The sequence below is a fragment of the Acomys russatus genome, chromosome 13 (genome assembly GCF_903995435.1).
Source record: "Acomys russatus chromosome 13, mAcoRus1.1, whole genome shotgun sequence".
Classification (NCBI taxonomy): Eukaryota; Metazoa; Chordata; class Mammalia; order Rodentia; family Muridae; genus Acomys; species Acomys russatus.
Window position 1 is genome coordinate 51,492,985 of NC_067149.1, and position 576,716 is coordinate 52,069,700.

Here is a 576,716-nt window from a genome sequence, read left to right on the forward strand (position 1 = left end):
CGGCTGGCAGAAAACTGAGAGAAGCCAGGTGGGGCCAGACTCAGCTGATGTTATTATAATCATCATTTTCTTCTTCTTCTTCTCCTTCTTCTCCTCCTCTTCCTCCTCCTTCTTCTTTTTAAAGATTGTTTATTTATTATTATGTATACAGAGCTCTGCCTGCATGTACATCTTCAGGCCAGAAGAGGGCATCAGATCTCATTCTAGATGGTTGTGAGCCACCATGTGGTTGCTGGGAACTGAACTCAGAACCTTTGGAAGAGCAGTTGGTACTCTTAACCTCTGAGCCATCTCTCCAGCCCTGTAATCTTCTAACAAGATTATAACTATGACTCCATTTAACTAAGGTCCTTCAAGTAATCCATTCAACCTTTTCTTCCTTCCCTCCCTCCCCCCCCCTTCCTCCTTCCCTCCCTCCCTCTCTCAATCCCTTCCTCCTCATCCTTCTTTTTTAGTTTTTCTAGACAGGTTTCCCTACGTAGCCCTGGCTGTCCTGGAACTCACTCTGTACACCAGGCTGGCCTTGAACCGACAGAGATCTGCCTGCCTCTGCTGGTATTAAAGGTGTCCTTTAATGAAGTTCTCCTGGCTTCATTCAACCTTCTCAAGGGCACACTCCCCATGGGCAGGCTTGCCCCGTCTATGAACCCTCTGTCGGTGGAGACCCAACACATGAACCACGAGATCATCCAAACCAAAACAAACACTAATATATTATCGCTTCTCATTCTCTCTTCAGCCATGTCACCCGAGGGACCACGTTTACAGTGGCTTTCACAGGGAATGTGCCGAGCTAGTGGCAGAGCTGTAAGTCAGCCTCAGCCTGTTCCTTCGTCTTTGTGCTTTGTCCATTGCCAGTGTCCTCTGTTGTCTAGTCCCAGGTGCTTTGCATCAGCCCCTGTGGCTAGGAGCGGTTCACAGCTCTGCTTGGCAGTGAGTGAGTCCCATGGTTCCTTACTCCCCACTTTCCCATCCACCTTTGCTTGCAAAACCAGAAATACCAGACCTCCAAGTGCCCTGACATGCCCTCCACCTGAGGTTTGGCTGGGTGTCTCTTCTTCCTCATTCTGTGTTGTCTTCACCCTGGAGTTTCTGCTGCTGGAGGCTGTCCTTTGCCGCCACCCTTAGGGGCCCGTTGAGAGGCTAACTCCATTTGGCTTTAGATTTGTGTCTGCTTCTAACTTTAATTTTTTTGGTTTTTTTTTTGTTTTTTGTTTTTTTTTGAGACAGGGTCTCTCTGTGTAGCGTTGGCTGTCCTGGACTAGCTTTGTAGACCAGGCTGGCCTCGAACTCACAGTGATTCGCCTGCCTCTGGCTCCCTTGTGCTGGTAACTTTAATTTTTTAAAATAAGTTATTTATTCATATAATTAAAAAAAATAAGGATGGCAAGGAGTAAAAAGAGAAATGAGTTTCTTCCGGAAACTTAATAGGTAAGACAGACTTAGGAATCAAGTAGTAATGTGTGGTTCTCTTTCAGGCTCCAAATTCAGATGGAACAACTGTTAACTTTTTCCAGGTATGTAGGGGAAATTAATTAAGTTTTTGTTTTGAGATGCCTCTCTGTGTAGCTTAGGCTGATCTTGAAGGCAGCCCTACGGTCTTAGCCTCTCAAGTACTGTGACTCCAGGCCTGGCTATAGAATCCTAAGTATTGACTAATCATTAGCTGAAATTAGTAAACAGGTTTTTGAAGCAGCATCTCATTGGCCTGGAACTTGCCGTGCAGACCAGGCTGGCCTCGAACTCACATAGATCCACCTGTCTCTGCCTCCTGAGCGGGATTAAAGATGTGGGCTACCACTCCAGCCTTAATGAACCCTTCGATTTTTGCCATCTATGAGCACGACGTTGTCACTTTAAAGAAAGTCTCAAGTCTTAGAGATTCATACTGAGATGTCTGTGGCTTAAGTGATGACTTAAGGTTGGGGGTGGTTTGCTTTTTTCATCTCACTTCCTAAAAAGTGAAAGAGATTGTGTCAAATAAGAAGAGCAAATTGTTAGAGCCGTTCAGTAAGCATGTGGCACTTATTTTATGAGTCCTTCTGCTTTTGTGTGTTTGAACTCTTCCAAAAGAGTTCCTGTCCTTATCAGTTTAGCCTTCTACCAATAACCAACACTGGTTTTGATGTCTTCCTCTTCGTACAAAACAAGCAAATATGGTAACGAGTACGATTACTTCCCCACCTTATTTTAAACATTGGGAGCCCATAGCTATGGTTTGTATCTTGCTTCTATTTTTATTGTATGTAGTAGAATAATGCCTCCAAGCCGGGCATGGTGGTGCACGCCTTTAATCCCAGCACTTGGGAGGCAGAGGCAGGCAGATTGATGTGAGTTCAAGGCCTGCCTGGTCTACAAAGCAAGTCTACACAAAGAGACCCTGTTTCGAAAAACCAAAAACCAACCAACCAACCAACCAACCAACCAACCAACAACAGCAACAACAACAACAAAAAACAGAATAATGCCTCTATCCTAGGGTGGGGTCGGAAGGTGGATTAATCAATAGGTAAGGTACCTGCTGCACAAGCATCAAAACCTGAGTTCGGATCCTCAATACCCATATGAAAGCCAGGCCTGGTTAAGTAGATCTGTAACTCTAACATTGCAAGGGTAGAGCCGAATAGACTCCTGGAGCTCACTGGCCAGACAGCCTAGCCAATTACTGAGCACTAGATTCAGTAAGAGACCAGTGATTTATGGCAGTTTCTTCCAAATAGAAATACTCCATTCGGGAAAGAGGCTTAAGGCATAAGAAGTAAGTAAGATTTAAAAGATCCAGGAAGTAAACAACCCACAAGTCTCAGGAAGTTCCTGAAACAAGATTTATAAAGCCCCTTCGAGAGGCTGTATAAGCACCAAGGTCTAGGAAGAGGATGCTCTTCAATATAGAGCCTCATGGAAGTCATGCAAGCAGCTGCTGGGATGCAGCATTTGTGAGTCATCACTCATGCTCAGGTGGGCTTTTCGGTGATGTAGCTGCCTTTGAGTCTTCTATGGTCCTAAAAGTAACCCCTCACCTAAACAGTAATAATAAATAAACTCCCTCATTCACTAAGCTATACTAGGGTGGAAGTAATTGTTTGTTTGTTTGTTTTTTGTCATTGTCCTATCTGGGCTGACCGGATATTTGTTGACATCTTCCCAGACAAAGTCACACAACAACTTGGTGTTGATTTCTGGCCTCTGCACACACATGTGCATACCCGCACGCACTTTCTCCCTCACTTGTGACATATAAATATGAAAACACATATTCACACACATGCATGCACACACATACGTTTGCACCTGCACACACTAATGGCTCTCAGATTATGTACACACCTTCTGGTACCTGAGAAGTGTATTTTAGAATGACAAAAGGGACTTTGCTGATTCAATTAAGGTTAAACACTTGTGATAGGAGTGGCCACTTCCAATTATTCACATGGTCTCCATCTAACCACGGGTTAAAGTAGATTGTGTTCAGAGAGAACTGTGATAAAGAGTCGGAGAGACATCACTACAAGGGCTTCACAGCTAGAGAGAGGCTGTAAACCAAGGGATCTGGTGGCTTACAGAAGCAGAAAATGCGAAGTAATGAGCTCTTTCCACACACACACACACAAAGGAGGTAACTCTACCCACCCACCTCATTCCAGTGAGACCCACGTGTCCGATCCGACCTCAAGGCACGTGTGCTACGTATACGGGACTCCGTCACAGCAGCGATGAATCCTACAAGTGCTCCATTGCAGATCGAGCTCTATCACTAGGGAGACTGAGAAGCATTAGTTCCTCGTGCTTATGCGTGGGGTCTGGAGTCTGGCGGGTCTGGGCTGGAATCCAGACCTAGCCACATACCACTTGTGCTGTCTTAGACACCTTATGTCACCGATGTGAGCCCGTTCCAGATGAAAATGGGAAATAAAAAGGACACTTGATTCATAAGGTTGCTCTGAAGCATAAATCAGGTAACATAGACCATGTAGTGTATAGGGACATAATAAATGCCCAAGCTAGCATGGTTATTGACACTGTTACATGTACAGCTACAGTGACCATCACGGAGTTTTCTCTGAGTTCTACAGGTCTCACTGCCCTCTCCTCTGGCTCTTTATGGATCCAGGAAGCTACCCATGAAAGGGTCCTTGGGTTTTACACAGTCCTCCTCCTTGTCTGGTTGATTCCCTTTGTGAGGTGTCATTTTCTTTGCCTAGGCACTACCTAGCAAGGTAAGGGTTGGGACTCCGGCCTGTGTCTTGGGGGGTTGTGTTGGCTGTGACTGTTCAGTGTAGTGACTATCCTGTGAGTAGACAGTGGCTGCAGGGGGCGGGGTGTGCACTTTCTTTCTTCCTGGAGTGGGACTCTCTGCTCCTCGCCCTAACGGCATTTCAAGGGCACAGTTGGACGCTGGTGGGTTTGTGTGCTGCTCCCTGCAAGTGTAGACTCCCGAAGCTGTGGAGGCCTTTGGGGTCCCTCTGACATCTGCACGGGGCAGCTTTTGTAAGCTCCCTGTTCCGCCTTAGGCGTTTTTTTTTAAACTGCTAAGCAGAAACTTGCCTCTCAGCCTGGAAGGCCGCCATGTCATGCCCTCGGGGGACACCTCCAAGTAAGCCCACTTCTGGGAGCCAGAGGTGTGGGCCCTGTTCCAGCCCTGCTACTTCCTTGCTGGGTGGCCCCAGGATAGTGAGCTTGTTTTTTCTTTCTTTCTTTCTTTTTTTTTTTTTTACACTGTTTTCATAATCTGTTTGAAAAGAAACAAAACACCAATGTGGAAGCATCTTGGCTTCAGGCACCCTTCCTGGTTCCCTCCAGCCATACCTTCTAGGTTCCTTACCGGTTCCTTGGGGAGGGGGTTGCCCCACCTTCCCTGGGTGCAGGGCACAGACCTGGGCCCAGCCTCTGGGAAGGGCTTGCTTTAATTGCCCAGAATCTTTCCTGCTGTAGGCCAGCCTTCACTTTTAGCTCCTCCCTGGGGCTGACCTCCCTCTCTCCCTCCCTCCCTCCCTCCTTCCTCAACCCCTCCTCTACCCACCACACAAATCCCACAGATGCTACCAGCTCTTGCTGGGGGCACAGAAATATCATTGTATTTTTAGCTCTGGCCCTGCTCCATCCCATGAGTCCCCCTCTTGGCATGAACTTGGCCAGATCTTCAAGTTGTTGTCCCCAGTCGTAGAGCCACAGGAATGCTCTCACCCTACAACGTTTACATGGCTCTGCCCACATCTCTCTTGTCACCCTGTGCCTCTGTGACTTGCACAACGACCTTGCATCCACTCCTTCCTTGCTCCCATCTCACAGACAGACAGACAGACAGACAGACACCCCTTGAAACTCTAAAGTGTTTTCCGTCTTCTGTCCTTAGCCTTGTACTTCTTTACGGCAGAGGAACTGTCCCAGGAAAACCAGCGCAAAGGGTATAAGAATAGACAGGAAGAGGGAGACATGTTTGCTTCTGGGCCTTCAAGGCTAGTTGGTCGAAGGTGTGCCACCCCTCCCCCCGGTATGTGTGTGCAGCCTATGGTAGTCTGTGTGTTCTGAGGCAAATCGGTTTACGCAAAGATAACTGTAGCTTCCTTTTCAACTTAAATTTAAAGAGGAACAGTTGAGCAAGGAGCTCTGCCCTCACTGTGTATAGAAAATGCATTTTTTTTTCTTTTCGAGACAGGGTTTTTCTGTGTAGCCTTGGCTGTCCTGGACTCACTTTGTAGACCAGGCTGGTCTCGGAACTCACAGTGATCCGCCTGCCTCTGCCTCCCGAGTGCTGGGATTAAAGGTGTGCGCCACCACGCCAGACCCTCTCCTGCAAACTTTCAGAGAGTCTCTAGCGTCTCCTGTCACTACCTCCCTCTCACTCTAGGAGCACTGGGATTAGAGGTGTCTGCTACTGTCCTTGGCTTTAAATACCCAGGTTATTTTATTTTGTTTTTTTTCTTCCCGAGACAGGGTATTTCTGTGTAGCTTTGGCTGTCCTGGCCTCCTGAGCGCTGGGATTACAGGCGTGCATCCACTATCCACGTATCTGCAGTGTGGATTTCAGTGTTAGCAGAGTGCGTCCTGGGGACTGGTTCCAGCAGAAGGCATTCGATTCTCCTTCTTCTGAATTCGGGGCCTGAGCACGCTAGGCAGGCTCCTCACTTTTCCATCTCAGGGTGACAACCAGTCTCTTTAGGGTCAATGGTGCTGTCACTTATTTGCATGGTGCCTCCTCCCCCAGCTCCAACACACTCTGACTCTACTTCCTGTTCTGCTGAGCACCGGAGTCAGATCTTTCTGTCTCAGGTTCTGCATGGCTGGCTCTCTCCCTTCTTTGGCCCTCTGCTCAGCCCAGCACTTCCAAGGCATTTTCTTTCTTTTTGACCCCGAAATTGCCCTTGCTGCCTCTTGCCACACAGTACATTTCATTTTTATTTTATTTTATTTTTTTCCTATTCTGTGAATCCTTACTTCCAAAAGCACTTCCCCGGGGAGAGGCCGTTCTTTTTCTCCAGGGCCTCGAACCAGGCCCGTACCGGTGTTAATTCCTGTTTGTGGAACATAGGGAGTGTTCCTCAGTAAATGGATTAAAGGGGCTCCCAGCCGAGGCAGCTTGAGCCCTGGCAGGTGGGTGGATAGGTACTTGGTGGCCCTCAGAGGGCAGAGTGGCTGCCTGTTAGGCCAGGCAGGACACACTGAAGCCTCATGGGTAGTGCTGGGAGCTCACCAAGAGGCTGCGCTGGCACTTCTGCCCTTTGCCTGAGCAGTGAGCTAGCTAGGTTGGAAAACTGCGTCAGGAAAATGACCCCCTCTGGCAGGGCCAGGTTGGAGGCGGTGCTGTTAGTGGCTAATAACCAAAACCTTACTCATATCACCTTCCTTACGTTGTCTACCAGTGTGGCTGTTAGTTAGGGTTCAGCTGTGTGCCCCCCATAATCATAGTTGGGATTCCTAACCCCAACTCAGTTGGAAATCAGGCTGTTGAAGTTGCCATGGGTTGTTAAGGTAAGGGTTGGGCTCCAGTCTCACACAATGACTGCCCTTATACAGAGACGCCGCGTGCACACAAACTTTGAAATTGCCAAGAGAAGATAGCCAGTCACAGAAGAACGAGTACTGGACATTTCCAGTTAAGTGGGACCTAGAAGGGTCACATGATAGAAAATAACAGTTGTTACCAGAGACTGAAGACTGCACGGGGCGAGGTGGGTGGGGTGGTGGTGGTGGCGGTGGCAGGGGGGCGGGATAGGGGAGGGGAGCCAAGGTTCTGTGGCCCGCTGTGGAGTTCCAGGTTGGGATGACTAAAAATAATAGAGGTAGGTGGTGAAACTTAATGCTGCTGTACTGTATAGTTAAAAATGGTTAAAATTCTTGTTTGTTTTTTTCAAGTTACTTTTATTTTTCTTCTCTCTCTTCTTTTTAAGGTTGCAGTCTTTTGAGGCAGGGAAGTACTCGCCGCAGAAGCCGAAGGTGGGCCGTCACATTGTGTTCACACACCGGAAGCAGAGTGGTGAATGTCCATGCACAGACAGCATTCTTCCTCTTATCTTATTTTTATTTTTGAGATGGCACCAAAATGTAGCCCTAGCTGGTCCTGAACACATGACCCTGTTACCTCAGCTTCCACTACACAGTGAGTCGCTACATGTGTTTGACCATGCTCATAAACCTGCTGATGTGGAAATAAAGAGACAACGAAGTGTGGGGCGTGATGCATGAGCATGGAGAATTTTCATCCACAGGACCACTGAGATTTCTGACCCAGAATCAGCAACCAGGAAAGAAGAGCCTGGCCCCACCCCATCCCAGCCCCCAGGAGGGGTCAACTTTGCCCACAGCGCTCTGCCCACACCTACCTGCCCACACTTTGATCTCTGACTTTGGCTCCAGAATCCCGAGACAGCACCCGATCTGTGGTGCTTTGTTGCCCCAGCCCTAGAAGGACACAATGCCTCTCTGTGGCTGGCTGGCATCCCTCTCCAGCCCCCTGATTTCTGGAGCAGCGAGGAGGGCTGGCTTCTAAGGGCTCTCTGTGGCTGGTATTCCTGTCCCTGCGTTTGCTCTTTGCCAGTCCTGCCTCCTTGGCCTCCCAGTTGCCCGCTGTCCTGTCATAGTGGAGGTGACTTGGTCAACAGGAAGCCAGGGATCTACAAAGCTTGTTCAATGCCCTATCCTCAGGCCTGGGGGCTTCCCCCCTCAACCATGATACAAATTTGTAAACGAATGAGTAAGTGCAGGGAGGAGGGAAGGAAGGCATCACTGTCCCCTGATCTCTATCAGGGTTGCTGTGACAGACCGCCTGTGTGTGTAGGCCAAGCAGGAATAGTAGACCCCTCACGTGTCGTGGTGGCAGCTAGTCGGAGTCGAGCCCTGTGGCCTCTGCAGAGTGCTACAGAAAATCTAGCAGGAGCTTCAAGGTGCTGAGGGAGGTTCCTGCCCTTAGGGCCGCTGACCACAAACCTGGCCCTGGTTCTGGGACTAGACGACTAAAGGGAAAAGGCTTCTTTTCCATCTGAGGCAGAACCGGGAAGTGTATAGGGATAGGAAAGGCAGAGTAGACATTGGGGTCCGTGACAGGCTCATTTCCAGACCTCAAGTGCTCACCGTGTGGATAGGGAGGCAGAGGGGAAAACAGCCACAGGCAAGACAAGGCCAGGCTGCTCTCCTGGGGCCTCTAGAGGCAGCTGTGGGAGCAGAGGAGATTCTTGGACAACCTTGGAAAAGGCTGCGTGGAGGAGGTGCCAGCTGAGAAAAGCCTTGACAGAGGGCAGGGAGGGGTGGATAACGGGAGAAGTACTTTAGAGGCAGCTAGAACATCCTGGGGAGTGGCTACGAAAGGGCTATGTGGCTCTGGGTGTAGAGGTAGGGTAGGGAAAGGCAACCAATGAGGGATGGGCAGTGTGGCTGTCTAATGAATTCTTACAGTTCCTTGTCCCAGCTGTTGAGTGGGTGGGGGTTGGGGGTAGAGGAGGTGGGATGGGGGTGGGGGTGAGGTGAGCTTTGAACAAACCTCTGTTCACCTCAGATTGGGCACCAACAATGACCAAAGAAACCAGCCCACTTTCATCTACCTGGGAGAACCAGTGAGCTTTTTCTTTTGAGGCTACTTGTGGGAGCATGAGTTGACTCTTGGGCAGCCGGTTCACTGAAAAGCCCACTCTAGGATGGATGGCAACTCATGCTTGCTGCGTCTCTGGAGCTTGTGAATCACACATTCTGGCGCTTCCTAATTTATGTGTGTGTGTGTGTGTGTGTGTGTGTGTGTGTGTGTGTGTGTGTGTGTGCGTGCGCGCGCGTGCACGCTTGAGCGTTACCTCAAGGTGAGCAGCTCTGACTCCATCATGCCCTCATTTTGCCACAATTCTCTGCTCAGAGTGCAGAGGCCCAGAGACAACAGAATCACTGTCCCACAGACAGACGTCTCTGGCCCACGTCTTTAATCCCAGTAAAGGCAGGTGGATTGCTGTGAGTTCAAGGCCATCCTGGTCTACAAAGGGAGTCCAGGATAACCAAGGCTACACAGAAAACCCTATCTCGAAAAACCAAATAAATAAATAAATTCTTTATTTTCTTCTTGGCACTGGGAATTGAACCTAGTGAGGATTCAAGTCTGTGGTCGCCCAGTCAAGTATCCAGATCTTTGTGTCTGAAGGAGCACCGGGACAGCAAGGGGCACATGGTTAGAAACAGAAATAGTTTATTAAGAAAAGGAAGCTGGGGGCTGGAGAGATGGCTCAGAGGTTAAGAGCACTGTCTGTTCTTCCAAAGGTCCTGAGTTCAATTCCCAGCAACCACATGGTGGCTCACAGCCATCTATAATGGGATCTGGTGCCCTCTTCTGGTGTACATGCAGGCAATACACTGTGTATATATGATAAATAAATAAATCTTTAAAAAAAAAAGAAAAAAAAAAGGAAGAAAGCTGGATGGTGGTAGAGCATGCCTTTAATCCCAGCACTTGGGAGGCAGAAGCAGGCGGATCTCTGTGAGTTCAAGCCCAGCCTGGTCTACAAAGTGAGTCTAGGACAGCCAAGACTACACAGAGAAACCCTGTCTCAAAAAAAGAAAGGATGAGAAAAAAAAAAAAAAAGAATGAGTATTGCTCTTGTAAAGGTCCCAAGTTCAATTCTCCAGCACTCACGTTATACAGCTCACAACTGCCAGTGACTCAAATTCCCAACTTCCTCTTCTGATTTTCACAGGCATTTCATTCTCTCTTGCAGAGGACATCCCCAACACACATATACACATACTTAAAAAATATAAAAATAAATCTTAAAACTCTACCCCCTCCTCCATAATGATGGTTATAGATTAAGACTGTGTCAGCCAGCCGGGCAATGGTGGCACATGACTTTAATCCCAGCACTTGGGAGGCAGAGGCAAGTGGATCAGAGGCAGGTGGATCGCTGTGAGTTCGAGGCCAGTCTGGTCTACAAAGCGAGTCCAGAACAGTCAAGCCTACACAGAGAAACCCATGTAATATTTGCTGTCCATTACAGGCAGGAAAGGGTTTCCAGTGTTTCTCCCACAACTGGTTGCTTTCACGTTAACCTTGATGCAGCTTCTGCCTTCCATCCTCTCCTGCAACATTGGGACTTTGTACCTGCTGGGAAAGAACTCTTGTCTTTGATGTACACATCTCCTTTAAATACGTTTACTCAACTGTTTCGTCACAGCGATGGAAACTAACACACCATCTCTGTAGACTGCTTCAGCCAGGCCCCTTGCCCACTGTGTGGGGCAGCAGGAGGGAAGTCCAGATAAGTTTTTCCTCATTGTTTTGTCAACTCTCTGGCAGCAGCGTGGTCACTCCATGGCCGTGACTCTTGCTAGGTGCCCCTCTGACTCTTGTCCAACTTCCTGGGCCCATGGTAAATCTTCTAGCCAATCCTCATCCTTGTACTTTGCCACCAGCAATCTCCTGAGTCCCCGCCTCTTTGTTTCTCTCTAGAATGCTGCCAAGTCAGAAAATGGAGGAGATGACCCCTGCGTGGGGGAGTGGTGCAGGCAGTGGTGGCCAGGGAAGACCTGCTGGTGACAGAGGGTGGACAGGTAGGGTACAGAGAAGGGGCCAGAGCTGGTAGGCATACCTGACATCGAGTTGTTGGACTTTGGCGGTTTGTGGGGGGAATGGGTAGAAAGAAGATGCTTCTCCCCCCCACCCAGCCTCCTGCTTAGAGGACACGCCCCTCACCCAGCCTCCTGCTTAGAGGACACGCCCCTCACCCAGCCTCCTGCTTAGAGGACACGCCCCCCACCCAGCCTCCTGCTTAGAGGACACGCCCCTCACCCAGCCTCCTGCTTAGAGGACACTGCGCCTCTCTGCAGTTGCTACCAGACTATGATGTCTTATGTTTCTAATTCAAATTTGGGGCCCGAGCATACAGTGAGTTTGAGGCAAGCCTGGGCTGCATAAGGGAGATACTGTCTCAACAAACAAACAAACAAACAAACAAACAAATCACAGCACAATGCAGGATGATAGAATTACATGTGTACAGCCTGTCGTCAATAAGCTTGCACAGCAACCGACTTAATCCACCCAATGATGGGCGGTCAGAGTTTATATTGTACAGGGGTCCAGGGAGAGGAGTGTGAAAACATAAGGACCTCAGCTAAGTTCCCAGCACCCATGTAAAACAGCTGGGTGCTGCAGAACACATGTTCCTTCGCCGAGGAGGTAGGGACTAGGGGATCTCTGAAGCTTACTGACCAGCTGGTCTAGCCAACTCTTCGAGCTTCTGGGTCAGTGAGAGACCTTGCCTCAAAAAAAAAAAAAAAAAAAAAAAAAAGATGAAGGAGATTCCATGATACTGATTCTGGGAGGTTGTTATCTATAGTGGGTGGGACTTAGCGGTGATACAGCTGTTCTGGTGTCACCTGTGCTCCCAAGATTGCTCTGATCAGCCTTGGTTGTGGAGGAGCTCTTCTTACAGTGGGTGGTGATGGTTCATGAAGAGACTCATACTGTCTAAACTACTGAGAACAAGTGACTGTCCAGGTGGCATAGCTCCCCGGTGCTCGGCAAAGGATCATGGGTATACCACGCCTCTGAGGTTTAGGGAACATGGTGGTGGTGGAAAGAATGTAAGAGCCAAAGGATCAGGCATGAATTTGGTAGCTAGAGCAGAGCCAGAGTGGTACCCAGGCCTATGGTCGTAATAGTGGACTGCTGACCCTCCAGAAGGAGGTAGGAGGAGTCACAAAGCTCCACCTGGGGTTCCAGCTGTCTGCACTAGCCCCAGCTGCAAATGATCACAGGCGATGCTAGGCTGTATAGAAAACGGAAGGCTAGTACTCTATAACTCAGCTTCCATGGGTTGTCACGATGATGGGGGGGACCTTGTGGTGTTAGAGATGTTTTGGGACCACCCACATTCTTCTCACCTGTGTTCTGTGAACAAACACAATAAACTCATTGGTCTCAGCAAGTTGGGCTTAAATAAAACATAAAGTGAAGGGTGATTGAGGAGGACATCTGGTGTGAGCCTACACATGCCTATGTATGCCTACACATGCCTACATACACCTACACATGCCTACATGTACCTACACATGCCTACAATGCCTACACATGCCTATAATGCCTACACATGCCTACACATGCACACTTGCACAGACAAACACCCATAGGTATTTTGGAGTTCTTCTCCAGGTAATTGTGCTCCCAATTACATGTATTGTTAGGCTCCTTTCCACTTTTGCAGCTTGTCTTTCTTATTCAAACGTAGCAGGTTACGGGTGTAGCTCAGTGGCAGACAGATGGTCTAACACACACGAGGTCCTAAGTTCCCTCTGCAGCACTGAAAAAAGCTGCAACAAAAGACAGTGAAAGGTTCCGAAGCCAAACCTACAAAATAAAGTATTAATAAGTTTGTCAATAAACAGCTTCTGTCTTAGGAGCCATTAACATATCACAGCAAACCTGGCTGAAAACATAGGTGCTGTCTCAGCAGCCCTGGGGAAGGCCAGTCCATGTAAGCCAGGATGCTGTACCAGTGTCAGGATCCTCCCAGGTTAAAAAAAAAAAAAAAAAAAAGACTGTATGAATCTGAGTGTAAAAGAATGGTAAAGAAAGCATCCTTAAGGTCTAGGACAGTAGCAGGGCAGGTAGAAGAGGGAATCTGAGAGAGCAGAGTATAGGGGTTAGGGACTACCAGTGTATAGGGGTGACAGGTGCATTAATCATCCCGAGACTCTGAAGGGGGTGGTGAGGACCATCAGGCTTTAGTGCAGGCAGGACAGGGCTGTTACAGGCTGAGTGAGGGCACTTGGGAATACCTTCATCAAGAAAGTGCTGTAGGATTGCTTTAAACCCCATCTGTGTTTTAGAGGGACATGGTATAGAGAGGGACAGTCACCCCTACAGGTGGTAGGGTCCTGGAGTTGGATCTTAGGGTGATGATGTGAGGCTACAGAGGGGAAAAAAAAAGCGTTCCATATTTGGGGCCTGACAAGGGAGTCTGGTAGCAGCAGGTAGGATGGAGCATGACTGTTAATAGGAGGCTCTTCAGAGGCTAGGAGAAGAGGGAGAATTCCAGAGGGGGTTGGTTGAGAAGAAGAGGAACAGTGTAACTTTACCATGATATCTCTGCCCAATAATGGAATTGAGTGACTAGGTGTAACAAGGAAGGTGTGAGCTAGCAGGTGGCCCCAGAAAGAGCAGAGGAAGGGGCCTGTGGGCCTTGGCTGGTGGGGCTGACCATCACTACCAACCAAGAGATCCGAGAAGGATGAGTTTCTCTGGAGTAAGCAGAAACTATAGGCCAAGTAGCTCTCCAATCTATTAAAAATGACAGACCTACTGGCCACCCTAGGTTCCTCTCCAGAGGAATCTTGCTTTTGTTGGGGTCAGAGGTCTCAGGATGGCATCAGCCTTTAGCTGCCAGGACCAGAAAATCTGACAGACTTTCTTTCCTTTCCTTCCTTTCTTCTTTCTTTCTTATTTCTGGAAACAGGGTTTCTCTTGTAGTCCTAGACTGATTTGTAGACCAGGCTGGCCCCGAACTCACAGCGATCTACCTGCCTCTGCCTCCTGAGTGCTGGGATTAAAGGTGTGCGCCACTACTCCCAGCTCCTCCTATCTTTTCCTGCTCCTCTCTTTCATAACCACTTTTAAATTTTTTTTTTTTTTTTTTGGTTTTTTTGAGACAGGGTTTCTCTGTGTAGCCTTGGCTGTCCTAGACTCATCTTGTAGACCAGGCTGGCCTCGAACTCACAGCGATCCACCTGCCTCTGCCTCCCGGTCATTAAACACCTTAAATGACACATTCAACAGAGCTCACTGGGGGAGTTTGAGGGTTGTCATCAGCATTTTAAGTTTCTTTCTAGTATCAGGAGCTGACTGGAAGAGGAAACATGCCCTCTTGAGAATAAGAGGTTATCCTAGTGGGTGAAGGAGGGCCTCTGCCTCTGAGAGTCACCTCTGGGTGACCTCCCTCAGTTTATCAAGATCAACTACCGCACAAGAGCCTCTAAAAGTAGAGGCTAGCCAGGAAGCAAGTAGCTATTTTGTCTTGGACTACCCTGCCTGGGACTAGTTCTCAGCACTAACCTGGTAGGCGGGTCTGACCAGGGAACTATGTCTGCCCCAGTGGATTGGAATTGTCCGTGGGTGGTTGGGTGCGTGCGGTAGACCTCATCTGCATGGGCTGGAGCAGCTGAGCAGGTCCTCTTCTGAAGGAGAGATAAACCTGTTTTTGTTATGATCCCATGTGTGGGATGGGGAACGGTCTTGAGAGAACAGGTGAGGTTAATCCACTAGAAGGCAAACCACCTTGTGTGGGAGCTTGATTGTTGCCAGCTGAAAAGACCCATGAACAGACTCTGGGAAGAGATATATAAATGAGCCCCAAACTGGAGGTGGGGCTTTTGGAGACTTGGGATAGTTTTGGCTGTTCGTCGCTCCTCTTTGAGATGCTCCTTAGAGAGAACTGCTCGAGGGAAGGCTTTGGGGCTCCGGGCTCCTGCTGAAGTTCCGGGTTCTGGCTACTCCAGGTTCCAGCAGAAGAAATCCTGCTGATTATGCCAGGAGAATCATTCCTCAGAACTGATATACTTACGGTTTTGTTGTTGTATTCTTTAATCTCCTTTCCCTGTCGTTTGGGTTAGTTGGGTTATAAGTGACGTATGCTCAGTTAATAAGTTCATAATAAAATATATTTGTTAAAAAAATTGAGCCTACGCTCTCCTTTACCTCAGGGATGAGAACAGAGGAAAAAGAGTAGCCCTGAGGTCCTGCCAGGTGCGGCTACAGGTTTGAGCAAGGCACCTGAACTCTTTAGTGAAGTTAGAAGGTTTAGTAGAGAAAGAACCAAGTCATCTGCCTTTCTGCCTGGGAGAAGTCAGCCACAGAAAAGGGGACACGTACATGGGGGAGGCCATTAGGATCTGCCACTTCCCTGAGAGGGTAAAGGCCATCACTGTGGGAGGCAATGAGGTGAGTGCAGCCAGAATGAGTTAGGATTGGGATGCTGGGCTGGCCAAGAGAGACGAGGTTGAGGCTGAGGAGGAGACTGGAGCGGGGGCTACATCCTCTATAAATGGGAGCGGAGGGATCCTGATGTGGTCAGCTTCAGGAAAGGGGTTTGACTTTTGCTGGCAGAACCCGGTGAACACAACCTGAGGTACAGAGGGAAGGCAAGGACCTAGAGAGAAGCCCAAAAGCCCGCACACAGCAGACTCAGACCGTTTGCCCATGCACTGGAAGAATTTGTCAACATCAGTGTGAATTTGGTAGTCAAACGTGACTGACACCCTTTGGCTGTAGAGACTGATAGGTTTGTATTGTGGCCAGGCTGTGTTGCAATAAAAAAAATGAGGGGGCGAGGCTTAATGACATTGCTAAGTCCTAGGGTGTGTCTACATTTGAGTAGGCAAGCAAGTAGAGGTGAGGGGTTAGGTTTTGACTGGGAAGAACCCATGGCCAAAGAGTGAGAGAGGCAGCGCAGGGGTGGGGGTGGGGGAGATGTCCTTAGATCTCTCTGCAAAGGGAAGAGAGGTGCTTAGGGGTGGTGACAAGAATTTCAATCCTGGTGTCACCAAGCAGACTGAGAAATGTCCCAAACCACAGAAGAGAGACATCCCTTTCCATGGGATAGAGGCCCATAGCTCTCCAATCTATTAAAAATGACAGGGACCTACTGGCCATGCTAGGCTCCTTTCCGGAGAAATCTTGATTTTGTTGGGGTCAGAGGTCCCAGGATGGCATCAGCCTTTAGCCTCCAGGACCAGAAAATCTAACACACTTTCTTTCCTTTCCTTCCCTTCCCTTTCCTTTCCTTCTCTTCTCTTCTCTTCTCTTCTCTTCTCTTCTCTTCTCTTCTCTTCTCTTCTCTCTCTCTCTCTCTCTCTCTCTCTCTCTCTTTTCTGGATACAGAGTTTCTCTTGTAGTCCTGGCTGTCCTGGACTCACTTTGTAGACCAGGCTGGCCTCGAACTCACTGAGTTCCACCTCCTTCTGCTTCCTGAGTGCTGGGAGCGCAAGAGGCACATTCCTGGTTACCAGTGTGACTTTCATAGTAAAGCAGACAAAGCAGGGAGCTCCGTGGTGGCGCTTACTCAGTAGAAGAGAGAAGACAAGTGGTTAGAGCAGGCAGAGGAGAAAATAGCTGAAGAGGTGTACAGGGGAACCCTTCTGGAAAATGGATTGGAGCATTTCAACAGAGGGAGAGGAGAGAGTTTACTGTTGATACGTTAAATAAATAGGTGCCTCAGCCATTGGTCCCTGCGTTTGAGACTTAACATATCTTTTTATAGGTAACTGTTTAGTTTGTTTTGTGGTTATTTTGTTGTTGTTGTTGGTTTACTAAATAGAACACACACACACACACACACACACACACACACTCCTAGTTCTACTTCTTGGGAAACTGGGAGCATCCTGTTCATCTTGTTCCTCCCTTAATTAAAAAAACCTTTGTGTGTGTGTGTGTGTGTGTGTGTGTGTGTGTGTGTGTGTAGGTGTGTATATGCGTGCACTTGCACAGGGGTGATGGTGGTAGTGGTGGTGCATGGGAGGGTGAAGGTGTGCCAGGGCACACACATGTGGAGGTCAGAGGGCAATCTGTGGGACTCAGTCCTCCCTTCCCACCAGGTGCAGTCTGGAGGTTGAGCTCAGGCCACCAGGTTTAGCTTCAGGACTCTTTACCTGCTGAGTCATGTTGCTGGCCTCCATCTTATTCTTGCTCTTTGATAATAATTCTTGGGGAACACAGTGGTTTATGAAGACAGCCCTCATTTCTCCATTTCTTTACTCAGTTACATAGTATTTTGTTGTTTATTTGGTTGGTCCTTCATTAATGGGTATTTGGGTTGTGTCCTGTATTTGCTGCTTCAGAGTCCTATCTTATATGTGTTTTTCTGTTTTCCTTCCTTCCTTCCTTCCTTCCTTCCTTCCTTCCTTCCTTTCTTTCTTTCTTTAGATGCACATGTAATTTGCTAAACATTGCCACATTTCTGTAAGACTATACCCATTTTGTATTCCAGCCATGTATGAAGGGGCCCCTTACCCTGTAGTAGGAAGAACATATTGTCAAACTTTTGGGCTTTTGACGATCTAAGAGGTATCTTACTGAATGTAGTTTAAATTTTTATTTCTCCTAATAAGAGCAAGGTTGGGCTGAAGAGATGGCTCAGAAGTTAAGAGTGCTGACTGCTCTTCCAAAGGTCCTGAGTTCAATTCCCAGCAACCACATTAGATTACATGATAGATGGTTGTGAGCCGCCATGTGGTTGCTGGGAATTGAACCCAGGACCAGCTTTATTCCCTCCCCTACCCCTGGTAAAGTTATTCAAGTAGCGGGCTTTGAGGTTGTGGTTTTGACACGAACGGGTTGAAATCAGAAGTCTTTGGTTTGTGCCCATGACATCAGGTTCAGGGAATCAAGGACAAAGTCATTAATTCCAACTGAGGCAGTTTACAGGGGCAGGTTCATTTTATCCCATGACTCTTTTCACCTAGCTTGGTTAACTTTATTCATTTTGTAGGCAAATTAACCAATGAATGAAAACAATCTCAGTATGCAAGATTAAAGTTGTCATCAATATTTGACACTATCTAGCATCCATTTACCCTTTTGGGCAAAGCAGCACCCCAAATTTCCTTTAGGAATGTGTGGGACCACTGCCTGTCACTGTGAAGACGCAGGAAGGAGAGTGGCCGACAGTGAATCAGTCCCCCTCAAGTCTGGTCCTTTTTTTTGTTTTGTTTTGTTTTTCGAGACAGGGTTTCTTTGCGTAGCCTTGGCCATCCTGGACTCACTTTGTAGACCAGGCTGGCCTCGAACTCACAGCGATCCGCCTGCCTCTGCCTCCCGAGTGCTGGGATTAAAGGCGTGTGCCACCACGCCCGGCTCAGGTCCATCGTTCTTATTAAGGTTCCACATCCCTGGAGGCCAGAGACTGTGGGTTTCGGTTTGTAACCACCACAGAGACTGCTGAGTTGCCCCATCTAAGCCAGGTGCTCACTGACACACCCAGGCCAGAGTTTGAACCAGACTGAATGCTCTTTATCTTCCTTCTGTACATACCACAGGTGAGAAAAAATGGAGTCAGGGAGAGAAGCTCCACCCACAGCCAAGAGCAGCCCCGGTGTCCTGCCCATCTCCTGCCTCAGGCTGAATCCAGCAGGTAAGCTCCACCCCTCTGAGGTGGACAGATGTCCAGTCCCAGGACCAGCTTTAGGGCTAATTGGTTAATCTGGGTATCTTTGGGCAAGTCACCCCAGCCCTTTGAGCCCCAGGCTTCATGTCCTTGTCCTTCCCTCAACATCAGTTCCCATGAGTATTAGTTCACAAGTGATCCTTTAGCCTGCCTCCAGGTTGCCTAGCAACCTCTGATCATCACTTGCAGCTGCCAGGTGTATGCCAGACTATGAAAGGACCAACCTGCCACCTTATCTCTCTTGCACTCTCTCTCCCCCTCCCTGTTTCTGGTGAGCCCCCTCCCCATCTCCCTCCCACTGTCTCTCTGTCTCTGTATCTCTCTACCTTCATGGCCCAGTCAGGCCCTAACTCCTGGTCCCCTGTCCTTCCCCCAAATAAATCTCTCCATATCAGGTCTGTTGCATGGCATTGTTGGCTCTGCTCCTTAACAATTAGGTTTTATTATAAATGTATTAAACAAAAGTATCTTCCTTACAACCCGACTACTCTAAGTAAGAGGGAAAGGAGGTTAAAAAGAACAAGAATAAACCTTCTGGGTCTCAGTTTTACGGGATGAGTCCATAGACGTCTCCGGGCCTGTACGCAGATCCTCTCAATCTGCCCCTCGTGGTCCAATCCTGCAGTCCTTTCTCTCTCTCTCTCTCTCTCTCTCTCTCTCTCTCTCTCTCTCTCTCTCTCTCTTTCCCTCCCTCCTTCCCTCCCCTCCCCCCCTTGTCTCTCCATCTCCTTCTTCCGTGGATCTGCCACTCCTGATGGTGGTCCTCTCTCTGGTTCTCTCCTCCCATCGATGGCTGGTTTGCAATACAATAGCCCGGCTGGAGTCTCTGGCCTTTTTTCTTAATTCCAGACTCATGATGGCCCCTCTCAGTCCATCACAATGCTTGTCTCAGTGAAGTATCCCTGGTGTCTCAAAAAAGCCCGCCAAGACTGCTTTCACTAGGGATCAAGTCACATTCCTTGTAGGGGCAAAGCCCGCCAAGATTGCTTTCACCTTGGGCCTGGTCCCATTCCTTCCACATGGCGTCTCATTCTTAATGATAACTTGGGGCGTTGGCCAGGAGTTGAACCCGGCTCAAGTGCTTGTAGACCCTGTATGAAAATGATCTGAAAAGCCTGACAAGAAGGCGTGTTGCCTCATATGGAAAGATTCATAGCTGTAAGGCCATCTCAGAAAGCCTGTCTGGGGGCACTTGGTGATTAAGAGCGCTCGCTGCTCATCTTTATCCACAGGATGTACTTGGGTGTTGTCAGGCTGTGAGCTATTTCATACAGGTGCTACTTCTCTTGGTGACAGAGGTTGAAGGCTTAAGGTCATCCACCCAAATTTGATGACATGTAGTTGAGGCCTGTCGCTGCCTGCAGCCCACCCATCAGGGTCCTTCTGAGATTCAGCACTAAAGATGCCCAGTCAGTGCTGAATGGCTTGAGACAGCCTTGTGATGACCCAGCTGCTGGGGGCGCTGGAGGCCTAGGTTTTCTAGAACTTTCTTTGGAGGCAGTGCATTGCATGTTCCGGGCAGACGTGCAGTGCTTCAGCGAGACTTCTTGACCAATTCTCTTGGGAAGCAAGGGAAGGCAATAGACACTTTGTCTGTTTTGATGGGCCATGCCTTCCGGGCATTGTGCTTCCAGCATGCCCCGTCATGAACACAGAGACCAGAATTCCTTTGAAGTAACACAATAACACCCTGTACTTCCTCCAACATTTCAAGGAAGCGCCTGAGTAACAGTCCAGCCAAGAGTCTCCCAGACACCCACTCTCCGCCTCTTCATGACCATCTGCTGCTGGAAAGAATGGTCCTTCAGCTCTGATGTGGGCCTGGGTGGCCTCAGCCACAGCCCGATCATGAACTACATAAATTTTCTTGAAAGTCCCCTGATGTAGATGCCCCTGTCATTACCCCCTCCTCATTAATATACAGGAAACAGATACCCAGAGGACACCAGTAACTCTCCCTAGGCATTGCAGCAGGCCACAGCAAAACCTCACATGCCCTGGTTAGAGACTGGAGTCTGGGCGCCCTGTCCTCTTATGTAAGCTGGGAGCCTCTGTGCTTTCCAGGTGAGAGAGGATGAGATAGCTACACACTTGATTATTTTTAAAAAATGAACACTTTTGCCAGGCTTGGTGGCACATACTTTTAATTCTAGCACTTGGGAGGCAGAGGCAGGCAGATTGCTGTGAGTTCGAGGCCAGCCTGGTCTACGAAGTGAGTCTAAGACAGCTAGGGCTACACAGAGAAACCCTGTCTTGAAAAACAAAACAAAACAAAACAAAACAAAAAAACAAAAAAAAGGAACACTTTTTCCTATTTTAGAAGAAAAACTCCATCGACAGAGTCTTAATACGAAGATAGTACAAAGATTCGCCATGTTCTGGGCATCTGTTTCCCCACTTGTCCAGAACTTTCCTCCACACACTACATGTCCATGTGAGGGAGCAGGTATTACAGTTGCTTTGCCCCCTCTATCTCCCTGTGTCACTTGATCTCCCCCCCCCCCTTTTAGTCCATCCAGGTGCTATGCCACATTTAGTCACCGTGGCTCCTTAGCCTGCTCTCATTTGGGACAGTCTCCTAGACATTCCTCAGCAGTGTTGAAGAAAGGCGGCAGGAAACTCATGCGTCAGAGTCTTCTGCGCTCAAGAGTGGGGAAAGGCACAGACACGAGAGCACTAAGTTGAGGGCACATAGGGTCAGGACTGCTCATGACTCTTGGCGCTGATCTTGACTGCCTGGTTGAGGTGATGCTTGTCAGGTCTCTTTATTATAAAGTCACTTGTCATCCGGGCATGGTGATGCATACCTTAAGTCCTAGAACTCTGTGGACGCAGAGGCAGGTGGATCTCTGTGAGTTCAAGGCCAGCCTAGTCTACAAAGCAAGTTCTAGGCCAGCCAGGGCTGTTATATGGAGAAACTGTCTCAAAAACAAAACAAAAAAACAAAACAAAGCAAAGCAACAAACAAACAAACAAAACCGAAACCGACAACAATAAACAAAACCCCAAACGGAACAAAACAAAAGAGGCCACTTATCTATGCTGTGCTCAGGAAAGTGTTGAAAGTTATCCCAAAGCAGGGAAAAGGGAGTCAAGAGAATAGGGTGGTGACCAGGAGGGGCTGGGTTTTGGGATACTGCTCAGAGCTCTGGCAGGAATAGCGGAAGGCACGGCTGCAGGCTCCAGAGCAGACCTTGACTCTACTCCAGCAACCCAGGCATGGCGGGTGGCGAGCTTAGCTGTGCTCGTGTGTGCATGAAGGTTTTACCTACACTTTTGTGGGATATGGGCACCACGCTCTCTCCATAGTTTTGTTCCTCAGAGTTTTCTCTCTGTTGGCCAGCCTCCCTCTGTGAGGCTCCTGAGGCCTGAGCTTCTTCAATTCTCCTCTCCTGGTTTTCTTCCTTTCTCCTGTTCTGGGTGGAATGGGCCACGGCCCTAGGGAACCCCTCAGTGAGTCTTGGAGGAAGCTGAGAGGCCACATTGTCAACTGGTTGTGCCTGGCTGCCTGGCTGGCCCTGTGAGGGCTAAGGGATGCTGAGGCAGAGTAGGGGCTGGATCCCTTGGAACTTGAGTTCCAGATGGATGTGAGCTGCCATGGAGGTGGGTATTGGGATTTGAACCTGGGTCCTCTGCAAGAGCAACAAGTGCTCTTAACCCCAGCCCCACTTTCCTTTTCTGTGAATCTGATGTCATTTGCCCAATGCCTCCTATGTGTCAGGTGCTGCTCTAGGGATTTTTCATACACGTTCTGTCCTCATCACCCACAGACCCCATATTTACTGATTTATCCTCTTAACGAAATGTATTTACAAAGCTCAGATCAGCTCACAGTGGCCATTCTTGAATATGCTCAGGGTGGAGAGAGCCAAAGCTTGGGACCTGAGTGGTCCCAGGTGAGTGTGGACGAAGCGACATCCTGCCTTCTTGTTTCCACTTACTTTAAACCAGACTCTTGTAGGAAATATGTTTTGTGTGAGGATTTATTTACTTTTGCATTTTGTGCTTTGCTGTTATTGTTGCTCTCTTGGTGTTTAAAGGGGTTCAAATCCTCTATATCCAGCAGTCTGTGCTGTACATTTTCCATTTTTCTGAGCCCTGGCTCTCTTGTGGATGAAATCTGACCAGACACTTAGGTCATTGTGAAGGCCAAGAACAATTAACTATGCTATAGTCACTGTACATAAAGGGTTAAGCTGGGCCCTGTCTTGAGGCCACAAGGAGGAGAAACATGCCATTTAGAACAGGAGAAGCTACTTTGAGTAATCTCCCCCTGTTTGCACCCCCCCCTACCTCCACCCCCCCACCTCCACTCCCCACCTTTACTCCCCCAACCCCCACCAATTATCTTTCATTGAGTATTGGACAGGGCTTTCTGGAATAAAGTTATTTTTTCCCCCAGACTCCTTTACAGCCAGAGTGGCCTCATAGCCAAGTTGTGGCCAACAGGAAGTGATCAGAAAGGACAGATGCATGTCCTTAAGGCTCCTTCCTGTCCCCTGGTCCATCCAGTCTATGACTCTCTATTTCTCCTTTAGGACGCCAAAATGTAGTGTGATCTGGGACCACTAAGATAAATGGTGTCCCGTGTCTACTGTGTCTGTGGTGTTGCCTTAGCTACTCATGCACAGAGAAACGCACAAAGGAAGAATAGGGTCTATCTCATGGCACTGTGGCTACTGGGCGTGGCTCTTCCGGCACTGAAATCTACAGCCTAATTGCTAAAGTTTCAATGACATTTGTCCCCTGACGACACTATTAGTTTTGTGTGTTGGAAGCTTGCCTATCTCTGCAGTGACCACAAGAAGTGGTGGAACTTTCAGAGGTTGGGGGCCTATAGAAGGTGGTGAGTCCACAGCAGGCAAGCACTCAGGTGGGGCTAGTATAGTTCTTATGGGACCCTAGTTAGTTCCCAAGAGAGGGCTGATACAGGTTTCTCTGTTTACCCCGCCCCTACTTGTTTTTGTTTTGTTTTGTTTTTCTTTCCATTTTTGAGATGGCCTTATATAGGCTAACCTGGAATTACTAATTAGTTTAAACTGGTCTCAAATCCCAACTCAGCCTAAATACTGGGATGACATGCGTGAGCCACCACACCTGGTCTGACTTCTTGTCTTTTCATGGAATACCCTTCTGGCACGTGCTCTCCTATGCCTTGTGGAGGCACAGCTAAGGGGGATATTGCTAGAGGCAGAGACAGTGTGCTCGCCTCATCTTAGCCGTCTAGCTCCCAGACTCGTGAGCTCAGTAATCTCTTTTCCTTCTGGAGGATGCAGCTGCAGGAAGGCACTGGATATATAAGGGAAAAAACAGGTGCCACAAATCATAAGAAGTGAAGCAGCAGTGACTGTGAGTGACCAGCCGTTTCTCAGCTGGCCAATTCTGAGCACACAGCTTTTGTTCAAGGATGGAAGTGCTAAGTGGGAGACAAGGAAGGCAGATCATCAGTGTTGAGACTGTCCTTGAAAATGAAAGGATGAGCCGGGCGCTTTAATCCCAGTACTTGGGAGGCAGAGGCAGGCAGATCGCTGTGAGTTCGAGGCCAGCCTGGTCTACAAAGTGAGTCCAGGACAGCCAGCCAAGGCTACACAGAGAGACCCTGTCTCAAAAAACAAACAACAACAATGAGAGAGAGAGAGAGAGAGAGAGAGAGAGAGAGAGAGAGAGAGTAAAAGGAAAGTCACAAGACCACAAGCTACAGTGGATCTGTCCTCCTTAGGACCTCATGGGAGGAGGCAGGACGTTAGGAATACAGTGTCGTGAAAGGTCTTCCTTTTAGTGCCGATGAGATGGTTCAGGAGATAAAGGCCCCTCCCAACACTATGTGTGACCTGAGCTGGATCCCTTGGAGCTGCAATTACAGGTGGTTGGGAGTCACTTGACTTGTGTGCTGGAGCCAAACTTGGGTCCTCTCAAAGAGCAGCTGGTGCTCTTAATGGCGGAGTCACTTCTCCAGCCGAGAGAAGCTTCCTTTTATAATTAATACAGAGACCTACAACTGGTTAATGTGCAGAGAACAAGAGACTGTGGAGTATTGTGCTCTGAACCAGATGTCTATATCAGATTCCCTCCCCACAAAGCCCAGAGCGGATAGAAACACTGCAAGAAACAGTGGACATGTATAGTGAAACTGTTGGCCAGATATGATAAAGCCATTGCATTTATTTACAAACTCACAGTGCCTGTGACTCCGCACAAGATCAAGCCATCCAAACCCCAGGATAGATGTGGAGAGGCTCATAAAAGTCCCACTCCACTCTGGGGAGCTCTTGGTCCTTATGGCTGTGGAGTAGGGAGAGTCCATCTTCTGCAGTGATGCAGCCCCTAGGAGGCTGGCTACCCACGTTCTAGTGGCTGTGCACACCCAGGCACGCTGAGTGGGTTCAGTGTGTGTAAGAACCGGCTGAGTGGGTTCAGTGGACTTGAAATTGGGAGAAATAGGGAAGGAACTGGGTAAGAGGGAATGTGGTTTATTCATGTTGGAAACACGTATGCATACAATTCTCAAACAATAAAGAGAAAGAAACAAAAACCCCAAATAATTTACCATACATCATTCACTTCTAGGTAAGGGGTTTTATAGTAGAAAAAATGTATACTATGGAGAATGCTAACATAATAGAGATTTGGGTACATGCTACCTCATCTAAGAACCAGTGTGTCAGTGTGGCCGCATCTGCCTGGGGCCTCATCCCCTACCATGTGGCTGCCTCCTCGGATGACACGACCTCTTTCCTGAATTTCACATTTATTATTTCTTGGCTTTAAGAATGTAGCTTCAGCCCAGTGTGGTGGTACACGACTGTAACCCCAGCACTTGGGAGGCAGAGGCAGGGGGGATCTCTATGAGTTTGAGGCCAGCCTTGTCTACAAAGCGAGTCCAGGAAAGCCAGGGTTGTTACACAGAGAAATCCTGTCTTGAAAAAGCAAAAATAAATACATAAATAAAATAAAATAAAATAAAAGAGGAATGTAGCTTCATTACCCATGTTCACACTCTTTGCTTGTTTTTGAGCTTTGTGGAAGCAGTGTCCCACTTTATGCATTTATTTTGGCATAAATAATACTACTGTGTGTATCCTGCATCAGTCTCCAGGTGCCTGTGTTTGTCCCAGAGAGGAGTGACATGAACAACGTTAGGGCATGCAGACAGCCTCACAGGTTCCAACTGGCCTCAAAATTGCTGTGAAATTGTACAGGTTCAGGGCTAGATCATGCGCTCACATCGATGTATCATCTGACAAACACGCAGCGATGGTAGACAAATGGCAGCTGAGCTCCCCAATGTAATGGCTCCACTGTGGCCCTTCCTCATTTTCCTCAGGAACCAAGAGGCTCTGCCTCTTTCCAGGTGTGTTATAGATAAAGGGACATTTATCCCATTTGGTTTTCTTTTCTCTGATTTTTTATTTTTTATTTTTATGTTCTGGGCATTTTTAGTTCTTTGTTTTGTTTTGTTTTGTTTTAGACAGGGTTTCTCTGTGTAGTCTTGGCTGTCCTGGACTCACTTTGTAGACCAGGCTGGCCTCGAACTTACAGAGATCCACTGGCCTCTGCCTCCTGAGTGCTGGGGTTAAAGGCGTGCGCCACCACTGCCTGGCTCATTTTTAGTTCTTAATGTTTTGTGAGAGTTGTTTATATAATCAGTTGTTTACATAGGGCTCTATTGGTTAAATATTTTACAAATATCCTCTCCTTGTTGGTGTAGTTTGTTTGTTTTCTTTATTTTTTGGGTTTTGTTTTTCAACACAGGCTGGCCTTGAACTTGAGAACTTTCTGCTTCAGCCTTCTGCATGTTGGTATGACATGCTGGGCTTGGTGGTGGTGGTAGTGTCTGTGTGTGTGCGCACACACGCATGTGTGCTTTTGCATGCATTCCATAGCATACATGTATAATTTAGGGGGCATCTTTGTGGATTTGATTCTCTCTTTCCAGTGTTTGGAGCTGGTCTTTGTCTCCCTAAGACACCACCGTGTGGCCCTGTCATACCCTGTTGAAGTCCCTGTGTGCCACATACATCAAGCCCCAGCAGTTCCTTATTAACAGTGGAGGAGCCACCTCTGTGTATGAGCCAGGAGAGGCAGTTAGCTCTGGGGCAGAGAACAGTAGCCACAGTGGAATTGGGGCTTCCTAACAAGGGGTGCAGGAGTGACTTTATAGATCCTGTTCTGCCAGGATCTTGGCTCAGGAATCTTGAATTATTAATAAAAATTCTAGGAAGCCCAGTGGGTTTCTCCAGAGCCTTCATCCAATTACGGGGAAATAAACTCCAAGTGTGCTTTTAAGTGCCATTAGGACTTTTTTTTCCCCCCCACTGTGGAAAACCTTCATATTGATGCACAATATTCATACAGAAAGTACTCGGGTCAGAGGCCTGTAGCTCAGTATTTATCCACAAGTGCACTGTCCCCAGCATCCAGATTAAGAGACAACACTATAGCTCCTCGGGGACTCCCTCAAGCTCCCTTCTGGTTCCCAGCGTAGGGTCTGCTCTCCTGACTTCCACCATCAGAGCTAAGTGCTGCCAGCATTGTGCTCGGTGTACGGGGGTGACGGTCTCCCCTCTTCCCTTCAGAGTTACACTTGTGAGCTCTACTCTTACTGTTCTGTGTTTTCAGACCAGTGTCACAGCTGCGTAATATCCAGTGTCTGGTTGGTATAATAGGCAAGCCTTATCCCCGGGAATGTGTTCTGAGACCTCACAGGATGCTTGGAACCTGGCTTTAGAAACCCTGTGTTGTCAGCCTGTATTGTGCATGCAGCAGTAGGAAGGCTGAGGCAGGAGGATTATGTTTTGTTTTGTTTTGTTTTTAAATTTTTATCTTTGGGTTTTTTTTTTTTTTTTTTGAGACAAGGTTTCTCTGTGTAGCCTTGACTGTCCTGGACTCACTTTGTAGACCAGGCTGGCCTTGAACTCACAGTGATCCACCTGCCTCTGCCTCCCAAGTGCTGGGATTAAGGGCATAAACCACCATGCCTGGCTGAGGATTATGTTTTAGAGGCCAGTTTGGTCCTAGAGTGAATACCAGATCAGCTAGGGTTACATATCAAAAGTTCAAAGATACACATGTATCTATGATGAAATTTAAGTTATACACAAAGCACAGAAAGAAACTAATAATAAGTAGTAGCAAAACATAGACATTGCAACAATGTAATGAACTTATTTAAAGCCTATGGATTGGTATTTCTAGAGCTTCCTATTAAAGTCACAACTATAGTTGACTGAGAAAGCAAAACTAGGTAGTGGGTAATGATGGACTGTACACTGGTTTGTTTGTTTGTTCCACCTTTGAAGGACACCCAGGCGGAGCACCCCTGGCTTTGATGCTCTTGTCAAGGACCCAAGTTCAGTTCCCAGCATCCACACTGAGCAGCTCATCACCTCTGCCTACACACACACACACACACACACACACACACACACACACACACACACACACACTAATTCTTGGGGCTGGAGAGAAGGCTCAGCAGTTAAGAGCACTTGCTGTTCATCCCTAGGACCTGAGTTTGATTCCCAGCACCAACACCAGACAGCTCGCAGGCATCTGCAGCTCCAGGTGCAGGAGCTCTGAGGTTTCTGGTCTTTGCACACACCACTCATGCACACAAGTAAAAATATTTTTTAAAAAGCTCTTTATAATGGGCTATTGATGGTTACTTTTCCCTCATGGGAAGCTAGAATCAGTTCATGGCAAGACCGAGCTTATTCTTGACCCTTGCAGTTCATAAGTCAGTGGTTGGAGCTGTAACACACAGGACAGATAGATAAACCTCTTTAAAAAGCAAACATTTTGTGCGTGAGTGTGGTGTACTTGGAGTGCCCTCCTTATTCCTTCGAGACATTGCCTTTTGCTGAGTCTGGAGCGAGGCTGGCAGGCAGCGAGCCTCAGGGATCCTCCTGGCGCTGTCCCACACAGAGCTGGGGGTGGCACACTTGGCCATGCCCAACTTTTTAGGTGTGCTCTGAGATCTGAACTCAGATCCCCATGCATGTTCAGCAAGTGCTGTTATCCCCTGAACCATCCATCCCTCCAGCCCGCCCCCCAAATAAATATTTTAAAGTCATCAAGTCCAACTACAAGCACAGGGTGGCAAGTTTTTTGGAGATTACAAGGAAATGACAGTCATCTACCAAATGCACCGAATGTGTTTCCAGCAGCTTCTTTCTTTCTTCAAAATTCTATTATTTTTATTTTGTGTGTGCATATGTGTGTGAGTGCATGTGTGCACACTGGCATGTGCACATGTTTGTGTGTGTGCCCTTGTGTGTGTGTCCCTATCCGTGTGTGTGTGTGTGTGTGTGTGTGTGTGTGTGTGTGTGTGTGTGAGAAGCCAGAGGACAACTCTGTGAAGCTGGTTTTCTCCTTCTACTGTTATGTGGTTTCAGGGCCCAAACTCAGGTTACTAGGTTTGTGCAGTAAGCACTTTCCCTGACAAGCTACCTCATTCCTCCTCTCTTTTAACTTTTTTTTTTTTTTTTTTTTTTAAATTAAGGGACAGTCCTAGTGTATACTGAAGTGCAGGCATTAGGATAGGAGGCAGTGGCTCTGGCTTCTCAGGAGATGGCCTGGTGCTTTCTTTTGTCCTAGCTGGCCTCACTCTGTTCATGCTGTCCATCTCTCCCACGTCCTGTTCTATCAGAAGTATTTCCCAGCTTTTTAAGAACTGTTCCCTGTCATTGTTTTTCATGACTGTGTGAAAATCTATCCTAACTGGAGCCAGATGACCTTTAACATCCCAAGCCAGGACAATTGCAATGCTTATATTTTCTTTTGACAGCCAGAGACAATGCTGGCTGCCTATCTTGCAGATAGATCGCAGCCCTAATTGTAAAGGATTTCCTCAAGATAGGCTCCTAGAAGTGGAATTGATTAGTGCATTGCATGTTGTAAAATAGCTTTTTATAAAAAAAAAGGGAGCCTTTAAAACTGTCGGCTGGGTGGGTGTTGGGGGCCCATGCCTTTAATCTCAGCACTCAGGAGGCAGAGGCAGGAGGATCTTTGAATTCAATGCCAGCCTGGGCTGCAGAGTAAGTTCCAGAATAGTCAAAGCTACACAGAGAAACCGTGTATCAAAAAACAAACTACCACCACCACCACCACCACCACCAACAACAACAACAAGAAAACCCAATCCAAACCAAACTAAACAAATCCAAATCCAAACCAAACCAAACCAAACCAAACCAAACCAAACCAAAACCAAAACCAACCCCTGAAACCTATGCTAGTAATGGAACCCAGAGGCCTCATTCATGCTAAACACTCTGCCACTGAGCTATACTCCCAGGCCACAGTTCTATTTTTTTTAAAACACACTTTCCTGCTTTAAGAATTGAGCTCACTACCAGAGGAGAAAAGCAATCATGAGTTTCACCCTGCTGTGAGCTCTGAGAATTAGAATCATGACTGTCCTGGCAGGATGTGCCCACTGGCACAATAGTGGCATTGATGTTATGGGCACAACCAAACATGTACTGATTGGATTTTAGGCCATTCTGTGAGATGGAATCCATAATTGGGTTATCAAGGGAAAGAACCTATGGCTAAACAGGTCATAGGCCCTGGGGGGAGAACCTAGTACCATCCCACTAAATGGACATAGTATTGAAACTACTACTAATGACTTATTGCTATGTCTAGAGATTAATGCACCTCTCAACCCTCATCAGAGAAACCTTTTGCAGAAGATGGTGATTAACACAGACACCCACAACTGGTTGACATGCAGAGGCTAAGAGACTGTAGAGTGCTCTGCCATAAATGAGATATCTGTATCACACCCTTGCCCCCAAGACAAGGGATTATCATGGAAGAGGGGGTGAAAAGAGCCAGAGGTGGTAGATAACCACAAAGACATAGTGTTTTTATTTATAGCAGGACAGGCAGTTGCACACACGAATTCACCCTGGCTGTGACAGCATGCACACACACTGTGCGTGCTCAGGCCAGGCAGAGAGACAGACAGACAGACAGAGATGCACAGAGAGAGAGAGAGAGAGAAAGAGAGAGGGAGGGAGAGAGAGAGAGACAGAGAGAGAGAAAGAGAGGGGAGAGAGAGACAGAGAAAAAGAGAGAGAAAGAGCAAGTGAGGGGGAGGGAGAGAGAGAGAGAGAAGAGGGGGAGAGAGAGAGGAGAGGGAGAGAGAAAAGAGAGAGAGAGATGGAGAGGGAGAGCGGGAAAGAGAGAGAGAACAAAAATTATTATTTTTGAAAAGAACAGAGTGTGAGTGGATGCCCTCCAAGACATCTCCACACACTCTGCATAATGTTTAATATGCAGTACCCTCATCCTTGTGTTACTTGTTTTTCAGTATTAGAAAAATTCTCTGATGGATTATCTTTGAACTATAAGCTATTTAGTCATTTTACAATGTGAAACTATATGGAGGCTTTTTATTTATTTGTTTTTAGAGCAGTTCTCTCTATGTAGCCCGGGTGGGCTTAGAACTTAACTCTTGATGCCTCTGCCCCCCAGGTTCTGGCATGGCGGGCATATACACAGTGTCTGGTCACTCATTTTGTCTTCATTGACTATTATTATTATTTTTATCAGCTTACAAAGACTTAGGGTTCCTTAGGGCATTTTCAAACCAACATTTTTGTTCTTTCTCTCCCCAAATCCTTCCGCACCCCCTCCCTCCCCTGTGGTCTCTCACACCAGAACACTCCTGGAGTTCTGCTTTCAGGGCCCAGGCACTCTTTTGTCTTCCCAGCTGCTCACCATCTTTTGTTCCTCTCTCAAAGTCTCCCTTGTGGTGTCATAGTCCACACCCATGCTCAGATCCCTTACATATGAATACATGAACAGTAAAAGCTGGACTCCACATATGGGAGAGAACATGGGATGTTTGTATTTCTGAGACCGAGTCACTTCACGTAATATATTTTCCAAATCCATACATTTCCATTTCATTCTCTCCCTCCCTCCCTCCCTTCTTTTTTTCTTGATAGAAATTTAAAAGAGATTTATGTGTATACCTGCCTGCCTGCATGTTTACATGTGTACAACACGCGTGCCTGGTGCCTCTGGAGGCCAGAGGAGGGCATCAGAGACCCTGCACCTGGAGTTCCAGATGGTCATGAACTGCTACGTGGGTGCTGGGAACCAAACTCTGGTCCTCTGCAAACCTAGTGTGTGTCCTTAACCACTGAGCCATCTCTCTAGCCCCTATTTTCAGTTTTCTTAGCAAATGAGTTAAATTCTATGTGTATTTCGTCACATTTTCATTATCCTTTCATCTGACAATGGCCTTCTAGACTGGCTCCATTTCCTGGCTATTGTGTATAAAGCAGCAATGAGCACGGATGAGTTAGGATCCATGTAGGATATATAATTTTGGGCGTCCATGCCTAGGAGAGGTATAGCTGGGTCATGGGGTAGTTCTAGTTTTAGTTTCTTTCAGCAGCCTCTGTACTAATTTCTTCTTCTTCTTTTTCTTCTTCTTTTTCTTTTTCTTCTTCTTCTTCTCCTCCTCCTCCTCCTCCTCCTCCTTCTTCTTTCTTGGCTTTTCAAGACAGGGTCTTTCTGTGTAGCCTTGGCTGTCCTGGCCTCCCTTTGTAGACCAGGCTGGCCTTGAACTCACAGCGATCCGCCTATGTCTGCCTCCTGAGTGCTGGGACGTACTAATTTTTATAATAACTGTAATAGTCACACTCCCACCTACGGAGAGCAATGGTCCTTCCCTCCACAGCCTCACCAGCATTTGCTTTCTTTCTTTTTTTCAAAAAAGGATGACCTTGAATTTCTTTCTTTCCTTTTTTTTTTTTTTTTAAAGATTCAGTTATTATTTATACAGTATTCTGCCTGTATGTGAGCCAGCAGGCCAGAAGAGGGCACCAGATCTCATTATAGATGGTTATGAGCCACCATGTGGTTGCTGGGAATTGAACTCAGGACCTTTGGGAGAACAGACAGTGTTCTTAACCTCTGATCCGTCTCTCCAGCCCAGCATTTGCTTTTTTGCTGTCAGCCATTCTACGTGGGGCAAGACAGACTCTCAAAGTGTCTTCAGTTGCGTCTCTTTGATGACTGAGGCTGAAGAACATTAAGAGCAAATGTTTCTTGACCTTTGCGTTTCTTCTTTTGAGAACCGTATCTTCATTTTATTAGCCCATTTCGCCATGGGCAGTTTCACGTTCTTGGTGTTGCAATTCCTTTTGTGTTCTAGGTATCAGTGCCCTGTCGGAGGCGTAGCTGGCAAGCATTTTCTTCTATTCTGTGGACTGCTTACTCTGCTGAGAGCCTCCTTTGCCACACAGAGATTTTTACATTTCATGTAGTCTCCTTGGTTGATTCTTGGGACCATTTCCTGTCCTGTTGCCTGTATCTATAACTTCACGTGCATGCCTTACGTTTTTCTCCAGCAGTTTCAGGTTTTAAATTAAGGTCTTTGATGCAGTTGGATTTGATGTTCGTTCAGGGTTGGAGCTGTGGGTGTGAGTCCAGTCTTCTGTGATTGAGTGTCCAGCCTCCCCGAAACCATTTGTAATATTTAGTCCCCGTGGGTTTTTTATGCCTCTGTTAAAAATTAAGTGGCCATAGCTTTGTGGGTTTATTTCTGGACCCACAATCCCAATCTATTGGTCTGCATGTCTGTTTTTGTGTCAGTATCATGCTGTCTTTGACATTATAGCTCTGCAGCTTGGATGTTTTTCTAGTTCTGTGCAGAATGCTGCTGGAATTTTTGTGGGAATAACACTGAATCTGTAGATTACTCTTGATAACATGACCATTTTGTTAGGGGAATCTCTATTTGGCTGGCTTATTGGCTTTTGTTTGTGTATATGTTTGGTTTTGTTGTTTCTCTTGTTAGTTTTGGGGTTTGCTGGTTTTCCAGCTCTTCTGTGTTCATCTATTCCTTTCATGAGGTACATTTCTTTCATGGATGAGGCTGTTTTTTGTTTCTTTGTTTGTTTCTTGTATAATAGTCCTTCGAGAATTTTAAAGTGCTGGTATGACTGTCATGAATTGTTTTAATCTGGGTTTATCTTAGAATGTCCCCATTTCTCCATCAGGTGGGGAAAACATTTTTTTTTTTTTTTTCTGGTTACAGCATTCCTGGTTTAGAGTTATCTGCTCCCAGAACTCAAAATTTATCATTCCATTCTTTTCTGGCTTTTAAGGCTACTGATGAAAAGTCTGAGGCTATTCTGAAATTCCTGTGTCTGTATGTGAGTCAGTGTTTTTCCAGCTCAGTGTTTAATATTATTTCCTTACTTTGTGCTTTTATCATCTTGAGTACCACATGGGGTGGAGCGGTCATTCTCCGGTCACCCCTGTTTGGGGTTCTAAATTCCTCCTGTATTTGTATATCATTTTCTTTCTGGGTTGGGAAATTTCTGTTATAATCTTATTAAATAATTTGTCTTTTGTATTTATCTCAGCATCTATCTATTATCTCTTGAATACATTCTACTTCTTGAAAATATTGGTCAAAATCCTTGATATTTTTTTTTTCTGTTTGCCTGAGTGTAATATGACTGAACTCTGCCTTCCATCCCAGAAAGCTGCCCTCAGTATTGTTAACAGATGGTGACAAGCACTGTCAAGAGGTGCTCCCTTGAGGCTGGAGATGGCTCAGAGGTTAAGAGCACTGACTGCTCTTACAGAGGACTAGGGTTCAATTCCCAGCAACCACATGGTGCTCACAACTGTCTGTAACTCCAAGATCTGACACCCTCATACAGACATACATGCAGGCAAAACACCAATGCATATAAAACAAAATAAATACACTAAAAACAAAACAAACAAACAAAAACAGGTGCTTTCTGGTGATGTTTTCATTTAATCAATTGCTTCTTTTATTTCCAACTCTGTTTGGTTCCTTTTCAGTGTTGTGATTTTCTTCCACGTTTGTCACTGTTGTCCCACATTTACCCCATTGTTCATTCTGGCGACGGTCCTGTTGAGGCTGACTATAGATTTTCTTAGCTCATTCACAGACTTATTTGTAACATTTGTATGATCATTAATAACTTTTTTTGTTGTTTTCTGTTTTTCGAGACAGGGTCTCTCTGTGTAGCCTTGGCTGTCCTGGGCTTTGTAGACCAGGTTGGCCATTAATAACTTTTTTAAAATTAGGGCTCTGAGTTCTTCCTCAGACACGTCAGAAATCTTGGTATTTTTGACTCTCATCATAGGAGAGTGGGGGAGTCAGGCAAGCTTTGTGGGCCTTTGTTGTCTCATATCCTTTGTTTATTTGTCTTGCTTGAGCTCCTGTGGGGCTGGATGTCTCTTTCAGTTTCAGTTCTTTCCTCTTTCCAATTCTATTTGGTTGTTTGTTTGAGCCTTTTTTTTTTTTTTTTTTTAAACCAAGAAGCATGCTTCTTGTGGCTGTTAGTGGACAGATCCAGGGATGTCCCCTCACTATTTCTGGTCTTGTTTAGCCCCGAGAGATCCTTTTGTATCCTCCTTGTATTCCTTTAGAGTACAGTGACTGGCAATGGGGTGCTGGTTGGTGGTAATGGGGGTACTGGTTGAAGGGAGTGAGTTTCTTTGATTCTTTGGAGGAAAGGGGGCTGGTATCTGAATTATAAAATCAAGCAGGGAAGTGGGTGCTTTTTGAGACAAAGGCGTTAGAGGAATGAGAAGTCACAGAGAATCTATTCAGATGCAAAACTGTAAGAGAACAGACTTACTTGTGTAGCAAGGCGAGCGGCAGTCAGGGAAATCTACTTTGGCACGACAGGTTAAAACTCAGTTATATATATCTTCTATCTATCTATCTATCTATCTATCTATGTATCTATCTATCTATGCACCTACTATCTATCTATCAGCTTCCATTTTAGAATTACCTTTGTTATACCCACAAATTCTGATATGTTGCATTTTTGTTTTCATTTGAGTGTTTTAACTCTTCTTTTAATTTCTTCAATGACCACTCCCTGGAAGTGCTATTGTGTTTGTTAAAGATTTTGCAATTTCTCCTGCTGATGGTATCTTGTTTTTTTTTTTTCCAGTATGACTTGACAAGAACGCAAGAAATTACTTCAATATTTTTTTTTTTGCGTATTTGATAAGGCTTGTTTTATAGACTAAAATGTGGCCAAATTTGTGGAAAGTTCCACAAGCTGATGGCAAGACTATGGTTGCACAGTTGTTGGGTGGAGTGCTCTGCAGCTGTCTGTTATGTCTACTTGAGATAGAAAGAAGTTGAACTAAACTTTCTGTCTGCATGACCTGCCTACTGGTAGGCGCACAGTTCTGAAATGGTCTAATATTATTATATGGCATTAAGCCTATCATCTTCTTATGTATGTCCCGTAGTATTTGCTTTTTGAAATGGAGTGGATCAATATGGTTAGTGCGTGCGCATGGGCACGCACGCACACACACACATACATACACACCAAAAATAAAACCAAAACCAAACCAAAACCCAAACCCAAAGCATAAAATCAGCACATAGTGGAAGCTGCAGTGTGTCACAGTGTGCCCCACAGTACCTCTCTCTGTCTACACACCTTTACTTGCAAATGCTCATTGCAATGAGTCACTGGTCTGGTTCAAGATCTCTGGCTTCTGTCACACCATCAAGATTGGGTCCTCACTGGGACTCCTAGTTATTCATTTGTTGTCTTGTGTCATGGAGATCCTGCAGCTTTGAAACAGCAGGACTGGCCCATTCACACATTCCAACCATTCACACATGATATAGATTTTGGGGTGAGCCATCTTAGAGGCCGGAATCCTGGCCTGGGTGGTAGCTGAGCTGGTCAGCCCACTGGCTCTCTGTTCTCTGCACCACTGGGGTGATCTCTCCGGCACTGCCCTGGTTAGGCCACTCAATACCGCCAACAGCAGGAGTCGGGGTCAGCTCTTCTGCTCTCAAGCCCTTGGGGGCTGGGTCACCTGCACCTCCAGAGCCAGCTTTACTGTTCTGCACAAGTGCCGCAGCCTATGAGGGGCTGGGCCAGCTCACCTGCTCTCATGACCCCAGGGCCAGCTCTCCAGACTGCTGCAAGTGATGAGGGGTGAGGAAGGGGAGGGCACCCCCAGACTCCACCTCACAGCTGAGTGGTGGGGCCAGCTTTCTTGTGCTCTCCTATTTGGGGCTGGCTCACCTGCACCCCTACCACATGGGTTGGTTCTACTATACTGTCCAGGAGAGGTGTAGGGCCTGCTTTCCTGGGTGTAGCAGCTGGAGTAGGCAGGGCTGTTCTGAGTTCATGACCCTGTGGGCAGCTTTTCCTACTGCTGGAGGTGGTGCGGTTGGGGGGGGGCGGGGTTTGCATGGGATGTCACCTTTGCACTCCTGCCACCCCACTGCAGATGAGTGATGGGGTCAGCTCCCCCACACTCACACCCTTGGGGCCAGCTTACCCACATCACCACCAGGGCCAGCTTCACTGTGCTTCCTGGGTGAGGTGCAAGGCCCACTCTCCCGAGTGCTGCCAGCAATGAGAGATGAGGTCAGCTCTCTAGACCAACACATCCAGTGAGGGGCAGGGTCAGAACTGCACAGCCTTGGGACAACTAGGTGGTCCCCAATGGCTACCCTTACCAGGGACATTCCCAAGTTCTTTAGTGGTAATACGAATCATAGACATTGACCCTGACCCCTGCCACTGCATAACCACAGACTTAGATATGGTCCTCAGTGGCAGCTCAGGCCAGGACCTCACTATGACTCCAGGTAGCAGGGCTGCCCACTCACAACAGGCTACTCCTCTTCAGTTCCATCTCTTCATAATGCTCAAGCTGCTCCAGTTCTCTTCTCTTTCATCTGACTACCACACACTTGTACACTGTGGTGTCTTCAGATGCAGGCTGGTTAACATGGCTGGCGAGCCCTTTGGTGGCATCCTCCATCCATGCTGTGTGTGACATGTTGGCAAGCAGGTTTTCATGGCCTGCCTGTGCCCTGCACTGGAGGACAGGACTATGGATGGTATGGTAGTCTCTGTCTGTCTTCCACCTCCCTCACTGTGCTGCGTGGTGGTCGGTGGGGCTCTGGGTGTCAATGGCCCACCTGTGCAATGGGGCAGAGGGCAGGTTTGTGGGCATCTTCCTCCGCTTGCACCATGTGGCATGGCTGGACTCAGGTCTCTGTCTTTCTCCTCCCTTGCTGTGTGGCCTGGGTTTGATTTGATTGGATTCTCATGAGTCCTAGGCATAAAACAGCTTTGGCCACTGAACCAGGCATCAAGCTAAGGTGAACAAAGGACTGCCATCTGTTCTGCCCCGACTGACGCAACAACAACACAATCAACAAGGTGTCTCTTTGCCCTGTGCCAGGGGCTCGACTGCAGGTTCTTCAAAGTCCAGTCTCTGCACACACTGGTACATGTCTACTTGGTCTCTCAGTCCTCTTTGGCTGACCGCCAGAGCCACTATTCTTAATAGGAAAGCAAGCTGCACTTTGTTCGACATCCGACTCCAAGTCTATTATATGCATCTGTCAATGAGCTTTCCTCAGAGGCATTCTGCCTAGGCCACACTATGCTACAAATTAGACACTGGCAGGGACAGTGTGACATTACTTACTGAATTCCAAGATAAAGAAAAAATGTAGGGACTTATTCTCCCAAAGGAGCAAACTTGGGCATGATCTTCTCAAGATGGCTTCCCACCACAGTGCCTCAGCTTTGGTTGAGACATGCTGAGCGTTTCCGTACAGCAGCTCCCACACCTCCTATCAGGCTGCCTTTCTGCTGTGTGGGTTTGAGGCAGAGTCTCATTCTGTTGCCCAGGCTAGCCTAGGGCTACTATGTAGCTCAGGCTGGTCTCAAGCTTGCCATCCTTCTAAGCAGCTGGGATTGTGTGTGTGAGCCGCCACGTCCATCTCACACTGCCTCCTGTTCTGTATGTTTCTGTGCCCACGTCTGCCTTCCCGTGCCTCCCTTCTCTCTGTCCCTCCTCCCCCTTGCTTAGCTACCATGCAGCTGTGGACTCTGCATTAGCATTGACGTGGGTCCCAAGAACCAAATCTTCTTCAACTCTGTCCTGTGTCGACTTCAATGTGTCCCTCAGTCGCACACTATGTAGTTGGGAGGCTGTTTGAATTCTAAGCCATTAATGCTGTTTGCTTCTAACTTGCCATCACAGTTTCATGGTTTCTTTCTTTCTTTCTTTTTTTTAGACAGGACTTCTCTGTGTAGTCCTGGCTGTCTTAGACTCACTTTATAGACCAGGCTGGCCTCGAACTCACAGAGATCCGCCTGCCTCTGCCTCCCCCAGTGCTGGGATTACAGGCGTGTGCTCCTGTGCCTGGCTTTATTTTCTAATTTTTTGGTTGGCTATGTTTCTTTTTGTTTGTTTTACAATGATCCACATAAAAATTAATTGAAATCATTATTAAAGTTTCTATTCATTCTTCTCAAGCATTCAAATGTTCCCCTTCCCTAAAAGATCCTTACCCAACATCATGAATTAAGGGGAGATATCGCTTCTCTTCTCTTCTTCCTTGTGTGAGTCTGGGAATGGAACCCAGGTTTTCATTTGTGCAAGGCACATGTTCTACCTCTGTCTCTCCTGACCCTCCAGCACTGTTTGTACAACTCTCTGTGAACCACCACTGATTGTATTTAAGAAAGAGAAGAGGGGAAGAAAAGAAGAAAGATACATGGAAATGGAAGAGTGGGAGCCATTGCTTTGAATAATTTTAGGAAAAAAAAAAAAGAAAAGAAAGAAAAAGACAAAACTAGAAAGAAATCAGAGTGTAGCAGCTTCTAGGTATGAAGCTGCATGTGTAAGGTTGCAGGGGTCCTCCTCCCAGGAGTGGTCAGAGTCGAGGGCCTCCCCACTCTTACTCATGCACCACTTGCACCGTGTGCGTGCGTGCGTGTGTGTGTGTGTGTGTGTGTGTGTGTGTGTGTGTGTGTGTGTATGGGGGGGGCAGGGAGCCACAGTGCAAGGCTGGGAGATTGACTTGCTGTGTGCAGACCTCCTAGCTTCTAGCCTGGAGACAACGCTGGGCCAACTTGGATGACATCTTTTACTGAGAGTCCTGCCCCTGGATCTGGATGCTGGGTGTGGCCTGGGAAGGCAGGAATGTTTGCAAAATTCCATTCATAGTCCTAAGGAACTGGTGGTCCAGTTGGGAGATAAGGTATCAGCACGTAGCATGTTTATAAAAACCACAGACGTTGTTACGAGACACTTGTGAGTCCTTGCCAAATTGTGGGGTGTGGTCAGGAATCATGGGCAAGATGGTACTTGGTGCACTTTGGGCAGTGCTCACACATGGAAAACTATATGACCCCAGGGAAACCAACAGTCTCCATGGAAACACTCTCAAAAGGAGGTTCCCGGATGGTTTTCTTACTTATTAACAGATCAGTTGTGTAGTGTACAAAATACTCGTTTAAATTCCTACACCTAAATTGGCCACTGTTTCGCCTAAGGCTTGGCCTGAGTTTCCCTAAGAAAATGGTCCATGTGATGAAAGCATGGTTCTGTGTGCTAAGTCAAGTGAGGCTCAGAGCCAATTCCCTCAGCAATGTATATTTGCAGTCATCAGGGGTCAGTTCAGCCAGCTCCCAGCAGACCAGGAGTCCTCGAAAGATAGGATCCAGCTGTTCGCATTGCCTTTCCTACACAGAGAGAATATAGTATCTCTCTCTCTCTCCTTCCTTCCTTCCTCCCTCCCTCCCTCTTTTCCTCTTTTTCTTTCCTTCCTTCCTCCTTCCCTCCCTCCCTCTGTCTCTCCCTTCTTCTCTTCCTCTTCTTTCTTTTTGTGTATTGCAGATAGAATGGAGGTCTGTGTATATACTAAGCAATGTGTCCAGACCTCAAAATACCTTAAATATTCCAGCCAACAGTGTTAAGGTCCAACAAAAAAATAAAGTCAAGTATAATTTAGAAAAGGACAGTGTGGCCTGGCATGGTGGTCCACATATTTGGTCCCAACATAAAGGCAGGCAAATCTCAGTGAATTTGAGGTCAGCTTAGTCTAATAGTGCTTTCTAGGCCAGACAGGCCTACACAGAGAGACCCTGTCTGAATAGAAATAAAGAGAAAAGAGACAATGCAAAAATATCATGCATTTATAGTTGTAGATGCTGGATAGAAACAGGACCCTTGTCAGACTTCCTGTCCATAATTTCCCAACTGTAGTGACTGGTGCTCTCTCCTGGAGCATATAGAGGAGGCATAAAGACAGGACAGGGAGGGGTGATGGCGGGGTGAAAACTAAGAGATATTTGTGGACAGAGGAAGGTGAGGTCAGCTATCTTCCCACAGTACGGTAGCTCTATGATGGTGCGCTGCCTGGTTGTGCCTCAGCCTCTTCCTCATCTGTAAATTGATAAAGCCCTGCCCTTGTTTTTGTGTGGCTATAATGGAATATCATTGACTGGGCAATTCATTAAACATCCCCCTCCCTGGAAGAGTCTCACTATATAGCCCTAGCTGGCCTGGAACTCACTGTGTAGAGCAGCCTGGTCTCCAACTCACAGAGCTGCTGCTGTTGAAAGGAGCTGTTGCTCTGTGCCTTCCCCACCACACAGGATAAGATCCCTTAAAACTGTGAGCCAGTGTAACCTCCTCCTTTCTTTATTTGTTTCTTTCATGTGTTTTAGCTTAGTGATGAGAAAATTAACTGCTACCCATGTTGGCTCTTGATGGTGAGTATTTCTTTTTAAAGATTTATTTATTTATATTATGTGTATATGAGTGCTCTTTCTGCATGTACACCTGCAGGCCAGAAGAGGGCATCAGATCACATTATAACTGGGTGTGAGCCACCATGTGGGTGCTGGGAATTAACAGTGCTCTTAAGCCCTGTGCCATCTCTCCAGCCCGATGAGTAATCTTTTAAAATTTTAATTTATTTTTAAATTTATATGTATGTGTTTGTGTGTGTGTGCAACATGCACGTATGTGTCTGAAGATGCCAGAAGAGGATGTTAGAATCCTTGGAACTGAAGTCACACACAGTTATACCTCCTGATATGGGAACCAAAGCCTAGTTCTTTGTAAGAGCAGTAAGTGCTTTGAACTGCGGAGCCATCCCTCCAGTCCCAAGAGTTAACCCTGATTGCCAACTTGGTGAGATCTAGAATTACTGTGGAAATAAACCTCTGGGCACTTCTGTGAGGTTTCTAGATTGGGTTAATAGGGGTGAGGATGTCTACCCTAAACATAGGTGTAAGTACCATCCCTTGGGCTGGGGTCCTGGACTGAATAAAAAGGAGACAGTGAGCTGAGGACCAGTATTTGTCTTTCTGATTCTGACCGAGATGCGATGTGACAGGATGCCTCTAGCTCCCCAGGCTGCCTTCAGCTCTGCTGCTGTGCCTTTATGGCCATGACAGGCTGCACCCTCAAACTGTGGGCTAAAAGGAAGCTTTCCTCTTAAGCACCTTTGGTCAGGTAGTTTGTCACGACATGGTTACTAATGCACTGCTGTTGGTGGCTGAGGAGGGAAAAGGCCAGGGAGAAGAGTGAGAGGTGCGGTGTGGAGGGGGCTCCTGCCTTGTTCTGCTGCCCTCTCAGTGGTTTCTCTGTATGGCAGCTGCTCCTGGTAGCTCCCACCTTCTTGGCGCTCATGATGGTGTTAGATGTAAAAAAAAGACATTTGATATAATTTTTAAATGAAGGTGTCCTACATTTCACGTTCAACGAGTTTGGAGATAGATATCAAAACTGTTTGGACTATCTTTTGAAGGCTGTCTAAGAAACTGTTCAGCTAGAGGTCTGGTGAAGTAACTGTCCTAGTTGCTGTCCCAGCTTTAGTCCAGAAACTCCTTCAGTCTAGAACAAAGCAGGACAATTAACATATTTTTCGGACCATGAGATGCACTCCCTCCGCGCCCCCCCTTCCCACAAAAGTGTGTGCCTTATGGTCCGATTGCTGTTCATCTGCCATCGACAAAGAGGTCACTTACTGATGTCGTCATTGTGCCAGCTGAGGAACATGCGCAGGGTTCAGTGTGTCAGTGGGAACAGGAAGAGGCATGGGTGCCATCGCTGAAGTCCCTTCTCACACAAAGCTTGGTCTCAGCACCCCCACTGCCGCGTTGATCTGAGCTGAATGCCAGTCTTAGCCTGCCGAGTAAGCAGGTGCATGTCAGCTTGCTTGAGGGAGCTGGGCAGGGGGGTGCAGTAAATGTGTAGCAATAAGGAAGCTCTTGCTACCAGTTGTCCCTCCTTGACTCCAGTGGGGCCACATTGCTGTGCAGAAATGGTTACCGGGCAAATGGGAGAAGACAGAATTGTTCATCCTGCATATGTGAGAAGACAGATGTATTGAAAAAGTGTGGTCCAAATGTCCTGGAGGGCTTCTGAAAAAAAAATATGCTTTATTAGTGTTTGACCAGTTCAGAGCACATATTAGTGAAACAACAAAAAACAGATTTAAAGAGGTGAAGACTCATCCAGCTGTAATTCCAGGGAGTCTTACCAGCCAGTTGCAACCTCTTGATGTTTCAATCAACAAACCATTTAAAGTCTTTATGAGAGAAGAGTGGAACGAATGGGTGGCTGCTGGGAATCATGATCTGACTCCAACAGGACGAATGAAGAGGCCACTGTCACTCAAGTCTGTGAATGGGTTATAACATCATGGCAGTCAGTGAAGGAGGAAATCATATGCTCATTCAAAAAATGAGGCATTAGCAATGCCTTGGATGGAACTGAAGGTAATATCATATATGAAGACAGCGAAGAAAGTGATACAAGTGATTGTCAGCAACTGAGCTTCCTAAATTCTGACACCAGTGATGATGAGTGTTTGGGGTTTCCAGAAAACTAAAAAAGTGCTTGAGTCTCTAAGCCTTTCCTCCTGCTGAGTTAACACTGCTTAATATTATCCTATTTTGTTATATTTTAACAAATATTTCATTATACTAGTACTAATTTGGTTCAGAATATTTTTTTCTTGTTTTACTGCTCTAAGAACTAGGTGCGTCTTTAGGTCAGGTGCGTCTTATGGTCCAAAAAATACCATAGATGTCTAACCCTGAGAAAGGGGGCAGGTGAAGCCTCACTGTGTGTCTCTTTGCTTTGCCTCATCTTGCACCTGCTACTCAGCCCTCTAAAACAGCAACATCAAATGGGTCCCCAGACATAGAACAAACAAGCAGCAAGTAAACTCACCACAGAGAAATATTAAAGGTGAATGAAAAACTGAGAAAGCATCCATGCATTAATCTGAGAAAAAGAGGGATGCAATTCCTGACCTCTATGAGTTTTCTCACGTAGATACAATCATTCCGGGTGAAGATGATCCCAATTACCAGGGAGACTGAGGCAGGAGGACTGCAAATTCAAGACCAGCTGGGGCTACAGACTGAACATCCATCCTGGGCAACTTAGTGAGACCCTGTCTCAAAATGAGAAAGGGAGAAAGAGGGTGGAGACAGTTCAGTGACAGCATGCTTGCTTTGTGTGAGGCTCTAGGTTCAATCCCCAGTACTACAATCATCAATCAATCAATCAATGATTTAGAGATACAAACAAGAAATTCAAAGAGAACAGTATTAGAAAATTATTCCTTAAAAGTCTCTTTCTAAAGGCTGGGCATGGTGGCACGTGACTTTAATCCCAACACTCGGGAGGCAGAGGAAGGTGGATTGCTGTGAGTTTGAGGCCAGCCTGGTCTACAAAGTGAGTCTAGGACAGCCAAGGCTACACAGAGAAACTCTGTCTCGAAAAACAAAACAACAACAACAACAAAAACCAAAACAAAAAAAAATCTCTTTCTAAGGGAAATATTGCCCTAAAAACCAAAGGCGTGAATACCAAGACAGTAACTATATTACGGTTTCAGTTATATTATCAAATAATAAGGATGATCCTTGAATGTTGTATTAAAGGTCTTACAGCTTTCCACCCTTTGACACAGCAGCTTCTTTAGATTCCGGGAACAGGCAGGAAACCACCCTTGTAGCAGGGTCTGTGTGCAGGATGTCTCCCTGCTGTTGGAAGAGCAAAGCCAACACTCCTGACTCACTTGGCTTCAGGACTTTTCCAGTTAAATGAAAATTGTAGCCATATAGAAACCCAGAGAGGCTAATACAGAAACACTTACATTCTAGCCAGCCCCGCCCATCTTAATGCCCCATTTACTCTGTAGTGTTGAAATGGTTAAAAGGATGAAGCCTATACAGAGGCAGAGCCTCCATGGGTCACTCTTTAGATCCTGCCTTCACTCTTCCTCCCTGGAACTCACCAGTACCACAGATGTAGTGGTTACTGTACCATGTTACTTCCCACAGTTAGCCATATTTACAAGCAGGAATAAACAGGTTTTTAAATTTTATTTTATTTCTATTACAGTCTTTTTTTTTTTTTTCCCCCTTGAGTTTTTTATTTGTTTGTTTTGTTTTTGGGTTTTTGAGATAGGGTTTCTCTGTGTAGCCTTGACTGTCCTGTCCTGGACTCACTTTGTAGACCAGCCTGGCCTCCAACTCACAGCGATCCACCTGCCTCTGCCTCCCAAGTGCTGAGATTAAAGGTGTGCGCCACCACACCCAGCAGTCCTTTCCTTTATTAGGGTCAATTTTTTTTCTCATTTTATGTATATTTACATACATATTTATTTTTATCTCATTTATGTGTTTTGCCTTCAGGAATGTCTGTACAATATGTTCATGCAGTGTCCTTTAGGACCAGAAGAGAGTATTGAATCCCTTGAGACTGGAGTCTTAGATGGTTGTGAGCTGCCGTGTGGGTGCTGGAGTGGAACCTGGGTCACCTGGAAGAGTAACATGTGCTCGTCACCCGGGTCACCTCTCCAGCCCCTTATTTCACAGTCTTTAATTTTATATAAATGTTACCCTCTGGTAATTTGTTTGAGCCAGAGTCTCATATAGCCCAGACCTACATATAGGTCTCATGTAGCTCGTGTGGCAGGCACTGGATTAGCTGAGCTACACCCTAGGCCTGAGTTCTGATTTTTCGGACTCCTTTCTTGTCATTTTCTATGCACTTTTGCATTAAGTCTGAAGAATGCCAAGAACCTTAAAATATGTTTGTTGTGATTGCCATCTCTTTGTCTTTTGTGCTATTGCTGTCTAGGTTCCATCTTCTTCTCCTTTTACTTTGTTTTTCTTTTTTTTGAAACAGTGTCTTATGTGTAGCCCAGGGTGACCTTAAACTCAACATCCTCCTGCCTCAGCCTCCTATTTATTTATTATTTTAACTCTTTAATTTCTCACTATCATTGTTATTGTCTTATGAAGTCACTGTTCATATTCACCCCACAGCTACCAAATCCTTTGTCTACTTTTATTTCTAGCATTTTCTTTTGGTTTAACTTCCTTCTTCCTGAAGTACCTCCTTCAGAAATGCTGACGATGGAAAACTCATCTTTTTCTGGAAAAACAAAATTCTCTAACTCTGAATGATGCCTTAGTTTGGGGGACCAGTTACTACAGTCCTCTCCCATAAGCCTCTGACCTGACTCATCGGGACCCACGTCTGTGTCCATGAGCAGGGTGTTGAATGGCTAATGAAGCAGTCCAGGCTAACAGCTGACAGGACGAGATGCAGAAGAAACACCACAGCTCCGAGGCTGAGTCTTTCCCACACTACCTCCCTCCCCCAAGAGTTAAATGTCCCCTCCTTCCTTTTCCTCCCTCCCTCCCTTCCTCTCTCCTGATGAATATCTTAATAAACATCTTTTGCTAGTGGCTTTTCTTTCCCCATATCACACTTCCACTGCCCAGCTGCGGTTTCCTGGCCACTCTAGTAATTATCTGTGCTAAAATGCCCACACTTTGTGGTTGTGAACCCAGACAGCATGAAGTCTGTAGAATCCCGGGACTGGCTCTCAGTGCTTCTCCTTGGGTCCTTTCATTTTATACTCTTTCCTAGCACTTCTTACAGTTTTTTTCCTTCTTCTCTGTCTTCTTCTCTCCCTCTTCCTCCTCCTCCTCCTCCTCTTCTTCTTCTTCTTCCTCCTCTTTTCTTCTTCTTCTTGGATTTATTTTCCAACAAAGTTTTTCAGACTTTTGATTAATTTTGTTTTTGCTTTTCATGAGTCTGAGTCTCACTATGCAGCAAAGGCTGGCCCTGAACTCCTGGCCTCCTTCCTCAGCCTCCTGAGGGATGGGATTAAAAACACACCCAACCACACCCCTGCTCATTTGACTCTCAGGATCAGCTGTGTATTAAACAAATGTGTTATGCTGCTCAGCATTTTGAAAGGCCAGAAGAGGGTGTCAGATCCCCTGACACTGGAGTTAACTGATAATTGTGAACCACCATGTGGGTGCTGGGAGTGGAACCAGGTCCTACTGAGCCATTTCTCTAGGCCTCGCTTCCCCCCCCCCCCCAGGAGGAAAGACAACCTAAGGAGACACCTGTGCCCCTCCCTTTTGCTATCAGGCTATTGAGATCACTTCTAAGAAACTAGAGTTTCCCCAGGAATCTCGTGCTGGGGAAGGTAAAGTTGAAAGTTGGAGGAGGGACTTGTGTCCCAGGAAACGATTCCACATAGTTCTGACAACTTGTAAGACTACTTTGCAGGAGAGACTGGAGCCAAGAAAGAGCAGATCACTGATGGGCGGGACCATACCTTGACCAGTAGGCGCGCACGTGCGTGCGTGCGTGCGTGTGTGTGTGTGTGTGTGTGTGTGTGTGTGTGTGTGTGTGTGTGTGCCTAATTTCATGTCAGTACCTCAAAGATGGACTTAGGGTAGGGGTGTTCTTCCCAATGTGGCCACATGAATGAATCTTCCTCTACTTTTCACTACCATGTGCCTTTTAAATGGGTCTCCTGGGGATGGTGACCAAGGCTAGCTTACTAGGCGTCAAGAGTCCAGGCTCTGCCCCTAATGACTCGGGTAACAGAAATAATAAGGGCTCATTCTGCCTCTTTCATTCTTTTTCTTTCCTGGTAATGTTGGCCTTTCTATCTTGAGTGGTTGTGCTGGCTGGTTCTATGTTGCTACAAATGAAAGTCCTCTGAGAGGAGGGGACCTCAATTAAGAAAATGCTTCCACAAGATCGGGCTGTAGGGAAACCGGTAGGGCATTTTCCTAATTAGGGCTTGAGATGGGGAGGGGAGGGCCCTGCCCATCGGGGGTGGTGCCATCTCTGGGCTGGTGGTGCTGGGGGCTATAAGAAAGCAGGCTGAGCAAACCAGTAAGCAGTGCCGCTCCATGGTCTCCACATCAGCTCCTGCCTCCACGTTCCTGCTCTGTTTGAGTGCCTGTCCTGACTTCTTTTGGTAATGGACTGTGATATGGAAGCATAATAAACCCTTTCCTCCCCAGCTTGTTTTTCCGCCATGGTGTTTTATCACAGCAACAGAAGCCCTGACTATGACAGTGGGTGTGGGCAGCGAAGACAGGCGTAGTGGTTCTTCAGAGTCTTAGGGCCGGTGGTAAGCGATGAAGTGGGCTACTCCTAAATGCTCCGTCAATGCTGCTCAGCTTAGTGCTGGGAATCCCACGGACAGGAATTCCTGCCTTGTCTCCATCTCCCGAATTGTACTTGTTGTCTTTTAGATCAGGAATTAGTTTGTCAGATCGCGCTAATTGGGCTTTGGGGGACTAGGACGTTGGGGGGCAGGAGCGGAGTGCATATATGTGTGCAGATTATGTTAGTAGGCATGTGTGTAAAGAATCAGGGTTTGGGACGTGTGTTTCAGGGAATTTGGGGTATAGCTCAGTGAGAGATTGTTCATCATGCACAGATTTGGGTTCTGTGCCTGGCATACAGCAGGTGTATGTGTGTGAGAGTCTTTTGGGGTGGTGGTATTAGAATGAAGCCACCATGTCCACCCCCTTTACGGCTTGGACCAGGCCTTTCATCTTTTGATGTTTTGTAACAGGGTCTCTCTATGTAGTCCTCTCAGCTTGCTACATGGACCAGGCTGGCTTCAAAATCATAGAGATCTTCCTGCCTCTGCCTCCAGAGTGCTGAGATTAAAGGCACATGCCACCATGCCCAGCCCAGGGTCTTCCTTTTTAACCTATCCATAAAACGCTGGCCAGGATCCAAACAGGCTGTTTTTGTGAGGTCTGGCCTGGATTGTTCATTCCCGTGGATGACAGCGGCAGGAAGTGTCAACATCCATCTTCCTCTCACCCTGCTGCTAAATTGGCTCCCTTAGAGGTGTTTTTCAAATCCCCTGGGGTTAAGCCCTGAAAGGTGGATCAGGAAGCCTTGTTGATGTCACCTGGGACTCTCTCCCAGCCTGAACCAGGCTGCCATGGGAAACCTACTGTTCCTAGTCTTAGCTGTCTGCAGGAGCACTCAGGGAGTCTTAGCAAACTGAGCTGTGGTGGTGTTTGGAGGAGCAAGGCAGTTCATTAAGGCAGCTTCCAGGAGCTCTCCCCGCTGGGCTCTTTAAGTCTTATCAGCCTGGACTGCATCCTGCCATTGTTTCCCATTGGTAGTTAAGAGAAGGCAGGAGCCCTGTTGTGGCTGCTTGCGGCTATTTAGCGGGGCAGAGGAGAGTGGCACTTGGTCACAGCTTGGCCTTTCTCTGCCTGCCTGTGAAGACTTTGCAGCCCCTCGACTACTTGACAGCAGCACAGCTCACAGCCAGAGCAGATCCACTGGGCAGGCTCAGGAACATGGCCTAGGAGTGGTGGCACTGCTGAGCAGCAGCTGGGCTTCCCAAGGGACTGTGGAGATACAGTAAGGAGAAGGAAGGTATGATGGTTTTGAAAGGGTTCTGCTTTTCTTTCTGAAGAAGATTGATGACCTGGCAGAACTGTATTCAGATACGATTGCCAGGTGCCTTCCCCTCCTTTCTTGGGTACCTGCTGGGAGCCCCTGATGAACCAGTGTGCTGGGAGGGCATGGCACAGGGACACCTGCTTTGTGACCCAGTCTTGGCCATGTCCGGGAACAAAGTGTTTTCTGTTCACATCCCTGAGGTGCTTGGCTTATCCCTCTTCCCTGGCCCAAAGAGGCATTATGTAGGAAGAGCCATCTCTAGTATGCCTCAGGTGACACCTTCTGTGCTTCCTGTAGCCTTCGCCAGAAGAGAGGGGGCTGTGACAGGGATTCTGAGGGTTGCGTGTCCTCGCTGGTGCGCAGTGGGCTAAGACATGTTGTAGAGAATGTTAAACAGGGCTGTTAGACCCCTGTCCCTTCGCCAAGGCAAACATTCAGCAAACGTTTATTGAGCATGAGCAGGGTGCTGAGTGTCCTTGTAGATCCTGGGGACATTGGTGAGAGAGGCAGTGCCTGCTCTAAAGGCACTCATGATCCAGGGCAGGTGACTAACAAGTTCTAAGTGCTGGCCCCTGGCTAGTTTCTGAGTCTGGGTTCTGATGGCAGCGACAAAAGCCAGTTTCTTCTCTTCCAAGTTGCCATGTATGATGGCCGAGTGGTACCTCTGTTCCCAGGTGCTGCAGGGCTGTGGGGACATTGGATACCAGGCTATCCTGGAGGGCAGGAGAAGAGAGTCAAGCTGGTCCTGGCACTATTGTCTGGAGAAGGTGCCCAGGAGTGTGGCCCATTGGGATTGTTGCTCTTAGGCCTGGCCTGGGATCATTTTGGGGACTAGTTCTCCATTTTCAAAGGAGGCATGGGGCCATTGAATATATATATCATATGAAAATGCCCCTCACTGGATACATTGACAGTAGCATGTCTCAGCAACCATCTCCCTGAGCAGTGAGAACCAGCTCATTTCTTTTCTCTCTCTCTCTTTTTTTTTTTTTTTTTTTTTTTTTTTGCAGATGAATACTGCCAGGTATGAGATCTGCCTGTTTGTTCTGGCCCTCGCCTGGCCAGGTAGGTACCAAATACTTTCCTTCCTTACCCCTGCCAAGACTACTGAGGACACCTCCTTCCAGGCCTCAGTCCATGTGTCTGGACCTCATCTGTGCTCAGTCTCTGTTAGGCTTGTGACTTAAGAGTCAGTGGTTGCCTCCTGTGACAGTTAGGCAGAACATCCTGTTTCCGAAATACGTCCCCTCCAAACGGAATATCTGCAGAGGCTTGGTGGCACAGAATTACTGTACCATGTGATGAGAAAGAGGGAACTTCAAGCCTTGGAGACAGCATTGGTTTTCACGTGGTCATCTAGTTAATCCTCTCATAGCATGGATGATGAGACTGCAGGTCAGAGGTCAGAGAGGGGACGCTACAGCACAGGAGTCACACAGGCCCAAAGTCAGAGGACAGTCCTGAGTGTGCTAGGCTGTCCACCCTCTCCCGACACTGCTTGTTTCATCTTTCTTCCCTCACTGAGATTCCCAGTTTGGCAGTGCCAGCAGCAGCACCATGAAGCAGAGCAATGGGATAACTTCCGGAATGCCAACTTCCGGAATGCCAACTTGTGTTGCTGCCCCATGATGGACCACAGATGATGCTAATTTCTCTTGTGTTTGCTTCTATAGTCTCTAACTTTTCTGTAATGGGCATTGTTGCATAAGTTAGCCAGTCTCACTAAGATGAATATATGTCCTTGAAGATTTTATTATGGTCATGAGTCTGAGGTCATGCTCAGAGGCAAGGGACCTCATTTACAATGGAAAGTATCTCCTTAGTTCTACTTTCTATCACTTGTAGCCCCCTTTCTATGGGGCCAGAGAACTTTGGGCTGATGGTCCTATCATGCTCACCTGTGGCCTCTTCCCTCAGGGACCCTCTGCACAGAAAGGACGACCAACAGGCCGTCGATGGCCCGATGCAGCCTCTTTGGGGATGACTTCATCAACACTTTTGACAAAACCATGTACAGCTTTGCAGGGGGCTGCAGTTACCTCCTGGCTGGGGACTGCCAGAAACACTCCTTTTCCATTCTTGGTGAGTTCTGGGTACCCATGGCAGGGTCTCAGGGCAGGGGTAGCTAAGATGGGGGAGGGGTCCAACTCTCATGACACAACAGAAACTAGAGGCCACTTCTGAGAATATTAAGGTCAGTGGTTTTCTCATGACACCTTTCCTTGAGGACAGTGGCCTTCCCATGACACCATCTCTTAGTCCGGCATGAGAACATTTGTGCTACTCTGGCTGTTGTGTCCATTGCTGTGGGTCCAGTCAACATTCCAGAAGTTCAAAATCACAGAGAAAAAAGATGACGTTGGGGCATGTGGAATGCAGAATTAAGAGGCTGAATACTTCCTAAGTTACCAGAGAAGGGTTGGTGGTTCGCCTCTGTTGTTTCTGCATCCTCACTGCAGCCCTGGGATGTAGGTGCAATCATCTCTGTTTTCCAGGGAGGGACTATATGCAAAGAAGGCTATCTGGTCCTTCCCAGAAGGGGCTGGATCTGAGTCTCAGCCCACTCGATCTGGTGACCCACTCTAAGTACTAACCTGCTGTGACATGTGAGGGAGGGATGCTGCAGAGCCAGCAGAAGTGAGGTGGCAAACAGATCCATACTGTTAAGGCAACATTTTGGAGAAACGTGTTCAAACCGGGAAGGAAGGCCTTGAAAAACAGAGGCTCTGCTGTAGTGGTGGCTTTGTGGCACGAGAGAACAAGAGAGATGATCAGATGCCCACATTCCAAAAGGAAAAGCAGATGTTCAGAGTCAAGGGTGTGGCAGAGGCCCTTAATAGAATGCTGCGGAAAGGAATGTCAGGGTAAGGGGGATTCTGGGTAAACCCACTTGATCATATTCTTAGTGAAGACAAGCCTGAATGACAGACGGGAAGGTTGGGGGAATGAAGAATTTGAGAATATATAGTTTTTCTAAACTTTATTATTATTGCTGTTAATGATAATAGTGTGTTTGTGTGGGAGTGTGCCATAGTTAGTGTGGAGGGGAGAGGGCGACTGTCAGAGTCAGCTCACCTTCTGCCTTGTTGGAGCAAGGTCTCTCTTACTGTTTTTGCTGTGCTGTGCATTCCAAGGCAGCTGGTCCATGAGCTTCTGGGCCAGTCTCCTCTTTCCATTCCCCAAATTACATTAGGAATGCTGGGCTCACAGATGTCTGTTCTGGGAGGGTCAAACTCACATTGCTAGGCTTGTATAGCAGGTCCCCTCCCCCCCTTTTTGAGCCATCTCATCAGGCCTTTTTTGTTGTTGTTTTGTTTTTTGTTTTTGTTTTTGTTTTTGTTTTTTTTTTTTTCCTAAACTAACCCAGTGGAATTCCTGTTAGTATTGGGATAAGTGGGCAATTCCAAGGGCAGATCTCAAGGTCAAGACCTAGTCTAGAGAGCGCTGAGAGGAGCCTGGCACAAGGTTGGCAGCACACAGGGCTTGCTTGACACATAGGTTGGAGGGTTCTCATGGTTGTTTCTCTGTCAGTCCTGCCTTGGATCTGTGTGTAGTTCTCTGGGTCCAGGAGTTATTAAGCTGTTTGTAAATTTGTGAACTGACTGTGAGAGCCCTCTGATTCCCTGTGGACCATGCTGATCTTGAAATGGAGAGTCTCTTGCCTTGGGCTTTTGAGTGTTGGGGCTAGTGTACCAATTCTCCTGGCTTCCTCCTGCTTCTGAGATGCTCTCTGTACTGGCTAGTTTTATGTCATCTTGACACAAGCTAGAGTCATCTGAGAGGAGAGAGTCTCAACTGAGAAAATGCCTTCATAAGATCAGGCTGCAGGAGGCCGGGCGTGGTGGTGCACGTCTTTAATTTCAGCACTTGGAAGGCAGAGGCAAGTGGATCGCTGTGAGTTCGAGGCCAACTTGGTCTACAAAGAGAGTCCAGGAAAGCCAAGGCTACAAAGAAAAACCCTGTCTCAAAAAACCCAAAAAACCAACCAACCAAACAACCAAACCAAACCAAACCAACCAACCAACCAACCAACCAAAAAAGATCAGGCCGCAGGCAATCCTGTAGAATATTTTCTTTCTTTCTTTCTTTCTTTCTTTCTTTCTTTCTTTCTTTCTTTCTTTCTTTCTTTCTTTTATATGAGTGCTTTATCTGCCAAAGAGGGCATCAGATCACATTATAGATGGTTGTGAGCCACTATGTGGTTGCTGGGAATTGAACTCAGGACCTCTAGAAGAGCAGTCAATGCTCTTAACCACTGAGCCATCTCTCCAGCCCAGACATTTTCTTAATTGGTGCTTGGTAGGGGAGAACCCAGCCCATTGTGCTGGTACCATCCCTGGGCTGGTGGTCCTGGGTTCTGTAAGAAAGCAGATGAGCAAGACACAAACACCAAGCCAGTAAGTCGCACCCTACCCTTCCCCAGTCTTTGCATCAGCTCCTGCCTCCATGCTCCTGCCTTGTTTGAGTTCCTGTCCTGACTTCCATTGTTGGTAAACAGTGATCTGAAAGTCTGAGCCAAATAAATCAGTTCATCCCCAACTTGCTTTTTGGTCAGGGTGTTTCATGGAAGCAGTGGAAACCCTAAGGCACTTTCTAAGGCTATCCTACCAGCCCTCCTGCCTCTGTTAGCAAGTCAGTCACAGGAGGACCTCAGCGGCCCGCCATCTTCCCTGTTCTCTGGGAGCCCTATAAGGGTAAGGACAGTCAGTATCTTTTTCCTCTTTGTTTTCTGTTGTTCAGTGGGATCTCTCAACACCAACTGGAGAAAGATCCATGAAAGCGGGTGCAGGGTTGTACTAGAGCAGTGGTTCCCATCCTGTGGATTGTGACCCCTTTGTGGACTGAATGACTCTTTCACCGGGATCACCTAAGATCATCAGAAAACACAGACATTTATATTATGATGTTTATATTATGATTCATAACAGTGGCAAAATGACAGGTATGAAGTAGCAACAAAAATACTTTATGGTTGGGGTCACCACAACGGGAAGACTGTACTAAAGGGTCACAGCACTAGAAAGGTTGACAACCACTGTATTAAATGAAAGTGTTCACATGAGTGACATTTGAGGAGTCTTGGGTGAGGGGCTGGTGTTAGGTGGAGAAGACAGGGAGGTTTTTCCATGCGTGGAGGGTGGGGGAGCATCATCCAGGGGAAGAGGCAGGAGGCGGGGAGGGAGTGCTCAGTGTGAGGAGCCAGGCTGGAGGGACAGAGAAGCTTGAACAATGGGTTCTGATTTCTACAAGCATCAGGATCACCCAGGGGTCATTCTCAGCTATTTGAACCCCACAGTTCTGGCTCCAGAAGCAAAATGGGACCCAGTAATTTCCCAGCTGCTGTTGCTGGTGTTTACTGGGGACTAAATGTTGAGAACCATGAGGGTTTTTTCCCTTAGGGTTATTATTGCTGCGATGAGACACTGTGACCAAAGCAACTTGGGGGGTGGGGTGGGGGGTGGGGGTTGGGAGAGGGTGGGGAGGGTTTATTCAGCTTATACTGCTATGCCATTGTTCATCACCAAAGGAAGTCCGGATAGGAACTCACGCAGGGGAGGAACCTGGACACAGGAGCTGATGCAGAGGTTGTGGAAGGATGCTGCTTACTGGCTTGCTCCTCTTGGCTTACTAAGCAAAAAATTGATGTTTCCTCGTCTCTTGTCTTTGACCTTGACCAGCACAGGGTTATTAAGTATGAGTGAGAGGACGAGGCAAGTACACATCTGATGGGGGGGGTGCCTTGGTTACTTTTCTATTGCTGTGAAGAGACCCCATGACCAAGGCAAAGAATAGAAGAAACAGTTTATTTAGGCTTACAGTTCCAGAGGGTGAATCCATGACCATCATGGCTGGGAACATGGAAGCCGGCAGGCATGGCTCTGGAGCAGTAGCAGAGGGCTTACATCCTGATCTGCAAGTAGGAGGCAGAAGGAGGAAGTGAGAACTAACTGGGAGTGGCAAGGGCTTTAAAAACCTCAAAAACCCATGAGACACCTCCTCTAACAAAGCCACACCTTCTAATCCTTCCAAATAGTTCCAGCAACTAGGGACCAAGTATTCAAATATATGAACCCATGAGGGACATTTTCATTCAAACCACTACAGGGTGTCTGTAGCAAAGGATGGTCAGAAAGAACTAGGGTGCCGGCAAGGGGGTTCTGGGGGACACTGTCTTAGCAATGTTCTACTGCTGTGGAGACACCATAGCCATGGCGATTCTTAGAAAGGAAAGCATTTAGCTGGGGCCTGCTTACAGTTCAGAGGTTTAGTCCACTACCCTCAATGTCAGGGAACATGGCAGCACACAGGCAGAGATATGGTGTTGGAGAAGGAGCTGAGAGTTTTGCACCTGGATCCACAGGTAGCAGGAAGAGAGAGAAACTGGGCCTGGCTTGGACTTTTGAAACCCAGTGACACACTTCCCTCAACAAGGCCACATGCCCTAATCTCTGTCAAGTGTACCAAGTGATGCAGATGGTTTTTCTTCCCATCCCCAAGCTCCTGGAATAATGACTCATGAGACTCAAATATATTTACAAATTCCTAGGCCATATAGCTGGGCTCTTCTCTGCTCATAACTTAAAATAACCCACTTATACTAACCTATATTCTGTTACATGGCTGGTTACCTCTGCGCAGGTAATCATGCATCTCACGTCTTCACATGTTGCCAGTGAGTCCCCCTCCCCTTCCCCTGCCACATGCTCTTTGCTCTCTCGCGGCATTCTTTCTCCTGTGGGATGTCCCACCTTCTATTCTGCCTTTTCTTAGAGGTCATAGGTCTTTTAATTGACAGGCAATGCATCCATACAATATACAAGATATTCTCTTGACAACCAGGCATTCAAATCTATTGAGCCTGTGGGGGCCATTCCTATCCAAACCACCACAGAAGGGTACATGGGAAACAAGAATTGGGTGGCCTGGGTCACAGCAATGAGGCAGGAGCTGCAAAGGGCCAGCCAGAGACACTCTTAGGATGTGAAAAGCTGTGGAAACCACCCTGAACATTGTGTTGTGGCATCCCACCTTGCCCCAGAGGCAACAGCTAGGGTCTAGTTTAGGAGTACAGAACCTCCTCCTGCCCCAAATAGGGAGGCAGGACCTCAGGCCTGCCACTCGGGTAACCCCAGCATGTGTTTTAAGTGGAGATATCCCTACTCAGCTATCACGGTGTTAAGGTACAGTGAGCCTACCTGACGGCAGTGGGCATTGGTGAATAAGAAAGGATGGATAGGAGAGACAAGAGCTTTAGACTGCTTTTTATTTCATTTATTTATTTAGTTTTGGTTTTTCAAGACAAGGGTCTCTCTGTTACACAGAGCCCTGCCTGTCCTGGAACTCTTTGTAGACTAGGCTGGCCTCGAACTCACAGAGATCTGCCTGCCTCTGGCCTCCCGAGCATTGGGATTAAAGGCATGCACTACCATGCTTGGCTGGACTGTTTTGTTTTATTTTTAAATTTTTTTACTTATGTATTTGTGTCTGTGTGAATATATACCATGTGTACGCCAGGGCCTGCAGATCCCTTGGGGTTAACGGGGACTCATGACTCAGCTGATGAGTGTTAGGACTCAAATTCAGATCCCTGGCAAAGCAGTACATGCTCCTTGCTGCTGAGCCATCTCTCCAGCTTTGGCTCAAGATTTAAATAAGGGAAACAGTATCACTTCTCTACCCTGTGGCTTCAGATTTAGGGAGGGAGATGCCGATGTCGTGGTGGGAGTCTGTCTGCCTTACCTTTGTTCTGCTGGGGATCCTGCTTAGAGACAGGTTAGTACGTAATACATAAAGAATCTTAGGACCAGGCACAGAGTTCATAGTTTGGGCTCTGGGAACCCAGCCAGCATATCAAAAAATCCCTTTTCTCCCCACATAAGCCCAACCCAGCCCTCCTGCCTCCATCAAGGAAGCCCTCATAGTCAAAGGCTGTGTTTGTGTCTGGATTGTCATTATGGCCCCACCAGTAGTTTTCTGTTGCTGGGACACAATACCCTGAGAAAAGCAAGTTAAGGTTGGGTTTATTTAGGCTTACAACTGGCTACAACGGAAAGCAGGAGATTGAGGCAGCTGGTCCCTAAGAAACTGAGAGCAAGGACTGCTTGTGACGAAGACCTTTTCCCCTTTTTGTTCAGCCCAGGAGAGGATGCTGATCACTCTTAGGGTGGGTTTTCCCACTTTGGTTTATCTAATCAAGACAGTTCTTCTCAGGCATGCTCACAGGCCAACCTAATCTAGATGCTCTGGCACAAGGCTCCTTTTCCAGGTGGTTCTAGAGCTCATTAAGTTGACAGTTGAGAGTAACCATCACATCCGCTTTGACTACTTAGATCTGGTTAGCCCTGAGCTCATCAAGTTGCGTCAGCCAATTGGCTTATATCCCCAAGGACTTGGTGGCTATGCCCCTATGAGGAGACGGAAGCATAGAAAATGCCATACACTCATGTCCCTTCCCCAGCAGAGTCCCCAGAGCAATGGCAGTCTCTCCAGCCTCCTTGTCTTTACAGTTCAGACACTGTGAGGCATAGGTGAGATTAGCTCTTTGAAAATGTGACCTGTTATCCAAACTAAGTTACAAAAGCATCCGGGGCACTATAATGTCAATTCCCACATCAAAGAGTCACACACGGCTGGGCCTCAGTGTGTTTTTGTCAGGTTCTCTTTCACGGTAACCTCCTGCCACCACACAGGGCTGCAGCAGAGGCCCAGCCTCACGGGCCACTCGCCACTCTTTTCCCGGTGTCAGTACCCAGGGGCAACTTTGGGACCCAAGGAGGGACCATGTATTCCCAGAGATCCCTACCGATTCTCTACTGGTTTAGGATTCTTTTCTCGTGACAAGGGCCAGTTTTCTGGAAGCCGTCGGTCAGAGTCAGTTGTAGAGTAAACAAACTTTACTGAAGATGGATTGCGTCTCTACCCAAACCCTACTGTAACATCGGAAAGACCGGTGGTTACTTTACTTGTTGGTATTAGTGGTGTGTGGAAGGCTGCCTAGGGTGGTGTTGGGGAGGGGACCAGAGTCCTGAGTCAGGGGAAGGAACCTAGGCTTTGGACCTTGGGTTTTGTTTCTAGGCCTAGGATTACCTTGTCCTCAATTGTTCTCCGTGACATCCTGTTTCCTTGATTCTAAATCATTTATATTCCCGTCTGCGTGTTTGTGGGCCTTGTTCATATCCTGAGTAAAGTGTTTATGTCTGTGCATGAAAGCTTACCCGATGCCAAGGGGAGCCCTCTTGAGGTTGGGGGCCCAAGCCAAGCACAAGTCACAGTCAGCACAGGGGCGACAGAGGGGACCTGATTCCTCCTGCTTTGGAGAGCCTTGCCTTCCAAAGTTATGGCTACATGACCCGGCTCCCAAATTACTCCAAGGAGAGCCTTCAGTAACCGGAAGCCTGCTTAGTCATTTCCACAGTGTGAGATGTCTGAGTAGTCCCTGGGACTCGCCCTGGTTCAAGCTTCCTGTATGCTTCTGATGGGGCAGGATGCCTCCTGCTCCCACTAATGGGGTGAGGGTTGATGGCTCACTGTGGACTGAGCATCTTGTACTGTAAGTTCAAGGCTGGCTGGGAGCCTGGGAAGAGCCTGGATGGCTTGTCTTTCTTCCTGGGTGGAAGAAAGCTCCTCTTTTCCCAGCAATGCTACCTTGGGGGTTTGTGGTGTGTAGGGCTCCCTTTTGAGGTCAATGGACACTTTGAATGGCGTGTTCCTTCTAATGGCTGCAGGTATCTGCAGCAAGAAGAGGAGGTAAAGAAAATGGAGGGGGATTTAAAGTTCCCATCAGTGTAGAAGGCTTTGTGTTACAAAAGGGCGCTTAAGCTTGGGATCAGAAGACCTACCTCTGTGCTCCAGGTGGTAGTGTAAACCCAAAGTTCTTAGTGAGAGTGGTTTCCCCACCAAAGGACAACAGGTAGTGTCTGGGTACATTTAGAAGGCTCATACTGGGGTTCATGTTGCAGACATTTGGTGGCTGTGGCTAAGGTGCCTGTTACTTATTCTGCCATTTACAGTGGGCCCCACAGCAAAGTATCAAGCCTCCAGTGTCGCTGGTGGCGAGACGGTGAAATCAGATTGTGTATTAAGCCCCAGTTTCTCCAACTGTAATATGATGTCAGTCTACTTGAGCTGGTACATGCACACAATCTCAATACATGAAAGGCGGAGGTGACCTTATGTTCAAGTCTGTGCTTTGCTGCATAGTGCGATGCTGTCTCTTGGAAGGAAGGAAGGAAGGAAGGAAAGAAGGAAGGAAGGAAGGAAGGGGCCAATTTAGGCTGAATAGTGTCAGTGTAGGCCACATGTAAGTGGGAACAGTACATATTTATTATTTTTTGTATACAATAGAAAAAAAAATACAGTGTTGTTCAAACTAAATTGTAAGCCATGGGCTATAACTAGCATTCGCAAAGAATAGCAAATACCAGAAAACTTCAGAGTGGGTGGCATACAGTAAGAATGAAAACGGAAACTCTGTGTGTGTGTGTGTGTGTGTGTGTGTGTGTGTGTGTGGTGTACTGGGTCATGAAGAAAAGGGTGTTTAACTGTAAAACTAAAGAGCCGGTTGTTCAGATGGTCTCTGAGACCATCCCCACTCTCATAGTGTGCCCTTTTAGACTCTTCCAAATCCACTGGTCACTCCTGCTGTGGGCCAACTTCTCTGAGGCCTCCTTACCTTGCAGGGTTGGGAGCTCTGTGAGCTCTCCACAGTTTTCCTTCACTGAAGGTCACCGTGCTAAACCCACCACGCCCCTACATTTTTAATTTCCACTTGTTTCTGAATAGGAAATGAGGCCTGGTTAGCATAACCTAAACCATCCACTCAGGGCCCCAAAATCTAGCAGTGGGTGAAGATGCTGGGCCACCGGCTCTGACCTGTTCTTGCTCACATCTGGTTTACCCCGGCACTGCTCAGCAGGCTGCCCACTGGCCTTTCCTGGGGCATGAACAAGTCCTTCAAATGTTCTGTGATGAAGGGCAGGTGACTCTCAGTGTCACCTCGTGGGGGATCCACATTCTGCAGGAAGAATTGTTGGTCCAGGGTTATGTGTGGCCATGGCACCTTGCCAGCTGCCCAGGTGCTGCCTCTGCACTTCCTAGCACCACCCTTAGCCACACTTTTGCTGTCTCACTGTTCCCAGCTACCTTTCCTGGGTCCCCATAGGAGGGAGAGCCTACAAGAAGAAGAGGCACAGGGATGGGGGTGGAGGTGGGGGGGGGGGGGGGGGGTGGCATTCTTTCCTGTTCCCAGGAGGAAGGTGCTTTTGGCACCTGGTGGGGGGTTCCCAGGAAACAGAGACAGACAGTCCCTTTCCACTTTCACTGTGAGGGATTCGAGGCAGAACAGACCATTGAGGAGACAAGTTGAAGGTCATAGGTCAAGGACATCTACATGGAAGGAGACAGGAGGTCCTTGCTCTGCCTCACTGCAGGTTCTGTTGGTGTGCAGTGTTTGCAGTGCAGGCCTCAGACGAGCCTGGGATGGGTTTTTGGCTTTGGACCCACAGTAAATGCCTAGGGATGAGAACAGTCCTTGAAGAGGGCCTGCACACTGGAGCTTGAGCTGTTTGCCTTTAAAAATCGTTCTAGCATGGCGGTTCCCAGCATCCTGAATAGCTAGCATAATAGGATAGCCCCAACTTCCCACAGAAAGTACCTCAGCTGTCTTAATCTGCCTGCCACCTACGCTCCTGGACTGCCATCAGCTTAACTTCTGCCGCCAGAGACTGACTCTCTTTAGAACTATTCTCAGTCTGAAAAAAAAATGGCTCAGCAGTTAGGAGCCCATCCCATGCTTGCAGAGGACACATGCCTCCCCGCACCCCCAAACCTCTCACACATACATGTAATTAAAAAAAAATAATCTTCAAAAATATGTTCTCAGTAAAAGCACAGAGCAGCCCAGACCTCCAGCTTAGAAATGATAGACAGCGCCGAATGAGGACAGTTAGGAGATAGGAGCTAGCTTTGTTTACTATTCTAGAATCATTTCTGTAAAATGGAATGCGCTGAGTGGAGGAGGATGAGATGCCAGACCGAGAAAGGGCCAAGGCCCACAGAGTGATGAGTGTGTTCACCCTTCCTTGCCGTTTCTTTGCTGAGGAGTTAGAGGCCACAGCCTCCATCCCTCTTCGAGAAGATGAAGATGTGTTTACTCATTTCCAAGGCTAGTTTTCCACATGATTTCCTTGTGGACATTAAAGTGGTTAATGGTTGTTTAGGGATATTTTCTGTGCCCCCCTCCTTCCTTCCCTCCACCCTTTCCATCTCCCTCCCCCCCCCCTTTTTTCCCTTTCTCGGTCCCATTCTCCTGTTTCATCAATTTACTTGTTTATTTATTTACTTACCTGTGCACGTGTGTGTCACACACGTGTGGAGATAAGAGGATTGCTTGTGGGACTCAGTTCTTTTTTTTCTGCCATGTGGGCCCCTAAGATGGGACTCCATCTTAGATTGTCAGGTTTGGCAACAAGCAAAGCATTAGCCGCTGAGTCACCTCAACAGCTCTCTCCTGTTTTCTCAGAAGGTCGGGTGCACATCCCAGTTTCCTGCCTGGTAACATTTTTTTGGTTTGGTCTGTTGAACCTGGTGCAGAAGTTCCGTCCAAATCAACGGCTTTGTGTTTTGTTTAATGAGCTTGGCAGCTCTGTTCTATCCTGGCAGTGCTGCTGCGAGGTTCTGCAGAGCGTGGCCTCTCACTTCAGTGGTCATGACTGCCGTGGCAAAACCTCAAGTCAACAGGCCTTCCCAAGGCTTCTGTGGGTGTGGCTCCACAGGCTTCCTTGCTGAGGAGCTAGAGGCCACAGCCTCCGTCCTTCTTACTTGCTCCAATGTCTCTGTTCCCAGGTTCTCATTGACCTTTCTGTTTCCTTTATCTCTTACACAGTCCGTTATCTTTGAGCACTAACGGCCCAGACTTTGTGTTTCTTACAGATTAACTCTGGACTGCTAAACTTTGAGAATGCTGCGGGGAAACGCCTGGACACTTTGCTTTCTTTTATCACAGCTTCCATGACCCGCTGTCTCTGTGCTTGCCCCTTACAGCCAGGCCTTTGACAGAGACCAATTTTTACTAGGTGTTTGGCCATACAAAAATCACTAACGGAGAAATCAGTAACTTCCTGAGTTTCTATTAAAGTTCCCTCACACTCCTTAAACGTATCACAGAAAATCACGTGCAGTTAAACAGTCAGACCAGAGTCTCTGTTTTAAACAAACGACACATAGATTTGGGCTTGGATTCTCCTAAGATGACAGCACTCTACCAACAGCTCATACTCTTTTCTATTTGTGATCATACAACGTGAGTCTTATTTTTTTACACCAAGATGAACTTCCAAAGGACGTGGTTGTGCCTTTGGGAGTCCGCTGAGTGCCACGTGTCAGCCCTTAGTACTTTTAGACAAACAGTAAGATGAAGGCATGGGAATTCCAGGGGTTTTTGTTGAGTCTTTCAGGAGTTTTCCATGGAGATTACAGAGGCGAGGCAATAGTAATACATTTATTAATTCTGGGCACACTTTTTCTTTTCCCTTTCAGGGAACTTCCAAGATGGCAAGAGAGTGAGCCTGTCTGTGTATCTTGGGGAGTTTTTTGACATCCACTTGTTTGTCAATGGCACAGCAATGCAGGGGGACCAGAGGTAAGTCAGAAGCTCAGGTGTTCCCCTGGAAAGGATCTTGGAGGGCCCTTCTCACACATTCTTCAATGTGTGAGAAACAGGGGCCCAGATGCAGGGATTATATGTGCCCAATGGGCCAGGTCTCTGCAGTACCGGTCTAGAGCCTCAATCATGGCGCATCGCGTCTGTAACCTGGGGTTGCCTAGGAAGCTTGGAGAGGTCCTAAAAATGCACCAGGAGCCTCATGAGCTTACCCTTTGCCTTCTAGCATCTCCATGCCCTACGCCTCCAAAGGACTCTACCTAGAAAGAGAGGCAGGCTACTACAAGCTTTCCAGTGAGGCCCTTGGCTTTGTAGCCAGAATTGATGGTAACGGCAACTTCCAAGTCCTGCTGTCAGACAGACACTTCAACAAGACCTGCGGGCTGTGTGGCGACTTTAACGTCTTTGCTGAAGATGACTTTAGGACGCAGGAGGGTAAGCTGTTGTTTGAAGAATCTGGAGCTTACAAGCCATTCGTTTGATGTCTGCTGACCTCTGTTCATAGTCCACTGATTCTCTGCTTCCTGATTTTGTGCTGTCGGGTCATTTTTTAGAAGGGGTTTATGTTAAATTTGCAATCTGTGTCCAATTATTGCCCCCCCTTTCTTTTTTTCTTTTTTCAAGATGGTTTCTCTGTGTAGGCCTGGTTGTCCTGGAGCTTGCTCTATAGACCAGGCTGGCCTCAGAGAGATTTGCCTGCCTCTGCCTCCTGAGTGCTGGGATTAAAGGTGTGCACCACTACACCCTACTGAATACTAACTCTTGAAATGTAAAACTGAGTCTCCAGGCTACATGGGTCTTTCTCCTTACTTCAAGCATTCAGGGGAGGCATTTCCCCACCTCCTATCCTGAGCCCAGGTCAAGGAAACAAACTTTTGCTTTTCTATTTTTCCAAGCAGGTTGCTTTATCTTATATTTCTAGTTGTGAGGCTAGCCCTAATGGCCGAGCCATCTCTCAAGCCCATTCCTCAGCCTTCTCAAGAAGCATGTCCTGGAGGATCACGCCTTTACCACGGGATCTAAGTTCCACGCCCACCCCCACCCCACCCCACCCCTCGCTTGGAAAGATGGCTGCCGTCACTCTAATACCTGAAAGCCAGCAGCCTTGTCTGTTCTTCCCGTTTATCTTTGTTATTCTTCCTCTTCTCCGCCCCTCAATTTTCTTTCCCCATCTTGGAATTCCATCTACTCTTTTTGAAGTTATTTGTGGCATCACTAGAATGTTTGTCCACTGTAGTAGTGTAGTCCAGACTTTTCTAATCTACTTTATTGGAAAAGGAAGTTCCAGTCCTCAGATATCTTTCTTTATTTAATACATATGTATATATCCCATATATATGTGCTCACATATATAAATATATATTTATATATGACTTACAGTATGAAAAAGGAAGTGATATTTGTTAGCAAAAGTCCAGTCCCTGGTCATATGTTTGCATCCATCCCCAGAAAGTGATTTATTGAGTTCAGTTCTCAGTTTAGACCCAGCATTATTTGTCCACAAACAATTAACCTTGTTTTCTGACTTCTGAGAGGCTCGGCTTGCTTTGTTACTTGATCTCTGGGATCCCTGTCCCTTACTTAACTGATAATATTTGTAATTCTGTCTATTGGACTCTCTTCTACTTTACTTCATATTTAACTATAAAGTTTCATATTATACAAAATCGGGCCTGAAAAAGAGTTTTGAAAGTCACCTAGAATGAGGGGATCGGCCCCGACCTAACCAGCCAGGAAAAGAAACTTCCCCATGCACATGAGATCTCTTCCCTACCTCTTCCTTAAGGTGCCCAAGCCCATGTGATGTGAGTGGGTACCAAAGAGCATCTATCACAGAATCCAGTACATGGTGGACACCATATAGATTCTAGTTCTCTGCACTGCGCTACCTGGGTCAGTTAGTTTCCTCTGGCTTCCAACAAGATACCACAAGCCAGGTGGCTTCTAGAAGCAGCAGCCCATTGTTTCACGGTTCTGGAGACCAGGGTGCTAAGTCAAGGCCTTCCACAAGCTCTAGGAGAGGGTTTGCTCCTTAGCTCTCCAATTGCTGCTGCATCCCTTGACTGGCAGCCATGCCATTCCTATCTCTCCACGTGTGCCTGCCGGCATCTGATGTCCCTCCACCTCTCTGATAAGGATACATAGCTGCACACAATGACTCGCCCAGGCAATCCCAGAGAAGCACCTCCTCCTAAGACCTTCAGCTGAATCCCTGAATTGGCTGAATAATATGTATAGAATATTGAAAAATGAGCACATTGTTGAAGGAGGAATTTCCTTACTACTCACCTAACCTTAGATGCCAACTAATTAGAAAGGCTTCCCTTTCCTTTCCATAGAGACAGTTCAGTTTATTCCCATGTGCACACCTTGACCTTGACTCACCCTTCCAGGCTATGTAAGAGGTGGCTCACCTCAATAGGAAAAAAAAAGCAGACAGAGACAACTACCATAATAAATATTCAGCAAGGCTATCAGACAGTGCCTTTGTTCCAGGCTATGTAGGTCTTTAAGTACCCCAAGGTGGCCAACAACAGCATGCATGCTACAAGCACAAATGTGCTGGACATGGAGAATGAGAACATGGAAGATGCAGTGACCAGGGGTCTTAGGATTCATGTCACATTATTACCTCCATTCCACACAAGTGTTCTGAGCACCCCGAAGGCACTGTGCCTGAAGGCAGAGCTAAGACGCATACCTGTGCTCTTAACTAAGGAGCTCACAGTGGAATCCTAGCTCATAGGTCATAGAAGGCCAGAGCTGAAAAGTAACCCAAAGAAAGATAAGAGTCTTTTCTGGAGAGTTACCTGGGGGTGCTGGACATGGAGAAGGGCACCCCCCACCAGGCTGGGATGTGGGAAGGAAAGAGGGCTGGCTCAGAAGAGCTGGTTGTTCTTGGGCTTTGTGTCCAGGACCGAGTAGAGGGCAGTTGGCATGGCGACAATCGAGTTGGCTGCTGTGCTGATCTCTATGGCAAAGCATCTGAAACAATAACAAGTTAGAGAAGGAAGAATTTGTTTTGAGCTCACAGCTTCAGAGATTTCAAGTCCACAGTCCTCGGTTCCATTAACTCAGGGCCTTGTGCCAAGGCAGAAAGAACATCATGGCAGATGGAACCGGTGCTGGAGGAGGCTGCTCACTTCATGGCAGACAGGAAGCAGAGAGTCAGGGCAGGGACACACTCCAAGTGACGCACTTCCTCCAACTAGGCTAGGCTTCCATCTCCTAAAGTCTCTAGAACCGCCCCCCAATAGTGCCACTTGTTTAGGACCAAGCCTTGATCACATGACAGTGGGAAGGAAGGCATTTTATATTAAAGCCATGACAAAGGAGGAGAAAAATGGTCCATGTGAAGGGAAGGGTATTCCATGGAGAAATGGGGGCAGATGGCATCATTCACATCATCTTTCTTTTAAAAGATTTTAAATATTAAATTCATCCAACCACTCTTTTTGAGAACTTCCTATGTGAGCACTGTACGTCATCATCTCTACTTCCTCTCTCCTCTCCAACTCCTTTTGTGTGTCGCCCCCAACCCTCCTACGATCTCCTCTTCTCTATTGTTATATGCACACTCCTCCTGCCGAGTCCGTTTAGTGCCACTCACATGTGTTTTTGTTTAGGGCTGACCACTTACCATTGAATAGCCTAGAGGGGGCTTGTTCTTAGAGAAGATTGATTCTCCCTCTCTTATCAGTTATGAATTGCTTTTATTTCTTCATATAAAAGTGGGACCTGGTCAGATTTCCCCATCCATGTTGGCATGCCATTGGTGTTTTCGCCATCTCGGTCTTGTTCAGGCAATCATATTTTTGAAATTTCTTGAGTGCATCTTCTCTGTCATATATAGAAGTCATCATCTCACAACAGACTTCCTGGTCCTCTGTCTCTTACAATAGCAGGACTATCTTGGACCTGCCAGTGGTATAAATAATGGCATAGAGGCTTATTAATATGTATTATATATATATATATTAGTTTTTTTGAGATAAGGTTTCTCTGTATTATTTTGTCTATCCTGGACTCACTTTGTAGACCAGGTTGGCCTTGAACTTACAGAGATCTGCCTGTTTCTGCGTCCCAAGTGCTGGGATTAAAAACGTACACCACCACACCTGGCTTGTTAATATTTTAAAGCTTAGGCATTTTAGCTCATCTAACTTAACCTGGCTTCCTAGCCCATGATGCACCATGTAGCTAGTTCTTTACCTCTCTGCTCCTGTTCATGTCTATTCACCTGTGTCTGCTGGCTGAATTTCCCATCTCTGATCTTCTCCCATCTTCCCTTTCTCTGCCTGAAAGATTCGTCTTCTAATTCCTGCTCAGCCATTGGCCATCAGCTCTTAGTAAAGCCAATCAGATGCAATTCTACATTGCCTTAGGCAGAAGAGGAAGGAACAAATATTTACAAATTATGAGACCACAGATGGGCCATAGCTCTCTGCTGGTGCAGAATTAACAATCGAATCTACGGAGACACACCTTCACACAGTGCACCCCAACATCTTCTCTTTTGTCTGTCTTCTCTTTTGTGAAGTTAGATGTAACAGTTGGGGTCGAACACCTGTCTTATTTAGGGTTTCTATTGCTGTGAAGAGACACCATGGCCACAGCAACTCTTATAAGGAAAACATTTAATTGGGGCTGGCTTACAGGTTCAGAGGTTTAGTCCACTGTCATCATGGTGGGAAGCATGGCAGCATGCAGGCAGACCTGGTGCTGGAGGGGCTGAGAGTTCTACATCTTGATCCATGGGCAATAGAAGGAGACTGTTGTTTTTTTTTAAAAAAATGGAAAGCTCAAATGTTCAATTTTACCAATAAAGACTCAGGAGCCAGATGCTGAGGTGAAAACCAGCTAGCTTAGAGAGGCAGAGAAAGCACCTGACTGACCTTCCTGCTCAGTGTACAGCTCAGAGGAAAAAGCCCCCAAAAGCTCACTAGCTCAGCTGACAGGCCAGGAGGAAAAGCCTAAAAACTAAAAGCCAAAGGAGCTTGCTAGCTCAAAGCTCAAAAGCTCCTCCTCCTCTGCCTCCTCCTCTTCCTTCTTCTTCTTCTTCTTCTTCTTCTTCTTCTTCTTCTTCTTCTTCTTCTTCTTCTTCTTCTTCTTCTTCCTCTTCTTCTTCTTCTTTTCATTTTTTGAGACAAAGTCTCTCTGTGTAGCCTTGGCTGTCCTGGACTCACTCTGTAGACCAGGTTGGCCTTGAACTCACAGCAATCTGTCTGCCTCTGCCTCCTGAGTGCTGGGATTAAAGGCATGTGCCACCACGCCTGGCCTTCTTATTTGTATTAAATACCCTTCAATTCAAAGTCTCTCCTACTCCTTAATCCCTGTCAACTGGTTTCTTTCTCTGCCTCTTGACCTAGGGTTAACTTTATTAAATCCTGTGCACTTTGACCAGTTGTGGATTTCTGTAATGATCTCTGCTGCAAAAAGAAGCTTCTTAGATGACATCCTCATCATCTTTCATGTTACTTTCTTCATTGTATCTATTCCTCCATCCGTGGCTAGTCAACTCACTACTTGCTGAGCTCCACACCCCATGCACTGTCATGCTGAGCACTGTATGAGATGCCTATGGTCCTGAGTTCTAATCTAGTAGGAATTTGATTCAAGTAACAACTGGCCAATAGCTTTCATGCAGAAGTTCTTTGTACAGGTTTAACTGATGCATTGTTTCTTGGAAACTTTTCTCTGCAGGTACCTTGACCTCAGACCCCTATGATTTTGCCAACTCCTGGGCCCTGAGTAGTGGGGAGCAGCGGTGTAAACGGGCATCTCCTCCCAACAGTAACTGCAACAACTCCTCTGGGGACATGCAGAAGGTGGGTACAGTCTGGCCTGGATGTGGTCAGGATGGTGTGTGACTCCTGGAATTAAGGCAAGAGACTTAGAACCATTGTTTCTTTCTCTGTTGGGGGGCAGTGGTTGGGTGAGAAATGGGTCTCTCTGGCTGTTCAGTATGCAGTGCTCATGAGTCTTTTTGTTTTGTTTTTAGTTGGAAACTTATTTTGGCTAGGATTTTGTCTAATTCTAACATATTCCTTTGTACTTTCTTTAAAAATGAGAAGGTACAGTCAATGTCTCCAACCCCTTTATGAGGCGATGACAAAATACATAGTGCCAGAAAATGGAACTTATCACAGCCTGGGAAGCTGAGACTTCCAGGATGAAGGTGCTGGTGTCTGCTACCTGGTATAGGTGCTCCTGTTGTGTCAGCCTTATAGTGCCTAAGAGGAAAGGAAAAAAAAAAAAAAAAAAAAAAAAAAGGGCCGCCCACCTCATTCTACCTACAAAAGCATTGCCCACATCCCTCTGGGTGTAGGCTGTTGTACCTTTCCTTCTTCAGGAGGTAGACACCGTACAGTTCTCAAGGTTACCTTTAGTTCTTAAATCCTTTATTGTATACACGGTTGCTAAGGCTAATAGGTCTCAAAACTATTCAGTGTGTGTAGGACATATATTATAGGAGGTGTTGGCTAGGAAATATAATGACCTTCCCAACAACAATGACCCAGAATTATTCTCAGGCAGAAGCCTGGTTCACCCAAGTCTGCGCATAAGTAGACGAATCCTCTCCTATGTTAGAAACAACAACAGACATCAGCACACCAGCCTAGCACGAGAAAGCTTCGTTAATAGCTGCTTACTCATCTAATGAGTCTTTGCTGTGTTCACAAGGCACCTTGAACCTCTGAAGCCAGGAGATGCCAGACTTAGGAGAATATTCTGATGCTCAACTCTTAAACAGACAACATGCGACTTGTAAACAAGCACATCCCAAAAGCCATGTTTCCTTGTACTTCCAGTGATTCAGTGGTGCTAGGCCCTCTGGGTGGTCACCTGCCATGTGGCCAGGGCTGCTAACAAGGCAGACTGAACTCCAGACTGGGCACCAAGAGCATGCTTTGTGTAGTACGTGTGTGTGTGTGTGTGTGTGTGTGTGTGTGTGTGTGTGTGTGTGTGTGTATGTGTGTGCGTGTGTGCGTGTGTGCGTGTGTGTTTCTCTTTCCCCTGACTTGAAATCTGTGACGTTTGTCCTTGACAGGTTGAATGCTTGAGATCCTCTTACCCATGGTTGGGTGTGCTGGTCAGTTTTTCTCAACCTGACACAAACTAGAGTCACCTAGAAAAGGTGATGATGGTGATGATGATGATGATGATGGGATGATGATGGTGATGGTGATGATGATGGGGTGGTGGTGGTGATGGTGATGGTGATGATGGTGATGGTGATGATGGTGATGATGATGGTGATGATGATGGTGATGGTGATGATGGTGATGATGATGATGATGATGGGGCGATGGTGATGATGACAGTGTTGATGATGATGATGATGGTGATGATGATGGGGTGGTGGTGATGGTGGTGGTGATGATGGTGATGATGGTGGTGATGATGGTGATGATGATGGTGGTGGTGATGATGATGATGATGATGATGGGGTGGTGGTGATGATGATGATGGGGTGGTGGTGATGATGGTGATGATGATGGGGTGGTGGTGATGATAGTGATGATGATGTGCTCGGATGCTGGGTGTGGTGATGATGGGATGATGGGGTGGTGAGGAGGCTGGGGTGGTGATGATGATGGTGATGATGATGGGGTGGTGGTGATGATAGTGATGATGATGGTGATGATGATGATGGGGTGGTGGTGATGATGATGGGGTGGTGGTGATGATAGTGATGATGATGGTGATGATGATGATGGGGTGGTGGTGATGATGATGATGATGGGGTGGTGATGATGATGGTGATGATGATGATGTAACATCTGGTATTCTCCTCTTGTATTGTGTGTCTCACAGGAGTGATATATCTTGAGAGCGAGCGGAGGTGGGGAGCATCCTAGCAAATACAGTACTTTAGGCATGGAACCCCAAACTATTTTTGTTTTCCTCCCCTCCTCCCAGTTATAGCTGCTTTTTTGGGGGCAAGCGGGGTGGGGGTGGGTGGGGAGGGTTAGCTGAGCACAGCTCAGTACAGGTTAGAAGGAAAGTGAGCCTTCCAGCACACCAATACATCCAAATAAGCCAGTGGGGGAGGTAAGCCCTTCCTCTAGTGACGCTTGGCCACCTAGACAAATTTCAGAAAAAATTCATTCAAGGTATTATGCAAGGCAAACTCTTCCCATTTCCCCCTTTGGGTTCTGTTGTTGGTTGGTTGGCTCTGCACCCTCTCCTCCTTCAAGGCAGGGCTGGGAGCAACAGGTCCTGTAGAGCGTATTTCGTCTTGTTTGACTTTGCAAACACAGACTGCCAACAGCAAGGGCTTGACAGATGGTCCCCACCCTCAGAGTATGAAGGAACAATCCCATTTATGCGGGCGTTAGTGGGAGGTGCAGACAGACTTTTCCTGGAGAGAACCTGATACTGAGGTTGAAAGACTGGGTGCTTTGTTTAAGGAAGGCAAAGCTGAGCAGAGTGGTAGCAGCGTTGCTAGTCTCCCGGGACACGTTGTAAGGCTCCAGCTTCTTGTTGCTACTCACTTTGTCTCCTGGGTGTGTTAACGTCCTTGCTAACCAGTGTACTGGGAACAGCTTAAGAAATTGAGTACTCGGTTCCTGGTTCAGGACTGAGGCTCCAAACACATGACCTCCCTGAGGCATGAACTCCTTCAAGGCCAGCAGCACTCATATTTTCAGCTTGTTTACCCAGAGACCTGTACTGTGCCCTTAGCCAATCAGATCATGTTTGTCCACAGCCGGGGCTCCCTCATTGGCTGGCATGCACAGGGACTCATCTCCTGGGAGGTGATTAATGTGGTCCTTTGAACTGAACAATTCTGTCTTCTTACTCCCCCTGGGCCCCAGGTTTAGAAATTGCATTTGGTAATTCTGCGGCATCTTTCACCAGCAGATGCCCTTTGGTTCAAGGGCCATTTGGGACAGTAGAGTGTTCTGGATAGCTGTGAGAATCAGTGATCTCGCCTCTCTCCTGATTTTGGTAGATCTTTTAGAAAGCCTGGTCATATTACTAACACCATGGGGGAGAAATATTTATTTACCTGTTATACCAACAGACCCAGTGCCTCTTTCTGCTGGGACTGATAATGGCTTGTTGGATTGTATGCAGGTTTCCAGGTTTGTTTGTTTGGTTGGTTTTTTTCCAGCTGAGTCTAGATCCCGACCGTAAATGCTCAGCTTAAGTAATGCTCATTTGCTCATAGCTACCATACAATGTATACTTTTAGAAAGAGCCTTGGTCAGCCTTTCTCCTTTTGTAAATTTTGAGTGAGGAATGTGAGGGACAGACTGAACTTCACAAGCAGATGGTAGCTTTGGATCTGTGTCTTTTACAGGGTCTCTCTGTGTTAGCCTTGACTGTCCTGGACTTGCTTTGTAGACCAGGCTGGCTTTGAACTCACAGCGATCCACCTGCTTCTGCCTCCCGAGTGCTGGGATTAAAGGTGTGCTCCACCACACCAGGTGGGTCTATGTCTTTTCTGTAGTTTGAAGTAAACCCAAAGCCCCGTGGGGCTTCAGTTAGCCCACAGAGTGGCCATACTGGTATGAAAAAGACAACTCTTTCCCAAGACAATCTCCTGTCACCTGATGGAAATTTGCCATAGTGAGTATGATCACTGCATGTCATACAATATCCAGACATGTGGGTATTGACAGTGCCCACTATGCGAGTGTTATCCACTTGGCATGTTGCCGCTAGGTACAGTTTAGCCTGCAGTCCTGCACTTGGTGGCTTTGGCCTGGCCTGGGAGATCCAGTCACCAAAGCCAACATCACCACCCTTAGGTCACATTCCCCATTATGACAAGACCGGGTCTTGCCTTTGCCACTACTGGCAAGAGCGTGAGGTCATATCTGTGCTTGACATCAAGAGATCTCTCCATTTAATTCCTAAGAGCTGGTCTTCAAGATAGCCAGGTGTTGTTGGGAAGCCCGAGCACGCTGGCGGCTGGTTTTTACGTGGCCTACTGCAGGGGGATAATCCAGCAGCAGCAGCATCTGCACACATGGGTCAGGAGCAGGAGAAATGTCTTTTCGTCAATGTTAGGGTTCACTAACCCTCAAGAAGTAGAGGAGATTCTTGAAGATGCCCATTCGTCATCCTGCCTGCTGTATGATGGTTCCCTGCAAACCACAGCCAGACGGGCAGGCTATGTTCTGATCTTGGTTTTAAGAGTCAAGGCCTTGGAGTAGCCTCGCTACAGTCTATCTGGCCATCCTGTACAGCTTGGCTCTAGCCAGCTCCCTAGGTCCTGAGAGAGCACTCCTTTCATTTTATGCTCGTTTGAAGTTAGAACTTTGTGTGTCCTTCGATGTCCCTGAACAGCGGAGTTGCTCTGGGCTGATGTGTGAGCCCCTGTCCCATAGCACTTCGGTCTAACTCTCCAACAGCTCTGGACTTTCCACTGTCCTTTCACATCTGAATTTGGTGTTTATTGCGGGAACATGGGGCATTGTGTTCTGGGCTGTTTACGCCTTGCCTTTTCAGCACCTTCCATCCCATAGCCTGTTCTTCCTCCCTGCCGAGACAAAAGGAGTGTCCCCGGAAATCACCTGTCTCATGGGCTAATATTTGTAAAACTGTTGTTGACTTTGAATGACCGTAACACACCCCCTCAGTAGCTCAGAGGAGCACATACAGTATCCATTGTCTTGGGGACAAAGCAGTGTGCTCTTCATGTCCTTGTTATACGTCTGTTTATTTGCAAAGGGTGTATTGTCACTCTATCTGCTCAGCTGGAGCCGGATGGGGAGCTGGCAGGTGTGGAGGGGTAGGGTAATTTCATCAAGGAGTTTGGCTTGGGGAAGGCTCTTGGCAATTGGGGACAGCCTTTCTTTCGCTTGGCTGGGATTCAAAGCTATTGGATTTTTTTATTTATCTTTAACTTTTATTTGACCTGTGCGGGTGTTTTGCCTGCATGTGTTGTTATGCCACTTGCATGTTGGTGCCTGAGGAGGCCAGCAGGGTTGTCATATCCCCTGGACCTGTGGGTACTGAATGGGAAAATTGACTCTGGGTCCCTTGGAAGAGCAGCCAGCACTCTTACCTGTTGTGCCATCTCTCCGGCTCCATTTCAGAGGGAGCTGTAAGAGAGTTTGGCCCACAGGAGCCAGCAAACTCAAGGATCCAAGTGCAGGCTAGTTGCTAACTGGTAGCACCGCGAGGTGGTTTTTATAGACAGGGTGCCCACTCCCTGTGCCTGATTGTTGGGGTTGGAACACAAGCATCCACGTGCATTTCCCCTTGGCAACACAAGATCTTTTTCACAGCTTTCCTGAGGCACCAAAAGGCTAAGTAAGGAACAAGAACTTAGACAAGGGATGTAGAGGACCAGAAAGGAGTCTTGTGCTCACTCCCTTCTTCATGTCCTCATGTGGGCTCCTTCCCTGCTCTGCCTCTCAGTGTCCCCTCTAGTGAACATTCAAATAAGATGACCCTTTTCTTTATATCACATTTGTCCACCTAAGAGCAGCTCAGAAGAACAGCTAAGTGGCTTTAGTGACAGTGACGGTCGTAGTGATGGTGGGTGGTGGTCTAGCCTTATTGCAGAGCTTCAGCAGCTAGTGTGAGTTTTCAAAGATTTCCCTTGGCTTGGCTGGCTCTTTGCCTTTTGGGCAAACCCTTAGGAGGGCTGGATGAAGGTCCTAGCATCAATCTCTCCCTATCTCAGCCACCACCCAAGTCTGTGACAAATTACACTCATCCTGCATCCATGGCTCCATGTCTGTGGACTCAACCAACTGCAAGAAAATTTTGTCTGTTCTGAGCACCTAGGTTTTTTTCTTCTCATTCCTTAATCACTATACTATGAAAACTATTTCCCAGGACTTATATCACGGTTAGTAGTATAAATCATTTAGACGGTATTTGAAACATACTGAAGATGTGGGGGGGTTCCAGTGAGGGACTTGAACATTCATAGATTCTAATATGAAAGGGGGGGTGTCCCAGAAATTCTCTATGGCTACTTTCAGCTGAGTGTATTTCTCAGGTGTTTTCTTTCCTTTGTCCTCTTCCTAGTGAGGACCAGAATAGGTGAGGAATGGGATAGGGCCGTCAGTGCATACTCACTGAGATGGTCTGTATGGCTTGGGCATTGCTGAAACAGTACTAGCTAGTGATCCAAGGCAGACACACAAGAGAAATTAACTCACCATGAAGGAGAGCAGCAGTGCTGGTGTGGGTCAGTAGGTGACAAACCGCTTGATGGGTGCTTAGTGATGGGCAGCTCGGGTGATTTGACTTCCGGCACAGAACTGGTGATTTTTCTTGCTGTGAGCAAGATATGTAGATGGTTCAGATGGGGCTGTTTGTTCAAGAGCTTGGGCAGGTTCTGAACTGCAAACCAGGCAATAATACTGTGAACAAAAGTTCCTGGAGGGAAGCTGCCCCTCCCAGTGCCCCTTCTGCAAGGCTGACTGGCTGATCAGAACTTCCGTGATCATGGAGAGTTGGAATGTTGTAAGTCCACAGTCCTCAGTACTTGGGCTATCTTCAGCTCCCTAAAGAGCCATTTCTTGCCCACCTCTTACATCCTGTGATTGACAGATAAAACCTTGCGGATCACCAGCTTCCAACAAAAAGGCTAAGAACATCTGAGGCCTATAGAAGACATTCTCTCACTTGCTTTAATCCATCTACCTAATGTTTCCATCAATGGATTTGAAAAGTGCTTTAAAGTATGTTTTTTTGTTTTTGTTTTTGTTTTTTGTTTCATTAGTAGAATAACAGTTGCCACATTGGAACATGCAATTTGAAGTCATTTGAATCTGTGTTCCTGGACCATGATCATTCACATTTGGCCTCAGAATAAACTTTATTTTATTTTATCCCCCTCTGAGGTTAGAATTATGTTTCTTCCATTGACAATGCTTGACTCTTCTTCCAGCTCGGCAGAGTCTTGCTCTGACCCTGGAGAGCTACTCATATGTTCCCAAGAGGCCAGGGCAGAGTGAGAGAAAGCCTAGGGAGGCCTCTGTGGACATCCTGCGTGTCGTGAGCATCCCATCCAACTATCTTCAGAATAGGAACCTCCACAAACCCCATCCATCTGATGGACTGGTATGAACCAGGCCCAAGAGCTGAATCTTGACCATGAGTCAGAAGCTTGGAATGGCAATGGAAACCTCAGGGCAGCCAGGAGCTATAAATGGAATCATTTACCTCCATCACCCGATTCATCCGTGCTGCCTGACCAATGGGAAACTAGCCTCTGCCCTGAGTGCATTCTTGAACCCACGGTGTTGGACCAGTTCTGGCTCTAGGCGCCTCCACACCTCCTCCAGGGGGCAGCCTCATGACGCCCACTCTGCAGCTGGAAATATCAGGGCCCAGCAAACAACTTGCGCTTTGTACATTTTTCCCCCTCCTTTCTTTATGCACTTCAGGCCTAGGAATGCTTACGCCCTGAAACTGCCCCCCCCCCCCCCCCCCCCCCCGCCATCCGTTGTTTGAGGAGAAACAATAGCATAGCTGCACGCGCCTCTGGCTCTTGCTTTTTCCTCCTGCCTTGCCTATGCATCCTCTGGGGAGATAGGCTTGCTGTCTCTCCCTTCCCCTGGATGGGGCCTAACGTCCCCAGGGAAGAGGCCTGGTCTCTTCTGATGAACTGAAAATGGGATTAAGATGGGCCACAATTGGGTCTGTACACCCTCATGGGAGGGTGAAGTCATGGATTGATGGAGTTGGGGCTGCAGTTCTTGGCCAGCTTCTGGCACCACGGACAGGAGATGAAGCAAGACAGAAGTAGCTGGTGCCGGGCGCTGGAGCCAGGGGATGCTGGAAGTGCAAATTAGCTGACCTTTGTTTTGTGTCTCTGCCAGAATGGTTTAGCAGAGAGCCAAAGTGAAGACTTTGCAGACAACGGGGCGGGCAGCTGGGCAGGCGGGAGGTAGCAGTTGAGAGCACTTGCTGGCCAGCTCTGCATGAGATTGTGTTCTGCATCCACTTTCTGAGTTTAGTATTGCTGCCGATGGGATCCACCCATGAGTGACAGGGCATTTAAGGCGACAGTGGCTTGTACTTAGTGTATTTCTCTCTCATGTGCAGCTCAGGGCAGGATGCTTAGGGCCAGGCCAGAATCCCGTGCTTGTTGGAATCCAGGGTCCTTCTGTCCCATTTCTCTGTTGCCTTCAAGATGGAACTTGTAGCTCATGGCCTAAGAGGCTCTCTCAAGCTGCAGGCATCACAGCCACATGCCGGCAGCGGCATGAGAAGGGACAAGAAAGGAGGCCCTTTCTGAGGACTTTTCTGGAAGGCACAGGGCACCTCCCTACTTCTGTCCTCCCGGGCACAGCCGAGGGCTGTGTCTGCTCCTGGCAGCAGGCAGACAGAACATGGGATCTTCATCCCCGGGAGCTGTGCCCAGGTGGAAGCTGAAAGCTGAGAGTCATGACAAAGAAGAGGGAAGAGAAGACACTGGGCTACACCCAGGCTTTCCCTATAGCTGAGGAGGTGGACGTGTGGACAAGTGAGATAAATTTCTTGAAGTCACATGCTTTGAAAGTGATGGAGTTGGAGTTCTAGCCCACCCATGCTTCTAGTAATTACTGTACTCTCTTCTAAACCTCAATGCCCAGGTCTCTTAGATAAAATGGCATGCCAGTTAGCTATGGCCGGTCTACTTCATTTTCTATAAGAATTACTGTATATATATATATATATATATATATATATATATATATATATATATATTGTGTGTGTGTGTGTGAGTGTGTGTGTATGACAGAGAGAGGGAAGGGAGAGGGGTGGGAGGGAGAGAGGGAGACAGACACACACATGCATGCACACACACACACACACACATACACACACATACACACATACACACACACACGTGTGATATTTACATGTGGGTCAGGTACCACAGTGCACATGTGGAGGTCAGAGGGCATCTGAGGAATCAGTTTTTTCCTTCTACCTTGATATGGGCCCTGGGACTCAAACTCCAATCATTAGGTTTGTGCAGCAAGTGCCCTTATCCACTGAGCTAGCCCTTCTCATATACTCTAAATTATTGCCGATTATTATACCCAATTCATTGTAAATGATAAGTGTCGCACTATATTGAAAGAATAACAAAAAGCAAAAAAAAAAAAAAAAAAAAAAAAAAAAAAAGTAGGCACATGTTCAGTTTGGATGCCAGGCCTTGCCCCAGATATTTTAAATTGTGGTTGAATCTGTGGCCATGAAATCCTTGACTCATTATAACCTGTGTTTTGATGACAAGTGACTGGGCTATGGAGTAGCACATCCACGCCTCAGACCTGGTTACCCTGGTTACCACTGCATCACTGGCACCATGCTCCTCAGGTTGCTCAGCATCAGGATTCCTCTAAACTCTGAAAAATTAACCGAGGACTCCAATTTGTTTATTTGGGTTATAGTTGTTGTTATTTGCCACATTAGGCGTCAAACACAGAGACATTTAAAGCACTGATCAATGAATTTAATGATAGAACTTGCCAGGGTGGTGGTGGTGGCGCACATCCCAGCAGGCAGGCCGATCTCTGAGTTTGAGGCCAGCCTGGTCTACAAAGTGAGTCCAGGACAACCAGGGCTACACAGAGAAACTTTACCTTGAAAAATCAAAGGAGGAGGAAGAGGAGGGGAGAGGAGGAAGAGGAGGAGGAGAAGGAGGAAGAGGAGGGGGAGGGAGAGAAGGAGGAAGAGGAGAAGGGGGAGGAGAAGGAGGGGGAAGAGGAGGGGAAGGAGGAGAAGGAGGAAGAGGAGGGGGAGGGAGAGAAGGAAGAAGAGGAGAAGGGGGAGGAGGAGGGGGGGAAGGAGGAGAAGGAGGAAGAGGAGGGGGAGGGAGAGAAGGAAGAAGAGGAGAAGGGGGAGGAGGAGGAGGGGAAGGAGGAGAAGGGAGGAAGAGGAGGAGGGGGAGGAGAAGCAGTAGTAGCAGCAGCAGCAGCAGCATTTTATTTCGTATAAACAAAAGTTAGAAGAGAAAAAGCTAGCTCTAAATTGCAGAACAAAAACTGAGGCAGAAGAATGTGTCGTTTCACAGGTTTATAAATCTTTGATGCTTAAGGAGACTTAATTATGAGACTCCAGCTCATTTCTCTTCAGTCAGCTATCAAAGAGGAATTACTAAATAGCAGCAGAAGGAGAGCCGACAGCACAAGAACTACAGCATTACAGGAGAAGTTGGACCTTATTGGTTCCTGGAGAATCTTGGCGTCTACAGGAAGCCCAGGGCCATGATTTGAGAATTTCTGACCTAATTAGTAAAACAAAACAAAACACAACAAAACAAAACAAAACAAAAAAACCACTTAAAGCCCACAGCGTTCATTATGGTATTTCCCACAAAACTTGTTATTTTATTGTTCTTCCTTCCCACGTCTTCTTCAGCACCCTGGCCCTCCTGTGTCCCTTCACCCCACCCAACCGCTGCCTCCTCTCCACACTGGTGTCACACGTCCTGTTGCCCCCCCCCCTTCCTCTTCCTGAGTACTTGTCTCCTTCTCTTGTGGTCGCCTTTCTAGTTTCATACCATGTACGCAATTCACTCATTTTATACACTTATGTGTAAACACTGTAAGCTAGGATCCACATATGAGACAGAACATGCAATTCTGGGCTTTCTGACACTGAGTTCTGAGTTTTGTGTGTGTGTGTGTGTATGTGTGTGTGTGTGTGTGCATTTGAGTGAGTGTAATTCTTTCCAGATCCATCAATTTTCCTGTTTTTGTTCTTTTTTACTGCTGACTATAATTCCATTATGTGTGCACCACATTTTTATTACCCTTTCATCTCTTAATGGATATTTAGGTCAGTTCCATTTCCCTGCCATTGTGAATAGCACAGCCATTCATGTGAATGCGCAGGGACCTCTGTGGTAGGTAGGTTGCAGAGCTCATGTGACTTGAAGTGGCCCAGCTGGGTCATATGGTAGTTTATTTTAATTTTTCGGGAATCTTTCTTCACACATCCATAATCACGGCGTTAGTTTAGGCCCCTGTCGTCTCGGAATAAGGATCCCTCTTTCCCTATATCCTCACCAGCACTTGTTCTTCTTTCTCTTTCTAACCCCCCTCTCTCCCTCCCCCCTTTTCTGAGACAGGTTTTCTCTGTGTAGCCCTGGCCATCCTGGACTCACTTTGTAGACCAGGGTGGCCTTGAACTTATAGAGATCTGCCTGCCTCTGTCTCGCTTTTCTTAATGATAGCCACTGCAACAGGGGTGAGGAAGGATCTCAAATTAGTTTCAATGTGCTTTTCCCCTCATCACTGAGGATGCTGAGCACTTAAAAGACAAAACAAAACAAAAACACTTATTAGGCATTTGTGTTTGCTCTTCTGTCGTTAGTGTCATTAAACATGTATGGATTCTAGGAAAAAAATAATGTTTATTTATGTTTTGACAGTCCTAGGCATTAAACTCAGAGCTTCACGCATCCTCGGCATGTTCTCTCTCACTGGGTGACGCCCCTAGCCTTATTCTTTTTTTGTATGTGTGTAGGTATGTGCACATATGTGCGTGTGTGCGTGTGCACTCACTTGTGGAGGTCAAGGGTAACCTCGGGTGCCAGTCCTTGTCTTGTACTTGTTTGGGACAGGGTGTCTCTGTTGTTGGTTCACGTGTACATCAAGGCAACTGGTGTGCAAGCTTTCAGGGTTTCTCTAGTCTCTATCTCCCATCTGTCTGTAGCAGCCCTGTGCTCACAGACACACGCTACTGTGCCTGGCTTTGTGTGGTTTCTGGGGTTCAAGCTTGGGTCGTCATGCTAGCCGGGCAAGCATGTCACCCACCGAACTGGTGCCTTAGCCCTTTTAATTTTTTTGAGACAAGGCTGTGCTATGTAGCCTATACTGGCCTCCAACTTCCCATCTTTCTGCCTCAGCCCCTCAAGCACTTGGGATACAGGCATGCGCCTCCATATGGGGATGACCTAGTACGTTTTTTACCTTATCTATACTTATCCCAAATCTGAAAGGATACATATATTTCTTTCCTTTGAAGGACATATGTTCTTGAAGGTGTCTGCCAGTCTCTCTGAAGTTCTAATTTGTGAAAAAATGCTGAGGTTTTGAAACAACTTTATTTACACGGGTTAAAAGAGGCTCTCAACTGTAGAAGAGGGACAGGCTTTGTATTCTGTGTCAACCTTCTGTTGAAGCAGGGCTGGTCAGGGAAGCTGTGTAGAGGTTCTCTAGGTTAGCAGCCTCTGCCTGGGAGGGTTGACAGAAGCCAGTGATGACTGGCTCAGGCCTCTAGCTCGGCTCTTCTGGCCCATTCATCCAGATTCACCAGTTTTCTCAACTTCACACATGCCCACAGGAAGGCAGGGCATGCTGAGATATTCCTCAGTGTCTTAGTCAGCTTTCCATTGCTGTAACAAAATGCCTGAGGAAATCAAGTTGATAAGCAAAACATTTATTTTTGTCTCTGGTTTCAGAGGCCTGTGGTCATTTGGTCGCATCAGCGTCACAGTGGGAGTAGGTGGCTAAGGAGGATGTTTGCTTCATGGTGGCCAAGAAGCAAAGAGGGGGGCTGTCTCCCCTTTGTGGGCATACCCTCATCGGCCTGACTTCTTCCCATTTGGCCCTACTACCTAAAGGTTCTCCCGCCTCCCAGGCTGGGGACCAAGTTTTATCTAGCATGTCTCCCCTCTTACCCTTTTTGATCATTTGTTTTATTTTTTTGAGACAGGGTTTCTCTATGTAGCCCTGGTTGTCCTGGACTCACTCTATAGACCAGGTTGGCCTTGAACTCTGAGATCCACCTGCCTCTGCCTCCCGAGGGCTGGGAGTAAACGGAAGAGCCACCACGCCTGGCTTGCCCTTAAATCCTTACTCGGCATCGAATCCAGCTCAGACTTTGCTTGGCTTTGGGATGCGTTCCCTGACATCTCAGTTGCAGGATGCTTCCAGCTACAATGGACAGTACCACTAAAAGGTGACCCCCAAGTAGGGCTCAAGCCTTCAGCCTGTGTGTAAACAGGCCTATGGAGCACATGAGGCACTGGAGGCGACTTACACGTGTGTTCATTACTGCTACAACTGACCCAGCATTTGCAGCCTAAGAGTATAGCTTCTCCCCTTGGAAATCATGTAGGCAAATCTGGGAGAAGGGCACAGAAAGGAGTGATTGCAATTTGAGAGTGGTGTGCCCAGAGGATTATGAGAGAACGAGAAGTGAGGAGAAAGCCTTCCTGGCAAGGGGTCCTCTGGACTGAGGCAGAGAGCTTGTCAGAGAGGAGATGTCGACAGGTGGAAGGGATTGGCTCCCCTCAGGCTTTCTGATGGCCAGAATCTACCCCATGTGTTTCCTTTTGCATTGGTCGTGCTAAACACAGTGCCTGGGCAAAGCAGATGTGCCCAGGTTTGGAAGAAAACATCAGGGCGTTTTCAAGAGGGTGTCAGTAAAGCCTGGGTTGGGGAGTGGCAGGCATAGGATGAGAGGTGAAGTCTGAGGGTAGGTCATCGACGGCCTGGCCTCCCTGCTTTCCTACTGAGCTAAAAGGTTTCTTTTAAACTGGAATGGGGCATAGTTTTCATTTTATAGCCAGCAGACACATTGCTAGGGACCTAGAGGCAATCTGTCACCTAGTGCCCGTGTAGTGAGTCTGCTGTGTATCTGGGGGCGCAGGTGTGGAAACCACCCTGAGCTTCATTCTATGTCATCTCAGGACTTGGCTTGGCTTGACTGGGCTGCCTGAGGTAGAACAGAGAAGTCTGGGTGTGGTCTGCGACAGGTGAATATGCCTGTCACAGAAGATTATGGTGAAGGCGCTGGGCAGATGTTGAAAGTCACCTGGTCAGGGGTGACCAGAGGAAGCTTGGAGAAGATGAGAGCCCAGACTTCTTGGTTCTGTGGAGGGAGAAACTGCAGCTAAATTTCAGGCATAGGCCATAGGGACAAACTGACTGTCCTAAGAAGGGAGGCAGCAGCTTCTCCAAAATCTGCACTCCCACCCCACTGTGAAGTAGCCTGACGCACTCATCTTGCTGTGGCTGTCATCAAACCATTTTATACCTCTAGGGGCCTCCTATATTAAATTAAAACCATTTAATATGAATGTTGTTCCCACTTTTCCTTTGATCTGGGAAGAGATTGACTTGGGCCAGTGGGAGATGAGCCATGCTGGCCTTGCCTTGCCAGGACTCCTGGTGGCGGGGATGCCTGAGCTACAGTCTTCTTTCTTTAGATGCTACTGTGTCCTGCCTGGGGAAAATTCCTAGTTCCTCCTCACTGTACCTGAAAGAGCTGGTCATGTGGTGCATAGCAATTGCTCTTGTCTGGGAGCCCTAGGGGTGGCAGTAGGTTTTGTTATTATTTTTTGTCTGTTTGTTTGTTTGTTTTTTAATGGTATTGTGATTTTCAGTCTTGTTTTCCTTTCTAACTCTGAACTGTGGGTGGGAAAACAGGGGGGCAGGAACCTGAGCAAGTGGACACCCTCAACTGCCCTCAGGGAGAGTCAGGACCCTGTTCCTTGAGTGGTGTTTTTAATGGGCAGACAGCGTTGGAGAATGGAAACAGACTTGGGCCTTCTTCCCTGCTCTTCAACTTGGCTCCTTCCTGCTTTGGCCTTCCCAAATAAGAAATCAGTGAAAGCTGCTTACTGGGGAGCATTCAAGATACCAGAGAAGTGATAATGTTGCCATGGTGACCATTATCCCAACATGGCGAGGGAGATAGAGATGGTATAGGAGCAAGAGTGTCCTGTCCTTCGGGAGGCCTGCTTGCCACTGTGGAGGCAGAGGGACCGTAGAAGGGACCTCTCTGGTGGTCACATGATAGATGATGATACGGGCCACTATTTCTTGGGATGGAGCTTTGACGTGTGTGATTCCATTCCCTACCGTCTACAGACCTACAGTAAGAGCTGTGATCATACAGAGCCATAGCACACTGAGGAAGGGGCTGGGCAGTAAGCTGACACTTACACAACCAGTGTATGTGTGAGGCTGAACCTGAACTCAGGCCTCCTGTGGAAATTAGAGTGAGGCCAGGGCAGGCCAGACAGCCCCTGTCACTCTTTCTGGTCACCCACCACCTTTGGAAGTCTCTTTCTCCTTGGGTTGAATATTCAAGGTAGTTGTTGTGGAAGGATGCATGTTGCTGAGACTCAACTGACCTGAGCATCCCCAAAAGTATCTCCGTTCACGATCTGGTGGCAGGCACTGTGGCATCTCCATAGCAACCCATGAAGTAGCATGCAGTCCGTTATCCCTAGCCACTCAAGGGCACCCCTTTCTACCAGGCAAGCTAATTGTTAGTCTAAGTTTCTACTGTCAGAGAGTGGCCACAGAGGCATTGACTCAACCTCAGGGAAATGAGGAAGGTGGAGAGAGAGAGGGCACGGTATCTGTTGGTGCTATAGCTGGCTGACTTGTCAGTCCACTGGCAGGTTTGCAGTTCAGTAGCCCATGACAGCAGGCAGCTGCTTTTCTAAGGTGCACAGTGGGCCTACAGTGGGCCTACTGTGGTCATGCCATGGATGTGATGCTATATAGTTCTACTTGCCTGATTCTGACTGTGTGGACCCTGGATACACCAGATGGGGTGAGACACACAGTCCCAGGACAGGGCTTCTGATAAGGGGACACTGATTCCTTAGGGCCACAGAGTGTCCCTAGTGTCAGGGAGGATCTTGAGAATGGTGTCATGCAGGTCACACTTCTCTTACCTCTGGAGTTCCCATGGTGCCACAAAGTGGAGGCCTTCACATCTGGCTCCCTGCTTTTCACAAACATGGGCTTTCTCCAATTTTTCCTCAAAACAAACAGTTTATTTCCTCTTTTTCTACTATCCTATTTGCAAACACTGGTTGGCGCCAGCTTACCATGCATGCCTCAGTCCCTCTATAATATATAGCTACTCTTGTGCTCCTTTCTTTCTAGCCGAGGGTTGTTAAGTCCTTTCACTAGCTGCTGATCCCAGTAGGAGACATGCATATGCCTGAAGAAAAAACAAACAAACAAACAAACAAACAAAAAACCATGAAGCAAACTGTGGTTGTATCCATAGCACTGTGTTGTGTCAAGTTCAAAACATCATGGATTCTAACATACATTGATGGTCTTTGTGGTACCAAAAGTGAAAAGCTGTCCGTTACAGCGTGTCATCGCCACTGTAGTCACCCCAGTACAGAGGCACTTACGGTGGACAAACAACAAACAACACAACAACAACAAGCAAAAAACAACCAGCAACAGGTGTTTGGAATCATTAAAACACGGACTGTAGAGTTTTTTTGTTTTGTTTTGTTTTTGGTTTTGTTTTTTGTTTTTTTAAGCAAAACATGCAGGCAGAAGAAAGGACTGCCTTAGGTTATCAGGTTGAGGGTATCAATAGGAGGAGAAACCCCAAAATAGGTCTTGCCTGGCACAGCATGTCTTGTTTAATAGGCAGCTAATACATTAATCCTTATTGCTGATGGGAACTGACCCTATTGGTTCCGGCAGCCTTCTGTGGAATGTGTCAGAAAATGTCTTCCTAGGCCCCACCCCTAGTCTACTGTGTTTAAATCTATGGGGGTGGGGTCTAGGAAACTCTGCCGCATAAAACAAACCTCCTTCTGCTAGATCATTTATTTTTTTAATGGAGAGGATTAAGACCAGGGAAAATAGGTGGCCAGGGCAGGACAGAAGAGTGACTGTCTCCATCGCTGGACCCTGGAGCTGCAGGGTTCCAGCTGGAGCTCAGTGCAGCTGAGCCTTTTCTCTCAGGTAGGACATGGCTTCTCCCAGAGCTCAAGTTGTCCATTTTCAGGCCCCGTCTAACACTTGGTCTTAGTTTTGGTCTACCTCAAAAGCATGTGCCACTCACTGTCTTTCCTCTGTTTGGACTGACAGATGGATGTAAGTAACACTGTAGATATCACCTGATGGATCCTGAAGGGACAACCTCGGTTTCCCCTAGTGCCCTCCTCCTCAGAGGGAGGGTAAGTGAGTGAGTATGGCCAAGGCCGGCACCACCCCTGGGCCATGCTGAGGAGCCCCTTTCCCTGCAGGCCATGTGGGAGCAGTGCCAGCTGCTGAAGAGTGCCTCCGTGTTTGCCCGCTGCCACCCTCTGGTGGCCCCTGAACCTTTTGTCGCGCTCTGCGAGAAGATTTTGTGTACTTGCATGACGGGGCCAGAGTGTGCATGTCCCGCTCTTCTTGAGTACGCCCGGACCTGCGCCCAGGAAGGGATGGTGCTGTATGGCTGGACTGACCACAGTGCCTGCCGTAAGTTCCTGTTTTCCCCTGTCCTCGCATAGGCTCTTTGTCCTGGGGTGGTGGTGTTTGGGTGCTTTGGAGCAGCGTTGCAATGTGTACCTCCCCACCACTGCCATCAACCAACCCTATGTCCTGAGAGGTCCTCTGCCCCCTAGTCCTGTGAGCCACTGGCCTGCAGGGGGGAGTCCCTTCCCTCATGGACTGTGTGGAAGATGAGCATACAAGATGAGCTCTCAAGGCCCTGTCCCTACCTCTGTTGCGAGTCACATCCCTCCCATGACTCCCTCAGGAAATCCACTCCCTGGCTTCCCACAGTTGTGAACAGGCAGTTGGTCCCAGTGTTTGTTTTCATAGTTTTCCTGAGTTAGAAGGAACATCAGGCTATCTAAGCTGTGTGTGTGTATGTGTGTGTGTGTGACAGCCCTGGAGAGACCAGAAAGACTTCATTAAACCCTCCCTTTTATTAGCTCTTCCCTCTGGCCTCCAGGCACAGTATGTGCTCCTCCTTCAATCCTCCCTTGCAACACCCGTTTGGCATCTCTAAATCTCACTGGGTCCATAGCCACTGTCACTATCTCCAAATTACCATCATTAAGTAGAGACTACTGGTCACCTTGCAAAAAAGCCTGTTCTTTCACCACACTGATAAAAAGCCACTCGATGGGCAGCTGGTTGGCTATAATTAGTCAGAGAATGGGACCGAAGGAAGCAGAGGCCTGGCTGATATTGACACTGCACATTTGAGTTTCACTGTGTGGCAAACGGCTTTGCCATCAGAGCCTGCCATCTCTGCTCTGGGGGGTGTGGGAAGGTGGGGGTAAGAGCTGCATAGGGAGTGGCTGTCTTTTCAGACCTTTGAAGACAGGGTGGAGGAGATGCTTGATAGAGGGTCTTAAAGAAGGAGTTGGAGGCCAGGACTTGCCCACGAGGATCTGTGTGCTCCATGTGATGAACAGAGAGAGAATTAGGCCGTAAAGCTCAAAGGCAGCTCAGGAAAACCATGGAAATAAATGAGTGTCACCAAAGCGGGCATGGGTCGAGTGTGACCTGAGCTGGGTGGTGTTTGGTTGGAGCCAATATCACGAGGAAGAGAGACTCACAGAAGAGGAAGTAATAGTTTCTTGCTGGTCCCTGGAAGCCATTCCTTTCAGCCTAGAATTTGGTGTTAACCTGAGAAAGTTTTAGTGACAGAGCACCAAGAGACAAAGGACAGCCAAACTTTCTTGGTGGAGACTAGAGAACAGAAAGCCATGCGTCAGGGGCGTCTGGCCCAGGCACCCCAGTGAGTCTTAGCTAGGACCTTGCAAAACACAAGATGCTCTTTTTGGGAAATGATGTTTCAGAGGGACCATGGGCTGGTGGGTTGGAGATGCCCCTTCCCCTCCCCGAGGCCTTTTAGACAGAGTGGACAGAGAGCAAGCTGACTGCACTCACAGTGTTGTTTGGAAGCTGTTGCGCTGTGTTGGGATTCTCCTTTGATTTGTCTTTCAGACCCAGCATGCCCTGCTGGCATGGAGTATAAGGAGTGTGTGTCTCCTTGCACCCGAACCTGCCAGAGCCTGCCCATCAATGAAGTCTGTCAGCAGCAATGTGTGGATGGCTGTAGTTGCCCTGGTAATAAACTTTTTCCTTCATTTACAAACCTGAGGCCCTGCCAGTGCCCTTGGCTTTGGGAAGAGAGATGAAGGCCTTTGTGTTTTTCCCTCAAGGCTGAAATCAGAGGTCTTTTATTTAGCTTTTAAAAAAGTCTTTGTACAGAGAGACCAGGATTGAACTGGTCTTTATTTTTAATTTATGTTTTTCCATTGTACTGCATTCAGAAAGTGTTGTGTCTAGGGAAATAAAGATGATCTTGACCCTAACAGTGACTTTGTTCAGGGGAACTCCTGGCCCGATCTGAGCTGTGGCTTTGTTTTCTCGGCCAGGGTTCAGAACTCCAGTCTGGGAGAAAGGTCTTATAACATAATGTCCTGAGCTTGCCATGTGTGCTTGGCTGAAAGGGCTTCACGTTAGAAAGCCTATGTCCAGGAGACTGAGCAACAGTCATAAGCTGCACTCAGCTGTGCAGTCCTGAGGCTTGGGACTTCTGGGTGATGTTGAAGGCATCCATTGACTCCTTCATATCCTGTAAGGGGATGAAGATAAACATCCCTGCACACGTGCGCACACACACACAACATCACACAAAATCTTTAAGACTTCTAGAAGAAGCCTCCGCCTAGGCTCATCGGCTTCTCCACTGGACAACCCCGAGTGAGCTCTTTGGCCCAGTCTTTCTCCTGTAGAATGGAGATTGATATCGCCCCTCCCCCCCTTCATGTCAAGGGAAAAAAAGGTCAAAGTGCACTTTCCTAGAGTTTTGCAGAAGAAGCACTGAGCCTATGATTGCCCGCGGGGTTCTGGACGCGGGAGGTGAGTAATGATAACAGTGCTGAGATCTTTGCCTTGATGCCCTTGAACCCAGAGGGAGAACTCCTGGATGAAGGCCGCTGTGTGCAGAGCTCTGAATGTTCCTGTGTGCACGCCGGCGAGCGCTACCCTCCTGGTACCTCCCTCTCTCAAGACTGCAACACTTGGTAACTGGGGTTACGGTAGTGTGGTCTCCCCAGGGGGTTTGAGATGGGAAGATGGGGCAGGATGGGCAACAGCAGGTGGATCAGGGAGCTGGAAAGGGTTGAGAGTAGGCGGTGGGGAGTTGGCGGGGGGGGGGGGGCAGGCATCAGAGCAGGTGTTGAAGGCAAATGGTGACATGTAAAGATCATGTCACAGATATGCCTAGAGGGATTTGAGAGGGACGTATCTTTTCCATGCAGCTGACAACTCCAGCTGCCTTTCCAAAGAACGATTCAGTAACTGAGGCTTGTCCTCCTCAAAGAGGTTATATAACATTAAACACACAGCTTCTCTCCCTAAATCTTTTGTCTGCTGGGTGATAGTAAGCAGATTCCCCTAGTGGGGGCGCCTTGGTCTGTGTTCTATGGTGCTAGGTGGGCCTTCCCTAGGCACCTGTCCCTGATTAGTTCAAGCATCTCTTCAAGAATAGCTCTGCAGAGCCGGGTGTGGTGGCACATGCCTTTAGTCCCAGCACTCGGAAGGCAGAGGCAGGTGGGTTGTTGGGAGTTCGAGGACAGCCAAGGCTAACACAGGGAAACCCTGACTCAAAAAACAAAAACAAACCAAACCAAAGAAGACTAGCTCGGCAAGCCACTCCTAACCAGCTCACCTGTCCTCTGTGCACTGGGGGAAATAGCTCCTTGTCCCACCTCCAGCCCCTTCCCTGCTTGCAACCTCTAGGGCAGCACTTTTCAACCTGTGGGGTAGCTACATTTTTTTTGGGGGGGGGCCACATACAGATATCCTGCACATCAGATAGTTATTTATTATATTTACATTACGAGTCATAACAGTAGCCGGACTTACAGTTACGAAGTAGCAATGAGAATAAGTTTACATTAAAAAAAAAAATAATAAGTTTACAGTCGCAGGTCACCCCAACATGAGGGAGTGAGTGTATTAAAGGGCAGTACTGTATGTGATGAGTGTTAATTTAAGGAGATGCCCTCCTGGCAGAACCAATAACCTGAGCCTCGTCTGTCCTACAGCATCTGCAGAAACAGCCTGTGGATCTGTAGCAACGAAGAGTGCCCAGGTAGGCTTTGTGTACCTTTGTTTCCCCTCCCCCTTTGCTGTGGAGAGGCATGCCCCACTCCGCCCCTCCCCCCACATTCCGCCACCACTGGACAGGGAGCCCACAGCACAACAGACAAAGGGTGGGCCCTTTGCAAGGCCTCCTGACCTCAGCTCTGGCTTTGCTATCTGCTCCCTGTCGGCCAGGCTTGCTCCCCTACGGCAGTTAGCGTGGGAGTAGGTCGTGCCCTGCCTGTTTGCTCTGGGGATTAAGATACTGAGCTGGGAGACCTGTTTGGGCAGGGCTGACTAAAGCAAAGAGAAGAGAAATTCTTTGGAAAAGATCAAGAGGAAGAAGGTTCTGACAACTCTTTTGGGTTGAAGCGAGAGAGTAATCTGAGAGAATAATCTGAGGTTTTAGGGCAAAACTAGGTCTCTGTGGCCCTAGTACACTAGTTAAATGGAGGCAGAGGGTGGAGATTTAGACAGAGGCTGCACTGCGAAAGGGGAACAAACAAAAGCCAAGCCTTCCCAGGAAGTCCTTACCACTGTCAATCCAGTCATGCGTAATTGCCCTCAGCAGCCAGGGGCTCTGTCCAGGGAGGTTTCATTGTTCTGGGAATCAAGGTGCCTCAAGAGGGAAGGTTAGCGATGACTAAACTCTGTACCTTCAGCTGAGGTAAAGGAGACAGTACCCTGGCAGGCCAAGATCGGTGCCCCCTGGCTGTTTATCCTGCTCTTACCTACCTCGTCATTGGCCCGAATGAGAAGTCAACCATTTTAGGCAAAATCAGCCTTTGAGTGTTTCTTCATGAGCTTCATTGGAATTTTCTGGAATGCTTGATGGTGTAAATGCTAAGAGAACTACAGTAACGAAGGGCCCATTCTTTGCCCTCTGATTTTTCCTGCTTAGCCTCAGCTCTGCTTACGGCAAACTTTGACCATTCAAAGCTCCCTCTGCCTTGCCCTTCACGGACTCCAGACCTTTCCCTTCCTGCTCACTCATGTAATGTTTTTGTTATGCGGGGCACCTGCTAAGAGCTTTTCGTGTTACCTCGTTGTTACAACTTGTGAGACCTTGCAAAAGAGCAAACAGACAGAGACCTGTTAAAGAGTTTTCTGAAAGTCACACAGCTGCTAAGAGGTGGGGCCAGGACTCAAACTCACAGCCTGCTGGGATCGGCTACCTGTCCTTCCTTCCCTTGCTGGTCCTAGACTCAGGTAGGCCGGAAGTGGCTTGGACACCTGGACTTGTGTGATAGGTCTGTGGACAGAGGCTTCAGGGTCATGTGGGATCTCATCTCACATATGTCACACCAGGAAACTTCTGGAACCTGATGAAAGTGACACTAAATATGTTAGCCTGGGTATGGCCAACTAGTCTTGGTATCTTTTGGGTAAGTGTAGAAGAAAGCAGAAAGGAATTGCTCTTGAAAATGCAGTCTGCGCTCTGAGCATAACCACATCCCATGTAGGAGTCCGGACCTTCAAGCCACTAAGCAGAAGCACCCACTGCACAAGGCCTGGGAGCCACAGTGGACAGAATTAAGAGTTTAGCTCGCTGTGTTTTCTTCAGACTGACTCCCCACTGAAGGAGTCCTGAAGCCAGCGACCTCAGAGAGGACCTTCTACCCATCATCCTTCAGTCCACCCATTCACCCGGCTACCACTACAGTCTACACTGCATCCATGGAAGTCTTGTCTGGACAATACAGCCCCCATGGTCTTCAGCTCAAAATCTCTAAGAGCTTTGCTGAGGAGTCAAGACAGCCTCTTGATGCCTGAAGGGCAAGTAGCCAGCTCTAACTGTGGTCTGCGGGCTACTCCCAGGCTTTGCTGACAAAGCTACTGAAATCTTGTCTCATTCTCAAAAGCCTGCTCCCTCCCCCCTCCCCCACCCCATTCTGTTCCTGTCCACCCATGGCTGCCACAATCCTCTTGCCAGACAGAGGTCGTATCTCTCAGATAATGAGGAGGAGCTATTGAAGGGAAGAACTGGTGCGAAGATTCTGGAAGGGGAAATGCCTAGTTCTCCAAGTAAAGAAAAGAGCAGAGCGAGGGTCCCATAAAGATCCTGGAGGGGTTGTATTATGCACCTTAGCAGACTGGGCTTTGATTCTGGAACAAAGATCAAAGTGTGTCACTCGTTAATCCCTGCGCCACAAATCCCCAAATGTAACGGGTCACTTTGAAGGCTGCCTAGAGGAAAGTATGCTGAGTGGGGGAACTGAGAAGGACAAGAGTGAGGAAAGAAAGGGCTTAGGACCGCGTCAGTCTGCTGAGGGAGAGGGGCTGGACGCCTTTCTAGAAACTACCTGCTCCCTGTTTATCTTTGGGTATTCTCAGGTGAAACTGGGGCATCGGTCAGCTCTGTGCCACTATAACAAAACGCCTGACACGGTTTGCTTGTGAAGTAGAGGCTTGTTTTGGTTCAAGATTCTGGAGCATGAGGTTTAAGGTTGGGTGGCCCCTGGTGATGAAGACCCATGGTAGGGATATGTATCATATCTGGAGCCAATAATGCCAATAATCAGTAACAGAGAGAGAGAGAGAGAGAGAGAGAGAGAGAGAGAGAGAGAGAGAGAGAGAGAGAGAGAGACCCCTACCGTCCTCTTCAAGAGCACATGTGCAGTCACTTAAGCATCTTCATAAGGCCCACTTCCTGCGGTCCCATAACCTTCTGATGGTGTCGCTCCTGGGACCAAGCCTTTAATACATGGGTCTTGAGTGTTCAACACTCACACAGAGCATATGGTTTCCATGTAGCATCCTGTAGCTCCGCAACCTTGGCATCATACACTTCCAGAAACCCCCTGTTAGTGGGCAGGAAAGCCCTGCTAGGTCGGTATCTAGGTCCAGGAGCTATGAAGGCTTGGTTAAAGTGAACGTGGAGGGAGCACTGTGGCTACTGGAGGCTAGCCGTCAGATGCAGAAAGCCCTGGATCTGCATCTCATGCTCCTGTGGGAGGCTGTGGGAGGTAGGTTCCCAAACGAGGAAGGGCTGAGTAGAGGCCTCTTCATTTGTGTCCAAAGTAAACATGGCCATGGGTGGGGGATGGGAGCTCAGGCTTTGGTGTAGGTGGTTTGCTTTAAATGGCCTCTTACTAGCTTTCCGGCAAGGTTTCCTTATCCGTGAATCATGGTGTCCCAGTTTGCTTTCTGTTGCCATGAAAAACACCCTGACCAAAAACAACTTGGGCAAGAAAGGGTTTATTTAGCTTAGACTTCCACATAACAGACCATCGTCATGGGAAGTCAGGGCAAGAATGGAAGCAGTGAGCATGGTAGAACATTCCTTATTGGCCTGTTTGTCGAGACTTGCTCAGCCTGCTTTCTCATCCAACCCACGACTACCAGCTCTCAGGTGTGGCACCACCCACAGTAAACTGGACCCTCCCACATTAGTCATTAATCAAGAAAATGTCCCACTAGCTGAGCAGTGGGTGGCGCACGCCTTTAATCCCAGCACTCGGGGGCAGAGGCAGGTGGATCTCTGTGAGTTCGAGACCAGCCTGGTTTACAGAATGATTCCAGGACAGCCAGGGCTATACAGAGAAATCCTGTCTTGAAAAACTTAAAAGAAAAAACAAAACAAACAAACACCCCACAAAAAACCAAAACCAAACCAAACCAGCCAACAACCAACCAAACAACCAAACAACAACAACAACAAAACAAACAAAAACCAAGAAAAGGAAAGAAAGAAAGAAAGAAAATGTCCCACAGACTTGTCTACAGGCCAGTCTGATGACAGCACTGTCTCAATGGCGTTTCCTTCTTCCCAGATGACTATATCAAATTCACAAAACCCCTAACTACTACACAGGGTTCATAACCACAGCTTCATCTCCATGGCTGCTGTGAAACATACAAAGCTCATGGCAAGTCTCCATCAGTGTAGGCCAGCACCATCTTTCCAAAACACAGAACAGCCCTGGTGTTTAAGCAAGGTCATGCTTCAGCAAGGTCAGAGAGGGACTGAGACCCTGGGCAGACTGGATGGAGCATGTGTGGGGCAAGATGAGGTGAGAGGAGTCAAGAGGTAGGATGAATCGTCCTGGAGGAGGAAGGGGAGGTTTCTGAGTAACCTACACTCGTTTTGTTCATTCTCATTCTCATCCCATCCATCCATCCATGTATGTATGTATGTATGTATGTATGTATGTATGTATCTATCTATCTATCTATCTATCTATCTATCTATCTATCTATCTATCTAATCTATCTACTTATTTCTGTGGTACTGGAATGGTACCAGAGATGTGTACATATGAGATAAGTGCTCTGCCAATGGAGTGACACCATAGCCCCTGTTCAGGATAATTTGATGGATTATAAATTAGCCCTGTGGTTTTACCCTGAGATGCAAAGCCAGCCTGCTCTGAAGCCTTCAGGAAGAATAGTACACCCCACGTCCCTAGCTAAGAGGCACCTAGAAACTTCTCCTGTGGAAGAGTGTGCTTTGAAGTGCTTGGACTTACTGGGGACTCTGACCCCCTAAGGTCGGGGAGTGTCCGGTGGCCTGTCCGCACCCTTGCTAGGGGCTCTGGATGCATATCGGTGCTCCATCAGGACAGGCATGGGACAGTGCATCATGGTTCATAGCAAGGCTTTTCTTCCACCTAGGCTCTGTGTTGTCCTCAAGCCCCTTGGCAGGTGACCCTCCGACCAGGGTCAGAGAAGCTTGGCTCAGAATCTAGTTAGACTTAAGATAAACAGTGACCCCATCCATGGGGCAGCTATAATGACCTGTTCACAGTGCTCTTTGGCCACTGTGGAAGGCTGGGCTCATTTGACTTCGCTGTGTTCCTCTTTTCCTCATCTGTAAGCTGGGAATGACAAAGCCCATCAGGAGCCAGGAGGTGGCTCCCAGGGGTCATCACGCATATTTGGTCAGGGTTACATTACTGAGTTAAAGGCCAGAATGCAGGAGCCTGGTGTCTATAGGGAGTCTATTTCACCTTGCTAGAGGCCTGTGAGCTGACATCTCTGCAGGAACGGCTGTAGGAGAAGGTGAACGGAAGTAACGAAACAGGACATCCTATCCAGGGTTACTTGCTGAACACCAGAGCATTTGTTTATAGGAAAAAAATGTTAGTTAGATGAGGGAGCTGCTCCTCTTCCTTCTCTCCTCTTCTTCCTCCTCTTTTTCTCCTTTCCTCCTTCCTCCTCTCTCTTTAGTTCTCCTTCTCCCTTCCTCTCCTCACCTTCTTCCTTCTACCCTAGGAGGGGATCTTTCCTCAAAAGTGGCCTTGTTTTAACCTTAGCTGCCTCTACTTTGTTTTTTTTTTTTTTTTTTTTTTTTTTTTTTTTTTTTTTTAAAGATTTATTTATTATTATGTATACATTATAGATGGTTGTGAGCCACCATGTGGTTACTGGGAATTGAACTCAGGACCTCTGGAAGCGCAGTCAGTGCTCTTAACCACTGAGCCATCTCTCCAGCCCAGCTGCCTCTACTTTGCATGCTCTTTTAAGAATCTCTTCCTTTTCGTTCATTCGCTCCTCTTGTGTCTGGTGGCTGCCCTTCGCTGCCTGCCCCTGAACAAATAACCCATCTCTCCTGCTCTGGGCCGGAAGAGCATGAGTCTGGCCAGTGGCCCGTTGTTTGGTTGGATGCTCTATCTAGTTTTCTCTGCCAGCTACTACCCGGCAGCTCACCCGTCTATTTCCCCAGGTTTCCTGTGTTTGAGGTTTGGTCCCTCGGTTGTACCAAGGAGATAAGGCACGTATCATATTTAGACTTCTGATTGCTGAGACAGAAATCAGCAGGGGCAGAGCAGGAAGCCAGATCAGAGGATTAGATTCTAGGCCTGAACATTTTGCTTTCAAATAGTTGCAATGCTTTCTCGTTGACCCTTCTTTCCCTGGGCATTGTCAGGGAGAGTGGAAGTCCAACCTCACACTCAGATAAGAGTGTTCTTGAGACAGTGGAGATGGGTGGGGGAAGAATCCCACCCATTTCACCACAGCCAGGTCAAGGCATTTGACATAAACGACGCCTTTGCTCTGTTTGTTCAACCACGGTCACTTTAGACAAAAATATCCATTTAGAAAGGCCTTCCTGTGACACCGATGGATTCCAGGACATTCACAATGGCTTGGAGTGACCCTTGCCCTATCGTGTGGCTGTTCAGCTTTCCACCAGCACTTATGCCACGCTTGTCTTTTTGCAGGATGCAGTGTGTGTGTGTGTGTGTGTGTGTGTGTGTGTGTGTGAGATGTGATGAGCGTGAGCTGGCTTCTCCCTGTTTCTTTCAAGTTCATCAGGCTGGTTTTATTTATTTATTTATTTATTTATTTATTTATTTATTTATCAATCATTCTGGAAGGGAGCAGTCACCCTGGGGACCAGACAGATACTTGTTAGTCCCCTGGGGCTGCTTGTCCTTACTCAACCTTCAGATGTTCCCAAGGAAGACCCGCATCTAGATTCAAAGCTGTACATTTGGCCCAGCACCACCTGTTATTGAGGATGCCAACGAGGTGGTAGACAGTGGGTCCCTCCCCTGTTTCCTGTCCTTGTCATGTGGGCAGCAGGAATCACCCCGTGTCCTTTCAGGACCTCCAGGCTATGTTAGGACCCAGCATCAGCCCTGGGTATAGGCCCAGGTGGAGCTGTGGCATTTTGCCAGGGACGCTTCCAGGGGTGGGCTGTGCTAAGGAGAGCGTGGCCGTGGCTGTGTGGAGTCAGGGGAAGTGGGTGACAAGAGGCCCTTCTTTTATGGGACACAATTTTTTACCAAGTATTTATGGAGATGAGAGAAGGTGGAACAAATACTCAGGTAGAGACTGGCAAGAGAGCACGTCCTGTTTTAGCCACAGGGTCCTTTGTGGGCTTTAAGGAGGGAATTTTCCCAGGCTGGGTAGAAACATTGGCAGGGCCTCTTCTGTGTGGACATCCTCTAGGACATAAGGGGCCAGAACCGAGCCCTTGGAAAATGGAATGGCAAAGTCATGGTTGTGTGTATAGGATGGGTGGAGGGGGTGGGGTGGGGTGAGCATGTAGAGTCTCCATCTGTAGATGTATCAGCTTGGGTTGGAAGCTGACCTTGTGAAGGTTAGTACTGCTGCCTGGCCATGTCATATATAGATAGCTCACACGTCCTCCCTTACCCCTTCCCCGCCCCCAGCCTTGTACAGGTTTCCCTGTTGACTAGGCTAAGGGCAGGGATAAAGTCTTTGATTGACACTGAGGCAGCCTCTCTTTTTTTTCTCATCTCCTTCACAGCTGTCCTGGGGTGAGGCTGTCCCCAGCCGCCACCACATGCCAATTCAGTGAGATCTGTGCTTCTAGAATGCCCCCCCCCCCCCCCGCCGTCCATCCCTCTGAGCAGAGCTCTACCCAGGCTCCCAGGCAGCCATTTGCATCCGTCCTGGCCCTGAGCAGGAAAATTTGGGGTCCATGGAGCAGACTTTGGGCAAAAAGTGAGGGTCAGGAGCTCAGAACCGGGAGTGCAGATTCGAGCCCTTAATCTGCCTCAGATTAGATTAAATTTTGTAGTCATCTTCCTCAGTTGCCCAGTTTATAAAAGGGGGTATGGGCCTGTGACCAGCGCTGACATCTTGTGGTTTGGGAGTGGAAACTAGCTGACTTGGAGTCCCTTGTCAGCACTCAGTTTTGATTGTCATGGGAAAAAGGGCACCTGGGGGACTTTAGAGGGGGTACCCTGTTTTTATGTGTGCCCCACTTTGCCAACTTAGAGCCTCTCCCCTCACCTCTTCTTCTGGGTCCTTCCAGGGGAGTGTCTTGTCACAGGCCAGTCCCACTTCAAGAGTTTCGACAATAAGTACTTCACCTTCAGTGGGATCTGCCAGTACCTACTGGCCCGGGACTGCCAAGACGACTCTTTTCTCCATTGTCATAGAGACCATGCAGGTAAGCTTGGCCAGACAATCTGTTAGGAGGCTGCAGAGCCTCAAGGTGAGAAGGAGGTATCCTGGAGGCTTGAGCCCCAGTCTGTGCGTGGGAGGGAGCCCTCCCTCTAGTCTTCAGTGGCTTCATGCAAACCCAGCCCAGCTTTGCCATTTTAGCCTCGGGGGAAGATGGCTGCCTTGTTACTCCTCAGGAGGGTTACCGACTCAGACCTAGTCTGTGGCTCCCTAAACCTCTGCTCTTGGAAGCTGAGGTCTGATTGGGATAGGGAGCAGCAGTCAGGTCCCCTCCTTTATGAATGCCCTGGTACAGGTGTGTATTCTCCTGTAGTGAAGCAAGGACAGTGACAATTATAGGCTCCTAACCTGGGGGGAAGGCCCTGACTGTCTTAGGTTAATAGGCTGAAGGAATAAGAAGAGCCGACGGCTTAGGGTTCATTGTAAAATCCCACACAAGGATGTGGGTAAGGCTGGGGTTTAGGACCTTCTTGCATAACACTGGGCACTTTCTACTCATGGTATCTGTGAGAATGGAAGTATGCTGCTGTTCAGTGAGGCCCACGAGCTCTCGAGTTGAGGTCCTGGGCTGGTAGGGGTTGTGGTGAGGTCACTCTGCCGCATTTCCACTTGTCAGTGTGCCGATGACCCTGATGCTGTCTGCACCCGCTCAGTCAGTGTGCGGCTGTCTGCCTTGCACAACAGCCTTGTGAAGCTGAAACACGGAGGAGGAGTGGCCATTGACGGGCAGGACGTTCAGATCCCCTTCCTGCAAGGTGAGCTCAGGCCTACGCCCTTTGTGCTGTATCTTCTTTTCGACACATGTCCCTGCCCACTGAGGGTACCCACTTTTTTTCCTGGGAACCTGATGAAGATTTGGCTGGGGGAGCGTGGGGAGGTATCCTGGGTACTACATCTCTGTAAGCAAAGAAGGCTTCTGGAAGCAGAGATTGACCCAGCTGAGAGGTCAGGGGTGACTGATGAAGGTCAGCTCAAAGGATGCTTTTTTTGGCGCAAGTGCCGTAAGAGAAAAACCTTCTTCTTCTTCTTCTTCTTCTTCTTCTTCTTCTTCTTCTTCTTCTTCTTCTTCTTCCTCCTCCTCCTCCTCCTCCTCCTCCTCCTCCTCCTCCTCCTTCTTTTTGAGACAGGGTTTCTCTGCGTAGCCTTAGCTGTCCTAGACTCACTTTGTAGACCAGGCTGTCCTTGAACTCACAATGATCCTCCTGCCTCTGCCTCCTGAGTGCTTGGATTAAAGGCGTGAGCCACCATGCCCAGCCAAGGAAAACCTTCTTGTCCCAGGTCTATACCCAGGTCACAGAAAGTAACTTTGTATCGAACAGCTCCCAAACTTTAACTTCCAATCAGCTCTCAGCTGTCTTCCTGGTGACTCCTGGCTCTCCTGTAGCTCCATGACCGTAGTCTGGCACACAGTGGACAGACTTGGCGAGTGAGCACACTGTATTCATGTGTGTTTATGCTGAGTGTGGCTCCCAGGGAGCTGGGGTATTCGTCCAGGGCAAGGCATAAGCTTTTCTCACATCTCTGCATGTCCACAGCAGCAGACGTTGCTATACTGAGCTGAGCTTTGCACACAGTATCACTGAGCTTGGTGGATGTAATCCAGTCTAGAAGACAACAAGAGCCCAAGCATGCTCAAGCACCAGGCTCCAGCACCAGGCTCAAGCACTAGGCCCCAGCACCAGGTTCCAGCACCAGGCTCAAGCACCAGGCTCCAGCACCAGGCTTAAGCATTAGGCTCCAGCACCAGGCTCAAGCACTGGGCTCCAGCACCAGGCTCAAGCACCAGGCTTAGTGGTTGTTATAGGCACTCTCAGTTGCTGTGATGAAAAAAAAAAACTAATCAAATCTGACTTGGAAGGATAAGGTTTATTTCATTGGACACTTCTACCCCATAGTTCATCATTGAGGGAAGTTGAGGCAGGAACTGATATGGAAGGAAGGCAGCTTAGTGGCTTGCTTCCCAGGCTCACGTTCAGCTACTTTTCTTATACCTCCCAGGGCCACCTGCCCAGGGGTAGCACTGTCCCTTTCCCATTAATCAACAATCAAGAGACTGTCACAGACATGCCTACCGGTCAATTGAAGCATCTTCTCAATTGAGGGTCCCTTCTTCTAGGTGACTCTAGTTGGTGGAGTATTCCCGCAGCTCCATGCTCTGGTCTGAAGTTAGGGTGCTGGAGCTTCTGCTGCCCTCTTACGTCCACAAGGGGAATTACAGGAGATGGGAATTTATTTGCCTCTATCCACCCAATTCACCATTTCTCCAGAGAGCTCCCCTGCCCCCCACCCTGCCCTAGCCTCATGGACACCTACCTGTCTTTCACTCATTGCTTGTCATTACCATAATACTTTGAGACATCACAAACCCACAACACACCTGTCACCCCCTGTCACCTCCCTATCTGAACCTACACCCTGTCCTTCTGGTTTCTAGGTGACTTCCGCATCCAGCACACGGTGATGGCTTCTGTACACCTCAGCTACGGGGAGGACCTGCAGATGGACTGGGATGGCCGCGGGCGACTACTGGTTAAGGTAGGTCCCTTTCCAAGCTACAGCCTTCTTGGAGCCTGACCCTCACAAAATACCCCTTGTGCTCCGAGCAAAGTGGCTTTGTGTGGAGAGGGAAGAATTTCTTTCTCCTCACACTTTACACCCCCAGAGCAGGGAACAGGCCTCTCTGTGTGTGAGAAGCCGATGTCTGTTTTCTGGTTGCTCCTCCCTGTTGGTCCTGGGGTTCTCCCTCTGGGGCTTGGGTACTGTGTTGATCTCCAGAATGGATGTCAGCCCTCTGTTGGACCAGTATCGAGGCAGAGTTGCTGGACAGTGTCCTGGCTGCAGCAAGTCCTTGGATCAAGGGGTGGTCCGTGACATTCACTGTGGGGAGCAATGGAAGTGCCAGTTTGGGGTACCCATCTCAGATCCAGTATCCTGGCCATATGGCATCTGGAGAAGGCCATGGGAGGATCCTCAAGGTTCCTTACTGAGCCACTGGGCCAATGCATGTATTGGCCATGTCTTCTGGATGGATCCTCTAGTCAGATTGGACACTTCACTGGGCTTGCGGATTTGCTGGTCTTGCAAAGTCTCTGTCAGGTGAGCAGACCAGGAATTGCTGTCAGTAGTGCTCTTTCATAAGGGAGACACCAGGAGACATCGAGAGCCATTAGCAGCCCCCACCCAGTCACAACACAATGAGGGCTGGTTCTCTGGCTGGTCCATCTGGTCCCTCTGTCAGACCACGGTCCTCACTGCCTGGTCTCAGGATGCTGTTAGATTCTTAACAATGACTGAGGATGGTCCCTGAGATCTTTAGTGAGAGTATATCTACTGATCCTTGTCAGGTTAATGGTGACAAATCCGAGGGCCGAGGAGGATGAGATGGGGGCTGGAGGCCAGCCTGGGCTACGAGGAGCTACATAACGAGATCTGGTACACACAGGAAAGCAAAGTCACAAACACAAAAAATGTTAAACCAGAGGCATAAAACATACATTGACTCACTTATGGTACTAAACCTTGTTACCTAGTAGACATTTGTAAGCACTTGCTTTTGGAAAAATAAGTTAGTCCAGGGAACAGGAGACAACAGCAGGCAGTACAGAGGGATGCCATGGCTGCACATGGCTGCAAATCTCTTCAATGATTCATTTAACAGAAGACAGCTGGATTCTCATAATAACTACTTCTGCAATCAATCGGCTACAATATTGCACATCACAGAGCCTCTGGAAAATTCCACTGTGTACTTTTAAGACAATGAGAGGGGAAAGACAAGAACAATATCACGTTAACTATGAAAATATTCAATCTCGAAGACACCTTGAAAGGGCCTTGAAAGACCCTCATGGGCCTTAAGACTACACCCGAGAAATGGCATCCTTGGTCATATCTAGGATGCCTGGGGGAGCCTGTCCTACACTCTGGGGTCCCTGTTCCCCAGAGTCCTTTGGTGTAACTCCATGGTGGGTGCTGCAAGCCGCTATGAGATGCTGTCCCTCCATTTCCATGTTCATCCTCCCATTTAAGGTTTCCAAGAGAGATGCAAGCGAACTCCATTTTTCTTTTGAAAAATATCTGCAAGCATAGAGCAGGGACCAGGAAGAGCCTGGAAAAGCCTCTTATTGGCCCATTTCTAGTTAGAACTAAAAAGACAGGACTCTGCTAGAGCTGAGGCAACTCGAGGGGCAAAGGTTGCGTCAGCGTCCGCCGGTTACAGACTTTGGGCTTCTGGGTCTGGGTCTAACTGGCCTTCTGCTCACCAGGCCTCCAGGGAGCTCTTCCAGGGGGCATTCTACCTTCTCAGCATCCACCATGGTGCAGGGTGGGTGTGTTGACTCTGTGTGACTTGTACCTTAGCACCAACTACCCTGGGCAGCTGCCTGCCTTTACCTCAGGTGGCTCTGTTCTTTGTCTCTCTGAAGGGCTATAGGGTTCTCTCTGGGGTGGGGCTTGTTCAGTTTAGACAGGAAGAAGAGAAGAAAAAATTATTAAGATGCGGGAAAAGGTCAGGTGACCTCATGGCTCATGGGAATACCCTACCGTTGGTTTTGCTATAGAAAGGTGCATTTGTGAGGAGCAGGAAGGCAGGGGGGGCATTTGAAGTGACCCCTAGGGCTTGAGGAGAAACTGGCTGGAGGCAGGCAGACCTGGGTTGCAAGGTGCTTAGGGGTCCTTACCCTCTTTCCATTTGTGCGTGCTGTGCATACCTTGACCCCAGGCAGTGGGCATATGGCTAATCAGCTCAGCTGACTACCATCCAGGCCAAGTTCACCCTCAGCAGAGTCCTGTGGAAGAGGACCTGCCTCAGTCCCCACCATGCCAGAACTGCCTTAGAGCAAAGGCCTGTTTCAAATAGTGTCTCTTTAAAATATCCTGAGCTCAGATACGGCAGGGTTTGTGTCCGTGGTCAATGTCCCTGGGTACACCCTCCCTCTCTTCCAACCCCTGACTCTGCTGTCCCCTGAGACAGGCTAAGGTGACAGAAAGGGGAAAAATGTTCAGAGTGAGGGATGGTAGTGATGGAAAGCAAGTGGGAGTGGCCAAGGGGGATTCTGGGGGAGTCTGAGTGCACCCGATGTGTCTAAGAATGGAAGAAGAGAAATCCTGAGAAATGGGAGAGGCAGGATGAAGGTGTGTCGCTTGTTGCCACTTTGTTCAGGTGGCCTTGGTAGTCTGTACCGCATTTTATCTGGCAGCAGGAGAAAACCTGTTGGTGGAGTAATTCATTAAAAAAAAAAATTCAACCAACCTATTCATTCAATTCAGGAAATATTAGGGAGTACCAGTAAACGGTCTATGTTGCAATCCTAAGCCCTGAGGGGATGGTGTTAGGAGGTTGGGCCTCTAGGCAGGATGAGTTCACTAAGGGTACAGCCCGTAGGAATGTGATTAATGACTTTCTAAAACAGCTCTGGGGGGGGGGGGGGGGGGGGGTGGGGGAGCCAGCCAGCCCCTTCTGCCAGGAACCACGCACTTAAGAAGCCAGCATCTGCAGGGCCCCTGCCAGCTGCTGCATCTGCTGGTGTTCGGCCTTGAGTTCCTGGCTTTCCTGGCCTTCAGATGATACGGCCTCTCTTATTTATAGGGCCTCCCGGTTTATGGTATTTTGTTACAGCAGCCCGAGCAGAAGCCCGGCACCATTCTGTTGTAGATGAGGAGGGTAATAGCCATGAAACTGAGTAGCCAGAGTGCTTGCCTTGTCTAGCTTAAATTCTAATTAGAGAGAGGGCTAATAAAGCAAACAAGGCTATTATTTTATAGGTTAGAATAAGTTCTGGGGAGAGCAGCAGCTCAGGGGAGGGGCAGAAAGGGCTGGGGGTGGGGGTGGGGGTGCTTTAGGGTTAAGCAAGGGAGTCAGGGAAGACCTCAGGGCCTAAGGTATGTGACACTTGGCATTGGTCAGACAATGCCACTCTGCCCACTGTTGAAGTTAATGCAGAAGTGTGGCCTAATAAATATATTTCCTATTAGGCTACAGTGATGACGGCAGTGTTTTCTAATCCGCTAACAATCAACGAAAACACAGACACCTGATGCATTTAATTAAAACAAGCCTTTACCTGGGGCAGTCCTCCAATAACTTCCAGCCTCTGTCCCATTCCATCTGCTTCTAATGATTTCTGTTTGTGCTACCTCCCACCCATAATCCCAGAACACTTGCTAATGTTCCCCGTCTCCTTCCAGGAGAATCTTCAGCATTCCTCCTCTGGGCCGTGTGGCTCTATTTCTGTCCCATGGCGATTCTCTCCTTTCTTCTTTCTCCATCCTTTCTCTCTTCTTTTCCCAAGATTCTCTCTGTCTTCAAAAGCCTGGGATCCTTAGCTACCCCAATCCCATTTGCCTGCCCAGGTGTATCGGCTTTTTATTGGTCAAACAGGAGTAAGTTTTTAGGCAAGATTACACAGCAGTATTTGGGGTACGTTAAAAGACAGCAAGCAGTAAATTAACATCAAAACACATCAGACCAACCTCCAACAGCCCACCTTCCTTACTTGCATACATGTCTGTGGGTCCGGAACCTTCTATGTGCGCCTTGTTAACCCACATCTGGGAGCTGGAAGGGGCTCCCAAGGATGACTCCAGGGGTCCAGGCCTAACCCATGAGGCTTTGGCATGTCAGGGGCAGGGGTCACCTGGTTTCATTGATTACTCACAGCGTTATAGTTGGAGTCTTGGCTCCTACTACCTCTTCAAGTCTGCACCATGGAATCCAGCAGTGCCCCGGCTGTCCTGGGGAAGCTGCCTCCACTTTACTGCGTGGCCCTGTGTGTATACTTTGGGCTCAGGCTTCTGGCTCAGTCCTGAGGTCTGATGAGAGACTGAGTGATGGGGCTGGACTAGGTGTCCTTGTCGCCTTCCCAGTGACCTCAGCAAGAGATCAGAAGAAAGGTTTGCTTCTGGGCCCCTGATATGAGCTCCCAGGGCCTTGGTCTGCACCCGGCTCAGCCTGCCTTGCTCACCTGTGATCAATACCTGTTCAATGAACAGTTCACTTTTCATCTCATAGTTGCTTAGCCAGTGTCCAGTGAGAGGTGTGGATCCGGGGAGCACATGGGTTTGGGGGGATTCAACCTGTATTACCTTCCTAGCCTTGCTGCCCTCTCTGGGACCTTAGGGCAGGTCATTTTTTTTTTCTTTCTTTCTTTGTTTCTTTCTTTCTGGGCTTCCGCTGAGTCTATTAAAGTGACTAAGTTATTCTTAGACTCCCTCTGGCTGATTCTTCTCTGACCAATGACAGAAGAGCAAGGACAGAGTTGGTACCATGCACTATAGTATTTGCTGTTTGCAGCCCAGATCCTAGCTGCCATAGATCTTTATTTTTCATCTGGGAAAATGATTTTGATTAAAACCACCTTACTAGCTAAGTGAAACCGCCGTTGCACTTGGGGGACAGCTGCTCCAAGACCTGGCTTCTTCCTGCAGCTGTCCCCAGTCTATTCTGGGAAGACCTGTGGCTTGTGTGGGAATTACAACGGGAACAAAGGAGATGATTTCCTCACGCCCGCGGGCCTGGTGGAGCCCCTAGTGGTGGACTTCGGAAACGCCTGGAAGCTTCAAGGGGACTGCCCAGACCTGCAAAGCCAGCACAGCGACCCCTGCAGCCTGAACCCACGCTTGAGTAAGTGAGCCGCAGAACCCTGGCGTGTCTCCCACGTTCCAGGCATTCCCTGAGGCGGAATTCTCTGGAGGAGGCAGAGACAGAGCAATTGATCAGGCCTTCATTTGGATCATTGGCGTCTGATATCTATACTTGGCTCATTTCCTTTTCAAAATGTGTTTATGGAACACCCTCCGTGCATGAGATCCTGAGAAAGAAGAGACTATTATTGTGTTGTGTCTGCCCTGGAAAAGCCCCAGTCTAGAGCAGCAGTGGGTGTGGGAGCTCTGAGTTTGATTATTGTGTGATTGATGCACTGCCCTGGTCTTCTGCAGCTACAGTGCTAACAGGAGTCTCTGCTCTCATTAGCTTCTGCCGCTCTGACCATTGTCCCCAGTCAGTGTGGTTTTTGGAAACACATTTTTTACCTGTAACTGGGTCAAACACAGGACAGTAAACTGGCTCCAGAAGCTAAAGTCAATAGACTTGATTTGGCAGCAACCACTGACAGAAACGGGAGTTGGGTTCTGCTCCTGGATAGGGCCTCGGGGTGCGGCTTGGCCCAGCGGCCTTGGCAGGCCCATGTCTTATCCCACACCGACTCTTCTCTCTCCCCAACAGCCAGGTTTGCAGAGGAGGCTTGCGCGCTCCTGACGTCCTCCAAGTTCGAGGCCTGCCACCGGGCAGTCAGCCCTCTGCCCTACCTGCAGAACTGCCGCTATGACGTTTGCTCCTGTTCTGACGGCCGGGATTGCCTGTGTAGGGCAGTGGCCAACTATGCTGCCACGTGTGCCCGAAAAGGCGTGCACATCGGGTGGCGGGAGCCAGACTTCTGTGGTGAGAACACCATCACCACGTAACCTCCTTTAGACAACCCCAACTCTTCCTCTGCACCTTGCGGTTCTGGGTCTATCTGTCCTTTTCGAAGGTGCTTTCTTTGGATTATTTCACTTGGTAACAGTCGCCAGTGACAAACCTGTGCCGACAGTTCATTTGCAGCCATTTCTCTTGCCTTCTGCTCCTGGCTAGTGATGGGGTGGGTATAAAAGTTGGAATCCCTTATAGAACCTTGGAACTTTGGCGTGAGGCTGGGCCTAGCGGCTGTTGCCTGTAACTGCTGCCACCTAGTGTTCATTTCTTGTATGTGCAAGTAGTGGAGCGAGTTTGGAATGCAGGAGTCCTTTTGTAATTTCAGGCAAGACAAGTCAGTGGGACCTGGCCCACGTCTTTGGCATTGCATAAAGTTATGCAGCATTGAATAATATCATTGTTCTAGTTGACTTTGCATCTTTCCTCTACTGTGGTAGATTCCTGCCATCAGAGCTGGTCTCTGCTCCTGCACTGTGGTCCTCTGGGCAGTTAGACTGCTTTGTTGTTTTCCTTCTTGGGACATTTGGCTAGAGGCCAGACTCTAGCAATTGGGAGACAGAATAGTTTCCTCTTGAGGTGCACCTCAGAGGTGCACACCAATCACACCGAATGAAGGGATGAAGGGCAGGGATAGCTGAGGAGGATTCTCTGGGGGAAGTTTTGTAAAGGTGTTTTTGTGAGGCAGGCAGTCTCGAGGAGTAAGGTAGGAGGGACTCGGACTTTTAGAGTGAGGTAGGTGGGTTTGGGGACTGCAACGGCTGAATCAGTAGTTAGGAGAAGTGGTGGGGGAAAATAACGTTATACCTTGGAAGAGATGTATGTGTGTCAGCATTGGTATCTCATGAGCTTGTGTTTGGAGTCTAAGCAGTGTCTTACAAAGCGAGATAGATGATGAGAGATGGGACGAAGGGTACACCCTGTGCCCTTCCCTTTCCTCTAGTCCCTGGATGGAGGGCATGCCAGCAGCCCCAAAGGATAGAGCCCAGGATTTTCTGGAAGTTTACCTGGGGTTTAGCAGCTCTGTTACCCTGAGCCCTTCACTCAACGGCTCTGAACATCTGTTTCCTTCCTAGTGTCTGGAAACCTAACTAGTCAGTGGTGCGCTGGCTCTGGCTATGAATATGCTTTTGTTACCCACCAGTATTAAGAATTCTGCACTAGCTGTGTGCCTTGCGATGGTATCAGAAGGCTGTGCTAACGCTGGACATTCTCCCTGAAGGTCAAGAGCCTTCCAGAACATTCTTTCATCTCTTAGGGAGCAGTTGTTCTTTATCTCCACAGAAGAGAACATGGGCAATGGGCTAGCTGGCCCTGTAGTAACAGGAGTGATTCAGTTAAGAAGCTCCAACTCTCTCTCGCCTTTCTGATACAGCCACAGGAGCTGGTCGGCAGGGAGGAGGGGCTGGAAAACAAGAGGGAGCTGTCTCTGTGACAGATGGCCGTGGTTTCTTTCTCTGAGCCTAAGGAGAGTGGAGGGTTAGATTCTCTAGGTCTGAGCTATTTCTCTGGAACATGTCTCCTGTCAGTGAGCCTGCTGAGTTGGGCTGCCACTCCCCTCCAGGGTCACAATGACAATCGCAGTGAGCATCTGTGACGTGTAGGCTCATCTGGCCTCCACAAGAACCCAGAAGATACTGTTGTCACATTCCACTGAGGATGGTGTTCAGGATTCCACGCTAGCTAGTGGTGGAGCAGGGATTCGAACCCGGGGACATGGGATACAGTGCTCATTCTCTAGCTGCCTTGGCATTTTGTTCTATGTAGCCGTGCAGTATTTCTCATTTCTATGTGGAAGCCCCAGGGTGTGTGTTGAGGTTGTGAGGGTCGTGAGGAGATAGGGGATGCCCATTTTGTTGGGCATAGGTACAAGTGTCCCTGCTTATGACTGGCATGTCCTGAAAGGGACTGTTCCCTCTTGAAGTGGGATGAATAAGAACAGGAGCTTTAGGGAGGTAGAGAGCTGGGCTCAGATCTCACTTCCAATCCCGGAGAAGCCAGATCCTTAAGCCGCTTAGCTCAAGTGTAAGAGCACAGGAAGGGAGGTGACAGGGAGCTAGCTCAGCGAGGAGCAAAGTGAGCACCAGGGGCGCAGAGATTTTCAGCCCTTGTTGTCCTTATCACCATGGAGATGCACCCACCCATCACTCCCAGTTCTTCTAGATACTTAAACTCACCAGGACTTTAGTGTTCTAGACTTGGAGGATTCCCAGGCAAGGAAGGACTGGTCCATTGTGGTAAGGAGAGAAAGTGTGTGCACCCGTGGTTTCCACGTACATTTTTATGCCCAGAGATATACTTTTGCTCAGAGTGGGAAGGGATGCTTGTGACCATACGGATATAGCAGTGCTCATAGCTGCAAAGTGTGATGCCTTCCTCCATCTCCTGTCTCCAGCTCTGGACTGCCCACGGGGCCAGGTGTACCAACAGTGTGGGAACCCCTGCAACCTGACCTGCCGCTCCCTCTCCCACCCGGATGAAGAATGCAACGAAGTCTGTTTTGAGGGTTGCTTCTGCCCCCCAGGGCTGTACCAGGATGAAAGAGGGGACTGTGTGCCCAAGGCCCAGTGCCCCTGTTACTACGACGGTGAGCTTTTCCAGCCCTCAGACATCTTCTCAGACCATCATACCATGTGGTAAGTGCAGACAGGCGGGTGGGCTGCAGATGGTGATGGCTACATTGGTGGCAAAACTAAACAGGCACAACCTTTATTGTTGTGCCTCTGTTTCAAGGATGGGTAAACTGAGGCCTCAAAGGAAATGGCCTGTCAAGACTTGCATGCCAAGGCAGAAGCAGAGCTGAGAGTCCCCTCAGGTCTTCAAGTCAGCAATGCCATCTCCGTGCCAACAGTGGGAAGTATTGAGCTTTACTGCCCACTCCTGTGTGCCAGGTCTCACTTCCCCTTTTCTCAAATGGATAAATGGAGGTGTCCTCTGTCCCCTCCTCTCAGGTTCTTTGCTGCCTACACAGGCACTTGAAGGAGAAAATTATGGCTTTAACCAAATACCAGAGACTGGATCTTTTATAGAGTAAGAAGTTTCTTTTGGGCTCTGGTTCTGGAGGCGGAATGAAAGGTCCAGGCTTGGGCACCTGCATCTGGAGAGGGTCTTAAGAGAATATATGAGACACATACAGTACGTGAAGTGGCTTCACTTTTAGCCACTCTTTCTCCTTGTAACACACCCACTCCCATGCACAGACGATGCACCTGTTAGATTCACCTCACTTCTCCTGCCCTCAGGGTGGGATCAGGGTCACAGACTGGTAAACTACACAAGAGGACTGATTCTTCTGCAGGAGGCATGGGGTCCTTGGAAGGGTTTTGAACAGGAAACAAAGGAGAGACAGTATAGCTTCAGGAAGTGGGTTCTGGAGGATGTGGGAAAATGTTGACAATGCTGACATGAAGACCACTAGGCCCTGGACCAAGCCATCATAGGGGATGGATAGCAGGGGACCAAAGCTAGAGCCTCTGGGGGAGGAGACTGGACCAGCAGATGCTGGAGGCAGGAGGCGGCCCTGCAGGTGCTCAGTACTCTGAACCTGACTGCTGTGAGGATGCTGATGGAAGGTGGCAAGAAGGCTCCCCGGAAGTACAGAGGAGACACTGATCTTCCTGACCCAGTTACCAAGAAGACATCTGGAGGAATAGATGAACCCAAAAGCTTAACGTTGGGGCCTGGAGTTTGAGAACCCCTGTAGCCCTGAGAGTGGTGAGAGTCACTGGGAAGCACAGACCAGAGAGCAGAAGAGGACTGAGCCCAGAGTGTGGGGACCAGTCGGAGGGAGGAGGAAAGGATTCTAGAAAGCAGAGCAAGGATGGGAAGGGCTGGACCAGGAGGTACAGTGTCACAGAAGCGGAAGGAAGAATAGTCGTCCCTTCGTGGCCATAGGGCATTGGCTTAGGCACCCTTGGGTACCGAAACCATGGATGCTAAATTCTTCACCTGCGCTAAGGCCTACAGACCTAAGTACTTAAGCCATCTCTAGATGGCGCTCAGCACCTACAGTGACAAGGTCTGTGAATTCTTGTCCCAGGCTCTGCTTAGACAGGGAACAAGGAATGCCAGGTTTAGCGTGACACAATTAAAAAAAAAAAAAATCTTCCATTCATGATTGCTTGATTCTGTGGATGTAGTCTCCCAGGGGCACAGAAGGCAGATGGTCACAACACCCGCTGTTGGCTGGGTCTTTTGGCCTCAGCCCCGCCAAAGGATTGCTTGGCAATACTTTTCAAGTGCTTCCCTCTGGGACCTTAAAACAACACTGTTGGGAACGTAGGGCTCGTTTCTTTCCTCTGCCAGTGCCCTTTTAAAGAATTTTCTTTTTTGTTCTAAGAAAGATGTAAAATGATGGTCTCGGGTGGGGGGGGGGCGGGGAGGGCATCATTCAGCAATTGAGGTGCAAGTCTAAGGCCTGGGGCTTGAGTCTCCCAGAATCCACGTACATTCTGAGTAGGCATGACCTAGCATTGCAGCTCAGAGGTCGGAATCAGGGCCTCTCCAGATCACGTTAGCGAGACAGACCAGCCGTGTGGAAGAGCTCTGGGCTTAGAAATGCTGCCACAGTGAGTAAGGAGAGCAACCGAGGATGATCCCCGACTTCAGCCTCGGGCTTCCGCACATGCACTCCCATGTTCACACGCAGCCACACAAGTGTGCCCACTTACATGCAAAACATGCCTCCATACAGGCTAATGAAAATGGAAAAAAAAAAAAAAACCATGAAATTTGCCATTTGATTCTCTTAGGTGACGTTCCGCACGTTTACACATTGCGCAACCTACTTTGCCTCATCACCTATCTCTAGAATTTTTATGTTCCCGAAACCGTGCATTAAATATTAACTCCTCATCGCTTTCTCAGCCTGGCAATAGCCACGTGGCTATTTATGGCTGTGACGACTGTAGATATCTCACGCGAGCGGAGGCATCCGATGCCTGTTCTTTTCTTTGCGTCTGGCTTATTTCACTTAGGTTAAGGCTTTCAAGGGTCAAGGAATATATGTTGCTGCATATGTTCAAACCCCACTCCTTTAATGCCTGAATGGTATCGCACTGTGTCTACGTGCTAGCTTTTGCTTATCCGTCCATCTCTTGGTGGACACTTGGCTGCTTGTGCCTCTTTGCTGTTATGAACAATGCTGCTATGAATGTATCTGAGTGTGTGCTTGAGATTTGCGGTGGTAGTGGTATTGTCTCTGACTACAACTGCTGGGTCATGTAGTCGTTCTGTTTAGCTTTTTTGAAGAACTACCAAGCTACTACCACTCCATTGAGACCGTACCGTTGAGACTCCCACCAGCAATGGACCAGTGTAATCAGCTTGCTACAACCGCCTTCGCATCTCTCATTTTCTTTTTCCTTTCATTCTCTTCTTCCTCCACCTCCTCCATCCACCCCGCCCCCGCCCCCACCTCTGCTGTGTGTGAAACTACAAGTACCTCTGTGTTATATGTGTTACACTGCATGTATGAAGGACTGCCTTGTGTGTCAGTCTTCTTCCATCTTTTTTTTTTTTAGGATTTTCAAGATAGGGTTTCTCTGTCCTGGCTATCATGGACTTGCTTTTGTAAACCAGGCTGGCCTTGAACTCACAGAGATCCACCTGCCTCTGCCTCCTGAGTGCTGGGATTAAAGGCGTGCGCCACCACGCCCAAACAAAGTCTCTTGTTTGCATATGCCAAACTAGCTGGGCCATTAGCTTCTGGGGAAGCTCTCGTCTTCACCACCAATCTCTCTCTCTCTCTCTGTGTATTGGGGTTACAGGTATGCTAACTGTGTCTGCATTTACCTGGCTTCTGGGGTTTCAAATTCAGGTCCTTACGCTTATATAGCAGGGCACTTTGCCCATGGCGGCATCTCCCCAGCTCCCCCCTTCTAGTAGTTATCTTGCTAGGTATGATGTGGTACCTCGCTGTGGTTTTGCTTTACATTTCTTTAATGACAAATGATCTTGAATATCTATTTATTCATGTGCCCACTGGCTACTTACAGATTTAAAGAAATATGACTACTTGAACCCTTCTGCTGTTTTTGAATAGGGTAGTTTGTTTATTTTGTTACTGAGTTATTAAAGACCTTTGTAAATTCTGTGACTTTCTTTTCATTCTATTGTTAGTGCCTTTTGATGCAGAAAATGTTTCAATTTTGATTATAATCAATTTATCTCTTCTTTTAACTTATCCCTTATGGTTCTGTATTATAGCCATGAAACAAGTGCCAAGTTCCAAGTCATGAGTATTTACCCCGATGCTTCCTTCTAAGACTTTGCTAATGTTTAGATCTTTGATCCATTTGGCGCTCACGTTACGTGTACGGTGTAAGGTTGGAGTCCAGCTTCATTCCTTCCCAGATGGAAGTCCAGTTTCCCGGCACTGTATAGACTCCTTTCCATGTCTTGGCACAGGTGTAGAGGTTCAATTGAGTGTCTAGGCGGCGGTTGACTTCTCGCCTGTTTATTTAGTTGGTCTGTATACCTGTCTGCCTGCCAGTCCATATTGTTGTAATTACTGTAGCTTTGCAATAGGTTTGGAACCAGAGACTGTGGCTCCTCCAGCTTTTTTCTTTGTCAAGACTGTTTTGCTGCTCTGGGGGCTTTGAAGTGTCGCGTAAACTCTAGTCTTAGTTTTCTGTTTCTGCAGAAACTGCCCTTGGGGTTTTGTTGGGATGCATTCAGTCTGTAGGCCACTTGTAGAGTCTTGTCACCCTACCATTATGCCTTCCGACCCATATGTGGAGGGTATCTGTTTCCTCAGGTCTTCAGCTTCCTAGGCAATGCTTTGTAGTTTCTTGGAGTGCCTTTTTAGTGCGTGTTAATTGTGCCACGTGCTGAGCCCAGATGTGACATTTTTGTATATGCACACAGTGTACTTTGAACGTAAATGTATCTTCTGCTTCCCCCCCCCCCCCCCCCCGCTCCCCACCCTCCCACTCCCCGCCCCTCACCCCCCCCACCCCCTCGCCCAAATCCTGCTCTTCCCTAACAGTTCCCTTTCTGTTTCGATGTCTAACTTTCAGATTCCGCACACGAGAGCAAACAAGCTCCACTTTCTTTCTGAGTAGCTGAGATAGTTTCGCTGCCCTCACTTTCCCCGTGAAGGATATGAATTTATTCTTCTCCTTGGCTGCATATACTTCATCATGTATGCATGCTACATTTTCTTTTCCCGTCCGTCCGTGGACACACCCAGGCTGATGCCGTAACTTGACTGTCATGAGAAGCTCTGTGTAGTATCTCTATTGAGTTCTGACTCTGTATCCTTCAGAGATGGAGGGCAGGCTTGGTACCACTGGACCGTGCTCATTGTATTTTTAGTTTCTTGAGGAGTCTCTACACTTATTTCCTAGTGGCGGTGCTAGTTTCCACCCCCCACCAACAGTGTGTAAGTTTTTCTTTTTCTCACATCTTTACTATGTTTGTTTGTTTGTTTGGCCTTTTTGGGACAGGCTCTTACTTTGTAGTTCAGGCTTGTAGCTCAGTTTGTAGCCCCAACTTGCCACTAGTTCATGGCAATCCTCCTGCCTCAGCTCCTGTGCCAGGAGTACAGGTATGAAGCACCCACCTGGCTTCTTCACCAGCATTGCTGTGCTGACTGGGGTGAGATGGCCTCTCAGTGTAGTTTAGACGTACATTTTCTTTGTGGCTAAAGAGGTTGAGCATTTTTTCCATGTATTTATTGGATGTTTGTGTTTCTTTTGAGATTTGTTTGCATGTTCCTTGCCCATTTGTTACTTGGATTGTTTTTTTCCCATTTATTGTTTATGTTTTGGGGTTCTTTCCATACTGTGTCAGATGTGTATCTGGTAAAGCTTATCTCCCACTCTGTAGGGCTCATTCAGTTAACTCTTTGCTGTGTAGAAACGTAAACATAATTACTTTGTGTGTGTTCACCTCTCTCTCTCTCTCTCTCTCTCTCTCTCTCTCTCTCTCCTCCTCCTCCTCCTCCTTTGTGTGTTTTTGTGTGTGTACTCACCTGTATGTATGTATGTATGTGTTTGTATTTTCTTTTACGTGTGTTGGGTAGGAGTGACCTTGGTTTTGGGGAAATGGTGTGTAAGAGCCTTTGGGTTTAAAGAGAGCAATGGACCTTAAGATTCACAGATGGCCATTAAGCTGGAGAAGAGGGGGCAAGGCGTGGGTCAGATCACGTGGGGTTTGCCCTTTACCGGAGAGTCTGTAGAGGGGGTGCACCTGAGGGATTTCAGGCAAGGGTGGGACACAATCACAAAGTAGAAGCAACAAGCACATAGGAATGGAAGCAAAGTGTCAGAGACAAAGTCCTGGATTGTGGTGGGTCTGATGTAGAGGGTGAGGGAGAGGCAGTGTTGGCATGAACCCTAGATTCTGATACTGAGTCAGACTGAATGAATGGTGATACCAGCCCCTGGGTCAGCCTTGGAAGGGGCCTGTGGGTCTGCTGCAGACACACCATGCTTGCAGTGTCTTTGAGACACTAAAGGCTCAAGGCCGGGGTGGGGGGGGGCTACTGCTGGAAATGAGGTCGGGGTGTGAATGGCAGCGTAGCAGAGGAAGAGAAAGCTTTGGATGTTTGGGAAGGGGGGAGGTGTGAGCTATAATTGAGGCTGAGACAGAAGTGGAGAAATCCCCTGGAGACTGTTTTAATTCTCTGAGAGAATGGAGTAGCCATCAGCGATGGTGATGTTCAAAGGGACATGGGAAAAGAACTTGAAGTGACCCACTAGACTTGGTGGCTTTTTGGTCATCGCTGACTTTAGCACACCAAACTTCAGATCAGAGTTATGGACGTGAAGGCCCGCTGGAAGGAACAGAGTGAGCAGGCTGGGCAGGTGATGGGGAAAGGGGGCAATGAATGTAGAAAACTCTGGAAAAAGCTGGGGTGTTTTCTCTGCAGTTACTGTGAAGACGGTTTCATGCATTGTACGATGAGTGGTGCCCCAGGGAGCCTGTTGCCAGACACTGTCCTCAGCAGCCCCCTGTCTCACCGCAGTGAGTACTGTCACCTCAAAGGCTTTTCTTTTCCCTTCTGTCCAGACTCTTTTCTGTGAGTGGGAGGAGAGAGAGAGAGAGAGAGAGCTCAAACAGGAGTCTGGCACTGCCCAGCATCTCCTTGACTTCCTAGTTTGTGTGAGTGGCTTTCAGGCATATCTTCTCACGTGTAAATTCATGGGAGTGAGGCAAGGAGCATTTTACTATGTGGAGGAACACCGCGGTAGTCTGAGTGCAGCGAGCAGCTGGGGTTAGCTGAAGGGCTTGCTAAGATGGCGCCCACCGTTCTCCGATGGCTCTTGTTTCCTGTGGGTGTTCCTGTGGACACGCTGGTGAGGACACCTTCTTGGAATCTCATTAGATGGATCTGAAAGAATAGGGGTTTGGGCCAGTTGCTTCATATAAAAGGCTTGAGAATTCTGCCTTCTTCACCCAGAGCGAGAAATATGGTATTACCTAGGCAGGGCCAGGATTTTTGAAAAAAAAAAAAAGATGTGTCAACACTCTGCTCTCATCACTATCCAATCAGCTGCTGCTATTCTTTGATTGACAGGAAGTGTGAGCCATCAGTGAACCAAGTAGACAGAACCCCCACCTTCATGGAGCATATGTTTGTTTGTTAAATGGGGAGGGGGAGGCAAGGAGGTCTCAAAGGGGGTTTGAGCCAGTTGCTTTCAGTTTGAGAGTCTGAACAGTTCCTGTACCATTTGAAGACAAGACACTGAAGGGATGGGGGTGACCGGATTCTAATTTCTAGACCAGAGGCAAATCTGTGAAATGTGCAGTGGAAAACCATGGAGAGGGGATGAGACGTGTCAGTGAGCAGACATTCTGATGCCAGCATCTTTACAGAGAGGCTGATCTTGGAGCAAAAGCCTCTTAGAGTCCCTGTGGCTGACCGTCTTTTCCTCCATGAGCTGTAACTATTTCATTAGTGTTCCTCTTGGGTCCCACCAAGCTCCATTTTAGTAGCTTAATCTAGGTCTTCTCAAGACCGAGTCTGGAGTTTCCCACAATGCACCTTGGTTCAGTGCCAACTGGGAGAGCAGAGTCAAGAGGGATGAGGAGTGAGGGTCATCAGGCGACATCTGTTGGGATCAGTAGAGCTTCTACCAGCGTGACTGGAAGCATGGAGATAGACGAAGCTGCCGCCCTGGTCTCACATGGAGACCCCGGCTCAGGGCTAGAGCTCACAGTAGGCTGGGCAGTGTCAGGTCTTAGGGAGTGAGTGACGGCTCCTGGGGGGCTACAGAACAATGCAGAAAGGTGATCTGCCGTGGTTTTGCTCACCACCTCTCTTCTTTCCTCAAGGCAAAAGGAGCCTGACCTGTCGGCCACCCATGGTCAAGTTGGTGTGCCCTGCTGACAACCCGCGGGCTCAAGGGCTGGAGTGTGCTAAGACGTGCCAGAGCTACGACCTGGAGTGCATGAGCCTGGGCTGTGTGTCTGGCTGCCTCTGTCCTCCAGGCATGGTAAGCCAGTGCATGGAGGAAGGAGCCCTCCCATCCATTTTCCTGCAGGCCGTGGTGAATGAGGCGTCTGTGGAGACATAGAGAGGGAACGACAGGAATGGAGATGCTGGACAGGTTCAACCACCACATTCAGGGAGGGACTTGGGAGGAGGCTATCTGGGCTTGATCCTGACCGGGTTGAACACATGCGGAGAAAAATCTCGGCTCCCTGCCCTAGGAAGCAAGGAAACCATTTGCAGAAAATACTTACATGTCTGAAGAGGCATTTATACTAGAATTTTTCTCAAGGGTGTGGGGCTGGAAAGCCGCACACATACAGTTGTGTGTGATTTACACACGTTTGCCTGTAACTTTCTCTTTTAAGAGAGGATGTTGATGTCTGTTCTAGTTTGATTTCTGTTGCTGTGACAAACACCATGACCAAAAGCAACTCTGGGAGGGAAAGATTTATTTTACTTTACACTTCGAGGTCAGAAGGAACTCAGAGCATTAACTCAAGCAGAAACCACAGAGGACCTCTGCTCCCTGCGCCCCCTCTCTTCGGCTCAGCCTGAGCTAAGTTTTGTATGTAACTCATTCCCTCCTGCCTAGGGATGGGGTCACCCAGAGTGGGCTAGACCCTCCTCCCTCAATTGTCAATCAAGATGATGCCTTACAGATATGCCCGCAGGTCAATTGGATTGCTCCCTCTTCCCAGATGACTTGAGATTGTGCCAAGTTGACCATAAAAATGCAGCCAAGAAACTGTCCTGGTCATATCACAAGCAAATTGTGACTTCCCTACACTCAAGCTTTGTTTTCTGGCTCCATTAAATGACTTATAAAGTGTTGGCCCACCCCATGGCCTATGGTTCTGGTTCTGGTTCTGGGGCTGAAATGCTCCTGAAGGGCACCCAAGGTCCAGTGCTTGTTTTTGACCACCTGGCTCCTCTGTTTATCTTCTAGAACAAGTGGCAATGGTGAGAGCATGCCCAAGCCTTCTGACCTCCTTCTCTCCCTCCACTATTAGGCACTAGGCCAGGCTTTGTTTTGAGACAGGGCTTCTCTGCATAGCCTTGGCTGTCCTGGAATTCCCTCTGTAAAGTCAGGCTAGCCTCTTAGATCTACCTGCCTCTGCCTCCCAAGTGTTGGGATCAAAGGCTCGCACTATCACTGCCTGGCTTAGGCTGGGTTTTTATATAAAATCCATTACATGTATATCATTATCATGGCCTGGAAGAATGCAACGTCTGGGTTTTTCTTTTTCAAATGCATCCTGTCTTTATGCTGTCCCTGACTCCACTTCCCCATACACCAAGTATGTAGTGGGGGATTGAGATGCATCTTTAGAGGCCAGCATGGAAGTGGGTAGGATGGTTTAAGTATACATTGATGATGCTCAGGACTCCACCTGAGGGGCGCAGGTATTCTGTCATGGAAACCAGAACATATTGCATGTCCTCAGGAAGGCTGGGTACCCAGGCATGTGCAGGATATAAATTCTGTTCTCTATTCCTTTTACGGCCCCTCCTCTCCCAAGTAGAGAGTTCTATTCATTCTCTTTAGAACATTCCCCACTGTTTTCTTCCCCGAGGCTTCTGGAACCATCTTCTTCTAGCAGGGAGGTAGAGACTGACCCTCACGCTGGGTAGTGTGGCTCACGCAGTAGGGAAGGATGATCCGGGCTCCATAAGAAGAGGAAGCTCAGTTCCAGATCTAAGCAGCAGGCAGGGGAGTAAGAGACCCTGAGATAAGGTCTCTAGAAGCTTCTGTCCATAGAGGTTGGATTATTTTCACAACTGCTTCATTACGAGGCTGACTGATGTGCAGAGAGCTGGGGCCAGATTCGGCAGAGCAGAGAAATCCCTGTAATTTATGAAGTGTGCACAGTGTGCTGGCTGCAGCACCCGACACGTGTTCCTGGCCACAGCACAAAGAAAAGGGGGAGCTGGGAACATCTTGCCTGGGCGCTTCTGATGCTGTAGACCTCAGACCCAGTGCTCTTTCCCTGCTCTGTGTGACGAGGGAAGGCTATGGCAGGATACCAAGGGGTTAGCGAGGCCCCAGGGATCCTGCCTTCCGAAGACATGCAAGAGGGGCACGTCACTTTCTGAGGAGGGCAGAGCTGTTTCTGCATTAGCTCACAGGTCAGCTTGTTATCACAGGGCCTCACTTTGAATGGCCATTGTCCTCATCTAAAAGGAACATCCGTGTCCCCTCTAAGCCTAGAAGTACTTGTTTGAAGATGTTGGAGGCAAGGCGGGAGGCGTTCCATTTCCGGGTGTCCCAGGCCTGGTGTGCTCAGTATTCTGATCCACCCACAGGCAGCAGACACATCTGCCCCTGCAGCAGCCCCCAAGGTCTCATTGTAGAAGTGGGGCATGGGATGATTTTACAAGTGGCCAGAACCACAGTACATGATAGGTCCCCACAAGTAGAAAGTCGCCTCGTCTCTTTGTTTCCTTACCTGTGCAATTGGGTTAGAAGGGTTCGGAGGGGAGGTTAGAGACCACAGACGGCCATAGGCATTTGAGTTGCTTTGCACACCGTGTCATAGCAACCACTGTCATAGTACGTTCATACAGATAAAAACAAAGGTGATGGTAAAGGCCTTCCCAAGTCTTTTCTTGTTTTGAGTTTTGGAGGCAGGCTTCACTTCGTAGCCCAGGCTGGTCTGTTGTTTTTTGTTTTGTTTTTCGAGACAGGGTTTCTCTGTGTAGCCTTGGCTGTCCTGGACTCGCTTTGTAGACCAGGCTGGCCTTGAACTCACAGCGCTCCGCCCAGGCTGGTCTGGAACTTATTAGGTAGCCCAGCCTAAGGCTTTTTCTTGAGCTGAAAAATTCTCATGAACTTGTTGCTGGAGCAGCAGCGCCTTTAAGTTACGGTACTACCTAGTTTCGCCACTAGGCGGCAGCAGAGTGTGCCTCATGTGGCCGGGCTCCCTGCTCTCCAGGCACAGTTAGTTCTTAGAACTGAGGAGGATGTTAACAGAGGGCACAATGCTTGCTGAAGGATCACGAGTTGATAACCCATGGCGGCTATTCCTGCCACATTTTCTGAAGCCTTCTATAAAGGACACACTGGACACATAGCCCAACTATGGGCTGCTTAACTGGCTTGTTCACTTCCTGGCCCATTTCCTCCCTGTCCCCTTCACTGCTCCTTTATCTCTGTGCTTTTCAATTGCTGGGGTTTCTTTAAGGCTTTGGCGTTCTCTGGGTGTTTTTGACCAGGCTCTTCCATAGCATCCCTTTTAAGTCAGGAAGTTTCCACACAGTGCCTGGAAACCTCCTCCTCGCCTTTAAGGGTCGCATTTTGCCTCCTCACCAGCTGTATCCTGCGGAGCTGTCCCCGCGTTGATGTTGTCTTGCTAGCATCCCTCACTTAACACTGAGCCTCTATCTTGATATTGTAGCCTGCTTGTTCCTGATGGTACTAACGCTGGTCAGGGCAGAGAGAAGAGTGTATGTGGCCAGTGAGAACAAGCGGAGGAGGGTCTGTAGCACAGGGGCAGCGCTATCCTATTGCAGAACTGGGGTCTGACATCATGTGCATTGGAGGAAGGCTGGGCGCCTCCATCCAGATGAAGCGGGAACAAAGAGATCCTGGAGCATGGCTGGCCAGGGTTCTTTGACAGTGGGGTGACTCTTGGAAGAGAGGTAAGCACAGACATATATGCACACCAAGAGGCCTGGGAACCCCTCGCCACACCTGCCTGCAGATGAAGGACAGAGCATGTCCCACAGAGGTGAGACACCAGGTGAGCAGGGCTAGGTCGCCCTTTCCCACAAACGCCTGTTAACCATCTCCACCGATGGAGATGTATCTGCCATTCTTATGATAGCCACTAGGTGGCAGACTTCACACTGAAGTCTAAACTGACAAAGCTTGGAGGATGTGGGCAATGTCCTCCCCCAACCCCGACCCCCAACTTTTAAAATTGGTTCTTTGTGAGTTTTCACATCATGTGTCCCAATCCCACACATCTTTTATTGTGAACCTTGGAAGGCTTCAAGAGAGATGTTTGCAGCCCCACCTTGCTCTCACCATCCTGCTTGCCTTCTCTTAGCTCCTTGTCTTCCAAGAACTGCAGTCCTAGGCACAAGCATTGCTAGGGACACAGTGGGGCAGCATCTTCCTAGGTCCATGCACATAAACTGCCCCATCATTTAGAGGACAAGCGACTCAAAGAGGACACCTCCTGAGGCTGACAGATGTGGTGCTCAGAGGAGTCTGTTATTCCTGCCACCTTCCAGTATAAATAGGTACAACTACACAACTTTAACCTATGACTCTGATGTGGAGACCCTCTGCACATTCCTGTTCTCAAGGCTTAGTTTAACTTGAAGGTCTGGGAATTCAAGCTTTCAGGGGAGTTCACCAGATCACTGGAGCGGGAATCCTCCAGACCTGGTGCCTCTCCCTGCCAGCTAGGTAGTTCTGGAACACAGCAGCTGTGGGCCTTCACCTAGCCTGTCCCAAGGACAGGAGAGGGTGACAGAGGAGAATATATGACCAAAGCACATTATAGCACATCCAAGGTGAGGTCTTGCTAGTGTAGGTGTCCAGAGCTGCTCGTTGGTTGCGGTGGCAGTACATCACGGTGATGGGGTCAGGGTGGGCTTGGCAGTGCTTTGTAAGACCACCAAGCCTGGAGGTCTTGTTTCTTTCTCTACCCACTTGTCCCTAGCAAATCCAGGAAGTGTAGCATATTACAGAGATCCTTCTTCAGGGGGTGAGGAGGGAGGAGGAGACAGCCCCTCTGTGGTTAGTATGTCAGAGCATCAGGATTGGAAAAGGTGACCTTGGGAGGAGAGTCACCTGATCTGGACACGTATTTTGGACATCCTTTTAGCCTGGCTTTGCTATGTCTTCTCTGCGCAGCCTTTAGTCTTTCCTCCAGGGCACTAAATGCTCATCAATTTTTGTCAAACATGATATCTGTTGTAGTGGTTTGAGTACGTATGGCCCCCATAGGTTCATGTGCTTGAATGCTTGGCCATAGGGAATGGCACTATTAGGAGGTGTGGCCTTGTTGGAGGAGGTGTGGCCTTGTTGGAGGAGGTGTGGCCTTGTTGGAGGAGGTGTGGCCTTGTTGGAGGAGGTGTGGCCTTGTTGGAGGAGGTGTGGCCTTGTTGGAGGAGGTGTGGTTTTGCTAGAAGAAGTGTGTCACTGTGGAGGCGGGCTCTGAGGTCTTTAAATGCTCAAGCTGCACCCAGTGTGGCACACAGTCTCCTCCTGGCTGCCTGCGGATCGAGATGCAGAACTCTCAGCTCCTTCTCCAGCGCCATGTCTGCCTGCACGCTGCCATGCTTCCTGCCATGACGGTAATGGGCTGAACCTCTGAGACTGTAAGGCAGCCCCAGTTAAATGTTCTCCTTTATAAGAGTTGCTGTGGCCATGGTGTCTCTTTACAGCAATGAAACCCTAACAAAGACATCCATTTTCTTTAAGTATAGACAGAACAATTACTTGTCAAAGAACATTTGGGGAAAAAATTCAAACTAAAAAGGAAAACAAACAAACAAACAAAAAGCAAAAAAACCCCAGCATTCCTTTATCCCAGCTCACTACTTGTAGGCAGTTTCCCTACTTCCTTCTAGCTTTGGTTAACAAAAATATCTGTAGTACATGCATGTGAAATCTGGACCATAGGTGTATACAGTTTTCTTCCCCGTTTTAAAAACTAACAGCTTAGATAGATAGGCATTGCTCACCTCACTTAAAGAGTCTTCTGATGATCCCTTAATACCCCACAGCAAACCAGCTCTGGGGTTCCTTAAGAATGACATATCATTTGCCTGTTCTCTGAACATTTGATTGTTTACTCCTGTGCCCCCAATTCATTGGTAAATAATTCTCCTTTATTTTCATCCATAGCTGCCATGTCCTCTGGAGACAACCTTGTGTAATGTGGCATATGGGCTCCTGCCATGGGCTTCTGAAGTCTTTGCAAATGTGTCCCAGGTTATGTCACCCAGCAGGGCAGGAGCAGCTGTGCCTTCGTTTGTTAGGAAGATACAGTGTAGAAAGTGCCCATGTCTCTGACATGCTAGCCTGGTGTTGACTGCTGCCCTGGCTGGTTTGTTGCTGAGGTTGCCCCTGGCTCAGTCCCTCCCTTCATGCTGGGCTTGTGTCAGGCACAAATACCAGGACTATTTCTCATTAGCCATTGGTCTCAGCCCCTGTGGCCCTTGAGATACTTGAGTTCTTTTCTTTTAATATATTTTATTAATTTATTAATATTACATCTCAATTGTTATCCTTGTATCCTCCCATTCCTCCCTCCCTCCCATTTTCCCCTTACTCCTGAGGGAGACCTCTTCCCCCTGTATATGCTCATAGGGTATCAAGTCTCTTCTTGGTAGCCTGCTATGCTTCCTCTGAGTGCCACCAGGCCTCCCCATCCAGGCGACATGGTCAAATATGGGGCACTTTCCACTCAACTGTGGAGAATGTCCTGTCCATTGGCTAGATCTGGGTAGGGGTTCAAAGTTTACTGCATGTATTGTCCTTGGCTGGTGCCTTAGTTTGAGCAGGACCCCTGGGCCCATATCTGCCCATCATAATGTTCTTCTTATAGGTTTCTGGACCCTCTGGATCCTTCTATTTTCCCATTCTCCCATGCTTCTCTCACCTAGAGTCCCAATAGGATGTCCTCCCCTCTGTCCCACTTTCCTGGTAAGTGAAGACTTTCATGGGACATGCCCCTTGGGCTAGTATGCAGATATAAGTGAGTATATACCATTTGAGTCTTTCTGCTTCTGGGTGAACTCACTCATTATGATCATTTCTAGTTCAATCCATTTGTCCACAAATTTTGGGAATTCCTTCTTTTTAATAGCTGAGTAGTGTTCCATAGTGTACATGTACCACAGTTTCTTTATCCATTCTTCTACTGATGGACACTTAGGCTGTTTCCATGTTCTGGCTATTATGAATAAGGCTGCTATGAACATGGTTGAGCAAATTTTCTTGTTGTGTGCTGGAGCATCTTCTGGGTATATTCCAAGGAGTGGAACAGCTGGGTCACTTGAGTTCTTTTCCTTTAGGTCCGTCATGAAAACAAGTGTGTGGCCTTGGAGCGGTGTCCCTGCTTCCACCAGGGCCAAGAGTACTCCCCAGGAGATACAGTGAAGATCGGCTGCAACACCTGGTGAGGCTCTGGGGACGCCCCGGGGACCAGCTGTCAAGGTAGCATGGGGTCTGTGGGACACAGGACTTTTGACGCTTGCCCTCACACCCTGTGAGAGTCTGAGTGCTCTTTCCCTGACTCTGCCCATTCCCTCAACTGTGCTGTGCTCAGCCACACACCTGTTCCCTATAGTCAGACAATTCTGTTCTGGGGCGATCTTCTTCCATTGAGGCCCTTGAAATGATCAGGCTGGGGTGGCGTGGGGTTGGGAAGGTCCTCACAACCCCCTCTCTTTCTTCCTTCCTTTTTATTTATTTTATTAAAAGTACGAGGCAATCGGTTCATTATGACATTTACATATATGCAAATGATGTACTTTGCTCATATTCTCTGGTCTTACTCTCTTTTGTCCCTCTCCCTGCTCCTGCTGGTCTTTCCCCTCCCCCCCCCCCCCAAAACAATCCCCTTTCTACTTTTGTATCTTTTAAATACATCTAGACCCTGCATAGGAGAGAAAACCTGATTGTTGTCTGTCTGAGTCTGGCTTAATTTTGCCTTGCATGATGATCTCTTTGTCCCATCGATTTCTGTGCAAATGGTGTATTTATTTTGTTCTCCCGTAAGGCTGACTCTCAATGCCCGTCTCTTCCCACAGGCTCTGTACTGCCCAGGAGTGTTCTGGGAGTGGGCTTGAGGAGGCAGTGGTTTGAGGGGCACTGGTTTCCTTCTGCCTTCTTTGGCTAGCCTTCAGAAGCCCCCTTCCCTTCCAATGGCCCCGCCTTTCACTTCTGGGCAGTCTTAGGGGCCCATGTGCATGGAGGTGGGGGAGGGGATGAGCTCCTGAGGTCTGAGTTCACCACCTCTGACGCACACACAAGTGGGCTTTCCTACATCAGCTCTGGTTAAGGGCAGTGAGGGGTGAGGCACATGGCCAGCAAATCGCTATAGATATAAACATGTAACCACACACAGAAAACCGCTCCTGGCAGGCTTGCATGCCCACTCTGTTTTCCAGCCTCAGAGTACCCCAACTGCTTCGTCTTGCAGATCTCTGTTGGTCTACAGGGGTTTTAGCATCAGTATGTCTGTGACACAGTGACCCTGTAGTTAATCTCAGGCACTCCGTAGCTTTTAGGGCGAGGCCACTCTTTCGTGAGCCTATGGCAGATGACTTAGCGAAGACTGTTGCCTGAAGAGCCCCCTGAATCACCCTGGGTACCCACTTCACTCCGTACCTCTATTTCCTCTTTGGAACTACAGAGCAGCCTGGATTTCTTTCCCCCTACAGCTTCTGTGCTAGGTCTGTGAGGTCCATGTTCCTTCCACAGGCTGCAAGTGCTCTGCTTCTTGAGGCCACCTGAATGACTACCTGGTGTCTTCTATGCCCCTACTGCCTCCTTGTTCCCTAAGGCCTGAGTGAGGCCCTGGCACCCGAGGGCAGACTGGTCATGCTTGGTTGCTTTTCCTAGTGTCTGCCGGGACCGGAAGTGGAACTGCACAAACCACATGTGTGACGCCACTTGCTCTGCCATTGGCATGGCCCACTACCTCACCTTTGATGGACTCAAGTACCTGTTCCCTGGGGAGTGCCAGTATGTTCTGGTGCAGGTGAGACTGAGAGTGGGGAGATGGGGTGCTAACTAACTGTACCTAGCAGAGGTAGCTGGGGGGGGGGGGTGCTGGCTGCAATCTGAGAGTTTCTGGGTCAGCTTCTGTCTATAGAAACAACTTTAGGGTTTGTTTTGTCAGATTAATTTTCTAACCCCACCCCCCAAAGGGTGCCTGAAGAACAGAATTTCATTTTCTGAGCTGGATTGGTGTCGGGTAAGGCCACCCTCAGACCATGTTAGCGCTGTTGTAGATTAGAGAAAGACAGCTCTGCATGTCGGTGGACACCTAAACCGGGATATGTGGTAAGCTGCTCCTGGATAGATTTCACCCTCCCTGATAGCTCCTTGTTTTGAAGCATTCCTGGGCAGGGGGATTGCCAACACAATTGATCCCTGGAATATGCTGCCCGGCCTGTGGCCCTATTGGACTTGCCATCAGTTTTTCCTCTAACCTGGTCAGTTTCACACGGCGAGGAGGGGAGACTGGGGCCACAGGCACCATTCAGTCCAGCAGGAAGAACATAGGACATCCTAGCTGCGAGCCCTGCCAGCCCCTGTGCCTCCCCACTTTGCGGCCTCCTGTGATTTCTTTTGCTGGCCTATACCAGAGAGTTCCAAAGAGGGCAGATGCTTTTCTCAGAGTTGAGATACCGTGCACTCTGTGCCACACTGAACTGCTGTGGTTTCTCTGACCCTGTTTTCTGGGGAAGGAGACTGTTTGAGCTAAAGGTAGGACTTCTAAACCAGAGAGGGAGCTGTAGGACCAGTGTGTCAGGCATTGTTGGTAACTGGGGGTTGGGAGTGGGGTCACCATGTGCAGAGCATGCTGGGACGGGGTTGGGATCCCTGGGGCACCAGTCAGGCTGGCCTTGCATACCCCAGCTTTTCCCAGGGAGACTGTGTATTGGGGTATACACACCTTAAAATGACTTTTCTGATGCCTCTGGGCCTGCGAGTACCCCCTAGAGTCCCCCCCAAAAGCTCTTTTCCTTAGCAAAGGTTCAATGTGTCTATCAGCTTCCAGAAAGGATGGATTTAGTCCATAGAAAGGAGCCAGTGGTGTTACCGTTACCCAGCACCCTTCTTGCTGGTAAACCTTCCTCAGTGACTCTGTTTTCAGGAGCCCTCTTCCAGACTGTGTGTGTGTGTGTGTGTGTGTGTGTGTGTGTGTGTGTGTGTGTGTGTGTGTTCCTTTCTGCTTGGACCCTCTTCTGTGCTCTCTCTCCTGGAGCCATCCCTGTTGGAGGCATCATCAGGTTTAGCTTTCTCCTTCTGAAAAGCCAGCTGGTGACAAGGGCAAGCGAGCCCCTGCAGCCTTGTTCTGATTCTAATCTGTGTGGCTCAGGAACCAGCTGAAACCATTTTCACCCAACACTGACAGGAAATGGACCAATGCTTACTTTACAGACAGCTGGCCTGTGTTTTCTCTATATGTGTATGTGAGTATATGTAAGGGTGCATATGCATATATGTGTATATTGATACAGATGGACACATGTGAATTTTATAAGTATGTGTGTGTGTACAGGTATGTGCCTGTGTGTGCATGCTTATGTGTGTGTATTATGTGCTTGTATAGGTACGTGTGTATGCATGTTTGGTGTGTATGTGATTATGGATATGCATGTGGAACTGTACGCGAATGTGTGCATGTGTTTATGTTTGTATATGATTGTGTAAGCATGTGTGTTTTGTATGCATAGGCATATGTTTATATATGTATTTGTATGTGGATATATGTGCTGCCTCCTCTAGCCTCTCGGCTTTACTTGGTGCTCATTGCTATGCCACTGTAGTGACCATGGGTACCAGGCTCATCTGTGAGGGCTGACACTGGATGCCTCAGAGAGTTTCCCTGTGCAAACCTCTCCCTTTTCCCCATACACGGTGCATCTGATGATGTTCTCTGGCGTGAATTCAAAGACCCCAGAGGTCACGATGCCATCTTCTGGTCTGGGAGAAGGGATAATCTTTTCCTCCTGGTGTCTTCTTTCCCCAGGATTACTGTGACGGTAACCCTGGGACCTTTCGGATCTTGGTGGGAAACGAGGGTTGCACTTATCCATCAGTGAAATGCAAGAAGCGGGTCACCATCCTGGCGGAAGGAGGGGAAATTGAACTGTTTGATGGAGAGGTAAGTGCCAGTCGTCTGGCCCCTTTACCCTTATGTCCCCTTTTTGACCCTCTGTTTATTTGGGTGTTTACCAAGTGTTTGTTTAGACCTGCCGCTGGTAGAGTGTGCAGCCACTATAGAGAGAGAGAGGTCCTGCAGTGTCAGCTGGTCCTGTGAGCTGAGCAATTGGCAGACCAATGCAGAGAGTTGGGCCTACTGTGGCTCTAGTGGGGGTATGAGTGTGGGAGAGGGTGCACCACAATCCCTGCTACGTATGGGAGCAGGAAGTGCTGGCGAGTGCAGGTGAGCAGAGCGTGACAGGCAGGAGGAGTTTCCTGTCCAGGTACAATGTTCCTCTCAGCCACAGAGGGACAAACCCCCCAGTTGATGGCTGAAATCACAGACAGCACAGAAGCCCTTCTGCTCTGCTTTACATATTGGTTATGTCCTAGTTAGGGTTTCTATTGCTGTGATGAAACTCCATGACCAAAAAGCAAGTTGGGGAGGAACTTCTGTATCACTGTTCATTATCAAAGAAAGTCAGGACAGGAACCCAAGCAGGGCAGGAACTGGTACAGAGGCCATGGAGGGCTGCTGCTTATTGGCTTGCTTTCCCTGGCTTGCTCAGCCTGCTTCCTTATAGAGCCTAGGACCCCCCAGCCCAGGGATGACACCACCCAGGATGGGCTGGGCCTTCCCCCATAAATCCCTAATTAAGAAAATGCCAAACAGAATGATGACATCTTATTTTCTTTTTTCCAACATAATATTTTTGTTATTTGGGATTTTTCACACAAATTACTGTGATCACAATTGCTTCCCAGTCCTCTCAGGTCCACCTTCCACCCTTGTGCCACAACCCTCCCTGCCTCCCAACACACACACAAAGGAGAAAATACGCCAAGTAAAATTTGTGTTGCCCATATACTTACTGGAGCATGGTCAAACTCCTAGCAGCCAGCCCCTTAAGGATAACCGAGACCCCTCCCCCGTCCCCTGAGGCCATTTTTTAGCTGTGGATGAGCTACACGTCAGCATTCCTATCACAGTTTTTAAGGACTCTTCTTCAGTGGCTTTCTGTCTAGTCTTGGAGCCATCTTCTTAATCGAGGCTCCCTCCTCTCTCAGATGACTTTAGCTTGTGCCAAGTTGACATCACATTAGCCATCACAGATGATAATGTTTGCTTATTCGGTAGACAGAGTAAGGCACCAATACTGACTAACAGTAATGGAGAGCAATGGCTGCAATATATTGTGACGGAAATTACTTGATACTTAATCAAGCCGTTCTGGGATTTTTCCATTCGACGCCTTTGTAGTCAGCTGAAACCACAGTAAGCAAAACTAACAGTGTGCATGTGTGCACACTGAAGGGATGCCATGGGGTGCTTTTTAGTTACTTTATGTATTAAGGATTCTTAAAAAAGATCATGAGGAAGCCGTGCGGTGGTGGCGCACACCTTTAATCCCAGCACTCGGGAGGCAGAGGCAGGTGGATCGCTGTGAGCTCGAGGCCAGCTTGGTCTACAAAATGAGTCCAAGATGAATATTTGTGAGAAGCTGAAAAGAGGAGGAACAGAGGTTGGCAGACGCAGCCTCTGTATTCGGACAGCTGAGGAATTGGTGAAGTGCAGATTCTGGGCTTTGCTTTGAGGTTCTGTGTCAGTAGATTGGGGCGGGACCCTCCAATGTACGTTCAGAGTAGCTGTTGTTCCAGATTTGACTCAGCTGGTTCAGATATGCATTTGTGCTACCAACCCCCAAAGACTGGGTTCATTTGCTCTCGCGGCCTCTGCCCACATCCCAATGTTTTGCTAATACCGACCCTTGACAGCTGGGCACTGGAAGGACATTTTCTATAGCCAGGGAAGAAAAACTGTTTAGCAAATTTGCTGACTGGGAGGCAGCAGGGTCAGCTCTGTTTCAGAGTTCAATTCTACCTCAGACAAATGGTAGCCATGAGGCTGGGTAGGAGGCGGCAGGTCCACTAGGGGGAGTGTTTGTGGATACGACGAGCCCTGTGTAATGGCTGCTGACAGGGTCTTGGTCTCAGCCTCTGCTTTATTGGATCTGAGAGTCAGCCAAGTGCTCTGCAGTGGGCTTTGAGGGTTTGCCAGTGGACATGACTCTGGCAGAGCAAGGGGTTTGGGCCAGACTTCTTCTGAAAGCGCCTGCTGGGAGGGCGGAGCTTCACCATCCCTGTTCTTCAGCCTTGACTGGAACTGGAGGATGGAAGGGTACAGGAGAATGAGTTGAGGGATCACTGTCATAGATGGGGAGATTTTTCCTCCAGTTGAGTACAGGTGGTTAAAGTCATCGCCACATTAAAAAGCAAGCCAGGGACAGGTAGAGTTGGTGAGCCAGGGTCAACTTCTTGTGAGGTGTTGGGAAATGCGTCGGTCTGTTTCACTGTGTTCTCACTGCCTTGTCGTCATCGCAGCAGGGTGGTAGGTCAGACAGATACAGAAATTCCTAAGTGCCAGTGCTGGCCTCAGGGAGGTCTGCTAGAAAGTGGCTGCTGAGCCCTGCAGGTCTCAAGGTTCAGCTGTGGTTGGTATTGGTGAGCAAGGCAGACAGACAAGCTCTGTGAAAAAAGGGAGCCCTGGGCTCGGCCTTCCCTCCTCTCATTCCCTCGTTTCTTCTTTCTTCAGGTGAATGTTAAGAGGCCCCTTAAGGACGAGTCTCACCTTGAGGTTGTGGAGTCGGGCCGGTATGTCATTCTGTTGCTGGGTCAAGCCCTCTCTGTGGTCTGGGACCACCGCCTCAGCATCTCCGTGACCCTGAAGCGCACGTACCAGGTCAGTGGCCCTTCTTGCTGCATCTTGCCTGTGACTCGTGTGGACTGTCACCAGCTCTCTAATGTTGTCCTCTCCCATTGTATTGGGGGACAGTGGTTGTCTATCTGTCTGGTCCAGCCTCCTTGCTTCCCACACAAGGAAAGCTAAGTAGTCATGGAAGGTGGTGGCACACAGGGAGGACAGAGGCAGCTTCGACAGTGTCTTGATTGGCCCAGAAAGGCACATGTTTTGTTTGCACAGGGGAGGAAGAGCAAGGGCAGGCAGGGTAGCTTTTCTTTAAGTTTCTTAACCCAAAGAGGCAAACCAAGTATAATATTAAATCATTGCCATCTGTTCTGGGATGTCACCTTATCAGTGAGCCCAGGCTAGCACACCTGCTTATGCACATGCATGTGTGTGTTTATGTATGTGTGCATGCTCAGGTGTATGTGGGTACGTGTGTGCATGGGGAGGCCAGTCAGTGGGCAATTCAGGCACCATTCCTTAGGAGCCATTTCCTGTGTGTGTGTGTATGTGTGTATGTGTGTGTGTGTGTGTGTGTGTGTGTGTATGTGTGTGTTTCGAGACAGGGTTTCTATGTGTGTAGTCTTGGCTGTCATGAACTCCCTTTGTAGACCAGGCTGGCTTTGAACTTACAGAGATCCACCGGCCTCTGTCTCCTGAGTGCTGGGATTAAAGGTGTGTGCCACCATGCCCGGCCTCTTTGTGTTTTGATACAGTCTTTCACTGGAACCTAGGATTGCTTATCAGTTGGGCTGGGATAGCTGGCCACTGAGCTCTGGGGACTTACTGCTTCTGCCTCCCTGGTGCTGGGGTCACAGGTACATACCACTGTAAATGTCTTTTTTTTTTTTTTTTTTTTTTTTTAGTGTGGGTGCTGGGACTGAACTCAGATCCTCATGCTGGTGCAGCAAGCATTTTGCGATCTGACTTATTTCCCTGGGCCCCAAGTTAGCACCTTTTGAGAGCATGTTGTTGACCTGCTGAGGACCTCCTTCTGGGAAAGACAATGGCATTTATGTGGGTTTCCATGGTGTTGGGGATTCTGATGGTATCATTCAGTGGTGTGCATATGACAAGAGGCACTGTCACTGTGGTGGGTGACTTATTCTTGTTGAGTGTGGCCTCCACACTACCTCACAGTGTCGTCCATGTCTAGACTGCACATGCCAGTGAGCAAGCCCTTGTGGTGGCCCATTCCATTTCTAGAAAGGTCTAACAACCTAACTACATTTTTACCCAGTGTACTGACTGGTCTGATACTGTGGGTACAGCAAGGGGGAAAGAATCAGATGTGTGGGCTGGAGAGATGGCTCAGTGGTTAAGAGCGCACCTGTTTTTCCAAAGGTCCTGAGTTCAATTCCCAGCAACCACATGATGGTTCACAACCATCTATAATGTGATCGATGCCCTCTTCTGGTGTGCAGGTGTACATGCAGACAGAACACTGTATACATAATAAATAAATAAATCTTAAAAAAATTAGATGTGTGTATACACATGTGTGCACATGTGCATACATATATGTACATACTGTGCACACACATATATGTATACATGTGTATATGTATGTGCATGCACATGTGTGCACATGCATGTATGTACTTGTGTGTATAGTATGTACACAGATGCATGTGTGTATACACTATGTGTACACACGTGTGTGTGTGTGTGTGTGTGTCTTCTCATGCTGCTGTGACAAATTACTACAAATGCAGCATCTTCAGACAGCACAAATGCATTACATTTTAGTGTGGGAAGTCAAAAGGTTGGCAGGGCTGCATCCCTGTGGCACTCTTAAGGAGCAAGTGTACTTTCTTGGTTCTAGAGGCTGACTGCACTCGTTGGCTTGTGGTCCCACCTTCCATATTCAGGGAGAGCAGCTGTTCAGTAGTGTCTTCAGGCCTCCCTGCCTCACATATTTGTGTCTGTCACAAAGCCCTTCACACACTGCCTCTTTCTCCTTCATGTCAACCTCTGGTCACTTACAGCTCACTCGATGCTTCAGGACGATTTCCTTCTCTCGAATCTTAACCTAACTGTACCAGATTCCATTGTCTTGGGTATCACTCCATGGTCTGAGTGCCCTAAGATGACTACTTTATGAAGAAAGGAGGTCTGCTCAACTCTCATTATTATTGTTGGAGGCGGAACGTGTAGGATTGCACGGCTCCATCTATCCGGGCTAAGGTGGGATCCTCCTGGATGTGGCGGTGGTGAGTGAAGATAAAGTAGACAGGAAAGGGAAAATAGCCTCATGTAGAGGGTCATAGATGAGAAAGGAAGTCAGAGGAACTCAGGTTCTTAGCCTGCTTCATTTTATTTTAATTAAAATTCTATCTATCTATCTATCTATTTATCTATCTATCATCTAGATGTCTGTATATCTAGTATATGGGTGTGGTCCTGTCTATGTATCTGTCTGTCTGTCTGTCTATCTATCTATCTATCTATCTATCTACCTACCTATCCATCCATCTATCTATCCTTCGCGTGTATGTGCTGTGGTGTGTGGAGGTCAGAGGACAGCTTAGTTGTCTCTGGACCTCCTGACTGAGTCCCAGGGATTGAATTCAGGTTTTTAAGCTTGACAAGTGACACCTCTTTACCTGCTGAGCAATCTCAGCTCCCCTTTTAGAAACAAAAACCTTGTGATGTGGGAACTGACTGGGGTCCTGTGAGAATGACATTATCTCTTCCAAGGGTCACATCACCAGCGACTAGTGAAATCCACCCAGGTCTCACCGGCCCACCCACCTCTCAACTTCACACTTGGGGACCCAAACTTTCAGAGAGTAAATGTTTTGGGGATTCAGCCACACACTCAAACCATGTGAAACCTGTAGCACTGTGTGGGGTGACACAGTCACAGTTCTTGGATTTGGGATGGGCATCTTTGATGGAGCCAGTGCTGCTGTCCATAACCATGGTGGGGGCTGTATTCTTGTAGGGACATTACTTTCAATGGGTTAGTTCAATGAGCTGTGTTTGAACAGGTGATAGAGGAGAAGAAGTCTTGATGGAAGAGATGGGGTGAGGGTTGTAAATATCTGGGGAGAGAAGCCAGGCAGATGGAATAAGACGTGGAAAGAGCCGAGGAGACAGACATTTGGAGAGTTTGATCAAGCAGACCAGTGGACACGGAGGAGGGCTTTGATAATTGAGGACTCGGAGAGGCAGTGACTGTGCCATGCATGCCATGAGTTTTGTCTAACCGTGGGAACATTCTTACACGCTCCTCAGTGACTTACACACGCGGTCGAAGCCAAATGCTGCAAAATGGGGTTTAAGTCATCTTGCCTTTGGCGCAGGACAGGGTTCTGACCGTGTACGGAGGGCGGCATTGGTTTAAGTTCATCCGTCTTCTCTGCTTCTTACTTGGTGGTTTCTGTGCGGTCAGGCTTGTTCAGGACTAGGTGCACATGCCTGCCACGGGAGGTGTACTGACTTAGCCCTTCCCTCACGACATTTCTCCTGCTGTAGACTTGTCGCTTGTTCTGCTGAACAAGCTGCTGCCTTCTGGGTAAGGAGACTGCCCTGCCTGTAGCAAAGCAGGGCCAGCCCGTTCCTGTTCCCTTTCTGGTTCTCCGGTCTTTCAGCCATTAGCAGCGGTGCCTGCTCCTCTTTTTGTCAGGGAGGCTGATGATTTCCAGAGGGAGCCTGGGGGGTCAAGCTGCCTGCTTTTCTCTTCAGCCATTGACCGTGAGACTTGGGAACTTCACCTCTCTCTGCTTCCGTGGCTCAGTGTGGAAGCACAGGGAAAGGCTCTGGTGAAGCCAGCAGGGCTTTGCGGATCACTTTGCTTTTCTCTGGGTCTCTCTGCCCTGTCTTCTTCCTGCTCCTTCCTCTATTTCACTCCCTTTTCTTCTCCCTCTGGCACCTTCTTCCCTCAACCCAGAGAGCATGCCAGGGTTTATGGTGTACGCCCCTCTCCTCCCCTTCCCCTCACAGGAACAGGTGTGTGGCCTGTGTGGGAACTTCGATGGCATCCAGAACAATGACTTGACCAGCAGCAGTCTTCAGGTGGAGGAAGACCCTGTTGACTTTGGGAATTCCTGGAAAGTGAGCTCCCAGTGCGCTGACACAAGAAAGGTATATCAGGAGTCTGTGTGCATGGAGGGTCCCCTTACGCTCATGGGCAGGCACTACAGGCATGGGCAGAGCTGGGGAACTGGCTCTCTTGTGTCCTTCTGGGCTTGAGTTCCTTCATCAAGGCCACCCGATGGTGATGGCCTCTCTGGTACTCTCTCCTGTTCCCAGCTGTCACTAGATGTTGCCCCCGCCACCTGCCACAACAACATCATTAAACAGACGATGGTGGACTCATCTTGCAGAATCCTTACCAGCGACATCTTCCAGGCCTGCAACAGGCTGGTGAGGCTCTGCGAGTGGAGGGAGGCGGAATGGTCCAAAGGCTTGTTGGATGCCTTGAGTGTGACTGCCTAGTGTGACCGCTGGCTAGGCTGGAGCCCTGAGATGATTCGCATCAAGAAACCACAGTAGCCCTTCCTTGGGTTCCAGCTGAAGAAGGGCGTGGGTAGTTTTTGAGGAAAGCAATGGCTCGCCAGGCACTTTCCTAGTATGCAAGAAATCTCTTGGTCTCAAGTCCTCTTTGCATTGTCTTCAATCAAAGCCAGAGAATTCCTTTTCTTGTCACTGTTATATGTGTCAAGACCCAGTCAGAACCTCTCTAACCATCAGCACACAAACAAACCAGTAAATGGCTGCTTTAGTGCCCATTCTTATCTCACACAAACTACTTATTTATTTATTTTTTTGGCCTTAAGCCCAGCAATTTCTGGGCCCTTGATTTTTTTTTTTTTTTTTTTGCCTTCTTTTTTGTTCCTCTGTCTCAAATGATAGTGATGAATTCTCCAAAGTTAAATGGACTTACACACACACACACACACACACACACACACACACACACACACACGAGCATGTGTGATTGTGTCTGTACACACATGTGTATGCATGTGCACACCGGTGCTGTATAGTACCACGAACACATGAATGAAGGGCTGAGTACATGTTTCTCAATTCTTTAGCTGTCCAGAGATTTCCAGCCCACAAGAGCTCCAAAGGACACTTAGGTTCTATGGTTTGATGGCATCTGAGTTGCAAGGATGAAGACAGGGGGAGGACTTGAGGCTCTGAGGGATGCTGAAATGTCTTGGGGATAACAATTTGTTGGCTGATGAATCCATTTCATCTCTGAAATGCCCGGAGAGTGTAATAGCATGTCTTGGAGACATGAAAAGTGAAAAGTGGTTAGTGTAATTGGACATGGTTGTGGGTGGACACTCCGCTGTATGGGGATACTTAGGGTCAGAGGTTAAGGATGCCTATAGCCGGGTCCCACTGCCTGGCAAAGTTGCCCAATAGCTCCCCAGCAGGGCACCTTGCCTGTTCTAGTTCATCTCCACATCCTGTTTGCTGCACTGAGTCAAGGAAAGAGAGTGACCAGTCTGTGTGTTTATATAAGAAACACTCCACACTCCTGGTTGCAGGAGAGGACAGGCAGCTTGGCAGGTAGGTGGGAGACAGCAGAGGGAATGTTCTAGCAAATTCTGAAGGCATCTTGTGACATGAGAGGTTGCCTGTCCTGTTTTATTTAGTATTTCTTAATAGAATCCAGATTAGAAACAAAGACATTTGCCTCCTTACGCATTCACTCTCCAGGACCTGTGATCTGCATTTCTTTGGTTCAGGAACCCCAACCCCTTGCATCTTCACCATAAACCCAAGTTCTCATCCCTGGCTTAAGCTGAGGCCAGGTGATGTTCTTTTTGTAGGTAGACCCTGAGCCATATGTGGACATCTGCATTTACGACACCTGTTCCTGTGAGTCTGTTGGGGACTGTGCTTGTTACTGTGACACCATCGCTGCCTATGCCCATGTGTGTGCCCAGCATGGCCAGGTGGTATCCTGGAGGACGCCCACACTATGCCGTGAGTCTCCAAGTTCTCACAGTCACAGATGCATTGCCCTATAAGTACCTAGGCTAGAAGGCCTTGCGGGGAGGACAGGAGAGAGGGACAGCTCCAGGGCACTGATGGAGGCATGGCTTGTGGGGATGAAGCTGTGATCTGAGGACGTTCATACGAAAGGAATAGTGGGAATGTGGATTTTGATGGGAGTTAAAGCAAGGGTGACATATCTTCTTAAGAGTGAATGGGGAACACGGATTCCTAAGAGTGTTACGATGGTGACAAAGACAGGGAGGTCACAGTAAAACTATGAGTAGGGTCATGGGATCAAGACATGTAGAAACTTCTGGAGAAATTCTGGGAGGAGAGGGACAGTGTCACATGGTGCTGCCATGGTCACCACCTTTTTTTCTGTCTTCATAGCCCAGAGCTGTGAAGAGAAGAACGTTCAGGAAAATGGCTATGAGTGTGAATGGCGCTATAATAGCTGTGCACCTGCCTGCCCAGCCACGTGTCAGCACCCGGAGCCTCTGGCTTGCCCTGTGCAGTGTGTGGAGGGCTGCCATGCACACTGCCCTCCAGGTGAGGCCTCTTTGGCTAGAGCAGACTGGAGGGATGGGTTCTTAGACAAGTGTATTCCGTCCTGTTTCATCCTGGCCTCCACTGCCCAGGGGTGCCTCTTTAACCCCCTTGAGATCCTTCAAACAAGTCTGTTTTTCTGGGTCTCTCCATCAAAGCAAGCTCTGGATTTATGCCACACTGGGGTTGAATCATCTACTCTTGGATTTTGGAGACATGTGCTCTTGTGCTTAGCTAAATCCAATTCCTTCTTGCACTGTCTTTTGTGTGCTTATCATGTAGAGCATTCCTTCCTTCCTTCCTTTCTTCCTTCCTCCCTTCCTTCCTTCCTGACTCCCTCTTTCCTTTCCTTCCTGCCTCCCTTTCTCTCTCCCTCACTCCCTGCCTCCCCTTTTTCCCCCTCCTTCTTTCTCTCTCCCCTTAGAGTCTTTCTGTCTATCCCAGGCTGTCTTCAAACTCGTCATCCTTCTGCCTCAGCCTCCTGAGTTAGAGAGAAGCAGCCCTTTCCAACAGAACTTGCTGCAGTGAACAATGTTCTGTCCAGTGCGATGATGGCTAGTAGGTGTGAGGAGATGGCTTCCTCCTTTCACTGAATTATGCTTAATTTACAGAGAAGTGGCCTCATAGCATGGCATGTTGGACAGCCCAGCTCTAAAGTTATTGACTTCACGCTTGGGAAGAATTTGCAGAGCCAAGCTGTTCCTTGGTTCCTTGGGAATAGATTTCATTTGTCCTGAGCTTTTGAGGGAGGGGAGAGGTGTGATGCAGGAGCCTCATCTGTGCTTCTCAGAGGGGCAGACAAGGCACCAAGATCAAGAAGAATGCTCCCTGTGTGGTGAGGTGACTATGCAGGATCTGGGAGAGTGGGTTTGTAGGACAGGTTTCTTTAGTGGCAGATGGACCTATCTGGTATGAGAGGTGACTGGTGGACTTCTAATGAGGTGTGTCATACAGGAAAAATCCTGGATGAACTTCTTCAGAGCTGTGTGGACCCCCAAGACTGCCCTGTGTGTGAAGTGGCTGGTAGGCGCTTGGCCCCTGGAAAGAAAGTCACCTTGAGCCCTGATGACCCTGAACACTGCCAGAACTGGTAAAGTAGATTTCTTTTTTTTTTTTTTAAAGATTTATTTATTTCATATGAGTGCTTTATCTGCAGGAGGGTATCAGATTACATTAGATGGTTGTGAGCCACCATGTGGTTGCTGGGAATTGAACTCAGGACCTCTGGAAGAGCAGGTGGCGCTCTTAACCACTGAGCCATCTCTCCAGCCCGGTAAAGTAGATTTCTTGATAGACTGTCTCCCATGCAGGCTCTCAGACTCTGGGCTCTGGAAAACACTTCCAGGCAGCATGAACTGACCCACCCATGCACCAGCCCACCCACCCACCCACCCATCCATTGATCCATCCATCCATCTACCCACCCTCCCACCCACCCATCCATCCATCCACCCATCCACCATCCATCCATCCATGCATCTATCCATCCATCCATGCATGCGTTCATCCATCCATCCATCCATCCATCCATCCATCCATCCGTCTACCCACCCACCTGCCCACCCATCCATCCTTTTAATGCACTGTTGGGTTTGTCTCTAGAGTCTGATTTTCTTTAAGAGGTGCTGTTCCCCCTCAATGTTTTAAAAAGTTTGCTGTTGTTATCTGTTTTACCTTTTTTTGGGGGTGGAAAACAGGTACATTTTAGGGAGTGCAATGTAATATCCCAACACATGTAAGCACCATGTATGACCAAACAGGGGTAGTTAACATTTCTGCTTCATGGTAACTGGGATCACACCCAATCTGAGGACCAATATCTATGAATAGCAAACATTTGCAGGGATCTGTGGATGCAGGAAGGAAAGCGAGATGGGGCTCTAGATCCCTAAGGGTAGCATAAGCGTCTTGGGGCTGTGGTCCAGTCCACAGGCTTTCAGAACTGGGAGGGAAGACATCCATTGCTGTCATCCTGGGCTCTTGCTGGAAGGAACCCTGGGAACCTGGCGTTAGGAAGGTGTGGAGTCCTGAGGGTGATTCCTAGGCTTTCTGAAGTCCTGCCCGTAGGCAGGGAGCATTCATTAAACTGCCGACATACTCAGCACCACTCCCTGACACCAAGCAAGCCTAATGGGAACTTCAGCTCACCAGGGAAGGGCTGTGGCCGCAGCTGCCAGAGCCGGATCCTGCCGCCACCATCTGTACAAACAAGAGTGAGCACTGCCCAGGGTGAATTTTCTAGCAAACACAGGAAACTAGAAAGTATGTCACTCATGCATCGTTAACCAAGGATTGAGGCCGTAACTCGTGGGATTATGAGAAAGTAGGAATTAGTTTCCCACTAAGATCTCACTCACCTTCCTCGCTCTGACACAAACATGAGGAATAAGGAGAGGGGGGTTCACTGCAAGCTTACTCAGGGGGTCCATCTCAAAGGGCACGAAAGCTCCAAGCATCTCTTGCCTCCTCAGCTGGCCTGTGCAAGAGTTTTAAGGCAGGTTGGGGACATTGGCTTAGCAGTGTTGAGGGCACTGTCACCTTCTTGTATTTACTGTAATGCTGAAGACTAAGGCTGTAGAATGCAGGAAGTGTATCCTATATGGGTCCCCACCACAGCCCATGTTGATTTCTGCCATGGTTTGGCCTACCCCATCGCTTTCTAGAACATGGTGGGAAGGTGCACTGGTTAGGGAAGGTGGGAAAGCTGTCAGGTACTATAGAAATCTGTGGGCCAGGCAGTGGTTCAGCACAGACTTGTGGGTATCTTGGAGCTGGACTGAGGGCTCGACAGTACCGTGGGTGAATGGATCGTGGAACTACTGTCACTTCCAGACGCAGCACACCCAGTCTTCTCACATTCCCTTGTCTGCTAGATGAAGCAGCCATCTTGAACTTTTACCCATTCTTCTAAAACCTTTGGACTCTAGTTTGTCTTCTTTTCCTTGAGGCCCAACATAACTAAACATGATTCAAAGTCCATACAGCTTAAGTTCCGATAACATCTATAATGGTTTCTAATGTAAGCCATTTATCTCCAGTAGAACGTTTACAGGTCCCAGTGTGTGCCAACATTTTACAATGATATTTGTCCTCCGAGACACTTATGAGAAGGTTTGAGTTATAATTAAATATTAATGTGGCTAGAGACATAGATTGGAAGGAAATCAACACTAAATGGCTACAGAGGGCTTAGAACAACAGAGATTATTTTTCAGGTTCTAAGATGGATTAAAGCTTTAGGAAGTCTCTGCTTCCTTCCCACCCCCTGTCTCTGTCTCTTTCTTACTGCCTCACTATCTGTCTCACTCTGTCTGTCTGTCTGTCTGTCTGTCTGTCTGTCTCCCTGTGTGTATTCAAGACACATCTTGGGACAAGTGTCAAAAAATGGCATCTCACTTGGGCGAGACATATTCAGTGGGAGCAGGGAGGACGTTCTGCGGGGGACCTGTGAGGGGGCCCTACATGTCCATAGAGTCTTCCTAAATCATTTTGGCTTCTTCCTCCCTTTTGTCACAGTCACTGTGATGGTGTCAACCTTACCTGTGAAGCCTGCCAGGAGCCTGGAGGCCTAGTGGTACCTCCAACAGATGCCCCAACCAGCTCCACCACCCCATATGTTGAAAACACCCCTGAGCCACCCCTGCAGAGCTTCTACTGCAGCAAGCTCCTGGATCTAGTCTTCCTTCTTGATGGCTCCTCTGCGCTGTCCGAGGCCGAGTTTGAAAAGCTCAAGGCTTTTGTGATGGGCACGATGGAGAAGCTCTACATCTCTCAGAAGCGCATCCGTGTGTCGGTGGTGGAGTACCATGACGGTTCCCATGCCTACATCGAGCTCAAGGCCCGGAAGCGACCCTCAGAACTTCGGCGCATCACCAGCCAGGTCAAGTATGCAGGCAGCGAGGTGGCCTCCACCAGCGAGGTCTTGAAGTACACGCTGTTTCAGATCTTTGGCAGAATCGATCGCCCGGAGGCCTCACGCATTGCTCTGCTCCTGACCGCTAGCCAGGAGCCCTCACGGACTGCCAGGACTTTGACCCGCTACGTCCAGGGCCTAAAGAAGAAGAAGGTCACTGTGGTCCCTGTGGGCATCGGGCCACATGTCAGCCTCAAGCAGATCCGCCTCATTGAAAAGCAGGCCCCTGAAAACAAGGCTTTCCTGCTCAGTGGGGTAGATGAGTTGGAGCAGAGAAGGAGTGAGATCATCAACTATCTCTGTGACCTTGTCCCTGGTCCCCCAGCCCCTACCCAGCCTCCCCAGGTAGCACAAATCACCGTGGGGCCAGAGATCTCTGGGATTTCATCACCAGGACCAAAGAGGAAGTCCATGGTTCTAGACGTGGTGTTTGTCCTGGAGGGGTCAAACGAAGTTGGTGAAGCCAACTTCAATAAGAGCAAGGAGTTTCTGGAGGAAGTAATACGGCGCATGGATGTGGGCCAGGGCAGCATCCACATAACGGTGCTGCAGTATTCATATACGGTAACCGTGGAGTACACCTTCAACGAGGCCCAGGCCAAGGAGGACGTGCTGCGTCATGTGCGAGAGATCCGCTACCACGGCGGCAACAGGACCAACACTGGGCTGGCCCTTCAGTACATTTCTGAGCACAGCTTCTCTCCCAGACAGGGGGACCGGCAACAGGCACCTAACCTGGTCTACCTGGTCACAGGGAACCCTGCCTCTGATGAGATCAAGAGGCTGCCTGGAGACATCCAGGTAGTACCCATTGGGGTGGGCCCCCATGCCAACCTGCAGGAACTCGAGAGGATAGGCAGGCCCAACGTGCCCATCTTCATCCAAGACTTTGAGACACTTCCTCGAGAGGCTCCTGACCTGGTCTTGCAGAAATGCTGTTCCAAGGAGGGCCTGCAGCTGCCCACCCTCTCCCCTATCCCTGGTATGCTGGTACCCTGTGTGTGATGCCCCTGGCGCTGTGTGTTATCTGATGATGCTGTAACCCTTGGGTTCTATGCTACCTTCCTGGCTCTTGGCATGTCTCAAGGCCCTGCCTCAGCCTACCTGTGTTTCTGCTAACTTCCAGGCAGTGGGATGCACTTTTTTTCTTCTGGTGGATAGGGTCTTTTCTTTCTTTCTTTCTTTCTTTTTTTTTTTTTTGATTTTTTTTTTTATTAATTTATTCTTGTTACATCTCAATGTTTATCCCATCCCTTGTATCCTACCATTCCACCCCCCCCCATTTTCCCATCATTCCCCTCCCCTATGACTGTTCCTGAGGGGGATTACCTCCCCCTGTATATGCTCATAGGGTATCAAGTCTCTTCTTGGCTACCTGCTGTCCTTCCTCTGAGTGCCACCAGGTCTCCCCCTCCAGGGGACATGGTCAAATGTGAGGCACCAGAGTACGTGAGAAAGTCATATCACACTCTCCACTCAACTGTGGAGAATATTCTGACCATTGGCTAGATCTGGGAAGGGGTTTAAAGTTTACCTCCTGTATTGTCCTTGGCTGGTGCCTTAGTTTGAGCGGGACCCCTGGGCCCTAGGGTCTTTTCTTAATGCCTGGGCCTGTAAAGTCAATGGTGGCAGGAACCCATTGCTAAAATTTTAATAATACAGAGTGTATAGAAAAATTGTAAATCTTATTGATGTTCCAGCACTTGGTCCTGACTCACTTTCTGCCTGGCAGGTGACTTCGGTTAGTTTTGATGATTGCTTTTGTTTCTTCCAGACAGGGTCTCTCTGTGTAGACTTGGCTGTCCAGGACTCACTTTGTAGACCAGGCTGGCCTTGAACTCACAGAGATCCGATTACCTCTGCTCGCTGAGTGCTGGGATTAAAGGCGTGCGCTACCATGCCTGGCTAGTTTTGATGATTGTTAACTCTTTTTTTTGGGCCACACTGGTGCATGCAAGTTTTCCAAGTATCTTACATTCTTAGAGGCAAGGCCTGGAGGTCAGGCAACAAACAGGTGCAGGCCAAACACACAGATTCAGAAGCCAGATTCCAGAACCACCAGTCACTGGCTGATAATTTTGGCCTTGCCAGTCTCTTTATCTATAGATGGCAGATATTAGCAACTATTTGTGAAATGATTGAAACAGCATCTGGCATGCAGTGAAGGCTTAAAAAGGCTTGTTAGCCGGGCATGGTGGCACACACCTTTAATCCCAGCACTCGGGAGGCAGAGGCAAGCGGATCGCTGTGAGTTCGAGGCCAGCCTGGTCTACAAAGTGAGTCCAGGATGGCCAAGGCTACACAGAGAAACCCTGTCTCGAAAAACCAAAACAAGCAAACAAAAAAATGTGCTTGTTGCTACTGTTGCTTTTTTCCTCCTTCTTTCTTTTGAGTCAGGGTATCACTAGGTGACCCTGGTTGGCTTTGAACTCTCTGTGTAGACCAAGCATGCCTCAAATTCAAAGAGATCCTCCTGCCTCTGCTTTTTGAGTATTAGGATTAAAATGTTGCCTTTTTAACCTGTACTGGTGTAAAATCAGTAACTAATTTCTTTGTTTGTTTCTATTGTGAGACAGACTAAGGATTGAGCCTATGGCTTCCTCCAAGCTAGGCCAGTGCTCTATCACTGGGCCACCCAGTCCTCTTTTCCTTTGAGACAGGATCTTACTAAGTTGCCCAGACTGACCTTAAACTGACTCTGAAGTCCAAGCAGGCCTTATAACTCACAGCGCTCCTGAGCAGCTATGCCGACAAGCTGGTGTCATCATGGTAGAAGAACCAGGTGCTTTTCCTGCCCCCAATCCCTGCATCCAGCGTTTGCTTTTCTTTGTTGATAGCCCGCATTATAGACTTGCTAGTGTTACTTTGATTTTTCTGCTAATAAGGAAAGTAGCTGGACGGTTTGATTTACCACTAGCAAGTGTTCTGTGATTGCAGTGGTGACCAGCTCAAACCTGAGTACCTGTCCTTTGGGCCTGGCATGACACAGAGGACCTCTCCCCACCCTAGAGACCTAAGAGCACACAAGCCTGCTTTCTTACTTTTAAAATAGATGATTTTTAGGTAGCCCATAAGATGGGTTTCATTATATTTTTGTGCATAGGCATTATAGTACTTTGTTCATATTGGTTACCTTGCTCGGCTATCCTTCTATGTCCTTCCTTCCTTCCTTCCTTCCTCCCTTCCTCCCTCCCTCCCTCCCTCCCTTCCTTCCTTCTTTCCTTCCCTCCTTCCAATAGCTTCCTTTCTGCTTTCATCTCTCTCTCTCTCTCTCTCTCTCTCTCTCTCTCTCTCTCTCTCTCTCTAATTTGAGTATAGACTCTTAGATTCAGCATATGAGAAAAGATGGGACATTTGTGAGTTATTTCACTTAGCACAACAATCTCCAGGCCTGTCTACTTTTCTGTGAATGACACAACTTCTTCTCTCCCATGTACAGATGCCGCATTTGCATAATTGCTTTGGTGGTTGATGGTCATTAGTGTCTTTTCCAGTTATGTGCTGCTCTGTCTCTTTCCCCCTATTTCATTCAGTTTTAGACCCAAGAACATAGAAGTCTATTTTCTTTCTTTCTTTCTCTTATTAATTGTTTAGTTAGTGCTCAAAATCATGGGTCTTATAATGGCATTTTTTTTTCCTGGCCTCCTTACTTCCCCCAAACAGCCTCAGCTACTTTCCCTCTTACTGAGTGACTGCAGCCTCTTGCAGGCATTTGAACTGCCTGTGGGTAGAGCTGGAGTCTTTTCAGTGTCTGTCTGTCCTTCTACCTGTGCCATCCCTGGGATCTGATCTCACTGGTAAATGTCCCTCTACTTGGAGGTGTTGTGTGCTCAGTGGCGCCCTGAAAAGGCACTGGCTTCTCTCTCTCTCTCTCTCTCTCTCTCTCTCTCTCTCTCTCTCTCTCTCTCTCTCTCTTCTTTAGCACTGTGTACTCACCTTCTTGTCCCTCTTTGCAGACTGCAGCCAACCCCTGGATGTGGTCCTCCTCCTGGATGGCTCCTCTACTTTCCCAGAGTCTTCCTTTGAGAAGATGAAGAGTTTTGCCAAGGCTTTCATTTCGAAGGCCAACATTGGTGAGTGATGCAGGTGAAACTGCAGGTGAGGGAGTAGCTCTCCCTGGGGTCCACTTGATTCTAACTGTTTCCCTTTTGCTTTTCCTGTTAGGGCCCCACCTCACTCAGGTGTCTGTGATGCAATACGGAAGCATCAATACCATTGATGTACCTTGGAATGTGGCCCAGGAGAAAACCCATCTACTGAGTTTGGTGGACCTCATGCAGCGAGAGGGCGGCCCCAGCCAGATTGGTAAGGCTGGAGTCACAAACTGGATGTAGGACCCGTGGTCTCATCCTGATTCTTGGCTTAAGTGACTGAGTGATCTTAGCCAGTAACTTTCCTCCTTGTCCTGAGTCTCCTCTTTTGAATATCGAAGATCTAGATGGATCTTTGGGTCTCTTCTCAATCCCACCGAGTGTTGCTCTGAGTCATAGCTGCTCATCTCTTGAAGGCGCCAAGGATCAGTCTTAAACCCAATGCTCGGATGGTTTAGAACACCCTGTCCTGACTCCAACCGTTCTTTCTCCTCAGGGGACGCTTTGGCCTTTGCTGTGCGCTATGTCACTTCACAAGTCCACGGAGCTAGGCCCGGTGCCTCCAAAGCAGTGGTCATCCTTATCACAGACACCTCGTTGGATTCGGTGGATGCAGCAGCGGATGCTGCCAGATCCAACCGTAAGTGTCCAGTGCACAATCCCGTGTTCCTGTTAAGATGCTGCAGGGGTGTGTGGGTGGGGTTTCCTTCCTCTCTTTTTGTCATGCAGTGCTGGGCCACTGAACCCTGGGTCATACCCGCATTAGGCAAGCACTCTACCGCTGAGCTAGGTTCCTAGTCTCTCATCACACTCATCTCCTTGAGTGATCCCATTCAGTTTCATGGGGTCTAAAAATATTTAATGGACCACTGACCTCAAAATTCCTGTCTCCTGCTCCAACTTCCCACCTCAGCTTAGCCCTGATCTAACAGACAGTTTGTCATCCACCCCAACCCCTGTTTCACCTCAACATCCCCTTCTCAGCCCCTCCGAGTCCTCCTTTTCTCTCTCACATGCAACTCAAGCAAATAGCTGCATCTTCAAAACAGTCTTTAGACTCACACTTCCGCATGCAAACCCCTCCATCGCCTACCCGAGACACCTCGATAGCTTTCTGACTTGAACCCCCAGCTCCCTGCACGTGCCCTCAACACAGCAGCTGAGGAGCTCCTGCCGTCCCTCCGCGGCCGTGGCTGATGAGGTTTGCATATTCCAGGATTCACTTCTTCTCATGCATGTACTCTCTTCTCCTGTTTCCGTTCTGGGCTGTGACCTCGCTGCGTTCACTGCGTGGGGACATTTCTTCCCCAGCCGTATTCTGGGCTCCTCCATCCTTATTTTAGTTCTTTCTCTATGAAACGATCTTTCCCACTCTGTACATTTTCCATCTTTCCCATCTCATAGTTTCTTCTAAGCATCTGTCTACATCAGAAAATGCCAGACACTTACTATGCCGTGTGTTTGCTGTCTCTGTCCCACCAGTGTTAGCGACAAGGACAGGAGACAGGGACTCAATGCTTGGTTCGCTGATGCAAACCCCTTGCTTAGAATAGTGCCTGACACACAGCAGTAGCTCATTAGCGCCTGCCGCCCACTTGGTCATCTCCCCCTCACAGGCTTGTGTGGCCAGCCTGGACTGCATGTGGCTTTGTACAGGTGCCAGATGTAGTGTGTGTGTGTGTGTTGTGTTCACATGACCATACACCCTTTCTTGTTGCTTGGCTACTTTAGGAGTGGCAGTGTTCCCCATTGGGGTTGGGGACCAGTATGATGAAGCCCAGCTGAGAGTCTTGGCAGGCCCTGGGGCCAACTCCAATGTCATAAAGCTCCAGCAACTTGAGGACCCACCCCACCTGGACAATTCTTTCTTCCACAAACTGTGCTCTGGTGAGTCTTCCGATACATTCTTTTTCAATTCCAAAACAACCACCACCACCCTGACCACCACCAAACCAGAAACCCAATAAAGGCAAACATGCCAATCCAAAGACTCAAGGGTGCCTATGTATAACATTTAGTCTTGAATGGAGATTGTCACATGGACCAGGACTTTCACATTTCTGTTTCTGGAAGGTGTAGACTGCCACCTCCAGGGGCTCTGGAGAGTGTCCTGTGCACAGTCCTGCTTCTGTCAGAGCTCTCCAAGCTTTTTAAGTAGAGGAAGTCCTGGCTTGTTTGTGCTGAGGGATTTTGGATGGAAGAATTGGGAGACATAAGCAAGGAACCCCAGCGTCCTACAGGTGAAGGTCTTGTATGAAGGGCATTAGAAATACATCATCAAATTCAATATTGAAGGGCCACAGGCTAGGTTGATTTTAGGTTAGAGACATGTTTTGTTCTCTGGCCTGGCTTTACATATTAACATATTAGTTTAAAATTTAACCCTTCTACAGAGTTACGGAGCTTACCCGGTAGATGCAGGTAACTTGGCAGCAAACTTTCAGCAGACCTCTTTCGAGTTTTATGGATCTTGCTTCATACCCCCACACCCACTTCCGGCAGTCAGGAGAGGAGCTAAGTGAAGGCTATTGTCATGTGATACTATTGTCACTGAAAGACCACAGGACGGTCACCTCCTTGTGTCCTCATATCCCCAGTGTGAAACCCACTCACATTACTCTTAGAGTTGTGTTGACTAGCGGGTGTTGAGAATGGTTCAGAATTATTGGTGGGTTGGTGACGAGAGTGTTTTTGTGTCTGTTTCAGGGTTTTCTGGAGTTTGTGTGGACGAAGATGGCAATGAGAAGAGGGTAAGTCCCTTCCTGTGGACTCGGAAGAAAGGGTGGAAATACATGTTGGGGCTCTTGTTCCTTTTAAAAAAATTTTTTATATATTTACTTTACATCCCAATTGTAGCCCCTTTCCTCCTTCTCCTTCCAGTCCCACCCTCCAAACCTCACACCCTCTCCCTCCTCTTCCCCCTCCCATTCTCCTCAGAAAAGGGGAGCCCCTCCAACCCACCCCAGCACATCAAATTGGATCAGGACTGAGCTCATCTTCATCCACTGACAAGGCAGCCCTATTATAGGGAAGTGATTGAAAAGCAGGCAACAGAGTCCATGTCATAGAGAGCCCCTACTCGTGTTTCTAGGGGATCCACATGAAGATCAAGCTGCCCATTGGTTACCTATGTGTAGGGGGCCTAGATCCAGTCCATGCATGCTCTTTGGTTGGTGCTTCTGTCTCTGTAAGCCTCCCCATGGGCTTACATTAGTTGACCCCGTTGGCCTTCTTGTGGCCTTCTTGTCTCCTCTGGGTCCTTCTATCCAACTGTTCCACAGGACTTGCCGAGCTCTGCCTAATCCTTGGCTGTGAGTCTCAGCGTCTGACTCGACCAGCTGCTGCTGGGTGGGGCCTCTCGGAGAACGGTTATGCTAGGCTCCTCTCTGTAAACATAGCAGAGTACTGTTAACAGTGTCAGGGGTTGGCTCTCTCCCATGGGGTGGGCCAGGCCTTGGTTGGACATTCCCTCAGTCTCTGCTCTGTCTTTATCGCTGTACCTCTTGTAGGCAGGATAAATTTTGGGTTGAAGGTTTTATAGGTGGATTAGTGTTCCCCTCTCACCACTAGAAGGTAGCCTCCTCAGTCTCCATGTCCTTCACTGCTAGGAGGTTCAGCTAGTCATCCCCATATCTTCCCTGGAGCCTCCCCCTTCACAGGTCTCAAAGATGCCCTTGCCCTTAGTTTTCCTTTTGTCTCCAAGCCCTCTCCCCTCCTCTCCCCTCCCCACAATCCCCATATCTGATCCCCTTGTTCCCTCCCCACACCCTCTCCTACCCAGTTCCCTCTTTTCATCCACGTCTTCTCTCTATTCTATCTCCCCATCTGAACGAGATACAAGGATGGCCTCCCTTGGGCCCACTTTGTCACTTAGCTTCTTTGGATCTGTGAATCGTAGTTATAGTTATCCTGTAAAATATGTCTAGCATCTGCTTATACGTGACTACATACCACGTGTGTCTTCCTGGGTCTGGGTTACCTTACTCAGGATGATCCTTTCTAGTTCCAACCATTTGCCCACAAATCTCATGATTTCCTTGTTTTTAATAGCTGAATAGTATTCCACAGTATAAATGTACCATACTTTCTTTACCCATTCTTTGGTTGAGGGACATCTAGGCTATTACAAATACAGCTGCTATGAACATAGTTGAGCAAATGTCCTTGTGGTATGGTGGAGCGTCTTTTGGGTATATACACAGAAGTGGTATAGCTGGGTCTTGAGGTAGCACTAATTCCAATTTTCTGAGAAAGCACCAGGTTGATTTCCAAAGTGGTTGTACAAGTTTGCCATCCCACCAGCAATGGAGGAGTGTCCCCCCTTTCCCACATCCTTGTGGCACTCTTGTGCCACTTTTCTTTCTTTCTTTTTAAAGATTTATTTAGTTACTTGTTATGTATACAGTGTTTCACCTGCATGTCAGAAGAGGGCACCAGATCTCATTATAGATGGTTGTGAGCCACCATGTGGTTGCTGGGAACTGAACTCAGGACCTTTGGAAGACCCATCTCTTCAGCCCGCACTCTTGTTCTTATTTACTGATTTACTCTGGCCTTAGACTCATTCTCCTGCAATTATTAGCCTGTTTTGAGGGTCCCTCTGTAAATCTTGTGCTATGTTTCCTGCCTTGTATAGAGCCTCCTTGATGCAAGGCTGCTATCTAGCTCTAACCTGTGCTGAGAGGCAGGTAATGACATGGTGTGTGGACTTGGTGAGCCTTATCCTTGTCCTTAAATCTGTTTTCTCCTTCTGTAGCCTGGGGATGTCTGGACCTTGCCAGATCAGTGCCACACAGTGACCTGCTTGCCAAATGGCCAGACCTTGCTGCAGAGTCACCGAGTTAACTGTGACCATGGACCCCAGCCTTCATGTTCCAACAGCCAGTCCCCTATTCGGGTGGAGGAGACCTGTGGCTGCCGCTGGACCTGCCCTTGTGAGTCCTTCAGTTCCCCAGTCTATTTTGTGTAGGGGATCAAGCTTTCAGTTTGCTCGGTAGACAACCAGTGTAGAAGCAGATAGAAGGAAGTACCTATCCCACCCCATGACATACATGTAGTGTCCTGCCACACACGCCTTCCCTCTTTGGGAGACACTTTCCACAGGAAGCATTGCTTTTCTGAGGTTTGCAATCAGCTTTCAAGTCACTCCTTAAGGATGTACATCACTGGGATGTCAGAAGTGTAGCAGTGTGCTCGAGGCACCCTTGGAGCCCTTCCCTCAAGTCACACCTATAGTTGTATGGGTCTGCATGCAATGGTATACTATCAGGTAGCTTGGTATAAGAGCTGGACACAGGCTCATGCCCTGTAAACCTGTGATCAATGCTCATCTTGGAGGAGCAGTTCTCTGCCTCACTATTGGGAAAAATGGCCTTTGTAGTGATTTGTTCTCAGCAGTAGAAACATAATTGTGGGATAACTGTGTTTCACATCTCATGCTTCCTTGGGAACACATTTAATGGGATACATTTCCCTTATGGCTTAGATGAAAATCAGCCCAGAGTTCATGCTATTTCTTTTTATTCATAAAGGATTCTATGGTCACGTTGGTCATCAGAAAGTCTTAGTTGATAGTAAGATGGCTGTGCAAGAATTGAAACTTTGAACTTGATTTGAGTTTAAGCACCTGCCCAGACACAGCTTCTATTACCAGCCTTTGGGAAAAGGAGTGTGGACCACTTCTCTTATAGCTGGGAGCACCAAGAAGGATGTGGATGGATCTGTGCATAAGCTCTTTGAGTTTTTCCTGAAGTCCTACCTTGGGCTTCTGTCCCCAGCCCTGGCCAGCTGCTACTTCTCCACAGGAAGCCTCTGGTGCCTTTGCACTCAGTTTGCCTTGACTCACTCTCCTTCAGAGACCCACACTCCTCTTTGGCAGAAGTTTCCTTAGGAAGGACCACTTTGACTACAACCCCAGGCTACCCTTTTCAGCTCCTATCCAGTCCCCAAAATAAGTGCACCCTTATCCCAGCACCGGGACAGAGTGAGTGATTCTTTAAACATCAGCGAGTGTCCAGAAGATTCCCCCAGGCGAGAGTCAGACAATGATCCTGAATTCCCTGTGGCTGACTGGGACACAAGCTTACCTCCTGCCTCCTGAGGGTCATGCTTCTGGGCGTGGCCCTCCCATTTGTCCCTCTCAGGAGATGTACAACAAAGATGCTGCCATCTAGGTGCTCTTGGTCCAGCTATAACACCCTTCCTTTCATACTCAGGAGTGAAAGGCAGCAAGTGACAAAGCTAGATTGGGGGTATTAAGTGCTTTTAAATTGAAAGCTCTTTTGGAACTCTCTCTCTCTCTCTCTCTCTCTCTCTCTCTCTCTCTCTCTCTCTCTCTCTCTCTCGGTTTTTCCTGGACTCTTTCTGTAGACCAGGCTGGCCTTGAACTCACAGAGATCCACCTGCCTTATTGGTATATATTCATTGAACATAAAAGACTCCAGAAATGCGCGTCTGTCCTGCAGCTCTATCATCCAGCCACTGGTGACTGTTGACTGATGGTTTTTCTGTGCCGTTTGCCCAGTAAGGAGGGATTTCAGTTCCTATCATCCTTACCATATATGTTAGTTAGAATTCTATCCAAAGAAAGAACTTTCCCACCCCCTCATTAATTAGTCAAATCAACTATTTGTGCTAATACAAGCATGCTGTGGAGTCTTACTTTTCTCTGCTTTGAGTGACCAGTTGACTTGTGTCAGCTCTTCTCCAGCCTCATTGGTCCCAAGTGTGGCCCTTGGGTGTCTGTTCAGTTTGACTTTAGTCCCTTTGGCGTGTTTTCACTCTTCCCTTTCTCAGACAGCAAAAAACTTGGGTCTCATGGTCCGCGTTATGTTTGCCCAATTCTAGAATACACGTGACGTTGCTCCAGAATCCGTATGAAAAGCAAGCCCACCAACTGAAGTATTTACATGCAGCCCTTTCTGTATTTAGTCTCAGAATGAGACTTGGCTTTTCCTAAGTTACACTGGTCGTCTCCGCCTGACCTCCTGTGCTTATGTTGTTTATTCGTTTTGTTTTTATTGCATATGTTTAGTAGGGTGATAGTCCATATCGGTGGATTTTACTGTGGCATTTTTCACACACATGTACGGGCCTTTGATGTTCCACCCCTCCTCCCTCCCCTCCCCCCACTTAATCATTCGTTACTTGAGGAAGTCAGTTTGTAACTCTCCTGCGGCCTGCCCACCATGGATGCTACTCCCCACAGCTTCTGTTCTTGATTCACTTAGGCATTCTTTCTGGAAAATGTTGCTTAGGGGTTGCGTGACTTTGTGTATTGTTTTAAGAAGTCTGTGATGAACTGTTTTTTTTTTAACTTTTTTTTTTTCACTTGATGAACTATTTGATACTTTTACCTGGTGCCTGAGGGCTTTTTCTTGATCTTTGAAGTTGATTTGTTTTGCTCATATCTTTTTTTTTTTTTTTTTTTTTTTAAACTCAGCTTTGCTCAGGGCCAACAGATCTGGACAAAAAGTGCTAGACATTTGTCACATGCTTTCAACACCCCGTGCATTCCAGAATCTTCTCAGGAGTCAGACTCAGTCTTTAAATGTCAGTTCTTTTCCAATACCTTTTAAAGGATTCCGTTTCCATGCTGTCCGCACTTCCTCTTTGGTTTCCTTGCTTCCTCCATACACTCACCCTCACTCTCCCACTGTCTGCTTGTCTTGTTCAGGGTTTCTCACTCCATTTTCATTTTGGTCTAATCTCCCCTGGGACCTTCATTTTCTGACTTGGTTTTAGGTGTTTCTCCCATCTTCCTTTTTCCTGAGCCCAGTGAACCTTTTCAAAACCTATTCTCATTTTGTGCATTTCTTGTATGTTCTGCTTATTTTTTTATTTTATTTTTATTTTGTGTGTGTGAGTGTACACGCCATGGCACACATGTGGAAGCCAGAAGGCAGCTTAGAGAAGCTCTGTTCTCTCCCTGCACTGTGCAGACCCTGGGGGTGGAACTTGGGTCATCTCTGGCCTTGTTTCTTCTCTTGGGTTTTAAAGTTCTCATTCAAGGTAGTTTTGTTTTTTATTTCTGTAAAGTTTTGAACATATTTACATTACTGTATATTGTGTCGTACAGTTTTCCCCCGGGACTGCTTTTTTGAGTAGACTCTCCAGTGATTCTCACTTCCTGATTTTTAAAGATGTTCTTTCAGCCTCACGTCAGTTTCCTCATTGTGTGGTTCAGGGTTTTAGGAGGTTCCGTATTCACTGAGACCAGTGTGGAGAAGCAATTTCCCTTGTATATGTGCAGAGTTTTATGTCTCCTGGTGTTTTAGCTCTCTTTAAAATGTCTTTCCCGGTCCCCAGTTTCCCTCTTTGCTCCTTTTTATGTGTCGCTTCCCATGGCCAAATATCTTCCCATTTCCTTTTCTTGATTTTGGTGCTGGGAACCTGGGGCCTCACACGTGCTAGGCAAGCACAGCACCTCTGAGTTCTTCCTCCAGCTCCCAGAGTCCCCTTCAGTTTTCGCATCTGTCAGTTGACTTCTGTAATGTGTATCCATCATTCTCGGCAAGACTAATACTTCAATGTAGTGCTTGGTTTTAGATGGTTCTCTGCTATGTAGAGTGACAGTGAGATAGAAGGAGAGAGGCGGGACAAAATGGATTCTCGAATACATTTATGAGTGGTGTAATTTTGGAAATATTTTATATAGTCCTGCGACAATGTTTTATTATGGAAGTCTCAAATTCTCACCCTTTCATTGTGTTACTTTAATGTTTCCTGTGACTTGAACATTGGAGTTTGTTAATGTACATGGCTTATTACAACCAGTAGTAGGGGCTGGAGAGATGGCTCACTGGTTAAAAGCACTTAGTGTTCTTCCAGAGGATCCAGGTTTGATTCCCAGCCCACACGTGGCGGCTTACGACTGTCTATAACTCCAGACAATGTAATGCCTCCTGGCCTCCACAGACACACCAGACACACAGTGGTGCACAGGCTTGCATGCAGGTAGAGTACCCACCCATACACACCTGAAGAAGAAAGAAACAAAGAAGGCAAGAAAGCCAAAAAGCAATCAAGAAAAACCTGGCCAGTAAACTGGAGTGCACTGTGATGGTTTGTTGAAAGAGAAACTGGTATTCTGAGAATGGGAGTGCCTATGATTCTCTGTGCCCATCACACCGAGATGTCATGCCTGAAAGGTGCTGACTAAGCATTGGCTTAGTCCTAAGATTTACACATCTGTTTACCAAACTGGAGCATGCCTGTCATGCACTATCAGGCTGGCGTTTAGTCTAGACTGCAACCAATTCCTGTGACAATCCCCAAAGGCAGTGAATGCAATCCCATGTGCAAGAGCAAAGATGGGAGAGGCTCACTGAAGACTAATAGTTTTATCCAGGGTCTTAAGTAAGCAAATGGCAAAACTGAAATCCGATTCTGAGCATGTCCACAGTTGGTGTGATGATGGACAGAGCCACTCTGATGAACAACAGCCTTTGCCTTGTGATTTGATAATATGTTGTCATTGGTTACTGGGGCTGTTTGCTTGGCATGACACAAATAACAGTGAAAATAGCAGGGATTATACTATCTGCTTTCCCATGGCTATAACAAAATGCCTGATACTACAAAGTTAAAAAGAAGAAAGGTTTATTTTCAGTCACAGTTTTGGGGTTTTTATCTATGGTTACCTGGCTCCGTTTATTTAGGAACTATGGTGAGGTGCCATGTTCTGACAGGAACATGTGACAGGAGGGGGCTGCTCACCTTATGGCTCAGACCAAGGAAGAGGCTGCTGTGTTCCCTTCAAGGGCATACCGCCAATATCCTAGCTCCCTTCTACCCAGCAACATCCCTTCAAGTGCTAATGCTTTCCAGCAATGCCACCAGCTGGCAGCCAAGCCTTTGGGGGTACATGCACTCAAACCCCACTAGCTCACCAGCAGGACAGTGGCATTCAGTCTGTTATTTGGGAAGTAACGCGTGTTCAAGGACCCGGGGAGTTTGACTGAAAGCCATAGAGGCTGCCCAGCTCTGAGAAATGGTGGCAGCCATCCCTGCCAGCTGCACGCTGTGTTGATAATCACCCAGGAAAGCAGCAGTGCCCCAGGCCTAGTTATGAGTAAGGGATACAGGTGGGATCGTCTCATTGAGTTTTCTCCTTATTTCCTTTTCCTTTTTATTTTTTCATTCACTTCTACAAATGAGTCATGGTCTGTGTAGGAAATTCATCTCCAACTTTACTCAGGTCCGAGACTCACTTTCCAATCAGGGGCACTGGGACAGTCAAAGTGGGCATTTGTTCCCCAGTCACCTTATGTGGGTGCACAATGATTAGTGCAGCATGCTGTGATCATAGGAGAATTTGCTGATTATATGACTGAATGTGGGTTCCTGGGTGAACTCTGAGACCCGACTGTTTATTTTGGGCCAGGAAATATTTCTCTTGTGTAATCTCTTATGGGGTACGTCATTACTCAGGGCCACTTGGTACTGTTAGCTGAAGGGGACACATGTGCCTTTAAGTGAATTTTCTTTACAGTGAGGTCATGAGTAACTTTCTCAGCAACTCATGCTTTCAACCCTTGAGGCTTCACTGTGTTTCCCCAGGCCGGCCCTCACCCCTCCCAAGAGTGGCTGGCTCACTTTCCTGTGTGATGGGGCTGGATGCGATCCATCTACATTTGCTTTCCCCACTCAGGTGTGTGCACGGGCAGTTCCACTCGGCACATAGTCACCTTTGATGGGCAGCACTTCAAGCTAACGGGCAGCTGCTCTTACGTCCTCTTTCAAATCAAGGAGCAAGACCTGGAGGTGATCCTCCACAACAGGGCCTGCAGCCCTGGGGCAGTGCAAAGCTGCATGAAGTCCATCGAGGTTAAGCATGATGGCCTCTCTGTCGAGCTGCACAGTGACATGGAGGTGAGAAGGTTCTCAGTGGGATCCATGGCAGGGCAGAGGAGAGCTTCAGGAAAGCCATGGAGAGCTTGCTTTAGCTGCCGCCGCCGCCTGGGAGTCAGCCTTTCTCTTGGCTAACAGGGCACGTCCTCCTCCGGTGGGGTTCCTCGCCATCTCCCCAGTCTTTGGCGTGATTTCATGTTGCTCTGGGTCCAGATTTGGGAGAGCAGATCAGTTTTACATAGCAAGTTATGAATTTCGTCTCAGTTTCTGGCATTGATAAGGAACTGGGTTGGCAACAGGGCCATGGACACACACTAGGCATTATGAGCCCAGTGTTCAAGGCCTGGGAGTTTTCCAAACGGAAATATTTAGTGCCTAAATCAGGGCCTTTGAAAATATTTAGGGCCTCGACAAAAAACGTATGGCTTCAAAATTTCGAGAGGAGACTGCCAAGCTCCTATAAATAAATGTTTGATTAAATGCTTACAAAAGGTTATATTATACCAACTTCTTTACTCGTTCATTTAGAAATCATAAATATTTCATCGTGTGAAAACAACTTGTAGACTAGATTTTCTCACTTGGTAAGAATTCCTGCGTATGAGCGCTAATTGCTGAGAAATCAGAGTTAGTCATACATCAAAAGAGGAGCTCATAGCCAAAGAAATCTTAAAATCAGAGTGATAAAAAGCCTTCCAAAATGTGTACAACAAAATCGCGTTTGCTGCCGAATGTGAGTACGTTTTTAATATGTTTGATGTGCTCCATGTTGGGGCCTTAGAAGAAAAACATGCGTGTGCATGCGAAGGGTTTGAAGCCATCCTGGCCAGTGCCTCCTCCTGGAGACTGTGCACCAGTAGCTGATGCAATGGCAGCTTCCCTGGCCTATTGGGAAAGGGTTACCCTCCCTACTGAGGTACACTGCCCGGCTTCCCTGAAGTCATGGGTTTTCTGGTTCAGGTACATGTGGTCTGCATGGTGTCATAGCGGTCACCTGTTTGTTCTGGAAGAGCTGCTGACAAGCATCAGGCTCTGCAGGCAACTCTACAGTACGAGTGTGAGGAAGACACAAGGACCCTTGGTAGTTTAAGTAAGAAGCCAAGAGAAGTTCTAGAATGAGCTAGAACAGGGGTTCTCAACCTGGGGGGTCACAACCCCTTTGTGGGTGAAACCACCCTTTAGCAAAGGTTGCCTGAGACCATTGGAAAACACAGATATTTACATGGCCATTTGCAACAGTAGCAAAATTACAGTTATGAAGTAGCAATGAAGATAATTTTATGGTTGGGTGGGTCACCACAACATGAGGAACTGTATTAAAGGGCTGGAGCATTAGGGAGGCCGGGAACCACTGAGCTAGAGCTGTTGGTGATCTCTTCCTTGTTTGAGCAGATGGCAGTGAATGGGAGACTGGTGCTTGCCCCCTATGTGGGTGGAAACATGGAAGTCAGCGTCTACGGTGCTATCATGTATGAAGTCAGGTTCAACCATCTTGGCCACATCCTCACGTTCACGCCGCAAAACAACGAGTTCCAGCTGCAGCTTAGCCCCAAGACCTTTGCTTCGAAGATGTATGGTCTCTGCGGTAAGGAGGTGTTCTCTCGGCTCCTCTTCTGCCTTATAAACCTTGCTGTGCTTCCTGTGTGTGGGGGTGGGTTGATGCGTAGATTACCAAATCCCCTTTTCAAGCACCCAGCAGTGAGGGTCAGACACATCCTTGCGGGTGCAGAATGTCCAGGTCTTTGGCACTCCGGTCATTTGTTTTTGCTGCTCTAGGAATCTGTGATGAGAACGGGGCCAATGACTTCATGTTGCGGGATGGCACGGTCACCGCAGACTGGAAGAGGCTTATCCAGGAGTGGACCGTGCAGCAGCCAGGGTATACATGCCAGGCTGTTCCCGAGGAGCAGTGTCCTGTGTCTGACAGTTCCCGCTGCCAGGTCCTCCTCTCGGACGTGTTTGCTGAGTGCCACAAGGTCGTTGCTCCAGCCACATTCCACACCATCTGCCAGCAAGACAGTTGCCGCCAGGAACGAGTGTGTGAGGTGATTGCTTCTTATGCCCACCTCTGTCGGAGCAACGGGGTCTGTGTTGATTGGAGGACAACTGACTTCTGTGGTGAGTGCCCCCCACATGTGCCCTCTTCCCAAACCCTGCAGACAAACCAAGTATGGGCTTGCTCACACTCTGGTCTTCAGATTCTTGTCTTCCTAATGAAGACCAAAAATCCCCACATTTCCTATTCCAGGCAGGATCAAACAGGACTATAGATATAGAAACCCTCCAAATGCAGACTTTTTATGTGGATAAAAGTGTATTCTGTAACTCAAACCGTTGTGAATTTGGTGTTTTAGACACAGGTAGTCATCAGCTAAGTATTGCCTAACTGGTAACCGAGCTGGAATGAACACCCACCCACTGGGCAGGATTTTGAAGCAGGAGTGGCTCTCCCCCCCCCCCCCCCCCCCCCGTGACACCTCAGAGCTGCGCATTTACAAACAGGAATGCTAAGGATGACTTAGCGCTGTCAAGGGCAGCCTTCCTAACTGGTCCTGCCCTGTGCCCATCATTTGAAATGCATAGAGCACCAGGGTAAATCAGATATGGATCCTGTCCTCACAGGGTGAAAACAACACCGACACCCCAGCCAAATAGAACTGTTGACTTTTTATATACGTGTGCCTCGGAGTAGTCTGTCATCATAAGAGTTCTCAGCCTCTTTGACCTGGAGCTGAGGACTTGGGCATCTTGTCTAGTGATTGGCTGTTCTCCTAGTCTTCATGAATCTCTATTTTGGCAGAGCAAAGGAAAAGAGCTGGATGGACCCCACCCCTGCCCCACAGCCATTTTTTTTTAAGTTCTTGGGTCTTATGACCATGTGGATGGTTTTGCTTCTACTCCACCTGCCTGCAGACCAAGGGGCAAATGCATTATGGAAAGCACCATCTATGTTTATTTGCTTTATATGTGTGTCCTCACTGTTCACTGTGAACACAGAGGAAAAACCCTGCACTCGGACCTTTGGAAACCACCACTATCTTATATGTATGGGCATGAGAGGGAGTTTATAACCTGCCAGGTTATGATGATGTGAGAAGGGCGTCGCCTTGCAGCTTCTCCCCCAGGCCTTTTTAAAAAAGTCTCAGACACATCTGTATTCCAAAGTGAGAGTGTCAGAGCTTTCACGTAATTGATTGGGACCAGAGTTGGCTGTGAGGAGCAGAGAAGGAGGACTTCCTCCTGTCATTTACACGGTCAGAAGGAGGCTGCATCATTGATGCTGGGCACGCTCATCTTCCTTATGGTTTAAGGTGTAGCTCTAGCTGTGAAATGCAGGCTACAATCTGTAGTACGGAAAGGAGGCAGATGTCTTTTTAAAATAAGATGGAGGGCTGGGCATGGTGGTGCACGCCTTTAATCCTAGCACTCAGGAGGCAGAGGCAGGTGGATCGCTGTGAGTTCGAGGCCAGCCTGGTCTACAAAGTGAGTCCGGGACAGCCAAGGCTAACAGAGAGACTAACCCTGTCTTGAAAAAAGCAAAACAAACAAACAAACAAACAAACAAACCAAAAACCAAACCAAAACAAAAACATGGATTCCTGGAGCCCACCCATAGGTTATTATTGCCTTTCTCTTCTAGTTAATTGGTCAGCACTTAGTCATGTGACTGCAGCTAAGCATAAAGGAGGTATTGCATTCTTTATTCTGAATGAGTGTATGCCAAGGCAAGAATTCTAGTACAGTGGAAGTTGCGGGCAATGAACAAAGGGGGAAAGCTGGTCATGCCTGCTCTAGCACATTACTCAGATGACTGGCTGCCTTAAATTGGCCACACTTCTTTTGCTTCTGGCTGGTGTAGACCATGGCGAATGACTTTCAATCAATCCCCATCTGCAGCTATGTCATGCCCACTGTCCCTGGTATATAGCCACTGTGAACGTGGCTGCCCTCGGCACTGTGATGGGAATAGTAGCTCCTGCGGGGCCCACCCTTCAGAAGGCTGCTTCTGTCCCCAACACCAAGTCTTGCTGGAAGGCAGCTGTGTCCCCGAGGAGGCCTGTACTCAGTGTGTTGGCGAGGATGGAGTGCGACATCAGGTAGGAGCCTGGCTTCTCCCTGCCAGTGGGTTGGCCCCTTCCACTTCCCACAGCAGGGTTGACTCTCATGGGATCACGGAGGGATGGGAAGGCAGCATGTATAGCAGCTTTGAGTTCAGAAAGCTCTGAGTTCAGATCCTGGGTCTCCCATGGGTTTGCTGTGGGATCAAACACCAAAGGGTTAGCACAGCGTTGATAGTATTTTTCATTCATGCTTGTAGAGTTATATACGGATCCAGGAGGGAAGGAGAAAAATAATGTATTATAAGGTGATATCTGCCGTTATTCAGACATACTTCATACTTTCTATAGTATCTCCATGTTTCTTAAAGATGTCTTTTTTTTTTCTTCTTCAGAGCATTTGTAACCACCTGTGGCCAAGTGAATTTAAAGAGAAGAGCTAAAGAGCTCAGTACCCTTATTGTAGGATTCCTTATTGATTTTAATGCACTAATGTACACTGCAAATGTTCCAGAAGGTTATTTGATTATGAAGCGTGCACGCGCGTGTGTGTAAAACATCCTTTGAGCTCAGATTCTACCAGAACACTCTAGTTTAACCCTCACTGTTTCCAAATGCAGAAAACGCCCCCGAGGAACCGAGCTCAGCCAACTTCCCTGTGGGCCCATCCCGCAGAGATGGGTTTATCCACTGGATTCAGAATTCAAAGCTCAGTATAACTCCAAAGATCCTTCCTTTTTTTGTTATTCAAAAGCATCTTTTCCACATTGTTGCTGGGATAATTTTCTTGGAAATCATCGAGTCATGAATTCTTTTAGCTTTTGGAGAGCTCATGAGGCTCCTTAAAAGGATATTTACCAAACGCTCCCATTGGTCTATAATGACAGTCTTCCCTCTTCCAAGCCGATAGCATCCATATTTACAAGACTAGGTACATAGCAGTCCTGCCTTTCACCACTGCCAGTGACATCACCGAGCGTGGTAGACATAGGAGCCTATTTGGCTTCTAGTGAAGGGGATGTGCCCTCAAGACCTGACACATCCATCTTCACCAAAGAGAACCTTTCTCCCTTAAGGCACCAGGTATGTGGCTTACCCTTGTAGTCACAGCCAGCGGAGCCTGCGGTAAAGCTCGCCAATCAAAGAGAGCAAAGAAAACAATAACCACAGTGGCTATGTTGTTTCGTCTATGACACTGTAAGCCAAGAAGTAGCAAATCCCTGTAGGGTCATTATCACATGTCACAGTTAATGAATGAGAAGTCCAAGATTCAAGTGGCATGAATCATATGATGGGATGGCTGTTGACAGCACCAGGCCATCCTGTGCTGTCCCAGCCACGGACCTCAGGAACAGCTGCAAGCTAAACGCTGGCATAGATGCGAGCATGCGCTGGATGTGAGTATGCGCATCTGTCTGGGTAGCGTCTTTTTGCTTTAGGCCGTCAAGCTTCATCCCAGTGAATCCTCCCTTTTTTTTCTCACTGGAAATAGGTGAGTAGGGAGGAAACTCAGACATACTCGTCCACCATATTGCAAATTGTCAAACTAATTAGGTACTTGGACATAAGACTCTCCAAATGAGTTGGCAAAACCTAACATTTTTTTCCTTGGTCCTCATGGCTCCTGGGCTCCTGCAGGCCTCCAATGATGCAGTGTGTTAACACCCAGTGATTGTTCCAAACTGCTGGGAAGGGCAAAGCGCTTCCTCTCTGAAGGCAGAAATGGTCTTGCCCTCTTCCCTGGCCTCCTACAGTGAGAAGTAAGCTCTCTAGCCCAGTGTCCCTGGCTCCATGAGTGTCAGGTATCTGCAGGTCCCAAAAGCAGGAAATGTGTGAATTTTATTGTGATGTCCTAGCATGTTCAACCTTCTCTTCCGCCACTTCTCGCTGACAGTTTCTCCTTCTCTGTTTTCTTCACCTTCAGCGCAACAAATTGGAACAGGCATATGAGTTGCATTAAGGAATCTGTCCAAATCGTGCACTATTTTGGACCTAAGAACAGTTTTTTTTTTTTTTTTTATAAATCAAGTATAGAATTAATCAAAACCTCTGACGAGAACACAGCCGGTTTTAGTTATTCAGAAAATAGAGTTTAAATGGGAGAAAATAAGCGCTTATCCAGCCACCTGCGTTCCCAGCATCCACTTTAAAGCAGAGAAAGAATGAAAATCTAATATGAAGAACATTTCCCTTAAATGAATTTTTAGGCTGAAAAAGAAAGCCCAGAAAATCTTCCTTCAGGGAAATAACCAGGGCTTAAATCTGCTATACCCCAGGAAAAGGGAAAATATTTACCAGTTTCCATAGCTCTTGTTTGCTTTACAAAATGCACTGTGGACACGTGAACTTTTGTAGCAGGATCAGATGGGGACTGGAGTCCCGCACAGGCTGTCTGCCTCTCATGGGAGCCGCTGCTGGCGCAGCACTGTATAAGAGTCCCACTTCAGCTAAGGGGGTCATGTGTCCCGTGTGTCCGGTACCCCGGGAGCCTGTGGCCTGGCACCTCTTCCCTTCTGAATCTCCCCATGCTTGTGTTTTTGTTTTTGTTTTTTGACTGGCCTCGAACACTTCCGTGTTCCTATGCCACACTCTCTGCAGGCAGCTCTTCTGACCCCTTTATTTAATCTCGAGCTCTAGCGGTTCTTATACCCGTTCTCCTGTGCGTCCATCTGGAATCTGGGGATGAGAGTTCAGCCTGCAAGCAGCTTGGGCCTGTGTAGCAGCGCCCCCTGCCGGCATATTTGTTTAGACAGGCCTGTGACTTGCTCTCACTTTTTTCATGGGCAGTAAATTCTGTGTCCTGACTTGGGGTGTATTTCGACTAAAAGGTCCCGGGAAGGTGGAGATTCCTGGAGAAAGAAGCTGAACACCTGTTTTGGGGTGCCTTTCTGATCATGGGTTAAAGCCCATCAGCCCCGCCAGGTCTGCCGTGCCTCAGTGGGAGGCAGGTTACTTGCACTCCCTGCTTTATTAGCACACTTTCTGGTAGCTGGAAGGGTCTTATCCTCTGGATATCCGAGGTCCACATTTAGAGAGAGAGGAAAAGAGAAAGCTGAAACATTACAGCAGGACTCCCTCCTTCCTAACTGTCACTCTCAGCTTCTGGCCCCAAAGGGAGCCCTGTGCACCTTCCCAGGGACTCCAGGCCTTGGCCTGAAACAGCACCTGCAGCAGCCTTCTTCTCTCTCTCTCTCTCTCTCTCTCTCTCTCTCTCTCTCTCTCTCCTCTCTCTCTCTCTCTCTCTCTCTCTCTCTCTCTCTCTCTCTGTTTTTTGAGACAGGGTTTCTCTGTGTAGCCTTGGCTGTCCTGGACTCCCTTTGTAGACCAGGCTGGCCTCAAACTCACAGCAATCATGCCAGCCTCTGCCTCCCGAGTGCTGAGATTAAAGGCCTGTGTCACCACACATGGCGTTTTTTTCCCCCTTGATTTTTCATTTGCATTTCTTTTCCTCTCTGTCCTCCCCACTTTTCTCTTCTTCCTTTTTTCTTCCCTTGCCCTTCTTCTTCTTCTTCTTCTTCTTCTTCTTCTTCTTCTTCTTCTTCTTCTTCTTCTTCTTCTTCTTCTTCTTCTTCTTCTTCGATACATTTAGCCCAGGCTGGTCTCAAACTCCAGATCCTGCTGCGCCTGTCTCCCTAGTGCTGGGCTTATAAGTGTACACACTTCCACCCCCTGTTCTGCCCTTTTGTGAGTTTCTGCCTCCAGTCCTCTCCTCCATTCTGTTTACAGTCAGCAGCTGTCTATTTAACACACTTCTCCCTGAGGGAGACTCGTGTTACAAGCAGGGCAAATTCAAGTGGGCTGGCAAGGCTGCCACAGGCATTTCACTCATCTGCCTCACCCTCTACGTCCAGGCCCTCTGAGGACCAGCCAAGCCATAGGCCGCAGTGCTGACTTGCATCACCTGGTCCTCAGACCAGAGTGTCCCATGTGCCACTGCTCAGACTTGTTTCCTCTCAGTTCCTAGAGACCTGGGTCCCAGACCATCAGCCCTGCCAGATCTGTATGTGCCTAAGTGGGAGGAAGGTTAACTGCACTGCACAGCCATGTCCCACAGCCAGAGGTAAGCGAGTCTTCCCTGCCTGATGCCCCTGGAGGAAGAAGGATCCTATGGACCTCCAGCCATCCTGTCACACACACGATGGACCAGTTCAAATAATGACCCCACAGAGGTGCTTTTCTTCATAAGACCACATTCCTGCTTGCTGAGATCAGGAGTCCCTTTTGGCACCTGGAGTGGATACTCTCTGAGGTACCCCTGTCCGTCCACCCCAATGTTTGCATCAGACTCAGAGTCTCCTGGGGGCTAACCCTGAGGATGCTAGCAAGACCCAATGTGAAGAGCTATTCTACCCAGCGTTCTATCCTGGTCTCACGGTTCAAATCCTGTGGGAGTCCTGTCAGGGTCTGTGCTGGCTCTCACTGAATGCGAACTTTGAAAAACCTTCTCTAGTCTGGACCATAGTTAACTTTTCTCTTTCTGAGTTTTGTGGCTATTCTTCTCCTTCAGCTCCCACGTGTGGCCTGTGCGAAGTGGCTCGCCTCAAGCAGGGTGCAAACCTGTGCTGCCCGGAGTACGAGTGTGGTACGTATCCACCCAGCAAATTCCTCTGGGGTCCAGCCCCGAGTCCAGCCCCAAGTGGTCAGACAATAGTTATGCTTTCTTAGGCATAGGTTCGTGTGTCTGTGTGTGTCTGTCTGTGTGTGTGTGTGTGTGTGTGTGTGTGTGTGTGTGTGTGTGTGTGTGAGAGAGAGAGAGAGAGAGAGAGAGAGAGAGAGAGGTAGAGAGAGAGAGAGAGAGAGAGAGGTGGGGGTGGGGGTGGGGGTGGGGAGATGACGGCATGACTCAGGGAGTTCAGAGAAGGTAGAATGGCTGCATGACAGGGAGCTAATGAAGCTGTCTTCCTTGTCCTGTCAGATGTGTTTATTAATTCATTCTTCAAAGGCAGATCTTCAAGGGCGAGTAGATGGGCCAAGGGGAAGGCTAAGGAGCTAGAAAGGAAGCTAGGATTCTGGGAAGTTGATTAATGCTGATAAACTTTATCAGAGATCAACACAAATCTTATGGGGAGTTCAGTCTGGTTTGAGAACAAATTTGTCAAACAGATCTCCGAATGTTGGCACTAAATGGGGGGTGGGGGGGCATTTAGGTCCAGTCTTCCAGCTTATAGACAAATTTAAATTTCTGTACTTTTGTTAGTTCATTAAATCCTTCAGATAACCTGATAAATTTCTAATGTAAAGAAGGGTAAACTGAGGTCTAGAGGATTCAGACTTAGTGGAAGGCTGCAAGTCTTTGCAAATATTAGTTAGTGTAAAGGTAATATGACATCTGTCATCTATCTATCTATCTATCTATCTATCTATCTATCTATCTATCCATCTATTAATCTTCCTTCTGTGTATCTTAGCATCTACTCACCTAGCCACTTATCCTCTGTCTTCCATCCACCTACCCCCTACCTACATCCATCCACCTATCCATCATCCATCCATCCCTATCCATCTTATCTATCCACTCATCATCCATCTATTGTGTTACCCCCTCTCCTTTCTAATCTCCACCTCCATCTCCCTCTATTGCCTGTCACCATCCCCTAAAACATAGAATTCCACAGGGGAGGGCATGCAGATTGTCAGGGTTGCTCACTGGTGAGCAACAAGAGGGTAACCTCACCAAGGTCTGCATGCACCTCTCTTTCTTGAACCCCAGTGTGTGACCTGGTCAATTGCAACTTGCCTCCGGTGCCTCCATGTGAAGGAGGACTCCAGCCAACCCTGACCAACCCTGGAGAATGCAGACCCACCTTCACCTGTGGTAAGGCCACCGTGGGTGGAGGGACATGGGGTCACTCTCTCCCGGCCTTGGGAAATCATCTTCTGTTTGGGAGATCAAGGCTGTTTCATTTCTTCTTTTGGTTAGCTGAACCTATGTTTAGGGAACGTTGGGAAAGGAGGGTTAAGGTTATACTTAATTAAGACCTCTGACAGCCCTGGCTGTATCAGCTGCAGGTGTATTAGGGTATACACAGCTGCAGCGATGTCATTTTTTGGGGTACATTAAGATACAGATAAGGGCGATCGAGAAGTAGCTCAGTGGTTAAGAGCACTGACTGCTCTTCCAGGGGATTCAGGTTCAATTCCCAGCATCTACATTGGTGTCTCACAACTGCCTATAACTCCAGTGCCAGGGGATCTGACACCTTCTTCTGGCCTCTGCAGGCACCAGGCATGCCTGGTGTTGCACAGATATACACATAGACAAAAATATCCATCCACTTAAATAAATCTCAAACACCCAGACAAACACATAGCAGCTGTTGGGGCTCAGGCAGTTAGATGTCAACCCCTATAGCTACTTGCTCCCATTGTCCCCTCTGCCACCGAGGGGAGGATATGTTGTGTTGCTCACCTTTATCACTGAACCTTATTTTAAAGCTTAATAGGGTGTTTTCCTCTGTAGGTTAATATGTTTAATCATAAAATGTATATTTTCTTAATTTTAATTTATTATAATTTATTCAGAGTACATCCTGAATGTTATCGCCTTACTTGTATCTTTGGAGTTCCTCTCTCTCTCTCTCTCTCTCTCTCTCTCTCTCTCTCTCTCTCTCTTACCCTATTTCTCTCCCCTAGACCTCTGACAGAAGGCGATCTCCTCCCTCTACCATATCAGGTCTCATCCGGATGGCCTGTTTTCTTGTCCTCTGTGTGCCACTGGGCCTCCCCACCAAGGAGAAGTGATCAAATTGGGAGCACCAGAGTTCATGTCAGAGGCAGTCCTCCCTCTCCCCACAACTGTGGAGAATGAGCTATCCTTTGGTTAGAGCCAAACAGGAGGATCAGCATAGTAAAAATGGCCATATTACCAAAAACAATCTACAGATTCAATGCAGTCCCTATCAAAATATTTACACAATTCTTTACAGACCTAGGAAGATTAATTCTCAGCTTCATATGGAAAAAAAAAAACCCAGAATAGCTAAAAAAAAAAAAAATCCTGTACAATAAAAGATCTTCTGGAGGAATTTCCATCCTGGATCTCAAGCTGTACTATAGGGCAACAGTAATAAGAACAGCAAGATTGGCATAGAAATAGGTTGGTTGATCAATGGAATAGAATTGAAGACCCAGAAATAAATCTGCACACCTATGGGCACTTAATGTTTGACAAAGAAGCCATAAAATATATTTTTAGCACAGGGCCTAACTAAAATCAGAGACGGCAAGACACAGAATTCTATATTTAGTTACCAAGGGTCCATTTTAAAGCCGGGGTGTTCTTGGATGCCTACTTTGGAACCTCACTTGAGTTCCCTGATGCAGATTTTGGGGGGTAGAGGCGGCACATTATAAGGCAGTTGGGATTAGGTGCAGGATGCAGGAACGGGCTTTAATATTTATAAAAATAACACTGTTTGTGACAGCATCGCTGGCCACCTTTCATTTTTACATCGTTGGAGATGAAGCCTAGAGAGTGACGAGGTACTGAGGTGGGGATAGGATTGTGTAACCTGCTATGCCAACCACGGTGTGCCTAGGTCCCTCTGGGTTTTAGGGGTTCTGTATCTGGTACCTCTCAGAGTAAGTAGCTGGGAGGATCCTGCCAGCTCCTTGGGGTGATGGTGCGGGGACTGAGTGGCCCTCCTGTTCTCCATAAGAATTCCCAACCCTGCATTTCTCTTCATTAATGCCATCTTTAGAAGAATGACTGTTTTTTGTTTTTGCTTGTGGTATTCTGAGTGTCCTATAACTGCTGAGCTGGGTGCACATGCACATCTGACTTACTATTCTGGGTCTGAGGTTCCCTAGAACCCTACCACAGCCAAGTACAGTGCTTGGTGTGGCAGGGCTGAGGGTGTCACCTCTGTTCACCCTAGCCTGCAGGAAAGAAGAATGCAAAAGAGTGTCACCACCCTCCTGCCCCCCTCACCGGACGCCCACCCTTCGGAAGACCCAGTGCTGCGATGAGTATGAGTGTGTTTGCAGCTGTGTCAACTCCACGGTGAGCTGCCCACTTGGCTACCTGGCCTCAGCCACAACCAACGACTGTGGCTGCACCACAACCACCTGTCTCCCTGACAAGGTAGGCACTACCCAAATCTGGATACAGTGATGGCCCATTCTTTACTCCTCATAGAAGACTTGAACTTCTCAGCTGCCCTTCTCCCTGAACCAAGGGTGAAGTGGACAGGTAGGTGGGTAGGCAGTTAGCATTTTATCTTACCCGCGTGGAAATTTCATTAACACAGGAGGTACTGATGGTGAACCTCCTCTGTATTCATCAGGGCTGGATACTGAGATTACAGCCGGTGTATGGCTTTCACAAAGTTAGCCAAAGAGATACTATGATTGCAACGATTATTTAGAGAGTATTTAATAGTTTACTCATCTTTCCATTGATGTTAGTCTAGCCATGCATCCACTCATTCGCCCCACGCCCCCCTGCTCCGACCCCTCAAACAACTACTATGTTTTAACAGACCGGTGTTATGCTAGGTCTGGGAACAGGGTAGAATGCAGTCCCTACTTCTGGTCTTGTTAGCATGCACTGCATTAGTCTATGGACCCAAAACAATAAGATACAAATAACAGTCTAAAAGAGGAGAGAGTCACCACGACTGGCTCGGTGTGTGGAGATACGATTTGCCACCTCCTAAGCACATTCCATACTAATGGATATCATTAATCACTTGATTAAACGATTCCGACGAGTTCATTCTCAGAAACCTTGTGTCACCAGGTTTGTGTCCACCGAGGCACTATCTACCCTGTGGGCCAGTTCTGGGAGGAGGGCTGTAACACATGTACCTGCACCGACATGGAGGATACTGTCATGGGCCTGCGTGTGGCCCAGTGCTCACAGAAGCCTTGTGAAGACAACTGTCAGACAGTAAGTGAGGCACAAGGCCTGGGTGCTACATGGGGCCATTGGGTGGGGAAGAGCAGAAGGGATGTTGGGGTGTGGGAGAGAGGGAAGGAGGAAGATTATCTATCTATCTATCTATCTATCTATCTATCTATCTATCTACTACCTACCTACTTATATTGAAAGAAAGAGGTACTTGAGGAGGCTAGCCTGGTCTACAAAGCGAGTCCAGGACAGCCAAGGCTACATAGAGAAATACTATCTTGAGAGAGAAAGAGAGAGAGGAGGGGGAAGGAGATAGAGAGGGAAAGGGATGGAGAGAGGGGGGAAGAGAAGAAGGGAGGGAGGGACTGAGGGAAGCAGGGAGGGAGGGAGGGAGGGAGAGAGGGAGAGAGAGAGAGAGAGAGAGAGAGAGAGAGAGAGAGAGAGAGAGAGAGAGAGAAACAGAGAGACAGAGACAGAGGGAGAGAGAGAGAGACAGAGAGAGAGACAGAGACAGAGACAGAGACAGGGGAGAGAGAGACAGAGACAGAGGGGGGGGGGGGGAGAGAGAGAGAGAGAGAGAGAGAGAGAATTAGAATATAGCATAGACCTTTCAAGGCACTTCTAGCTAGATTACGTTTCCTAAAGTTTTCATGCCTCTTAATATCTAGTTAAGCTACACATCCCATCTATTGATACAATTGGAGCCCTCATGATCCAATCACCTCCCGAAGACCCCACTTTTGAACACTGGTGCATGTGGACCAACACATGAATGTCTGGAGCAATACTTGAAATACAAACCATAGCAGGTTGGGTAAAAGGAAAGAAGTGTGAAAAGAATGTTGCTGTGCCACCCTTCTGTGGTCCATCCTTGGCTAATGGCCACACACGGCTGTTGGGTGGGTTTAAGTCTATACTGGTTTGAACAGGGACGTAGAAAAGTATGGTCTCCATTTTCTTTCTCTCGCCCACCCTCAGACACCACTGCAGCTAATCCTAAAACAGACACAGGCTTGCTCTGAATCTTCCGTGATTGTTCCTGTTGCAATTCATGGCAGTGCTTCCTCATAGACTGGCGATTTTCAGACCATGCTTATAATTTGAGGTCTAAAAAAAACATGGCCTGTGCTCCCCAAATTTAGTATGTGCCAGCCTTCCCCTAGGCTACTCCATTCTAGCACTCTGAGGACTTCTCTGATTATAGAGGAAGGGTGTGTTTATCTTTAGGGAGAACAGTGGGTCCGATGAGGCCCACAGGCCTTATCCTGTGTCTTCATCACATTTGAGTGAGCTGGCAGTTGTGTTAAAGCAGAGTTGCCCAGCATGCAGTGTGTGCAACCTGTGGGTGATGATGTCAGTATCAACAGTAGGAAGGGCTTTGCTCTTGAAGCTGTTTAGGGTATATGGATGATGGCAGAAGTGTGGGCCTTGGAACAAGTTCTGGGACAGGTACGCCTACAGTGAGGTGAATGAAACTGTTGATGCCTTTGGGAGAGTATGCCGTGGAAGCCAGAAAGAGACCTCTTTGGGACCACCCAGCTTTGAAAATTCTTTGCTCTCCACTTCATTCTATTAATCATCATCAGAGATAGCAGCCATTTGCTACCAAATAGGGAGAGTGGTGTTGGAGTTCAATTTTTGTAAACTTACCAGATATTTGTGTTAATATTTTCAGGGTTTTATAGTGTATCCTAAATATATTTATACCTCCCCCAACTCCTCCTACCTGGGGTCAGTCACATCATTAAAGAAAACTGGCTGTCCACCAAATGCCACTAGCTCCTTAGCTGCTGGTAGGACTTTGTGTCCACCGTCCCCATCCTATGATGGGATTTTGTCTGTCTGGAGTTTGAGCAGGTCTTGTGTATGCTGCCAGAATTGCCATGAGTTCAGCTGTGCAATTGCCCTGTTATGTGTGAATAACCAGCTCTGGTTCTTACACCCTTTCTGCCTCTTCTTCCACAAAGACCCCCGAGCCTTAGAAGAGAAATGTGTGATACGATGTCTCATTTAGGGCTGGGCACCCCACAGTCTTTTATTCTCTGCACATTGAGCAGTTGCAATTCTCTGTTATATCTGTTATATTTTGTTTCACTGGGGGAATTTTGACTTCAGAAGATAGAATCCATTTATAGTAACTATGATAAAATACCCTGTAGGAGAGATACAGAGGAAGTTTCTAGATGTTAAGGGTGTGGTATATAGGAAGGCGACACAGTAACGTGACAGTGCGTAGTGACAAGGATCCATTCTGAGAACTGTGCTGTTGGGTGGCCCCATAGTTGTGAAGAGCATGACAGGATGTGTTTGTACAAACCTAGATGGTGTTTATGTCAATCATTCGACAGGCCTCTTGATGTGATCTAAAGACAAACACCTGAGGCACAGGCTGTTGTCTGTGTGACAGGATGATTTGCTTTCAGCATAAAGTAAAATTTTATTTTACGTGCAGCAGGAGAACATTCTAAGATAATGGTGATTGTGTCATGCATACACACATGAGTTATATAGGCTTTTATTGTGTTCTACACACTGTGCGCAGTTGTGCATGCTGCCCTTTTATGTGACACAGCAGCTTTATACGTGTAAGAGTAATGCACTATGCTCTTGTGTTTGGATGCCAGTGCACAGGAATTTTTTTTCTCTGTTTTCTAAGACGTGTTTTATCATGTAGCCCAGGCTAGCCTCAAACTTGTGAACTTGTGATCCTCCTGTCTCAGCCTCATGAGTCCTGGGGTTAAATTAAACGTTTCCAACGTAAAGTTTATGAGCCATCGTCATACATGCGGCCCATTGTTGTCAGTACAGTGGAGGATAATGTTTTATTCATTCTCACGATGCTTCTCAGGAGGAAGGAAAGCGAAGAAGGAAGAAGGCTGTTCTTTGTAACGTTCTTGTCAGCAGGAAATAAATAAAGGGCCATCATAGGAAGAGGAATTGGCCACAGCTCTCTAACTCACTCAAACCAGCAAAAACTGGTGTGGGCTGACTTAGAGCCCATGGTCCATTCTGTTAGACCAGTGCAACTGAAACAAACCCTAAATATGAATTGAAGAAGAAATGTCTACATACAATTGTGTGTTGAATGCATGGTTCCCGAGTGGTAGGGCTGTCTGGGTGTTGGTAGAGATTTTAGGGAGTAGGGCCTACCTGGAAGAAAAGGGAGTGTGTCTTTGAGGTTTGAACCTGGCTCCCTTCCCTATTTTGTCCCCTGCTTCCTGTCCTGCCACAGGGGCACTTTGGTCTCAACTACACTTCTGTAGCTTATACCCCAGTGGTGAATGGGCCAGTGTGATTCTGGGAAGAAGGGCACGGTCTTCAGCATGTGGCCTTCATATTGCCTCGGCAGGGCACATGGGACTCGACCCCCATGTCTTCCATCTGCATGTCTGCCATGGTAGTTGTGGCTTGAGGATTGTCCTGCTAAGGGCACTAGGGATTTTCTTTTCAGCGGCGGATGCCTGCAGGTCAGATGGATCTTAAACTCATTTCTCTGAATCTGAAAGTCAGGGAAAACAAGATGGAAAAGAGAGTAATCTAAAGGGTCTGACGAGACACATCACTATACATATAATCTAGAGAGTTTGCGGGGGGGAAAGGTGATGATGAATTTTGTTTTGTTTTCGTTTTGCTTTTTTTTTTCTTTGAGATTATTTGGAGGGAGATTTCAGCAAGGGAAATTCTAGAGCATGGCTGGGTCATCTGGCACGAGAAGCCAGTGGGTCTCTGGGATGGAGGTAGCTAAGAATCATTTGTAATACGGACAGTGTGAGGTGCATCAAAAGATGAAAGGAGTACATCCATCAAAATGGCTGCACGTTCAGAGGCTTCAGAGAGGTATAGCAGATGCCTCAAGGCATTGGTTAATTCTCCTTAGGTTTCCCTGGGGTCTCTTTGTCTTTTGTGGTGTTTGGCATGCCCTGCTCCACAGTGGAGGGTACATAGAGTTTATTACCCTAATTTGTCAGCTTCTCCATGGCAGCCTGCACCTCATCTTTGCACACAGTAAGCGACTTGAGTCTCAGTTGATAAAAGGCTGGGGACAGCTCACTGCGCACTGCTGTGACGTGGGTAGGGATAGCAATAAGTCCCATGGAGATGCTGTGAACTTGAGCTAGGTCTCTGAGGTGGTTGCACTGCCCCAGGGAAGGCAGTGTTGGTGCCTCTCCAGATTTGGCCCAGCTTCTCAGTGTGCCTGGGGAATCATTCATGCTTGGCATCCACACCATCCAGATCAGCCAGCTATTCCTTCTCTCTTAAGGACATAGCCCCAAGGTAAAGCCTTGTCTTAGGTTCTTTGCCCTTAGCAGACTCAGCCGCTCTTCCTTGTTCCCCCCCCCCCCCAAAGGAGAGGTTTAATCTAAGTTTTTAAAAAACTATTTTTATTTATTTTTATTTTATGTGCAGGATTTATGTGAAGGCACCACATGTATGCCTGGTGGCCACAAAGGCCAGAAGAGGGCATTGGGTCCCCTGTAACTGAAGTTACACATGGTTTTGAGCCATCATGTGGGTTTTGAGTATCAAACTTGGTCCTCTTAACTGCTAAGCCATCCCTCCAGACCCTTAGTCTAAGTTCTCAATACTTTGGCCATATTAGAGGATCTTCTAGAGACAAGATGGACTGACAAACTCCCAGGATGCTGGCTTCCCCTGCCAGGTTCTCTTGGGAAGGCCAGCCTCTGTCATTTGCACACCTCCATTTTTTTGGGGGGGGGTGTAATTAGGTACTATACTATTTATACCACTAGGTAAATGTCAAGGCTTCCTGTTGCCATGACAACGTGCTTATAATCAACTTAGAGGAAAGGTTAATTTTGGCCCCTGGTTTCAGTCTGTGGCTAGTCGTCCTTTCGCTTTCCAGGCTGTAGTGACACAGAATATCACAGTGGGAAAGTGTACTGTGGAGCAAAGACACTCATCTCATGGTGGCCAGGAAAGGGGAGGGATTGGGAGGGGGCAATGCAGAGGCAGGCTGGGCTCCACAATTCTCCTTCCAGGGCACAGCCTCAAGGATCCAATCTGCTTGCAGTGGGCTGTACCTCCAAAATTGTCTACTACCTCACAGTACTGCCACAGGCTGGGGAACAGCATACGGTACTGAGGGGGACACTGAGCCAAAGCATTACACGTGGTCAGCAAGTGGCCCTGGGTTTGGCCATAGCAGAGATCAGACCCACTCAGCGCTTCCAACAGAACCCTGGACTATCTTTAATAGTCACGTGGATTAGATTTTGGAATCTTCCGGGAGGGCAGGTTGATCTCTTCAGCTGGCACAGACCTAGTTTAGTGCCTCATGACTAATGTTTCTTGGTCACGTCTTGCTGTGGTCCTGAGGCCTAGTGGATGTCAGAGATGACAGTATCCACCACAGCTGCCCTGGTGAGTCCCAGGGCTCAGGAAACATGAAGCCCAGGTAAGAACACCTGTTTCTCAGGTGCCCATCTATTCTCTGGTGTGTGTGTGTGTGTGTGTGTGTGTGTGTGTGTTTTCTCTCCAGGGTTTCTCTTACGTTTTCCACGAAGGCGAGTGCTGTGGAAGGTGTCTGCCCTCTGCTTGCAAGGTGGCGGCCGGCTCGCTGTGGGGAGACTTCCGTTCTTCCTGGCAGAGTGTAGGTCTGGGCTCCAGGGAGGGGAGGGGGAAGGGAGGGGACAGGGAGGGCGCAGTCCACCATGCACCACACTGCACTGGTGCTGCCCGGGGTTTTCTCTCCCTGTTTTTTGCTCCCCCCCCCCCGCCAGGGAGCTTAACCAGCTGATTGAGTCCCAGCTGGGCTTCCTTTACCCCTCAGGAACTAGTTAAGGCTGTCATAGACTTCCCATTTTGTGGATTTGCAGGAGAAGCCTAGTGGCTTCCCAGAGAGATCTGTAAGTTCCCAGGGACTTATAATCTCCTCTTCCCCGGTGACTCTGAGGTCACACAGTCCCTCAGAGGTTGTTCAAGGGAGCCAGCCTCATCATCCTGAGTAGCTGGTGGTCCCTCGGGCTGTGTGGGTTACAAGCACTGTTCCAAACTGCATTGTCCCATGCCTTGAAGTTTCTCGTGGCCAGTGGTCCGAGAGAGGTGGGATGACTTACAATCCATAGAACCAAGCAGTCTGTTCGTAAAGCTCCTCAGCTGTTTCTGCAGGTCTAGATTTAGCATGCTGCCCCTTTCTCTTCTTCTTTCCTGTCTCCTCACCCTGCAGAATTCTTCCCTGTAATTCAGAGCAGCTTGGTTAGCTATCTTCTGTGATCCCTAGGTATTCACCTTTGATGGCGCATCAAGCCATTTCCCATAAATTAGGTTTTTTGTTTTTTGTTTTGCTATGCTTTGACAGTTCCATACATTTATATAATGAATTTTAGTCATTTTTAAGCCTTGTTCTCATCTCGTCCCTCCACTCCATGACTGGAATCCTTTTGAAATATGCCTCCCTCCTATTTTCCTGCCTTCTTTTTTGTGTGTGGTCCCCATTAGAATTTCTGTCCCTGGTATCGATGGGATGCTTTTTATTGGAACACCAGGGGCCAATCAGTACCTTTGAGTTGGCCCTAGGCTCAGGGATGGTGTGTGTGTGTGTGTGTGTGTGTGTGTGTGTGTGCCTGTGTATGTGTGTGTGCATGTGTGTGTATATGTGTGTGCGTGTGTGTGTATGTGCGTGTATGTGTGTGTGCATGTGTGCATGTGTGTGTATATGTGTGTGCGTGCGTGTGTATGTGTGTATATGTGCGTATGTGTGTGTGTGAGACAAAACCTGCCTTAGTCAAGGATAGATGGGAGGCAGAAGAGCTAGAAGTGTTTGAGGAGGGCCAGCTCAGAGCAGAGGCCGCTCCATCTTAGGGACCAAGTGCTGGTGCCTACGGTGCTTAGTCTTCCTGGCCTTACTCCATCCTCACCATGACTCACGCAGCCCTACCCCACAGCAGTGTTCGCAAGCTATGAGGTCAGAGCAGCTGCTCCCTTCCCACTCAAGTCTTGACCTGACCTATATGACTTGGGTGTCCCTTGGGGCTTTGGCACTGGGATCACATCAGGGACCATTTAGAGGTGGGAGTGGGGGAAAAGTCCCCTGAATAAACCCCATGGCCAAAGCTTAACAAGTGGTCTGCGATGGTGGGCGGCAAAGAGAACAGCTGCTGCAAGGGTCTGGCACATTCTGCTTCACAGAATGAGCTTGGGGACAGCCTGGAAAAAGAATGGCGAGCAAGAGCTGGGTGAAACCGGTCAGAGCCTGAGAAAGCAGAATGTAGCTGCTTAGGCATCTGGGTGCTGCCACCTTCGTAGGACTCACTGTAATATGTTATCCAGGTAGAGCGTCTAGGTGTCTTTCCTTTCCCCTCCCCCTCCTCCCCTCCCTCCATTCCTCTTTCCCGCTCCTTTCCTTTATCTTCTTTCATTTGACACAGTCTGGCTGTGCATCCTAGGTTGGTCTTGATTTCATGATCCCCCTGCCTCAGTCTCTGGAGTGCTAGGATTACAAATGTGTGTCTCCTAGGTACTTCTGTTTGAACTGCAATTTTGGCTCTCTCAGTTCTCTTTGTCCTCACAGATCAGGAACACAGAGCACCATAGGGGCCAGCACTCCGCCCTTTCAGGCTGGGCTATTCTTCTGAAGGCACAGGGACTTCTGGAGCAGTTTGCAGAGCCCCAGGGTTTGGGAATCAGCACTCCCAGCCTTCTGCAATCTTTCTATTTTCCTGTACAAGGGGGAAGAAGCAACAGGTTGAAAAGGGGGAGTTGCCTCTCTGTCTCACTTTGGTGAGAGCCCACACTGCTGTTGGAAGTGCCTGTGATCTCTCAGGTCAGCCTGAGGATGCTGAGGATGGCAGAGAGTGTCCCTTGGTTTCCCCATGGTACTACTGTAGTTAACGATAGTGATGCAGGGGACATGTGACTCTGGGCTAGGGTCCACTCAGGGTAACTTAGATCCAGACTTATTGTGATGACCCCCTGCAATCCCCTCTGTGGACATCACCCCATGGTTTTAATTTTTCTTTGAACGAGGGCTTACTTTCAGAGTCCAAAGACTTCCCCCAAGAAAAGCATACGGTCACAGGATGTTGGGCCCCAGTCTTGCCTGGCATCTCTGATGGCCTCTGGCACTCTGCAGGTTGGCTCTCGATGGCCTGTCCTTGAGAATCCCTGCCTCATCAACGAGTGTGTCCGAGTGGACGAAGCAGTCTTTGTGCAGCAGAGGAACATCTCGTGCCCACAGCTGGATGTCCCTACTTGTCCCACAGGCTTCCAGCTGAGCTGTGAGACCTTAGAGTGCTGCCCTAGCTGTCACTGTGGTGAGTCAGGCTGACCGCCGGTGCCTTGCTGGGCCTGGACTTGTCTTCAGGACTCTTTTCCTCCTCAGACTTTCCAGTTCTTTGCCTGTTTAGCGATCCAAAGAAATGCGTACAATCAAACTCTGTTCCTACTGTGGCTGGGATATAGCAGGCAAGAAGAGGCGATGTTAGCTTTCTGCAGGCCCCTGCGCTTAAGCTCTGAGCCCAGTGATGGCTTTTTAACCCTTGTCTCTGTAATCTTTATGACACTGACTGAGTGGTGGACTCAGCTTGGGCCAGGTTTCTCCTATTCAGGAGACCACAGTTTCAGTAGTGCAGTGTTGCTTCACTTGGGGGAACCATTGCCCCCCCCCCCGAACCCTACTGGCAGAGAGACAGACAAACAGCAACAACAAACCATAAGCTGTATACACACACACACACACACACACACACACACACACACACACACACACTTTTGCCCCAAGCCCAAAGGACAACTCACCCATCCATGCCCCAAACAAGAACTCAGCTAACTAGTGCTCCCAGAGGCTCTTCTTCTGTGAGGATGGGTAGTGAGGAATCGGGCAGTTCTGACATATTAGTTGGAACGGGAAGAGAGGCCCCTGGGGCCCAAGCAGGAAGACTCTCAAACACCCTGTGGTAAGCTGTGTGTGTGGGGGGGAGCTGTCAGGAGACAGGAGGATGAGGCCAGGAGTTGGAGAAGATTGGTGAGAGTCTTGGGGACTCACATGTTGCCTCTCTCCCCAGAGCCTGTGGAGGCCTGCCTATTCAACGGCACCATTATCGAGGTGAGTCGGAGCTAGTGGGATGGGTTGGGAGGGCTGTGGGAGGGATCCGCAGAGCAGTCTAAGAAGGAAAGGGAAGGAAGCTAGAAAGGAAGTTGCAGACCTCTTCTCACCACCCTCAGGGATCTCCAGTCTTCTGCCCGCACTGGGAACAAGCTTCCCAGTCTTCAGCGCATGGGCTGGCTGCCCTGCACTCATCTCCTGCCCATACCCCAAGCGTGTGGGCACATCTTTTGTACATGGGGAATCACTTCACAGTCACCAAGTGCGTTTCCATTGAACTCCTCTTCCCCTGTCTGGGCTCCCTCTCTTTACTCTTACAGTCTCCACATTGAAGGTAGGAGGCAGGGGGGAATGGACAGCGGAAACCGGGGCTACAGCTCAGCAACGGCTGCTGGGAGCCTCGGGCAAGCAGGCAGGCGAGAGGGGATAGGGCTGGAGGAGTAGCTGGCTTGTCGGGAAACTTGACTCTGCCTCTGTCTTCAGCCAGAGAAGACTCTGATGGTTGACATATGCACGACTTGCCGCTGCATCGTGCAGACAGGAGCCTTCTCCAGATTCAAGCTGGAGTGCAGGAAGACCACCTGTGAGGCCTGTCCCCTGGTAAGAGAGGGTCTGAGGGACTGAGAGATGCCTTGGCCACTGTGGGACCCAAAGCAGCAGGACCTTACTGGGTTCCATAAATCTTGCCTTAGTTATGGGTGCTAGCCGGCAGCTCTCTGGACACCTACTTAAATGGTGTCCCTCAGAACTAACTAGAGTTTAGCTTTATGCACTTTAAGCATTTTGTTCTTGTGCTTTAAAAATAAGCCCAATATTCCCAAGGCGTCTAATGCTATACTCACAGCGCTGTGTCTTTAGAACCATATTTTAAGAGACATTACCACCGTACTCTGAAAACATAAAAAAAAAAATTAGTCGAGAAGTACTCGTGAGACCCTCGCAATGTGCAGGACCATTGTTTTTAAATTATCTGTACTACCTGTAGGCCCGGCTAGTAATCAATCAGGATGCAGACACTTGTTATATTTTAAAATAGCCTTAGTTAACCTGGGGCAGGTCAGATATCAAGCCGCTAAACTACTTTCCATACTAGGGCCTCAGGCATGGGATCCCTGTCTCAATCCCATGCCATCTGCTTCTAATAACTTCTATCAAGCTACCTCCCATCCATAATCCCAAATACTTGCTCATGTTCTTCATCTGGGCCAGATTCTCCATCCACACCACGGGCCATGTGCTTCTCCTCCAGCTAACCTATGGCGGCCTTCCTCTCTTCACTTCAGGTCTCTCTCCTTTCTCCTCATGGTCGTCCTTTCTTCTTCCCAGAATTCCTCTCTCTCTTAGCCCCACCTATCTCCTTTGCCCTGCCCAGGTGGGATGGCTTTTTATTAAGCAAAAGGTGGGTCACAGAGACAGCAAGCAGTAATTAGCATCAAAATACATCAGACCATCCCCCAACATATGACTCTACATGGTCTTCATCTAAATGGATGTCCCTACTTCATAAATCTACTTTTCAGCATTAGACACTCTAGGCACTTCACGCACTCATCAGGAGGCTGGGGGATGGCTCAGTTAAGGCATGTTTAAGTACTTTGTGCAAGCACGGGGGTGGGGGGTGGAGGGTGGGGGGGGGAGGGCTCTGAGCTAGAATTCCAGGACTTTACATAAAGCCAAGTACAGCAGTGTGTCTGCAATCTCATTGCTCTTACAGAGAGGTAGGAGGCAGAGACAGGAATGTTCCTGGGAGCTTGTGGGCCCTGGCATCCAGAGTAGTGAGCCACGAAGAGACCCTGTCTCAAAAACTGTGGACAACCTGCAGTTGCCCTCTGACTTCCATAAGTAGCCTGTGGACTGTGAATGCCTGCACTCACACACATGGACACATGGACACACACACACACACACATGTTTATTCTGTTTTGTTTTGTCAAGTTGTAATTCTTACTTGTTCTGGACACATTTTTAAGATACATCTGATGACTGTATAAATTTTAGTTTGGTAGGTAAAAACAAAATCATTGTACCATACTTGAAAGTATATTTTAGTTTAATTTACTCTTAATTTGAACATACTTTTAATTGACACATACGTTCTATATATTGAAGGGCTGCGGTGTTATTGTTTAATTATGATTCATAGCCCTTCCTAACGGGGATATTAAGAGCCTAGCACAGGCTGATGGGACCTGAATGCCTGAAGGGGCCTTAGCTTCTCCCTGCAGCCACGCTTTGCTTGTTTTAGACAGTACATGGGTAGGTGAGCTTCCTGTGAGCTGCAGGCAGGGGTTGCTTTAACTCAGGTGCCACCAGGTGGGGGCTTCTTCTCCTCAGCTTTACAAGCCCACAGGCTGAGTGGTGGGCAGTAAGGGCCCTGTGAGAGCACCTGGGAAGTGACACCGGAAGGATAGGGACAGGCCAAGGAACAGGGTGGGAGCTGGGAAGTCATGTGGGCGCTTCCTGCTTTTACCCGAATAAGGAACTAGTAATCCACACCTGTGGTTTTCATGGAGCGGCCAGCCCTACAGGAGATGCAATTCAGAGAGGATATCTATGCTTTGACCAAGAAGAAACCAACTAAATACAGACGCTCTATCTTTTGCAAAATTGCAGCTGAAGTTTTAGGATTTGGGGTTTAGGAAGTGAATGTAAGACAGCTCCCCTACCACACCTGAGGAGGCCTTCAACATGCAAGGGAATAATGCAGCCCTGAGTTACATGCCACCTCTTTCATCTCCGTTGCCCACTGACCTGCATTCCAGGCAGTGAGGAAATAGATTCAGACTGGGAGATTCGCACCCACGTCATCTGGAAGCTAAGCTGGCCTTGGGGGTGGAGCTGTAGCCTCTCGATGAGGGAGGTCTATTAGCCACCCCCTAGCAGCGCCCTCTGGTGTTCAGAAAGTGTGACACAGCTACTTCCTCTGCCTTCGGAAGGTGCTGTCCATATTTTAAAACACACATTCATTTTGTTGTTCTATATTATTCCTTTTTTTTTATTTTGTTCTCCAACATTCTGATGTCTTTCTAGAGCAGTGTATACCATTAATAATCTCCAGATTAGCCTGGCTTCTATGTGTTTTTCAAACTTTGCTAAGACTTGCCTATCGTAGGTCAGATTTTTAACAGCCTTGGTACTCTTTGGCCCTGAAGAGCTTCAGTAAGGCCTTGGGGGTGGGGCAATTGCAGCGAGTGACATGTAGGTAGACCTGCTTGATGCCACCACCAGATACATAGTGTTAGCATCACCTCCCACGGAGACCACAGCAGTGTGGTTTGTTTAGGCGAGTGGTGGGGATGAAATGAAGCTTGGTGGGCATGGGGCAAGTATGGAGAAGAGAGGCCGCCCTGCTGTGGCCCACTCAGCTCACTCTCTACAATGAGTTGAATGCCCAGGATGGAGGATGGGGGACAGACAGTGGACAGAGCAGATGTCAGCAAAGAGAAGTAGGCGAGACCTGACTGAAGGGCATGAGCAAGGGTGAACCAGCTGAAGGGGCTGCTTACCACAGGCCTGTGGTGAGCGAGGCTGCGTTTTGGGATAGGGCGGAGCAAAAGGGAGCAGAACTAAAATGGGTGTAAACTTGGACTCATTGGCTGTAGCGGGGATATCAGTGGCTGCTTGGGAACTTGACCTGTTGATGGAGGAAGAGTTGACCACTTCCTGCAGTGACTGGACCATCCAGTCGTAGCGAGAGACAAGGGCTCTCTATGTGTGTGTGTGTGTGTGTGTGTGTGTGTGTGTGTGTGTGTGTGTGTGTGGTGACTTTTCACAATGAGTTGAATGTCTCATGGGACCGTCCAGGAGAGTGGCACATACTGGCAGGTCATGACATACATATCTGCTGGCAATGGCCACTTGGGTATCCAGCTGTGCCCGGGCAGGCCCTCTTCCTGTCCCCTCAGTGTCCTGGACCTGACAGTAGCTTCAGTCTGCTTCATAGGGCAGCAGACATGGTGGGGTCAGGGTGTTGGGATGGGAAGGCACTTGTTTCTTTCACCCATTCCTGGGCTGATGCTGTGATGCATTAAACCATCCGGTCTCCAAGCCCCACCGTCCCCGAATAACATGGCTTCCCTATTCTTCACCCTCTCGCCCTTTCCTTTCTGTTGCTTTGCCCCTCAGGGTCCTCTTTGCGTTTTTCTGTTCCTGGCTGGGCTCTGCTTCTTCCTTAGTGTGGATGATGTCACCCATCGCCCTTCCATATTCTCCCTGCCTCTTCCTCCCTCAGCCCCCTCTCCTTGCTTCTTAGGTAGAGAGAAGCTGTCTATGTTTCCTTCTTAGGATACAATTTCCTATGTTCTCCTAACACTCACTAAAAGTGTCCAAATGCAATCGCCCACGAAGTTGGCCTGATTTGAAGCTGCGTTTTATTTCTTCATTTGACCCAGAACCAACCACTCACATTCCCCATCCCACCTCTTCACGCTCTCTCTCTCTCTCTCTCTCTTTCTCTCTCCCACTCCTTCTCCCCTCTCCCTCTCCCTCTCTCACTTTCCTTGCTTGTGTACCTTCCAGGAATTGTGCATTGTAAAAACAGGTTCAACCTCACAATGGAAACATTTCCTCATGGCCCTCAAAATCCAGCAGCAGCATTTCAAAGTGGTACTTTTGGCCCCGGGCCCAGGCTCAATGCCTCCGTGCCGAACTCCATCCTCACGTCCAACCCCCAGAAGGCACATCAAGTTCATAGGTTGATTAACGAGGAGCAAATTGCTTAAATTCACTTCTGGGCAAGCTTACTGGCGCCAGCAGAGACTTCCATCTGGGTGCTAAAACTGATTGATTAGAGGTCACCCCCTGACCCTCTATTACAAGATAGTCTTATATTGTAGCTCAAGCCTAAAACTTATAGATGCTTTTCTGTTTTAACCTCCTGAAGGCTAGAGTCACAGGCATTAGGCACCATGCTTAGAGTGTTATAGATTTTTTTCCTCCACAGGTCCTCTGGTTCCCAGAGAAAGGCTCCAGGACAGATAGATATTCTTATTTTGTTTATTTCTATGTAATCCCCATCTGTCCCTTCTTCCCTCCCTTCTCCCTGCCCTTCCTTCCGTGTGTGTGTGTGTGTGTGTGTGTGTGTGTGTGTGTGTGTGTGTATGTGTGCATGCAAATGCCTGAGGTCAGCTGTCCCTTTTGTTTTTGAGACATGGCTTCTCACTGTGACCTCGCCAATTAGGCTAGGCTGCCTGGCCAGTGCGTCCTGCGGATCACCTGCTACCTTCCCAGTACTGAGATTACAAGCATGCATTGCTGCTCCTGACGGCTTATGTGGATGCTAGGGGTTGGGCTCAGTCCTTCAATGCTTGCTTTCTCATTACTGCCTGACTTATCTTCTCAACCAATATTAAGCACATCTATATTATACGTCTCAAGAGCACCTTCCTTCTTTTTAGGGGAAAGAGGAGAGAGAATAAGAGCTTTTATGTTTATGGAGCAATGAGGCAGTGGATGGCATCATTTTTATCTTCTGTTTTGTTAAACCTGCTTAAAGTATCTTTACTCTGCAAACTAAGACATCTGCATCTGCAAACTAAGACTCTCCTGAATGTAAGCGAGTTTTTGCAAAATAGCGAAGCCCTGCTATCGGCAAGCTGCTGCCTTTCCCAGTGCAGATATGAATGAAGGGCTCTTATCCTAAGCCGCCACCAAGATCTGAGCTGATGCAGGAGCCAGCTGCTGGGCGCACAGGAGTCAGCATACACCCTCAGGGATAACTTGATGGTCAAGGGGAGCTTCCAGTGTGTTAGGGTTCCAGTGAACTTCTCACCAGTGTTTGGCTTCACTAAGTGTGTTTGTTTGTGTATGTGTGTGTGTGTTTTCTGTTGTGGGATGAGATCTTAGAGTATATTAAATGTGTGTTTCTCAGTTGATTAAGGGTCTAAAGAAACATGTGCTATTTCTTTTGTGAGGTGTTGGTTTAAGATTTTTATTTTTACTTATTTTTTTTTAAGATTTAACAATTTTATTTTATGTGTATGGGTGTTTCACCTGCATGTGTGCATGTATACTGTGAGATGCCTGGTGCCTCCCGAGGTTGGAAGAAAATGTCAGATCCCCTGGAACTGGAGCTACAGATAGTTACAATATTGTGGATGCTGGGAGCTGAATAGGGGGGGGGAGCGGGGGGACCCCCTCCCATAAGAACAACTTTAGCAAGTCACAGTGCTGCAGCTTGAGTGGGACACACATGTGTGGAGGGAAGCAGTGTCAGAGGGAGCAGTGAGAGCTGGTGAAACCTGGTTGGAGTGCCATTGCTTTGAGTAAGTCTTATCCAGGCATGGCACATTTTCCTTCCCCACATCTACCACTAGACCCGTGCATGATCAGAGATGAGACTTCAATGTCTACAATGCAAGAGTGATGGTTTCTGATTTTCTTATTTTATACAAGATGCTTTTGGATGGTGTTATTCTTTTGATGTCATCAGTTTGTGTCTTTGGGAATTTTGCTGGAAACACGAGTTGTTTATCTTGCTCTCCTAACTCTGTCTCCTCTGAGACATGGCAGATGGACTTTCTGTTCAGATCTCTGGATTGTCCACCTGTCCTTTGTCTCTGGCTTCTCTCAGGTGTCTCAGTTCACATGTAGGTAAGGGGCCAACCAAATATTTGAGGGGTCTTTACATAGACCATTGTAGGCTTCCTTGTTTTGATTTCTTCCTTTTTGAGACTCTCCCTCCCCCAACCCCTGCCACCTCAGTTTTCAAATCTTCTAGTAGTTCTGAACTCTGTGTCCTCAGGAAGACACATATAATCCCCTGAGCCCTAGCTGTCCAGTGCTGTACACACTGCCTAGTGGGGAAGGATATCAAAATGTGAATTTTGTCCATTGTACTTCCTTTTTTCAAGGGTCTTCCCGAAAAGTATTTCACTGTTGTAGCCTTGGCTGTACTGAGACTCACTAGATAGGTCAGGCTGGCCTCAAACTCACAGAGATTTGTCTGCCTCTGCCTCCCAAGTTCTGGGATGAAATGCATGCACTGCCACCACCTGTCTTCAAGGGTCAAGCAACCAATAATTTTTTTTCTGATCTTGCCTTTAATAGTTGTTTTATTATCTACCAACCATTTTCCATTGTTACCTGAAGCAGGGTGGTGGTGGTGGTGTGTCCATCCAATACGAGCTCCCGTATCACTACTAGAACCAGAACAGTGCCCAAACGATCTTGAGCAACAGTGTTATGGCTGGATATGTCTTTGGAAGGCCGTTCTAATGGACGCATGGTAGCCTGTGGTAGGAGGCAAGGACGGAAGTAAGGAGACAAGATAAGACTTTGCCAGAGTCAATGGAAGGCGATGATGGCTTAGACGAGGCCATGATGGAAGGGACTGAGTATGACTAACAGTGGCTGGGTATGAGATGCATTTTTAGCAAGACTTGGCAATGGTTGTGGTGAAAGCACTGAGAAAAATAGATGGGGGAGTCAAGATAACGTCCAGATTTCCAGTTGGAGCAACTAGGTCATGCCACTGTTTGACAAGAAAAAGACAACTGGGAAAGGGTGATACTTGGAATTAAAAAAATATGAGTTTCATTTTGGACAGAAGTCTTAAGACAAGGAGTAGATAAATAGTTTTTTAGTACACAGTTCAGAGCTCTGGGGAGAGGCCTTCTATAGCAAGTCAGAGAGCTACAACTTGAGTGAGCGGCACAAATATGGAGGCAAGAAATGTCAGAGGGAGTGTGAGACCTGGCAAAATCTTGCTGGAGTAGGATGCCGGCCAACTCTGGGGGTAACTGTGGGGGTAGTGGAGGTGAGAAGTCAGCCAGGTGAACCTAGTTATAACTGAGGTGCTCTAGGAAGTTAACTATGGCTGCTTCCTTTCCTGGATACAGGGCTATAGGGAAGAGAAGAACCCAGGTGACTGCTGTGGGAGATGTTTGCCTACAGCTTGCACTATTCAGCTGAGAGGAGGACAGATCACGACACTGAAGGTGGGAACCAGCTCAACTCAGAAGTCCCCCCCTCCCCAATCTCACACCACTCTTGGGCTTCTCACTTGAGGGAGGGTGTCCTTTCTTTAAGCAGAAGAGACTAATTTGGGTTCACTGTTGGTTTCTTTTCTCCCTTCACTTTCTAAAGAAAGTGTAGGTGACTTGTGGAAGGCACAGGGTTTCCTCTTTGACTTCCTTATAACTTTGCTCGTTCTGACAAGCATGTAGTTGCTGTATGGCCTCAGAATCTGGATGTTTTTCTTGGCCTTGAGGCTCTGTGGGACTAGACAGGTGACCTGGTAAGCAGACCCACCTGTGACTTCTGGCACTATCCGGTGGGTCTGAGAGAGGGTGTCTTGGTTCCTATCTCATCAATTGGTTGACTCTTACTGTGTCTCCATCTTGTAAGTACTTAGGTGGGTGGGATACTCTAAGAACTTCCTAAGTTTCTGCAACTCTCTTCATAGTAAATAAATGATGGAGCCAAGACTCCGCCTTTAGTCTGTACTGAGTATGGGAGGGGGAGGTTTACCTGTTGTCTCACCCTTCTTCCATGATTCTCTGCATTGTGTTAGCAACTCAGAGGTCAAGGTCATGACTGACAGTAGCTTTGCAATCCAAACAGCATCAATGCATTTCCCCTCCATCTACTCTCCTCTTTATTTTCAGCGTGATGAGACACTCCAGGATGGCTGCGATAGTCATTTCTGTAAGGTCAATGAGAGAGGGGAATACATCTGGGAGAAGAGGATTACAGGCTGCCCGCCCTTTGATGAGCACAGGTGTCTGGCTGAAGGAGTGAGTACTACAGTTCAGATCTTGCCTTTGTCTTGAATGTCTCACTGTTTGACTCCAAGGATGGGACTCCATGCTCTTATGTAAGCTCACACTGTCCAAGACAGAGCTCTGTCCTGAGGAGTCAGTGAAATGGTGATAAAGACTTAGCTCTCTGAGGCATAGGAGGCTTAAAAAACGGTTGGTCACCAGGGGGTTGGGCCTGGGAGGCATGGTCTTTGAATAGGGAGGCAGGACATGACCCCATTTCCTTTTTTTTCTGATCACTCTAGTCAGGTGGAGTGTTTGCTTGGCTCACGGTTGTGATGGGAAAGCATATATCTGGGGATTTCAGCTCTGATCTCTGAGTTTAGAGCCAGGAATTCATGTGACCTGAGAATCTGTCCATGTTGAATTATATTGTGCCTGATCTCATACATTTTTTTTTTTTTAGGGCAAAATCATGAAAATTCCAGGCACTTGCTGTGACACATGTGAGTATAGTACTCAGAGTGTGTGCTCCCCTGTGCACTAGACCAAGGCCAGACCCCGGTTTTTAAAGTAAACTTTATTCTAGAAAAGTAGTTGTTAATTATCAGCTGGCCATTATGCTCATCTCTTCGGCCAACTGCCTTCTCTTCCTGACTGGCGTCAGCCTGTTTCCTGCTCAAGTCTCCTATCAACTGCCCCGGAAGCAGTTACTTCCTGTCTTTTCCCAGCTCCATCTCTAGCTTCCTATGCACCTTAGACTATCTGAGTGTTCATACGTCTATCATGAGGGAGCATCATAAGGCTAGTCCGAGTTTATGGCCTTATTTTCATCATCTTTGCTCCCTCTTGACCTGGTAGTTACAACTATACCGATGGCTCTAGCTGGTAGAGTGATGGGTGGTTTTGGAGATGTGTACCAGGCAAATATCCAACCGCCCCCGCCCCCCAATGCATTTTTGGTTCATGAGCACAAGTCATAAACATCGTACTTAGATGAATATTTCTTCTTTTTAGTTTCGCTTGTTTAGCTTCATTTTAGGTCAATGGGCTCATGCTTGGTTGCAGTGAGAGAAGGGTGGAAGATGGATTTCCTCAACCATTTCTCCTTCTCTCGATGGTCTGCTGTGAGAGCCCAGTGATTGCCAGCACCAAACTGCAGGAGGAGGAAAGTGCACTCGGAGAATGTTTCTTTCCAAATTCCCCTCAGAGTGGCTTAAGAGTGTGAATTCAGGAAGCCACCTGAGAAGATGCACACTCTCTAGATACTGTTCTTAGGATTTGGTTAAGGGGCTGTTAGCTACAAAACCAATAGTAAGGAGTCTTCACTGGCCAAAATGTTCAGGAGGCTGTAAGACCTTCTATAAGGAAAATATTGGCTCCAGGTTCACTCTTATTCAGGTGGAAGACTTACTCATTAAAACAAAATTAGTCTGAAATTGGGAGGCAGGCTAATGTGTCTATAGGGGATGGCCTAGATTTGGAACCATGCCCGCATGGAAAACTGTCATGTTTCAGATCAGAGAAGTGAGCTGGCATTAGACCTTAAACTTCAAAGTGAGTCAAGCAGAGCTTCAGGTGCGAAGGCCACTGTATATAAGGAAATTCACGTTGGTGACAAAGAAATATCAACTTTCAAAAAGACGGTTGCACAGAGGTTCTTAGGAGTTTCCTCAGCCTCCACAGAGGGAGTGTATATGTATGTGGCCATGACGATTGTCTTCTCAGCCAAATATAGGGATGGACGGATATTAATTCTACTTAGTGGCTCCTTCATTGTCCATTAGTTTCTGGGTATAGTTACAGCATAAGGTTGCTCTGGCCATGATGCTTTTCAGAATTATATAAAAGCAAGTTTGGCCATCTGTCTATATGACCCAACTGCAGTCAACCTGGGCTCCTTCTGCAATTAAAATTGTACTGTTAAGTGAGTTAAACCCTGCAGTAATGTTATCTCCGAACCCCGGGAGCCGGGAGCAGCTGAGTTGAGCTTGAATAACTCAATTCCTCTCCCTGCAACTGGCTCTGGCTCATTGTTGATGATGAAAAGAGGACCATTTTCAGCTTAGTGAAGGCGCTGGATGTGGAACGTGTTCCACAGAGTCCCAGCAAGCCAGCCCTCCAGTTCCACCTCTCACCTGTTCTGTAGGTGAGGAGCCTGATTGCAAAGACATCACAGCCAAGCTGCAGTATGTCAAGGTGGGAGACTGTAAGTCCCAAGAGGAAGTGGACATTCACTACTGCCAGGTAAGGCTGTGTAGCTTCAAGAAGACCTGAGTGGGGAAAGCTAAGTTGTCATCTAAAAAGGCACAAGGAAGAGAGACACAAGGACTGTTAGGGTTGTTTTCAAAGTAGATGTTTCTCTCAGTGAGTAGCAAGGTTTGACTCCAGAAGAAAGACCAGACCAAATCTGTAAGGAGACTGGGGAGTCATCTGTGGAATACAGGGGACTCAGGAGCAATCAGTACATGTAGAAATCACAGCCAGAGGGACCTGGGTGTGTGTAATAACTGGAGAAAGGCAGTTGATGGTTTCCTGAGCTCTACCTTTAAAAGTCGCGTAGCTCTCGTAGGGGTCTCTGGGTGAGGCAGGGCCTATCTTGCTTGAAAAGGCAGGGCGATGGGATGGTTGCCGGTTGTCCCCAGGGTCCTGCTGCCCCTGTTTCACCATTGTGATGCCCTGTTTCTCTGCTGTATTACAGGGCAAGTGTGCCAGCAAAGCGGTGTACTCCATTGACATTGAGGATGTGCAAGAGCAGTGCTCCTGCTGCTGGCCCTCGAGGACGGAGCCCATGCGGGTGCCCTTGCTCTGCATCAATGGCTCCGTCATGTACCACGAGGTCATCAATGCCATGGAGTGCAGGTGTTCTCCCCGGAAGTGCGGCCAGTGAGTGGACTCCCACTGCTGCCTATGCCGTGGCCCGACCAGACAGAGGATCACTCCATCCCTTGTGCATCCTGCCCTTTGTGCCCTTCTGTGCCCACAATAAAGGCCAAGCTCTCGTCTTAACCAAGGCTGGTGCTGGACTATGTCTGAAGTCTGAGATGACAACTGTGGCCTAGATGTGAGGTCTGAGGCTGGTTTTGGGTGACAAGCCACATGGTACCCCTACAAATACTCCTAGGCCAGTGTTTGGAGCTGAGGCCGTCTAATCTCCAGGAAGCAGTGGAATTATAGCATCCTTTGGGGAGGGACGGGGTGAAGATGCTTAGCCTGGTGGCCTGGACCTATAAACGTATGCTTAAGAACACCCTGTTCTCAAATCTCTCAATCAGGCTGTTTCTGTGCATGGCAGAGAAGTGGGTCCTGGACCTGGACTCTTGCTTTCAGGGTGGATGACAAGTCTCCTATGTACCTAATGGTCACTGTGAGAGGGAGGTACCCAACGATGGGGATGCCCAAAGATACAGGAGCCAGAGGGTCAGACACCTGAGCTCTATATATGGCCCTCACCCAAGTGTATGGTCTCTATCAACCCCTACGTGGCTTTTAGATTCAGTTCTGTTATCTGTAAAACTAGCATGGTCATCTCATTCATAGGATTGTGAGGACCAGTAACTCGTGCTTAAGATAAAGCTTGAGTGTCCTAGGTGACTACAAAGTAGCCGAAGAGACGAGCATAGAAATGAGAAACCTGTGGCCACAGGTGGGAAGAAGTGGCTCTAGCACTATCAGTGGCAGAGTGTTGCCTGCATTTCCTGCACCCCTATGGCTGAAATGCTCTGTTTGGAGCTTTATGCTAGCTTCCTTCCTGCTCCAGACAGCTTTAGTGGAAGGGCTCAGTTACCACAAAACAGCATCCAGCTCCCAGATCCCTAGGTGGTACTGTCACCCTCAAGCACAGGTGGTCTTTCTTTGAAATGTATTGGAAAAGGGGCATGCCCATGCTGGCAGGATGGGAAGGAGTGTCGCTGTGAGGGAGAACAAAGGGGATGTCCTGGTGGTGGCTGGGCGTTTGGTGGGGCCTGATGCTCATTACAAGTCTTTTCACACAGAGGAGATTTACCTCATTGAAAAGGTTTAGACCTCCAGTCTGCTGGCCTTCTCTGAGGCCTGTACAGATAATGAAAACAGCGCAGAGAAGCCAAATGGCTTGCCGAGGTCCCACAGTCTCCGAATGGCAGTTCCAGGTTCAAAACCCGAGTACCTTTACAGATAGACAGGAACCCCCAGGCCACTCAGCCGGAGTCCCCTCTGCTTATATTTCATCTCTCCCATGGGAATCAGTGAGTGCTACATTCCTAGGTTTCTACCACCTGCTAAGGACACACTGCCCAAGAAGCTCTGTCACAGGGCACGGGCCACAATGACGACTAGGTTTGGCGGAGAGCTGAGTGCAGTAGACAGAGGAAAGAATAGATGAATGTTTTATATAACTGCTTAATAATTCAAAGGTTGTCATTTCTCCACATTTCTCCGCTCCCCAACTTTGAGTCGTCTCTGAGGTCAGGCACTGGAGGAAACCAGATCCAGGGATAAGGAATTGACTGTCAGTCTTCTGACTGATCACTTAACACTACCTGTGGACGAGGACAGCTGGTCAGTTTTCCTGTGACCTGCCCTTTGGTGGTTGAACGATGACTTCCTCATGCTATTTCACACAAAATAGCCAAGTCGAGATAGCCACATTTCAATTAAAAACACAGGAAGAGGAACAGGTGTGCCCTCTTACTTTGTTGTCTATTGCTGTGATTAAACCCCTCCCCAAGCAACTTGGGGGAGGAAAGGGTATTTAGTTCCGCTTACAGCTCAAGGTTCATCATGAAGCTAAGTCAGGGCAGGGACTCAAGTTGGGAATCTGGAGGCAGGAGTTGATGCAGAGCACATGGAAGGTGCTGCTTACTGGCTGGCTTCTCATGGCTTACTCAGCCTGCTTTCTTATCGAGGCCCAGGTACAGACATCCCCATATGTTCCCTGGAACCTAACCTGTTGTTCCATTGGCTTTCTCAAAGGCAATCTTATAAGAACCTTCAATTAAGGGCCCCTCTTCCCAGATGACCCTAGCTTGTGTCAAGTTGACAAACATCCACTAGTGTAGGGGTATAACGCACATGCATATCTATGTGCACGTCCATGTTTCTCTACCAATAAGTTCCCTAAGGACAGAATCTGCCCTTGACACTAGGGACCCTTTTTTATGGTCACCCTTAGACCAAATGAGACAGAATTGTCTTAGTTAGAATCACCTGTCAACTTATCATAGCCTTGAGTCATCTGACGGACTCTCAATTGAGGGAGTGCCCAGGTTAGACCCGCTTGTGGTTCTGTGTGGATTGATGACTGCTATCAGAAGGCCCAGCCCACTGTGGGCAACACCCTTCCTAGCAGGTGGGCCTTCGTAGAGCGGGAGCAAGCTAGAGAGAGCCGGTAAGCAGTGTTCCTCTATGATTCCTGTGTCCAAGTTTCTGCCTTCAGTTCCCGTCCTGACTTCCCTCAGTGATGGACTGTGACCTGGAAGTTTATGTATGCCCAATAAGCCCTTTTTCCCATAGCTGCTTTTGAGCGTTTAATCAAACCAATAGAAAAGTCTCTAACAGGGTTTTAGGGGAATGCGGTGGAAGGACACCTTGAGGGAGGATAGAAAAGGGATGGATAGGGTGGGTGGGTGCCTTTTTATTCACGTAGGAATAGAAATGACACGGAGAAGGGTCTGTGGAACAGGAAGAGGGTACCGCAAAGGAAGGAGAATGAAGGGGGGAAAAAAAAGAGGGAGAGAGATGCTGAACTGCAAGGTGTTCTGCCTGGGACACGCAGGCTGTGGGCTCTTCCTGTGTCAACATAGGTTCCCTAAGCCACCTCAGGGAAACCACAGCATTGCCCCACAGCTTAACTTCTAGGCACCCTTTAACTATTTCAGCGTCTCCTGGGGAAGCTCGAATAGACCCGTGCCTTCTCCCCCCCCCCCCCCCCCCCCCCCCCCCCCCCCCCCCCCGCCCTGTGTTCTTGTGTGCACGTGTCCTCTATTCACACAGCTGCAGCCTCTTCTGCTTTCCTCCAGACCGGGCAGCTGGTGATGGAGTATGTGAAGGGGGTCTCGTTGTGTTGTTTTAAGTCCCTACTACCACCCAGGGCTGTAGCCTGTAGAGTGGTGACCCTTGGGGCCACAGGAAGGAGGCTTCCCTGGTAGGACTAGAAACTAATCAGCCAGGCGGTTCATGAGATAATCCGGCTGAATTATCACAGGGCGGGCGAGGTGGGCTGTGTGGCGCTCACCCAGGCTCTGGGTGGAGGAGCGCCAGCAGCATTGATTCCCTGGTCCTCAGCCCTTGATCCCAGCGCTGCACAGGCTGCACCTGAGCATGAGAGCCTTTCTGGAAGTTGGGCTAGTTTCTCAGAGCAGGGGCGGGGTGGGGGGTGGGGGGGGGGAGCTGCGGAGAGGGATGGATTGGAGGAGGTGGCGGCTGCAGGGGCATGAGGGGCGGGCACGTCCAGACGGAGCTGAGCCGGAGCTGAGCCGGAGATGGAATTAACTCTCAGGCAGCCACATAAGCCTGTCCAGAGGCGAGCGGGGCCAGGGGCCACCAGTTGGGGCTTGGCGTCAGGGGACCAGCACTATGGCGGCCCCTGTGCTGCGAGGTAAGTTTCCCCTGCCCAGGACCCTGGTTCTCAGCATCCTACAAGTTGAGGAAGATGTGGAGGAGAGGGCATTCTAACACCTGGCCTTTGGGATGAGTGAACCTGAAGGGGAAAAAAAATGCTGACCTCTTTCCCCTGTGGTAGGGAAGGTGAAGCTGCCTGGAGCAGTTCCCCCGAAATCTTATTTTTCTTTACATATTTTATCAAGGAGGGGACGAGTGGCAGAGGGCTGGTGCCAGCTCTCAGTGCCCGGCCACCAGTTCTGCTTTGCCTCTCCCTGCTATAGTCTTTCAATGTGGCTCAGTCTGAGTGTAAGCAAGCCAGGAGCCAGGCTGATCTGACAGTGCACCGAGGACACAGCACCCTAAAAGTGACCCCCAGGTTCCAGAAAGCTCTTTCTCTCACGCTATCATCAGGAAGGTCTCTGATATGAGTCATGTTACCTGGGTGTGGGAAAGCACAGGTATAACATTCCCACAGGTGTTTCTTAGAAGAAAAGCAGACTGAGGTGGGGTTTGGGTATCAAGGATGTGATTTTACCGCGCCTCCCAAATCAGAGTGAGCAGACAGATGTACTTGGGAGCTTGTCTTTGCCTGGGATGGGAGCGGCTGGGTGTCTTGTTGCTGGAGCGGGAATGGGAGCTGACTATGGCTTTGGGATGAACAAGGAGAAGGGAGCTGAAGGCAAATGTTAGCCATAGTCCTAATATTCTGTGAACAGATGATCCGGGAACTACATGGGCCCTGGCCCAGGGCAGGAGGTCCCACTGAGTGAGGTCAGATCTAGTCCAAAGGCAAGTGGCAGGTGGCAATAGGATCTTAGATAAGGGGTGTGTGTGTGTGTGTGTGTGTGTGTGTGTGTGCATGTGTATCTGAAGGAGTGTGTATGTAGGAGCATGTGTGTATGAGTGTGTGTGTAGTGTGTGTGTCTGTATGAGTGTGTGTATATGAGTGTGTGTATGTGTGTCTGTGTATGTATGAGTGTGTGTGTGTTGAGTATGTGTGTATGTGAGTGTGTGTGCCTGTGTGTGTGTGTGTATATATATGTGTGTGTGTGTTAGAGTGGGGAAAGCTGCTTTTTAAGATGACAGAGACACTCGTTTGTCCCTTCACCTGTCTGAATTTTGCAACCTGATACCAGACCCCACACAAGGAACCTTGCTGTCACTCTGCTCCATCTGTGGAACATCCAGGACCCATGTGCTTCTGTTATTGTTTTGCTTTGTGCACTGCCATGCTGGCATCTGAAGGCCCAGGAAGGTCCAGCGGCTCCTTCTGTCCTCTGACTTGCCTTTGTGTGTCCTAGCGCCATTGTGTTGGTTGATTGAGTGTTCAGCTGCAGCTTCTATGTGTACTTTCTTTGTGTCTTCCATTGTGGGATTAGAGAGGAGGAGGCAATTGGGCTCCAAGTAGAACATATCTATTCTTATTTTCTAGGGATCTAATTATTCTTTCCTAATCCATATATTCGGTGGCTCCTTTCTGCTGGGTGAAAGAAGCCTCGTATCCCAGCCTGCACATGTCATGCCTAGAGTGCACGGAAACCATGCTTTGACTGCCAGAGATGGGGACTTAGTTGAGAAGAGCATCAATCTGTGTCGATCTCTAGTTGTGGCCAGGTGGTTAAGGAAGACCTAAGGAGGAAGCCTGCAGACACCTAGAGGATGGCTTAGTGCAGAAACAGAGGGCCATGGCATGAAAGCGATGGAGCTGTTCAAGGACCATGGGGCAGGCAGTGGCTGGAGCAGTGTGATGGGGAGGAGAGTGAGGAGAGCAAGTCTGATTACATGTCTTCTAGCTGAGGCTGTATCCAAGGGGAAATCAAGGCTATTCTTTTTTTTTTTTTTTTTTTTTTTTTTTTTTTGGTTTTTCGAGACAGGGTTTCTCTGTGTAGCCTTGGCCGTCCTGGACTCACTTTGTAGACCAGGCTGGCCTCGAACTCACAGCGATCCGCCTGCCTCTGCCTCCCGAGTGCTGGGATTAAAGGCGTGCGCCACCACGCCCGGCTATCAAGGCTATTCTTTATCAAGCATTTCAGTGTACCCGACACTATGGCAGATGATTGGCACAGTAATCCTGGGAGCCTCTACTCAGCTCACTTTAGGGAAGGTAGCTCTGATGTTCAGAGACGCTAAGGACCACGCCCATGATCACGTGATCACCAACCTCTAAGAAACCAGAATTTAAACTAGCATCTGACCTTGGACCATATATTTCCCCCACCAACAAACCTTATTGCTTTTGTTCTATTTGAAAGACGACATTAGGAGGAAGCCTTGGAGGCCAGTAATTGAGAATGGGAAATGTGCGTGAAACCAGGGCTGCTATAGGATGCATTAGTTTTGCAAGGGGCCGAGTTAAATGCGGCGATCATGTTGCAGGGAAGTTTGGGCCCCCGATGCTGTTTCTGACCTGGAATCTGCATGGGCAGTTTATTTAAAGGGCTTAAGCCCAGGCAGGCTCGGGGTACACACTTAGCTAGACTAAGAATAGCCACTGTCATTGAGAAAATGTATGAACTTTCTGACAGGTCAGAAAAGGAAGTAAGTCACATGGCTCTCACTGTCTATAAAAGGAGACCAGCATTAAATTTTAAATGAATGTTATAAGCTAGGTGTGATGGCACCCACCTGTAACCCCAGCACCCAGGAGGCTGAGGCAAGAGAACCATAAATTCAAGGCCAGTGTATAGGACCTAGCAAGAACCTGCCTCAGGACAACCCGTATTGACACAACATGTTGGTCAACATAAAATGCTGTAGTTTTAGTCACAGATTTTATTTTATTTTTCAGTGCTGGTGACAAAATCCAGGGCCTTGCACCTGCTAAACTCCACTGCTGAGCCAAATCCCTAACACCCATTAGTAGGTTTTAAAGAGTATTATTTACTCATGGATGGTTACTGGGTAGCTTCCGATAATTTAAGATAGAATATATTTCTGTTTTATTTTTATCTGGACCAGCCTGCTCTATTACATTTAAATTTTTATTTTATTTTATTTTATTTATGTGCTTTGTCCGCATGTATGTCTGTGCACCACATGCATGCTCGCAATTTGTGGAGGCCAGGAGGTCATCAGATCCCTTTGAACTTTGAGTTACAGATGGTTGTGAGCTGCCATATGAGTGCTGGGAATTGAACCTGGGTCCTCTGGAAGAACAGCCAGTGAGTGCTCTTAAGTGCTGAGCTATCTCTCCAGCCCATCTCTGTTACATGTGTAAAATGGCTGATTGCAAGCCTAGGTTTCTATGACTAATGGGCTAATTGATTAAATCTCTAATTGGAAAGGAAGTGCAGTGCATAGGAAACTCCATTTAATATTCCACATAGACCAGTGGCTCTCAATTTTTTATGACACTTCTCCCGGGAACTGTTTTTTTCCCCCTTGCTTGAAATAGTAGAGTCTCACTATCGACACTCGCTGTGTAGCCCTGGCTGGTAGCACGTCAACCCCATCAGTTCTGGGATTACAAGCACTGGCCACCACACCCAGCAGAGACTGCTCTCCTTCAGGCTTCTATCTGTCGACCTCTCCTCTCAGCCTCAAGACCATCCACAGTCCCTCCCGGCTTGTGGCTCTGCCCCAGACAGAGTCTCTCAGTTTGTGTTTTGCTGAAACAGCTCTTCATCTTTTCCTCTGGCTTGAAGGCCCTTTTGTTTGGTTGTGCAATAAGAGTTAGCTTTTTATTACTAATATTCTAGGAGTCTCTTGACTGGTCAGTGGTATTTGGATGAGAAGCTAGCCTTAGTTTCATTCAGGTGGGGAGCCTGTCTTCAGCCTGGCGAATCATCTAAGCTTTGGTTTCCACTTTCCCAGTTGTGGTTTTCCTTGTACTTTTTGTTGAGTTTGCTGAACTTCTGAGATCTTTAAGCTGCTATATTTTGTCAACGCTATGGTGATTCGATCAATAGTTCTGCGACAATTTTTTTTTGTGTCCCCTTTTCCTCCTGTTTTTCCTCTGGAACTCTAACCGTATGTGTCCTGAGCTGGTTGATCCTGTCTAGTAGCCCCTGAGGCTTGGTAACTGCTTTTCAACCCTGAGTCCTCTGCTCACCAGATTAGTGTCACTGCTCTGCTTTTGTTTTTAACTTTACTGGTCTCTTTTCTGTATTCTCCTGTTTTTTTTTTGGTTTTTTGTTTTTTTTTGCTAAGCTCATCTCATACATTTTTCTTGTTAGCTATTGTGATTTTCAGTTCTAGGAATTTTATTAGAGAAAAGTCATATTCATATATAATTCTCATACCATAAAACCTACCTGTCCAATGGGTTTGCTTTAATATATTCACAGAGTTGCATAATCTGTACCAAAATCTAATTTAGCACATTTCATCATGTGAAAAGAAACTTCATACCCCATGACAGTCATGTACCTTTTCCCTTCCCTCTGGTCCCTGGAATGCAGTAATCTAATTTTGTCTTATAGGTTTGCTTATCCTGGATATTAACCATAAGTGGAACTTTCTGCTCTGTGACATTTAGTGTCTGGATCCTTTCACTGAGTACAAACTTTTAAGGCTCATCTGCCTCCTGGCATGAATCAGTCCTCAGCTCCTTTCTATGGCTCAACAGTGTCCCCTTGTAAGCATATAATGCATTTTGTTAATCCATGTGTCAGCTAATGGACATATGGCTTTCTACTGGGAACGCTGCGTCCTTCATCTCTCAGGCACAGAGTTAGTTTTCTTTCTCTGGAGTGAAGAGTCTCGCCACGCATGACAGTTCTCTTGAACTCTTTTCAAGGAATCTCAAAGTATTTTCCAAAGTGGCTGTGCTATTGTATATTCCTGCTAGCAGTCTATGGTGGTTCCAACTTCTGTACAAACTCAGAAACACTAACCATTGTTCATATTTTGTAGTACAGTCATTCTCACAGGTCATGTGCCACACGGTTTCACATGAGTCCCGGAGCAAGAGAAGCCTGTCGCTAGAGACGAAGGAAAAGCCACCACACCTGGCGCCCACGAGCATGTTTTGGTCCAGGACTACAGAAGTGGTGCATGCCTCAACCAGGATTAGCCCCTTCTTCCATCATGGCTTCAGTTTGGCCCCTTAACTTCTAGGACATTCATTAGAGACTTGGTCACAGTGCTATCAAGCAGTGTCCTCTGTATTGGCAGCACAGATGTACAGCATTCCATGTGGGGTCTCAAGAAGCAACAGAATTCCTTGACCAGTTGCTGTCTCACAGCTCACTATTTGTATGAGTCAGTTTCCTGTCACTATAACAAAAGAGCAGAGAGCATCAATTTATAAAGAGGAAAACTTTATATTGGTTCACAGCTTTGGGGGTTCCATTTATGAGTTGCTTTGGGCCTGGGGTGAGGCAACCCATTGCAGATGGTGCTTGTGGGAGAGTGAAGACCCTTCCTCATGGCTGGGAAGCAAAAAGGGAGGAGAAGGGGGTGGGGTCTTAAAATCCCCTTCAAGGGCAGCTAAAACTGTTTTAAAGACCTCTTAGTAGGCCCCACTTTTGAAAGGTTCTATACCTCCAAGTAATGTTATCAGGAGGACAAGTCATCTTTGGTAGAGCATTCTTGATCAAAATAAAAAACAAACAAACAAAAAAACCAAACCAACCCAAAACCCAAAACCAAACCAACCAAACAAAAGCTCCACATCATTCACAGACTATTTAATAAGCATTTTCTATGTACCATGCTTTGTTCTGAGTGCTGAAATCTGAAGAGTGCATAGCTTACCTGGAAAGACAAATGTGTACATCTGTGCCAATGTGTAAATCTGTAAGTGTGACTATGCCACACTACAAGTGCCTTTCTTGCAGGTCCCTATTACAAGAGCACCCGCTGCTCATCTGAGTCTGTGTTCCATGCTCTCTTCTTCCCGACGATGGGTTAGTCTGTATTTCCCAGTCTCCCTTGCAGTGGATGTGGCCATGAGACTGAGCTCTAGGCAGCAGCCCATGTAGGGTGATGCTCACTACTCCTGGGTCTGGTCCATAGACACTTTTCTGGCCACCTCGTCTACACTCTTCCTTTCAGCAACTGTTCATCATCTGGAAGTCAAAGTCGATGCCGATGGAGCTGCTGTCATCCAGAGTCCCTGAAAATGACCTGGAAAATGACCTACCACCTTGTCACCAAACCGGGGCTGTTACGTTTGCAAGAAGTGAACATTGTTGCATTTTCCACCTAGTTTCATTTTTAGTGTATTTGTGACGTGTCAGTTGGCTGTGCAGACTGTCTTATATGGATAGTGTTAATTATTTGCCACCAGTGTGGATATAGTAGTGAAGTAATTGTACTTATTGACATAGTAACTCAGTTCCCAGATGTACTATCCATGTCAAATGCCTATATTTCAGTCTTGTTCAATAATGCTGCCTCCAAATTCTCCCAGTCTGATAAATTTAACAAACAACCCACTATATTTTTATGTACTCTAGACATATAGGGAGAGCCCCTCAAAGATGGGGCTTGGGTAGTGTGCATCTGGCACACGGTCGATGTAGGATGAGGGGGCAGATAAAAAGCTGGGAAAAAATGAGCACAGTGGGGAAAGTGCCTGATGCAAAAGTTCAGATGTCCAGAGTTTACACAAAAACCACTGTACACAGTAGTGCAAGCGTCTGTGACCCCAGTGACATGATGGGGAGATGTAAAGAGAATCCTCGGACACGTGGCTGCCTTGGTGTGTGCAGTCCTGAACAGTAAGGGAGGCCATGTCTCAAACAAGGTGGAAGGTGAGATGGGCACCGAGGGTGACCTCTGACCTCCATGGTGCCCCATGGCAATGCATGTGCCCATCTGTCCCCTCTCTCGCCCCTTCCCCATCTATCACTCTTTCACTCTCCTTTTCACTGTTGCTCTTTCTCTCTCTCACACACATCATACAAAGGCAAATAATGCTTTGAGACACCATCATGAAGTGGAGAGACATAAAATGAAGTAAATATTTGCAAGTCGTAGGCCAGATAGGAAATTTGTTTCTGGAATATGTAAACGAGTCTTAAAATGACATAACAAAAAGACAGTAGTCTCGTTTGTAAGTGGGCAAAGAATCTGAATTTCTACAAAGAAGATACCCAAGTGGCTTGCATTCCTCGAAGAGATGACCAATATCATTAGTCACCAGTTAATACAAATCCATCCTAAATTTCAATGTTTAGGCTTCCGTCTCTAGTTTTGAGATATTTATCTTCACTGTGATAAGGAAAGTTGTGGGTTCATTCAAGAGAAATAGGTGGTCAGAGATAGGATGTTTGTGGGTTGCGTGGGGGCATGAGAAACACTGAGGGGATTCGCCAAGGAGATGAGCCAATCAAAGTGCAGAGAAAGAGAGAGAGAGAGAGAGAGAGAGAGAGAGAGAGAGAGAGAGAGAGAGAGAGAGGGAGAGAGAGATAGACAGACAGACAGACAGGCAGGCACAGAGACAGAGAGACACAGACACACACACACACACACACACAGACAGAGGGAAATTATATTTTGCTCATTGCTCATAATGCGTCATCTTTTATGTCAAACAGAGTGAACTTGTTGCAAAACAGGCTTAATTAATAAGCTAAGAGGACAGTTTTGACCAATTACATTGTAGATAGACTATATCAAAACAGGCTTAATTGATGAGCTAGTAGGATAGTTTTGATCAATTACGTTGTAAACAGGCTGTGTGTTCACAGTAGACAAAGGAGGGCATGTATACCTTCATCTGATCAGTCATGCTCCCAACCACGGTGCAGGATCGGCTACCAGTGATTAAGTTTCATTTGGGCCACCTGTTTGAGTTCTAAATTATGGATTTTTTCATCGAGGACATGGGACGATAACATGTCCTACAGAGGATTATCAGGAAGGTTCAATGAGTTGCTACAAACATGAACTGCTTAGAAGGTGCCTGGCCCTTCCAGTGAGGCCAGGTTTGGGTAATGAGGAGTTGCTACAGTTTGCGTCTTCTATGTCCTTCAAAGGCCCATCTGTTGAAGGTCTGATTGTTGGCTTACTACCCTATCAGGATATGGGGGAACTTCAGAAGTGGCAGACAGTGGCTAATGGGATGGGGGTGGGTATTTGGGACCGTGGGATTGAAAGGGATACCAGAACTCTAGCACCTCAACTTTTATGGCTTCCTGGCTGTCATGAGGTGAGCAGCTTCCTCCACTAAATTCATGCATCATCTTGTGCTGTCTTGCTACAGGCTCCAAAGCAGTAGAGACATCTTACCATGATCCAAAACCTCTCAAACCATGATCCAAAAGGAAAATTTCTTCTTTTTCAGTTGATTTATCTCAGGTATCTGTTCCAGCAGACGCCTGGAAATTTGACTAACACAAGAATGTTTATATCTGATAGAGGCATTAGGAAAGAGAACGTTAGTAAATCCCAAGACAATAGAGATTTTATAGAACACTGCGACCCATGTAATGAAAGGTCCATCCATTCATGACAGTAATTGGTACTGAGTAGTAAGGTGTTAAAGATCCCTCCACTTACCCATCAGTCCCCCATCTCCCACCCATTCTTCCACAAACATGCCATTTATCCTTACTATAGCTCGTATGGTCTTTAGAATGTAATTTAAATCATGTTGCTCCTCTGCTTAAAATCTTATTACATTACTATAAATTATGACCTTGCATAGTAACAATGGGATCTGGCAATGGTTAAAGAGTTGGAGAGAGATGTTCTGAATCAAAGACTATACCAAAGGCCAAAGAAGAGAAAAAGCAGGTCATCCTGTGGGAGCTACAGGAATTTCTTTCTGAATACACACACACACACACACACACACACACAGACACAGACACACACACACACACAGACACACACACACACAGACACACACACACACACAGACACACACATATGAGAGAGAGAGAGAGAGAGAGAGAGAGAGGGAGAGAGGGAGAGAGAGAGAGAATATATAGACATATGCCTGTGCATGGCGGAGCAGGAGAAAATACTGGGAAAGTTGAGAAGAATATAAAAGATAACAAAAGGCCTTCCAGGACATGTTAAAAATGTTAACTTTGATCTCAAAGGGTCTTTTTTGTGCTTCCCACCCCACACAGCTGGTTACTGGTAGGAATGTAGGTGGAATAGAAGCAGAAGGAGGCAGCAGGCCTCAGTCCCAGGAGCCCAGTGATCTGAAATAGCCAAATCAGAGACTGACTTCTCAGGACCAAAGGGCTGCCTTGGAATCTCTTCTCCTACCTTGCCCACTGCAGATGCCTAGTCTTCTCCTCCAGAAGAATTCCTCCACACTTATCACCTCAGGATTTAGGAGGCTGAGACAGGAGATTTGTGAGTTAGAACAGACTGTGCTACATTGTGAGACAGTTCTTAGAAAAAAAAAAGAGTCATCTTCTCTGGGGTCTTTTCTGACACCTCTAGGCTGAGTGGAAAGCTCTGGTCTTCCTTTGTCAGCCATTTTCCTTCCCTGTGAGAACCAAGACTTGTTGGAAAGAACTATGTACTGTTCAGCCTTATAATTGGAACAGTCCTACAATGCATAGCTCTGGAACGAATGAACAGAGATACAGAAGTTTGTATGTAGCAGCCCTACCCTTCCACAGGACAGCCAGGTGAGCTTACAACATGATGGAGCGTGTGTGCAGCATAGGATGGGGAAGACGGAGGCAGAAAGCAGACTAAGCAGTTCAGACAGGTAGATGTAGCGCAGATTGTGAAGAGCACTGTGTGAATGTTTTAGAAAGCAGAAGTAGGAAGCCAGAGGATGGGAAGGACCTGGTTCAATCGCTTCACTGTGGCAGGCTGAGTCTACTATGCCAGTGTGAGCCAAGGAGAACTCATGTGTTAGCTCCCCTTCCTGCTGGCGCGACTCTGTACCCGACAAGAAGCGACTCAGTGGAGGGAAGATTTATTTCGGCTCATGGTTTGAGGGGACAGTCTGATGTGATGGGCAACTCCAGCGATCAGAGACTCTGTGCTGGCTAGAGTATAGAGTTCTTTGCTACATGGCACTGTTAGGAACGAGGAAGAAGAGGAAGAGGAAGAGGAAAAGGAAGGACGAAGGAAGAAGGAGGATGGAAGGGAAGAAGGGAGGGAGAGGAGAGCGGAGAGGAGAGGAGGGAGAGGGAAAGGGAGAGAGAGAGGGAGAAGGAGAGAGGGAGGGAGGGAGGGAGGGAGGGAGGGAGAGAGAGAAAGAGAGAGAAAGAGAGAGAGAGAGAGAGAGAGAGAGAGAGAGAGAGAGAGAGAGAGAGAGAGAGAGAGAGAGAGAGAGAGAGAGCACTTAGGCTAGAAGTGAGGCTGGGTTGTAACCCTTAATGTCCACCCTCAACTGACCCATTTTCTTCAATGAAGGTGAAGCACATACTCTTGAAAGGGTGTCCAAATGCCTGTGGGGGGACATTTTAAATTCAAATCGCAACAGCAAGAAAAGTAAGGTCAGTGGCGGGGAGGTCTGTGTGCAGGCTGGCTCTCCTATGTCAGCACCAGGTAAAGATGCTAACTGTGACAACACTGTCACTGGGAATGAATGGAGTGTTCAGTTGCATCTGAGCCAAGGCTGTATGGTAAATTGGGCTAAGGAGGCAGATTTAGAAAAGGCTTTTCTCGTGTGACAGGACCTTGGGTTTAGTGTGGTTGCATTCGGAGCTGTGGAGTGTTCATTAGGACATGCAGGGCAAGCTGTGGTGGGATCAGGCAGACAACTGGGCCCTGGTTGTAAACTGATGATGCCCCCAGTTCATTCAGGATTGCTCAGCAGACGTGCTGGTTCTGAACCGATGTCTATCATTTGAGGACAGATGTTCCTTTGTCCTATGGTGGGATTACAGCTCAGCAAACCCATCTTGAAAATACCGTATGCTGAAAACGTAATGAGTGTGCCTCACCTAGCCTACTTCATTTTTTTTCTCTTATTGAAAACAGATTTTTTTTTTCACATGATATACCCCATTACATTCCCCGCCCTCGACTCCTCCCAGTTCCCTCTCTCCTCCTCTCCCATCCGGATCCACTCCCTTTCTCTTGTCTCGCGTTTAGAAAGCAAATAGCCTTCTAAGGGATAATAAATATGACAAAATAAAATATAATAAGATAGAACAAAACTATCACATAGGAGTTGGACAAGACAGACAAACAGAAGGAAGAGAGCACAAGAGAAGGCACAAGAATTGGAGGCCTGCTGGTTCACATATTTAGGAGTCTTATAAAAACAAAAACAAAAAACGACACTAAGCTGGAAGCCACAGTATATAGGCAGAGGACCTGGTGCAGATCTGTACAGGCCCTGAACATGCTGCCTCAGTCTCTGTAAGTCTATATGAGCTTTGCTCATGTAGATTTAGACAGCCTTCTTTCCTTGGTGTCCTCCATCCACTCTGGCTCTTACACTCTTTCTGCCTCCTCTTTCACGGAGTTCCCTGAGCCCTGGAGGGATTTGATAGGACGTCTCATTTATGACTGAGTGTTCCAAGATCTCTCGTTCTCTGAATAATGTCTGGCTGTGAGTCTTTCTCTGTATTTGTTCCCATCTGCTATAGGAGAACGATTGTCTGGTGATGGCTGAGCAAGAATGTCATTAGGAGTCATTTTCTTCTTACATTTTCTCATTTTTCTTAAAGAATAGTAGTATTTGATTTGACCCCAGGTCTCTGGTTCTCGGCCACTGAAACAGTGTTAGAGGTATGGGCTCCATCTGGTGGAGTGGGCTCCAAGTCGAATTAGGTATTGCTTGGTTACTCCCACAAGTTTTATGCTCCTAGCATATCTTGCAGGCAGGACTCTGCTGTACATGAAAGAGCTTGTGGCTAGCTTGCTGTTCATATTTCTCTTTTGTAACATGAAGAGTATCTGTATGCACCAAAGATGGCCAATGACTTATATAGGTGCTGACGTCAGTAATGGGGCCTTGCTGTCAGTGTGTGGAAAGCAACCTTTAGTCTTAACAACAGCCTGGGTTGTTTGGGGATTCCCATATGATCCCTTTGACCAACAACTCGATTAGATATAACCCATTGCTGGTATGAGAAGCTTCATTTGGTGACAAGAGATGGCCATTTGGGGCTTTGTCTACCACATTATTTGGTTACTTATGTACTTACTTAATTTATTTTTGGTTTTTCTGAGACAGGGTCTCTCTGTGTAGCCCAGGCTGTCCTGGATTCACTTTGTAGACCAGGCTGGTGGCCTTGAACTCTCAGAGATCTGTCTGCCTCTGCCTCCCAAGTGCTGGGATCAAATGTGTGTACCACCATGCTCAGCTTGGTGATTTTATTTATATTGCCTTTATATATGTATATATTTTGGGAAGCTTTTACTTAGATTTAAAATGGCCCTTAATTTTAACTGTCTCTTTCTCGGTTCCTTCCCTCATTCCCTTCTCCCCTCCCCACTTTATCTTCCCATTTTGGCTCTCCCTATCAACTCATAACTATAATCTATTTGCCTTAAAAACAGGCCCAGAATCCTGGCATTAGACACAGTGGGCAAACCCACTGATCACAGAGCTTTCTTTATAACAAAGTGTTGCTATCTCAGGAACTTTGTTAAATACTGCGGTGAAAGTGAGAACAGTTGCATGGCGACCCTTCTGCACTGCCACAAAGTTGAAAACCCATCCTAAGATGGGTGAGGGCCTTCAAATGTAGAAGGGATCGGCCTCTCTGAGGCTCCTAAGAGGAGCCACCCATGTTTAGGACCATTGCTACCTGAATGCCTGTTCCTAGCCTTGGAAAGTGGGGTGCTCTGTCCCCTCTGATGTCCTGGGCTTGATGTTTTTATATTTTTTGAGATGTGGTGATGGAGGATATCCTTTCCCCTTTTGAGATAAAGTCTCACTGTCTAGCTTAGGGTTGCCGGGAATTCACTGTGATCTCCAGGCTGGCTCTGGACTCCTAGCGATCTTACCGCCCCAGGCTGCTTAGAGCTGGTGTTGCAGCATCTGCCTGAGGCTGCCCTTTAAAGCACGAGGGCCCTCAAGCTTCGCTATCAGTCGTTCGTGATGAAGCAGTGATGGTGCCAAGTGGGAAACTCAGAGGAAAAGCCCTGTTGCCTGGAAGCCCAGCACCCTTGGGAGGGAAGCCTGCTCCTATGACCTCTCGGGGAGGCTCCAGGGCCTTGATGACTCACCTTGCCTTCTACGCTGCACCTGCTGAACCCACATTCTGCTCTCTCTCTGACCAATGAGCACCTTGTCTTGCTCCTGGCAGTGTCTCTGGTCTCTTGCTCCTGTTTATAGCCATGGCTCCTGCCTGAGGTTTTCTTGAGCTCTCTCTCTCTTTTTTTTTTTTTTTTTGTTTGTTTTTGGTTTTGTTTTTGCTTTTTTTTTTTTTTTTTTTTTTTTTGCCGCTGTTTGAATGTTCATTCTACCTGAAGATTCCTGCCATTCTCTCCCTCCCCACCCCCCCGACAAAATTTGAAGGAATCAGATGGAAGCTCTGCTTCTCCTCTCAACTGCCACCCTCCATCGGTGTCCCCATTAGAGACTGAGCCTTCAGACTAAGACTCCACCCACCGAACCTACTAATGTTTTCAAAGTGCTTTTTACTTGTGTGATATGGGAATGTCATCTTGTGCTATCTGTTTAACACAAATGAACTTAGTCATCCAGGCAACCAAGAGATGGGTGTGGGAAATCCATATAGAAATTGAGACTGGTGGGCTCAAGGAAGGAACTCAGGGCAGATGTAAGGAGGCGCTAGAATCTGGCTTTACTGTTTGATCACTTAGACATGGGCTTTTCCTGCCTTGGATTCCCAGTGGTTTTATTTTATTTTTCTATCTTAATCTCCCATTCTATCTAAGGCACTTGTAGCCTTAAAAAGTGTGGAGGTTGTAGTTGTTCTCAACAAGAAGGGAAAGAGCTCTTCTTTGGAGCCACTGAACTGAAATAGCCAGGACTGGACCCAAAGGATAAAATGTGCAGTCGTCTTAGGTGGGTAAGAAGTCAGTTGGACTGCAGAGTGGGATAGAAAGTCGAAAGTCAGTGCCCCTCCTACTGTGTCTGGGAAGCTTTTGCAGCAAGCACATGGGAAGCAGGCATGCGGATGATACAGGTAATGCCAGGGGCATTGACCAGAACAGCTGGATGGGGCTAAGAAAGATGGGAAGAGTTGGCAGTTGGAGATGAACCAGTGGGGAAAGTCTGGGGCCAGGGGTCAGGGTGTGGGTCTTAGCTGATGGTACTGGGTTCTGCCTGGCATGGAGAGTATGGACTGAGCTGCTGAGGCCTAGGAAGCCCTTGCCTGTCAGCACCAGATGCTGGGAAGGTGGGGACAGTGTGTAGAGAGTGCTTGGAGCCTTTTGGTATTTGGTATTTGGAGCTGGATAGGCAGGAAAAGTTGGGGATGCCATTTCAATTTAGATGGAGGATGAATTAGTAGCGTGCTGTTTATAAAGATATAAATTTCACTGAGCAAGGAATCTGGGAGGACTTTGTAGCTTCTAGTGTGTTCTTCAGTTTCTTCCTTCAGTATTTAGTAGGTTTTGTTTTAGAGTACCCCCACTTTCTTGCCTCTATGTTAGGTTTTTATCTAATTAACTTCTGATATATGAAGCTATAGTGAATGAGATCATTTTTCTGGTCTCTCTCTCTCTAGGTTCATTATTGGTCTATAAAAAGCTATTGATCTGATTTGTACACTTGACCTGCCTTGGCCATAGAGTCTGATTATTAAAGAGTGTTGTAGAATCTGCTCATGGGGTTTTACTGAGGATTTTTGCATCTATAGTAATCAAAGGCCTGGGCCTACAGTTTTGTGTTTTAGTTGTTTCCTCGCCTGGTTTAGGTAGGAAGGCAACACAGGCTTCATAGAAGGAGTTTGGAGGCATTTCTTCACTTTCTGTTTTATAGAATAGCTTGAAGTGTATATAACTTGCATACACAGTTTGAAGTATTCACACAACCTAGTGCCAAAGCCCCACCCTCACTCACCTAGACTGCAGTGATATCTTGCTGGTAAGTTCTCCCAACTGTTGACAACATAAAGCATGGATGTGAAGTATGTCAGTTCTTTGCAGGTCTGATGAGATCTAGCAAGGGACAGTCAGGAGATGCTTGTTATCAGAAGACTTTGTTGCTGCATTGGCATCGGTGCTTGTTACAGATCTTATTAGGCTTTAAGAAATATCCTCCTGGGGATAAGTATCTGCTGAGTGCTCAGCTTTAAATGGGACATCTGTAGCATAGTCCCCTGCCAAGGCTCAACAACTACAGTGGAAGAGGGGGTGAAAAGAGTGTAAAAGCCAGAGGTTGGGAGGACTGGGGTGAAGCAGGGTCTTCTGGCTATGATAGGATCACTGCACTCATATACTCCCAATAGCAATGGGAGGAAGAGTGACAGCAGGGACAGCAAGATGTCACTGCAGTCTAGTTGAATGGGGGTGGGGGTTGGAACTAGGTTGTGTAAAGGGTAAAAAAAAAAAAAAAAAAACCACTGGGTTGGCAGATGTTTCAGGAGTAAAATTTATAGGATTGGTGTCAGATAGGATATGGGGTATGAGGACAGATGGATTTCCAGAGATTTCTAGATTTCTGTCTGTGTACTGCGTGTACAGGACATCCTGGGCATGGATGGGGTAGATAACTCTGCAAAAGAATCTTGCTGGGAGATGAACAGTCTGGTTTGAGGCATGTTGACCTTTGAATGGCTCTCAGCCATTCCTGTGTAGGTGCCATGCAGGTAGGGCACTGTGTGCCTGGAGGATAGAACTTTGGAAGTCAGAGATCGATGGTAATGACATTTTCAGGACTGGATGCGAGTATCCAGGGAGAAGTTAAGTGTGATAAGGCACCCGGCCTTACCCTTGGCTACATGTAGCTAGCCGATGCAGAGATGAGTAAGCTGTGCCTCTACCCTCATGGCGCCTATAAGCACCAGTGCCCGGGGATCTGTCTGATGTTTAAGGTAACATGTGCTAAGAGCCAAGAGAGTGAAGAGAAAGATTATTTCCAAATGAATGCACCAGCCCGCTTCACAGGCTTGTGTGATGGTCTTGAACTCTTGTTCACCCATCTTCACCTCCACACTTCTTAGGGGGTCTCCGGAAGTGTGGTGACTTTCTTTCCTGAGGGCCAGGTTTGACTCATGCCTCCACAGCCCTCACATGTGGCACAAACCAGGTCTGTGTCCTCCAGATCTGTGCTATTATGCCCTGGTATGCCCTTCTAGAAATTGAGCCATCTACTTCATCCTAACCAACAGGGCCTGGGAAAGCATAGCAAAAGCAGAGCCTCTAGGTAGCTGTGATGCATTTGGCCAAGAGGATGCAAGGGGTGCAGCCGAGATGGCTGGTGGGTGCTCTGGAGGCCCTGGGGGCTTCTTAGGAGATAATATACAGTAGTTTGGCTGAAAACTTTGGATTTCCCCTCAGCTGTGAATTGTGTGTACTGGAAGAAAGCTTCCAGGGACAGGTGGTCCTCGGTGAAAGTCATCTTTATCATCTCAGAGTTGTGCATCTGGACTGCCATGGGGCTTTCAAACCTGATGCTTTAAGACTTTCTCTGAGATACAATCTTTCTGGTCCAAGTTCTGTCCTGGCCCAGCTAAGGCACAGGTGTGCAGAAAGGCATAAAGGAAGGAAAATGGGTCAGGATGGCGCCTACTCCTTAGTGTTCTGAGCTGGGAGACCACTGTTGAACAACCAGGATGCATGTTCTGTCTCTGAGGAGGATCTTCATGACTTTCCCTGACTTTCAGAAGTTACTCACCCTTTGAGAGCCATTTCCATGTCTGAGTTCTGACTTATTAGGCTTTTGTCTCCCACAGTTGAGACTAGAGCCTACACACACAAGGATGTGTCATGCATGTTTGCCTTGTATTAATTACTTTTCTCGTTGCTATGACAAAGTGCCAGAGGAGAAGCATTTTAAGGAAGGAAAGGTTCATTCTGGCTTATGGTTTGAAGGGCTGCCTTGAGTCAGGCATGGTAGCAGGAATGGCAGACTTGCTGGTCACACTGCATCCATAGGCAGGAAGCCGGGAACAAACAGGAAGTGACGCTGGGCTACCAAACCTCAGGGCTTGCTTCTAGTGACTCCCTCCCTCTAGCAAGGTGCCCCCTCCAAAAGATCCCCCAAGACCTTCCTAAATAGGACCACTAGCTTCAGACCAAGTGTTTAAACATCCAAGCCCGAGGGGGACATTTCACATGCAAACCACCCTGCTGGACACAGTCCAGTTCCCCTGTACACAGCAACATTGCAGAGGCCATGCTTCTGAAACTCAATGACTGCCTGGTCTAGACACCTCAGAACAATCCAGAAGGTAGCTGGAAGCCTGAGGATTGACAACTAATCTGGTGGTGATTAAAGTTTTCTTTGTTACCAACTGGGGGAATATGCTGTTACCCCTAGATTATAACCTCAGTCTTGAATGTGTTTCAAGAAATCTGGCAGACCTGCCATTCATTTATTCATCTACTGGGCAGGACCAGTCTGAATGTACAGGGTGTTGTTTCTGCTCGCGTGGTGCTTAAAATGAAAACAGGAACAATAGTTATAATCATCACCTTTTATTGTGAGCTCAGAGGCTAGTCACTATTTGGGGTGTTTTGCATACAATCTTCCGTTCCCTTTTCCATGTCTGTCCTTCAACTTTGAGACTCTCCTCGTTTCATAGCTGAAGAAAGAAGCCTAGAGTGGCCCCAGTGGTAACAAATGATGGAGCTGAGGTTTGAGCACAGGCACACTGGCTGAAGTTTCCCAGAGCTGAGACTAGAGCACAGAGTATGTCTGACCGGCTGTGAGACTTCAGTGACTCAGGGTCTCTGCCTGGAGAGGGACAGAAAAGAACTTGACCTGAATAGGGGTGTATGAGAACCTATCAAGTGCCCTGGGAGATGTTCCCTGCTCGGATGGTACTGCTGCCCTCAGTTGGTCCACTGTTGATCTGTCCTTGCTTCCTTCTTGCAGGTGTAGGGCTATCCTGGGTGCCTACTGGCCTTGATGTCCTGGGAGAGACCCTAAAATCCTATCTCTCTGGGAAATGCCCCACCCATCCTGGCCATCTGATGCTGCCAGCCCTCTCTTCTTGTCCCAGACTACAGACTCCCTGGCCAGCTCTCATGGCCCTAAGGATAAAGTCAGGACAGAGCAACAGTAGCTTGCTGGTGGAAAGGCTTTGTCAAACAGGCACCATGTCCTGGCTTTGGACCCCTTCATGACATGTTGAGTACATGCATGTGTGCATCACAGTACAGCTGTGTGTGATGTGTGTGTGTGTGTTTGGTAGGGGAGTTACCACTTACTTTCACCGCCCCTGCCCCCCCCCCCCCCATCGGCCAACATGAATGTGGCTGAATAAGGTTGTAATGAAACAAACAAACCTGCAGGTCATTTCCGTGGAGCCACAGGGTCATTTCCTCACTGCCCTAGACTCTGTCTCGAGATTCCTATCACCCGAACTTGCGTTGCCTCTCTTGTCTTCTTTCTCACAGACATCCCTCTGCTCCCTGGATCTCCGCGTCGGCTGAGTTCTCGGACATTGGCCAGAGGAAGCCAGGGCCCCAAGCACGAGCAGCAATACCTCAAAGTGCCAGGTCCCCGGGCCCCAGGTCAGAGGGACAGTTCTAGCCAGGTCTCCAGGAGAGAGTGTTCCCGGGACAGTTCTGTGAGTACAGATGGACATCCCAGGGGAGCCTCCCACCTGGCCATCCTGTAGTTTGCGGCTTGTGTGTGCTTATGTGAAAAGTCCTGAGTTTTTGGTAGGACACTTTTTTTTTATCTTCCCTTTCTTCAAGCCAGGCACATTTTCCAGAGACCCTGCCCAGTCTCTTCAGTGAAGGGTCTAGAAATGTGAGAAGGCGAGAGGCAGGTGGTGCCTACCTGTTGGGCGGCAGACTCCCAGGCTCAGTTCCCACAGGTCTGAGAAACCTGTCTCCTCAGCTGTGGTGGCGGTGAGCCTCTCTCCTGTGCCCGGCATTTCATCTGGTTGCCCCGGTGACCTCTCAGGTGGCTGCTGAGGCAGCTGGGTATCAAACCAGTAATAAACAAGGAAACACCCAGAGGGAGGGAGGCAGGTCCCTGCCCTGCTCCGCCTTGCTCCCTTTCCTCTCTCTTCTTTCTACCTCTCCAGTCCAGAGTGGTTTCTGTCACTGGCGAGGACCTTGCTAGTGGCTGGAGAGGAGGAAGAGGAGGAGGAGGAGGAGGAGGAGGGGGAGGATATGGATTTGTGAGGGGCCGAGTGTCCAGTGACTTCCCGTGGGTGGGAGAGGAGTCTAAAAATTGGCTTTTGTTGTGATGGATCCAGAACACCTGCCAGTAAGTATTCTGTGCGTGATTATGGAGGGTGTTTGCAGGCTCACGTGCAGCTCTGCAAGGAACGGCACATGTGTGGGAGTGCCATGGTGCATGTGGAGGCTTGTGTCTTTGTGTGCCCGTGCACACAGATGCCTTCACATGTGTCCAGAAGCGCTGAATCAGGGGGGCATGAGCGGAGGGGACTGTTTGCAGGTGCAGTGAGAGTATTGATGAGCAGAGTGGGTGTGGGCTTCAGGGTTTGGGGAAGCCCAGCAATGGTGTGTGCTACTGTGCATGCAGAGTCTCAGTCTCTCTCTCTCTCTCTCTCTCTCTCTCTCTCTCTCTCTCTCTCTCTCTCCCTCCCTGTCTCTCTCTGTCTCTCTGTGTATCTCTTTCTCTTTGTCTCTCTCTCTCTCTCTCTCTCTCTCTCTCTCTCTCTCTCTGCATGCACATTGGATAGCAGAGCTCTCTCTCTCTCTCTCTCTCTCTCTCTCTCTCTCTCTCCTCTCCTCTCTCTCTCTCTCTCTCTCTCTCTCTCTCTCTCTCTCTCTCTCTCTCTCTCTGTGTGTGTGTAGATATTGATGGCCAGACAGCACACGTGGGTGAAGGGCAACCCGTGACAGGTGGGCTTAGGCTGCTGATCTTTTCATTGGATAGGTGGGGCCTATCTGAGAAACTTGCTTCCTAGTGTGTTCCAGAACATCAGGACACCCTTTTTCTGTCTCTTACCCACCTTACTCCTCTGTCCTCACCTGTGTTACTTTCTCTGGCCAGGTCATCAATAACTACCTGGATGCCAATGAACCTGCATCCTCAGAAGCTCGTCTGAGCCGCATGCACTTCCATGACAACCAGAGGAAAGTCGATTATGTGCTTGCGTACCACTACCGGAAACGAGGAGCACACCTGGGTCATGGCTCCCCTGGACACTCGCTGGCTGTTGTCTCCAATGGGGAGACGGGCAAGGAGCGCCATGGTGGGGGCCCTGGCGATATTGAACTTGGGCCACTGGACGCTCTGGAAGAGGAAAGGAGGGAGCAGCGAGATGAATTTGAACACAACCTGATGGCAGCTGGGCTGGAGCTGGAGAAAGACTTGGAGGTGAGGTTGGCCAGGTCCCGGGGTGGGAGGGGCCCTGGTGGTCAGTGGTACTTGATAGAAGCTTTGGCTTTGTTCTGGCAGACATCTTAGTTTCCTTTCTTTGGTGTAAAGCAGATGCTTTGGCCCAAGTCTCTGCAGGAGAGACTTGGTAATGTGATAACTTTGGCCAGGTGGTTCCACGTTGCTGTGGGGTGGTGGTGGTTTGCTGAACCCACTCCTGATCATGCACACACACAGAGCACCTAACAGTCTGGTTAGGGACTGAAGGCAAGCCATGGCCCCCTGAAGGTCTGTGGCTTTCTCCAGAGTGGCATCCTTGCACAAAGACGTGGTTTTCCCGTTGAATCTAAATTCTTTTGTGAGGGCATAGGGATCCCCTTCAGGAAGGGCTGCTTATTCAGAGCACCCTGAGGGATCTGTAATGAGACACTTTAGGGAACTGAATGGGGTAGCACTGAATATTATTTTATAAATCTGTATGGTGTGTATGAGTGTGTTTGTGTTATGTATGTGTATACACATCTATATATCACCCTTGGTAAGTAGACTTCGACAATCTATGGAAATCTATCCACCTACCCACCCACCCATCTACCCACCCATGCACCCACCCCACCCCACCCATCCATGTACCCATCCACCACCCACCCATGCACTTGCCTATCCATAGCACTTTGATCTTCTAAAAAAATATCCTGGCTTTACTACTTCTTCCAAATCTGTCTGTCTCTCATCTTTGCTCCTCCTCCAAAATGCTGTTCCAGGCCAGCCAACAGCCTAAGATTAGTTGTGAGTTGGTCAGCCTGGCCTCAGGGTGTTGACTTTGCTAGAGTCCTCTCTTCTAGGAACTCTTGGTCAGACTCCTGCATGCCCTTGCCTTCACTTCAGGGCTCTGCTCTTACCTCCTTCCATGGCTGTCCCCACTAAAATCCCACCAGGCTTTTCACCTCCGTCCCTGGCCCCTGCACCCATGTAGCTTAGCACTGCTGCCTACAGCAATGTGGTAAGTTTGTCTCTTACGTGTGCCCAGCATGACCCATGAAGGTAGAGACTTTGTTTCATTTCCTGCGGCCTTCCCAGAACCTGGGATAGACTCTGTCCCACAATAGATGTCTAAAGGTGTCAGTTGTGTAAACGATTGGCCTCCTAGAGGAAACTCAGGATCCTTATTTGAAAAGCAACAACCTCTTTGCTGGGCTGTGATGTTTCCCCACGGTTACATGGGGGGAAATGAAAGCAGCTAGCGCAATACCTGGTGTACACGAGGTACTCAATAAGTGCTTATTAAGACTTCTTAACTCTTTTATTTTCACACAATAGTTTTGATCATGTTTTTCCCACTCCCCCCATGTTCTTTTTACCGCCTTACTCACCTAACTTTACATGGTACACCCTCAAAACACAACTGTCCACAACAATCAAATAAAAATCAAAACAAATGAAGGCCAGTAAGATTTTTTAAAAATGCCATAACAAACAAAAATGAAACAACCCCCCTTAAAAAAAACCATAGAGTTTTGTGTGTGTGTGTGTGTGTGTGTGTGTGTGTGTGTGTGTGTGTGTGTGTATGTGTGTGTGTGTGTGTGTGTGTGTATGTGCGCATGCGCATGCGTACCCGTGTGTACTGGCCGCCTACTCCTGGGCATGAGGAGTAGGTGGAGTATGGTTGCTATACCTAGTGACACTCCAGTGGAGAAGACTGAGTTCTCTTTTAGCAGCAGGTAGCAGTTGCAAATAGCTTCTTGGTGAGGGACCCTGGGACCACTTTCCCCTCTCAGTGCTGGGACTCCATCGACCCCATCTGGCTTGAACCTGTGTAGGTTCTGTGCGTGCTGCCAGGCTCTGTGAGTTCATATGTGTGTCAGCCCTCTCATGTCTGGAAGTCACGGTTTCCTTGGAGTCATCCATCACATCTTAGAAGCTTTCCTTTGCCTCTTCCAAATACATCCCTGGGCCTTGAGGGGAGGGGTTTGATGACGACATCGCATTTAGGGCTAAGCTATTTTAAAACGTGACATGCCGAAAGTTGAGATGGTATTCTCATGTAAAATCTAATGTGTAAGATTAACATTAATGCTGCCTTCATACTGGGAGCGGTTCTCAGAGGCTATCCATCTCTTCTCTGTCCTCAGGTGGGGTGCATGCACCTTGGGATACTAACTTACAAGGCTCATCCAGACCCTTTTGGCAGGAGTCCTTCTTCTAGGCCACCTCCCCACCATCAGGGGGCACTGTAACCTGCTGACGCCCTTTGGGCCCCTTTACTGTGGGCTACTGAGTTTTGCTCTTTGAAACCAAAGCTCATTTGGTCCTCCCACTAGGAGTCAGCTGAGCAGATGTCTCCCAGATCTTGGCCATCCCAGGAGCTCTGGGCTCTTGCTGTCCACACAGTAGTATCCGGCTGTCAGGGAGTGCAGGGCTTGGTTGGGAAACAGTACAGCCTGTGCTAAGGAGCGAGGGGCACCAAGAAGGCTGAGTGGGTATGTTTGCCTCTCATGAGTTTTGGGCTAACTCAGACCCTTAAAGTCAGAGTGTCCTTGAATGTAAGCATGAACAGTACACCCTTCCCAGGGTTGAGAAAGAGATGGAAGGAGACAAACAAACGAGTAACCCGAGCTGCATGCCGCCACTGCTGTTACTATTTAGAGCTTCTATGTATAACAAAATATAGGTGCTTTATTAAAATAGAATTTCAGATGAACAATGAGCAACTTGGTAGGTTTTTTTTTTTTTTTTTTTTAATATAGCTCAGATGTGGTATATAGGGATAGCACATGGTATCAGGGATAATGTATTTGATATTGATCTGAAGTCCAACTGTGGCTTGCCTGGCCACTTATCATGGCCATCAGTGTATCTGCCCATCCTTGGTGCCCTCGACCCAGTGCTCATCACCTAGGCTGAGAAGTGAGAGGGTCCAGAGACAGCTGAGAGTGACTGATGTGAGATGAGGATGGGGATCTTGCCCTATAAAGTTGTCTTTACTATACAGCCACCACAATCTCTCCCTCACAGCCCCACTCCTGGCTTGTAAGGCCCAATTAATTCTTCTCCTTTCTCGCGGCTCAGCCTCCCTGAACCCTTTCTGCCATCCTACTCATGGCACTATCATGAGTCCTTCTCTCTGACAGGTACTCCTGAGTTGTGTTGGGGTTGCACGTGGGAAAAGCTCACTGCCCTCCGCACCCATGGCACACCATTATCATTACCAACATTGACAAACACTCCCCCAGGCCCTCACCGCCTACTCTCTCCATAGGCAGGCGTTCTGGTACATCACGATTCTGGGAAATGCTGTATGCAATTTTGTATTTTTTTTATGTTTAAAATAGACTATTATTTAGAACCGTTTCATAGTTAGAGGAAAATTGGAAGCAGTTAACAGAGCTCTTACAGTCCTACCCTGTGCCTGGCTTCCCCTGCTATTACCATCTTATTAATGTGGAACTCTTATTACACTTAATGAACCAACATTGACATGTTATTATTCACTAAAATCCATGTTCTATTCAGATTTGTTTCTAACTGCTGTCCTTTATTCTAGACTCCCCTCCTGGGCTATAGCATTGTATTTCATCATGTCACCTCTTTAGGTTCTTTCTGATGGTGGCAATTTTTAGGGACCGTGTGCATTTTTAATTCACACATTTTTCTTTTCAGTGCTGGAGTCTTTGGGCCCTTTGTTCTGCATGTATGTGTGTGTGTGTGTGTGTGTGTGTGTGTGTGTGTGTGTGTGTGTGTGTGTGTATCTCATCCACTATTTATAAAGGGTCCTTGCAGCTACCACAGTGGACATTATCATTCCCCTCACAGCAAAGGACACTTAGGTTGTCTCCCACTGTGGGCTACTCCAACAAGACCAAGGGTGAGTTGTCAACTCCCTCAGGGTCAGCATTTCGTAGTCTTCTTGGCCTTGCTTCCTCCCTCTCTCCACATCTTGGTGCTAAATATTGGTAGGAAAGTTGTCATGGAGCCTGTGGGCTTTGGGACAGCTCCATACCAAGTGCTCAGCCTCAGCCTTTGAGCAGGGGTCTGGAATGGGTGCTTTGCAGGGAGGGGCCTTGCTGGAAAGCAGCCGGTGGCAGTTTACAGGTTCGGCACTCCCACCTGCTCAATTGTTCTTTCTCTCTTATGGGCTGGGTTGTCTTAAAAGAGTTTGCTTGGACTTTAAGGGCAGCGAAAAGAAACGAGTTAATATCAGACCCATTAAATTTATTCACTTGGAAAAGAGCCTTGTGCCACTAGGTTCTGAATATGGCAAAATTCACTTCTGGCCCTTTTCTTGGATGGTTCTCCTCCTCCTCCTCCTCCTCGTCCTCCTCGTCCTCTTCTGTTTTGTTTTGAGTGTGACTTTTATTGTATTGACTATCCATGTGCATCCTTTGAAGGCAATTGAGAATGCTATCATAGGTTCCAGAATTGGCCTATGTGTTCTCTTCTGCTCGGCCAGCTGATGATAATTTAAGTTAGAGCCATCCCCAGGGATGCTTGTGGCTCACAGAGGTCCTTGTATCCTTGTTGCCAATTCATGTAACCGAGGGCCCCTTCTTCAGATATGGACGGGTCTTCAAAGTGGGAGACCAAATTACAGCAGTCTAGAAGTGTGATCAGCCCAAACTAACAATCCTCTACTTCCCGTGGGGCTGTGGAGTAAGTGGAAGTGCCTTTCAAACCTTCCGCATTGGATTCAAGAGCCAGCAGGGAAAAAAAAAAAAAAAAAAAAAAAAAAAGAGACCAAGCTGCATGGTGTCATCAGGGACATTTGGGGAGGGGACTTCCAGAGCCATGTGCGGTGTGCAGTGTAGGCAGAGGCTGGGAGTGTTCCAACGCTTTGAGGCAAGACCTCGTTGCATCATTCAGGGCCTGTGCAGGTATGTCTTTGAAACAGAAGTGGAGGAACTGGGCTCCATACGGAGGCCAGGTACCCCTGGATTAAAGAGGGTTAGCTCTCCTGAGGTTAGGGCACCAGAGAACTGATAGCTGATATTGACACTATTGAGTATGTTCCACCATCATCTGGCACAGGGAAGGTGGCTTAGCTAGGAAGCTTTAAAGCAGGCTTAAGAATTTCCACGTTAAAAAAAAAAAAAAAAAGAATTTCCATGTGGTTGTCCTGAGACTCTCTCCACATTCCTTAAGCTGAGCTATGGTGTGATTCTCTCATTGAGTCTGTCTTACCTTGAAAGCAGGAACTGAATCTCATTAGCCTCTGTGTCACCCAGCCCAGGACCCAGGAACTAGATGGAGGCCTCAGAAATGTCACGAGTTGAGAAGCGACATAGAGTCCAAAGACTGAGTCCACCAAGCTCCTTCTCCAGCTGTTTTTTTTTTTTAAATCTCCACAGCAGGAGGGATGAGCATAAGCAGCCTACAGTGGCCCTTAACTCTCAGTGACAAGTAGAAAGGGACTTCTTTCACAGCATGTCTCCCAAATCTCAAAATACCCAGCAATGCCACAGAAAGAATGACGAGGAGGAAAGAGACCAACAATGTGGCCCAACTCTCTCTTCAGCACAAGAGAGCTTGTGAAATGACCACTGGAGTGATGTATGGCTCTCTGACAGCCAGCATAGCTCATTGTCCAGCAGTTCTGTGGACTGTTTCTGGTAGTGCCAGGCAATGGGGTGGGCAATGTGCTGACTGGGAGGCCCCTAAAAGCCTAGCTTCCTTCAAGGGGCTGAGCTCTTGTCTCAGGTGAGAACAAGGAACCACCTTTCTCTGCAAAAAGGAGTTTAATGAGTGGAAACACACGTTAGGCTGTACCTTTAAATTAACAGCAGCAGAGGAGACTCCTGTTTGAGGCACAGGACAGTTACCTATCTCCTGACTGTGGGCCTGGGCATATGACAGTGGTGCCTGAGTGACTGCAGGCCATCAAAGGGGTAGGAAAGGAACAGATGGGTGTGTGACGTCATGACCTCTCGATAGGGTCCATTTGGAGATAGGAGTGATGGCAATAGAGTTGGGATGCCTGTAGGTTCTTGACTCTCCCTTCCTCCCTGCTCTCCTTTTTAAGGACTAACGGGTTGAAACTCTGTTCCTTTGGAAGGACTTGGGTGACTGGGAGATGCCTGATTGGATATGTGGTCCCACGAAACATACTTCTGCTCTGACTGGACACTCTAGATGAGGGTTCCTGGGTCCTGGGCTGGGTGACACAGAGGCTAATGAGATTCAGTTCCTGCTTCAAGGTAAGACAGACGCAATGAGAGAATTGCACCATAGCTCAGCTTAAGGAACGTGGAGAGAGTCTCAGGAGAGCCACGTGGAAATTCTCTCTCTTGTTTTTTTAACATGGAAATTCTTAAGCCTGCTTTAAAGCTTCCTAGCTAAGCCACCTTCCCTGTGCCAGATGATGGGGTTCAGGCGGTTGGGACTGGGTTGTGTTCCCATGCTTATCAAACCCCTCAGGAAGGGTTCACCTGCAGTATGCCAAGATGCTGGTGTGGGCTGCACGTGCTCAGACTGCAGTTACTTTTATTGCCACTCGGATAGAAGGCCTAATAAACAACTTAAAGGAGGGAAGACTAACTTGGGTCCTGATCTCAGAGGGTTCTCTTCGTGTTTACTTGGCCCCATGAACTTGGGAAGAACGTCTTGGTGGTGCGATCATGCATCGGAGAATGTTCTCGCATGGCAGACAAGAAGCAGAGAAATGGGCATGGCTGGCTTTCTCTTTCTTCTTCCCTTTGTTACATCTGGGCTCCCAGGCTGGAGTGATGGTGCAGCTCACAGTCAGGGTGTGTCTCAGCACTCAGTTAACCTCCCCTGGGAATCCCATCATAGACACCCACAGATGCACCTCACCGATCTCCTAGGTGACTCTAAATGCAGTTAACAACAGCTAAGATTAACCAGCAAAGAGAACTTAGCTGAAGTGGGTGTTGTTCACAGCAAGATGAGCCAATCTCCACTGACAGAGGGTGAATAGTTTTGGGGGTGTCCGTCTCAGTCTTACTGCCCTTTCTGTATAGAGAGGGCCTTCCTGCCACCCCTGGTCTGCTATACCTGATGATTTCTGGGGCCACCAGGCAGCAGTAGGAGTTTTCCTGTTTTGTGGATTTTGTGAATGGAATTTGGGGTTAGAATCCAGAATCTCAGGCAGCAGGAAACCAACCACACCACTGACCTGAGAGTTAGCATTTTCCGGGTGGTGGTGGTGCACGCCTTTAATCCCAGCACTCGGGAGGCTGAGGCAGGAGGATCGCTGTTGAGTTCAAGGCCAGCCTGGTCTACAAAGCAGGTCCAGGACAGCCAAGGCTACACAGAGAAACCCTGTCTCCAAAACCCAAAGTGTGTGTGTGTGTGTGTGTGTGTGTGTGTGTGTGTGTGTGTGTGTGTGAGAGAGAGAGAGAGAGAGAGAGAGAGAGAGAGAGAGAGAGAGAGAGAGAGAGAGAGAGAGCACTCACTACAACTAAAGTTACAGGCAAACCCCTATGTTATTTATGTGTCCCTCTGATCTTGTCACTAGTAGGAATGACCATACTTTGTGTCACATTTCAGTCATAGTAGAAATCTTCAGAAACATTTGCATTCATCTCTATGTAAACTTTTTGGATTGTGACATAATTTTGAGGTGTTGGCAGGTGTGTGAATGTAGAAGTAAGTATGTTATTACTTTCACAAATTTACTCAAAAAATGTGTGTGTGGGCGCACATGTTCCTGTGTGTGCAGGTTTGCAAGCCCATGTGTGTGTGTGCATACGTGTGCCTGTGGAAGCCTGCTTTGGGTGTCAGTCCTTTGTCTTTTGGGTCAGTGCCTCTCACTAGAACCTGGGGCTCATCAAGTTGGGTAGGCTGGTTAGCCAGTGAGCTCCAAGGATCCTCCTGCCTCTGCCTCTGTGTAGGAACTGCCACAGCCTGCTTTTTCATGGGTGCTGAGGATCTGAACTCAGGCCGTCTTGCTCATTTGGCAAATATTTTCCTGACCATATCCCCAGTCCCCATTTGTACTTGAAACCTTTGGTGCTACTGTCCTTTGGCTATTCAAAACATTACAAGGAGGGGATCCATGCATTTTGCTGGTATGTCTTGGGTTCCCATGTCTCAAAAAGGTTGACAAACTCTTAAATATCACCCCCCAAACCTATATACCTATCAAAAGTCTTGCCCCATGTGAAGGGAGGCCAGGTGGGGACACTTGCTGCTTCTGTCAGAGGACTGGGAGGGTTAGAAATGTCCTGGCGGGGGTGTGGGGTGGGGTGGGGTGGAGTGGTAGAGAGATGACTCAGCCATTAAAGACTAGGCTCACAACCAAAAATATAAGAAATGTCCCAGGTACTCCTGTCTTGGGGGCACGGTTTGGGGACTTGTGAATCAGTCTTTAGTGTAGCCACTGTGCTTTGGGGGCAGATGGGCAGTGATGTCATCTGATTGAGGCCAGGAAGGGAGAGAACAAAAGCCTGGCACAATGGCTCCTGGGTCCTTCTCTCTCCTACCTGCTGCTTCCTGGAGATGACACTTCATGTGGGGCAGGAGAAGGTTAGGCATAAAGCGTGGCTTCCCAAATCACAACTCTGAAAGTGTTGGTTTTTCATAGCTTGGGTTGCGTGTTGCAATAGTCCGTACTGAAATAACAATTGGCGGGCTGGGGATGTAGGGTAGTGGAGAGGGCTTGCCTAGCTTGGCCCAACCTACCATCTGGGGCCTAATACCACAGAAAAGGTTCTAGACTGAATGCTTTCCCAGGTCACTGAGCAATTGCATGAACACAGTGACTTTCTCAGTTTCAATTTGTTCTTGTGTATCTTCTGTCAAACCTTTGGGGGGCTGTCACTCTTCCTCCAGAAGAGGCAGGCAGAAAACTGAAAGAATGTGCACAGAAAATCAGAGTTGGCCATCCGTATTTCATTTCACAACTTGATCTGGGCTGGGCTTTTGTTTTTGTTGTTGCACACAATATGGATTATCTACAAAGCTACTGCTAGTTTGAATGTTGGATTTAAACATCCAGGAGTTTAAAGAGTTTTGCAAAGGGGTTTCCAAAAAAGTACTGGAGAAAGTGGTTTATCCAATGCCTCCTTCCTGTTCTACCATTTCTATATCTAAAACATCCAGCCACACACTGTGTTTGGAAGGCTGGTTCTTGTTTGGGTGTGTGGATTGGTGGCCTCTCTCCAAAGGAAACAATACGTCTGTTTGTGGGCTTGTCACCAATGAAAGCCATGGCGTACCCCATGTATTCCCAGGCTTCTTTGGTCTGTAAATGATGAGTAAAAGAGGGCACAATGGTTATGGTGAGAATAAAAGCAGGGGCAGCTGGCAGGACCTGTAATGGTTAGTGTTTTGTCAGCTCCGCACAAGCCAGGGTTATGTAGTAAGATGGACCCTCAATTGAGTAGTTGCTTCTAGAAGATCGGTCAGGAGGTTAAGTCTGTGGGGGCATTTTCTTAGATCTTTGGTTGTGAGCCTAGCCTTTACTGGTGGGCAGTGCCATCTCTGGACTGGTGATCCTGGGTTGTATGAGAAAGGCAGGTGAGCAAGCCAAGGGGATGAAGCCAGCGAGCAGTGTCCCTCTATGGCCTTGGCCTCCAGGCGCCTGTCTTGAGCTCCTGCCCCGACTTTCCTTAATGACAGACTGTGATGGGGGAAATGCAGGTCAAACGAAGCCTTTCCTGCCCAAGTTGCCTTTGGCCAACTTGGTGTCTAATCACAGACTAGAAATCAGACTCCACCTTCGGACCTCTGTCTTAACCTGTCCAGAAGCTCAGCTGAAACTAGAGTTTGTTGAATCTCCTAACAAGAGTCAGGGGACTTACCGTGTAGCTTTGGGCTCGGAGGGAGCCCTGGGTTCATTCCGATATCTACAGAATGTGAATCCAGCCTGGGGGCATTGTCGGCTTGGCTGGGGTCTCATCTGCTGCATTCTGTTGTGTATGTGGTTGTTGAACCCTGTTGGGATGGAGTTGGGGCCTTGACCAGGTGTCAATGGTGTTCTAGCTGCCATAGTGAGTGTCTGCTTAGAAACCAGTGATTTGCAGGCATTGGGCCTGAGGTCATGTTTCTGGATCTCAGAGCTCCTCCGGCCCGGGATCTTGTACCTAGCTCACCCACACCTATAGGAGGCCTGGTGTTTCTCTAGCCTCAGGCTTTTTGCATCATTTTGGGGGCAGACAACCAGGAGGGAAGGTGTGTGATGGACGTGCTGCTGTGTTCTCTTATCTGTCAGGTACAAAAACAGGAACCCCCTAAAGGTTTTGGGGTGGTAGCCCTCGACCCCTTAGAGTTTATGTGGTCCTGCTGCTGGTTCTCTGTGCACACTGCTCATGTGTGGTTACAGTGCTGTGTGCGTTGCTATATGTACCATTCCCAGGATGCATTGTGCTGGTGGGAAGATGAGTCTAGAATGACCTGGGTCTTAGCCTGTGAGCACGAGCTGCTTGTTAAGTGATTATAAAATCAGGAGCTGACTTCTGTCCCCTTCCCCAGCAGTGTGCCACCCGGGATGTAGAGAGTGAAGGGCCCGTTTGCCCGACGTGCATGTTCGTGCAAGTTCTTAGCCACACTCACTCTCTTATTTGCGATCTGTAACTGACAACTCCCCAGGGGGAAACATTTCATGAACTGTAAAGTAGAATAAGACAGACCCAAGTTGGCTCTCCCAGTGTCTTAGTTAGGCTTCCAATTGGTGTGACGGCACACACCATGCACTTGGGGAGAAAAGAATTTATTTTGCTTTTGATATCACTTCAGTTCATGGTTGAAGGAAGTAAGGACAGGAACTCAAGTAGGGTAGAAACGTGGAGGCAGAAACTGATGCAGAGGCCACGGAGGCGTGCTCCTTATGGCTTAGCCTGCTTCCTTATAGAACAGAGGACCACCAACCCAGGGTTGGCACCACCTACTGTGAGCTGGACCCTCCCCCATCAATCCTCAATCAAGAAAATGCACCATAAACCTGTGCTCAGACCAATCCAGTGGAGGTATTTTGTTAGTTGAGGCGTTTCTTTCAAAATAGCTCTAGCTGATGTCAAGTTGACCTAAAATTAGCCAGTATACCCACTTTATTCACATTTGCACTTTTAACTCTTACTTTGTTTCTGACCCTGTGAGTCAGAGCTTCTTTTCAATCTTCATTTTTTAGAAATAATTTTTAATTTTTATTTTTATTTTGTGTGAATGGGGTGTTGTACCTGCACGTGTGTCTGTGTAGTGTGCACATGCAGTGCCCTCAGAGACCAGAAGAGGGCACCAGCTGCCTTGGGATTAGAGTTATAGGTGTTTTTGAGCACCATGTTTGCACTGGGAACCAAACCTGGGAGAAGGACCAGAGTTCTTAATCGGTGAGCCTTCTCTCCAGTCCCTCTCCCCATCTTCTGAAGGAATGCAGCTGCCTGATGGGAGGTGGGCAGGAGACCGTGGGGAGCCTGAGCTCGGTGGCTGTAGTACCCTTGTGCTCCATCCTTTTGTAGAATGGAAAGGGTGGTCCTGGTCCCAGGTTGTTTAGAAGGGCCCAGGAGTGGAGAACAGAGGTTCCATCCCTGGCTTCCTTGCTCTGCAGACAGTCTCCCTTCCTACCCATTGTAGTTGGGAGGTGGTAGGCTAGGGACAGCTGGGTTCCTATATGTACTTTAAGCTACCTAGGGGCTATGCTTATGGACAGACTCTGCATCAGACTACTTCTGGGAGTAGTGGATAGGTCTTGAGTCAGAAGGCAGAGTGACAAGCATTCAGGGCTTCTGGAAGGGGAGCTAGAATGACCCTAAGATGGGAACAGTGCCTGGACTATGGAGGATTTGAGCCTCGTGGCATCTGGAGAGCCTGTGAGGGCACAGCCACACAGAGGAGCCAGTGTGCTATGCCAGAACATGGGTGCAGGACTGAGATGAGATTGTTCCTAACCAACCCTGGGTACCAGGAGGGATGAGGTGGAGCCAGGAGGTGTTTCCTCTAGGCTCGCTCTGCTTTCCTCTTCAGTGGCTCTCCTTTTCCTTCAAGCATAATTTAGTCGTTTGCTCTGACTGGCCAGGATTGTCCTGGTATACTGCAGCCACCCTTCTGAAACATAAGGACCAAAGCAGCACCAGCAAGTGAGGCAGGGCACAGGAACCACATCACACTGACTCTTCGGCAGTGTGCCATGGGACAGCCCCCTCCTTCTTTTTCCTTGGCATTCTTAAGCTGCTTACTTCTGAGCCCAGTGTGTGTCAGCTTTGTCATGTCTGGGATGGAGCACCTCTTGAATGCAGAGCCCCCCCCTCCCCCCCCCCCCCGCCAGGCCCTGTGAGGAAGCGCACGTTACATAGGGAGCAACTTTTGGGATGTCAGGGTTGAGTGAAAGAAAGTAGGCTGGAGACTGCTTTGCACCATGAAGGGTGACTGTGTACACTGGCCTGTCCCCTCCACCACATGGGTGCTAATTACATAGAGCAGATGCCTAATCTGCTCCCTGCCTCTTGCATTCTGGGTAATTCCAGCCCGCTGTCTGTGAGGATGCTCAGGAAAGGGAAGCTAATTCGGTCATTAATCCAAGCCTAAGCCAGGCAGAATTACATGGATAGGCTAGGATCTCCTGGCCCCAAATGCACAACATAATTCCACCCCCTCTCCTCCCTGCCAGGCCGTGGCTTATCTGCAAGACACTTTTACCCAGACGGGTAATTGCAAGGTGTCTGCCCTGACCTCATTCTCTCTCTGTCCCTGTCCCTGTCCCTGTTTCTGTCTCTGTTCTCCCTTTCTCTCTACACACATCCTGTCTCATTGTAATGAGAGGAACCAGGCATGGCAGGGTGGGTGGAAATTCCTAGCAGGAGAAGGTTCCGGTGGAGGACTCAGCGCAGTCAGTGAGCAGTATTTGTTTGGACATGTCGTATGGTGTCCCACACGCCATCGGTTTTCTGCAGTAATCTATCTAGTTGAACGATTTTGAAGAAGCTGCCACATCACAGAGTGGGGAGCTTTATCTTGGACGAGGAGACGTGTGGTGAGATGAAGTTCATTAATGGGCCTCACGTGGGGTCCTGGAAACCCCTGGCTGCTCTTCCTGCTCCTGAATATTAGATCTGAAGTTTCCCCAAGTTCTTGTATTGTTTTTAACAGCTGTGATGACTCCTATAAGTCTAGTCTTAACCAGAGCCTGGCTGCGTTTCTTCTCCTTTGGTGTTGTGAGTCAGGCAGTGGCTCCGACGCTTTCTACATTCTTTAGAGGACACGCGTGACAGCTGCCTCCTCCCTCCCGTTCCTAAAACTGTCCCAGGTTTAGGACCCCAGGTCTGTTTCTTTATCATGAAAGGTCCCAAAAGATGATCCCCAGGAAGATGTCTCTATTGTCTATGCATCCCTGGGCTTCTAGAGAAATCCTCCATCTTGGTGCTCTAGTTTGATCTAGAAGCCTGGCTTGCCACATGGAATACCTGTTTTTAAGATTTAACTGAATTAATGTTACACTGACCGCTTTCTTTTCTTTTAGTGAGCACTCAAGCAAATTTATTTGCCATTTAAACCTTGCCTTTGAAGTTTCATTTTTTTTTGTTTGAAGCAGGACACTCCTCTAACTTTCTCTGTTGAGAGAATGTCTCCTTTTTATGCTACGTACAGTTTAGCTAACAAACCTTTTGAAGAAGAAGCATCTATCCACATTGTCTCTTTTGCTTAGTCATGCAATATCTCAAAACTCAAGAGGGAAGTTCTTCTTAAGGTCTGACCTAAATCCCTCTAGAGCAACCATATGATGGCAGAGGCGTCCGTCAGATGGCATGCAGTTGATTGGCCCCACTGGGTTTAATGTACGTGAAGATTTGTCTCCAGAGATTTATTTTGAGGCTCCCAAGTTTCAGGCAGTGGAGCAATGGGGGATTATGGACCTGGGGAGGACGGAGACTCTTTGTCTGTAGATCAGAGCCCTTGTCCCAGCTCTGCTTCTGACTTGGGACAGGTCACGTGACTGACCCCGTACTTGAACTTGAGCATCTTCTGTTCTTTCTTTGGATTCTTCCATCTACCAGCACCGACAGACAGGTCAGCTGCTGGAGTTTCAAAGTCACAGCTGAAGTTCACGACAAGTCTCAGGGTCGTTTTGGCCACACCTTACCTCCTGACCTCGTGCCAGGCTTCCAGACAGCTGCCTGTGGCCTCTGCTCTCTGCAGTCTGACTCGGCCTCTCTTCTGCCATCTTGGCTTGGTCTCCATCCTGGCCTCCCAGGAGCCCAGGAACAGCTGCTGGGCCCTACCCCTGTTCCTTCCTGGTTCTTGTTGGGGTATCACCTCTTTGCATGCAGTTTACAAATCCCTGTTACTGGATCGCATTGCAAGCTCCTGTCCAAATGCCGGCTGGTTGCACCCCGCTCCGGGCGTCCCCCTCCCATCTGAGTATTTGTGTTTCTGATTATTTATCCCCTGACGCAATGGCCACATCTTTCCAGGCTGAATCCGCTCAACATTACTTCCTGCCTGGGTTTGCTGACATCTCTAGGTCCCTTCTACAGGCCCAGATGCAGCGGTGGAAATGTGGCTTCCCGGGACACCTTGTGGGGCCAGGATGGGGACAGCCAGTGACCCTGCTGAGAGGCCCAACCCCTCCAAAGTCAGGGTCCTCCCAGGAACATGTCTGAACTGATGAGCACAGAAAGCCATCCAATGCTCCCAGCAGGGGAGTGACCTAGCCAGAGACCTGTCCCAGCTGTTTGCCGTTTCCTGGCTCTCCTGAGCGAGAACAAGGAGACTCTTTCCTGCACCCTTGGCCTTGGCTTCTCCTCAGCGCCATCACCAGTTCTAATGAAATACTCAGCAGATGAAGTGAACCTATGCCAGAGAGGGGGCGGGGCCACGCTGTGTTGGCTACTTCCTTTCCAGATCCATGGCTGGGAAGGGAATGTGCTGGCCTCTTCTAGGATGGCAGGGACCACAAGTCACATGCAGAGTGGAATGACAACCTCCCTTATTTTCGTTAAAAGTGAGAGTGTATTTTAGACTCCCCTCTCCCTCCCCATTTTATTTCACTGTAAATCCCAGTGACTCAGAAAGTAAGAGTTGGAAGGGAACTTTGAGAGTCTTTAAACCACATCTCACTTCACAGATGGAGGCCGTGGAGGTTCAGCAATGTACTCAGGTTCACGAATGCACTTCTGTCTCCTGAGGTGCTAAGTAAGGTTTGTCAAATGATGGCGAAGGGGCTTGGTAACACATGCCCAGCCAAACAGCCCTGATGCAGGGTTCTGGTTCTCCTTGCTTCTATTTTTTTTTTTTTTTTTTTTCTTTTTTTTCATGTTTACTCTGAGCCAGAGTTAGGAAGCAACGTTGGGTTTAGTGGTCCAGCCTGCTAAGCGAACATCAGGTCTGTGAGCTCAGAGGACCAGATGCCAGAACTCAGGTGGAGGCGGCGGCGGTGGCGGCAGTGGCAGGCCTGGCTTTGTGGTAGAACATTTGCAGCCTCTGTCCTTTCCACTTCCTCCTTCTTACCTACGGAGACTCCTCAGCAGGATGCACATTGCTGGTATGGAGGGCTTTTCAGAAGAGGTTCATGAATTTGGACTGGTTTTAAAATTCACCTGGGGAAACACACAGCTGCAGCCCAAAACAGACAGACACACACACACACACACACACACACACACACACACACACACACACACACACACACACACACTTGCATTGTTCTGCCTCCATGGTCTGGGAAAGTGTACACACCCCATCCGTAGATCCACACCAGACCTGACCGTGTGAAAGCGCAGACTGAGCTCTGTAAAAAGGAAGAGAGATTAGCTGTCCCGTGGATGGCAAGTTCCTCGCCAAGCCAAGAGGCTGCATGGTTTCAAGCACACTTGTCTGGGATTCCAGGGAGGTCTGCATCCTGGCCTGCAAAGCTCCTCCCGGAAACAAAGCTACTTCTCTCTAAGGGCTGTCCACATCCCCAGGGAAGAGGCAGAAAAAGGGACAAACATCTGTGGCTCACCCGAGTCCAGGCCAGACGTGCTTGAACAGAACTGCTGTGAAGTAACAACGTCTGTTAAATTATGAGTCCAGTTTCTGGAAACCAAGCCTCCATCTCTAGCCTGGGTCTGCCTTCTTCATCTCCCTGGTTGTTGGGGGGCCGGGGCAGATCCATGGCTTCAGGGACTCTGATGCCGGAAGCAGCTCACTCTTTATTACCACCTCTATTTTTCTTTATTTTTAAAAGAATGACCAAAATCAAACAGTGATTTTTTTATTTGTGTATTTTTTATTATTATTTAGACAATTGTTCTTTGGAGACAGGGTCTCAATGTATCCTGAGCTGAACTGGAACCCAGAGATCCGACCGCTTCTCCTTCTCAAGTGCTTGGATTAATGGTGTGTGCCAAATCTTAATTCTTAGGTTTGGGTACATCTGACCCAACTGTATATATCACTAGTTTTCCTAAAAGAAACTTACAACATATAATAGAATTCCCCAAAATGTCTTGTTGGCTTAGTGTCAGGGCTGTCATTCAAGTCACAGCAATAAGCTTGTCATTTGTCCCCTTTAAGGACCCTCATGAGACCCCTTAGCAATGCGAATGACCTCAGGGTGCAATTGTCTACTCTGTAGTTAGTCTTGATTACCAGCCCAGAGGAAGGGATGGGGTACCAAGAGCTGCCTGTCAACTTGAATTTGAGGGGCAGGCCCGTCTCCCCAATCATTGCTCAGACCCCATAACCTGCCATTCTGTGTCAGAATCACTTCCCACCCTGTCTGGGCCCAAATTACCCACAGTGTCTCTTAAAGATGGATACAGTGTCACAGGTGAATTGGAGCCAGGACTCTATTCCACACTCTGTGGCCCATCGACTCCTAACCCGGAGTTCAGGATCGCAATGGGGACTTAATTAGGAATGCCCTCTGTCCCCCGCCTGCCAACACACATCCCAGAGTGTGGTGTTATGAGTGGGCGCCGTAGGCATCCCAAAAGACATGCTTTCCATAGTCTCCTTAGAATAGACACGCAACCACTGTGAACGGTGTAGACACTGGCCCTCTCACCAGCTCCTCTGCCATGACTCCTCTTGTAGGTGTCTCACGCACTGGACTGACATAAGCTGAAAACAAAGACTCATGTAGTGTTTGCTGTCAACTGTCATCACATATACTTCAAAGGAACGAAGAAAGGAGCCACGGTGGCTTCCATTTTCCCTGATCTTCCCATCTCTGTGGTCATCCTTTACCCCCATGCTCTGTCCTGTTGCTGCAGCTCCCTTCGGTGGAGAATGCTGCCTAGCAATCTTTCAGAACAGCGGTCCTTCTACCACCTGTAAATGGTCTTCTACTTAGCCCGAGGAGTCTTTCTTTTCTTCACTATGCCCCTTTTTAGTGTTTTGGCAGTACTGTACATGTGCTGAACGTTTTGTGATCATGTTCACCCCCACTTCCCTCTATCCTCCTCCATCTACTCCTTCTGCCCAGCATCTTCCCAGCTAGCCCCGTTCCTACTTTTATTTCTATTCCCTTGTAGACCTTGAGTCTAACTGGGGTGGCTGCCTGAGCACGGATGGGAGACTATCTACCAGAGTACGGGTCTCTTGCTGGAGGAAGTGACACCCCTCCCTGGCTACCATTAACTGCCACTGCTGCCTCTAGAGAATCAGGAGGCCTCATGTGTCCCTCCTGTATCCATGATGGAAGGTCAAAGGGCCCGATCTGATACAGGAAAGCACAGCTTTGGTGAGTTCAGGAGAGTGTGGCTGTGTCATGTCTGGGGCGTGGCATTTCGCAGTACCCCTCCTCATTCTCCATCTCTTGCATTCTTTCTGTCCCCTCCTCTGTGATGTTTTCTGGGTCTTGGAGGGGGTGATGGAGATGTCCTGCTTAGGGCTGAGTACTCATCTCGGCACTCTGACAAGTTCGTTTTCTCAATTTCACATGCTCCGCACCGCCTGGCCTCCATGGCCTCCAATGAGAAGCCCGGAGCCATTCAAATGGCCATTTCCTTGCAGAAACCATTCCTCACCTCAAGCTAGTCTCAAGCTTTTTTTCTGTGGCTTTAGTTTTCAATCATTTCATTGTAACGCATCTGGGTGTGGACTATTTTTTCAGGCTTAACCTATTTGAAGTTTATTGAAATCCTAGAGCAGTGGCTCTCAACCTGTGGGCCTCAACCCCTTTGGTGGTCACATATCAGATATTACATTACAGTTATGAAGTAGCAACAAAATAATTTTATGGTCGGGGGCCACTACCACACGAAGAACTGTATTAAAGGGCCACAGCTTTAGGAAGGCCGAGAAGCACTGCACGAGAGTAGGTAGGATTATGTAGTTCATAAAATTTGAAAAATTGTAGTTATTTAATTTTCAAACCTTTTTTTTCCTGGCTGTTCTCCTTCTTCTGCAGCTTTGGAGTCACTCATGCTAGAGGTTCTGGGGATGCTTGCAGCCCTGCAGTTCTGTTTGCTGCTCTTTGTCTGTTTTTCTCTTTGCTGTTCATGTTAGATCATAAATTATTCTTTAAAAAGCTGTTTTAAAATTACACTTAAGTGTGTGTGTGTGTGGGTGTGGGTGTGGGTGGGTGTGCATGCATGCACACTTGTGAGTGTGCCAAGGCAGGAGTACAGAAGTCAGAGGGCAGCTTTCAGGAGTTGGTTCTCTCCTCCTGGTATTGAGCTCAGGCTATCAGGTTTGCTAGCAAACGTGTTTTCCTGCTGAGCCACCTCACAGCCAGCTTGAGACATTTTAGTTTTAAGTTAGGAAATTTCCACTTGGTCCGTTTTTTTTTTCTTCCTTGCCTTCTTATCTCTGTTGACAGTTTGGACTGTGTACTTCAAGAGCATTTGTCTTTGAAAGTGTCATCTTTGTCACTTTAACACTGGTGTCTAGTGGTCCTCTTCCCTTTAAGATACTTTGTGGGGTGGGGGGGGGGAGGAATGGGAGGATACAAGGGATGGGATAAACATTGAGATGTAACAAGAATAAATTAATAAAAAAAAAAAAAGATACTTTGTGGTTCTCTGTATGCTTGGTAATTTTAAATTATATCCTGAACATTTTTAGTATTATTTTATGAGTTTGAGGTCTTATTTACATCCTATGTATGTGTGTTATTGGGAAAAGGATCCGGTTTTTGTTTGATCTGCCAGTTTATTTCCCCCTCTGAGGGAAGGTCTCATGAGGCCCTCACTGGTCTTGAACTCATATATAGATGAAGATGACCTTGAACTATTGATATTCCTGCCTATGCCTCCCAAGTGCTGGGATGCAAGGCACAGCACGCACCACTACACAGGATTTCCAGCTTCACACTTTGACTACAGTTATGGGATATATTTGAATATTAGCTTCATTTTGGAAGCTGTCTGCCATTTGGACCTGTCCTGCAGGTGCTATCAAGTGGGACCTAGGCAGTGAAACAGTCCATAGTTCAATCCATAAGGAACGTGTGTGTGTATGCATGTGTGTGTAAGAGAGAGAGAGAGAGAGAGAGAGAGAGAGAGAGAGAGAGAGAGAGAGAGAGAGAGAGAGAGAGAGAGAGAGAGAGAGAGAGAGGAGACCTGCACACAGGCAGAACAGGAGCATACTTAAGTGCTTGCAAAGTGACTCTAAGTCTTTCTTGTCCATGATCTTCCCAGAGCCTTTAAGTTTCCTGAGAGTTGATGCTCATTGTCTCAGAAACATATCTTTTAAAAAATATTTTATTAATTTATTCATATTACATCTCAATTGTTAGCCCATCCCTTGCATTCTCCCATTCCTCCCTCCATCCTGCTTTCCCCCTACTCCCCTCCCCTATGTCTGTGACTGAGGGGGACCTCCTCCCCCTGTATATGCTCATAGGGTATCAAGTCTCTTCTTGGTAGTCTGCTATCCTTCCTCTGAGTGCCACCAGGCCTCCCCATCAAGGGGACATGGTAAAAAATGGGGCACCAGAGTTTGTGTGAAAGTCAGACCCCACTCTCCACTCAGCTGTGGAGAATGTCCTGTCTATCGGCTAGATCTGGGTAGGGGTTCAAAGTTTACTGCATGTATTGTCCTTGGCTGGTGTCATAGTTTGAGCAGCACCCCTGGGCCCAGATCTGCCCATCATAATGTTCTTCTTGTTAGTTTCTAGGACCCTCTGGATCCTTCTATTTCCCCATTCTTCCATGTTTCTCTCACCTAAAGTCCCAATAGGATGTCCTCCCCTCTGACCCACTTTCCTGATAAGTGAAGACTTTCATGGGACATACCCCTTGGGCTAGTGTCTAGATATAAGTGAGTATATACCATTTGACTCTTTCTGCTTCTGGGTGAACTCACTCATTATGATCATTTTTAGTTCAATCCATTTGTCCACAAAATTCGGGAATTCCTTGTTTATTTTAATGAGCCAAAAATTTATTTATTCATTTCTTGCATTTGAAGTATTCCTCGATGCCATCCTTGGCCTGAGATTCTGTGCCATAATCCTTAACCAGTACACAACTGCAGCCAACCACTTTCCATGGCTTCCCTCTGGATCGATTTTACAGAGGCCTACCCATCCCCGCCCCAGTTTCTTGTTGTCATCAACCTTAATCAGGTTGGTCTGGTGCTCAGCACGCGGTGCCTCCACCAGCTTGACATACATGGCTCATCGCAGTTGGATGCCAGGGCACAAAGGTGGGCCTGGCGCTTGTCTAAGGCTTTGGCAGCTTCGTGTAGGCCATATGCTTGGCCATCATGGATGAGGTTGGTCTTCAGCACCTCTTGTAGAGCAGTGTTGACACCCATTACACCTCCAGCAGCAATGCCTTCCTCAGCCATGGCGGCGGATTATGGATGAGGCCAAATCTTGAACACACCTGAGCCTCCGCCTCCACCTCTGCGTAGCTCGGTGGCAGCAGGGGCCCTGAAACGTATCTTGAGCGCTGTTATCTACTTGTACTTCTTGGGAACGGGGACCGCTCTTCATTCCAGGTGGAATGTAAGTCAGCTTCCTTCCTTTTGAGAACATTAAGTGCTCATTGGCCTGTTCTTTAATAAGCTGTCCATGAGAGACCCTGGACAGAAATGCATAGGCCCAGCAGTTGAGAGATTGAATGAAACATACTGTGGAGTGTGCCCTAGATGACGTGGCCAATGAGAACTATGGCTGAGGTTTTAATCATAGAGAAATCTACTTTAAAAATTATCTATCTATCTATCTATCTATCTATCTATCTATCTATCTATCTATCTATCTCTATATGTCTGTCTCTGTCTCCCTGAGTGCTGGGAACACAGGTGTGTGCCACTGCGCCCAGCTTAAAAATAATATTTAAAAAGAGAGCAGAATGGGATATCTGATAACTCTTGAGTAGGTAGTCCCATAATAATAAGAGCAACCTCATTTTAACCTTAATTTTAATTCTTATTTTAAAGTTAGCTGGCAAAATAATAGGTTTCATTAAGACATTTTGCATACATGTTGATTGAATGAAAAATGAGGGCCACGGTATGGTCGAGGAGAAGGTTTATTGTAGCTATGAGAGAGAAGATAGCCAGAGGCATCTGGAAGGGTCCAGACTGACCTGGGCCAGCAGACTGAACCACATTATGAGAGGAAAGAAAAACAGGGAGAGCAGGAGAAAAGAGAGAGGAGCCAGACATGAGAGGCCAGAGAGCGAGATGAGAGACGAGGAGAGAGGGAGAGAGAGAGGGCAGAGGAGAGAGAGAGAGAGAGAGAGAGAGAGAGAGAGAGAGAGAGAGAGAGAGAGAGAGAGAGAGAGAGAGTGAAATGGCTGCCTTATATAGGGATCAGAGGCTTGGGGAGCAGAAGCCCAGACCCTAGGAGGAGAGGCTTATGTGGGGGGCAGGGGCGGGGCGGGGGAAGTGCTTGGGGAGCCACAAGAACTAAGAGAGACTTGTTCTGGGTTTTGAATTTGACATCCATCATTGTATTTTTCTCACATTTACTCCCATTTTGTACTCCCCTACTCCTGCTGATGGCTTCCTTCACTGCACTTAATACCCCTAATGCTTTTATGACAATAAACACTTAAATCTAGAGCATGGAAATGAGAGAAAGCATGGAGTGCTGTCTCCTAGCACTATTCCCTCTTGTTTCCCCTCCCTTTTCCTGTAGACACCTTCCTCTCCACCTCTTAGGTCCTTCTCTACTTTCTTGTCCTATGTTTTTATGTTTTTCTTTCTAGATTCTACTTATGAGAGAAAACACAGGGCATCTGCCCCGATTCTCTTTAAGTCCACCAATTTCTTTGTAGATGACATAATTGCATTCCTCTTTATGACTGAATTAAAGAAGAAAAAAAAAACTGTTGCTGTGTCCCTAGACCATAGCTTTTTCCTCCAAGCGTCTGTTGCTGGTCCTCTAGGCTGGTTCCCTATGTTGGCTATTTGTGATCACAGCAACAAACATGAAGTAGAAGCATCTCTGTGGTGTGCCGGCTGACATGTACTTGGCTACATATTCAGAAGTGGCATAGGTCATATGGTGGTCTGGCTGTTGGCTTTTGGGAGGACCTTCCATAGTGAATTCTGACGTGGCTGTACACGTTTGCGTTCCTTCCATCAGTTAGTGCGGACTCCCTCTGCCTCACCTCTGCACCAGCACTTGCTGCCCTCTGCCTTCTGGTGGGATCCATTCTGCCAGAGGTGAGTCCTCGAATCTTCGAATAGTTTATTTAAATTGCCTTTCCCTGGCTGATGAAGATGTTGAACTTGTGTGTGTGTGTGTGTGTGTGTGAGTGTGTGTGTGTGTGTATGTGTGTGTTTATTCATGACTTGTACATTTCTTCTCTTGAGAACTGTCTGTCCAATTCATTTGCTTATTTATTGGCAGAGTAATTTCCCTTTGGTGTTTTAACTGTTTGAGTTCTTATAGATTCTAGATATTAACCGCCCTGTCAGACATACCATTGGCAAAGGGTTTTCTCCCGTTCTGTAGGCTGCCTATTCACGCCGCCAAATGTTTCCTTTGATGTGCAAAAGCTTTGAAATCCCATACAATCCTGTTTGTCACTTCTAGCTATTATGTTCTGAGCTACTGGAGTCCTTTCTGAAAAATCCTTCCCTTTGTGTGGAAGTGTTTCCCCTGGCAGGCTCAATTTCTTAGGCTAGAAGTGTTTGATAAACTCAAATTGATTCTTACACAGAGCAAGAGGGATGGATTCCACATCCATCCAGTTTCCTCTAGCATCGGTTGCTGAAGAGGTTCTTTTTTTTTTTTTTTTTTTTTTTTTTTTTTTCCTACGCTGTGTTTTGTCTTCTTTGTAAACTCCAGATGGCTGTCGTTGTATGGTTTTATTTCTGGGTCTTCCACACCATTCTGTTGGTCGGCTTGTTGGCTTTGTGCCAATGCCATGCTGTTTTTGTTATTATGACCCTGTGGTATAATTTGAAATCAGATAGCGTGATTCATCCAGCATTGCTCTGTTGGCTTATGATTCCTTTGGTTATTCAGAGTCTTTTGTGCTTGCATATGAATTTCAAAATTGTATGTTTTCATCTCTGTGAAGTATTTCACCATAGGCTTTTTGATTGAGATTGCACTGAATCTGAGCATTGCTTTCAGTGATGTGCCATTTTCACAGTGTTGATTCTGCTAGCCTATGGGTGTGAAGGTGCTGCTGTCTTCTGGTGTCTCTGGTGTCTTCAGTATGGTCCTTCATTGTTTTGAAGATTCATAGGAAAAGCCCACCCCTCCATCTGTTCCTTGGTTAGGCTTATTTCTAGGCTGTGTGTGTGTGTGTGTGTGTGCGCGCGCGCGCAATTGCGCGCGCGCGTGTGTAAAGGTATTGTGAATGGATTTTCCTCTGATTTCCTTCTTAGAAAGTTAGTTATTGGTATATAGAAATAGTATGGATTTTTCCAACATTTATATTGTATTTTGCTACATTGTTGAACTGCTAATAAGATCTAAGAATTTTCTGATATAATCTTTAGAATTTCTTAAGTATAAGACCATGTCATCTGCAAAGAGGGATACTGTGACAAGAGTGGATGCCTTCAGTGTAGTATGGCCATAGATGAAATAGGGGTAATGTGACTTCTCCTTCATTATTTATATCTTTTATTTCTCTTCCCTTATTGCTGTGGCTAAGTCTTCAAGCACTGTGTGAATAAAAATGGGTAAAATGAATACTTTTACCTAGTTACTAATTTTAGAGGAAACACTTTCTGCTTTCTCTCAGTACAATATTAGATATACATTTGTTGTATATAAGATTTACTACACTGAGGTTATATTTATTTTATTCCTAGCTTCTCCAGGGCTTTTACAATGAAGGGATATTGAGCCTTGCCAAAGGCCCTTTCTGCATTTATTGAAAATGATGGTGTGATCCTTATTGATTTGAATGTGTTGTACCATTCCTTCATCCTCGGAAAGGAAGTAGTAATTAAATTGTGCATACACCACAGTGTATGATCTCTTAAATGATTTATTGAATTAAGTTATTGAATTTGTTTTGAATTTTTTGTGCCTGTTTGTTAAAGATATCTGTCAGGAGACCTTGTTTTTGGTTGTATCTTTATCTGGCTTCAATAACAAAGACATAATGGCTTTGTATAGTGTGAACTTCCAGCCATTCCTTCACGTCCATTTTATAAAATAGTTTCAGGAACATTGACATTAGCTTTTGACACATCTGGTCACACTAAGTGGTCTTAGATGTCACCCATTACTCCGTTAGTCTCCTTCCTTACTGATATGCTTGATATACTGTATTTTGGCATTCTTTAGGTTCAATTTTGTTGAGTCACACACATCTAGATATTTAGATTTTTTTCTCTAGACTTTGCAATTCTTTGAAGTATGGGTTTTCAAAGTATTCTTGTGTGTTTCTGTAGTTTTTATTAGTATCTCTTATAATGCCCCTCTTTTTATAGATCACTTTATTAATTTGAATTTTGTCCATCAATCTTGCTTACTTAAAAAAAACCAACTCTTTGTTTCATAGTCTTTGTTGTTTATTTTAGTGTTTGTTTCATCATTTTTTGCTTTGATCATTATTTCTTTGCGTGTACTGATTTTGGACATGGCCTTCCCAATGTGGTTGACCTATCTGGAGTCATAACCCTTAAAGAAAACTGACTGTTCCTACCTCAGAAGTAATCCATGTTGAAAGCTCCTCAGATAGGCATAGACTTTTGAGCCCCTGTGCCCTCAGTGTTGGAATGCTGACTGGCTTGCTCTTTGCAGGCAATCGTAGCCACTGTGCGTTTTATGAGAATCATGTCCTGTCATGTCCTTAGACTCTGTTTTGTTCTGGTCCTCCCTGGCCTCTGCATCTTTACTTTTGGCATTTGAGTGTGATGTTTTATATAGAGGCTCTTCTCTAGCCACGTCTATTTGGGCGTCTTATATGCCTCTTGTGTTTGGCTGCCATTCCAGCCTCCAAGACTTGGGCTTTCTTTCTTTACTTCCTTCCTTCCTTCCTTCCTTCCTTTCTTTTTTGGCTATCATTTTGTTGAATCAATTTTCTGTGGTTTAGTTTTTATTCTATTACTTTTTAAAATCCTGGTTCTTAGACCATGTGGTTTTCAATTCAAAATGTTTTTGAGGCAGAGTCTTATATGTCTGAGCTGATCTTCAGTTCATAGCTGAGAATGGCCAACAGGTCCTGATCTGCCTACTTTGTCTTCCTAAGCGTTGTGGTTGCAGATAGGGTCACTGTACCCAGTCTTCTGCATAGGCTTAAAGCCAAGCTTTCACATGTGCTAGATAAACACTTCACTAACTGAGCCATAGCCTAAGTGTGACTTGTCTTTATTTATATTATTTATTTTTTATTTTCACTATTATATTTGAGTGTGCTATTTCCTCCACCATGTCTTTCATCTCTGAGTCTTTCTTTCACTTGATCAAATAGCGATGCTTTCTACTGTTTTAAAATTAGGTTTATTCGCTTATAAAATTTATGCTTTGATTTTTTTTCCTCCAAAAATATAAATTTCCTTTCCACGTTTCTCATCTGAGCTATTACCTTTAAAAAAAAAATGGCTGTAGTTCTCATCCGTACTCTGGATTGATATCTTTACTTCATTTATCTTCTTGTTTGTCTCCTCTTGAAATCATTTATCATTTTTTATGGACTTTGAATTCTCTGCGTAGCATTTCAACCACCTCAACATCTAGAGTTAGTAGTTGAGGAGCTGTGGTCTCTCGAGGCCCTGTGCTGTCTTGACTTGGCACATTTCCCTCTTCCATGTTGTGATCTGGGTACCTGCTAGTTTTACTGAGAAAAATATTGTCTTTTCCCCTCCTGGGACATGGTTTCTCTGTGTAGGCCTGGCTGTCCTGGAACTCGCTTTGTAGAACAGGTAGGCCTCAAACTCATGAAGATCTGCCTGCCTCTGCCTCCTGAGTGCTGAGCTAAAGGTGTGCACAACCATGCCTGGCTACTAAGCAAGATATATTTTTTTAAAGATCTATTTATTTATTATTATGTATACAGTGCTCTGCCTGCATGTACACCTACAGGCCAGAGGAGGGCATTAGATCCCATTATAGATGATTGTGAGGCACCTTGTGGTTGCTGGGAATTGAACTCAGGACCTCTAGAAGAGCAGTCAGCGCTCTTAACCTCTGAGCCGTCTCTCCAGGCATCCCCTAAACAAGATATTCTTGAGGAGTCAATCCTCACTGTTCTCAAGGACAGAAGAACTATATTGCTGCAAGAGCAATGACCCCAACCTGAAGAAGATGTGGAAAAGTATGGGCAATCAATTTGAGTTAACTGCACCAACAAAGACCAGGAAACAGAAAACAACAAAACCGCTTAGACTATGCTATGGAGGTAAAATATATTTAGAGTAAAACTTAAAATATTGCCGGGCATCATTGGCACACGCCTTTAATCCCAGCAGAGGCAGGTTGATCTCTGAGTTTGAGGCCAGCCTGGTCTACAGAGTGAATTTCAGGACAGTCAGGGCTACACAGAGAAACCCTGTCTTAACCTCCTCACCCCCACCACAAAAAAAATCAAAGAATGAACTAAACTAAAGAAGAGGGCAAGGGCAAGAAAATGCAAAGCAAGGTCAAATAAGAAAAAGAAAAAGTGGAATAATGTTACAAAAGGAGAGAAAAATGAAATAAATGTAAAACTGTGATGGTTCAAAATGCCTAAATTAAAAAGAGGTATAAAATACTAAAGTTTGGATAAAAAAGTCAAACTACTACTAAAAGTCCACTAAAAAGAAGAAGGCAGGGAGCATGAAACAGATGGCGGATTAGCTTGCCTTCCAGCTGGTTCTTGTGAGAATGGAGTCTGTTGGGTCAAGGTACATCTCTCTGATAGTGCAGACTCTTGTCTTGCTTACCGGCTAGGCTGCTGCTCAACCTGGATGGGTCACGAGTGAAACATCCTTCAGAGATGTTGTTTTCCCAGAAACTTCCCCTTCTTATGTACCGGAAGATTCTGCTGGTGGCATCTGACTTTGTATCCTGTGGGCTGGGCAGGTTCTTCACATCTCTGGGACTTAACAGTTTGTACAGCCTGGGATGCCCAGTGTTCTAGCCAAGCAGTCTTTCCCAGGTGTTTTGTAGATGGGAAGAGCAAACACAGCCCTTTGGTCTGCACAGGTGGACGAGTGTCTGCTTTCATATCCATGTAGCACTAAACACTCTGCTGGAGGATGTAGCTGCAGACGTTGAAGGCTCTGCTCGAACTCCAGGGTTCCTAGTCTCACTGGCTGGAAACCTCATGGCAGATAAGTTTCTCCTGAGGGTTTGCCATCCCCGCCCTCAGACTCGGGTCTATTGGATCCCAGTGTTATCCTCAGAGATGGTTGGACTGCACCCTTCACTAGCTCAACCAAACTTTCTTCTACCTCAGCCTCTTAGTGCATCCACCTTTGGCCCCTCCCTCTCCACACTGCACCCCACCGCTGTTTCCTTCCATTGCATTGGAAGTTGACCTGGATACCATGACTTGTGATTTTTTTTTCCCCTCGCAGGCTTCTGGGTTAGCTTAGCCTTGAACAGTGCCTTCTCTCTCAGGATAGTGTCTGGTCTCAGTCTTCTGAGTCTTAGAATGAAGCGGTGTTGACCTTCTCTCTCTGTTGCCAACTGTTCCAAAATGACGTCACTGTCACATCAAAACCTCTAGCTGGATTTGAGCCTGTGACAACTGTGGGCTTTCCCTCTGGGTGAGAGTTCCAGTCTTTTCTCACCAGGCCCCGCTAATTTGCCTTTTAGATGAGTTTGTTTCCCCTCCCCAACCAGGGAGCGATGGTAGAGCCTTGTGCTGCTTTGTGGGAAAGACTGAAAGCTTTGTCACAGGTGAACGCAGTCTTGGCGGGCTTTACCCTTGGACATACCATGGATACCTTGAAATAGACTGGATGGAGCCATCCTGGGCCTGGAATTCAGGAAGCAGACCTGGGGACTCCACCTGGACTATTGTTTTTCTAATCGACCCTCAATGGGAGAAGAAGACCGCCCTTCGTACAGGCAAGCAGAGAGGAGAGAGCAGCAGCAGGTTCAGACCGGGCTTGAGTGCACGCGGATCAGCGAAGAGGCCGGACCCGTTCCATGGAAAGGATACCGGAAGGTTCACTCTTTTTTCCCTTTAACCTTTTTTCCCTCTTGTGTAAGCTAGTTGGGTTGTATAATACAGTTTAATTGTTAAAAAACAGAGCCTACACTGCTTGCTTCTTTCTGGGTCACCATTGTATTTCTCTATACTTTTCAGCTGTGCTGCTGTTCACCCTGTGGTTTCTGATGTGCTTCTAATCTTTCATTCTTTACAATAGTCTTTTTTTTTTTTCTGAAAAATTGACTCATCTTGTTCACTGCAGCGCACGGAGGCAGTTGTCATCTGCCAAGTACTTTGAAAATCTCCTTAGGATTCAACTTGAATAATAAGCAAAAGCAAAAGAGGAGCCCTGTTACTTTGCTTGCCTTGACAAGGATGAAAATGCAGAAGGCGGACACAGTGGGATGAGCTGCCTGGACTGTTGGCATCTCACAGCCGCAGCCACAGTAGTGGAACGATCTGTGGCCACAAGAGGCCTTGCCATCGCCTCCCTAGGCCCCTAGGGGAAATTTTCCATGCTGCCAAGGACTTAAAGCTGATGGGAATTATCACTTCTGGGTATGACTGCTACTCCCAGGATATGAGTATGGGTAGAAAAGAAAAAAAGAATGTGGAATTTTAAACCTCAGGGGCCACACGCTCTGGTGAGTCCTTTTTTTTCCCCACTTATGCATCTGCCTTTGCTTGTCCATAGACACAAAGCCTGATTTATTGTCTTTGCTTTCTGAATTTTTAGCCTTAAGAGCCCGCGACTATTTGTATAACTGTCATGAGTCCTCCCAACCACCAGGAGGAGGTAAAGAGCCTCAACTGGGCACTTCACCAAACCAAACTACAAAGAAATTGTTATCAGAGGAGCCTTATCCAGCAACTGATGGGAGCAGATACAGAGACCCACAACCAAACACTAGGCAGAGCCAGGGGAACCCCACAGAAGAGGGAGAGGAAAGATTATAGGAGCCAAAGGGTTTGAGGACCCCATGAGGACATGGCCCATAGAATCAACTAACAGGACTCATAGATGCTCACAGAGATAAAGCGACAAACAGGGACCCTGTGTAGGCCTGATCTAGGTTTTCTGCATATACTTATAGTTGTGTAGCTTGGTGCTCTTATGGGACTTCTGACAGTGGTGGCACATGCTGTGTGTGCGTGTTGTCTCTGACACTTTTGCCTGCTCTTGAGACTCTTTTCCTCCTACAGGGTTGCCTTGTCCAGTCTTGATATGAGGGTTTGTGCCTAATCTTATTGTAACTTGTTATGCCATGTTGAATTCCCTGGGATGCCTGCTCTTTTTAAAATTTGATTTATTTATTCACTTTGCATCCCAACCGTAGCCCTATCCCTCCTCTCTTCCCAGTCCCTTCCTCCCTCCTTTTCCCTATCCTCCTCCCCTACTCCTCCAAAAAGAGCCCCCACCCCCCCAGCACATCAAGTCTCCTTGGGACTGAGTACATCCTCTTCCACTGTTGCCGGGCAAGGCAGTCTTGCCAGGGAAAGTGATCAAGGAGCAGGCAACATAGTCCATGTCATAGACAGCCCCTGCTCCCTTTACTAGGGGACCCACATGAAGACCAAGCTGCCTATTGGCTACATATGTGTAGGGGACCTAGGTCTAATCTATGCAGTCCTTGCTTGGTGCTTCAGTCCCCTCAAGCAACCCTGGGTCCAGTTTAGTTGACTCTTCTCATCCTTACCCCTACTCTTGCACAAGGCTCCCTGCACTCTGCCCAATGTTTGTCTGTGCATCTCAGCCTCTGGGTAGTTGCTGAGTAGAGCCTCTCAGAGGACAGCTATGCTATGCTAGGCTTCTGTCTCCAAGCATAGAAAAATATTGTTAATAGTGCCAGGGATTGACTCTCTCTCATGGTGTGGGTCTCAGGTTGGGCCCTGTCATTGATTGGAAATTCCCTCAAGCTCTGCTTTATCTTTATCCTTGCGCACCTTATAGGCAGGGTGATTTTTGGGTCAAAGTTTATGTGGGTGGGTTGGTAGTCCACCTCCCTCCACTGGGTGTCCTGTCTGGTTAGAGGGTGTCCTCTTCAGTCTTCATGACCCCTGTTACTAGGGGTCTCAGCTACAGTCACCCCCATATCCTCCTATGAGCCTACCCTGTCATAGGTCTTAGCTTGTCTCAGAGATGCCTCTGCTCATGGCTCTTCTCCTCTCAGCAAACCCTCTGTCTCCCACCCCCTTATTTGTATCCGATCCCCACCCTCATTTCCCTCCACACCCCCTCTCCTACCCTGTTCCCTCTCTTCATCCACTTCATCTGTCTATTCCATTTCTTTTTCTGAGTGAGATTCAAGCGTCCTCCCTTGGGCCCTACTTGTTGCTTAGCTTCTTTGGGTCTGTGGATTGTCGCATGGTTATCTTGTACTTTATGGCTACTATCCACTTATAGGTGAGTACATACCACATGTGTCTTTCTGGGTCTAGGTTACCTCACTCAGGATAATCTTTTTCAGTTCTATCCATTTGCTTGCAAATTTCATAATTTACTTGTTTTTAATAGATGAGTATTATTCCATTGTGTAAACATACCACATTTTCTTTATCCATTCTTCTGTTGAGGGGCATCTGAGTTGTTTCCAGTTTTTGTCTCTTATGAATAAAGATTCTATGAACGTATTTGAGCAAATGTCCTTGCATGGTGGGGTGTCTTTTGGGTATATGTCCAGGAGGTGGAGCTATTCCCAATCTTCTGAGCAAGCACTAGATTAATTTCCAAAGTGGTTGTACACATTTGTATTCTCACCAGCAATAAAAGAGTGTTCCCCTTTTCCCATATCCTGGCCAGCATGAGTGGTCAGTTGAGTTTTTGATCTTAGCCATTCTGATGGGTGTAAGATGAACTCTTAGATTCTTTTTGATTTGCATTTTCCTGATGACTGAGGACACTGAACATTTTTTTTTTTTTTCTGCTGCTGCTGCTGTTGTTTTTCGAGACAGGGTTTCTCTGTGTAGCCTTGATGGTCCTGGACTTACTTTGTAGACCAGGCTGGCCTCAAACTCACAAACTCACAGCAATCCTGCCTCTGCTTCCTGAGTGCTGGAGCATTTCTTTGTTTCTTGGCCATTTGAGCTTCCTTGGTTGAGAATTCTCTGTTTAGCTCTGTGTCCCATTTTTAAATTGGATTATTTGGATTATTGGTGTTTATTTTTGAGTCCTTTATATATTTTGAGTATTAACCCCTTGTTGGATGTAGGGTTGGTGAAGCTCTTTTCCCAATTTGCGGTCACTGAGCTCCTGCTACCCAGACACCATGCACTCTGGGCGCTACCATCTTGGTGTGAGACCCTGTATGTTCTTCTCTTCCGTCTCTTCTCAGGAAGATGGGTAGAACTGGGGCTAGTACTGTGCCTTGACTGGAGGCCATCCTTGGGGAGGCTGGTACCATGCATCCTTAGCACCCAGGGTCCCTCCTGGGGTCAGTAAGACAGACACTGGCATTTGGGAGTCAGCGTTATAGCCACTCTTCTTTGCAGTCTCTGAGCGCCTGTTACTCAGACACAATGTGCACTGGGAACCATCACTTTGGAGTCCTTTTTTAAAAAAAGGAAACAGGGAAAAAGCAGATCTGGGGGAGAGGGGAGGTGGGGGAAGGGACTGGAAGAAGTGGACTGAGGGGAAACAGTGGGATGTAATGAGAGAGGGGGGGCAGGGGGCAAACAAAAGAAAAATTAACAACTTGCTCTGAGACAGTGTTTACTTCTCTGTCAAACACTGTGACTTTTAAGGGTTAGCACACCCTCTACCTGGGAACCCAGCTATCATTTCTGGGTTAATTGTTGACTTGCAGTTTGAGTTCCAGTCTTGTCTGCCATCTTGACTTCTCTCCTGGGTACTCCATCCCATGACCATGTTTGAGAACGTCTCTTTCTGTAAAGTTATTGCTTATATCACAGAACTACTGGACCTTCTGAACACGTACAAAACAGCTTCCTGTATCAGATACTATGGCTTTGCCTATGACACATGTTCAGAGGATGGTGATGTTAACATGATTTTGGGGCAGCGTTCTGGCCCTCCAAAAAAGCCCTTTTTCAGGTGATGTCAAAAGTTATTCACTGGACTTTTTGTAGGTTCAGGGATCTGCTTTCTAGTTGTACGAATTTGACTTCTCATGATTTCTGTGGTTGTCTAGGTGCACCTTGGGGTCAGGGAAGGGGACAGTGCTGGGGACTGGCTCTCTATAGAAGAAGCTATGGCTCCTCAGGTGAGTCTCAGGCTTCTTTGTGATTGATCTCTAATCATACATTTTTACTGAAGGTGCAACCAGGTCAGGCAGGTTTACATGTTTAAATAATTCAACCCTGGAAGATTTACTTTTCACTCATCTGTGTTAACAGCAAATCTGTCATCCCATTTTATTGGTGTTTCAGGCCCATCTAAGAATTGTGTATACGTGTGTATGTATGTGTGTGTGTGTGTGTGTTTAATTTCTGACTTTCTGCTTATTTGTTAAAAGATGAAAACATAGGTTTTACCTGTTGTTATATCTGAGACACACAGTGTTTATTAAAAACATCTCTTGCAACCATGGCTAAGCCAGGTTGGTGGCACAGGCCTGTATCCTTAGCACCAATGTGCAACATAGCAAGGCCCTGTCTCAATAAATATAAATATTATGACATAAAAGCTAAATGTGTGGTCAAATATGCACAACATTCAGTTATGTCCAGGTGAGTGGCAATGCATATGTCCCCACTGCTGCGGGACACTACTTTTTCTTCTGGAACTCTGTCTCCTTTCAGTACTAACCTCTTCCTTCCCTGGGAACCATTGGTTTTCTGTCATCATAAATTTCCCTTGTCTAGAGACCTCACAGAATACCCCCTTCCCCCCCTTTTTTTTTTTAACACTTCATGGCTTTATTGAGTCTTTCTTTCTCAGGTGTAGCAGGCAATACTCAGCAGGAGAGCTGAAAGGGAAGCTGAGAAACTATGGCCTCAATCTGGGTCCTTAAAGGGACACAGAGGGTATCTAGCATTGCTGGGGACCCTCTTCCCATCCACCATAACCATGGCCATGATATACCACCAATTTTTGTTCAGAGCATCTAATTACTTCGTCTCCTCAGGGCTAAAGGTGAAATCGAAAACCTGAATGTTCTGAAGGATGAGTAAAGGAGTGATGCTTTTGGGGATGCAGATTCCTTCCCGCTGAACCTGCCATCTGAGCAAGATTTCAGCTGGAGTTTGGCCATGTTTTTCAGCTAGTGCCAAGATCACTGGCTCATCAGGATGGTGCCAAGCATGATCAGAGAAATTCAAGAGACTGCAAGCAGTCACCTCCAAGCCTCGTGCTTGACAGTGGGCTAAGAGCTCATTCTGAGCCAGTTATGGATGGCATACAGAGGCCACACTGAGGCCATCATCAACCTGCTGACTGCTGAAGTTGGACAAGCCCAGGGCTCTTACCAGCCCTTTTGCCACCAGAGCTCCAGAGCCTTCCAGGTCTCCTTATAGTGGGTGGAGTCACATCGAACAGTTCCATTGGCATTTGTGGGAAAGAGATTGTCTCTCTGCTTAAAAGTTTAAGGCCAGTGCATCATATACAGGTCCAGATACTCCAACTGGAGATTAGTCAGTATAGCTTCCAGAGGGCAGCCTCTGCATCTTCAGGGTGGTGCTTAGAATTCCACAGCTGGCATGTCACAAACAGCTCCTCCTGAGGCATTACCTTGCCTGGTCCCACATTCTCCTTCAGGGCCTCTCCAATCTCAGTCTTGTTGCCATAAACAGAGCATCACAATCACTGTGGTGGTCGCCTACACTAAGGGCATGTTTGATGGCCACTTTTACCCGGCTAGGCTCACTCTTCCATGTCCCCAGACCAATCAGAGTCGTCATCTTCTGTCTAGTGTGCAGGAGGACACAGGAAGCTGTCATCGTACCATCCCTTTGGCAGGGAGCGACGGCTGTGGAGAAGACAAAGTGGGCAGAGCTCAGTTCTGGATTTTTATTTCACTTAGCACAATGTCATCAAAGATCATCTATATTGCACCATGTGTCCACATTTTATTTTCAATTTATTTTTAATATGCACACAAAGTGATGGGTTTCATTATGGCATTTCATACATATATATGGCATTGTACTCTTCTCTTCTCCATCCCCTGGCCTACTGTCTCCCCTGCCGCCACCCCCCCCCCCCTCCCCGGCCCTGAGCTGGCCCTGTTTCTTTCCTTAATCAGCTCTCTCTCCTGCTGGACTTTCCTTTGTTGAGAAACAACTTTATTTGGACTATAACTGGTTTACAGAGAAAAGGAACCCTTTAATGTGTATGACTGGGTGACTGGAAACACACAGGAAATCAGTGGTGTAGACATATGGGACACCCCCTCTAATGGTTTGCCTTTGTGTGGGGTCACTTAACATGAGACCCACTGTTTTTACATGCTGGCGTGTGATGCTGTGTTCACTATGGCCATATGACATACAGTGGACCACTAAATCTTTCTCATGCAACAGAACTGAAGCCTTACATGTAGACCCACTTCCTGTGTCCCCACCCCCCAACTGCTGGTAGCCACGCCCATATCCTTTGCTTCTGTGAGTTTGACTGTCATGGGGGCAGATCACCCAGTGTTTATCTTTCTGTGACTGGTCGCTTCACTTAGCATAGTGCCCTCCAGGTGGACTCATGTTGCCACACGTGGCAGGATTCCCTTCATTTCTGAGGCTGCATCAACCCATAGCACGTCTGTACCACATTTAGTTTATCTACTCATCCATTGCGGACACTTGCATTGCCTCCACATTTTGCCTGTTGTGATAATGCTGCGCTTCTAAACTTGGTTGGGAGGGCCAGGGTAGCTTAGATCTGCATGCTGGGCAGGGTCCAAGAGAGACTGTCCAGGGCCTCTCTTCCAACAAGGCAGGCACTGAAGACTGTCAGCCCCTGCTTGACTCACTTCCAACTCCTCTGAAGCAGTTTTCTCATCACCCACTCTCCAAGAGCAAGGGTGGCCTTTGGCTTTGGATGAGGGTAGCCTGGATAGGCTAATGTTCTACTTCTTGAGCAAGTAGGGATGTGGTCAGGTGATGCGGTTCAGTTGGAAGCATGACTATGCTACCTTTGTGGTCCTAATGGTAGCCATGTTCAGTCCGCAAAATTGTCCCCATCATGGGTCACAATGATGGCATGATGTTAAGGAGCCTTCTGTATAACTCAGGGCATGGTGGCATGTGCTGCTCAGTGTTTAAAGGCTTAGACTCTGAGTTAGAGTGACACTCTGGGCAAGTCACCAAACCTTTGTTATGTTCACTTGTTTTCATCTGTGTTGTATTCACTGAGAATTAAACACATTAAAAAGTTCTAGTACAATGTCTAACATACAGTAGGTTGCTCACTAAATATTAGCTACTATCATCATCCGTTTGAATTCTTACAGACACTGCCCTTTGCCCAGCCTTGGCCATCAGTTAGGAAGCTGGGAACATCATACATAGCCCCGGCCATGTCATTACTATGGCGGAAAGTCCGTTGCTCTCCTACTGCAAATTTTGGACACCGGCTCTGGTCCTGTGAGCTAGTGAAATCTCTGACACCTTGTAAAGCTTCACTCCTTCCTAATAACTTTCTGTATGAGTCAGGCCACCCTGAGTGTTTACGCTTCCGGACCCCAGGGTGGGAAAGGGGTGGTGGCTGCCACTGGCTTTGTAAGCTTCCAGGCAGCTGGGGGCAACAGGAGAGATCAATAGCGCTGAAGGAAAATTTGTCTGGCGTCCATGGAATAGGAATATTAATCTGACACAAGGCCAGAACAGGCTGGACCAGAGGGAGATGAAATAGTAACGCAAGAATGTGGTCCTTCCTGGTAGGATCAGACTGCAGCAAATCGGGAGCAGATTGCTGAACACATCTGATGGCTAGCAAATAGGAAGTCACGTTGTGCCTTAGGGTCCCCTGGGCACTCTTAGTAGCAAGCCTTCCCCAGGGGACCGTGTTGATTCCTCCTCACTGTGCTGTGGGAAGAATGGGCTTGTAGATCTGTCTGTTGGCTTTCTTTCACGTTTGTGTGGTTTGTTTTCTGTTGACATGATCTGGAACCGTCTTAAGGCCCAGCATGCCACCCTGGGGCATGTGTTGGAGAAAAAGACCTCACGGCCATGGTTTCCTTCCACTGTATTCTGTACTGACCGCTGCACAGTATGGGCTTGGCACCTTTGCCTGGGCACTCCATTCCTTGGTTTCCTCATGTCCAAGTTGCCATGGTGGGTTTACCGCCTCTGAAAGATGTTGGAAGTGTAGCCTTCCAACACCCCCACCCCCACCCCCAATCCCTAACCTAGAAGTCATCTTTGACTGATAACATCTCACAAAGGAAAAATTAGTTTTCTCTGAAGGAGCCTCACTGGATAGCCAGACTACACTCAAGAGAGGCTCCATGCCCAGCAGTAGATGGTCAAGACAAAGCCAACTGATCGGTATTTTGGGGGGATGTTTTGTTTCACAATGCTTTGTTTGGGCATTTGTTGCTTTGTCTTTGCTTATCTATTCTGCTTTCTGATTTTCTGTTTTTTTATGGTTTTTATATATATACATGTGGGTGTGTATCTCTGAGTGTACACATGCTTCTTTTGGTTTTCCTTGTGTGTGTTTCTTCTTTGTCTCTTAGCATTGTTCTATTCTTTTTTTTTTTTTTTTTTTGGCCTGTTTTCTAGGGAGGGGGGCATAGAAGGCTTGGAGTTGGATGGGTGGGGAGGTGGGTAAAATCTGGAAGGAGGTGAGGGAGGGGAAACAATGATCAGAATATATTGTATGAAAAAGATTATTTAAAAAAGAGGAGAGGAAGGCTGGAGAGATGGCTCAGCAGTTAAGAGCACTGGCTGCTCTTCCAAAGGTCCTGAGTTCAATTCCCAGCAACCACATGGTGGCTCTTAGCCATCTATAACAAGATCTGGTGCCCTCTTCTGGCGTGCAGGTGTACATGTAGGCAGAACACTACATGTACATAATAAATAAATAAATAAAAATCTTTAATAATAAAAAAAAAAAAGAGGAGAGGAAGTATGGCTTTCTGGACGTTAGTGGTTTGATATTGCCTTAAGACTTCCTTGTGGCCAGGCCATCACTCTTCATCAGGGGCTGTTTGCAATGGGAGTGGCAGGAAACAGTGGTAGGGAAAGGGGGCAAAGGGCAGGCTCAGGCCTGTGCTTGGCCTTCACAGCAGCCTGCATGTCAGGTCCCTGGGTGAGGATAACACCTTTGAAACTGAGCTGCCCCTGCGCTCTGTGTAATTTCACCCTCTCCTCTCATGAATTTTGCAGGGTCCTCATGGCAGTGCTGAGCACCCGCCCCCCCCCCCCCTACCCCCGTGTTGATTGTTAGTGGTATCGTGTTGTGCCTCGACTGCTGAGAGACAAGACTCGAAGTGCCTTTCCCTTTATTTACTGTTAGGTGCCGTGCAACACGGTGTGAAGTTGAGTTTACAGCTGGATGGTCCGTTGATTCCTGTACATGTCCTTCACCACCCATGTCACCCTAGGACACAGTTTAAACTTTGCTATGCTTCAGGTTCTTTCTTTTCTCTGACCCTTCTGTTTGTTTCCCCTCTCTCACCCTCTTTCCCTCCTTCATTTATTTCTTGTTTTCTCATGGTACCAGAGATGGAGCCCCAACTTAACACACGCCACAGCATCACATCTTTTTTCCTGTGTGTTGGCTTATTTGCAAAACGAGGATTTTTACTATCTGGCAGTAAGGCAGGTGCTAGAATTCTGTGTGGTATGGGACAGGCCTAGAGAAACATTTGCCACATGGTGCCCAGTCAGTCATTGTCAGGCATCATAAGACTCAATCAGAAATAAAACACTTTTTACACATGTCAGAGTTGAAGCAATGCATGAGACTGTATCTCATCCAAGCTCCTTATCTTTATTTTATTTTGTGTTTGACTTTTTTTTTTTTTTCAAATCCTGGCTTGCCTGGAATTTACTGTATAACCCTGGCTGGACTCCAGCTTGCAGCAATCCTCCTGCCTCAGCTTCCCAAGTGCTGAGATTATAAGCAGCAGCCACCATACTTGGTCCAAGACTCTAATTTATAAGCAAAGAATCCAAGAACTAGGAGAGCAATGTATTTGACCACGTCAGGTTTTCAGTACTACAATTAAATACCCAAGGTGCTTAACTTATAATGAGAATAGATTTATTTTGATTCAGAGTTTGGTGGTTTCAGCCTGGATTCTATTGACCGCCTCCCCCCTTAGCTTTTGGCTCCTGGCAAACAGCACAGTGGGGCAGACATTTGTGGCAGTGCAAACTACTATGTCACTCACCAGAGAACAAAGAGAAAAAGAGACTAAAGCCACAGGTGCCCATGAAGGTGTTCCTTCAGGGACCCCAAAGCCGCTCACTAAGCCCTGTGCTCTCAGGGTCCACGGCCCCTTTCAGCAGTGCCTTTCTGGGGGCCAAACTTAACAGAGAATTTTCAACAGAGGAATATCAAATGGCCGAGAAACACTTAAAGAAATGCTCGTCCTCGTTAGTCATCAGAGAAATGCAAATCAAAACGACACTGAGATTCCATTTTACACCCATCAGAATGGCTAAGATCAAAAACTCAAGTGACACCACATGTTGCCGAGGATGTGGAGAGAGAGGAACACTCCTTCATTGCTGGTGGGAATGCAAACTAGTACAACCACTTTGGAAAGCTATCTGGCGCTATCTCAGAACAAGACCCAGCCATCCCACTCCTTGGAATATACCCAGAAAATGCCTTACCACATAACAGGGACATATGCTCAACCATGTTCATAGCTGCTCTATACATAATAGCCAGAACATGGAAACAGCCTAAGTGTCCCTCAGTAGAAGAATGGACTAAGAAACTGTGGTATATTTACACGATGGAATACTACTCAGCTATTAAAAACGAGGAATTCCCGAAATTTGTGGACAAATGGATTGATCTAGAAATTATCATAATGAGTGAGTTCACCCAGAAGCAAAAAGAGACAAACGGTATATACTCACTTATATCAAAACACTAGTCCAAGGGATACGTACCATGAAAATCTTTACTTACCAAGAAAGTGGATCAGAGGAGAGGATATCCGATTGAGACTTTAGGCAAGAGTAGCATGGAAGAAAGAGGAAATAGTAGGACCCACAGGGTCCTGGAAACCTACAAGAAGAACTTTATGACAGGCAGGTCTAGATCCTGGGGTCCTCCTCAAACTAAGGCACCAGCCAAGGAGAATATAGGCAGTAAGCTTCGAACCCCTACCAAGACCTAGCCGACGAACATGATACTCTCCACCGTTGAATGGAGAGTGAGATCTGACTCTCACACGAACTCTGGTGCCCCTTTTCTGACCATGTCCCCCGGATGGGGAGACCTGGTGGCACTCAGAGGAAGGATAGCTAGTTACCAAGAAGAGACTTGATATTCTGAGAGCATATATAGGGGGAGGAGGTCTCCCTCAGTCACAGACATAGGGGAGGGGAGAAGGGGAGAAGTGGGAGGGAGGGAAGAATAGGAGGAAACAGGGGAAGGGCTAACAATCGAGATGTAATATGAATAAATTAATAAAAAATATTAAAAAAAAAGACAGATGCCTTGAAGGGATACTAATCTAAATTGTGCTAAGCCCTGGTCCCCACCAGGGGGAGAAACAGGGCCCTGAATACCTGGATTCTCTGCCTCATGTTCCTTTCACACTCTCAGCATGGGACCTGCTCTCTAAGCTTGAAGAACATCTAACAGCCTGGACAGCTGAGCGGGCGTCACACTCCCATGCAAATGTCTCCTCCATAAGTGAGGCCGTAAATGCCCGAGTACGAGAATATTCAGGATTTGAACTAAACAGCGAGTGAATCCCCACAATTTGTACAGAGTGATGGGTAATGCATGAGTAAATGCAGAGGTCACAGCATCTCCAGGTGTGCTTCTGGAGCAGAGCAGGTGTTCCTGCCCCGCCCCCGCCTCTCCCCCTGCCCTGTAGGCAGCAAGGGTCTTCTGCTTCCGTGAGTCTTAGTTTCAATGCAGTGGGATGTGAGCTCTGCCCCCCCCCCCCCCCCCCCCAAACCCCAGATGTTTAATTGATCTGCCTTCAGTATCCTAGCAGGGACTAACTGGCAAAGAGAAACTGGATCCACTAATGAAATTCTAGATGACAAAATGTGTATGTAGTGGCATTAGAGACTTCCAGCAGGGTACGTGGTAGGGAGAAAATACTCCACAGTGACAAGGGGCTCATGTGGAGTCCAACATGCAGTCACCTGTGTCCACAGGGCAACTTTAGTCTCTTGTCTCTCTTTGTACCCTCATCACCATCTGTCTCCTCCTGCCCAGTGTTTCTCTCCTGATTGGGTGGCTCTGTGAACTCAAGAGGTCTAGCCTCTGCCTTTTGGCTGCATTTTGATCAAGGTTTCTCTGCTTTCACTGGCGTGGACCTTGAGTCAGGAAAACAAAGCCAGCCTTGTTTGGGGATGTGGGTGATCCACTGTGTCCTTTTTTGCATCCTTTTTCAACCCCCCCCTCCCGCTGTCTCGGACCACCCAGTTAACGCTCACCCGCCTTTGATCTTCTTTTCCAAGCTTTGAGAAAGAAGACACATCACATGATTTGAGCTCCGCAGCCACTACTAGTCTGTCTGATGTCTGACCAAGCTGTGAATGTCTTCTGTCCAGCCAGTGGGTTAGGACCTGTAGCTGGCACTGTTGCTCCTCTGTGCCTCCGAGAAGTGCAGATCCAGCCTTCATAGGGTAATCATCAAGGTTCAAGGCTCGGAAGAGAGAGGGAAGAGCAGAGTAGAAGCGCCCTGTCCCTAGTGTGAGGAAGTGGGTCTGTCGGCAGGAAAACCTCTCCCCACTTAGGCTTCCCATTTGCAGCATGGAGCTGAAGCCTGGCCTCTGCCTCCTGGTGTTCCTGGTACCCAGATGGGGCTGGTGTGGGAAGAGAAGCGTTCATGTTTCTTCTTCAGGTCACAGAGGAGGTCTTGGACTGCAGGAACTAACTTTGATAGAGGTTAGAAAGACCCAAAACCTAAGTCTAATTGTTTTGGCTGGGTTTTTTTTCCCCCTACCTTTTTTTTTTTTTTTTTGGTTTTTTGAGACAGGGTCTCTCTGTGTTAGCCTTGGCTGTCCTGGACCCACTTTGTAGACCAGGCTGGCCTCGAACTCACAGTGATCCGCCCATCTCTGCCTCCCGAGTGCTGGGATTAAAGGCGTATGCCACCACGCCCGGCTCCCTACCTTATTCTTAAAGATCCTTGAAGAAAAGGCTCTTCCTTGTTCTCCAAGCCACGAGCCTTCCATTTCTCCTTCAGTACTTGTTTACATGTTGCATTCTCTCCTTCTGCCTTCTCCTGCCCTCCACACTTCGCCAGGAAGGGTTAAGTCAGCTCTAGTTCCAGGCAGGATGTGTCCATCTGCCCAAGATGAGCATTATTGAACTTGTGAGCGTATTTCTATAACTTCAGTCTCCAGCCCCAGACAATGAGATGGAAAGTGTTCCAGGCTCAGTGTTTACCAAGGGAACCTTCTTCCAAATGTTACGTTTTCCTGTTTGATTGGTTCACCCTCACGAGGGGTTTCGATTCTTTTCCCCCATTAGAGACAGAAGGAGGAAGGATTTTAGGGGCCCATGAAACCTCTGTGGCTGTTATCATTACTCCTCTGACCCTGACCTATCCTTGGTTAAAAAAAAAAAAAACAAAGTTTGACTTCTGTGATACCGTGGTGTAGCTAGGGAAGCAGTGGAACCTAGTAACGTCAGGGAATGTCGTGTAGCCCGGGAGGGATGACTGGAGTGGCCCTTCTTGGCTTTGAGACTGCTGTTGATTTTATTATTGATCACTGAGTTTGATCTGATGCATTTCCCAGAGACTTGGCCTGGGGCTGTGCTGTTGGCTCCAGGGGCAGCAGCTATGTCGATGACGACGGCTTTTTCCACTTCTCTTGCCAGAAAGCAAGAAGTGGTAGGATAGACACATGCACTCTTCCCTTCCTTTAAGAAGTCTCACTGGGGTGCACACATACGTGGGTTTCTCTAGATTAGATGGTGTGTGCTGAAAATTGCTAATGACACTCTGCCAGAAGTTGGGGTAGATGGGCTGACCTTTGGAAGACTCTTTTGGGTGGGGAAGTTACTAAGGTTTTTTTTCTTTCCTTTTTTTTTTTTCTAATTTTTTGATGGGCTGTGCATTTCATGTGAGGAATAGTATACAGGGGAGTCTGGACAGGGCACTCTGTGCTGCCTTGGTCTGTCTCTCTGTCTCTGGATAGATCCACCAAAAATTCAATCCAGAGTATAGACAATGGGTTCGATTGGAGGTAGTCAGTGTGGAAGTATTTTTATCCATCTGTTTGTCCGTCCATCCATCCATCCATCCATCCATCCATCCATCCACCATTACCAAGTGCCAATTAAAGTCTAGGAGCTATGGTAATCTTCCCGGCACTATTTAATTATTTAATTTCTTCTAGTAGGTCTACTTCTGAAATACACAAGTATTTCAGTCATTGGTTTATCTGACATGGTGAGCATTTGCTCAGTCTTCCTTGTTATTTTCTCGTCCTCTGGACTTTAGGGGCTATCCAGATTTTCCCCAAATTTCCTCTCTCTCTCTGTCTCTGTCTGTCTCTGTTTGTCTGTGTGTGTCTCTGTCTCTCTCTCTCCATCCTTCATGTGTTTCTTCTCACTTATCTTCCTCTAAAATAGCAAGAGTTTAGTTCTGTCTTTAGTCATTCATCTCTTTTTGTTTGGTTCCATTGTGGCTTCTGTTCCCCATCAAGCCAACAATAAGTACTACCCTCCAGAAGATGACAGGAGCAAGACAGCACTAGAGCAACGTGGCTAACGTTCAGACAGAAGCTAGAGGCGTGTTTCTAGAGGAGGGCACAGTGCTCAGTGATGAAGGAGTTGAACAAATGACTTTGCAAGGTCTTTACTTTCACTGTTTTGTAGAAAGGGCAACTGAAGCACAGACAAGCTAAATAACTTACCTGGGGTTACACAGGGTGAGTGTTTAGCTGGGTATTCGAACCCAGGAAGTCATATGGTACCTTCTGGAAGCTTGGAGGAAGAAGTATCTACGACTCTCTCCTGGATTTTGAGGACAATCTGTCATTTTTTTGGCTTGTGGCCCCTTTACTCCAATCTTTGCAATTTTACACTTCTCTCTCTCTCTCTCTCTCTCTCTCTCTCTCTCTCTCTCTCTCTCTCTCTCTCTCTCTGCTGAGGGGCTAGGACTACCCTAAAATGTTATAATTACACAACAGCCACACTTATTTGTATCTGCAAAGATTCTTCCAAGTGAATATATATTCTGAGGTTCTGAGTGACATGGATTTTTGGAGGGACACAGTCAATTACCTATAATAACCATTTGGATTTATTTTAAATGAGAATTGATGAAGGCAGGTGTAGAAATTAAAATGAAACTTTAATATTTTGGATATATGTTTGATGGACTTAGGAATATTTTTTTATAGCACAAAGTTGGATAGATAGGGAAAAGGAAGTAGATCTGCAAAGAATTGAGGGAAGGGAGTGAATATGATCAAAACACTTTGTATGAAATTCTCAAAGAACTAAAACAATTAAAAAATACTTTAAGACTCTAATCATATTTTAGAATATTATTATGATTGGTGTTTGGGCCATGGGACTTCTTTCTTGGCTGTCCCTGTACCTGCCCTGAGGTGCCATGTGGACTAAGTCTGAGCCTTGCTCCCAGATGCTATTTGAACTCAGATAATGTGATAATGTCATTCTTCACTCACCTTCCTTCCTGGGCTTCTCTCTAGTCAAATGCCTAAAGTAACGCTCCCATTTTTTTCTATTGAATATGGCCTTGAGCTTCATTTCTTCCTCATCTTTCTTCTCTGAATAGACCTTGATTTTTTCCCCTCTTGGAGTGAACCTACATATCTTGGATTTAATGGTGTGTGTGTGTGTGTGTGTGTGTGTGTGTGTGTGTATGTGTGTGTTGAGGCAGGGAGTAGGGTTCTTCTCCGTTGTTCTAGATACAGAGTAGGTCACGTCAGCTTTGGATGGTCGTCTTGTGATGCTGCTGCCTGCAAGGCTTTTGTGTTAACCCCAGCTTCTCATTGCACCTAATCTCAGGCACATCAGGAGAAGGGAGGGGCTTGATGCTTGCATGTGCTTTTGGACTGCACAGCAGAATGGACGCCTCAGTGGTAGATATTAGGTAGCAACTGTGGGTTCGGATTAAAGCTCCCACAGATGTCTGCCCCTCAGGCTGATCCCGGTCCCAGGGGCGCTATCAGTCTGAGTTGTTTGAGTGGGAGGGAATGGAGGCATGGATCCAGGAGGTGGAATGTCTGGTCCAAACTTTTGATCAGGCCATGCGCCCTTTGATGTAGCAGACAGAGTTCCCTCCAAGAGCCATGTTGAGGCCAACGGGGCAGTTGCTCTTCCAGCATGCTCTGGCAGGTATAAACACATGGGTATGGGCTGGGTTTCATCCCTGATCCACCCTGCATGTGTCAGTGCTGGTTGGTTTCTTGATACTTCTTCATCTGTTCTGACAGTCATCTCCTTACATGATGGTATGGAAAACATGTACTATCACGTCAGGTATTAACAGAACAAACGTTTGTTGGATACATATTGTGTGGGAGTCAGCAATAGACAAGGGGACTTAGGTGTTAGAATACACAGAGCCAGAGCCAGTGCTCAAGAACCTCATATTCCAGTGTAGCAGACAGGCATGTTCATAGTCATAGTGACATGAGAAAGGTCAATGGGACATGCCCATCAGTAAGACTGACTCTCAGGTAAGGTGTGGAAAATGATGCCCTGCAGAATGAATCTAGCCAACCAGCTGTGTGTGAAAGAGAGGGATGTGGGGGTGGGGGAGAGAGTACCATAGTATTGTTTTCAGGTATTATGCATGCATTCATGAGGGCACACTCTGAGGTCAGAGGAAGATGCCCTGCGTCTTTCTTTATTACTGTTTGCCTCACTTCCTCAGACAGGGCCAGTCACTTAACCTGGAGCTCATCACGTTTGCACAGCCTGCACAGCCAGCAAGCCCCCTGGCATCTATGTGCCTGTGCGGGTTCCCCATCCTCAGCACTGCAGTTACACATGCTCATGGCCATGGCCGTGCCTATAGGTTTACACAGGTGCTTGGTGTCTGACCTCAGGTTTTTGTGCTTGCTCAGCAAGTGCTCCTATCCACAGAGCCACCTCCGAGCTCTGCACCACCTGCCTTCAAAAATGAGAATTGCGTCGGGATTCAGCCACACTCACACGTCTACTGTTTGGGGACACTTCTGTGATTCAGTGCCAGCACAGAGTAGTCCTTAAGGAAACGCTGGCCTGCAAAGAGGGAAATAGTCACTCTCTGTGCTTTCTAGAAAGGTTGGCTAAAGACTGCCACCCTCGGTGATGGTTCAGTGGGTGGAAGTTCCAAAGGAAAAGAGGAAATCCATATGGACTTTCTGACACTCAGAACACAGGGGAGAATGGTCTCAAGGAGAGCTATCTGGGGAAATGGGACTCCTTAGATGAATGTGATGTTTAGATTGGGGTAGAGGGCTTCAAAAAGCATGGTCTACGAATGATGACAAAATACCTAACAATACAATGCAAAGGAGGAAGGGATGATGATTTCAGCTGACTGTTTGAAGGTACAGCCTGCCATGGCAGGGAAGGCGTAGTAGAGGGAGGACGCTGCAGCTGGTCACACTGCAGAAGCAGTCAGGAGGCCAAGAGAGATGAATGCTGGTGCTGGGGCCCTTGTGCTTTTCACCGAGTCTAGCACCCTGGCCTGTTGGGTAATGCCACCCACATTCAGGATGGGCTTTCCCTGCTCTGTTAAATCTTTCTGGAAACATCCTCATTGGTACACCCAGAGGTGTGTCTATGGTGATTCTAAATCCAGTCCAGTTGATAATTAGGGTTGACAGTCACATGTGGCAAATGGGAATGGGACTTGGAGAAAGCTGGGGGACCATCCACAGCTTCCTGGATGCCCGGAATGCTGGGTAGGATAAGATCAAGGCCAGGGCCAAGCAGAGGACGGGATCAATGATAAGAGAGGTTGTATAGATTTAAAGCCAAATCAGAAAAGAGATGGCTGAGTACAATGTATGAAAGAAGTGCAGAACCTTGGAGTTCTGCTAACCAGACCCTTCATGCATAAGTGGAAGGAGTGAAGGGAAGGCAAGAGAACTGATCTAAGCTCAGCCAGCGAGTGAATAGGACAGGTCAAGCCCAAGTACTGTTGTCATTTAGCCAGAGGAAGAAAGATGAAAATACATTCACCAGGTACTTGCGTGCAAAAGTCACCTAGGGTGAAACCTTGCACATTGACCTATGGCCTGCTTCTGTATAGAAAGAGCACCGATGGCAGCGTCCCTTAAAATTTTCAGCAGCCTTCTGGCTCCTAGTCTTTCTTCCCCCTAGATTCTTGGGTGGTTCTTCAATCTGTAAGCAGCTTCAGCTTTCTCCTTCTCCTTCTTCTCCTCCTCCTCCTTCGTCTCCTTTTCTCCTCCTCCTCCTCTTTCTCTTCCACCTTTGCTTCTGAGTGCTGGGATTAAAGGTGTGCACTACCACACCTGGCTATTCAATCTGTAAGCTTCTTGAAGGGTTCTCTCTCTCTCTCTCTCTCTCTCTCTCTCTCTCTCTCTCTCTCTCTCTCTCTCTGTTTTCCCTTGAGGCTTCCTTCTTGTTTATACTAGGAACTCCATACAGGTATGAAAGCACTGAGTCCTGGAGCCTCTATCCATATTTTTGCAAGTATATAGGTGAGAAATTAGTCTTCCACCATTCTTCATTGCATGGGGTTCAGTGACTTTACTAGTCTCTAGTTCTGGCTGACTCCCTTAGGTCTAGGAGGCCTCACTAGAGTGCTATAAGGCTGTCATGGAACCCTGGATCATCTCTGCAGTTCCTCACACCAGGCTTATGACCACCTGCAGACCCTTTCCTTCAAACCATCTCACTGCCCCTGGACAAAGAGCTTCTTTCTGTGTTGAATGTCTCCCAAGAAGCCCCATTAGCTCAGGAGGATACAGCTGGAATGCCGTGCCTCTTCAGTGATTGACAGAAACACCTCATTTGTCCTGAGGTGTTGATGGAAAGGCTGGAAGAGCAGCCAGAGAAGACTCTCCCACGAAGGCCAGCCCTGATCAGCAGGACACACTCCTCCTGTGCTCCCAAAGCTTTGAGCAGCCTCTCCCCTTGGCGTCTCCAGTATGCTGGATGGGTTCAGCCCAAATCCCTCGGCAAGGGAAAGACACAGATTGCAGGGACATATGATGCAAAGAAGACAGTATTTTCTCAGAGGATCTCACATTCCTTTGTCATTTACAAAGCAGCCTCAAAGTTGCCCCAAGCCAGTGGCTTAGTTGGCTCAATATTAGACCATAACATGAAGCCAAACTTTGGGAATCTGGGAACACAAGGTGTGTTGGGGGGGCGGCGGTGAAGAGGGAGAGAGAGATCCTTAGGCATTTTCTTGATTAATAATTAATTAATTAATTTATCCACTTTACATTCTGGTTGTAGCCCCCTCCCTCCTTTCCTCCCAGTCCCACCCTCTCTCTCCCTCTCCTATTCTTCAGAAAAGGGGAGCCCCCTTTTACCCACCCACCACAGCTCATCAAGTTGAATTAGGACTGAGAACATCCTCTACACCTGTGGCCTGGCAAGGCTGTCCCATCAGAGAGAAGCGATCAAAAAAGCAGGCAACAGAGTCCATGTCAGAGACAGCTCCTGCTCCCCTTACTAGTGGACACACATGAAGCTGAGCTGCCCATCAGCTACACCTATGTAGAGGACCTAGATCCAGTCCATGCATGGTCCTTGGTTGGTGCTTCAGACTCCACAGGCTCCTCTGGGCCCTGATCAGTTGGTTCTTTGAAACTCTTGTCACCTCCAGGCCCTTTTACCTTTCTTCTCACTTTTCCATTAGACTCCCTATGCTTTGTCCATGAATCTCAGCACTTGTTTCAAACCACTGCTGGGTGGAGCCTCTCAGAAGAAAACTCTGCTAGGCTCCTGTCTGTAAGCATAGCAGAGTATGGTCAATAGTGTCAAGGGCCAAAATATATAAAAAACTCAAAATGTTAAACACCAACAAACAAAATAACCCAATTAAAAGCAGGGTACAGAGCTAAACAGAAAATTCTCAACAGACGAATCTCGAATGGCTGAGAAGCACTTAAGGAAATGCTCAACATCCTTAGTTATCAGGGAAATGCAAATCAAAACAACTCTGAGATTCCATTTTACACCCATCAGAATGGCTAAAAGAAAAAAAAAAAAACCTCAAGTGGCAGCACATGCTGGCAAGGATGTAGAGAAAGGGGAACACTCCTCCATTGCTAGTGGCAGTGCAAACTTGTACAACAAATTGATTTTGGTAATCAATCTGGCACTTTCTCGGAAAATTGGGAATAGCTCTACCTCAAGACTCAGCTATACCACTCCTAGGCATATGCCTGAAAGACACTCCACCATACAGCTCAACTATGTTCATAGCCGTTTTATTTATAATAGTCAGAATCTGGAAGCAACCTAGATGTCCCTCAACCCAAGAATGGATAAAGAAACATTTACACAATGGAGTACTACTCAGCCATTAAAAACTAGGAAGTCATGAAATTTGAAGGCAAATGGGTAGAATTAAAAAAGACCATCTTGAGTGTAGTAACCAAGACTCAGAAAGACACACACTCTAGCCCCTCATTTATAAGCAGATATTAGCCGTTTCATATAGGATGAACATACTACAGTGCTGACCCTTAGGCACTTTCAAGTGAAAGTAATCGGTCTACCCCTGCTGGTGCCTATGAACTCTTTCCTCCTTCTCTTTCACCTCCCCTTATCTGGCTTCTTGAGCCTGGGTGTGGGAGACATTTGAAGGATTCTGGGTAGGACAAGCTGGAGTTCCTCAGGGCCACCGTGAGCCTCCCCTGGCCACACATGTCAGAGGCCTGGGGCTGTTTCTGAAACTCTCCATTGGCTCCGCTTATCTCAGTGATCCGTTCAGCATGTCTGCCCTGCTCTAGGCCCTGAGAAGTTCTTGGGTGCTGGGGACTTAGCGATGAGCATGGAATGGACCCGGCTCTTTAAGGAGTCATTATTTTGTTTGATCCTTTAGGAAAGCCACAGAAATGAAACTAGAATAGACTTAATGTATTTATTCTGTAAGATCAACAGGTTTACCGTTACCTACCAGCCTATTGTCATAGTAAATAAACTATCAAAAAAAAAAAAAAAAAAAAGCATCTCTGTAGTCGGGGCTCCTTTGTGCTCTGTCTGACCTGTGGTACTGTGGCACAGCACGTTGCCACCTTCCTTTGAGTAACCAATACATAGTGGTATGGGGTATGGGGTAACTGAAGGCTGCCATACTTCTCCCTAAGCTGGGAAGGTGCCTGATCTCAGGTACCATCTTTGATCTTGTTAACTTTCAGAAGATGAGAATAGCAAAATGACTCCCGGGTAAAGAAGACTTGGCCTGGGCCCCCTCTGGAGGTCAGAGCTCATGTTTTATGTGTTTAGTGTAATGGCTGCGAGCCTTCTTCCTCAGGCTGAGCCTGAGGGTCGTTGGGTGGGAGGGACTTCCACCTACTTCCCTGGGACTTTGGGTGACAGAGTTCTTCATCCTTGAACTTGAACTCTGTCAAGGAGATTGGTCAGTCTCCTGTCCACAGTACCAAAATAGTCTCAGGTTTTTTTTTTTCTCCTTAATTTAACTCTTAAGCTACATTGCTGGCAACTATGGTATTCTAGTGTCTGCAAAGGGAGTCCAACTTTTTCACAGGAGCTGGATCAACAGTGGCCCAAGACAGCTGTTACATTCTCCACCCCCAAGGCCAGTGAGCCTTGTGTAAGTCCTCTGAACATCAGGCAACCCTATATTTCTGACTATTCCCTATTTTGATGATTTGATTATGATGGTAGTGTTTTCTGCTGAATAAGGTCAGGTGCCTTGGGGAAACAACTGCAGTCTCTGAGAGGCCACTTGGTGCTCAGCGGTTCACTGCCACAAAGCATATCACACACCCTACCAGTTTCACACACCCCCCCTGCTATTTGTCCTTGGGCCCTAAGTGGCCTCTCGGTTGTGTAAATAGACAACATGTGCTGATTTAGGGATATGCTAATTCAGGAATACCGTGTGTGTGTGTGTGTGTGTGTGTGTGTGTGTGTGTGTGTGTGTGTGTGTGTGTAACATTATTCCAGAATAATGAGCCTGGAGATAAGACAGAGTGGCCTCAGATAGCCTTTTGGTCCATGAGAAGGTGGAGAAAACTCCCTATTACGTTAGTTCAGATTATGGCAACCTCTATTTTTTTTAATTATAAAAATATTTGATTTATTTTTTATTTGTGTATGTATTGTGCATGCATTTATTTGCACCACTGTGTGCAGATGCCTGTGGAGGTCAGAAGAGGGCATCAGATCCCTTGGAACTGGACTTACAGCCACTTGTGAGCCACCTGATGTCGGTGCTGGGCACTGAACCTGGGTCCCCTGTGAGAGCAGCAGGCACTCCTAACTGCTAGGCTGTCTCTCCAGCCCTCAACCTTTATTTTTATTTAAAGCTTACCTTGGATTTAGTGCCAGATTGGATGCAAGGAGGGATGCTGTGAGGGGCAGAGCTAAGTCTTTATTCTTGGAGCTGGAGAGAAGAAAGTGAGACCTGGGCAGAGAGACGCTCCCATCGGCAGTGACCCTGGTCACGGATGAGTGTTACCACAGTGAATAGGCAGCAGAATCCACTCCAAGCGTTCAGAAAGGCTTCTTGCCTGGAGCTGGAAACGGAAAGGAACCTTTGGGACCAAGCCTTGGAGAGCTCTGAATGGTCCTCTTGGATGGGTCCCGGCAGAGCTCAGCCACAGACGGAACATCCTGTGTATGTTCCTACCTCCCTGCTCCTCAGCCTCCACGTCTTGCTCACCCCTGGCTCCTGGTCTCTCATTTGCCACCTGTTTCCTACCAGACACCAGACCCTCATCGTCTCAGCCTTTCCCCAGCTTTCTTCCCCTTCCACTGTCTGTGTTTCTGCATATTCCCTGCAGTTGGAGTCACTTGCACTCTTACGCATGGAATCTCATTTTGTTATTTCCTGTCCCATATTTTCTAAACTCCCCAGGTCCCTTCTCATTTATTTGCCCCCATCCTCTCCGGTCCTGTTTGCAGCGCCGCCCTGTTTGTTATCATCTGCAGATTTAATTAGTGTGCTCGATGACCCCTCTCTTCCAGACCGGAGGCTAAGGGGAGGAAGGGATGGGTGGGGCCAGGCAGGGCAGGCTCCACAGCAGTATGTGTGCACAGGGTCACGGCTGTGGAAGAGCCTGTTTTGGCTGTGTGGAGGGGACATGTTCCAAACGAGGCTCTCACCTCATATAAGGGAAAAATGCCCTGGGAGCCAGGATTTTCTGGGAAAGGTGGGGGGGGGGATGTTGAAAACTGGATTGCACAAACCTCCTGAATTCAGAGTCCTCTGACCGAAGACATCACTTAACTTATTGTTAATGTTGAGCAATGCTAAGTGCCAGGCAGCTTGCTAAGCACCCTCCTTGTATCACCAAGGATCTCCACAAACACCCTGTGAGGCCACCTTGATGCCTCATTAGTACTTTACTATCTTACCAAAAGGGAAGCTGAGATACGGAAGAATTACATTACCCTCCCATGGCCATGGGGGCATTGGAGGGGAACGGTGTTTTCAGTGGGACCTGTTTGACTCTTCCTTTACTATGCCCCGGTTTTCCCTGGACATCTAGAATGTTCTATGCTGATGATTTATTTTCACAGCACTCCAGGTCTGTAGGCCCTCAAAATGATTCTGTGTCCTCCTGAGTGCCCCTGCGCAGTTCAGGAATATCAGATTCACAATGGACAGGTTAGCTGTCTTAATGGCTTTTCTTTACAAACCAATTTAAGTTTCACATTGGCCACTCAAATCTGAGTCTGATGAGACAGGGCAGGGCACTGATGAGACATTTGTGGACTCCAGTTTTTATACTACACCTGTAGGGCAGGATAGCACAGTGGTTTTCAATTTGGACTCTAAGCTTTGGGGTACTGGTTCTCAATGGAGCATCACATATTTCAGGAAGGGTGCTTTCTCCTTGTGTCACTTCCCAGGACACCAAAGCATGTGTGGCAGGTGTCCTTGTCATTATCCTGTAAGTGTGAGTAATTCTTCTCAGTCATTGTGACAACTGACAATCTGTATATGTATAAGGGTGATGGCACAGTGCTTGTGGCATGCATGAAAAACATGGAGTCGCACAGGGGGTGAGCAGGCAGGGCTGTGTCCCTCTAAGACTCAGATGGAGCATTGAAACGATTGGTTTAAAGAAACAGTTCTTCCGCTAAATATATCTTACTCCAGATGTATAGAAGGTTTGTAAGCTTCTCTATCCACGTCCAGTGTCTGCTCCACTTCTATCCATAAAGTCTCTTATGAAGGATTAGTGACTCTAGAAGGAAAACTGTGCCCTGTGTTCAAATACCTGCCCTGCCTGCCCCTGAGGCCACATGAATGGTACAGCTTGACACACAGGAAACTTGTTCCGTAATTCAATTAAATCACAGTCTAGACAAACCTCAGGCAGATGGACAGGTGCCACCATCGTTGCAGTTTTGGTTACATTGGAGAATGGGGAGCCATTCCTAACTTGATCTCCATGGAGGAGGAGTGAAGACATTCCCTCAAGGATCCTTTCCCAGGGGATTCCCTCATCTTTCTCTCTCTGTCTTATTGATGATATAATGGATCTGTGTGGAAGTATAAAATTGACCCATCGAGACACCATTGTTAGGTTATTGGGGCGCAAACCCAGTGGACGGTATGATCACCACAGGCCACATCTCAGTATTCTGGATCCCCACACATTCCTGTTTCAGATAGGCTGGGCTCCACCTCCTGCCCGTAGCACCTTTGCACCATCTGCTCTGTTTCTTCTATTTGATCCACAACCTCTTTGCATATGCAAATCATAAAGTAGTCAAAGTCTAACTAAACTGTCTGCAACGCTGTCTCTGGACCCTCTGTTCCAAAAGCCTTGGTTGCGCTGCAGTTAAACAGCTTTCAGTGGCTTGAGAGCAAAGGGAATCCGCTCGCATGCTCAGGGAGCCTGCAAGCCGAGTGAGTGGTCTCGTGAGGCTTGATGTGACAGCTCAGATGGTGTCTGTCCCTCAAAGACATTCTCTGCCTTTCTGATCATCTCGCTGTTACACTTTCTGTGAGGTCTACGTCATCTCCACTTAATGCCCCCTTGGCTGACTCAGGCCTTCTATGTGTGAAGTGGATGGTTTGCTACCGTGTCCCCTAGATTCTGACAGAAAGAGAAACTGCTTTCCTCAGAAACCTTGGCCAGTGTGGCTTTGGTTATGCTGCAAAGTATACTTTGTATATTTTGTAACTGTGGCTAAGGGGATGGACATGTCCATTTCCACTAATTGAACCTATATCACAAGCTGTAGTTCTATTGAACATGTATGGCCTGTCAAAGAAAACCAGTGAGCCAGCCAGCCGCCCAGCCAGCCGCCCAGCCAGCCAGCCGCCCAGCCAGCCAGCCAGCCAGCCAGCCAGCCAGCCAGCCAGCCAGCCAAAAACCACCAATGGGCAAAATAGCACCCTCAAAACTTAAAAACCCAAAGACACAAAATAAAATATAATACATTGGAAATACAAGAAGATAATTAGAGAAAAATCTGGAAGCTCTTGATGGGTGAAAAGTGAGACAACAAATAATTGAGCAGCCATTAGTTACCCTGTTCCCCTTTTCATCAGCCACTCCAGTTTTGGTGTCCTTCACCTGCCTCATGGATTCACCATCACTTATCTGGTCCCTAAGGAGATGAAGCTGTGTGATGAGATGATGGCTTAGATATCTCTTTTGTATGCGCTGGATGCTTACGGCATTTCTGAGCATTCAATTACTGCCTAGTAAATTCTTGTTGAATTAAAGTAGTTGAGGATGATTGAATCTAAGAAAATAGTGAAGATATTCCTTAGGGGACAAGAGAGTCATGACTAAGAGAAGGCTGGGGCATGTCTTTGGAGGAGCTGGTGACAATATGAAGATCTTATAGACGTCTGTGCGGAGAGAGGAGGAGCACCATGGTCCAAGAATCATGCAGGTGTTGAATTGGCATGAAATTAAGGATAGGAAAGCTTGTGGGGTTAGATGACCAGCTTTCTAGTGCCTGAAAATGTTTCTCTTTCTGAATGGAATAATTTCCATATTGGTGAAAGAAATGGGGGGTAAGAAAAATCATGTGTTCTCTCTCACACATGGATTCTGACTTTTAACGTTTGAATGTTCGCAAATAAGAGAACATGAAAATAGGTACACACAATGAAAATCGATGTGAGACCACAGAGAGAGGATGAGGGATGCTAAGAAAGAGCAGAGGAGGTCACCAGGACAAGGTATTTGAAGGTTATACCTTCCCCACCCTCTTCGTTTTCCTCTCTGCTCCCTGGCCCACTAGGATGGAGCAGACTATGTTATGTGCTCCTGCCTCTGTGAGCCTAACTGCTCTATCTTATCTTCGCTGCATGATAGGCACAGTGACCCAGATGTAACTAGGACCCCAATGTCTCAAGATTGGATAATGCTTACTTAGTGGCACTTACTTCTTATCCCCAGGATGGCTTTATTTTGTCATCTGGGACAGCTTTGAAAATGTTTTAATGTTAAACTAGATGGGATGAGGCAAAAGAAACCACTGGGATTTCCACGGACCAATTGGAACTTACTGTTCACTAGTAGTTTGCATGTCTCACATTCTGTCCCCTACTCTCTGTGTGCCTTCCATCACGTGGGATGGTAATATGCTCCCAGTGGCCTGGTGGGAGTGACAGGAAGATGAGCACTTCCCTGAGAGTTTGGAGTCTATAACATTTGATTCCACTGTCAGTTGTCCAAAAATACTTCTGTTGTGACAGATTAGAATGGACATCATGAAGCTCTGTTTCCCCTCACAACTTATCAATGACCTTTACTCTTCCACTTTGCAACAGTCATGTGTGCCTGAAGCCCAGTCTTTGGTCCATGGGATTTCCTTATATTTGGAGAGGCCCTGTATTTTCTTCTAGCACCTCTAGCCACCAGATTCTTATGGAATACTGTACAAATTGTCCACATGAGCATCTCCTCTTGTCTTCACCCTTACTTGGGTGGGACTATATGGAACGGTGATTGCCTCAGTGGGTTTAGGTGTGGCGGCATCCCTCATGATGAGATTCCCACACTGGTCAAAAGCAAATACCTTTAGTTCAAGGGACAAGGATACACCCTAAGTTCTGGCTCCTAGGAATGCTCTCAAGTTTACTCATAAAAGTCTCATTCTATGCACACTTTTATATGATACACTTTATAGTTTATAGAATACCTAGATGTTGATAATCTCATTTGAGCCTGAGCTAGTGTGGAATCATTATTGACTTTTGAATATTTATTAATTATAATGAATATCTAATCATAATATATTACACAAAACAATTAATTTCAATGAAAATTTAAAAATCTAATTAAATGTTTATTTAATATACATAACATTTCCTGGATGACTAGGGATGTTGAAGATTTTTAAAGTAGTTATAGACCACTTGTGCTTTTGAGAATTGTCTTATTTTATTAGCTTAGTTGTTGATGGGCATTGCCTTTTTCATTGCCAGTTCATTGCAAATTCTGGATATTAGCTTCCTGCCTGAAGTACAGCTGATAAAGACTTCCTCCCACTCTGTGGCTTGTCTGTTTCCTCTTCTGACAGTTTCTTGTGCTCTATAACTGTTCATTTCATGTAACCTCTGGCACTGTGTATGTGTTGATTCTCTGGGATAATTCCTATGCTACTGAAGTTAGGAAGTTTTTGCCCACTCATGACTTATGTTTTCCTCTATCAGTTTCAGTTTTTGGGCTTTAGCTTAGGTCCTTGGACCCACTTGGAATTGATTTTTTTTTTTTTTTTTTTTGTACAAGGTGAAAGATATGGATCTAATTTCATTATTCTGCAGGTGATATCCAATTTTGCCAGCACTGTTTGTTGAATAGGCTTTCTTTCTTCCACCATATATTTTTGCTACCTTTGTCAAAATTGGATGGCTATAGCTTTGTTTGTTTAAAAAAATTAACAGGAAAACCATAACACTTTAATAAAATACTTTTTAAGCAAAGAAAGAGCTTATGGCATTATATTACATTTTTAATATGATTTCCTCCTAGTTCTATTGAATTATAACCGGTATATAGCTAATAGCTCAAATATAATTGGTTGTGTTTTGATACACTTACACACCTGGGAATCAAGCACAAAATAACGCACATATCTATTACTAACATTTCTACATCTTTTAAAAATGATTTTATTTATTTTTATTTTTTTGGTCTATATATTTATATTATTACACATAAATAAAAAATTACATACAACAAGAAAAACCACAAAACAATCAGGGATTATATGAATGTTACATTCATGGTATTTTGGCTAATTGTATTTGGCAGCCTTGTAGAAAACATCTTTCCTATGGTGATAAAATTCTGAATGAGAATCAATATTTATCATATCTTATCTCTGTCAACTTAAAATATCTACCTAGACCTAAAAACATCTTAACCCCTAAACATCTAAACTATCTGGTCTTCAACCCCATCAGAGACTATGGAGTCATGGACCTTCGGTCCCCGATAATCCCAGATCACCTGGGTTGGTGATCTCTTAGAGGGGTCTAAGAGAGCCTGTCTCTCCTCTGCCCCCCTCCATTGCCTCCATGTTCTTCTTCCCACCCGTCGTCCTCTGGCTGCCCCACTCTTGGGTCACGATGTGCTGCAGCTGATGTTCTCGGCTCACAGAAGGGCCTGGGACCAGAGTAAGCTGAGGCCCCTGGGGTCAGCAGTGAGGTGGTTTGGCAGGACTGTGGGGAAGGAGTCTCATGGAGTATCAGTTTCCAGTGTTTGGCTGGGGCTGCATCCCATTCGCTCTTGTCCCTCTGGAGGGAGGACGTGGTCTTGTGAAGCCACATGTAATTGCTGGATAACAACAAGAAGACATAAACAATCAGAGTACTCCCACCAGGGGTCTGGAAAAGCAGCCAGGAAGTGGAGAGAGGTGGCTGGGGCGGGGGCATGTCTACTTTAGTTCTACGCCTTATTTTTCTATCACCAGTGACTGATACCTTGTGAGTGGAAGGGTTCAGGGTGGCCTGAGCTCATGGGTTATGTGAAAAGACTCCAGTGCTAGGAAACATGCATTTCTACCCTGCTTCTGTTACTACTTAGCCATGTCCAAGCTTGACTGATCAGCCTATGTTGCTCAAAGGCTTGTCGGAGATCTTTGGATGTCCCTCTGACTCCAGAGCCCTGTGGCTGCATGGATTCTCTCTGCTGAAATGTCTCTGGGTTTGCGCTTTAGTAGCTGACTAAACGGGTCCATGAGTCCATGAGCCACCAGCATGGATATATTGAATATATCATGACCCTCTAATGTTTGACAAGTAAACATACCCCAAATGTGTACATTGTAAGGCTCTTTTATTTTCCAGCGTACCCCTGCTTCTCTCCTTAATGCTACAGTGTGTTTATTAATGAGGCAGTGTGTTTTCAGGTCTACACAATTTAAGCTCAGTTTAGATTGCGGTTCATGAGTACTGGGGTATGTGCCAATGCTTCTAGGAGAGGGAATGGAGATCTGCATACACAATGGGAACCAGAGGTTCCCAGAAGGAATGGAAAAGCCCCTCGGGGTTCTTACAAGGCTTAAGAGCAGGTGGACACTTGAATGACTTTAGTTGTTGGCATAAGAGAAATATTCAGAAAATACACATAAGGGCAATTGAATTATATCACCCAAACAATTGGATTTGTACTGTGGTGGCCAAAGGTCACCCATTACTTTCTAGACTGTGGCTGCCAGTCTTCAGAGAGTAGTCACGGGACTAAAATACAACAGTCTGTATTTATGTATATTGAAGTCAAAGGAAGCATTTGCTGAGCATTTGCTATATGCCAGGCACTGTGGCGCCTTCAAGGAAGAGCAATCCATAAGTCATAATCTGTCTCCATGAAGTTGTAGTTCTAGCCTGGAAGGCAGCACCTAATAGTTTGATGACTTCAGTGGTAGGTGTGGAACTACGAAGGAAAAGGGACAGACAGGTCAAAGCAAGAGACGAAATATAATCCGTGGCCACAGGAACAGCTCCTGTGGAAGAGGGGCTCAAGCTGAACCCCACATAGGAGTTGGCTGGGTCCGAGGGTGAGACTAACTTAGACATGGAGGAGACTAAGCACAAGGGACCTCTGAGGTGGGAAGATGTCCGGATGACAAAGCTCTGAGGCTTGAAGTTGGGTGGAGCTTGTTGGATAGCAATGAATAGTGCTGTGTAGCTAGAGTACGGAGAGGAGGAGGAAGTGGGGTGCCTTCAATTAGGGCTCCTTAAACTTTCTTCACCAGTGATTCCTTTTTACTCAAGAAAACTTATGTGACCTCAGACACACACACAGTCTCAAACACACATAGTTTCTTACACATTCAGACACACACACACACACACACACACACACACACACACACACACAGTTTTATCATTCATTGAAGACAAAAGCAAGTTTGCATACTAATAAAATGGATATGATTATTCATTTTTACATAAAAATTAAGTCTTAGCTGGCTATTTGATACTGTAGGGTGTAGATAAACACTGTCAAAGTTTTTTTCTTTTTTCTTTTTGGTTTTTTTGAGACAGAGTTTCTCTGTGTAGTCTTAACTGTCCTGGATTCACTTTGTAGACCAGGCTGGCCTCGAACTCACAGAGATCCACCTGCCTCTGACTCCTTAGGGCTGGGTCAAAGTTTTTCAGAGTTGATATTATGTTTTTATAATCATCAAGTTGAGAACATTACTTTATATAAACACGTGGTACAAAATAGCAGAAGTATATTTAAGACCATTTTAGAAATTATTGGCATTCTGTCCTTTATTCCAAGTCAAAATTTGTTTAGTGTTTCATGAATGAAATTCAAATTGGCAACTCAGCCATTTTTAAAATTACATATACTAACATAATACACTCCAAAGATATATTGTTTTATTCCTTATAGGCTGAGGACAATATTAAAATTCCTTGTTTTTCCATGATGAAGCCATTTTGTTTTATGTGAGAACAAAAAATTGTATAGATATAGGAAAAACACTGACCCCTTAAATCAAACCAAGCCAACCAACCAACCAACCAATCAACCAACCAACCAGGATTGGGTAGCACCTGTTGGCATTGTATCTTGTGCTGAAACATGGTGCAAAGTGCACTTGTTGTATGCTTAGAACCAAGGCTTTGGTGAATTTGCTTGATGCATCTCAGGTGACTACTGCCAGAAATACCTCAGACTTATTACGAGCTTAATTTTGAATTAATTTTTGGCCACTGTGTATTCAGAAACCTTTCACCACTGCACACATTTTTTTATAACTCCCATATTCAATCAAGCCACCCCCACATTCACTCATGCCACACTATATGGGGTCCACAGCCCACAGCTTAAGAAGCTATGTTTTACTTGCTTGCTTTATGGACCCAGATCTTCGTTTTGTGTTTAGTTGTGGGCACACTTGGGGAACTAACTGCTAACAAGTTCAAAGAGACTGACAACCTTCGGTGAGAAGATTCACACACTAGGGCCTTCCTTTTTTTTTTTTTTTTTTTTTTCCCCCATTAGGGCCTTCTTACACTGTCTTTTTCCTCTGTTGTCAACTACATTCAATGTTATAGTGAATTATACATGAACTTTAATGTTAGTTGTTTGGTTGGGTTTCAGAGCATTTTCAGGCTAAAGTTTAATCTCCTTTAGGGATGGGTAAAACGGTGAATGTCTTATGCTTTCTCTCAAATTTCATGTGGGTTTCTGAGAGTCAAGTGTTCTCACCCCGCTCTCAAATTCTGCAGATACTTTCTGTCTTGGGTCTGTGAGTTCCTTTACACCACAAGGGATGATTTAAAAGTCCTGTAGATAATTTTTGAAGTGCAAGGCCTAACAGACGCAGGATTACTGATTCATGATTTTAATCTGACGGAAACCAGTTCTCCCCAGTGGGGACTCACTGTTGGGTGTAATGCTGTGCTGAGCGCTTGAGAAATATAAAAGAATAGCTGCATACTGTGCCTGCAGCTAAGAAGCAGGCCTGATGTCTGCGAGGAGCTTAGTAAAGGCTGATGATGTTCATGGAACTTTCTCCAACAAGACACATGAGAAGAGACTTGCCTGCTTTATCTCAACTCCTCAAAGTTCTGGAATGTTTTAACTCTCCTTATTCTTTTGGAGAAACCGAGGCTCCCTTGGTTAAGTGACTTACTGACTCAGGTCCCCACAGCTGTAGCATCTGGGTTCAAATCTTCATCTGTTGGAACCGGAAGCTCCAAGTTCCTCATATTCCTTACTCTCTGCCCGGAAAGATCCCGAGTCCCCCAGACAGGGTGGAACAGGCTGCACCTGGCAAAGGAGAATAAGAAACATTGTTGCTATTGTTGGTGGTGGTTTCTAGCTTAATGCACATTAACCTCCCAGTTTAGATTTGCAGGTTAGTGAGGCAAAGCTTGGCTCAAGGTTTTCTTCTTCAGAAGAGCAATGAGGCACACCAGCTAACATGTCCGTCCCATCAGCCCAGATGTTCCTCTTTTTACGGGAAGGTAGCAATATTTTGTCACTTGAAAGGAACACAAGGACTGGCTGCTCACACTGCAAAACCACATCTCAGCTTTGACTTTCATTTCAAGCAAGTTCTCATTCACACACATACACACACACACACACACACACACACACACACACACACACACACACAAAACAGAAAAGCGGAAAGCTTTGTTGGAGGCAATTAACGTTCTCATTGAGAAATGATAGTCTCCCTTCAGTTGATGTAAGGCCAGGCTGCAAAGGGCGGAGCCTCTAAACTCCTAACACTCGAACAAGGCAGACATTTGTCTTTCCCGTAAAGATGCTTGGGGGCAGACCCAGACCCAGATTCTCTGTCAGTTATTTATTTATTTATTTATTTACTTATATGTTACTGGTCTGGACTTTGACCTCAAGTTCTGGGATACGAGCCTGTATCCAGGCAATGGATATATGCAAAAGGAAGATGAAGAGTCAAAGGTACCTATTGTTGTTGTCTTTGAAGAAGGCTGCTGGAAGCTGCTTTGTAGCACATTCATCATGCTGGCCGGCAATTACCAAAATTCTGGGAACGCCTCACTGCAAAGGACATATAGTCTTGATCCTAGAGGACCATCTGTTCGGTGAAAAATGAAGAAAACAAGAATGACTGTCTGGGGACAGAGAGCAGTCTGCCACCATGGCCGTGGAATCTGGCCTTTGCTCCCCGCAACCCTTTCTCAAACTTTGAACATCTGTACCCACTTAGTGGACATTTGGCACGAGCCCAAGACACAGTGTCTCAATAAAGTTAAAAAGACATTTGTCTCAATTCAGACATAAAGACAAAGCATAAGATATTAGAATTAACGATGTCTTGATTTCATCTAAGTGTGAGGGATGGTGCCGCTTGCCACCTTCCATCAACAACGTCTTTTTCTGGGACCACGATAGAGAGCTGGGGCTACAGAGGGCAGCCCTGCAGATGGTCCACTTTCTTACTTTGAGTTTCACTGAGCAAAAGCTCAAGTTACGGTTAGAAAGAGCAGTCAGTGATCGATGACACTGTCTAGTCCTCCTGGATATTCCAACCAAAGACGGAAGTGAAAACCTGGGAGATTTCTTACCGAAGGACACTTTCCTAATGGTGTCAGAACTATACTGCATGAGGGATCTGCAAGGTTGAGTGTCCATGGAAGGGCTGGCATGAGATTCCTTATGTGCCTCTGATTTGATTGTGTATTAATTTATAGGTAATTTCAGCCAATAACAATGCACGTCTCTCTCTGCGGAGTAGAGTAAAAACCATCATTAAGAATAAACACTTATTGGTTTTGAAAATTATTTTATCACATTTAATTTTTTTGTAATGCTGGGTAAAATATTTGCATCTTCCTTGGTTGTTTTCCACAGGTGTAAAATAGAGACAACCATAGCACCCGCCTTTCTGGCTTATTCCTCATTCTTCTTCTGTCTTTCAAATGATGATCTTTCATTCCTGAAGCATTAAATTCTGGAAACCTGAATTACTAAAGGTGTGTGTGTGTGTGTGTGTGTGTGTGTGTGTGTGTGTGTGTATGCACATGTGTCCATGAGTGTGTTAGAGTCACTATTTAAGAATAACGAATATCCTTTCTTTGCATCCTGAGTGTTGTAACATATCTGTCTTTATTTCAGAAACATGTGAGCTCTTTCATAGTCAGTGGGGAAAGCTGTCTCTTCCATGTGCCTCCTTGTCTGCCTGGCACACTGGAAGGGCACAGTCGGAGCTATGAGTTAATGGCTTCTGCTGTTATCTTAATCCTAAACCAAGACCCGAGAACATTCCACCGAACCACAGTGGTTCTCTGTACATGAACCTGGGGAATGTTTTTCAAAATGAACACCGGCACACATCAAGTGCACACAGAGTCCCTGTCTTCTCAGTATGACCCCACGTACCTTGCCCCACACAGTATATTTTTATGGAATATGTTTGTTTAATAAACGACCCTCTCTACAGTGCATGGGTGTCCGAGTGTGAATGGAATCTGTCTCCACTCAACACTTCCAGAGGGAAGTGCTAAAACATGAATCCTACTCTGTATCTCAGTGGCTTTGTCCAAACACAAATGGTACATTTCCTACCTCATTTGCCCCTTCCCACTGCGGTGCAAAGTTTCTGTGTAATTTCTTGTAGTCACTTGTTGAAGAAATTCACACCAACACAGTCCACCTTCTCTTTGCACACAGTATCTTGACTTTTTTTGTGTGTGGGAGAGTATTTTAAGAGCATCACGGATAATGGGACCTTTGTCAGATTCTATTACTCAGCTTTAGTCCTCTGTTGTTCTTTGGTGACAACATAAATTAATATCTCAAGGAATTGATTATTATTTGCGTTTTGTTTGAAGACGAGCGTGAATCTCTGCAGCAATCTGGCAAGTATTTACTTCAGACATGGTGACCAAGGCCAAGCAGACTGCTGACTTATCGTAATTTTCCAATCACTTCATCTCCTTTCCTTTTGAGTGACATCGATGTTGTCCTGGGATGCAGATTCATGTTGGGTCCACACCGGACCTTGCTTATAGATGATGTTTTGATATTATTTTGAGTGGGACATTTGCATCTCTGTCGATGCCACTTTCTCTAGGGCTTGAGCAGTCACCTTTGTGGTTTTGGGCAACCACCCAGCACAACAGTAGAACAGGAGCATGAATTTTATCAGTGAATAATAAAAACCTGTGACAGGAGACAAACCGAAGTCTGTCCACTCAATGGCAGCAATGGTTAACTGACCAACTGTTCCCACATTAGTGGAATTTCTATGGAAATCATAGTAGTGTAATGTTCAGATATATGAACAAAATTGTTCTATTTACCCCACAAAACTCCCAGTCTCCAATGCACTCCTCTTTGGGAACACAGACACATCTGGAACAGAATGGATAAGTTGGGTAAGGGCATGTAAAAGTGGCTAAGGACATTTAAAGGGAACAAAAGTCCCAAACCGAAGGAACAAGAAGTCTGGGGTTTCTAAAGCTGGGAATAGAGAATTTTAGCTGTGTTCTTACAAGTGTTTCTATTTCTTTTCCCTTTGTACCTTACAGAGCAAAAGCCAGGGATCTGTCTTTGTCCGGATCCACGCCCCATGGCAGGTGCTGGCCAGGGAAGCAGAATTCTTGAAGATCAAAGTCCCCACCAAGAAAGTATGCACTTGTTTCTCCTGAGTTCTGGGCCTCCTGAGGGCTGGATGCATGTGGATAATTTGGGATTGGGGCCAGGTGGATGTGGCTTTTTTTTTTTTTTTTTTTTTTGAGTTGAAGTCAAAGTTGTCTCCCCAGGGATCTTAAGTATGTGGCCATGAGGTGGGTGGGACAGAGAAGAACTGGTGTCCTTCTGTCTGTCTTTCAGACTGCCACCTGGGCTGTGCTGTCTGGGAAGCCAAGCATCTCATCTTCATTTTTTTTGTTGCACTCCCTTTCCTGTTATTCTTGAAGGTCTAGAACCATCAGACATTTCTCTGTGGTGAACCTGGCATTGGGATCAGACAGCAAGCTGTGCTAAATCAGGGGTGTGAGGCAAAACACCACCAAACATGCTCTGGGCATGCTACTGTGGTCACATGGTGGCTTTTGGTCCTCTGTACATTAAGAGGTCCGTCAGCATGTGAGTAGATTGAAACCGCGTGGGAAATGTTTTCACAAGCCCTGTGCCAATGCCTCACCTGGAGATTTCAGTTCACTCCGCTGGTATGGAATGAGGTTCTGGAACTAGTGCTGTGGAAAAAAAAAAAAAAAAAACCATCCCCAGGAGGTTGAGCTGGGCGCCTCATGGTTTAGACGGCATGGGAGGCAGTTTTCAATTAGAACAGTGTATGCACAACTTAAAACTCTCCCCAGTGACTTTTCAACTGTGTGTCCTTACACAATAAAACCCAGAAAACTGCTCCCAAGGGAAGAGCATTATTTATTCCCATATTTCCCATTCCTTCTCCTTAGACATTTTGGGGGAAAGGAGAGGATCAGGATTTTTGACTATCCGCAGCGTCTCTTTTGGGAGGGTCCTGGCATAGGTGATAGTTGTGGTAACCATTGGTGGTGGTCTGTTGATAAGCTCTCTCTTTGTCTCTGTCTCTGCCCCATACAGACTTGTTTCACACATGGTGACTTACCTTTGCAAAGACCACAGTTCTCACTCTAACAACCATTTCCACCTCCCTGTCAGGAGCAGAACTCTCACATCTGCTGCCTCCCCATACCACTGTGCCCGCCTCTCCAAGTCGGCCCCGCTATTGACAAGATCCTTAGAGCTGGAAACACCAACTTATATCACTAGCTGTGTTGCCACCTTCATCACTGCCAACAGTCTACTGCCTGTAAAACTCACTCATCACATGCCAGCTTGTGTCTGAGCCATCAGGAATACCCCTCCACAAGAAGAATGGAATCTGTAGATTATGTTCTTACAGTTTAGTAAGATGGACTAACAAATGTCCATTAGATAATAAGGAAACATGGAAATTAGGATCATTTATAAGTTTTTGGATAAAACACAAATTTGCAGGAGCCATATGCTTGAAATAGTTACACTGCTTCATTGTTCATTTATTTTTGTTTATTCCTTTATTTGGAACACTGAGAGTCTCTCTCTATAGCCCAAACTGGCCTCAAACTTGCACACTTCCTGTCTTAATTTGCCTGAGTGCTAAAACTACAGGTGTGCTGCACCATGCCTAGCTTCTTACACAGATATTCTCCCCATGTTACCATGTTCTTTATCCTCTGTTTTAGTTTTCTTATTTCTAAGACCACTGATACAAATCCATGTGCCATCTTTGTTCTGGAATGCCATTCTTCTCAGCTGATGCATGCCTGGTCTCTTAGCTACACAATCCATGTCTCAGTCTTGGGTAGAAGTTTCTAGTTCTTTATGGAAGGATCCTAACTTGCCCAATCCCCTTCACTTCTCTTTCGCTTTCTCCAATACATTCTTTCCCTTTTTCCTTTGGTTTATTTGAATAGCTGATGTTGTCTTCTTCCCATTCTGCTATGTCTTACTTTGTATTCTTATCTCTGCTGTGGTCTTTGGGAAGAAGGTGAGCAAATCTCTGCTATCCATAGCCATGACAGAGAGGTAGCAGAATCTGTCATGGCGATCCTCCTGGTAGAGAACTTAGAGTCGTTCAAGAAGCGCATGCCATTCTTTGCATCTCCAGTGTGCTGCCTGGCTTTCTTCTTGGCTCTCTTTCCAACCTTCCTTCTCTTGCATGCTTTCTGTTCACTACCCACCTTGCTCTCTCCTTCTCTGTTTTTTGCACAGTCAACCATTCCTTCACACCTCTTGTTTGGCTGCCACCTTGACTCCTCATGCCCAGACAACCTCCGAGTCACCCTGCTTCCTGTCCCTCTTGTTTCTGTTTGTCTTTTCCCAGCTTTGCAATGTAGCTTTGCATAAATGACCTACCTGTCTCCTCCTGAGCTTCAGCTCCCACACATTTGGAACCTAACATGTGTCGTACAGGCTGGACTTAAGGTTTACAATGACCTGACCTGGCCAAGCCATGCTACAAAGCATCCATCTTTGGCATCTCTTTCCTTTTCATTTTGTCAGCTCAAGGCATTAGACATTATTCTAGACAAGTCCCAAGAACAGACATGGAGCCTGGATCTTTCACTCATTTACTGTGTGATTTGAGAATGCTGCTTCCTCTTTCAGAGCCTCAGTTTCCCCATCTCTGATGCAGGTATAACGTCACCCAACTTAATTTCTTAGCAGGTGATTTTAAGACCCTGGTTCTTACTGGGTGGTGTGGAAATGCAAGAGTTTGGTCATTGAGTCCATTTTTTGAACTACATTTTCTGTGTGTTCTCAAGTCCCAGTACCACAGTCGGCTTCCTTCCTGACCCAGGCAGCCAGCACTGGTGCAGCTCCTGCTATATGGAGCCTTTGGAAGCCTTGAGGCCACAGAGCTGCCCAGGCCCAGGGGTGTTCAGAGCAGGGCTCCAGGCAACAGGAAGTATGCACAGACCCTGACAGAAGGCCACTATTGGAGCCCCATCTGCAGAGTATAGTACTGCCTAGAAAATTGAGGGTTGGGATCTGGGTGAGGTTGTGACTGCTCCTCCCGGCTGTACAGAGAACTGAAAACACTTTTTCCTAGCATTTCTGCATCCCAGACTCCACACAGGTGGAAGATTCTGGCATCCGCCTGTGGGTTCAGCCACATGGCCCCTGCTGTTCTCCATATTCACAACATTTGGGGCCTTTTAGTTGGCCTCACGGGGTGGGGGGATTGAATAAAGCAGCAGAGGGGGATATAAGTAGTGCTGGGTAGGATACATGTGTTTGTAAAAATTAATCAGAGACTCTGATCCCAAAGCTGGGGGTAGGATAAGCTCAGTTCCTGTGGTGAGGGAGAGCTGTGGATCTGGGAAGATGAGACATGACAGTCTGTGGAGGGCCAGCATTATTCCTTTTAAAAATGGGTTTGAAAAGTGACTAAAATGAGAACAAGCCACATTTGCAGAGAGCCACATCCTGTAGGTGGTGGGAATGTGGAGGAAGAGTGAGGCATGGTATAGGATCAGTTAAGCATCTTCCAGGTCGGTGATGGCTTGGATCATAACCCAGTTGGGTCCAGAGAGACCAGAAAGATGTGGAGGAAGTCATGAAGTCGAGATCTCAAACCTGCACAAATCCACTGTAATGTGTCCAGGGATTCAGAGTCCTCAGCACAGATATTAACTGGGAGGGGGCCTCTTGGAAGGAAACATTTGTTTTCCAAAAACAACAACAGAAGGGCCTGCATTTTGTGAGGGACACTCAACAGGCACACACAGGAGGAGGTTGGAAGGCTAGCCTTTGGTCCTGGACAAACTGGGAAGATTTGAGATGGGTCACGTTGGGGGCAGGTACCATATCCCTTCTGCTTATTATAAGCATAGTTCTTCTAGACTGTGGTTGGCATCTACGCTTATTTCCCCTCCACTTGCTTCTGTACATGAGTAAATACTCTCCCCCCTTTTATCCCTGACGTTCACATTCCCCATGTCTGCAGTAGAGACAAGGCTGTGTGTGTGTGTGTGTGTGTGTGTGTGTGTGTATGTATGTATGTATGTATGTATGTATGTATGTATGTATGTATGTATGTGACAGACTGAGAGGTAGGGTTTTTAGAAAGAATGTTCTTGTCCATGAAATCAGATTAACACAGCCCAAGAGGAGACAGAACCTAGGATGTGTGGACACCATATTTGTCCTATCCATCAGCGCTTTAGTGGCTGTTGCAGGCAGATTGACTTGTGTTAAAGGGGTCTCATTTGCTACCTCCAGGAGCCCATAAAGACATCAGGTTGAGCGCCCTTTACACCTAAGCTGATAGTGTTTGAGCAGGTGAGACTTTTTCAGCAAAGCAGGATTAGAGACCTACACACTTCCCAAACACAAGTCCTCCTGTAGTGGAGGACTGCTGTAGGGAGCAGAAGTATGTGGAAATGTCTGGCACAATGCTACACGTTTTTTTTTACGATAACTGCCGTCACTGTGGTTGCAGCTGCTGGATGCTTCACAGACCGAACAAGGTGTGGCACTTGGTGCGCTTGTTCCTCACTGTTCTTTCCCTTCCTCTTCCTTCACAGCCAGCATCGGCAGCATTGGGGGGGGGGGGGGGGGTGGGGGGACTGGGCCCAGTCCATTCAATCACCAAGGCAGCCAACATCTCAGATCAGAGTCTGTGGAAGGCAAGAACAGATGGCCATTAAGCTATGGACTGGGGTGGGGGAGTCTGTCTCCTAGGGAGCAGGGTGTTAGTAACATGACGGGTCTATGTGTGGGGCCTGCTGTGCCTTGATTGGGAAAGCCTGTGGGAAGATGGTTAGACTTAGCACTCAGCAGGGAGAGCTGGGAGAGCCAGTTCAAGGGGAAGCAGCCATGTGAGATCGGTGTGACAAGGAAGGCCTGAGTTCTACTCTGGGCTCTGCCCTCAGGTGCGTGTCTTTTAGACCTCTCCTCAAAATGAGGTCTGAGTTGGAGGCTGAGAAAGAAAAGCATGCAAATGGATCATTGTACAAAAAGACAGATTAAAAAGCCCTGTGTATTCTGAGGCTAGAAGGGAAATGCAGGAGAAATAAAGATGCTAGAAGTTGAAAATAAAGATAAGAGATGCAAGTGAGACAGAATTTCATGCTGAGCTTCCTGGTAGCCAGAGCAACAGGAACCATGGCTCATGACATCTGAATGAGTAACTGTTCTGTTATGGGCATGGGAAGGACACAGTTTTGTTTTATTTATTACCAAAGTATAGCCTTCTTTAAAGACTCTGAACAACATATAAGAGACTAGGATTTTAGTCACAAGTTCACATATGAGGCCCGAATGATTTTTTTTAAGAGACATTTTTTTATATATTTAAAAAGTTTTAAATTGTGTGTGTGTGTGTGTGTGTGTGTGTGTGTGTGTGTGTGTGTACGTGTGCCATGTAATGTGAATGTAATATCTGTGGAGGCCAGAGGAGGATGCCAGATACCCTGGTGCTGAAGTTACAGGCTATTGTGTTATGCAACATGCTCTGGGAACTGACCTTGGGTCCCCTAGAAGAGCAGCAAGCACTCTTAACTACTCAACCATGTCCCCAACCCCTGGGATAATCTTTTCTTTCTTTAAAAAATATAATATTTTTATTAATTCTTTGAGAATTTCATACAATATATGTCTTTGTTACAACTCTTATAAAGAAAGCATTTTATTGGGGGCTTACAGTTTCAGAGGCTTAGTCTATTATCATCATGAGCTGAGAACTTTACAAACTGATCCATACATAGGCATTAGACACACACACACACACATACACACACACACACACACACACACACACACACACACACACTGGGCCTGACATAGGCTTTTGAAACCTCAAAGCCCACCAACAAAAATAACACATTTCCTCTAACAAGGCCACCCCCTTTAATCCTTCTAATCCTTTCAAACAGTTCTACTCTCTAGTGACTAAGCTTTCAAATATAAGAGCCTATAGGGCCATTATTATTCAAATCACTACAATGTATTTTGATTATATTCACCCTTCTCATTCCTACCCTTAAATTCTCCCTGATCCACTCCCATCTCTCTACCACCTCAACTTTGTGTCCCCTTTCCTTCTTTTAATAACCCATTTAGTACAATTTGTGGTGTGTGTGTGTGTGTGTGTGTGTGTGTGTGTGTGTATGCTTTGACATATGATTAGTTTCCTGGGGACCACATCCTTAAAGAAAACTGACTTTTCCTCTCCCAGAAGCCATCAGGCATCCATAGCTCCTTAATCAGTCTTGTCAACACCTCCACCTCCATACTAGACTGTTGACTGACTTGATCTTATGCAAGCAACCACAGCTGCTGTGAATTCATGAGTGCAGTGACCCTGTCATGTGCAGAAGACATTGTTTTACCCCATTCCTTTCTGACCTTTGGCTCCTATGTTCATTTCCCCCTCTTCTGCCATCTTCCCCGACTCTTGTGCACATGGGAGTGTTTGTCAAGTATTACAGATATCTCTAGGATGATCTGTATACGACCATTTCTTATTATTGATTTTGGATGTTAATATGTAGCTCAGGGAGGGCTTTGCTGCTCAATAATTTACGCAAATTTCTGATGACCTAATGACTCAAAGATAAAGGTTAGATGCAGTCAACCTCATAGAGCCCATGTTTTGAAGTCCTTGGCTATAAAATAGCATTTATTCAAGAATGACCCTTCTTCCCTCGTCTCTCACAGAAATCACACAAATGCTATCAACATTTTATGAGAAGTGTGAGAAATTCAAACCAAACTGATCTAGTTCCAATTAAATAACAAAGAAGCCTGACATTTTAATTATCTTGAGTAGCCCCTTAGGAGGAAAGCACTGACTCTGCGAAACTTTGTAAATTTTTAGAAAGTGTTCTTAGATACTTGTCACTGCCTCTCTAGGGACTCTGGTTTGGCTAGCTGACTTCTCAAAGTCTTATCCCCAATCCCCTCAACTCATGGTCTCTGTCCTGCTTTATGGATTGTACTTTTTTGGGAACACAGAACCTCTGGCTTCTCAACAGAGACAGACGGACAGAGACAGAGAGACACAGAGAGACAGAGAGACAGAGAGAGGAGGCACACTGTAAGTTAGTTATGGAGCCTGTGGAATCCATAGATCTCCAGGCAGTGAGTTGGGCACCCTGGATGAAACTGAGTAGTTCAAGCCCGAGAATCTGGTGAGCTTGTACAAACACCAACCTGAAGGTCGGTAGTGTCTAGACCACAAAATTGATGTTCAGCTTACTTCTAAAGCCAGATGAAAACGATTGATACCCTAGCTAGAGGAACTCAGGCAGGAGGAATCACCCTTATTTGTGGGTGAGGCTCCTGTGGTGGCAATTTTGGGATTTTGGTTTCTTTTAAAAAGGCATAGAACTATTAGAAGAGTATGCTTTTGCTTTAATCCCTGAGTGATGCACTCAAGTCAGGGAATGCTTGCTGACATCAGAAGCTCGAAGGGGGCACAGAAAACCTTTCCCTTAGCACCTTTATAATTGGCACAGCCCCTGACACTTTCATTTCAGAGTTATGGCCTTTATAACTATAGGAGAACAGTATCGGTTATTTCAAGTCACGTGGCTCATGGCAATTTGTGATGGTCGTCCTTTGAAGTATCCTTCTGTCAGGAAACAGTAAGCAAACAGCGCAGTGGAGGGGCCTTTGGTAGACCTTTTGGCTTGCTCTGCACACTGAGACTCTATTTGGCAATGTCTAAGATGGCCTGGAAGAGCTTTCACTGCCTGACTTTGAGTCTTCTGCAGGATGGGAGGCTCTTTGTTTATGGATCTTTCTGTCTGAATTTGGCATGTCTGTGACCACTTTGTTGTATCCTGTTGCTGTTAGATGAGTCAGGAGGTTCTAACAGGGATAGTGGGAAGGACCCAGTGTGGGTAACATCTACAAGGGATGGTTACTTAATTTAATATTTATTTTCCATTCTTAGTCATATATCCAAAGACAACCACCAGATCTATCAGTAAAAGCCTTTGCCTTGGTAGGAGCCATTTCCAGATAAAGAAATTTGTATATTTTAAAGCTCGCCCAACTTTTCTAATTGCCGCCCTTGTCTTTGACAAAAAATGTCCCTGAAGCCACTTTGAAGAATGCTGATCAAGATGAAGTATCTTAAAATCAAGACTTGTGATCACAGTTATAATTTTATGAACAAACCATTAAATCAGCTGGAGTTTAAATATGAAATTTCCCCATACATTGGGCCAGCTGATTAAAGCTTGTGTGTATTATTTTGTATGACCTCACAAGTGAGTTAAGTAAGTTAAGGACTCACTTTAGCCCCATTTTATAGATGAGAGAACTTTGCCTTAGTCTTAGTGAGGTTAATGATCTCATCCCAGGTCTCATAACTTGGAGAAGAGACCTAGGAATCCAAAACCATGTTTGCCCAATTCCAAAGCCATTCTCCCACTCTCTTAATGTACAGGAAAACAACCCCAAACTGCCTTCTATTGGGCCAGACTGTGCAGTATAGTCTGGAAGGGCACTTTCCAAGGTTCATTATGTAGACCAATACTCTTGGGTTATACAACGAAATGTTTCTATGCTCTAACATACTCAAGAGGCATTCATCATTGCATTTTATATGGCTAATTGAAGCTTGTAGAAGCCTTATGGAGAGAGAAGTGGTTCCATTGCCTTCCACATTCTTTCTTGTGGAAGGCCTGCTAATGCCCTGGGGCAATGTTGTATAGGGCTGTGGAGGAGAGATTCATCCAAAATGCTGAGGTCCTAGGTAAGAGAGATACAGGTTACAACATTCCACTGCTGAGGATTAGTTTTGTAAGTGACTTACTGTTCCCTTTTCTTTCCTTTTTTTTCTTTTCTTTTCTGTTTTTAGTTTTCATTCATTGTAATTTATTCAGATTACATCCTGAATGTTATCCCCTTGTTTGTATCTTCCCTTTCTTACCCTCCCTCCTCATTCCACCCTCTTCCCCTCCCATAGACCTCTGACAGAAGGGGACCTGTTCCCTTTTCAGCTGCAAAGTAAGGAAGACAGACTCTAAATTCTTTGTTTTACTTTAAAATGCTGTGTCCCATGTGTAAAGAGGATGACAATGTGTGAGTCTGACTATTATGTATTATCTGTCTATCTATTCATCCCCCCTCTGTGTGTGTATATATAAACATATATGTATACATATACATATATGCATATACATACATGTATACACACACACACACACACACTCTTGTTGCTTAGTGGAAAGGCCTAGGCCTGGACAGATTATCTTTGGGTTGCCCACATTCTTCTGGGTCCCATTGTCCTGTGTGTCCCTCTATGCTATCTCTCTGAGGGGAGCCCAAGTATTTTGTCACACTTAGTCTAGCTCCATGGCCTGTACCTGCAGCTGTTAGATCCCCAGCTTTGATGGCATCACTGGTTCTCCTTCGAGTTCTCCTGCCCACTTGCACTACTCTCTTCCGAGCAGGCCTCTCTGGGGGGCTTACATAATCTCTTTGATATAGACCTTTCTAGAACACAAAGTGGCTTCCTCTTTCTTCTATGACACAGACCTTCCCAAAAGCACTTGTCCTAGGTCTTAGAATGGCATCCTACTCCTCCCTGAATAAACCATCTCAGTTCATCCTTTGTGCACCAATCTCCATCCTCCCCTCCTCACTGATGGTCCTGTGTTTCTTCAGCCTGAACCCCCCCCTCTCCTTTCTTGGATTCTTAGTCATTGCACACTCAATGTTTGCCTTATCTATTGGTGTTTTTCCTCCAGGTGCATTTGGGAGTTATGCTTGGGTGTCACCTGTACCCTAAATCTCTGGGACCAGGAACTCAGGCATCTTACCCACTTCCTGAAAATCACTGTGCACCACTGAAGAGTTGCTCAACAAGCTCTAGATGGATCAGACTATTGGTGCTGCATGGTTCTCATTCCCTCAGCCCCTTTTAGTCATGATCTTAGAAGAGGCTCTCTACAGAAAAATAGGTGTCTGGATTCATTCACACCTGTCTCCCGTCAAGTGGAATTCAGCCGCCGAAGCCACTCCTTTCTTTGACAATGAGTTCCTTTATCAAATGGTGCACTGTTTACTCACTGGAACTATTTTAACACTTCAGTAAATCCATAAAGTTAAAGTCAGGGGGTCTGGGTGCAGCGGTCCACATCTGTGATCCCAGCACCTGAGAAGGTGCCGTAGGGTGTCATTGCTGTGATGAAGCACCACGACCAAGCAAGCTGAGGAAGAGTTTATTCGTGTTACACTTCTGCATCTTAGTCTTTCACTGAAGGAAGTCCGGACAAGAACCCAAACAGGGCAGGAACCTGGAAGCGGGGTCGGATGCAGAAGGCATGGAGGGGTGCTGCTTATTGACTTGATCCTCATGGCTTGCTCAGCCCTGCTTCCTTATAGAACCCAGGACCACCAGCCAAGGGATGACACCACTTGTAGTGGGCTGGGCCCTCCCCGATCAATCACTAATTAAGAGGAATGCCCTACAGGCTTGCCCTATAGCTTAATCTTATGGAGACAGTTTCTCCTTTGAGCCTTCTTTTCTGACGACTCTAGCTTGTGTCAAATTGGCATAAAAGTGGTCAGCACAGAAGGGCAGGCAAGGAAATCACGGGTTTCAGCCTAGTCTGGGCTACATAGTGGGATCTCAAAAAAAAAAAAAAAAAAAAAAAAAAAAAAAAAAAAAGCCCAAAATAAAATAAGATACAACGTCAAGAGAAACTCCATGACTTTTATTGCAGTTAGGAACATGTTAGTCCTTAGCTGTGGGGAGAAGAGTCACTGTCCACCTCAACTTTGGAATGCATCTGCTATCATCATAAATGATTTTTTTAAAAGTGAGGTAGAACTGTAGCTGTTTATAGAAGGACGGCTAGAGGTGGGGCTGTCCTTTTGCTGTCATAGCCCAGTCCCAATCCCTTGGTTTTTTTTTTTTTTTTTTTTTTTTTTTAATCATAGGCATACTGCAGAGGGAGTGTTTGGACTTCATATCTCTATGGGTGTTTTGGTGCATGATCTTTGATTACTATTTAAGTAGCTGGACAGAGGGCAGAATGCATTGCATTTCCTTTTGTCTCCTGCCATGCTGCTCTGCTTCAGCATCAGAAAGGGGTGGGCTGGGAAACCCTGTACCTCCATACTGTGGCTCTAGGGAAGAAGCTGAGCTGGGACATAGACACGCAATGGCCATGGGGACGGGGACAACACACGTCTGTGAGCAGAGGAGCCTGACCTAAGATCCGAAGACAGTGACGTTAAGAACGCGAAGATAAGCCAGTGTAGTGGTTGGTGCCCATGATTCTAGCACCCAGGATGCTAGCAGGATTGCTGTGAGCTGGCTTAAGCTATGTAGTGAGCTCCATGCCAAACTGGGGACCTGGGAGAGGTTGGGACCTTGGACAGGAGGCTGGCAGCAGTGGAGAGTGTGGGCAGGCTGATCATCAGGTCAGGAAGAGGTCAGTTTTAAGAGAGATGGTGCTGTTAGCAACAGTGTCAGCACAAAGTGTAAATCAGGCCATGTGGTCCAGTAGAAGACTTACTGGACAGGAGGGTCAGCGTGGCCATGCAGCCTTTTAAAGTCACTTTTCTTGTCACCATGGCAAAAGCTTGACAAAAAAGCAGCTTACAGAGGGAAGACTTATTTGGCTCATAGTTTGAGAGGAGGACTGCCCCTCATGATGGCGAAGGTATAGCAGGGTCCCTGTGAGCAGGAGTCCTCACGTCTAGGCAGATCAGGAAATGGGGGGGGAGGCAGAGGAAGCTGGCGCTTGGTTGTATTTCTCCGTTTTTATCTACTCAGGGGTCCGTGGCCTTGGTAAGCCTCTGTCCACACTCAGGGTGGATCTTCCTTCCTCGGTGAAGTCTCTTCCTAAAAACCATCTCAGGCACATCCAGTGGTGTGTTTCCTGGGTGAGTTCAGGCACTCCCAACAGTGTGTTTCCTGGGTGAATCCAAGTGCAGTCAGGTTGACAAGGAAGATCAACAGCATGTCTGTGAACATAAAGGAGGAGAAGGAGAGGGGAAGGGGCGGGCCATTGGCTTCCTGTACTTCCTGCACCGGGGCTCATGGATGGAACTCCTGTGCCAAGTGAGCGTTTCCAGTGACAAACTGGCTCCTGAAGGCTCTTGAAACTGGTAGTTACGTTTTTGAGAGTTTTACAAGCTATTGTTGTTCAATTGGCGGCTTGGAATAGGCTCTGGTGGGTGCTCAGCAGCTTACCCTGCATCCTTTTCTCGGGAGATCTTTATCCATTATTTCAGGCCTCTGCTGATGCAAACCTGAGTGCCTCACAGTGGAACCTTTAGTTCCATTTATCTCCTGACTGGAGAACGAGGAGAAATCTGAACGATGTGTTTCTTACTCCAGGCATGAGGTGGCTTCTGCTCAAGAGAAGGGTCAAGGACATCAATGTCTATACCATAACCAGGGATTTCTGAGCCGATTCTTCCATGTTTGATATATACATTAATTTCCCACCACAACTTTACTTGTTCTCTCTGCTCTGGTCCATCCTCTATTCATCTTTTCATCCCTCACCTTTATCGTCCACCCATCTGATGACACTTTCTGAAAACTGGTATGCCCCAGATGCTCTGCCAATGCAGAGGACCACAGCTGTCCTCTGGCTAGGATGATTTTTATGTGGTGAGAACCCAGCATTTTATGACTAGTTGTAAATTGCAGGAAAACAAGAAGGGTGTATAATAAGAGCCATGGGAAGAAACTCATTTGGATGAGGGTGGGTGAGCATTTGAGCTCAGCTCTGAAATCTGGGGAAGGGTTGGTAAGTTGGGAGGGCAAATGAGTTCATTTCCAGACAGGCAAAGATATATCCTCAGGACCCAAGGTCAAAAAAGCCTGCCTGTGAGAGGAACTGAGAGGCGTCAGTGTGGGTACAGCCTAGGCTGTGTGTGGAGGAGAAAGAGACTGAGAAGGGAGCTGGGAGGCACAGCTCGTAAGGGGCCTTGTCAGCCATGTAATTTAAAAAGCTTGGATTTTATCCCAAAATTTAAAAGTCAGCAAACATTCATTCATGTGTAGAGGACATGCTGACAACAGAAATAAAAACCATAAACGAATACAGAATCAGACAACACACACACACACACACACACACACACACACACACACACACACACACACAGAGAGAGAGAGAGAGAGAGAGAGAGAGAGAGAGAGAGAGAGAGAGAGAGAGAGAGAGAGAGTTTTTTTTTTTTTTGGTCAGGATATCATGGGCTACATGATTGCTACCGACAGGAAGCTCAACCTGTAGGCACAGATAGAGCCATGGGCGATGCTCAGTCTCGTTGTGGCCATGGAGACCTCCTTTCTGGCTCCAGGTTTACAGCTGAATTTCTCAGCTCCTGGTGTTGCTTCCATTTTGGTGGGGGTGGCTTAGCACTTGCGTGCGTGGGCAAATGTGCTTATGGGCAGTGAATGAGGACAGATGCTTAGCAGCCCAGAACTTTTCAGCCCTGGCTCAGCACATGCTGAGTGTGTCTCTCCAGCACCGGTAGGAGATGAAAACAGAGGGGCGAGTTCTGAGCATCTTTGCTTGGCTTCCTCTTCTCTGGCTGCATAGCCTTCCGTCCTCATCCACCTCATGCCCGTGTCCTCACGCCATCTTGTTTGTCTCACTTCTCTGCCTGCCGAGGCTTTTGGAGGGCATGAGGTAGTCTTCAGATAGTCTGACTGCTGAGATGAGAGAGATGCTAGAAAGAATGACGGTTGAGCACTGGTGATCTGACAACTGATGGGTAACTGAGGACAAACAAAGTGAGAGGCAGAAGAACAGGTAAACTGACTTTGCTTCAATCAACATGGTGTGCCCTGGTGGGGCAGTGACCATCTTTATGCCTGGCCTGTATTCTTGCTGGCTAACCTGTCCTGCCATTTGCTGAGAGATAGAGAAAAGTGACCTATAGGGATCACTGGGTTATTGTATTTATATCTTATCTTGTTATACATTTTCCTTGCTTTTTTCTTTTTGTTCTGGTGTGTGTGTGTGTGTCTATGTCTGTGTGTGTGTGTCTGTGTGTGTGTCCTTGATGTCTGTTCATCAAACTTGTAATCCCGCCTCAGTTTTCTTATCTGTAAAGTGGGGACAGTGACTTGAATGTTGTCCAAGATAGACATGACTAGGACCTCAGTGCCCTGTGTCTTAGGAAAGCATGTGATTTTAATGCAGAGAGGAAACAAATCAGCCTTGGGACCACACTGATGTGCCCCTGTAGGGGGTGGGGAGATGGAGAGAGACTAGGAGGAAGAAAGAAGTAAGACAAAAGAAATCTCAGTGAACCCCTTAGACTGTGACAGTGGGGCCAAAGCAAGCTTTTATGAGAACCACATTTGAGCCCAGGAATAAAAAATAAGAGCAACAGACTTTAACGATTATTTATGATTTTAAACACATGAAAGGCGCAACGTGTACCCAGGGAGGCGCGTCGTGTACCCAGGGAGGCATAATGGGGAGCAGCTGGCTCACATGTGTCTTGCCATTTCTGAGGATGCTCATAATTCTCTGATGTCCAAGAATAACAGGACTAATGATGCCACTGCTGATGATTATTGATAATAAAGAGCACTGAGTGTCTTTCCAGGAAGGTGAGATGAGAGCCTAGGCTGCTGGGCTATAAGGGGACATTCTTGCTTGCTTCCTCCTCTTGCTGAGGATGGAAGGCCATCCAGGTCCAGGGAAGAGCCCTACATAGGGCATCCAGGAGACCTGGGCTTTAGGCCCAATTTTCTGTTGGACTTTGGCAATTCCCTGCCCCTCTGAGCCTTGACTTTCTCATGTATGAGGATGAGGTCCTACTCCTCCATGGTAGGACCTGCAGGGTCTTCACAGATTCTGATGAGAAGCTGCTTGTGGTGTAGGTGCTGAACGTGTTGCTAAGCATGCTGAGAGGGGTGGGGCCATTGTTAGAGTTCTTGTCATCCCTGAACTTTCCTAGCGCTCGACACTACCAGTTATCATGCTCAGCATCTCTGGGCGATGGCTGGAAGTGCTTGTGCCATGAAAGCATGCTTGTTTTCCTTAAATATTTCAAGTCACGGATATGCTAGACTTGGAAAACATTTTTCAAGCTATTTATCCTAGTTCCTTCTTTTATGACTTGTTAAGTGGGCCTGCAGGAACTCCCAATCTAAGCCTAATTATCCACCACTACTGAGACAACCAGTGTTCACCCAGTGCCCCAAGAAATTTAGGGTTTTTCCCTGTCTGTCCTGTGGAAATAGGTGCCATTCTCAGTCCTTCCAGATAGTTCTTTTTCTATTACGGAGTCATTTTTTTTCACACCTATGCAGTTAAATGCTCAAGGGATGTCTTCAGTAGACCTCTGTAGTTCTGTGGGCTGGGTCCCCTCTTAGTGTCTGAATTCTTGTCTGGTGTTCCTAGGCTTATATTCCTGCCCCTGTAACTAGGCGACCTGGGAGGATCTACTTGTTTCCCCTGACTTCTCAAGGAAGGGACCTGGAGCAAGCCTAGGACCCACCGTGACTGTTTCCTCCCTCTGTTGCCTGATGTCCGCTGTCTGGAAAGCCAGTATATCTTGGGTATTTAGGTTTTCTCAGGACTGGTCTCTGTTACTCTTTCATGGTGGGAAATGGGAGAGTCTCTGAGAGTATGAGCGTGGGTTGCATGTGTGCATGTGTGTGTGTGTTTATGCATGTTATGTATATATACATACGTATACATACATTTGCACATACACATATACACACATGTATGCATATATTTGAAGATTGGATGATATATACTGTAAACTATTCCTAGAGAGTTCCTCAGGAGAAAAAGGTAAGACTGGGCCAAAAGTAAAAAGAAACCTTTACTACTTAGCTAATATTTTCTTGTGATTTTGTTTTCTTTTTTTAAATAGCGGAACTGTGTTAAAATTTTAACTGAAAATAAATATAAACTGCTCAGAAGAAACAAAATGGTTCTAGGTCACTTATTACCTCCTCCAGCCTATCATTCTTATGGCAAAATGAGCAAGGAGGCCACTGTTCTGCTGAAGCAAGCTGAAGCGCACCTCACACACGCCAGCTGAAAAGTGTTGCCATCTTTCTTGGAGCCTTAGAGCCCATCTGCACAGCTCTGGCTGCCTTTATCTTAGACCAACTCATGAGGATTCTCAGCAACCTAAGACAATCCTGGCAGAGAAGATGACAGACTTTTAAGTCAGAACATCTGGGTACTGGCTCTTGTTCTGCACATCCGTGGCAGCATGGAACATTGACCCAATTTTAATAGTTTAGCAGTAGTCAAACTTTAGCAGGCAAGAGTGGCTTTGTGGTCAGTCACTTGAGCAGAGATGGGGTCAGGATCATTTGAGTCCTCTTGGTAGCAGCTGGGGTCTCCTGGTAGCTTGAGGTTCAAGGGTCTTTGAGTCCATATCTTCTGTTTGCTTGGAAATTTGAAGGGAGTCTGGCTAAGTGCTTTTCCTTCTCTGGGGACTATCAGTACATTTTAGGACTTGAAAAGATTAGGCTGGAAGCTGCTGACCTTGTAGGATGGGCTGACCAGTGTCCCTTCTGTCACATTTTTATTCTGATAAGTGGCTACAAAGCCCAGCCAGGCTTGAGGAAGGAATAAGAATGAATGTTGTACCTTGGCAGGAGAATTACCTGGGTAGAACTTGTATCCTTGATTAATACAGCTTTTCTGAATCATGGCATCTGTTTTCAATTACAGCATTTACAAACACAGAGGTCTAATGGATGGAATGGGCACTGGGGAGATGGCTTAGAGGTTAAGAGCACTAGTTGCTCTTTTAGAGGACCTGGGTTCAAACCCTAGTACCACACTCATGGCTTTCAGTTGCAGGAGATCTGATGCCCTCTTCTGGCCTCAGTGGGTACTAGGTACCCACACGGTGCACAGATGCACATGCAGGCAAAACACCCATAAAATAAAAACAAATAAAAATAAAAATAAAAGCTGTAATGTAGGCACACATGGCACCTGTAGCATAAAAAAAAAGCAACAACCATATGACTATAAAGTAGAACTGTTAATAATCAACATGATAATATGTGTATACCTGACTCAGGACAGGTATCATTGAATGTTTAATATTTGGGGGTGGGGCTGGGAAGATAGCTCAGTTAGTAAAGTAATGACCCGAGTTCGAGCCCCAGCATCCATATAAAGAGCTTGATGTGGTGACATGGACTTGAGATCTCAGCACAGAAGAGGCAGAGCAGGAGCATCTTAGGTCCCCAGGCTCCTTGGCCACCATCCTGGAATAACAGCAATCACCTTTTGGATCAGTAACTTAACATCTAGTTGGGTTGTGTAGGAATCAGAGCCAACTGGTGTCAAGCACCTGGTGTTTTCTATCCTACAATTCTATATGCATCTATCCAGTGGCAGTATGGCGATTATCTCATGGTAGGTCTGTGCTTTCTGTGAAATGATGGGATGGTCAGGAAGTTAGAATCTGCATGGTTCTTTGCACTGGCCACCTTCACTGTACATGTGCTGAGAGAGGCATTTGAAAAGCAATGGTGGAGAAAAAAAAAAGCCCTGCTTCTTATTCCTCCCATCCTTGCCTTTGCTCAGAGTATGTATCCCCAGGGGACCTATGCCCCTTGCTCTTCCTCAAGGGTCTCAGGTGGCATGCTGTGCTTTATCTTTTATAGATGTACGAGATCAAAGCCGGAGGCAGCATCGCAAAGAAGTTCAGTGCCATTCTGCAGACGCTCAGCTCACCCCTGCAGCCCAGAGTTCCTGAACACAGCAACAACAGGATGAAAAACCTCTCCTATCCATTCTCCAGGGAAAAAATGTACCTGTGAGTACGGGAGCCACTAGGGCAGGCACATGAGAAGGGGGTAGGGAGGGCCTTCTAGTGTCATTCTGTGTCTGACTGAGCCTTGAGGCTTGGGGAATGAGGACCCTGGAGCCTGGGATCCAAGCGGAGGAGGTATCTCTCCATGGGAAAGAGTTCCTGTGCCTCTGACTGCCCCTCCCACATGAAGTGATTCCAAAAAGCCCTGGACATCCATGCAGAAACACCTTTCTCTTTTTTTGTAGAGGCTGTGTAGGGAGCCAGGGGAGGAGGAAACTGCTTGCTTCCTCTGGGGGAAGTTCCTCTGCGAAGTTTATCTGATTAGTTTTTGGTAATACGTAATAAAGCAGAGAGAAGATGTCGGAAGGTTCTGGTGTTGTATATACCCATTGCCTATTTAGGGTCTTCTTGAGTCTATGGAAATGCTGTCCCAACCCAGGAAGAGTAAATAAAAATCTCTTTATGACTATGGCCCTTTGGGAAATGTACAGAAACTTATGGAAGGATTGGCCATGGTAGGGAAGTGGGAAATGAGAGATGCAGCATGAGCCGTGCAGTAGGAGCTCAGGTGAGAACCTGTAGCTATGGCGGGTGATGAGGATTGCGTGAGTAAGGCAAAGAAGGGTCATAGAGGCCCAAGAAGACAGAAAGCTCCTCTGGTTTTAGAAGCAGTGTTTCTGTGTTCCTTAGAGAATGCTTCCCACTATCTCGCCATGATTGATAGCAATTCTAGAAATATGCATTTGCTGTTTCCCAGCAAGTCCTCATCCCCCTTTGTGACCTTATAACTATCCTTCTGCTCCGGAGACCAAATTTCTCACACAGATGTAAGTGACACAGAAAGAACCAGCATGATGCCCTTTCTTCATGCATGGGTACAATATAGTTTGGTCATATATACTTCTCTTTAACCTATTTTTATCTTATTCCCATTCCTACTGAACCCTTTCTTCTTCCCAGAAAGTTTATTTCATGCTTCTGTATCTTTTCTTTTCTTTTGTAACCCATTGAGTTTAATGCAATTATGGGCCAGGGGTTATACAACAGCATGGGCAAATAACCAGCAGTTGCACCACTGAAGAAACCGACCCTCCACTTTCTAGTAGCTATTAACTGCTAATGGCTGCTCAGGAAGGGCAAGGCTTCCAAAGCTCCTCCCCTATCTATTATGGAATGCCAAGGGGCCCAATGGCGTGCAGGTAACTACAGTGGCTGGAATATCATAAGATTATTTCTCCTACCCCTCTTCTAGTTCTTAAATTGTTTCCTCTTCTTCCTCCTCCTCCTATTCATCTTCATCTTTGTCTTCCTCATCTTAGGTCTTTGAACCTCAGAGTGGGTGATATAGATGTTATGTGTGGGGGCGCATTCAAGAGCCTCCTATTCTCAACATCTTTTTATCACTTATGAGTTTCCATGACTTCCACTTACCACTTACTGCAAAAAGAAGCTTCTCTGACCAAAACTGAATACCCTTAATCTTGTACATAAGCAAAGATTCAGAAGGCAGTTTGTCAATATGTCCACCTAGCAAAGAAAGACTAATAGGTTACCACTGGCCACTATGACCTTTCCAACGGTGAGGTTTTTGTCTAGATTTACAATACCAGGCAAATCTAATGAGAAAGTGATTGGTTATCTCCATGACAGTCATGCCACTGTCTCACGTCTTGCTTGGCAGATCAGTGTATCACTCAGGGTGCACAGCTGGTGAACCTGTTGCTCTTTTTGTCTCTGGTTTTCTTCATGTTTTTTTTTTTTTCCAACCTAGGCTTTCAACCATGTGAATGCTGGCCTTTGGTCATCTATCTCCCACATATTTCCCTTTGTTTCACATCTGCTATCCTTTAGGGTCAGTTAATAGCCAGTTTCTTTTCTAGAAAATTCTTTCTTCCCAATTGGAAGTCTGAGCTCTGTCTTTGACCTTGCATAACCACAGTCTACCCAGGGTCATGCTTTACTTGGCATCAGTCACTGTGACATGCGTGACTGGTGACTCCCAGAAGAGTAAGGACAAGCAATCTGTGTCCTCGGCGAGGACCCTGGCATAGGGAGCACTCTATAGGTGCTATGGAACTTTATGCTGTTGTTTTGAGACCTGCTCTTGCTGTGCAACCCAGGGCTGCCCTAGAACTCTAGATATCACTATCTTTCAAGTGCTTTTTTTGTTTGTCTGTGTATGAACACTCACAGATCTTTTATAGTTGAGTTTGATATCTGCCAGTGGAATGACAGTGAGAACACAAAATAAAAATCTGAGAGACAAATAGTTATAATCCCAACACCCCCAAACCAAGCATTCTCCCACACCCCCATTCTCATTGTCTTTGCCCAGGCATGGGTATGTTTTCCATCTGCTTTAATTTTGAATGCATCATGGCATAATACTTTCTATCACAAATCTCTGTTTACAAACTTCTTATGATTACAATTCTTCAACGCCTTCATAACAATCGTTCATGTCAATTTTGAAGTTGAATTCCTTTGCACCGGATCTTTTTATTGAACATTTTTCTTCTGGTCATTTATTTTCATCATGAACAATCTCTGCAGTTAGTTTTCAGAATTCCTGGGTCAAAACAAGCATCCATGCTGGGTGTCTTGAGTGTGTGAAAACTTTCATGTTTTGCCTTGTTGCTTCCTAAAAGTTTGCCCTGGGCTGTGGGGACGGTGGTGTCAGGGTTAGGGTGGTGAATTGAGCTCAACATTTGCTTCCTTCGATCCTCTAGATACAACATCCAGGAAAAAGACACCTTCTTTGACAATGCTACCCGGAGCCGCATCGTAAGTAAAGGGCGTACTGCGTTAGTAAAGGTTTTGGGGAATGGTCGGGTTTGTGGTTGGCAGGGCATTTCCTTTCCCTCCTTGCTGTCCCTCATCATTATTTGCTTAGAGTTGCTTAGCAACTGTAAGGCATCCAAGGGGCTTCCCCATACCAGTAGTACAAGAAAGAGCAAATAGGTTCCTTTCCTAAGGATCAAGAGGGTGTTGCTGCTTATGAACTCTCTACCCAGACCTTTATTAGAATCGCAGAATCAGGGGGTGTTAGAGACGATAGACCTTGAATCCAATTAGGGTAGCCCCTTGGTTCACATCGAAAGAAACTGAGTCTCTAAGAAGCAATACACTAGAAAAAAGTCATGTAGATTGTTAGTGTCTGAATGTAGTCCTGGCTGCTGGCATAGTGTGCCTTTTAATGAACTTTTTCTCCATCAACCCCCATGGCAAGGACTCATGTGAATTTATTTCACAGGAAATGCTAATTAGCCAATGTACACAGTAATTAACAGAACATTCCTGACTGTACCCTGCCTGTCCTTCAGTCTATCCTTTTCCTTCTTTCTTTTTCTCCTCCCTCTTCACTCCTCTTCCCTTTCTTTTCTCTTATACCAAAGGGTTTTTTTTTTTTTTTTAAATTGTGTTGGATGTTTGAGTCTAGTAAAGCTCTGTGTCTGGCCTCTGTTCTTGTGGCCCCATTTCCAGACACATCACATCTTCATCTGCTAGAACTCTACCCCACACAGGAAGTGCGGCCGTGACAGTCCTTCGGAAAGAGCTTACATTTCTGGTGCTGAGCAAATAAGGGATGGAAACTTAAAAGGACCCCCCCCCCACCAAGGCACGGGTGATAGGAGCAAAAGGAACAGGGAGCATTTCCAAGACACACCAACGACTTTTACTCTTAGTGTCAATCAATCAATCAACCAATATCTCTGGCCCCTTCATGTCATGTTTTAGGAAGGATTAAAAAAGCGGGCATATGATTTCTTTTCCCTTCCTATGGAAAAGGGTATAAACTTCCTGTTTTCTTTGATGCTATTATAAGTCAATTAATTCTCAACATGTTGGCTCCCACCCTGGAGTGTAGGGCGCCGAGGGAGGGGGGAGAGGAAGTACAGAGTGTGGAGATTAACTGGTCATTGCAAAGTGCTTGTAAAATAATACAATGCCGTATAAATGCTGTTCCTAATTATTATCGCTATTGAATTACTGCTATATTAGAAGCAGAATTAAATACTCTTGAACCCCATTCTCCTGGAAACTATTTATTTTCTACTCCCTCTAGGTCTGTGGCCAGAATATAGGAGTGTGAATAATGGTGATGAAACACATCCCTCTCTCATCCCTCCTTCTAGAAGCTTCCTTTTCTATTCTCTGTCTTTTTCTTGGTCTACCCCAAAGTATGAGAAGGGCAAAAAAAAAAAAAAAAAAAAAAAAAAAAGCCTTGAGTTTCATCCTGACCACCCTGGCCTTTTGACTGATGTCTAATTTGCATGCATCTGTGACTGTTTTTTGTGACCTCCATCTTTTTTGGCCTAGTTATTTGTTCCTTTCTTTCAGATAGGATACCCTTGCTTGGCCTGGCTGAGGCTTGGGGCTCCTCAGGAAGTCATTAGATGGCCATCATTGAGCCATCTGTATGTCAGGTTCTCTGAAAGGAGCGCCCCTCCACATGAGACTATCTCCACTGCAAGCTGGGTGGTGAAAGAGTTCTCTAGATCTTTTAGGCTTGTGAGACTTGAGCTGCAACAGAACAGGTGATTCCCAGACTGCCCAACTCTGCCGTGGGAGAAGGCAGTTGTGATTTCGCAGGATGGGAACTCAGGAACAGTTTGGGCAAATGAAAATGCTAGGATAGGCTCTGCTCTTCCGCACCGAGCACTGCCCTGTCCATTGTCTTCCAGAAGCTCCCTAAGGTCTCTGACAGGGGCTACTAGCAGAGGAATGGACCTGAGCAGACTCAGGGCCCTCTTCATCTGGCTGCATGCCCTGTGCCTTCTCAGCATTCCCTTAGACTCTCCTAGATAGTTTGTGCCTCTGGTGGAGGAGGCACCTTGTAAGGGCGCCCCACCTTTCTGGACAAACAGGCAGGCACCACAAGCAAGCATGTGCACTAGCACACACACCACACCACAGACAGACACAGCGGAGGGAGGCAAATCAGACACTTCCTCCGGCCCTCAAGAAGACTGTATGTTGGAAGCTACCTCTATTTTCCTTCCCTTCTGTTGTTACAGCCAATTTATAGCCTTTTATTGATTTATATTTTCAGAGTGAGATGGAATTAGGGGTGTATGTGAGGGGTTAAATTCTTTGCTTCCTCAAAATACTCAAGCTTAAATGGGGTTGACAAGCAGGCCATGAGCTCCACACATGCTCAACGTCCCCTCTCTCCAAATGAGGCCTGTGTCTCTGTCCCAGACAGCCTGCCTCACAGGGTGGTGACGCACATGGCCCAGGCGTTCATAACCCTCCTGTCCTTCCCTTTTAGGTGCATGAGATTCTGAAGCGCACAGCCTGCTCCCGAGCCAACAACACGATGGGTAAGGACCCATCTCACGCGGTGGTCTATGAGGTGGTGAGGGGCTGAGGGCGGCCCTGTCAACACCTTCTTTGGTGGGCACCAGGGAGACTAGCAGACCCACTCCTCACAAGCAAGGCCTGCTTCAGCTTAGGCTGAGCAGCTAGCGTGGGCCCTAGAGTAGAGGGGCCCCCTCTGCCTCGCCTCCTAAGATGTTCCCAGGCTGTTGAACCCTCTCCCAGACCTCTAGCTCATGGTGGTTGAAGGTTTTCCTCCTCTGTTCAGGTCCACCTGTGTCTTTCAGCTCTCTTGTGCTAGTTTCCTTTGGTTGCTGTGATAAACACCATGACCAAAGCAACATGGGCAGGAAGAGGGAAAGGGGGGCAGGAGGTCAAGGCAGGAACCAGGAACTGAAGCAGAGTGGGTGAAAGAACACGGCTCACTGGTTTGTTTCACATGGCTATTCCCCTACTTTCCTCAGACAGCCTAGGTTTGCCTGCCCAGGGATAACAGTGGTCAGAGTCGGCCCTCCTACATCAATTAGAAGTTAACAAAATGGCCCCATGGATGTGCCCACAGGCCAGTCTGATGGAAGAAGTTCATAAGCTGAAAGTCCCTATTCCCAAGTGACTCTAGCTTGTGGCAAGTTGACAAAACTAGCCAGCACACAATAGCTTTAAGTAACCACTGTCAATTTTTACCTTACTGTTTTTAGGAAGAAAGAGTGTGTTGGAGGTCTTGTGGGTCTAACCCATTCATTCCATGCCCAAAGAAATTTCTTCCTCCCCAAGAAAGGGTAAATGACTAATATAAGACCGTACAGTGAGGGGGTGTGAGGTTCAAGTGCACTTCTCTTTAAATCCAGCATTATCTTCACTGTAATTGGCGGAATCTGTTCACCTTGTGGAATATTTTCCAAACATGAGTATTTCTGCACCATTGGAGCAAAAGCCTCAGCATTTCAGGTATACACACTCAAGGCAGGCAGTCTGATGGGAATGCATTGTTCAGAGAGGCACGTGGTGGCAGAGGTGAAAACATGAGCTATCATTGCTTGTTCCCAGATCAAGTCACCAGTCCACTGATTCTTCTTCCATCATTCTCTTTGGAGCTTCTAGTAACCTCAATCTCTTTCTCGCTTAGCCTCTATACTCATGGCTTTGACTAACACAGAGAGCCCTGGAGATGTGTAGAAACCACCATGCCCTATGCACCTAGCTTTCTGCTTTGCACATCCTACTCAGTTGACTTTATCTAATGAACTAATTTTTAAAAAAAATGCCAAGCCTATTAGTTCCATAGCAATCGCTGGCGAGTTTCTGACTGTGTTGACAGACAGTGACTTAACCTTTCTACAGCCCCGTTTCTTTTGTGTGGGATGGAGATCATAAACTTATCTTTCAGAGTTTTTGTAAAGATCAAACAGGCAACTGTGAGTTTGCTTTATAAACTAGAAAGTCCTTCAAAGCTAGGGCTTTGGAAAAGGATGATCTCCAGGATTATTGGAAGGTCACAGGAAGCTGGCTGCTTGAACTGATTGTTTTCTTTCTCCTTTTAGGATCTCTCTCTCCCTCCCTCCCTCTCTCTCTCTCTCTCTCTCTCTCTCTCTCTCTCTCTCTGTATGTGTGTATGTCTGTGTGTCTGTGTCTGTCTGTCTGTGTGTCTCTCTCCCCCCCCCCCTGTGTCTGTCTGTCTGTCTGTCTGTCTCTCTTGTCTTAAAGTCAAACACCCTTAGGATTTGTTGTTGTCCAGTAATGCTCAGAATTTGCAAAGCATCTATTTTGAGTGCCTGCTATGCGTCAGATGATGCTACAGAAGCTGAAAAATGCCAAGATGAATTTGACCTATTGTCTACTGTTGAGGGGCTCCCAGTGTAGTCACTCAGTCAGATGTGTAAATAGGCAATTATGAGACAATGCGGCAGGTGCTGGAATAGTCACACACACAATGAAACAGAAGCACCAAGCAGGAAGCAATTATCCTCCAGATCTGCTTTTCAGTATCAACAGAAATTATCCAGCATTGGGTTCACGGCTGCTGGAGACAGTGGCATGCCGGGAATTATCACTGGTTACCTACGGCACAGGGAGCGTAGGAGACTCTTCCACGGCTATGTGTTGGGTTGAAGTTGTTGTGAGTGGACCTACAATTTGGCTTCCCTTGCTCTGACCCTGTTCCAACTACTTTTGAAATGCTATGAGCCAGGGGTGGTGTCAGGGTGGGACTGAAGGGCCAGTCAATTGCACAGGAGATGCTGATGATGCCCTCCCTTTGCAAAAAGGGATGGTTGAGCTCTGCTTCTCAGTAGAGGGGTGCTCGGAAGGCTATCCTCAAGTGATTTGACTTCTGTCTGGCAAACAAAGCAAAGCAAAGCAAAACAAAAACCCAATCATGCCTTTGGAGCTCTTTGACCAGCTTATAAATTCCCTTTGGCAGATCGCAAACAACCCAACCATGTTAGGGTCAGAAACAAGGAAGCGTGTAGTAACATTGACACTTTGAGATAATATGGCCCTGTGAGCCAGGGAATGTATTTTGACTTTCTTGCCTCTCTCTCTCCAGTTTTACAAGAGGAGAAGAAAAATCCCAAATGGGGTATAAGTGACATACATTTTTTTTTCAGTGCACTGCTGTCTCATAAATGGAAGAGAAATAGGGAAAATAGGATTGGTTTTGGCATTGTAGGCAACCCCGTCCCCCAACCCAGACCCTTGGCTTTCAGTCTGGCCTTCCATATGGCCATTATACTTGTGACCCATGTATAATGCTTAGTCTTTTTCTAATTGTACTTAACTTAAACATTAGAAAGTTAGAGTGGCAATGACAATAACTGCAATCCAGCAGCCTCTCCCCCCCCCCTCCCCGGCTCAGTCATCACTTTTTTTTTTTTGTAGACAATACATTTTTATTGATGCTGGCTTTTGTAAAGCACCAGCCAATGTGTATAAGCCGCATGCACTGATTTATTTATATTTCTGCCTTGTTCCACAGCATTTCTGAAGTGGCTTACAAGGAAAACAATAGAACAAGCCTAATATAAATAATAAATTAAAAAAATAAGAACCACGAAAAAAAAAACACAAATTAAAATTGAATGTGAAAACTAGGAGGAAAAAAACGAAATATAAATATCCAAACCATAAGGCTCTTGGGTTTCTGCAGTTGTATCCAGAACTTAATTCTGAGCAAAGGAAAAGGGGCCTATGCTTGGTCTTGTGGCTGTCCCTGCCTGCAGCCACATCCTTTGGGTAGAAATTTTTCCCAAACCAATCACACAAGTTCTTGCTTTCTTACTTTAAAATGTCTGTGCCATTTATTCTCCCATTTAAATACTAAGCATGGTTGGCGCTACTAGCTTTCCACAATCAGGGGGATGGGGTGTGTTCAGGTGTTGTGGCCATAGACTCCAACAGGTATTTTTTAGATGGATGCATATACAAGCTTTTCTGGATGACCGTTGATAAAGGAAGTGTGTGTGTGTGTGTGTGTGTGTGTGTGTGAGAGAGAGAGAGAGCAAGAATGTGTATGTGAGAGAAAAAGAATGTGTGTGTGTATGTGTGTGTATGTGTGTGTGTGAGTGAGAGAGAGAGAGAGCAAGAATGTGTGTGTGAGAGAAAAAGAATGTGTGTGTGTATATGTGTATGTGTGTGTGTATGTGTGTGTATGTGTGTGTGTATATGTGTGTGTGTGTGTGTGTGTGTGTGTGTGTGTGTGTGTGTGTGTCCATGTGGAATTTCAAAGGATCCTTGGGCTCATTCACCTTCATTTCTTGAATTCAATTCTCAGTCTGGTGATCTCTTTCCCCGAGCTGTGCTGTTTCAGTTTCCCTGTGCCTTTTGGGAGACAGGCAAACAAGCTCCTTAAAATACTGGTAAAGAGAAATTGAAGGAAGGGTTGCTGCCAGGATCCTACTGTGGCTAAGTTGCGTATCATCAGGGGGCGTAGGTTTTATGAGCTCTGCATTAGCTGTTTATAGATACTTTTCCTTGCTTCTGGGTGTTCTGTGGTGGGAGCTGAGCAGGTAAAAGATCTCTGAACAAATAAGGCATTTATTGCCGCCAAGATTCCTGTGTCTAGTTGGACGTTTTTCAAAGCACTTTTATGTCTTTAGCCCATTCGGTCCATTAGAAGCACCACCGCAAAAAGCAAGTCCAACCAATGTTACCTAGTTTCATAAGATAGTTGCTGACTGTCACACAGTGGGGGATTCAGGGCCAGAGTTGGAGGTAGCTTTCTTTCCTCCTCTCTAGTTTTCTGTAAGTCAATCAACCGGGCAGCGGAAGTTATCAGGAAAGGATTCCCAGAGGACCTGGAAAACGACCCTTTCGTTCACTCAAAAGCTATCTGAGCACCTACTACGTGGCATTGAAATTCTAGATACTATGGCAGTGAATCAAATAGAAACAAACTCCTCTTTGTGGGGAGTTGACATTCTAGTCAAGGGGGAGGGAAAGTAAGCCAATAAACAAAATGGACAATATGTCATGTGGGGACATGCATTTAAAAAGGAAAAGCAATCCAAGAAAGGCACTGGGGATGGGTTTTTTAAATATCATTTTAAAATTAATTCATTCATATTATATCTAAATTGTTATCCCATCCCTTGTATCCTCCCATTCCTCCCTCCCTCTCTCTTACCCCCTACTCCCCTCCCCTATGACTGTGACTAGGCGGGGAATCTCCTCCCCCTGTATATGCTCTTAGGGTATCAAATCCCTTCTTGGTAGCCTGCTATCCTTCCTCTGAGTGCCACCAGGTCTCCACATCAAGGGAATGTGGTCAAATATGGGGCACCCGAATTCTTATAAAAGTCAGTTCCCACTCTCCACTCAGCTGTGGAGAATGTCCTGTTCATTGGTTAGATCTGCTTCAGGGTTCAAAGTTTACTGCATGTATTGTCCTTGGCTAGTGCCATAGTTTGAGCAGAACCCCTGGGCCCAAATCTGCCTGTTATAATGTTCTTCTTGTAGGTTTCTAGGACTCTTTGGATCCTTCTATTTCCGGGGATGGGGGTGTTTTACATAAGGTGCACAGAGAGGGACTTTGGGGGGGGGGAGGATGACAACTGGGAGGAGGCAAATTAGTGCCAGTGTAGTTGGAGGACGTTTGTCCTTCTCGATTAGCTCTTTGCAAACTTGCCTCACGATATGTTGGCTAGGAACAGCTGCGTTTACCTGGCATCTGAGCCACCTGCTTTCCTGGTTACAACCCCAGTTGCCAAATCTGACGTACCAAAATCTACAGGGCCAAGGTCTTAGGATGTGCGTTGTCAATGATCTATCCAGGTGATTCCTAGGAACCCTAAAGTCAGCTAATGAAAAGGAGAAGGATAAAGGCACAGCGGAACATGCTGTGACAGAATCCTTGACTCAATGACATTTAGGACTGTGGAGAGCATTGCAAAAGGTTCCCAGAAGTACCCAAGGATAACCAAGCCTGTCTACAAAGAGCCCACTTCTTGTTATTTTCTAAACTTTATCATAGACACATACAGAAATGAAACCTACCGTGTTCTAGCTACTGCAGCCAGTCCCCCTTTCAACTTTGATTCTCTCCTCTTTGGAAGGAGAGGGTTGACATTAGTATAAAACGGCAAAACAAGAGTCTTTGACCTTGAGAACGTGAGGGCTTTGTGTCCACAGAGGCCAGAAGAGAGCATCAGATCTCAGGCTGGAGTTACAGGCCCTTATAAGTCACCCGATGTGGATGCTAAAACTGAACTTGGGTCCTTTGTAAGAGCAGTGAGAGCTCATAGCCATCAAGCCTTCTCTCCAGGCCCTGCCCATTAACTTCCTAGGTTTCTCCCATAAGCCCCTGGGGAGGGAGCATCTCAGCTTCTTCTTAGCCTCCACCCCTGCAAGCTTGAGATCATGGCTAATGCACACACTCTTCAGAGATGAACACTGTTTACAGGTTAGATTCTGCCTGGTGGGAGAAGCATCTGAACGATTGCACACTTGTTCAAGCCCCGCCATGCCTCCTTAATCACTGTCACATTTCCCAAGGTCAACTGCCAGGGTCCTGGATGTATACTCCATCAAGCGATAACTTTAAAGTGTGCTTATTCGCGGAGAGAAACCCTAGCCTTTTCGACCATACTGCAGGACAAACACCTTTCTTGCTCTTTCATATGGAAGTTATTACTGCCTTTCCATGGACAGAAAATTATAGATTAATAGAGGTACATTTTCATGGACATTTTGGTGTCAGAACATCGAAACAAATGTATGCTTTGGGCATCTCCCCTCCCGCTCAAGAGACGATGTCTTAATTATTTTGACCGGAGCCAGACCATGGTGTGTGTTGTAAACATCTGGTTTATCATTCATCCAGCTGAACTGGTTTCTATTTTGTTAGAAGAAAAGGCTTGGGATTAAAGACATTTAAGTAATTAAGCACACGTCAAGACAATTTGGTGATGGGTAAATATAGTCTCTGTTAAATGTGCCGTCTGGGGGCTCTGGTTTAGATTTATGTCCGGCTGGAGCACAGGGATGAAAGCAGAATGCTGGGCCGAGCAGGCCCTGTTGTGGAGGGAATCAAAACCAAATGGGCTTTCAGGAGGACGGCACCATCTCTCTAAGTACCTGTCCCAAAGGATGAAAGTTTCCTTTGAGTTTGGCCTGCAGGGAGCAGAGCTGTGCTCCCTGCCACCCAGCAGCACTCATAGCTTTAATGAGCCTCTCTCTGGGAGGCGGACAAGAAAGTCCTGCACTTTGTTCTTGCCTCATGTCTACAGAGCCAAAGGCAAGGCGCAGGGTTTGGGTGCGCATGCCCTGTTACTCGCAAAAGACCGCTCTGATTGTGGTCTTTAGCTCCGACGCTTTTGGACGCAAAGGGCGAGTGATGCTGGGTCAGTCTCCCAGGACCAGTGTGGTCCATGCTGGGCGAGGAGAAATAGGAACCTTTTCCTATGGGAGTTAGAGTTCTAAGCAACAGGTGTGCAGTCTCTAGTTGTGTGAGGGACAGATAGGGTGGATGGCGTTAGGGATCAGCTTCTGTGAGACCCCAGAGTCTATGCTTTGTTTGGGTTGAGGATTTGTTTTTTTAGTGGGTTTGGAAAGAAATGAAGGAAAATATCCTTGGAGCTTTCTGCTTCTCCATGGCCTTCATGTTGGGAGTAAGAAATCAAAAGATTAGCATTATGTGCTCAATCTCTCTCTCTCTCTCTCTTTCTCTCTCTCTCTCTCCCACCCCTCCTCTGTCACCACTGTGCCTAATACGGTGAGGGAAGAGTATATATGTGATCCTGAAGAAGAAAGCGTTGCCACTGTGGCCACATGAATAGCACATGATGGAACCAATTAGCCCCATTTTTTTTTTTTTTTTGAAAAAGGAGGGGAAAAAATCAAAAATTTCAAAGCAGGGATTCTTTTTCTTTTTGAAAAACGTTTGATTATTTTCTTTTCCTTTCAAACTGATTTCCATGCTTGTTTTGGGTGGAGTCTGGATTTCTGAAGTCTGGGGGCGGGGGTGAAAGAAGAGGCTGATGCAGCCCCATTTTGGTAGGGTTGCTGTGGTTGGATGGTAACTTTTCCACTCTCCTCCCTCCTTCCTTCTTTTATGAGCCCCCATTGCCGGCCCCCCCCCCCCCCCCCGCCCCACTGATTGGGATCACCCATGTGCTACCGCGTAGGTGTCCTGTGGGAGGTGCACAGCTACGGATGACAGAGAAACATTCAATTACATTACTTGAGAGCCTTGGGTATCTGAGTCAGGAGAACTCAGATTTCATAACCCTGAGTCTTTGCTCCAAGGCAAAAGACCATTTTGTCTGGACTTCCTGTCTTAGGGAGGCAGACTAATCAACTGGAGTCTAGAGTTTCCTCATCAGGATAGCTTGCTAGCTAGCCAAACAAGCAGTGAGGAGTGTGTGTGTGTGTGTGTGTGTGTGTGTGTGTGTGTGTGTGTGTGTGTTGGTGGGGGATGGGGCTCTTGATCAGCTAGAAGAGATACTTAGGAAGTGCAGCCAAGGGCTGATGGTTTTCAATTGTTACCCCTTTGAATGCTGGGACAATGAACTAAGTGCTTTGAGAGATGCAGCAGAAATAGTCCTCTCTGGTCCATGTACACTGCAGGCTTTGCAGGACATGGAATAATAGGCAGCCTATTTCCTGGAAGGGAAATGAGCTGCCTGTTGTAGGTGGAGCTGTGTGGAGGTTTATCTGAGATGGGCATGGGTGGACAGCTTAGAGCCCAATGAACTGAGGTCTTTTGCAGACATTGCAGTCAGGCTCAGACTGTCAGCTAGTCTGAGGCCTCCAAACACTTGGCTATCCTGCTAAAAGACACTGAGACAGAGCAGGGGAGCCAAGGAAGGTGAAACACCTGTTTGTTTCTATGAATGTTGGGACTGTCTGTGGGGGTCTAGAGAGCTGCCATGGCAACTGTGGGGTTTAAGTGAGGTAATTCTTGGGGTGTGGTCATGCTGGGGGCCCTACCAGCCTGTGGTGCTTCAGCCTCTAACCATGTTGACAGCACTTGCGTAGCTTTGAAATACCCCCTCACCCCGCTGCCCCCCAACTCAGCTCTCTTCCCTTTGATTGCTGTGGTTAGGGCTCTTGAACTGATTAATGACACTCTGACTGAAACTGTAGTCTTCTGAGTAAAATAAATCTGTAGCTTGTCCACCCTTGGCTCCCCTCCCCCACCCACACTCCTCCTCTCAGCCCCTCTCGACCCCCAAAGTTATTTCTCATGTATTATGCTAATCCCAAAGAGGAAACTTAAAATTGGAGGAGGACCACTAGCTCTTGAAGGCACGTCCAAGCAGTCTCGGGTTTCAGATCTCTGGAGGTGGTCATGCCCCCTGAGCATCGATAGGGCCTGGGGAAATGGTGTTTTGGTAGAACTATGGTGAATCTTGGCAAGGTTTGAGAATTGGGGACTGATAGAGAAGAGAGGACTGTTGGAATGTGCGAGTGTGGCTGGGCACATGAAAAGTAGAACATGACAAATTTTAATGTGTTGATGTCTAGATCTGTGTCCCAGCCTCATTCTGGATCCAGAGCCGATGGCAAAACAGACCGTTTAGCATCAGGATGTCTTATTAGTGTCCACAGTCTCTCTGCAAAGGACGCCTCAGAGATTAAAGTGTATGCAAGGCCATGGGAAATTACTGGGTACTGGAAACTTCCTCCCGTTTCTTCCTCTCTGTGATTAAATGTAGATCCTGGAATGCACAGTCCTAGCACTCTGAGTTGGGGAGACACAATTTCTCTTACCTGGAAGTTGGTGGCTCACGATAGCCCATCCTGACACTGAGCATACAGAATGCTGGTGATCCAGGATAGCCCATCCTGACACAGAGCATAGAGAATGCTGGTGACTCAGGATAGCCCATACTGACACAGAACATACAATATGCTGGTGGCTCACAGTAGCCCATTCTGGTGCAGAGCAAACAGACTGCTGGTGACCCAGGACAGCCCATCCTGACACTGAGCATACAGACTGCTGGTGACCCAGGACAGTCCATCCTGACACAGAGCATACAGAATGCTTGTGACCCAGGATAGCTCACCCTGTGGCAGAACATACAGAGTGTTATATAGCTTCCTAATAAAACTGGAAACGAAAGAAGAAATAACTGTGTCCTTATGTGAGCAGAAGCTCCCTGTTGTCAGTACTGGAACTAGAGACAACAGCGTCCGTCCTCTCAGCATTGACTCAGTTGACTTTGTTATGGGCCGGTGGCATAAAGTACTGTTAGGATTAAACAACGAATCCCTGTGCTGCTTTCATTTTTTTCAAATCTCAGGGCATCTTTGTCCTTTAAAAATTGTTGGCATTTACTATGATACTATGTCTCTTAGTAATGTCAGGACAAGTACCCGTAAAGCCTCACCAGCATGGCTGCCTAAAGATAAACAGAGCAAGGACAACAGCAATGGATATGGGGAAGCGAATGGGGCAAAGTCCATGGGGCCCAACCCGGCACACAGAACGACAGGCAACTAAGGACTGCCGGGGCATGAGACATAGTCTTCACCAGGGTAGAGCACACCAGTTGGTTATCCAATACCAAATGCTCAGCCCTGAAAATGGGTGCATATGAGTAACATTATACAGATTGAGCAGGTTGTATTTAGGAATATGTATGTATTTCCATGCACATATATGCATGTAACAACAATTAATGAGGAGGCCATAAATTTGAAAGAGCAAGAAGGGGCACATTGAAAGGTTTGTAGATAAGAAAGAGGGAATGGTATAATTATAATCTGGAAGATAAAAATAATATAAAAAACTTATTGGGAGCAGTCAAGCTGGTTTTTATTGACCAGGTTTTGTTGTACTAGTGTTGAAACTCAGGAAAATATAGAGCACAAGAAGATATAAGCATATATTCTATCAGCCAAGGGAATGACATTATATGCCACAAAAATCCCTTCATGCACCTGTGAGAGAATAGAGGTAATGGACAAAAATGCCAGTAGCATTGCAATATGCTCTCAACCTCAGCACCCATGAGCATCCCACAGCATGGGGGCTATGGAAGAGTCAGAGGTTTCCCAAGGTTTCCCACACCTTATTTTGAGAACTGCTGTGCTGGTGTCTCAGACCTCAGGGCCACCACGACAAAGTACTCCTGGGAAGAGATGGGAAGGTAAGACAGGACACACTGACATCGACTTTAGTTTATCACGGTCAAAGTCATCCATCAGCACATATCTCTGCTGATGTGGGATGCAGAGGGTCCCAAATGATGCCTGTGGCCATGCAGTGTGGGAGGTTTGCTGGGCTAGAGTCATCAGATTGTGAGGACAGGAGGAACGTGAAGGTTCACACAGCATATTATTTAATGTGAAAACGTCATTGGTATTTGGGAGGTGGACAAGATTTCCTTGGAATATACCCAGAAAATGCCCTACCACACAACAGGGACATATGCTCAATCATGTTCATAGCTGCTTTATACATAATAGCCAGAACATAGAAACAGCCTAAGTGTCCCTCAGTAGAAGAATGGACTAAGAAACTGTGGTACATTTACACTATAGAATACTACTCAGCTATTAAAAATAAGGAATTCCCGAAAGTTTTGGACAAATGGATTGATCTAGAAATTATCATAATGAGTGAGTTCACCCAGAAGCAAAAAGAGACAAACGGTATATACTCACTTATATCAAAACACTAGTCCAAGGGATACGTACCATGAAAAACTTTACTTTCCAAGAAAGTGGGTCAGAGGAGAGGACATCCTATTGAGACTTTAGGCAAGAGTAGCATGGAAGAAAGAGGAAATAGTAGGACCCACAGGGTCCTGGAAACCTACAAGAAGAACTTTATGACAGGCAGATCTGGGTCCTGGGGTCCTCCTCAAACTAAGGCACCAGCCAAGGAGAATATAGGCATTAAACTTTGAACCCCTACCAAGATTTCCCTTAGAGTAGATGAGAATGCGATGATTCACAGCCCAGAGGCACATGAGGGGTTAATATGTGTCAAAATCCAGGTTGAGAGGGTTCTCTGTCAGTGACTGTTGTCTTCTTTGCAGGCATTAACTCTCTGATAGCAAACAATATCTACGAGGCTGCCTACCCTCTGCATGACGTAAGTGCCTTGCTTTTCCTTTTCTCCCTCCACTCCCTCCCTCACTCCTTTCTTCCCTCCCTCCCCACTTTCCCTTTCTGATGCAGGGTCTCACTCTTTGACCCAGGCTTGCCTCAAATTCTGTAGCCTCTTCTCAGCCTCTGGGAGCTGGGATTCTAGGCCTGTGCCACGGTTGCTCATAAGATCTATTTGATCAGTGTGTTCGCTCTAATTGTCTGAAAGCTGGAGCCATAGGCCTTGGGGTGGGCGAACATTTGGCAAAATGAGGCAGGGATGAACCCTGAGATTAAAACACCTTTGCCAACCCTGGAACTTCTCATTGCTGAAGGTAATGCTTGGTTCGTTTTTATTTTTTATTTTATTTTTTTTTCCCCAAAGGTTTCAAATTGTCTTTTCCAGTCTTTTTCACAGATGGCAAGGGGCATGCATTGGTTTTCATCTGAGCTTTCCTTGACATCTCATCTTTTTTTTTTTTTGGCAAAAGGGTGAAAATACAGATGTAGTATATGGTCATTAAAAATATGCATGACTGGGTTGTTAATGGAGGCAGGTGGATAGGCATGAAAGAAACCTCAAGGTTTACCAGAGGGTAATGCTCAACCCGGAAGCACTCCTTGGCCGGGAGCAATATTCTTCCTAATATGCAGTGCAACAGTTTTTCAGGGCAACTTGTGAAGGACTTAAGCAGCCCTTTAACTAAACACTTCTTGGCGTTACCATCATCCAACATCTGTCACTCCATGCAGCCACAGGAGTCTGACCAACAGGAATCCCTCAGATGGGAGCCTTCCAAGTTCTGACATCTTTGCTGTAGAGCAGATAAAGACAAGTCCTGCTGGTTGTGGACACAGGGTGTTATGACATGGTGCGAATTTCACTTCATGTGTTAGACCATTTACAGGCACGGACCCTGCCATTATATAGGCTGAGTGTAGTAACATGGGCTCCCCTGTGAAGCTCAGGAGGGGGGCATTTTGTGAGAAAAGCTGTCCTAATTACACAGGACAAGGTGATGACTAAGAAGTCAAATATTGGCTCCTGACCATGTCATGTTTCTGACTTTCTTTAAATAGAAATGAAAGAAAGGGATGACATTAGAAAATTAAAGAAAGAAAAAAAAAAAAAAGAAAAAGAAAAGAAAAAGGAAATCCTTTCTCTTCTGGCATCTGTTTTTGATGATTCTGTTGGCTTTATCTGGTATCCCTTTTTTTCCTGCAGGGTGAATATGACAGTCCAGGAGATGACATGAATGACAGAAAGGTAAGCCTCTTTTGTGCTGCACTGAGAACCTTGGGTGTGTAAAAACGTGTCTGGGTGTGGAACTGGCTACAAGGGTCATAGATGCTCCATTTAAGTATCTAATTTTAATAGTTTTCCAGTCACAAAAACTTCATCCTGCCCTTCAAAGAAGAGAACACCAACTGAGTGGCACTAGCAGTCCACCTTCCTTAGTGTGTGGGTATAAACAGCGAGACAGAGACTGAACACACTACCCAAGGTTACACTGCCCCACAGAAAGGCACCTAGAATCCCTTTGCCACAGCAGTACTGGGATGGCTGAGTGGTTAAGGTGTTGGACTGAAGATCCAATGGGTGGATGCTCATGTGGGTTTAAACCTCACTCCCAGTATGGGCATTTGTGCTTCCTCTAGAATCCCTTCCCCTATGAAGTGTCCTTGACAAAAAAATGTATGATTATCTATGGGTGTCCATTATGGATTCTTTTAGATCATCTTTGTGACATATTTTTCCTGTCCTATAGGTAGGCAAGTGGAATAAAGTCACTCCCAAACATCAAAGGAGAATGGTGAGGGAGAAGGAAACTTTGCCTGGGTGCTAGGAACTAGAGGGTACAGTTGGGGGAAGGGCCATGCTTCCTTTAGAGGGACTCCTCCAGTGGTGGCCACAGCTCCTGACCATGTAATGCCTCTGTGAAGGTATTATTATACCAAGCCTTCTGTGAAGATCTCCCTGTTTTATTGGCTGGCACTCTGGGACCATGGGGTCATCCAAGTATACAAACTAAAGGGTGGCTTTAGCCTCTTTGGTAAGGGTCTGTTTATGAGCCGCTCATGCCATTGTCTTGCCCAGCCTCTGTACAACTCTAGTGTACAAAGTTAGGTGGGAGGAAGAAGGAGGGATGAGGAATAGAAGCTCAAGAGATCCCCCCTCCAATCCTGTTGTCTGGAAAACCACTCATGCCCCAAGTTGCCTTTTGAGAGGCTTCTTTTTATCCTGCCTATTAGTCCCTGTTATGAAGTGTTAAGTATTAAAAACATAAAAGGTCTTTTCCAGAAATACTGCGGTGATTGCTTACACATGTCTCCGCTCTGCCTGCCTGGGGAATCTGCTATAGTATTGCAGTGTCTCAAACTCATCTGTTTCCTATCTGATGCTAATAGCCTCGGTGTTTAATTTCCTGAAAAGTCCAGCATCACATTTAAAGGAAAAGGAGGAAGTGTTTCTCCCTAGATCTTCACTTCTCTCAGTCAACCATTTTTTTTTCTGTCCTCCTACATTCTTATTTCATGTCTCTCCCCTTTAAATGGCCATTACTACCCATTGCCTGCTGGGTGGCGAGAACCTCAGCCCATCTAGGGGTATCCCAGAGCCCAGGGATACGTGGCTAAGTCACGGGAACACTATGCTGTTGAAACTGGTAGAGAGAAGCAAATTACAGTCTGTGCAAAAATATCTGTGTAGTTGTTTCTGGAGTAATATAGTTTTGCTACCACAATAAAATTATAATAAATATATTAGCCTGTACTCAGGTTAATATAAGGATGGTAGCATATCCTCCAGACCTGCCAGGGCAGAGCTGTATCTTGTTAGATAATCTCCAGAGCTGATGGCATGATGCTACACACAGGTGAGCAAGTGCCTCTGAAGACAAGAGGTCCCCTTTATATATATGGCTTTCACTTAGGTTTGCTGGACAGTCCTTATACCCTTATCTTTCTCTGCCTGTGCCATGGGTTGAAGAGAATTTTGCCATGCTGTGGGATAGTAGAAATCCGAGGGAGAAAAAAGCTTTTTTTTTTTTTTTTTTTTTTTTTTTTCCTGTCCACCCAACATGGGAAACTGACAGTCACTTAGGACAGGAGACTGTTTAAATGTCTGTAGATGATTGTGGTGTCATGACTAAGATTGTGGGGACCAGACCACTACATCAGCACAGGTTCTATCAAGAGGGCTTTTTAGTGCGTGGATGTGACTGATGTGCAGGGCACCTACAGTATAGCCTAGAGCAAGGCCCAAGCCTTACCCTCAACCCCCTTTGCTTTAGAAGTTTTTACATTAACTGAGGTATGTAAGTACATAAAATAGGTATATGAACCAACATTAATTCATAGTAAATCATAAATTTATTTTTAACCAATTCTTTGGCATACATATAGTTTTATATTACTATGATTCAGAGGAAACCGAGAGGCTCATATTTTGATTGCCTCACTAACGTAATTGAAAACATTTCTAATGAGATTACTTTTGTCATCTTCAGAAGTAATGTGAGAAAACAATTATACTTTCAAGTACCTTAATTCTTGGTGTTTGCAATTTAGAAAACTATTTGTCTATGTAGAGTAAGTGAAGTGTCAGGAGCTGAGCCTTTCCTCAGACAAAGGTGGCTGGAGACTGAGGCACATGGAGCTTAGCTCATGAGGAAAAATGACTGCTTACTAAAGAGAAAAGCACATTTGTATGCTAACAACAGGAATGCTTTCGTTAATTTTTGCACAAAAAGTTAAGTGATGGATATTGATACAGATGACATAGACCATCCTCACCATTTTTCAGGGTTGATTGATAATTTGATTTTATAATTGCCAGAGCTGAGAATACCATTTGGCATAAATATATAGTACAGATTGGCAGAAATCTCTTTAGGACTGTCTCCAACATGGTTGGAAATGTCCTAATCCCAAACAAAATTTCCATTTTAATAATTCAGCAACTCCAACAGCAATTAAAAAAAAAAACAAACAAACATTCTGGCAAAACACATCCCAAAGGTGAACTAATTTAATACCTAGGCCTCGAGGAATGATGGGAGGAGACTACTAAGTGTTTGTTTTCCATAATGAAGTTGTTCTATTTCTAAGGGGGCAGAAAAATTTGTGTGCAGCAAAATACTGGAGTTATAACATACAGTATTCTCAAGTCCGCGCTGAGGGCTTTCAGGCAGTGTTCGTTGGTGGTGCATGGTACAATGGCACACATGGTGCACAGCCTGTGTTCTGTTCAGAATCAAGGCTGCAGTGAAGCAGTGATGCACAGCATGGATGTGCACCCCCGGAAACACCTCAGATCCATCACACGTTGCGTTCTGTTGCGTGTTCACTTTCACCTTTGCCATGCTTTTCACGACCCCCACGTTCAGTTAAACCGTTCCATATGGGGTCGCAACCCACTGTTTAAGACGCTGTGTCTTTGGGAAGACTGAAGGAGGCTCTAGTACACTCAAGGTTTCCCTTGATTTTGTGACATCCAGGTAATCGTTCTCTGAGATGGCTGTCCGGAGGATCTTGGCCAGGTTAAGAAAAAGAGGCATCAGGCTTGGATGCTTGGGGGTGGGGTGGCTCTTCTGGGGGCCTTTAAGGATGTTTTGAAACTGTAATCCAACATGGCCACCCTGCCCTAAATGTTTTCCTTTACCCACATCTTCCTTGGAATCTGTGTCTTTCCCATGATCTCCCCAAGGCCCGGATCCTGTCAGGCCAGCTTCAGGGAGCCCATAGAGGCCCTGGAGAGTGACTTCTTCCTCTCCCTCCAGCCTGCCTGCTGCAGTTCTGTAGGTGTGATGGCCCAGCCCCAGGTAGGGGCTCGGGGGTCTCCCTCCCCTCCTGGAGGGTAATTAGGAGGAGCTTTCTTGCTTCTAGAGTACAGTGGTTTCCAGCCTTCCTAGAAGCCGGGGCAGCGGGAACCTGGAGCACACAGATCCTGCTGGCTTCCAGCCACTTGCTTCTTTTCACATTGTCAGAGCTCCCTCCTTTCCCAGAGGGCCCCAGAGAAGTGACCGTCACCATCTTTTGAGGGCTGCCTGGCTTCCCTGTGGCCCCTCACCTTTGTAAAGGAAAGGACCCTAGGTGCCATTCTGGAATGTGATTTTCTTCAGCATTTTGGAAACTCTTGGTTCTGAGTTTTCTGCCTTTTCCAATAGCCCTCTTCTCTAGTGGACAGGGAGTAAACGGACTGTTCAAGAGTACAAAGAGAGCCAGTTCTGCATTTTGAGAGTGTCTTTACGCCAGGGTGGCACTTTTGCTTGGGACATCCACCAGGAGATTAACTGCCAGGCTATACAGCTTGCATGTTACTGCAGGAAAAGTTGAGGCCAGATAGTTGCTGGATGTTCCAACAGGTCACCAAGAACCTGTGGGTGGAACCTAGTCTCTTCTTCTGCTGGTTTTTTTTTTTTTTTTGCTTTGGTTTTTTGCAACAGGGTTTCTCTGTCCTGGACTTGATTTGTAGACCAGGCTGGCCTCGAACTCACAGTGATCCACCTGCCTCTGCCTCCCGAGTGCTGGGATTAAAGGCCACTGTGCCTGGCATCTCTTCTGCTCTGGCTGGATCTTAACCTATGACTGCATCTGAGGCATCTGCAGCTGGTGACTTTCTGCCCATCTTAGATGGCTCTAGCTGCCCACTGAGAAACCTGCAGGAAATAAACTTTTTAAGAGCTACATTAGATGGTTCTAGGCTTGCATGTTTAAAGAAACTGATACAGGTTACCATGGTTGTCTGACTGCCCTTACCGACGGCATGCTCACCCTCATGGGGCTGAGACTATACAGCGTGTCTCCCTTGGGGACCATGGAACCTGCAGTTTGCTAAGGTTCACTTCTCTGAGTATGAATGAACATTCTTGGGGGAGGGGATCTGTAGCACCCTTCTCTTCCTTTCCCATCTCCCATGCAGGTGATTGAAGTGTAAGTGAGTAGCTGGGGTCCATGCTACAGATTTGATGCTCTAATGAAGCTTGGCTCAATGTCCATCTTACTGTCTGTAACAAGGTCAGACAGCTGTCCTGCCTCTAGCTATAGATATATTCACCTATGCATGGAGGACGCTACCTTGAGTTGGGGACTTTGGACCAGAACCACAGGGCCAGAATCTCAGCCAAAATGAAGCTTCTGATGTGGCCTGCCTGTGTGGTCTCAAGCCAAATGGGGCTACATTGGCTTCTTGGAGCGTTTTTAGATTTTTTTTCCTGTGGGACAAGTCACAAAAATGTATTCTCAGGCTCAGGTTTGAGCTGGACACATGACTTAGGTAGGTATTTTCTCTGAAGGTCAGAGCCTATGAAAGGGGCAGTGGCATCTCAATTATCCTTAAGGGAGCTCAGTCCATCCTGCCTTCTGATGCAAGCTAGCCTCCTTTGGGGACATAAGTGGTGTTTCTGTAACAACAAGGTGCTGGCAGAGCAGGCTTTGCTCTTGGGAGCCCAGGGCAGTAGAAGCACCAAAGATATAGAGAGAAAGAAATGCATTATCAACAGCAGGAGTAAATACAGAGGCCACTACCCTGGAATGAGTTCAGACCCCTTCCTCCACTCTCATATATAACTGAAGGCCGCTCTCTTTCTGAGGTTGCCCCCCCCCCCCCCGGCTCCTTGCAAACAGTAACTGCTGGTGTACCTTGTCTCATCCACCTACATGGCTTCTGGCAGTTTCTGGGAGATGTTATGACAATAAAAATCTATAGCCTTTAAGAAGGGATGCTGGTTCTGATTTTCAGCTTTAGTATCAGGTCTTTAAAGGATTGTATGTAAAGGGAACGGCTTGCTGTCAAGCTGGTGTTCCACAGGCTACAACTCGTTACAGTATAGGTCTTCCTTGGAAAAATTCCTTGAGGATTCTGTGTGACATGTAAAGAGTGTAAAAAATCACAACAAATCAGTAATGGTTTTGTCAGGTAATTCTAGACTTATGCCTGAGCAGGCACCAGTATCTGGCCAGCCTGGCTCTCTATGTGAAGTCTAATGTTAGTCCATTACCAAATTACCAGATTTATTGATAGGTAACTGATGGATGGATAGCCAAGAATTTGAAACTGAACTGTTGGGATGTGTAGCTTGCTTTTGCCAGAGTTGCTAGACACCACCTGATGGCGAGGTGGCTTAAGGTGTTAGGTGTAGCATTTCCTCCATAAGCTTTACATAGGCGCTCACTCAGATTTAGAGCCTCCTTCTAGCCTGAAATCTTTCTTGTGAAGGTAATTAGCAACCTCTAAGTTGTAGATTTCAGTGGCCACTTTTCCATTCTCATCTGACCCATTATAGACATTTCACCTGGCTTTCCAGTTTCTTCTGGAAACTTTCTTCTCTTAGCCACACAGTGTGCCCTTTTCCCTCACCACTGCCTGATCCTCCAGACTCGTTGGTGTCTCTTCACCATCCCCTGGGCCTTTAGCCCTGAGAGTGTCCAGGTCTGAACTTATTTTTATTCTTTGGGGTCGTAATGACTTTGCATTGTCTCTCTTCTCTAATAACCAGCAAAATTGCTTTTCCAGCCTGGACTGTCCTTTGCACTCAGATTTTTATACCCAGCTGTTTATTCAACATCCATGCGGATACCCAAAAAGCGTTTTAAGCGAACACATCCTAAAGTAAACTCTTGAGTCTGCTTCTTTAACCTTGTTCTTTCTGTTGTCAATGCCCAGTTATTCAAGTGCCCAGATCAAGTTCTTATCTAATTTAGTCACAAGTCAATAGGCAAAATCAAATGTCTCTCATCAGCCCTATGAGTAAGTATAGGCATCATCTCGCCACTGGACCATTCTAACAATAGCCTCCCTGTTTTCCTTCTCACTCCATCTTTTCGCCACAAAGCAACCAGAATGAGCTGTGTGAAACCTAAGTTGGTTTGTTTGTCCCCTCAGTGGCAAGTCTCCTCAGGGATTTCCTTCAAAATCCAGAGTTTTCATCACAGCTTTTAGCACCACATCTGCTACCTGCTGCAGGAATCACCTCCCATGTTTGCTCTGCCCTGGGCACACATCTGCCTCTACTATCCTTGGTAATTCTGTATATGCCTCTCTAACTCGCTAACCATCAGAGCCTCTGCATAGGGACAGTGCGTGTTCTCCCCATTTCTTTCTGGTCTAAACTTAGGCATTACCTCCTTAGAGAGCACTCTCTGTCTATCCCACTTAAAACATCATCCTACACCACACCACCTTATATCATACTTATCTTGGTTTGTTTTAGTGGCATTTGTGAATCTTATATATTTGTAGCTATCTGCACACATCAGGTACAAGCACCATGGCAATAGTGATTTTAATGCACTATACTGCAGCATCCAGGGTCTGGATAGTGTCTGGAATATAGGAAACACTCAGCGAATGCTTGTTAAGTGGGTGAATGATGAATGTCTGGGATCACGCTGCACCAGGCAAGACAAGGGATAAAGGTGATGCTTATGAGGTACCTGAGTGTTTGTTGATGTACACTGGTGATCTCTATAATTTTGGGAAGGAGAAGGAAGTTCCCATGGCCTTCTGCCTTTGGATATACCTATGCAAACATTATGAGACTTCTATGAGCCAGGCTTTAGGGATAGCATTTTGACTTTACATTGGACAAAACAAGAAGAGTTGCCTGTGTCACTGATAATCTCTCATCCTATTTTTCTTGCTTAGCTGCTGTATCAGGAATGGGCACGCTATGGAGTGTTTTACAAATTTCAACCCATTGACCTCATCCGGTGAGTGTATGTGGTGGTGGTGGGAACTTATGTTTTGGAGTTGTTTAAGATGAAAATCCTGACCAATACACAGTCAATCCTCTTGGTCCTTGGCAGTGTGCTGGTTAAGTAGAGGAGCCTGTTCTTCCTGGGTTGTGTGCCCTTGATGTGTGTCTTATGGCTGGGGAAGTAATGCAGGGATGTATGGGGAATGGAAGAAGACGATGATGCAGGTTGATCTACTAAGACTTTCATCATTGGATGGGCTTCATGGTCTCAAGTTCCCCGCCAGCTCTTTGGAAATAAAATAGAATATTTTCCTTGTTATTTTTCAAGGGAAGGACCTGGAATAGAGCCTTGGCTGGTGCCCAGGTGGCCACAGTGCTCTGTGGGAGGAAGTAAAGATCTGACAAATCACATAAAGGATACGTTGGTGGCCTTGGTAGAGACATGAGGACTATCCATAGCTTTTCTAATGTACAGGAAGCCTGACTACTGAAATCCCTCCCTCCCTCCCCCATCTTTCCCCTCCCCCTCTCCAGTCCCCCTCTCAATTTGGCACCCTGGACATTCTCTGAGCTTCTATAAAACATCAATGACAGGGTCCGACTCAACTGCAGTAGGTCTGACTAGCTTAAAATGGTTAAAAGACTCTAGATTCTGGATTTTTAAAGTCTAGAACCTTGGTGTATATTATCAGCCTTCTTCTTGGATAGAAGAGCAAGCATCATCATTGGGAAGTTGGAAGGTTCTGGGCCAGATATAGGCAACAAATGCTACTAGACATTTTTTTCCCTCACTTGGCTTTCAAGATTCGGAGAGGATGAACTGAAAGACCTATGAGCTAACTTGGGAGAAGACCGACATGACGGCCTCCCTGCCACATGAGCCCTTGTGGCAGTTTTAATGATCTAATTAGCAAGGTTGCAAACATAGAGAGTGCTCCTGGTTTACTGCCCAGGTTTGGGAAAGGAGCAGTCACCAAAGGATTGAGTCTGTGGGAAAAATTCTAGCCTGAGGAAAAAGAAAGCAGTGTGGGGGCCAGAGTCTGGGTAGGTTCACCTCCTTGTGTCAGTGATGTGTGAACCCTCCCAAGGAACTGCAAGAAGCAGGTGTTCCTTCCAGCTGAAATCCTTTACTGAAGCGCTTGGCCTGGGAGCGAGGGTGGGGTGATGGACTATGACTGCGGCTCATCACCCAGCAGCTCTGTTTCTCTGCTGCCTCTTCATAGCAGGGGCCACCTAGACTGTTCCTGAGGCCACATGGTGTCTGCTCCCCTCATTCCGAGTGGGCTTTGATGTCTTTCTCTTGGCATCTCAAGTGGCCACCCACCTCTGTCGCCTGTTTTGTCTAACTACCCATTTGGTTTTTAAAACTATGAGTGAAAAAAAAAAACTATGAGTGAAAAAAACAAAGTCGCCCTTCCAGAAAGCCCTGTCTGTTTCCCCAGAGACCTCAGGTGATTTGCCTGCCAGTTAAGTGGGAAATGACTCCAATGTGCACTGAGGTTTGGCTACCAAACAACCTCATGTGCAGGGGAAGAATTACCTTTAGGGCAGAGGCCTGTTTCTGGCCTGGCAGATTTGGAGAGCTCAGCTCTGTCTAGCCTGGGCAGTGAAAGCTGGAACAGAGCTGGAGGCTGTCCCTTAGCACAGGCAGCCTTGCCAGAAAGGGATGGAAGGCTGAGCCTGGAGACTCTCAGAATGTCAGGTAAGCCTTTGCCTATGTGTGTGGGTAGTGGGCAGGCAGTTGTCCCCAGCGGCCTGAGGATGTCACATCTCAGAGATATGCTGGAAAGAGGAAAGGGAAGGTGTCATGGAGAGGAAAGATACAGGCTCTCCAGGGGCCACAGACAGTTACCCAGAGAGCTTGGAAAGAGAAAACTAAGGTTGAACATGTGGGAAACAGCTCTTTTCCCTCAGTGAGTTCCACAGTGAACCCTTCACTCTATACTCTCTGCTCAAATGTTCCTGTCTTAATTTGATTGTCAGATTTATCTGCTAATTTGTCTGCTACCTCTTTATAACTACAAAACCCCAGGATTCTGTTTTCCCTGCCCTTTCTCTCTTCCTTCAATTTGCTAACCACCATTATCTCCTCCTCCTCCTCATCTTCCTCCTCCATTTCTTTTGGTTTTTATATGCAGGGTTTCTCTGTGTTAGCCTTGGCTGTCCTGGAACTCTCTTTGTAGACCAGGCTGGCCTCGAACTCAGAGATCTACTTGCCTCTGCCTCCTGAGTGCTGGGATTAAAGGCGTGTGCCACCACGCTGGGCTTTCCCATCTTAAAGGTACCTCTCTCCTGCGTTGCATCTCTCATTTCTCCTGCCACCACCCAAAAAAGACCCACTTGGCACACAGAGATTAAGCTGTTGGCTCCCTGCTCTGAGCCATCATGGGCCCCACATTTGAGTTTTGTGTGATGCTGCCTCTTTGTGCCTCGTAAAGAAGTTGTACTCTTGTGGCCTGTCTTGAAAGATGGATGGAAACTTATGTACTGGGTCAGCACATTCTGGAACACTTGTGCTGTGTATTGAAAGAATAGACACTAGTTAACTTTTACTGTGCCAGGCCTTGAAGTCTAATCTTGAGGCTTGGGCAGGGGAGGATCCCTTAAAGGGAACTGGGTATCATAGAGGGGAGATAACATGCCCATGCTGATGCTGATACCCTTCACCACTGTCTCTATGAACTGCACATTGCTGATGCCCAGCAGGCTGCACTGTGACACCATGGATGGTCTCTTCAGCTCAGTAGGGCTCTCCACCCTGGATCCTACATTTGTCCTGGAGTTCTTGTGGTCTGAAGGCCTCAAATGAGTGTACACACTTGCAGGAATTTTCTGGAATGTTTTCTAGGCAGTGATCTGGCAAAGACTTAGGTGCATGGGTACAACCCAACCCAGAAGATCTCTGTGAGACTGTCTAACCAGCAGCTATTGTGCCTTAGCAGAAAGAGTTCAAGACTAAGAATAAAGAGGAGTGAGGTCTGGGATGGAACAAATGGCCCTTGGTCCTCCTTAGGTGGCAGAAGAGGATCTTCACAGATACAAGAGCAGGCTTCTGCACTCGTCATTTACTTGGGTGTTTGGGAGACCTGGGAGCCTTTACTTTTGAGTAGATCTGAGCCAATAACCAATCAGAGGCAAGATTTATCTTTTCACAAAAACTGATGTGTGCTTATAGCTGATTTTCTTCATCTTGGGATTTTGATAAGACTCAGGCAAGATATTAGCCCTAATCATCTTCTGGATTAGATTCTGCTCTTTACTTTGCTGAAACTGATGGCATATACATAATATGCACATACATACAGAGAATGGTGTATGTGTGTGTGTGTGTGTGTGTGTGTGTGTTTGTTTGTTTGTTTGTTTGTGTGTGTGTGTGTGTGTGTGTGTATCTGCCTTTGGCAACATGAGAAACAGAAGGCTCAGAGATTGTAATCTGTTGACTTGGAGGGGGTGCTTTTTGAGGAGCTGACAAAGGGAGAGGATTCAGTATGCCCAACAGCTGTGTCCCCTAATGAAGTCTGAAGAGGAGATAGCCCTTCCTCTTTCATATCTTCAGGGACAAGCTCCTCAAGTGTGAAGCTTCCTGCAGCTAAAATCAGGGTCCGGATTGAAGCATTCAGACATGCAATGGTTTCCACAGTGATCTCAACATAATGTCTATGGGGAAACCATATCTAGAGTGGCCAGAATTCCTGTCTTGCTAGCTGCTGCCACAGTTTTTAAACCCTAGCTCTGGCCAGCTGCACGGTGACCTGGCAGGATCCTGGGCTCCCAGGAATCAGCTTCCCTACTTCCTACTTCGAGGTTCAGTCATTGTCCTTGTCTTGTATTCTAAGAGACTTTCCACAGGAGACCATGTAGTCCCATCTGCCCTTCTTCATGGTTGTGCTTCACTCAGTTTTCCTCTCTGGAATGTCACCCATTCAGATACCTCCTGGAGAGGCAGGCAGGATGGATCAATAGATAAAGAAGCCTGCTGTGCAGGTCTGGTGACCAAATCCAGTCTCTGGAACTCACATAAAGGTGGAAGGAGAGAATCAACTTTACAAGAGGTGTCCTCGGACCTCCACCTGTGCGCCGTGGAGGTCATCATCACCATCACCACCACCATCATTATAATCATCAGCAAATTTCTTGCAGGAGGGTGACAGTAGTGGCCACATTCCTTCTCAGGAATCCTCCTAGCAGGCCAGGCTAGGTTTGGGAAGGCCACAGCTATTTTGGAGGAGAAAATACAGAGAAAAATGTTGATCAACTCATGATTAATTATTTCCCGAGTCCCACTGCCTTCTTGAGTCTTACCTGGGTCTAGAAAGGTCATCCATCTTAATGCAATACACATTTACTGATGCTTAGAATGAACAAGTGTCTTTGCTCAGCTTTACGGGAAGGTATAACAATTAAAGTAAAGCCTGTGGCTTTCAGGATCTGGCCATTATATAGGGAGATGGATATCCAAGGTGGGATGAAGTGAGGCATATTAAGGCCATAATAGCAAACATACTTAATAGTATTGGGCAGCCTTGGGAGGGTAAGTGCTCCTAGCAGAGTGAGGGAAGACATCCTGGAAGAGGTGGGCACTGGATTGGAATTGGCTTCTGCAGGACTGGTGTTGAAGGATGTATCTTCACTGCCCACCTGCACTGCCCTATACATGGATGCATTGTTCAGCCTGAAATAACGGCTGAAAATCACATGGATACAAAGCCAGATCCATTAATCCTCTTGATTGGGGATGGGTAGCTTACATGATTAACTTACAGACCTCATCTGTATCTACCTGCCCCTTATCCTTTGCTCAGCAATGTGAGTTAACAGGAAACCCAGGGATGGAAGAAAGGGAAGGCTGGCTCCAGAAGAGGAGGCTAAAGAGAGATAGTGGTGACAAGCTCCATGGCCTTTGCATGGGTCTTAGCCCTAGAAGGTTGTAGTTAACTGGGAAACATCTTGCACCTAGGAAGACACTGTACTTCATGATTCTGGAGAAAATCATATAGATGTTCTATCGTTAAGGATGCGAGAGAGGAGGCAGCAGCAGAGGAAAGCAGGCAACTGCTAGGTGCGGTAACATAGCCAAAAAGGATGAGAAATGTCCATGCCATATATCCTGGGTTGTCTAGTGGATCAGGGTGCTGGCTAAATTCAGTCATAAAAGGGCTCGATTGCAGTCTGCTTTCTCTCCCTCTCTGCATGGAGTATTAGTTGGTTCCAGTTTTTACCCTTTCAGAGGGAAGGCTGCTGCTGGTCTGGTGGCTTTGGGTTTGGTGGCTAACCAACAGATACAGGAGTTGAGGTCTGATGTTCTCAGCTTTGATGTGAGGCTTCAGCCCAAGTCTTCTGAAGACAGAGTCTATGGCTTTACAGTAGCCTTCCATACATGGGGGCCCCTGTTGTGGATGTAACTTTGGCCCTTCTGGTAGCATCAGCCATATGGTACAGACATCAAGTTTTAAGGTACCTACGGGCTACTTACATTTCCCATTTTGACCCAGAATTCCACAGGGAAAGATTGAAAAGCTATCTGGATCAGCAAGACCACCCTTGTCTTTGGAACACATGTCTTGTTGTATTTCTTGGGAGAACTAGATATTATCTGGAAAATATATGGCAAGCTATTTTTTGTGCCTCCTTGGTCTTTGTGTGCAATAGAATCCCTGGAGAAATCATGACATCATACAGGTGGACAAAGCTTAGAGGTCAGACACGTTTGTGGCCATAGAAGGAAGGAATGAAGAATCCTGTTTGCAATGACATCTAGCAACTGCATGGTGAAGACAGCAAAGGTGGCTTCTTTTTCTTCTTTTTCTAATAGGGGTACCTCACCTCAGGGCAGCTTGCTTCTCTGCTGGAGGTTTCAAGGCACTAGAAAGCCATGAAAAGAAAACCAGACTTCTGCCAAGTCCCCTCTTTTGGTTCTGGTTCTGCTTCCTGTACAGAGTAAGAACACCCTTTTGTTATTTAGCTTTCCATCACTGTGACAAAATACCCGAGAGAGTCAACTTAAAAGTAAGAAAAGTTTATTTTGGCTCATGGCTTCACAGCTTTCTCTTGGTACCGTTGGCCTTACTTTAGGCTTATGTACACACATCATAGGGGATAGCATGTGGCAGAGGAGACCTATTCACTGTGGCAGCTGAGAGACTCAGGAGGGTTGGAGTCTCAATCTTACTTCAAATTTTATTTCCCCTGTGACCTAACTTCCTCCCTGTAGGAAGGAACACATCTCCTCACAGGTCTCACTGGTTCCCAACAGCAACATAGGCCTTGGCTGTGTAGTTCCGTGCCATAACATCCTATTCCTGTCTCCTAAAGGCTCATGTCCATCTCCTAAGTCAAAACGCAGTGGGTTTATCCCAAACCGTGGTGCTAGCGGAAGGAGGTGGAACATTTTAAGAGTTAGCTTAGTGCCTAGTTTGGGGCCATCATGTCATTGTCCCAAGAGAGAATGGGTTGCACCCCCAAAAGACATGAGCTTGAAGAGGATATTGGGATTCTAGTCCATTCACCAATAAGTGAACAAGTTTCCTTTGCCATGCACTCCTATAATGATTATGTGCAGTGTGCTACCACAGAATCTAGAATGGCAGAAGCAACCAGCCACAGACTGAAACCTTGGGAATCATGGACCAAAATAAATGTTTCTTCCTTTTAAGTTGATTCTGTCACACATTTCGCCCACAGTGACAGAAATCTAACACATCCTTACTATGCGAGTCAATCCCTTGTGTATTTGAAAATAGCCACTGTCTCTTTAGCAGTTTTCATGAACCTAAGCTTTCTTTCCTCCATTAAAAAACAAACAAAACAAAACATAACAAACAAACAAAAAGCCTTAAACACCTGGAGGCCTTTCCACATTTCTACATAGGCCACTGGCTCTTTTAAGAGCCCCAGCACGATGCCTGCCCTCAGGATTCAGGGACCTGGGAACCTCAGGGACAGAGCCTTACACACTGTTCCCCTCTGGTGGCAGAGGCAACACACATCTGTCAGATGTTGTGAGTGGCCATGGGTACTAATTAGTCATGGCCCTGCTCCCAAGGAACCTGAGTTCAAAAGGAACTCTCCAGACTTATAGATAGCTTCTGGGCTTTTTTGGGAAATATAAGGGACAGAGGACTGGAAGAAAAACTTATAAAAAGTAGCTTGGAGGCTGTATAAGCACAGCATATGGAAAATATCATGGCAGAAGAACTGACGCCCAGAATAGTCAAATAGTCTTCTGTGGTGATGGACTCAGGGGTGTGAATAAAGACTGTTGGAGGTGACCTGAACTCTTTGTTTTGAAGTACCAAAGATTCTTGACATTCTCATAAAACAATTTAGAAACTAAGTTATTGTCACTTTATTGGGTGACTAATGATATCACATGTTCAATTTAGGCCAGTGTGCCCAAGGAAAACTACAGGCTGCAAGTGTTTTACAGAAGAGAAAGTACCAAGGCTGGAGACTTGGAAAAGCATCTATAGGATACAGACTTAACAATGCCCTACTCTAGGAAGAAAAAGGAAGAAGGAGTGAGGCTGGTATTTGTAAAATTGAGGATGGATAGAGTGACCCACAGGTCTTCATCAGACCCTGAAGGTCTTGCTTTTGTTCAGTCTGGAAACTCTGGGTAAAGAATGAAACACTGTTTTGACTCAAGCCTTCCTCCAGCTGGTATAGTACTTGGGCAAGGCATTCTCTCTCCAGCTGCAGCTTCCTCAGCTGTGATAGACTCGCAGCACATGTCCCGCCTCCCACAATGTGCCCATGAGGAATTTAGATGACACATTGCATGAATACAGCGGCGATGGCTCCAGATAGGTTTAAACAGAGCACTCACGTCTCTGTTCCCCGAGGAGAGTTTACAATACTCCCTGAAGTAGCAGAATTCTTCATGGCTCTTTATATACTCTTAACATGTGTGACCTCTGTGCCCCAGAGAAGCCTTGCCCAGTGGGCGTTACTGCCTCCATTTTGTGAGGGCGTAAGGAACTTGGTGAGATAAGGGCTTCCCTAAGGTACAGAGAACGCAGGGCCAGATCCAGATCTGTGCCACTCTGGATGCTGGTTCCTTCCATTGCACTGTGTGGTGGGAAGTATCACAGAGCTTTGCCCAGCTGATGTTAGGCTAAGTGACTCCCCGGATACTTTGTGCCAATCCCTTCACCTGTCCATCTCCTCAAGAAAGCCATGGCGCGATCTACTTACAAACACAGCACGTTGACTGCAGTCCTGCTCTGCTTCAAGAGGGGTTGTCTTTGCACACACTCCCCTTTGAGCTCAGCAGGGATAATGTACCACCTCCAGGATCATGCTTCTGATTGTTCATTCTTGGTGTCTGGGCTTTACCATCTGTTATTCTGACTGTCTTGGTCTGGTCAGGTTGTCAGCCATCGATTCCCTCTTTGGCCAACCAAGTGGTTTCTCTTCCAGACTCCCATCTACTGCATAGTCCGGGTTGCAGCTACAGCAGTCAGACCCCTCTCCCCGAAGCCAGTTAGCACTGTGTACACACTTAAGATGCTTCCATGATCCCATATGGATGCTGGCTTCTGCAAGGTGTGGGAACAGGAGAGGGTCTCTACTTGAAGAAATGATTGAATTTTTCAGTCAGGGGTCTTGGAGTGTGACTTAATAGGGCACCTTGACTGTGAAGAACTGTGCCTTTCCCCTCTTGATTGCTTTGTGGGGAGGGTGACAAGAAACATACCCTATCAGATGCTTCTTAAAACAGCCCAAAGCTTGTTAACAAGATGAGAGTCCATGTCTGTGTCAAGGATCTTCCAGATGTGGAACTCCAGACTGAACATTGAAGCCTCCAAGAAGAGAGGAGATGGGGAATTTGCAATATGATAACAAGACACAAGTTCTTAAGAGAGAGATTCTGATACAGGTCTCAGAACTATAGACCACACCAAACAAGTATCAAGACAGACAAAGGATAAGAAGGCCTGCGGAGGGTTCCTTCCTCATTTCTGCTTTCTCCTAGGGAATCTTGGGCTGGTCTTCCTAGGCATGCAGGTATCGCTCTCTAAGAGTTGCATCATCATCCCCAAAGACCCCTGGGCCATGTGAAGGCAACGGGAATTCTCTTTGTGGGAGTCAGGGACCTCAGGTAGATCCGAGGGACTGATCTTGCCCTGGGAGAAATGAGGGGACTGGCATCAAGATGCGTTACCATGGACACGGCCCAACTGTTTGATCCCGGGAGCCACTGTTTTGCCAAGTGTCTCTGGAACCTCTGAGCTCCCCACTTCTGCTAATGATGTTCCCTGGAGTGAAGTTCTCCACCCACACCACATGGGTATGTAACCAACATCAACAGAAACCCTCTTAACACATTGAATAACATAGGCAGAACACACGTTACAACAACAACCACAAGATAGCTAAATTTAATTAGCCTGGCACGCCCAGGCTTTCTGCACAGACACTTGCCTCGGTTTTAGAAATGGAAAACCACAGCATCTTGTTGTGAGCCTGGAAGTCACAGACCCCCCAAAAAACAAATAGTATATAAGAAAAGAACATTCATGTTTCTTGCCTAGAAGACTCTTGTCCCCTAATAACTTCTTAAGATTAACTAAAGGTATTCAAAGATGTTGACAGTTTAGTGGCTGCCAAGGATTGCCGTAGGCTGCTAGCACATCATTGGCATAGATTAGAAAAGGCTGTGGGACTCCGTCTCAGTCACCCAGCCTGGAGAAGGGCCTTGAGCATCCTGTAGACTCTGAGCTGTTGTTTCTACTTTCATTCATAGGATCTGTATTCAGCTGTATGTAGTCAAGAGGAGTGGAAGGGGATGGAGAGGAATGGGGTTTTGCACTGTTCACTTGGCATTTAAATTTGGAGAATGGTAGGCAGAGCAGAACAGTTCCTAGATGCTGGTACTTCTAACAAAATGGTGGCAATCTCTTGGGTTGGTCCAGCCTTCAACTCTAGGCCAGGAAGGCAAGCTACCCACAGAGAGACACAAATCAGCTGTAGATAAAGGATGTTCTTTGCCTTGAGACACTGAACTTCTGAATGTTCCCTGGGCTGCCTCATACAGCATCCTTGTGCTGCAGATCTGACCATTGGTGTTTGCTGCACCCTCAGTGGGGTGTATGGTCCACCACTTCTACTTCCTGCTTTTGTCCAGTCTTGGGAGACCATGTCTCATTTGGATGAAGTACCCTGTCTCTGAGGGTTTGGCTTATTATTAAGTCAAGTCTTCTGGTGATCCAGCAACCAGATAGAAATACCAGGAGCACCTCTATGGGACCAAGGTGAAAGAATGGAAAGCCAGACCCCACCCTCAGACTTCTTACGGCCCAGCTGGCATGGGGACCCAGTGTTATAGGAAAGGGCTCTAAGAGATCATATTATTCAGTTCAGTTCAATCCAGCATCTTTATTGACAGCTGTCTCTGCAAAAGGCAGTGTGTTGCGGCTGAGGTTAAGTGACAGACAAGATAAGTATGTACCTGCATCCAGTGATGAGTGCAATAAGAAATCTTTCACTGGTGCCACTAGAATCTATTTGGAGTTAATGTAGAGAGGCCTAATGGGGAGTGATTTTTTCAGGCAAGCTATGTTAGATTTTCTTCCCATCACTTCAAAAACGAGGCCAGAAAATGTGATTTATAGTAATCTTTCTAGAGCTAGTTTCTGATGGTCCTGCAAAGATTGTCTCAGTCCTGGAGCTGAATAAGTGCCAAAACCCCTGTCTCACATGGAGGTGAATAAAATCTAGGGATCAGGATACAGGGGATTGGATCTCAGTTCTGGAATTTACCCATTAGGCTCACCCACAGGTCCCCTGAATCTCTCTTCCTCAATCTCCTACCATTCCTGGACACCCCCATTTCTGTTTTCTTTAGTGTCTGCAGCTTTGATCACAGCTGGAGTGTTATGTAGAGTTGATGAGTGTGTATTTTCTTGTGGGGACACATGGTGTATGTCAGAGGCACTTAAGAAGCTCTGGACAAATGGAAAAGTCTGCATGGCATCTCTGGGCTGATGGCCTTGAGAGTGGGTGGCAGCTGTATGGCAGGGACCTAGCATGAACACCAGCTGACTCTCTGGGAAGGCTCAGAGGCACAGCCTGGGGACTGCTGCTCCAAGAGATTTTGAGTATCCAGGTGAGAGTGGTGTGTGTGTGTGTGTGTGTGTGTGTGTGTGTGTGTATGTAAAATGTTATTAGTGTAGAAGGACCTATTGGAAGGGTCTCTCAGCCTTGTTCCTTTGGGATACAACTCTTTACAGTATTCAGGGCTCTTATTATCTCTATATCCAATGATGCCCACAGGTGGTCTATAGATGGATAGTGGGTGATAAATGTGATCTGAGGTAAGCTGTGAAAGTGATCCCCAGGGTGCTTCAGAAGTACCAATGAGCAATGAGGATGGGTGATGTGCAAGGTGGGCTTCTCATGGGGTGTGAGGTAATCTGATGTCCCCTGGCCAGAGCTCTGCCTGTTGTTCCTCATTGTTCCCTTCACTCAGTGTGGGCTGTATATCCTCAGAGTCCTCAGTCATGAACAGGATGGAGTCTAGGTAGGCAAAGATGCTTTGGGTAAGAAGGATGGTAGTGACAGAAACAGATTCTAAGACCAATTCTTAGCTCACAACTGCCCAACTATTTAGTTTTCCCTCCAGCTTTTGGTGAGTGATGGTTGAGACCCAGTTGGCCATTCAGTTGGAACATAACTCCTGACAAAATGTCTGTCACATTCCTCCCTCACCGGCCAGAGCAGTGTCAGCCCTTCCCACATCCTCCAGGACCTGATGAATTTATCTCTTCTCCCCCTATGCCTCTTCAGAGCCTCCTTGACCTTTCTCACTCTCCCTCCCTTTTAATGACTCTTTCCTCCCACTGTATCCTTACCAAGCCACCCCAGACACTTTTGCCATCCATTCTGAATGATAGTTCCCCACCTTAGGGACAATTCGCCACCATCTGGACCCACTAGAGGTAGTCTTGCAGGTATTTATAGGACCAGAGTGAGATTGGGCAGGAAATGCCACGCAGAGTTCAGCCTAGAAGTTTGTTTATGCTCTTCCAACTCCAGCAGACACAACCATCCTCTACTGATGGCTCAAATTAAATTGCAGATGCCCTTGAACTTGGGGTTAGGAATGTAAACAAGTGGTGAGTTGTAGACTTCAAGCAATGAACAATCTCAGCAGGGGAGAGGACTGGCGAAGGGCTGGCCAGGGATGGATTTTTCCAGTTGATGTCTTTCCAGGAGGCTTCTCTGACTTCTTGGGTTCCAGGGACCAAGGACAGCACATCTGTGGGTGTGGCTTCTCCTTGGTTGTGAGTTGATGAGTGTTAAGCAGAGATGACTTCCTAGTTTTTCTTCCATTTGAGTTGAGCTTCTTTGGGAAGGGTTTTTTAGAAAGAGGGTGGGGAGTCTAGCTCATGGCCTGGGGAGTCCCACGAGAGGAGTGTCTGACATTTAGATAATTGCTTTGAGGCAATATCTAAGAGTCTGAGTCCACTTAGGATATTATGCTGAGGACTCCAGCTTGCCTGGCTGGGGAAGTGGGAAGTGGGAAGCTGCCTGTGGCATGACTGGCTCATTCATTCACTTGGTATTTGGCTTAGTCAATGATTCAACAAACACGTATTCTCCAGGAGGCATCCCAGACAGTGGTGGCAACCCCCAGCCCAGCTTTCCAGGAGCTTACAGACAAGGTAGAGGAAAAGATAAGTCACCTGTAAACATTCGATGAATGCTGAGCTAGAGCATGCACTGTGAGCCTCAGAAGGGACCAGATAAGGGTTCCTGGATCCCATGATGGTTGAGATCAGATTTGAATAACTAATTGGTTGAAGTTGAGTATAGGAGAAGGGCCGAGATAGTCCAGAGAGGGAGAATAGCATGAATGAAGGCATGAGAGGGGAAAACACAATAATTCAAGGGATTGTAAGCAGCTGAGTGTGGCTGGAAGGAAGACTGTGCACACGTGGGATGGGCTGTGAGGGGGAATCAGATCATATAACTAGGACTGACTACTTAGCTATGGTGATGTGGATGAGTTTAAGTAAGAATCTGCTAAGGTAGACTTTAGGATAGTTAGTTGAGAGAGAGGAAAAGTTTCCTCTAGCTATTTTTTTTGTGGAAGTATGTCATTGCCAATGCAAAATGAGACCTTGTTGAGGAAGGCAAAGGCTGGAGCCCTGTGAGAGGCTGAAGAAGAGAGCAGGGGACGATGGTGACTATTTTAGGGGAAAGTCTAAATGAGAAAATTGAGGTTCAGAAGAGAAAACTCAATAGTGTAAGGCCATATAGCTAATTAATGCCAGAGATGGGTCTTCTGGTTAAAAGCCAGACAGAATGGTGGCCTCATAACCTTGTTCAACGGTGGCTTTGTCTTCTCCACTTCCAACATTATCAGCTTACCAGTGGAGTAAGAAGCAAGGGTGTTTACACAAGATCTACATGACGACTGAAGTTCATTGTCACTCTGGGGTTTTGTAATGATGGTTTCTAAGTACTAAGCTTGTTAGTTTGTGCTTATATATTCTCGGGGAGAGGGGATTACAAAGAACACAGGCAGTGCTGATTGGCCAGCTCTTGACTGGCTAGCACAGCCCTTAACAGGGTTATGTTATGGGGACTACATAATACCTTTGGGTAACTGAGAATGGGAATTGACATTTACTAGATTTTCAACTGATGCAACTGTGAGTAAAGGACACACCTTGAAAAATGATACATCGACAGTCAAGATAGTCCCAATAGGTCAAAACTATGAGCCAAGTCCAACAAAGTAAAATTCAGTAGTGGAAGACACAATTCATTAATACTACACAACACAAAGAGAGTTAAGTGTTTGTGTAAGAGGGATGAAGGTGGGGCAGTAGCAAAGACAGCATTGATAAACATGAGCTCTCTATTGCTAGAACATGTGTATTTGCCTTATGCGTGCATAAGGAATTCATGGGGTACACATTGTAGGTAACAGTGGCGTTGCTATCCTGAGCTGTCAGTCTTCCATAGTGGGTGGTACCCAATTTTATGCGTCCTTTTTAAAATTGAAGACTGACTAAATGATCTCAGGGATGAGTATATCTGGTAGATATTTTTCAAGTATTCAAAACATATTTAAAACAATCATTAAATATTAACATTTTTACTCGGAGCAGGCTCTGTATTTCCCTAAAACTCCTAATACCTTCTTTAGCTTTATAGTTGATCTAAAAGCTTACATGACCATATCACCTTAAAGTTGTTATCTTTGGGTTAAAGCATTGGGTTCAAACTCTAGCAGGAGATCAGAATCACCCAGGATACCCATTAAAATATGGATTTCCTACTTCTATATCAGGCCAAGATAGAATTAATTATAGAAAACTAGCTTTCCTCTACAACTACAGAGAGAGGGAGAGAGAGAGAGAGGGAGAGAGAGAGAGAGAGAGAGAGAGAGAGAGAGAGAGAGAGAGAGAGAGAGAGATTATTTGCTGACATTAAACAAAAGGCAGGCAGACTTTGATAGAGCAAAACAGTTAAGCCCTATACTGGCTATAAACAAGTACAAAATGCGAGGCAGTAAACTTAAACTCAACCATAATGATGATTACACTAAGTATAAATGTATTAAACATAAAAAGCAAGAGGTAGAAATTGTCGAACTTAGTAGCAATGGCACCTAATTGTATGTTACGTGTTACAGAACACCTTAGATATAAAAGCACAAGCATATAAAAAAAGAAACATGTCAACACTTAACAAAAACAAAGTTGATTTGTAGTTATTTTCGCACCTCGCTAGGTCATTATAAGAATATGATCAGTGATAACAGCAATGTTTACAGTGATAAAATAAGAAGTAACAATGAGAAGACATAACAGCCCTAAATATGTGCATCTGTGGGCGGGTGGGTGTCGTATGAGGATGTGTAGGCTGAACATTGACTTCATCTCTCTTCCTCTATCACTTGACACCATAGTGTTTTGTGTCAGGGTCTCTCACTGAATCTGGTGCTCATTGATTTGGCTAGACTAGCAGGACACCAAGCCCCTAGGATCCACCTGTCTCCACCCCCTCAGTGCTAGGGCTACAAACATAGGCCACCACACATGGCTTTTATGTGGTTGCTCATAATCCAAACTGAGGTCATCACGCTTGAAGAACAAGCGCTTTGCAGCACTGGGCCATCTCCCCAACCCTGATGATGGTGATGATGACTATCTATCTATCTATCTGTCTATCTATCTATCTATCTATCTATCTATCTATATCTATCTATCTATATCTATAGATATATCTATATATAGATATATATAGATAGTATATATGTCTATATATCTATAGATATACACTATATAGATATAGATATATATATATTGTGTGTACGTGTGTATTTAATAACAGGTCTTCAAAATAGATGAAGCAAAACTTGGTTAAACAGGACAGAGAAATAGATAATTCATTTATATTTGATGATTTTAGTTTTCTCGGTAACTGATGTAACACAAAACCAATAGGGATATGTTAGATTTGAACAAAAATATGAATGAATTTTTTGCCATATATAAAAAAAACCATATCAAAACTGTAGTATCATTCTCATGCATACATGGAACTTTTGCCAAGATATTCTGTATATAGTCCATGAAACAAGTCTGATGGGCTTTGAAGAACCAAGACTATACTGCTTTAGACCACAGCCGAATTAGAACTTGTTCACAGAAGGCTTTCCCTTAGGTCATCTTAACATGATTTTGGTTATTTCTTTAGTCTTTATTCCTTATCATTGGGATGTGGGGATACAGTACAGGGCCTTAGGCAAGCACCCTACTGCTGAGCTTCATACCCAGCCCTGCTTTGATTGGTAGCTTAGGGCAGGAAGGCTCTTAATGACAGCCTCCTAGTGCAGACTTTTCAGCCACACCTTTGTCCTGCGCCTTCTTGACCACTCCCAGCCCATGGCTCGATTGGAGTAAGACCGTACTCTCACAGTTTGCGTGGTAAAATTCTCGAAAGGAAATTGTGTGTGCTGTAACATGATGGTAGGTGGTATTCTCTTTTAGAGACATCCTGGGAAGGATGCTGGCTGCCCTCCCTGTGCAAACCATTCCAGCACCAGAGTCACCAGGGCTCCTTTTCTTCCATCCAGAATTGTTTCCAGAAACAACTCTACCCTTGTTTTCAGCCTCCTTTTCAACTTTGCTCAGCCTACTGCATGCCCTGCTTTGTAATTTTAAGACTTGCAGTTCCTGAGGGCAGAGAGTGAGTTTGGCAGAGTTTCGTGGCTGGTGTGTTTATGAGTGGAAGATGGTCCTGCAGCTATGGCCATGGCTGTCACTTTCTCCCTGTGGTTATTGTGCTAATTGTTCTGTGCTCAGATCATTATTTCCAGCCATCACTGTGTCCACTTGCAGTCTCGGCTGAGATCATAGGAAGGCCTGAGTGTGCTCAGAGCTCGGGTGTGACTAACGGAAGCTGGTCTGTTTCAGCCTAGGAAATAAAATGTCACTGCTGCATAATGTTAACATGTGCCTACGGGGCTTCTGTAAGAGGAGCTAATTCATTTTTTTGTTTATCGTATTTTGTTTTACTTTGTTTTGAAGATATTTTAAACTTACAGAAATATGAATTCCCCCAGCATCCACAGTAAGACTCATGAGTTGCTCAATTTGATTCCTCTTATGAATATTATTGCTATGGTATATGTCAACTCATAAGAACACATGGATATTAATACTGTATTAATTATACGGAGTGTTATTACTGAATACTTATGAGAATGGGGCAGGAAGCAGCCTTTCTCTCCTAAGAACCTCAGTGTGCCATTTCTAAAGCTCAGGAGTTTTGTTATAGTTTGATTTTAAAACAAGAAATTTGACCGTGGTGAAATATTAATGATTCTATAATCCACATTGAAATTTCAGTTGCTCAAATAATGTCTTGAATTAGAATTGATTTTTTTTCCAATCCAAGATTCAGTTTTGATCATACATAGCATTGAGCTAGCATGATCTATGGTGTTCTTTAGTCTGGAACCTTTTCTTTGCCTTGCGTGACAATGACATTTATGAAGAGTAAAGGATCTCTTTATAGGCAGTCTCTTGGTTTGGGTTTATTTGATGTTCCTTCATATATGGATTCAGATCACACCCCACCCCATTGTTCAGCAGGGATCCCAGCATGGGTCTAGCGTTGTTCTATCTCCTCTATGGTGGCTTCGTTCTGATCCTGGGTTGTGGTGTATCTGCAAGATTCCTCCACAGCGAGGGCACTGATTCCCCTTCAAATTTACAAAGTCATTTACATGGAGAGTCTCTGAGTTTGTGTGAACACCCTGTTCCATGTCAGAGTTCGCTCATTGCTTTAAGCATGGCCTAGTTGTTTTCAGATTTTTCTGCTTCTTGAGTAGCATTTAGAAGAAGAAAAGACAGGAGGGAAACTTCATATTAAAGGTCCTGTCTTGATTTCTCAAACCACGAAATATTCCCAAAGAATATATATATATATATGAATTTATATACTTTATGAGTCTTTGCATGCACATATGTATGTGACCCACATGTGTGTCTGGTGCCTGTGGAGTCCAAAAGAAGGCATTGAGTCCCAAGGCATTAGAGTTACAGATGGTTGTGAGCCACTATGTGGGTGCTGGGAACCAAACCTAGGTCCTCTGCAAGAGCAGCCAGTGCTCGTAACCCCTGAGCCATGATGCTTGTGTTATGCAAGGAACAGGGATGAATATGACTATGATGTGGAAGCAGGGGCTGGAGCTTTTCTAGAAAGACAGGAGCAAGAAAACATATTGTTGATTGAGCCCTTGACTTCCTATGCCTGACTGATTTGTAATCATTCTTCACACTGAGGCAAAGTTCTACATCTTGAGGATTTTCCTAAGGCTGTGGGATTAAACTCTGCCCCTGGGCAGAATGCAGTGGGGAGGGGGAAGGGGAGAAGGGGCAGAGGGGATGAGGGGCAGGGCTGGGCAGAATCCCAGGGGATGAGGGGCGGGGCAGGGCTTTCCTTTCCTGTTTAATATTTTCACATGGGAGGAGGTTGCCACCATTCTTTCTCAAATAATTTGAAGCTGGGCATTTGGGAACTCAAACCAAACCAAACAAAGAAGATTAGGTCCCCACCTTTAAGAAATTCATACTTCTCTGAGAAAGATGCTTAAAATAGCCACTTTCCACTCCTACCCTCCTTTAAATACAAAACTGATCTCGCTGTTTTTAGATTTCTCTGGCCTTTGAGTGGTTTCTCTTCCACTTGATCGGCTATGACATGTACCATGACATGTACTGCATTTGGTATTGTGTAACGTTTTATAAAGAGAATGATGCCATTTGTATCATGCCAGGCTATCTACTCTAACTGCCTTCTGATTTTGGAGATGTTAAGATGTGGTGATGTGGGGTAAGAAGATTGGAGGCAGAACCAGTCATTTGTTCTTCATTTATTTGTGTTCATTTATTTGTTCATTCGACTGTGATTAAATGTAAATTGATGTGTTAGTTGCTGTGGGCAGGATCCAAGTATCTTCTTTAGCACTTGGCTGAAATCAAGGAGAATTTTTAAAAATGGAAACTGTACACCCTTGAGTTTAAGCGAGACTTCCACCATTTCCTAAGTTCAAGACTATCTCATTTAATGGCTCTTTGTCTTGGTCCTAACCTTCTATACAATGGAGTTAACAGTAGCCATCTTGTTCTCCTGTTGTTGAGATTGGAAGTAGTATTTGAAGGTGACCTAGTTTAGCACCTACAGTCCAATTCCAGCCTCATTTGCATAGGCGGCTAATACATATTGGTGACTGGACTGATTTATGGGCACACGATTAGGTTGCTTTGCTTAAAGAGTGCGGTGCAACTGGGCATTCCTTTTGATGTCTGAGTTGCCTTCCCTCCAGTCTAGTGGAAACTGTTCTGTTCCATTTGGAGTGGGGATGGGGAACAGCTGGACACCATCCCTCTGATAACTTGAGGGCAGAGATGGAGTCACTCTTGCACAATCGTGCTGAAACTGTGGGGAGTGACGCATCACCTCACCCATCAGAGTGCTTGACATTGGGAGCCATTTCTTTTCAGTCCCCTCTGGCAAACCAAACGTCTGCTCCCACCTAATTTGTTGTTAACTTTCTTGGCTGTGAACGATAATGACAGGGCTGGGTGCCACTGCCATTTGGACTGGTGGGCCAACTACAGAGATTTCCTTATCATGTTCCAAGATTGCTTAAAACTGTACTATGCAGTCTGGTCCCTGGCTGTTCTTTTTTCTTTTTCCTTTTCCTTTTCCTTTCAAAAGCTGTATGTTTCTCTAACATAAGGAAAGGGAGATGGGGGTGGGGAGGTAGAATCTAATCCATATGTCAGTAATGCATCTGTCCCGAAATAATAAGATCGTTGTTTGTGGGGAAAGAGTGCAGGTGTCTTAGGATCCATGCTAACAAACCTGACTGTGGCTCCGTCATTCCTTCAGCCTATGCTGCTTGCAGGGGATCTGGTCACTCTCATCGTTTACCCATTTCTTGACACTGTTGACCCCAACCTTGTCTTTTCTGCATCATCACGTGAGGCAGAAGACAAGTGGTTGGATCTGCACTTCTCACTGGAGCATCCTTGGATCCCTGTAGCTCCACTGCTCTTTATGAAGTGAGCGCTGAAGACTCCCAGCTAACACTAGTGTCTCCGTACAGTCAATGAGCCCTGCAAGTTCATTGACTACAACAAATGCAACAAACACCCTTTAAAGAACTTTAAAAATTCCTTGAGTTTCATACATGTGTGTTGTGAACTTTGGTCATTTTCACCATTCCTAACAAGAAGCCCCCTGCCTCTCGTTTATGCCCCTTTTTCCCCCTGGATGTAACCCACTGAATTTTTCACAGCATATATGGAATGTGGGACTATTTGCTAAAGCATGGGCTATTTTCAGTGGCTACATCACTGAAGAAAATGACACCCCCCCTCCACATTCAAGCAACCATTTACTACCATTATCTCCAGGGGAGATGTGGGGCCTTATGCATTCCTCCGTTATCTGTGATGAAGTGGGTGCACTCTTGTGTTGGCCATGTGCAAGTGACCACAGCTGCAGCGAGTTTGTGAATACAATGACTGTGTCATGTTCAGAAGATGTCCGTTTGTGGCACACATTCTCGCCATCAGGCTTTTACATTCATTCTGCCCCTTCTTAGGTGATGGGGCAGATACAGATGTCCCATTTGGTGCCATATCCACTCTACTTGTGCACTTTGATGAGTTATTAGTGTCTATGTTGACTTCTGACTGCAACTATAAGGTGAAGACAGAGAACATCACTAATCTATGGGTATAAATATGAATATTTAGGAGATCATTTAATAGCATGTCCATTTAATCAATGAGTAACACAATAGGTTTCCTCTGAGATTTAGGACCTCCCAAGCCATGAACTCTTGACAAGGTTCACAGTATCAAGCATGGATTCCCATGCAGCTGAACTCAAATCTAATCAGAAAGTGGTTGGTTTCCTCCCTCATAGTCATGGCACCGTTGCACCAGTGGGCACATTTTGCTTGGCAGGACAAACATTGTTATTTTATTTTATTTTTTTATTCCACTTCAATCTCCTGCCAATTTCTGTGTTTGGCTATTGTTGTGCCTATTCCTTTTCTTTCCCCAATCAGTTCCTATAAAGAGATGTTTATACTTCATATGTATTACATTCAAGCTGTCATGTGCCCTGGGCTTGTGAAAGAACAGCGGGGAGGGATTAATAAGGGACTTATCACTTCTACAGTCTTGGACTTGAGCTCTTTGTGGCTGGCAAATCCAGGGCTTCCTCACTCACCTTGTGAAGTGTCTGCCAGGTGTGGCCTTGCTCTGTGCTTCAGGGGTCGGGCTATGCATCTGAAAGCAGGTAGCTTTTGACTTAAAGCCTCAAGTGTGTAAAGTTCTATTGCCAAGAAGAAGGTACTGGGGACCCAGAGAAACCCTGTCTCAAACACACACACACACACACACACACACACACACACACACACACACACACACACGGCAGATGAGGTTTGAAAACATATATGTTTACAATGTGTGTAATCAAAGGAAGGACTGACTGAGTTGGAAGTGTGTGCTGAGATGTGACGGAGTTTTTGGTGGACCCCTATAAGCATCTTGCATTGTAACCAGGGGGTTCAAGATGGGCTTAGTTTTGACATTGTTTAACGCTGCTTTTAACTGTTCAGCCCAGGATCCTCCATCTGTTCTTATTATTTACTGGTTGTGCCATCGAAGCCTGCAGTGGTGTAGGACTTCTGAGAAAGGAACTGCATGGTCTTGGTAGCATACAGGGGTCACCGTGCACATTATAGGGAGAACACTATTCTGAAAAACTCTTGAAGAAAGGATGTGTGATACACAGGAAAATGTATCTTACTATTTAGAAAAACAACTTGGACAATTTGGAAGTGCTTCATCTTTGGTCTTCTATGCTTTTTTTTTTTTTTAAACATGACTCATGTGAGCATGCATGACCTTTTGGGCTAAGATGAGATTTGGAAAATGTCCCTGTCATATGGGATCCATTCCACCGCCCTTCCAATCATTCAGATTCTCTTCTTTATTAGTGATGGTTAGTGGTAGGGTGAGTGGGTGGGGTGGGCAAAATAAACACTGAGTTTGGAATTGGCAAAGCAATAGGACAAGATTGGGGGAGCAAAGGATCTTAAAATAGATAGTCTTGGGCTGGAAACCAGGATGTGCACATAGCTGGAAGTAGGGCCTTCAGCAAAAGATTTAGCTTCTTTAAGATTTGGTTTAGATTTTTGGAAAAGTATTTATTTTTGAGACAGGCTCTCACTATGTAGCCCTGGTTGGCCTGAAACTCACTTTGTAGACCAGTTTGGCCTTGAACTCACAGAGATCCTCTTGCCTCTGCTCCCCAAGTGCTGGGATTAAAGACATGTGCCACCATGCCTGGCTGGAGTCTTTAATATTTTTTTTTCTAGCTGGATTGTTTCAAATTGAAATTTAGTAGAGCATGTTCTTTCTTTTTAAAAAATTTGCAGCTGGACTCTGGGTGAAGAGCTGCAATTAGTTTGGACGAGTTGGGGGATGGAAGGCCAGGGGCGAGGGGGCCAGGGGAAGGGAGGTGGAGGGTTGTCAGGAGCTCCATAAGGAAACTGTCAAGGCTGGTGGATCTGGACCCAGGGGGCCTGCACAAACTGGTGCACCAACCAAGGGCATTGCAAGCAGAGGACCCAGACCCTCTGTTAGGATGCAGCCCATAGACAGCTCATTCTCCACATGGCAAAGGGGAAGTGGGGGAGAGCGGGGGACTGACTCTGACATGAACTCTGGTACCTGAGATTTGATTGCTGCCCCTTGATAGAGAGGCCCTGTGGGAACACAGAGGAAGGGGATGCAGGCTATCCAAATGAGAGCTGATAGGCTGTGCTCAGATGGTGGGGGAGGAGGACTATGGGAGGGGAATAGGGCAGAAGAGGGAGGAAGGGTGGAAACAGGAAGATAAGAATGAGGGGAGCTGGGCAGTGGTGGCACACACCTTTAATCCCAGCATTCCAGAGGCAGAGGCAGGTGGATTGCTGTGAGTTTGAGGCCAGCCTGGTCTACAAAGCAAGTCCAGTACAGCCAAGGCTACACAGAGAAACCCTGTCTCAAAAAACCAAAAACCAAAACCAAAACAAAACATAGTGAGGGGATTACAATTGGGATGTAATGTGAATAAACTATAATAATAAATTTGAGCGAAATAAATAATAAATACTGAAAAATTTTATTTTACAAAATGTTATATTTCCTAATGACATTACTATATCATGTACTTTGTATTTAAACCCAGCACCCCATTCCCACCCTGGTCCCCTTGGTAGACTACTCTCTAGTGGTCAGGTGGGGATTTAGTTGTCCTTGTGTGTAAGAAGAACTGTGGGTGCTCAGTTAAAAGTTCTCTTTTCTTGTTTAGTGGAGGAGAAGGGAATGCATTTGGGACAAGGAAAATCACAGACTGTCAGGGTGGTTTTTCATGTGAGAAATATACATGACTTGGCTTAGTTGAAATTCCAGGAGATTGGGATAGATGTGAGGACATCCTACTGAGACTCTAGGTAAGAGAAATATAGGAGATGAGGAAATAGAAAGACCCAGAGGGTCCTAGAAACCTACAAGAAGAACATCGTGATGGGTGGTGGATCGGGGCCTGGGGGGGGGTCTGCTCAAACTATTGCACTAAGCAAGGACAATACAAGTAGTAAACATCGAACCCCTACTCTGATCTACCCAACGGACAGGACATTCTCCTCAGTTATGTGGAGAGTGGGGCTGACTTTGACATGAACTCTGGTGCTCCATATTTGACCACCTCTCCTTGGTGGGGAGGCCTGATGGCACTCAAAGAAAGAATAAGCAGGCTACCAAGATGAGACTTGATAGCTTATGATCATATAGTGTGGGAGGAGGTCCCCCTCAGTCTTAGACCTAGGGGAGGGGAATAGGGTGGAAGTGGGAGGGAGGGAGAAATGGGAGGATACAAGTGATGAGATAACAATTGAGCTGTAATCTGATTAAATTAATAAAATAAAAATAAAATAAAATAAAATAAAGAAATTCCAGAAGAGGAATGGGGCAGGGCTAAGGTGAGGGAGGAACTGAGCTGCTGAGGTCACAGAGGACAGATCCTGCTTCTTCTTGTTGAAGAGCGCCACGGCCCTGGTAGGGCTGTCTTAGACTCAGCCTTCTCACAGGAGCCAGCAAGGAGTCAGTGTTGTTGGACAACAGTGTGAGCAGCCCCACTTGGAGCTTTTGGTAGAGGTCATACCCATCAGTCCTTAACCTTCAGAGGTAACTTCCTCTTTGGTGATGCTACTTCTCATTGGATGAGTCTGTCTTCCCCCTTGAGCACACCGAGAGAGAGCTTTCTCTTATTGTAAGGGAAAGGGTTCGTGTTTCAACTTTCACCCCTTGCATCAAGTAAAGGCAAAGTCAGGCAGGTCTTCATCCTCTTCTGATCATAGCACCTGGATGACTTTCCTGTTAGAAAAAAATGTAGAGTGAGGCACATGAAGGCACGCTGGAACCCTCTGCCTGAGAGTTTAAAAGCAGTTTTCATATGATGTTTTGTTGTGTTTATAACAATTCAAGAAGATAGGGTCATAATAGAGACACTAATTTGTTGGGGAATTTGAAACTGCTGTGAAGGTTCTTCACTGAGTGGAACACCCAGCCAGGGCTGTGGAGGCGGCTGGAATCCATCCTGTGCTCACTAAGGCATAAGCCATGGCGTTTTTCCCCTTATTTCTACTCTAAGGGTCAGTTGCCCTGTCTTGGATAGAAACTCACTCAGCTTTGATATCCCCATCTGCCAAGTAGGGGTTGAGTTGTGGATCCTGATGCTAGAGAACTTTGAATTTAAATTTTTTTCTTAATTACAGCTGCTGCTGCTGCTAATATAATGGTAGTGTTAGTGGCTAACGTTTCTGAGTATTTACCATGTGCCATGTGCTGTATATCCTAAGATTAGGCTTCTATTTGTGGCTCTGCTTTGTTGATTTGTGATCTGCCTTGTTGGTGGTGATTTTTGACAACTCTTGTAGCATCTCTTAGCTCCAGTCCTTTATGCTATAAAGGATGAGAGGTATAGGAGATCTAACTTCCAACACCATTCATAAAACTTTTTGTTTGATATTTGAACCGTGTGTTACTGGAGTCCTGACAGGTGACATAGCTATAAGGATAGCCGAGGACAGTGGAAAGTGACAAAGGCTCAAAAGTGTGCTCCAGAGAGCAGCAAGATGACGGCGTGCTCAGCACCCTTGGTTCTCAAGGAGCAGGAGGATGGAGTCATACAGACTCCAGAGGAAGCTGTGCTGAGGTCATTAAAATGACCCCCAGCAGGAGCTGTTATGATGGCTGCTTTGCTAGATAGCTGGGGAAGGTCAGCGCTTCGCTGTCTACTTCCTGCTGAAGACTCTTGGCCAAGCTAGAGGTCAAAGAGCCAGGAGGGCCATTTGGTGCATCCCGTGGATACAAGGCTCTGTGATGCAGAGAGCGTGGAGCAGGGCCCCTCGGAGCCCCATGGACCTCATTTTTAAAGTGAGACAGTGTCCTCTGACACTGCGTGAATATTGGGAAGATACGACTTTAAGTAGAAATGTTATATATTTGGATATTACATGATAAAATTCACTTACAATCTTATATAAACCTCACTCCCTAAAGACAAATGTATCCCATTTTAAGCAAATGTGGCACATGATGTTTATGTTCTCACATTAAATTATATAAGAAAAAAACCATGATATTCTAACAAATATATTTTTAAGTACCAGAGTATGTCATCTTTGGTTTGGAAAACGATGTCTATAAAACAAAGATTCAAATTTACTATCACATTATACCAGGAAAGTAGACAAAGTGCCCCACTTTTAAAAATATAAAGTAGTTCACTTGTTTTATTTTATTTTTAATTTATTTTTGAGAATTTCATGTGTATCTAATACAATTTAATATCTGTCCCCCATTTCCCCTTCCTAACTTCCCCAGATACCAATGACACATTCTCATTCCAATGAAAGATCCTCCTCTTCTTTAAAACACACACACACACACACACACACACACACACACACACACACACACACACACATCCCAAGTAGTACTGACCATATGTGGGTGGGTGTGGTGCCATCCATCCACGGGAGTATGGCCAACCTACCAGTAGCCACACCCCAGCAAAGAACGATTCTTCTTCTCCCAGAAGCTTTTAACTTCAAATAACTCCTCAGTTATGAGAAGGGCCTCATGGCTCCTCTCTCATCCACACTAGGTTTTTGAATGGCTTGATCTTGTGTAGGTCTTGTGTAGGTAGCCCCCTCATGAGTGCAAGGGACATGGCATGTCCCAAAGACAGCATTTTCTAGAACTCCTCCCCATCCTCTGACTCATTCTTTCTGCTGCTTCTTCAATGATTTTCCATGAACTTTGGTGGAGTCGAGGGATTGATCACAATGTCCCATTAGGGCTGTGCACTCAAGAGTAATTTATCATTAGTACTTTTATCAGTAATGAGTCTTGGAGTTGACTGCTACCCTCTGCAAGAAGAAGCTTCTCTGACCAAGGTTGAGAGTAGCCTAGATCTGTGAGTATAAACAAAAATATCTAGTAGGCTATTTGAAAAGATCATTTAGCAAAATAGCAACAGTAGGCTACCTACTATAATTACATAATAAAAACTATTGCTGAAGGCACCATAAATAATGTTGCCTTCAGAGCAGAAAAATCAATCTCAAACTTACAAGGAAACATCTCCCTGTTGGCTGGTTAGCTTTTATACTGCCAGAAAGTGCTACATAGACTGACGAGGAGCAGACAGCATCAGTGGTCTTACTTGGTGCTAGAGCCTGAATGCCGTAACACTGACCTGCTTGGCACTGATGCAATCATGGTGTGAATATTATGAAGGAAACCAACTGTTTTATGATAGTTTATGAGGTCTGTTTCCTGGGACAAAGTTCATGCTTACTACTGTAAATCTGGTCAAATGCCCGACCTTTAAAAGCTGAAATTTAAAATGTTTGCCTTTTGAGTTAAGCACCTAGATGATTTATCCAAGTAGTTGTCTTTCATTCTCCAGATCATGAGCAAAAGAGAAAGGTTTAGGTTACTATTGCAAGGACTTCTTAGTACGCTCTCTCGTGAATGGAACAAATGTTTAGCTCCCAGTAACCAGCTGGCCAGCTATGTCCAAGTGTCATAATATCTCACTTTATTTTAAGCACTGTTTTAGGAATGGGGATGCCTTTCTACGTAGTATGATCATTTTGTTGGGTTGCATACAGGTATTAGTCAACTTTCTATTACAATCACCAAACCCTAAAACTTATAAAGGAAAAAGAAAGAGACAGAGGGCCCATGGTCTCATTTGAGGGCATACCACCACCAATGTCCCTCACCTCTTAAAGCTACCCATCCCATCAGTAGTACCATAAGCTGGAGATGGAGATTCCAGTGCCTGGACCATGAGGGAACACTTCAGATCTAAACTGTGACAGCACACGTGGATCCGTGTGAGTACCTCATACAGGCCAATTTGTGGATTTTGTTCTTACTGTTGCCATGCTCTGGAATGACATGGTATATCTCGCCATCAGTGCTCCTTATGTTTCCATGCTTATTTAAAGATTTTTTTCCTGCGTACAATGTAAGAAATATTTAAGAGTGAGAATTAGAAAAAATGTGTAAAATGGCCAAACCCACCATGCAATAAGTGATCACGGGCTGGCCACGAGCATGTGTCTCTAATCACACTTGACATGCACTTGGAAGCTCATGCTGTTCATTCATAGTAGAAAATGCTGAAAACCCTTCACTATTTATTGACTTTTTACAAATAGAAATTGGAACCGATACTGTTAACTGCATTTGTGATACAAACCCTCTTTGGGAAATCAAAGGATTTTATAAACTAGTAGATGGAGAACTTCATTTTAGACAGCCATTAGTGCTCATTTCAGTTTTTTTAAAAAAATAAAATAGATGATAATGGTGTCTAATCTTGGAGACCCAAGGCTACTTTGTCATCTATACTGTCAATTAGAAGACTCGTGTCATGAGTTGAGGATAGGTTGAAGTCAGGTGGCCTTGAGTTGGGCTCCGGGTTTTTCTTCCTTCTCTTCCTCTTCTTTGTTATTGTTCTGTTTTGCTTTATTTTGGTTTGGTTTTTTGAGACAGGGTTTCTCTGTGTAGCCTTGGATGTCCTGGACTCAGTTTGTAGACCAGGTGGGCCTCGAACTCACAGAGATCTGCCTGCCTATGCCTCCTGAGTGCTGCAGTTAAAGGAGTGGACCACCATGACCAGCTGGGTTCTTTTGTTAGCTGCATTGCCTTATGCAGGCTGCTCAGGTTCTCTGAGATGCCCTCACTTCTACAGAGCAGAGGTCAGCCTGGTAACTCCTTTGTACCCCTCCTCCTGGCTCCCCCTCCCATGGTGTGACAAGTTGAGCATCCATCAAAGAAATGGGAGGACTCCACTTTCCTGTGGCGTCCATCTTGCCACTGGAGATGGATTGAGGGCAGCAATGGAGAAATGAGGGTAGGGTGTTAAGTCACATTAGGGGTGACCTTGTTGACATAGGGGTGGGATGAGTGTACAGGTCTGTCTGAGATGGTTTACATTAGTCAGAGGAAATGAGGAAATAAGCAAGGTTTGGCAAGCATTGGCCAAACCACAGCCAGGACTCCAAGGTATGGACAGGTGTAGTGTGTTTGAGGAATAGCACAGGCCCTCGTTTGTCAGGAGCAGATCCAAAGAGGGGTTCCAGATCAAATGGGGCCTTATAGATCAGGAAAACAATTTTGAGTAGTTTTATTTTTCATATGTGAAAAAGTCTTAGGAAGAGGAATGTCATAGCTGACAGGAGTGTAATAATTTTCCCAGCTCTGTGCAAAAAGGACGTTATAGGGAAAGGGGAGAAATAGGGAGGCCATTTACCCTGGCTATGATCCAGTATATACAAATCAATGTAGAGGCTCCCCAAGAGACTAAAAATAGAGCTATATGGCCCAGCTATACCACTCTTGGTATACTTAAAGGAATCTAAGCCAGAATATAACAAATACCTGTGTATGCATGTATTTATATATGCACTATTCCTAATAGCCAAGATATGGAAACATCGCCTATAAGTAGTAGAGATGAGACAGGCTCTGGTCCCCAAGGTCCAGACACAGAGTCTCACACCACAGCCTCTGAGAGGGAGGCTTCCTCCTCCTTTCCCTCCACAGCACTATTCACTTCTCCCTCCACCTAGAAACAGTGTGTGAACCAGTAAGGGGGCATCCTTGAGAGAAAAGATAGCATTCTGACCTTGCCTTTTGAATTGGCAAATTAAGGAAAATAAGGTATATGTTATTTACAGGAAAATGGTTGTTATATTAAACAAAATAAACCAGACTCAGAGAGACAAATACCACTTTTTGTCTCACACACAAAGGGCCCAGGTTTTACCTCCACTCCCTCTTTGTGTATTTCTGTGACATATGTATGACACGAAATTAGAAGAATTAGGACGAATGGGGGGAATATAGTGAGAGGGAGAATAGTAAGCAAGAGAGTGTAATGAGGTTTGGGTATGTGGAAAGCACTATACTATGTATAAATGAAGATGTCATAATGAAACCAATTATATTATTTATTTATTTTTTAAGTAAAAGAAAGAACACACCAGGTTCCTTAAAGAAGCCCAGAGTGTGCCACAACACCCAAGTGCCACCCAGTGCAGGTAACTGAGTAGGAGTGGTGGAGGGAGATGTGCGCCCTCAGAGGCCTGCAGCTCTGTCCTCTCCACAGTGCGCACACAGGGTCATGTGTACCCAGTTTCTCAAGAACCATTAGACCTGAACCATTTGGCGTGGGCTCTCCAGAGGCAGTCCCTTATCACCTATGGGAGGTAGAGATGGGACAGGCCCGGGACTTCAAGGTCCAGAGACAGAGAGCTTCTCACACCACAGCCTCTGAGAGGGAGGCTTTCTCCCCTCACCCCCTCCACAGTAGAGTTCTCTTCTTCCTTCACCTAGAAGCTGTATGTGAACCAGGTAACAGGCGCATCCTTGAGAGAAAAGAAAGCATTCTGACCTTGCCTTTTGAGTTGACTGAGAGTTAGACCAAAGAAACAATTAGTGGAAAAAAAAAACCCCAAAACCAACCAAACAAAAACCACCTGACAGAAGCAACTTCAGAGAGGGAGAGTTTATTTCAACGCACAGTTTCAGAGGGTTCTATCCATCCTTGCTTGGCTCTGGATGCTTGGGCAGACTATCATAGTGGCAGGAACACATGGAGGAGAACTGTGCTCTTTATGGCTGGCCAGTGAGCAAAGAGAAAGGCAGGGTGTGGCCAGGAATAATGTACCCCCATCCCTACTGATTTGCTTCTTTCAACTAGGCATTGCCCCTAAGTTGCACCACCAGTTGAGGAGCCATACATTCAAACCACAGCCCTTCAGGGGATAGAGCTCATATTCAAAGTCCAGCAGAAGCTATGGAACCAACCTGAGCTGTTTTGTACTTGTGAGTCTAACTTTTGCCCTACGCTAACTTTAACTTGCCTTTCTAAGGTCCAGGAAGCACACTGTCCATGAAGCTCTTCCTCGGCAGAAGGTAGGGGCAGGCAGTGCTTCCTGCCTGGATGTTACACTTCCTTCATTTCTCTCTAATGCTGGCTCCTTATGGACCACAGTGCACATATATATTCTCAAAGAGCTGAGGGTGGGTAAAGAGGACATGCTCACTTGGGTCTCACCAGGGAGAGTTCTGTTGCTTTGCCTGGCTTCTGTGGCTGAAGATCTCCAGCTCCTTCCTGAGGCCCAATTGTAGACCTGAATGAAAGGCTCAGAACTGTCTCTCTGCCACCTGCATACAATGTGGCTAAGCGCACCAAATATCTGCTTTTAGTTTGCCTCTTGAGGGGCTGGGAAACCCTGACAGCTTGTGTGTGTGTGTGTGTGTGTGTGTGTGTGTGTGTGTGTGTGTGTGTGTATAAGATCTGTGTGCACACCTAAACCCATGGATGCAGAGGCCAGAGGGCAACCTCTGGCATCATTCCTCCTGGGCCCTTCGTCTTGTATTTTGAGACAGGCTCTTTCACTGGGCCTCAAATTGTCAAGAAAGCCAGTCCTGAGACCTACCTGTCCCCACAACCCCAGAATTGGCATCATAAGTGTGCCCTGATTCTTTTTTTTTTTCATTAAGCTATAGCATTTAATGTGATATACATAGGTCTTATGTGTGTTTGTACATTTTTAAGTTTATTTTTTATATATACATTTATATTATTACACACACATATAATAAACTACATATAGCAAGAAGAACCATGAAACAATCAGGAATTATATGTAACATTCATAGTGTTTTGGCTATTTGCATTTGGCAACCTAGATGCTTCTTATTGGTTACAGAATCTCTGTGACTTATTATTAGATGCCATTCTTCATATGGCATGAATGAAGATTTACAGATGTCCTTTTTCTGCTCATACAAAGAACAGAGAACTAGCCTTAATTGTTCTGTGCATCCTGCACACCTCATACATTTATAATTTTAGGACCGCACTGTGATTTTTGAATTTTTTTTTTTTTAAATGTTGGAGTTGAGGCTTTAGGTCAGGACTCCATGCCTGCGTGGCAAACGCTTTACAAATCAGATTGTCACCTCAGTGCCCTAAACAGCATTTTCTAAGGTCAGAACTGAAAGGCAGAGGTTATTCCTGTCATCGTTCAGGCTGCAGGGCAGGGGCAGGGGCAGGGCAGGGGCAGGGCTGGAAACAGGTTGCATCATAGCCTTCACGCTGCTGGCATTTTTTCATGGAGTGAAGTCAGCTCAGTATCTTTCTTATTTGTTGGTCAACTGGTTATTCTAGCCAATGTTACACTCAAGTCTTTTGCCCATTTTTCAGTTGGGTTACATATCAATATCTTACTGACAGGTAAATCCTGTGTGTAGTCTAGATAGACACCCCATGTTGACTGTCTTCATGTGAACATCTTTTCCCAGTATGTAGCTTTTCGTGTTGATCCAGTGATGTAATCAGTAACAGTTAAGATCTTTTTCTTTTTAACCGTTAACATTTATTTATTTAGTATGTTCTCATAAACCTAGCTCATCGAATTTTCATCCTAACACAAATTGAAATGAGGGAAAACAAAGGGAAGAGAAGCGGAGACTTTTGCATCTCAGGGAACGGCAGAAGAAGCACTGTTCCTCTGCATCCCTCGCCGCCCCAGAGCCTGTGTTCTGTGGCTCTGCCACGTCGCTGAAGGTGCTGGCAGCCATCCCATAGACAGGATGCAGTTCTTGCACATGTGTTTGACTTCCATGAAAATAAATTGAATTGGTTGGTATTAACTTAAATTATCAACTTGCGCATTCATCTCCGTTTCCTTTTGTTTGCTTTGACTTAAATTTGTCTTGTTTTTCTGGTTGAAGAAGAGCCTCAGATTACTAACTAAATACTCTGTGTTTTAAATGCAAGTATCTAGGGCTTTAGAGTCCCTCTAAGCATGTCTTCAATGGCACCACGCAAGGTTTGATGTGTTGTGTTTTTCTTTTCACTCAGCTGAAATATTTTCCAAATCTTTTTGTGATTTCTCCTTTGATCCATGAGTTGTTTAGAAGGGTATTGTTTAATTTCCAAATATTTGGGGATTTTCCCCAGATATCACTCTGCTTTCAGTTTTTAGTTTATTTTAGCTGTGGTCGTGGAACAAACTATTTATTATTTTAAGCATTCACATTTGTTAAGTTCATTTTATGGCTCAGAACATGGGCTATCCTTGTGACTGAGTATTGAAAAGGATAAGTATCTATTGTTTTCAGGTAGAAAATCCTATAACTGTACATTGGACTGGCTCGGTTTAGGCTGGCTTTAATGTCTTCCTGACTTTATGGCTACTTGTCTTCTTAGTGTCTAAAACAGGGATACAGGTGTCATTCCATGTGGCCCCCCCGACTTGTCATAGTTTGACTTAATGATATTTGAGTCCATGATGCTGTGAAATTGTCATGAGTTCAGTGTCAATCATACTGTGGTCTTTTCCTAAGTAATGAGATTCAGAGCTATAGTACCCCATTTTGCAATGTAGAAGGTGATGGTAGCAAGCAGCTTCTATCAGCCAGGCAGCCATGAGGATGACTGCTGACATCTTACGACGAAAGGTAGGGATAAACGGCCGCTACTCGGCTGGTTCTGTCGTTGAATGTATTTTAAGCTTAGAATGTTTTGCAATATGCATATTTGGGTCCTTCATTGTAGATTGAGGGTTACCTGTAATTTCTATTTGTAAACTTGCCTATTATTCTTAATTTTCTTAATCAACTTTTACTGTATGGATTTTGGAAATGCATGTAGACATTTAGGCTTATTTGATTTTGGTGGAGTAATCATTATGTAGGCTTCTACTGTATTCTGGTAATAGCCTTCATTTTGACATCTGCTTTGTCTTAGCATTTCTACATCATATATCCATACTTAGGATCTTTTTTATATTCTAATACGTCTTTCTATTTAAATTGTGTTTCTTATAAAAATACATGTGGCTGAGTTTTACTTTCTTTCCTAATTTCACAGTCTCAGCCTTTGAGATATCTAGACCATTCACACTTGATCTAATCCTTAATATACTTATAATTTAAATTTATCATTTTATTATTTTTCTCTGTTTCTGGCTCTTTTCAGTTTTGAGTTTATTTTATTTTATTATTCCACTTTTATCTCCAACAATGGTTCATCAGTTAGATCTAATATTAGCATATTTTAGTGACTTCTCGGGAGTTTACAAAAACATCTCTAGTGTATTTCACTCTTTCAAATATGCAGCTCCACCTCACACGCAGCTCCTTACAAGAGGATTCTTCTTCCCTTCCTTTAGTGGTCCACTTTTGCTGTCATAGAGTTTACTTATGCACATGCTGTAAATCCCACAAAGCATTGTCACTAGTTTTGCATTAACGTGTGTTCTAAACCTTGCTTCTCTATACTTTTACCCTCTAGTACCATTTTTAGACTCCAGTCTTCACTTATCCCATGAAATCTTAATACTACTGACAAACTCTATGTCTGTTTATGTACTTCTCTTGCCTTTGGGAGGATTAAATGATAACAGCAATAATTAATATTCTAAGATGGACTCTAAAAATCCAACAGTAGGTCCCTTTGGGGACAGTGCTATCCACATTGAGAAAGCATGCTTCAGAGAGTGAATTATAGTTCATGTAGATTAAAAATAAATTTGCTTTTTATTTGTCACTCTTTTTTTTTTTTTTTTTTACCATTTCCAGTACTTTCTATCTTGTGCACAGCCATATTTCTACTTGGATCATACTCATTTTGCCCAAAGAGATCCTTCAACATTTTTTTTTTCTTTGTAGGGCAGCTTTGTTGGCAGTGAATTAAGCTTTTGATGGCTGCCATATTTGGGTCTCTGCCTTCATTTTTGAAAGACATTTTCTTTATGTGTAGTATTCTAGGCTAACAGATTTTTTTTCTTTACATACTCTGAAGTTGTCACTCTCTTTAGCTTTCACAGTTTCTGCTGAGAAACTGGCTGAAGCCCCATCTAAGACTCCCCCCACCCTGTATGTAGTGTGCTTGTTCACCCAGTGTGTTTAGAGCTGGTTTTCCTTCTATCTTTGATTTTCATCAGTTTCACTGTGGAGTATCTAGGTAGTGGCTACTTAGTGCTCTCATACTCTTCAGCTTAGAGTTCTGTGACTTTGATTTGTGTTTCATGACTTTTGAAAAGTCTTAGCTGTGGTAATTTATCCATCCAAATATTTAATCTATTCTCATTCCCACTGCGACTCTAAATCCATGTATGTTGGGCCCTTTTATATTGTCCTACAATTTAAAAATTATTGCTCCATTTACTTATCTATTTGTAATTTTTTTTGGTGGTTTGAGGTAGGTGGATGCATGGGTACACCCATGGGAAGTAAAAAAAAAACAGCTTTCAGGAATTTGTTTTCTCTTACCATGTGGTCTCTAGGTAACCAACTCAAGTTGTCAAGCACACTTACCCACTGAACCATCTAACTGGCTTTTGCTATAGCTTTTGATTGTTAGGTAGCATTTTTGCTTTTATTTTTCTTGCTATTTGGTCCATATTTTCTGGTAATCTTTTTTAGTGTATTATTTATACTAATGATTATCTCATTAAAACATCCATGTCAACTTTGGTGTCATTAATCGGCTTATTTCTTGACAATGACATTTTAGGTTTTGTATATCTCATAAATTTTTTTCAGAATGCCAGACATTTTGTAGGAAAGGAATGAAAGCCGAGAGAAGCAGCATTTCTACCCAGAAACAGAGGCGCTCTACTGTCAGGCCATGAGTGAAAGGGACTGCGCCATCTCGCGAGAGTTTGAAGGGGACTATGTCCATCTCTTGAGAGTTTGAAGTGGTTTGCTTTTTCCCCTTTGAGAAACCATAAGCTTTAGGTACTTCAGCGGCAGCCTGCTATGATGGCATGCTTTGTGTTCTTGATCTCTGACATTGTGATAAAACATGGATTTAAAGCAATTTAGAGAACAGAAACATCCATCTGGCTTACTTTCAGGGTCACAGTATGATGCCAAGTGAGGACATTTAGGGTACAAAGGTCACACGGGAACTTAAAGCAGCAACAAGGGAAGAAGAACATTGTTTTTTAAATTGTTCATGGGCTCAGGCTCAGCTATAATGTCCTAGACCAGCTGCCCAGGGATGGTACCACCTACAGGGTCAATTAATAACTAAGACCTCCCCCGACCCACACACTGACATGCCTACAGGCCAATCTGATCTAGGCAACCCTTCAATCAAGGCTTTCCTCTCAGATGACTCCAGGTCATGCCAAGTTGACACTTGACTGTAACTAGGACTCTCTTCCATGTAGACCGTGCGTTCTGAGGGTTTGTCCTCAGTCTCTAGGTGTCCTTTCAGGCGATGCCAGTGGTACTTCTCTCCGTGCTTTGGCTTCTCCCCAGCAGCAGTGAAACTTGGGTTCATTCTACTCCATGATAATGCAAATGGGGCTGAGGAGTGAGGACAGGGGAAGAGTGCTTTTCACCTTGGCCGGTTTTCAGCGCGGTCTGTTTCAGTGCTGGTCAGTGTGTCAATGCTGGTCAGTGTGTGTCAGTGCTGGTCAGTGTGTGTCAGTGCTGGTCAGTGTGTGTCAGCGCTGGTCAGTGTGTGTCAATGCTGGTCAGTGTGTGTCAGCGCTGGTCAGTGTGTGTCAGCGCTGGGCCGTGTGTGTCAGCGCTGGGCAGTGTGTGTCAGTGCTGGTCAGTGTGTGTCAGTGCTGGGCAGTGTGTGTCAGTGCTGGGCAGTGTGTGTCAGTGCTGGTCAGTGTGTGTCAGCGCTGGTCAGTGTGTGTCAGCGCTGGTCAGTGTGTGTCAGCGCTGGTCAGTGTGTGTCAGTGCTGGTCAGTGTGTGTCAATGCTGGTCAGTGTGTGTCAGTGCTGGTCAGTGTGTGTCAGTGCTGGGCAGTGTGTGTCAGTGCTGGGCAGTGTGTGTCAGTGCTGGGCAGTGCTGGGCAGTGTGTGTCTGTCAGTGCTGGGCAGTGTGTGTACCTGTGGCACCCATCCTCAGCATTCTGTAACCTTGTTGCAGTCAAACTCTGCCTTTTCTTGGGATTATTGAGTGAAAGGGAATTCCTGCCTACCTCCGTAGTAACAGATTCATAATTTATAATTTTGTGGTCCTAGAATAAGGACAATTCCCAGTGATGCTGCCACCAACAAGTTTTATGTGCAGTATCTCCCATGCCTTCAGATCTCTGCCTGGGTGCTAGGGTCAAGTTCCTACCCTAGTTGTTGACGGCCTTTGATTTGAAGGAGAGAGAGACGATCCTGTGAATAGATGGAATTTCATACCTGGGTGTGACTAAAGATCTTCTATCTAATCTACCTTGCCACTCTTCTTGTTAATGGCTACCTGCATGGGGTCTATGAAAAAGGTCTCATAGGTATGTATGAGCTGCTCTGTGTCTGGGGTTGCCAGAACATTCTGTGTGGTCATTTCACATGTTCTCAGTGTTCTAGAATTAAACAGCAGCAGCAGCAACAAACTATTCCCTTTTCACGGTCTGAGGACTGTTTATCCTGCTCATGCTGGGCTAAAGTCTAAAACTACACACATGTTCCATTTTTCTTTGGATGTGTTGTCACTTTTAAAAATTAAATTTTCTTGGTTCCTTTGAAACTTCAAATTCTGATGAGTGCAACAAAAGTTACTATTTCACAGATTATCTTCTTTTCTCCTGTGACGGTGGAAACTCTGTTCTCCTGGATTTGTCTAAATATTAAGTGCAAACCAACTTTTGAATGTGGGTTTGTAATTCTAGGTACCACACTCCTTGCCTTTTAGGCTTTCCATCAAAGTGAAGACTGAAGGTTTCTCGCTTGTGCTGTATGCCATAAGCTCATGAGAAATGAATTTTGTTTATTCTTTGTGGATGTTTTCTCTTCAAGAGTCATGATTAATACTTATGCTAATGAACCTTCCTTAGTGTGACAGTTGGCTAAGTTTAGAGTGATGACAAAAAGACAGAGGTTAATAATCAAAATAATTATTAACAAAGCCAAAAAATTAAAATACAGACATAAATAAAGTGACATCAGCGTGATTGGCAGAGTAAGGTCTCCCACAGAAGCACAGATTTAATAATTATCTACAGGTAAAATATGCCTTTATCAGAGCTCTGAGGGTTCCCCAAGAGTTTACAACACTCGGTTTCATTGAGAAGGCAGACTTATGCGCTCTGGTAGCAGAACCACCTGCCCATGTCCCTGCTAGAAATATGTCCAGCTGCGGACCTAGAAGCAGCCTTGTGTGCTTATGGACAGAGACATCGCTCAACCTTTATATGCACAGGTACAAAAGAAGCTCAGCTTGTGCTCATACCCACAAGGACCCCTATTTATGCCTCTTCTGTCATGAGCTTTTATAAACACTGGGAGAACTTCACAGAAATTCTCCTCGCTTCTTTTTTTTCTTTTTTTCTTTTTTCTTTTTTTTTTTACTAATTTATTCTTGTTACATCTCAATGGTTATCCCATCCCTTGTATCCTCCCATTCTTCCCTCCCTCCCATTTCCCCTTACTCTCCTCCCCTATGACTGTTCTTGAGGGGGATTACCTCCCCCTGTATATGTTCATAGGGTATCAAGTCTCTTCTTGGTAACCTGCTGTCCTTCCTCTGAGTGCCACCAGGTCTCCCCGTCCAGGGGACATGGTCAAATGTGAGGCACCAGAGCACGTGAGAAAGTCATATCCCACTCTCCACTCAACTGTGGAGAATGTTCTGACCATTAGCTAGATCTGGGTAGGTGTTTGAAGTTTACCACCTGTATTGTCCTTGGCTGGTGCCTTAGTTTGAGCAGAACCCCTGGGCCCAAATCTGCCTTTCCTCACTTACTAACAAACTTACAAGTAGCCCTACTTGTCCATGGGACCCAAAAACAGTTCCATCATGAACTAACAGTCCAGTCTACTCCTGACCCCTGGAAGCATGTCCTTCTGACCAGTCTCATGCAGTGGTTGTTTCCACAGACCATGGTGGCAGGTCCACTTTAACACCTTGGCTTAAGCATGTCAACATATTCCTAGCTGTCTTACCTACAGACTCTGCCAGCTGACCCATCATAATCTACTAGCCTGAGCGATGGAGATCTTCATCAGATGACACTAACCAGCAAGAACTAGGAGTGGCTGTTTTCCAAATGCAGAGAAAAACCAAGTCAAGGCTACATGGAACATGTAAATGTGACATGCACTAAAGGGACCAAATAAAGCTCTAGAAATTGAGCCTAAAGAAATTGAGACCCACAATCTGCTCAACAGATAATTATTAATAATAATATTAAAGAATCTTACCAAGCAAGGTGAGAGCAGCGAACAAAAGAGCCAATGTGTGGGCAATGAAAAACTAAACAAAGAAATAAAAATCATGAAAAGAATAAAGTGGAAATGCTGGAACTGAAGAATATAATGATAGAACTGAAAATTTCAATAGAGAGCCAACACAATTAGGCAGAGAAAGAATGAGCGAATTTAGATAATGAGCCATTTAAAAATGTCCAATTGCAGAAAACAGAATAAAAATAATTATAGTTTTGCATGTGTGTATAAAGTTCCCGCTCTATCATTTATTAGACAGTAGGTAGTATGGACATTTTAACTGTATTAACCCCGACCAGACGTGAGCACAAGGTATCTACTTCCATTTATTTGTGTTTTGTTTGGTTTCTGTAGTCAAAGTTTTATAGTTTTCTCTGTGCCTTTTACTCCTTGGTTAATTTTATTCTTAGGCATTCCATTTTTACATTGTATAAAATCAACTCAAATGTGTTAAAGATCTGTGTGTAAAGCCTGACACAGTGGAACTTTTAGAAGAAAATGGGGGGGGGGGGAATCTCACGGATACTGCACCTAGGCAATAAAGCCAAAAGCAGACGAATAGAATTATATCAGTTTAAAGAGTGTTCTTAATCATTTCAGGACCCCAGTCATGGGCACGGGGGTTTTCTGGATCTTTTCCTCTCTCTTCCCAATGTGGCCACATTGAATAAATCTCTGTGTTCTGCTTTGTATTATTTTTTTAAAGAATGGTAGATAATGTTTATAAGCAAAGATCTGGTAAAGGATTCATAATCAAGAAAATCTTATCATTCAATAAGGCATGAAGGGAAGGAGGGAGAGAGAAAGAACTTAGAAAATTAAAGACCCACTTAAACATGGAAGGAATCTAAATAGCCACTTCACACACATGCAAAAATCATGCAAATAGTCAATAAAAATAAAATTCCTATCATTTGTCATCAGAAACATATAAAACAAAGGCAAAATATGATATTTCTTCATATTTGTTAGGATGGTTATTATTAAATGATAGCGTACAGGTAGAGATACCTGGTAATGGAAAGCTCACGGCTGAAGCCATTGTTGAAGCAATATGGATATCATTCTAAAAACTGAGTTACCACTTGATGCAACAATCCCGTCTCTGGACATATATTCCAAGAGACTGAGGTCAGGATCTTGAAGAGAGATGCTCACTCCCCTCCTTGCAGCTCAGTGACCCACTGTTGCCCCCCCCCAAAGTAGAAACAATCCAAGTGTCCATCCACACATGCACAGATAGATAAATGCGGTGCATGATACAATGGGGGTGTTAAGCGGCTTTACAAGACGAGGAAGTTCTGCCATTTGAGACAGTACGGATGGGCCTGGACAGCACTATGCTAAATGGAATAAGCCAGGAAGAGTTGTGGAAACGCTGTGTGATGCGACTTTAATGAGGGATTTACACATAGGATACACAGAACCTGAGTGTGAAACTGTAGTTACCAGGACTACATCGAAAGGAAGATAGAAGATGTCAATAAAATGTGTTTTACATAGGATGTGTGAGCTCTGGAACAGGGCTTCTCAAGCTGTGTGGGTTGGCACCCCTCTGTGGTAGGGGGAGAGTCAAATGACCATTTCACATGGGTTGCCTAAGACCGTATGTGTGTCAGATATTTATAGTACATTTCATGAAAGTAGCAAAATTACAGTTTTAAAGTAGCAACAAAAGTGATGTTGTGGTCATGGGGGGGGGTCATCACAACACGAGGAACTGTATTCGAGGGTCACAACATTAGGAAGGTTGAGAACCACTGCTCTAGAGTCCCATTATATAACTACACCGTGGAGTGTAAATGGTTTTGCTAAGGTGGTTTATCTCTTGTGTGAAATGTCCTCAACACAAGAGAAAAATATATTTTAAGAGGGAGCAAAGGGAAGGTATTTAGAGGCAAGGAATGCATCATGACTTGACTTGTCAGATAAGTTAGATATTTCTACCTTTTTGTACATCAATCTGCCTTGGTCAAGTGGTTAAAAAAAAAAAAAAAAAAAAAAAAAAAAAAAAGCAACAAACCATCCAAAGGAACATTTACAAACATTTTATTGAATTTCTTGTAGTCATTGTTTAAGTATGTGTCTCTTGGTTTGCATGTACTGGCACACACATCTGCAAATATGGTATGTATGAGTTTGTTTTCTTTCAAAGTATGCTTTTCTGTGGGTTGAGCAGTATAGGTCTACAATGATCATGTGCTCTTCGTGTTGGTGAGGATGCAGAACCTGGCGGAGTGCTTTTGGTTTGCTGTTAGGACTGTGTTCTTGTAGCTACCCACTCCCCACAAGCGGCCAGTGCTGCTAATCGTGTGTCAATCAAGTGGCATGCAGGTCATCGCAGCAAAGGTCAGGTGTTGAGCTTTTGTGCAGAGGCTCCTTTCCCCTGCAGCCTTCATCCTTTTGGATTCATTGTAGAAAGAGAATATTTTTGCCAACCTATTTTGAATCATAGAAGAAAAAGAACTAAGGGGAGTATATGATGTTCCTAATAGGTGTTTCATTTTCTTTTCCTCCTTGCTTTTCCAGGAAGTATTTTGGAGAGAAAATTGGGCTGTATTTTGCATGGCTGGGGTTGTACACAGCATTCCTCATCCCATCATCTGTCATTGGGGTGATCGTGTTTCTGTATGGATGTGCGACAATTGAGGAAGACATCCCCAGGTAAGGCGCTTTCAGAGGCGAGGCTCCGTTCCCACGGGCTCATAGTGTAGAGCTTTGCCCCATTGTGAGTACAGTTCACACACCTCCTTCCAAAGTCCGCCCTCTTTGTCTCCCACCCTTTCCCACGCATGTAGCTTCCTTCCAGAGTTGGATCTGGGAACTGCAGGGTCTGAATGGTTGCAGAGCCATGCTGGTTGCCATAGCCCTCTTTCATTCCTCATCAGTCTGTTCCCTGGGGCCACTGCCTGATGTGACAGGCAGACAACACCCAAGGAAAGGAATCGTGCCTGATAAATGGTTTGGCTTCTTAACTTCAAAATATTTGCCTTCTGCCTTCCCATGAAATCCAGAGTGTGTGCCATGTCACTGGATAGAAGTCACATATCCTTGTGATCAAATGCTACAGCGAAATCATGCTGTACGAAGTGGCTGCAAGGAAGGCCATACTATGGCTCAGAAGGTCAGGAACTGCCAGACATCACAGACTGCATCATAGGGCTCATGCAGAGCTAAGACTGAACAAAGGCTAATACTCATAGGAAAGAGAAGGTCTATGAAGGACAAAAGTACTTGTAAACTACAGGTGACATTACACATTAGTTGTGTGACCACATCTAATCCCACTATCACTTGGGAGGCTGAGGCAGGAGGATTGCTAGGACTTTGAAACCAAGCTTGGAGGGAGCTATCTATAAAGTTGAAGTCAGCCTAGGGTACAGAGTGAGGAACTACCAGAAATGACAATAAAGTTTAGAGAAACAACATACCACCATCACCAAACACAAAAATGTAAACAAAACAAAACAAAACAAAACACCTAAAACAACTGAACCTACATGTCCAGATAGTTCACTTTCTGAGCCCTCTCCTTAGTGTTATGTGTTAAAGTTAAAAGTTCTCTTGGCTCATTTTGTCCTATTTGGAGATGGGACCAGTTGTGGCTGTGCTACTTGTTAGTTCTGTAGCGATATGATGCCTTGTCAGTGACAAGATGATTTAAAGACAACGGGAGGAGACAATGAATGTCCACTGTAGTTGGATGTGGTAGTGTGGGATGTGATGGGCATCTGAGAACTGGACTTGTGCAGGAAATGGTGTTCCCTATTGAGAGGAACCAGGAGACTGGTCTTGCCATGCTCACTCTGCAGAGAGGGACTTATGAAGCAAACTGGGGCTAGCACTGCCAACACACAGAACACAGCTAAGTAAGTCAGTATAAGAGACAAAAGTTTGGGTTTCTGGCTGGAAATGTCCATGGCCTTCATATGCTGTGAAGCTATGTCTACACAGAAGCATGTGCACCACACGTGCACGCATGCACGCATGCACACACACACACACGCACACGCACAGGGATATTCACACATGTAAGGTGCATTGACATCATTGTGATATACCATACCACCTGTCAGTGTGCGCTGTGTTCTGTCACCTACGAAGAGAGCCATTGGTGGCTCTTGGATGAAACAGAGTGAGGTAGTGTTTTGGTTATTTTTCTCATGGTTGTGACAAAATATCTGGAAAATCCAACTTAAGGAAAGTTTGTTATAGCTCATGGTTTGAGGGGGCTCAGTCCATTGTGGTGGCCAAAACACAAGATGGCTGATCACATTGTGTCCACCATCTGGAAGCAGAGAGCGATGGTTGCTGGGGCTCTCACCATCTTCTTGTGTTCTTTCTATTAAGTCTAGGGCCCAACCCCATTGAACGTTGCCTACATTCAGGGTAGATCTTCCCTTCTCTATTAAATCTCTCTGAAAAAGTCCACACAGACATGGCCACAGATGTGTCTTCCACACCATTCTGAATCCTGCCAGGTTGACAAGAAACATTAACCAGAGCAATAAGCTAGGAGATAATGAAATATTGGTGTTCTTTACAAGCAGGAAGGACAAATGCCTACAGTGCTGGATTTAATTTTGTATGTAGTTATGTGTTTATATTTTCATCCTGAAGTAGCGTATAATTTTAAGTTGTAAATCACAGCGGAAAAGCTTGCAATCTATTCGACATACGATTGAAATCCTGGTGGTTGATTTTCAGAGTCAAGAGAAAGTGATGGAAATCTAGAAATGCTTTCTGTGGCTTTTGAAGGGTCTGCTCTTGTTTTGTTGTTTGTTTTTAGTGATGGGTGTCAGGCCCAGACAACATACAAGGCAGATGCACCTGCCACTGAGCTCTCCCTAACCCCAAAGACCTGCTCTTAAAGTATAGCTGCCTATGCAGCAGAAACCCAGGTCCTGTGGTCCCGATGAAGCCACACTTAAGCACTCCTAGTCAATAGACATATTGTCTTTAAAGGCTCATAGTGAATCTAAGCAAAATCATACTCCTTAAACCTTTTCCAGACATGTCTAAGCATGGTTAAACCCTTCCTCTGTTTTTGCTGTATTCTGGAGTCACAATAATTGCACAAATTAATGCATTTTATTGCAGCAGTTTTACACATGCGTGCTGTGCTTTGACTTCATTCACTCCTCTTATCGCCCTCCTCTGTCCACCTTTCCTTCCCCTTGATCTTTCTTTCCTTTACTTTCAGGACCCCTTCTCTTCTTGTTTCTAGATATGAGTGATTCATGCTATATGTGCTTATAGATGCCTGACTTTATCCTGAGGGGTTGACATTTTCATTTGCATTGGTGATTTTGTATTGCTGTTATTACTGGTTTTTATTTGACTCATGGTTGGCATTCTGTCTGTAATGTATCCTGGAAATTCTCATCTGATCCTGTTTATGTGGGATTCTAGATATAGCTTGTGACTATGTGTCTATTGCTTTCTCTGGATTTGGGAAATTTGATGTATTTTCATTGAATTGGTTTTCTGTGTCTTTAGTTTTTAATCTTAGCTCCTTGTTCTGCCATAAGACTTCTTAGTTGTGATCTCTTGATTGAACACACACACACACACACACACACACACACATATACAAGTGCACACATGCACACATACACACATGCACACATGGACTTACACAGGGTATAGCTGAACTGTATGATAGTTTTAATTCTACTTCATTTTTTAATTTGTGTGTTATACAGATTTGTTACTTTGGGTATGTGTGTGTGCACATGCAGGTGCATGTGTATGTGTGTGTATGTGGCCATATACCTGCAGAGTCCAGAAGGGGCCACAGGATTCCCTGGAGCTGGATTTACTAGTTTTCAACCAACCTAAACTGGGTGCTGGGAACTGAGCTGGGTCTTCTGGGAGATCAGGAAATGCTCAGACAGCCGAGCCATCTCTCCAGCCTCCTGAGCTAATAATATCTTTGTTTCCCATATATTTCCATTTAGTTTTTAAAAATTCATCGTTGAATTTTGGGTTTTTGGAAACAGGCCTCAGCCTAGGCTATCTTAAACTCCCTGGGTAGCGGAAGATGATTTTGAACTCAATGGCATTGGAACTGGACTTGAGTTTGAGGAAGCGTGAGCATTGGGGGACATTGCATGACTAATACACTAAGTTCCATGATTCTTTGCAAGATGGACAGGGACCTAATATCCTCCTTTCTCCTGCCATTTCATCGTCTCAACTACACTTTCTTCCTTCTGTTTATTTTGGCTTAGGCCTCTTGACTTCAGTTTTTTTTTTTTTTAAAGAACCACCTCTTTGTTTTACTGAGCTCCTCATGTGTGCTGTCCTTTAGTCTGTATTTCATTTATTTCAGCTCCTGTCTGCATCAGTTTTTTCCTATCAATAACTTGGAGTCTGATTCATTCCGATTTTGTAAGGCCTCAAGATGCATTATTATTACATTATTTACTTAAGATCCATCTGTTTTTATAGCATAGGCACGTATAGCTATGAGCTTCCTTCTTAATGTTGCTTTTTAAGTCTCTCACAATCTCAGTTTTCTGAGCTGGTTTTTTTTTTTTTTTTTCATTTTCATTGCTGACAGGAATTTTTTACGTGTCCCCTTATCGTCACTTCAGTGACCTAATGATTTCTCAGAGCACAGTCCAGTGTGCTGCTCTGGTCTCTGAAGTTTCTCGTGCTCTTTATTAGAGTGTTACTCTACTGTCATCTGCTGAGAAGACACACTATTTGGGGGAAATTGCCTTACAGTTTGTCACCTTTGCTATCAAGCCTGGGATTCAACTATGTTCTGATTTAAAGCATTTCTAAATTAAAATACTTTTGTTTGTAAAAATCAAAGTGTCCTAGGAAGTTGCAAAGGACAGGGAAGTTCAGCCAGTTTCTCCACCTCTCATTTGCCGCAACGTCACTACAGCTTCAAAGCCAGAATCTAAGCCACACCAATCATGCGAAGCTGCAATTACTTTTATTCCTCGGTGTTTTCTGTAAAAGACTCGAGTGGTAATACTTCCACACGTTCCGGGTGCACCTACAGGCTGTCACTCTCGAGAAATCAGTTTCTTCTGATAAGTATATATGTGGTGGGAAAGACAGGGACAGTTGAAAAGCAGCTGATTAATTTAAACCATCTTGGAAAAGGAAGTCGGTTCCTTTGGCTCTGAGGCCTTAAGAGCAGCTGTTTTGTGTGGATTTCCTGGAAAATGGCCTCTCTGTGCCTACGAGCTTTGTGCCAGCCGGAGTTGTGTCCCTGACTGTTCATCCACTCTTAAGAACCTCATTTCCTTTAGGATCTCGATTTGGTTGACTGGCAGGCCGTTCATCCACTTCCTATCCTTTGTAGAATGAAATGAGAGGTTGGAGAAATAACCGCTCAATTTATAGCCATAATTACTTCTCACTAGAAATCTGGTGTTTTGTTTTGTTTTTGTTCTCTTTTATGCGTCTAGTGCATGAATCAAAAATGATTTTCATACTGATTAGACTTCCTCATCTTTCAGCTTGTCTACCAGCAGCGTGTCTTAAGACATACAGCCCTTTCAATGCCATGCTAGTATTGAATTTTCCCAAAATTCTCTTAAAATTGCTTGCATCAAGACCTCCAATACAAATCCCCCACTCAAGCATTCTGACTTCAAATTCAATTTGAGAAGAATCCATGCTACCATTTTGTACAAATAATTGGCAGATGCCTGCATGTGAGTTTTTAAAGGGAGTGATTGCTACAGCGCATGCATATAAAGTGGTTTGTACCACATTGGGCGATAATGCTAATAATTTTTTTATTCCTGACCTTCTGGCATTGACAAGATTTTGACAAGATTAGATTGAGTACGACTGTACCTCCCTGGCATGTAAGTGTGTAAAACAAGTCAAACAAAAGCCTTGAGTGCACGTTCATGAAGGGGCAGTGTGAGGGACACAAGCTTTTAGACATGGCTGCAAATCAGCGCTCTTTACTTGGATTGACACAGAGGAATTCTTTTCAGGTTAAATCTGTTTTCCTCTCTGAAAGTAGCAACACTTTCTTACTACATAGTGATGGTGTGTGTGTCTCAGAAGGTTAGAACTAACTTTATTTTCTAGTTTCATCGCAATATGAAGATATGGGACCAGCACTGGATATGTTGCTTAGATATCACCAATAATTTTGATGTTGGCAAATCACATTTATTGGCACTTGCCAGTGGAGAGCTCAGCAATGAGTGAATGGGGGAAGAATATTTCTCCTTGGAGATCCAGAATTTTCACGCTCTGACACAGAAGGCCTTTCCCTGCTAGAGACTTAGCCCATTAAAGACAGAAGCCTGGAAGAAAGTGACAGTCCCCAGTACATCTCTGCTCTCAAACTGCATTGGCAAGGGGAAATAGGCATGGGCATCCTTGGCTTCCTGGGTTCCATGGAGGCTCCTGCTTTACTCAGTAGGGCTAATGGAGCTCTCAGGAGATAGTGGCTCCCTCTAGTAAGCTGTGCTTTTCAGCACGCCTGCTGCATCTTTCTGAAGTGACCACAGATTTCTTTAGCACTGGTGCTCCTACTGGGGTTGAGAAATGACACTTATTTACACCAAATTCTGAGCTCTCCACTCTTTCTCCTAGAAGCCTAACTATTCACCTATGTCTTGTGAAGGAAGTATTTCACACAAGGACAACTGAGTTCATTTTTCCTACAAGTATTTAGCAATAGAGGGATATTAAGGAAGTTATTCAGGGCTGGTAACTCCTTGGTTCTTATTTGCATATGAGCCTTAACTCACTGGATCCAGCATTATTTAATGGATTGTGAATATATTCATCAGTATATTAAATAGAAATGTGTTTATAATGGATTAGTACACAGACCAGTACAGTCGCTTGGCTCAGGCTTTCTTCTCCAAGTGTGAAAGAATCTTGTCCTTGGAACGATTTACCTTCCTTTTTATTCTTCCTAATCCTGCTTCACAGTTGTCATAATTCTTAGTAGGTTGAGGTTATTCATCTCCACAGACGGCTTACAGACACGGAGGGTGGAAAAATACCTTCTTACAGAGTTCTGAGCATTTCTCTTCACATGCTTCTTCTAGAAAATACCACTGTACTTGTCCTATGACCTGCTCATGTTCGCTTCTGCTTGGGACTGGGATGCAATCACACATTTGTAAGGTAGCCCAGTAGGATAGATATTCTGTACTTGAAGAATGAAGGAAATCCAACCTCAGCATGGTGCTTTATTCACAGTTATGTATGGCTCTTACCTCCCACCAACCACATAGATGCAGCACATCCTGAGGAGGCTTTCTCAGGCAGCATTTGGGGACACACCTCTGAGATGATCATTCACCTTCCAGGAAGTTTATAGTGATAGCGAGTTACCTACACGCCCCCCCCACCTCCAAAGGGGGTGCATTCATTCTTTGTTACCCTTTGGTAAGAGTAAACCCATCAACCTCTGTCACTGCAGCAAAGAGATGTGTGACCACCAGAATGCCTTCACCATGTGTCCCCTGTGTGACAAGTCCTGTGACTATTGGAACCTCAGCTCAGCCTGTGGGACTGCACGAGCCAGCCATCTGTTTGACAATCCAGCCACTGTCTTCTTCTCCATCTTCATGGCTCTGTGGGGTAAGTGATCATCACAGTGTCTGCTCAATGGGGACTACCCTTTAACAGACTTGGTGGCCAGGATTGGAAAGCCACAGCCTTGAATTTATTTAACTCAGTATATTTTCTTTATATATTCTTTGATGATATGTGTGAAAAGAAATTGGAATATTCTTCATGGCTCTCTGTTTTCTCTTAGAGGAGTAATGTTCACTCCACACAGGCCTCGTGTATGACTTACAAGGAATTTGAACCTGTGCATGTTATAAAACCTGCTGCAACCCATCAGGCACTCGGTTCATTTCCTTAGCCACATGAAGCCACAGAGAGGGAGCAGAACAGTCAGAATGCTGGGGTGCTGCCATGGTAGGAAATGGCTGGTGTTAAGATGGGCTAAAATTTGGTCTCCTGACTTCTGAGTTCCATGATATTTTCTGCACTCCATGAGTTTAGATTGTAAAAATTTTATTTAATGTAAAATGGTATTTTCAATATTCCCACCAAAAGTATTTGTGAAAGAAAGAACAAACAGTTCCTTCATTTGTCCTTCCTGTATTCTCCCTGGACTATCAGCACAGCTAACTCTTTCTGCACTGTTCTTATCCGAACAGCCCCGCCCCACAAACACTCCACACACATACACACCACACCACACATATACACACTCATACCCACACATACTCACACATGCCACAAACAAAACGTCCCCCCACATGCACACCGCACACCTCCTACATACACACACCATACACACACACACCACACCGCACTCACATACACACATACCACATACAGCGTACACACAACAAATCATATGCACATGCACACAGCACACCATATCACATACACACCATACAATCCTACACACATACCACACCACAGACAGACACATACATACACAGCACACATATACCACACACAAAACACATCACACTGCATGCATACACCACACACCACAGACCACATTATACACACAGCGCGCGCACACACACACACACACACACACACACACACACACACACACACGCATACACACACCCTCCTTCCCCATGTTAACTGGAAAGTTCTGAATGACACAGCCCTGTGCATTAAAAAAGAGACCAAGTTAACATATTTCCGTCCATTTTAGCCACCACTGGTTTGTACTCACTGGTGAAAGTGCAGGACTACGGGCATCCACTGGATCAAAGTTTAGCACAGCCACCGTCCTGCTGCAAACTCCATCTGATGTGTGCCCACCTCTGCAGGGGCAGGAGGACCTGCCATGGTGGGGCCTGAGTCATGAATTCATGAAAGATAAGCAAAGGAGGAGAGAAGAGAGAAAGAGGAGAGAGAGAAGGAGGAGAGTTGGGGGAAAGAGGAGAGAGAGGAGGAGGACAAAGACAAGGAGGAGAGAGGGGAAGAAGAAAAGAGAGGAGGAAGAAAGAGGAGTGGAAGAGGAGAGAGAGGAGGAGAGAGGGGAAGAAGAGAAGAGAAGAAGAGGAGGAGAGAAGAGGAAGAGAGAGAGGAGGAGAAAAGAGGAGGAGGAGAGAGGGGAGGAGAAAAGAGGAGGAGGAGAGAGGGGAGGAGAAGTCTGTTCTCAGTGGCATCCAGGGGATGGGAACACAGATTTCCTCCATTCCCTCTGGGAATCTCTTCTTGGGAGGAGACAAAGCTTGTCTGGAAAGATGGTGTATTGTCAAGTCTCCACATAATGCCTCCAGGGGGCACTGTAGCTTTTAGTCTTAGGGAACTCCCAGAAGTACCTGGGCAGCCTTTCAAAATAGTAGCACATAGGAAGAGGTGGAACTTGTGACCTGTAGCTCTGGAGTTGTCATTCAGCAGAAAATGGTGAAGATGAGCTTTCTGCCTGGTAAACACAGGCATCTCCCATGTCTCCTGCCCAGCATAGCGTGTCAGAACTACCCTGAGATCCTATAGAACCAATGTGGAACCCAGACTACATACTCTATTTTGGATTTAGTCCAAACCACGTCTTGTTGAACCTACCTCTGTGGAGTAGCTATCACTTTAAAACCCGGGCCTGTGGTCTTCCACGAACTTTCCTGAGCCACACTACTCCCTGCAGCAAAGTGAGGTTTTCGGCTACATTTCACAGACTCAAGCCTCAACAGCTGCCCATGGTCTGCATTCAATAGCTTTAGTAAAGAGTGCCTCAGTAATTCACTGCCCCCCACCCCTGGAAAGTAGTACATAGAGGTAGGGTTGTATCAGGGCTTCCTGGTGTAGGGCAGGGCTTTTTTTTTTTAAGGTAGCCTTGCTGTGTTTTATGTGATTGTGTATTTAGGTACAGCAGCCAAGAGCCCTAGGCATGATTGCCTACGAATTACAATTAAAAATTACAGTAATGCCTCTCATTACCAAGATTATTATGATTAGTGGTACAGTGTCGGGTGGCCCAGGCTTGCCAGGAATGGGCTGGAAAGAAGCAGCTGTGAGCAGGGGGGCTGGGGAGAGAGAGAGAGAGAGAGAGAGAGAGAGAGAGAGAGAGAGAGAGAGAGAGAGAGAGAGAGAGAGAGAGACGCAGAGACACAGAGACTGAGGTCAGGTGACAGTGAGAAAAGGGTTTGAAGATGCCTGCATCATGAAGACACTAGTCTGCAAAAGTCCCAGCCTGTCAGAACATTGAGCCCAGACTACTGCAGACCTGGCCTTAAGCGCTAGAGGGATAATGAAGTCCTATCCGCTTTGGCAAAGATCAAGGGCTCATTGCTCTGAACAAAGGCAGAGAATGCTATGCTAAGGGCTACACAGTCTTCAAACCATTTCCATTCTGTTCCTCGTCAGCTGTGGGTCCCAAAGCCAGTGAATACAGACCTGGCTCTGTCCATATATACTAAGTGTTCCCTGAAGTCAGTGCTCTCAGTCACAGTGGGGGCTTTGTTACTTTAGGCATCCTGCTTAAGCTGTGTCCTCACCTGGGTGAAATGATACCCCCTGAGGTATTCCTGCCACGATGGGTGAGACTTGTGTGTAAAGCAGATAACCCTGGGCTAACCCTCCCTCTACCTACAAGACACTGCTGCTCATCACTCTCTGGCTTTTTTTCTGCTTGCTCACGGTCTGCCTCTCTTCTTCCATGGAGAGGCTACTTTATCAGCACTCAGAGTCTTGCCATGTGTGTATCCTCTGCATACATGTGAAGAGAAACAGGACAACATCCCCGGGCCAGTGTCAGTCTCAGGAGTAAGATGCACTTGCAGGAACAAAGCTTCAACAGAGAGAACTACACGTCCTGGCAGCATGATGTAGCTGCAAGTGAAAAAAATGTAGCTTTGAGAAGCTGCATGTTCAGCCTGCGTAGGATCATGCGCAGATCTGTAATGTGCCTGAGGTTAACACAGTTGTCAGGATCTCAGGGAGAGCTTTCAAGTCCAGTTACAGTACCATAGACCTGGAACGGCAGTCAGAAATCCAGCATGGTGTGCAGTGAGGGCCACCAGCCTGGTGAATGGACAATGGAGAGCCAGACGGATGTCTCTGGGGAATGTCACATCCCATCCCTTCCCAGATGTCCAGCCACATGGAGATAGGATTATGGAGGGAAGAGTGACTTGGGCTGGGTCAGAATGGGATGAAAGTGGAACCTGTAGGGAGGGGTGAGAGATGAGAACGGAGATGTTGAGCATGGAGGGGGCTGTAAGATGGGTGGATCAGCAATGCAGGTATGAGGCATGATGGCAAATGATGGAAGAGGTCCATGCAAAAGGTCTGGGCCAGACACACATGTTTCAATATCCATAGAAGGCAGAGAGTCTAAGGATCCATGATTTAGTTAGGGGGATTCATTTGTCCCCTGCCTGCCCCGTTTTCATTTAGAATCCAAAGCAAATGTCCTCTCCAGCAACTAGCTCTCTTTCCTGGATGCCCACAGCTCTTGCTTGTGCTGTTCCTAGGGCCGTGATCACCTTGGGCCTTGAATGACAAACAGCTTAACAGTGTTGAAAGGTTTTGTTCACTGTATGTTTCAGTGTGGATCGGTGGTTTCTGAAAAATTACAAGTTGACTGGTGCGTGCTCAAAGCAGGAGCGGCTTGTAAGAAAGTGAGAGCAAGGCTTATGTAAGTTGGGTGGGGGAGAAGTGAGGGTGATGACTAAGCTTCAGGAAGGGATAATCCGCTCAGGCAGGATGAGGCTTATTAAAGAAGCACACACCTCTGTGTGAGTCAGCTTTCCATTCAACCTCAAGGAGAGGGCATTTGTCTGGGCTCCTGGTTTCGGAGGTGAGGGCCCACGGTTGGCTGACTCCATTGCTTTGGACCTGAAGGAAAGGAGAATGTCATGGCATATGAGTGTGTGGTGGGGGCTTTCGTCTCAGGGGGACCAGCAAACAAGGAGAAACGGGAGGAGGGAAGCTGGGGACAAAGTGTTGGGACCCATTTCCTCCAACTAGATGCCATCTCCTAAGTTTCTACCACCATTCAATAGGCTGTATCACCATGAACCCATCAATGGAGTAATTGATGGGACCTGAGCCGCCATGATCCATTCACCTCCCCAAAGCTCATCAACTGGCAACTGAGTCTTTACCATGTAGCTGTTGGGGGGGGGTCCTTTTAATCCAAACTATAACTTCCCTCCAGTTTGATTTTCTTTATCCTTCCAAATTTCTTTCATTTCTTGTCATCAGTGTGTCTGTAAGTATGTGTCCCACCTGTCCTGGTAAGTCAGAAGGCTAGCCAGAATCTGCTCCTCAAAACATAATGGAATGTTTTTCCTTCTTTTTAAGCTACCATGTTTCTGGAAAATTGGAAGAGGCTCCAGATGCGGCTGGGCTACTTCTGGGACCTGACTGGGATAGAAGAGGAAGAAGTGAGTCCTCTGCGCACTTCCCTGGGCCCCCAGTGTCCTCTCATCCTAGAACTAGATGATCTGAAGTGAGCCGGTTGCATAAAGTTGGCTCATCAGCATCAGCTGTCACTGGCTCATCAGCTGTCACTGGCCCATCAGCTGTCACTGGCTGGGTCTCTCATGCCTGGTTGGCTGTGTCGTGGTGTATAAGCCCCAAGGGGGAGTTCAAATGCTTCCTCTTCCTTTGAGTTGTTAAGGTGTAGGGGTTGGAGGAGATAAGGGAGCCCAGAAGCCTACTCTGGAAGAAGTAGGATGGACCAAGATTCACAAACAAGTGGCAGCAAGTAACCTTGAGACCAAGAAGACAGAAGAATGAGTCATTGGTTTAGAAGTGGGGCGTGTAAGATTGGAAGAATGCCTATGAGCTCAGAGAAGGCCAAGGTGGGGAGGTATGGGAAGTAGAGATGAAGGCTGCTGGGGCGGCCAGCAAAGGAAGACCCAGTACGTCCCTTTGTCAGGATTCAGTAGACTGCACAAATTGAGGAAATGAGCTGAGGGCGGAGGGGAGATTCCTTCCGAGTCTAATTTTTGTGGGTTGATGATGTTTAAGGTATGTTAAAGTGAGCCTTCCTTTATGGCTCTTTTGAGAGTTAGCGCATTAGCCATGGTTCTGATGATTCTGATGAGTTGACTTTATAAGGGTTGCTAATACTGATGGGCTAAAGGACAAAGGTGACTATAAGCGACTCCTAGCACTGTGAGTGCTTTGGGTGACAGTGGGTGACTATATCTAGAAGGTCCAGGGACCATTCCATGGTGTGAGAACTCACATGCAGGCCAAGCCACGGGTGTTATGGTGGCTGCTGTAGAGCAATTCTTCTCCCCACAGTCCTATGGTCATCAGCATGCTTTGCCTTGGACTCTTACTCCGTGGCCCTGATATTTTAAGCAGAAAAATCAGTGAAATTCCCAATTTAATCTTGTTTGCAAGCCCATGTTGCCCCCAAATCTGCAGTATGTTATCATTTCATATCTTTAATGCTATAATTAGTCAACTTGCCTTTGAGCAGATGGTCTGAGAAGTGGCAGGGGCTGCATGCTTCTGGAATGGAAACTCCCAATTCAGGGCAAGCTGATTAAGTGCTCTGAAGGGAGAAGTATGCTAATGTAGCTTTTCCCTGTCTGAAATGGGCTTTCAAGGTCCAGGGAAATGCCTCAGTGTTTAAGAGCACCAGCTACTCTTCCTGAGGACCTGAGTTAGATTGTCATCACCCACAGGGCAGCTGACAACCAGCAATAACACTAGTTCTTGGGAAGCTAATGTTTTCTTCTGGCCTCCAAGGGCACCATTCATGGAAGCGATACACAGGTGCATGTGTAGGCAAAAGACCTATACATATACAATTAAAAGAAATTTTAAAATAAAAAAGGGGTTTTGAATAGTATGTGCCCTGTCCTACTGCACTTCATGAATGGATATGAACAAATGAACCCAGCTCGGTCCAATCCTTCCAGCTAAGCACCAGATCTGGGACCAGTCCCACCAACAGCTCTGCAGTGATGGAAGACTATGCATATGGATTGTGCCATTTTTTTCTTAGAGATCAACAACTGACGTGTTCCTAAGGGAGAGAACTGTAGAAGTTAGGTTACCAGTGGGAGATCCAGTTAGGACATACTTAGCCTATTAGAATCACTTGCTGCCCAAGCATAGATAAGGAATAGGAGAGGGAGAGGGAGGGATGGAAGGAGGGAGAAGGAGGATGTGGTTGAGTACAGGGAAGTGGGTATAAGAACACTCCTAATGCCAGGAGCTGAGATGGCTCTGAAGGAGAGGAGAAGAAACACTCAGCCACACAAAGCCTACGTGAGCCATGGGCAAGCTGGCTCTCCACCAGAGACAACATGCAGTCCTGTTCACACACAGAAAAGCATCAGCCATGACTCAGTATCTTGGAGATCCTTGCTCTAGGCTCCTGGTAGGAGTGGGCTTCGACTGCAGTTTCCTTGTCTATAGCTGTGTTTTCTGTTCTCCTGATTAACCCAATGAGCCATGGCAACTTTCTGGGTGATACATGAGTGAGGAGCTTCTGTGCGGGCTGAGTGGGACCTGGCCAAGGTTGGGTTTGCCTATGGCATAGAAAATGTTACCAGTGGGGTTTCCATGTGGGGTGGATCCTGTGCCTCACACGTGTGCTGCCTGGGGCCAGTGTGAATGAAGCGAAGGGAAATCAGACTCAGCTTTGTCTCCAACACATTATTTTGGAGTGCACTGAAAATTTCCATTCAGGACCTTAATCATGGACTATTTTCTAACTTAAGTATAGAATACGGAACTTAATCCCTGAGCCCTAAAGGGTTGCATTCAACAGGGCATTGCCTGGTCTGTAAATATTTAGAGTAGAAGGGAGAGTATTACAAAGAACTTTCATCTGGGTAAGCTAGGAAGAGAAAATCCTATTTTAAAATATGATTTTAAAAAGTGCTTGTATATAGCTCAGTAGTAAGGCGCTTGCTTGGTATGCCCAGGCCCTGGGTGGGTTGCATTTACTTTCACCAGACACAAACCTTGTAAGGAAAAATCTGGGGTTGGAAGACTTGCTGGATTTTAATGGGCAACGAGGGAATAAGGCATCCCAAGGAAGGAGCCAGCAATCATGATCTTGATCTGGGAAGCTATGGATGTAGATCAGAAATGGCAAGATGCTTAGAAAGGCCTGATGACTGGAGGAGACAGGGATGTGGAGCCAATGAGAGACAAAGGAACCGGTACCATTTGGTAGCCAGATCAGGGTTGGCATTGATTGTTTACTTGTGTCTCCTGGGAAGGAGTGGAGGACAGCTAGGTAACGTATGTGTGACTGGCATAGAAATCCTCGGCTTTATACAAGTTACTGCATATTGGAGCATGTTTAACTTACATTCCAATGAGTGGCAGGAGGCATGTGGGTATTAGTAGAGTGTTGGGGAGAGGAAAGGAGGTGTCCTAGAAGTCCAGCAATGTTCTGTGCTTTAACCAGATGCCTTCTTCTAGGTAGGGATCCTCTCAAGATGCTCTTCCCCCTGTGGTCTTCTCCAGGAAGCACTCACCTGCTCAGGGGTGAGGATGGAGCTGATGCGCACACAGGCCACAGCCCATTTGTCTTCTTTCCCTGCTACATGTAGGAGTGGAATAAACAGGCTGGTGCAGGCCCAGCATGTGAATTGGGATACAAATAGACAAACAGTGGAGTTTGTTTTCTTATGAGGTTCAGGGGGTGGGTGAGCAGTCAATCCCTAGGGCCAACCTAGATGGTCAGTATAGGGTGAGTGTCCCTGTGGACAGCACCAATGGATTAACTGAAGGATGCCTTTGGGTCCATCCAGGGTATCTTTGTTGTAGAGAGGCACCGCTAGACCTCTAGTGCCTTGATGTGGGGTCATTATCACAACATTCTCTCTCTCTCTGTTTTTAATCATGCAAAGCCCCTGGTATTCCGGGAGTATGAAAGTGTTGCCTATCCATCTTTCTTTTCCTGCTCATCTATCACATCGAGCCTTAAATAGCCTCAGTGGTTTTCATTGTATAGAAATGGGGCCTTCTGTCAGCTTTTCAGACCTCAGCTTGTATCATTGTCCTTGTAGAGACCTTTCTGGCACTCAGAGCTGCCAATCACTGTGAGAGACAAGAGAATCTAAAACAGGCAGCCAGTCCTTCAGAAGAGAGCGAGATGCTTGCAAGGGTCCAGACACAGGAAAAGGGCAAAATGTGTTATGCAAGGTACAGAGCTCGGGTGATTTGGTGAAGAGCTTGGCTGGTGGTGGGGTACACTGCGGCAGTTAGAGAAGGGCTCCTGGAAGGGGTGGGTCTCGTGTGATGGCGGGGAGCCTGAAAAAGCACTTAAGTGCCATCACCCACCACGATATTTTATACTCTTTAATCACCGGAGTAGTTTCTCCAATGCTACCATTTTCCAGAAAAGCCAGAGACTAGTAAGGTGTCTAGCAAGTTGGTCTCTAGTGTCTCTGACATATAGGTGGTAGCAAGGAATTATGTGCTATCTGAATTGCAGGACCCCCCCCCCCCCCGCACCCTAATCTGTGCTTAGGGGTCATCAGAAAACAAAGAACACAGCATCCTCACACCTTAGGAATTCATCTTGAAGCTAGCCAGCGCGGGAAGGCCTTCCGAGAGGTCTACTGCCTACTGCTAAGTCCCCTTCGAAGTAAGCTGTGCATCTTCCTAGTCCAATGTATGTAGTGATTTCATTTGGCAGTGCTCCATTTGTTGGGAGCCTGGTGATTGCTAATCCAGGGTGGATTGGCAGAGTAGCTTAATGACGTCTCTTGTGTGTTTGCATGCCGCGTTCACCCATGGGTGACTTGCTCACCTATGCTGCACAGACAGGTCCAGGCCATGAATTTTAAGATTCCCCCCCATGACCACCTTGAGACTTCAGTGTTTACTGGCTACCATTTTAGCCTGCAGAAGTACGGAACAGAAGGCATTGTGGCTTCCTCAAAAACCCAGCTGTGGGCACAACTCTTTCTAGCAGAGACTGGGCTCCTTGAAGGTGAGCTTGAGGTACAGCGACATGGTTAGGAGGGGGCAGCACAGATCTCCTGCCTTTGTCTTACTGTTTTGCAAAATATGTAGCTTCTCGGCGGTATCAGCTTTCCAGTTAACATCTTCTCTCTCCTTTCTCAACACCGGCACCAACCCCAGGAACGTTCCCAGGTTTGGTTCTCAGTGTGACAGTAAGTGTCCCGTGTCTCATCTCTCCTTGCAATGTTGTCTTGGTATAGACTCCCTGTAACTGTCTCATGTGGCAATTCCTGTATCTGATAGCGTCCATTCCTCAACCCAGTTTGATGTACTTGTGGTGTCTGGTTCTGACCCACATACCCAGGTCACCCTCCGTCCTGTTTACTAACTCTGTTTCCTGACTCTCTGGTGTAGGAACACTCCCGGCCAGAGTATGAAACGAAAGTACGAGAGAAACTGTTAAAGGAGAGCGGCAAGTCAGTGGTTCAGAAACTGGATTCCAACTCACCGGAGGATGATGAGGTGAGAGGCTGTGCTCATAGCTCTTTCTGATGTTTGTTAGTGCCTGGTGTTGTGCTGTTTGGGAACCCTAGTGATGGGAAGCTGGCTGTGAAAAGGAGTGACTGCGGACAGGATGGACTGAGAGCTTGATGTCTCCCATGATCCTGTAGCCAGAGTCCCTGGGGGAACAGCCTTCACGGTAACTAGATCCACTGAGGTCCTTGTGGTACTATGTGGGCAGAATGGGAGGGCATGTTGGAGAAGAGAGAACCCATTGCAAAACTGGGCCCTGTGGACCCTAAGTACCATCTACCACTACATGGTGCCTGACCCTTCCTGGATCCTTGTTCCCCAACATTGTTGTAAGTGCACTGTATTCACAGTTATTCTCATGATAAATCTTTGAGGCTGGTAAAAAATGATATGGACAGGAGAGCTCATAAAGAAAATCTACATCTAAAGATTATGTCCGTGGCCAGACGTCGCACAGCCAATAAATGCGCCTATGCCAGGAGTTCTCACCTTTGCCTCTGCACTTAACCATTCATTATGCCACAGTCCTCAGAATGCACTTGGGAAATCAAAGGATAAAGCAGAAAGTGGTCCTTCAGGTCCACAGAGGCAAATGCGTGCCTGTATTTGCTTGAGCTACTTACATGATGTTTCGTGCATTTCCTTCTTCTGGGTGGGCGGCAGGAGGAAGGCGATGTTAAGCATGCTCCCTGAGCTTAAGGAATTGTTGTGATTTGTAAATGTGCATGGTGTGTGTGTGTGTGTGTGTGTGTGTGTGTGTGTGTAGGGAGGTGGAGGGGGGCCCTCCTTGGCAGTACCTGTCTTTGAGTGCCGCCCTGCTTTTAAATCAAGATTGTGTGTTTATGTCTTTCCTAAATCTGATTTCTGGGGGAAAAAAATCAACAAGAGTGAAAATCTGTTGTTTTTCAATGTGTCTTTTCTTCATCCTGGATATAAATTCATATTTCATTATATTTTACATTCTTTAAGTTGCAACCATTCATGTTAACATGCAAATTTATGCAAACACCAAAACAGAAGAATGTGGTGTTTTTGAGCCCAGAATACTAGCATTAAGAGGGAGAGAGAGGGAGGGGTTAGGGCGGGGGGAGAGAAAGACTTAAATAGAAGAGGTGCAGGTCTGTTTTTCTTTTTCCTCCTCTACACTAAGAGAAAGTCCAAGAACACCAATTATTTGGGAAAATGATAAATTTGGTCTTAAAAGACTAATTGTCACTGACACCTCCATCACAGAGCTCGTTTTCTGTGTTCTGTCAGCTTCGGCAAACCAAATGCAACTTCCCCCCTTACTCTAGAACAATATACAGTGGATAACTTTATAGAAATCACATATAACTTTTATTGACCAATGGCTCATTTGATTTTTTAAAACAATTTTTATAATTTTAATGACAGATATGTGTGTATGCGCATGTGAGTGTAGGTGCCAGAGTCCTCTGAGCCTCCTGGAGGGGCAGGAGTCACAGGTGGCTGTGAACTGCCTGATGTGGGTGGTGGGAATCAAAGTAGCTTCCTCTGGAAGAACAGGAAGTGCTCTTAACCACGGAGCCATCTCTGCAGCCCCAACTCATTTCATTTTAATTGCATAGACGGGAACACCAATGAGCTGGAATTGTGTACACTGGGGCTGTGGTTCTCATATAAATATTGCTTGAATATATATGCATGATAGGTCAGATGACTTTCAGGAACTATGAATAATTAAAAAACACCTGAATGCATTATGAATGAATGCATATGTTTATGTTGTAGTGTTCAGCATCTCTTTTCACTACGCTGTTGAGAATGCAGAGCTCAAGGGTCTAATGCCTTATGGGCAGTGGGAGGAAATGAGTTTCCCAGTGCACAACGTGAGATAAGCATGGCCCATGTCTGGTTGTCAGGAGCCTTCTCAGGTTCTTTCAGTTCTGGTAATAGTGTGAATGCTTCTTCCTGTGCTATAAATCTAACCATTGATGAGCGATGCTGATGGTGGACACGTTGCTGCATTGATATCTGGTGGACCGCATGCTCCTCTTGCTTGGAGGAAAGAGTTGTGGTCAGTACTCACTACAGAACATGCTTTGGGGCATCAGGGAGCAGGAGAAGGCTATGAAAGGCACCTTCTCTGAGGCACAGACTGGAACAAAGAACCAACGTCTAAGCTGGGCCTGGATGCCCTTCTGTCACCCCAGTGGCTCAGCTGTACACTCACTTCACTGTTCCCCTGAGGCTCCATCTTCTCTCCATTCCTCCCTCCCTACTGAATTATAGAAACACCACTTTTTACCGAGGCTCATATTGGCACAGGGCACACAGTCATTTTCATGGGGCAGCCATTCATTGGTTCTGTTTAATTCCAGAGACACAGTGTTTTTTGTTTTTGTTTTTGTTTTCCCTTCAAACATACCATGTACATTTAAAATTGAGATTTAATTCTCATACTTTAAAGCTCACCCTGGCTCAATCTAGGCATGGTGGTCCACACAGCATTTGGGAGGCAGCGGCAGGAGGATTGGGGGTTGGAGGTCATCTTCCTCCAGTATTTAATGAGTTCCAGGTCAGCCTGAGCTGCATGGGATCTAGTCCATGCAAAATACCAAAATACCAAAATACCAAAATACCAAAATCCAGAACATAGCCATTCAGTTCAGTAGCTTTGGGTGCCACCATAGATTTTTTTTTTTTTTTTTGCAGCTGTTCCCTGCAATATATCTTCAAAACAGTTTTATTGTTCCAACTAGAAATCCTGGACCCAGCTGGGCATAGAGCTCAGTGGTGGAATGCCTCTCTAAAACATACAAGTCCCAAGGTTCGCTCCCAAGCACTGCAAAGTGAGGCAACACAAAAAAAAGCAAAGACTTGAATAAACTCTGAAAATTGTTGCTATGCCCAGTTACCAAGCTATGCAAAACAACTAATGTTCTGTTGGTGTCTTGAGATCTGCTGTGATATGAAGTGGTATTCCATTATTGTTTTAATTTGCATTTCCTCAATGAATAATGATGCAGAACACATGCTTCTGTGTGATTGATCATTTCTCTGACTTCTTCAGAACGTTGTCTAGTTAAATCCTTCATTTATTTAAAGATTATGTTAATTGGTTTTTCATTATAAAATTATTAGTGTTTTTGTATATTCGGGATGCTAGACCTATATCAGATTATATAGTTTATAAACATTTAAGTTTTATTTTATTGATGATGCCATTTAAATCACAAGATACCTATTTTTCCTTTTGTCATTTGTGCTTTTGTGTCACGTGCATTGCCTAGTGCTTGCTTCAGCAACACATACTAAAACTGGACCGATACGGAGAAGATTATCATGGGCCCTGTGCAAGGATGACACACAGATTTGTGAAATGTTCCATATTAAAAAGAAAAAAAATTGCTACTTTGCTCAGTGTTGCTCAACGCTCATGAGAAATGTATATAGTTCTTGTCCTTACATTTGGGTTTATGAACACTTGGATACTCTATTGTCTATTAAAGTAGTTTTTTACCTATTGAATTATTTTGACATTCTCACAAAAATTAACCTACTATAAATGAACAAATTTATATTTAAACAGTCAGTTTTATTCTTTTGATATGCATGGTGTTGGATAGAAATAGTGAGGATGAAACTGTTTTATGCATGATCTTAGAAGAAAAAAAATCATCTTTCAACTTTAAGTTGTTAGATATGTCCGTTGATTAAAAAAATACAAAATTTCCCCAACAACAACAATTAACATTTTATCATGTTAACACTCATTAGAAATAGCATGTCTGCCTTGTGATAAGGTGTTACCTATGCATCCTTGTTGAGGAGGGTCAATGTGGTTAGACCAAGATGTTAGCACACTCTAAGTCAGAACCCTAACTGTCCACAACACTTTCACCATACAGTACAGGTCTCTTCTGTCCCTTTTGTCCCATGGAGAAATTGGGCATTAGAGCCTCTGCCCTTCTGAGGATTGGTGATGGGGCCTTGATGATGTTGGTCAGCAGCCTATCACCCTAGCAACTGGACCGCCTATTGTGTAACTTTCATAGCATTAACTTGGCTATTCTTATAGGTGCTTTTATAGTGACTTTCAGGGATCTTGACATCAAAGAAATGGTAATAATTATGATGTAAGTAGCGTTTATAGAGTGGTGATGTTCTTAACACTTTACAGTAATATTTCATTTCAGTCTCAAACCTTATTGGTTCCCCATTCTGAGATGAGAAAGTAGAAATTCAGTAAGGACAGCCATTTGCTCAATCTAATCTACATGTGGTAGATCCATACTGTTCTTTTACCTTGGAGCTCCTGGGTCTTCCCTTAAAAGATCCTTACACACCCCTAAAAAGTCATGTTTGTTGCTTCCCTAAGTGAAAGGCATGGAGGACTATAGTGCTTTTTGGAAACCTGGTAAGAGACAGAGTGATGACTAGTTAGTGGTTCTGGGTAAATCTTAGCAGAATCACACTTTAGTTCCTCAAGGCAGCAGTGGGTAGAACTTGCTCAGCATTCAGCAAGCAGACAGTAAGAGGAATTCAGGAAGATAAGCACAGATAGGTAAGAATGTGATGGAGTCTGGAACTGTTAATAAAAGAGTTGGTTGGGTTTGTTTCCTGAGCAGATAGAATCTTTATCTAGATAGTTTGGCAATTTCCTAAAATCCCTTACTGCCGGTATATTCTCCTTGATTGTTCACGGAAGATGGCAGAGCTCTAAGTTGAAGCAAGATGCCAGACATGCATGGCAAGACTGAGCAGCTGAGCTGGGCTTTGCTTGTCAACCCTCTTGAGAGTTCATCCTATGCATCCTTTACTTCCATAAACGTTGTAATATCATGCAGCCCCCAAAGCAAAGCTCATTCTACACAGGGCCACGGAGAGGATCATAACACAAGGAATTAATTATAAAGGTGTTAGAAGAAGGGATGCTGAGGCAAACATGGGGACACTGAGGCAGAGAGAGATTAGCAACAATGGAGAGCTGCTACTCACTCCTAATGGACAGAAAAGGGTAGTGATGCCATCAGAACTGGGAGTCATGACCACCCTACAGGAACTGGAACCCTCCAGGAAGAGCAAACCCTCTGGAGGCATGGTCTAAAGCACAAAGAACATTAGGGGAGAACCACCTCAAATTCCCCCAAGACTCTACCCTCCAGGTATCTGCCAGAACCTCCTAATAGCACAATATAACAAAAGGTCATTCAAAAGATCATTCTGGGGATGATGGGTCTTAGAAATCAGTATCCTGAGTCAGGAAGCAGACATGCATGCAGTGGGGATGGGGTTGGTGATGGGGGCACTAGATGTCACAGAAAGAGTGGGTCTGAGAGCATCTCTCAGAGTACTGGCATGAAAGTCCAGTCAGTACATTGGCCTGATTCTAAAGTCTGTTAGCTGCAGACCATGCACACCATGGGCCCTGGCTTGGGTGAAGAGGTGAAAGGTTATCGGAGACTAGGGAGTTAAACATTTGGGAAAACCACAAGAATGCTCACCAGTGACTTTGTGAATGGGTAGAGACTCACCTATTCAGACCATTCCTAAGCCATTGAGCTGTTAAGAATATTTGTGTGGGCTGGGTGGTGGTGACATATGCCTTTAATCCCAGAACTTGGGAGGCAGAGGCAGGCAGATCTCTATGAGTTCGAGGCCAGCCTGGTCTACAGAGTGAGTTCCAGGACAACCAAGGCTACACAGAGAAACCCTGTGTGGAAAACAAAAACCAAACGAAACCAATATTTGTGTGACGAGAGAGAGAGAGAAAGAGAGAGAGAGAGAGAGAGAGAGAGAGAGAGAGAGAGAGAGAGAAGAAGAAGAAGAAGGAGGAGGAGGAGGAGGAGGAGGAGGAGGAAGAAAGTGAGTGAGTGTGGGGAGGGGGGACTTCCAAACAAAATCCTATTTAACTAATTCTGGGAGTTACCTCATTGAACTTGTTTCACCAAATATTTACTCAATGTGGATACAGGACCCAACTCCTAGACCTTCCCCGCACTGCTTGTGATGTTCTAGGGCATGGATGCAGGACCCAACCCCCAGCCCTGCCTGGTACTACCTGTGATGTTCTAGGCCATGAATGTTTTATGGGGAACACTGAAATTAAGGGACCTGGGCCAGGAGGAGGAGCATGGATAGAGGGGTGTTAATTTACTGTTCTGTGTACCACCCTGGGGACAGTTATTTCTAAAGAAAGCTCATCAAAAGTTAAGGCATTGAAACATTTACGACATATGCCTCTGGCAGGTCCAACAAACAAACATGTGGAATAAATTATGCAAAAGTGTACAGCCTTCAACAAGGCTGGGACAACAGTATGGGGAAGCTGACTGACTGAGCATGCAGTAGCAGGAGGCCCCAGGAACAGAGTCGAGGGCCTTGTCTGAGTCTCTCCCTGTGGGCCAAGGGGTTATGCATCCAGATTTTCCTGTAGGCTCTTGGTAGCTTGTTAGAATGTTCTATAGCTCAAAGTTACCCTGAACTCTCTTCTGAAAATAGTTAATAATGATATGATGTTTAAAAATGAGTGTGTTTCTTAGTCTTTTCTTGGGGATTAAGAAGGTTTCTCACTGGCAGAGACTTTAGTGTACAGAAAGAGACTCTGTTTGCCAAAGGCTGGTGTAGAGATGAGGCGCGAGGCAGGATCTGTCTCTGAGATCTTTTCTTTTCTGCCTGCTCATCATCTTTCATATCTGTGAACTCTCGGTATTGACGGAGTTCTGAACCATAGTTTTCATCTACATGGCTTTCTCCACTGAAAGATGGTGGTTGTCCACCCTGAAGGATGTTTGAGATAGGATCAGTACATGAAGGAGGGTGGCTGCCCACCATGAAGGAAGTTTGAGATAGGATTAGTACCTGTATTTCTCAGGCTGTTCTAGAGCTCAGTAGATAAGCTCTGAAGTGTTGTGTTCCTAGGGCAATTATCAGTTTTCCCTTGAGATTCTTCATAGTTGGCGAGAAGGACAAGGCAACAGCATCACTACCAGGCTGACATGGAGCTTATACAATAGAACTGTTGCTAAAGACTGCCTTCTGGCAACTTTATATACTACTGCTTCTTGCTTCTACTCATTTTTAAATGATAGATTTTTGGCACTGGCTCTTCTTTCTCCTATTTTTTCATCCTGTGACTATCCTCTGTCGTCTCTCATGGAGTGTGGCTTTCATTTCCCACCCCCACAGGGAACGTCTAACCAAAATAAATGGCTTCACAAAGAAGCCAGAAGATAGATGGAAGAAGGGAACTAAATGAAATGAGGGTGGTCAGTCATGTTTGGTTATGGGCTGTGTGTGTCTTCCTAGTGGTAATAAAGGGTCTGAACTTGGAATTGAATTCTTCACCCCTTTCACTAGTTGGTGGGCTTCAGCCACATGCTTCCACCTAGGTAAGAAGAGAGCTGGTGACTGTAGTCATTGGTGGGGATCCTGCAAGCCATAGAGACCAGCCACTTGAATAGTCCTCAATAATTATGGAGACATAGGTTACCAGTGGGCATACCTTTCCTGGAAAGTTGGCATTGTAGTTCAAAGAGTTCACAGTTGCATAAGAAATCTTATCTCTTACTCCACCAGTAATCTGAATAGTGACATATGGCACTTTGCAAGCTAGGCAGCAAGGGAAGTTTCCAATTTAGTTTCATACTGATTTCTCTATAACTTGAATCCATGGTTTGAGGTGTTTTCAGCACTAAGGTCTCAGCAATGGGTGCTGATGGTGGAGGGGCAAGAGTCTGTATTGTTTTGCAGTGACTGTATAGGGGTTAGCCTTTACCCATATCCATGTCAGCATGCATTACCATCTGCATTCTGGATGATGGCCATTCTGACTTGGATGAGATAGAATCTTAAAAGCAACTTTAAAGCCAGATGTGATGGTACAGCCTTTACTACCAGTACTTGGGGAAGTAAAGGCAGGAAGGTCTGTGAATTTTATCCTTGTCAACAAAGTGAGTCTGGGATAGCCAAGGCTACACAGGGAAACCCTGGCTTGAAAAACCAAGATTTTAAAAAAGTAATTTCAATTTACATTTCTATGATGGCTTCAGATATTGGAGGTTTCTTAACAGCATTTCCTAACCATTTGTATTTCTGCTTTGGAGAACTCTCTGTTCAGTTCCACAACCCGTTTTTTAATTGGGCTGTTTGTTTTCTTGGAGTTTAGTTTTTGTGTGTGTGTGTGTGTGTGTCCCTTGTATATTCTAGTTACTGTCTATCAGATGTATAGCTGGCAAATATTTTCTCCCATCCTTTTGGCAGCCTCTTCACTCAATTAACAGCTTTTTCTGCTATAGAGAAGCATCTTAGTTGCACAAGACCCCATATGTTGATTGCTGGTCCCATTTCTTGTGCTATTGGAGTCTTATGCAGAATGCATGCCTATGCCTGCATGTGAATGCACAATCTCTAGTTTCTCCTCTGGCAGCATCAGGGTTCTTGGCCCCAGAGTTTGGTTTTTACTCCACTTGGAGTTGAGCTTCATTAGGGTAAGAGGTGGAGATCTATTGTCATTCTTCTCCACGTTGATACCCAGGTTTCTCAGCTCCATTTGTTGATGATGTTTGTTTTTCAAGAGAAGCTGGAGTTGTGTGGATTTATATCTAGGACCTCTTTTCCTTTCCAGTGATCTGTGTGTTTGCTTTGTGGCGTAACTGTGTAACTTGAAATCAGGTACGGTTATACCTCCTAGACTGCTTTGTCTAACTTTGTTTGTTGTGTTTCCATATAAATATTAAGGCATTTTTCTATATCTATAAAGAATGCCCCTGGAATATTGCTTGGGAAGGCATTGGATATGTGAATTAGTTTTGGTAGCACGGATATTTTCACAATATTGATTTTCTTATCGATGGTGATCCTTCCATCTTCTGCTGCCTTTCTTGATTTCTTTCTTTGGGGTCTTGATCTTTGCTGTAGACGTCTTTCATTTTCTTGGTTAAATTTATTCCTGGGTTTTTATTTTGAATGAGATTATATCACTGATTTCTTTTTCAGCATGCTTGTCATTAGTATATAGAAATTTGGTAAATTTTTTTTTTGTTGAGTCTTTGGGATCTGTGTTGTCTAGGGTTATATCATCTGCAAAAAGGCATACTTGAAAATATTTTTCCTGTTTTGTAGATTTTTTCTCTTGTTTACTGCTTTAGGTAAAGCTTTCAGTACAGTGTTGAATAGAAGTTGAGTAGACAATCATGTCTTTTCTTTACCTTAGTGGGCATGCTTTGAACTTTTCTCTATTTAGTTTGATGCTGGCTATAGGTTTGTGACAAATAGCCTTTATTGTGTTGATGTGTGCTTCCTCCATTCCTAGCCCTATCATAGAGAAATATTATTTTGTCAAAGGTATTTTCTGTATCTACTGAGGTGATTATGTGATTTCTATTTTTGATTGCATTTATATGATTAATTATGTTAATTGATATATGCATCTCAAACTATCCCTGTACCCCTAAAATGTGGCCAACTTGATAGAGGTAAATGATAGTTTTGATGTGATCCTGAATTCTGTTTGCAAGTATTTTATTGAGAATTTTGGTATTTATGGTCATCAGGGAGATTGGTCTGTAATTTTCCTTTTGTTGTTGTTGTATTTTGTTTGGTTTTGGTATCAGGGTAATAGTGGCTTAAATTTATTCTTTGTTTGTTTGTTTAATGCGTGTGAGCTTTTCTATGTACCACGTGGATACCTATGCCTATGGATGCCAGAAGAGAGTGTCAGATGCCCTGCAAATACAGTTCCAGCTGGTCATAAGCCACCATGTGGGTGCTGGAAGTCAAATCGTCAGTGCTCTAAACCACTTAGCCGTCTGTGAGCCATCTCTCCAGCCCAATAGTGACTTTCCTCCCTTTCTATTGTATAGATTAATTTGAATAGTGTTGGTGTTAGTCCTTTGGAGGCCTTGTAGAATTCTGTAATACGTCCATCTTGTTCTGGGCCTTTTTAGTTAGAAGAATTTTTATTCCTCCTTCAATCTCATTATTGGTTATAGTTTATATTTAAATTATTCATTGCATCTTGGTTTAATCTTGGTGGGTTAGTGGAATATATCTATTTAAAGTTCATGGTCATGTGTTTTAGAATTTCACTGGTGTCTATGGTTGAGTCTCCTTTTTTGTCTCTCATTTTGTCATCTCCATGCTTGGAGTACATCTTCCCAGGCCCTTCAGGCTTTAAAACTTCCTGTCACCTGCTCAGCTGTTATTCTCTGGGCCTGCCTTTTCCTTGAGACTTGGTTCTTCTCTCTTGCGGCTTTTATTCTACCTGCTTTATTCTGTGATTTTAGTGTTTTAATTGTAATGTACTACAGGGAATTTCTTTTGGGGTCTTTTTCATACATATATGTGCATCTCTTTCTCAAGATTTATGGACTAATTTTTATGATTTTTATTGAAAACATTTCCTATTTCTTTGATCAGGAATTTTCCTCCTATGTCCATACTTGTTTTATTTTCTCATGATGCTCAAAGATCCTTCATCTTCTGCTTATGTATTCTTTTTAAAATTTATCATTTTCTTTGTGTGAATGATCCCGTTCCTCTATCTTATTTTTAAGCCCTCATATCCTGTCTATCCATGATCCATTTTCTTGATAAGGTTTCCATTGAATTTTTTTCTTTGGTTAATTGAAATTGTAATGTTTGTCTTCATTTCACTATAGGCTTCAATATTTCTATCTCTTTATTATTCTTTTATTTTTGCATCTTGAATTGTCTTCTTTAATTCATTCGATTGTTCGTGGTTTGGGGGTATTAGTTTAGTCGTGTGTATTCTTGATTCATTCATTCATTTATTTCTTCTTTCAGCTCTTCGTGCTATTTGAACATGTCTGTAATTGTAATTCTTTTGAATTCTGTGTCTTGAATTTTGTCTAAGTTGCCCTTGTTGGAGATCATCACTATAAGATTGTATTTTTCTAGGGAGGGAGACATATTGTCTTGATTTTTCATATTTACATGGGACTTTTGTTGTTGTGTTGGTTTGTAAGGTCTGGAAATCTTGAGTTAGTTTAGGCTGTGTTTTTTAATATGTGTTTCCAGCCTCCCTGGAAGAAAGTTGGAAGTGGACAGCAGACTAAGAAGACTGAGGAACTTGAGCCAGCTGAAGTGGGTCAAGGTTGGGGGCTACCAGGCAGGGTCTCTGATGCTAGGTTGGTTGCAGAGGGTACCGAGGGCACAGGCAGGTGTGTGTGTGTGTGTGTGTGTGTGTGTGTGTGTGTGTGTGCGTGTATGTGTGTGTATGTGCACATATACATACATGAGCAAGTCTTGGATAAATGATCCCACAAACCACAGTTTTCAAACTGCACTTCACTGCTCCCCATGGTCTCCAGTGATTTCATGGAAATGGCACTGATTTTTAAACACATTTGAAGGAAGCACAGTGCCTTGAGAGATGTCACACAACTGCACTCCACCATGCCAGTTTTGGATAGTACAACATGGGTCAGTGTGATTGTGTCTTAGTAAAGCCACATGTTTGGTCGTCATGATGTGAGATATACACCAAGTCGCACAGGCTGTATCCCGTTTAATTCCAAGGTTGGAGAACTTAGGGAATATCCAGCAGGTACTTACATGCTATAAATCAATAGTCAAACATGGATTAAATATGCTTATTTCTATATGTGTGCATTTTCTCCAATGACTATTAAGTTGTCAGAACATAAATACTTAAGAAGTTGTTTGCACTTAACTACCTAATCAATCCAACTGCTAGACATTTTATTAGCCCAGAGGTCATGCAGAAAAGTCACTGAGGCATCATGGGCATGGTGAGGTGAGATGGTTTTGGAATAGCTGCACAAAGGGCTTTCTATGTTTAACAGAGATGGAAGAGCAAAGCACACAGGCAAGAGCAGAAACGTGTACAAATATAAACACCGAGTGTCAAAGCCACAGGAATTTATTTGGAAGTGGCACTGGTCTGCAACAAGCTGTGAGGTGGCGGAGTGCCAGATGGCTGGCTTCTTTTCCACCTGCTCTTGGGGTCTCTCGCTGACTTGTCTTTTAGATCTTCAAGTAGATCTACCCTGGTACTGTCTTGCTGTCTTTAATGTTCCCTGCATTGTGCATGTGCATGTGTGCATTCATGTATACGCAAACACACACATGTGCATGCGTGTGTGTGTGTGTGTGTGTGTGTGTGTGTGTATGTGTGTGTGTATGTGTGTAGAAGGCACTAAAGGTTTCTGGTTATGGGCATCTTTATAAATCCTTAGGACATTGCTCAATTTACAATCTCCAGGGCGGCTTGAGTTTCATGGAGAATGGTGCCAAGGAAGCATAGATTGTGTCCATAAACATCTCCCTGCATGGAGCATGTAAATTACTCATTCCAAGCAGAGACTCCTCTGGTGGCCCAGACCATCAGAATTGAGACTCTGGCCCTTTTCAACTGACAGCCCATTTCAGCCTCAGAAGTTCTGGCTAAAATAAGACCTTCTCCTCTGTTCATTGTATACATTTCTACTGGGTTGTGTCTAAATTAAGAAGTTACAAATAAGGACAGCTCCAAGGCCTGGGCTATGAGGAGAAGTTGGAGAGAGATGGGAAGTTCAGGAAATGAGAGGATGGCTGGAGAGAAGCTGTGGATAATTATATCCTCTGAGCTGAGACAAGGCACACTCAGGATGGTACTTGAGACTCGACTCTCACAGCTCCTCAGAAAACACAAGGCCAAATATGCTCACTTACAGGGAATGCTGGCACACTCAGGATGGTACTTGAGACTTGACCCTCACAGCTCCCTGGAAAACACAAGGCCAAACACTCTCACTTACGGGGAATGCTGGAGCAGTGTAGCTCCAGCGCATACCACTGGGATGTGTGATGTTAGCCACTATTGACTTGCAGCTTGGACTTTTTTTGTTTCAGTTTAAATGATTTTTCCATATTCGGCCTGGAGCATGTAAATTAAATTTGTCCTTTGTCGTCAGGGCCAACATCATTATTTCATTCCCCCAGAATTCACTGGAAACACAAGCCCATCATGTTCTCTTGTTCTCTCTTTCCCAAAGTGCCAGAAGCTCAAAAGTGCTGGGTGAAAAGTTTCCTCTGGAGTCAAAAGGTGTTTTAACTCTGGTTCTTTGGACCTGATGGTCAAAAGAAGCATTCAGAGAAAACAGATGAGACTGCCCTTTCATGAGTGGGAAGGCAGAGACTTCAAACCCGAGCCCCTGGCTCCCATTGCGCGTGCTAGAAAATGTTGGAGGAACCTTCCCTGCACCCAACACAAAGGCTTGCTCAGGTTTGCACTGATGTTGAGAAGAGGCCTCAGCTCTTAGCCTCTGTGGCTCCATCTCTGTGTGGACCTTGTGTCCTTTCTGGGCATTCCTTTCACGGAGAGTAAAGAGCTAGGAAGAAAACATGAAAGGTCCCCACTTCGGTTTTGAATCTTCCTGATGACTCAAGTACATGATTTACCTGAAGAGAAAAACCCCCAGTAGGTTGGCGAGGCAATGAGAGGATGATGGGAGGGTAGCCAGCAACAGGAGCATCATAAGCCAGGCCACCACTGTGGGCAACTGGAGCTTGGCTCCGCTGGCAATTCATGCCCTTTAGAACTGTACAAGTGTCCTTGTCTGTTTCTGTTGTGATGATAACTGAGACTGGGTAAGCTGTTGATTACCAGCCATGTCAAACGGCCAACAGAGAGACATGGTGTCCGAAGGCCTACTTTCTGCTTCTAGTGTAGTGCCCTCTTACTGTTTCCTCACACGATGGAAGGCAGAGGGCAAAGGGGCACCAACTCCTTCACTCTCATTTCTGGAAGTCCTAAATTTACCCAAAGCCTGCATTCTTAAAAGTCAATTACTTCTTGAAGGACTTACTTTTTTCTACTGCCATCTTGGGGCTAAGGTTCCAATGTGTGTTTTGGAGGGAGGGAGGAAGGGAGGGAGAATATTGTGCATTTCCAGTTCCTTGAACATACACATAGGTAGAGAAGTTTCAAGGCATCAAGGACATCCAGACAGAGAAGTGTTTATCTAGTTGCCGAGAAACTGGATTCTAATAGAGGAATTTGAACTGATGATGACAGTATCAGTGTCCTCAAGTCCTAAGGGACATGAGCCAAGATTTAGTGAGAAGATCAGAAACTTGAAAATTAATTAAAAATATTTTCATTAATTCTTTGAGAATTCTATATAACATATTTGATCATTTTTATCTCCTCTTCTAATCCCTCTCAGATCCACCCCCTTCCCTGGCCACTCAACTTCATATACTCTTTAAGAAATAAAACAAAACTTGAAGTCCAATTTGTGATGTCATCGTCCCTTGGATGTGATGCCATCCAATGCAGCTGGAGCATGGTCAACTTACCAGGAACCACACCATTAAATAAAACCAACTCTTCCTCTTTCATCAGTTATCAATTGCAGATAGCTCCTCGGAATGGTAGTGGGTTCTCCCATATGGCCTATGACCTATGTAGCCCCGATAATGGCACCAGATATTGTTTAGAGCAAGTTTTAAACCCAATTAGACAGTGGTTGCTTACTCCCATACTATTCATGTCACAATTCCACCAGGACATATCTTGCCAGGACACTTACTATTGTAGTTCACAGAGTTGACAGCTAGGTAATATTGACAATTACTTTTCTCCTCTGGTAGACTGTGTAGCACCTTCCAGCCCTATAAACACTAACCAGTAAGGATGCAGTTTCTAGGTCAGTACCAGCTCGGGTTCTCCATGTTCTATGGCTCAAGTATGTGGTATCTTCAGCAGCAGGGTCTTACTGCCAAGTTTTAGAGAGTAACCAAGAGCAATGGAAATAACCTATAATGTTTGGGGGTCTATGAAGCCTTACAGGCTCCAACATTTAGTCTCTCAACTCACTACTCAATCCATGACCCACTGTATCTGTGACTATCAGATTTTATAATCAGACTGATGCGTAGACTAGACTTTCATTCCATCATTCAGTGATATATATATATATACACATATATATGTATATATATATATACATATACATATATATGATATCTTATACAATTTAGGCCCATCTGCCTAAGGATAGTGCTTCCCACAGTAGGCTTGGTCACCTCATACCACTATTCAATTAAGACAATCCCTCATAGACATTGCCACAGGCCAGTCTGATCTAGTCATTTGTCAAGTTACTCTAGGCTGTGTCAAATTGACAGCTTATGCTATCTAGGAAATCCTGCCACTTATCAGCTTGACACACAAGCACATCCCTTTAAGTATTTCTTGTCCCCAAGCTCACATATTGGTATCATAATACATACAAAATAAAATACAATTTCAAAGTCTCATAGTCTTCAAAATATCTCAACACTTTAATAGCTCAATGCCTATTTTAAAATTCAAAGTCTCTTAACTGTGGACTCTTGCAAAATAAAAATATCAAGTTATTTACTTTCTTTTTCTTTTTTCTTTCCTTCTTCTTCTTCTTCTTCTTCTTCTTCTTCTTCTTCTTCTTCTTCTTCTTCTTCTTCTTCTTCTTCCTCTTCTTCTTCTTCTTCTTCTTCTTCTTCTTCTTCTTCTTCTTCTTCTTCTCTTCTTCTTTTTCTTCTTCTCTCTTCTTCTCTTCTTCTTCTCTTCTCTTCTTCTCTTCTCTTTCTTCTTCTTTTCTTTTTCAAGACATGGTTTCTCTGTGTAGCCTTGGCTGTCCTGGACTGGCTTTGTAGACCAGGCTGGCCTCGAACTCACAGCCATCCACCTTCCTCTACCTCCCGAGTGCTGGGATTAAAGAGAGACAAGAATCTTGGAATAGTTATAATCGAGTGAAAATTCAGGGTGCAAATGCATGTTCTATAGCTCAGTCTCTGGCACCTAGGACTCACTCATCACCTTCTTGAATCCAAAAGACTTGGGCAGTCCCACTTTTTCACTCTGCCATTTTGGAGCACACACAACTTGTCTTAGGCTTGTGATGGTTCCACACCTGCTACTGTCCTTAGCATATATTCTATGGTTTAGCACCCACCTCCAGGATTCTTGGGTTTTCATTGCAGCTGAAGTTGTGCCTTTTCCAATGGCCTCTTCTGTTCTTGACCCTGGCACATGGTGCCAAGTCTCAGCCACTCTCCATACCCTTAATCTTCTATCTTTATTACCTTCAAAACTTGTACCACATAGAAGACTCTTACACATTGCTAAGTTTAGCTTCCAACTTGAGATGCAGCCTGATTCTCCTGGACCACAGCTTCTGTGTGATGACCCAGGCACACTTCCTATTAAAATTTGCCTCAGTGATGTCACTATCTCAATATCTTATTAGTCTCAGTTGATTTTTCAGTCCCAGTTGATTAGCACCCATTGTTTCAGTAAAGCAAAGAAACGTTCACTTTTGTAGTGCTGGACTCTTGTTGATCACAGCTGATTGATTATTGAGCCCCAGCTGACCAGAAAACACATATTCTCAGTCCAAAATATCACACAAATGGCCTGGATAGAGTCTTTGCTTTTCTCTGAAACTTCACACCCCAGCGCCTCCATTGTCTGCATTTCTCCCAGCTCTCCTATCTCCCAAGATTCTATAACAATAGCTCATTAATCTCAGCACTAAAAGCAGTTTTCCAGCCCAAGGTTCCAAGCTCCCACAAAACCTGTCAACAAAACACGATCAGGTCCATTACAGCAAATGCCCCACAATACAATCTCTGTTAGGGTTTACTTTTCTGTTGCTATGATAATTCTCACTAAAAATCACTTACATGTGGAAAGGTTCCATTTGTCTTATACTTCTAAGTCACAGTCAATGGAAGAAAGTAAGGAAAGTCAAGACAGAAGCTAAAGCAGGAACTGAAGCATAAACTATTGAAGGATGATGCTTGCCCAGTCATAGATTCATGTTTAGCTTGCTTTCTTATACAGCTCAGGCCCATCTGCTTACGGATGGTGCCACCCACAGTGGGCTGAGCCATCTACCATCAGTCTTCACTTAAGACAATTCCTCATAAACATGGCCACAGGCCAATCTCATCTGGGCAGTCCCTCAATTGAGACTTTGTCAGATGACTCTAGACTGTGTCAAGTTAACAGCTGAAGCTAACTAGGAAAGATGGCAAAGCCATCTGAGACAAGTTAGAACAAAAATTGGGGAACTGAGAAAGAAGATGATATTATTGAGGGCAGACCTGGATTACCTGGAACTATGGGAGAAATAGCCATTGGAGGCTAGAACCACAGAGAAGCTTCATATATTGAGTGGGTCCTGGGACTATGGAAGAGCTATAGCTTTTGTGTGAAGCAGATGGAGAGACTAATGATCCTTTGGTGTATCTGCCTCAGGTACCTGTTAGCTTTTGCCCAGTACTTCCTATTGACTGAATATAACTAGAAGCCAGGCAGAAAGGGAATAGAGGAGCTATTCCCTCAGAGAACAATTTCTGAATTTACGTATTGGAGGGAAGAAGTGGTGAATTGAAGAGTTGTTACTGGCTGTAAACCTTCAGATGATGTAAAGCTGGGTCTCCACTCTCAAGGCTTGTGCTCCTTATATGCATGATGAGTTGGACTCATAATCTCCAAAGTGAATTCTGGGAATTTCTATGGAATTTGGGCAAGATGTATTTTGAGAAGTGATGAATGAATGATAGAATAGGGGGCCATATTCTTCATCTCACTATCGTCTTGACTGTCTTCCTGTTCCCTCTGCCCTTTGCTTAAACAGAAGAATCTTAGATTCTACGATTTGATCATGTTCCTTGACTGTCTTCCCCTTATACAGCTTTCCAAGATCAGAAGTTTTGGTTTTTGCAGTTTCAGTGAAATGAGAGTCCATTTGTTTATGAAGAATAGGCCATGGTATCTGGAACACAGTTGTGTGTTTTCCTTCCCTAACTTTATTGCCATTTAGACATATTGTATTTTCCCATGAGCCAGAAGGGCAGTAGCAATTTGAATGCCAACCTTGGGTTCTCCTTAACCAATTCCTGGGATTTCCATACATTAAGTGGGTTCTACACTTATTCTCTCAATCTTTTTTGGTTCCTAGTTGAAGCAGACAAGAGAGGAAATTGCTACAAGGCCAACAAAACATTCTGATGGCAGTCTCTAGTTCTCGGAATTACTTCTTGGGTATTAGAATCAAGTAATGTGCTTATCCCAGCTATGCCCCCAAACACACGACTATACTTTATTTGAACATTCAGTGCCCGATAAGTAGGTATTGGGCTAGAGAGATGGCTCCATGGTCAAGCTACATAGGTATTTTTCATAGTTCTAGGCTGCTATCTGCTATGAGATATTTCAATTCAAATCAAGTTATATCTATAGTTCAAAGTGAAAGGGGATCAGTAGAGGTGCCAATCCTAGAGGCTAAAGTAAGTCTCTTCTTAGGAAAAGTTAGTAGAATATTTTTTTTTAGTGTTCTACAGACTTCAAGTTTGAGAGACTAGAGCAGGGTGATTCGATGAAGGAGGCCAGCTGATGTTTAATTTTGTTTCTGTACCTATAATAACTTTAGATGAAACCCTCTTGACAGATGATGTCACAAACCAGCTCCCTTGGGGTCTTCTTTATATCTATTCTCTTGGCCTTCAGCTAAAATTGCTGGGTTATGGTTAAGAAATAACCTCTGAAAACCAATTTTATATCCTTTGGGTGAATCTGTGTGTTTCATTTTCTGTAACACGTGGATAGTGGCTTGCCTTAGATGATGGAAAGAACAATAGCCTAGCCTCTGAGAAGTGGTGGGCTCTGGAAAAATCCCTCTGTGTTCTTCATGCCTGCTGTTTCCCTTTGACAGAAACACTCTGAAGCCCAGTTTGAACAAAGTGCTGGCTTTGGCAAAGGGGCCTTTGCTTCATTGTTTAAGGTCAAGTCCTCATCTAGGGCGTTGGAGCTGTTATCGTATCTGTCATTTTTCTGAAACATGATTTTATGATGCCTTTGTGGCAAAGGAATAATCTCTGGACTTGTATTGATTTCCATGGCATTTTTGGAGCATTTATGTGACTGTGATAGAACATAATATGACTATTCACCTAGGGCCAAGAAATCCTGTTCATCAGTGGCCTGGAGTTTGGCCACTTCTGGTCTGTTGGACCCCACTCCATGATCCATAGGACATCCAGACATAGTGATGCTAAGTTGGCTGTAGTGATTTGACATCCAATTCATTTTTATTATAATGTTGTATGGTCTACCAGCCAACTTACATAAATTTTATCCAGAATTTGGGCATCTGTATTGAATTTAGAGAGTCTGTGGCAGGAAGTTTGCCCTGGAAATGTACTCAGATGAATATTTGCACTCCTTAGCATGAAATGACTCCCATCCAAGAATCTCAGTGAGCCTGTATATAAACATGAATGAATTAAAACCCTAACGCCACTTTCTGATTTTTGCCAGCTGGATCATTCTAAGGGAAGTGACCAGCCCAGGGGCCTATAGTGAGTCATCAAGAATATGCTTAGAAGTAGAGTGCCTGAACCTGGTCCAGCCTGGATGGACTGAAGCCACTCTGGACCCATCCATCTCAAGTGCTTGAGGATGAAGAGATGGGGTTAGCATAAACTCAGTAACTCTGGGAAAGTAGTCACCTTAACCATGGCCACATTTAACTCCATAGGCTTCAAGAACTGATTGTTTCTAAATATAAAAAGAAATTATATTAATTGTAGAAAAAAATTTAAAAGAGAACGTAAAGTATAAAAAATAGTACTCCATTATTTCATGCCATAGAAAAACTACTATAAACCCTGGTTTAATTCATGTCGACACATTGTTAAAAGAAGTCATACCATATGCTTAATTGTTGATAATATTACTTATTTTGTCTTAGAACACAAGGACATTTCAATCTTACTAAATACTACTTATGAGCCTCTTAAATTTAATAATTATATAACATTCCATTAAATGGCTCTATTCCAGCTCTTGACACTTTCCCAATGATTGAACACTTGATGAACACACTAACAGTTTTCTGAATCCTGGGCTACTTCAGGAGGGCTGTACTGGTATGATACATTACTGAAATGTCAAATTCTTTTTATCAGTTATGTGGTTTTGATTGCATGTTTTTTGTGATTGGGGTGAATGAACTACAAAGACATATGGCTAGTATGTGGAGGCAGCTTTGATGTAATTGCTGGTTTTTTTTTTTAACTGTTTAGTTATGAACAGTGATTAAGGTATGAGGGTCACTTCATCCATGTCTTAGAATTGTCCTGTGGACTCGGGTTCCCTTTTTGGAAAGTAAGAGGACTTTGCTGTCCTTGCCTGTGTAGTGGAACGAGCATATGTTCTGGCCAAAGGTGAATCATTCTTACAAGACTGGGGTCTAGTACTGGCCAAAGAACCTTTTATCTCACCCTGGGAATGGGTGGTTCACTGTATCAATTCCTAAGACTTTCCACATCTTCTAGCCCCACCACTAATGTGGAAACATGATTCTGGGGCAATGGATGGATCACGAGCGCTTCTCTATTGATATTGTTTCATTGATTGGATGAGTGCCAGCGTTTGGCAAGGGGATCCATGGGACAAATTGTCAACTGTGCTTTCAGCTTCAAGGAAATGTGTCCCAGTTGTTGAATGGTCATCCAAGAGTATGAAATGCCTTTTGATAACTTCAACTTCTGGAAACAATTTAGAGGCCAAGTAGGGTCAGTCAGTTTGACTTCCTGGAAAGGGAAAACTTTTCTGGTTTGGGGGTTGATTCTTTTTTGAACCTTAAAACTTGTACTCAAAAACAATGTTGACCAGTGGAAGAATTATTAATCCACAGAAGAACATTTGATAAATGTTTTGTTGCCACATTCTTTGCCTTGGTGCCGTTTTTCATTTGCTAGTGAACACTTTATCCACAATCATTTACTTTCCCACAGTCCCTAGGGTATGCCTTTATATCATTTTGATGAGTTCTGAAAATTCAGTATTAACCTAAATCTTATTGGATTGGCTTTGTGAACTAGGGAATTTCTTTTGCAGCCATATACAGTGTTTAGCGTAGCGGTCCTTACTAACGTCAAACTATGATTCTTAACTGGATACCTTTGAGATTCTAAATATGTGAATTCTTAACTGGAGTTAAAAATAAGTAGACTTTATTATAAAGGAAGAAAAAAAATGAGGAAGAAGGAAGACGGACAGAAGCCATGATGGTAATTATTGCTGCTGTGAGGTTACAACCAGTTCCCTCCACTGAAGTCCAAATCTAAATGCTTTATAGCTTTTATCTCAGAAATGGGGTATTCTGGCTGCCTGTGGCTCTCTGGAGACCCAGTCAGGAAACAAAGCTGGTGATAGCAGCATCATGTTTGTTAGCCCTGAAGCTTGCCATTTCTTGATCTTGGTATGTAGTTTCCATGCTTTTTGCTCCCATTAGAGGCCATGGGGCCAGGTTCCCCACTCATCCTTGTTTAGTACAGCTTTGGAGCACAAGGATGGAAAGTCTATCTGAGACTCCCTTCCCATTTTTGATTAAACTCTGACTTAGACACATAAGCAGAAACTAGGAGCCAAGGTGAATTTGGCTAAAATAACTCTGTCCTTTGAGCCTTTGTTAAGTGAGAGTTACCTGGAGTGATGTGATAGAGTGGCAGGTAATCATCTTATAGGACAATGAAAGGGTGGCCCAGAAGTTTAACCAATTGGCAGTGTTGGGAGAAAGAGGCGGGCTTTGGAGACCCTGGGCGGTTTCTCTAAATCCTAGGCCAGAGCTTGCTATGCGATCCAGTTTCTTCTGATTTTAATATCTTTCTTCCTCCTCTGCCTGCCTCTCTGGAAGAACTGGAGAGCTGGCAGACAGATGGAGGGCCAAAAGTGGGTCAACAAGAACGGGATTCATATCTGAGGTCCAGCTGGGCCTACAGGGGAAGGGTGGAGATGGGAACACCCATCCCGCCTCATCATTGGTGGAGGAAGGAGTCAGGGTCCAGCCTGAGATGCCGTAGTTGCGGATTCTCTAGCACAGGAACTGGTGATTGGAAATCTATGGGGTGGCCGAGCTGCCAGTTTGAGTCATGTGATGGGGTGGGGGGACTTGGCAACCACAGTTGCACGAGTATGTGAAGAGTCCCCAGGTCCCCAGACCCACCCTGCATCATCTTCTCTCCGTAAGCTTCTCCGTGCCAGCTCCTCTCGCCAGTTTGTTTGAGTGTTGTCACAACGCTGATGGTTCAAAAGCAACACACAGTCAAGTTAGAAACATCCTCAAGAAGAAATGAAAGTGTAAGGAAGAAAAGTAAGTCATCTACTGGTTCGTCTCCTATAAAAGCTATTCAAACCCCCTTTTAATGAGGCACTCTCTTCAGATCCCTTCAAAGCCTCACTAAACAGGAAAGCTGCCTTAACCTCCTGCTTTCTGGAAAGAAATGTTAAAAATATACTAAGACTCAGACAGAACTTAAGACATCAAATTTCACCTGATGTCTCTGTCCTCAGGTTAAAAATATGTTAAACAAACAAGCAAACAACAACAAAAATCAACAGAAACCCAAGAGGGCGTGTGTGTGTGCCGCATCCTTCAAGACACAGGCCTGTCAGGGTCTCTCTTCTGCAGCTGACTGTGTTCCTTCTGTCCTCTTCTTTCACAGGGGCCAAGCCCTCCTCACTTCCAGCCTGCACTGGTCAATGGTCCTTATCTGGCCATTGCATCCCATGTCATGCTTGTGATAGCCAGTCTCCGCTCTGTGTGAGAGAGCTCCACCTGGGAGACAAATCTAGTTACTGTCAGAGTCACGGGAGTTAGTTTCTAGTTTCTTGTCCTTGTCCACCATAGGCGCCATAACCTCCACAGGCTCACCACTCATTGTGGAACATTTCCAAACTTCCGACAACTCCGAGGACATCTTGCCATGCCAGGGTCTGCAGCTTTGCACAGACCATCCTGTACTCAGGGCAGACCTAAGCATGGGCCTCTGCATTCAGTTTCTAATGGTCTTGCACCAAATTAACAGATATCTGTAGCTAAAGGTGACAAAAGGAAATCCACTCATTCTAGAGGCTAGAAGTCTAAAATAAGGTTTTGTTGGAGCTATGCTGCCTCTGAAGTCTCTGAAGAGGATTTCTTTTTGTTTTCCATAGAGTAGCTCCTAAGGGCTCGGGGCTTTTTGGTTTGTGGCAGCTTAACTCCAGTCCTTGCCTCTGCCTTCTGATTTAGTTCTACACCCGCCTCTTCCTGCCTCTAGCTCTTACATGGTTCCAAGCCACTCTCTAAGACCACGGCACTCTGATCTTGAGATCTTGAACTTAGTTACATCTGAAGAGACCTTTTCTTTTAGGTCACTTCACGTCAGATTTTCCAGGCTTTAAGATTTGAACACATAACATGTGAAATTACACATCAACTGATCTCAGCCCAGTGGCTAGTGTATATTCTTTTTTAGGAAATATTCCATATACATTTTAAGGCACTAATTAAGTTTCCTTTTTCTCACTCAAATTGAAATCTCTTCGAAGACAGATCTTTTGTTTGACCTTTGGCTTCTATGGCTTTGCTTAATCTCTATAGGTTGGTTCATTATATATAAGAAATAGCTATTCAAGGGCTAGTCATTAGCAGGCCCTTATTCTTAGTGTGGCTCAGTGCAGGCACCATGACCTCCACCTCTTCTGCAATTTTATTTGGTTCCAAAGTAGGAACCTTCCAAGGCCAACTGCTTTTAAGGGCTACCAAAAAAGGTGTTGAAATATTACCAATCATAATCATAACATGGGGCCCAAATAGCTAATTGGCATTTTAATGTACATATATATATATATACATATCCCCATCTTATTGTGTATATATGTATACACATATAGTTTTAAAGATTTATTTTTATTCTATGTATATGAGTGTTTACCTGTGTTTGTATGTGCGTCATGCACATGCCATGTATCCCTGGAGGCTACAAGAAGGAATTAGAGTTACAGATATGAGCCACTATGTGGGTGCCAGGAACTGAATCCATGTCTTCTGTAAGAGCAGCCATCGCTCTTAACCACTGAGCCATCTCTTCAGCCCCTTACCATATAGGTCTGATATACAGGATCTAATGTGTGATGATCATGCACATTTCAAAAAGCTGCCACACAGCTGAAAGGAAGGAGTTTATCATTTTGAGCGTGTTTAGGTATTGCCTTGGTTTCTCATATTTTAAGTATGAACTTGGCTTGTAAAAGAACCGTGAGTCTTGGAAAACTGGCTGGCAAATTAAAATGCACTACATTTATGAGATCAGCAAGTTCTATTCTATGGGTGTTAGTTAATGTTTTCTTTAAACAAAATAATAAAAAAAAAAACATGATCCCAGCTTCCCTGCTTTTAAATCTACCGTGTTTAGTTTTTATCCTTGGAGTCAAAACTCCCACGCACCAGTCAGTCCGCAGATGACACATGTGACCTAACTGTTTGTCATATACTTTCCCGTAGGCCTGGATAAACAAGACTATCTTTTGAAGATGGCATTGAACATTAGAGCACAGTGCTTACATAGCTAGGAAGGTGTTCATCTTTGTTCACAGGAGGCAGATGTGGAAAGCATTTGTCAAGAAACTCCCAGCTCCTGTTTAACCAAGGCTTCCATTCCCCAAGCCTTTCTCCCCCTACCCACACTAACAGCTCTGTCAGCATGAGATGACCTGTAACATCAAACTGCTCTCTGGGAAGAAGGAAGATGTGTAAAGTTTTTAATGCTAGGCATGCTATCTCCAAAAGGCATGAGTATCGAATGATGCCTGCCATACCTCACCCAGCACAGACAGCCCTGGATACCTTTCTCTTTTGAGAGATGACTACACACACCTTTGGAGTCTCTGATGCAGCACCTAGGACATGTCCTATTTCTCTGTGGCAATCTCCTGTTACCAATTGGCCTTGTATTATTGAACCAAACAATCTGTATTCTTTGGTTTGGTGGACATCTGCCTTTTACACAGATAAATCCTCTCACTAATTTCACTCCCATTCTCATCCTTTCTGAATGTCCTTCTCCACTCACCAGGTCTCCTGTCCTTTATTTGATTTTTCTCAGGGATCTTGAACTATAAATGCCCAGCTCACCTCACTCAGCATGAAGGATGCTCAGATCTCAGGCTCCTGGCTTCACCCTCACTCTCATTTTGTAATGTTTTGGCTTCCTACTGCTGTCTTGAATCCTTGACTCCCATCTTATCCCTGCCATTTTCTTTTGCAGTTTCATTCCCAAGGGCTTCAAGCCTAAGATACTATTGTTATAGAGGATTCTACAAGAAGATTCTTGCAGAGGATTCAGGCTGGATCACGAGTTCTGATCACGTGTTCTTTACTAGGCAAAAGGCAGCATGACCTGTCCATAGAGGCTTGGGCACATCTCACAGTAAGATACCCCTCTCCCGAGGAGAGCACAAAGAAGAGGGCGCAAGATGATAATAGTGGGCCCACTTACTTGTCCTCGAAGTGATGCTGGCAGAAGATACATTATGAATGGATCATAATGAGACACTATGGCAAACAGAAAAATCTGGAGTCTGCCCAGTGAGGAAAACCTCACACATGCTCATGGATTATCTGAACGACTTCCGTTTGCTTGTCTAATCCTGAAACAAATAGAATCTCCGTCTTGCCCAAGATTTGTTTCCCTTGGCCATTGTAGTGAGGTTTAAGTATGTCAAAGAAGCTGAAACTAAAAATATTTAGGAAAAAAAATTCTCTAAGGGGGGAGATGAAGAAAAGACCTTTTTCCCTCCTTTCAGAAGCATGGTCTGCAGTTTCCAACTCCTATTTGTATCTCAGAAGCCAGAATTTAGGCGATATCAGGGACAGGGGTGGGCCTTGACAAGGAGGTTGGAGAGTGCAGCTTTTGTTCTGGAAACCTGTAGATCCTGCTGAAACCAGGGGTGCCAGTACTGTCAGAGAGAAAGTGGTACCGGAGAAATGTCAGCAACCTTTGAGGGCTGGACAATTAATTTTGTTGACTCAATTGGTCACATTCAAGGGAAGTGGAAACTCCCTTGAAAAGCCAAAAGAAAGGGTTGAAAATTATTTCAAGTGATACTTTGTCGCATAACTAAAATGTGCCAAGTTCCATATGAGAAATTGTGAACGCAAAATTAATAAGGTAGAATTGTTTTTCTGCCTTTGTGAACTTACAGTCAATGGGGGGAAAACCCAGGTTAAATGAGTTGATTATTTGTTATCATTTTATTCAGTGACACATTTGATAAGAGGAGAAATGAGGCAGAAGGCTTTTTTTTTTAAAATAATGGATAGATGCTCCAAGAAAACTTGAAGGCTTAGTGGAAATTGTAGAAATAAAGAAAGAGAAGGCCTGAGACCTGTGAACATGTGCCTGGGTGCAGGACCTTTTGAGAGTGCTTTTTAATCTTTACAGCACCAGACTTAAATGGCATAGCCTCCTTCTTATAGGTGAGAAAGTCAATTAATGCCTGCATACTTAACAGGTCACAGGACATTGACGGTCAGGGCTAACTTGACCTTCAGGCCACTCAACTACTGGCACTCTGTGCCACTCTGCTGGTTCATTTTGAATGAGCAACATGTTTATCCAGGAAGTGATAGGATGCCATCATGGTGGGTACAGAACTAAGAAAATGGCTCCAGACCTACTCAAAGGTCAAAGGTCAAGGAGGGCCTGTCACCCAGAGTATATAGTCTGGCTTTTTTTAAAATTTTTTTTTCCTCCTTAAGATCACTGCAAAGGTGCAGAAGGATTTGAAAAGCAAGCATACTGCATGCCATGTTTCTGCTTGAAAATGGTCTGGGTGGGTCCAAGGCAATGTTTAGTAACGTCATGGGGAGTTCCTCAGCAGTATCTTCCAGGACAAGGAAGTAGGATGACACTCAGGGTAAGCCCACTATTTTTTAAAATTTATTTTTAATTTACATATTCACTTTCCATACCAATCATAGCTCCCTCTCTCATCTCCTCCCTGTCCCTCCCTCCCAGCCTCTTCCCTCTATTCTTCCTCCCCTTGTTCTCAGAAAAGGAAGGCCTCCCACAACCCACCCTAACACATCAAATTGCATCAAGACTGAGCTCATCCTCATCCACTGAGGCCAGGCAAGGCAGCACCAGTAGGAAATCCCACTATATTTGACTAAGGATAGAGAAAAGAACCTCATGTAGGGTGGCTGCTTTGAACAGCTGGTAGATGGTCATTTTATTTACTTAGATAGGACACTGCAAAGGCAACAGTTTGGGGGAAGATCATGAATTCCTCTTTGGACATGTTAACTCTAATCTTACAAAATATCTGTGTGAAATGTGGTTTAGGCAGTTAGGTCCAAAGCCCAGAAGTGTGGGCTGGAGAAACAGAGTTGGCACTCAGAATACTACTGAAACATGGGAACAGACAAAATTAGGATGTTATATTATCAAACATAATTGAGAATAAAATGAATACATGGCAGGTGACTAGCGTCAAATGGGAAAATGCAAACTCCATGGCAACCGAGTGTTCAGGGGTGAAAAGACCAGGAAAACTTGGGAAAGGCTGAAGAGGCTGGAACTGTTTCTGCAATAAGCCCTGAGGATATGTGGCATGTGGGCATGTGATATTTTAGAGAATTGTGATGGGGAAGGATTGCCCAGGATTTCTTAGACTTGTGCATGAATTTAGTGTCAAAGGCACTTCCCCTCCCCAGCTATGGCTTTGTGAACTTCAGTGGCCTGACAGTCTTGGTCTCCTGAAAGCTTGTAACAGTAAATGGCTGAATTGAGAACACTGAAACATTCTGAGGCCATCTGATCCTGAGCAGTAGACACAGTCATAAATTAAATCCAGACTGTTTTCTCAGAGCTGAACTGCAAAAGCTAAGCCACCAAAAATTAAGAGGCATAAGTCAACAGTTGCAATAGGGTTTTTGGAGGCGTCCATTAATGTCTATTTGGGAAGATAGAGTATGGCCAAAAGCAATAGAATCCAGAGTTGTTTACATAGGATCAGATGTGGATGAAGAACACATGACTGTGCGTGAACTGGGACATCGAGGTGACGTTGTATTGAGTATTTGCTGGTGGATGAGCTCCCATATATAGGAGCTTCTGGCCCTGGCCCTCCTCATGAGACCTGGGTAAGTGAGGAGTCAGGACCAGCATGGTTCTTGGTGGGGAGCCCAGACATGGAGTCTGGCCCCTGTGCTGTGGTTATCTGTTCTCTTCCTCCATTTTCTCTGTCCCCCTCTTTTTCTTTCTGTTTCTTTTCTCTCTCTCCTTTTCTTTTTGCAACGAGCAGAAGACATTAACTTTCTTTTGTTCCCAATTAGATTTATAATTGTAACTAAGATCACTATTCACTTTATAGCCCTTGAAAGAAAATATCCTCATGGAATCTCCATTTAGAAAACATGCCCTCTGTGGCTACCAAATCATAAACCATCATCTCTTAGGGAAACTATGTCAATTTTTTGGAGTTAAACTTTTTTGAGACTCTAACTGTAGAAAAAAAGCCATAGCGATGTGCAATCTGTTTGTGGAATTGTCTTACTGTAAGGTACACAGTTTCTCAGAAATGACAGATGACTGCAACCCGGCCTCAGTTGCCTGAAATAGATTGATTTTAAGAACATCTTTAAGTCTATGTATTTATAAACTAATTTGTGCTATAAAGTTTATCTTCACTTTTTCTGTATTGGGATCTTGGCTAACTTAGAAATTAGAATAAGTTTTTAAAGTAAATGCAGAAGAGTAGACAAAGAAGAAAGATAATTCGGATATATGCCTTGTGAACACAACACACACACACACACACACACACACACATACACACACACACACACACACACACACACCACTTTCTCTTGCTAGAGAAGCTCATCCTGGTGTTTCCAAGGGGGCAGAATCACATCCAAGTGACAGAAATTCCAGGGACAACAGATTTCAGAGTCTTTTTTCGCTGTCAAATATGCCCACCGACAGAATTGGCTGCATCATAAAGTTCAGCAAAAGGTTGGTTTTTTTTCAGGTCTCTGTAAATACCAGAAGCTTCCAGTGACAGAATTGCTCTAAAAACAGCATCCTTTCATGTGCACCCATTTAAAAGCTGTGCTATCATAACACGGAGAGAACAAGTTGCTCTCATGGCACATGACCTGCTGAGCTGTGAATGACTAGCTGGGAATGTCACACAAGCTGCACAGTTGGGAGAGGGTGCAGATTGTGATGGGTGGTGACTGTGGCAGTCTTGGAATGCAGGGGTTGTGAGGCTCTGGAGCCATCCTGGATTGGGCCAGGCGGCTTCTTCTTTAAGACATTTAATTGCAATGCCACAATGCACTCTATGCTGGAGGGGTCCTCTTCCCTGCCGTCTCTCCAATCAGTTTGCTTTTTGGTAGTGGTCAAAGACTGGAAAAAAATAATCCTAAAATAGCCTTCATCTGTTTCAGGTCAGACCTTGGGCATTCTGAACAAGTGATCCTTTATTGCAGTGAGCCCCAGTGATGCGGGAAGAGATCAAATAGCTCACTAGTTGTCACATAGATGAACGCATTTTGCCAGAGACATTAAATGAATGATGTCTGTGTGAGGTGGAAGGGCAAATTGATACAGTGCTTGGATGTTGTGACATATTTCGTGCACACAGGAAAAGCAAACGAACAAGCCCAAGAACATCCTTGTAACCAGGATAGCATTTTGTCACAAAGAACATCTCGTGGGCTAAGGAGAGGGCTCGATGGACAAGGTGTTGGCAACGCAAGCCTGACCCACCTGAGTCTGGATTCACAGACGCCACATAAAATCTGGATGTAGTATTGCAGGTGTTCTGTGAGGCCAGTGCGCCTATTGGCTGCATTTCTGGAAGCTTGCAGGCCAGATAATCAGGCATACACAGCTGGGATCAAGCAGCGAGTCCCTGTGGTTAGCAAGGTAAAAGGTGATGATTGACACAAGGTTTTCTTCTGACATCCACATGCACCCCATGACATGTGGCACTCGCACACACACACACACACACACACAGAGAGAGAGAGAGAGAGAGAGAGAGAGAGAGAGAGAGAGAGAGAGAGAGAGAGAGAGGAGAGAATTTTAAAATGTCATTCCAAATATATTTAAGGCATATGTGTAGCCTTTATTTTCTTACCTTCTTCTTTGTTTCCTGAAGGCCAACACCTCTCTGAATCTGCGCTCCCATATCTATGGCTTTGGTTTTGTGTTTTATTGTCCATTCACACACATAAATACCATGGGGTTTGTAGACTTTCTCTAAATGCTGTCATAGGGCACACATTGTTTAGTATCTTGCTTTTTTTGTTTGCCTTGCCTTTTTTTTTTCATTTTTTGTCTTACATATAAATTTTTAAAATTTATTACAATTTATTCAGATTACATCCCAATTGTTACCTCTCGCTTGTGTTTTCCTGTTCCCACCTTCCCTCTCTATTCCACCCTCTTTCCCTCCCCTAGACCTTTCCTAGAAGGGGACCTTGTCCCCCACCATATGACCACAGTCTATCAGGCCCTGGCTTTTAGTTACATCATTTATATATATGTTGCCTGAGTGTCTTCATCTCAGCTGCATTGCCAGGTTCACACGCCAACATGCTTACCCTTTTTCTCTTGGGGGCACTGGAGCTGATTTCTTGTTTTCTACTTCCAGCAATGCAGACTCTTTGACATGCTTTGGAAGCATTTAAGACATTGCCCAGGAACTGGAGTACTTCCTTAGAGCACACACACCTCCTTATAGGAGGCCATCGAAACGCTCTGGAAACACTGAACTGATGTGTGTACCCCCACCTGCAGTGTTTGAAATCCTGTTTTTCCACATCTGTATCAGATCACAAATTTTTGCTCACTGAAAATTTTGAAATTGTATTTTATCATAACTCTTTTATTTAAACACAGTCAATAGTGGGTCTTCTATATGCATGTGTGTGTGCGTGCACTCGTAGGTCACAGTTGTATGTGTATGTGCACATGTGTTTTAAGGAAATGTTTGGTGTAGTCCATCTATAGTTGGATGTTTGCTGTTGTTTCTTTGTTGCTACTATTTATCACATTAAAGGTAGTGCCCATCTGTTCTTATTTTGTTAGGACAATTTAAATGAAAAAAAAAAAAGTCAAATGGTTCTTTTTTATTTTTAGCAGAAGTCAAGCAATTGTGCAACTTTAACCTTTAGTCTCTGAATGTACTGAACAAACTTTATTAATAAACCTTGCTTAAGTTACATAAGCATTCCCACCTCCCCCCCCAAAAAAAAACCAAAAAACAAAATTCAGCATGGTCATCACATCCTCCATTTAGTATATTGCTCCATTTGCTCTGCTTATAATTTATTTGGGAATTTTGTGTCTACATCGTTTAGGGGAGTTGGCCAACAGTTTTCCTTTCTTGTGCTGCATGTCTGGTTTTGGTGCCAAGGTGTACAAGCTGCCCAGCATGGAGATGGAGCACGCCTTCTGCTGCTGTGTTCTGGAACACATTACAGTGGGACAGGGTTATTATTTCTCTAGAGTTTGATAAAACTCCATCTTTAAATGTCTAGGCCAACCACTGGGGTTTGTGGGTGGCTTTTTAACTTCAGATTTGTGTGTGTGTGTGTGTGTGTGTGTGTGTGTGTGTGTGTGTGTGTGTGTGGTTTTGGGTTCTTTGAGCTTAAAACTTTCAACTTGTTTCCATATTGATAACTTATGTTTTCCTAGGAAATTCTCCCTTTGTATATATTTCTTGCGTTGTGATATGAAATTCCTCATAGGATTGTCTGTTCATAGTGTATATTCATAGAATTATTAATCTTTCCTGTAGCTGCGGTGCTCTTATGTAAAATCTGATCAAGATGGTCAGATATTTATCAGTTTTGCTTTGCTTACAAAACAGATTGAAAGAACATATTTTGCTTTTATTAGTCTTATTTTATTCATTTCTTCTCTTTATATTTTTATGCTCTCCCCTCCCCCTTTCTGTTCTTTGTTTTGGGATGTTTCTGTCCTAATAAAGGTATGTAAATGTCCCAAAATTTATTTGTTCATTCATTCTTTCTCCAACTTAGTTCAACAAACATTTAAAGACCAGTCATTCTTTCTTTTAGGTACTAACTGTGCACTCATCACTTAGCAAAACAATTGAAATGTGCAGTCGTATTTTATTTTGATTTTACATTTGTTTATCTCACGTGGGACTCACTGGCCTTGAACTCACTGCATAGTGACAACTGGCTTTATTCTCCCTCTCCACCTTCTAGGTTTGCACCCACACACCCACTACAGTCATGTTTAGAAATTATATTTTGTAGAAGGCCCCTGCGTACTTGAAAAGAATGCCTCGAAAGCTAATGATCTTGATACTTTTAACTTGGTGAGTTGGGGCTTCCATTGTCAGATTCAAACAGCCCTGCCTGAGCTGGCATGCTAGCAAAGCTGTAGGCAAAGGGGTCAAATGTATGTGGAGCCTGAGTCTAGTGTCAGCCAGGAGAGGTATTTGGAGTGCTGGCCGCTGTCAAGCGGCACTTAATGAGGACGGTACCTTGTTCTCCAGAGGAACAGCAGGGAGACATGGTTTATCAGAAAAGTCTTTTCCCGTCACCCGCAGCCAGCAGCAGCCTGGCTGTTGGAGCAATGCTTTGTAAGATGCTGACAGGGCCCTGATGTGTACAGCAGGCGCTGGTCTGCATGCTCTCCTGGAAGTCACCATCAGATCAGTCCTGGATACAGTTAGTCTGATTATCCTTGCTTCTTCTGTGAGGAAGTTACACCACAGACATAAGAAATATGAAAGGCTCACACACTGGCCCAGTCAGGGTGGGCCTCTAGCATCTCTGGCTCCAGTAAATGTGCTATCAACTGGTCCATGGTGCTCTCTCACATTTGACACTCATTTGTCATTAAAACGATGGGATCAGCTGAACCTGGTGATGCAGACCTATAATCCCAGGCCTTGGAGGCAGGAGCAGGAAGATTGCTGCTGGCCAGGGTGATGCAGACCTGTAACCCCAGGGCCCAGAGGCAGGAGCAGGAGGATTGCTGCTGGCCAGGGTAATGCAGACCTGTAATCCCAGGTCCAGCCCTGCAGAGGCAGAAGCAGGAAGGTTGCTGCATGTTCAAGGAAGCACTGGTTTACATGAGAAGTTCCAGGTTATCCAGACAAGAGTCTTCACACTTTCCAGGAATACTGTGCTGCACTGCATTGCATTTATAGCTGCACCTGAACATGCCCACACCCATGTCATGGCGTTTTGCAGCCCATATCCTAGTAGAGGTGGGGCCTAAGTGAACCCAGAAATGTGTGGCGACCTGTAGTCGGGTGTGTTACATGTGTTTAAGGTTGGCATTCACCACCAACCTGACCTTGACCAGCTGACCAGTTAGTGTCTCAGAGACTATAAACCCCTGAGACTATCAATTTCTGCCTTAAACACATACCACCCTTGGAATACAGTGTGTGAAAAGAAAGAAAGAAAGAAAGAAAGAAAGAAAGAAAATCTAAGGAGGCCACAAGCCTAGGGATGGCTCCCAGTAGTTTTTGTTCCTCAAACTCCACCATTAACCTACCAGTAGAAGCATCTGGCCCTGCTACTAAAATATTAATCTAATCTGAACACTCCTGGCTTAATCTAATAACAGAGACTAGTCCAAACATCCATCACTTCTTACCTGAGTGGTTTGTGAGAACCGAGCGCCTGCTGTGTCTGGTGGCCTTGTTCCTTAGAGTATAGTTTTCACACAATTGGTTGAGTGAGCTTTCTGATACACACACACACACACACACACACACACACACACACACACACACACACATCCCACATCATGCCATTCTTCCCCTCCCCTTCAAAGTCACCATGGGCTTTCCCATCGTGTCCAGGAGGAGTCCCTGGCCCACTTCTTCTTGTTCATCGCTGTGGAGACACACTCACTCTTTGTTCTGTCTTTCGAACACACCGATTGACATCAGTCCAGAGATCCTGTCCTTGCTGTCCTTTCATCTGGGAAGTGCTTCCTTAGTGCTTGTTGTACTGTGTTGTGTTTTCTCTTCCAAGACAGGCTTTCTCTGTGTAGCCTTGCCTGTCCTGGACTCCCTTTATAGACCAGGTTGGCCTTGAACTCACAGAGATCTGCCTGTCTCTGCCTCCCAGAGTGCTGGGATTAAGGGTGTGTGCTCCCACACCTGGCATTTCCTTAGTGCTGTGCTGGCTACTTTTATGTCAGCTTGACACAAGCTAGCGTCATTCAGGAAGAAAGAACCTTAGTTGAGAAAATGTCCCACTAGGTTGGCTGATGGGCAAGCCCATAGGATATTTTCTTGATTGGTTAATGCAAGAGGACTCAGCTCACTATGGGCAGTGTCATCTCCTGGGCTGGTGGTCCTGTGTGCTGTAAGAAAAGGGCTGAGTATATGTTTTGGAGCAAAGCAGTAAACAGCATTTCTCCATTCCTTCTGCTTGAGTTCCTGCCTCCTGGTTCCCACCCTGCTTGAGTTCCTGACATGACTTCCCTCAGTGATGGACTATAAACTGTGAGGTGAAATAAACCCTTCCCTCCACAAGTTGCTTTTGGTCATGGTGTTTTATCACAGCAGTAATAAGACAGTGCTGCACTGGGTTGCCTGTACCTCAGTCTGCTCTTGCCCAGTCATGTTCGCAGACGGGTCTTTCTCAGCTATGATACTTCTCCTGCCGTGACCTGTCCACTCTGTCCCGTTGCACGTGTTAGACCCTGAAATGGCATGATTTTGTTGTTTTATTTTTGTCGTTGTGCTTTGCTCACTTCTTTGCGGACCGCCCGACCTCTGATGTCAACTTCTGTAAGACAGACACTCTGCCGAACTTGCTGTTGCTGTACGCTCCTTATCCAGGACACTGTGTAGAATTTAGCAGCTGTCTAATAAATGCTTGCTGACTGGCAAATGGGGTGTGAAAGGTTACCTCAGGTCTACATTCTGATTGTCTTTAAGTTCTTAATTGCCACTAGAGTTTGCTCTGATGTCCAGGATGGGGTATAAATGTAATATAAGCAAGTGTTCCTCTGTCCCCAGCTTGTGAGTAAGTAGCAACTCAAGGTAGGAGCCTCGAGGTCCACTTGACGTACAGCCCTAGCCTTTTCATTCTTACCAGAAAATGACACAAGGAGTTATAACTTGAAGTTTCTATGCGAGAAGACCTTGGACAACCTCACTCTGGGGGCTCTTGCACCAGAGTAAACAGACTGATGCCCCATCAGAACCAGACAAGACGTAAAACAAGGAGAGCCTGACCAAGAAGCCGGCCACGAGGAAACCACAGAGCTGGCAACTTGTTCTAACACAAAGCAGCCAGGGGGTTCTGCTGCCTCATTTCCCTCCTAGGCGTCCAAGGTCATTAGTGAGCAAGGATTGCCTAGGCTTGGAGCATCTGGTTTTTGTTTGTTTGTTTCTTGTTTTTTTCTGGAGCACATTGCTCGGGGGCACCTCAGATGAGACAGCCTTTGAGACTGATGTGGCCTATTCCCAAGTCCTCGGTTTGTATACTGACTTTGGCTCTAGATTCAGAGTAGTTTTAGAGACACTTGTCCCCTTCCCCCTCAGTCTGACGGAACCTCTACCAATCCCATAAGTTATTCTGAGAAAGTCTGTGTTAGGCCGTGGCTCTGCCAGGCATTAATTCCAATGAATCCATTGATCCCCAGAATAGGAATATTGAGTTACTTTAGAACTGCCTGTCTGGTGACGTGTCTGGGAGCATGTTTCTGCTAATGTTCTGACTTCCACAAGTTAAAGCTAGACTTATGCTGCCCATCATGGGCAACTACAGTACAAGTTTGTCTTATCCTAATACCTTATACAAGAAACATTGTAGCTGCTCTGCCTTGTGAAAATGTATTAACTCATGAGAAGACACTGAGAGGAGGAGAATAAGGTTAGTTTCAACAGTGGTTATGGGGGTGGGAGGGTATTCACTGTGTACACTGTTTGGGCCTGTCAAGTCACATAAAAACAGAGCCACCAGGAAGACAGAAGACTGTAGTAGGGTAGGTGTCATTCCTTCCACTTACTTCCTCTTGTGGGTACCACTGTGAGAATCTCAATTTACCTGTTATGTGCTATGTGGGCATCAAAAGGTTTTCAGAGTAACTAAGTGGCTTTTGAGGGAGAAGTCATGGGCAAGAGGCAGCAGCAACGAGAGCCCAAGGACAGTGCACTGGCCCCACTGGTGAGAGCGCAGCTCCAATTAAGCAGGAGCCAAGAGGCCAGGCTCAGGTCGAAGAACAGCTAGTGCCAGACTCGTCAAGATGGCAGTGAAATGAAGGGAGCTCCTGCTTCGCAGGAAGAGCTGGTCTCTGTGTGCTACTTCTCCGCTGTTCTTGGCTCCTGCTCTTTTGAGGTTTTGATCCTGACTCTTCAATGCCTCCTGCTGCTCATCCCCACCCCTCAACTCAGATCAGAGATTCTGCTTTTTTGTTTTGTTTTCTTGAGACACGGTTTCTCTGTGTAGCCCTGGCTGTCCTGGACTCACTTTGTAGACCAGGCTAGCCTTGAACTCACAGAGATCTGCCTGCCTCTGCCTCCTGAGTGCTGGGGTTAGAGGTGTGCCACCAACTGCACCCCCTCAAGCCCCGCCCCCTGCCTTTAACTCCATTGGCTCCCTTTCCTTCTCTGCCATTCTTCAAAGTCACACCTGACTGTCTTCCTGCCCATTTGTCCCTTTAATGACCTTACAGTTGGTTTTCTTCTTCGTGCCTTTTCAAAGTGAGTTCTGTAGACATCATTAGTCACTGGCCTGACTAATTCACTGTGGCTTTCATTTCCCCTTCCTTCCTTCCTTCTTTCCTTCCTTCCTTCCTCTTTTCATCTCTTTTTGCCACTAATGAGGCCAGATCACCTGCTTTAGGCTTTTGCTAGAGATAGCTTGTACTTGTCATTTGGAGGAAAGGGTAAAGATCCTGGTGGCTTGTGTCTTGAGCACCCACCCTGGGAGGTGTTGGGGGGGGAGAAACACTGTACCTGGGGTTGAGGCAATGTCAGAGAGCTCCAGCTTTTACTCATAGGCAAATTTGAATGAATCACACCACTGTTCTTCTGCTTGATAAAGTCACATGCCTTAAGAGATTTCTACATTTTAGGCCCAAGCCCTTTCTATCTTGGTATGAATAATTTGAGTTAGAAAAGATAAGATTAGCCAGTTTTTATTTTTTATTTTTTCAAACAAGGTCTCACCGTAGCCCTGGCTGGTTGGCCTAGAACTTTCTATGTAGATCAGGGTAGCCATGAACTCACAGAGATCCTCCTGCATCTGCTTCCCAAATACCTGGCCTAAATGCCTGTGCCACCATAACCAAAAATCCATGGGTATTTTAAGCTTCTTTCAAAAGAGCATCCAGATGTGCAGACTTTGTCTATGGGCAGCTGGATTGCAAGGCGAGTGGAGGACATAATGGTTGGCAGTTACAGCCATAGCCTTGTGCTCATCACCACAGGTGCCTCCTTCCTACTTTTTGAGATTATAGTAGAATTACAACATTTCTCCCCTCCCTTTCCTCCTCCAAACCTTCCTAGATAACCCTCTTTGTTCTTTTTCAAATTCATGGCCTTACTCTTTTCATTAATTGATTAAAACAAGGGAGAGTGACTCTTCCTTGTTGCGTGGTTGTCCTTGCTCTAAGCCTCCTACAGCACTTCCCTGTCCTTTGACCTTTGGGCTCCCATTCAAGTGAGTCATCTTCCTCAAAGCATCACACATCACAAGGCATTTCCAACTCCCAAGGAAACCAATGGGCCGTATCGTCTGGTTGGGTTCTAGTTTTGGCATTTTATCGTCGATAGTTGTTGTAGTTTCCCTTTCTTTCCCCCCAAGCAGGTCTTTTCTTTTTTTCTCATAAGAGAAGAGAATTTAGGGGCTGGAGAGATGACTGAGCAGCAAAGAGCACTTGTTGTCCTTCCAGAAGACCTGGGGTTCAATTCTCGGGATTCACAGGGCCACTCAGAACCATCTGTAACTCCAGTTCCAGGGGATGCAACACCCCCAGTGACCTCTTCAGGTTCCTACATTCCTGCAGTGCACATACATACACCCAGGCGTGCACACACACACAAAATAAAGCAAAACAAAGTCAAAGCTTCTTTTTTATAAAAGAAGAGAGCTTAGAGTGACTACTAATGCTGTTCTTATGGGTCTTAGACCTACCAGATACTCTTGATGACAGTACAATGGGTCTTGTGGTAGTACATAGGCCTTCCTGGGTGCTTTTAATTCTCCATTGTTGGGCAAAGTCAGGAGAGGGAGCCTGTATGGGGCATTGGGTCTGACCTCCTGCTTTCCATTTCAGGAGTCTGATATGTGCTGTGTAGCCCCAGATATGTTTCCTCCCTCTCTTTGCCTCATTCATCCATATGTTTAATGGAGGTCATCATGCTGGTCCACTCCCTGCCTCTGAGGGAGTGAGTGGATGGATGAGATCATGCCTATAAGTGTGTTCAATTCCTTAGAGAAAGTTCCTGTGGAAAGCCACAGATGGTGGGTAGATTGTGAAGTACTCCAAGTCCCTGTAAAACAGGACCCTGTGCATAGAACACCTTGCACACTGCTTGCCTTTGGCATAGCTCCACAGCATCCATAGCCTGCAAGTGGGACTGCATGTCCCTGGCTTCCGTGCAGGGCCTCACCTGCCTAGCCCAGCCCGATGGATGTCAACCCAACCCCTAGAGAGTATTAGGGAGGAAAATGACACGTGTTCTCTTCTAAGTTTATCTTAAGATGTCAAAAATTGTCCCTTTAGGGTGGTCTTTCCCGTGTGAAGCCAGGTTCTCACTTCCTGGTGTTCCCTACTTGATGGAGTGAAAAGACTTGAGGACATTCCTTTGTTTATTGGCAGCTGTTCCAAGCCAGTCACAGGATGCAGCGGTAACCAAGGAAGAGCCTGAGAGCTGTGGATTCATGGAAAAGGAAAGTTAGCATAGTGTAACAGAAAATGTATGTGTAATTGGAGAAGGCAGGCTGGCCGGTCCTTTATTAGCTACACTCAGTTGGTAAAAATAGTGTTTCTCAGAGCTGAGGTGCTCAAGCCAAGCCAAGCGCTTAGCCAAGTTGGTTAAATCAGTTCTCAGCTCCGCCTTATGCTTCAGGGTCTCCTCCAAGCACAGGTGCACCCATCACCCTTTCCCTGTATCCATACTGGGCATGTGCATGCCGTCTCCCTTAAGCCTTCTCTATCCCCATGCGTATCTTTTCCCTTTTTTGCCAAGAGTATCCTAGTTTTTCTCGGACACCTGAGGTGGGACCCAGTGGACACAAATAGCATCAAGGCAACAAAGGGGAATGTATTTCCATTGTTTGCCAAAGGAAGGAGCCAAAGGGTTTCATATATATATATATATATATATATATATATATATATATATATATATATATATATATATTTGGTGTTCTAACTTCTCAGGAAACTGTCTTCCCATTTCCGATGTCTATCCAGTCTTCCAGAGAGCTAGGCAGCCAGCCTCATGCAGTTGAAGTACTACCTGCTGCCCAGTATTGGTGCCACGGGCCAGCTTCCTAGAGGGCTCAAGTGAGGGAAAGATGGGCTTTCATGTAAGGCCATTGACAAATAAATGCCTGACAAGAAGGGAGAAAGGGTTGCTTCTGGCTCACAGTTCGAGGCAACCCAGTCTCTCGTGTTGGGGAGACATTGCAGTGAGAATGTTTCTAAGCTAAGGCAGCAGGAGTGATGCTGCTCCCTCACACATTCACAGAGCAGGAATCAGAAGGAGAGATGAGAGCTGGCAATCTGCTCTCTTTCTTCTCTTTGCCTTTTCATTTCATCCAAGCCATGGAAGGGGGCTACCCACATTCTGAATGACTGTATTCCTCTCAGTTGTCTCTTAAAAAACCACAAACAAACAGACCCTGACAGATCCACTCAATCACGTGCCTCAGTCTCCTAGGTGAGTCTATGTTCAGCCAAGTTGACCATGATTAATAATCATAGACACACAGCTTTCCTTTAAAGGTGTCCCTGGGACTTCACTGTACTCAATAGCTCCTCTTCTGTGCTTTCACAATTCTTGAACATACTTCCATTTTATTACTGTGAATAGTTGAGTATAGTTTGTGGTGCTGCTTAAAGGGATGGGTTTGTTTCTCTTTCTTAAAAGAAGGTACCATGTCCATGTTTATCTAGGACATGGTGTGTGTTTGTAAATATTTGAAAAAGAGGAAACCATCATTCTCTATTTAGTAGCCCAAATAAAATCCATAAGCTCTGGAAATTTCCATTCGGAGTACCTGGGTAGCATCCCAAAGAGAGAGGACTTAAAGAAGAGATGTTAGTAGTGGGCCCTGTAAGGAACAGAGCATCTGGCTGATGACCAATGAGATCAGAAGCATCTTCTTGAAGATTCCCAGGGGATGACATTGGAGAGCTCTAAATGAGAGAATAGATGGGGACCCACCCTTGGGAGAATTAACCTATCTATTTGTCATCAAGAGACTGCTGTATTTGTCTGGAGGACCAGCTCATCTCTACTGTTGATAACATAGCTGCCACTTTTAAGAATGAGAGAACACCAGGCTCAATAGAGTGAGTTATTCTGCCACTTGAGGGGAGTGCTTCTCTAGCCAGAGGACTGGAGACATGGCCAACATCTCTATGGGTAAAGAAACTATTTCCAGAAGCTAGGGGAGGGCTAGGGGGTGGAGATGGATCTAAGGAAGGGGTTCTCTGTAGTCTGATCTTGCCTTTCCCATCCTTTTCAGTGTCTGTGGGGACTTTTAACATTTGGTCTAAAGCTATGGTGCTATGTGTTGTCCCATCACATTTTCCAAGTCCTCTGCTTAGTTCCAAGTTCAGAGGATAAGGTCAGCTGCCTGAATCTGACTACACTGAGGTCTGGGCTCTTCTCTCGGGCAACTGAGAAGATACTAAGCATTTCCTTTGCTTCTCCTCCCACTGGCCTGCTCAGGTATAGACAGGTGTTTCTTGACACTACAGAATGTGGGCATATGAGGTAGCCAGGTGCACAAATCACTAAACGAAGCCCTAGAACAAAAGAATGCTTTTGAAAATATATTAATACTATGTACTTGGTATAGAACTAGACCTTTTATTTTATAATGTATTATTTAACTCCCTGAATTATCATTGAGCAATGTTCCTAGCCTTTTTCCTAGCACATAATAAGCCAGCATTTGTACCCAGAGGCCCTGGCTCTGAACCTATATTTGAAGATATTGTTTCAGTAGCACCCTCCCTGTAATCTGCAAGGGAAGGTGCCCATTTGTAAATGGCACACACTTACTGTCTAGCAAATCATGGTCAGAATGGGGGTTAGTATGGCACATACAGAGGAAGTACCAAAAAGTGCCTGCAGATGGAGATACCATGCCATGGCTCAGGCTCAGAGTGCCATATACCTGGCCAGGGTAGCTCTCTTAGAAGTAATGTTTTTGAGTAAGAGTTGTAAGGCTGACTCAAGACAGAGTTGTTCTTCTCTGTGGTAGAGTTTCGTTTCATCCCAGATGGGGAGTAGCTTGCTTTCAGCCAGAACCACAGACATCATATGGACCCAAGAGACAGAATTCACACAGCATTCAGGCTCAGCACACCGACTTCTGGTTACTAACTGTTCATCTCACCACCCCCACTAGTACATTTTCAGTGGCAAAGATGTTCCCTGGTCTACCACTATCTTGGCTCTGCTACCGAAATGACACCAACTCAAGTAATATTTGTTAGGTTGGTACCTGATCCCTCTGAGGAAAAAAAAAATGGTCCTGCCTTTGGCAGTAGCCCAAGCTACTGAAGACTGGAAAGCAGCTGGCATTTCTGGCAGGACTGCTTGCTGCCAGAGCTTTGTGCCACATTGTAAGCCAAAGAGCCCTGGGGCTTGGTAGAGGTGTGGGAGGGACACCTGGCATAGAGTGCCTAGGGCACATTCTGGGTCTCCCTGTGTTTTGAGTGTAACGGGGGTATTGGTGAATAGCAGGTTGTTTACTATCTCCTAGCCACTCCTTACTGTTCTTGCACACATCTGCTATAGTGAATTATGGATGCTAAGACACTTCCATGTATAGTAAAGGGAGGGAGGATCCATTTGAAGTGGACTAGAGAGAGATGGTTTTAAGACTAGAGAAAGGTTCCCCAGAGACTGAGCTTTGAGATATCCAGGCTGGAGCATTTGTCCACCTTCACCCTCCACTCTCATCATGGCCCCATCCTCTCCATCCTCCTCTGCCCTTCCAAAACCCAACCAGCATCCTCTCAAGTACTTATACAAATATTACTTCCTTGCCCCTTACATACAAGTATGGTGACTTCAGAATTTAGGACATGTGATGTAACAATGTTAGAACTGAAGTCATTCCAAAACCCTAGCATATGCTGTTAGGCCAGGAGGTGACTTCACAGCCCTGTCCCATGCCCGATCTGCCTGTGTCTGTTAGCATTGTACTTCTAACTTCTTCTTCTGTCTAAGCCTGGTCTCTTTAGCTGAGCTGATACCTCTTGAGGGAAGGGGTGTCCATTGAATCTCCTTAATATTTTTCAGTCTATGAAAGATCTGTTCCACTCCATCCATGTTTTAATGGTGAGGGATGCTCGCTACCACATACTCTCTATTTACTTCCTAAGACCTGACATCATTATTGACGTCCTTATATGGTCCTGAATTTAGGCAGCAACTCCAGGCATCCAGTCACATTTTGCTGTATCTCTGACGGAGGCACTTGTGGCTTCTTGAATGATTTTTGAACCAGCAAATTCTTTGCTCTATATGTTCTCCCTTGTGGTCAAGAATCTCTCCATATCCATTTACTGGCAGTGATAATCTACGTGGAGGTGGCAGAACTGTCTCCAGGAGGCAGTCCTTCTGATACCTGAAAGCTTTTTACCTTCCTCATCGGGGTGTTTTTCATGTCTATGGAAGCATTTCCTCCTTCATCAGGTTCTTTCCCAACGTTCCTAGCCACCTTCCCCATGGGTCATTATCAATATCCCTCTTAGTAAGAGGGTCCCAGACAAAGTGGCCAAAAGGTTCATCACTGGACTCTTACTTCATTGGATCCCAGTATTCCACATTTGCTAATCATGTTTAGTTTCATTAATTACATTTTTTTAGAAATAAAAATCACTATATTGCCACAAACTCACAAATTGAAACACCGTACAACTAAATTAAAGTAGTCTTGCACATACTCGCCTTGTCCCAAATGCAAGCTTTCAGGAAAAACAAACAAACAAACAAACCACAAATGGCCAATGACTACTTTTCAACACCCTTAGTCCTCAGGGAAGTGAAAAATTGGAACTACTCTGAGATATCCCTTCACTCTACTCTGAATGGTAATGGCCAAGAAATCTAATGGAAAATGTTAGAGAAGATATGGAAAAAGAGGGCCCTTTATTCACCCTTGAGTTTGTGGTACAGTGCATTAACGCAGCTGCCTTAACTTAAGAGGCCCCATTCTATATTTGGATTCTACTAGACTCCAGGCCTACAGTGCCCTAGTCTTGTTCCTGTGAGCTGCCATTGCCATGGGCTGTCCTCAAATGATCACATGGTTTCTGAAGCTGCAGTCCTCACCAGTGTTCATTTCAACCCCCCATGTTAACCTCAGCCGTTCTTGCCACTACAGATGTCTACAAGGTGTGCTCTGATCGCCAACCACTGTTGCACCTGCTTGTTCTAAGTAGTGATGATTGGCAGCCTTTCAGCTTGTCTTCTCTTGATCCAAGCTATTGAAAAAAAAATATTGATCAGAAAAGGCAAAGTGGTGAGCTACCAAAGACATTCTTTTCTCATGTAGGTAACCAGCACTCCATAGGGTGTCAACTAAACCAATTACAAATCCATCTCATTCTGCATATTGTGGAAGATCCTTGCCTAGAGGAAGGTGTACAGTCCTCCTTGGCATCATGTTCCAGAAAACCTCTTGGAAAAAACTCATCCCCAGTTTGTAGCATCTGCTTTCACATGTCTTTTTACATAGAAACCATGGTCTCTCAGGTGCCAGTTTTTCCATTTGGGTTCCTAACATTGAGCCCAGTTGGTACTACCCAGTTGGTACCACCAGCTCCAGCATGGTCAGGCTTGGAGCCAGCTTCTGGGCATCATTCCAGCATCATGGTTAGACAGCCCTTCAGGATTCCTAACATAAATGATCCTGTCACAGCTGGTGGAGGGTGGATTTGTAGTGATCAAGCTATGCAGCTAGTGTTCCAAATGGAGTCCTTATAAATTAGCATCAGGACATCTTGAAGGCCACCACAGGAAATGACATGTCAAATCCGCCAGCTTCAATTATCCAGGGGCTGCTGCCTCTGAAGCGGTACTGAGAAAGTGGATCTGTTCAAAAAGGAATTGGCCCTGTCAGGTGGAGAGTGGTGGCCTGGGAGAGAAGCAAGCTGTCTGCATTCTCCTTCATTTTCTGGTAGGGTTCCACCCCCTCCATCCCATTTTCTCTCTTGCTTCTCTTCAAAGCCTTCAATTCTTTCAGAAATGTGACTTTTTCTTTCCTCTCTCAGCCCTCCTCTCTCTGTTTCTGCTAGAGATAAAACTCGGGGCTTCTCACAAGCTAAGGATAGCAGGACCTATCAAGACCCTCCCTATTTAGATGTGAGAGATGGGGGCCACGTAGGAGATGGCCACTCTGGTACCAGATGGAGCACTACTTGCTCTGAAGAGAAGCTGGGGAGGGCAGTGTTTTATTTTTTTTTTATTTTATCAGGAGTGGGGCACCTTTCAAAGGCATGAACCCTGCTAGTGGCTACCACATTGGGGTTGGGAATCTGAGTGCGTGTTCCTGTGCTGCAAGGACACTTTGGTAGGATCACTAGTTTGGTGATAGATGAAAGTAGGTGGGGCTCTCATGCCCTTGCCCTTCAGAGGAAGAAATGACATGGGAAGGTGCCCCAAGTTACCCACTGGCACTTTAGTCAAGGGGTTCAGTGGAGTCGGAATGTCTACTGCTGAGTTCTGCCATGTTGCCCCATCTAAGGGGGGAGGAGGGGAAGGCCGGAAAAGAGTCATAGATCCTGCAGATGTTCTTCCTCCAAGCACCACGTGGATTGTGCTATCTGTTCACCTTTTTGCAGCTCCAGGCTCCATGGAAAGGATGCTGTTCCCATTGCCTTCGGAAGCCGCAAAGGCTTGACTTTGGTGTCTCTGATTGCATATCAGTTTGCTCCATCCATCCGTCTCAGTTCCTTTCTTGTTACCAGCAGGTGCCAAAGGGCCTTCCCGGCACAGTGGAGGGCTTCTAATGCTCCAGAGAGCCCCTTTTTATGCACCGCACCTCAGTCCTGAGCGCAGCTCCTCCACCTCTTCTGTTGTGCCTGTAGCTCATGGTTCTTCTTTGAGCTGATGTCTATTTTGGTTTGGATGCCAATGAGCCCACAGGTCCATGTGTTTGAGCACTGGGTCCCCAGCTGGTCACACTGTGTTGGAAGGTTGTGGCATCTTTGGCCAGTGCACTCTAACTAGCACAAATGAATCACTGAGGGCAGGCCTTTGAGGCTATAACTGGTCTTTGCTGCTTATGGGATCTTTGCCTCCAGGTCTGACGGGCATGTGAGAAACTCCGCAATAGACTCCTTTGACTCTGAGCCACTTAGCCACGCTCCCTCCCCATCCCTGCTGCCCTGTGACAGGCAGTATCTCTGAAACTGTGCTCTGAGATAACCCTCCATCTTAAACAGTTCTGTCAGGGGTTTTGCTACAGCATTAAAAAATGTAGCCAACACAGCACTATCTTGGCAGAACATCTTAAAAGGGAACCCCTTTTTACTTTGAGAATTTCCATGTGCAGAATTGCATGAGGGGTGTTTACTAATGATAGTTTTTCTCCTTAGAAAAACAACCATTCCCTGGGGGGAAAGCATGAGGCTACAGATAAGTTTTTTAGGGGGAAAAAAAAGCAAAGCCAACAACCATTCCTAATTTGATCACTGTTAACAATATGGTAGAATTCCCTCTTCTCTCAATGTGCGTCTGTGTGTCTGTGTGTGCAGCTCAAGTGGGATGTACTGTACATTTTGTGGCCTGAGTTTTTCACCCAATAATTACTGTGAACAGTGAGACATACTTAGCCTCACTGTTGGCATGATGGTTCTAAAAGAAAGTGTTGCCCTTATGTGTTTATTCTACCAGTATACAGGAACTGCCCAGCATGTTTACCTCTTAGCAGAGCCATGCCGGAAGGGCTTTCCTCATCTCTCCATATTTCTATGTGATCATCTTTCTTGCCTTTCTAAAGCATGTTGCCTGCAAAGGCACCTAGATGCTCAAAGGTCACCTTGCCTTACAGAGGTCATTAGTGAGTCTTGCTATCAGTCCCTTCTCTCTTGTCTTACCGGATGCTGCAACTGGCAGGATCATCCTTTTTCTTTCTTGGTGAAAAAGAGATGCAAATTGGAAGGGAGCCAAGCATTGCATCGAGTGCCATGCTAAAAGAATGTGGCCCTTGGCTCAAGAGCCTGTGTCCAGGAAAATATGTAATGAAATGAGCATGATAAACAGGGGAAAGGAAAGTTAAAGTCTACAAACCTCCCAGACTTCACAACGTCATTCATTGCACGTAAAAATATTTTCTAATGAGAGACAGGATGGGTATGGGTCTGGATGGGAGGGGAGGTGGAAAGGAAGTGGGAGAAGGTAGGGACAGAAGAAACTGTAATCAGAATATATTGTGTAAAAAAAATTCTGTATTCAATAAATGAAAAAAAAAACCTTATCCCATTCTCCATGCCCATGCACTAGGGCCTGCGAATGAGATGTGTAAGAGTTCCAGTGGATGCAGAGGTCATCATTGAGGGAAAACTGAATCCCAGAACTGGGTTGTTCTTAAAGCAAGTAATGTAACGACAGGTGTCATCTTAGGGCCTCATCTCTTGATTTCGAGAACAGAATTATTGCCGTAGCACAACCTTAGGGTAGCTATGAGAAGTGGCAATAAAAACAGGGTGAGGCTCAAGGAGATAGCTCGGCTCATAAAAATGCCTGCTGTACAAGTTCAAGGGGGATCCTCAGGCCTGTGTAAAAATGCAAGACATGGAAGTATACTTGTTGCTCCAGTGCTGGGGAGGCAGATCCCTTAGGTTGACTGTCTGGCCCTGCCTTCTTGGTGAACTTCAGGCCAATGAGAGACCGTGTCTTAAAAAAAAAAAAAAAAAAAAAAAAAAAAGACAAAGCCAACAAAAACCCAAGGTGGATATCATTTGAAGAATAATACCTGACTTTGACTTCTGGCCTCCATGAGTACATGTGTGTCTGCACGTGCACACACAAACAAAAACGTGATATTTCCTTAACACTCTTTTCCATATCACAAACTTGAAGGTTTGGAAAACTGAAGGCTTGGAGGAAGAAGTGGCTTGAATTCCTCTGACCCTAGGAAAGTCAGTCAGCCAGAAGCCTCTGGAAAGTGTCTGGCTTGAGACTGAGTCTAAGAATTCCAGTGGTTTAAGATCTAATGAGTCGCTCTCTAGAGTGTCAGGCACTTTGCAAGCCACGGAATCACAATGGAAAGAGATGGGTCTGATGAGCTGTGGCTGGAACCGGGATTCCTAAAGATGTCAAAATCCACAAGCATCCTTCGTATACATTGGCATGGTATTTCTTCTTGTTTTTATTTTTAATTTTTAAAATAACTTATATATATATATATATACATACATTTATATTATTACACATATATAAAATATACTACATACAGCAAGAAGAACCACAAAAAAATCAGGAATTATATTAATGTTACATTCTTAGTATTTTGGCTATTTGTATTTGGCAACCTTGGAGAAAACATCTTTCCTATTTTGGTGAGTCTAAAATTCTGAATGTAAATCAATATCTATCATATCTCATCTCTATCAACTTAAAACATCTATCTAGACCTAAAAACATCTTAAACCCTAAACAACTAAGCTTAATTGTAAAACTAAACTATCTGGTCTCATAAAACCCACCCACATTTCCTTGTATACTATAAATTGCATATAATTCCTGTAACAATGCGAGTGCCAAGCAAATAGCTGTTGTACTAAATTATCTAGGGGAGGATGACAAGAAAAATCTGAAACTGTCTAGTACGGATACATTTTAAAGAGTATATTTTGGCCAGTTGGCCAGTTCAACAGGTAAAGGTACTTGCCACGAAGCCTAATGACCTGAGTTCTGTCCTCGAGAGCCATATAGTAAAAGGGGAGAAGTGACACCTGCAAGCTGTCCTCTGAGTTCCACGTGTGCATTGTAGAACACATGTCAACACATGTACATGTGCCCATATGTGCCCATATATCCTTGGTTGGTTGCGTCTGTGAATGCAGAACCCACAGACAGAGAGGGCGAACTCTGTATGTTTCGAGTATGACCTTTATGTAGGCAAAAGCCGCTTTGTATTGGTGAGGAGACTCCCAAAACAAGACAGGCCATTGCTGTTGTCCTCGGTTGCTTTCCCAGAATTGAAGATGAGGCTGCAGGAGACACCATACACTTCAGACACAGAACTTAGAAGACTTGAGCCTTGTCTAACCTGGAGACCATCCCACTGAGGATTAGCTCTCACAGCACCAAATGGAACCAAGCAAGCGGTCAAAGGAGAAAGTCCTACCCAGCTATGTTGCATGTGAACCACAACACTGAGCAGAACGTCAGGATATCCTAAATGGAGCAACTGTGGCACTTATATACTAGTAGTAACCAATAGTCCTCTAGTTGAACTTACAGTCTGCTTAATAGGATGGAATCCATGCCTGGTACTGTAATCCTGACCTACTGCCTATGCCTGGTGAGACTACCAACTCCAGAGAAGAACCTGCTACTCCCACTTCCCTAAAGCGGTATGATTTCTAACTGAATTCTATTTATCCTTATACATACAGATAAGCGTAGCTCCAATCCCTCATTAGAGAACTGTCTGTGTGCAGTAGACAGAGAACATCACAGAAATCTACAGCTGGTCAAAACGCAGAGAACATTTGGCTGTAGGATGCCCATCCCTAATGGATATGTCTACCACATAGTCCCTATGGCTAAAACTCAAGGAACGTTGCACAAGAGTGGAAGGGAAGAGCATAAGACCCAGAGGACCAGGAAGTTGGCTAAGAGATAGTGTCTTCTATATATGACAAGAAAGCTGAACCCATGGACTTACAACAGCCCAGCGGCCTAAACAAGACCTGGGGAATGGCAACACCAATTGGCATGTTAATGTGGAAAAGGGAAATCTCACAGGGCCCCGTCCTTAGATGAAGAACTACAGGGAATTAATAGCTGCCAAGAGGGGCAGAATCGGTATTTATCGAGGGCCAGGAAGCATCCTAGGTTTGAAATACAGCAGAAACACCAGGCAACCTGAGGTTACATTCTGGTAAGTCTACAAAGTCGACTTTGGAAAGTCAATTATCCATCCCACCACTTCCAAGTCCTGTCCCCACACCACAGGCTGTGAGTTCCCAAGAGCAATCATAACAATGCCAAGCTATGAAATATTTATCCAACACCAACAACCTATCAGCCTGCGAAACCTTCTGCAAGGCTAATTGACTTCACTGGTTCCTTTTTCTAAGGGACAGGGGTTTACCAACAACGAAACAGGTTCCGTGACTCACCAGAGCCCTGCACTGTTCTCAGGGACTGTGTCTTCTCAGGAGATATGGCCCCTGTTGCCAACAGAAGGCTGTGTGACCTGGGAGGGAATCTTATGCCAGCCATTCTGCATTTGAGACTGAGCCGCCTGCCAAAAGCAGTTAAGTTGCTTCAGTGCTGGCCAGCTGGGAGAGATTTCCCAGGATCCATGTGGGTAGGCCTGACATGTTTATGTGGAGGTAATGGTTGTGTTGGCTCCCTACAGAAAGATTAGGATGGAAGCACAGCTCACTGTTTGGGGACTTGAACTGAGATCCTCAGGGAGGCCCGGAAGGGATGTGTACCTTACCAGTCTGTTTAGAAAGTTACTGTTTGATCGGGATTTGCTTAATTCTTCCTTCCTTTGCCTATTTGTTGCCACAAACGGAATATAAGCTATGAGAGTGGGGTTGGCAGTAAAAATAGTCCCTATCTCAAATGACAGGAGTGTGATTTGGATCACACATATGGGCAGCCCTGGAGGCTGAGGACCATGGGTTGCAGGTCAGCCTGGATACGTAGTGAGTTCCAGGCTAACCCACGCTCCATAGTCAAACTCTGCTTCAAAAATATGTAAATAATTATAATTAAACAAATGCCTAGCAAGTTCTTTCAATTGGGGGGGGTCTTGCTTTTGTTTTCTTTCTTTGTTTTGGTTTCTCCTATGGAATCTCCTGATTGCATGTGACCCAGACATGCGTTGAAGAAGTATGCCACACTAGGCTTACTCTCATCGCAGTTCAGAGGAGCTCTCAGTGGTAGCGACTCCTCAGGGGTGACAAGAGTGAGAGATTGTTCGAGCACAATCAGAAGTGAACTAGAAAAGGCAGCTTTTCCTCTCCCAAACTTTGCTTGACCCCCTGGTGACCCCAGTCTTCCTACTTAGCCCACTTAATGGACTTTGCCAGGCACTGTCAATAGACTCCACAGATCTCCAGTCACACCAGGGTGTTGTGGCTGCCAGTTCTCTGGAGGGAGAGTTAAGAGGTGGTCACTGGCTTAAGAAATGCTTGTGCTACCAAAAGTAAGCTGCCACTGGGCTACCTTTGAAATGTGCCAGTTTTCTGTCACTTTGTAAGGAATTGCTTTAATCCAGGTGCTATTAAACTGAAATTTAGTGATCATTCAGGCTCAACTGACATTTATCTTATGAAGTGGCTACTTCGAGCCAAGCCCTGGGCAAAGGCTTCTGCAGAGGGTGGTGCATTAGTCATCTGAAGAGGAGAGGGCTCGGGTTTATCTTTGCATGATCTACGAGGGAGCAGGTTTACTAAGCAAATATGTGTTGCATGCAAGATTGCCAGGGGAGATTTGGAACCACTTAAGATGACAGACCATTCCCCCAGAAACCTGCCCGTGCTTCCTGCTGCCTCTTTACGTGGCCAGGAGACAAGGCCGTGCAGCAGGAAGCACTCTGAACGAGGTGCTGATCTTACTCCACCCCATATCTGGTTTGACATGACCTTGCTGTGTCTCTGTCATTGCCGTGGTGGCCAATCCCCATTTCTTTCTTTTTTTTATAATTTTTAAAATTAATTTATTCTTGTTGCATCTCAATGGTTATCCCATCCCTTGTATCCTCCCATTCTTCCCTCCCTTCCATTATTCCCCTCCCCTATGACTGTTCCTGAGGGGGATTACCTCCCCCTGTATATGCTCATAGGGTATCAAGTCTCTTCTTGGTAACCTGCTGTCCTTCCTCTGAGTGCCACCAGATCTCCCCCTCCAGGGGACAATTTCTTTACCTTGTGGATAAGCACAAGCCTTACTGAAGCTGAGTCTGGAGCTGCAGCCATTTATCCCAGCTACTCATGAGGCAGAGGCAGAATGCTTGCAAGGGTGAGATCTGCCTAGAGTGAGCTCAAGGACAGCTGAGGTGACCTGGACAAGGCCATGAATTAAAATAAGAAGTATAAGAAAGGGCTAGGCGCATTGCGCTATAATAGAACCCCTGCCTGGCAAGTGCGAGGCTCTGGGTTTAATGGCCAGCATCAAAAGCAAGAGGAGGAGAAGGAAAAAGAGAAGGGGGTGAAGGAAGTGGAAGAGGAGAAGCAGCAACTGTGCTTGGCAAGGTGTGTAGTGTGCTCCTTTCTGTGTATAGGGGGCCGACAAAACAGATACATTACCCTATTTTCATATTCCTAAGAGATTCTGTAAGCCTATCCAAGAAATCAATAATAGTCTCTCTAGGGTAAGGAAGAGGCGAGACAGGGAATTGAGAAGGTGGAGCACAAATTGTACAAAGTGTTTTTCCACAATGAGTACATTATATTTTTGAACCACAGTAATATGTTACCTATCTAAAAATTGAGTTTATAGAAAAAGACTTTTTGAAATGCAGACATAGCTGTACTACATGGACATTCCAAAGGAAAGGAAAGTCATTGAGCGGTCGGTCGGCTAACCTGTTCTAGCACAGCAGTGATGGCTCTTTCTGGCTGTGCTTCTGTTTTCAGTGTCTCTAAGCTTTCCTAAACTGCCTGTTTCTAGGCTCTTGCCTTAGTGAGTGGTGTGTTTGAGAAAGAGGCTTTAAACATATCCAGTCACTTTTTTCTCTACTTCCTTATTTCTAAAGATATTTGCATGTATATATGGGCATGTGCACGCCCCTCCCACATACGTGAGCCGACTCTCTTGAAGCGTATAACAACACCCTGGTGTCCTCTTAGCACAGACAAACTTGACCAGAAAGAAAATGAGCCCCAGAAAGCATTTATGAACTTAGTTTTTCAACTCAAGGCTTCTGTTTTATCAATCAAGAGCATTCGGAAGGTCATAGACTGCCGGACATTACAAGGCTGGTATTGTCATCAGCACAGGAGATACAGGAGAATCCAACAACCCCACTGAGAATGTACTGGCATCCCCAACATACACTGGGGATGGATGACAATTATAGCAGCCTGTCAGGCTTAACTCTTTCCAGTGCCTTTGGGTAGATTTGGGTATTTATTTCATATATCCTTGGATTTGTGGCAGGGGACATAGTTTGGGGTGTACCTTTTGCCCTGGTGGCTATCTTTTATGCTCAATTGCAGACTTGGAGACACTGTGGAGGGTAACTGGAAAAATTAAATTACTTAGAGACCAACAGATAACTTAAAGGAAACTTGGATGAAACTTAGGAGCTGTCCCTTCCAGATTTAGCCAGGGTGAAATTCTTGGAGCACCTCAAATGGAGATGTGTGTGAATGTGGCATGCCACGATACAGATACCAGTGAGTTTCTTGGGTTGGTGAGGGGCCTGGTCAGTGCTTTCCAAGTGGCCTGGCATATTCTTAACAGACAAATTGACAAGCTTCTTTAAGCTCTTAAGAAAAAGCCAACACAGAGAAGGAGAAATCAGTCCATTTGTAACTTTCTATCAATATATGGGGAAGATTCTAAGATACCTGCTTTGGCAAATGTGATCATAAAAGAAAATGACTGAAGATGTCTTCATGTACTGTTAGATTGGCTTGTTACTCTTCATTTTTCCCTCTAAGGGGTCGTGTGAGTGAAATGCACATCTTGGAGATGAACTTGCATGTGATCCTTAGACACCCTCTGAACCCTGGATGGGCTCCTCTTTAAGGTGCCACAGAGAAATGTAGGTTTATCCTTTACCAGCTCCATCTGCTGCCTCTGCCAAGGTGTGCACAGTACACACATGTGTGTAAGTGTGTAAACACACAGAGTTCTTTCCCCTTGCAAAGGAGAAAGACAAATCTCTCTCTAACTGTCCCTCTCCTCCCTTTCCCCACTGTTGAGCAAAGACTTGTTGCGATGATCTTGTGCCCTTTTTTTGTACCATTTGTTAATGAAGTTACAAATCATTCTGGGGACTGAGTAGTTCTGTGTTTTGAAGATGCTTCTGTACCTCTGGCAATGGCCATCCAGTGCCCTGGGGATTTTAGATGATAATGGTGAATCACGGAGCTGCCCTAGCCCTTAAAGATTAAGAATGGTGGGGAGAATGGTACCCATGGCACAGAGAAGAGGTGGAGATCTGTTTTCCCTCATTGCTTCACTTTCTTTCAGTGACTGACGAGACATGGGAAGAGCCCTTTTCAGATAGTATGTGTGATTCTGAGTGGTCAGGTACAAGCCATACATGGCAGTCATGTTTCCAGGCCTAGGTTGAAAAAAACTATGGAAATAGGAAGCTGCCTCCTAGACCAACTGACTCTCACCTCCAGTGGAAACTGTAGGTTCCTGTAACACTGAGCCTCGATTCCTTCTGGGCAGAATGTCAAGACTTTTAAAGTTCACCTCTCATAATTTCTGAGTTCTGAGAGGACTGTTTTAAGTGTTTTCCCTCTGTGTGTCAAACACACAGAGACAAGGAAGAGTCTCGTTGAAATGTAAGTTCTATAACTACCAACCCACAGCCAGTGCTTGCTTGTCTGCATCCCCCATCTCCCCTTGCTCATCGCTGATCTTCACAGCAAAATATGAAGACTTCATAGAATGAAGCCATTTTGAGGAAGTGATCCCCAGAGCCTCTGACATGTAGGAGATGCACAGACAATGTTGGTGCGATCTAAATGCATGACAGCGTGAATGCTATGATGATAACTGTCTGGCATGTGTGTGGTGGTGGCACAGTCTTTCTCCTTTTCTTAAAAGTTGAGGAGACCTATCTCAGGCCCAGTATCTAAGGTCATACTGCCACTAAGCAATGTGGGGTAATCCCTTAAGCCCTGTCTCTCAGTTCCCACATACTTGTTTTCTCTTCTATTATCTGTTGCCCCTGTATAGAAGTTTACTTTTGAGTCTTTTTGGAGGGAGGCACAAGAGACCTGTAAAGTTTTATGTGGGCCCATTGACTCTTTACAGGGCTGTAATAACTACATATTCAGGGGACACAACTTCTATGAGGGGCCAGAAAATTCTCTCAGTTTCTCAAACACCTAATATGCTTCTTTCTGTGCTGATTACTAGAAAGTAGGAGATGATCAAGATACTTGGGGTCTTAGAGAGCTCAGACTCTCCTCTTCATTGAGACCCTGGAGTCACAGAATGGAAAGGATAGGTGCATGGGGACAGCCTGATCCAAATGCTGAGGGTATGTGTACCTCCTAGCTTCTGGATCCAACAAGAATTATTAATTCAGATACAGCAATTTGTACTTTTATTTACACAATTCTAGAAGCTGACTGCTAGGTATAAGAATATGCTAAGAGTACTTATTGGGTAAATTTAACAAATTTATGAATGGCCATGCCAAAGCTGCAGAGATGACTCAGTGGTCACAAGCACTTTACTTCTGCAGAAGGCCCTGGTTTAGTTTGCAGGACTGGCGTGATGGTTCAAAACTACCCATAACCCTAATTCCAAGGGGTTAGACACTTATGATCTCTGTGAGAACCAGTCATGGATGCACACATCTGTACATGCTGGCAAAATATTCATACACATAAAATAAGTGAATGCTTCAAAAAGTAGAATGGCCATACCAGTGAGGTAGATACTAACCATGGATCCATTAGTCAGAATTAAACACTGTTGAAGTTTAGGCCAACCATGAACACTGAAGAATTAGGAGACTTCAAAGTTAGGGGGCCAAGCCCATGCAGAAAGACTCTCACTTCTAATGCCAATGATAAGCCCGAGAGTCATCTCCAAAGACGGGACTTTAATTGAGAAGTTATCTACATCAGACTGGTCTGTAGACAAGTCTTTGGAGTGTTTTCTTGATTAATGATTGCTGTGGGAGAGTCCACCAAACTGGCCGGGTGGTCCTGGGTTGTAGAAGAAAGCAGGCAGAATGAACCACGAGAAGCAAGCCAGGAAGGATCATTGGCCCTTGGCCTTTGCTTCGGTTCCTGCTTCCAGGTTCCTGCTTTGTGTTCCTGCACTGATGGACTTCCTTTATGGATGGATGTTGTACCATAAGGTACAACAAACTCTTTTCCCCCCAAGTTGTTTTTGGTCAGCATTTCATCACAGCAACAAGACCCAACTAATACCATTACCTTCCAACGTCCCTTTTTCTAAACACCAAAGTTAGATTGAGTTTGCATCTTCTAAATATTTTATTGGCAAATACTAAATTCCAACACAGGGGCCCCTCAGTGACACACTCAAACCAAGTCTATGAAGGTTTGGTGCATCCAAGCAGCATCCTTGATGCAGACTATGAGAGGTGGGATTTGCCTCTCAGGTGGTTCCAAGGAAACTGCTGCATCTTTTTCATTTCTAGACTCAAGGAAGTGTAAAATGGGAGAGCATCAGGGTGGGTTCCATTGGGAGACAGCAGAATGTGGGTCTTCTTTTGCCTCCCCTTTGCCTCCCTCCTTCCCAGCTGCCCCAATTGATTGGCTGTGTGGTGAATAAGGATGGGAGGAAGAGAGGGAGGAAAGACTGTCCTTTCTTGCAGTATTTGTTATCCAGGTGTTGTTTTCCTATGTTGTCTACTCCTTTTGGTGAGGCTACTTTTCCTTTCCCCTTCCCAGCTTCAGGCTTTACTGTTCTCATTCTTTATTAGAAGACAATTGAAATATAATCATTATCACCCATAAGTTCTGACCAAGTCTGTGGTATCCCAGAGACCTCAGGCTGGCTTCTCTGCTCAGTCCCTAAAGATGGAAGATGAGGAAGCCAAGGAGAAGATAAACTCAGGTTAAGCTGCATCATTTTTCCTTAAATAAAAAGCTGTTCTGTGCATGTTTGGGAGCCCAACAATAACTATTCTTGGATATTAAACATTTGAGATGATTTGAGATCACTGGGAAAAAATCCCCTAGCTGGCAACACGGGGAGATGTCTCTGTAGCCTGCGGTGTAGAGCAGGAGCCTGGCTAGAGTAGCTGAGGTGGCAGATTCCCTGGTTGTCACTCTCCAACAATGTGGTGAGTCAGGGCTGCAGAGTGAAGAGATGGTGTGTACTGGCTCCCTGGGTTAGCAGGGTTCGGATGTAGAGCAGCCTGTAGGCAGAAGGTCCCCCCAGATGAACCTTGGTTCCAGGTTAGGGTAGACAGAAACCAGGTTTGTTTTCTAGGTGCAACAAGCAAAGTCCACCAGAGCACAGGGGTACCCATCTATGTCTGTGTTCTACCGCTCTGCCTCTTTCTATGGAGAGCTCTATGAGAGAGAAAGAGAGAACAGAAGATTAGGGGCAGGGGCATGTCCTTTCAGAGCTGGCAGTTTAAAGATGGTTTAGAAGCAAGACCACTGATCTGATGATGTATGGACCAGCGGTGGTGGTAATGGGTGGCATGGAACCATAGCAATTATAAAGATGTACTTTGCCCCTCAACTAGGAGCAATATAAGACCCCGAGGCAAGAAACAGCATGAGAAGAAGCCACCATGTGGGCCCAGTAGAAGGGATGACCTGTCTTAGAGAACACTTGCACATCAAATCATCACTTCTTGAAGGTCTAGTACCCCAGGCCTGGTGTGCATTGTAGAGACATGTGGTTCAGAGAAGGAAGAGAGGCAAAGGAGGGGTGCACCACTGGTTGGCTTATGAAATGAAAAACACGTTTAAAGAAATCCCTCTCTGAGGGACAGAAGCCTGGGGTTCTCCTGTGTCATGAAAGGAGACAGCAACTTTCCTCAAACTACCAGAAAATGGATCATTTGCTAGGAAAAAAAAATCACAATTTTGAAAGTCTGTGAATGCTGGGTTACAGTGAGAACAGCATAGAATCTCTGAAGGGTTTTAATCTGAATTAGCATTCTAACACCCAAGGGAGAGACTATGTGTGTGGAATGTCTGTTGGTTTATAGACTCCAATTTATTGAAGAACACAGTGTGCAGAATGAGAAGATTTTTTTTTAAATTGGGATTATTTAGACTGCGATTAAGTCTGAGGCCAGCTATTTACAATGTATTACTGGCCAAGTAAATGATCTTTGTGGGGTTTAATTTCCTTCCATATAAAGTGTAACTAATAATTCCTACCTGAGAAAGCTACCATTGGGAATCAGTGTACAGAAGCCTGAAGTTCCCTACGCTAAGTTAGGAAGCACACAGTGAATGGTGCATAGATGCATGGATGGATGGGTGGGTGGGTGAATGGGTGGATACACAGATGGATGGATGGATGGATGGATGGATGGATGGATGGATGTGTGTGTGTGTGTGTGTGTTTAGATGGTAGTGCCATCAACCACAGTCTCCTACCTTTTTGGACAGAGTCATTGTTATGGGTACTCTTGGCTCTCCCAGCATGGTTTTGTGTGCCACACATGCTTGAGAGCACTCATGTATGATCCTAATGTTTTTTTTCTGAAGACATGTAAGTGAGGCGTTCTAAAATGCTGCAGCAAGTTCCCCACTGTAGAGAGAGTATCTTATGTATTGTATGGATGCATTGCCTCTCAATTTAAAAATCACCTATGGCCTATAGGAAAGGGAGAATAAAAGATGGGACATCTGGCAGGGAGAAATGATTCTAGAATAGATCCAGGTGTAGGACAGTCATGAGTGAAGATATAAGGAGGACAGGTACATGGTACCTGAGCAGAGGTAACCAGCCACATAGTAGAATGTAGATTAGTATAAATGGGTTATTTTAAGTTATGAGCTACTCAGAGAAAAACCTAGCTGTATGGCCTAAGTTTTGGTAATTATATTTTGATTCTGGTGAGTCTTTATTCTGGGAGCTTAGTGACGGGAAGAAAAACCACCCCAACATATATATTGAGTCTCACAAGTATTTATTCTGGGAGCTTAGGGACTGAAGGAAAATCTATCCCAACAACCCCACTGCAATAAAACTCTCTTGTGAGATGTATGTCTTTTTCATGACTCAGAGTCCTGGGCACAAAGGCCACCACACAGTCCCTGAAACACAGCAAGTGCTTAGAAAAATCCTTGTCAGACCACTTACCTTTGCCTGGACATTTCTTACAGCAGACTTCTCCTCCTCCTCCATTTCTTTCCCCATCCGGACTTTTATGTTGTTTGGCTATGCTTTCCAGGCTGGAACTGGACACAGACTTCTTCTACTGCCCCATGGGCATCTATCAGGATGCTTTCAGCTTAGCAACTTAAGAGATGTCTAAGTCATAAATAATTTGGACCTAGAGGCAAGGCATGGGGGTCTGGGCTGCCCACACTTTGCCTGCAGTCCATGTTAAAGGAAAGGAGACACTTACTGAGTTTTACCATTGTTATGTCAAAACTGGTTACTGATCAGATTATATTACAATAGCTTTGTATGTGTTTCTGGGCAGCTCCCGATCTAGCTTGGGGCTTATTTTGTTCTTAATACACTGTGGGGGTAGTTCCTCCCTTGGCTGGTGCTCCTAGGTTTGGTGAAGGTCTAGGGTATGCTTCCTCCAATTATACTTAGTCTCCATGTTGGAGTCTTGTTCCGATTGTTTAGATGTCTAGCTTTTAATCTAGGAGAACAACTGACTGCTGTTAGTAGAATCTGAAAGCAGCCTCTCAGAGTAGTTTGTGCTATCAGATCCCATGATGAAGTCTAATTGCAGGGCCTCTTGTGCTGGTTAACTGTTGCTGCGTGTTGCTGAAAATAGTTCCTTCTGCTGTCCTAGTTAAAAACAAGCCCGATTTGAGATGACTGTGAATTGCATCCTGGAATAACAGTGATGGCTCTATTTGTGGGTTGAGGCTGGAACTGACTGACACTGTGAACACAACAGTGAACAACGCTCAGTTAGGCTTCTGACCAGAACACATGGGTGATGGCAAGACTCATGATTTATTCATTTACACTTGAAACTGATTCCAAAGGGCACAACCTTTACATAAAAATTCACAACAGTTGAAGTGTCATGTTTTTTTTTTCCCAATCCTGCCAAACCTGACACCTTGACTGTTGAATAAAAAGACCCATACTATTGCTTATGGTTAAAAGGTCTAAAGGTACGTGTTAAGGTGCTTTGTGTGTGGTGGGGCGGAGTTAAAACTCCCCGTACTTATGGGTGCAAGGCAACTGAATATGTTAAGTATTATAATTAGGTGCTAAGTTTTCTTCAAGTGTTTTAAGTGGAACCGTGCTTCCTCCAGGGTCTCTCGGTGTTGCTGATGGCCACGTGGCAGTTTTCTCTTCACTTCACATCTTACTCTATGGACCACCATGACAGTACGATGAGTGTGAACTGTCCTGCTGGACTTCAGAATCACCAGCATTTGCTCCAATCCTGAAAATCAGTTTGAGGGCAGAGGGAGAGGAGTGGAAGCCAGCTGGCATGCTGGCTAGGCCAACATTGCTGCTGACATGATAGACTCTGTGTTGACATCTTGTACATGAGGGGATTGCCTCTAAGTGCTTTGTGCCGAGAGCTTCTCTTGGAGGATTTGTTCACATAGGGACAAGCCACAGGAATATGGCCCTGGAGCAAAAGCATCAAGTGGGGAATGAGTCTTGAAGAGCAACATTTTCCAAAGTGGGCTGAGCATAACTGTTATTTGCAAATCATTTTAAAAAATATATTCACCCCCAAGATTTTAAATTAGTAGATCTGGAGAAGAGACCAGAAAAGTTTTTTTTTTTTTTAATTTTTACCACCATCAAGTGATTGTGATGGTTAATGTATGTTGGATTCAATGGCATCATCTTTGGCGTCCATTCTAGCCTCAGCCTTATACAAAGGTCACCTAGCTTCTCTGAGGTCTGACAGTCTGAGGCATGTTACTCCTGTCTCTCTGTTATTCTCATTTACCATGGGCTATAACCTCCTTTTTTAAGATCCCAAGCATAGTTACATGTAGACAACCCTTTAAGGGACTCATCACGCGACACAAAAGGACTAGAGGGGATAGAGGGGACAGATTCAGACGGAAATTCAGAGCCAATGGTTTCTCTACTTATTTACTGAACAGGAAGAGCACAAGAGTGAGGAAGTGTGTTGGTTACCTCCCTCACTGCTGGATACAAAACCTGAAAACAGCTACTTAAGGGAGGAGGCATTTATTTGTGGCTCACAATTTGAGGGGATACAGTCCATTATGACAAGAACTTCATGGCGGCAGGAATGGCTCACAACTGTGTGGGGTAGGAGCTTGCACTCATCTGAGCTGCAGGAAACAGAGGAGGCAGGAAGCAGAGCCTTAAAACTTCCCCACAATGTCCTGATTCCTCCAGGACGACCTACTGAGGCTTCAAAGGCATGGACCTGGGGGGGGGGTTATATTTTCACCATCACACTGTGCTTTTGACTCCATCCGTTCATGGCCATCTTATCACTCAAAACACATCTACTCTAACTTGAGAAGCCCTCATAGTCTTACAGTTCCAGCTGTTTTGAGAAGTTTGAAGCTTTCTAGGAGACTCAAGCGAATTCTTAGATGTAAGCCCCTGTTGAGTAAAACAATAAAAGTTACAGACTTCCAACATATAAGATGCAGAGTAAACATTCCCATTCCAAAGAAAGGAGCAGGAAGACAAGAAGGAATGACTGCACCAAATCAGAACTAAACAAAACAAAACAAAAACAACAACAACAACAACAAAAAAAACCAACCAAACTAACAGAAAACAGCCGGACAAATGCCAAATTTCTGTAGCTCGCTGTCTAGTATCTGGGACTTATGATGGCATCGTCTGGACTCTAGCAGGCTTAGGTGGCTCTGCCCTTCCAGGTCTGTTGCCTGTGCCAACTGTGGCTTCTTTCCACTCAATACCAGCAGCTTACCTCAGTAAATGACCCACACTTCTGGCATCTCCAGTATCCTGGAGTCTTTTGTTACTCAGGCTTTACTTTCATAGCTTCCTTCATAGCCTGTTCAGGAGCCACGTATGGGTAACTGAGCCTGCTGCACATTGCCTGACTTCTGGAGCCTTTCTGGAAGCCGCTTTACTTCAGTACTCTGCGTGCCTGTGAAGCGGGCCACCTGAATGTTATAAAGTTTGCTTTCAGCTCAAGATACAGCCTGGTTCTCTGGACAGTGGCAGCAGGAGCCTCTCTATTCTTCGTGAATCAACCTGGGAAAGGGGCTTTGCTAAGTGGACCCACCACAGCAGGTGCCCTGGAGGCTCTGTGTCCTCAGACACTCTGCAGGTATTCCCTTTTGGCCAAATATTCATTTACACAACTTGGAGTCTTTGATGTGGAGGGAGTCTTACCCTTGAGGCGCCAAGCCCTCTGTCCCAGTGACAAGTGTGGAAAGCCTCTTTAACAGCACCAATCTCTTTAGAGATCATATTTACTTTACTTGAACCGATTTTGTCTGTTCTATCTGAAACTTTAACTGTATTCATAATCCTTTGCTTTCCAAACTCTGCATTCCCACAGCTTTCTGCTCTTTCCCCCCCCCCCCCCCAGATTTGAATTCTCACTATATAAACCACACTAAACACAGCGGCAGGAGCCACCTCAGAGTCTGTCTGCTGCACTGCCCTGATGTTTTGAATTCACTGTCCCTCAAATTTTCTGGAAATCAACAGAATGCAGGCAGTGTTTGTTTGTTTGTTTGTTTGGTTTTGGTTTTGCCAGAATATGACATAAATAGTTACCAATAGTTTTTATTCTTCTCTGGAACCTTACCAGTCTGCCTTTCCTATAAGCATTCTGATCTCCAGCTCTCACTAGAATCACCCTTTAACCTCTGCTTACATGACTCTCTCTCCCTCTCCCTCTCTCTCTCTCTCTCTCTCTCTCTCTCTCTCTCTCTCTCCTCTCTCCTCTCTCTCTCTCTCTCTCTCTCTCTCTCTCTCTCTCTCTCTCTCTCTCTCTCTCCATGTGTGTGTAGGCGGTTGTCTCTAACCCACGGCCACAAACTCTTCCACATTCCTTTAGCAAATCAATTCCGAAGCTGAGTGAATTGATCACACCAATGGCCCCATTTCTTGGAACTAATTTCCCATATTAGTCACTTTCCTATTGCTGGGAGAAAATGTCTTTAAAAAGGTCATTTGAAGGAGGAAGCACTTTTTGGCTCAGGGTTTGAATGTACACAGTCCATCATGGCAGACAAGTCCTAGCAACAAGAGAAGTTTATGGCTGTGAGGGATGGAACTTGCTCAGATCTGAGAAGATAAGAAAACAGAGCAAGGGTAGGAAGGCTGAGCTATAAGATTCAAGGCCTACTCTTTTTTCCTTGCAGTGCCCCACTTCCTCTAGCTAGGCCCCACTTCCACAATGTCCCAAAACAATGCTGCCAGCTGGGACCAAATGTCCAGTCCATTATGGCAAGACCTGCATGGCAGCAGGAATGGCTCACAACTGTGTCGGGTAGGAGCTTGCACTCATCTGAGCTCAGAGCACACTGACCCTTGCTGTTCTCAGCATAGACTTCAGACGTATCCCACGTTCCTGGTGCTTGTGTGCGGTCATAGATAAAGTTGTATATCAAAGTCTTGTAGATACTGTATTAAGAAAGAAAGTTGTTACTAATAGCTTTGGCCCACTTCTTCCTTTTATGGACAAAGCTTGGAGAAGGACAAATACTTTCCTGTCTGCTGCCCTCACATTACTTGGGCCCCTTTGAGACTCGTGTGGCCACTCTTGTAAAATCTCCCCCCTTGAGAGAGTGAGAGGGGAGAGGCTGTTTCCAATTGGAATCTAGGCAGGGTACCCAGCGGGCATGAAGGGAATGGAGAGAGAGGAGCTCATCGTAATGCTGGACCCCAGAGGGAACAGGCAGCCAGCTTGAGAGACAGATAGTGAAACAGCAAGCTTTCTGGGGAGCCAGTAGAAATGAGCAGGACCTCAGAGAGCGGTTTTCTGTGTCCTCTGGGAAAACTGAGCCGTGAGAGGAACAGATAATGTTTTCCACTTTAGCCACAAATTACACTGTGTTTTGTCCTGGGCTTTAGGCATGCCTGTGGACTTAGGTGCTGTGCCACGTGACTACCTCCAGTCCCTTTGCCAAAGACTCCCCTAAGAAACCGAGACCCAGTCCAGAAAAGCTTCTGCCTCTGGAAGCCTATTGGGTTCAGTTTGGGAGGGACCTATAAAGGTTAAGGGCAAGACTGGCATTGACCCCTAAGGAGGAATTCTGGCCTTTGACTGAAGGGATCAAGTTCAGGTGATGAAATGATGTCACACAGGATGATTGTATGGCTTTGGAACTAGAGGGACAAGCCCTTAATCTGTGCTGTAAGAAGTAAGGCCACAGTGTTCTTGGGTTTCCTTGTTACAATGGCAAGGACTCGTTGCCTAGTAAGATCTGCATCCCAAGTGGGTGAAGGGGGAAGGCAAGGGAGAGCAAGAGGGGGGAAAGGGTAGAAATAGAAAAACAGGGAGATGAGAAGAGAAGACATGGGGGAAGGGTGGTTGGAAAATAAAGTTCTAAAATGACAGGTTTGAATTCTATGTGCCAGACACAGATAGCTCTAATTCCATGCATTAGCTCATTTTGAATTCACAGTATCTTGTATTATTGACAACTATTTTCAACAGGTTTTTCATATGCGTAAAGTCTCTCAGTCAATAAGTATATGAGCCAGGAATTGAATCCAGATAGAAGACTGTGGACTAGATTTCATCATAGTGTACCTGGGCTGCCATGGTCTCACCAACCAGGCTGATAGGAGTCCCAGCTTTACCAAAGGAAAAGAAGAGAGAGTGAGAAAAAGGGGATAAAGAGAACAAATACTTTTTCCTCAAATAAACATTATGGCCCCATTTGACATTACTGGCCCCCATGCTGAGTATCACCACCACTTTCTTCTTTGCTTCTCTCTTTGTAGAGAGAGGAAGTGGACTGAATCCACAGGTCAAGAGTTCCCAGATTTAACTCTCAACATTTGTGACTTTCCTTGTCTCAGGGAAAGCAACCTAAATCCTTCTCTGTCCTCTGAAATGGACATCCTGTGAGTGGTGGAACTGACAGTGGTGGCTGGCTGAATTAGTAATTCCAACAAGGTGTCCCACACATGCAGAGTCACTCATTCACACCATATAAAACTCCTTAACCCTGAGACCTTGGTCTGCATAGTCTTAGGCTGTCCCCCTTCACCGCTTCCCAAAGCCTAGGAGCTGATGTACCTTTCTGGATTCTTCTCTGTGACAGTGCCTCAAGGACTCTCAACAGGAAAAGCATTCTGTGTTTCTGTACACTGTCCTTTCTCTTCCCAGCGTTTCATCTTGTTTCAGTGAACTTTCCAATGGACTTAGTCCTTCAACCAGCCAGGTGAAAAAATGCAGTGTTATGCATACAAGCATCTGGCACAAGGACCTAAGGAGAGGGACCCAATCAGTTTCGAAATCCTTAATGAGAACATTGGAACAAACTCTTTCTTGGACGCAGATATTTATGTTTAGTCATAGTACCTGACTATGCCCCTGACCCCCTCTTGAAGTCCCTCTCCTCATCTTACTCTCCCACTGGGGCCTCTTGCCTGGGACCAGCTTCTGCTGGTCATACAGTTTAACTAACATGGTTTACCAAAGTCACTGCCATGTCACTTCATTCAGAAAATCCACACAAGTCCCAACCCTCCCCATCCCTGCTTCCACATGGTGTTGTCTATGACTAGAGAAATTGAGTGAGTCACTTCCAGACTTACAGAAGGCTCCACCTACTACAATGACAAGAATCCCTAAGTCAGGCAACCAGGGAAAACAAGATACCCTTGAAACATAACAAGGAACTATTGATCTTATTCCTATCCAGCACGGACACCAGAAAATTCTGATAGTGCCTCAGCCATATCCTGTTGCACAGAAAGGGACTGTGAGGATGATATTCCCAGGTCAATGTCTGTTAATGTGATTGGAGACATATTAGTTGGACTTTTTGGTGTGTGCTTATACTGTGTGGCTCAAACCATCTTCAGAGAGCCTTGGTTCAGTTCACCGAGGTAGGACAGGAAAGAAGATTCATAGGACAAGATGATTCATTAACTCAGAAACATTTTATCTTAGAAAATTCTATTAAGGATGTCCATCAGGCAATTGGGCGAATTATTTGGTAGGTTAGCAGAGAGATGGGCTGAGTATAAGGATCTGAGCTTTCTCAACTGGTCAGTATCCATAAAGCCATGCTGTCTGGGAGTACGTAGTACGAGGGGAGCATGGACGCTAAACTTGGTTTCAACCCTGAGTTCCCCATAGCTTCCTAAGGAAACGAACTATAGGGGCTTCCTCCCCGCATCTCCCACCTGCTTCCTTCCTCATACATCTACCACCTACTTGCACAGACTTGTTTTTAGTTCTGTGATGCACTGGAAGCTTCTTCACATAGGCTGCAGAAGACCTTCATGGCAGCTTGAAACTAGTTTTGCTTGACACATCACTTGGACACACTTAACATTTGCATCCGCTGCATACTATCACTTCAGGGTCGTCAGCATGTCTGTAATTTAAACATCTGTTATTGGTTTGTTGTAAGAACATTAAAAAACCTTTTTTTTCCAGCTTTTGAAAATTGAAATTTGAACATTATTGCCAGGTGTTGTCACCTCTATGTGCAATAGGACTCCACATTTATTCCCCCCATTTGTAAAATGGTACCCAGTGACCAACTCATTCCCGTCCTTTCTTTCTCCACACTTGTGCCTTTTATTTCTTTTTTTCAGAGCTTATTTTCAGTGTGTGTGTGTGTGTGTGTGTGTGTGTGTGTGTGTGTGTGTGTCTGTCTGTCTGTCTGTCTGCAGAAGCTGGAGGAAGGCTTGGGTCCTCTGGAGCTGCAGTTGCAGGTGGCTGGGAGTCGCCTGACGTGAGTGTGGAGAATCAAACCCAGATCCTCTGGGAGAGCAGCAAGTGCTTTTAATCACTGAGCCACCTCCCCTGTTCCTGTATGCTGTAAGAAAATAAACTCTTTTTAAGGTTTCATATAAAAATGAGATCATGTAACATTTATCTTCCTGTACCAGGCATATTTGACTTAACGCAAAGTCCTCCCCACTTGCCCGCTTCACAAACAACAGAATTTAACTCTTTCTAAAGGCTGAAATTTTTTCATTTTGTATGTACACATTTCCCTCTTTATTCCACTGACAGAATTTCCGGGAAGATTTACAATTCTTAACTTATTTAATCTCTGTCGAGACCACCTGAATCTCCTTGAACTTCCTTCTTTGGGGGTTTAGTAGCATCTTCTAATTTTCTATGGTGATGTACTTTTGAGATGACAGGGGCAGGACGAGGTACGAGGACACGGGACTTGAGCACACTGCATTCCAGCGCTGTAACTTTGCTTGCACACTAGTTTCCCTAATGCTCTAGACCCCCTAGTTCTGTCTAGAGCATGGGAATCATAGTGGTAACTTTAAGGTCAATGGCAAGATTGAGTGGGGTGTGTCTAAGGCACGTGGATGGTGGTCAGCCACATCATACGTGATTTCAGTGGGGACTCTTATGTCTAGTGTGCTTGTAGATTGAACAACAGTACCTGTCAGAAAGGAACTGGCTTAAAAGAGTGGTTATCACTGTGTGGCCCCTGACCAGCAACACCAGCACCAGGCTTATGTGAAAACCTTCTGGAAATGGGAATTCTCACACTCTATTCTCGTGCAATTGAGTTAGACTGTGTTGGGGAATGCCACAGACCTGTTACAACAAGTCCTACCGACGATTCAGGGAGTGTGTGCTGATGTCAGAGAACAGAAGTTCAACATAAAAGGAACAAAACCCTGAGAGAGAGAGAGAGAGAGAGAGAGACAGACAGACAGACAGACAGACAGACAGACAGAGGTAGACAGACAGAGGGACAGAGAGAGGAGAGTGAGCTTCAGGCCTGGGGAGGTGGAAGTAAAGTGATTGCTGTGCAGACCACGGGGACCTGAATTCGTACCCCAGAAGCCATGTAACAGCTGGGCACAGCGGTGCTTGTAATCCCACTGATGTGGGAGAAGAGGCAGGTACATCCCAGCAGCCTACTGGCAGCCAGAAAACAGTGACCTCAAGGTTCTGTGAGAGAGGAGAGTCTGTCTCAAAGATGAGCTGGAAAGCAATAAAGAAAAGAATAAATACCTGATACTGACATGGTCCTATATAGGCAAATGCCACATGTACTCATCATGATGCATACCCTGCCACATGCTCCCTCCCTCTCTCTCTCTCTCTCTCTCTCTCTCTCTCTCTCTCTCTCTCTCTCTCTCTCTCTCTATCTATCTATATATATATATATTAGGAAGAACAGCAGTCAAGGGGAAGGTCAATTGGAATTTTAGATTATAAAGGGAGAAGGCGAGGTTCTTAAATGACAGTCTTGATTTTAATGTGTGCTAGTGAAAGGCGAGTGGTGACGCGGGCTTAGACACAGGGAGAAGCTTAGAGATGACCAATACGGTATGAAAGGAAACTGAGATGTGTGGCCAGGATGTAATGTGGACACGGTCAGTGCTGGCAGCCCACTTCCATGATGCTCGGCTCCTTTTATCTACTTCCACCATGTGAACCAATTTCATACCCCTACAACACAGAGCCGTTGGCAGGGGAGGCCCAGAAGCACATGTGTGGCTCTGTATAGTTGAAACAAGAGGCCAAATATCTATGCTCCACAGATCAGGAAATAATCAGAAAACATGTGATTATTTGGAGAAAACAGAGTGGTTGAGACTTGCCAATGAAAGCATAGAGTGGAGGACTCATGAGTTGGAACTAGAGGATTTTTGTTGCTGTTGCTGTTTGTCTTTGTTCGTTTGTTGAGTTTTTGGAGACAGAGTCCCTCTAGTTCATGCTGACCTTCAACTCACTATGTAGCCAGAGATGACCTTGACCTCTTGATCTTCCCCCCCTCCCCTTCCCAATGCTGAGGTTACAGGTGTGTAACCTGTACTACTGGAACTGGGGCATTCTGGGCAGCAGCATCCGTTATGCAGACTAGACAATGGTCCAGTACACTAGCCAGTGGGAAATAGGAATATTAAAGATGGCAGAGCTTTGCACAGGCAGTCACACACACACACACACACACACACACACACACACAAAATATTTCTTAGTCTGAGTTGCTTGTGAGTGGCAGGGTTGAGGCAGGAAAGGATGATGACAGTCCAGTTGATAACCATAGTCAGGCTTGTATGATTGAATGGTGGATGCTTAGAATTAGAGAATTTTAGGGACAGGAGAGAGATGTCTTAAAGAGAAAAGACAGAGAGGACACCTTGGCTCCTTTCTTTTAACAACACATGGAAGTGAATGCTTTTAATTCTAACCACAATCGGAATAAATTCTGTGTGGTATTAAAAACAGAATAACAGTGTAAAGGCCTCTAAGCATCATTTAGAGTTTAAAATCTAGAAGGAATCCTTCATTACAAAAGGACCATCCAGCAGCAGCCTTCTAAAGGGCTGAGCAGAAAGACTGGGACCCTGTTATAGGCCCAAGGCCTAGAGAGCTGTCTATCCAGGACAGCATTACTTCTTTCTTTGTACCACAGGCTTCTCAGAGAAAATGAAAAACTGACTACTCCATAAATCTTGCCAGCCCAGCCTTAAATCACAGACAACTGACCTGCTGCTACAAGTAGCTGTTGTGACCTCTGCTTCTCTGCATGGTACCCAAAGCTGCACTATGTATGCCCCATACTTGAGTTGCCTATCTCCTCTTCCTAAGATACTGATTCTGTCTATACACCCTACCTCTTATTATTTTGACTCACCTGATGGTCATGAAAGCTATGACAGTTCAATGTTTCTGACTATGGGGTACTGGCTATTTTTTTTCTCAACTTAGCACAAGCCAAGGTCATCCCAGAGGACAGCACTTCAATTGAGAAAATGCCTACCTCAGATTAGCCTATAGGCAAATATGTGAGGATTTTTTTGATTAATGATTAATATGAGAGAGCCCAGCCCACTGCGAGTGGTGCTACTGCTGGACAGGTGGTCCTGGGGTGTACAAGAAAGCAGGCTAGCAAGCCATGGAGACCAAGTCAGTAAGCAGTATTCCTCTGTGGCCTCTGCCTCAGTTCCTGCCCTGACTTCCTTTTATGATGGTCCATAGGCCGTACTCCGGAATAGACCCTTTACTTCCCAAGCTGCTTTTGGTCATGGGGTTTTGTCACAGCAATAGAAGGCAAACAAGAACACCTGATCTAATGCTATCTCTGGAATATCTCCATCATTTTTGTCTGTGAAAATATCAGCGTTTAATAACAAATAAGAAATCACCCACTCTTCTATTTCCATGGTATTCTGCCTATAGTATGCCATGCTAGAATTTGTGTCCATCTTTCTCATTTGTTTCCCCTACAGTCAAGGTTTCTTATAGATTAAAACAAAAAAAAGGTGGTTTTTTGTTGTGTCCTCAGTCCCTCACACTAGTGCGGTCTGATGTGCAGCCATCATCCTGAGTAAAAGAGAGACAACTCCTGCACGAGTTGACACAGAACTTGACAGTCTTCCAAGGAGTGCCACATCCACCATATACTCCTTGGTGCCCAGTAGGACAATTCTTCCACTTACTTCATTGTAGAGGAAATGGTGATATTGTCCAGAGAAACTGAGCAATAACATTACCCAGAGTTGCTTAGCTAATCAGGCATGAAAGCCAAGTGTTGAATTCCTTAATCTAGTGGATTCTTTCCCCTCATTTTGATAGTGTCCCCTAATAAATACTTTCAGGAATACAGGCCGAATATACGGTTATTTTAACAAAGCCAGTCCATTCCCCTTCCAGACTCTCTTGTTCATAGTCTGCAGGTGAGAAGGCAGATGAGCCCAGATGTTGCTGCTCCCGGCCTCTCTCCTTTGTAGGCATCCTAGAAGGAAGAGAAGGGAAGAGGCTGACATCCTGTTTTCTTTGAAGACCAAAGCCAATTCTAAGTTAAGCATGATGGTTTCCGATAGCTTGTCATTATCATCTTCATTCCTTTGTGTTTTATTATATTTTAAGAGTTGGAGAGGGGTTGGGTATATCTTCCTATAGCTCTTCTCTAAGGACGTCCAATACATTAAAAGTGTATACTAAAACCATCCCAGTGCCTGTAGATATCGCTTCCTCAAAGATGGAAATATAATTCTAACCTTTAAAGATGGAGATGGGCACCACTACCTAAAAAGCAGAAATGTAGGAGGATGCCTTCTAATAGAGGACTCCAACACACCCCAGGAAATCCCTAAGAAATTGGGGCTATCAGCATGAGTGACAGGGCACATGACTGTCTGTACCCTTGGGAACACATGTTACAAATGGTCCCCAGTCTCTTGTTTTCTTCCCTTAAACATAACCTCAGACAAAGTTTAAAACAAGATCATGTGTGATTCCTTCTACAAAGCATTTGACCAACATGCTGCAAAGCTGACAAAGCCATCAACAGCAAGCAGGGTCGGAGAGTCCTTTACAGTCTAAAGCACCTCAGGGGACAGAATGGCCAGATAGAATGTGGCACCTTAGCTGCAACCCTGGGCCAAGAGGCAGGCATTGAACTAAGGCAATACAAATGGAGCATGAATTTTTAGTTCATAATATTGTGTGATATCGGTTTATGAGTAGTGAAAAACATGCTGAACATACATGGGAAATTGAAGCAGCATATATAGAATTCTCTGTGTTGTCTTTAAGGCTTTTTTTAAATTAAAAAAGAAGGAAGGAAGGAGGAAAAGAAGTAAGGAAACAAGAAAGAAAGAAAGAGAGGAAGGGAGGGAGGGAGGAAGGAAGGAAGAAAGAAAACACCTATTCTAAAGGAAATGTATTTAAAGAAAGAACAGAGTTGTCACATGCTATTGATGGAGGTGCACTGGGCACTTTAGAATGCAGTCTGATGGCCTCTTATAAAGTCACACATAGACTTACAGTGTGACCAAGCAGGTCCATGACTTTGATACTTGCCCAAGCAACATGAAAATTTCTATTTGTATCCAAATGGGTATACAAATTCCAGTAGGGCTTCTAACTGTTACAAGCTGGAAGCAATCTGAACAACCCCAGGGCAATGAATGGGTGAATGGGCTGATGCCCATCCAGATGATAAAGCATGGACCATCCCTCAGTGAAAGGCGCACACCACTGAGCTATGCCACAGCATGGATGAAGCCTCGAGGAGCTGTGCTAAGCCAAAGATACTAGACTCAAGAACAGCAGCACACTGCAGTATACTCTGTGACATCCTGAAGGACCACAAACTAGAGGGACCTTAAACAGATTTTGCTAGTTCTGAGGATTGGGCACAGAGATCAAAGACGATGGAGGGAAATGTTGAAAAAGTGATAAAATCATTTTCTATTTTGACCTGCGTTCTGGTTGTAGATACGTGAGTGCATAGAGTCATCAAGATATGCAAAAGCATACTCTAATAAAGATGAAATTTGCTATAAATTTTATTTTATATGAATTTTATTTTATTGTTTTTGTCTTACTATTAAATTTTAATATTTTAATTTCATGTGAATTTTAATATTAAAAGCAAAGACAGTTGCCACTTTGCCAAAGACCCTTTCCTCCAAGGGGTCTACTATCCTCACCTATTACTTTCTAAGTGGTTTCATTTCTAAATACCCAGTTTGTAAGAAGGGGACCTGTGAGGTCCTATGTGGATGTTGTCTGTCCTACTTGTTGGACAGAGGTCTGTAGGTGGGAGGAGTAGTTCAGGGACACAAACACAGACAGCAGAGACAAAGAAGTGGGAACAGACAACAGCAGGCGTCTGAACAATGGAGACGTTAGCTAAGTGCCCCATCATCACCTGCTTTTGATGTAATCAGAGCTAATTAGAGCTCACCGTTGTATGCGCCATACTGCCCTTAAAGCTCTGTCCCATGCATTCATCCACATGATACCCCTGCCACTTCAGTGAGACTGGCTTTGGTATCTCGACAGACAGACAGAGGAGCCTAAGAGATCTCCCGGAATGCCTGCAGTTCTCTTAGGTGGGCTTTCCTTAAAAGGTGTGCTAATTTGGTATGATATCTATAATTATTTTACAAATAAGGGGTATGAATATTTCACAGTAGAGAAACTCCTGTAAGGTGTGGAGATGACTCAGCTTGTGAAGTGCTTGCTCTAGAACTATGGGGCCCTGAGTTCCATACTAGAACCCATAGTTTTATTTAGAAAAAAAAAACAAACAATAACAACAAAACAAGAGTAAAACAGGTGTGGCGGTGCACTTATATAGCAATGCTGGGGGTATAGGGAGATATGCAGGTCTTTGGGGGCTTACTGGCCAGTCTGCTTAAGCAACATGGTGACTTCTAGACCTGTGAGAGACCCTATTTCAATGAAAAGACAGACAGAACCAGAACTTGTCCTCTGGACCTCACAAACACACACACTCTCTCTCTCTCTCTCTCACACACACACACACACACACACACACACACACACACACAGAGAGAGAGAGAGAGAGAGAGAGAGAGAGAGAGAGAGAGAGAGAGAGAGAGAGAGAGAGAAAGAATTGTGGGGGATTTACTAAGGTCACTGACATAGTGAGTATTTAAAAACCCAGTTCTATTCCTCTTTCTGCTGTTGCGTACACTGGTGATGTAGCTTTTAGACAGAGGTACTCAAGTCGATGGCCTTTTACCTTGAATGTCACATCTGGCATGGACCAGCAAATGGAAGGCTTTAGTTGGCTTTAGTGCCAAACTCCTATGGTTAAAAACTGTTTCTTACCAGGTAAGTGATACATGTCTGTGATCCTTGCAGTCAGGAGGCTGAGGCAGGAGGATTATGGATTCAAGGCCAACCTGGGCTATGCAGCAAGATCCCATGTCTAAAACCAAAACACAAAACAAAAAAACTACTTTTTACTAGTGACCTAGTTTGGAGGACAGTGTGCAATCTTGAGTTTTCTCTCAGCTTCCTGTGTTTGGATAATGTCTGAAGGCGTGAGAACTGTGTGTATGCTCAGATGTGTGCCTCCCAAACAAAACGCCATCACTATAAACCATCACCCTGATCTTCCAACAAACCCAAGGGCATCTATGTTGAAAAGGAATGCTTTTCTCCTGAGAGGACATCTAACTCAATTCTCCTCAGCTGTCTCCTTTTGTACAAGATAGTGGAAACCGTCTTCCTGGTCTGACTTACCTCTGCTTCCTTGTCTCTAGGTCCTAGAGGTCTTTATACTGGTTCTGGGCCCCATGAGCTTTCTCCTCTCTGTGTCCTCAGCATCCACCCAGATCCTGCTCCATCAAAGGTGCTCAGGCTGGGTCTGAGGAGTGGGCTGGACCCAGGTGTGTCCATCAAGCTCTTAGGTGTAGCCAGGAGGGCTGGAGGCAGAGGCCCTCTGTGAATCCATTCTTCTGCTTGGAGCTGTGTCATCAGCAGCCCGTCTTTGGGCTTCCTTATCGATATCTTAGAGAACAAGGTTTTTGGGGTACTGTAGGGAAGCAGTAGTGTGCTGGTGAAGCCGGAGTGTGGCGGAATCAAACACCCGACTCCCTCTTTCTGTTCAACTCCAGCTGGGTGGATTTGAGTGAATCTTAGTGTTTCTTTGTCTTCAGAATGGTCACCATCTAGAATTTAGTTTGCTCTTATGGTGTGGCAAAAGGCTCATTAGACTAGGAGTTTGAGACTGGATTCTCTGGCTATTATGAGCACCTGAGTATATGTACATCATCTGTAAGTGAAAGCACTAAGAATTGAATGACCTCAATCATGGCGTGATTCCAGCATCATCAGATGTCAGCTCAACCCTACACTGGATCCAGATACACAAAGCAAATTTCTCCTTCCTCATCAGTCCCCAGAGCTAGTTAGCCCCCTAGTTAGCCCCCATTCCCAAGCTGATGGGCGATTCTTCACCCTTTGAGAGTGAGTGGGTGTCATCTGTTTCTCTGGGTTGTGACACCCCTCCCCTTGCCCCCAACAGTGATCCTAGGGACTTTTTTCGGTCTTTGTATTGTGCCTGGCCCTGACAGGGGCACACAAAAGATGCTGGGAAGAAGCTTTAGGCCTGGGAGGTGCTCAGCATACAGTACAAGCTTTCAGAGGCTAGATGGCACTGTTGCTGGAGCCAAATCAGATCCGTTCGGAGAGGCCAAGGGAGCTGACTTGGATTCTGACTTGTTGCACATGGTGATGAATGGCTCCCTGCTGCCTAACACGTTGTTCTTTGCTGTTTTCTCTGCACTCCACAAACATGGCTTCAGACATCTTCAAGGTTTTGTTGTTGTTGTTGTTGTTGTGCTTGTCAGATTTGCTGCTTCAAGTCTAAACAGCTTCGGGGCTACGGGACAGGGCCTCTCCATGTACCCAAGCTGGCCTTCCTGTCACTCTCCTTTAGCACCCTGAGTCCTGGGATTTCAGGTGTGTGCTGTCAATCAAAATTAAGGGGGGGGGGGCTATTGCTGATACTGAGAGGAAGAAGACACCAGTTACTACAGAAATATCCACAAAGCACCAGAGGTTGACATGCAAATTTACGTAAAAATAGGAGTGAATAAATATCCGTTTTTTGTGTCTTCTGATTGTCTCTACTCTCCTGTTTCACCTCAGGATGACGAAGATAAACTGAATTGGAAAGACCGCTTCCCAGGATACTTGATGAACTTCGCTTCCATCTTGTTCATGGTAATTTCTTTGAGGGACCACCTGCCTGGGACTGTATGCACGCGGATCCAGTTGTGAGTGTGTGTGTTATGGAGTTTGTTGCTGTGGTGGTGGTGGTGGTTGTTTTGTTTGTTTGGTTTTTTTTTTCTTCAGCTTTTATGCTGTGGAAAAATAAGGGGCTGACAGGTGAGGCCACAGTACTGGATGGTGGAACATGAACTTTCCAATACGGAGGCCACTGACTGTATATGGCTAAAGTTGAGTGTCCTGGGTGTGGGACGTGCTCTTGGCCAGGACACAAACTTGAAGGAGTAATACAGAGGAAGTGGCTGCATAATTGGTGGCCGTTTGGGGTTGAGAGTGCCTTTCTCAGGTGCTAAAACTGTCTGGAAGCCACAGAAGAGAGCCAACTGGGCTCACAGCCTTCAGTGTGTCTGTGGACACCGCATTTGCTTTCCATTTACTTCCCTGTGATTGTGAGAGCTTTTTTATTGTATTTATTTGTTTATTTATTTTGAGAATGATGTTGGTGGTATTGGGAAAACCTGAGGAAGGGCCTGCGATTGATTTGGATTAGCAGCTTAAGCTGGAAAACCTCAGAAAATGTCATCAAAGGACCACATTAGATCGCTGCCATCAGGCCCTCTTCACTGGGATGCCCTATCTAGCTAAGAGGACTGTGGGCTTAACAGCTCAGTGTTTCTGAGCAGGACAACATATGCATTGCAGAAACAAAGGAGATTACTTGGTTTTTCAAACTGCAGGAATCATCATTTTCTGAGCCCACTGGCAAGAATTAATCCTGGCCTGGCTTATGCTTAGTCTTTATTAATATTGGCGTGAAAGCTAATGGGGACAGGAAATATGTAGTCTCAGAAGTTTCAAATGTGCCAGGCCTGGGGCCATGTTCCTGTAATGCCAGCATCCTGGAGACAGAGACAGGGGGATTTCAAATTTGAGGCCAGCCTGGGCTATGCAGTGAGACCCTGGCCAAAACATAAATGTACTTAGCTTAGACACCATCAAGTCAAGACCTCCCCCTGTAGACAAGTGAAGAGTTGTTAAAGCTAAGTGGTCTAAATTCATTTTCCTCTTGATGCCAAACAAGCCTAAAGCATAGAGGGTTATCCAAGAGTGTAGGGAGCTGTGGTGTGTTCACATGCGATGATAGAGAGTTTAATTGATTTGATGCTTCAGAGCCTCCCATGAGGTGCATACCGTCATTGGAAAGTTTATTCTTCACTCAAGAAGTATTTAATGAGTGCAACTGTGGGCTTACTACTGTTCTTAGGGACCAGAAAAAGCATAGGATGAAGGAAAATAATAATAATAAAGGAATTTATAGACAAGGGGAGAGTGGTGGTGCACACCTCTATTTGTGGTACTTGGGAGGCTGAGCCAGTAGGATTTTGAGTTCAAGACCACTCTGGACTGAAAATAAAGATGTTTTAAAACACTGTGCATGTGATAAGTGAATAAATAATAAAATTCACTTTCATCTTTAATAGTGGCAGGTTAGGATTGTAACACTCATTTGCTGAATTTAATCAAAAATACTTGGTCAGTATATTCTCTGGTCTCACAAAAGCCTTCAGAGGCTGCCAGGATAGTAATAATGCTGAGACAAAATCTAGAGGAGTCACGGGAACAATGGAGCTGATACCTCTGCATTAATGCCACTTCCACTTGAAAGGACATTTTCCCCATTTAGGGGGAGGTTTTATGGGAAGCAGGAAGGGAATATAAGGACTGTGGCAAGCTCAAAGTTGGAGAGTTTATTCATAAAAACTACAGCTCATCAAAAGTCGGTCTCAAAATGCATAAAGAATTACAAACTGAAGAAAAAAGATAATAAAAGTCTAATGCACTACCTCCACAGGCATTTCACAAGGAGGAAGTCCAATGGCCAATAAGTCTACCAAAGAGGACCCATCTCTCTCATTAGCATTCACGGAGATTCTAATTTAAACTATGGCGAAACAGCATGTGCACTCAGCAGATAACTTGCCATTAAGAAGTCTGTCAATGACAAGTGTTGAGAAAGACCTAGATCAAAAGAAACTTGTACGATGCTGGTGGGAGTTCATTTAAGAAATTATTTAAAGATGCCTCTAGAAACGTTCTGGGACTACTTAGTAAAACAGAGGCTTAAAGCCCAGGGCTCTGAAATTCCATGCCTAGCTGCATGCCCTGGAAAACCTTACATGTTCACACACAGCACATGGACACAGAAAGCCCGTGAAGCGCTGTTTATACAATAGTCCCAAACTGCTAACAGTCCACATGCCGATCCCCATGAGAATGGATAAATAAACTGAGGTCTATTTACACAGCTAAGGACCGCATAGCCATGACAGTGAACAAGCTGAACATGATACAGAGCAACATGGGTGACAGAGAAGAGGCAAGCCTAGACAGTATGTCTCTAGAATAGCCAAGGTAAAGAAGGAAATGACTGGATGATTGGCATCCAGCTGAGCAACCTGTCAGGACTACTGAAGGAAGAGCCTGGGTGAGAGTTTGATATGAGGCAGGCAGGATTCACTGTAGCTGTTTCTCTCTCTCTCTCTCTCTCTCTCTCTCTCTCTCTCTCTCTCTCTCTCTCTCTCTCTCTCTCTCTCTCTGTGTGTGTGTGTGTGTGTGTGTGTGTGTAGTGGAATGTTCTTACTTGACAGATAAATCAAGTAAGGAAGTCTCATTAAAATTTTAGCAAGCTGCCGGGCATGGTGGCACATGCCTTTAATCCCAGCATTTGGGAGGCAGAGGCAGGCGAATCGCTGTGAGTTCAAGGCCAGCCTGGTCTACAAAGTGAGTCCAGGACAGTCAAGGCTACACAGAGAAGCCCTGTCTTGAAAAAAACCAAAAAATAAAAATAAAAAATAAAAAATTTTAGCAAGCTGGGCATGGGTGCATGCCTGTAATCCCAGCACAGAGGCAGGCCAGCCTGGTCTACAAAGAGAGTCCAGGACAGTCAGGGCTTGTTACACAGAGAGACCGTGTCTCAAAAAACAAACAAAACAAAATAAAAATTTAGCAAGAGAATCGGGCATGGTGGCACATGCATTTAATCCCAGAACTCGGGAGGCAGAGGCAGGCAGATTACTGTGAGTTCAGGGCCAGCCTAGTCTACAAAGCAAGTGTAGGACAACAGGCAAAGCTACCAAGAGAAGCTTTGTCTTGATAAACCAAAAAAAAAAAAAAAAAAAAAAAAGATTTCAGCAGGAACCAGAAGAACCAGCCACACTGATATTTTGGAGTCAGAGGGAAGAGTCGAGAAAAGGTCTTGAGGATATGGGGGTGCCAGCAGCTAGGATGCCCGGTGAGAAGAAAGGCAGCAAACAAGAACTGATGGCTTGTGGCAGGGAGATACAGCCTGGAGGACCATGGAGAGTCAGGGATAGAGCAAGGAGTGGGTGCACCCTGTTTGAGATGGACACTCCCTCGAGGAGGGTTCGTGGAGGAGTCTCATGGTCTGACATGCAGTCCAGAGGGTCGCTTAGGCTGCTGTGAGAAATGCTGGTAAAGAAGGTGAGTGTGAGAGGCAGAGTCAGGCCAGGAGCTGCTGCAGTCATTCAAAAAGTGTAGATGATGGGGGCAGTGCTCAGTGCTGCTTTCATGCCAAGAGTGGACCAGAGACAATTTGGTCATGTCACGTGGAATGGAGGAAAGTTGTCAAGCATGGTGCTGCAAGCTCACAAATCCCACTACTCCAGGGGCTGAGGCTGGAGGATTAGCAGCTTGAGACACAATGTATTTTTTTTTTTTTTTTACCTTTTTATTGCTTAATTACAAGATCAACTCCCCAGGGGAGTAGTTCTTGGTTGGTTGGTTGGTTGGTTAGTTTTTATTTTGCTCACTGCTGTCTTGCTCACCTAGCCTTTAGACACTTCTTAGGGCTGAACAGTAAACAAATTGGCCAGGAGGCTATCAGAGGAAGCTACAACACAGTGACAAAGCTGTTTTGGAGGTTATAGAGCTGTAACTTTCTGTGCCACAGGATGAGCATGGTCCTACAGATGCACAGCAGTTGCTTCTGCCTTGGGCAGTTCTCCTTACTTCTTACTTTCTAGAAAACTCTTCCTCCTCCATATTCTTTGCCCCAAGCTTTTCCCTTAGCAAACATCTCCAACATCCTCAGACTTTTCTTGTCCTCTCCAGTGCTCTTCATGAGAGCATCCCAGAGTCCATGACCCGAAGCCCGGGGCTCAGACCAGCAGTGTCTCAATTCACCCTTGTTACATGTGCACAGCAATTTTTGAAACTTCAGTTCTGACTGCAAGATCCAGAGTGTGGGAGCCAAGAAGTCTCTTCTTTTTATCTCTTTCACAATTTCAAACTCTATGTTGAGGCTTACACTGTATATTAGATATTTTCCTCATGCCTCTGACCAAGTATCTGACAAGAGAGCAACTTAAAGGGGGAAGAGTGCTCCAGTTTCCTTTCTGTTTGCTGAGATAAATCACTGACAAGAAGAAACTCAGCAGAGGAAAATATTTATTTAGCTTACATTTCCAGCTCACAGGCCATCTCGATGACAGTTGGGGTGGAAACTCATCAGGAACTTGAAGGAAAAAACCATAGAAAAATGGTGCTGCTTTGCTCACTCCAACATATACCATCACAGAACCACCTGCTTAGGGATGGTGCCCCCCACAGTGGACTTTGTCACCCTATGTTAATTAATAATAAAAAACAATTTGTCAAAGGCATATCTATCTGTCAAAGGCAGGTCAATCTGATCTAGGCAAATCCTTACTCAAGGTTTTCCTCTAGTGTCTATTAAATAGATAATTAAACTTAACTAGGACAAAGGTAATAAGTTTTGTTTGTTTTTATCTGGTTTTGTTTTGTTTTATTTATAGTTTAAGAAGGGATATAGTCTTTGACGGCAGGGCAGGCATGATGGCAGGAGTCTGTGGTTGCTGGCCACACTGTATCTATAGCCAGGAACAGAGAGAGAGCACACAGGAAGTAGAGCTAGTCTAGTGTTCCTCAAAGCCCAATGATTTACTTCCTCCTGCAAGGTCCCATCTTCCTAAATGTTTCACCATCTTCCAAGTGTTCAAACACATGGATATTTCACACTCACAGCATAGCACATTAAAATCTCCAAACCCACGAGGGCTCAGAGAATATGTCCTTGTGCACCATATATGTCATTTGTAGCTAAAAATCCACAAGTTGTTAGCAAGCTGGTTCCATTTATGGAACACTGCTATGGAATAGCCTTAGCCACAGACTGTGGCACCTTTCCCCAAGCTGTGGGAGATCGACCCAAATCGTGATATGTCCCAGTATAGCCTTACAGCATGACGTATCAGAAATATCATGGAATGCCTTTAAAACCAACAATTCAAACACAATGGTGGAAATGGCATTAGAGTTCATGGCAAGAGACCTAAAATCTCATGTCAGCATCAGTATGTGAGCATGGTTCCATATGGGAGGGTATAGGCATGGATCACCACGAAATCTCATTTACAGAGGGATGGTATTGTAAGGGTTAGTTCAAGTGAAGGTGTGCTTCGGACAGTGACATGGAGAAGATACAGTTGGGAAGGGATGTTGATGATGTCATCATTATTCATTGTTACTTCCGCACGGCCTTGTATCTTCCAAACCTTGGACCAATCAGATCGCTGCTGCTTTGGCCTCTGTTTCCTTATGCATAAAACTAAAGGTTGTGGGTAGATGATCCCTAAATGCTACCATTCCTTCATAACCACTGTGATGCAGGAGTCATGGGGGATGGCACAGACCTTGTGCCCAGGAGCAAATGACTTTTCCCCTATACCTGCTGCTTTGTCTACAAAACAGTCAGTCAGGCTGATGTTCTGTTGCAGTTACTCTTATAAAACTGTGTTTCTCTTTACCTGGCTACCACAAAGATCACTGAGACTTTTATATTTGCTTTAAAATGAGCTTCACAACAGTCTTTGGCAGTTTAAGTCTGTTCTTAATCCTCTGACTTCATCTTTGCCAAAATCCCCAAGTTACTTGATTTTTTTGTTCTTTCTTTGCTCCAGCTGAATCTTCATCTCTCCGGCACCTCTGCCTGTGGCTGAATCCTCTACTTCCTCTTCTAACTCCTCCTCCCCTGGCTTGCAGGAAGTCCAGCCCTATTCTTTCCCCTGCTCAGTGATTGGCTGTAAGCTGCTTTATTGGCATACAAGCGGACAACTGGGGAACAGAGTTTATCCAACATTGAGACAGGAGATTCTCAGAGCAAGGCTTGCAGCCAGATAAGGGGGCTACAGAAATCAGCATTTGACTCACACAGTAATGTCACACCTACAGTGTTCTCTAAGCCTGTGCATACTGGAAGCTCTGTGTATCTAGAGATGTTTTTGGAAAGCCCAGCGGAGAGGTTCAGAACCTGGTTTCTACCATGGGGTAGAAAATCAAGACCAGAGAAAAGTAAGGTTGCCAGGAATAAGCATGATGGTGTCAGTGGTGTTGCTGGAAGAAGACCAAGCAAAAAGAACGGTGCCTCTGTCTTTGACTAGGAATCCCTTCATTGTATGGATTGTAAGTCATGGTCTGGAGCTCTTCTGAGAGCCTGCATCTCAATCAAGCTCCCAGCTGTTGCAGCCTACATATGTATCAGGGGAGAGCCAGGGACCACACCATACTCACTCCTTTCACACTTAGCAGCCTGGCCTCAGAGAATCCCAGGAGAGGATCTCTTTCCCCCCACTCCCCTATGACCGCATGATCCTGACACACACACACACACACACACACACACACACACACACACACACACACACACACTGGCTTGCTCCTCCACCCAGCCTTTGCCACCTCATCAACACTCCCATCACCAGTCATCACTGGAGAAGTGATTTGAGGTGGAGGATAGGAGAGAATCTCACACCACATTTTCTAGGCTCTAACTGACAGGCAGGGACAGTCCCAGAGGACAAGGAAGTGAAGCATCTACCTGGTTGGAACCATGTGATGTCACAGTCAGGTTTCCCACAAGTGTCCCTCACTTGTCCTGTAGGCTGTGTTATTGCTGCATCCCCATCCAAAGAGGAGTCTCCCATGCAATGTTTCCCTTCTGATATCCTTGCAAACACACACACACACACACACACACACACACACACACACACACACACACTTGCACACATTGAAACACTCTCCCTTGACCATAAAAGACCTCCACCCTCTGCCTTTCTTACACCATGGTCCACAGGACAAATGCTAACATTTATAAAGCATACCAGGCTAGGCAGCCTGGCCTCTCACTAGCACCCCAGGCTTCAGCACACTGGCACCCCAGAGGTCTGCATGGGTCCATATGCTGACACATCTGTAACTCATTCCCAGCCCACCAGAGTATCATTCATACTGCCTGCAAAGTACTGTTCAGACCTCTTTTCCCAGCCAGCCCTCCACTCTCCTCTGCACCGCTCCTCATAGCTCCCCCTCCCTTCCTGAATGTCTTCTCCAGCATTCTTTTGTATTCCAGGGAAAACTTGCACCTGCCCTTTTCTCGCCCCACATTTCAAACAGCCAGTGCCCTAGGCCTTCTACCCTAGACACCAACAAGTACCTGAACAGTCTCATTGGCAGCAAGGGTGAAAAATGACTTCCCCTGACTAAAGCCAATTCAGAGTTGCTCCAGTGGTGCAAGGCAGGATGGAGCCTGCTCCTGACAGGAGCCTCCCTCCTTCTACCCCTTGCTGAGCCCGGATTAGGCTCATGGCATCCTGGTGCTTCCTGGGAACAGCTCTTCTTGGCTGGCGTGGGGAGGAGAACAATAGAGGGGCATGGGAAAGGGCTGGCACTGGGGGTGGGTCTGGGAGAATCCCTTGTTCTTAGGTCCTAGAAGAGGTAATGTGGACCTTGGAGACTTAGGGGCTAGAACATCGGTTTGGGACAAATCTCAGCAAGAGATTTGCACACCAAATTAGAAGCTGCGCCTTCCATCCCAAGGTCCCTGGAAGAGAACTCAGTGCCGTCGCTCACCGCCTCATCCTGTGCAAGCACCACTCAGATTAATCTCTTCTCTCCTCAACCTTCTCCTCCCATCTGTCAAGTGGTACCTCATCCATCTTCTCAGCTCAAACATCTCTCGCTCCCTGTTTCCTTCCATGGATGCTCCAACCTGATGTTCACCTCCTCCACACTGGTCCCTGACCAAGCAGATCTGCATGCGGCATTCCCCTCAGCAGCTGTCTTCATTTAGCACATAATAGTCTCACACCTGCTACTATGGTGTAAAAGGAGTTCCATCTTCTCCCCATAGTAGGTAGAACGGAGGAAAGCACAGGACGTGTTTTGCACTCCATAGTGTTCAGAATTCTCATCTTTGTTTGTGTTGTGTGTTTTAGACTGTGGGGGTCTGATAAAAAAAAAAAAGGTGAAGATGTTCTGCCTTGAAAATGCATTAATACTCTGAATGCTAAATCTGTGTAGAACTCGGTGCCCTTACAGGTCATTTGTAGCTCACTCGGTTAACAGTGCTTAGTAAGAGCTGATGTAAGCACATAGTAGGTGCTCAGTAGTTGACTGCTGATGTGTTTTTCCTGCTCAGTAATCAACTCCCTCTCCTGTCTCCTCTGAACAGATCGCCCTGACATTCTCCATTGTCTTTGGGGTCATTGTATATCGGATCACAACTGCGGCTGCTCTGTCTCTCAACAAGGCCACCCGCTCTAATGTCCGAGTAACTGTGACCGCAACAGCAGTCATCATCAACCTTGTGGTCATCCTCATCCTGGATGAGATCTACGGCGCTGTGGCCAAGTGGCTCACCAAAATCGGTACTGTGTCGCAAATCCTCTTTTCCCCGGGTCATCTTGAATGTGGTCAGTTCATTGTGTGTAAGGGGTTTGACAGGAATACACCCGAAATGACAGATGGGATGGAGCAGGAGCCTGTGCGCTTGAGTTGTAAGAATGATGAAGTATGACGTCTTCCGGGGGCCTGCCGAAGGGCTTCCCTTAAGCCTGCAGCAACTCTTTCTGTACTGAGCATGCGCAGAAAACCAAGGACCTGCATTGGTTACCTTGTGTGGCAGGGTTCTCACTCCCCCCCCTCTAGTTAATCTATGAGGTCTATTGTTTTGTTTTGTTTTGTTTTTTCTTTTTTGCCCCAACATAGAAGCGAGGCAGAATCAACATTTCCTGTCAGAAATTACAAGACTTGAGCCCTCCTCATTTTCCCAGCAGCATGTCTAAAAGGAAGAAAAGCTTCTTGATACTTGAGCCCAAGAAGGTCTTATCTATCCTCTCAAACCCACACATTCCCCAGGCTCTAAGCAGACTTCAAAGAGGCATATCAGACTTCCCAAGCTTCAAGCCAGTGAGGAAAATGTCATGGCCTCCACATTCAGACGTGTCATTTGAGCCGGGACCTGCTGTTGCCTGAGACACATTCAGGCATTCCTGCTCATTAGATGGGAGAGTGCCAACACAGAGACCCTTCCGTGTTTTGCTTAATCTGGGTGGCCTGGATGCACCCCTTCCTCTTTGAATTGGGGGGTTGCCGTCTCTAGTCTAGGGACTGGGCATCCCAGCCTCTCATTAACTTCCTAGGGAAGTGGAGTGAGGCATGATGTCCAGTTCCCTGCCTGGGTAGGGTGACAGCCAACATAGCATTCTTTTGAGGTTGTGAGCGTTCGAGAGGTGCCTCTGTAGGTGCCTCCCTGCAGCAGGGCCTCTACCGTGAGGTTCACATGGTGGCCCCCGCCTTTGTTGTCTCTGCTGGTGTAGAAGCTCACTCTCTGCTCCCTTGGAGCATCTACCCATGTGGTATTACTTGTATTCCTTCATAGACTTTTTGAGAAAAATCAGAGGGTGCTTTTAACTCAGTGTCTCTGGTAATATCCTGTACCATGTTCTGTGGATCAAATTAAGTGGAGTAGCCCAGTGTCCGGAGTGCCCAGGGAGGCTTGGAGGTAGTCCCATCACAGAAGTGGAACTAGTACCCAGCAGGCATGAGTAAAAGGAAGAATGACAAGCCGAGGGGAAGTTCCTGGCAACAAAACAAGATGAGGAAATGCCAAGGGAGAGACCAGAAAGGCACAGTGAGATGTAGCTCGTGGGCCACTTGGACTGCTTGCAAGAATTCTGGTGGATGTAAATGCCAGAAGAGGGGAGGAGCCAAGCTGGGTATCCAGGACAAAGAAGGCATGTCACATTTACAGGAGGCCAGAGAACCCTAACGTGGTGTCTCTACTAGGGCCCATGGCAGACCTAGGGCACGGTGGAGCAGGAAACTGGAGGCTGGAGAATTGGCTGGCATCTGTCTTTGTCGTTTGGCAGAGGACCTTCTGTGTCAGGCTGGGCACTCACTTCTTTTCATAGATAGTGGAATCCGTTGCTTTCTTATGGGCCTCAGAGAATGGTACAGGCCCATCAGTCCTGAGTCCTGAGCCAGATGAGAAGGAAGATCAAGACAGAGGTGGGCAGCAGCTGCCTGTGCCTTAAAACTGAGCTTTGAAACTGAAAACTGCTCCCCTGCTGGAGGCAACTCAATCAGCGAGCCAGAAAGCTCCCAGACTAGTGAGTTGTTCCCAGATTGGCACCCTTAATGGTAGGTCACAGTACACAGGGGAAGTCTGTAAGGGTTGGGACCTGGGGGGACATAGAATACCTTGCTGTAGGCACTTTGCTCCCACCAGAAGGGCGAAGGTAGCAGGCAGACAAAGAAGGTCAGGATCGACTTCCAGACTGCCCCACAAATCGAGTGACTCCCCTTATCTTAACGGAGAAGGGAACTATGTGTGATGTCAGGGCCAAGGTAGGGCCTTACAGTTGACCACACACCTCCACATGGAAGAAATAGCACAAGTGGAAAGGAAGGCCTCACCCTCTACTAAACCCAACCCCAGGACCAGAGTCCAGTTTTGAAGAGGGACATGATAGAGGTTTACATGTGAGAACTGCCCCAGGAAGGATCCTGGCATGCTAGGGTGTCAAAGAATAGAGGCAGGAGGCAGTTGCTCCTGTAAAGGTTATTGAGTGTGTGGGCAGGAAGGGGAGCTGAGGGAATTAGGAAGCCAATGACAGTTTAGAAACTGCTTCCTGGTCCTACAGGTATCTTATTTTTCTTGTATAAAAAAGAAGAGAAAGTGGACAGTAACCATAATTTTAAAAGACTTGTTAATAAATATTTAGTGAATACTTCCAGTGCACTTCCAGTGCAAGGCTGGACATAAATTGTTGTTTGAGGTTATGAACAAAATGAACCAGAGAGCTGTGGGTGTGGCTCGGTTGAAGATCACACACACACACACACACACACACACACACGCACCCACACACACACGCGCGCGCACACACACACACACACAAGATTGTACATACCCACATTTCCATGAGCCTTACCTGTTGTTTCTAACTTTCTTCCTTACCCAGAAATCTCAGCCTCCTCCTGCTTGCTAAGACACTGTCCAGTGTCCCATAAAGAGAGCAATATGCTTAATCTGTTGACACACACATGCACACACACACACACATGGACACACACATAGACAAACACACACACGCATGCACACACATGCACAGAGAGAGAGAGAGAGACAGACAGACAGACAGACAGACACACACACACACACTACTTTTTAGCCCATCCCATCTTCATAAGCACTGTATGGCCAACAGGGAAGTGTATTTTTATTCAACTAAGGTTCAAACTCAGGTTCTACCCTGAAGATGTAAACGCCTTTGCTGTTTTGGTCTAAGCTTTTGACTGTCTGCCATGCCATGGCGTGCTGGGTCTCCACCCAGCAATGAGTTCATGCGGATAGTGGCCTGGTTGTTTTCCTTCACTATCTTAGGCTGGATGTTCTCAGAAGGCTCAGAGAGGGAGGTGGTGCTGCGCAGTGGAGATCACTGAACCAAGACTCCAGCAGACAAAGCCTCTGCAGTTCAGACTTGGCTCCTTCTCCCTCCTGTCACAGACCATGCAGTACCAATCTATTGTTCCACTTCTATCCCTAGATCATCACCCCGCTGTACTGTTCTCACCATCTCATGATTCTACCTTGCCTTTCACCTCTATCGATCTGCAGCTTATCAGTGCCTTCCTGGTCACTTTTGTCTCAGACCCTGAATTTGAAGCATCATTTCTGGTCCTTCTTCTTGAGAGCTGCCCTTGGCCCCTAGGTAACACATGGACCGATGTTTGAGGTTCTCAGCCACCTTCTTCTCTTTGTATTCCTCTACTTCAGCTTATCTGTCAACTCATGGTCACCTCAGGCTACCCTGTGTGTTCCCTCCCTTGTGCCCGGCCTGAAAACACCACCTCCTTCCAAACCCTTGCCTGGAAACTCAGCACTCTGTGATTTTTCTTCTCTTCTGAATCTTTCTCTCCTCCATTCATCCATCAGCTATCTGTGCAGCCTCGGCTGTGTGCCAGGCACAGTACTTACAGCATGACAGCTGACAAGTCCCCTGTACATTCCTGATGTCTTTATGCCTATCAAGAACAAGGGAACAATAAACAATAAGTCAAAACAGTGCATGGAGCCACAAATGATGGTGCACGCCTTTAATCCCAGCACTTGGGGAGGCAGAGGCAGGCGGATCTCTGTGAGTTCGAGGCCAGCCTGGTCTACAAAGCAAGTCCAGGACAGCCAGGGCTATACAGCGAAACCCTGTCTTAAAAAAACCAAACACACACACACACACACACACACACACATCATCATCATCGTCGTCGTCATCGTCATCATCATCACCACCACCACCACCACAGCACAAATCAACCTCTGGATGGAGTGTAAGAAAGATGTGTCACAGCATAAAATGTTCTGGGGCCATATACTTTGGACCTAAAGTGTTCAGGAACATTCCTATCTGGGTGACTGTGCTGTAGCTGACGATGAATGAGAAGGGGGCAATTACCAACACAGACCTAGGGAAGAACGGTGGGAAGACGGAGCAGAATATCGACATGGATATAGTTCAGAAAAAGCATGAAAGGAAAGTACCTGGGATATTGATTATATACTGCCTTACCTTCTCTGAATGGAGTTAAATTAGACTCAGCTATGTGGCGGCAACACGTTCATCTTTACATCCTAGTTGTTTAAGATAGTCTATGTATTTTTGCTCACATTGCGTGTTTAATGTGGGTGAAGATGTCTCTTTGCTTCATGCAGTTACTGAAGGACCCAGACTAATGGGGGCCCTAGAGGACATTATGTCGGGAAGAAATGAGGCTTTGAGGGGGGTCCCCTAGAAGAAATGTCACTGTCACTTCTGCACACATCTCACTAGTGGAAGAAGTCCAACCATGAGACAACTGAAATACATGTACAGTTGAGTAGCTATCCATCTTGATAGTCACCTGATCAGGTTAAGAAGTGCCTGGCAGAATAGTAAAACACACTGCTAGGTGTGTCTCTGAGTGTTTCCAGAGGGGACCAAGTAAAGGAAAGATCCACCCTCAGCATAAGCAGCAGCATCGCAGGTCCAGGGGCCATCGGGAGAATGAAGAGGGGAAAACATAAAGGCAGCTGACATAGGCATTCTTGTGGCTACCTGGCCACCATGGTGTGAGACACTGCTCTTTGATCCAACCAAAAGCTCTGAAACTAAAATCAAAACCTTCCCTTGTTGTAAGTGGTCTCTGCCAGGTGTTATGTCACAGTGACAGCCACACACCTCCATGCTGCCTGCCACACCCTACCATTGGTTGGCATGAAATGCCCTAACTTTAGAACAGGTTTGTGCTACTTTGCTCCGCTCAGGCTGCAGGGCCCTTGAGGACTGTAGCTGTTAGCTCTCCTACCCAGTGCCTGCTCCTGGTGATCTTATCACACATCTGCAGATGTCACTGTTGGTGAAATGCATTTCCTCTTGTATCCATCATTTGCAAAAAACATTTTCACAGATCACCTACAGGTTAAGCATAGTGCCAGGCACAATAGAGGCTACTGTGTGCTTGTATGTATCCCTGGTTTCAACGTGGCTTACCTAAAAGGGCTTCCAGTAAGTACTGAGGTGGATAAGGAAAACATAAAGTTATTCCAAAAGGATATAGATGGATGATAGATGCAACAAGGACATCAGGGCTTCAGGTTTCCTAATGGCAAAGAATGCACACTAACAGAGATGCCCATACAGTGTAGGTACCTGGTATACCCACAGGCAGAGGTGTGGCTTCAGGAATTTCCATAGACCCTGTGGGGACAGAGAGCCATCAATAATGCCACTTAATGGAATGACAAGTATGTCAAGATTAGGGGGCTTGCCCAGCCAGTCTCACACTGAATTTAGTGCCCATCTGTCTTCCTGCCCCAGATCTCCTGATAGCCGGGGAAGCTGTGACTGTGTGCTTTGCTCACCAGGTGCAAACAGCTGGTTACAAACAACCCTAGCAAGTGACCAAGAATTCCCTATAGGCTGCGCGATGGAGGACCAATCAGGCTATCTGAAGGCCATGCTTGCCATAATATTCATGACAAAAGACAATTTTTGTTAAATGGCTTGAAGGTGGTCAACTCAGAAGTAGTAGATAAAAGCTGTAATTGCCTCTCCAGCTGCCTTGGGGACAATGGTAGGCTGTAAAAATTGCATATTCTGAGATACCACGTCATTGATGAAGCAAGGGCTTAGCTGCAACTAGCAGTCTGGAGAGGAATGGCTGGAGCCTGGGAGTCTTGTCTGAGAGTGCACTTGGCCAGTCAAGGCTCATTGGACCACATGTGTGTCCAGGTCCAGCATATATCAGCAGTGGGGTTCCAGTGTGAAGGGGCATGAGATCTGTCTTAATCTTCAGTGATGTATCCTTCCTTAGAGGAAATGATCCATAACAGCTATGAGAAAGGGGTCTGGATCCTAGGGGAAGAAGCAAACAAGAGCTGCCCAGAACATTAAATGGTAGTCATGCAGATAAACAGCACATGGCTCAGGTATGGTAAAAAGGCTCAGGAGACAAGGGGAATCCAGCTGGCCAGCCCCCAGGCTTGCTTCTTCCTGGGGTAAGGACCCAGGGTCCCTGAATCAAGGCACTTCTGAGCCCATACATTTCATAATAAAGATGTCTAGTGTCCTTGGCCACTGCAACTCTTGTCATCAGCGTAGGCACGGGTCTGGCCTGGCCTAAAAGGGGGCCTGTCCTTAGGCCGGTTTGGGAAAATCTGCTAGTCAGAAACAAGGGGGAGAGGCTGGCTGGTTGCAGGTGCTAGGCTGATCATGACACCCCTTGCTGGCTTTATAAAGCGTCTCTACCTTCAGCTCTGCTCCTCCTCTGTTTCCTTCTCTTCTATTCAAAACCCTGTGTGAAACACTAGTCTACAGAGCTTTGTAAATCCTCCACCTGTTGCCTGTCTCCTGCAAGGCTGGCCTTACTATGGGCACCAGAAACAGCATAACCCAGTTGAGTCAGTATCTTCTAGTCTTTTTTTCCCAAGACAGGGTTTCTCTGTGTAGCCTTGACTGTCCTGGACTAGCTTTGTAGACCAGATTGGCCTCGAACTCAGATCCACCTGCCTTTGCCTCCTGAGTGCTGGGATCACATGTGTGTCTTCAATTCTTAAGAAAGTGACTATGATTACAAGCCATTTGGACAGATGTTGCCGGGACTCACACCTGAGTGCCACTGCCCCATGGATCCTAGATATGGCAACAGCAAAGGGGGGGAAAGACTAAAGTCTCATTGAGTGATACTTTCCATGCCCCATGCCAGGCACTGTGCACACCTGGCCCCTCATAGCCTTGTGTTGGTGGTGCTGGTGGCTGTGCTTTGGTTTTTTGTTTTGGTCAAAGACAGGGTCTCACCATGTAGCCTGAGCTGGACGTGAACTCACTGTATACCTCAGGTTTACTTCCAACTCACAATCCTCCTGTTTTAGCCTCCCAACTGTATAGGCATGTGTCACCAGGCTTGTTTTCTGCTGTGTACTTATTGAGGAGACTTGAACAAATGTTCATTTATACCATATATGGCACAGACCCAGACCAAAGGAGCTGTTCCACCAAAGTCTAGTTTCATGAACCAGTAAGATTATTCTAGATACTTATAAGATATGCATGACCAGGAGCAAGCCAGTGGCAACTACATGACCACGAAGACCATCCTAGCATGGGTGATGACTCATGAAAACTATATCCTTGGAACTTCCTGCACAATGTGCCAGCAGCAGTCTCTTCTACTCTGTTTCCAAAATTGTTAATGCATATATAGATAAATTATATATGCTATCTATGTGTTATATATGATATGTATTATATATTGTGTGTACGTTTGAGCACACATGTATGTATGTAACTTTGAGGAAGGGCTTTGTGAATCTTGTAAGTTTCAGGAGCTTCCTGGCAAGGAATGTTTAAATTCAAAGATGCTATTACCCAACTGTTTTCACCATTTCCAATTGGTCGTTTCTTTGACTTTGCTTATGGAGCTGCTGAAGAAGTTTAGGAATTTGAGTGAGCAAAGCAGTTAATGTGTACGCATGTCTATATGAGCATATGCACGCCCACCCAACACAGAGCTTATCCTCTACTGTAGTTGTAAGCTTTTTCATTATAGCAAAACAGATGTTCTCAATTTATGGTAGGCCTATAGTTCAATAAACTCATTATATATTGAAAATACCATGAGCTGCAAAGGAATTTAGTGTCCCCAACCTAAGGCACATCAAACGTAGCATGCCATACAGTGTCAGTTGGCTCCCCTCACAATCACGTGGCTGACTGGAAACTGTGAGGTTCACGGGTCACTGCCTACTGTCCTCTGATAATAGATGGCTGATGGTTCTTTTCTCCCCCCTCCCCCAATTATAGAGTTAAATAGCTAAGGAAATAGCTAAGAGCAAGTAAAAGAGGTGTTTATTGGCAAACGTTAGATTCCTTGCAGAGATGGAACCCTGGAGCTGGAGTTGGCTGACTCGAAGGGAATCTGGGTTTTCCTAGGTTCCTCCCAGTGACATCCTTCCTCTTCTCAGTTAGTCCCTCTCCAGTGCAGTTTCTGGCCCCGGGATTGGGTCTTCAAGTAAGAAAACAACTGCTGATAGGACCCCCACCCCTGTCTTGGGGTTGTGGTACAGAGATGGCCGCAAGAAGGTTCCCTGTCCAGACTCAAAAGCATCTGCTGAGCTGGTTGGGGTAGGGTTGATCCCCAGCACCACTTTCTTAGAGAGGGAGTGAGGGAAGAGGCGCCCCCTGTAGGTGAAGACAAGCAGCCTACTTTGGGGGAAATGGAAACTTACTGTAAGGAAGAGGAAGGTGGCCCTTCTCCCCTTTCTCCTTCCTTGGGACCCATGGCCTCATTTACTGTAAATCCCTCGCCCAGGAAAAGGTCAAATCCAAAGTATAATTTCTTCTGAGTATGGCTTTTACAATTGTAAAGATCAAATATCACCAGATGGACCAGCACAAATGGAGAACATATGGATATTTAACCTCAGAACAGTCCTAATGGTGTAGGGAATCCTAATTTCCCACTTTATTTATTTTGCTTTTACTAAACAAAGAACTTTGTTGACCTTTGTTTTTGTTTCAGACTTTATTCTTAAGCTCAATTAGGTTCAAAGAATAGATTGTGTGTAAGCCAAAAAAAAAAAAAAAAAAAAGAAGAGAAAGTAAGAAAAAAAAAAAAAAAGAACGAAAAAGAAAAAAAAAAAAAAAAAAAAAAAAAAGAAAGAAAAAAAAAAGGAGGAAAAACTCAAGTGTCTAAGGAGCTCAGGCTCAATCATATTAGAGATCCAAATTTTATTAGATTTGCATGACATCGTGCAGTAGAAAAACTATCTGACGGTCAGCTTAGGGAAAAAGCTTATCCTGGCTTCCGTTTTCGGTCCGTCCTGGTGAGGAAGACAAGGTGGATGGCGTGGATAGGTGTGTGTGGTGCCGTTTCTCATATCTTGATATGGACTGAACCAGAAGTGGGGTGGGGCTATGACCCCACAGGCCAGCCCCCAGCTGCTTGCTTGGGCCATAGCCACACGCATATAGTTTGCCCCTCAACTCTTTAGAAGCTTCTTTCTTCCACTCCAGTTGCTCTGTGAACCACCTTCTTTGTATGAGTAGTTCGGTTCCCCGGGAATGCACTCTCCATGCGTACTGGGGAGCCTTTCTGGGTCACTGCTGTTGCCTTCATCTTGTCAGAGCAGGAGGTGGGGCATGTGCTTGGGGGGGGGGGCATCAGCTGAGGTTAGGTGTGTGCACGCAGAAACACAGGATGGCAGCCAGAGCAACAGTCTCGTTTGTGCCTTTGGGTTTTTTTTTTTAATTACTAATTAAATTTGTTATTTGATGATTTTATATATGTGCCTATATGAAACGCTTTCTTGTTCTCTCACCTCCCTCCCCTGTCACCTCTTCCCTACAAACCTCTTGCCTACATCCATGTCTCTTTGTTTTCTTCTGTGACCCCTGACATACAACTCTGCTGCTTTCTCCGTGCGAGCGGCGGGATGCCCTTCCTAACCTGCGCTGACCAGCACACCTCCCTCATTTCCGGAAGCTGATGCATCTCCTATTAGCAAGTTATTCCCCAGCTTGCCCTCTCCTCCCCACACACACCCTGGGGCAGGGGGCAAACGCCTGTAATGCTTGGAAAGCTATGGCAGGAAAATCATGAGTTCAAGGACAACTTAATGACACCTTATCTCAAAATGAAAAGTAAAAAAAAAAAAAAAAAAAAAAAAAATGTGTTGAAGTTGTGTCTCAGGGGTTGAGCACTCATCTGGCACACAAGCAACCCTAGATTTAGTCCCTAGGACCAGAGTGGCAGGGAGTCCTGAAGTGGGTGTGGCTCTCTGCCTTCCCCTACTTCTCCCATGTGTCTAGAGAATTGCGCCCCTTCCTAATTACAGCCCACTCAGGATGGGTCCAGTGATAGAATGCTCCCTCCATGTCTCTTCGTTGCCAGGAACATCTTCATTAGAATCATGCCCTTTGACCCATCTGAGTTACATCCTGGTTCTGCCTGGGTGGCGGAGAGTCACCACAACATTCACTTAAGCAAGGGACTCCTGGGGTGTGACAGTCTTTGCTCTGAGTCTCCCTGCCACGCCACATACTATGGTGAGGCAGCGGCCTGTCCTCACCACAGTACAAACCTGTAGCATAAGGGAGATGTCCCTCCACGGGCTGAACATTTGGAGGATGACTTTCTCCTTCATGGACCCTCTGGTGAGAGGCTGCCACTGTCAGGGTTCCCTGAGCTACTTGCAGAAGGGAATAGCAGTTGAGGCATTCCCAGCTCCCTTGGCCAATCTGCTGCTGCCCAATTACCCAGCTGGAGGCTTCCCTGGAGGCAAGGCAACAAGATCACACCCAAGGCTCAGCTGATCCTTCCATCTACCCACCATTGCACACCCAAATAGGGTAAGACTGGCTGGTTAGGCTGTCAGGAAAACAGCGCTACTTGTGGAAACTCAACCACCCTGAAGGAGAGGCCAAAGACCGGCGCTTCTGGACTTAGCCACACGTGTTTAGACCTTCCATGCCTCTGGGCCCTCAGTGCCACGGCTGTCCCAGACAAAACATATGGACTGCTTTTGTTTTGTGGCCATCTTGATGCCTCTGCTGGCTGGGCTGCTGAGGAGACCAGTCATAAGAAGCAGCTTTCCGAAGATTGGGTGCCAGGCATCTTCTTGCTAATTGTGATGTTTCCATGTGATTAGGAGGGAACTCTGGGGACCTCGAGTCCTAAGCTGGACCCCTGGGACTAACTTGGGCTTTCACGCTAATTATCTTCCAAGGCAGCTTACAGCAGGGCATTAGCACTCGTGTTTTAGTGACACAATGCAGCAGAGGTTTGACATTTAAAGAAAGGGGGTGGCTGGGCAAGGACATTGTGTGGGAATGCTGTCAGAATGTCCCCTACTGGTTCTAGATAAAGTCCTATAGAAACTCCTCTCATGGGCTGAGAACAGGTGAAACCTTCAGACGGCCTCTAATCCACTTTTACAGGCCCTCTCAAGGAGGTGAGATTATGGCCAGCCTTCCTCATCCTGTCAACATTCGATGCTCCCTTAAATCCCCATAGCGATGGCTGTAATGGCACTTTATTTGGACTGTTTCCCATGAGGCCCAACTCAGACCCCACCAGAGGTTTGAGTCTTGCTAGTGGATCCTACCAAGTGGCCTACAACAGAGATAGCTGTGGGTGACCCTTACATTTTCCTACCCATGTGAGTTCTGAGAAGACGCATTTCCTATTTTCCAGCGCATGGTCATCTCTGTAGCAGGCAGGTGAAACTCCACGGGCCGGCTTCTGAAAGATCCAAAAGCCCACCCACACCCCCAGCATTTTCCCCTCATCTTGCCCAGGCCCTCTGTCCAACTCCTTTACTCTAAGGTTTTCTTCTCTGAGGCACCCCCTCCCTAGAAGGCTCGCTCAAATGTTCACTGTGGCCACAGAGCTTCCCAAGGCAGGGGGGAGAGGGAAGTGGGGGACAAGGGAGGGGACCCCCAAGTGATTTAGTAGCCTATCAACTAGATTTGGACTGTTTATTGAAAATACCCATTATTTATGGTAGTGCACAGTCCTAAAAGCCTAGCACAGGCTGCTTTTAAAAATAAACCTAATAAATAATCACCAAGCTCATGATTTGTCAGTGTGGAGAAAGAAAGCCACTCATTCCTAGCTGGAATGAGGAGCTCTGGAAACACCAGGTTCCTTTTTTAATTTTTTTTTTCTCCCAAAGAACATAGAGGAAATTCCTGTAGGGACCGAGAGATCTGAGCACAGTCGGTTCAAAGGGGATTATAAAAGGAAATTAAAGACACGTGTCGCTCCTTACCTCATCCTAACTCTTCTACACATAGTCACAAGACAAGCATTCCAAATTTTCAGACCCTCAGGTCTCATTACTTATTTTTAGGTGACATTTGTTTTAATTTTCTTACCCCAAAACTATTTCAAAGCAAAAAGTTGAGGGTAGGTTACTTTTGAATTGAATGTTGCAAGCACACCGGGCAGAAGCTCGAGTTCTTTTTCTCTTCTTTCTTTTTCTTTTCCTTCTTTCTTTCTTTCGAGAAAAATCCGTTGTGATTTTTTCTTCCTTTTCTCTCCCTCCTTGCCTTTCCCCTCCTTTCCTCCTTTGCCCAATCTTTCTCCTTCTCTTCCCCCTCTCACTCTCTCTCCTCCCTTTTCCCCTCTGGTATCTGTGTCTCACCTCTGTCTCTGCATTTGAATGCTGGATACTACCAGACACTTAGACAGTCTCTTTGTATGTCTCTATGGCCAACTGAAAGCAGAACTCAGTTATCTAGCACGCTAGTCTTGAGGAAAAGTCAATGGTTCTCCCTTTCCCTGCCTCTATCTCTGCCTCTCTGTCTCTCTGTCTCTGTCTCTGTGTCTCTGTGTCTATGTCTCTGTCTCTCTGTGACTCTCTGTCTCTCTCTCTCTTTGTGTGTGTGTGTGTGTAAATGTGTGTATGTGTGTAGGTATGTATAATGTGAGTGTGGGTATGGGGGATAGAAGTGGTGGATGCCAGATATATTTCTGATTATTCACCACTTTATATTTTGAGATAAGGTCTCACACTGACCCTGCAGCTCACTGATCTGCTAGACTGGCTGGCCAGCAACCTCCTCCAATTCACTTGTCTCTACCAGGGTTATCAAATCATGGCAAAAACAAAACAAAAACAAAAACAAAAAACCAAAAATCTCATCTTTTTGGCATAGGTGTTGAGGATCTGAACTAGCCAGGGCAGAGACAGACAAACAGACAGACACAAAAGGGCATGAGTGGGATGCACCCTTCAAAAACATGCCTCCAGTGACTTCCTCTAACTAGGCCCACCTGATAATAGCCTATTCAGTATGAACTGACTGGTATATTGCCCATGGATGAAGTTTTTGCCCTCAATATCCAGTCACCTCTTAATGATTGGACCCACCAGCCAGAGGATGCAACTTCAACCCATGAGCCTTTGGGTGACCACCATGCATAGTCTCAGGACTTCTTTCTCTCACAGTGAACTCTCACCTGTATTAGTCAGGTCAAAATGTGTCTGCAGCAAATTCCCTTGAGATGTTCTAAGCTTCCATGACTTGGTCCATGATCCCATTACTATTTTACCAGATGTTTGATGGCAGCCTTCTGGCTGGGGATTCAGAGTTCTGAGATTCCTTCTCTAGGTGCTGCTGTGTACTCTGTATACCTCAGTTCTTCCTGGGAGTCAAAGGATGTGAGACAAAGAAAACTTTAGGAGCAAATGATGTCAAAGGAAAGGCTTGGGAGTTCTGTGCCTTACCTCTACTTCCTTTCCATGTGACCCAGGGGACAGTTAGTGTTAACTGTCGACCTGACAGAATCTGGGGTCACAAAATCAGGAGACAGCCTTCTGATGAAGCCGGTGAGCAGTAATTTTGATTGTGTTCATTAAAATGTGAAGTGCCACCCACAGTGGGTATTCCCTGGATAGGATATTAGAGTGTAAGAAGGGGAGATGAGCAGCAGCAGACATTTATTACTCTGCTTTCTGATTGTAAATGTGATATGCTGTCTTACTTTCCAGCCATGATGGACTGTGTAACTTTGAACTGTGAGGCAAAACATACGTTTTTCTCCCTTTGTCAGAATATTTTATCACAGTTAGTAGGAAGAGAAACAAAGACGGGTCACAATTTATTTATAGCTAATGTCTACCCAGAAAGAGGAAAATAATTTGATAAGGATGCAGCCAATTTCTGTCTCATCTCACTCAGGAGGCATGGTCTCCTTATGCAAATAGGATTCCTGGAGGTACACCCTTGTAGTCCATGGTTCTTCTACCTACTGTGCTCTATTTTTGTTCTTTCTTTTATTTTATTTTATTTATTAAGTATAATTTATTCACATTACATTCTGATTGTTATCCCCTCGCTTGTGTTTTCCTGTTCCCACTCTCCCTCCCTCTTCTGCCCTATTCCCTTCCCCTAGACATCTTATGGGGGGAGGAGCCTCCCTCACCATCTGGTCACAGTCTATCAGCTCTCAGCAGGGTAGCCTGCATCCCCTTCTTCCATGTGCCTGCAAGGTCACCCTTCTAAGGGGCACTGATCAAATCACAGACACCAGAGTTCATGACAGAGGCAGTCCCCTCTCTCCTCCCTCCCCATACACATGGAGCATGAGCTGTCCATCAGCTACATCTGAACAGGAGTCTATGTTCTCTGCATGCATTGTCCTCGGTTGTGCATCAGTTTGTGCAGGCCCACCCTGGGTCCAGATCCACTGGCCTTGGTGGTCTCCCTGTGGAGCTCCTGACCTTTCCAGATCCTTCCACCACCACCACCCCCACCCCGCCCCGCCACTCTTCTATACAACTCTCAGCATTCTGCCCAAGGTTTGGCTGCAAGTCCTAGTATCTGTCCTGAACCCCTGCTGGGTGGAGTTTCTCAGGGGACTTCTATGTTGGGTTAATATCCACTTATAAGGGAATATATACCATGTGTGTCTTTTTGGGTCTGGGTTACCTCACTCAGGATGATCTTTTCTGGTTCCATCCATTTACCTGCAAATGTCAAGATCTCCTTGTTTTTGATAGTTGAATAGCATTCCATTGTGTAAATGTACCACAGTTTATCCATTCTTTAGTCAATGGGCATCTAGGTTATTTCCAGATTCTGTCAATTATGAATAAATCTGCTATGAACATAGTTGAGCATATGTCCTTGTTGTATGTGGAGCATCTTTCAGGTATATGACCAGGAGTGGTATAGCTGGGTCTTGAGAAAGCACTATCTCCAATTTTTTGAGAAAGTACCAGATTGATTTCCAAAATGGTTAAACAAGTTTGCACTCCCACCAGCAATGGAGGAGTTTCCCCCCTTTCTCCACATCCTCATCAGCATGTACTGTCACTTGAGTTTTTGATCTTAGTCATTCTGATGGGTGTAAGATGAAATCTCAGGGTCATTTTGATTTGCATTTTCCTGATGACTAAGGACATTGAGCATTTCCTTAAGTGTTTCTCTGCCATTTGATATTCCTTTGTTGAGAATTATTTGTTTAGCTCTGAACTCCACTTTTTAAATTGGATTATTTGGTTTGGTGGTATTTACTTTCTTGCATTCTTTATGTATATTTTATATTAGCCTTTTGTCTGATGTAGAGTTGGTAAAGATCCTTTTCCAGTCTGTAGGCTGTCATTTTGTTCTGTTGACAGTGTTCTTTGCCTTACAGAAGCTTTTTGGTTTTGTGAGGTCCCATTTATTAATTGTTGACCTTAGAGCCTGAGCTATTGGTGGTATCAGGCTAAGAAAAAAACTACAGAAACTACACCCTTCACAATAGCCACAAAAAACATAAAGTATCTTGGTATAACTCTAAGCAAGTGAAAGACTTGTATGAAAAAAACTTCAAGTCTCTGAAGAAAGAAATTGAAGAAGATATCAGACGATGTAAAGATCTCCCATGCAATACCTATCAGAATAGCTACACAGTTCTTTACAGACTTTGAAAAAAACCAATTCTCAACTTCATATGGAAAAGCAAAAAATCCAGAAGAGGTAAAACAATCCTTTACAATCAAAGATCTTCCAGAAGAATCCCCATCCCTGATCTCAAACTGTACTATAGAGCAACAGTAATAAAAATGGCATGATACTGGCATAGAAATAGGCTAGTTGACCAATGGAATCAAACCAAAGACCCCAAAATAAACCCACATACCTTTGGACACTTGGTTTTTGACAAAGAAGCAAAAAACCATACAATGGATAAAAGATAGCATCTTCAACAAATGGTGTTGGACTAATTGGATGTCTACATGTAGAGAATGCAAATAGATCCATATTTATTGCACTGCACAAAACTAAAGTCCAAGTGGATTAAAGACCTCAACATAAAACCAGACACACTAAATCTTTTAGAAGAAAAAGTGGGGAAGAACCACTTTGAGCTTATTGGCAAAGGAGGCAACTCCCTGAACAGAACACCAATAGCATAGCTCTAAGCTCAACAATTAAAAAATGCTTTGGTTTTGAGTCAGTGTCTCACTATGTAGCCCTAGATAGCCTGGAATTCACTATGTAGACCAGGCTTATCTCAAACTCATAGAGATTCTCTTGTCTCTGCCTCTTGAGTGCTAGGGTTAAATATGTGTGTTACCATGTGCATCTATAATGTGTATGTCATTAATTCACTCATGTGACCCACAGAATACCCATCTCTGTCTCTTAGGTGAGATAAGTATTGCCATCATCATATCTGAAGGAGAAGGAAATAAGTGGACATAGTGGTACAGGCCCAAAAGTTCAGTATGAAAGAGGCAAAGGTGGGAAATTAGAGGTTTGAGGCCATCCTAGACTATACCTTGAATTGCAGACCACCCTGAGCTAAAAAGTGAGGCCATGTCTCAAAAAGCAAATAACAAAATGCCAAATGTAATTATGTCCTAAACAAAGCTTTAAGCAACCAAACATGTACAAAAATAAAGCAATAAGAAAAGAGTAATGCTATCCTCTATCTCATCAAGTTTTCCTCTCAGCCTAATTTTCCCTACAGAGGCTGTGTCTTAGGGAAGTGGAACAGATGTTCTTGTGTGCCCTGTGTATCCATATGAGTCACCTTCCTGCTGACTTTTACATAGTTCCTATTCAAATTGAAAGCTTGTGATAACTCTGTCTGGACACACTCTGGTTGCATATAGTTCCACAGAAGGTGTCAGTGCCTCTGTGACCTATGACATTGTCTTAGTCACTGTCCTATTGCTGTGGGGATAAAGCATGACCAAAGCATCTTATAAAAGAAAGCATTTAATTGAGGGCTTGCTTACAATTTTAGAGGGTTATCAACGATTATCAGACATGGTGCTGGGGTTTACCATCATGAGCCACAGGGAGCTGTGAGGGGAGTCAGGGCTGGACCAGATGTGGCCTTTAGAAACCTCAAATCCCATTCCCAATGGTGCATCTCTTCCCACAAGGCCATACTTTGTAATCCTTTTGAAACAATTTCATTGACTAGGGACCAAGCATCCAAAATACAAGCCTATGAGGGAATTCTCCTTCAAACCACTGGAAACATAAACCTGTTATGGACACATTTATTTGTGTATCTTGTCTCCTCTTGCTTTCCCACTATTCCATCTTATCATGTGTCCTCACAAAATACCTGTTCCCATTTTTTGATGTTTGGAAATCTGTTAAGGATGCATGAACAATCAGCTACAGCCACATTAGTGTTAATTTTTGAAGGGCATTGATATAGGTAGTTAATATAGGAAGATATTAAGTTCATATAAGAAAACAGAAAAAAAAATGACGCCAACTGAAGACATCTGGAAAAATATCTGGGAGGGGATTTAGCCTGAGAATTGAAGAATGCAAGGACTTGTTCATGGAGAGAGGGGTCAGGGAAGGGCACGCCAGAGGAGAGAGCAGGGTCTCAGTTCAAATATTCCTATGCAGGCTGTGTATATGCAAATCTGATGCATCCTGTGTGTGGTCCTGGCACTGCACCCTGGGATCAGCACAATTTTATACTTGCCATTCTATGTGATGCAAGCTTAGTCCTGACCCTTAAGAACATGGCCATGTGCTGTGATTCTAATGTTTATGCCCCCCTACTCCTCCAAATTCATCTGCTGAAACCATGTCTTAATTAGAGCTTCTGTTGCTATGATGAAACACTATGGCCAAAAACAACTTGTGGATGAACAGGCTTATTTGCCTTACATCATCATTAATCACCAAAGGAAGTCAGGACAGGAACTCAGGCCTGGCAGGAACATGGTGGCAGGAGCTGATTCAGATGGTGGGATGCTACTTACTGAGTCTTGCTCAGCCTGCTTTCTCAGAGAATCCAGGAGCACCAGCCCAGGGATGGCACCACCCACAATGGTCTGGTCCCTCTCCCTTCAATCACTAGTTAAGAAAATACCATACAGGCTGGCCTACAACCCGATCTTATGGAAGCATTTCCTTAACCGAAATTCCCTCCTCTCAGATTAATTTAGCTTGTGTTAAGTTGACATAAAACTATCCAGCACAAATCCTAATCACTGAGGTGACAGTGTTAGGTGGGACATTTGAGAAGAGATGGTTTAGGTCATGAAGCAGGGGCTTTATTAGTGAACTTAGGAAGAGACCCCAGGAGATAATGACCTCTCCCACCATAGTGGGGCACAGCAATGAGGTACCTTCTGTGGAGGAGAAACCAGGCCCTTCTGGGAGGAGATTGAGCCTGAGTGTTGAAGAATGCAAGGGTTTTCAGATAAGGAGAGGGTCAGGGAAGGGCATGGACTCTCCCTTGATCTCGTCTTTCAAGCTTCCAGAATTTTAAGAAATAGGTTTCTGGTTGTTTTGTAATCTGACTAGCTCATGACACTTCATCTGACAGCATAAATGGATTAACAATACCCTGTTCCCTCTTTCACCCAAGTCATTTGTTTGCCAGTCTGTGGGGTCTCCACCGAAGCGTGCCACACACTTCTCACAGGAGTCTCTCAGCATCTTCAGTCTTCTGAGGATGCCAGAGAGGCAATGGCCAGTCTTCTCTAGTCCTACTAAAGATGCTGACCAGGTTCCCTGCCGGGACATGACAGAATACACTGGGGCTGTGACATGTGGGTTTGAGGCACAGGCTCAGCCACGCCTTTTCCTCTTCGCCTTTTTTGGTGACCTCTCATCATTTGAGCGAATGATTGGGGGCATCTCAGTCCCTTCCGGAGCTTACAAACAAATGCCTTCCTGGTAAAAACGGAGGAGGGGATAAAGAAGCTAGTTCAGATGCTCTATCAACTCTTAAGCCCCTTTGGCCAGAAACTTCTGCTTGAGTGCAGTTTTATGGAAGTTGTATTACATAAAGACTGGCTGACTTCCCCTGGACCAGGGAATAGTGGGGACCACAAGCTCTCCTTGCTCAAGCTCTTCTTTGTGGAGTTCAGAATAATTCCACTCCCTGAGAGGGCAGCAGAAAGAGCAAGGTGGAGGGAGGTCTTATGCACCCTTGACCCTGTGTAACCCCAGATTAACTCATAGAGTGTTTGGTGTCTCCCCGATGAGCCCACTCAGTTCTCATGTGCCAGAGAGGCAGGTCACCGGTTTACTGCTCCAAAGTTGGAACTTAGAGACAATGACTCATTGTCAAAGTCAAAGCTCTTACCTCTGGGCTGGAGAGACTGTTCACCAGGTAAGAGCACACGCTACTCTCGCAGAGAACTGGAGTTTGGTTTTTAAGCATTTACAGCAAGCACATGATTTACAAACTCTTGCAACTCCAGCTCCAAGGGATCGAGTGGCCTCTTCTGCCTTCTGACAGTACCTGCACTCACAGATGCACCCCCAGACACACACACTCTCAAAAGCAAAAGAAAAGAAGGAAACCCTCCCGTCTCATTCTCGCTGCTTTTTTTCTTCCCTTGCAGAGGTCCCGAAGACGGAACAGACCTTTGAAGAACGCTTGATCCTCAAAGCTTTCTTGCTAAAGTTTGTCAATGCCTACTCCCCCATCTTCTATGTGGCCTTTTTCAAGGGGAGGTGAGTGTAGCAGTAGCATCCTTGGTAAAGCAATTCACCCAGTTCCCTTCTGACTGGCTCTTCCACTATCAGGATAATCAAGGTTCTTCTGCCCATTGTCACATCCCACCTTCACCCCTCTTTTCCCTTGGCTGGGATGAACTATCAACCCATCTGGTTGTCTGTGAAGAAATGAATTGGCATCCTCAGAATCAAACCTGCAGCAACTACTCAAGAGTCTGAGCCACGATCCTGAAGTGAGAATCTTAAAAGAGTTAGTGCCTTTGAGAATGAGATACAAGAGGACTGAGGGTGAAGCCAGAGGCTCCGCGGTTTGCGCAGTGCCAGCTGGTGCTGACGATATGGATTTGATAGAGGCTTCTGTCCTTCAGATGAAAGGCACTGTCCTTCACAAGACTGCTCTTACTTCATACACCAGCCACAGCTCTGGGCCACTCAGGACAATTGCATTTCCAACCCTATGGCTGTGAATTCCAGGGTTCTCGCTGCCTCCTCTAATTCTATAATTTGCTGGAACAACTCAGAATTTGAGAATGTGCAATATTCACATTCACGGTCTTATTATAGTTAAAGGGGGGAGAAATCCAAAAACAGCAAAGAGGAGCGACTCACACAGTCTCAGAGCATCCTGATACTGACGTGGCCAAGGCCTGGGGACGCATGGCCCTCCTGGAACATCCATGTGCTTCAGCCAAGCCCCTCTGAGATCTCTATGCTTAGGCATGCTTTATTGAATCATTTGATTGTATGGTGAGATTAAGCTCAGACTCTTGTTTCCTTCCCCCACTGAGGACAGACTGCTCTTCACTGGCTCAAATCCCAACCTGTATGGTTTATCCCTGGCATCACCTGTCCTCATCCTGAACAATCTCACTAGCATAGATGTAGGAAATAGTCCCAGGAGCCCACAATCAATAACAAAGATGCTCGTTTAAGAGTGGAAATTCTAAGCATTTGGCGTTTCTTCCCAAGAACTATTGACTAGGGTGCAGGGATGCTTTCTGTTTGATGTTGGTTTTCTTTTTTTCTTTTGAGACAGAACCTCACTATGAAGCCTAGGCTATCCTCAAACCCTTTATATAGCTCAGACTTGATGTCAATTTATGGTCTGCTGGCCTCAGCATCCCAAGCGCTAGGATCACAAATGTTCCACTCACACACCCAGTTAAAATGTCTTTATTTTACAATAGATTTGGATGTAAAACTGGTTCTAATAGACACGTGTGTGTGTGTGTGTGTGTGTGTGTGTGTGTGTGTGTGTGTGTGTGTGGCAGGTCAGGCCACATGGCTACTAACAAGGAAATTTCCTGCCAGATTTGAAGCAATTGTATCAGGTCCAGTTCCTTGGAGCCAAAAGCATATGCAGTACCACAAAGAATGTTCATTATCCATGTATGATTTTTTGGTAGATGTGTTTGTAACCCCCAAACCCAAACCCCTTCAAAAACCTCTGATTTTAGCTCTTCTGAAATTATACTATCAAAGATACTGCACAAATTAATGAATATAAACCTTACTGGTATTCTTATCTAGAGTTCATAGCCAAGGCAAATTACATACACATGGTATTGCAAACAGAATGGTCCCAACTCAGTGGTACACTGGAAGGGATAGTCTTGGCAGTGGCAGTGATCAGTGATAAATGACACAATAAGAAATATAGGAAAAGTATTGGGTGGGGGATGGGCATGAGGTCCAGCAGTACAATATCTGTCTAGCACATGCAGAGCCCTAGGGTCAATACCCAGCATGGAAAACAAAGAAAGGAAGGGAAGAGAAGGGAAGGGGGTGGGGGGAGGAAGAGGAAAGGCTGCAATATTATCAGACACAACAAGATTTCACAGAAAAAAAATCTCAGCCGCACTGAACGGATGGGTAAGTAGAGTTTCAAGTGGTGCACATTTCAAGAAAGTGGGGCCCCTGTTATTGCCTGCCTGGCTCTGCGGTTGGTTTTCACCTCATTTATTCTGCCACTGCCCCAGTCTTCTCATCCCTCCATAAAATACATCCTCTTCAGAAGAGAAATCGAGTGGGCTGCTTCCCTTCTTTTGAATATTTTCAGTAGAAAGGAAAAGATGCCTTCTTTTCTGAAGGAAGGGTGCCTGTACCTTCAGTAGGACTCACTCTCAATTTCCTGACAAATCATAAGCCTTTACCAAAGAGCTGCACATTCAGTCTTTGACACCAGTAGAGGGGGGAAAGTACTCAGAAGTCACACACACACATATACATGTGCGTATGTGCACAAGCACGCACATGCATGTGTACACACACATGCACGCACACATGCACACACACATGCATACACACATGCACACATGTGCGAGCGTGCGTACACACACACACACACACACACACACACACACACACACACACACACACACCCTAGCCCCTTACCACATTCAGCCTTATCCTTTGGCCAGCTATCCCTCTATCCCCAGAAACATGGTTTCATTAAGAACTGAACCTTAAGTATTATAGCTACCTGCTAGCGGATAATGGGTGTAAACTGTCCTTGTGTGATTTGGGACCTCCCTAGCCAGTTCATTCAAAGAGGGCCCTGAGTAACAGCCATTTTATGCGGAAGGTGGCCTTGGCACCATCTTCCTCTGACTCTGGGCACACATTTTTCTTTCAGGTTTGTGGGCAGACCTGGAAGCTACGTCTATGTGTTCGATGGCTACCGCATGGAAGAGGCAAGTACAGCATCCGGCAGTCATGCCTGGCTAGCAGTTTGTAGGATGCCAGTGGTGTAGCCCCGTTCTTACCCCATCACAGTTGTATTCATTTCTCTGACTGCTCCTGTCTCTCTCTGCCCGCTCCTGCAGTGTGCTCCAGGAGGCTGCCTCATGGAGCTGTGCATCCAGCTCAGCATCATCATGTTGGGGAAGCAGCTGATCCAGAACAACATCTTTGAGATTGGCGTCCCGTACGTAATGATCAGTTTTCACAGCCTGCCCCCTTTGCACAGAACTTCAGCATCCACTCCCCTCTCTGTGTACCTGGAACTGCCTTCTCCTCACTTTGTTTCCCAATTTGGGCTAAGATGCTCATGTCTCAGAAAGATTTACCACTTGCTGAACTATACATAGAAATAAAGGGCAGAGATAAGAGATAACTCAGACCCCAAAACATATAATACTTTTGATATACTTCTCCCCCATATTGGGTAAGTAGGAGGGTACAGGCAGGGTGCGAAGATGACGAGGAAAGTCTGATGGAGTCATTTAAGAAATTCTGGCAACAAAATGCAGAATGCAGGATCTTAGAAGGGGAATCATGAATACCTGGGAAAGTCCCCAGCTTTATGCATATTTTATAGATTGAAATGGTTATGAAACTGAACACTTTATTGATAGCTACTAAAGTGGGAACAAAACAAAACATGCAAACAAATAAAAAATCTAACTAGAAGTCCAGAAATATGAAATACCCTATCTTTCCCTTCTAGTCCTTTGGATTTTTTCCTTTGTTTTTATTGTATGTATGTATGTATATATGTGTGTATGTATGTGTGTATGTATGTGTGTGTATGTATGTATGTATGTATGTGTGTATGTGTGTATGCATGTATGTTGTATATGTTGGTATGTACAGATTTACATGTGTGTGAGTGCATGTAGAGATGTACATGTGTGCCAGTGTATGTGGAGATCAGGGGAAACCTGTTTCTCAGAAGCTCTCCATCTTGTTTCTGAGACAGGGTCTCTTGCTGGCCTGGAATTCCCCAGGTAGGCGAGGATGGCTTGTCAGAAAGTGTGAGGAATCTGCCAGTCTCTTCTTCCCCAGTGCTGCTATTAGAAGCTGCTGTACTTGTCTTTTAATGTCAGATCTGGGGATTGAACTTGGTCCTCTTGCTTTATCAGCAGAGCGTCTACCAAGCCCTCCCTCCTAGTTCTTTGTAGTTCAAAGAGGAATCTGTTCCAGGGCTATTTTTAGCCAGCTTAGTGTCACAGAGCTAGGTGTCAGAGGTGAGCAGGGATAATTATTTTTTAAAAAGATTTATTTATTTATTATGTATATAGTGCTCTGCCTGCATGTACATCTCCAGGCCAGAAGGGGGCATTAAATCACATTATAGATGGTTGTGGAGCCACCATTGTGGTTGCTGGGAATTGAATTCAGGACCTCTGGAAGAACAGTCAGTGCTTTTAACCTCTGAGCCATCTCTCCAGCCCCAAGGGATAATTCTGATAGGCTGGGCCAGTTCTCTTGAACACTTACAAACTGACTATGCTCTTGCTGGACACCATGCCCTTGCAGTGGTCAGACAGTCCTCAGAGGATAGGTCAAGATCTTGGGAGTCTGTCTCCGTGCTGGAGTTGTATCATGCACATTATGCTGCTAAGAAATCTTCCAGGAAAGAAAAGCTGGTTGATCTCCATCTTCCCAGCTGAATTTGCACATTTGCTACCCAAGATTCCTAATGGCAACCCTTGGAACTCCCTCTGGCTAGTTTAAGCAGCAAAGGAATCCATTTAAGTATAAAGTGGCCACTGGAATGTTCTTCAGGAGCAGAGATTCAGACTCTGAACAACAAGACCAGGAATGACTTAATACACACACTTCACAAGACTTAAGGGAATGCCTCTGGTGCCACTCCAGGGTTCCTGTGCCTTAGATATGGAGGGGGAAGTATATATGTGAAATGGCTCTCAGAGATTAGATTTAGGTAAAAAAAAATATTCTCCATATGACTGAGTGCTCACTATGTAATACAAATGCCATCAGAACTTTGAAAGTCAGTAGTCCAAATGTCAAGCTTCAAAGGCAGCAGGGTTTCCTCTAGTGTGTGCCTGTGCCACCACTGCCTCTCGGAGGGTGGTCTGTCATTATTTTCTTTGAAGAACCTGTTTCCTTTCTGAACAAACAGCACATTCACTCTGGTCTTACCTCAAGCACCTCATGACCTAGAGGTGCTACAATGGAGGAGCTAAATCTCCAAGGTGGCATTACTCCTGCCAAGGCCTTTGGGACATGAAAGGAGATGCCAATGGCAAGGGCTAGATCATTTGTTCAAAAGTGTGAATGGCACCCAGTCATGGGTTCGATGGATTGAATAGGCATAGTAGAAAAAAAATAAGCCAGCCTTTCCCCCCATATAAATATCACATCAAAGCCATCTGTTTCTATGTATTTAGGAGATCTGTCACTCTTAAAAAGGTCCCGAGGTTTCTCATTGTCCTTTGAGACACCTTTATAGAGATAAAGTTCTAAGGGGGAACACTTAGCTTCTTGGGAAGAAAACCTTTTTCAGGAGGAACCCCAATAAGAGCACACAGGGATGTGAATCATCAGTATTATTGCAGAATGTTGACATGCCGGTCTTCTACATGGATTTCACCATTGTGCTGCCTAGATTTACATCAACTCAACACAAACTACAGTCATCTGAAGGTAGGAAACCTCAACTGAGAAGATGCTTCCCTAAGACCCAATGCTGAATGGTTATTACTATTTAATATTGATTTATTCTTTTAATAAATCAACAGTTACTTCTTTAACCAGCTTTATAAAATAACCACACAGAGAGACTAGGATCCATTTAATTAGCCTCAAGTACAATGCTGTACAATAATTACTCCATCCTAAACCTCCAAACTAGTATAGTTTCCTCTAATTCAGATTTCCCACATTATGCTTGCTTTTTACTCATACCTTAGGTCTGGTTCATTTCTCCTGATTTTCTCAGTCCTTTCCACATGCATTCTTCCTCTACTTCCTGCTCTTTCTCCTCCACTCACTGGACCAGGATGCCCCATCCTATTCTTTGTTATTGCTCAGCATTGACTAGTTGGTGTTTATTGGCAATACAGAGAACAAATGGTGACATTTTTACACAAACTCAAGATAGGAGGTATTTAGAGTAAACATCACAATACAATGTCTGGATTGAAACCAGATAGTGGAGTAGAGAAATCAGCATTTAAAAGAACCAGCGTAAATTGTACACAGTCCACACGAACATTATGCCAACAATCAGGTTATGAGCCAGCCTGTAGAACATTTTCATAATTAATGATTGGTATGAGAGGGCCCACACCCTTGGGGGTAGGGCCACCACTGGGCTAGTGTCCTGGGTGCAATAGGAAGGCAGACTGAAAGCCATGATGAGCAAGCCAGTAGGTAGCACCCCTCCATGGTCTCTGCATCAGCTCCTGCCTCCAGGTTCCTGCCCTGTTTAAGTTCCTGTCCTGACTTCCTTTAATGATGACCAATGCTGTGGAAGTGTAAGTTGAATAAATCTTTCCTCCCAATTTGCTTTTTGGTCATGTTAGTGTTGCAAAAATAGAAATAGAAACTTTAACTAAGATAACCATTCACACTCTATTCATTAGGTAGAACACTCAAACATTTTTCTGTTCACATACTGAGACAAACTTATGTGGCACTTCTAGGTGCTTTTTCCTAGAGGAGGAATAATAAGAACATCAGTGTCTGAGTGGTCCATCCCATCTCTCTGCTTAAATAAGCTTCTAGTTATCAATAAGACTGCATCCTTGAGAAATTCGGGCCTTGAAGTTTCATTTTATACCTATTTTCTGACTAACAGTCATTCAGTGATAGTCAATTAAAGCTAGAGAAACAGATGTGTTTTGTTCTGTAGGCACACAGCATCTTAGAAACAGCATTTGTTGTGGACCAACATACGTACAGATGATGCTGAAGCCGCATCTGGTCCCTTTGAAGAGATGCATCCAAGCTCTCCAGCACAGCCATCTAGGAAAGTCTTCGTGTCCATCAAACATCTGGAGAAGACACCTGCCTTTCTAGGGTGTTGACGTTCTCTTTTGGATGGAACTGTAGACATCTTACAGACATGGTTGCCCACGGTTCCATTCCTGGACATCTCATCTACCACTTAGCACATTATTTCTGGATTCAGAGGCCTTTAAGAATTTAAGTGAGTCAACATCCCAGGCATATGCCTAACAGTGTGTTGGCATGCTCTGTGTCCATCAGTTCCATCAGCTTACCGACAGATGAAAACACACATGCTGGCCTTCCCTGAGAAATTAATGTTCTTGTTTATGCTTATTGCATATGTGTTTGAAAGTATGCCTCACTTTAATCAATGGCAACTGTGTAATAATTCACAATGGTGTGTGCCAAGTCCCTTCGCTAAGTCTCACTGTGTCTCTTGATGAACGTGGTGTCATTATAGTCATCCGTGAGGTAGGTACCTTGCAAGCCTAGGGCTCTATGGAGCTCTCTCCTGCTGAGTGGACTGGTCTCTACATATTCCACATGGAAATCGCTGTGCTTCAAAGCATGCTTCCCCATTCCAGCTCGAGGTGCTGGGGACTGAACTCAGGTTTTCATGCATGCTGGGCCCGTGCCTGACGAGCTAGATCCCAGCCCTCTGACTTTAGCGTCCAGTCTGCTAGAGGATACTCATGGTCTCCTGGCATGATGGCATAGGCAACTTCAAGCGTGTCAATCAGAGATTCTGCCGCAGTGCCCAAAGTTCTCCATCATCATAAAGGTTGTGTTTTGAGCTTGGTAAGATGAAATCACTATGTTTATGATTAATGGATCTTTCACTTACCACTCAAGATTATACTTGGTAAGACAGAACTCAGATCCCAAATACCTGGCAGTGTCCTGGCAGTGGGGTGTAGCTGGGAAACATAAAATAAGCCATTTTAAAAAAGGAATCTTTCCTACTTAAAAGAACAATGGTAATGGAGTCTGACAGTGAGAGGGGAGTCATGTGTGTTAAAAATTATACCTGATCGTATTCAGTCGCTTTTGTGGAGTTAAATATAAGAGCCAGCAGATCTGTTGTGTTATATTCACCATGTGACCTTCAGAAAGTTATTGTACAAGGATTTGCCTCCATTATGTTGTGTAATGAAAACTGGCTTGGAAGGAATGCTTAGCTGTCTAGAAAATGTGGACACCAGAAAAAGGAAGAATCATTTTAGGGGGTTCCAGGTAGCCAAGTTATTGCTGTGTGTCATGGGCTTCCATGGTTTTTGAGCAAGTTCACAAATGTGACTGACAGGACCCGGCTCAGAAGTGCTGCTTTTTTCTTCTGTCTTGTGCCTGAGGGCTTTTGGTTCACAGCTTGTCTGTTCCTTACTCCAGCACCAATGCCCAACTTTTCCCCATAGGAATTAAATAAGAACCTAGCAGGCTAGACATAGTGTCAAAAAAAACAGAGGCAGGTTGGGAAATCAGGTGGTTGATTATACTAAATAAAAATAAATGACAATATAATAATGAGTAGTTGTCTCTTTAGCCCAGCAGCTGCTTCTAATAGCAATTTTCTAACATTCTTACATAAAAACATACTGCTTTTTCAGTGGGTAAGATAGGTGACGCTAATAACCTTTCTACAAAACTTCGACATTCTCATTAGACCGTGTGTGTCTGCCCTGAAGGAAGCAATGCAACACTCCTTGGATGGTAGCATTGCCATCCAATCTTTGCTTACTTGTGATGAACTTTGAAATTTCTTCCCGTGTTTACTCATGCAGTTTTTTCCATATTAATCATTTTTAAGTCTACACACTTAACTTTAATCTTTATTATTCCTAGAGATGAAAGATGAACACCCAGAAGTGAGTTACTATGGATAGCTAATAATGGTATGAAACAATCCAGCCAAAAAGTGACATAATTAGGCAATCAATGCATTATTTCTTACCCAAGCCTTTCTGTCCAAGATCTGAGTTCTCTCTGTGAAGAAGGAATGTACTGTAATCCCTGGAGAGTCATCTTCAGTGCCCCAGTAGTAGTGCGGGCTTTTCTCCTTAACAGTAAATAATCAGAGACTGAATGACAGTGGAAAAGGAGGTAAGTTTCTTCAGTGTTGGGCTCTACCCAAGGCCAAGCTTAGAGACTTTCTGATGGCATCCCATGAAGTCTGCCTGTGCACGGAGCAGGTGCCCCGGAAGCCATAAAGGAAGTCTTACACTTTCTCCAGTTGTCTGGAGGCCCCATCCCCACCTCTCTTGCTAGGCCTGGTTCAGAAACCACCTCAGAGATGAGCAAGCTCTATGAGAACAGCCATGGTGATAGGCAAATTCCTGCTTGTGAGGTCTGGCTTCAGACCTGACACAGTTGTGACAGATGCTTTCGAGTGAGAAGCCAGGTGGTTTTATGCATCACTGCCCGGAGTGATGCTTACAAACAGTTGTTTCAAAAAATAAAAAGCTTCAGACATGGTGCTCATCATGGAGTGACATAGCCTTGGCCATTTATCTTCTGTGTCCATTAGCAGGGTTTCCCTCACCTGCGATTGTCTCACCTTTTCAAAGATGCAAAACAGATTTTGGTCATATCTGTATTGTGTCTCTGAAATAACACACCCATCATAACTCTGACACAATTGCATATTGAAGTTAGCTTCTGTGTACACTGAAGCAAAACTATAAATGGACCTTTAATCATCCAGGTGGTTGGAGTGTATGTGTGTGTGTGTGTATGTGGGAATGTGTGTGTGTATATGTGTGTGTGTATGTGGGAATGTGTGTGTGTGTGTTTTGTGTGAATAGAGAAATGCCCATTTCTCCCCCTGCCTTATTTTTGCTATTTTGAGGATGGAACCCCAGACCTGGCACGTGTCACATAAGCACTCTATTAACCTTTCCTGCTCATTTACCCTTCTCCCTCTCCCTCCTCTCCTTTATTCCCTCCAATTTTCCTGTCTTCTCTTCTTAAGTCTCTCCTTTTTTTAAATACAAAATCTCATTGTACAGCCCAGGCTGGCCTGGAACTCATTCTAATCTTGCCTCAGTCTCCAGGTATTGGGGTCACAGGTGTGTCCCTGGAACAGCTCTTCCACACATGAAAGCCTCGCCTGGACATACTTGGAGATGAAGAGAACAGCAAACAAATCCTTCCACATAAAACCTCTCCCCGTCATTGTTCTTACTAATATCCAGACCATATCCCCCAAGTAAATGTCACTTACTCTTGGATACAACATATAAAAATTTTATAAGTGCTCCACTTTTCTGTATAGGTTGATACACATAACATAGCACCATTTCTATCTGGAGACATCACAGGAGGGCTACCCCCTCAGATACAGGGATGTCTTACTAGGAACCTAAGTCTGAGGAAAAACCTCAAACTTCCTCAGGAATCAGCAGAGGCATCAGTGGCTATGTCGTCATCTTTGGCCCATGTAGGGCAAGGCTCTGCCTGTTTCCTCAGCGAGGCCAACACACAAGAGCCATCTGTGGAACTGTCTGCAGCCCAGGTCCCTAAGCAGGAGGCCCCACAGATCACACAGTTTGGGTGCAAGGCCATGGAGTCATGTTGCATTGGCAGTGGAAAAATTCAGAGGTTTCCAGAGAGTTCCCGAGACTTGTCATTAAAGGAGGACATGAAACAAAAAATAGCAGATGCAAAGGATAGGGCGGGGGTAACATCAAAGGAATTATTTTAATGAGAGAATACATTGTAAGGTCAGAATCATAGTTTGATGTTTTCCAAAGCGCCATCTGTATGCTATACAACTTGCAGGATCCCTTTTAAACCCTGGTCTGGCGATAGACTTCCTTTATTCATTTGGTTACTGGTCACTGATATCCAGCAGAAACTTCTGGAAGCAGCCAGCTCTTGAGAGCTATGTGTAGATTTACACAGCACCCCACTCCCCCACCCTTTTCTGAGCCAATCCGTGCTTATAAGACCTTTGAGGCCCCTCCCTCTTCTTGCTTTGCCTCCTCTGCTGCACAGTGTCATAGTTTCCCTTCTGCATCCTGTGTCTGCTCTCTCCTTGTGCACTTAAGGTCCCTGTCCCCACCCCAGCCCTAGCCCTTAAGTTCTGAAACTCTAGGGCCTGCTTGCTAACCTTATGCCTGTCCGTAGTCACAGCCATTACCAGGCCATCTGCTGTTCTTTCCATGACACCCTCCAGTCTCTCTGCCTAGAGCACAGACTAGCTTTTGACCCATGGCACAATACAGCTGTCTGCACAGTGGACACTGGCCCCCTACACCCAACAGCACTGGAATTCTCTTAGAGCTGAAGTCAGGTTCAGAAGGAAGCCATGTTTGTTCTGGTGGTAGGAGGTGGTTAATGGACTACCTGGGTCATTTGGGTGCGGTCATTAGGGGTCACTCACTGTTCCTTAAACACAGCTGCGACCCATTACTGGTCCCAGCCTAGGAATTCCTGTTCCTGCTAACGCCTAAGATTTTGACTTCTGGGTCATGGCTGTTCATGCTGGAGTCAGAGTGGCTTTGATTACCTCTATAAGATTGGCACAAGATTTAAAGTGGCAGGACCCACTGTGGCAGCAGTATGTCTTGCAGGCGGGTGGCTGTTGTAGGCTGTGGGGGTGATAAACTCTCTCCTCTGGCAGCATGTGGAGGGTAGTTCCTTTATTATGTTAGTAAAAGACCCCCTTGGTTGCCGCCTCAGGATGACTTCCTTGCCTGGACTTAGTCTCTTCCTCCACTTCTGCTGAAATAACCCTGCCCCCCCCCCCAAAGATGGTTAGTGACTACTCCATTTGTCTTGCAGGAAGCTAAAGAAACTCTTTCGGAAGCTGAAAGATGAGACTGAACCTGGAGAAAGTGACCCTGAGCACTCAAAACGTCCAGAGCAGTGGGACCTGGACTACAGCCTAGAGCCATACACTGGGCTGACTCCGGAGTACATGGAAATGAGTGAGAGCCTTTCTCCCCTTTCCCTGGGGCCAGGTTCAAAGGGGGCTGTGGGAGGAGCCAGGCAATGACCAGGCAGCCTCATGTACTCACCCCCCTCCCCTCCCCGCCCTCCAGGGTTTCACAAGCCCAGGATGGTGGCCTTGTCTCCGCATCATTTCTGTTCATAAAATGCTCATTCTCTGGAGCTCCTTCCTGCAGTTTCCATCCTCTACCAAGCTAACAGAGCAACAGGGAACTCTGTGATTTAAGATCATCATTTCCACACAGGAAAATTAAGGCAGTCCTGGGACACTCAGGCTAGGGATCTATAGTCTTTAAAAGGGGGAGCACAGGAAAAACCCACACTTACCTTGAGGGGCTGGGTTTAATGGCAGCTTTCCCACAAAGGTCTAGGGTGTTTAACAGAGGGGGGGAGGGGTGTGACATCCTAGCAGCGAAGCCTCTGGTTGTTTTCCTTAATTGAGGAGGGCAGGAGCATGGGTCAGTGCAGGCTGATCATTTCACACATGCAATGTGTTCCCCAGCGTGTGTTTTCCAGCTTAGATCAGCTGTCTTCAACTCTTGGCCATGCCAGAGTAACCCCCATTTTCTCTCACTTGGGACTAACAAATTAATAGCACTGGATCCCACAGACCAAGAGCCACAGGCCACAGAGGCTCCTCTTCCGGTCCTATTCCAATGCTCTAATACAGCTTACACGTTCCTGTCTCCTCACGAAGCGTGGTTTCATCAAGATACACTTGCTCAAGTATGAATAGTTAATCAAAAATATATTCACTATCTGATTATTGGTTTATTTTAACACAACCTACCAAGCTACAGGTGATGTGTGGAATTACCCTTTCGCTGAGTGCAAGCCCCTCAGGATACAGAACTGTCAATGAGCAGCAGGCTTTAGATTCCTGGCCCTCTTGTGCACTTGTGGTTCCAACCTGTGGAGCTGAGTGTTCCAGGCTCGTTTCTAGCCTTGCTGTACACAGTGCTTCTTCAGCGATGTCTCCCAGGCCAATTCTTCTTCCTTCTGGGTGGGATCATAACCTGTGTGCATTATGTTAGGGGCCCACACTAATGGCATCTGACTGCGTTATTGCTCACAGACCTGCTCTTCAGCATACTCAGCCTATTAGGGTCTATAGCGTAGTGGGGAGGGACTGTGGCTCACTCATCTTCAGATGCCGCAGGGTCCAGCAGATTTCCTGGCATGACAGGGACTCAGTGTGTATAATAATGTATGAGTGCCGGGATGAATGACTTAATGAGCATCCTTGCTAATTACTGACTTCTTTGTTAATATTTGTTGTAATAACTTTAAAGAGGCAAATGAACGTTCATTTTTAGACATGGGTTTGGTTGGAGGTGGGTGAGTATTCTTTGCTATAGTTTCCTTTTCTAGATATAAGGTTGAATTATAGACCTGTAAGGTTTCCTTTGGCTTTATCAGCGATAAGAGCAAAGAGCACACTGCAAGGGAGAGTATTGACAAGTGCGAACAGCCTCCTGGTCGTGAGCAACTGTCGTTGACAAGGGAAAGCAATCTGTATGAATAGTTTTGGGGTGGTGAGATTTCTGTTGGAGACCTGGGATTAGCAGAAAATCCTGAGGCTGGACAAGTTCCCATCTCACAAGAGGCTGGAGAGAAATAATTATAAAATATTGGTCATTTAAGTGACTGACTGCTTTTTTTAAAGTATATTTTATTAATTTATTCATATTACATCTCAGTTGTTATCCCATCCCCTGTATCTTCCCATTCCTCCCTCCCTCCCATTCTCCCCTTACTACCCTCCTGTATGACTGTGATTGAGGGGGACCTCCTCCCCCTGTATATGCTCATAGGGTATCAAGTCTCTTCTTGGTAGCCTGCTATCCTTCCTCTGAGTGCCACCAGGCCTCCCCATCGAGGGGACGTGGTCAAATATGGGGCACCAGAGTACATGTGAAGGTCAGACCCCACTCTCCACTCAACTGTGGAGAATGCCCTGTCCATTGGCTAGATCTGGGTAGGTGTTTGAAGTTTACTGCATGTATTGTCCTTGGCTGGTGCCATAGTTTGAGCAGGAAGTGACTGACTCTTTATTTCCCTTGAAGGCCACAGGTACACAAAGGTCCTAAGGTCAGGGAGGAAGTGAAGAAGCACAAGCGGACACATTTAAACATTCACTTATTTTTGGAGCACCCAACTATTCCCTTCCAACCTCAGATTCAGTTATCTGCCCCCAGACCTTTCCCCAGCATCTCCAACCTCAATTCAAATGTTGAGATTCTGAGGCCATTGCTATGAGCCTAACATGAGTTTTCTTCAGCATTTGCAAGGCCATTAGAGAAAAGCTCACTTTTCCTAATCCCAAGCTTAAATCCTGTTAAACTCTAAAAATGAGGGAAAGCATTGGGAGTTTGTAAGGTTGTTGTCATTATTTTTTAACTTAGAGTGAAATTCAGAAGGTATTTTGAAAGGCCACTGGCTGCCAGTCTCTCTTGATCTCTGGAAATGCCCACCAAAGCCTGCAGCTTAGGGGAAGTGCAAGAGTTCTCTGACCTCAGACACCAGGGCTTCAGAGGGCTGCAGCCACATCTGAGTTGTCTCATCACATTGCTACCTTTGGACCCCTGGGCTTTATGGAGGAATAGCATCTTATGCCACAACCATTAGTGGTGTGGCCAAAGGCACAGAAGGCAAAGCCCAGGCTTAGGATGTCCCCGCAGGATAGGTTTGCCTTCCGATCCCTAAATGCCAACTAAAAACATAGTAACAGTGAAAAACAGAAAGGAGGCTTATTCTTTCTGTGGCCACACTGAGAAGAGAAACAGATACAAGGTCCAGTTAGCAGATTTGTTAGGAGCCGAGCCCAGACCTTGGCAACCCTGTTGGGAGTTTACTATGCCAGAAGCATAGACAAACACATTTGTATCTTATCATAATGTCAGATTTTATTTAACGGAATAACAATACACTCACACAGTATAGTGGTTTCTGTAGCAGCAGCTTTCAGACGGTCCCATTTCCTTAGGTAACCCTGACTAGGGGTAACACAGATTTTTTTTATTCTAATATTTTTAAAGTGTTCATTTTAGTGTATGTATGTGTATGTGCTTGTGTGTGAAGGGTATACCTGTGCCATGGCATATATGTGAGATCAAAAGGCAAGCTCAGTTGTGGGTCCTTGACTTCCTCCTTGCTTTTGAGGCAGGATCTCTCTTGTTCTTTGCTGCGATGCTGAATATTCCAGGAAGACTTGTGATGAGCTTTTGGGCATCCACCTGCCTACACATACTGGGGGCTGATGATGCCACAGTGCTAGATGCATACCTTTTTTGGGGGGTCCAGGTGAGAGAATTACAGACCTTTCCTTAGTCTGTTGTGTCTTTGGAAGATGCTCCTGTTATGATCTATGTGGCCTGTTATGATGATGTGGCAGCAAGCGGGGGGTGGGGGGTGGGGTGGGGAGTGGGGGCAGGTGTGGGTAACATGGCGGGCCCATGCCAAAGTGTACCTCCTTGAAGAATTATGCACACAAAATATCTGGTATCAAGAGGGCTTCTTGTGGGAAGGGAGGAGCCAGGGCAGAGAGGGAGAGAAAGGGAAAAAGAAGCAGCAGGAAGGGCGGGGAGAGGAGGAGGGGAGAGAGGAGCAAGGGATCTGGGGGTAAAGGGCAATCCTTAACCATCTCCCCCACCCTCCACACACACACCCCAACACACACCAAATGACTTAAGCAATTGTGAGGACCCTGAAGTCAGGCCAGTTGAATGGCCCACAACTACTGCACATCTTGGCCTCCTATGGCTAGGGCTTTCTATCCTACAGGATTGGCTTGCCACAGCTGTTGGTCTTTTTGTTCTTTGATCTTGTCATTGCATTGTTCAAGAGCACACCTAGCTTCTCACTCTTCCGTGGCCAACTTTGTTCCTCTTGCTCCCTGAATCCCCCAAGACTTTTTTTCAGCCATACCTGCAAAGCTGGTTTTATGTGTCTGGCTCTGTGAAGTGTCCTGTCTCTTCATATTAGAGGCTCCTTAACCCATAGGATTTCTGAGGCACTGGTTCTAAACTATAGGTTCCCAATGGTTTAAAAAAAAAAAAATTCACAGGCCTTCCCAAGAACAAGACTTCCTCGATGTACAGAGCGTTGCCTATAGCCTCTCACAGCATGGATATGGAGAACATTGCAAGTAATCCTGTGAAGGAGACTCTGACAAAGAGGGTATCTGTCTATGTCCTTCATGCCACAGGCACCTCACATGGCAGGACCGCTGCTGGCCAACCCTCCAGTATTTATGGGCTGATAATCCAGTGGGTGGATTATCAAGAGAGTGTTATCTTTGACTCTCCCCCACCCACCCTTTCTTTTCTTTTTTCTTTCTTTTTCTTTTCTTTTTTTTTTTTTTTTTTTTTTTGCCTCCTTCTCCTCCTCTCCTTTCAGATCCTCCCCTTCACTCTGCCTGCTCCCCTCCCCCACCCCAGGCTATTATTCCCTCCTTCCCAGAGTAAGCCAGGGGAAACAAGAGAAGGTGTAATGTGAGCCCATCCATGTGCATGTGCGCCTATGTGGCAGCTCTGGGAAACAGCTAGAATGCCCAAGCCAGCAGAAGTCTCAACTTCCTAGGAAGTAATAGTTTCTGCCATTCCTCTGCCTGGCTGAGAAACCTGGTGACAATCTCGCCATTCTTTGACCTCTGATTCCTCCTCACCCTTGTCCTTGAAGCAAGGTCCATCACCTCTTGCATCTTTCTCTGATCGCTGATGGCCCAGTGAGCAACCTCCCTCCTTGGTGCTTTCCCAGAGTGTTATGTGTGGGTGTGCGGGTGGGAGTAAGGGTCTAGCTCTGCCTCTCCCTAGGAGTGTAGCCTTGGGCCTCCATCTCTCTGGGCCTTTCTTCCTCCCTAACACAGGAAGTTAAACCAGAGGATGCATTTTTTCCAGGTGGGACACAACCCAGCTGCCATTGATGATCAAAGCTGATGGTGCAATGTGTCAGAAGCGGTGCGTGCCTAACGTTTGGGGAATACGATATAGCCGGGTTTGTGTGCTCTTGCTTTCTGAGGAGGCTGCTTCCTGCCCTTTTTGGGAAGAAATATCCTAGTGCCATGAAGAGTTTCAAACTACTGGGCGGTGTCTCCACGTTCCTTTATGATTCTGGGGTCACCCTTTACGCATAATGCTAAACGGGGCACCTCAAACCCAAGGAGCAGAAGACTATGTGCGCTTCTTAATGTCACCCCCATGGTTCCGTGGTGGAATTGAGCCTAGAGTGGCACCCTCTCCAACTGTTCCACAAGAGGTTTTGATAGGGCCTGGTGGGGAAGTTGGGCTCAGTGGAGGGACAGAAGGGAGTGGGGTTTCTTCCTTCCTTCTCAACTGGCTAGACCTCCCCAATTCCAGAAGGCCACTTGTCTTGGGCTTTGAACAAAAATGAGAGCAATGAAACCAAAGCTGCCCACTCCCACTGGTGTGCCTGACATGGTGATCCTGGGCCTTGCTCTCAGCTGTCAGTTTCCTTCCCAAGATCCCCAGGACCACCCATGCAGACAGGAAGTATGCTGAGCCCACTACAGCCTGTCTGTTGTAATGGCAGGGCAGGTCATCAGTGGGGGGGGGGGGCAGCAGCAAGGAGAGATGTATTATATTTACATTTTTCTAAATTGAGCTGGAAGCCTGGGGCCAGGGCCCAGCAGATCTGGGGGAGGGGCCTGAGGTGAAGGGGAAGCTGGAGTAGAGGCTGGAAGTCCTTCTGAGGAGGAGGGAGCTTCCTTTGGGCAGCACTGGAAGTGGGGATGGGCTGGCTCCAGACAAAGGGAAATCTGAGAGTGAGGGATTACTGGGAAAACCTGTGAGGGGAGCAGTGTGCTTTCAAGGGAATCTCCAATATCAAACCCTCTTCCTGAAGAGCTTACTAAGAAAGACTTCAAGGGTAGCTTCCCCTCCCCCATCTCTGAGGGGAGAAAGCAAGCTGGCCCAGGAGCAGGCCACAGCATTAATCATCACTGTCCCCAACCCCAAAAGGAGGCTTCAAAGCTCTTTTGCCACAGGCCTCTCACAGCCTAGTTATGGACTTACCCTGAGGGCCCTATGAGGAGAAATTCCTCCTCTTGCTGTAGAAGCAGCAAGTTAAATTCTCCAAATGCTTGGAGCCATTAGACCTTTCTTATAGAGCAGAACTTGGCAAGGAAAAAAAATGTACCCCCCCCCAAATTTAATCGTGTAAGTGATGTTTTGTGACAAGGTCTAGATGCAATTCTTGATAAAAATTGGTTGTCATTTTATCCTGATAAACAGGTGACAGCACTGTGAGTCTTTTCCATGAACACAAGGCCTATATTCATGGGGGAAGCTGGAGAGTGTTTGTTGGTGAAGGAAAAAGATATTGAATAAAAGTTGAATGGTTCTCAGATCCCACAGACATCACCTTCCATGCAGGCTCTCAGGTCCCTTGGCTGTACAGACTCAGTTGGAGTGACTCATCTTGCCCAGAGATGCAGAACTCCTTCTCCATAATGTGTTGGTATAAGGGATGCTGCCATCTTGAGAACAGATGGCCTATGTGTTATCAAATACAATGAGATGAGGAAGTATCCTTGGTGGCCTGAGCCAAGGTGCACCGCTGAGAAATTAGAACATGCAACAGATCTGGTATAAAGGAGGTTTATTGGGGGAGGGGAGAGGACTGATGACCTGGGGAAGGGGTAGAGGCAGAGGAGTGGATATGTAGAAAGACAGACAGATGGGAGCAGAGTCCTGAGGGTAGTGAGGGAAGCAGAGGAGAGAGTGCAGTGCAGAGAACAGAGTGGCCACACTGAGGGCAGAGATTCATATACAGATTCATATACAGGTTCGTGTTTTGAATGTTGGGTCACCATCTAGTGCTGCTATATTGGGAAGCTGTGGGACCTTTTGGTGCAAGGTCTTAGCTTTTAGAAGGAAGGTGCTAGGGGGATGTTGTTTGAAGGTTGCATCCTGGCTACTGGTTCCAATCTCATTTCCTGCTTCTGGGTCTGGCGTGACATGAGTAGCCTTTGCCATATACTCCTGAAACCATGAACAACACAAAGGCAACAAATGCAGAAAATCGGTGCTAGGAGTGGGGACAAAGCCACACAGACCTACATCTGTTGCAAGGTGCAACCCCCATACTGAGTGGGTCTCCCTGCTACCCCATGCCCTGCTTTTCCGTTCCTGTCCCTGAGCAAAGAACAAAGTTAGTGGAGTAAAACTCAAGAGTGTGTGCTCCAAGCACCAGGAAATTCCTTTCCCTGGGCCATCCTGTTTATAGGAACTGAGTCATGCAACTGGATAAGTGGGTACCTGCTCCTGTCTCTAAATGGCACTTAACCACAGTTCAGGCAGCGCAGAGCGCCCCCCTCCCCATCCAGGGTTTTTGGGAAATAGGGTGCATCCCAGCCCATTTGTCTCCTCTTACTTCTGATGCAGAAACTGTTTGACACTGTCTGTGAATCGCTCCACCCATATATACTTAGAAACATCGATGCCATACCTGAGTTACTATGCTAACTACCACCCCTGGCATGCAGAAGGTGCCTGGCCAGTGCCAGGAGACAGGGAGAAAGGAGTAAGAGAGCAAATAGAGGAATGAGAGATGAGGGAGGGAAAAGGTGGGAAGTACTCTTAGTGTAAAACTTATTGGAAACTATTCTACTTTTCCACTCCTCTTTGTTCAACCTGGGAGCTCAGAAGGAAACTCTGTCATCATGTCACAGGCACATTATGGGTCCCTAGAGTGTGCATATCTATTTCTTCTCTGTTTTCTGAGTTCTTTGTTTCCTTTTCAATAGTATTTCCATATATTTTATTGTATTTTCAAAATCTAATTTTATTTTCATTTTGTTGGCTTTTTCGCAGCTTTCTGGAGAAAAAGGAATAAAAACACACAAGGGTACTTGTAGCAATAATGAGACCGGAAGCACCTTCCCGGTCTCACCTGGCTTCCTGGCCTTTGTCTCTCAGTTGCTTTGTCATAATGATGTGATGTGGGTAGATGGAAGGAAGGGTGAGCTCAGATGTCCTTTCCACTCTGTGTTCATGTGTGTGTGTGTGTGTGTGTGTGTGTGTGTGTGTATGTGTGTGAGAGAGAGAGAGAGACAGACAGACAGACAGAAAGAGAGAGACAGAGATAGAGAGAGAAAGACACAGAGAGAGACAAAGAGATAGAGACAGAGACAGAGGGGGGGAATGGAGACATGGGATGGGGGGGCGGTAACCAAGAACGAGCAAGTAACTCCATGTATACCGCATGTGTTCCTACCTTAGAGGTACTTGGTCTTCAAGTCAAAGCCAGGGGTTAGTCATAGTGTGCTGCTTTCCGGGGACTTGATGTTGTTCTTGCCTTGTGCTCACGGCGTCCAGTGACTGTGCCACTGTCAGAACTCTGGGATACCATCAAAATGCTTATGTGCTCCTCCTCCTCAGTGCTTTCCCGGAGTGCTTACAAGGACCATAGCAACCTGTTTATCTAAGCCAGCTTCATGTTGCTATAGGAGAATACCAAAGACTGGGTCATTTATAAACAGTCAGAATGTATTTGGCTCATGTTTCTGGAGTTCCAGAAGTCCGGCCAGCTGGTGAGGAGGCCCTTCTTGCTGTGTCATCTCGCCGCGGAAGGCAGAAGGGCGAGAAAGCACTAGAGAACAGAGAGCAAGATGGGACAAAGTTGCTGTTATTATAAAATCACTTTCCCAACAATTAGCAATGTTGCTCTATAACAACATTAACCCATTGTCGTCGTCGAATCGCCGCTCGAAGATCCTATTTTAACACACAGATTGGGTGGGAAGGGGAGAAAATTCCAACCATAGCACTGCTGATCAAGGTTTCTAGGCTTGAGGTCCCTTAGGCGAACTGCTCCATAGATGGCTTGGTGACTGAAGGACAGACCAAGTGAGGGAGTGAGAAGCGGTGGATATTGAGAGGTCACACTTTGGTCGCACATGCTACTGCTTTCCCCAGTGTCAGAGATCCAGGCTGAGGACATGGCCTGCCTTCCCATTGCTCCCTTCCGTTTTCAGTCCACCAACCCTCCCAAGTCTTATTTGTTTGTCACCAGTCGCTCTTAGGAGAAGGGCTTGGTGGGGGCATAGCTTTAAGATGTGGACTTGTGAACAGGACTGAATTAATGCCGTGTGCTTTCCCAAAATTGTCCAGCAGAAGAAACTGCCTCCTTCCCGGGAAGACAAACACACCATGAGTGCCCTTCCTCCCCTGACTCGCTTACCACTGGTTCACAAAAAGGATGATGAGCCTTAAGGTCCTAGTTTTCTTCCTATTTTCTTAAGATGAAAATATAAGGAAAAATCCAACATTGGAGACAAATTTCAAAGACTAGCCAGACAGATGTAGCAAGAAACAACGCAACCCAAGCCTTTATGTGCAGGACTTGAAATAGTTTTATGGTTCTCCGGTGACACTTGAAAGCATAGTATGTAACAGGCACAGTGTTAGGAGTTTATTTTAGTCTAACTGAACCACTTCTTTTCCAGCCAAGCCACCTGGAAGAGCATTCTGTACCTCAGGGGCACATTGGTAGCACAAAAATGCCAGAATCTCAGGCACATTCACACCAGAAAATGCAGTTCCCAGCTGTTTCTGCATTGGGCCTATACTAGGAGCCTTTGCTTGGTGCTACCCAGTTCTCACTACTCGCCATTACATTTTTCCTTTAGCAGATCTTAATTGTATCTATTAGCAGTAAAGTTGGACATTTCTTGATAAACTTACCAGCCACAATAGGTCATTTGCCTGTTTCCTTTTATAATCTTATTTTTAGTATCAATGTTAATGTGTTTTTATTTATTAGTTAAACTGGTTCACTGATAATTTCATATATGTAGAAAAGGCATTCTGATGCTCTCACTCACATCTTCACTTGTTCCCTTCCTTTCACACACACATTTCCCCACATTCGTGTCCTTTTGTTTTGTGACCTGCTGGTCACAGGGGCTCCCTGTATAACTATAGGTGTAGAACTATATACTGGGGCTGCAATATTCCCCTTCTCTCAGAATCCATCTTCAACCAGTCAGTCACTCTGCAGTAAGGGGAAAGGTCCCCTGAGCCCATCCCCAATGCATGGCTGACTGTTGGCAGGGCCAGTTCTGTTCAGACCCAGTGCCCACAGCTGCTATGACTCCATGATTACATGTCATGTCTTGAGGGTGGCATTTCACAGCCCTTCTCCTTTCTGGCTCATATTCTCTCTATCATCTCTCCTGTAATGTTCCCTGAGCCATAAAAGGGTGACATAAACATCTTGTTGAGGCCTGAACCCTCATATATGCCTTATTCTCAGCGTTTTAAGCCACCACGCACCTCTGTATTCACTGCTGTTCACTACAGAGCTGTTCACTGATTAGAGCCTAGAGTAGCATGTGTCTGTGGGCACAAGCACAGATACTTAGAAGGCAATTTACCACCATTTAGCAAAACATCAGGAAGAAGTTATCTGTTGGGGCCTATGACTTCCCCGTGGGCGTTTGGCCAGGTTTACAGCACCAGACATAGGTTTCTGCTGTGGAACCAGCCTCCAAGCCAATCAGAGAGCAGTTGCTCGCTGTTGGGTAGGTAGGTTCATCGTGCCTGGCAGGTTGGTATCAGTGTTTTAAGTGCAGAGCTGAGTAAGATCACTGATGCTTCTTGTTAGCCCAAAGCATCATCCGCCAAAGTGAAAGCCCGGCAGGGAGTTGGTTTCCGGCTCCGGTTCGGCTTGATTGCCCTGTCTATTGCAGCTTATGGTGTCTTTAGCAATAGGGTCTTATCATCCAGTTCGGTGAAGGCCCCAGTTTTCAGTCCTCCTAAATGGGAGGTTTTGCTTTTACTAAATAGAGCCGGAAGGAGGTAAAAAAAAAAAGTTGTCCTCATTTTCACTAGAGTTGGGACATTCTTTCTCTGATCTTCCCCAAAGTGTCCTTTGCCTGTCATAGCAGCAAGCAGTGAGAACTACTATGTGGACAAGGAGGTTCTTCACTTTACTATGAAGGGTAATGGTTGCAGTTCACACATTTTCGCTTTCTGCTGTGTGTGTGTGTGTGTGTGAGAGAGAGAGAGAGAGAGAGAGAGATAGAGGAGAGAGAGAGAGAGAGAGAGAGAGAGAGAGAGAGAGAGCACACAGGTTCTACTTATATGACAGGTAGCATTTTAGTATCTGTTTATATGACAAGCACTGCAGAGGGCACTGTAGATGCATTAAAGAGTCAAATACAGAACCTGCTCTCAGGGTTGGCTGCCCTCCTTCCCGGGGGAGCAGGGCAAACAAACAGAGTTATGTACAAAGCACTGTAGGACGGTAGAGGAGAGGAGAGATGCCTGTCACACTTGCACTTCAGTCTAGCTCGAAAAGTTGGAAAGGAAGGAAAGAGAGACTAAAGGGATGGGGGGGGGGGCGAAACAGGGGGGCCAGGGCAGCATCTGCATTGAGCCTGAGTGATGACTAGCCATCCACTCAGCAGAGCATAGAGGACTAAGAACAGTGGTTTACGAGGGGCTCGGACACGTGCAGACGGGCTGAAGTGGTTGAAAAGCAGGTAGAATTGGCCTCCAACATTCCAACTAGATACTAGCCCCAAGGACAAAATATGGGCTAGACAGCAAGAAATGAGGAAGTTTGCGTCAGATCCCAGTGGGCTTTGAATGCCAAGCCAAGGGTCTGGACGTTTATCGCGTGTGTATATGTGCTCGCGTATGCGTGCACACAATGGAAGAGCAGATATTTTCACTGGTGACTTTTAAATAAATGAGTGAAAATGAGAACTTGTTCCATTTTACTTTTTGTGTCCACTTTGGCTAGTGTGTCCTATTTTAAGTACTACACACCATTTGTTTTTTCTCTCTAAGGAGATTGTCCTGAAATGTCCTTGGCTGGCTGCTGTCTCATTTAGCATCGTCCACTCATCCTTGTTATTTTAGCCCAAGCGCAGGTGATCGCTCATGGTTTTAATTGTCTACAGCATCAGGCAGTGTAAGGCTGGTGCTTCTTTAGTAAGGTTCTTGGCTGCTCGAGTGTGAGCCGAGGAAACCCACAGAGTGTTTCCAGGCTTCGTGTGCTTCCAACCAGCATTTCTGGAGCCCTTTACGGCAGGCTTTGTAAGGAGTTAGTTGAAAATCAACTTATGAATTCCTCCCTAATTGGCTTGGCCAGGGTTAATCTGTCACTGGCCCAGCCAAGCTGGCTTCTATTATGCAGCCACACAGAGGATTTCCTGTGTTTCTCTTGTCCTAAGGGAGGCTGGCTGTTTTTAGAAACAAATCTTGGTGTTGGTGAAGGCCGGCATCCCTGTGTCCTCTGAAGTGAACCCATCAGGGCTCCCATCTGACTCACCCCTCCAGACTTTTCCTTGAAAAGAACAAGTCTTGGATTTGGCACCTGCATGCTGGAGGGTTATGGATGGAGATACACACACACACACACACACACACACACACACACACACACACACACACACAATACCCCCCCAAGATTAAATCAAGACTTGCTGGTTATTTTCAGCTCTTTGGATTGCCCCTTGGAAATGCTCAAGGGTACCCCGTCCAAGATAGAAGTACCTGCAACATCAGGACATATATACAGAGAGGTTTTCTGTGGCTCTGGATACTCTAGAATAACTACAGAGGAGGGACAGGGGCATGCTCTGCCACTCTTCTGAGGTCGTGCATGCTGACCACACTGACTTACACGTGGGAGTGGGAGATCAGAGCTTTGATGTCAAGAAAAGAATGTGTGTAGGGACAGTCTGTGAAGGCAAGAAAGGAAAGGTCTACCATTGAGGACAGCAGTTCACTAAAGAGATAAGCTAAGTGGAAAGTCCCATTTTCTCCATGATCCTTCAAGGATGCTCATTTCCTAGGTCCGTTGGCAGGCATGTGGTGACGTCATACTATGTGCAATAGAAACCACTCATAAGTAAACTACCCCTTTCCACTCCATGATGCCCTTTGAGGCTCTGAGGTGTTCACACAGTTCTTCTAGAGGAAGTTCCTCATGATCAGGTTTCCCTTGAACTCACTGAACCAAGAGCACTAACTTCTAAAGAGAGAAGCAGCCAAAGAGCATCTTGCTGACTGGGGGTCTGGGGTGTGGCGGGAGGGAAGCAATGAATGCAACAAAATCACACTATGCAACAGACCTCATGCAAGAGATTTATTAGGGAAGGGGCACACAAAATGGCTGCCTCTGAGCAGGATAGAAACAGTGGCAGACGAGTCTTGATGGTGGGCTTTATGGGGGGATGGGTAATGGAGCATGATCATAGGGAAAATACAGTGATGGTGGAGATGGTGGCTCTTAGCGATGGCAGGGGCCATTGTCCCTGAGTCATTGAAGGTGGGGTGAGATGTGGGGGAGCTCCTGGTCCAGGAATGTGGGTGGTTCTCAGCTGACTAACAGCATCTATATATGTTTTTAAATGTGGACATGTGTGTTACAGGTTTTAGATAAGTGGGCCAATCTCTGTTTAGCTTTTCTTGGTCATTTCCATTTCCCTTTCTTCCTTCTGTTCTAAGCCCTACCCCTGACTCCTAAATTAAATTTTCAGTAAAGCATCCTCTTTTAAAAGAAATTCCAGGCACTGATGTTTTTAAACTTTTATTATTTACGTGTGTGTGTGTGTGTGTGTGTGTGTGTGTGTGTGTGTGTGCTTGTGCATGTGCTTGTGCATGTGGGGGCCAGAAAACAGATTTGGGGAGTCAGTTCTCTCCTTCCACCTTGTTTCTGAGACAGAATCCCTCTTGTTTCTGTGCTGAGCGGTCCAGACTTTCTGGTCCATGAGCAGCAGCAGGAGATGCTTCTTGTTCTTGTTCTTGTTCTTGTTCTTGTTCTTGTTCTTGTTCTTGTTCTTGTTCTTGTTCTTGTTCTTGTTCTTGTTCTTGTTCTTGTTCTTGTTCTTGTTCTTGTTCTTGTTCTTGTTCTTGTTCTTGTTCTTCATCTTCTCCTCCTCCTCCTTCTTCTTGTTCATCTTGTTCTTGTTCTTTTTGTTGTTGTTGTTGTTCTTCTTCCTCCTCCTCCTCCTTCTTTTTCTTCTTCTATTTTTGGTTTTTAGAGGCAAAGTTTCTCTGTGTAGCCTTGGATGTCTTGGACTTGCTTTGTAGACTAGGCTGTCCTCAAACTCATGGAGATCCACCTGCCTCTGCCTTCCTGAGTGCTGGGATTACAGGCGTGTGCCACTGCACCTGACTGGTCCATGAGCTTCTATATAGTTCTTTTGTCTCAGCTTCCCAACTTGTTATTGCAATGCCAGGATTATGGGTACATTCCTCTGCATCCACCTTTTTATGTGGGTTCTGAAGGTCAAGCTTGGGCCATCAGGCTTGACTGGCAAGTGCTTTTCTATGCAGCGCCATATTTGTAGCCCCAGGATACTGCATTTGTGATTGGGTTTTTACCCCCTTTCCACCCCGCCTTTCCAGGAGTCCAATCTTGATGCATGAGAGACATCTTGGCATTGATGACACCTGCTGGACTCCTAGAACCTACTGCTGCTCCACTGGGGTTCTAGAACAATGCAGAGGTCAGGGTTGTATGAGCAAGAGCAGTGGCCACACCTGTGAGCTGAAAAGCCTGCCAAATCAGAAGCACCCTTGATGGGACGAGTTCTGTGCGCATTTTCTCTGGAAACTTTTAGTGAAGTTGGCTTGTGTTCTTTGTGTATGGACACATACACATCCCTGTGTTTTGGGTCCTGTCTTCTCATTTTCGTTATGGCTATCCTGGAATTGTGAAAAAGCTTGTCTAAGGGCACAACAGTCACAGCATTACAGCCCCCTACCTTAGGGAATTTAAAGCAGGATGTTTAGCTGTCCATTGGAACAGAAGTGTAGACAAAGGCCTGAGTCAGGTTAGGAACATGTCTGAACATGGGATCTGGATCTTTTCAGATTCACTGTATCTCTAAACCTTAAGTTTGTGTCTGTTTAGCATGAAGGCATACAGTATACATTGCAATCATCTCTGTGTTCTGATATGTCTTTCACTAAGAATAACAGTATATATAATGCATAACTAGCTTACTACTTACATAAATAACTTACAATTTGTGTCTCGGTATATGCATTTATGTGTGTATTTCCATCTATTGTGCTATGTTTTTTTTTCTCTCTTTTTTTTTTTTTAAGGTAGAGTTTGCCCCTGAACCTGGAGCTTGACATTTAGGCTAGAATGGGTAGCCAGCAAATCTAGGGGTTCACCTCTCTCCCTTGGCAAGTACTGGGATTAGAGATGTGTGCTACTATACTGGACATTTTACATATGTGCTGGGGAGGAAAGCTGGGGAAGCAAGCACTTCACCCACTGAGCCATCTCCCCAGTTTCCATACGTAACATTTACTGAACATTTATTAGTTACCAGACACTACATGTGTCTGAAGCCCTTCTGCGTACATTCTGAGATGCCAATCAGGTGAGCATTATTTTGTGATTCTTAATTACTTGCTATAGCTGAGGGACAGAATGGTTGGTACTTGCTGTTAGTGTGTGGGGAATCCAACTAGACTGGCTTCCCGGGGCTGGTTCCACAAGCAAATTTGCAGTCAGCCTCCAGAGTATATGGAGCCTTTTGCTTTATAGTGGAGAGAGACACATGAGTCCCAGCCCAGTGCTAGCTGTGGCACAGGCCTGAACCCAGGAAGGGGGAGCTCAGAGCAGGAGGCAATGGAGTTCTCTGGTCTTGGGGGACCCACAGAAACTCACCAGCTGGAGAGCAGTTGCTGTGCTCAGATGGAGGAAAGGATTTGTTATGGAAAGTGTCAGGGCGATATGTTTGTCCTAGAAGGCAGGAGCAGGGTGGTTGTGTGGGGGCATTTTGGAGATGGTCTTAGAGAGGCATCTTAGAATAGACTGACTCACCTGTGTGCCAAAATAAGGGACTTCATATCCCATTCAGTAATTAAATGGGATTACATGGAAACTTTTATGAGTAGGAAGGTGACAGGGTCATATTACAGGGTACGTGTGCTGCAAGCCTGGGAAGACTGGTGACAAGGAAGGTGGTTGGGAAGTCGTGGCAAGGGTCCAGGTAGAGCAAGACACCTTGCAGCTGCTGGATGGCTGCTGAGTGCCTTTGCTCACTGTTCCTACAGCTCAGGTTGCTCTCTGCCTCTTCCTAGTTGCACATATCATACCCCTCCTCCTGGGCAATGCTGAGGTTATCCACATGGAGCCTTTCTTTAGCCTCCACCCTGAGTGGACTCTAGCGCTGTCTCCTTTGGTTCTCTGAGTCTAGCACAGTTTTCTTTTTCTCTTGCAACACACTTGCAAAAGTCCTGTTGAACATCTTTATACACTGTTATCTCTCCCCCTCGAACCCCAGCCACTCCACAACAGGACAGGGCCCTTGCCTCCCTAAATACTTGGCGCAAAGCCTGACATTTTCCCAGCTCTCAATAAATGCGTGATGAATGAGGTTCTTTCCGAATAGAAGCAATGGCTCTATCTGTGGAAAAGGAAACCCCAGAGCTGGGCCTGGTGGTTCATGTCAATAATCCTAGTATTTGAGACGGGGTAGGTATGTTGACATAGGAGGATCAAGGACAGCGTAGGCTATATAGCAAGACTTGTCTGAAGAAACAAAAAAGGTCCAACTTTGGGGGGCAGTTTTTGAAGCTGTGTTAAGGGCTGGGAACCCATGGGCTGTGGGCCAACATCAGCCTACTTTGTAGACTGCTTTTATAAATAAAGCTTTATTGGAAGCAAGCCATGCCTGGGAACAATGGCAGAAATGATAAAACAGGCCACAGATCCCAATATATTTCTTCTTTGGCCACTTACAGAGTTTACCAATCCCCACGTTAGCCACATATAATTAGTTTCTGGAGGTGAAGGAAAGTGTCCTTGTCACATATCTCTTTATTTGGCTTGCTGTGCCTAGTCCAGAGCTTTGATTCAGAGCAACAGCACCAGGCCTGGCTGCAGAAATGAGAAGGAAGCCTAGAAGTATGGGAAGGAAGGAAGGGGGACCTGAGAGAGAGGACAGGCACCACAGTATAAAGATGGCGTTCACTCCCACAGCTTCCTGTTGATGCCTCTCCTTTGTGCTCTCTCCTAGTCATCCAGTTTGGTTTTGTCACCCTGTTTGTGGCCTCTTTTCCACTGGCACCAGTGTTTGCCCTCCTCAACAATGTCATAGAAGTGCGGCTGGATGCAAAAAAGTTTGTTACAGAGCTGAGACGCCCGGATGCTGTGAGGACCAAAGACATTGGTATGCTCCATTTTAGAGGCCTGGCACCCTGCTATCCCACCACCTGCTCCACATAGCTCAGGAGGCCAGTACATCCCTCCTCTATTTGCCCCTTAGATTTTTTACTGTTCCCATCCTTAGGTGTGAAAGGGCCTGGGGAAGTCATATCAACCACCCTCAGCTTTCCCCTATGCTTTTAGAAAGGAGCACCCTAAGCTTTTCTTTCAAGCCCAGTTCTGGGATGGGACAGAAAGCCTTCCCAGGTAACCTGCCTAGACAATGTCATTCTATTTTGTGGCCTTGCTGTCTCTGAGCCCAGAGTGGGACTAACCAGAGATGCTGGCACTTCTGTCTTACAGGAATTTGGTTTGACATTCTCTCTGGAATTGGCAAGTTCTCCGTCATCATCAATGTAAGTGCTTGCATTCAGAATGCCCTGGCTGCATGGGAGGAGCTTCCAGAGAGGCAGGGACCAATTCCCTCACCTCCCAAATGTCCTCATCTGGAACTTTCTTTCAGACAGCCTCCTGCTTTGTGGCACACACAGGCCTTGTGACTCACTTTGCTACCCAGCATTGCAATTTAGCAATGCCTTGACTGGATGCCTTGGCCTTAAGAGTCAGAAACAAATCTTTCATTGGAAGCCAAGAATAACGAAGAAAGGATTTGACCCATCTGCCCATCTCTTCCCATCCTGTTTCTACCCTTTAGTTAAACAATACCTGTAATGTTGCCTGGGTTATCATTTCTAATTATGGATCCATGGCATTCTCAGTTCAAAGACTTAGTCACACTTGTGGACTGGGGTACCCTGTAAGTTAAGCTAGGATGAGAAAGAAATGAGATCCTACCTGCTGCGAACCTCTTAGCTGCCTTGCCAGACTTATATACATGGCAGAGGAATTCCTTTGCTTTTGTACCCTGATGGGCAGTAGCCAGACAGGGTCTCCCTCCAGCTCGTCCTCCCAAGAAGGCACTAGCCATCTAGGTGTACATCTGGAAAGCCCCAGCTCATATGCTCCTGGGAGCAGAACAGTGATTCTGAGTCTAACTTGCTGCCTTGACCTGCCCATAAGTGATGAAGAAGCAGAGTGGAGGGAGGCAGGATCAGTCTGCTGCAGGTTACATGTCTGGGTATAGGAAGTGCCCTTTTGGAAAGGGGGCCAGCTGTTACTTTGAGCCACATCTACTGGAAAAGGGACCGGTGGTGTCAGTACTTTCTGTTTGTATTACAGAGTGACAGGGCGTGCTGCTTTTCTGGTCTCTCTAAGTCTTGCTTACACATCAAAACAACAAGCTATAAGGCTCACATCCACCATATTGGATCATTGTGGAAATGATGTGGACTAGTGGAAAGACAGAGAAGTGCTGAGCAAATCACAGTTATGATGATTATAAGTGTGTTATTAATTTTCAGATATGGGTATGGCCCACTTATGTATGTACATTTAGAATAAATACCTAAACCAGACTTTAAGGGGCCTTAATTGTTGTACAGAATGTCATATAAACAGCTGCCAAAAAGATTTAAAGTTCTCTTTGCAGAAAGTAAGTCCAAATCCAAACATGCAATCACTCACCTGCGCTCAGCTTACTCGTGGCTGTTTGCAGAGCTCTTAGACACCCCATATTCTGTGTGGGCTGTGTATGGCCCATCCAGCAGGCCCTTTGACCTTCCCCTCTGCCTCTCCCCTTTCATAAGATGAACACAGGAACAGCTTCTATTGCACAGGTGCTGCAAAGTGTTCACGGGTGACAATCTGATTGAGGAAACTGGAACTGTGTTTCTGGCTCTTTAGTGACCCTCGGGGTGGATGTCCACAACCTCCAACTCCCTTGCCTAGTCGACTAGCACCACTTGTGTGACTACAAGTGATTTGCCTTAGAGTATCCTGAACTCTGTTTTGGAGCAGCCAACAGCAGTGTCAAACCAAGTATTTTAGAAGTGGGCCAAAACTTCCAACATTCACTGTTGTCATTTCCCCTGTCTAAAACTGTAAGCCATATGAACTTGGGCAGGCACTTGAGCATATTGTAGATGTTTCCTTGTCAAGGCTCCTCTTGACGGTGTGCCCAAGAGTGGACAGTCCCTCAGTCACATGCCTCCTGCGCCTACCACCCATTCATACCCATCCTCAGTGCTTACGATTCTGTCTCCTAGGCTTTTGTCATCGCTGTCACCTCCGACTTTATCCCCCGCCTTGTGTACCAGTATTCCTATAGCCGCAATGGGACTCTGCACGGCTTTGTGAACCACACTCTCTCCTTTTTCAATGTCAGCCAGCTGAAGGAAGGAACGCAGCCAGAAAACTCACAATTCGACCAGGAGGTTCAGTTTTGCAGGTAAAATGATGTAGGGGAAGGAGGGACCGGAGCAATAGATCTGAAGAGTTATTCACAGAGCCAGGATGGAGCTCGGTCTTCTTTTTCTCCATCTCCTGTTCCTCCTGGGTTGCTATGAACTCATTTAATTGAATCATTAAATATTATTGAGTACCTTTGGCTCGATGTGATAGAGAAGATCAAATGCTATGTAGCTTTGACCATGTTGTCAAGGAAAGGAAGTAACAGAGGGGGTCAGTCGTCATAAGGGATCACTTGTAGGCCCATGTGCACAGTGGGTGTTCAGAGACTGAGGAGATCACAAGGGACTGGAGTGGAGCTTCCTGGATAGGCTGTGGGGAATTAGATGTCAGCAAGGGAAAATACTCCAGCATGGAGCTAGACAATGGAGTTTCAACAAAGGAGGGCATTTGAGAAGCTACCTCTGGCAAGTCATATAAGGCGTGTCAGAACTCCTGGCATCATGTAAGCCAAGATGCTGAATTAGAGCAGAGTGAAGAACATACCGGAAGCTGGAAAACCACACAACATCTTCAATATGATATGATACGAAGGCGTGGCCTTTTAGTTGCCAGAGGATGGCACACACAGCCTATATGTGTATGTAACTGATGTGGTTTCAGAGAGGAAGATGGACTGAGGGTTTGGAGAGCACAGAGAGGCAGCTGGGCTGCAGCACCACTGAGACATGAAGCATGGAAGGCATGGGCTAGAGTCACAGAGGAACTAAGGGAAGAAGAAAAGACTTTTCACCCAGTGCTGCAGAGGTAGTGGTGGCAGGCATCGGAGGGAGGCTGAGTCTAGACATGGCTGAAGACTGTGGTTCTGTTGACATGTAGAGGAAGGAAGATGCTAGAACCTGATCTTATAACATATGATGGGATTCTGACTACAGTGAGATTGGAATGGCAGTGTAGTCAAAACAGTAAAAAGATCAATCTTAGGAAGGTTATAGCATTGAAAGTGCTGCCAGATTTTACAGCTTCCTATATGTGGTGGTTTGAAAATGTTTGGCCCCCATAGATTCATATATTTGAATGCTTGACCCATAAGGAGTGGCACTGTTAGGAGGTGTGGCCTTGTTGGAGGAAGTATGGCCTCTTTGGGGGAAGTGTGTCACTGTAGGGGCTGGCTTTGGGGTCTCCTATGTCCAAGCTATGCCCAGTGTGGAATTCCAGTCTCCTCCTGGCTGCCTTTGGATCAAGATGTAGGATTCTAGGCTCTTCCAGCACCATGTCTACCTGCACACTGCCATGCTTCCCACCATGGTTATAATGGACCAAACCTCTGAAACTGTAAGCAGCCCCAATGAAAGGTTTTCCTCTATAAGAGTTACCTTGGTCATGGTGTCTCTTCACAGCAATGGAAACCCATTGTGTTCTTCGTGCTATCCAAATCCAGCATTTTGACCTACACAATCCCAGAGGTTCTTCTATTAGTTGTCATTACTATCTTCTTGGATGTCCTCCTTAGTTAAAGCTCCATTGTCTAGCTGCTCACTAGAGTATTTTCCCTTTCTGCCATTCAATGTCCATATGTGCTGAGGTTGATGTCAGTCATGTAGCCATGCCAAGGATGGTCGGAAACCCAAGCAGTGGTTTTTACCTACCCCCTGGATATGTCCTAAGCTGGTATTCAGAAGAGGTGGCTGAGAGACAGCACTCTAGGAAACTCTCAAGCCAAGACACAGAAAGCTCTTTGTGACTTCTCAAGAAGACTAAGGAATGGCAGAGCAGGGGGACTGATTTGTATGACCCTTCTGTACCCTGCTTATGTGACAGTCTCAGTCCAACCTTCATCAAAGACCACACCCCACACACTGCAAACTCAGAATAAGAAGGCGAGGGGAACTGCTGTGGGGCTGGCAGACGGTTGCTCAAGCTGCTTTCCGGTTGTGTCTTATGAAGAGCTGCCAGTGCCCCATCAAAGCAGTGGTCTCCTTTTCTTTTTCTTTCTTTTTTTTCTCCTCAAACATATTCCATCAATTTATTCATATTACATCTCAATTGCCATCCCACCCCCTGCATCCTCTCATTCCTCCCTCCTCTCATCTTCCCCCCACTCCCCTCCCCCACGGCCGTGCATGAAGGGGACCTCCTCCCTCTGAACACGCTCCCAGGGCATCAAGTCTTCTCCCGGCAGCCTGCCATCCCTCCCCTGAATGCCACCAGGCCTCCCCATCCAGGGGGTGCGGTCAAACATGGGGGACCAGAGTTCATGTGAAAGTCTTTTTCTTAATAGCATACATGATTAGATAAAATAATGTTTCATTGTGTCATTTTCATACTGGTATAAAATGTACTTTGACCATTCATTCTTTTTATTTCCTTATCTTTCCCCCCACCCCGCCACCCCAGCACTGATTCTCTCCTCTTTCAAATAGTCCCTTTTCCAGTTTCATGTCCTTTGAAAAAAATTCTAGAATCTGTATGTGAGAAGAAACGTAGCTTACTGAGACTGATTTGTTTCCTTTGGTCTGATGTTGCCATTTCTAAGTATTTTTCTATAAATGACATAGCTTAATTCTTCTTTATGGCAGAATGTATCTCTCTCTGTCTCTGTCTCTGTCTCTGTCTCTCTGTCTCTCTCTCTCTCTCTCTCTCTCTCTCTCTCTCTCTCTCTCTCTCTCTCTGCGTATGAGTTCATATTTCCTCATCTATTCATCTTTTGATGGCCATCTAAGCCGATTCCATTTCTTAGCTATTGTGACTAGAGCAGTGGCATGGATATATGAATAGGCAGAGGCAGGCATGGTGGCACACCTCCTTAATCCCAACAGAGGCAAGTGGATCTGTGTGAGCTCAAAGCCAGCCATGTCTATGGAGTGAGATCCTATTTCAAAAAAATATGGACAGGCATCTGTCTCCATGGTGTGCTCACGTAGATTGATTTGGAAATGTACACATAAATGACAAAACTGGACTGTTAGGTAGTTTTTTGGTGTTTTGTTGTGTTTTGTTTTGTTTGAGGGACACCATACTGATTTCCGTACAGGCTACACTAACTAACATTCTTCCCACCAGCACTGTTTGTTTGTTTTAAGGATAGACATTCTGATTATAGTGTGATTGGAATCTTAATGTAGGCCAGACAGTGGACATGTACTCATGATTTCCCCTTGGCACTCAAAGAGAGATGATTAAGCTCAAATCCACAGCCTGAGACAAAGACATAAGATGATTTGGTCATCCCAATCCAGACAGTTTAGCTTCCCAACCTGTGATCTAAATGGATGGCCATCCTCAACTCAGGAGTGCTTCTTCAAATCTTACGTGTAGGCAGCCAAAAAGAGATGAGACAGCAGGTACCAGGCCCCCAACAGACAGTTGGGTTTGTCCATTAATGTATATGAACAGAGATATTTCAAGGGTTTTTATGGCTGGGGCTACAAAGTGCCCAACATGTGGATTTACTCCTATACTAGGCACTGCCCAGGCCACTGGATCTGCCTGGTCGGCCACACTGTCTGTCCATGGTGCTGGATTTTAGTTTGTAGCTCCAACAGCCACGTTCTCTAGTGCAGAGGGCCTATGCCAGAGGACTCTAGGACTTTTCTGGTAGTATATGGGTCAGCTGTAGTGTTGCCCACAAAGTCAGTCAATAGATTTGCACTAAATAAATAGGCCTTGAAAGGCAAGAATCACAAAATAAATTTTAATAACCAGAAGTTATCATGGAAACAATCTTGTAATCCTTCAGTCTGAAAAAAAAAAAAAAAAAGAGGAAGAATAAATTAAAAAGGGGAAAGGAACCAAAAGAAACTAGCAAGACTTGGGAAAAGTTGGAGTTCTCTAAAATTTTAGACGTTTCTGGTGACAGATTCTGAACTAAAGCTCAGAGCAAGTTTCTCCAAGTATTTAGACTCCCTTGGTTATGAAGTAAGAACCAAGGCTAATGCTAACCATCTCTTGAGCTGGTCTAGAAGCACATGTCTGTATAGAGCACCATGGGTCTGTCTCACTTGAGATCTCCCAGTAGCAGTTCTGTTTTCTAAAGTCGTTGACTTTAATGGCTCCATGTTGGAAGCTGAGGGCAGGACTAGTTTTGAATGGTGTTTAATTGAATCAAACGATTCTAAATCCAACCTTGGTCTCCCAAGTCTACTCTAGTCAACTCTGACTGAATTGTCAAGCTCCACATGATTGGTATCAGCATCATGCCAAACTGAGCAGAGTTTATTGGTTGTACAGGGTGCCAAACAAAAGACCCTATCTCAAAGAAGATGGAAGACAAGGACTGACCCCACTGGTTGTTTTCACAGACATACAACACACACACACACACACACACACACACACACAACACACCACACAGAGAGCGTAGCAGGAGAGGAGAGAGAGACGGAGCTGGTGAGAGAGATGAGAGGAGGAGGCCGGAGGCGGAGGAAGAGGGGGAGGAGAAATGATGAGAGAGAGAGAGAGAGGCAGAGGTGAAGAGGGAAATGGAGAGAGAGAGATTTAATAAAAGAAACCTGCTGCCAATGAGCGACAGGATTATCAGGAGGAACTTGCACTGGAGGTACACTGTAACTCTAATCTGCAAAGAAAATGCATCTGCAGAAACAAATCATCCTAAGATCAAACTGGAGTGATCTTTGGAGCAGCCAGGTTTGGTACCAGTGAGATTTATGGGGTCAGGAGCACCCAGGTTCAGTGCCAGTGAGATCTGTGGGGTCACTGTGCAAATGTCTGAAACCCTGGTACAGGCTCTGCAATACAGAGCACCACACAGTGCCTCTGCCAGGAAGTCCAGCTGAAGCAAGCAAGTAGGTGAACAGGTGATTAAAGTACCACTCCAATAACTTCCTGTGGAGTCACTGCAAGGGCAACACCTCACTCAGAGTTAAATATTTGGGGTGTTCAGGGGAAGTGCAATATGAAGAATGGGGAACTCAGTGGCCATAGGAGTCATCTGTTTTATGTTTTTGTTTTGTGGATGGAGTCTTCCCTTGCAGCTCCAGCTGGCCAAATTATGTAGCTTAGGCTGGCTTTGAACTCACCACCCCTTTGCCTCCTCCTCCTCCCTCAAAATAGCATGGGGGGCATTTGAATCACGAAAGAGGACATAAAGATAATTATTTTCTTAGTTTTAACTTAGCCATGAATCTTTAATTTTTGGTAGTGGATAAATGCATACAAATATATTTAAAAAGTGAAAGTGTAAAATCTAATGTGATGCTTCATGGCTTCAAAATGACTATTCTGTGGAGAAGTTCATTGGGATGCGTAGACTTTGGGTCTGTTTTTGCTGTCTGAAGTTATTTACTTGCAAGTCCTTTATAATATGTTAATACATTTTAAAGAACAAAATGTTTAAAGGCGCTTGGATTACAGGTGTGGGCTACTATGCCTGGCCTACAAATGGTTTTGCTGGAGTTCCACACTCATATAGCCATGCCAGGCTGGCTGGTGAACAGGATGAGGGTGACAGTAGTTAACAATGGGGTTCGGAAAAAAAGGATGGTAAGTGGTGGTGGAGGTGCACAAAGAACACTGTATCCAAGAGAGCTGCTAGCATGAGGAGGATAAGGAGATGTCAGATCCAGACCTATTGGCCACAGTGATTTGTGTGATGTGGCCTCTCTGAGTACAGTCAAGGTGACTGGGTTATGTTGAAAATAAGACACCTTACTCAAATGTAAGTCGATGTCTGGTCCAGATATGATCTACATGTAATATGCCAAACAGGGTAGAATTGCTGCTGATGGAAATATCTACCTTATGTGTGTGTATGAGGGGGAGAGAGAGAGACAGACAGAGAGAGAGACAGAGAGAGAGAGAGAGAGAGAGAGAGAGAGAGAGAGAGAGAGAGAGAGAGAGAGAGAAGGAGGAGGAGGAGGAGGAGGAGGAGGGGAATATGAATATGGTAGAGGGAATGAGATGAACACTAAGCATCAAACGCAAGTCTCTAGCTTGGAGCCCAGCTTTCTAATTGCTCTGCAGCAGGAATGACATTTACATTGGTTTTTCTGGCAAATAGCCTTGGGAACTTGATGGCCCTTCTTATTCTCAGCCATTAACAACCACTGGAGATAAATATAGTCACATAAACCTGAGCCCTTGGTCTCCAACCAAACCATATCAGGGATAGAGAGAGGGCTTCAAAGTAGCCGTCGACTTTAAGACATACCTCTGGCTTCCTATTTGCAATTTAGAGAGGCAAAGCCAACATTTCTGGAGATGCTTTCGCCTCAGCTATTGAACTACTCCAACAGGGCTGCTCCTTAAACCATCATCCCGAGATGTTGGGCATCAGGCATGATTGGTGGCTGTTTTGACAAGGTCAAGCTGCAGCCATGCCCTGGAGGCTGAATAGTGTCTTCATTCTGTCTCAGCAGGAAGGAAGCAGAGAGTTCACAGGGCAGGAACACACATGGGCGCCATCACTCCAACTGGACTGTTTGGAGGTGTTGAACACACAGAAGCAGGCACCCTCAGTTGGCTCCTGCTAGGCTTCTCTGCAGGCCCTAAGCGCTTCCATGTCGCAAGGTCTTGTGCAAAGCCTTTGAAGAAGTGTGTTCTCTTCTGGCATGCGGTTGTTTTGCATCTGTTCCATGTGACACCAGAGGTAGCCCATTCTCCCAGGTGTCGCCTTGCTGATCTTTACCAACTGTTGGGGTGGCGTGGTTCTCATTAGCTCCTAATTGCCTCTACCGTTTTCTTCTGCTTAAAAGCCAGTTTCGGAAGGCATTTTAAAGCAGCTCAGCTGGTCTGAAAGTATTGGACATAATTGTTTCAGCATTAATATGACAGTCAATTCCAGTGGGGCTATTTAAAAAAAATTTTTTTTTCACACCACTGTTTGGAGTCAAGAAAGGCATTCACTAACTGATTCATTATAGAGCCAACACTTCATCTAAGAAAACGTCTCTCTTGATGACCAGTGATTACCCTCTCAGTGTTGCTCTGGCTCCCTCCTTCCCTTCAGCAAGTTTGTGTTTTTCTGGGTTGTGACAGACTTCCCAGTCCGTGGCTGGGTGGCATGGGTGAGGATGGAGAGAGGATGGTGACAGCGAATCTGGGAGTCTCTCTTCTCTTTCTATCTCTGCATTTGATTCGGTCCAGATGTGAGATGTGCCCCTAGGATGTGCTTGAATGCTCAGTACCCAGCCAGGGGTGCTGTTCTGGAAGGTTGTGAAACTCCTGAGAGGTGGGGCAGGCATCTCTGGAGGAAGAGGTCACTACCTTCAGGTTTATAGCCCTGCCCTACTTCCTGTCTAGACTCTACTTCCTGATGGGATTAGATGTGAACAAGGTCCTACAGCCATCCTTCCCACCATGGCGGACTGTCTCCCCTCACACCATGAGCCACCGTGAATTCCCCTTCCTTTCTTAAGTGGCTTCTGTCAGGTATTCAATCACAGTGGTGAGAAAACAAAGTAACAGAGTCTTGGTTTCTATGTCTGTAAACAGGAGGGCTTTTCAAAAAAAAAAAATCTAATGGCTCATGCAATATATGAATATAGTGCTATAAAAATCTGAAACATCACAGGCCAATGCTCCAGCTTTGTTCTGCTTCCAGTTGAACCTCTGTGCAAACCCAGACATCTTCCAACAAGAAGCAGGTGGCATGTGTGTGAGCCTTTCCCCATTTTTCTGTTTCTCTAACATAATTGGAACCGCAGAACCTTGAAGTTATGGTGCCATGGGTTTGTTTTATAACAATGAAACATAATTTGAGTTAATGGAAACCTTATTTCTTTAGGTAATGTCCAATTTTAACTCCATCCATGTAATTTTTTTCACAAAGTAGAATTAGTGTAATTTTAAAACTAAAATAAAATGTTGACTTAAAAAAAATCAGTATGACTTCTTACATGGATGTCTGCCCCAATTAACACTATAATTTTGCTCTTGAATTCTTAGTATAAAACACATCGGAGTCAACTGATTACTGCTAGCAATTACAGCTTCTTAAAATTATGCACCCCCATGGTTAGGGATGTAATTTAGTGGTAGAGCACTAACCCGGCATTCACAGAGGCCTTGGGAACCATTCCTAGCCCTGTAGAAAATTGTATGAACTTCTTTCTTATGAAAATAATTCTGTGTACATAAATCCATGTTTAAAAGGAAAAGTCCTTCTTAACAGCCCCATCCCAGACTTTATCTCCCAGGAGACACCACTCTGTTCACTGGTGTGTGTGTATGTGTGTGTGTGTGTGTGTGTATTTGTGTCTGTGTTTGCATGTGTGTGTCTAGAAATCATATTAACCTATGTTGTCTTATTAAGTTCTCACTGTGTCTTCCTTTAACATTGGGTGTACATGCACACTTGTACACACATTTTTTTAATGCTTGGGCTGGAGAGCAGATGTGCCCCTTCTGTGTCCTCAGTCCCGTGGCACACATTTTATTGGTTCCTTTTTCTGAATTAGAATGCCGAGATGCAGAGATGTGATGTACCTCACTCACGTGAAAGGCAGAGGCACTCCAATTCCACATGTCCTGTTTACACAACCCAGTTGCCTCATGAGTGAAAGTCTATCTTACTTGGAAGACTCAGAAGAAACTCCTCAAAAATAACATCAAAGCTTAAGGATAATAAAGGAAAAACGGAGGAGGAGGAGTTAGTGTCTCCAACTAATATGCCTGAAGTCTCTTTGATGGGGGTGGGGTGGATGCGGGTTATGGCCAGCAAATATAAGAAGCTAAGAAGATATGTGGGTTCACTGGGTGTTATGGCCACTCATAGGAATGTTGGGAGACTGAGGTTACGGGGTGGGGGGGAAGATTGTCGGGTGTTGGAGGTCATGTGAGATGATGGGGAGGGACTAGGAAAAAGCTGTACTTCCCTGGTCCCAGGGCCTCTGCCACTAACTAGAATCTCTCTGTCTTGTGCCATTCACCTGATTGTGATCCTAGACAAGTCCCCTGTGGCTGTCAGGATCGGGCTCCTCTGGGGGCTATCAGCATCAGGGGCCTGAAACGTGAGTGTTCAGAAACCTTCCCTGGCAGTCACAAGGATTGAGAAAGGCTGGTCAGCACCCTTCATCCGCAAATCCAAAATATGAAACTCACCAAAGTCTGACAAAAAGTGATTTGCCAGTATTACATCCCAAGTGGAAAATGAAACACTGAAAAACATTACACGAACACCACAGTTTAAATGTAGTATATAAAACTATCTTCAGTTTATGAGTGAGAAGAGTGTTCGAACCCTCAATGAATTTCATGAGTTTGCTTCAGTCCCATCCCCAAGATGCCTTAAATGTAAGCAAGTATTCCAAAATAGGAAGCAATTCTAAGATCTGTGGTCCTCCTAGTACCCAGCGTTTCAGATAAGGGGCACTCAACCCTCAAAGGATGCTTCCTTGGAGGGACTGGGGCTGCTGCTGAATTCTTTGAGTTGATGCAGAGCAGCATTGGGAAGGAAGGCTTAGGCTAATGGGGATGACAATGAGTAGCCTGCAAGATGGCTGCATTAGCCACCTCTCTGTCGGTGCACCAAATACTCGAGATGAGCAAGTTATAATCTATAGAGAAAGGGTTTATTTTGGCACTTGATGCTTTCGAGAAGTTTTGCTTTGGGCCTGTGGCAAGGAAACATACCATGGAAGGAGCCAAGTGGTAGAGGAAGTGAGAGAGAAGGGGTGAGGGGGCAAGGGTCTCACAACCTTTCACACCCCAGCTGTCCAAAGGACTTCCGTCCAGTCCCCGCCACTTTAAGGTCCCACCACTTTCCAACAGAGCAACCAGAGGCCAAGCCTTTAAGACTTGGGTCCCTGGAGGGCACTCAGGATGTGGGACCAAAGGGCTGGAAGTGGCCTTCAAACTGTCACTTGCTGTCTCAAGAACACACACTGCCCTCAGCACTGGACTTAAAACAAGCACTACAGATCATTACCCCAGCGGTGGGGACAATGAAGCCTTTTAGCCACCTGTCTTTTGAAGATAGTTGTACCCTTAAAGCTAATTGTCTCTTTGTTTGGCAAATATCTTCTAGCCACTTAGAGAAAACATTTGATAAGCTTGACTTTGGATCAAATTTCAAAAAAAAAAAAAAAAAAAAAAAAAGAAAGAAAGAAAGAAAAGAAAAGAAAATATTATGTAACCTGAACTTCCATTGGCATGTAAACAACCAATTATGTACCCAGTGGCACAAGCTTACTGGAGTCCTTGCTCTTCAGATGATGAGTCACGGTTCGTTAGCGGATTGTGACATCACTTCAGTGGGTCACAAACAGCCTTTACAGAACAGAATGGAAAGGGTGGATGAACAGACTAAGAAAGGCTAGAGCCAAATCTCAACTCATCACGTAAAGTTTACATTTTGTGTCATATTCATTTCAATAATAGATATGTCTACTCATTCATGTAAAATAAGTTTTTTTTTAAACTGTAGGTCAGAAAGCTACTTTAGGAAGAGAAATGTGGACAGATGCAAAGTGTGAGTGTGAGGAGTTGCTCATCCCTGTTTTCTGTGGGGTGGCTTTCCCTTCAGTATCAGACTGAGCCACCATCCTTCCTCCTCAGTTCATCTGCACAGAGCTGTTTTCAGGTCAATCTCTCTGGGCAGATCTCTGTGTAAACGCCCCCCCCCCAACTGCCCCCACCACCGCAGCTCTACATCATGAATGTGCCTGCTACGTTCAAAACATGTTTTGGACACCAGGGGAGGGCAAAGCCACAGCCCTGGAAGCTGTGGGAGTTAGTAGCAGAGTTGGAAGCAGAATTCGATTATTTATGGATTCTTTTCAGACTAGAAGGGGAGGAGGTGTGCTGCGACTCCCAAGCTCAGAGAGCAGCTGTTCCTTCACAGCTGGAGCTAGGAAAAGGGAGAGATGGACTTTCATTGCAGCCAGTGGGACTGGGAAACGCCTGAGGAGGGATGTCCCCTTGGTAAGCAGTGCCAGGGGTGGTACCCTCCTCTGGGATTGGAAAGGAGCAGACCCTGTTCTGGAATAGCAGAATAAACAAGTCTAGAAAGGTTTCCCCCCCTCCATTCCTAAGACACCCTATTCACTTGACTCACATGCTCTCACCCCCAGCATCCCACCCCGCCGCCCGCTTCCACCACCACCCCCTGTCTCCATGTCTCTGTCTCATTCCTCCCCTTTCCCCTCCTCCATGGTCTCGCTCCCTTTCCCTCCTGGCAAGCAGTCTGGGTAGCTTTCCTTGTTCCTGTCCTCAGCCATGGATGATCTGAATACCCTGGTGCTCCGTAGTGCTCTGCTGGGCTGCAGTTAGCTCTGCTTTTCAGCCAGATGTCAACTCAAGCTTGCGACAGCTGCGATCAGCTGTTGGAAGTGGGGGAGCCAGTCAGTGAGGTGGAAGCTCCTGGCTTCTGGCCAAGCCCTAGTGGAAAGATCAGTGTCTGTTGTACAGCTTGTCTCGCTCTTTCCGTTACTGACTCCATTGCTCTGGCCTTTTCTTTGTGTATGCATTGCGTTTCTTCTACCATAAATATTCTAGCCTCCCCTCCCCTCTCCTTGAAAACTTGAAGCCATCATACTTAACGCAGAGCTTTTATGGCATCGGTGTCTTCCTGACAAGGGAAGGGACCAGAGACCCTCCGTTTATGAAGCCACCTCCAGTGTGAGTTGTTGATGAAGTGCTCCATGAAAATTGTGAGGAGCCTGGATCTCGCCAGACTTACATCTTCACCTTGCCTCTACTTCTTACCGGCCTCGAATCTCTCCTTGGCCACACACTTGAATTCTGAGCTCAGCAGGTTTCTCCCATTCTATGTGGGATACCTGCACAAGTATGTTGAGAGCATTAAAAAAACAACTACGCAGGGAAGTCTTTGCTTTTGCTCAAGGCAGGATACATGCTACATGTCTTTAGTGTGATGTCTCTCACTGAGCAGAACTCTCCGACTCTGCCTTCCTCAGCAACCACACACACTACCGGGTGGCCTGATGCCATCCCAACACTATCTCCATCCTAAGAGTTGTCCTTGAAAACTTTGTTGAATTCCATGGATCTGTGAATGGCCATAGGGCTGGCACCGGCCCTTGTCATTTTTCCAGGATTAGAGAGTGTGCTATCTGCAGCATGAGTCATTGCAGAGAAGGGGTGAAAAGGCAGAGACGGGAAACAAAACAGGAGGCTTCTCTGTGGGCCTGAGAAGGAGGCAGAAGCTCACATGATGCGTTGGTGTTTGATCAAGCACATGGCTGGATCCTGAGGACAGTTAATGGGAAAGACTGTTGATCAGGTGTGGTTCCTTACACGCCTCCCCCAATTCCCTCAGCCTCCCGCATGGCTAGATTGGCTTTCCTCAGCTTTCCTCTGCCTTCAGTGATGCCATTGGGAACCCAGGCTACCTTTGAAGCTGAAGCTGAGGAGCACCCTGAGGTGACCTGCTGATGCCCATGCCTACATGGGATCCAGAGACTGTACATAGCACCATAGGATGCATCTGGCCCCCCCATCAGATAATGGGGAGCCATGATGGCCGGAGGGACCTAGGTAACTCACGTTATCTGTGGGCTCCTCTGAGAACTATGTCCTGACACCACAGGAAGCTTTAGGAGGTGCTGAGGAGAGAGAACAGGAAAAACACAACTCCAGGCTGGCTTTTGTGGACTTTGAGTCTTTTATCCCACAGACAAGTGTTGGTTGGGCTGTAGATTTTACCTGCCTCCTATTTTCCAAGTTTAACAGCTAAGAGCTCACTTGTTGTGCATATCTTGAGACTCTAATCCATTTATCCAAGAAGCATCTATTATCCTTCAGTCCATACACAATCTCTCTATCTATATAATATTATATATCCAAGACAGTGTTTCTCTGTGTAACAGCCATATCTCTCCCGGAACTGTCTTTATAGGCCAGGCTGGCCTTGAACTCAAAGAGATCTGCCTGCTTCTTCCTCCCAAGCACTGTGATTAAAGGCATATGCCACCATACCCAGCATACTTATTTATATTTTTATTTTACCTATTTATTTATTTAGCTTATGTTTGTGCATTGTGCAAATGTATGTGTGTGTACATCTGAGTGTGTGTATGTAGATGTACATGTGTGCACATGAATATGGATGTCAGAGGTCAACCTCAGGTTGTTCCTTGGGTGCTTGCTGTCCGTCTTAATTTTCAGAGATAGTGTCTTTCATTGGGACCTGGACTTACCAATTAGGCTAGGCTGGTTGACATACAAGTTCCAGGAATCTGCCTTGTCTTTGCTGGGATGACAGTCACAGAGACCACCCCCACACCTTTAGAGGACCAAATTCAGGCCCTTATGCTTGTGCGACAAGCACTTATCAACCGAGCTAGCTCCCTAACCTCTGTCTCCACCTAATCTGAATACCCTATCTTTCTTTGGGCAGGTTCAAGGATTATCGAGAGCCACCATGGGCACCAAACCCATATGAGTTTTCCAAGCAGTACTGGTCTGTTCTGTCTGCCCGTCTGGCCTTTGTTATCATCTTCCAGGTGAGTCATTTAGGTGAAGACCAATCAGTTAAGATGCAGACTGTGCAGGTGAAAACATAGTGCCTTGCCTGCCCCTCATAGCCAGATGCTTAATGTCTAGTCATCTCTTGGTATCCAGGCTATGTGTATGTGGCTTTAATACCTCCCTGGGACATCAAAATCTAAGGGTGCGAAAGTCATTTGTAACAGATGTCATCACATTTGCATACAGCCCACCAATATCCTCTCATATACTTGAAATACGTCGTTAGATCTAATGCAATGCAAACTCAACGTGGACAGGTGTTGAACTGTGTTGTCTAAGAAATACCGACAAGTCCAAACCTGCATGTGTCCCTGTCGGTGTGATTTTGTTGTCTGTTATTTTTGGTCCACGGGTGGTTAAATCTGAGCATAGAGGGCAATGGATACAGAGGCCCATTTGTGCTCTGTGACATAGGGAAGCTCACATGTGGCAGGCAGTGACAAATGTAGAGCAGGGGGTCCCCAGAGGGAGCTTCTTTGAATGGGTGGACTTGGATGAAAGATAACAAAACCCTGAGTAAAGTTATCAGACAGATGTAGAGTAAGTTGCAAAGTGGAGATACTTGCCCATTTAAACTGGAGAAGAAGAAAGGAAAACGGAGAAGCACTGAAACCAGAGTCTCAGCCCCGGGGACAGACAAATAGCACATCCCTTCTGTTAGCCTGAGAAAGGGCTCAAGTTCGAAAACTTTCTTCCTGAGCTCCTGGGTCCCTCCTTTGTTAGCATTGTTTGCCACGGAGACATTGGGTTGGAGGGGTCTGTAGAGCCAACTAGCCACCCCCAGGATGAATAGCAAACTCGAGCTCATTGATTCCTATCTTTGACAATAGCCACAGCTCCAATTGCGTCGCTGAGATTCTCGGAGCTCCGGGGGCCCCCCGATTCCCACTCAGGGTCCTGTTGATCTTTGAGCAGGGGCCAGAGCACAGAGCCAGATCCTTTTCTCTTCAGCTCCCTTGGCTTTTGTAATCCCCGAAGGCAGGTCTCTGGGGGGCTCTAAGGTATCCTGCCCTTCAGACTCTGGCCCAGGATGCGGAGAAGCCCACCAGCTTATCTTTCGCCTACAGAAGACGCTATTCTTCCTCTGTAGAGATGGGGTGATATGTTTGAAAGATTGCCTAGACATCCCCCTGCTGCCCCTGCCTGCCCACATCTCCTCACTTGTCCATATGTCACATATCACAGGTCATCACATTGGTGGGACGCAGAAGAAAAGCCTAAATACCTGGGAGCCTCTGAAAGCAGTTGCTCCCAAAGTCTTCCCTTGATTTCCCAGGAGCTTGATGTTCAAGGGCTGTTACTGCCTTAGTTTCCCAGAGGGGAAAGAGAAGACATGCAAGCATGTAGTTCGCAGACAGAACATGGGCATAAGTGAAGAATGTGTTGGGTAAATGCATGGGAAGGATAGAATTGGTAGATGAGCAAGGATCAGAATATGCTGGCTTGTATTGGTCCATGCCAGGCACCATAGCCTGACACTCATTCACTCAGAGAGAAAAATGGTCCCAGGAAAGGCTTTCCTTGCCTACCTGTGTATGCCAGAGACATGGCTCAGCAGGGAGCCTCATGCAAGCGTACTTAAAAGCATGGGATCAACCAAAGAGAAGTGGATACAGAGTCCCTGGTGCTGGCAGAGTGAGCTGTAGGTAGTTTGGGCTAAAGCCAGACCAGTGACAACACCTAAGGTCCCTGGTATTGAGGACAGAGAGACAGCTGGGGAGATGAATGGAGCAGTTGTCATAGAGGCAGTCCTATAGAGGTCACTGTGGTCTATGGTTACTTTCTTGGAAGTCCCAGTTTAGAGCAAGCCTAGAAGTATTAGGACCAAGGACATGTTAGGTCACTGTGGATGGTACAACAGTGCAGCACAGGTCCTCCTGAAAGGAAGGCCCACCAGCTAGCTGCCACTTACTATGCCTTGCCATAGACAGTGTTTGAGGTCTATGAATCCACCAGCACCCACAGTGCTCCAAGGGTAGATTGAAGTAGTAATTTTACTAGTGGGACACCATTAGCAATGACGACATGAAGGGCCCCTTTGGCTCAGCCAGTGAGTCGCCTTACATTCTGTTCCATTTCTTTCTTTCTCACCAAGTCTTCAGTAGCAGTGTGGCCATTCTGAAGGGGCTAGTGTCCACCTGTGACCTCATGTGTCACACCACCAAGCCAAGCCCCACTATTCATGTATCTTCTTTGTCTTGGTAGAACCTAGTGATGTTCCTGAGTGTCCTTGTAGACTGGATGATCCCAGATATCCCCACGGACATTAGCGACCAGATCAAGAAAGAGAAGAGCCTGTTGGTGGATTTCTTCCTGAAGGAGGAACACGAGAAGGTTAAGTTGGCTGATGATCCCACCCAGAGGAGCCAGGGAGGTAGGGATCAAAGCAGGAGGAGCCGTGCAGCCAGCTCTGCACCCTCAGGCCAGAGCCAGCCAGGCAGCATAGCATCCTCGGGGTCCCAGCACACCAACGTGTGAGCCTGCAGTTGGCAGCAGAGGAGGGCACATCATGGTGAAACGCATGCGCACATCGTATGTTCCTATAACACAGGGGCTCTTCTGCTGGCAACTGGCTTGTGGGTGTCTCCAAGAGGAAGTTACGGAAATGAAACAAGAGTGAGAGAGTTCCGGAGGGAAGGGAGCCATACCGCTTCTCAGAAACTGGAATCTTACATTTCTTGTAGGTTCTCTTTTGAGCTGTGTGTGTGTCCTTTCAGGGAGTTGGTACCCCACTCCATGGGGATCTCTGCACCCTAGAATTCCCTGGGGTCCTTCCTTGTACTTCACCATCATTTTGGTGAAAGAAGTGCAATCGGGGCCCCATCCATCCTGGCACCCCCTGAAACTGATCACCACCCCCTTCCTACTGTCACCCTGAAGTAACCTCCTGGACTGGGGCCACCACGAGGCTGAGCAGACGCAAATAAAGTTACAGGACTAGTTTCTGTGGCCATTGGACCTGATGGTACAGAACAAAGGTTCTATCCGGGCTCATCTGCAGTTCACATGACAAGGAAGCTCGGATCCAATGCAACTAACCACCATTTTATGCAAGTGCGGATTTAAAATAAACTAAGTGGAAAGAGTCTTTTTAAAAATGCATCTCTTGTCTTCGATGCCTTCTTTCTTTACCTCTCCCTTCCTCGTCTCTCTCTCTCTCTCTCTCTCTCTCTCTCTCTCTCTCTCTCTCTCTCTCTCTCTCTCTCTCTCTCTCTCTCTCTCTCTCTCTCTCTCTCTCCTTCTCTCTCTCTCTCTCTCCTATCTTTTCCTTTTTTCTTCAGCTCCTCTCCCTCTCTTCCTTTCTCCTCCTCTCTGCAAGCTTTGTTCTCATAAAGCAGGCAATAAATGAGAGCCAGTTCCTGTCTGATGGATCTTAATGTTCTGGGAACAGATGATGACCCAACAGTGGTGGAGTATTTTAGACAACGGCAAATGCAATGGAGGAATGCCAGGTAGAACAAAGTAAACAGGTAGCATTGGGGGCACAGGAACTGTAGAGGCAAAGGAAGTGTGGGTGCAGCCAGAGTTTATCCATGGGGTTGGTCAGAAAGACTATACACAATGGAAACAAACAGGTGGTGATAACTTCACTTTTCCTTTAAGACAAAAAGAAGCAGCCTGGCCAGGTAAGGGACAGTAAGGTGAGGAGGAGGGGCAATTTTATATTCATTTTCAAGTACCAAGAGGTACATGCCGACATGCCAACCCAGTCATCTGGTAGCCGCTGTCCAGGACTCTGTGGGGAGATTGTCATGAAGAGTTGCATGGAAAGGCCAAGCATCGTTCATGGCTGCCGATCACGTTTCTGATCCCTTCTGCAGCCCAGAGACTAGCTGTAGTATCATACCATTTCCAACTCCATGCAAGTCAGTCTGACCAGTCAATGTCTGGTTAGCAAACACAAGAAAGGCCCAGCTCCAGAGAGAGCAGACAGGGGTTCTGATGTTTCACAAGACCCTGAAGATAGAGGGATGGTGTCCAGAACTGGGCTTCCTGAGTGTCTAGAGTCCTGCCCTGAGCACGGGCAGGACTCTACTGACCACCACCACTTGCCCCAGACTATTGCCCCTTCTTTTGTAGTAATGACAAGGCAACCATGTTCCAGACCACTCCTGTACAGATAATCCCGTAGGCAACCGCAGCTACATGCATGTCACATCTTAGTGCTCACAACTATTCTTGGAGCCTGGGTTCTAAGCAGAGTAACAGACATCGGACAACAGACATAGCTCTTTCACAGAGAGTGTGGTGGGCAGTGGGAGGAAAGTATCACTTTAAGGAGAAGTAATGGCTGGAGATTCCAGGCTTGAAACAAGAGGAGGTCCCCAGGGATTCATACTGGTGTTGGTGCTATTCCTGCCTTCTGGACCCAGGAGAATCAAGGATCAAAGACTCTCTCCATCACCAGGGTGCCCGTTTTGACACTGACTGAACCCTACCTCCATTCACAAGCTGCCCACACTGTTCAGGGCCACTTCCTTTTGCCTTAAATTACAGGAAACATTTTTATATGAGCACAGAGGTAAAATGTGTGCATCAAGAAAGAGTCAGTCCAAAATAACCATAAGAAGACAAGAAACTCATTGGCAGTTTCCAGACATATAATCAGCGTTTATGAGTACTGTGGCTTCCAGACTCTTCTTCCACACATGTATCTTTTTTATTGACAGTTTTGCTCAGTGTACCATCGTGTTATGTACTTTCATTACACGTAGTTCAACAAATTTTTATTTTTTAATCCAAAATATGCTTATTGGGATGGTTTCCCACTTAACTTGGTTTAGGTTGCTTTTACTTCTGCATCCTCCTGAAGGAGCATCCACCTGTAAGCTGGCAGAGGATGGTGGTGCAGATGATACACAAGACCACCATTTATACCTAGCTGAAGACCATGGTGATTTTATAGCATCCCGGGTATTAGACATTCATGAAGTAAGAATTGGGACTTGGTACCAGGCAACTTGGTTGCATTACCTCTTCTCTTCTGGAGAGGATGAAAGATCTTTTGTGAGAGGCATGTCCTGCTAAGGAGGTCTTCGTCACTGCAGCAAAAGCAGTTTTCTCCCAATAACTAATGATTCACTCATTCTAGAGTATGCTCTCAACACCTGTTCAGTGTGTAAAGGCACTTGTGAAATGTATCCAGTCAAAGAAACAGCATCCCTCCGCCCAACCATTGAGCTTATGATCAACATAGAGCAAAGAGATTGTAAATAATAAGCAGACAAATATAACCTTTCTTTTGTTTGGCAAAAAGGGAAAGTAGTGGAAGGTAACAGTTAGATATGGGGGAGGGGCTTCACACTTTCCTGTGTGTGGTGCTTGCTTTTATCTTCAGCTTGATAGTATCCTGCTACCCAATGGGGTGTTGAAGCTTGTGGTGGTCTAGGCTCACATCCTCAGGACCAGGTCTGAAAGAGCCACTTGGAGAGGTCTACATAGCACACAAAAAGGCGAGCTAATCTGCCCCTGTTCAGTTCCCACTGTGGAAAGGCTGCACATTGCCTTCTGTTGCACCATCAGGGCACGAGAGATTTAGCTCTTCACATTCATCCTGGGCTCAAATGATCTCAAGGGCATGCTTGTTGCCAGGTAGGCCACTGGATTGATGCCTGTGCTTCATCCCAGTAGCAGTGGGGCATGCTGGTACCCAAGAAGGAGAATTTTCTGGAAACACTTGTTATGTTGGGTGGAAACAGGTTCCTAAAAACAGAACAAAAATTAAAATTTCTTCTCTGAGATTTTAAGAAACAGTTGTTTGTTTGCTTGTTTTTGTTTTGTTCTATGGTTGTATGAGGAAAACATTGTGGATAAGGCTAGGAAATAATGAAGGAAGAAGAAGAAGAAGAAGAAGGAGAAGAAGAGAAGAAGAAGAAGAAGAAGAAGAAGAAGAAGAAGAAGAAGAAGAAGAAGAAGAAGAAGAAATGTTACTTATTATCTCATTCCCCTTTCCAGATATGTTATATTGACATCTTAATGTTAATTTGTGTTCATACAATATAGGCAGTTGCATGCAATGATTTGAAATAATGTTTAATTTTTTTAATTGCATGTGTTCATTGAGGAAGACTTAAAAGATTCATTTCTATTTATGTGTGCGCTTATACTGTGTGAATGCCAGTGAAGTCCAGAAGAGGGTGTTGGAGCCCCTGTAGGTGGAGTGACAGACAGTTGTGAGACATCCCATGCAGGTGCTAGGAACCCAACTTATGTTCTCTGCCAGAGAAGTATATGTTCTTAACTCCCGAGCCACCTCTCCAGTCCTGGAAGATTTATAAAATGCAGAAGAAGTAATACAGTTTAAGTGACCTCAGCATCTCCCTACAAGAGACCACTTGCAATCAGAGTCTTTCTTTTCTCACTCAGTTATGACTTGTCACACACTGACTAAAGAAGGAGTTACCCACCTAGGTGGGTACCACAATGAAGAAAGGCTTGATGATGAACAGTACCACTGCATCCCCATCACCAGTCTTCCCTTATGGAGAACATAAATAAATGCAGTCTGATGGTTGATTAGTACGAATCTTTTCAATGGGCATTTTCTTTTTCCTTTTCTTTTGTGAGTAAGTTTAGACAAGGTTTTACTTTGAAGTCCCTGCTGGCCTAGAACTCTCTATGTAGACCAGGCTGGCTTAGAACTCCCAAAGATACACCAATCTCTACCTCCTGAGAGTACTGGGATTAAAGGTGTGCATCATCACATCCGGCAGCATTTTCTTTATGTAAAGTAAGAACAGTATAGTAAACAGAAGCAAAGCCTTAATGCTGCCCCTCCTCACAGCCATTCCAGACTCAGCCTGCCTTGGACTATGGCATTTGTGGAAATGTAATTATGCTCAATTCAGCAAGGCTCCGAAGGATCCAGAAATTCTTTGCTAAGTTCTTGCCTCAAAACAACGGTCATGAGTTTGTCTTATTTAAGTTTGCTTTTCTGTGAGGTAAATGGCTGTCTCTCTGCTGCACATTGTGTCAACATGACCTACTAACCTTATAAATGCCATTGGGTTTTGGGGGGGAGGAGACTGACTCAGCAATTTAATGTCTGGTCTTAAATGGCAGTGGGATATGCCACTGGCCTGTGGAAGGAAGGCGTTTCTGGAAGTGAGAGTTATGTGGAGAACCCAAAAGATCAACGTTTCCTTTACAATATCTTTGGAAGTTACAACCAAGCAAAGTTTGGGGGCTAAGAAAGATGGGACTGGAGAGATGGCTCATCAGCTAAGAGCACTTGTTACTCTTGCGAAAGATGCTGGTTTGGTTCCCAGCACAACCATTTGTAACTTCAGTTCCAGGGGATATGAGTCTTCTTCTGGCATCTGTGGGCATGACATGCATGTAGTACACATACATATGTGCAGGCAAAACACTCCTGCACATAAAATAATAAATCAATCTTTTTAAAAGGAAGAATAAGAAAACCATGGCATTTGTATATTGGCATATTTATCCACTAGTTGGTCAAGAGTACACTCTTAGGTAAAAATAACATAAAGAGTTAAAGATACCATCGCATCCTTTTTGGATCTGGTGCTTATGGTCCCATCTAGTGATGGTCACAGTTCAGACCCTCTTGGAATTGTGGGAAATATGAGGGAGTTTCCTGGACCAAGATCATGCCTTTGCTTTAGGCTAACCTACAGCCAGGACTTAGAACAGCTTAAGTGTTATCTTGGCCTCAGAGCTCCCTGTCCACCATGGTGGATGGTTGAGATTTCCCGCAGCCCAGCCTCATGCTCAGTGTAGCTCAATGCGTCCTTCCACCCAATTCTGTTGTCCTCTCTCCACCTCCCCCATTGTCCAGAAGCTTCAGGAGCCTGTTCATTCTCTGTTAAGCACCTGCAAGGAAGGTATGCAGCCCCAGAGAACCTGACCTAAGGCGTGGGGGTATGTGAGCAGTGTATTCCCTCAGTGGATGTGTTTCTGAGCTGTTCTCATGTTGAGAATGATGACTTGGCTGGGTTTGCCATTCTCAGGCCATCATCTTCCCTTTCAAAACATCATGGCTATGGCAATTAATCCATGGTCTTCCTTCCAGGGTTTTGGAGGAAAAGCCTCTGGAGCCAGCTTTATGGATATTCCTTCTCAGGTTCTTTATTTCTACTGCTTTGGTACATGTGAGATGTTAAAATTAATTCTTGCCGTTAAAAAAAAAAAATCTCACCAGGATGTGTCTCTATTGAGTTTCTTTCACTTAACATGCCTGGAAAACAAAGACCTGCTGGTTCACTTTTTCATCTCTGGAGAGTCTTTGTCCAGGTTGACGGCAAACTCTAATAGGAAGCATCTCAACTGGTTTGGCAGCTTCAGGAAAACACTGACATTTTCTAGGTTGATTCTCTAGGCTATACTCTTCATGCCCACCATCTGCTTTTTCAATATCTTAGAGCTTTGTCCCACTCTACACTCTGGTACTATGTCCTTCCTGGAGCCAGGATGCCCCTTTGCTCTGTCCTCTTCCATACTCAGTCCATTCTTAGCCTCCAATACATTCTTTAAGTCCTACTTGCTTATATGAAGCAAGGGGGTATGATTCCCAACTGCCACCGCGGCCCTGCTGTCCTGCACTGCCTGTGCAAGTGGTTCCTCAGCTTTACCAGCAGCATGTTTTCCAAGACATGGTGCTCACCTAGCAAGCCAAGGGGTGGGACTGGGTAAGCCCTGACATCCACTTCTGTTCTGACATGCAAAATTCTAGGTTCCCTATAGCATGGCACATATGAAAGGTGTGGCTCAATCCTGATGACTCAGTTTTACCTTCCACCTTCTCACTTGACTCACTTTTTCAACACTCACCCTGGCCATCTGCGACTCATATGGCCATTGCCTGCAATTTCCACCCTTGCACCCACCCACTCCAATAGCTAAACCACTCAGCTACAGCAGAGGGCTCCAGAGAGCAGACCCCACCCATCATGAGGAACCCACATTCTGAAGACTGCAGATGTGGCCCCAGCAGGCAGCCCTACTTGCACATCTGGCTAGCTGCCTGTTCCCCCTCCTCCTCTCTCCTTTTCTTGTCCACCACAACAATGAATGGCAGTACCGCCAGGGATGAATCCTTGCCACAGTTGAACTGACTTATTCAGGATTTCTGCAGCTGCTATCTCCAGAAAGGAAGAACAAGGCAACAGCCAGGTGGAAATTTCAAGAGACAGGTCTGCTTGCCAGTTCAGGAACCTTCTGCTTCATAGCCTTGACTTTCTCTTACTTCCTGCTACTCTGATGGAGAGGCACAGATGACAGAGGCTTCTGAGCCAGGTTGTCTCGTTCAATTAGCGGGATGAAGGCCTGAGTCCTAAGGGAGGGAGGTGCTCTTTTGACATGGATCCCACACCAGAACCTGCTTCTGCTTTCCTCCCAGCATGATGGACTCTGCTTGGCCTGCATCGGAGTCTGCAGAGAGCATGTGTGTCTGTCAACTTCTATCTGGAAGCACATCTGCTTGGTCCTAGGGAAGCTGCTGATGGGAAAACAGATGAAGCCCCTCACATAGGCCTCTCCAGTCTTCTTCCCCGGGCCTCCTTCTTACTTTCTTCACTTCCTGTCACATCATCTTCAAGCTTGGTTTTCTTAACTGCCAACACCTGGCTTCACTATACCCACCTGTCTCCTCAGATTCTTCCGTTCTTCTGTCGATTCATTGCCTGCTGTCTTTAACAAGGCAGGTCTTCTCTTTTCATTTGTCTCTCTGTGGCTCCTGTTTCCTCCTTGAATCTCCTGCCGAATGCCTTTCCATGTCCACGGGCTGTGCTGGACTTCCAGCCCGAAGTATCCTCTAAAGAGACTTGCACGTCTTGGTGTTTGATTCCCTAGTTTCTGGCCCTGTTCTAGAAGGTTCTGGAAACTTCAAGACGTGGGACCTGCCTATTTTGAGAAGTAGGCCACTTGAGCCTATCATCCTTGCCTCCTCCTGTTGTCTTCACTGCTTCCTGTCTACCCTGATGTGAGCAGCTATCTTTCACCACATACTCCCACTGCCCAAACTGATGGGTCAACGCTAATAGACTAGCCCTCTGAAGCTGTGAACTGAGAGATAAATGCATCTGCCCTTGAGGTGTAGCACAAAGGGAACGGAACACAGGCAGCATACAGAAAGCTCCTTCCCACATCCATTGTACCAAAGGAAGTCACTGATGCACAGGTCTTGGTACCATGGGAACAGGAATTTTTACAGTCTTAGGCACCTAAGAAAAATGTAGCCAAAATTACAAAATACAACTAGGTACAAAGGGGGAGCATGGCAATAGAAACAAGAGAATACAAAATTAGGGTAATGTTACGAGCTGCCTCATACATCTTTATGATACTTGGAAATCCTGGCCTTCACATCTCTGGCTGTATGCCCTTTGCCTTTTCAGAGCCATGCTGTTATAAAGAGGACAGCGGTAAGACAAGTCTCATCAACATTTGTTTTGTGTTTTTGATTAGAAATACAGTGGTACAAAAAGTTTCTTTCAGCTCAGTCATTTCATTTTCATAGGACTCTTAAGAGTGGGGACACCTCTATGGTTCTGCCATGTTGCTAAGGCTTGAAAGACTTTTCCCTCTTCTCAAAGTGCTTCTCCTCGCCCCTTTCTTATTGTGCGTCTAGTACTGGGAGCCCTTCGGGAGGCCCTGAGGCTAACCTGCACCAGCTTCAGAGGAATGTTACTTGTTGGCACGTACCTTCCTTCCGGATTACTTACTAGTCTGAAGCCTGTGGTGGCTCAGCAAATTGCTGTACTTTCACAGCTACAAGGTCTCTCGTGGGCTCAGATTCTAGCCTCGGCTATAGGGCTGAAGCTGCCTCCAGTGGACTTGATGCTTAGGCCTTGCGTGCTCTGCAGGAGGCCAAGGGGAACTCCAGTGACAGGGAATAATGCTCAGGATCATCACCACCCATAGAGCACATGCCACAGACGTCACCTGCTGGGATAAGAACTAAACATCTGTCACCTTGTTTGATCTTCACAGATTCCTATGAAGGGTTTTACCCCATCTCATTTTTTCCAGGATGGTACTCGTCACACATTTGGATGCAGAGCTATTTTTCCTATTAATCTCCTGCTCACTCATGTAGCTCAAGAGAGATCGATCAAGAGGCCATCCATAGCTCCCTAGGAGGCCTGATGTCTTACTATGTGTAAAAGGAGGTTTCTGAAGACATTCTCCAAGTCACTGACACACGCAAAGGGACGAGGTCCCTTTTGTGAATGCACTGTGGGAGGCATTTGCCCATTCTACAGCCGTGACCAACAAATGATTGATCATGTGGCCTTGACCCACACTCAGGCTCTGTATGCAAGGGCTTTCCCCAACAGTGCCCAGCACTGTAATCGTTAATAAGGAGAGTAGAAGATAAACGACTTGCAAAGAGGAAAGAAAATTCTTTTAACTTTTGTGCCAGATGAGTGAGATCTCAAAGGGTTCTTGAGCCAACCCAACTCTTTTTCTAGAAACTTCTAGAACATTGTATTACATCATGCTTCCAAGCCTAGACTCCCCTTCCAAGAAAAGATGTCCTTTTCTATGAGAAACATTAGTTTTGAATTGGGGTATATTTCTTTCTTCCTAGCAAGCAGCCCCAAATGGATATGACCCTGAGGGGTGCTGCCACCTCAGTCTGCCTGTACAGAAAGGAAAAGCTCCTTTGCCACCCCCATGGAGCTCTACCTTCTCACTGGATGGCAGAAATTGTGGCAGCAGAGAATTCCAGTACTGGCATGGGCAGGTAAAGGAACCCGCTCACTCTGCTGCAGGGCCCAAAGTGAATAAACAATAGAATGAAACATCAGACTTTGGTTCACCCTAACCTGAAGTCTGTACATTTCACTATTCATTGAAGTGAGGAGGGAGGAGAGAGGGAGGGAGGGAGGGAGGGAAGAAGGAAGGGGGGGAGAGAGGGGGGGGGAAGAAGCACATCTCCAAAGTTTTCATGGGGAGAGCTGTGGATCTGGTGATGAATATTGTAGACAATATTGCAAGTTTACAGCAAGGACCTTGAGACAAAACCGTCCTTCTGGTGAGCTTTGTTAGGAGAGGTGGAAAGCTCCCAGCCACAGGCAGCCACCACATGGAGGCCCTGAAGCAGGAGGGCACTGACAGAGGGAAGGACTGGTACAGTGTATAGCAGGATGAGAGTACTGAGGGGAGGGACCTATCAGTTGTGGAATATCAAAGGAGTCTTAACCATAGATAGAGCAAAACGATCCCGAAGGGAGACAAATTCTTCAGTACCATCAGACAAAGGTGGTAGGGTTTCTGGCTCTTCAGGAGAAAGGTTCCATGTGAGGACTTAGCCTATATGCTCGCTTGAAGTTAGTAAGCACTGACGAAATGGAGTTATAATTCGAGGTTGTCTCACAGCTGCAAGGAGGAGGGAGAGAATGAAGCTCTTTGTAAGAGTTTTGAGTCCATCGCAGCAGCTCTCTAGGCAGCTCTGAGAGGGGAGAGACCACAGGGGTTGTGACTTGATTTGGGGGAGACAGAGGCTCATTGGGTTAGGATCTAACAATGAAAAGGCATCTCATTCTGGACACTCATCCCTCTGTCCCATTGAAGCAAGTCCACCTTTTCAGAGAGCTGCTCACTCTGTCTGGAGAGTGGCTCCCTCCCTTGCCTCCTCCACCGGGCTGCTCTGGCACACACCCAGGGAGCACAGAGAAGGAACAATCTCATCAATGATTAGAAACTGACATCTCAGGTAAGCACTCTGAGTAGAGATGACTACGGTTACCCATAAGCCTCAAGTGTAAGTAGCATCCTCCCAAGGGCATGGCTATTCGGCTAGCAAAGCAAGCCTCTGCATGTTGGAGTGACCTCTGCAGAGGGCAGGCGCTGTCTGGTTCGTACTTTCAGCATGGCTGCATTTGCTCATTTTGGAAATAGATTTCCAGATGAGTAAGTCATGGAGGACTATCTCAAAATGCAGTGTTGTGCCCAGGAATTACTGATCATCTTGCCCACCCCCCGCCCCACGTCTGTTAACATGCTTTGCTTTTAAAACAGATGTCTTGACATCCAGGAAGTACATCGTGGTTTCTTGAGTACACTGCCCTGACTCTATTAAATACCTGTCAAGTAATGACCATGTATATGTTGTAGACACCAGACCTTGAGTCTCAGAGCATTAAACTAATTTTTCTTTTTGTGTGTGTGTGTGATTTCCTTGAGTGGCTCCTTATAAATAGCCACCAAAGAAAAGAGTTTATTTGTGAGAGAGGATGGACTCATGATCTGAAATGCCTCATCAAGATGAAAATCTCTGCCGAGGAGAGCTGGCTTCTCTCTTGATCTCTGAGTGATTTTTGCACAGCCGTCTGGCATATCTAGAACCCACAGCGATGGCTCCAGAGTACTGCTTGCTAGAGATGTCACGTGGATGCAATTACCATGCAAGTTACCAAGTCAGAAATGCCACTGGAAATTTAGACAGCTGTCAACGCAGATAAAGTGCCTTGGCTTTTTGACAAAGGGACTTCTATATTTAAGTGAAGGTCTGCAGGCTCAGTTCTATTACCAAGAAGAACAAAAACAAAGGGTCAGATCATAATGAAGAACACCCGTTCCAAAGACAACTTGTTTTTAGAAATAAATGATGTAGACATTTCTTTGCCTTCTATTGGTGGAAGGTGTATGTGTAGTTTGGAAAGCAAAGTCAGATGAAAACATATAATTTGAAAGCAGAAATGTAAGCTCAATTTTCTTAACAACTATATTTTATTATGAACTTATTAAAGTAGCCTACCTCCCTTACAACCTGAGTAACCCAAACTATATGAAATGGAGATTAAAAAAATACAATAATAGAACCTTAAGGATATTAGTTCCGAGGAATGATTCTCCTGGCATAGTCAGCAGGACCTCAGCAAATCAGCAATCCCACCAAAGTTGCTGCTGGAACCTGGAGCAGCAGCTGGAACCTGAAGCCTCAGCTGGAGTCCAAAGCCTTGAAGCTTTCCCTGGAACAGTTCTCTCTAAGAGCCTCTTGAAGTGCAGGGATGAAATCCAAAACAATCCAAAGTCCTCTCTCTCAAGTCTCTTGTTTTAGGCTCGTGTGTGTGTGTGTGTGTGTGTGTGTGTGTGTGTGTGTGTGTGTGTGTGTATCCTCTCAGAGTCTCTACTAGGATGTTTTCAGCAGGCAATATCCAAGCTCCCACATGAAGTGGTTTGACTTCCAAGGGGATAAACATCCTGCTCTCTCACTAGTCTGTTCCCCATCCCACATTGGGATCAACACCAAAACATGTTTATCTCTCCTACACAGACATTTCTCCTATATGTGGATATTAGAGGTTAGATATAGAATAAAGTACTAGGGCTAGCTCTCCAGAAAGGGGAAATGGTTATAGAGAAACTGGAGTGGAGGACTGGAATGGAAAGATTAAATGGGGAGAGAGAGATGGAAGAGAAGGGTAAGGGAGAGATGTGTGTGGGGCAACTAACACTAAGGATCATTTCAGGGGGCATATATGGAAGCCTCCTAGGTAGAAACTTATATATGAATGAAAGAAATCTAAATGGAGCCACCAAATAATTGAGAAAACAATACTAGGTATCTTTTGCCACCAAGTGAAACTTCTGGTGCCAGTGCCAGGAAGTGTTATATCTAATTGAGTGGTTGGTGAAAAGGTCTCTATGGAAACCCCCAAACGACTCATCCTATTGCTAAGGCCATTGGCTACTCTCTACAAACTGATGATGATAAGGCCTTTATGTAATTCACTGGAGACAGAGAAGTCAAGCTGGTACCTAACTAGAGCCTTTACCCCTACTGACTAGTGTTCATGGTATGGAAAAGTACTCTGCACACTATCAGAGGAGAAAGATAAACACCAACCCAGCTACAAATCCTGTTATCTGCAGTGATTCCATACCTGCATGATATGCTGGTGCAATAGTGGCACAAATGTCGTGGGAGTCACCAATCCAATCTGATTGGATTTAAATAGTCCACTCCATAAGATAGAACTTTCGTCTGACACTGTTCATGTGGCCAAGAATGTGAGATTAGATAGGGTAAGAGCCTAGGGAATAAACAAATAGCATTGTTCTGTTGAAGGAGCACAGCAATAAAATGACTCCCAATGATATACCTATAAGTAAGTGTCTCACTCAGCCATCATCAGAGAAGCTTCCTCTTGCAGTATACAGGAACTTATACAGAGTCACAACTGGACTGGACAATGTGTGGACAGTGAGAGACTATGGAACACTCAGTGCTAAAAGGGATGTCTTCAGTGAAGCGCCCCTCTCAGGGATCAAGGAATAATGTGAAACAGGAGGCTGAAAGATTGTTAAGAACTAGAGAGGGTGGATAACACCAAGGAAACAGTATCTTCTAGATACAAAGGGACTGATGCACAAATGATATCATGGACACTGTGGCAGCATGCATAGGGCCTACATAGGTCAAGCTAGATGGGGTCTAAGACCGATAGGTGACTTGGACACAAGCCCCCATCCCCTAGCCAAGACACTCTCTCCAATTGACAAACTCTTGCAAGAGAAAAATTAGTTTTCTCCAATTGAGTATCACTGGGTATGGTATATAAAGTACATTTAAGAATCAGCCCCCTGCCAGCAATAGATGGCCCAAACAAAACAGACTCAATGGTATTTTTGTGGATTTTTTTTTTTTTAATCTCAATGTAGACTTGTTTGGGCATTTTTTTTCCCAGTCTGGTCTTTTGTTTGTATATTTTGGTTTCTGATTTTGTGTTTTTATTTCTGCTATTTTTCTTCTTCTTTTTTCCTGCTTCTTTCTTTTCTAAAGAGAAAGAAGGCACAAGGTTAGGGTTGGGAGGCCTCAGAACACTGTAATTAATAGGTAGGCATCAGGTGGAACTAGGAATAGAATTTTTAAATATCTTTGCATTAAAAAACAAAACAAAAAACAAAAAAAAAAAAAACAAAATACAAATTCTTGGCTGCCTAATCTGAACCCTGGCCATGCCATTCCCACCTTCCTGCCCTGCCCAGAAAGTCAGCTGTTCTTTGCCTTCAGTAGCTTAGAATAATTGGACAGTTGGCCCTCTCCTCCAGGCCCCTACATCCCTGTAGGCAGCCAACATAAACAAACCCTGAGGAATCTGTCTGAGTGCTGTCCAAGGAAAACATGCGGAGTGGTTGTCTACTTTGCTCTGGATGTAAAACCTAGGTAATAGCCAAGATGGAGCCCTCTTGGGTGACTATCAAGTTGGCCACTCTGGGGAAAATCTTATCAGAGAATTTCTGTCCCCCCAGGTTTCATGATAAGATAAAAGACAAAGGCTTATCCAGGTGCGCTTTCTTCCCTCCTCTGCCTTCCCTAGTTTTATCTCTTTCTAAAGGAAGGACTGAGTATTGCTTCTGATAGGATCCCTGGAATGCACTGATCACAGCTGGCCCTTCGTCTCCTCTTCTAAGCTCCAGAGATAGAGCCTCTGCTTTTAATTAGGTTCCAGTGAATTTGAACTGAGCCAATTAGAGTGTTTTCCATGTGTGACTAAGGCTTAGTTGCTTTTGTACTCAAGGCAACTAGTGGCAAGTCAATACTACCTAACAGTTTAATATGCCAATAAATCCATTTTCATTAGCACTTGCTACTCTTACAAAATGAGTCAGCTCCTGGAGCAGGAGGGTGGAGCTTGTTTTATTTCTCTATACCTACTCAGTGTGAAGGAGGCAAGCGTAGGGTATAGTTTAGAAACTAGGGACTCCACTTGGTTTAGGCTATATTCACATCCCTTTTCTAATAATGCACTTGGAAGCCTGGGCTTCTTAGTTGGAAGTACTATGCACAAACACTTCACTACAAAGTACCTAGCAACCTGGTAACAACATAGGACTGACACCTGTGTGAGCTGAATGAACTTCCCTCTTAACACTAGCATAGTCTGTATCTCTCCAGCTTCAATATGTTGTGTGCATGTGCATATGCAAACACACACACACACACACACACACACAGACACACACACACACACACACACACACAGAGAGAGAGAGAGAGAGAGAGAGAGAGAGAGAGAGAGAGAGAGAGAGAGAGAGAGAGAGAGAGAAACAAATGGAGAACCCAGGGCTCTACCAGCTGAAGCTAAGTTGGCTTAAACATTTTATGAGTCAGCTTTCCATTGGAGATAAACAACTTAAAGGGACAAAATATCAATTCTAGCTTAGGGGCCTTGGTCCATGTTCCAATTCATTTTAGAGTTGTGGTGAAGCTGAGCATCAAGATGGGGACAGTGCAGTAGAGCAAAGGCACTTAGTTCATGACACCAGGAAGGGAAGGTGCCACGAAGCTGTGACATACCCCCAAGAGGACAGCTCCACAGACATTCCCTTCAACTAGGCACTGCCTAAGTTCCCATCACTTTCTAATGGCCCCCAAATTATGAAGGGGTGATTAATCCACTGATCTCATGATCTGACCATGGTCCCAAAGTCTCTCCTCTACACAGTGTTGCAATGGGGACCCAGTCTACAGCACATGGGTCTGTGGGGGACATTTCTGACCTAAGCCATGATATGCATGCTTGAGAAGTTCCTAATGGCTGTCTCTATCTGACAACAAGCACAGAACAGTAGCTTCCTTTGCTGGCCTCATTGCTTCAATACCCACACTCTTTCCTCTTTTTTAAAAAATTAATTTAATTTTTATTATTTTTCTTTTTTACATATACATTTATATGATTACACATATATACAATAAACTTCCTACAGTAAGAAGAACCATGAAATAATCTGAAATTATATAAATGTTACATTCATGTTTGTATTTGGCAACCTTGAAGAAAACAGCTTTCCTATCTTGATGCATCTAAAATTCTGAATTAAATCAATATCTATGATATTTCATCTTTATCAACTTAAAACATCTATCTAGACATAAAAACATCTTAACCTCGAAACAACTGAGCTTAATTGTAGAACTAAACTATCTGGTCTTCAATTCCATCAGAGACTTAAGAGGGAATAAAATTAATTACCTGAGTAGACAAGAAGTACAGGGTAGCAGCTCCCAAAATGAGAAAATGACAGAGACAGTTTGCCCAAAACTCTCTGTTACATTGGAGCATCATCTTCAGCCTTCTGGCCCAATATATCTGACAGACATATTTGTGAGGCAGGAACTATTGAGGAACCCACCCTCTTTCCAAGCCACAGTTCTGTTCACACCCTACTGTACACACAAATCTTAAGGATCCCAGGGCCCTTAATCAGGGGGAAAGGTGCCACCTGGAAATGCTGAAGGTGAGAGGAGGTTTCTAGGAGGTATATGATCAGGAGAGCCCAGACCACACCTAGCCTTCCAAGCTTCACACACAGCCTTGTCTCCTGAGACCGTAGTTGGTTTCCTCCACCACGTGCTCCTATGTTAAGGGATTTTATGTTCACGATTCCGTGTGTTGTAAAGACAATGCTACAAGGTAAATTTTCTGCTCTCCATTTTGTTGATGAAGACGTCAAGGTTGCCTAGTGTCATGCCGGTGGCTACGCACAGATGACACTGCCATCCATGAAGAGCCAGCCTCTCTTCACCTGTATGATGTACAAGGCTGGTTCCTAGACCCCTTTCTACCCTTCCCTTCCTTTTTTCTCCTCACTGCTTTCTCCCTGTCTCATGTTCCTTAGAGCAGGCTTTCTGTTAAAGCTGTCCACAGAGCTAAGAAGTGTGGGATGGAACAGTCTTTCCTTTCACCCAGTCAAATCCCAAAGGTCCCCAGGAGCAGCACTGGGGACTCCTGAGGGAGCTGCTGAACCGGAAGACCCAGTTCCTCCCCTGAGTGAAGTCCAAGCCAAAGGGTCGTGTGAGTTCTGTGTGAGTTCTGGTTCTCCAGGGAACTGAGGGACCATAAGATACTTAAGACACATAGCGTGGTTTATAGAAGCAATTGCCTCACACAAGCATGGACACTGAGATGCTCTACAACTTTCTGCCTCAGAGCTGGAGGCCCAAGGAGTCACCAAACATGAAGGGCCAAGAGGAGCCAATGGTGTATGTTCCAGAAAGAACAGAATTAGACACCAGAAGTACCTCAAGCAGGGATTGGTACCATCGTCCCTGCTAGCAGCTCTTAGGCCTGTGGAGGCAGAGGGCACTGAGAGGGCCTCATCTGTTCCACTAGGATATCTGCGATGCTCTGGAGGAAGTGAGGAGTAGCAACCCAGGTCATGCATATCCAAAGTCTGGTCTGGTTCCTTGTATAACAGGCCAGAGCAATAAAGTGGGTAGCAGCTTAACTTTCATACCAAACTCTGAGTAACTTGACCTTCTGGTCTGAACTGATATGGCATGACAGAGCTCTGAAGATGCTGCATCTCTTTCTTTCTTTCTTTTTTCTTTTTCTTTTCTTTTTTTTTTTTTAGTTCAGTTGGATTATTCCTAAGTCTGGAATTTTCACATATGTATGTATGTGTTCACATGTACATGCATGTTTGTGTGGCTCAGGTTTTGAGACAGTGCCTCACAAATGAGTGTGGAATTCCCTAATTGGTTCCTGGTCAGCAAGCTCCATCTGTCTTCATGCTGGACTTACAGATGTGTTCAGTCAAACCTGACTGTTTACAATGGTGTGGGGATCTGAATTTGGGTCCTCACATTTGCTCAGCAAGTGTTTACCCGCTGAACCATCTCCCCAGACATCCAACCTCCAGCTGTAATCCAGAATGTGTGCTTTACTACCGATCTCAAGTAGAATTTCAGGTAAGCTAATAAATCCAGCAGAGGTCTCTAGAGGGGTAAAGCCAGGAGACAGGATTTTTATTTACAAGAGAGAGGTTGAGAATAAGGTAGTCAGTTAACACACAAAGTTGGATGTCTCAGCAGTCCCAATCTGGTGCTCAGGACCTAGAAGACCCCTGGAGAGTCACTGGTATACATGTTGGAAGGCCAAAGGCCAGATGGCAGTGGAGGACTGTGGCAGCGGTGGTGGCAGCAGCAGTGGCAGCAGCGGCAGCAGCGGCAGCAGCAGCAGCAGCAGCAGCAGCAATAGATACAGCCACTCAGCAAGAAGCAAAGGCAGACAGGTGAGCCTCTACCTCCTTGGACATCTCTCTATCTGGGCCACCACTGGAAGCTGAGGCCCACTCTGCACAAAGGTCTCTCCTCTCAGTTAACCTCTTCTTTTACTTTTACAGACATGCCCAGGGTGTGTCTCCTGGTGATGCCAGAACTGTCACATTGATAATCAAGATTAACTGTTACACCTAAGAACGCAGTCAAGACTAAGGGGCCTCTTCACTGACTTCCAACTGGAATATTCCTGTGTTTTCATTTCCTTATCTCTCCTTATCTCCTATCCATAAGAAAACAACCATTTTATTTCCAAAAGCTTCACTATATTTGGTAAAACAAAATATGGCACCCACAGCTCAAAATCAGTAATTCGTTAGGCCTTTATGTAGAGAGATGGACCCTTCAGAAGAATAAAAAACCAAACCAAACAACCATGCCTGATGCCTGCCCCAGGCTGTCTCTTTTCTGTATGACTTCTCTGGCTACACTGCCTGATTCCTTGGCCTGAAACCACCTTTGCTAGTTCTTCATCTTAAACATAAAGATAAGGTCAGTGGGGGTAAGAGACAATGATGGTGGCATGCAACTGCAACATTCAAAGAGTAACTCTATTACGGAGCCTCTAACAGATAGAGAGATCCATCATATTGAATGGCTTAACCAAAGAGGCAAGGACCAAGCAATAAAATCCAGACTGATCACAAGCACATTCCTTTTGCACCTGGGGGATGCCATGATAAATAAAGTGATGCCTCTTGCAGAGGTTTGAATAGGTTTGGCTCTCATGGGCTCATGAGGTTTGAATGCTTGGCCTGTAGAGAGTGGCACTACTAGGAGGTGTGGCCTTGTTGGAGGAAGTGTGACACTGTGGGGTCAGGCTTTGAGGTCTCCTATGCTCAAGCTACACCCAGTGTGGCATATGGTCTTCTCCTGCTCCCTGTGGAACAAGATGTAGGACTCTCAGCTCCTTTAACAGAGTCTGCCTGGCTGCTTGTCTCCATGCTTCTTGCTATGGTGAAAATGAACGAAAGCTCTGAATCTGTAAGGCAGCCCCAGTTAAGTGTTTTCCTTTGTAAGAGTTGCCGTGGTCATGGTGTCTCTTCACGGCAATAAAGTCCTTACGAAGACACCTCTTTCCCAATTCTGAAGGGAAAGTAGAAGAGAATACAGAATCAGTGGCAGCCTTCAGTCGGCCAGTCACACAAAGACACACACAATATAAGAAGCATGGGAAATTAGGTAGGGGTATTCAAATATCCCTAAGAGGTGAACAGCCTAAGACAATGTGAGTCAATGATACAAGAAAATGGGGTTCCTCAAAGGCTGAGGAAAAACTTGAGGAGGAGCACACAGAGAGCTGATATTCTTGTCCATGAGTTGACGAGTGACTTTGGGAAAATATTTTATTTATTTTACAACCTTCTTATTAGGAAGTTAGGAATATCCTGGCATAGACTGGGTATACAAAATTAAAGTGTGGAAAATAAATATTAAACAAATGTGTACCAAGAGCATAGCAAAGGTACCATTTTATCAGATAAAATTTACTTTCAGATAAATTTCATCAAAAAGGAAGAAAGACACTATACATCAGTAAATCAGACAATAGAGAAGCCAATACAATGATTTCTCTCATACACGCCCAGTAGTAAGGCTTATAAATGTGTAAACAAAAAAAGAACTAAGATTCGATTATGAAAATAAGTAGATAAATCAATTTTCATAGCTGGCGATTTTAATTCACTCTTCTTTGAAACCAATCAATAAGCCAGAAAGAAAGGAAAGGGGTGAAATAGTAGATTTGAATTACATAATTAATAAGCCAGAACATACATATTTCACACCCAATAAATATAGATTGCATATTCTTTTAAGGAACATATGGGACAGTCACAAAGCTCAACACTGAACTTGGGTGACAGATAAACGTCCCTGAATTCCAAAGAAACAGCGTCATGCTCTCCAACCACAATGGTCCAAATTTAGGAGCCAATTCCCCCTTTGTTAAGGGAGAATTTAAAAAAAAATTTTAAATGCCATATGCCAGAAACCAAAAGAAAAACAATGAATAGCCCCTCTTTAAAGAGAGGAACTATAGGGAAAGTATGAAATACTTAACAAAATGAAAGCACTGCAGGTCAGCATTTGTGAAGCATAACTAAATCACTTCTTTTAGAGAGATTTATTGCTTTAAATACATCTATCAAAAGGCAATAAAGAACGAAAACAAATGAGCTAAACTTCCAACTTCAAAAGCAAGAAAAAGAGCAACTGCAGTTGACTAAACCCAAAGATCTAAGAAGGAAAGAGAAAGCTAAAATGGAGGTTTAAAAACACCACCAAGAAAAAGAACTAAAGAGTACAAAACTTGGTGAAATTGGAGCTGGTGTCCTGGTTGCTTTTGTCATTGTTGCAAACAATTCCTGACACGGTGTGACATAAGAGAGGAGGGGTTCACTTTGGCTCCTTGACTTTGATGGCAACACTTCGTTGCAACAAATAGGCATGGGGGTATAACCACACTTCTGGATACTTTATTTGGATTCCTATATCTACTACCCTTTTCACCCCAATCCTTTCCAACCCCCCAACACTAGGTAGGTGAGAAAAAAAATTAGAGGTGAAAGGGGACATAGACCTCTTTAGACTACTTCCTGCTGGTTGGGGCCATTGAGCTCCTTGAGGGCACGTACAGTCTTCATTGTAAGAATACCAGCAACCAGGAATCCAGCAAACAGCAATCCAGGGATCCATCGATGGCAAAAGCAGCAGCAGGAACCAGAAGTAGCAGGGAGAGCATCACTCTCTCTACTGGAACTCCTCCCTCCTACTTTCTGCCTCAGCTGTAGGCCAATCAGCTGTTTATTGACAGGTGAGGATTCCACGCAGTACACAAGAGATTACACCTACAAACTAGTGGTTATTTCAAAATTAGAATTGTAAGTGTGTCCCCAAATCTATAGTAACTCTCCAAAGCTCAAAACTGAAAAAGAAACTAAAGGAGAATTCTATTAAACTTTAAACAACACACAGATAATCTCTCTTATATAAGTTGTTCCAGGTCAAAACTAAAGAAAAAACTCTGTTCAACTTTTTAATGAGCCCACTGTGATCATAGCTTGAATGCCATCAGTGAAACCTTAGAGACTCCTTTCATTTCTGGAGTATATATGAACAGTTACCTCTCCAAACTGTTTGATGATGATGATAATAATAATAATAATAATAATAATAATAATAATAATAATAATAATAACAGATTGTCTATTTTAAAATACACTGTTGTTGGAGGGGTGAGTGTGTCAGTTCTTAGCCAATACTAGGATAAATTAATAAGTCAATACATTAATCATACAATGAATACATTTTATTCATAGATGCAAGAAAATCATTGAGTAATATGGAAAAAAAACCATAAACAACCCCCCCATAGAGTTTGTGGTTAGGAATTAAAACAGTAATGTTTCCCAGAAAACTAGTACCCTTGTTTGCTTTCTGTTGCTGTCATGACCAAAACGAACCAGGGAGGAAAAGGTTTATTTCAGCTGACAGTTGCAGTCCATCAGGAAGGAAAGTCAAGAAAGCAGCTCAAAGTTGGAAGAAGCCATGGGGAAATGCTACTTACCTGGTTTATTTTCCCTAGCTTGTTCAACTTGCATTTTAGTTTTTTAATTTATTATAATTTATTCAGATCACATCCGGATTGTTATCCTTTCACTTCTATCTTCCTGTTCCCACCCCCTGTCTCTTTTGTCCTATTCCCCTCACCTAGACCTCTGACAGAAGGGGGCCTCCTCCCCCACCATATGACCACAGATGATCAGATGTCATCCAGATGGCCGGCATCCCCTTCTGTGTGCCTGTAGGGTCTCCCCATCAAAGGGAAGTGATCAAATCAGGGGTCTGTTCCCCAGCTTGCTTATATAGCCAGGCTCACTTGCATAGGGATGGCACCACCCACAGTGGGCTATGTCCTCCTACATCAATTTAGCAATTAAGAAAATGCCCCACAGGCATACAGAGGTCAATCTAGTTGAAGGAATTCCTCAACTGAGTTCCTCCTCTTTCCAAGTGACTCTCGACAGCTGTAGCTTTGACAACTAAAGAGTCAAATATCTTTGCTTGATTAAAATATATGTATGCCCAGAGAGCACAACAAAGTCTATTTTCAAGAGGGAGAGAGACTTTATATTTAATTAAATCTCAGTGCAAAATGCATTCATTATCATTGCTACTTTTAGCATGGTATAGGTTGAGTGTCCATTATCAGAAATGCTTAGAACTAAAGGCGTCATGATTTTAGATCTTTTTCAGATTTGGGGCTTAATCACAATATTCATTTATGTTTTATATAGCCTGTACACACAGCATAAAGGCAATTTAAATAATAATTGGGATACACTGGACCATCAAACCTGTGATGTCATATTAATACTTGCTTAACCTTGGGTTTTGGATAACATCAGATCTCATATTTTGGAATGAGGGTACTTCGTTTATGTAAAAACTACTAGCGATTGCAATAAGGCAAGAAAAATTAATGTGAAAGAGGGATGAGATAAAAAACAGTATTAATGGACGATGGAAGACTCACCTACAGTGAGAAGCCAATAAAGTCACCAGCGAAAACTATTAGAACTAATAAAAAGGTTAAACATTTGTACTTGTATCTTAGCGTGGTTGTTGTTGCTGTGATAGACACCAAGACCGAAAACAACTAGGAGAAGAAAGGATTTATGGCATCTTACACAGCAGCAGTTCTCAATCTGTACTTATCCTGCATATTATATACGCATATGATGACTCATAACCCTGGTTAATTTACAGTTAGGAAGGAGCCACAAAATCATTTTATGGTTGGGGGGGTCACCATAACACGAGGAACTGTATTAAAGGGTCTAAACATCAGGAAGGTTTAGAACCATTGATCTTACATCTTACAGTCCAGGATAAAGAGAATTCAGGGGAGAAACTTGAGGCAGGAATTGAAACAGAGTCCATGGAGGAAGTTTTCTTACTAACTTACTCCCCATGGCTGGCTCAGCTTGCTTTCTTATACCATCCAGGGTCACCAGCCCAGGAGTGGTCCTGCCCTCCTATAGCGTGGACCTTCGCACAGCAATCATTAATCAAGCCATGCCTGTAGTCCAATCTGATGAAGGCACCTGCTCAGTTGAGGCTCCTCTTTCCAGGTATGTCTAGCTTCTGTTTAGTTGATAAGCTAACCAGGGCAACAGGAAATAACTATTTTATATAAATCAGCACTATATTATTTCTGAAAAATCCAAATATTTTATATATATATGTATATATATATAACACTATTAAAACAACAATAAAACTAGGATTCGTTTTTAAAAATCAAAAAATTTTCTAAAAGGTTAAAAATGAAGAAATGTGTCTTTCTCACGCATGGAAAATACTTATAAAGCTGTCAATTATCCCCAATTCATCTATAAATTCTTTGTACATATGAGTTGGATTTTATTAAAAAATTTGGGGAGTGGGGACAAAATAAAATTTCCCAAAATGTTCATCAAAAAATATGTCTGCCAATGCCTACGTTCTAGAAAAAAAAAAGTTAGGGCAGGTGTGTTACTCAATAGGAAAATATGAAAACTCTACCAATCCATACTGGAGGAGTGTATCAGTCAGCTCTGTGTCATCATAACAAAGTGCCTGGGCAGATTGCTTAGGAAGAAAAGAGGTATGTTCAACTAACAGTTCCGGTGATTCAAGGTCCAGCACCAGCTAAGCTCTTAAGAAGATACCATGGGGGAGCAGTCAAAGAGGGTGGGAGGAATGGCATGATCTAGGTGGAGAAGGTGCCACTTGCTCCAGAGAGCAGCCTTCCCTTCCAAGGGTAGTGTTCCTGGGACCTCTCATGACCCCACTTCCTTCCTTTTTCCTCTTGGGGTGCATATGTGCTTCATCTGCATGTTGAGAAACACATTGCAAGCACGCATGGTATGCATGGAGGCCAGAAGAGGGTATTCAGTCTCCTAAAACTGGGGTTACCGATGGTTGGGAGACACAACATGAGGGTTGGTAACTGAACCAGAGTCCACTGTAAGAGCAGAAAATGATCTCAATGGCTGAGCCATTTCTTAAGCCTCCAGCCTCCCACTAAAAGATTTCTTAAGCCTCCAGCCTCCCACTAAAAGATTTCACACCACCTTCTGCACCACCACTCTGGGGATGAAGGCCCCAACACACAGACCTTTGTGAAAGACACATTTCAACCATGTACAGAACATACCTAGTAGCAATAAAAGCAAGGCGAGGAACAAAGAGGGCAATTCAATGGTACCAAGTTCTAAAACCTCTAGTTGTGTTTATTTTATACTTATAAAACTATATTGCTTATTATATGCTGTTTTTAATATATATTTTATATATAAATTGTAAAGAAAAATATTCTGGAGAAATAAAATAATATTAACAAAAGAAATAGGCAATGTATTTATATTTTGGAGTGAAAAGAGATTTACTAATTAACAGTTCAAAAAGCACCAATCACAGGGTGATAAGACAATCAATCTGAATACCAAAATATTTGCTCAAAGACCCCTCTGCCCTTGTCCACATTAACAAGTCATGAAGGGATTAAGAAAAGGCATTTACAGCAATAAAGAACTCCTAGATGTTAGCATCTAGGATGATCAGATAACACTGGCAAATCGGCCACAGCACATGAGAACCCAATAGAATGACGGGGGAAAAACAGACTCCATGGCCCTCAAGCCTGAGAAGACAGTGGAAACTTCCCAGGACAACAACAGCAGCAGTGACTGCAGCAGTTGATACTGTTCCTGTTAGTGATGGCTCCACGCTTACCGCAACACAACAAACACTTTTCATTGACTCGCTTAAATCCTACACCAAACCCACCAGGTAGTTACCACACCCACTTTACAGAGGCAAAAGCTGAGCCAGGGTATTTGATGGGTATTAGTTACTTTTTTCATTGCTGGAGAAAGACCTGACAAAAGCAACTTAAGGAAGAAAAAGTTCCCCTCAGCTCACAGTTCCCCAGGGGACACAGTCCATCGTGTAGGTGGGGAAGTCATGATGGAAGGGGCTTGAGGCTGCTGGTCACATTGCATCCAGATTCAGCAAACAGAATGCTGGTGCTCTCCTTTCCTCTTTTTTATCCTTTCTGAGATGCAGGGCCTTAGAATGGAGCTGCTCACATATGGGGTGGGGAGGTCATAGAATGGTGCTGCTCACACATAGGGTGGGAGCCATAGAATTCTGATGCTCACATGTGGGGGAGCCATAGAATGGTGCTGTTCACACATGGGGTGGAAGCCTTAGAATGGTGACGCTCACATATGGAGTGTGAGCAGTCTTTCCACATGATTTAACCTAACCTGGAAAATACATCACAGATATGCCCAGAAATGTGTTCCATGGTATGGTGGTTGGGGGTGGGGCCTCACTATGCAGATCAGGCTAGACCCCACAGGAGTGCTGGGATTAAAGACGTGCCACCACACCTAGCATGGTGATTGTTTTAATTGTCAATGTGACACAATGGAGAGTCACTTAACTCAATGAGGGATTTTCTAGATCATGTGGGCATGCTCTGTGGGCATATCTAGGGGGATGGGTATCTTGATTACATTGATTGATGTGACAAGACCCAGCCTAAAGGTGGACTGTGCATTCCCTGGGGTTGGATCCTGAGCCATATAAAGGTTAAAAAGAAAAAGGAGGCTGGGCAGGAGGCCCATTCTCCCTCTTCTCTGGACTGACTGGAACTAGCTCATTCCTGCCTTGCCTCCCCTGCAGTGATGGAGCTGGGCTTTTGCCAGAATATCTCATGAGAGTAATAGTAAAGAAAACTAAGAGGTGATTCCAAACCCTGCCAAGATGACACTCAGGAGTGACAGTCACAACCGGTGAGTATTGAAGATTTGAATCCGTACCGTTAGCCACGACACAACAAACCCAAGTCTCACGTCTAACGAATTGTCAAAGACGTCAGACGTATGAAGAAACAGAGCACTACATGTGGCAATAGACGGGCGTGAACATTCTGGAACAAAATCTGGGAATGGAAGTGCAACAGAGCAGGGGTTGAAGATGTGACTTGATCCAGAAATGGTGAAGAAGGGACTGAATGTAGGTTTTGTGTGTATCCTGAGAGTGAGTGGTCACACAGGCAGGACCAGGCAACGGAAGTTAGAACCAAGCCGAATGGACATACCACATTATTGGAATGGTTTTTTTTTTTTTTTTTAAATATCAGGATTCCATCAAAAAAGGAGACATAGAAAGTCCACAGCACAGTGCTGCTTATTAAATTCATACATGTTTAGCACATACACCCCCCAATGGGTTTAAAGTAGGATAGAAGATGTAAGCCTGTTTAAAGCTTCAAATCAAAACTGTGAGAGGTAGATCAAAAGATGGGGGACCAAGGACAGACTCGATGAAAATGGGATAAAATCAAACCACCGGGGCGGAGGTTAGCATGGGCACACTGGGGCCACAGTTTGAGGAGTATGAGCTATAGCTTCTACATGCGACAACTCTGCTTTCTGTCCCCAAGGAACAAGAGGTAAGCCTCCAGAGAATGCCTGCTAATAAAGGACCCGTCCCGTGCCACCTGCCTGGTTGCGGTGACTAGAACCCAGACCTGTCCTGCGAGACTATAGTTTGCAGCCCCTAAAACATGAAGCCTCCTCTGAGCAAGGCCCCTAGAGGTAGCTATGAGAAAAACAAAGCTAAACAACAGGGTCCTTGCCTCCCAGCCTCCCACCATCCCCTGCCTCACCAGCCTGGGGTAAAACAGCTCCTGGCTAGGACTATGTCTGGATCTCTTTCATGAGCACTCTGTGGTTGCTGTCACAGATTATGCCATTGCTAGTTTAAAACAACATAAATTGATTCTCCCATAGTTCCTAGGGCCAGAAGTCTACCCTCAGTTCCATGGTGGCATAGTCAAGGTTCTGGCAGAGATACCCTCCATCTGGTGGCTCTGGAAGAGGGTATCTCCTCCTCGGTCCTTTTTCAGGATCCAGTTATTTAGAGTTCATCAACCCCAGTCTCCAAGACCAGACTCTTCTCTGGCTGTTCACCTTCACACTGTCTTCTCTTTATGTCTTCAAATCTCCTCTTTCCTTCTCTGCCCTCCACTCAAGACAAAGTCTCATATGCCCTAGGCTGGTCTCAAACACACTAAGTCGCTGAGGCTGCCTTAAATTCCTGATGCCCTTGCTCTCCATTTCCAAAACACTGGGACAACAGGTGTGACTGTCTACCTGGGTGTACAGTGTGTGTGTGTGTGTGTGTGTGTACACCCGACTGCCATCTTATAAAAGGGGTGAGGATTGCACTTGATAGTGGCCCTATCTCTCCACTTGTTCACAAGACCCTCCATTTGTTCACACCTGTGGAGACCATGACCCATTAGCAGGCTGTGCTAGAACTTGCATGTCATTTGGGACAGCACCCCGCAACCACTGGCTATTCCTGCTGTGCCCCTCTGGCCTCCAGCTCCCCGACAGGTAACAGGAGGTGGCTGGGTTGGATGCATTTGAAACCCTTCCATTGCTCTGACTCCGTTTAATTTGTTTCATCACCCAGCGCCCTGGCCATGCCTCTGCTTTCAGCCTGGGAGGCCGAGTCTGGGTGTGAACAGATTCTCTGTCCCCGCTACTGCTGTTTCCCGGGGAGCCACAATTGCCTGAGGTGTCAGGGGGCAGTCACTGAAAGGTAGGTTGGAGCAGCCTTGTGTTCTCAATGTGCCTGTCAGACCCGCTGGCCACATCTGCACCAGCATTTACCCAGCTAAGGAGTTTCGTTCAGGACAGGACGCCAAATTCAGGGCAGCGAGGAAGAAATAATGACAGTAGAGAGGAGTCAGAGAGGCAGAGGCCCCACACTCACATTCTCATTAAGGGGGTCCTGATTAAGACCCTGTGGGAGGCTTTAGTTGGGGGGACAAGATCGTGCACAGCCCCCTCCGCTCACTCTAGCTGCACAGCTTCCTAGGGTAAATACATGACCTCATGTCTGGCTGCCTGGCATTCTGGAATCTGTCCAAGGAGCCTAGGCAGGTGCATCACGGTCACTCAGCACCGAGGAACCACAGCCCCAGGGCAAAGCCAGGCCGACCGTACTATTTTAGACCTCTGCAAGCTGGCCAGACCCTTGGATTCTGTTCCCTCTTGCTCTCTGTGGGGCAGCCCTCTCATTTGTGATACTGTTTATGGTCCCTTGGGGGGTGGAAGGCAACCTCCTCCGGATGCTCTCTTCTCTCCGTTCCCCGTGGCTTCCAGGAATCTTAGCATTATCAGCAACTGTCCCACAGTAGCTGTTTCTGGAGTCATAGTAAGTGGCCAACACTATGCTAAAAGCTTCATACTTGGTCATGTGTGGTCTGTCTTCCTCCTCAAAAACAGTGGCAAAAGGAGTTGGTATGCTTCTTTTCACGTTTATAGGTGAAGACACAAAGACTTAAATAAATTGTGGGTGGACCCACAGTTACCCAGCTAATCAAGTGACAGCCTGAGGTCTGATCTGAGCTGGCCTAAGTCCAGCACAGACTTCTTGCTTGCCTCCATCCATTCCACACACCTTTCTTGCCTCAACCTGAAATATCTGTCTGCATCCCTCTATTCATCTCTTTGCCAGGCATGTCCTTCTCCACCTTTGCTCTCATCAGCATCATTATTCTAGTGGAATGATCACTGTTTTCCAGAAGATTCTTAGTGCTTGCTTTGTGCCAGATCACACTTGTCTATACTATGAAATTTTCCTGCAGGAAATGCAGCTGATGTTGAGTGATGCTGGGTGAAACCTGAGGGAGGTTTTAGCTCTTAGTTTTCTCCTTAGTAGACATTTGGTGGACAGATCTTCCCATTGTTTTTTTTTTTCTGACCTCTGCGGCCCCTCCTAAGTAGAGCAACCAAGCCTGAGTTGCATAGAAAATCTTGCTAAAAGGAGAAGAATGAGCTAGCATCATTTGCTACCCCTTACCAACATGTTTAGTCTCCCATGTAACCAGGACCACCCAGGGTCTGGATACAAAGAAGGCATGGGGGTTCCTGAGTGCCCACGTGGTCCTCTCTTCTCACCATCAACTACAGTCTTGGTGTGCACAGAAGGGAGTGGCTTCTCACCACCTCGCTCTCTTGGTTTCTGATTGCCACCTATCAAAGAGTACAGGCTTTGTAGTCAAATATATTTTAGAAAGAAAGAAAGAAAGAAAGAAAGAAAGAAAAGAAGGAAAGAAAAAAGCAGCTTCACCACTCTACCATGCGTTTGGATCCCTCTAGTCTCAGTTTCTCTTCCATATATGATGGGCATCTTAACACTCAGTGATGTTGCAGGATATTTAATCACACTGTGGACCCTGAGATTGAGCACTGGAAAAACCCGTTTCTAGTTGTGGTGTGGCTCACCCTTAGAACACATCTTTAATCCAAGAACTTTCTGTTTATTGTAAAAAGTTAGCTGTGGTGTGGCTCAGCCCTAGCACATACCCTTTATTCAAGAGCTTTCTGTAAACAGTATTAAGTAAAGCCAACCATAGGTCAAGGTGGAATAACCAACCAGTTAGCAGGAAGCGATCATAGAAAATAAAACATAGAGTGCGAGGAAGTACAGAAAATGGATAAAGAGATGCACATGAAGTAGAAAGGATGGACATTCAGTTTGAAGGTTTTTAAAAGACTGTATGGAGATGGAGAAGGAGACTTTTTCCTTCTGGGACATTGGCTGAGTAGGAAGTTCAGCTGAGTGGTTTCTGTGCAGCTCTGAGCTAGTAGGCTTTCATCCCAGCATCTGGCTTCTGGGTCTTTATTGGCAAAATCAAATGTTAGAGTTTTTGTTTATAAAAAATAACACTTGGAGGTGTTGCTATAAAGAATAAAATAGAATGGGTTGGTGGTTGTCATAACATAGGGTCACTGAGAGCAGCTAGCTCCTCAGAGTGCTTCCTCATTTTACCCCACTCTTCACGTGGGGTAAGCTAGACATTATACTCACCAGATCTTGATGCTCAGCCATAGCCTGGGCCAGTGGCATGAAGCACTACCTGTTTCTTATCCTGTCTCCAAGATAACACCCAAACAAGGTGTGTCTCATGCTTGAGGCATCCAGTATCTCTGCAGGGCCAGCTTCTGCAACATCAATCCATCCTACTATGTTCCATTGGGCCTTGTCAACTGCCACCCTCTACACCTCTGGTCGGCGCGCTACTGTCATTTGACTTCATAGTCTCATTTTTCACTCCTTTCCACCTGCCAAGACATTCAGGCTCCCTTTGACCAATGGACTCACATAAAAACAGAGCCCCAGGGAGGACAGCTGTTTGTCTATGGAGCATCCAGTTGGTGGATGATAACCCTGGAGCTGGACACAAACCTTGTATGAAAGGATATTTTCAAGTGGAATTCTTGGGTGACTCATATGGTCATATGGGTTGATATAACATTTTGTGTGTCAGTACTCTCTGAGACCTTGGTCTGTTAGGTTGGACTCAGGTTAAGTGAGAAATGATGTGATCCGAAGTATGAGAAGCGTCAATTCTCATATCATCAAAACAGCATATTACTCACACAAGGAACAAACAGCACAATTACCCAAGACTCAGAGAAGAGGCTAAAATGATTAATTTTAAAAATTAACTTCCAGGGCTGGAGAGATTGCTCAGTGGTTAGAGCATGTTCTGCCCTTGCAGAGGACCTGATTTAGTTCCTAGCACCCATGTCAGGACACTTACAACTGCTTGTAACTCTAGTTCCAGGGCATCTGATATCTTCTTCTGCATTCTTTGTGCATACACACACACACACACACACACACACACACACACACACACACACACACACACACACACCATTATCTACACAGCACACACCCTGAGTACATGCATGGTATTTTCATTTAGAAAATACAGCAGAGGCAGGTGAATCTCTGAGTTTGAGGCTACCCTGGTCTACAGAGCTAGCTCCAGATCAGCCAGGCCTATACAGAGAACCTTGTTTTCAAACAAACAAACAAACTGAAAGAAAGAAGGAAGGAAGGAAGGGAGGTAGGAAGGGAAAAGAGAAAATACATCCTCTGTAGAAATTAATCATGAACCATCATCTTTTAAGGAAACTAGGTGTTATAATTTTCTTTTCCTCAGTTAAACTTTTTGAGACCCCAAACTACAGAAAAGTTACAATGACATACAATCAGTGAGTGAAATTGCTCCTTATTCTAAGGTATTACTAAAGGCCACTTTGGCTTTGGGTTCAGGCATGGCTGTTCCTCAACAGCATCAAAGAGGTTGGAAAATGTAGATTCCTGCATGGTGTTCCTTACCCTCTGAATCCCCGGGGTACCATGACCAGAAATGGGCACCTCTTAGACACTCTCAGCCATGCTCTTGAGTCTTGGCTATACTATCTTGTCCAGTTACCCTCTAGATGACTTATGGAGAGAAGTGACTGCCTGAGCCAAGCTGTGTAAGCATGAGGGGTTCCCAGAGGGAGGACCTCTTCCTCCTTTGATGCCTGTAATTACATATCTGTCACATGAGTGACAGCCAATTCCTGTGTCCAGGTGTGCCCATGGGCCCCCAGTGCTAGGGTTCTGAGGTCACATAGCAGCTATGAGTCCCATCTTTCATCTGCAAACTGTGGGTGGCCATGCAATTTCTAGTTTCCTCTGACTCTACCCAGGGGGTCTGGTGCCAGGCTCTGCCACTGGGTTCCAAGTGTGGGATCTTTCCACGTCATTTTGCCTCCAGGAGGACAGGCCCTGGAAAATAATTCCATGTGCCATTCCATCTGCATTCTTTTGTGTTTCTGAACTCTGCCATTGAATGTGTTCCTCTTGGGGCAGGTCGCTCAGACTGACAAACTCTTGAGTTGCCTGGTATGGCTCCTTTCATCCTTCCCAAGGCTGAAAGTACCCTACTGAGTACTGTAGGCCATATTTTGAATCCAGAGGAGAGGGAGAGAGAGAGAGAGAGAGAGAGAGAGAGAGAGAGAGAGAGAGAGAGAGAGAGAGAGAGAGAGAGAGAGAAGGAAGCATCTCTGTGGAACAGGAGCGGAGCTAGTATTAAACTCTCTTAATTCTCTACTTCTGTGTGGTTAATATTCTGTCAAACAAGGAAGGTCCACATGGCATCCTAACGTAAGGAAAATATTTTCTGCATCTGATTTCCTAGTAAAGAAGACAATATGTCCCATAGCTTTTATGTGGTTTTCTGTTTTGAAGATGAAACAAGCAGCAGCTCTCCCGCCCCAGTACAAAATTAGCATGTTTCATAGTTTACAACATATTTTCACATGCATTATCGCTCTTAGCCCTCGAACCCCTGCAAGATGGGCATTGTCCTATCCCTATCAGACTCTCTGCCAGAACGGAAGGCTAGGGACTCAATTTCCTGTCCAAACTAGAGTGACTTCTTGATGTCTGCCCTCTCCCAGTGGTTCCATGTGGCCTCAGGACCTAGTCCTATCCTCCACCCCAACCAGAAGTCCTTTGCTCTCCTGCTGCCTTGATTGGGGTTAGTTACTCCCAGGTCAGCTGTTTGGGTTCATGCTGCGCACGCGTTTGACCCATGCATCGACCCATTTTCCCCATAGGATCCCTTTGCGAGGGAGGCATGTACTTTTGTGTAAGTGCAGCGAAGGTGAGAGCACCCTGTACAGATCACACTTTATCACCCAGGTCTACTCTCTATCCTCTCCACCTGCTCTGGTAGCAGTGGAAGATGCCAGAGAGCAATGGGGCGGAGGGGAGCTGCTGATCAGCTTCTCTAATCACTTCTCAGTCTGGACATTGCTCTAAGCATCACCATCCACCCCTGCAAGCCAAGGTGGACAATGACTCTGCCATCTACAGATACTAGAGGTACCAGATAAGAAGACGAGCCAGTGCCCTGAAGCACGTGTCTTTGTGTGACTGCTTTTTTGTTTCTCCCAGAAAACTTAGTTGAAAAGGTGTCACGTATCTGGAAAGAAGGTGTAACAAAACTCATGGAACTGTTTTAAGTGGAAAGACTTCATTGTAGCCCAAACTGAAAATGTCATGATTTTTTATCTTTCTCATTTTGGTGGAAGTAAATTATCAAGAGTGCTTTCAAAATCTATGTTTTTCTTAGTTTCTTTCAGGTGAAAATTTTGAATTGTAATAAATGGAAGAAAATAATGTGAAAACACTTGATAAAAGTTAAACTTCAGTAAGATATATGACTATGCCTTTATTTTTAAAAATAATGTTCTTTTGTTTCATTGAGTTATATCTTAAATTGAAACAATTACATCATCCTCCTTCTCTCCTTTCCTCCCTCCCGCCCCTCCCAGGTACTCTCCGACCAACCACACCCACATTGTCCTGCTCTCACGTTTATAGCCTTTTTTTCTTATTATTGTTACATACATACATATGTTTGTTTGTTGCTTGTATGCATATAGTTTCAGGGATGACCACTCTGCTTCGGACCACCAATCAGAGGGCTTATCTTAGCCAGAGTTTTATTGTTGTGAGAGACACCATGACGATGGCAGCTCTTCTAAAGGAAAGCACTTAATTGGGACTGGCTTTCCGTCTTAGAGGTTTAGTTCATTATTGTCATATCAAGAAACATTGTGGCATGCAGACAGGCATGGGTGCTGGAGCGGGAGCAGGAGCTGGGAATTCCACATCTTAACCTGCAGTTAGCAGAAGGAGACTGTGTGCCACATTGGACGTAGCTTGAGCATAAGAGACCTCAAAGTCCACCCCCACAGTGACACACTTCTTCCAACAAGGCTGCCCTCCCTAATAGTGCCACTGCCTGAGGGCCGAGCATTCAGACAGAGTCATGTCTATTCAAACCACAACAGCGCTCGTCCCTGGGAGAGGCTAACTGCTCTTCTCCCAGCATTCATTTTCTGCCTGTAGTTCTTTGTCTAGGGATGGACTCTGTGAAAATTCCCCCTTTTACATTAATGTTTATTGACATTCTCATTGTTGCAGAGAAGGAAGGATAAGAGAAAAATAACATCACAGCTGTTTAATAAAGTGTTAAGGAATTGTATTATCTTATATTTACCTAAAATTATATAGGTATATAATTATACAAGACTATATATAATGTTATTATGTAATATGTTATAATATGATATATAATTACACATGTAATTATAATATGAAATATATATATATATATATGAGTCATATACATATGAGCCATAACCTAATAAAACAACCCTAGCACTAGGCACAAGAAATCTCCTTTTGAAGGGTTGCAAGTGACTCCTCCAAACAATATAAAACTAGTGGTTCTCACCCTTTCTAAATCTGTGATCCTTTAATACAGTTCCTCTTGTGTTGGTGGCCCCCATAAATTTATTTTGTTGCTACTTCATAAATATAATTTTGCTATTGTTATGAATCATAATGTACACATCTGTGTTTTCTGATGGTCTCAGGTGGCCCCTATGAAAGGGTCATTTGACCTTCAAAGGGGTCATGACCCACAAGTTGGGAACTGCTCATATAAACTATCTAGTTAGCCTCTTGGGGCTTGGGAGTTGGTGTCTATTGCTGAAGACACTACACAGTTAGGATCTGACCAGAAAGCCTCTTTCCCATGGTACCAGAAAATACTATGCAAGCTGCCAAGGGAGGGAAGTAATTAAACAATCCCACCAGGCTACAACACATGTGAAGCATGTCAGTGACCAGCATGGTGAGATATCCATGAATGGCACTGACATGTTGCTGGTAATCAACAGTTGTCTAAGTGGACTTAAAGCACACCTGGTACTAGAAACCTGGCTCAGCCGCACCCCTGCTTCCTGCCAAGTTCAAGTACAGAAAGATGAAGGAGGCTGCCCAAGGGGCACACCAGTGAGGATGCTGGTGCTCACACCCTCTTCTGCACAGTGCCAAGGTCTAGTTTCTGTTGTGGTCTCCCCAATGAGAATCCTGTCCTGTAGGAAATGAACCTGTGTGGGCATCCACCAGCCAGTGGGACACTTGTGTTTTCTGCTCTGTGCCAAGGTGGAGCTGAGCTCACGGCAGCGTCCTAACAGCTGACTCTTGGTGGGTCACACCACTGGGTGTTTCACTGCAAGCAGGATGACAAACTTCTGGGAAGTCCCTGGGAAGCTGGCTGTAGTAGAGCTGGATCTATGTATGTATGTATGTATGTATGTATGTATGTATGTATGTATGTATGTATCCATGTATGTATCCATCTATATATCTACTTATCTTTCCTTCCTTCCTTTCTTTTTTCTTTCTTCATTCTTCCCTCCCTCCCCCTCTCTCCGTCCCTCCCTCCATCTCCCTCTCTCTCTGTTCCCTTCCTTTCCTTTCCCAATTCCCCCCCCCTTTCCCCCTCACAAATCATCCTCTAACTGAAATGGCTCCACACAGCTATCATCCTGGAGGCTTGCAGCGTCTACACTCTGGTCTGTGCTGACTGCACAGACCCTCGTTTTCATGACCTCAAGCACATAAGCCCAGGAAGACAGTAACAACTGTTTGTTTGCACCTGACAAGAAGGTGCTAGAGAGTGCAGCCTTGGGGCTCCCACAGGCTGGAAATGCTCCCAGGAAGTCAGAGACCCAAATGTGCAGAGTGGGTTCAGAGGCAGAAACAAGTCCCACCATGCCCTGCTGGAGCATGGAGGCTGAATTGAGGAAGAGTAAAGAGCGAGGGGTGCTTTCCCCCCACGTCCCTGCAGCTGAGACAATGAGTGAAAATGGAGGGAGGGCTCAATGGTTAATGCTTAACTCCCAGGCTCGCAGACTAAAGCTGGCATCCACAGGATTCATATAAATACTCAGTGGGTGTGGCTTCCAGCCAAAGAATGCTGAGATAGGATCACCAGAGAAAGCTGGCTAGCTCTATCTGGAAGTGCTAAGTTTGACGGAGGTACCTACCCTGTCCCAAAGAATAATAAGGAAAAGTAATGGAGCATGCTACGGGACATCAACCTCAGGCCTACACATGGAGAAGTAATAAAGGGTATGTTCTCCTGCCCCGTCCCCACCTAAACACATGTAAAACATGCATACACTGACATGCACACCACAAACACGGGGAAATAATAGAAAAGCTGTTAGCAAAGTGATTCTGTTTGTTGCCGCTTTGTTTTGAGACAGAAGCCTAGATTGGCCTCAAACTTGTGATCCTCCTGCCTCAGTCTCCTGAGCACTAGGATTAAGGGAGTGTACCATATGACCCACCGCAGAATGTCTTTCTTTAGCCACAGTTCCTTGGAAGAATTTGCCAACTAGAAGCTAGGACTCTTGGTGAAACTTTAAAGATGTTACCTGAGCCTCAGTTACCTTGCTGGCAAAAATGGAAGGGGCTAGAAGACCGTCCTCTCAAGTAAGGAGAAGTAGTGGCATAGTGGTCACTTTTCTCAGTGCTGTGGTAGAAATCCCTGAATAGAGCCACTAAGGGAGGAAGGGCTGCTTTTGGCTTACCACTGAGGCCACAGTCCATCACAGCATGGAAGGCGTGGCGGCAGGAGCTTGAAGTGGGTGGCCATGCTACACCTCCAGTCAGGAAGCAGAGCCTGATGAATGTCTTTGCTCAGTCACTTTCTCTTCTTTATTCAGTCTGGGACCTGAGCCCAGTGAGTGATACTGTCTACACTTAAAGCAGATCATCCCACATCAATTACCCCAGTATAGATATTCCTTCACAGACAGAACCAGATGTTTGGCTTCAACATGATTCCAAATTTTGTCCAGTTGGACGATCAATATTAATCCTCACATAAGGAGACAACTACCTAGAGAGAATTGTCCAATGTCAGATTGTATTGCTGCCAATAGAGATGAAGTAGAGGTTAATTGGTGCCTTCTGAATTCTCTCATATTTTTGGTTGTGAGCCTAGCCTTTAACAGCTGAGCCACCTTTTCAGCCTTCTCCCTGAAATCTCAACGTGATGCTATAGAACCAATCTCATGGTTATTTTGCAAAATAAGACAATTAAAAATAAGAGAATAATTAATGTGAACACTGAGATGTCCCACAAACAGTAATTATGCAGCTGTGCCCAGCAAGGCACTGTCGTGTCTGGGATATAGTCAACATATGAGATAGCCCAGACTCTGCTCTTAGCTCATCAACAGCAATAAGCAAACAAACAAACAAACAAACAAACAAACAAACAAGCATATACTTGTATGAGATTTTGTGCAGACATAACACAACCACTGCCATCAAGGAGCAAAGGCTGCTTTGATAACCTACAAATTACTCTTAGCCCATATCCTTGGGAAAGGGTTAAGCAGCCAATCCAGGAACAGTTACATCTCTAGTATTAATGGTTAACACGCTGTGATGGTTTGGAAGAAAATGTTGCCCACAGGTTCATAGGTAGTGGTACTATTAGGAGGAGTGACCTTGTTGGAGTAGATTAGGCTCATTGGAGGAAATGTGTCACTAAGGGGGGGCTTTGAAGTTTCAAATGTTCAAGCCAGGCCCAGTGTCCTTCTCTATTCCTGATACCTGTGAAAACAGCTATAGAGCTCTCAGCTACCTCTCCAGCACCATGTCTGCCTGCATGCCACCATGCTCCCAGCCGTAATGTTAATGAACTATGAAGAACTGGACTGTAAACCAGGCCCAAGTAAATGTTTTCCCTTATAAGAGCTGCTGTGGGCATGGTGTCTCCTCACAGCAACAGAACTAATTAAGACACATGCCCTGGAGGAAGGAGGGCAAGAGAGCCACTAGCTCCTCACCTGGGATTCTCACCAGCACCCACTACCAACCCCTTAGCTCTACACGGTCTTAAATATTTCACAGAGGAGAAGTCAGCTGGAGTGGGATGTCATCAATGAAGCTTACATTAAGTTTCTATAGATGCAGAGGTGGAACTTTTCCATGATACAAGTTTGAACTATTCATGTTCCTGTAGTAAGTAGAAATGTACTAGTTCTTCAACCGAACGTTGGTGGAATTATATGTTTGGTGTGTCAGTGCTTAATCTGGGGTGAGTAGACATCTTCTCATCTCTCCCTGGGAAGGACATGCCACAGTACTGTAATTTAACACAGTGGTAAGCACTATGAAGGAATGGAAGAGAGTGAAGTAATAGAGAACCAAAGATATTTCTGTGATGGGGAGAAAGAGTAGTGGTGATGGTGTTGCTTCAGCCCCAGAGGGTGAGGAAGTTCTTTATGAAAAGGTAGCATCTGCACAGAGAAGGTAAATAGCTGAGCCGTGACCCACTAGGAGATCCGAGAAGCGATCCATGAGGAGAGCTGAGCAGCTACCCACTAGGAGATCTGGGTGTGGTGGTAGAGGCAGCGGCAGACTCCCATGATATAATCATATTTTTCAGGTTTTATCTTTGCCTACAGGGCTGCACTTGAAGGAAAGATGTGTTATTTTTAAAAAGTAAGCTAAGCAGTGCAAAGCGATTGCAGAGGTCCCAGGGTAGGAGTGTCTGATGGATGTAAGGCAAAACCACACAGCTAGTGTGACTGAAGCAGTCTTACAGAGGTAGTCGCAGGCCACGGAAAATTCAGATTGTATTGTAAATGAGATCGGAAGCCATCGGAAGTATTGAGAATTTACATTATCTGGTGTACACAGTGCAGTATCTTTCTCAGTCAACTTGACTGAATTAAAAGTATCTAGGGAATTAGCAAAAGACACGACTAAGTATCTCTGAGGGCATTTCTAGAAAGATTTAAAAGGGGGGAAGTATTTCTGAGTGTGCATAGTACCATCCCATAAAATAGAAGTTAAGACAGAAGAAAATGGGTTGGGCATGGTGGCACAGACCTTTAATCCCGGGCCTTGAGAGGCAGAGGCAGACAGACTTCTGTGAGTTTGAAGCTAGCCTGGTCTACAAAGTGAGTCCAGGACAGCTACGGCTCTGTTAAACAGAGGAATCCTGTCTTGGAAAACATAGGAGGAGGAGGAGAAGGAGAAGGAGGAGGAAGAAAAGGAGGAGGAGGAAAAAATGAAAAAGCCCTTTTGTGCCCAGCCTTACTCCCTTCTTAAATATGATAATGTAATCCACTGCTCTGTCACCCCATCCCTGCCATGAAGGACAGAAACTTTGGAGACCATGGTACAAAATGTTGCCAGGCTCTCACTCGGCCTCCCCTCAGCTCCAGTCCTTGAAATCACCGCTGAAAGAATTCACTGAGACCCACGGAGAGACAAGAGTTTATTACAAAGAAAGGGAGTGTGCCATCCATGAATGAAAGTGCAACACAGTCAAAAGGACAGTACAAAGGAAAACACTCTCATGGGGTGAGAGAGGACACTAGCCAAGAAGTCACTGGGCCAACTTACACGTTTACACAGGATTCATAGCATTTCTTAGTTTCTGTGTGGCATTTTCATGACAGGTCCACTACGATTAGCACTTAAGGGAGGAGACAGTGTTTGGTATATCTTTACACTCCCCCAGAAATCCACAGGCTAGATAGTCATACCCTTTTGAGCAATTTTAAATATTATGTCTTCACAGAGGGCCAGAGATCTGACTCAGATCCCATCCTTTGGGTTAGAATTTAAAGTTTCAGTTTCCAGATTTCTAAGCTGCTGACTAAGGGGGAGGCTCCACCTCCAATGACCTCCAAGCCTGCTACCATCTGACTAGCTACCTAACAGAAAAGAACCTTTAGGATGGTTGTTTAGGCATTTTGTTCATAGCAATAAACTTTAATAAGAGAAGAAAGGCTAGCTGAGGTTTTTGCAAAATAGCATGTCTTACCCTGAAATAGGGATGGTAAAGGCTATGAAAGTTAGTCGGGTTCTGCATATACTATAAGAGCAGAGAAAAAAAAAAAAATAAAAAAAAAAAAAAATTAAAAAAAAAAAAAAAAAGAGCAGAGTTACAGGATTTACAGTGTATAGGATGTATAAAGGAGGTAAATAGAGGTGTGTTCGCCAGTATTCTGTTACTACAACAAAATACCCGAGATTATAACTTATAAAGAGGAAAAGTTTGGCATATGAGTCTCTGATTCAGAGATTTCAGACCACTGGACCCTAATGTTTTGTGGCTATGGTAGCACATGGGGGGAATGGTGTAGGAGGAAGACTACTCACCTCCTCATAGCCAGGAAGGACAAAGAGGGACAGGAAATTGCTGGGGTTCCGATGTCTAGTTGAAGACCTGACCCAATCACCTAACTTCCTCCCACCAGGCCAAACCCCTGAAGTTGTACCACTTCCCATGATTGCCACAAGCTGATAGCCAAGCCCTCTTTCATCATGTGATTCTGGAAAACATTTCATATCCAAGGCATAGAGGATGCAGCATTTCTAGAGGCTCCTCAAGTAGTGTGTGTGTGTGTGTGTGTGTGTGTGTGTGTGTGTGTGTGTGTGTGTGTGTTGGGGGAAAGGTTGCTCCAAGACTGGAACTCATGAACTTGGTATTGGGCATGAATGGCATGGACGAAGTAATTTAGAAAAAAGTTGAAGAATAATAACCTTGGGGCTGCAGAGATGGACCCGGAGTGAAAAGCACTTGTTGCTTTTGCAGCAGGCCTGAATTTGGTTCCCAGCCCTCCCATGAAGGTTCACAGCCATCTGTAACTCCAATCCAGGGGGACCTGACTTCCATGGACATCAGGCACACAGGGTACACATGCACAGACAGGCAAACACTCATAGCTCAGAAAAAAAACTTTTAAGTACTCTTTAGTTTCAGAATTTAAGTCAATAACTAAATCCGAATCCAGGGGTTTACTGTCTTATGTTCCTACTGGTTTTCTGGCTCTTTGGGATCATGAGCTAGCACATTCTTTGAAGAGAGAGACTGGTTCTTTATCTTTGTCATCATGGTGTTTAGTCAGTATCTACCTAACTTACAACAGGCTTTTTTTTTTTTTTTAAACTAACTTACTGGGTGGAAATGGAATGCTTGCACGAGAAAGTAGGATCAGCCCTCAGGAGGAAAACGACGAGTGTTGGCAGCACCTCAGGGCTCCCACCTCTGCTGCTATGCAGGTCCTGTGAAACCTTCCAAGGGTAAGTGTCCTCAGGGCACAGGGACAAGAGGTGGGATGTGAGTTCATCTATATGATGTGTAGAATGTGTATTGTAGTTTGAGCCACAAATTCAGATACCGTGGCTGGCCTCAGGAGCTGCTATTTTTATGATATCCTGCAAGAACTAAAGCAAGTCATGTAGATGGTTGGTTGTATGCCTTTAGATACAGGAAGAGAACTGGTCACAACCATGCATCAAATACATTACCTCTCAACTAAAAAAAGAAGACAGATAGATGATTTTTTAAAGACAAACTTACCAGTACGGGGACAGGAAGAGTAGACCTTCCTGGCAAGGGTACCGAAGAGGGAAAAATTAGGGTGAGCTGGAAAACAAAGGAGGTTAGCCGTTGTTAGCTGTGTATCGAACCACCCGAAAATAACCACTTATCATCACATACACGGATGTAAGTCTGCTGGCAAGTTACATTGTTCTTCTGACTGGAATGAAGCATTCTTGTTCTAGCCTGGTTTTGGTTGGTATAGTCTAGCCTCAGCTGGGTATCTCTTCAGTACTAGACAGGTACTAGACGTCTCGCTCACATATCTCATGCTTATTTGGCTTGGATGGTATAAGTTGGTCTTGGCTGGGCTGCTCATACCGGTTCCATGTCTCCCATCCTTCCAATGGGCGAAGTCTACCTTTCTGCAGAGAGGTACATGAGGCATATGTGCAAGGTCTTGATACTAGCCTGAAAGCTTACCAATTGATACTTGTAGCATTTTGGGGGGGGCAAGCCAATACAAAGCCAGTCCAAATGGAAGGAGTGGAGTTGGAGCCCCACTCTGTGATGAGAGTGGTATGAACACACCATGCAAAGGAGTCGGCTGTGGAGAGAGGTAGAAACCAGGGCCGTGTTTGCAGCTTGCAGCTGTCTAGAACTGGCATGGATCTAGCCATCAGACAAACTACCTCTGACCTTTACAGAGGGCTGAAGCCCAGAGAGGGGAGGCAACACGATTCCACATGGCTCTAGGAGAATCCAGAGATGTCTGAGAGATAGGAAAATTGTCTGCCTGACGTTCATAATGTAAAATGAAAGCACTGTTGCAAAGAAGTCAAGAAGAACCACTAAGGTATTTGGCCATGGAAGAACAGTCTAGGACAGCAACGAGCATTCCGGGACTGCGTAGAATAGAAATGTTGTTCACAAAGGAATCTAACACCAAGATGAAGGGTGTTGGGAGGCCACCAAGTGTCTCCAACCTGCCAGATGGAAACCTTAATAGGATTTGTTGTCAAGGGTTCTTACTTAGTAAGTCAACCTTAAAGGAAACGATTGACCATCATGTTTCTTCACTGATGAGGCTGTCTTTGCTCAGCCTCCCCTCTCCTTCACCCTGTTACATTTTCTCCATCTCTTCAGTAGCAAATTGCACAGTTCAAGTCAATAAAAACCATTCCTTCATTCACACAAAGTATCCTTGATAAATGCTTGACAATCTCTTTGGTGCTTAGAGCTGCTGACCCTTTCTCCCAGGGCACTCAGGTCTCATGATCAGAGGCAATCAATGAATGAGTGGGGAAATATGATCCCCAGGAGGGATGCAGTCAGGACAGGTGATGGAGTACCTATAGGAGGGATGCAGTTAGGACAGGTGATGGAGTACCTACAGGAGGGACGCAGTCAGGACAGGTGATGGAGCACCTACAGGAGGGATGCAGTCAGGACAGGTGATGGAGCACCTACAGGAGGGATGCAGGCAGGACAGGTGATGGAGCACCTACAGAAGGGATGCAGGCAGGGCAGGTGATGGAGCACCTGGCCAGCAACTCTACACAACTGGCCAGGGAAGTCCTCCCCCAAGGAATTAACCTATTTATGTATTCATTCAGGTTTATTTTGCTTCATGTTTACACATAGTTGGTGCCTGCAGAGGCCAGAAGAGGGCTTCAAGTGCTCTGGAACTGGTTGTGAGATGTACTGCACAGAACTGAGACCTAAGCTCAGGTTCTCTGCAAAAGAACGCGTGCTCTTAGACACTGAGCCATCTCTGCAGTCCCAAGAGACCTTTTAAAGCTGCAACCTGAAAGGCAGCTCATTCCAGAACTGCTGGAGGCTAAGTCTCCTCTGACAGAACCCGGGAGAGGAAGGGCTTGGCTGGGGCATGCTGTAACCTGTCACCTCTAACACATGACAGGTTTTGCTCCAAACAAATAGTTTTCAAGTATGCCCCCTCGCCCCGCCCCGTGAAGACAGAGCTCATCAGAGTTGTCTCAGAAACTGTTTGCATGGCCGTCTCAGGGAATAAACATGAAGCCCCCTCCCCTGAGTCTCAGGGGCCCTCCATGGAGCCAGCACCCTGGTGTGTGGGGCAAGAAAGATTTGAACCCTGGAACCGCATCCAATTTCCCCCAAACCCCAGTAACAAGATCTCATGGCCTTGGCAAGCAGGCCCTCGACACTTCCCTCTGGCATCCCCTCCTTCTCACTGGCCCTGGCCCTGGCCCTGGAACTCATGGATGGGCAGAACAGCTGCAAGGGGGGCTCAGCTTTCAATGAAACAATAAAATACTCCTGCATATCCCTAGGAGTATGGCATTTATGACTAGGGTGGGCTGGCTTGCTTGCCCAGACACCCCCTCCCCCAATTCCCAGGCTTGCCAGCCCAGACACACATATGTCCACAGCCAGTCCTTACACCTCTAGAAATTTGCAGCCTGGGTGCCTCAGAAAGTCCTCATCTATAATCCGGTGTGTGTGTGGGGGGGGGGGGTCAGGGAAGGTCAGGCATACACAGGGCCCTGGAGGACCTTAGCCGACAAGGTGTCAATTCTTACTGGTGTCACAGGCTGTGCAGCCAACACCCTCTAGAATGGCCTGCTTTCCAGAATCCCTATGGCCCAGCCCTGTGCACACAGCTGCCTAGGGAAAGCTTTCAATTCTGTGGTTCAAAGATAGGGAATCCCTCTAAGGCTGGGGAGGAAGGGGAGTGCCTCCCATTCCCAAAAGCACTGCACCCACCGCACCCCATCTGCCCTCAGGCTCTTCTCTAACCATGAAGTTTAGAACTTCTTAGGTACCCTAGGTGCACACAGTCCCCTTGTGTGGACTCTTGAGTGCAGACGCCCAAAGGGACTTTTTCCTAAGAGCAAGGAGGGATCTGAGGTGACATGCCTAGGGGTCCAAGGTTGGCAAAGCTTCCACATCCCACACTTAGAGCCTCAGAGGGCACCCTCTGCCTGCAACAGAGTCCGTGCCATTATTTTGCATGTTTCCTTTCCTTTTTGCCTTTATTGCTTCATATAAACTAATGGAGAGCTGAGGAAGCAAACACAGGTCTCATGAATAGAATTCACATGGGAAGAAGATAGGAGTCGTTAGGTATAACCTCAGAAGACCAGAGAAGTCACAGTCAGAAGCCCATTAGAATTAATCGGATTGACTTTCTAGTGCCAGCCAGACCCATCACTGCCTTGAGGTAATCAAACCAGAAGGCTCTTCCCTGGGATTTCTGCACGGCCCACTTCTCAACTTCTCTCCGAGGTGCTGCTCACATCTTGGTGTTTCTACCGGCCAGACTATTCCTGACCCTCCTCTGTTTTTGAAATGACAGCCTGTGCTTCACCTCTGACCACCTCTGAACTGTGTCTGAATTTTCTTTCTCTGTCTCACAACTCCCTCACCTTTAGCACTTACCACAGCTAGCACTGTGCCTGAGCATACCCTTGTCCATTGCTCTCCATTACTAGACTGGACGGTGTGTGCAAGAGGTATGCCCAACACCTAGATGACGTCGTGTGTCTAGGAGATGCTCAATAAAATATGTTGAGAGAATAAATGTTGAATTGTAGCAAAACTGAGCAAATAAATGTGCTCAAAATGTGGGGCAGATATTGAAAGAGTTGTGCATAAATGCAGGACTGATTATAATATCCCAATTTCTCTTAGATTCCTTGGAAAATCCATCTCTACACCACATAGGTCTTTTGAAAAGCTGATTTGGAACACAGTTCCAGAAACACCAGATGTAACAGCTCCAAACAAATTGAGCCTTGAGTTAGGGGAGATACAGGGAATGATGTGACCCAAGGCAGGGGACTGAAATCAGGAGAGGTCTGTTGCATGTGTCAATGTGACCTGCTCTATTCACGGCTGACATTTGGCAACTGTGGGCCTGATTTGGCAGCCAGTCTTTGTGGAGCTGAGGTGCTCTGGCTATATGGAAATCCCCACCAGGTATTTCCGGTTGGCCTTTGAAGTGGGTAAAGCTGCTTTTTGTGCTCAGTCAGGAAAGAACTGCAGCCTTGGGTCTCAGCCTCTGTGATGGGAAGCAGGAGACAAGACACACACTTCAGAGGGGTGCACTCCTAACAAGGCACCGAAGGAAGGAGGTGGCAGGAGATGCTTATACAGGGACAGGGTCCTTCTAATCCACCACTAATTTTCCATGATTCTCTGGATGAAACCCTTCATAAATGCATGAGCGGTCCTGCAGTGGGGCATTATTTTTTAAGATCAATATTTTAATACTATATATGTTGACAAAACTAGTACGTACCAATTGAGTATGAGCTTTGCTTATAGCTTTCCTGTCCACAGGTCTCAACTAATTACTCTCCCTCTTCCCTGTTGATCCCTCACTTTACTATTTGCAATTTTATTTATGTATTCTTATTTTAATTTATTCCGGCTGTTATTCCCTTGCTTGTATCTTGCCATTCCCACCTTCCCTCGTGCTGGGCTCTCTGCTCATCCTAGCACCTGCAACTGCTTAATGCACTTGTCCTATGCCATTGTCATTATGTATTTTCTCTCTACTAGAGCAGAGGAGAGAGGAAAGGAATGGGAGAGCTAATGTGGATTGGTTAACATGGCTCCTGCCAGATAGAACTGGGGTCTGAGTACCCATGTCTGGTGCCAGGACCCGCATCCACATCCACAGTCATGTCTTATTGACCAACTGCTATCTTGGCTTGAAAGTCACAATGGCACAGGTCATGCTGGGACACTGTGGTGGTTTGAACAGGTATGGTCCCTATACACTGATGTGTTTGAATGCTTGGTCCATAGGAAGTGGCACTATTAGGAGATATGGCCTTGTTGGAGTAGGTTTGGCCTTGTTGAAGGGAGTGTGCCACTGTGGGGGGCAAGCTTTGAGATCTCCTATGCTCAAGCTACACCCAGTGTGGCACACGGTCTCCTTCTGCTGCCTGCGGAGGAATTCTCAGCTCTCTTTCCCACATCATGTCTGCCTGCATGCTGCCATGCTCCCAGCCATGACTACAGTGAGCTAAATCTCTGAAAATGTAAGCTAGCTCCAATTAAGTGTTTTCCTTTATAAGACTTGCCATGGTCAAGGTTTCTTCACAAGAATGAAGCCCCAACTGAGACAGACACCCACTGCAACGCTCTCAGTGCCTGCCCCAAACAACCCATTGCACTGGATGTGCAATGTCTGAAGTGAATGTTGTGTACTAAGGGGCTGTGTGAAATAGAAACCAAAACAAGCGCTTGACCATGGATCTGACATCCAAAGTCAAAGACAAAAATTGACTTGGTAGATCTGATGGACATGGAAGATGCGGTCCCAGGGCTGGGGAATAGTCAGAAGACAGTCTTAGGTACCAATGATCACTTCCCACCTTCTTTGAGATGTTGATGCTTAGCATTAAGTTCGCTAGGCTAGCTGCCCTGTAAGTTTCTGGAGATTCTCCTGTCTCTGCTTTTCACTCCATCTTAGGCTGCTCCTGTGTGTGGGTCTCCTGTGTGCTCAGTACAATGGACATTGACCTTCAGGCATGGGTATGGATGATGTCATAGGCATGGATCTGGCCAATCACACAAGCACAGTGTGTAGAAAGAACAGGACATAGGTTTTACAGGTTTTGTTCTTACCACCTTGAATTTAATTCTCTGCGAGGATTGACTACCATGTCTACACTTGGTCCTAAGTCTCTCCAACTCCATAGATGGTTTGTCAGAGGAAGATTGTCCTAGAAGTTGGTAAACTGTATGTTCTCCTTTCAGGAAAAAAAAAAAAAGGAGAGGGTGGGCTGGGGAGATGAATCAATAGGGAAAGAGCTCACTACCCATTGTGAGGACTGGATTTCTAGAACCCACATAAATGCCAGCAAGACATGGTAGCTCACCTGTCACTATGTCACCTGGGAGATGGATACAGGGCTTCTCTGGAAGAAGCTAGCTAGCTGGACTAGATAAAATGATGGTGAACTTTGGGCTCATGTGAGGAGCCCTGCTCCAAAACATAAGATGAAGAGTGATCAGGGAAGCCACCTGACATAAACCTCTCATTTCCTCATGCATGAACACACATGTGCAGTCACACATGAACATTCACATGCATGCACACACATATACATATATACCACACAAAATACATAAGAATTAAAGGAACAAAAAGAAAGAAAAGGAGAGGATCAGAGCTCCGGAAAAGAGAGTATTGCGTGTGAAGACCATTGACAGGAGCCAGAGAGTCCCAACTCGTGGGAACTAGAAGTTCTCCCCACCAGCCCACAGGGGAATGCCTCCTGGTGGTCTCTGAGGCTTGACCTCTGAGTGTGTTAGCTCTCCTGTTGACCAATTGTGATTATGGGGAAGTTATAAGCTTCCTCTGAGGTTTGGCCTGTCACGGGTCAAAGGGAGAAGTTCTGAGTTCAAGAGTCAGGATTCCAGTTGTCATCAGCAAGGCTTACTCTGGCAGCTGATGTGAGCGGATGCAGGGATCCACATCCAGACATTAGGTGGAGTTCAGGAGCCCTGTGGAAGAAGGGGAGGAAGGAGTGTAGGAGCCAGAGGGATCAAGGACACCAGAAGAACACAGTCCACAGGACTAACTAAGCAGGGCTCATAGGGGCTCAAAGAAATGACAATAATGAAGCCAGCATGGGTCTACACTTGGCCCTCCGCACACATGTTGCAGTTGTTTAGCTTGGGGTGTTTGTGGGACTCCTAACAGTGGAAGCAGGGGTGAGGGTGGGGTGGGGTGGGGTAGGGTGGGGTGGGGTGGGGTTTCTCTGCCTCTTTTGCTTGCTCTTGGGACCCCTTTACCCCTACTAGATTGTCTCACCCAGCCTTGATATGAGGGTTTATGGTTAGTCTTATTTAATCTTGTTATGTTATGTTTGGTTGATCTCTTGGGGAGGCCTGCTCTTTTCTGAGGAGCAGTGGATCTGTGGGAGAGGGGAGGTGGTGGTGGGGGCTGGAAAGGGTCGGGGGAGGGGAGGCTGTAGTAAGGATGTATTGTATGAGAGAAGAATACATAAGAAGAAAAATAAAAGAGTCAGGATTCTATGTGTTTGCTCTTTTTTAACCCTGGCATCACCTAAAAAAATTATTATGTGGTATATATGTGTGCGTGGGCGGGGGGACGGGGGACAGCCAGAGGACAGCCTCGGGCATCATCTACCACTTCTCACCTTCTCTGAGGCAGTGCTCCTTGTTGCTCGCCACTGTGTTTGCCAGGCTATCTGGCCTATGAGCTCCTGCAGATGCTCCTGTCTCCTTCCATCCTGCCCTAGCTGCTGGGATTACAGATGTGGACTGCCACATCTGGTTTTACATAGGTGCTGAAGATCTGAACTCGGGTCCTCACGCTTGTGTAGCAAGGGTCCTATCCACTAAGTTATCTCCTCAGGCCTTTTGGGATCACCTTTGAGCCTGATGGGAAGAAAGGGTGCAGTGTAATGAAGGCTGGGGTTAGGGGGAAAAACCCCATGAAGGCACTGGGTGGGATTGGACTCCACTGAGGCTTGGATGTGGGGATATGCAAGTGAGGTGGGAGAAAATCGCTGTGGCTGAGCTCAGCATAAGACAGAAAAACTTCTAGAAGAGAAACTATAGTTCCAGGTGCCCAGCTAGGAATCTTGGACTGTAGACAGAGGTGGGGAGTCTCTGCAAACCTTTGGGCACAGCCTGATGAAAATTCCTGTCTGGAATATTCTCCTTCAACTCCTGTAAAAGTCTGGGTGGAGATAAAGGCAGCTGTACTGCCTGCACTGGTTGGGGTAAGCCTTTGCCTCACTCAGCATCGCTCCCA

General features: G+C 46.0%; 4 protein-coding genes, 1 non-coding gene and 2 pseudogenes across 5 annotated transcripts; 5 read left to right on the top strand and 2 right to left on the bottom strand.

Moving 5' to 3' along the window:
* The first annotated feature begins 50,230 nt into the window (after nucleotides 1–50,230).
* Nucleotides 50,231–189,126, top strand: Vwf (von Willebrand factor). The gene is given in 52 exon segments (XM_051155405.1): nucleotides 50,231–50,285; nucleotides 51,138–51,302; nucleotides 62,757–62,859; nucleotides 63,107–63,315; nucleotides 68,584–68,708; nucleotides 85,820–86,036; nucleotides 87,519–87,641; nucleotides 88,492–88,603; nucleotides 89,630–89,676; nucleotides 97,396–97,505; nucleotides 97,507–97,533; nucleotides 98,164–98,302; nucleotides 99,982–100,082; nucleotides 104,973–105,168; nucleotides 105,769–105,984; nucleotides 108,410–108,650; nucleotides 114,890–114,984; nucleotides 116,296–116,456; nucleotides 123,488–123,591; nucleotides 125,040–125,178; nucleotides 127,180–127,314; nucleotides 129,946–130,092; nucleotides 134,044–134,184; nucleotides 134,353–134,466; nucleotides 135,888–136,044; nucleotides 136,447–136,605; nucleotides 137,557–137,692; nucleotides 140,119–141,497; nucleotides 144,472–144,588; nucleotides 144,680–144,820; nucleotides 145,103–145,246; nucleotides 146,338–146,493; nucleotides 147,313–147,356; nucleotides 149,363–149,540; nucleotides 155,258–155,478; nucleotides 156,850–157,042; nucleotides 157,234–157,575; nucleotides 159,355–159,554; nucleotides 163,473–163,575; nucleotides 164,023–164,097; nucleotides 165,226–165,330; nucleotides 167,393–167,598; nucleotides 168,256–168,405; nucleotides 173,867–173,977; nucleotides 176,459–176,639; nucleotides 177,390–177,430; nucleotides 177,914–178,030; nucleotides 185,269–185,367; nucleotides 186,037–186,165; nucleotides 186,596–186,635; nucleotides 188,279–188,376; nucleotides 188,831–189,126. Coding segments are annotated over 52 exon segments (8,433 nt in total). The 3' UTR covers nucleotides 189,020–189,126.
* A 3,558-nt stretch (nucleotides 189,127–192,684) lies between these two features.
* LOC127197685 (anoctamin-2) lies at nucleotides 192,685–378,306 on the top strand. The gene is made up of 15 exons (XM_051155656.1): nucleotides 192,685–192,706; nucleotides 211,069–211,241; nucleotides 212,645–212,971; nucleotides 277,059–277,157; nucleotides 294,650–294,801; nucleotides 297,528–297,582; nucleotides 300,071–300,122; nucleotides 311,604–311,659; nucleotides 312,878–312,919; nucleotides 320,300–320,364; nucleotides 361,256–361,390; nucleotides 368,148–368,308; nucleotides 373,016–373,098; nucleotides 378,017–378,124; nucleotides 378,274–378,306. The coding sequence occupies exons 1-15, from the start codon at nucleotides 192,685–192,687 to the stop codon at nucleotides 378,304–378,306; spliced, it is 1,563 nt and encodes a 520-aa protein (XP_051011613.1).
* On the bottom strand, nucleotides 233,239–233,638 carry LOC127196863 (40S ribosomal protein S12-like; annotated as a pseudogene).
* Nucleotides 246,307–247,248, bottom strand: LOC127196917 (aldo-keto reductase family 1 member A1-like; annotated as a pseudogene).
* Nucleotides 378,307–381,392: 3,086 nt separating the features above from the next.
* Nucleotides 381,393–381,494, top strand: LOC127197825 (U6 spliceosomal RNA). The gene has a single exon (XR_007831781.1). It is a non-coding gene; the product is annotated as a U6 spliceosomal RNA (small nuclear RNA).
* A 32,584-nt stretch (nucleotides 381,495–414,078) lies between these two features.
* Nucleotides 414,079–483,961, top strand: LOC127197686 (anoctamin-2-like). The gene is made up of 5 exons (XM_051155657.1): nucleotides 414,079–414,132; nucleotides 452,764–452,838; nucleotides 461,396–461,591; nucleotides 481,094–481,205; nucleotides 483,844–483,961. Exons 1-5 carry the CDS (start codon nucleotides 414,079–414,081, stop codon nucleotides 483,959–483,961), a joined length of 555 nt encoding a protein of 184 aa, XP_051011614.1.
* An 85-nt stretch (nucleotides 483,962–484,046) lies between these two features.
* LOC127196862 (anoctamin-2-like) lies at nucleotides 484,047–528,365 on the top strand. The gene is made up of 7 exons (XM_051154604.1): nucleotides 484,047–484,134; nucleotides 492,690–492,835; nucleotides 509,875–510,027; nucleotides 510,366–510,418; nucleotides 512,168–512,349; nucleotides 525,628–525,733; nucleotides 527,964–528,365. The coding sequence occupies exons 1-7, from the start codon at nucleotides 484,055–484,057 to the stop codon at nucleotides 528,234–528,236; spliced, it is 993 nt and encodes a 330-aa protein (XP_051010561.1). The 5' UTR covers nucleotides 484,047–484,054; the 3' UTR covers nucleotides 528,237–528,365.
* Nucleotides 528,366–576,716: the final 48,351 nt, after the last annotated feature.

Coding starts and splice junctions, on each gene's coding strand:
- LOC127196862 (XM_051154604.1), top strand. CDS start 484,055: ATGGAGCTGTGCATCCAGCTCAGCATCATCATGTTGGGGAAGCAGCTG. Junction 510,028..510,365: donor TGTGAGGACCAAAGACATTG/GTATGCTCCATT, acceptor TCTGTCTTACAG/GAATTTGGTTTGACATTCTC. Junction 510,419..512,167: donor AGTTCTCCGTCATCATCAAT/GTAAGTGCTTGC, acceptor TCTGTCTCCTAG/GCTTTTGTCATCGCTGTCAC.
- LOC127197685 (XM_051155656.1), top strand. CDS start 192,685: ATGGCGGCCCCTGTGCTGCGAG. Junction 211,242..212,644: donor AGTGTTCCCGGGACAGTTCT/GTGAGTACAGAT, acceptor TTCTCTGGCCAG/GTCATCAATAACTACCTGGA. Junction 312,920..320,299: donor ATGACATGAATGACAGAAAG/GTAAGCCTCTTT, acceptor TTTCTTGCTTAG/CTGCTGTATCAGGAATGGGC.
- LOC127197686 (XM_051155657.1), top strand. CDS start 414,079: ATGGGCAAGAGGCAGCAGCAACGAGAGCCCAAGGACAGTGCACTGGCC. Junction 461,592..481,093: donor CAAGTGGCTCACCAAAATCG/GTACTGTGTCGC, acceptor CTTCCCTTGCAG/AGGTCCCGAAGACGGAACAG. Junction 481,206..483,843: donor GTGGCCTTTTTCAAGGGGAG/GTGAGTGTAGCA, acceptor TTTTTCTTTCAG/GTTTGTGGGCAGACCTGGAA.